The sequence below is a fragment of the Corvus cornix genome, chromosome 15, assembly GCF_000738735.6.
Source record: "Corvus cornix cornix isolate S_Up_H32 chromosome 15, ASM73873v5, whole genome shotgun sequence".
NCBI lineage: Eukaryota > Metazoa > Chordata > Aves > Passeriformes > Corvidae > Corvus > Corvus cornix.
The window spans coordinates 2,860,991-3,376,951 of NC_046345.1; the positions used below are offsets into that span (position 1 = coordinate 2,860,991).

Consider the following 515,961-nt stretch of genomic DNA (forward strand, 5'->3'; position numbering starts at 1 on the left):
GTATGCTGGAGCACACAGACTTTTTAGAAAGCTAAAAAATAGTTTCGAGTATCAGTTGGAGGAAAAATGGCTGTTTGTTACAAACACATGACATGGAAAAGAAGCTTCTCCCTGAAAGGCAGATAAGGGTAAAATATCCCTCTGTGATGTTGTATCAAAAATGCACAACAAAAGCAAGAGGCAGATTATTGTCTGTTCTGGAAATGTTTTGGTATGACAGGGCTTACAAAGGAGGAGTCCAATAGTTCATCCATTTAAGAAAAGAAAACAGCTGCTTGTCTGTTCTCTCTGGAATTCTGTGGGCTTTAGATTTTCCAAAATACCAAACTGAATTATGGTTATTTGAAGGTGATAGGGGAAGAACAGCAAAGCAAAGCTGTCGTGGCAGTTGGATTGGCATAAGGTGCTCCTGCTCTTCCAGTAAGCAAATCCACCAAATGGGGGCATCTCGGGGAGAGCAAATGTTTCATTAATGACTTTCTGGCAGATAAGGGGCCTCATCCTGTTCATCTCTCTGCCATTGCTGTGGGATGCAGTGAATGGATTTCAGCTCATCACACGTCTCATAACAGAAAAAAACATGCAAGCATATTCAGAGCATCTTTTTTTATATAAAAAAAACTTTGCTTTCTCCTCACACTCAGTGTTCACCAGACATATTCTACAGCTGAAAGCTGGGTAGCTGCATTAGCTTTCTAGTTTTATTGCAAACCTCTGCTGTGGATGAAAATGGAGTTGTTTGTGTTACTAAACTAAAGACAGGATACATTTAATTGTGATGAGGAGTATATGAGGTATGTGATGTATTTTTCAGCCATTTTGTTCTAATGGTTCCTTTGAATAGGTCATTCACTGCAGGTAGAAACCACTGGCCTTACACATTTCTCTGAAGTATTTACATAAAACAGGAAACTGGAGAACCACAGTTCTATTGAAACCATTCTGTAGTGTGTTTGTAGATAATCTGATAATCTCTGCTTTTACAACAGGCAGGTAACTAAAATTATTTCAAGATGAGTCCTTAGGTGCAGCTTTAGCAAACATGTCCAGGCACACCTAAGAACACCTTGAGATGGCTGTCCAAAGTGGAGTTGTATCCTCACAGCTTTGGTTTTCTGAGAACTGGGTTCCTTACTGAAAATGGGAAGTTGTCAGATAAAGCCTGGTGAGTACCTGATGTGTTGGGGTAGCCGTGTGTGATCTTTGCTAAGAGTTGCACTGACTGTGGGACTTTGAGGTGCCATACATGTTGAGACTATATAGAGAGATACATTTGGCCCTCACTTCAGAATTCTAGAGGGATTCTGCTTGCCTATTAATGAGCCTTCATTAGTGCTTTAATTTTAGAAAGTGATCTCTGGTTTTGCAGAGGTCTGGTACTCTCCAATGCAGTTACAGGCTTTTAGTTCAGGGAATGTAACAATTAGCCCTTAATAAGCAGCTGACCTCATTCCCTCCCTCAATCACATGCTCTGCACCCGAGAAGAAAAGATCACAAAGCCAGGAACTGAAGTTCAGGCTGTGTTAAATCAGTGATGGAAATGAAACAGTTTGGACATGAGGCAAGAAATTTGCTGCCATCCAGTTGTACTGAAAAGTCTTGGTGTGTCTGAGGTGCTGGTCTGGGGCTGGGTAAAGGCAGAGTGCCCCTGTTTGCCCGAAATCCTCAAATTTAAATCACATATTTCATTACTAACTTTTAATTCTTTCATCACTTTGACAAGAAGTGATGGGAAAGGGACAGAATTTCTTCAAAATTGTACGTAGATTTGGGTAAGGGCTAAAAGGCTGAATTTACCAGAGTCTAAAAGCAGCACATATTCATGGTGTGGTTAGAAATTGCCTAAATAATGCATTTACTCCTGTCATGTGCTGGTAACACCTGAAATAGTGGCAATGTTTCTAATTCTGATTTCCAGATCATGGGAATTCTAGAATTGTGAAGCAGAGATAAAGGAGGGACTGAGGACTGCTGGCCCATATCAGTGTCCTCTGTTGAATCGAGTTGCTGCTTCTTTTTCTGCTGCTGCTGATTATAGAGAGATTTTTGATTAACCAGGATTTTTTTTTTCCCCCTTTCAGTAACTGTCTTCCTCATTAAGCCTCTTTGTGTGGCGATTTTTCCCTCCTTGCTTTTCAGGAGCTCAGTGATGTGGAAACTGATCCATCCAGGGCAGAAGCAGGCAGGATTTCTGATTCAGCAAACGCTATTCCCTCATTTAGATCTCAGTGGTAAGAAAATCTCAAAGGCTGTGTCTGCCATTGTCATTTCAAGTTACACAAACATACCACAACCAAATATATTTAAAAACCCCAGATCTGCAGTGTCCATGGTTCTTGAATTTAGTGACCTTAGGAGGGCTTAAACTCAGTATAAACCTGTGACTTCAAACTAAATAGCCTTAGGTGGTTAAAGTGTCCTTTGGAAGCTGGCCAAGAGGAGGCAAGGATGTATAGAGGACTGGGTGTTTGGGGAGGAAATAGATAATAAATAATATAGATAGATAAATTTTGGTGCAAACAACTCAGGAAAAAAATAAAATGTTCACCTGGGTAACTTCAATGTAACAATTTCTATATTAAGGAAAGCCCTTTGGCCAGTCCATGGCTATCACTTGGTGGAACAACAAAATAGAATAATCTGTTTTCACTCACTGGCTTGAGCCTTTGCTTTGCAAAGTCAGTGGCTCTGGGGTGTTGGGTGTGGGTCCCCAGTGGACATTTACTCTGTACAAACTTCCCTTTTAAAGAGCTTCCAGAGGGGCCGAGGACTTTGTGAGTTTGGAGATAAGATTCCTTTTCCTCCCTTATCATCCCATCAAAACAGCCATGTGGCAAATAGAGGGATGGTTCAGGGTATTGGGTAAATCCCTGGAGCCTGATAAATTCATGTCCAAAGTCTTCTCTGTGCTTCCATGTGGGTAAAACTGTTGGGATGAAATCTTTTAGAAGACCTCTTCAGGTGCTCTGAGCTTCTCCCATTTCTCACCCACCCTCCTGGGGGTGGATGTGGGCTCTAATCATACTCAAATTCACCTCGAGGTAAAAATAGGGATATTTCCTGCCCTTTGTATTTAGAGTTTGGTGTAATATGTCCATAATGCCTCATAACTTGAGCTGTGGGGAATGGTTTCTTCGCTCTGTGCTGTCAGTGGACTCATCCATGTGATGCTTTAGAGCTGGGGGTTTGCAGGGAGAAGAGGAGGAGGAGGGGGAGGATGAAGCTGTTTATTTCAGCATCTCTTAACACATACTCTTGCACTGACTACCTTGGCAACCCACTGAGCATCACGTTCTCCTCACATGGCTGTACTCCAGCTGGGGGACTCGTTCTGCTTAAACTTGCAGATCATCCTTTAAAGAAATGTTTAAAAATAAGGTGTGAGTTGGTGTGAGTTTGCTCAGAGCTGTCTGAACGTGCAGCTGCTGGAACCAGCTGAGGAATGCACCTCGCTGTGACAGCAGCACGAGCTGGGTGCTGAATAACGACTTCCTGTCATTGCTGAGCTTTACTTTTGGCACCGGTGCTGGGGACGAGAATTTCCACAGGCAGGAAAAAGGGGCAGGAGAGGAGCAGCCGGGCTGGAGCGAGTTCCACACGGGTGCGTTGGGACAACAGTGATGGTGAGCTCTGAGAAACGCTCCATTTTCCCAGGCGGGCTGAGGCTGAGAAAGGGAAGAGGTGCTCATGGGGCTGTCTCCCCCATCTGCCCTGGCCAAATGCCTGCGGTCCTGAGCTCAGGTGTCCGTGGGAAGCGCTGCCGGAGCCCTGCAGCGGGAGGGGCTGTGCTGACAGCGGCGGCGGTGTGTGCCAAGGCCCGGCTCTAAATCCGGCTGCGAGAGGAGCTGCAGCGGGAGATAAGGGAGTGCGGAGCCGGGCTCTGACAGCCCCGGGGCGAGCAGCACAGCTCAGCCTGCCCAGCACAGCACTACCATAGTAGGAAGCAGCCACCAGCAACTCAGCCCGATGCGTTAACGCACCCTCCACCATCCTATAGAGCTGCTGGACCATGGAATTCGACCCCTGTATTTTTAAACATCACACTGTTGCGTTTGAAGGGTCTCAGATGTGTCACCTCATTTGGATAATGCTGTTTGCCAGCAGGGTGCTGCTATCAGGGGCTGGAGGCTAAGAGGCATTACACTTAATGTAAAACACATTCCTAAGTTGTCTCTTATTCCAAACAAAACCTAGTGTTTGGGCTTTGGAGCAGAGCATTACAGGACACTTGGAAAATCCAGCTTTTACCCTGGGAGTGCTTTAGCCTTGCCCGGCAGCAGCCTTGTGAGCTCGTGGCAGAACAGCCCCTGGTTTGGGGAAGGGAGTGAGCCCAAAGCACTCCCAGCAGGATGCTCGTGGTGTGGTTTGGAGCAAACACGTTTGGCTTCTCTTCCTTTTGCCTACAGAAAGGGAAGAGACGAGGAGCGACTTTAGGCTGGGGCAATTTAGAAAATAGAAAAGGACAAAAAAAATATAAAGATGTAGTTGGGAAAGAATTGTTTATTTTACCGTTTCTCAGAGGGATTTTACAAACAATGGAGCATTTTAAAAAAACTGAGTGATCAAAGTACTTGACAGTGTCCCTTAAACACACACACAAGCCCCTGGACAGAGGAATCACACCAGCGAGGAGGTCAATACTGCCGAGGAGCAGCTGCATCTGCATAGTTCTAGGAGGAAAGATTGCAATGGTGTTGGTGCTAAAAAGTGTCATCCTGGCATTAAAGTAAGAGCGCGCTGCAGTGCCTACGCACGGACCTGCAGGAAACAAAGTGCATCAAATAACACGCCGAGTATGTATTGTAGAATAAATTTATTTACCTGATACAAATGAAACTAGGTGTGATGCTCCTTACTGTCAGCATGTCAATAGACAATTGATCTTATTTACAACTTCTAAAGGTCACACATGCAGCTGTGGGAACTGGCTACGTCGTCGTTGCTTTTTAGATAAATGCATCACGATATTTTGTATTGCACCAACATCTGTCTTACTGCCTTAGATTTAAATAAGTTACATTACAGTGCAAAAGAGGTTGATTTGCACAGATGATAAAAAAATCCAATGTTATGAAGTGGAGGCTTACGGTTTAACATTCATCTGTAATCGTTTCCATGGGTTTATAAATAGGAGAGCATTGTACAGAAGCTGTTGGAGTAGGATGTTTGGATGATACAATACAGAGAGAGATCCGTCTACAACCCAAGGCATGCATTATCTGATATTGTACATTGTATAAACTGACATTTTACATACAGGAATATGGAAATTGGCTGACAGCTCTGCAATTCTTGTTCAAGGATAACCAAACTCTTCTCCATGCAGCACAGAAACCCAACTTCTCTGGAGAGAGTTCCGACTTGGTAAGCTATATTGCACGTTTGTACATCTGTATCATGAAGTCCTAATGGTACCACACATTTCTTCCACAGAGAACACAATGAGTTTTGTTTTTAGGGAAAGCAAAGAATCTTTACACGATACATGCAGAAGTTTTGGTAGATGTGTTGCTAAAAACACATGCACGCAACAAAACAACCTTACATTTCTGCAAAATTGTTTAGGAAGCGATTACTCCAGTATTGCTGAAAAGGAAAGAAAGAAAAGGCATCAGTTAATGAAAGGATGAATGCTAAGTATCATTATACAAGCAAGACTAAGATCAACAGTGACAGAAGAAAGAATGTTAAGTTTGGTAACTGGCTGCTCTGTCATTGAAGGGACACTCTCAGGTTACTTTGTTCTTGAAGCTCAGAATCCTCTGGATTAAGGCTCAGCTCTCTTGATTATCAGCAGAGCCAGCACTTCCTACTCGAGACTGCAGTGAAAAACAAGACACATTTAATTAGCTTTTGCCTTTCTCTGCCTGACCAGTGGTAACAGACAATTCTCACTTCTTTGGAATTTTTACTTTCAAGTTCCACACCACGCACTTGTTTTTTACAGTCGAGGCATTACGGCAAGTTTGGCCCCAAAGTGACCTAACAATGTCCCTTTTCCAAGTTAGGCAGCTTGTTCTGGGAAGCAGTAGGAAAGCTTTGAAGAAGTCATTAAACTACACGGATTAATGTGTAGGCAAAGGGTAGAGTACAACATCCTAAAGCTCCTGCTGTACTTCACCCCTACCACAGCGTAAGGTCAGCCTTGTGTCTGGAGAGACTGCTCTGAGTCCCTACAGCTCCAGGGAAGCTCTTCCAAACACTGCTTCAACACTAAAATTTGGGCTCTCCTGCTAAGATTTGAAAATGCATATTAATGCAATTAAGGATGTAATTAGCAGAGATTAGGGAAACAGTTAATGGTTAGAAGTGCAAAAAAGTAAACAAGACAGGTGCAAGAGACAGACGACTCTGTATTGGTTTTACCTCCCTTCATGTCAGCAAATCCAGCCCCCTTTGGGCTGTGTACCATGAACTCTGGGCTCGAGCTGTGTTCTCGGGCCGGCACTGCTGTACTGCATTCTATCATCAGATTAAAAACTCAGTTTCGTACCAGGAACCTCCCCAACAGCCTCTCTACCAACACAAGCCTCGGAGCACTTTGACAGACGGGTAGAAATGTTTTTCTGCAGCCTCTTTCATACTCATTTTTTTGCAATAATGTTTTGGGAAACCAAGTATGAACTATTTTTATTGCTCAGATGCCAGCAAGAAGGAGCAGCTCGTTGTGTAGCTCAGCACTTTGGATCGCTCACACGTGAAAGCAGAGAGCCCCAAGGCACTACAAAGACAAAAGCTCCTGTCTAAAAATTCAATGCATGACTGCAGCTGCCTGAGCATCCTCCTTGCTACAGAACACGGGATTCAGGAGGAGCTGCTCTCATTCCAAATCCCACTGGGTTCCCAGCACAAGCCAATATCCTTCCTGGTGTTCCCAGCATAAGGCAGCATCAATCCCATGATTGATCCTGGTCTTACACACCCCTCTCACACTGGAGAATAAGCAGTGATGTGTGAGGGCACCAAGGAATCCAGAAAACAGCAGAGATGAAAAAGCTCGGTGAGATGGGAGCAAAGAGAAACAAAAAATATGAAGTTATTTTTAAGAATGGAATGGGAGATCAAGCCTGGGGAATTCTGAGTTAGTACTGCTTGACTAAGGGCTGCTGTTACCTTCTCTGGGCTAACATGGTTCAGTAGGAGTTACCTTCTTCAACCCCAGCACTGGGGAAGTTGGAGAGGAAGTATTTGGGACCAAAGAAATTAAATGAGATGTTGGTAAATGAGTCTGTCCTGAAAAGTCCTCCCTTCCTGGCTTCTCCAGCTGAAAGGACTGAGGCTGAAGGATGACAGGATCTATACAGCTCAGGATAAACACTTTAGTTCAGACATTTCCTGCAGAAATTACAAACTTTGCACTGCAGTTCTGTACTTTCTAGACCAGAAAAGCCCTCAGCTGCCTCATGCTCCTCCTGCAGCCTCCCCCAGCCTGCTCACCTGCCAGGGCTGAAGCCCAGACCCAGCACTCCAGCTCCAGGACCACAAAGACGTGATTCCAGGGCAGGATGCTTCACTGCCCAGGAGGAAGCTCATGGTAGATCTGAACATTTGGTCAATCCCAACCAGGCAAGGGTGGGATTTACCACACTTGGAAAACAGAAGTCCTGAAAGCACAGCACAGCTGCCATCAAACCCGAGACCAGCAAGCGCTGATCTTGGGGAAGCCTATTGCTCCATTTCTGCAGGAAAACTTGGACAAGACTGGGAGAAATAGAAGAAAAACAGGGCAGATGAAGACTGCTTGGGCTCTGTAGGAGCACCTTATAAAACCTGACTGTTCCTGTAAGCTCAGGAGCCTGCAGGGATGGAGCCCACTCCATCTGCCCACCACTCATCCAGCTTTCAAGGCAAACTCCAAGGAACACAAGGCCCTACCCCAAGTGCCTCTGAGACTGCGGCATGAACGAGCTCTCAGATGTCTGTGGAAATCCATGACAAGCAGCAAGATTCATCTTCAACACTGACAGATCCAACAGAGAAGGTGTTGAAGACTGAATTCTACTTATCTACAGTCATTCACCCCTTCAGCTTCTTAAGAGAGGGGAAAAGGGGGTGTATAGCAGGATTATTTGGCATAAAAGACACGAACAAGAAGCAAATTATTCATGGTGGCAGCCAGACACGTGGCTTTAAAAAGGCCACCACGTGGTGCTCTGAGGTTCAGCAGAACCTGTGTTCAAGGATTCAGTGGCGTTCCTGCCCTGGAAACATCTGTCAATAGCAGTGGGAGCACACAGAACTAAGCTGCTAATTTGTTTCCAGCAAGTAACATACTGGTACATACTTTGATCTCAAGGAATCCTCCATCACAGGAACTATTATTTTTTGTTTCAAGAAACAGGGACGAGTCTCATACGGCTCCTTTGTTATTGATACAGCAAATGGCCAGCACAGACCAGTGGTTTTGTGGAATGCAAAACCTTAGCTTGGCTCTTCCACACTAAAAAAGGGCATTCAAGGAGATTTGAATGCTCACAGTTTGGCAACACACCTACTACATCATCAGGTCAGCTCCTCTGAGCCACTTCAGCATCAACTCAAACAAGTCAAAGTCTCTATAAACAAAGTATCACAATGCAGTGGAATTTCTGATAGAGCCTCTGTGTTCTGAGGGAGCATCTCTCCACTTGAGAGCTTAAACCTTGAGAATTATGTGTGCTCGCTGGATTCCAGCTGGCACCAAGAGAACATAGCCTGGAACTATCCTTCCCGTCTAAGAGGGATCACAAAGCTGCTTGAATTTGGTTACTAAAGCAGACTGAGCCAGCACAAGATAACAGCACCTGCTGCTCTACAGACACAGTGACCCCAGGGCAAGTCTCAAAGACTGCCCTGTTAAAGTGAGACTGTTCTTTTGCCTTCTCAGATGGCAAATAACAAATAATGAGCTGTTTTTGCCAGGAGCAGCACCTGCCCTTCGAGCACTGCAGGTACCAGGGACAAGGGAAGGGTGCTCAGCTCTGAAGGGCAGCCCCTACTTCAGAGCAGGGAAAAGCTTTGGAGTAAACCAGCACCTGACCACGAGTACCAGAGAGTTTTGGACACTAAACATTCACGGTAACAGCTGTCAGGGTCTTAAGTTACAGATTTGTCTGATTTTATCTCAAACTTAAGACCAAAAGCTATAAGTCCTTGGGGCACTAAGGCTCCCAGGTGCCATAAAACAAGACCCTAAAGTACACTAAACCAAAAGCAAGTGCTTTGCCTTTGGAATCAGTAATTTGAGCTTCAGACCACAAAACAAGAGTCTAAAGTGGTGATAATAATGTAGCACAGCAGAGTTTGACAAAACACAGCATGGGAATGAAGGAAATTACTATTTATTCTTCAACATGTATACAGCATATGCTATTTTACAGCAAGTCACCACTGGCAGGGTGAAATGGAAGAAAAATACTCACTTTAGTCGATGAAAGTTGGAAGGCATTGGAGAAAAACACCACAGTTAGGACTGTTAATGACTTACACATTGTTGATACAGGACTGAATTTGAAAACATGCTTTAACATTTACCGTAATAATGAAGGTGGTTAGTGCCACATTAAAATAAAAATAGTTCTATACAATATGTTCAATTTGGTCATGTGCTATTTACAGATTTTACAAAAAACACACACGAGCTTGTTACTTCAAGTCAGGCTAACAATAGGCCAGCAGAGTAACTCCATGTATACAACTGAGCATTAGTGCCCTAAGTGTAGGAAATCCAATTTCTAGCTATGCAGTGCAAGTTATTTTTTCAGGTCTCATTGCAAATTTTGGTCTTAAAGGGGAAAAAAAAAAAAGAAGAAAGAAAAAGAAAGGATCTGACACGTGTAAAAAAGGTATTAAACTCCAACTTAAACCCCTCTTTTTAATTGAAACAGTTGTGTGTGTGTGTTAAAAAGGCTTTAGATTTAAGGAGACAGAAGTAGCCCTCCCTATCCCTGCGTAATGGGCAACACTGGCAAAGTAAGGTCTGTTACAATAAAATACAATAGACAAATAAATAATCCTTAAAAAAAACAACCCTATGTGTGTTGAGAGTATGGAAGAACCCCAGCAGGCTGCACCTGGAATGGTATTTTCTGCACGAGCGAGATCAGGCATACCTCATACAGAAAGTGGTGTAAACAAGGACAGTCAAGAACCGAGAGTGAGGGAAGAGGGGACCGAGAAGAAATCCTGACCCAGGGAGCAGGACTCTCTACCCAGTGCAGAAAGTTCTGCTCGTGAACAAAACCTGACTTTATGACAAATTAAGTTTGGATGATCATGCAGAAGACAAACAGTTACATGCTTTTTTAGTTTTAGACAACACACATTCATTCCCTAAAATCTGCTGCCAATTTAGTTTGATAGTGTCCGCTGGCTCAAAAAAAATTTACTTTTTTTTTTACATGATGAATAGACTATTGAACAGAACACTGTACATGCTTTTCATCTACAAAAAAATATTTGCATAAAATAGTGTTAGTTCTCTGTACATGTCAATGGACACTTTAACTGTGTATAAAAGAGGAATATATTGCCCCCACTGAAGTCAGAAAAAGCAAAAAACCAAAATCTAGATTATGAAACCTCCATCACCGGCAAATATGTTCATGTGAAAATTCAGCAGAAATAGACAGTTGCTCTAAACAATAAAAAAATTAAGTTAAACTTTTTTTTTTTTCCTTTGAATGTAAAACTCGTCACCATGTCAGTCAAGACCAGAACATATCACTAAAGTTAGTGTCTGTGCTGTAAAGCCAGATAACCAGGGGCATAGTAATGAACACAAACGGCCAGGAAACTCCTTCGGTGCATGCTGACAGAGCACAGGGTTTGGTGGCAGGCCGCACACTATCATCTTTACCAGGTTCCAGGTAGTTACGGGCCACATATTTAAGTGTTTCATCCAGCAGAATGACAGGGAGGGAGATTTTCAATACCATCAGCCACTGCGTCACGTTCAGAGGCGTGATCTGGAAGATAATCTGAAAGAAAAGCCAGGGGTTACCAAGCTCCCCCTCCAGCCCTGGCCTCAAGCCTCACACAAGGTTTTGCTCTGTCTGGGAGTTCAAGGGTGGGGGTAAGGAACGAGCACTTACTGGCAGTGGTTCCACATAAAGGATAAGGAAGTGGAGGGACATGGACAAGCAAATGGCCCCCACCAGCCAGATGTTCTCCCACGGGGGCATCCTCATCAGGGACTGGTTTTCTGACAGGCTGCAACAGAAACACGGCTGGTGTGTGACTGTAACACCAACAGGAAGCTCTGAGAACCACAAAGCAGCCTGGCAAGGCACGGGGATCCCAGGCAGGAAACAGCCCAGGATACAGTTTGGATGCTGCAACTTCAAACTGGCCTGGAAGTCAGCTTAGCAAAGCAGTCACCATCAGCCTCGGGTTTATTCTCGAGAGTCTCAAGTGTTCTGCTCGTTCCTGGTCTAGCCTGTTCTTCTCACTATGACTCCAAAATCCTCTCCATGAGAGAGGAGAGGGAAGTGTGGACATGGCAGCCTAAGACACAATCCCCCCGAGTCTACCAGGGCCCCAAGTGCACCCACTTCTGCTCAAGTTCACAGAAAGACTTACAGAGGGTCAAGAACTTGCACCTTCTTAATGCTTGGCTCTTGATTCCATCTGCATTTATGCTGTGCTGGAGAGGAGGCTGAGATCCAGAGCAGCAGATGTAGAGCAGTATCTTTATGTAGGACTACCCCAGTGCACTTGCATTTCAAGTTTATTTGTTTTTAAATTAACTGACCTCTAAGCTATTTGAAGAAAAATACCCTTGACATTGTGCTATTTAGTGGTTTCCATTTATAATCTAATATTAATTGGCTAAACCCACACTCCCTTAGGGCAGGAAAAGCTATTTTCCATATCTTCAGCATTCTTATTTTAGTTCTCCTTGATATCACTTTATACCAACATAGGAGGGATAATCTGATTGATTAAGCTTAGATTAAAAATAATGGAAAATATTTCAGTTGCTTGTGCTTAGTAAAATACCAGAGTGAATTGGCAGACTTAAAAATACACCTTATGATAAGAGATCTCAAATGTTATCTAAGAGTCACTTTGTTTGCACTACCAGAACTCGGAAGGGAAATGTGACTCACTCTTCATTAGCTGAGCTGTCCACCAAGGATCAAATTGCACAAAAAGCAGGATTTTGGACAAGCTATGCAGAGGCTTGGCTTTCCTGTTGGGACATACGAACCTGTTGAGAGCATTGCACATCTCTATGGTGACAAGCACAGAAAGAGCCATTGTCATCGGATACGGGGACTCAAACACCACACAGTCGACCCCGTAGAAGTCTGGGTTGTCCTCCTTGCACTGCAGAAAATGGCTCTGGAACAGAACAGAGTCAACTCACTTCCGCAGCTTGTTACCTTTTAAAACGTAAAATAGGCAACTAGGAAAAAGCAGTGAGTGTTACAGAAAGGAAAGTTACTACTGTAACTCCTAAAAGCAGTGCTTATGAACTTTTGCCTGCTTTAGAAAAATCCCCTTTAGGCTTTCATTTACAAGACAACAATTAGTCCTTCAAATGTTAGAGGCTCAGGTATCCCAACTCTGAGCTTTGCTATCAAGACTAATTAATCATGATGAAGTTTTATAGTAACAAGTCTGAAAATGTCTAATTATACAAATTCCCGTAACCTACCAGGTTTGTACAGTCATTTCAAGTATGAAAGCAGCAAGAACCTCCCCTCTCCCCCCAAAGATATTAAACTGAACAAATACCAGCTGGTAAAAGGAAACTCTTGGACCACCATCAGCAGCAATAAACCACCAAGCAGCAGCACCCACTGTGGCAGCACCAACGTAACCTGAAAGTAAACAAAGAGCTTTTCTCAGCGCTGTGAACCATACTCAAGACAAGACCTCGCTTGCCACACTTGAACTTCGGCCTCAAGACTTCCAGTACTGAAAAAAAAATTGGTTGTAATTGATGTCTTAGTTTATTTAAGGAAAAAAAAAAAGCAATTAGTACTTACATCCAATAGCCAGGTAACGGAAGAAGAGCCACCCACTGATCAGGGGCTCTTTGGGGTTGCGTGGTGGCTTATTCATGATATCAAGATCAGGAGGGTTAAAGCCCAGGGCAGTGGCAGGGAGACCATCCGTCACAAGGTTTACCCACAGCAGCTGAACAGGAATTAGAGCTTCAGGAAAACCCAGGGCAGCAGTCAAGAAGATACTACAAAGAAACCCACCAGTTACAAGCTTGTTCTTGTGCATGTCAGTAACGTTTAAGTCTAAGCCTGCAGCAGCACTTCTGTTCTCTCTTACCCACCAAAGATCACAAGCTGAATATTTACAATCAGAAAACTAAACACATACCCAAGAGCAAAGACTAACCACTGGCATGCAAGCTTTGAAGCATTGTCTTCTTCTTCTGGTAACTTCAAAAATTAGGGTTGTTTTTTCCCCACTCTACTTGTCTGTATAGGTAAATATATATATACACATGAATAAAGGCTTGCAAACCACTTTCTTCAAGACACATTTTAGCTCAAATGACTAAGCTTCATTTCCCTAGATTACTGCTAGTCCCTGCAGAAGTTTAATGAGCCTGTAACTTTCATGGCTCCAAGCCTGTGTGAATAAATAGAACAGAAATAGGGGCTGCAGCAGGAGCCATATGAAGGACAGCCTTAAAGCTGACAAGAAACAAGGCAAGACAATTGCTGTGCTTTATCCCACTCTGGGAGAAAGTCTGCTTTGATGTAAGGACTGTGAGGAGACCAATATTTACATTTTGTCACCAGAAATGCATTCTGTGGTGCTGGGTCACCACTGCTCCTCCCAGAGGAACACAAGACATGTTCCTGAAATCTGAGGTTAAGCAAACATCTAAACCATGCCCATAACTACGTTATCTGAAATTCCAGATCTTGTACTATTTGATTAAGGTTTTGGTTCTCCTTCTCTAGAGAATTATTCCAATCATAGAAACAGTTGGAAAGCATTACTTACTGAGCTAGAATATTCTACATAACACAATGTGCAACTTTTGTGGCAAGCTACAATTCTTCACTAAAGACCAGGCCAGAAACATGCAACTTCCACAGAGATCCATTACCTGGAGAACTTCCTCCTCCAGTTTTAGTGAGAAATACTGAAGGACTCCATCATCACTACTCTAGCTCAAAGGAAAAATAAATTAAACCTACCAAACAACTTCCCCAACATTGGAGGAGATCAGGTATCGGATGAACTGTTTCATGTTGTTATAAATTGCCCGTCCTTCTTCCACAGCAGCCACAATCGTGGAGAAGTTGTCATCTGCTAAAACCATTTCAGAAGCAGTTTTGGCCACTGCAGTACCAGAACCCATGGCAATTCCAATTTCTGCCTTCTTCAGTGCAGGGGCATCATTGACACCGTCCCCAGTCTAAAACGAGAATTCAGAGTTGGGTGGGCATTAACATACAGATCCAGAAAGGAATTTTGCACTGGGTGTGGTTTGGGATCCTTAAAACTCACTAAGTGCAAGGAAACATAGAAGCAAGTGTTTTCCAGAATGGGGAATTACTCTGAGAAGGCCTAATTAGGGTTTAAACATAGCATTTGCCTTTCTAACCAAGTAACCATCGCTTACCATGGCTGTGATCTCATCGAAAGACTGAAGAAACTCCACGATTTTGGATTTGTGGGAAGGCTCTACACGGGCAAAGCACCGGGCATGGTGACAGGCATCTCTCTGGGCAGCAAGGGACAGCTCATCGAATTCCCGGCCGGTGAAGGCTTTGGTGGACACGTCCTCATCTTCCACAAAGATCCCGATGCGGCGGCAAATGGCCACGGCCGTGCCCTTGTTGTCACCAGTGATCATAATAACTCTGATGCCAGCCTGTTTGCACAGCTTTATGGATGAAGCTACTTCAATCCTTGGGGGATCCAGCATTCCCACACAGCCCACGAACGTCAGGTTGGTCTGAAACAAGATAGGCTGAGTTTTAGTGCAAGATCCTGCAGATTTCTCCTCTGGCAGCAGCAAAATAATTGTTTTCCCTGCACGTTACATCTCTCTGTGTCGTGACACTTGGGATCGCTCCTTGTCCTGCCTTACCAAATTTTACTTCAAATGCACTAATTTTACAAGTTAAAACGTGCTCCACTTGCCAGCCTTGCAAATTCAACCTGCAAGCATTGAGTCTTTCATTTTTATCATCAGTGCCAGGAGCAGAGAGAGCACAAGCCAAAACTCATGCAACTATTATTACCTTCCTTCTAAATACCAGATACAGATTTCACTGGAAAACTACAGAGCAGCTAAGATGATAATCATGGACTGAGCCCTTGCAGCTGTCAGCACAGAGGCAGGCAAGTGAACCTGACTCCCAGAGCAGGTATGTTCCACCACACAATCCCAAAAAAAGTCTTGCAGTTGAGCAATGCCAAACTGAAAAACCGTAAGAGCTGAAACAACACCACAATTTTTGGACTGTTTAACTGATTTCTTCTTGTGCTTTTAGCCAAGCAGCAGCAGTCTGTCTACATGCCATCAACAGTTTCTCCTAAAATACAAAGTCTGTTCTTACACCGAGCATTCCCTCCACACGTGAGGAACTGTTGTGTCTGACATCAAAAATACCCAGAAAGAAAATTCTCAGATGTAACTTCCTCAAGGAATAATCAAACATAAGGAGTCACCATTCTCCAGTTTGGGAGAGGCAGAAGTGCTACAAATCTTACCTCATAGTTAATGAAATTTGAGGAGTCCTCCAGATTCATTTCCTCTTTTTTGGGAGGATTGTCATGGGTTGCCAGAGCCAAGCAACGCAATGTGTCTCTGCCAGTTCCCCATTCTCTAATGACAGACATTATTTTCTGCTTAATTCCTGAGGTTAAAGGTATTTTAGCATTTCCAACACGGACATGTGTACATCTGTCAATCACACCTTCAGGAGCACCCTGCAGAGGCAAAAAGAAAAAGTAGTTTAGCTTAATAAATCCCTTTCCATTACAACATTTGCTTAAATTATGAAGTCCTTCCTCCCACTTCAAGCTGCAGTTCGTTGTACCATAATTTTTAAGTATGTAACACCATTTCACCACCACACTCACTCAAGGGACTGACCTTAACAAACATCTTGCTCATGGATGTGCGGCTCGGTTTGTTCGGAGTACAATAGACAGACATCGACTTCCTGTCTCTTGAGAATTCCAGAGTGAATTCCTTCTTCATGAGTTGTTTTATTACCTTATTAAAACAAAAAGCATACAAATGCATTTAGGTGATACATACTACAGAGCTGTCTCCCCAAACAATGCCAATAAAGGGGAACTCACTGAGTTGCAGGCGTTTGCGCGTTCAATTCTAGAAAGTCCCTTCAGGTCTGTGTCAAACACGTTCATTTTCTCAACCAGACACGTAAGCGCTGTCTCTGTGGCTTCACCAACCTTTTCATAAACTCCCTTAGCCTTGAGTTAACACAAAGCAAACAAAAGCACAGGAGTTTAAACCTCACCTGGAACCTACCACAGACAAAAGCTCAAGTTTCACAAGGGTGGGGGGGGGGGGGAACAGGGGAAAAGCTTAATGAGATTTAATGTGGCACATGAAACAAGTAAAACTACTTGAAAAGAGCAGCTTTGAGGAGTTTGATTTGTAGGAATTTGAAGCCCTTACCCTCAAGAGCAGCAGAGAGAGGTGTCAGTACTTTATCATCAAGCATTTAAGACATTTTGGGATTGGCAGCAACTGTAAGGCAGTGAGGCAAAGCAAGAAAGCAGCACCAGGAAATCTCCAAATTACAGATTACACTTGCTGCTGGATTTAGTTCTCAGTGTTCAACAAACAAGTAATTCTCAGAATTAATACTTCAGAGGGCCTAAATACTCTCCCCCCTTGACTAGAAGGGGATTTACCACTGCAAGGTATTACACAGACAGATGAGAACATTTATCCTCATTCCCACACTCTCCTCTGTTCCAGGATATGAACTTACTTCATTGTAATCCAAAGAGGAGTCATTGCAGAGTGCACAGATCGTTGCAAGTTCCACAAGACCATCATACTGGCTACATTTAATCAGTTTGTCATCTTTATGCCTTTCCAGAAGAAGAAAAGGGGGAGACTGAAGTTAGTTATCTAGAATTAGCATCTCATCTTTTCTTTATCCTCTTTACTGCATTTCCATTTAGTACAATGCTCATTAGTTATGGACTTGGAACTACAGAAGTTGTTGAGAAGAGCAGGATTGCTAAAGGGGAGTTCTGAAGTTTGGTCAGAGCCATGAATGGAATGACAAGATCATTGATGACATCACTCCCTGAGTGACAAAACCTCACTTCCTCCAGTGACAGTCACACAGCAGCGTGGAAAAGGGCTCAGTAATGAGGCACAGGAAAGCACTATTTGAGCATGTGCAGGGCTCGGAGGGGAGATCCACACAGGAGAGGGATATTGCTGGATACCTGAGGAGTTTAGCTTCCTTCCTGCTGCATATTCTGCAGCTTCACTGCAATGCATGAAATGCATGAACTGGGCAGGCATTAAAGCAGATTTCACTTCTTTAATTTCCTAACAATCGATGTCTATTATATGTGAGCATCCTAAAGCCATGAAAAGTGAAGTCATTTCACAAGACTAACTCCACTAGAAAAGAAATACTCTTTCCTAGAAGTGGTACACACTTAATGACAAATATCTCAAGGCTTCAGAGAGAGGGAAGGTACATTTTCCTGAAGTAAAGCACCATTTTGACATCACAAGTAAGAAGCAACTTCTCTGCTTTCACATTTGGAAACAATGAATTGATTCCTTTTCTGGAACATTCCCATACTTCTACAGCAAGAATAAAAGAACCAAGACAGTGTTCAATACTGTCATTTTCCCACCAGCAAAATTAGCAAGACAGAGCTAATATATAACATCTTTTATTAAAGCTCCCAAGGAGGGGGAAAAAAAAGGTCTGATGGAGGAAAGATGTGGATCATTACTCCGTAAGAATTCACAACACAGACTATGACATGTCCCATTATGTAAGCTTTTGTTCAGTTGTGGCACTGCAAACAAATTCCAGTGTTGTGTAACACAGCACAAGAACAAAATGAATTTTAAGAAAACAAGTATGTTTTTCATGTTTCATTTTGCATATAATCCTACAGCCATAAGCTGTGGCTTTAAAGTCCAGCTCTCAGGTTGTCACCTCGTCTATCCCACCCAAAACTTCCTGTTTTCACCTGCTCTGAACTCAAAGAACACCAGCATACTGGACTATCCATAGCTTGTTACACCAGGGTGTGCTTTTTATAACCCTTGTTTTTGTGTCCCTTATCAACAGTTTCTGAAGAACAAATGCAGTCTAAGGTGCTGGGATCAGTTCTGGATAAAGGAATTCTTTTTCTTACAGTTTCAGGTTTTTCAAGATTAACTCATTTGAAGGTCAAATGCAATCTGCCAGTTCTTAATTATTGTTGGGTTTGTGCTCTGTTTGCAGTAAGCACTGCTGACATGCTGACACATGGCAGAACTACTCCAAACTTTGACAAACTCCCAATATCCCTGCAAAATAAATCACTATGAAATCTGGGGCGTTTTTAGAAGGGAATATTTGTGATTTTATATTCTGAATGAATCTCAGGGGAGAGTCAGGTATCATATTTTTTAAGACTAAGTGAAAAATTACTGATTTAGTGCAAAAACACTTAATGGTTATGAAATTGAATAGGCTGTGGAAGCCAACAGTGTCTGAAGTACCAAGTAACACCTGTCAGAAATGGTTTATATCTGGAGCAGGTCCTGCTCTGGGGCAGTGCAATGGATTAACTGCCTCTTAACCCCCCCCAAACTTCATTTTCAGTGACAGTTTGCAATCCAAGGTGAAGTCAGTCACCTTACTCAAAATCCCTTCAAAGCCACTGCTTTAAAAGCTGCCCATAAATGCAGAAATAAACCAGCCCTAAGGCTTGGAGTTGAGCTGAGTTTCCTTATGCTCCAGGAAGAGCCTTTCTGAGGCAACTTCCCTCTCTCAGAATCCTTTGTGAGTTTAACACACTTGTTCACTTTCTCCAACTTCAGCAAGTGAAAACAGCACATTAACAAACATTATCTGTCTCATTATCCCCCACATCTGGCACCACATTCTATTTTATTCTTTCGTTTATCTGGAGCTCTTGTGAGACCAGCTAAAGAGCAACAGCTGGGAGTTTTGCAAGGTCTGGAGTCACCTTGTCTAAGCAAATGCTGCCTCCTGAAATGAAAGTGAAAGCTTTTGACAGCAATTAGCTTTGAAATAAAAAGGAGAACTGGGGAATTAAGATTTCCAGCTGCTGGGAACACCAGGGTCTTAACTGCTGTGGGAATTAAACAGAGATAATCACTATTGAGATGGGCAAGATTGCAGGAGTCAGAGGCACACGTGTGAAACTGCACAAGGCTCAGACGTTTACAATAACTGAAATTAAATTCTACTTTGCCCATAGCAGAATTCTACTCTGCAAGTAAAACTGAATTGATAAGATTATAAAACACATGGAGGACTGACCAAGTAAAAGGAGCTGTAACAAGCCAGTAAACTTTTCTTCAAGAAGCAGCCCTAAAAATTCCTGAAGTTTTCAGGATGAACCACTTACCTCACTAGTAGAGACTTGCAACTGCTAAAGTAAACCAAACCTTATTCCTTTCCTAAAGGACTGGGTTTAACAGCAGCTCAAATAGCAAAGGCTGGGGTAAACACACATCAACTCAAGTACAGATGCACCAATAAACTACTGAGGGCCCGGGACAGGAATTTACAGTCAGTTTAAGAGGTAACACATTCAGAAGATGCCTCAGAAAAAACAACTTCCCTATTCTCTGAGGCAGGGAAATTGGAAATACTGAGTTCACAGATTAGCAAATGCTTACCTTCTTCAGATTTACCCAGTTTTTACATAAAAGTAAACCTCACATAGAAGCACTGAGATAGCTAATCTCAGTCCAGTAAGACTTCAATAAAATAAATCCTCTCTACCCATAATTAATTTTTAGATTATCAAGGGAACTTGGCAATACTGGAGACTGTATTCAGTGTTATGAAAGTTTACTTTTCTACCATTTATCTTCGTTTTCCTGTTAATTACTTTGCCCCCAGCCCTTCAGTGTGCATTCTCACAGGCTGACCTTTCATTTATTAACAATCACTATTGAATATTACACGCATCCCTTTTCTAGACCAAAGTAATAGTGAATGCATAAACAGACAAATATTTAACTTGAACAGAACACTTACACTTCTCCCATGGGAGCATATGTTGAACCAGTTACAGTAAATTCGTTCAGAGAGCAGCTGTCTCCTTCTACTCTGTCCAGGATAAACATCTGAAATTAGAGAGTTACAAGTGTTACTATCTTTGAACAATAATTAATTCAAGAGATTTAAACAGGCCTTAAGCAAGCAGGTACAAGAGGCAAGTTCGGGCTGAATAAACAAACCAGACAAGTCCTGATCCTCCGCACTTCGATCTCACATATGTTTGAACAGCTCCATACACGGAAGCACAAAGTGCAGGTAACAGCCCTTCTGCCTACAGATCTCTTTGGAAAACTGAGCTGAAAACCACAGGAACTGTGTACACTTCAGCTGGGAAGACCATTCACACACCACCTGACAATCCTCACTAGATCCAAGCTCTTCCTAAGCTTCACAGCTGTGTATTAATCCTCATGTAACACAAACCATGAACTAATTATCTGCTTTGAAACAGTCAAAAGCAGCTCAGCTGGACACTGTCAGCTTGGACACTGACAATTCCTCCCAAAATCAAAATAAAAGCATTTACAAATAGGAGAAGCTGAGATCTAAGAGGTGAGGTTTCAGCAAGAGTCAGACTATGGCCAGTTTCTCTTAGTACCAGCCTTAAGCAAAAGTGTTGCTTGTCCTGGATTTCCAGTTACAAGTCACTTTACCACATGGAACACTGGGAGTTTAAACCATTCAGCCAACTCAAGTGCTGTTCTAGCACTGGTGAAATGATATTTTCAAATTCAGACACCCATCTGAGGGATGCAGTTGTACCTCTAAGAGACCTGCAACTCAGTCATTCCTTTGTTTCCTTTCTAGGAGAGCTGCAGGCAGAGCCACATCTGAGGATGGAGATAAAAACCACAGTGCCTGAAGCTGTCTTACTCTTCATGGCTTGCTGGAGTGGTACTGGAGAAGATAATTTCTCACTAATTGATGGTGTATCCTAATGGAACTTCTGATCCACTGGTTAGTACAGGCCATTTTGTCACATCACATTTTAGCAATGTCCTCCTCTCCCCTCATCGTGCTGCCCTATGTTTTAGAGAAGCATTCTCACAAAATACAGCCCAATAAAATAAACTCATTGTTCCAGGTATTAGAATTTTGCTACATTTTTGCAAACTGCAATTCACATTCTGCTGCAGCTGTCAGAGGTTAACAAGGAACCAAGTAAGTTGTACTGGACAAGATCTAAAACATTTAGCCCTCTAAATAAGGAGCAGAGCATTTTGAGCTTTTAAATAAACACAACTTAAATGATGAGTTAACCAGGAAGCCTCCTGCTTTTGGCATCTGCAGGATGAAAAAATCCCTGCAAAGACTAGGGCAGTTATGCAACTCTACTGCAAGTAACCTCTTCTGGAATACTGATGAGCAGCTGCTTTGTGTCTCTTAGGTATAAATACTACGATACTTAAGGAAGCAGAACAAGTCAACCACCAATTAGAAAGAAAAAGCCATCAAACACATGAGAATAAAGTGCTTAGGGCTTACAAACTTTCACCACTGGTGTGCAGTGCTCAACATGCACACATTTGGAATTCTAACCCAATGTAATGAGACTCTGGACATTTCGTGTTGGAGTTGCTGTGCCACTGAACATCTAAAGTTATTAAACAGAAGAATTCAGTGTTTTCGCCACTAAATCCCTACACAGAAGCACAAACTGGCAACTGAACACGCAGCATGTTAAGTGATCAGCCATGAAAGTCCCAAATTAGCCAACACTAGACAGAGTACTGGGGGGAAGGGAGGAAAGGCACAGAACTCGTGCTTACCTAAAAATACACCAACATTGAAGATGACCCTGGCAATGCTGGTGACACGGTCAACTGCACCTCAAGCTGCCAGATTAGTCAGTGTTGCACACTGAAAACACTACAGTGATCCACACGAGACCAGCAGAGCTACTGCAGGTAAGATAACCAAATGAAGGTGGAACCTCCTCAGAAGTGAACACACCTTTGACTTCCCAAGTTGCTGCAGTAAATCTCCTTTTCTCATACTAAGTTTCTCCACCACTGCTGTCTTTCTCAATTAAAGACCCAAGTGTTTGACACTTACACACAGTCTGGTCGACAGTGTAACTTTCTTAAAAAAAGGCATAAATCCCACCAAAGAATTACCAGCAACCTGAAAGGCTCCCAGACAAGTCAATGGAAAGCTGCTTACAAACAACTTTCTCTTCCTTGAGTGTGGGTAGAGCTATTTTTAGCCATGACTAAAGAAGGGAAGAGACAAAAGCCTTCAAGACTACACAGTGGAAAACTGAATTTAAAGTGGAGGCTTATCTTAGGAAAATAAAGCAGGATTTTGATAATATGAGAACCGAAAGAGCCGGGATCAGGAGAATTTGAGCCATGCTGACTACTGAGAGCAGCTGAGGAGAAAAGGAGCAGCAGAAGCAGCCAGTGGGACGTACCCTGCACACAGACATCTGGTTCGTGGTCAGGGTCCCCGTCTTGTCGGAACAAATCACCGAGGTGCAGCCCAAGGTTTCCACAGAGGGGAGGCTCCTCACAATGGCGTTCTTCTTGGCCATCCTGCGTGTGCCCAGCGCCAGGCAGGTGGTGATGACAGCAGGCAGGCCCTCGGGGATGGCGGCCACGGCCAGGGCCACGGCGATTTTGAAGTAGTAGATGGCGCCGCGGATCCAGGAGCCGCCGTGCACGGGGTCGTTGAAGTGGCCGATGTTGATGATCCACACGGCGATGCAGATGAGGGAGATGACTTTGGACAGCTGCTCCCCAAACTCATCCAGCTTCTGCTGCAGCGGGGTTCTCTCTTGCTCAGTGGCCACCATCTCGTCACGGATTTTCCCGATTTCCGTGTTTACCCCTGTTGCAATAACCACCCCCATGGCCTTACCAGCAGCAATGTTTGTACCCTGAGGTAAAGAAAGAGAAGGGAAGACTTGGAGTCAGCCTACAAACAGGTTTTGTGGGTGAGTTTCTTTTGTTTGGTTTTAATTTAACAAAAAAAAAAACCACCACAAAAACACCTCAAACCAAACCACCTCATGCAAGCTCAGGTTGTGTCTCAGCCAGGACATGGAAAAGGGTAAAGAGGAAGAGGATGCCACTGCCTGTGTCTGTAAGGGAACACTCCAGGGTGGAATTTCTGCTCCCAGAACAGGCTCAAAATCAGTCACTATTGATCTCTCACAAGCAGCACAGCCAAACCCAGATGCTGAGCAAGCAGTATGTATTTCAGCTGAAATACTGAATGTGTTTTCCCTCTTTTTTTTTTAAATTAGGGCTCTATTTTGTCAGATTTAATGTCATTTACTATGAGTAATAGATGTGTTCTCTGAAGCTCCCTGTGTGAACATATTTAACATGGAAAGGAACAGTTAAATTAAGCAGCCTGCCAGCAAAAAGTTATTTTCTTATCTGAAAGATATTTAATGCTTCCTTTAAATAAATTTGAACAAACTGTTTCATGCCTATATAGAAAGCCAGTTCTCAATCATAGCTACATGACACCAAAATTTGTGTGGGCTCTTACCATGCTGAAGAACTATTACTTCAGGAAATTACTGTAGAGACACTAAAAGTGTGTGTGCTCCACCTTCCAAGACTTCCTTGTAAAGGACAAAAATAATTTTCCTCATATAGACTGGTTTCATCCAGCATCTTCCCCTGAGGACAGCTTTTATTAAAAGTTAATTCTAATTTTTAATGCATTTAGTTCAATGTGTATGGAGACACACACAGACGTGTAGAGAACATAGCAAAGTCATGCAGCTTTTGGGGGAAGACCTGAAGTTCTGCACGTTTTTATCAGCTTCAGCGTTATTTTAAAAATGTTCTGAAAATCTCAAAACAAATAACTTACAGAAAAGAGCATGTTCTTCTTGTCTTGATTTACAGCACGAGGATCAGGCACAGGGTCAGTGTGCTTTATAACAGACACAGATTCACCTGAAATAAAGATAATAGTCTTAAGAAGAGATTATGCATCTGGAGTCCTGAGGGACTCAAAAAGTTATAATCTTGAGCCCTGAAATTTTTAGGATGTCAAACTTCTTTCCTCAAGTGTTGGCCAAGAAAGCTGAAAATTATGTATCAGCTTCTACAAACATGTCACACAGGTATAGAAAGGTTCCTCTTCTTTAAAAGCAGATGTTCATTGCTACACCAGACTTCACAAGGTGGTGCTCTCAGCTTCAGTCACTGAGTTACACTACTTTGTGTAAGCTCAAGAGAGCCAAAGCTTCCTCCTTTTAAAAGGATTTTGTTGAGCAGCATCTCAGACCTCAGTCCTATTTTATCAGTCAGGAGACTCAAGCATCAGCTTGGCTGAAAACAGCAAAGGCTTCCTTTAAAACAAGAATTCTGTTACTTAAATAAAGGCAAGGAATAGTCCCTTTTTATAGAATTCTGGTGGGTTATTTCTACTTATTCCGACAGCTTTACAGGCATGGAGTCCATTTTCCTATGCTAAACATAAGTAAAGCTTGATCAGTCTCGTGCTATTCAGGATCTGTGGTGAGAAACTTTGGAGCCTGTTTCAAGACAGATTCAAGGATGAAAAATAGGCTTCCTATGAATACTTTACTGTTTTAAAATTCAGAGCTAGTTAACATTAATTTATGCTACCAAAACAGGCAGGCAGATCTTCATGTTCCAGCTGAAAGAAAACTGTTGTAGCATGCTTGGTTGATTCCCAACTTCTTTCCTATATTCAGAAGTGCTGCTACTTTGTTTTGTTTTCAACAAATCTGAAAAGGGCTCTAAAAATAGCTCTTGCATTTGAGGGCTGGTACCAGAAAACACACGAATGTGAGCGCACAGAATTTCAGCAAATAAGGCTTGAGTGTATTGAGTCTTTAGTGGCAGCAGCTTAAAAGCTGCCAGTATTGCAAAAGTTGTTCTCTCCTGTTGCAGAAGACATTTAGTAGATTTACATACTTTCATATTTGAGTGGCGACAAGATGTTCAAACCTAGCAGACTCCGTGAACTAGAAGAGAAATTCATAATTTTTATTTTCATTTCCCACAAATTGCTTGTGTCTGTTGAGAGAAGGGGATGACCAAAAAAGCATTACAAGACGCAGTAAGAATGTTCATCCCACTAAAGGGAACACAAAGCCAATGATGAAGCAACATATTCAGCCACTCTAGAAGTTACCAGATCAGAAATTTACTGCACTTGAATGCAGAGAACTTCAATAACTGCAAGCTTGTTTCTGATGGATCATTCCAAATAAACAGTGAAGAGGCACTTTCAATTATGCACATAATTACATAAAAGTCACAGAAACTGTACCTGTGAGAATTGACTGGTCTACCCTTAGAGTTGTAGATTTGATAGAAGTAATTCTTATATCAGCAGGAACCTTGTCTCCAACTACAAAGGAATGACAAGACAAAGTCAGAATTTTGCTGTTTGAGAGGTTTCTGACCACGTGTCCCTTAGCTCCGTCAGCCAGAAAAATGACTTTCCAATAACTGCTCAAATGACTAAGATCACCAGCAGTTTTTGCTGCTTTTGTGACTTGCAGTACTCCCATTTTCTGAGTATCCAATACACTTTGACAATTTAGACTTGCCCCTACCTAACCTCCAAGAAAGAAGCTGTAAATCACTGGATTGTTTCTCTAACCACACGGCCACTTGAAAGCAAAGGGGAAACATTCTCAAGAGCAAGATACCAATTTCAGAAGATGTATTTATAAACAATCAAACCCCGTAGCTAAGGTGAATCGAGTTCCCTTTTCAGAACAAGTGGTCCTGCAGAGTCTTTTAGTTGTTTTCTCTATGCCCAAAGGGAGTCCTCTGCTCTCCAAAGATCACATTATCCACATCTATTTATTTAGAAAACTAAAAGAAGTTGTATTTTCCTTTTCTTTGGCACCAATTGTGAGAATAACGTGCTTCTGCAAATATGCTCTTGTAATGTTATACTTTGAATCCTGCCAGATGTTTCAGAGTTGGATGTTAACTTCAGATCACACAGTAGCTTTCTTTTCCAGTAATGCTGCTCTATTAAATAACCACAATCCACATCCCAGTTACAATTTTCACAGATCTCTGTTATGTTTATCTCGTCATACACATTTCTACTTTGCAAAAGACAAAACTGAAGAAAAAAACAAAACAAAACAAACAACTCACAAACAACAAAAAGTTCACTAACAAGTGCTGGAGACACCAAAGCAGCAGACGATAAAAGTTAACACCACTCCTAAAATTGGCAGTGATGAATCCAGCTGTCAGCTGAGCTCAAGCATCCCTAACATCTCAAAACTAATTCTTCTACCTTCCTACTTCCTCTTACCCAGCTTTTCCTAGTTTTTAAGAAAAAAAGCTAAAGCTCTACCATTTTGTGCCTACTGAAAATAAATGGCTGGATGGAAATTAACTTGCTAAAGCATATTAACGAGGCACATTTCTGACTCACATGGAGGGGTTCTACATTCTGCATGTCAATGTTGCTAATTAACACGATTGAACACTCCTAATGTAATTTAGCACCGCAAGCATTCAAGTGTCAGCTAAATTATTATAAAATAATGCAAAGAAATAAAGAAGGGAGAATAACTAACTAAAGACAGCTGATCTTTTCAGTAGGTGGAATCTGTGTCCCTGCAGTGAAATTGAAATAAGCTGCAATTCCTGCAGGAACTGCTTATGCAATCAGCAGCAATAATGCACATTAAGAAATAATGTCATGAAAATCTCTACAGTGGTGTCACAGCCTTGGCTCATCCAACCACTCACACCCTGGAGTAGAAAACTGTGCAACAAAACCCTGAAGAGGAGAATTAAGTGCTACTTCAAACCTTAGGAAAACTTGCACCACGGGACTTTCTGTAAATTCAGAGTAACTCCAACCATTAAAACCAGGAAAAGATTGTATAGTTTTGCCTGTAAAGTCAGACGTGTGTTTTTGTGAGCATGTGTATAGGAAGGGATAAAAAACCAGGCACAAATGTATCATTATACCATGTGAATACTAATTTAAGCCACAATGCCCTTGAGCAGCAAGAGAAAATAGCCTTAGACAAACGGTGGCCTAGGCCAAAAAAGGCAAAACTATTCAATTGCTCTCCTGGTGTCCTGAGGAGGGTTATTTGCAGACACACAGTAGCAGCTGCTTTTCAGATATGGCTGGACAGGCCAAGCCCTCAGAGCAATGTGGTGAGCGCCTGTCAACCTGCACAAACATCTTCAGAGCACCGGGAAGAGCTGCAGAGCTACAGCCAGCCCACATCCACCACATCTGACAACACTGGTAAAGATGCATAACACAAAAAAGAAGCTGTTGAAAGACTAATCTTAAAACTTTCAAGCAACTGGACTGACATATGGCAAAGTTCACAAGTGATTTTCTAACCTACTTCTGAACTGCTCTAAGTTGTTCAAACTCAATATTCACAAGACTTAAAATACTTGGAGAGACCCCTCTAACAGGCTACTGATATTCAACATCAGTATTTCCATGAAAACTACTACTGTTGTTATCAACTGCCTGAACTGCCAGAACCGAAGTGTTAAATTTATTATGACAGTGCAGCTTTATAAATTTCTCAACAATTTAAGATAAGACACATTATTCACTCGCCCTCTCTGACTGAGAAGGCTGTAGTAAAATATCCAAGGCATTTCCAATAGGCAGGAAAACTGCACAGCAAGGTCAATTACAGAGATATTTTAAACAGCTCTTTGCAAAATAACAACTATGACACTAAGTCATTTATAGTCTTGAATATACTTTCAAGAGCACAACTGAAGCTGAATATAAATAGGAAGTCATCCTATGACAGAGAAGAACCACAGGAAATGTTCAGTGAGCAGTGTACTACAGATCTCATCTACAAATAGAAGGTGTTTTTTCCCTATACTTTTAAAACAGGAAAAAAAATTGTCTGTTGTTGTTTTTTTGGAAGGCTTTTTAAAATTCATACAATTCAGTCCACAGAACCAATGAAAGTAATACCCAAGGCTTGAAAGAAATGAGAAAGTGATTATGTATTTGTGTTGCTCAGCACAGAGCTCCTACAGTAAATGACACAATTCCGTAGTCTGACATCTAAAATAACAACTCAGCTGCAGAAATATTTTTATCCATTATTTCAACTGAAGGTTTTAATCCTAAATAGTCACTTGATTTCCACAACAGCTTTGAAGAAATCAAATAAACTGCTTTCAAAACTGCCCAGGTATGTGTTCTGAAACATAATGTAGCCAAATACATAACTACTGATTAAAACATCCCCACTAACTACAGCATTGAGTGCTGCTTGGAGGAGTGAGAGAAGGGTTTGGTTTGAATCATTACAGCTTTACCCACAGAATCCTTTTATTCATGCATTTTAGAATTTTAATACTGAGCTTCAGCACAGAATAAATGAATCTGTTTAAAAACAACCTGGTCCCCACAGGGGGTTAAAAAAGATAAATATCCATTTTATTTAACTGTACATACTGAAACAGACAATTTACAATTTCCACTCCTTGGTAGAAACTAGAGTGGTACTTTGTTGCAATAGGAATTTAAAGTTTATCTCAGTTGCTTTAAAGAAGTCACAATTTTTCACTGAAAATATGGATAATTTAGTACTTGAAAATACTGGGTTCTTCAGCCACCTAACCAGCAATGTTACCTGCCAAGATTCCCACTGATTACACCCAACACCCCAGCCTTTCTTCTCAGGTTCAAAGCTCCCCAGCCCCCATCTTCCTATTCCCAGTGCTGTGGCAGTGTTATGGGTCAAGTTCCCTCTGTATGAACAGGCACTGACACATATATTTGATTTTTACACAGTCCAACACTGTTTCTCCACAGACTTGTCCCACATCAACTTCACGTACAGAATGTATTAAGCAACCTGAGTCCCAGTTTAATACTTGGCACTGACCAAGTCCTACAGTGAAATGACCAACTCATTACCTGGGTGTTTCATTTGAGCACTGATATCCCTTTGAATACTTTACCAGTTTCCAGCAAAGCAATAAAATTAAATATTTCATTTCAGAATTCTGTCAGACAGTGGTTTGAGACACTCACTGGGAGACCTCTAAAGCCAAAATACAATATTAATGTTGCAGGCTATGGCAGTCTGTGCTTTAAGCAGCCCAGAAAGATGGGCAGAAGTGATGGGACACATTCTATGAGCAATGAAGGTGGAAGGAAAATAACTGCTAAAACTGTGTGGATTTCAGTCCCTTGTATTTTTAATTACTTCTGGGTACTAACAAAGAACCTTAGACTACAACAGGACCATACTCATCTTTCAAGTCTCAAATTATTAGACTATCTCAATATAGTCTATTGAGATCCATATGCCAGATCTTCTAATCAAAACTGCTGGTGACAGGAGGCTCAGGAAGCAACATAAATTGTACCTCCAAAAGCCACTATGCTATAGAACAGTCCTCAGAACAAAACTACTGCTTGAAATGTGTACTTTGACCACCAATATCAGCTCTGTTAACTCTCGACCCCTCACACCACTGGAGACTTGCTCAGATTTACAGGCAGGTACACTGTCAAAAGTGAAAAGTTTTGCTTCTTTTTTATGTTAATGTGTTACAAGAACAATTCCTCTTCTTAGCAAAGAAAGTGATATGTTTGCAGAAAGTCCCTCTGTGTGATCACAGCAAATGAAAGTAATTCTTCCTGTAGAAGTCAGAAGGGCTGTTCATATACAATACGTACCTCACACTTTCTTATTTATGTTTATCATTAACCAAAGCCAGTGTCACCCTGGATCTGCTATCAGCAGGTTGGGGGTTGGAACTGGACTTTTGTAATAAAGATTATCAGTACAGCTCCAATTATTCTGTAGTTGAACAGTTTGTGAACACAAACAGCTCCTGAAACTGAGTAAAAGCATCCCCAAACCAATTGCCATAAGCCATCAAATGGAGAGAGGAAAAAAAGTGTCTTAATATATTAACATTCATTGTTGACAAGTTCATGTATTTTGGTTTTTAAGACACTATGGTCTTTCTCCCGCTTTATTAGGACGCTCTAATTTTAGCAGGCTAGAGTAGAAATACTATCAAGTTTAGAAGATATAATCTACCACACTGCTATTAGAACACCTGAGTGAAAATACACGGGGTTTTACCAGCCAAAGGAAAAGAAGTAAGTATTAATTCTTTTGCCAAAACACATGAAGTGTTAGCAACTGTTTTCTGGTCTAACATGACAGATTACTGGTACAGTTATTTAAACCACTTTTCCTAGTGAGGCATTTAGTCTCTTTAAGAGTCAGTTATTTCAGTCCCCTCTCTTACCCAAAAGTAAGTTTATACTCTAAATTAGAGGATACACCATTGTGAATTTTTATTAATAAACTGAAGCAACTGAAGCTTCCTACATGAAGAATTGAAGAACACAGTTTAAGAACTGAAATGAATAGATTCAATCAACAGAACTGAGTGTTTTCTGAGCGTTGAATTGAGTATTGCTGAGGACAGTAATACTTAAAGCTCACACCTGAACAGAATGGTTTGCTTTTATTTAGAGGTAGAGCTGCTGCAGCACAACTGGTTTTTGTATTAAACTTCCTTAACACAAGCTCAGCTTAGCTCCTCTTCTCCCCTTGTACACAGACAATCTCATCTTCTTATTGTGCTTGATTTCCTTCGACCATCAGAAACTTAATTTTTCTTCTGTAGTAACAGGTTTTAAGCATTTAATGCTTCCTGAACAGGGCATAATAAAATAGTACCAGAAATCAGAAGCTCTACAAAACAGGAACATAATTGAGTCCATCTACACTTTCATACAAGGCCAAGACTATCCAAGTGTCAAAATTAGAAGAGTGATTATGAACCATATTTTAAGTCTGAGTTTCCACTCCAAACCAGGAAGGTAAGATTTATTTTCCAATGAGACAGATTACACCAGCAAAGGTCCATCAGTTGTAACCACAGCAGTAAAACACCACTTGCTTTCACTGACAAGGAGACAGAACAACACATTTAAATTCATTCTTTCCATCAGACAACTTGCATAAAACAGCCTCTATCATCCACCTTCTGCATTCTAGGCAGACCAAAAATATCCACCGAGCTTACTGTGCAGTGTATGCAAAGTGTGAGTATCCTAACCCAGGAACTGTTAAAGGTAGAGGTTAAAAAAAAAAAAAAAGTGAACAACACATATGTATTATATTGTTATCAAGAAAAGCCAAAAGGACAGAAAAAGCTTCGCTTTCTGGGAGCAAAATATCTCCAGGTCAAAACTGAGGGTTGAGAAAAATGGAGATACTGTGTTAAACAGTATGTAAGACTCAAATTTTTCTTAATTTGTTTCTTTATATTCTCTAAACACATACTTGTGTCATTCTCTCTGAAGAGGGCACCAGAACATTAGATAAGATTTGCTGATGGACAGGGACACAGCTTGTAAGCCTGCACTCATTTCTAAACCAAATTTGTCTTAGTTTTAGCTTTTAATTAGTGGATCTATTTATACCACTGCCTGGTAGATGGCAAACTCTTGTGATCAGCCTATAAAAATACCTAATAGCAGAAAGAACAGACTGGTAAGTTAAGCCTCAAGGCAAGTCAGGTAGAGAACAACATCATCTTCACACCAAAGCTGAAGTCCTGTTTCCAAGTTATGCTGCATTTGGGTAACAGAAGAACCAAGAGTCAGAATTCTGGAAGTGAAGCAAAGCTCCAAATGCAAGCTTTCTTTAGCCTTAAAAAAAAAAAGCTTCCTTTGTTAGGGTGATACAGTAATAACAGAACATTATCCTGATGTTCAAGCTTTTTGTTCAGTACTATTTGTGCTTATAATAAAACCCACTCAGTATCAGTTCTGTCAGAGTACAGAATATCAGAATATGTTCTCAATTTTCAAGCAACTAAACCAGAATTAGTTTCACTATTTTTACCAAACAGTTTAGTAACTCAGAAGGAAAATGCTACCAGAATTGGGGTAAAAATTGGAAATATGTTTTGCAATATTTCAAATGTGTGTTAAAAGTGACACAAGTTGAGGCTGTGCCCTGAGTTGAACCTCAAATGACGCCAGACGCCAGTGAAGTATGGAACAGAGTTTGGACTGTGTCTGGTTATCCCCAAGCTGCCTCTGATGTGTTGGCCAAAACATTCACTGAAGCTCACAGATTTATGCCCTACTCGTACATGTATTTATCAACCACTGATCTTACTTTCCTGTCTTTTTTGGTTCAAAAGTAGTACTTTAGGAAAAAAAGCAAAATACATGCTTTAAGACTCAAACCCAACAGTTTGCACCCAGTAAGGAAACACCCACCACAACATTTGCAGTCAATTCTTTTTCCCTATCAAGAGAAGCTCTCAGCAGTTTGCTTTAAGACAGCCTCCAGCAGGTCTCTGTTCTGGGCTTAAGCCTTCCTCCATCCTTTTCCTTGTTTTTTCCAATCTCAATACTTTCCCAGAAAAAGTAAACCTGCAATGTCTAGCACTGAGCCTGAAAATCAATCCTAGTTATTAGAAAAGTAACACAGGCACAAGGACCCAGAGGTTCTGGAGTAAGATCTGCAACATCCATGTTTTTTATTTGTACTGCCAGGGAGAACCTGGAGCTCCTCACAACCACATGGGACTTTGATGTAACTCACCTCAAGAATCTTCCTTCCTGACCTTCTTCATCCCAAAATTTATCTTTCTTTTATTATAAGGCACCCAAGAGTCCTGAAGTGCTCTGCAGTTGGAATTCAAAGCTTCAGAAAGCAGTTCTTGCCTACTCTGTGCCAGGTATAAAACCAAGTTTTCTGGAATATACACTAATTTAATAAGCAACAGCTTCTGGCAACTCTGTGTATATTTTTAACATGTTGAGTACTTACAGATACAGTAACAGATGACAAGAACCATCCTTCAGAAATTCAGGGAAAAGAGGAACTACTGTGCCTGTGCTTTGGTCACTTACTGACTGCAACTATTGAACTTTCATTTATTAAATTACAGAAACTCAGATACACTCTATCTACTCCAGAAAATTTTAGACAGGAAAATACAGCAGAAGTGAACAAAGGTCATTTCTGTTCCCAAATGTGCTTCTATAAAAAAAAGGACATGATTTACAACCAGTTTATCCCAGTTTTTCAGGCTGAACTTCACACAAAACTTTTAAGTAGGGCCATGCTTTTTAAAATTTCTCTTTAAAATTTTAAAATTTCTCTTTAAAATAACCCAGCAAACAAAAACTAAACTAAACCAAAGTGTATCTAATCTAATAAGATTAGTTACAAGTTTGGAGTCTAGCCTCCAATTAACTCCAGCTTTTACAACAGCATGATAATCCATTTAAAGACAGGCAAACTGAAAAGCCATGTGAGGACAGCATCTGGATGTTTGTCAGTTCATCAATTCTAAGAAAAACTCTGCAGCTTAGTAACCATCACACACTACAGCTCTGAGAACCATACCCACCACAGGTGTGCAAGCAAATTTAAGGCACACATCCCAAATCTGTGATCCCAACATCCCTAAGAGCTCCTGTTCATCGTACAGTATCTTTTCTACCATCTCTGCTGAAGTGAACATGGAAAGTCTTCCTAACAACATGCAGTTAAGAAATTCGTGCCTGCACGTATCAATAGCAATCTAACAATTCCTACGATAAAGTTATCTCTGTGTCAGACCCACACACAGCTATTTCAAATTTACAAAGCTGTTACAGCATTAAATACAACTATTTTGCAAGGGAAGACTTGTAAAAATTTGTTCAATATTGTTTATCAGCACAGGGGAGAAACCAATCACCTGGTTGTTTATGCCACTCAGTTGAAAGATATTTGCCTGGACACACAAATGTCATTGGCACTTGGCCAGGAATTCCATAGCCAGATATGCATCCCAGCATGAAGGGCTCTGTCACTTCCCTACATGGCCATCTTTTTGCAAACACCATGTCAAAGGCCATCGCAGTCCTCCTGCACTTGAGGCACCAGCATGCACAGAGTCTCTCTCACCTCCAGGTCTTGACACCAGCACTGGGACATGGTGCATTTATTGGCTCTTCTCTACTTGCTCTGTGGCGTTTTTCCATTTGATTACAATTAGAACTTCTTCATTGTCTAGCTACAAGAATTTATTATTTCAGTATCAGAAGCTGTGTTACACTGAAGCACTTATTTCTCTATTAAACATCCACATGACTTACAATCAACTGCAGCTTCAAGAGGGTAACTGAAGTGCATTGTTTGACCCACCAGTTCAAGTGAGTATTTTACCCAGAAAAGCTTCTGCAGTCCAACAAGCCAGACCACCTGTCTTAAAGGACAGCCACAAAACTTGGATGTTTTTTGGGTTTCTACATGAGCACACCTGCTTAAGCTTGTCCTTACTTAAAAAAAAAAGAAAATCAATTCTACGTGTGCTGGACTATCAGTCATTGTTCTACAGGCAGATTTTAAAATAATGCAATAGTAACCCTAAGATAAAGAGGAGACTATGCTTGTTAAAGGCAGCCTGGTGTCACAGGCACATTGGTTATTCCCAATTCGTTTTTCTCCCTCAGACATAGGCCTTTTAAACACAGTAATTGATTTTATTGGTACTGACAATATACAGCAGGTAAGTAAAAGCCTACACATCCCCCAGATGTTCTCATACAGAATAAAGGCAAAGCTAAATTTGAAGATGAAAACACAATCTGTACCTCTTCTGAAACGGCAATGAATCAAGTAGAAAGTGCTCTGTGCTCTAGATACCTGGCAGAGCATCAAAATCCAGCGCTTCTCCTCAGTGATACCCCAAACCAGTGCAAAACACACAGTCATCAGCTCACAATTTTACCAATACTGCTTTAAATTACCAAAAAACACAACCCAAGTATATCCCCATGATGAAAACTCCTTCCAAAACTACCATTCCATTGCTGACATTTAAAAACAGGCTAAGGATTTGGCCAAGACATCTACTGCAGAGTCTGTAATTGATACAGTTCTGTTTGCCTCAAAAGGACACATCAAACACAGCAGAAACACCCCCCTCCCTTGCAGAGCAGGAGCAGTGAGGCTCAGTAAGTGATAAAGCATCACAGTTCACCCTCTGTTTCTGCTATCATCACTTTGGATTTGGATGTGTAGCTGAATCATCCTGTGCACAGAACAGGGCCTTGAGACAGGGCTCAGCCAATGTTAAAGTTTCTCAAGAAATGAAAGCTGGGCAGGCAGCCAACACCAACTTCATTCTGAGTGCACATTCTCTTTGCCTGCTAATTAAAACAGGAGGATAGTCAAGTTTAAGGGTATATATTTATCTCCTCTTGAGACAGCTGCCACCTCTAAAATCAACGTGACACTAGTGCAAAGTAAGTTTGATGTACACCCTGAATTGTTCCCAAAGGAACAATCACTCAGTTAACAGTTGATAATGACCTACAAAATCTGAGCATGCAACATTCCTGATACTTAGCAAAAGCCACCTAGTTTTATCTGGGAAGGAACAGTCAAGCCCAGTTTAGAGAAAATGTTATTACTATGGCATTATTGCCAAAATGATGGAGTTCTAGCTCAAAGTGTATAACCCTTCTATTTTTGCACTCCTTCCAAACAAAGATACGCCTTTTAGAGGAAAACTAAGATATTAGAAAGCTCTATGCAAAAGTCCAGTCTTTTAAGACTGGCACTTCAAAAGCTTACCCAGGAGTAACAGGGAGCTCTACTCTGCATAGCTTATGTTTTTGAGATCTATGCAGCAAATTGTCAAAAGAAGCAATAAAGAATTATGGAAGATGAGAAAGCAGTGAAGTCACGTGCCAGTCATACTTGCTGAGAGGACAGAAGACATTTGTGAAAAGAAGTTCAAAGGCACTGCTACTACAAGTCTAAGAGCTGGAGGAACACATTCAGATGAAATAACAGAGCGTGACCAAAAAAATCTCTGCGCTCCCAAACCCAAGGAAACTGAAGACATTTAAAAACCAGGAACAAACATCTATTTTGTGATGAAAAACCAGATGAGTTTTAAGACACTCTGAAAGCAGACATTAGAAAACAAAATTTTAAATTCGTGACAAGTGTTAAAATCACAACTCCAATTAAAATGCTCTGCTTTTAGACCTACCAATTAAACTAAGTGGCAATTTGAAAAACAATCCCCTCCGTAGAAATGCACATTTAAGGTAATTACAGATGAACAGGAACAAGATTGTTCTTAAGTGAAGCATATACTTAGGAGTCTTTGAAAACTCCCCCCAGGGCCTCAAATCATTAAGACAAAGCCCCACAACAATTTTACATTAATATGCTAATGCATGTATAAGTGGGTCTTACCTGCCACTTCCACAATATCACCTGGGACAATGTCTCTTGCTTTAATCCTCTGGACACTTTTTCGGTCTTGTCGATACACTTTACCCATTTCTGGTTCATACTCTTTAAGAGCTTCAATAGCATTTTCAGCATTTCTTTCCTAAAGGACAGCAAAAATGAGTAATTCTGAAAGCCCTCAAGGAAAAATAAGCCAGTCAGATCCGATTTTTCAAAAGCATTATCATATGAATGCTACCAACTCAGCTCTGCTGTGTTTCTTCATACAGAACATTTTGTGTCCCCTCCCCTTACGAGGTTGATGACTGGAAATCATTAGAGTGTACTTCAGGTGTTTGGAGGCCTTTAGAACACAGAAATTGTTTATTTAAACCCCCGCAGCATTTTCCAACAAGAATATCCACTGTGTTGTTGCAGGGAGGCCACACAAAGAGTTCCATGTCACATATGGATGCTTTTTGACCTTAAGAAAAGCACTAAGCAGAATTAAGAATCATGAATGTAGGTTTTGGCTGTACTTTGGCTGGAGCAGCTTACACTCAGCCTGGAGTGGACTAGCACTGCTGAATTTCGTTTACTGACATAAATCAAGGATCAAGTTATGATGAAGCCAACTTACTACTACTTGTTTCAGCAAATCAAGTCATGCTGAAGTGAAATTAAAGCATACACTAGAAACTTCCCCAGAATCTCTAAACAATTTACAAACTTGGATGAATCTCCACATATGAAAACCTTTTGATTTCCACTAAAACAACAGCTTTCCCGTCTCAGCTGCAGTCCTCTCACTAAGCACTGGCAGAGACTGGTATCAGTGTTGTGATGCCACCTGGATAAAGAACAACTGTAGAAACCAGCAGCTTATCAGTGCTCCTTCTCCAGCTCTTGGAGAAGGAACTTATTTTCCATTTCCCTGCCTATTGACAAGAACAAACGTCATCTAGCCCTGATAATTATAGATAATGGTAGAGTGCACATAGTTTCTAGAACATCTGCCCTTCAAATATACATCAGGCTTTCCAGATAATAAAAAATTCCTCCTGCATGTCAAAGCAGAAACAAAACCATCAGAAATTCAAATGTTGAGGAACTCAGCAGTTCCATGTAACAGTGCAGCTGAAAAATGAGCTTTTTAAAAATTACCAAAACTACCTTGAGGAACTAAAATTTAAATGGCACAGCTCAGGGTCTGGCAGTGCAGATACCAGCACAAACCCATAAAGCTTTAAGTAATACCAGCCTCATACTCCACCAGGTAAATTAATTCTGCTCCTCAGCACTGTTAACACCAATACTACTTTTCTATGGACTAACTACGAGCCACTGTGAGGCAAAACCTTAAAATCCCACAAAAGGAAGGTTACTTCAACAGAATCTCTCCTTCAAAAAGGAGAAGTAAAAATTCAGCATGATAACCCAGGTGGCCAAGAAGGCCAACGGCACCTGGCTTGTAGCAGAAATAGTGTAGCCAGTAAGATCAGAGCAGCACCCATCCCCTGTGCTGGGCATTGCTGAGGCACCTCCAGTTCTGGGGGCAGTTTTGGGCCCCTCATGACAAGAAGGACATGGAGGGGCTGGAGCATGACCAGGAAAGGGAACAGAGCTGGAGAAGGGTCTGGAGCACCAGGAGCACCTGAGGGAGCTGGGGGTGGGGGGGGGAGGGGAGGCTCAGCCTGGAAAAAAGGAGGCTCAGGGAGGACCTTGTCACTCTCTAGAAAAAGAAAAGAATAAACACCCAAGTTGCACCAGGGTAGATTTAGAATGGATATTAGCAATAATTTCTGCACAGAAATGGTTGTGAAGCATCCAAACAGGCTGCTCAGGAAAGTGGATGAATCACCATGCCTGCAGGTATCTAAAAGATGTACATGTGGCCCTCAGAGACATGGTTTCTTGGTGGCCTTGCCAGTGCTGGGTAAACGGTGTGACTTGATCTTAAAGATCATTTCCACCCTCAACAAAGTCTGTGATTCAGCTCATTCAGCCAGCTCAGCGTGCTAGACTGAGTCTTTTTGCTCCCAGTTTGCCTGAAGTTATGGTAGCCAGACTATCCTGCAGGCACTGAAGCATTGGCAGGTGGCTCCTGGGGAAAAGTGCACGTGAGAGGAAAGGTTGAGAGCGGCAGAGCCGTGGCCGTGACTCAGTGCTCACATCTGGTACCTGTAGGAACAGATACATTTATGGGTGGAGACTGTGTACTGTGACTGATTTTCCATGCCCATTAGAACAAAGGAATGAGTCACTTCATCTGTGCAGCAACTCTGTTTCACAATGAAGTTCCATGCATGTAGAAATACACAGAGGTATATTCTTTGCATACTATCACATCTGAAAAAAAAACCCTGATTATTTCCTACAGCAGGGAAACAACTACACAAGAAAAATCCTCAAACTATACAGACAGCTTTACCTTCCATTTCATGCTTAAAATTAGTACCTGCAGAACTGCAACTCAAGAGTTTCAAGTTAAGCATTAACTCTTGCACAATTACTTTATGGAGACTTGAATATAAAATATCATTTCAGGGGGCAATGCTGTCACCCCTTGACCAACGTCTCTTCCCTCCACACCTGCTCCAGCAGGTTGACCAGCAAGCTGGGTACTGCTAAAAACTGAGTTTTGAGGAATACTCTTCAGCTAGCTCACATGGGATAGCACAAAGCAGAGCACAGGAATGTGCAGCAATGCCACTCAAGGCCACTTCTTCCAGCATACAGGGCTCTCTCTAATGTGTTTTAACCTCTTAACAGGGCTCCTCCTCTTAATTTTTGTTATTTTGACCAGTTTGGTTTTTTTTAAGCATGATGTCTCACACACTAAGAGAACAAGTAATTAAGTCAGGTTAGCACCTTCCCTTAAAAAAAACCCCAACAAAACCGACCAATCATACAAAGAACTGGAATTACCATAAAAATCCCAGGGTATTTTTTATCTGCAGAAAAAAAACCTCTAACAAAACATCCACTGCCTAAAGTGATCAAATTAGCAAACTAAAGTGATATGAACATTTTTGTTTTGGCATCTCATGAAGTGTTATTTTATGTTATGATATTACTGTCTACATGATTTATAAAAAAGCATCAAATTAATGTCACAGCTGACAGTGTAGGAAAAGTTTCATGGTATTTAGATGTTTTCAGAAGAAACTTGTGCCTTTGACAGACATGCAGTCTTTGGATGTACACTTAATAGTGATTGAACAGGGAGAATTAATACTGTATTAATAATTTACTAAAACACAACAGTTGTCTCACGAGGAAACAGACAAGAAACAAGATTACAAGTGCTCCATCCTTTGTTCCTTAGCTGGGAAAAAAACCCAAGCAAACCAATCCAATTGTTCTTAGCTTTGCAAGGCCTGATTTATTGCCTGAATTCAGGTCTTTATGCTGGCTTGTCTTGTTCGTGTGTTCAGCAGTGTGTGGCCAAACACACTGATGGGCATTTTGCCTCTCTGGCAACACTTCTGAAGCTTTCATTTTACCTTTAAGTCAACACTTTCTGTTGAGACGCTTTATGGTTTGCTGACTCTCAGGAATCCAAAGTTAGCAGCACATCCTACTTGCTGTGTAAGAACACCCGACACTACAGGGTACAGTGCTTCCTCTTAAACAATAAAACCCCCAAACATTTGTGATTTGATGCTGTAAAAATCTCTGCATACCTGCCACACTCCCACAATTGCATTGGCTACTAATATAAGTAAGATTACAAAAGGCTCTACAAATGCTGTGATTGTTTCTTCACCTTCTTCAAACCAGGCCAGGACCTGCAAGAGAAACACAGCGATTTAAATTACTGATTTACACAGACACCTTGCAAACTTTATGCCTGCTAAATTTCAACTGCTCAGACTTCAGCAGTTTTGGAAACCCCTCAATCTACCAAGTCTGTAGTTTTGTAATTCATGAATGAATTGGCAAAACGCAATGGAAAAGGAGAAAAAGAATCTTTACTAAAGTAGTACAAAGTTCATTTTAGAGGCCGCTCTTCTTCTAAAGGAGTAAGCTATTTATCTGGGAAACAATTGCTACTGTTGCTTCAGAAATGAAAGCAGAAGTTGTGACAACATTATGACAATGAAAAATAATTATTTCATTATGGTATAAAACAGGACACAGACAGATTAGTTTGACTACTTAAAACACAAACTTTGCCAGAATCTGAATTTTAAGCAAGTTAATTGCTCTTTACCGGTAACTTAGCCACACAAATGAAAACAGCTTTACAACAGCTTCTTTCATATCTATAGTGAGTAGATATGAAAAATAAGCATCTACTTATTTAAATACAAGTAGTGTCTTATTGAAACATCTAAGTGAATGGCATAGTTATATCTGAAGCTGGATTCTGAACCAAGCAGCTGATAAAACTCAAAATTGGATTTTAAAAGGTAAATTAAACTTGAGGACTTGCATAAAAGGCTCCACATAGATTTTAATTCATTTGTTTCAAAAGTGCACTCCAGTTTTAGGCATCTGTCATTCACTTGACTTGAATGTGTCAGGGCCTCTGCAGAGTGCTGGAGTCACTGATGAAAAGTCAAGTTAAAGTTAACATGACCAGAGAGGAAGAGAGTTTTCATCAACATGTTGAGCAACAGGAAGCCTGGAAAGTGACAGTAAATAGGAACAACGTGTTGAGATAATTAGGGCTGGTAGTCAGGCAACAGCACTCTGAATCACTAGAGGACTGCAGCAAGCAAACTGTTACTAAAGCAAGACCATGATTCCACCAACATGCTGCTCCGAGCTATTGCTCAATTGTGAGACACTCCAGGATGTCAAAAGGAAGGAGCAGCAGCATGAAAGCCTCAAGCAGAAAACAGACTGTCAAGCAAATCCAATGCAACAACAAATCTTTATTATGAAGGGATAAACTCGTAAGATCCAGGTTGTGATTAATACGACTGCAACATCCCAACTGGCAACACAACATTTTGAGGGTCTGTGTAATTCCTGTGCTGAACAGATTTAGTCAGGATCTCTCCACACCTCGGTGTTTCTTCCCTCCTACCACACCATTGCTCCCCAATCCCCAGAACCCCTCCTGGCATTTGACCTGCTGGGGCAGTGGGACAGGCCCCACTGTCTGTGCTCACTCCACACACATCCCTGTGCCATGGGCAGCCTCCCCTCTGCACCAGCACTGCTGCTGCCCATGGAGCTACAGGAGAGGCCGACGGTGCATTTTCAGCTCTCTCAGCGTACACAAGGTCACACGCTGCCATCAGAAAAGCTCTTCAGGAACTGATTCTTCCTTCCCTTTCTTTATTGGAATTCTGTAGAGCCCAATTTGCTTCCAAACAAAGCAAATAAAATTCAATTATTTTGTGATGTGCTTATCTGAGCAGGCACCTACAAGGTTAACTAGAATAAAACATCTGCTTTACACAACGTTAAACCAGAATCTTTTCCGATTTAAGACCATGTGTGTTGTAAAATAACATTGAGACAGGCTGTAACTCCAGAGGTAAGGAAAGTAGCTACAAGGACAGCAAGATCCAAGTATGTCAAGGAGAGCCAAAATTAAGTTTTCAAGGGATCTTTTCTTTCAATAAGCCATTATTTCAAAAACAGCAGATGAACTCAAATTAGAGATCCTGAGAGTATAGTCTGATGGTTTAAGTCTTCACTGCTGTTTTTTTGGTGAAATTATCAATCTGTTACAAGACTAAAATGAAGTATCTAGTTAACCCTGGAAGCCAGCAATACACAGCTCTCCCTCCAGAAGTTTCTACACAATTACTACCAGTGGAACAATCCAAGCTTTAGTTCTAGAACAATTTAGTAAATATAGACATAAAATAACCAGATACATAGTGAGTTCTTGGTTTTCCTATAGCAGACTACAGCTATATTAACTCTCCATTTAGAATATTTGTGATACACAACACATTCTGTAACAGATCAGGTTTATTATTTGATAGTAGCCTGAAGTAAGAAACAAAACAAATGCAAGAAAAACATAGAGGAAGTAGAACAAGCAATAACAAGTATTCAACACTGCATTTTTAGTAACAACAGACCATATGCTGGGGCCTGGTAAAGACTAGACAGTTCTTGTCCAAGTCACAGAGTCCTTGTCAGAAAGTTTCCACTAGCACACTTTTAAGACCCTGGAGAGGTTTACGGTGAGAAATCTCATTTTTTAAAATTTCTACTCAGAAGGGCCCCACCATGTTTCAGCCCTAATCACTTTAAGACTCACACACAGAACAGTTTAATTTCCAGGTCATTGATCTCCAATGCACTGGTCAGGCAGTACTGTCAATAGGTAAAGTCACCGTGTATTTAAGAAAGAGCAGGAAAAATAAGAAAAGAATAAGATAATTGCTCAAGAGAAATGCAAGCCTAAAAATATAAGAGAAATAATAGCAAGACATAAAAGCCCCATATCAACAGCCAACATAAGCAGCTTAAAGCACAACTTTCATTCAGTGTATTTGCTTTAGGGCTGCTGGAGCTACGGCTTGCAGAGCCTATTTTAAACAAGGCCTAATGGGGTGGACCTGCAGGACACTGAGGCAAAAGACACACAATGACAGGCAAACAGTACTTAGTTTTCATGGTTATTTGTAAAAAGGGGCCAGAGGTACAATGCCAAAATCAGCCAGCAATGAGGTGAGTACTGATGGAAGCGGCTGAAACAGCACAAGTACCCTTACAGCTTTTTTCCATTTCTACAAGTGAAGTATCTCTATTGTCAGGGATGTTATGGAGACAAGTTACCTCAGATGACTATGTATCATTAAGTAACAACAACAGAATCGAAGAATGGGAGTTTTAAGACAGAATTGTGTTGCCCAGCAGGCTGTACCCGCTCACCACTAACAGAGGAAAAGCAAACACTTTGTTGTCAGCAACCGCACAGGGATTTTTGTTTGGTTTTCATTTTGACAATGGAAACTTAGAAGCAAGCTGGGAGAGGTGAGAACTCATCCCAACAAAAAGAATCCCTGGACTAATTAAAGCAGGTCATATAAAATGTATGGACTGCTTTCAAGGGTTTTCTTCTCACAGGATACTGTGATTCCAGTTCTAGTGTATTTTGGACAGAGTATCAACTACTGCTTAGAAAACCCTCTTTTAGTGATTAATCATTTCAATACAAATTAGTTTAAAATTAAGCAGATGCAAACTATTTCAGTAGTCCTGATCCCTGTTCCATCCATGTCAGTTACACTGAACATCAGGAAACATTCAAGAAAAACCTCCCAGGTTTAGTTCTATGATTCAGTAGAGATTTTTGTCCACTACACAAGGAGGTCAGGGAAAAAAAATCTCAAACACAAACCAAGACATCCTGACCACATGTATATGCACAAAATTAAGAATTTTACTGAGTTAACAGGCCGTCAGCACCCACCACGTTACTCCATATTTCTGAAAATAAATATATTGTTATAGCAATAATGGGGTAAAAAAAAAATACCTGTCACCCACAGTTTAATTTTTACAACATAAAATGGAATCACAACGACTTCTCACATTTTTATCACCACTACCCTCGTGCTAATGAGCAATCTAAGTTTAGCTAAAAGCCTGTCAGTGTCATGTTCTACAGCAACCCTTATCTTGTGCCACGCACTCACTGCTGCTGACCTAAACAGGTAGCTTTTGGGGTGATTTCAGGGCAAAGCCTGCAACATTGTTACTGACACATCCTACTTCCTCCAAGAGGACCTTTGCTCACCTTTTACCACAAGCTAGGCTACACTCATGCTAATTTACAGGCTCTAACAATGTCTGGGCTAAAGCACAATATATTGTTTTAACCTAAACACAGACATCCACTATTAGAAAACATTCCCAAAACAGTCATTTCTAAGTCAGCTTAGGAATCAAAGGAATAACTGAGGGGAAGAGTGCTCTAAGGACGCTGTATAAGTACTTCAAGTTTTGGTAGAGTTTATAGCCTACATTGCACCTTGTAGAAGGAAATCCACTGAGTGATGCAGAGCTAAGATTGCAGAGTTCTGCATACACCACTGCTTAAAGCACCCACACTTCACCAAGGAATTATTCTACATCAGATGCAGTCAACATTTTGCAACCTGTCAAAATCATTTATACAGCAAAGCAAGCTGTTCTTTTCAGTAAACACTGTAGATCTGAGCACATGCTACACAAGTATCAAGAATTAGAAGCGATGAATACACTCCATGGGTTTATTTCTGCAGAGGCTTCACAGATCCAACACAAGACCGAGACAAGTCTATTCACAGATCCATTTACTCACCATCAGAAATTATTTATGCTGTTTCTCTTCAAAAGCCATACTTAGGGCTTTCACTAACCAGCCACATCTCTTACAGCAGTTCTGACCTGGAATGTAGGACACAGGATCCACAGCCCACAAACACACAGCATCTGACCCCGGCAATCAGCCTGGGTGACACAGATTGAGCTGCTGCTCTGAGTTATTTTACTGACACGTACCTGACAGGCAGTGTGGGAGCAGAGGGCACAAAAGGCACTCTGAACACAGAAGTTTATACTCTATATAAGAAGGAATGTTTCTGCACAAAACCTAATGCAGGTCTCAGTGCTACAGATGAGTGTTACTGTGCAGGCAGTTGTAACAGCAATAAACTAATATGATTTATGATTGCAACAACCACCATAAAAACTCCCTAAACACAAAAAAAATTATCTGTATACTTCAAGATCCTCTCTCTCATACCTGAGTCTTGATTTTTCTAAACTGACAATGTGCAGCTGGTAAAGAACACCAGAATTTGGGTGATGTAATTACATCCTATTTTTGCAGTAATGCAATCCTGGTATCAACATATCCAACAGTGCTTTACAGCTACTACGAAAGTCTCTATTATGCTTTCATCAAGAAAAAGTGTTAAAGCCTAAGAAAAACAGACAACATGATCACCTTCTGAGCAAAGAAAACACCAGAAACAAAGGGGAAGAGCTTCTAAAGTACCAAAATTACAATATATCTAGGGTTTTTTAACTTTTCATCAGAGAAAAATCTTTACTTCTAACATCAATTTAGTGTGCCTCTGTAACTCTAAAATAGGAGATAGAAAAGGCAGAGTAGTAGCCCAAGGTCATGTACCATGTCAGCTGCACAGAAGCAGAGAACCCAGATCTATCCCACACTCCATTAGAATACAGTCTCTTAATTAGATAGGAAAATTAACCATACTGAAAAAAGCTACTGAATTCAGCTACTAATCAAGTTTTCCACGAGGACTCAGCAGCGTACGTTCTGTGACCTCTGTCAGTCTGGTCTCATACTTACTGAGACTCAGCAATGAAAGCTTTAGTTTGGTGAATCTGATTTTTCACTTACTTGTTTATAATAAAAACAATTAATGTACTTTGGCACAGAAGGCTAACAAACTTCTGTGCTGTCATTTGTCTCATGAGATGACAGAAACACTCCTGACTTTCCAGGAACAAAAAGACATCCCCTTCTCACCCTCAAGGAGGATAAGGGGAAAGAAGAGGGGGAAAAAAAAAAAGCTTTTCAATGACTGTTTATTATTCGATTTTCAATAGCCAGCCTGATTTCCTCTCCAGGAAACAGAGGAGTGAGTGAAGCACATCTGTCTCCATGGTCAAGATCGATATCACCAGTCACTGCTCAGCTGGTACTGGTGAATTGGACCCAAAGCCAGAGCCCTTTGGAAGGTGTCAGTGTGGGGGGAGCAGATCCCCAGCACAGCACAAACTGCAGCACCAGGGCAACCCTTCCCCCACCACACACAACAGCTCCAGAGCACATTCTCCTCTGCCCATCCTAATTAGCTTGCCCTTAGCTAAAGAGTCACCACAATTTCCACCCCCTCCAAGAGCTGCAGCATTTTTTTTTTTTCTTCAAGTAGTTAATTACAACTCCAGGGCAAAGTCTACTGTAAACTTTTACTCCCTACCTAAACAATTTAATATTCTGCAAGCTTTTGTTTCTGTTGTCCAGCTCCCCAAGAAATACAGCCTTCACCTTCCTTCTCCACTGAGCCGTCACTCCATTTTCCAGTTTTTAAGCAAGCACATAGGCTTTACACATAACGTAAGAAGATTGCCTAATCGTGCTTTTTTTAGAAAAAAAAAATGTTTAAAATGTTCTTGTTCTTTTAGTCCTGTATGCAAAGTAAGATGTCCATTTAATGACTTGACTATCCAAAGGTCAGTTACCAAATTTGGTCAACAATGGTGCCATCACAGCCGTCAACATTCTTGTCACTGTCAAAAGCAACAACTGTCACCTTGCTATTATCAGGAAGGGAAGGCAACTGGAATATTCGCCATGTAGATTCTATTTACAGTCTGCATTGCATCCAAAAATGTCTTCCAATGATTATACATTGAGCTTGATAAAGATTAACCCAAAGGCAAGAAGAATGTCCAGTTAAACGCTTACTTACTCAAGGTTAGTTCTCAAAGCCAACAGCAGCATTGGGAAATCCCACCTCAAATAAGCAAACTGGGTTGAATGAGAAGCACTTTTTAAAATACCTGTCCTAGTGTAGTTATGCACTTATGATTCATGCAATGAAAGACTCCCTGAAATTTCTGTTGGTCAGCATACAGAAACCTCGTCACAAGGAACTAATTTAAGAGGCAGCAACCTTGCATCTTTTACTTCTACCCAGCAAGAAAGAATAATTTCAGTATGTACAGTTCACATACATTGGAATATGTCACTCTGCCATACAGAACCCTAGGAAATAAAAAAAATAAATAAATCATACTTACAAAAGATATGCAAGCAGCGAGCAACAAAATTCGAACTAGTAAATCTTCAAACTGTTCAATCACAAGCTCGAGTAAGGTTTTTCCTGCAATATGTAACAAAGCCATTGAGCCATGTACATTTAAAAAAAATGAATTATCAACAGGAATTAGCAAAAGATTTCACAACCATGCTCACCTTCCTCTGCCGGTAGCTCTGTCAGTGGAAGATTTTTCCAGGAAGCATGTCAAAGAAAAGAAATCATCGAAGAAACACATTAGAGCATTATCAGGCATCCACACCAGATATTGTTCCTGAATTGCACACTCAGCTGGGTTGGATTTGACAGACATACTGAAAGCCCCACTAAGGCGGCTCTTTTCACCAGAGTACGTGAATGGGCCTGAGAGTTTTGCATTTTAAGACACATGAAGGTTCGCGGGAATGTGCCAAGGGTTATAATTCAGCCAAGTCATCACTCCAGCCAGCTGTGGGACTTCGGCTGTTGCTGCACACAAAGGGTCAAAGGCTCAAAACGCTTTTCAAATGCTTTCTGACAAAGCTTTTCCTCCACATTCACTTAAAAAAAACCCACAAACCATCAAACTTGGTTCAAAATATTTCAGATTCTTTCCTCCATTTTAAGGGTATGTCCTTATTTCTGCTCTCCCCTTTATATCCCTGCAACTAGATTTAGGAATCCAAGAGGCACAAAAGCAGTGCTAAAGCTAAAAAAACACCTCCACCGTGTAATCTTCTCATAGATTTTCATTTTTTACACAAGGGCAAGGGCGTTCAGAAGAGACCAGGACAGCCAAGCAGTAAGGATTAAAAAAAATCGACTGAATTTTGTGTCCCGACTGAAGAGAAGAATATAAAATAAGGGGCTGAAAGGAGCTAAAAAAACTGGGGAAAATGAAGGTCAAGACGGGCAAAAAAAAAAAAAAAAAAAAAAGGCAAATCCTAACCCCCAAAGCGCTTCATTTCAGAATGGAAGAAGGTTTCCCACCGTTACGGTGAAAGGGAACGGAGGTGACACCCTCCTCCCCAGAGCAGCCCTGCGAGCTCGGGATTGAAAGAAACCCACGAGGTGGAGTTCAAGTCAGCCATCTTCTCTCCCTCGCTCCTATTCCGGGTCCTGGAAGAGATGCCGGCTTTGCCAGTGCACACGCGTTAGGCCTCGCACAGGGCCCCGGCAAGGATGAGGGAGAAGAGAGAGGGCTTGGAAAGGGAGCAGAGGGGGAAGAGGGCGAGCGCCGGCGGCAGCATCCCCGCGGCGGGGCTGCCTCACCTACCGTTGGAGCCCCATTTCTCCTTCAGCTTCTTCACTTGCTCGAGGCTGAGCCCGGTGCTCTCGTTGACGCCGAAATAAGCCAAAACTTCCTCCACAGTCTTTGTGTGCGCGTTCTCCATGGCTGGGGCAGGGAGCAGCAAATGGTGCCGTGCCTCGCCTCTTCCTCCTCCTCAGCGGCGGCGGGGGCGGCGGCGAGACCCCTCCTCAGCCCTCACCACCCCCGTGCTATCACCATAGACCCTCTCCCGCAGCAGAGGAGCCCGAGCACACCTCTCCGCGGAGGAGGCCGGGAGGGGCAGGAAAAAAAATTAAAAAAAAAAAAAAAAAAAAAAAAAAGGAAAGCAGCCCTTAAAAAAATTAAAAAGCCCCCACCCCCTCCCACCCCTCACGCCTCCGAGGGAGCCGAGCCGCCTCTCCGGCGGGGACGGGGGACTTCGAGCGGGGAGCGCGTGGGCCCCGGGAGCCGCTGTCGCCTCGGGGCCGCGGCGGATCTCTGCGGGGATGGGCCGCGTCCAGATGGCCAAGCGGCCTCTCCGCTCGCCTCAGCGGCTCCGAGCCGCCCCGGTAACGGAGGGCGATAACGGCGCGGGGGAGAAAAAGCCGCAGCCGCCCCGCTGCCCGCGAAGGGTCAGGATCGCCCCCTTCCTTCCTCCTCTAGCAGCTCAATCCCCCCCGGCCGGCCCAGGCCTCTGTCGCCGTCACGGCTCGGGCTCCCCCGCGCCCGCCGCTGCCTCCGCTCGCTCCGGTCGCGCAGCGGCGGCGGCGGCTCTAATGTAACTCAGGGGCCGCCCGGTGCTCTCTCGCCGCCGCGGCATGTGGACGCCGCTCATTGGCGGGCCGGGGCGCGGGGCGGGCATGCGGGCGGCCCCCGCCCGCGGGGCGGAGGCGATGGATGCGGCGCGGCCCCTGCGCAGCGCGGTCCCGCGGTCGCTCGTCCTCCCGCCTGGAGCCCGGCGGCGGCTGCGCCTCACGCGGCGGTGTCGCCGCTTCCGCTGCGCACGGGGACAGCCCCGCAGGTGCGGTGGCCGCCTTCCCGGCCCCGCTACCCCGGCAGGAGCCGCCCCTGTCCCGGCCTCAGCCCGCGGTGAGGGGGAGCGGGGCGGCCTGAGGGGAGCTGCCCGCCATAGCGGTCTTGGTGCGGGGGGGTGGCGCGGAGCTGCACCGGCGCGTGTGGCGAAGGGAGCGCCAGCCGTCCTGTGAGCACTGCCCTCACCCTGTCGTGATAGGAGCCTCATCCAGTCCAGGGGTGAGTGTGGGGTTGGCCCCCACCTCAGGAGCATCATACTGTGGGGCTGGCGCGCTCTGTCGCGACAGGAGCATCATCCAGTCAGAACGTGAGGGTGAGACTCACACGGGGAGGCCGTGGATTATCCCTCTCTGGAGACATTCCAAACCCACCTGGGCGCGTTCCTGTGTCACCCTGCCTTGGCAGAGGGTTGACTGGGTGTTATCGTGGGTCCCTTCCAACCCTAAAGACTGTGATTCTGTGGGGCTGCACCAGCCCCTGTCGTGACAGGAGCCTCATCCATCACGAGTGTGCAGAGGTGAGGGCCGTGTGCCTCGGTGCTGTGACGGCGGCTCACTCCCCAGAGGTCCTGCCCTGCGCTGGCGCTGAGCAGTGTCCCCAGTTGCCGTCGCACACATCCCAGTGACAGCACACTCAGCCCCGGCGATAACGTGAGGAGGAATAAACTGCACGCTGTGATTTCAGCGCGGGTGTGGGGTGAGGTACCAGCTTTCCTCAGCACTGTATCTCGGCTCTGGCACAAGCACAGGAACCGATAGAGAACACAGAAAACTGACTGATCCATCCAATCCCACCCAGTAATTTACGGGAACTTCAGTGAACACAAACCAGAGAGAAATCAGCGCCAACTGACATTAATACACCTGCAACACACGCACAACACAGCAAGCAGCTCAGCACACAGCATAAACACCTTCAAAACTTGGTACATATGCATGTGCAAATACCAAAGCTGATCCCTACATGTGTGCTGGCTTACATAAATGCAGATCCTACATACAATCTGCATTTCCGCCACTTACAAACCACCCACAGCACCATGCTATAAGAAACTACATGTCTGATCTGGAATGAAATATCTTAGTCTTAACCTCTGTGCTAGAAAAGGGATGGAGAGGGGACAGCCCATATAAAATTATGGTGTTCTAGGGTACGTGTACAAAAAGTACGTGTACAAAAGTACAACTGCTCTAAAAGACTCCTCTGTGAATGGCCAAAGTCCAAGAAAGGAGAACTTGACAGCCCACACTTCACAGGGCAGTTGAATGAAAATTCCTGAGCTAGATCTGATGACCTAGTTCAGGTAAGGCAATTACTTATTCCATGCCATGCCCATATTAATTTCATCTTGCTTATCAGCAGGATTAATCAGCATGGCCAAATGTTGCATCAGTACAGTTATGTTGCTTTTCATACCTCACACTACACCTAAATAGACTTAGCCTGTTACAGAGGTGAAGAATTTAACTGTAGTTTATACAGTTTACTGTAATTTCTTAACCAGTTATAATAGTTTTTTTCATATGGTATGAACCCATGATGCCACCATCCCCGAAACATATATATATGCATATGCAACATTAAAAATACATGATTTCCACAATAATTCCATATGGAATAATGCCAGCTACTTGAATTAATGTATTTCATTACCAGCTCAGTGTATCTTTATGAGTAGTTTCTTCCCTTCTGCCACATTAATAAAACCTGCATTATATATAAGTTTTTTGTAAAAATACATTTACCAACCAATATTTGTACACACAAGCTTATTTACTAGCCTTCATATACAAGTGCACGTGTAAAGGACTTGAAAGTCCTGCCTTTCATTTTCTTACCATTTTAAAGTATTACAATTAAGCATCTCTGTCAATTTTCAAAACAAAATGATACTAGTAAGAAACCCAGGTCACATTTCATATTGTTTCTCCCTGTGTTACATTTCCTGTGTCATTCTTGGTTTCTTTTTTGTGCCTGTTTCCTAAAGGCCTTATGGAAAATTATTTTAAGCATACCAGAGGCATGGCACATGCAATTAGATCTTGGCAGAGGGTAAAATAAAGTAGATACTGTGTTCTTTCTATCTAACTTGTTAACAGGAGGAAATGCTGCTAGGAAGGCAAACAGAGTCTGAATTCTAGCAAATCCTGGAGAACTCTTGGCATTCTCTGGGGTTCACTAGTTCAGCTACAGTCTGACAACTCCCATTCGTTGTTTCTCTCTCATCTATTCAGTACAGAGAATTTGATTCTTCCCCTTTTTTTCCACCCTATATAAAATCTGGAAAGAACCTGGAAGCACAGTCCTCTGCCTGTGTTTATTTCTGTCACGTGTTCTGTTATGGCTCAGTGAATTTTGAGAGAAGAATGGCTGAATTAAGGACTTTTCTACAGTTCTTTCTCTTTCAGAGCAGAATAACCTCTACATTTCCTTCACAGTCCTTTCCCTGTCTTTCTCGAGAAGTGCAGGACCACTGCTGCTGGCCAGTGAGGACTCCTTTGCAGGTGATACCTTCCAAATCCTCTGACAGCTACACATTTGAAAAACATTTGCAGATACAATTCATGGTCTAGACAGCACAGTGCAGAACGAGCTACAAATACCCATGTAGACACTGCAGCAGAAGCAGTACCTGCTAAATTTGGCATCACTTGAGATCATACAAATTTAGAATTGTGAGTTGAAATCAGTGTTGTTTCCCATCGGTCTGCAAGGATTCATAACGCTTTCCATGACATTCGTCTTGCTTCTTAAAGAAGATGGTTATCTAAAGGAGAGGGTTATCTAAAGATGGTTATTTTGACCAAATCAATATGACAGCACCTCAGCTCTGCCTGAAGCAAACGAGCCCATGAAAGCTTCCAGGCAATTCATGCTTCCAGCAGGTGCAGAGAGCTTTACATTCTCCATTTTTAAGGAAGGAAATCAATTCATTTTGCTGCTGCGAAGTCGTAGTTTGTTATTAGAGTGGAACCCCTCTGAGTGGTACCTGGGAAAGAAACACAACAAAATGGGGCAGTTTGGGCCTTGTTGAAATTCCATTCACATAATGGAAGTATATATTCACTACTATCTTTTTTCACTGTAATATATTAAGAAGAAGCAGCCAACACATCAGGCAGCAGCATTAAAACAGTTCCTGTAATGCTTACTAATTGAAGTAAATGGGAATTTGGCCTGAGAGAGGACTGCAGGATGCTTTCCTTCAAATTGCAATAACATTAAGTCATCCCTACTGCTGCAAAGCAGATTCACAGCAGAGTTACTGGTCATAATGTGAATTGTCTCTTGCTGTACTCAAACACATATGTTTCGTAGCTCAATTTTCAATCAAGATTAATAGTTTTGAGTGGAGCTAAACTCAGCATGGAAGAGCACAACATAAAATGCCAGTTGTTGAGCCAATACACATGAATGCTGACCTGCAATAGGATCTCTTTCAGTGAACATAGACAAAGTGAATATTCTGCTTAATTGTGCCAAATTATGTCATGATTTTTGCCAACTGGCTAATTGCCTAATGGGGCTTATGTTGAGACCACCAAACTCATTGCTCTCATCACCCTGGCTGATTTCAAATACAAGTCTTCATGAGTGACAAATGGGGGCATTGTTTCTTCCTCCCACAGTACTATTTTATTCCTCTGAAATTACAGTTATTAAAATGTTTCAGCCAGTTGAAATCTACTAAGGCATATTAAAATGCTGCAAAACTGCTGTATCAAAGTGGAAAGGTTTAAATCTGCAGTTCTGTCATAGGATAATGCAGTTTAAATATAGTAACTATTTTTTCCAGTCAGCTTGCTCTTTGAATTAATGGTATTATGTCAAAGGGGTTTTTTTTTGACTCTCTCCCCCTTTAAGAAGCTTATAGATTAAACAGCAAAATGCAAAAAACACTGAGACTAAAACAGTTACACAAACCCAGCAGAGAAATCAGTGATACAATGCGAGTTTGGATGTTGATGAAGATAATATGACTTTATTCTGAATAATTTTTATTCCTAGGCAATGTGCATTCCTGTATCAGCAGCAGGTAGAATTTGACTTCCACTGAGACTGAGAGACTATGAACACAAAGGATGGTGTTGCTGCTGGGAGATTTCTAGAACTGGATCTCTGTTCCTGCACAAAGAACTCCTTGCTGCCTTGGAAGTGTAAAAGAGGCACCGAGACAGAGTCTGAGCTCAGTGACAGTAACCATGAGAGATCACTGTTTGGCTTGGTAGATTTCTTATTTTATTTTTATATCCTATTCATGGTCATTTGGTTCATCTCTGAGGACTCCATTAGAGTATTTGCCACAGTAATCTCCATTTCCCTGCTTGGAAAAATCTTTCTGTGTATCCCTTACTGGTTTAAGTATAGGAGTATGGGAGAAACATTTTATCAGAACCGAAGTCCATTATCCATATCTGAAAAAATAATTTCTCCTTATTTTGATGGTGAGTCAGTTCCCTGGACAAGAAATCAGCTGGACTGTTATTTTAGAAAATGCACAGCAACTTTAGAAATAAAACACTGGTTGGTGCCCACATGATTTGAATTCTTATCTCATCCTGACCTGATTTTTCCATCTAATTATGATCTAATTCTGATTAATTTGGCAGCTCTCTGCCGTTTCTTTTCTTCTATAAATATTCCTTGTGGGCTTCTGGATCTCAGTTTTGCTCTCTGTAGATGGGGCTGGGGATACTACCAAGCTTGTAGGGGGCTGCATGGCCTAGCACAACGTTTATAAAATGGTAGTTTGTTGTTTGTAAGGTGTTACAGAATTGCCCTGTATTTTACATCTGTAACAAGGTGATAGGGTGTCATAGCTGTGATCCTGTTGTGTAGTACTTACCTGTAGAACTTCATAGTGCTACACAGGGTGCACTCAATTGTGCAATAGAAAGTTGAATTACTTTAGTGGTGGTCATGGGCCACTACTTCCTGAGCAAAAAGTTACTCAGGCTTTGTACAGTAAGACTCTGGTTTAAGTGAACCGTGTGAATTACTTGTTTTTAGAATGTCTTTGGTTTTTTTATTCCCTTGACCCTATCAGCGGCAGTGTTTGTACAACAAATATTTCCCTTTTTTCAGAGTTCTTGCATGGTACCATGAACAGATCTACCATGCCACGGTCTTCTGTCATTCCATGTATTTGCTGAATCACAAGGAAAAGTCACACTCTCTCTGACTTTTCAAGATTGAAAGGAAGACATGCAGGTGCACTCCATGTAGGTGAGAAGCAATAATGTAAGATTGAACAGCTTTTCTTACTCATGGAGATGACTCCATTTTCAGGCATTGTTTGGGACTAATGGCACATGACTACCACTCTTCTTAGACGTGTGACACTTTGTGATATGACACAAGCCGAAGTTTCTGTGTTTCTTGTGGAGGATTTCCTCTGAACTCACAGGTAGTTATTAGTAATACAGTGAAGTAGCACACCTCAGTTTTCAGACAATGATAAAATTCTTGTATGCCATCAAACAAGCTCTTCTGTTGGTTATGGGGTATATTAAATAGAATTTCCAAAATGCTATTTAATATTAAATTCTCATGAGGTGATTTTTTTTTTCCTCTCTGTCATGAAATAAGACAAAATGAGGGATTGAAACCAAGTGCTCTTTTTGGTTTACCAGTTAAAGTCTTCCAGTCTGAACCCTCAGAAATCTGTGTAACCCACAATCCGCATGGGTTTTGTTTTTTAAAAGGCAATATTTTTGTGGTAAGACTAGTGGGTACAGTGTGTCTGTCACCTTCCCCTACCTTTCTAAGGTTTTCACAAATGCTTCCTAACATGGGCTATTCAGGAGGAAAAAAGAACCTGCTGGACTGCCTTCATTCTCTATTAATGTGACTCTAACCAAACCTGAACATGTTTTTCTTTAGTGGAACAAATGTTATATTGATCTCCTATGCTTCCATTTCCTCACCTCATTTCTACCACTTAACACAATCTATCTAGGTATTTCACAGAAATGACAGCTTTTTGAAGGGGATTTAAGATCCCAAATTACCTGTGGTAGGTTTTGGTCACTCACAAAACAGAAATTCTTACAGTTTATCTGTCAGAACTCAATGCTTCCAATATAAGACATCTGGGTTTTTATGGTTTTTTATGCATAGATTTATTATATGTCAATGGTGTTGCATGTGAACTCAAATTATCCTGACCTACAATTCTTGTTCTATTTCAAGGTTTTGGATTTCTAAAAGATTGTTTAACTCTTGGGTGGTTTTTTTTCCCCCAGTCCTGTTAGAAAAAGAAAACCTCCCCTGAGTCATATTTTAAAAATACTGTTAAGCTCTTAAAGCTGCTTCTGCTCCCATGTCACAAAGCATTATTGAAAAGATATTCATTTTTACCACCTACAATTGCTCAGATGGAGAACTTAAAGAATTCTTTTCTACTCCCATGTTGAAACTCTGCCGGCAGCATTCTTGTTCCTAGAAGTGAGCTACAATGATTTTCCTGCTCTGTGCAGGTTGGGCTTTTTGTCAGAACAATGCTAGTGAGCTTATAATTTGATATTAATAACATTAACAAACATTATTATTATTAACAATAATAATAGTAACGCTGATACTGTGGTTATTCTTACTTGATTATTTGCATTTGCAGCTTCTAATCAAGGGTCTCGAGCATTTCATAAACCTTAAAAAAATGAAAATTATGTTACAGAATATCCCTGAGAGAACAGGATTGTCATCCCCGTTTCACAAAAACGGGAGCTGAGGTTCAAAGTCACAGTCACACAGTCTATGGCAGAACTAGAAATAGAAATGGTCTCCTGGCTCCCAGTCCTCTTTCTTCTCCTGTCACCCTAAATAGTTTCTAGTGTGGTTTTGTAAGACATTTATCACATAATTTTCAAAAATCATGTCGTATTTGTTAAGGAAAAGTAAAAAATAATTTTAAAAATTTAAAAAGTGATGAAAAAGAGAACATCTAATTTTTGCATGAGGTTGCTGAAATTATTTTAGCCGTTTTATGGGTGATGCCATCCAAGTTTCATGAGTTAATCCTGACCATAAGTACACCTAAAATAGGTATCTTTGCCTCCAGCTAATCAAAAGGCTTACTGCCTAAATAATTTATGTATAACCAACTAGTGGAAACTAGATCTTCTGTGATTTCCCTAGACACATATTCCGCATGTATCATGTATATCCTTGCCTATTTCTGACACTCATTTGAAATTCAGTTGGGACATTTCAGAACACTTTTGTGCTCCAGCTGTATAGCTCTAAGAAAAAGCCAGCTGGAGACATAATACAGGATCTTTGAACTGGGCGAAATAATGTTTAGAATCCAAGTGCACAGTAGATGAAGATTCTGACTTTTTCTTAACCAACAGTGGGTTAGAATTTTGAAAAATACAGTTCTAATTCTAACACTGGCACATGTGGGTAAGCACTTCATCTCTCTGCGTTACTAATGGCATTTAGTAACAAAATTCAGTTACAATATAGTGATAGGCAGGCAAAGAGATAAATATGAGATATCAGGGGATGATTAAATAAAATGAAAAATTAAATAATCTAATTTTCTTGCTGGAAATGTGAAAAACATATAGCACCATGCTGTGCTTTTTTTGGACAGATTTGTGTAATGTTGCCTTCAATGGAGTAGTGAAAAGAAGCTTGGATTGAAGGAGAAAGTGAAAGCATCATCAGACATTGTCCTGCCGTATTCTGACTGCAAATTCAAGAATCTCTGGCTGAAATGGAGGGTACAGTACAAACTGTCTATCTGGGGTTCATTGCTTTTATCCAGAATTCCTAACTGGAAAATATATTCTGTCTCTTCTGGATGGCAGCTGCTAAAAGACAATTCTTGCTCCCGTCTGCTCTGTGTGCCAGGAATGCTGTGGACTGTTTACTGTTCTTGTTGAGACTTGCTGCAAAATTAGGGCCACGTCTTAGCTTCAGTCAGCCATGCAGGAGTGGGAGGAGGAGCACCGGGTACTCCAGGAATAATTTAGGTGTGGCAGCCAGAAATTTTGCAGCACTGAAAGAACACAACAGGCATTCTTGCTACTCCACTGCTGGCTGGTGCTGCCTTCACCTGGGGAGTTTGTGGCAGCACTGAAATGGAACAACACTTGTGGAGCTCTTCAGACCTGTGCAAAGGGAGGGAGAAGCACTGTTGTTCCAAATCACAGCATTTGACATGCACCTCTGCCTCCCCAATCCAAAAATGCACTTCCCTTCTCACAGTTAGCAATGTCACCATGTTCCTCTGTCCTGGTGTCGCCTGGGATAGAGTTAATTTTCCTCCCAGTAACTGGTGTAGAGTGGTGTGAGTGAGGGGCTGCGTGGTGTTTAGCTGCCTGCTGCGTTAAACCACCTCCTATTCCTGTCTTTGCGTATTCCATCTCTGCACACTTGAAATTCCTTCAGGCCTGAGCCTCGGGGCAGTGTGTTCAGTTCATGTACCATTCCCAAATGTGAATCTGATTGCCTTGCAGATACAAGAGTCTACTCGTTTCAAATGTCACAGAAAAAAACTAAGAAGAAGAATTAAAATCTCATTGAGAGTGGTAAAGACATGAATTGGTTCTGGCCTGTGTTCACGTAGCACCTGTTTGTGACAACTGTAGGAAGGGATAAGTGGATTTGCTAATTCATATTTGCTGTGCAGAACTCCCTGCTGCTCTGCAAAGCTGGGAGATCTCCACTGATTAAACTGATCTTTAAAGGCAAGCACCACTTTGAAAAAAAAAGTCCAATCACCGAGCTGTGGGAATCTGGCAGGTATTCCTTCAAAGCCTGGGGATGCTCATCTTCCATAAGAAAACTTGGAGCATTCAATATTCTCATATGTTGAGACAATTTTAGGGTGGTTTTGTGATACCTGTTAAGGCCTCAAAGTACTGGAATTGGGGGCATTTTGTAGTCATTTTATGATGGATATGATGTGCTGCAGCCATGAACAACTTCTGTGGCTTCTGTGTTTCTTTCTGTACCGACATTTTGGCTGATGGGAAAGAGATGTCTTTCCACGTGGCATGGGATGTATGCAGCTCATCTCAACTCTTATTAAATGTGATGTCCAATTTTTTTTATCAAACCCCTAATCTCCTATCCATTAACAATTTTTGTTTGAAAAAGTGTGGTTGCCACTGGAAACCATGACATACCAGTTAATCCTTTTGTTTGATCCTGGCTTACACAAGACTGGGTTTTGTTACTCTTTCTGTACATTTTGATTCCTTCTGAATCATCCAAACAAGAGGTCTGAAAGCCATTATACACCAAAGCAGTACCAGTAGTTTATTTTTTTGCTGTTTTGGCTCAAAGAAGCATCAATTCACTTATTCTGATTAGCAAAGAGGCTCAGTTAAATTCATTCTCACTTCAATTCAATGAGAGGACGTTTTCTTTCTCCTAAGTGCAATGAAATAAAAAGCAGAAATTGAAGAGGGGTTTGGGTTGGTTTGTTTGTTTTTGATGAAGAGAATATAAAAATCTTGGGCTATAAATTCACCATGACAGTAAAAATACGTGTCAGATTTTGGGATGGGTTGGCTTTGTGCCAGTCAGCACTCCATACGCTGGACCATGTGTTGGCTTCATGAACCTTTTTTACTTTATGCTGCCATAATCTTTATATGTCTGTCCTCTCACAAGCTGAATAAATGTCATGTAGGACATTCTGTCCCATCTGTCACAAGTGCTATTGTGTGTCTGGATCCGTATTGGATTAGTATTGATGAGAGATCCCAGGTATTCTACACAAAACGTGTATTAAGGACGATGTATAGAAAGTACAGATATGAAAACAGAGCTCTTTTGGAAATAGCTGCATTAAAGCAGTCTGTTCAAACATATTTTGGAAGGTCATTCTCTTATTTCAGAGATGTTTGGGAGTGGTTTGACATTTTATTAGTAATTGTTTACTCTTTGAGGTGTAAACCAGCTGTTGTGGCTTTCACATGACTAACTGTGCAAGTATCTGAGATAAAATTTCCTAATAAATACTTCCAGAAAATTCTAGAAAAAGCTGTTCCAGATATAGAAATGCCTCAATGTCAGCTCCTCCCAGACCAAAAAGTAAGATGCAAAATAGGCAAGACAGGAATCTCCCTTTTCTGAAGGCGTAGAGTTTCCATATTTAGATCTGGAGTTCCATGGCCTTCCACCTGCCACTGGGCAGAGTGGTGACCATTTGTTGGCTTGCAGGGCAGTGTCATTTCAGAAAGAAATTCCACTTGAAATGGAGAAAGTGGCCATTTTTGTGAGGTATAGATTCAGTTACTTGCATGACAGCTGCTTGCAGAAGTAAGCCAAGCACTTAAAGGAACGATTATAAAGGCGCAGAAATTCTCAACAAACCACTCAGCTTTCTTTTAACTGGATTCACACAGAAACAACAAATAATTAATTGAGGCCAAAATACATGTCGTACTGAGTTTGCATTAGCTGGAAGGTTTGGAAATAATTAAGAGCAAAACTGTTAATACTCCATTTAAATAGCTGCTGCCTATCTGTCCAGTCTGAAAGCCCAATCTGTTGTATTCAATCAGCTTTCAGCTGCTACTTGCCAGCAGCCTAATTCCCCAGTCTTGTCTCTGTGCTGTGCTTGTGCATTCCACTACCTGCTAAGTTAAACCCCACAGTCCTGGTGCTGCATGGAGATTTCTAGTGCTATTCCAACTATCCACACTGGGTCGGAATATATCCCAAACCTGGGGCTCTGGGTATCCACACCACCACGCCTGGTTCCAGTGGAGCACCACATGGGGGAAAGGGGAGCAGCAGCTGTGTGGTTTAGCTCCCAGGATTAGGGCTGTGCTCATTCATACCATTCTCTGGGCATTTATGCTGTTGACCTGCAATATTTTCACCTCTTTTTTTTAAGTGATCTAATGCAGAGTAAGTTGCTCCCCCAAACTGCTGTTAATCATGGCCACACTGCAGGTTGAGAACATATCTCAGTTTTCCTACATCTCTCTGCACTTGTGTTGCACATTCAATACTTTGGCTGGTCATTTATATTGCAAGAGGACTAAAAGGAAATTAATAATTGTACTCCTTATTGTTTAGCTTGTGCAAGGTTCTGTGCAAATTGAGAGTGAGACTACAGGGGAGTCTCTGCTTAGGCCTGACAGTTCTAAAGCTGTGTGGGGAGTGTGGAAATACAGTGCAGTGAAAGGTGTTTGCAGCTGAAGAGGTATTTTAAGCCTCAAACCTGTACCACCAGTTCTTTGCTGAGAAATGTGTGTTAAAAATGACAAAGTTCATTGCACAGGCATTTGGAAGGCACTAAAGAGCAATTCATTGACCTTTGCAGATTAAGTAATGCATATTGTCATAAGGAAGTGCTAGCTGAGCAACAAACAGCAAATGCACACACTTATCCTTCATTAACCCCTCACTGGAGGCAGTCAGGATTTCCTGATCCAAACGTGGTTCATGTTCTTGGCATCTGGAGTGTTTTCAGGGGGCACATCTGTCAGAGGATGCTCCATCCTCAGCCTGCCTTTTTTGTCCCTGAAAGTATACCTAGGCAGGAAAGAGGGAAGAGGGCTGTGGGGATGGGTGTGCAGATGGAATACTGAAGGCTCTGTGCTTGGCTCCTGAGTCCAACAGAGGCCTCAGTGCCTGTGTGCCTCAGTTTTCACTGAATTTAATTGGACTGAAATGTTTGCAGAATACACAGAGAAACTTCCACTTGAAGGCAGCAGCAAAGAGCAGTTTTGCTGCTTTTGCAGAACATTTATATTACAGAAAGAGGACATGAATGAAAATGAACCATGTGTATAATTCAGAATTTGTGTGCAATAAAGGTTAAATATGTTCTTTTTTTCTTTTATAATTCGTTAGCTCATTTATTTAATTTATCAGAAAAAAAATTATAGAAAACTTTTTTTTTCTGGACAATGAAATGATCTGTTCAAGTACAAATGAATATGTCACATTCCTATATTATTTGCAAGAAGATGAATGAGTGTGTCTCTCCTTCTCCAGCCTTTCTTCCACTTTTCTAATTCTTCAGGAAGATTATTTTCAGATTCACTGTGTTGCTTTTTCTTTATGTGGCTTGTTGCACACTGAAATAAATTTGCCACACTCTTGCTTACACAGTGTTTTAAAAACTACTTTTATTTAGAAATTCTTGGTACAACATTACACATTCTCAACAATTAAATCAGTGAAAAAGAAGAAAAATTCTGTTCATCAGTCTTAGCACTTGAACTCATAATTGTGTGTCAGATGTAGAAAAAAAAAAATTGGAGCTCTCCAGAACCCCTGGACAGGAGAATCCCTTTACCAGGACATTGAGATAATTTATCTGGGTGACTTAGAAAAAATGCTAGATAAGACTGAAATTTGGAGAGGCTGAGCATGTCCAGTCTCAGCCTTTGGATTATCAAGAATAAATCCAGCAACTGGCATGTGAATATGTTAATGCTGTAGATTCTAGCATGGAAACAGGAAACTGTATTTATGAGGCAAAAATATATCAGCGATTAATTCAGTTCTATATATAATATATACATTTTACAGATACAAAATCTTTGCCAAAACATGCATAATTTGCAAGTACACTGAAGTTGGAAAATGCCAGAATAAAGGTTGCCTTTTCATGCATATGCCCTAAAGGAATCTTTAATTACAAGATTCCTGGCTTCTTTTTCTAACACTGAAATTTTATCATTTCAATGCGTGCTTGATTTTGAAGTCTTAATATTTTCTCTTTTAAATAAAGACTTAGGGATGCATTTCCCCAGGTTTAAAAGAAAAGCAACAACATTGGAAAACAACAATATTCCATCCTTCTACCATCACCAGACTGCAACCTCTCTGTGTCATCCCAGGAGCCTCCTGAGCAGATTTACCCAATGCTGGTGTGGTGCTGAAGCCTGAGCAATGATCCCGTGTGTCTTCTGTCATGTGACAAAGCTACAGCTGTCAGCAAGAGGACTGGAAGGTGAGGCAGCACCTGAGCAGAGTTTTAAATTAGTTACTTATTATTGCTCTCTCTCATCTTTTTCATTATAGTCCATATTATGCAACCATTATCAGCCTTGCTTGGAGCAGCCACGTGAATTTCCCATATGCACAGTCACTTCTACCCATGCAAATGAATGTAAAACTTTGATTTCTGATTTGCTCACATTTTACATCTCTTTGCACTTGGTTTCTGCAGCTGAGAGTGACAGCACATAGTGCTACAGCCTTCAAATCCAGGTCCGTGTGCTGAGGAGGGTCCCACTTGAAGCTGATTGTTTTTCCTCGTGGCTGTTAAGTCAGAGTAGTCACACTGACAGCACAGAAGTTGATAATGATTTATCACACATCTAGTGCACTAATCATTATGCCTCATTGTCTGCCTCTTTCTACTGTGGATTGAAAAGTTTTGATCAATAGTGGCACCATGCAAAGCCTCATAAAATTTGTACATTTCCTAGAATCTCTTTCCATGTTTAGGTATTTTATCTCTATAACCAAGGGGGCAATATTTCAAATCTCTCTGTGCACTATAGAAATACCCCAAAACTAGTATGTACCTCTGCTGCACTAAAAAGGCTGTGCATTCCCAAATTTCAAATAGAAGAGGAGGGTTGAGGACTCTGGAGCCTGATTCCAATGAGAGAGCTTAGAGGCAGAAAAACATCCTACCTGTGAAGACTCAGCCAGAGTATGAGAGGGTTAAATACTTACTTTATGTTGCTTTTTTAGTTGATTAATTTAAACCAGGACTGTGCACCTGGTACTGAAACTGCAAACTGAAAGTTCTCTTTGAGATCTGGAAACAGCAACAGGCTTGCTTCCATAAATAATACTGAAAGTTAAACAGTGATTTCACAAGGTCCAGGACGTAGTATAAATAAGAAAGCAGAAATATCCAGGAAATCCTTAGTTAACAAATGTTTTGTTTTAAACATTATATGCTTTTCTTGATCTCTGAAAATCATCTTCACAGTAGACAGTAAACTGAGAGAAGTAAAAAGAAAAATTTTCTCAGACTTGAGCAAGATATTTTGTCATACTGAAAGAAGGGTTTGTTCTGGAGCCTTTCAGTGTTAATCCAAAAGCTCACAGACCTGGTGAAAGGTTAAAAAGCAATGAAATACTCTATTAATGACACCAAGCTTGTGTCAAAAAGTTTCAGATGCTGTATGCTGACACCACATATCACAGCATTCAGCAACTGCAGGAGAATGGATTAGTGCAATGCTTGGAATTGAACCATCCCAAAGGGGTTTTTAGGCATGTTGGGCCAAATTCAGCCAGGAGGTAACTGCATAGATTTGACTGGATTTATACCCTGAGAAATGTGGTCTTTTTTGTTGTGGTCAAAATGTAATGCTCAGGTTAAAACTGGGCATCTGTACAAAAGTTGTGACTCTTCTTTTTAAAGAAATAATTTAAAATGTCATCCAGTTATTTCAGGTAAGCACGGGTGCTACTTCAGATCAGTGATTCTGCTGTTTTCATTTTTGGCTTCTAGACCAAACTGGGCTGCTGAAAAGTGAAAAGGAGGGAAATGGGGGAAATTCTGCAAAACTTTTTCCACATACAGTGTACACCACTTGCTGTTTCTGTGTCCCCGTTGTCCTCAGGCCACCCCATTCTAGATTCAGGACCTGTTTCAGTCACAAGTGTTCCTGTTCTGTCTAAAGCATCATCTCTGTCTGGTATTTATTACATAGTCCAGTGGACTGAACGACCTGTGAGCGGGACAGATGCCAGAGGAAAACAAGCACAGGCTGGAGGCAGCCAAAAACCTGCTGACATTGAGTCATTGAGAAGCTCTGAGGGTTTTGTCCTGGTTTGGTTTGTTTATGCTTTTTTCTATCTATGTGGTTTTTGAAAATCACAAATTCTACTCTGGAAAATACATATTTTGGCTTTGTACAGGTTTCTAAATTCTGTTCAGCCCACTCAGCAGTATATTAACTTCTGCCATATGATTTGTTTTTCTCTTACGGTCTCCATGGGAAAAAAAGATGTTGAAACTGTAGTCCTTGTTGTGTGATGTTTAGGTTTATTATTTCTATGCTTGCATTGCATGTAAATGAGGGAAAGAGAAAAGTAGCCATGAGCTCCTGGGCAGCTTCAGGAAGCCTGGTGCTTGTACAGAGCTGATGTGAAGTGTGGCAGCGGGCAACCGTTCCTGTATCAGAGGGAAGGATTTTCCTTGCCCTGTCTCAGAGCAGTGGGGAGGCATTTCAGCAGCCATTACAATAATTTCTTAATCTCAGGAGGCTCAGAGTTGCTGTAGCAACCTTTTGCTAGATAAGAATTTGGCTGGTGAAGCCCCACAGGAATCTGCTCCCACTCTTGCCTAACCTCTCACATCACTGGTCTCATCTGCCACAGAGAAACCCCAGCTGTGAATCAGGCAGGGTGAGGGACCCCTTTCCACAAGTTCCTCACAGAACTTTCCCCTAATTCCTGCAATCAGATGCTTTTTGACAATTTTCCGTGGAGACGGAGCTTTGCTGTGTGTATGGAGTTCTTCTCTGCCTGAACTTGAATTGTAAAAGTGGTCATAGTAAATTTTGTGCACACAAACAAGCCCTTATTCATGCACTTGCAGATCCAGACAGTGAAGAAGCAAAAGCAGGGAGTGCCGTTTGAGAGATCGGTGTGGGAAGTTTGACTGGGAGGCAGCAGGAGCTGTGGTGACACAAAAGAACTATTATAAAGTCACCAAGGGGATCAGGCAGATGGGAGCAGACTTGAGTAGGAAGGAATACAGACAAGGTCCCCAAAGCCTGTTACTTAGATTTGGATAAAAAATGATGTGTGAAGTTGGTCAGAGCATGAGGGGATGCATCACTCCTAAACCAGTTCCTTCAGAAGTGTGAAGTAGTTTCTGGAGTAATGAAAGACATTTTTTTGGCCTTCCAAATTGCTGTATGGTTGAGAATAATATTTGGGAGGTTTTATTTATAAATAATTTTGCCCAGTGGTTATAGAGAAAAGACAGTCCATATTTTGGACTGTTGCCTCCTATTTCTAATTCTACAGATGATTGACATTGTCAAACCACAGGCATGGGTGCTGCCTTCTGTTGTAACTCTGGAGGACGACATGGCATAACTGTTGTTTCCCTTTTATATATTGTTCAATGATTATTACTTTTGAACCAGGACACGTAGGGCCAGTTCCTTCCCTGGTTTCCTGCTCCTACTCCCAGATCTGCTTCTGTAAGTCATTATTAGTCTGCTTAGATTAAAATATCAGTCACGGAGCAGGTACCAAAATCAGTGGTAAGTTGAAATAATGTGCTGAGCTGAAGAACTAGGTGGCTGAGGAGCCAGCCCACACTCCTTTTTGCCAGATGTGGTGCAGGGCTGCTGCTTCTGAGGGGTAGAAAGCTGAGGAAATTCAGTGTGAAGCTGTCCAGCAAAGGGAGCTGTGGAGAGCTCCAGGCTCTTGCTATACCAGAGATGCACCAGCTTAACAAAAAAATCCTGAGTCTGTGAGGTTAAACCAGGCTGAATCCCTAATGTTAATGCAAGATTTAACTCTTGCAGATACTATTTCAAGTTGTACAGGCAGTCACTAAACACAACCAACTGTGAAAAATACAGTTAAAAAAAAGTTTAATTTGTGCATTTAATGATTCTCACTGGTTTAAAGCCCAGGTAAAGCAGGGCGAATTCCAGAAAAAGAATCACTGGTTTGTTTGGGTTTTTTTTTAAACCAAGTACTTTCCAGTCTGAAGCACTTTTTAATTATGCAGAGAAGAAGAAGATCCATCCTGGCAGGTTTCTTGGGCTGCAGGGAGCTGTTAGGCCTCAGACAGAAAATGGGCCCATGTATGGTTATAGTCAGCCGAATGTGTCGCTGAGTGGCAGCGAGGAAGGCGAGTGGGCTTTGGAGAGCTGACTGATCTCCGTGCTCTAGCAAAGGAATCAAAACTGAATATGGACTGTGCCCTAGTTAGACTTATTCTAACTACCCAGAGCTGTGTGTCACTTCATGCAATTTGGGCTGCAGCCTGAGCTCTGTTTCGGGGGTGTCGTGTATATGTTTTTTACTGTATATTTTTAAAAGAGCACCCAGTTCTGAGGAATCTATTCCCAGCTGAAGCACACAAGCTCTGGAAAGGTCAGAGAGAGGCATCTCTAGCTTTGGTAAATAAACAAATCTCTTCTCTGTGGCTGGGATGTTGTATTAATAGCAGTAGATTTGGTTTCGCATTGTGGAGCTCCTCCTGTTTCATTGCTATTGAAGATAAGAGAACACAAAATGTTCTGTCACCCTCCCTGTGAGAAAACAAGCCAACAGGCAGAGACTATTATATTTAAAGATATTACTGAGGCAAAGGCTTGGAGCACACAAACACCCAGGTTTATATTCAGTAACTACTGGATACCATCACTGGCACATCAGTAACTCGGCCTTAGTTAATGCCTCGCATGAAAGAATTTGCAAGACAAAGTCACTGCATGAGAAATAAACTAAAAATAAGGGTTGAGCCTTAAGCAGATGGAAGGATTGAGCCTTAATTTTTCCCTTTTGCATTTTTCTTAGTGATTCAGTGCAGCAAAAAATTAACAGGTCTTTTCTGCTTCTTAACCTGTGCGCCCACCAGTCTGCTACAGTCAGGTTTACTTCAGCTGGTAACCTGGAGTTATTCCTTCATCACAGGACACCAGGACTGAAGAAGTTTTTCTCAGCAGTTCCTCACAGGAAGATTTCTTGTGAAATTGTAAAACCTCCTAGCTTGGCAGCAAGCATGTGTAAAATAAACTAACAGAGCTGTACCCTAGAGCTTCCCTACCCAAGTTCTTTGGGAATAATTAATTCTAAAGTTTCACATGTAGCATATTTTACTTGGGAATACGCACCTCCTGGGTGGAAGGCAGACAGCCTAGTGGGTAAGAAACGTGATGGGAAGAAATGAAGAATTTATCCTTAACTAGTTGACATATATGACACAAACCATTGCTACCCTAACACTGGTCACTATTACATGAGTTGATCCGTGCTCAGGATGTACTTCTTGTCCTTGGTGGCACCGTTGCTCCAGTTGGGCGTCAGTCCAAGAAGGAGACAGTCTTCTCCTCTGCAAATAAGCATCTTCTGTTGGAGAGCAGATTGCTCGAGATAAGTAAAAATAAACACGAACCAAATCAGATAATTCTTCTCTCAACAGTAATTTTCCTTGTCCTTGAAATGTCCTCAGCTACAGGTTTATTTGTTTCCCTGATGCTCAGGTAGAGAGTCTGTTCAGAGGGGAGTTATTTTGCATGCAGGAGGCGTTTTGGAAAACTGCACCTCTACATAGGATTCATAAACAAACCAAATGACTCAACAGAAAGAAGTTACATGCAGTGAGATTTTTTCCTCTAGGGGTATTTTTAGAGCAAGAAAATAAAAATATTGGCAGAAGATAGACACCAAAATCACCAAAATTGTTCTCTCTTCAGTCTGACCAGTCTGGAATTTAATTTCTGGGCTTGTTGTGGCCCCCAGGTAGCATTCCACCTTTCTGTGTTGTGGGAGAAAGTCTCAGCTGAGGTTAAGATGCTGCTTCTACGTGTTTGTAAGTGAATATCATTTCCTATCTGCTGCACTCATTGCATTTTACATGAAAGAGGAATTAATTATTTCTTCTAGATCAGCACATATGCAAATTCCTCTAAAAAATTCAAAAGAAATTCTGGGCAGAGACAATGGACTTCTTTGACAGCTACTGATGAGTCTTTAAGATGATTATAAATGTTCAGTGAAAGTAACAATTTTTGTAGTTAGGAATAAAAAAAAGGTAATTGTTCCATATTGTAGCTTCCTTACCATTTGAGAACAACCCCAAATTTAATTCTGCCATCACAGGAATTTTTGGCTGAGTTACATGTGAGAAAAGATTTCCATTTTGAGCATGAAATTTCTTTTAACTGTGATTTCTGATACAGCATATGCCATAGAAATGAGGAAAAAATCCCTGCAGTTTGTGTGAGCATCCTTCTGATGCTTCTGAAGGATTCTGTGTGCCTCAGTGTGTTAATGCTTGAAAGGATTTAATCCAGATGGTTTTGGAAAGGAATGAGTTTTATTTGTACCTGATACCAATAAGATTTTCTTTTTCAAACAGATTTAATAGTCATAAGAGCTGTGCTGTGAATAAGGGATTCTAAATAAAATTTAAATCTTTGCATGCAACATTTTTCATTTAATTACATCATAAGATACTAAAATTGAAATATTTATTTTTATTTTAAGTGATATCATTGTGGAATTTCAAAGCCACAGGTAACCACTACATTTATGTAATGACCACTGAAAAAATAGTGCTAGAAACAGAGAGTATCAATTTGAATTATCCCAAGAATATCATGTTCTTGAAAGGTAACCAATATTAAACACCCAATACATGAGAATAATAGGGAAATTAATTCTTTTATAACTTCAGTATTGATCCAGTTTTTGTCTTTCTAAAAATGAACTTGTGTAAAGGGTGTGTGCAGCTGAACTTTTGGGTAGTGATTTGGGCAGATTGAACCTGATATTGAGAACTTCAGTCTGTTTGAACAGCATCTGAATTTTCCTTCAAGGTGTAATAAAAGGCAGCAAGCAGCCCCCAACTGCATAAGCAATAAGATAATTGCTGTTCTGCTTGGCAAGGTCATAATCTGGTTCCTGATTATATGTTAATGGCAACAAATTAAGATACTTCAAGATGATGAAAGTCCAACAACATTATTTTAGTATTCCACGTGCCTGAAAATTTTCTCTTTTCTTTCAAGAATGAATCCTGTTCCCTGAAATGCAGCTGGAGAACGAGGGCAGATCAGGCCACCCTGGACCTCAGGAGATTGATAGTGTTGGCAGCTGAGGATCTAATTATGGATTATTTGGGTCGGACTCTTTTATCCCAGGTAGGTGTGACTTGATTGACTCAAAAGAGGTTAGTTCATTCAGTTCACAGGGGTTATACTTAGAGCAGGAGTGAATTATTCCCCTAAAAATTGTCATCCTATTAATCTTAAGGAGAGTCCAACAATTCCTGTAAGCATAAATAAATCTTGATTTTATATGGAATTTTAATATCTTAATGATATTGCATGAACTGCTGGCAGTTATGTATGTTATTATTACATTTGCATTAGTTCTGTGTGTTTTTAATAAAGCTCAGGATGAAAGCATGTACTCAGAAAAATACTGTTAGGATTGTTTCCTTTGCAAATTCTCTCTCTTAATTTTGCAAAGGCAGAGCCCAAACCAGATTGGCACAGTCTGCAATCCTTAAACTGACCATAAACAGGGCACATGGTGATGTAGGGTTTATTCCATATTTCAAATTTTAATTGCTTAGGAGATTGAAAAATATTGTCTACTTGAATTACATGATAACCCACAACTGGATTGCAGTATTTTGGTGTTTTTCACAGTTTCTTGCATAAGCATTTTAAAATCTCCCCACTCATTTTATCTATCAATACACAGAACATGTACAGTGTGTCTGGGAGTTATTGTGGCACTAAATAAAAGTCATGAAGTCCTGCCTTGCCACGAGCAATGCCCCATGTAAATGATGGGGTGCACTAATTAGGGCAGTCTGAGTTCCCTTTGTTTGTTCCAAAATCCTGTGGAGGAACTCAGGAGAGATCTGTCCAAGACATTACATCAGGAAAGAGGCTCAGTCTGATTTATCCCATCGTGTAGGCGACACATTTCCAGAACTCTATGTTCCACTTTAACAGATGCATACATTCTCAGAGGGGAGGACAATGAGTTTATGCAGGAAAAAGCATTCCCTGGAAAATCAGAAGCCCAGGTGATCATTCTGCATTTAGTATTTCATTTTCTGAGACTCACATGAAGGAGAGGAGCACAACCCTGCTGCCAGAGTAACCAGAAGTTATGAGTATTAATTTCCTGCCTTCCAGCACTGATTGCCTGGTAGGCATTTCTTAAGTGATAAAATTTCTGTTTTGTTTTCTGCTGTTTAACTCTGTGATCATTCAACATCCATTAGGGGAACAGGTTTTGATTAAGGGAAGATTTCACCTTGGCTTGGGAGCTTTCTAATAAAACAGTTGTTATTTTTCTAATTTGTCTTCATACTGTCCCTGAAGCACATTGAGGACACCAGGGACTGCAAACAGAGGTGCAGCTTTGCAAAAGTTGTTTTCTTTGAGGGTGAAGGTAGTTTAGGAAGATCCAGCCCCTTGTTCTCCATGTCCCTTGCTCCCAGCTCCTCACCTGCAGCTCTCCACCCCTTCAGTTTTGCTCTCACAGTTGTTTTGTGGCCATAAACTGAACAACTGAGTTAATAATCATCTTTCACCAAGAGGTTGTGATAAGCCTGACTGTGCAGTCCCACGGAGTTGTGCCAGAACCGCTGAAAAAAAATCATCGTCACCATGATTCCAGGCTGGTTTAGACTGAGGTGCCACAGAGCAGGGCAGTCCCACCTCTTCTCTTGAGTGTTCCTGAGTAAATGGAATGTGTTGGGATGTGCTAAGAAGCAACTTCAGCTGAAAGCAGAGTTCTCACTACCATTTTACTGAAGGGATTCTTGTTTTGAAGAAGCTTTGGCTGAAGCTCCACGCTATGCTATGTAGCACCCTGCAATTTAAGAAGCTGCATCCAGTTTAGGGGGGTTTTTTGCTTCCTTTTAGGTTCCAGGTGCAAATTATTGCTGGGTTTAATCTCCTGGAAACCCACATCCTCCTTGTACTCAGGGAGCAACCACAGTGTGTGCAGTAAGAGGGCAGGCTTAACCCATGCTCACTTAGTGTGTGCTTTTCCTCCAGCCAATAATCACCCCCAACTTAATTAGCTAATGCTGTGATTGGGGATTCAATATTTATGCACCAGGGAAGCCATAACATTGCAAACCTCTCTGTTGAATGCCCTTATATAAAAACTGAGGTACCCATATGGATTATTTCAAAGAAAGATAAATTGCATTAGGACTGTGTGTTTGCAGGTAAAATTGGCTCTGATGCAGCTGCTGTATCAAAGAAAAATTCCTTTATTATGAAACTCCAGTATCCATGTCTCTCCTTGTAGGATATAATACTGGAAACATTGCTGAGCCTGTGATGAGGAGTTCATCTGATTCTAAATGAACTACTCAGTAACAGGCTGTACATCTTGCAAGTAAGGAGAACACCTCCATCAAAGCGTTTTGCATTGGTTTTAATTTTTTCTGTTTTCTAAAGAACCTGGGTTCGATATTATTTTTTTTTCCCCAAAAGTCTAAATTTTCAAGACTTTGCATTATAAAGTTGCGGGGTTTTTTTAAATGGGATTTTTTTTTCATGAAATGATATGAACATTTAATTTGTTTTTTTTCTGTTGACACTGAATTTTCTCATGGGGAAAATGTTTTTATTCCCCTGTGGTATATGCTTGTATCAACAAAAGTTTTTGTTTAAGGCCAAATTTATCACACTAAATAGGAGCTTTCACCATTGACTGGGTTATTCATTAACTGAGGTTACCCTGGAGTTGTTCTCATGTGTAAAAGCAAGATTTAGTGCTCAGTGATAAATCTGCTGCTCTTCTATTTGAAGGCTAATCCAGCCAATTCCAGCATGCTGAGGAGCAGACAGAAAAGCAGAAGCAGCAGCTTTGTCACAGCTGCCTGGGGCAATAAACCAGAAACCCAAACTCTCCCATCCCTTACCGTGCTCCAAGGCAGCCAGTTTTTCTCTGGCAGCTCTTTCACATTCATGCATCTTTACAATTTTTGAAGACAACATTGAGTAATATTCAAATAATATAATATTAAAAATAGCTTCATCTCCTCTAACTCAAATGTACCAAGAACAAGCCCACAAATACCAGTTTGCCCAAAGTGTTGTATCCTGGTTCCTAAGTGAGACCCAACCTTGTATGCACACATGCACACACACAGGGCTTCTCCTGATCTTATCTCTCTGGCATTACAAAAAGATCTCAGGGTAGGAGAAAAATCTCACATTTCATTTTGTTGACTCCATTAGCTCCACGAAGCTTTTTATGTTTGAAATTCCTTGTTGCAATATAATTAAAAGCGCCTTCAGGAATTGGCTTTATGTCTGTCTGTATCATATTCGTTTATTTCTACCTGTTCTGATCTTTCCATTATACTTTTCAATGAATTATCACATCACAAATGTACAGAGATTTCACTCCTGAATTGCTTTTCAGGCAGTGGCAGGGTCAGCTGAGGATACTCCAAGTGAGGACACTGACTCGTGCGCTGGGAAATTCGGTGACGTTTGAGATGTCGTTCCTTTGTGTTCCAACAATCCAAACCTCGGGCTAAGATGGGAGTTTGGGGGTCTGAACAACAATATTCAGGATCAGACTCAGGAGGTTTCACAGGGACATCAGGTTGGGAATCCTGGGCATGCCCTGAGACCACAGCCCAGAGACAGGGACTGGATTCCTACTTCTGCTTCTGTTCCGCTCCAGAGTGGAGTTTGTTAATCCAGAAAATACCATCAACAGCAGCAACTCGTTGATCTGGCTATGTGGCCAACAGAATTTACTAGGAGTTGTTTGTCAATTATTTTGAGATTCCGTGATGGGAGTTGCTACACCATATAGTTTCTTTTAACCTGATTTGTGGATGTGCCAATGGAGTCACACGGATTCACAGGATCAGAGTCGCTTCTCTTAAGCTGTCCACAAATGCTTTACATGACAATGCCATAAAATCAGGGAACTGGATATTCTGGAGTTAGAACTTGAGCTATCAGTCACAGTGTAACAGAGCTATAAAAGTGTGCATTGACATGGAGTGTGATCAAATTAATATAAACAATATACTCCCGAGCATATACTACTTATCCCACATAGATCCCACTGGCATGTCTAGATTTGGTTTCCATGTTATTCCTTGGATTTGATCATTAGGTAACACGGGGCAACATTAATATTGAAGGGAGAAAATCTTGTACAGGATAAACGACAAGAACACTCACTCTGTCAATTCTTTTATTTCCAGCAGTGAAACTGCATTATCATTGCCACAAACTAATCCCATTTTGTCCCTGAGTGCAGGAGGTCTGTAGCAGAGTGATACAAATGAATTAAACTATATTGATTATATAGAAAATTAAGTGCAAACTATTTAGCACATCCTAAGTGATTAGATGCAATAAAACGTTGCAGAGACGATTGCACAGCTGGCAAACCCAAGTCAGGAGAGAACAATCGGCCGCTCTGGGGGAGCAAGGACCTGGCTCCAGACCTTGGCTCTTCCACTGGGAGCCTGACAAACACCCTTTGTGCTGGAGGGGACAGGTGTCAGCCCCGTCCCAGCCCTTTCCCACTCCCCATTTAGATTTTACATCAAGTCTCTGTGAGCTCTGCCTTGAAATCCCATTTTTCTAAGCAAAGACAAAGGCAAACGCCTTTTATTGGCACTGGTTCCAGAGGAGCAAAGGTGTTACATAAAGGGCTGCTGAGATTTTGGATTACACAATATTTTTAAGGGGCATGTGATACCTCAGAGACTATTTATATGTACATTTGAAAGTAACTGTTGATTACCCGAACTAATTCTTATCCTAAACAGATCCACCACTAAGAAGGTACAGAAAAACAATTCTGCAGTAGCATAAAATTAAACTGACTTGTTTGTGGGTACACGAAAGGATTAAAGAGTATAATTTTACTCTCTTAGACCAAATGAATTCCTAAATTGGAAAAGCAGCTCTGTCCAAGGTCGCCTCTGTTGTTTCCAAAAATATCTCGAAACAAACGCAAGAGGGGCACTTTGTTGGGTGTTATCTAGACATATATAGTTTCAATCAAATTCTTCAACAAGTGTCAGAGTAAAAGTCAAACATTTGTCTGACACTGCCAAGTCACCGGCAAGTGAATCCCCTCAAAGGTTGAAAATAAATTTGATAACAGAATTATGAATTATGGGATGTTTTCTCTAAAGAAAAAGCCACGTTAATTTGGGATTGTATTGTAAACACCTTTTAGACATTTCATAAAAGGGTTGTCTAATTCTTTCCACAACACTGGGTGAAGTGATACAAGGTTGTGTTCACGACCCCAGGAAAATATTTATAGTGCTTTTTCCAGTATATAAGTTCCCCCCTTCCCTCTCTTTGTGTTTTATGATCAACCTTCAATTAAACCAAGAAGCAGAAAAGAACCTTCATGGTATGAGATTTTGAAGTGGTGCATTTCCCATACAAATGGCTGAAGTGCAGCATAGTAAATAAAAACCACAAAAGGAGCAGTAACACAACAGCAAGAACCCACTGTGAGTGAGCCACACTCCACCTCACTGTTAGACCCTGGTTAGGAGCTGTGGGAGACGTTTTCTGAAGGAGATTTAATGTCAGGATGATGCTGTCACTGCCCAATTTTCCTCACTGCCCCAGGAACATTAACTGGCTCCTTTGCTGCTCCCTGAGCCCACGGGAAGGGGAAATGAAGGAGAGGAACCCTTAGGGCCAGAAGATGTAACGTGAATGTAAAATATTAGTGGAACAGGTTGTCTGTGGGTGACTTTCGGTGTTCTGATAGTTCTGTTTGCTTTTTAACGCGCTATAAAAACACGGCAGGCTCTAAGCACGGAACGAGGGAGATGGGGACAGTGTTTTATAAATACTTTATAAAACCTCCAGGGTTTTAATGCTGCAGTCCACAGAAAGCTGGTTTGGAGCACTGCATCATTTAATAGCAGTTAATAAACAAAATGTACAATTTTAATATGATTTTAATTTTAAATGTTTCCATTTTTAGAATCCCAAGTTAATCAGCCATTTTTGCTCTGGGTATTTCTTCACTAATGGCTCTAAAATTTCTGTGATAACTGCAAAGAAATGCCTAAACCCTGGTTTACTCACCAGAAAATGCTGTAGTAGTGTAAACCAAGTAAACCGCTGAATTATTCATACTTTAGAGTTTCAACTGCTGTTTAAAAAAGAGTAATCCAGTTTCAAAAAAACAAACATTAACCCCCGACAAATTTTAATTGCAGAGAATCATAATGGTTTTTAGGGTTTTTTCTGATTGAACCAGTTGTAAAATGTATAAAGAAATTGGGAGATTAGTTCCTTCTTTATTTCCCTTACTTGGTCATTATTTGTATGCAATGTAAATCTTTATGGTTTTGTTGTTGTTGCTCCCAAAGTGCAAAGCATATTTCCTATTCCATTCCAGGAAAAATAAGTAGGGAGAGAGAAAGGAATTTATCTTTGATAACGGGTAAGATCCCATTTTCCATGTTCCTGTTAACTGCATTTTTCCTGGTATTAGCAAAATGTGCAGGATTTGGCTTTATCCTGTTTCAAGAGTAGACTTAATTAAGTGCTTATTGTATAAATGAGTGGGTTTAGAACTTGAGCAGTTGCAATAAAATTTAGAAGCTTTAAAATGACATCTTCTTGTGTAATAAGAGACTGAACTGAAGCAGGAAAATAGACATTGACTTGAGTAGATCCATTTGCAGGAAAAGAACTGCAGCTCCTGGCTTTCAACAAATGCTGGAAGTGTGTCTCCTAATTAGCAAAACCAGAGTTTTTTCTTTAGTACGCAGAATGGAAGGTCAAAAAAGGGCAAAAATACACTTTTAAATAATAAATATAATTAATTCCTTTAAATACAAGGTAAAGAGTACAGTTTTAATCACATGATAAACACACTAAATACTTCCAGCACTGGATTTGTGCAACAGCCTCTCATAAATGCCTACTAAAAATCAAACCACGTTGCTCAAGACTTGTTATTTCAATTGTTTGTACTGAGAAAATCTTCCACAAACACTTGATTTTTGTTATAAATTAGAACATGTCCAATGGAACATTGATTTATGTTGGATGAAAGTCGTTCTTTCAGATAATTACTGTTATTTTTATTTGCAGTGTGCTATAAATCTGATGATGGGCCCTTTAATTCCTGCTTGTTCTGTCAGGATGAAGAACGGAGCTAAATCCAGCAGACCTTGTTTTGGCAAAACTCCCGCTGAAGTCAGGGAGGGTTTTGTGAAAGGAAGGCCAGCGTGGTTTGTCTCCCAGTTCCTGCTGATTATTTGGGACATGTTTGCTCCCTCTCCAAGCCCTCAGAGCTGCTCACCCAGGGTGACACCACCACGGGAATCAGGGAAATCAGTGCCAGGCAAGTGTGAAAAATGCCCTTTTCACCCACTGACCTTGGAATAACACGGATTACCTCGGGAGTTTGGAGACTGCCACTGTGAAACTACTGCTGCAGAGATAGGCACAGAGAATTTGGAGAGCCCGCTTTAAATTCACGCTGAGAATTTAAAGAACTCTTTAAATGAGCTGGAAATAGGTCAGATTCTGATTGTTAGAAAACAACTACCCACGTGGGTGTTGCCAGACAGGTGGGACCTTGTGATAAAGTTGTTGATTCGTGTAGTACTTCCTTACTGGAACTCTGGCACGGCCATGAGAATGTCAGTCCCGTTCCCATTGCACTGGAGAAAGGCAGCTGAAGGGTTAACGGCGTTCCCTCGGCAGGAACCTCCTGCCGGGAGTGATAACGCCGGGCACAGGGCTTTGCTTTTTACAGGAGCTCTGAGCAAACACAGGGCCAGAGAGAGAACCCAGAGCCACGGGCACCAGAGCTCCCCTTGTCCCAGACAGGGTGATGGAGAACAGCGTCCCACACCCCGCTGTGGCACAGCCTTTCTCCCAAGGGGACACTCTCAGGTGACAGCATCCAGTCTCTGTGTCTTCAGTCAGTCACCATCTGCCTTCATGTGGGAGCTGGCTCCAGGCTGGCCAAGCACTGCCAGGGAGGGATTCAGGCACTGCACCGAGCCAAAGGGCTCTGCATCGATGGCTCGCTGGGGACAGTCACCAGGCAGTGAACACTGAGCTGCTCCTGGGCCAGACACCAATCAGTGATCCAAGGAGCAGCTCTGACCTGCATTTCCAGCTCCAGAACCAGCAAGGCACTGGGAGAACAGATTCCATATTGATTCCATAGGTAGTACATTATCCATGGACATCTCCAGGCACTGCTGAACACCTCTGCTGCAGCGTGTTTGTAACAGAGAGCAGCATCCCACTGTAGGGAAGTCTTGTCAAGAAAGCTCTGGAAATTGGGATATTTAAACATAATAGCAGGGCCTAACCTTCATGACTGTGGGCAACTATATGCATGTGACATCCTGAGTAGTAATTTCCGTGTGAGTAAAGAGATAGAAATAAGTAATCCTAGATTTGGGTAGTGAAGGGAGTCTAAGAACATCCATTTTAGTTATTAGAGTTTAAATGGAAGTAAGATAGTACCTCTAATATAAACCAAATAATCTGATACCCAGATGGTAAATGGCTGCTCCCATAAAACAGTGGATGTGCTGCTTTCTCATGCCTGTTTCTGATGCCTGGAACTATTTCATCTCTCAGGTCCATGTGGATCTTGCTGTAGCTCCAAGGACAGCTGAAATCAACATCACTAAATCCCTCAAAACTGCAGAATATTACAGTAGTTTTATAGCTGGGATGCTTCCTCATCCAGTTCTGGATAGGGATAAGGAGAAGCCTTCAGAAACATAGTGAGCTGCTGCTGATCATAGTGTTTCAGCTGGGACAAATTTGGTAAGTGCTGCAGCCCCCAATTTACCTAAATTTTTGATTTATTTGGACCTTCCCAACAGAAATGCAAGCATTTTGCCATACTGGATGTTTAATCTTATTAACCAGTTAGGCTCTTAACAATTACAAAGTAAAAAACTGGGAAGTTAACTTTTTGTTGCAAGATAGGAAGTAAAGATAAAACTGTGAAATTTGAAGATTTTTGAATGCTCCCATCAAATCCTGAACTAGGTGGAAAAGCCAGTGAACAGAATCCATTAAAGCTGCATTTATTAAATGTCCACTTGTATAAAAAGCTAAAAATAGTGTTTGAGTTTTTCCAATTTTCTTTTGATAACAGTTATTATGATTTTCTGCTTCATCTCAGAAAGTCATTTTGCTGCTGCTGCTGCTGCAGTGTATAATCTGTGTGCCCTTTCTTGGTGCAGCACAAATGACAGAGCACTAATCAGATCAGAACAACAATCACGTCATCTTTGAGTAACTAGCAATAAACTGTTTTTATAAGGAAGAAAGATGAACTATTTTTAGGGTAACTCGGAACAGAAAACCAGAAAATGATTGTACTCGGTCTTACTCCACATCACTGCTGTGAATTTCCAAGGCATTGCTTTTTCCTGGGCTGCAGGCTAATCCCTGTCATACATCTTTGTGTAAATGGTCCAGTCAAATAGGATTTCTAAGGTTTGGTTAAAAGTTTTGACTTAAGTCTATGAAATCCCCTTTCTCCCTGCCCTGTCTAGTGACTCTGAACCACAGGCTGATTCCTAAGTAACCTAAATGTCCATTTTTGGTGATTATCCCACGTTTTCAGCATGTCTCATATCTCCTTGTCTGTGTTATTTTACTATTGCTGTCAACCCTTCAGCAAACGTCTCCATTGGAAGTCCAGGAATGGGACTGCCGTGGCTTTTCCAGCTCTGCAGCCCCAAGGAGCTGTGCAGGTGCTGTGTGGGAATGATGGCACAGGGCAGGAGGCAAAAGCATCCAGGTGTCTCCGGAGACGGCCGTGCCCACCCCACACAGCCTGGCCTTTCCTGAGCTTCTCCCTGCCAGAGATTCCTTCTCTCCCTCACTAAATCCCGCAGCAGTCAGCTCCTGGAGGCAGGGGGTGGTGGCACAGCTCTACCTGTGTCTTCCTTCCATCCTGTGCCAGAGGCACCCTGCTCTTCTCCCTGGCCTGAGGAGGGTCAGTGTGCAGCTGTTGGGAAAAACTAACTCCAGCTATTCGTGGGAGGGCTGGCATGAGGATGTCCTGGGATCTATGGATCTGAGACCCATTCCTCACACTCAAGCTGCACTGTGAGCCCTTAGGAAGCTTCTCAAATAAATGTCATTAAATAACCCATTTTTCCTGTGGCCCAGCCACCAACAATTTCCTTCTCTCACCTAAAAAATGTAAAAAAAGAAGAATACCATACAGTCAAAATGTAGTTTTGCCAGCTTTTATTTCAGTCCTGTTAACAAATATATTTAATGCAAAGGCAAACCAGGAACTCTATAATTACCATATTCTCTGGATATAGAAACCAGCAAAAGATCTCATAGTTAGGTATCAAAGAAAGGAAAATTACTTTTTTTTATATCCTGAAAAGACATTCTACTTCAGGCAGGAAAAACTATAAAAAACCCCACCAACCTATCTAGGAATCCAGTAAGCCAAAGGAGAACAGCAGGATTTCTGGTCCCACGAATTATCTCTGTGCTGCTGATCTGTGCCAGGGGCCAAGAGCTGCTCGTGCAGAATGGTGACGTGTGAGGGACACTCTCAGTCCTCACCTCCATCCCTGTGCCCCCGGCTTAGCCGTGGGGCACCTCTGAGGGCAGTGACAGCTGCCTGTGGCTCACAGCTCAGGGCTGCACTCCAGGCCAGATGCAAGAACCACTGGGCCATATCTACATCCATGGATAACCTCCAGCCCTGGGATGACCCTCTTTGGCTGTGTAATCCCTTTGGAATTGCACTGTGCAGACAAAACAGCTCAAAACTCCTCCCTGGGGAAAGCTTCAGCCGAGCTCCCTTTACATTTTCACACAGGCAACTCAGAAAATGTGAAGGAGGTAAATGTGCAAGAAAAATACTTCTGTTAAAAACAACAGCAACAAAAGATAATGGAAAAAGCTCAGAATCCAAGTGATTGTTCTCCAGGCTGACTCCTGATGCTGTAGCAGTGAGGTGTCTCCTGGAAGCACAATCAGCTGAGCCCAACCGTGCAAGGAAAGAATGACCAGGAGTGTTCGGGCCAGGGTGACAGCGGCCCCGCTCCTGCTGCCACACTGGCTGGGTAAGGACAATAGGGACAGATAGGGCCAAGCCAGGAGGGCCACAATTATACAGTACCAAGTCCCAGGCCTTGCAAAAATGTAACCTTAGCGGCAGAGAATGAGAGGCAGAGCAATTACGTGAGTTTTCTGTGACCCTGCAGAAGGGTTTGTTTCCCTTTGATCTCCCTACAGTGCGTGCCATTCCCAGCCTCATAAAACACGGATTTACGAGCAGGTTCACCCCAGTGCAGCCCTCCCAACAGCTTCCAACCATGGCACGTTGTCACTGAAACAGTGGAGCAAAAGCTTCCAGAAGGGTTCTTTGCTCTCTCTGTTTATGCACCAAAACCAAACCACGTATAAAAATGGTAGAATTGATGAAAGCAACAGTATTTAACATTCCTACTTCATGTGGGTATCAGGAGGAAGAATTCATAACACAAGCCTATCTTTACCTCCTTCCTGAATGACCTGACCAATGGCTGCTTGATTTTGTTGTTTCAGAAAACATTCTCTCTTACATTCCATTAATTGCTCAAAGTCCTGCCACATTTTCATTTGCTTCATATTTGGCCCGTGACTTTCCCGTACAACTTTCTGTTTCTCTCGTAGTTTCTGTTAAAAATATAAAAATATCAGATTTCTGCAACAGCTCTACACCACAGAAGTTGCTTGCATAGGCAGCTTGGAATGACAGAGATTTTTATATGCTATGGAAGTATTGTTTTGTTCACATTGATAACACGCCCTGCAAGTGCTAAATGCATTAACACCTGGGATTTAGATCTTTGTACGGATTGACAACTATTTCCATGGTTTCTAACTGTCTGAATATTAATCTTACCTATTTGAGAACTTATGCTAAAAATCTGACATCATTTCCATGCAGAGCTCTCGCAGTATCAAGGTACAACGCACAATGGATTCATATCATGATACTGTAACATGAAATCAATGTTTTACAATTAAACCCCCTGCTGATTATTAATAGTGGCAGCCCAGACCTGTAAAAATCACTCAGACTTACTGAGAAAAGGAAATTAATAAAAGCTGTTTGGTGTGACTTGCTAAGCCCAACCTCGTCCCTGCTGATCTGAGCTTCAGACAAGATTAAAACTGGACAACTGCTTTAGTCTGATGCCGCTGATCCCCTGGCCTTTAGCAGCAGTGATGAGGTTGACAGGCTCAGAATTTATTGTCTTCAACAGGTTGCTTTATATACAACAGAAAATCTGAGCTGGCACAGTTTGTTATGCCCCTGCTTCAGGGTCTTATCCAAACGGTTTTCAGGGAATGTGCTGTCACACTGAGCTGTTTGCCTATCCCTTAGAGCAGCTTGTGCTATTCCCTGCAGGAAATCAAGCCCTGAGGAGGGAGCAGGATCCTCTTCCAGGGTATTAGTTACCAATGCCAGCAGTGATGGAATTTTCTTTGTAGGCTGCATTATGCTTTTTATAAAAGACTGACCACAGCCTTTGGGAATAAGCCCCACAAAACTATGAACTGTACAATGTCTGTACAAAGTAAAAGCCTCTTTCTTACCTTCCCAAGGTTTTCTTGTTCAAGGATGATTCGTGTATACTGTTCTCTAAAGGAAATATAAAATGATTTTATCAGGATTTGGTTCTGTGTAACAGGACAGAATAATGATGCCAACATGGAAAATAATGGAAGTATTGGGAGGTTCATAAATGAGACAGAAGAGGAAACACAAAAAACCCCATTTTTGTCATTGGGCAACACGTCTTAATATGAAGGATCACATCTCCTTGTCTCAGCTGTGCAGCTGGGAAAAGTGATACTGGCTAAGGTCTCTTACATTTTTGAAGCAGGCATGATCACTGCTCCTTCCAGCTTGAAGGCAACAGCGAGACCATGCAGATGAGATACTCCTGATGCCTTTTATAATGCATTTATCCTGGTGACATCCCGAGGTGAGCCACGGCCTGGCTTGTACGAGTGTCAGAGTTTACAGACCCAGAGCCCTTAATTGCTGTGAATGCAGCACTGGAATGAGTGGGAAAGTACAGGAATGAGGGGGAATGGCATTTCAGCCCAGGTCTGACAAGTCCAGTGAGTGCAGTGGGAATGCTGCACGTTCCTCTCCCAGAAAACAGCCCTCACATTTCAGGGCCTCAATATAGGCTGAGAAGTGTTAATGCTGACATTCAGCACGGAAAGCCCTGGCTGTCCACCCCTGTCTGTACCAAGTGGCCACATCACTCTGCCATACCCAAAGCTGACACATGACCCCTGACAACAGAATATGCAAACCACAACAGCACTGTCCACAGACAGCACTAGGACGTATCTTTAGTTTTTTTGAAATGTGACAATAGAAAAAAACCTGTGCACTGAGCCACTTGGAAAGAAAATCAATTGTATTTTCTGTGTAATTATTATATTCTTTGTGTGTGAGAGTCAGCTAGTGGAATTCAAAATAACCCAGCTCATTTAAAGAGCTTTTCAAATTGCTTAGTGCAGATGACTTTTGCATAGAGAAATCCTAATTTTGAGAAAGAAATTTCAGCCTTCATGATGCCAGAGCATGAAGGTTTCCTGGAGCGTGAAAGCAGCTGTGTGGACCCAAGGCATCACATTCCCTGATTCCTTCCCTTTCTCCCCAGTACTCCAGGACTTTGACTGGAGCACTTGGGCCTCGGGCCAGCTGGTCTTGCCTCCACAGGAATGGATCACTTTAGGATCTCTTGCTCTTGGACAATTCCAGCCAGAACAGATCAGAGCTGTGCTGAGGCTGCTCCAGGTGCTGTGTTGTCCCACTGATCTCAGCAATCCTCACCCAACTGGAGGTGAGGCTGAAGCTGCTTCTTTGCCCTGGCACACAGCACGTGTTCTCACACATTTGGCCTCCAGAACACCCTCTTTTTTTTTTTTGAAGTAGAGTTTTCAAAGTAATCATCAGAGGATTTTATGTCTTTCCTAGTAAGTTTTTCTTTACTATTTATAATGATGACTGGAAAGAATGTAACTTAATAACTTTGTTAAAAACCCCACAACTTTCTATTTTTAGAAAAGAAAATTAACTTTTCACATTCCTAACAAGTGACTCCACGGAACAGAGAGTTTATATTCAATAAAGAGGGTCTGAATTAAGACATTTTTTTGTTCAATATGTTGTTGGGAAAGTGCAATTCTATTTATGGTTCATTTTTACTCCGTTTACATTCCAGTGCTTGCTGAAAAATACATTCAGGTTCTAAAGGGATGTCTAGAGAAAAATGTAATCGTCTCATTTTATATTTTGCTAAGATGTCTCTATTGAACTTTGCTGTAACTCATTGAAATGAGACAGCACTGTGACCTCTTAGAAAGGTCAGGACTGTGGCTGGTCCCTGTGGGAGGATAATTTCCACAGTCGGGAAGTGAAATGGGGACAGCACAGAGGGGTAACAGCCTATTCACATTCCCTCACCATACCTGGGATTACATAGCTGGGCTCGTGCTCCATTCCAGCACTGGGCTCTGACGGCTGCTCCGTGTGAATCCCCATATCCTGGATCTTCAATTCCCAAGTATTTGAGTTGGAGTGAACCAACCTGAGCTCCCACTCCCTGCTGTCTGACCCCGCTGCCTCAGCTGCTCCTCATCCTCATGAATATTCATATCATCACTAAGGTTTTATCTGTTCATCCTTCTGCTTAATTTTGCTGTTTCATCATTCCTTCGTTAGTTAAATGTTTATTTCCTACAGCCTTCCATTATTTTGTGAGATGGAGCAAGAGGCCTCTCAGCCTCCAGCCCCTTCTCTCTCCTCGTCCTTCTCTTCTCCCTCCCCAATATTTGTAGTTTTGATTCTTTTCTTACTCTTACTTTCACTGTTTACCACTCTTTGCCATACAGTGTTTGAACATTCCCAGGCCTCACATCCTTGCAGAAGGTCATCTCTCATGGATGTTACTCTGGTCCTTCGCTTCCTGGTGATCTCTGCCTCCTGTTCTAGAACATGGAGATGCAGCTCCACTGGTACCAGTGCAAGGGGCTTCAGGAAGGGTCTGATGGATTCCCCTGAGAGAATCCCTGGAGTTTTCTCACTGTTTGACAATTTCCCTGTCAATAGCCATAAAACTGAACAAACACCAATTTTAAAACTGTTTTGATAAATGTTTTTGTGACTGAGAAATACTGTGGTGGGAAAGCAAAGACCACCTTGTAAAGCTACTGACACCAACTGGATTATTTTGTTGACAACAAGGCTCTAAGATTCATTTTTCTGGAAAACAGAATTTCTATTTCATGCAATATTCTGAAATTTTGGAAAACTAATTATGAAGAATAAGCCCCGGGTATTATGACACTTTTACCAGCTGGAAATTATAAATGTTTTGGGGTTTTCTGATGCTTAATCTTGAAACAGTTTGTTGACTGTTGCCTGAATTTTGTTTCAGCTTTTATGTTGTATTAGAAGATTGAACACACACAAAATTTTCAACAGGATACTTTTACAAAAATATTTAGTTAAGTGTAAAAAATCTCTATGACATGGTAACATTTAGACTTCTTAGCACAGATAATGAATCTGAAATATCTCATTCTCAGAAAACATTTCCATCTTTGGCAGGAAAAATTTCTATTTAAAATAGAAAACTACACCAAAAATAATCAGCAGCTCAATTTATAGTATTTCCTGTTTCTCTCCCTGCCAGTCAAAGGCGAGGGGTCCTGAAAGAGTCACGGGATGAAGGAAGTGGCTTTTTACTGGAGTCAGTGAAACTGAGGGTAAGGATGGAGGTTCATGGGATGGTGCAGAACCATCCTCCAAGTGTGGGGCTGCCAGTTGAAGCCCTATCCCAGGCTGAGAACCTCCAATGAGAAGGGCAAATCTCCTGGTATGTCTGAGAGAACTTGTAGATTTACAGCAGTAAAGGCTGGAATCCGAGATGCTTATTTTTAGATTATTATAGTGTTTCTAAATTTATCAGGTGAACTCCTCTGGTCCAAATGCCAGTGAGAAAATTCCTGACTTCAGCCTCAGTTTGTGAATCTCCTTCAAGTCACCCCAAGGGGAGCACCCTGCCCCGCTCACCGAACCGCCTTGCGCCGCTCCTGGGGGTCTGGGGACACATAGGCCTTCATCTCCTCCTTGGCACGCTGCAGCTGGATCTCCAGGGTCTGTAAAGAAATCCACAATTTAAATAGATGTATGTGTGTATATATTATAATTGCTATTCCATTTCACTGGGAACAATTTGTGCTCTTACCCTTTTCATGCAGTTAATGTAATGGTAGTTGCTCTCTTCCTGGGCACACTCCTCAAGAAGCCCTTTCACCTCCTGTGGGAAAAGAGTAAGATTCCAAAGGATATGGTGACTGAAAGTTCCCAGGAGATGCCCTGTGTTGCCATATAAACCATGAGAGTTTATAATAATAATAATAATAATAATCCTGAATTGATAATTTCTCAAATGTTTATATAATTTGGGCTTCTCACAAGTCACTTTTAAAGTGAAAGACAACTGAATGGCTTTACATTGGCAGCCTCAGTCACAGTCAGAGATGCAAAATGGCTGTTAACAGGTTTTTATTAATGCCTGACTTCTAACAGACTCTTCAGCAGTGCTGCCAAGACTCCTGTTCCTCAGCACATCTGAAGTGCCAGGCACAGCTGTGAACAAGCATTTCCTGGAACACATCTGCAAAGTGCATGTTAGTCTTGCCAATAGTATGTTAATCAGCAGTCAATAATTACATGGAGGAGGAGTATGGAGATAGTGGGTTGCTCCCATCTCTAAATGGTCCATCCAAAAAAACCCTCAATGGAATTCCTGTACACATTCCAGGCTGCACAGCATTTGCCATTCCAGAGCTCTGTCACTGTGTGATTTTCAGACCATCAGCTGGAAAACTGAATTCTACAGTTCAACTCATGTCCAGCTCAGTGAGTGGATGTGATTGTCACCACATGCTAGAAAATGACTACGAGTTGTCTGCCAAGAAAAAAAGCCTTGATTGCTGTTGTAAAATAGTTCCTTTGGAAGGTCCATTTCACACCAGGTCCATCTGGTGTGAAGGACCCCACAGAGGAACTTTTAGAGCAGGAAAAGAACTCTGTATATCCACCCACACTTTAAAGGTACTCTCTGTTTATCTTGCAGTATATTCCTTTGTGGGCAAGGCCTTGAGAAACCAAGCCCAGTCAAAATTCACAGGAATGATGGAGTGAGACAAAGGAATACAAGACAGTCCCATTTAATGAAGTCTCCTTGCCACCAGTTTCAGTCATTAATTATTGAATTTGTTGCTAGTGCAGTGAATCTGCTAAATGCATATAAAGATTTGTCTTGACCAATTAATCTTTATTTTACGTTCAAATTCTTCCCTAACAGATACTGTCCAGGGCAGCAGAATTTCTGGCAGATGCACGTCCTTGCTGATCAGAGCTGGATGAAGCACCCTGAGCCCATCTGCTGCTGTTCAGGACCTGTGTGACTGCAGGCACCCCACACAGCAGCTTCAGGCATGACCTGTGGGTCACACTGACTCATTGACTGGATTTGTACTTTCCACATCCCGAGGGAAGGCAGGGAAACACTGTACCACAGCATTTATCCATGAGCAGGAGCCAGCCCCACCTCACCTGTTCCAGGGCCGAGCGATTGGTCTCCAACCCGGCCGCACAACTGTCGTACTGGATTTTCTTCTCATCACATTCTTGAGTTAATTCCTTGGTGAAAAGGGCAAAAGGGCACATAAATGAAATCTTCCTGTGACACTCAGGCCCCTCACACACCAGCCCCAGCTCCTGGCGCACTCAGTGACCCTCACTGGCACATGGTTGTGGTTACACAGGGAAGCCACCAAGCCCCTCACATTCTGGGGATCAGAGAGAGGGAAATTTCCTCTGTACAGCACATCCATGGCTTTACCCTGCCAGGGTAACAAGGCTGTATTTGCAAGAAGAAAGAACAAATAATGATAAAAATAGACATTGAGAAAGGATCAATATAAGTACTCCCTATGAAAAGCCAAATTTCAATTACAGTTGTACACAATCAACCCCTTCGCTGGATTTCATCTGTGACACTTTGAATGGAACCCTTAAATGTAGGTTTTCTGGAAATTTCATTGATAGATAAATGCACCAGTTTATTTAATTCCATGGTAACAAGCCAACTTATGGCAGCTGTAGACCCAAAAGACTTTTTTTTTTCCCAGCTCTCTATAAAATTTTGAAAACAAATGGACAAATTTGTCAGTGCCGCAGACTAATGCAGGAATTGGAGCAATGTATCCAACATTTGGATGGGAACTTATCTGCAATCCACTCAGAAAGGACAGTGTTGGTTGGGATCATCAGTGCTGAAATACAGAAATAGCTTTGCAACTAATCTGAAACTAACTTTGCTTTGGGTTTGAACTATGACTTTTCACATTTTCCCCTGATGTAGTAATTTTTAAAATTGCTATAAAGGACTAAATTTTGTGCCTGCACTGTCAGCTTTTACAAATTCCAACCTTTAGCATGTTGCCTGCTGCAAACGCTGTTGACAGGTTCTGCTGTTTCCAGCTTTCCCTCAGAGTTGATCATGTCCTTGTAGACCACTTCAGAGATCTGTAAACTGGATTTATTTGGGGGTTTGACTCGATTTGCAGAGAAAGAGAGGAGTGTTTCTACAAACCTGGCAGTTCTGACGCAGCTGCCTCAGCTCTTTGATGACGGGAGCAAGGCTTGCCTTCTTCTCTGCCACCATGGCATTCAGTTTCTTCACCTGAGAAAGGGACAAAATAATATTCATTAACTCTGTGACCCTAATTGTACATTTATGTAATTAGGAATGTGAAAAGAAAGGGAAGTAAACCAAAATACAGAGAGAAAAAATGTGTGATGAAACCTTAATTATGTAACTGAAGTTCAGGCCTAATTAAAAAAGGGAAAGAGCCCATCTGGCAGTGGGGTCACTCCCACAAATGAGGCAAATTCTGCTCCCATTGTTCCAACTGAGAACATCCCAGAAAAGTCCAGGACACTGCCCATGTGCCAGACACCAAAGAGCTGAAGGAGTAGGGGAGATGAAGGGGATGCACAGAGGGGGCTCAGAGAAAGGAAGAAATCCTTAAGAAAACAAATAAACCTGCCTAGGTTAAATAAAGCTTGAAAATGCTAAAACTGAGTGACTTTCACATACTTAGACTGAAAATTCAAATTGCATCCACCTTTCTGTTTGAGAGTAATTCTATTTTAGTTACACCATTTTATTTTCCTAATGAGTTAAAAAGATGCTATTTTGCTTTTTGCTCTCTTGTAATATTTTCTAATTAGAAATTCAAGCTCGTTCTTGCTTCTATGGCTATGTGGGCAGGTAAATTAAAACATGACAGTTCTAAGGACAATTGAAAATCAGGCTATAGAGAAAAAGACAAGCTATTTAGCTCTTTAAGCATATTAAGTATCTTTTCAACATATGCATAACTCCAGTGATTTACAAACATTTTAGAAAAACCCTCTATTACAGATTCAAACCATTTGTCTCTTTCAAATAATGTGTCAAATAAGAACAAATATGAAACCACTTCTGAAATCACAAAAAAAGTAAAAATTCAAAGACAAGAAGATTTGATATTCCTAAAGTTTCTGAAGGGGAGAAAAGAAGCATTTATTTGTAGGATTTTAAAGACAAGAAATGCACATTCTAGTAAACTTTGTCAAGATTATCTTTGCAGATGTATTTGTTAGAAATATTTATATATATATATATATATATGTATAAACACAGATTAAAGGAAAATTATAAACCCAAACAAAAACATTAAACTGGGTTTTATATGCTGAGGACCCAGATACTCAAACTGAGGAAATACAATAGTTTAAGACCAAAATCACCATTTCAGACATGTTATCTAATGTCTGGCCTTTCACTTCATCCATTTCACTCTTCACTGCAGAGACTCGTTCCAGCTCCTCCTGGGTGTAGCTGTATCCAGAGATTCCTTTCTTCTCCTCAATTGCTTGCTGCAGACACAAACAATAAATGCTGGATGTGAGTCCATTAACCAAGAAACAGCAAATTCCTTCTTGGAATATTGTAAAGAAGTGAAAAGGGTAAGTACTGTAATCAATTTATTTTATTAATCAATTGATTATTATTAATTAATTTATTATAATTAATCCAGCTGCCAGAAAAGTAGATTTTATCTCATGCCTGAACAGCAGGACAATAAAAACTCTCTATAAATACAATATTTGGTCATCCAATGCTCAATGAAGTGAACAGAGAATTTCCACAGGGTAAAGTGAGCTGGAGGTCAGGCTCTCTATAAGTTCAATGTGTAAAATCTGTCTGCTTGATCAGAAGATGCAGCTAATTATTTTGTAAAGTATTTTGGTAACAAGAATACAGGGATTGGAACAAAATACCACAGAGTGTTCCTGCACTTGGGATGCTTACAGTTATCCAGAGCAGAATCCCTTCTGCTGCTGTTCTGGCTTAGGAAAGATTCATCCAGTTTTAAATTTAAATGCATTTTCTTCTAAATATTCTGGGGTTAGAATGTTTCCTTCCTGCCTGCTCTTTCTTTAAATATCATTCCTATACATTTTACAGCAGTAACTTGGATCCTATTTGCTGTTGGTCATTCTCTAAGCCCTCACTACATCTGTGGATACCCAAAAGTAATTTAAGCATCCAGCCTTGCCCTAAGCAGCATTTGTGCAGATTTACCATCAACTTTAAAAAGCGGGGTCGGGCCCTTCAGTCTAAAAAGAAGCTGCAGAGCAGTCCTGATGGACACGAAGTACAGCAGCCTCCCAGTCAACAGGCAAAAGTACCTTTTATACCCTAATGGCTCCTTCAGCAGGGGCAGCGGGAGCTGAGGGGGATACACATCAGAATAACCCAAGCAGCATCCCTGGGATCCTAAGGCTGTTCCCGGGGCAGGGAGGGCTGGGGGAGCAGCACAAGCTCGTGTTACCAACTGCTGCTGAATGGCCTCGTGGCGCTGCCTCAGGAGCTCCTCAGTCCTCTGGAGGATCCCGTACTCCGCTGTAATTTCTGCTATTTCCAGTCGCTTCTTCTTGTAAAACGTGTTCTTGCTCCGGAGCTTGTTCACGTACTGCTTGAACTGGGGGAGAGAGAGCAGGAACTCACTTCACTTACAGCCAAGCAAGCCTCTTACTGCATAAAATGTAATTATCCTCTTTGTCCTGCACATTGAAGATGCAGTGTTTAGAACAGAGGGCTGGAATTCAGGATTCCCAGGGTCTATTTATTTTCAGCTCTGCATTTGTTCACTGAGCGAGATCAAGAAAAGCAGCTCCACTGCTTTCTGTCCCAGCTCACTCATTTGCAGGCCTGAGATCACTCCCTTCTGCTCACCACCATTTGACAGCTGGAAAAGTAAATACTCCTTGCAAAACGTTATGGGAGTCATGGATAATAAAAACTTAATGCAGCAGTAATTTGCACTTGTAACAGAGCCCCAGCTCTGCACTGCACAGCCCCAGCTTTGCAGACCAAAACATGGTAACAGAGAGCAGCAGAATTGGAAGGGAAGAGGACATGGGAAAACATTTTATTTCTTTTTAAAATATTCTCAGTAGTTAAAACGTGTTGTACTCTTTCCTTGACTCCTGCAGACCTAGATGATATCGCTGGCTAAGTTTTCAAACCCAGGAAAATAAAAGCAGAGTCCTTGCATAGAAAGAGAAAAATACAGTATTTATTTCACTCAAAATCTAAAGCAATGGAGAATTTATATTTGTATTAAAGACTGAGCAAAATAATAAAAACCCTTACAGTCCAGCAACCTTAGCTAATTTACACCTGAACCTGTGTGTGTTCAATTTGTAACACAAGTACCAGGGGTTGAAACAAACAGGTAAGATTTTTCTGTGCCTTAACGTTTTCCATCTGTCGTGCAATCTTAGCTCTTATTTCTGGATTTTACATGAGAGCTATGAGGTAAATGCCAATCACAGCTCAAAAACATATTCTGATCCAGAGATGGAAAGCAAATAAATTTTATGAGAGTAAATGATGTAAGAACAGGCTTCAGAAGGCTCCTGGATGAGGAGGAGTTCAGTGTGTGCAGGGAGCACAGACCAGGCAGCCCCAGAAGGAAAATGAATCCCACTCCCACTGATACAAGTTTGAAATTCAAACATAAATGAACTTAAATTTTGGAATTTACATTACTTTTTCTTTTTGTGAAATTATCCCTCTCCCTTCTACAAAATAAATCCAAACCCCCAGTGTGACCATAGGCTAAGAACCCCCAGAGTAACTGTATGTTCTATAAAAAGTGTCCTGGGCAAAATGCCCACAATGAAATCAACCCTGTTCATCTGCCATCCTGTGCAATATCTAGGCCAAAGCTGCCTCTCTCTTGCTACGCTCCAGAACTATTTTTAAAGCCAAAAGCTATAAACGTTTTTGGTGAAAGAACAAACCCACAAATTACTCAATGTGCTCTATGCAGATTGGCCTCTGTGTGGCTTTGGGATAACATCCTACATCCTGCTACTACCCAGGACAAGGATAGACAAGGTCACCTGAGCCCTGTCACACTCTCTGGTACATTACTGGCACATTTCATACAGCAGTACCAAATTCATTCCTTTTCATAGCAAATTCAATCACATCCTCTTAGTTAATACAAAAGACTTTTTTTTTCTTTCTTTCTTTCCTTAGACAATACCAAGCTTTCTGTGATTTCCAAGTGATTACAGAAGTATAAATACAATCTCTGTCAACTGAGGAAAATCTAAGGCAAGCACAGTCATCTGTCTTGATCCCTGGAACATTTCATTTGACCGCTGGAATATAAGAAAGAATGAGGTAAAGGATTAAATTAATACGTGACCACACAGAGCTATCAAATCTGAACAATCTTCTGTCAGTGTATCCCAGGATGAAAAGCAAACTATTATTCTCTTCACTTTTAAGGTCTTGAAAATAGCTCGAGTGGGAGGTAGAGTATTTGCATATTCAATATTCAAAGCATAATGTATTTTACAATGGAAGTCAAAGGATCTTGTTGATTAACGAACCAATTCCACCACTGTTCTATTATTAGTTGATTAACTTAGGACTATATAATACAAATTTCATCCAAAATGAACTACAACTTGCTCACAGTGACAACTGAAATCTGTTCATTTTAGGAGGTGGATGTCAGTCAGCACAATCTCTGGCTTTTTAAAGCAAACTTAACCTTTCACACAGCTTTTATTGCAGCAAACAACATAAAACAGTTATAAACAACAGTAGGAAAATTATCATCTGTGTAGAAAATCAATCAATAATTTGGCAAAATGTTCAAAAGACCTGATCTACTCCAAGGGCAGCACAGATTAGCCTCTCAAAATCTCACTGCCTGAAGGCTCCTTTAGATCCAGGGCCAAGCTCTTAGATTTGACTCTACTTAAATCAGGAGCTTCTAGGGATCTTACAGCAAAATTAGGTTTCTTCAGCCTAAAAGCTGAGAATCATTTCATAGGTTTCCAAAAATTAAAAGAAAATATAAAATACCAATGTTTTTCATCTGTGTGAGCATTGCTTCTGAGGCTTTATACACCTCATGTGTACATGAGAAATCAATGCCACAAAACACTGCATTTTACTGTGGTGAAAGGTCTTTTAAATAATTTGAATAGTTCACAGAGAAATAACATTGTTTGGCCACATCACTTTCAAGCTGAGTAACCAAAGGAATCCACTTCTGAGCAGCAGCATTTTCCCATAGACCAAGGCAACTGCTCCCTGTGTCCAAACTCAGCAGGCTCATCCTGTGGAATTCCCATGGATCTGCCCGTGCAGTGATGTTCCAGTCAAGGCCACGTCCACCAGTAGCTTTTCTTTCTCAAGCAATTTAACACAAGCAGTTATTTCAGCTTCAAAGATTAAATGACTGGACAAGAACCAAGTGCTGGCACTGAGGGAGCAGCTGAAGCAAACCAGCCTGGAGCCCATGTCAGCTGAGTTAGAGCCCCTGGAGACACAAAAACCATCCAAGGGAAAGCAAGCAAAGATTCTGCCTTTTCACTTGGCTATTTTTATGGGGGACTGTAACATAACAAGCATGGAATGCAGATTATGGAACATGGTGAATGAAAACAGGGCTTTGATCTCTCACATAACGTCCCACAGCACCCACCATCCCTGGGCAGATTTCCTGGATTATGCTCCATTTTTATTGGAAGAATCCAGCAATGCACCTACTTTATGCTTCTCCATTTATTAGAATCTGGAAGAGGTTGGTATCACCAGATTCAGTCTCTCCACACTTAGTGAAGTAATTATTATAACAGCTCTAAATAAAAATCAAATCTGGGGTGTTGAAATGGCTTCTCCAAGGGCATCCAGAGCCTGACAGGTTATCCCTCTCCAGGAAAGGACATCAGCCTGGTGACCACGTGCCCTCTGTGGTCAGAACTGGGACCAGAGCCCAGCTCCTCTATGTCAGCCTTGGCCTTTCACTACAAGCTCCTCACCTCATCTCCTTTAACCTCACACTTGCCCCAGGAGAAGTTTTCACAAGGTTCTTATTCCAAGATTATCATTAAAGGAGAAAATGGATAAGCCTGTTTACTCAAAAGAACAAATCACAGATAAATCACTCACTTCAGAGTCAAATCTTTTAAAATAGTATTTTCTGGATTAATGCAGCAATTTGATTGTGTTATTGTAATCAAAATGTTCTTCATACGAAAGTACTACAGAAAATAAAGTATTAATTGTAAAAATAAAGTGTTTCTTTATGAAACATAACTAAACAAGGTTCCAAATAAACAGTTTAGTTAAGAAAATTATTTGCATAAACACAATAATTGCAGGAAATCTTAGCTGACTATATCTGTTTTCATTAAGAACTGAGGAACAGATGTTTTAATTTCTAACTAGACTAATTAATGGATACAGACTGTCCAAAGTACTAAAATTCAGTTAGGAAAAGTTCCTGAAAATGACAGATTTTCCATACTTTTTTCCTAAGAGGCTCTAAATTTAAGCTAGTACAGCCAATGTTGGACAGAGTTAATAACTCAGACATCGAAGGATGGGCTTCTAAAAGATAAGAGCAGTAGAACCTCGGTCTAATAAAATGAAAGTATCCTACAGTCTGCTCATGGCACAGCTCAGCCAGGAAAACTCCTTCTTAGCATTTTCTAGGAATGCTTGCTTCTGCTTGCAAGAAATATTAAAGCAGCAATTAGTAATACTTTGAATCAATCCAATTATTTATAATGAAAACCCATTTTCAGTGCTCAGGGAAGATGTACAGATCAGTGAGAACCAGGATTTATCCTGGTGGCAGGGGGTGCTGAAGGAGTGCTCAGCTCTGGGAGATTTTCCTGAATCTCTGCATGTTTGGTTCAGGTGACAGAAAGCTTCCCACAGCAAAAATCTGGCAGATTCAGGTGGATCAGCAGTTTTTGAGGAAAAGTGACAAGATTTTTGGTCTGAGGCTGCTTTCTCTGTTTGCAAATGGAAACGTTCGTCTTGTTTTCCCAGGGGCAGGTAGGCATGGATGAGCATTTGTATGGAAAAAAGATTAAACTCCTTAAGTAAATGCATATGCAAACCTCACACACCTGTGAACAAAGTGGGAGGACTTCTATGCCAGGTTCTCAAAACCAGACTAATTCCCACTCCCGCAGCTCAGCACAGCTGAGACAACTCCGAATCGTTGGGAAACTCGATGTTCTTGGGGCCCTGTGCTGGACTCTGGAAAGTACAATGGATTGTGTAAAGGGCTAAAAATATCCCAGCTTTACCTAGGATCACTTGTAATTGAACCATCCAGCATTCCAAGTGCCAACATGTGATTCCCTAATTTTCAGGATGTGACAGCTGCAGCGAGGAGCTGCCAACTGTGCCCCCTGCTCACTGCACTTTGTTTGAAGTACTTAAAAAGATTTCATAATCCCTGAAGCAGACAATTTATTCCTACTTTGCTGTGTTTGATGTAAATGAATTGGTTATTACCTGCTGTTTCTCCTGAGTTCTACCCAGGTGTACAACCTCTCAAACCCAGTGGAATGCTTTTCATGATTATGGAAGAAAGCAAAACACTGGCACCTAAAAACCTAGGCCAGGCTTGACCTTTTGGTGAATGAAGGGCTAAGACTACCTCAACTGGAGATCCAAATGCTGGTTTGGGAGCACAAGTTAGGAAGGTGCTGATTCTTCTACTGCCTAGTCTTGAGAGTGCCAAGGGATGTAAGAGGATAGAGTAAAGTGAGATAAGGCAAAGATTAGAAATGCTGGGTATAGGAGAAAAACAGTGCTTTGATTCAACTGTAGCATGTTGATAGGATTAAAAAATCCATTTACATTTAAGGCAGCAAAGCTATTTGTTAAAAACCCCTCTTTCTCCCTTCTTAAAAATGGAGGAACTAAAACGTGTGACTGGAAGAGGAAAGTGTAAGGAAGCTCTGGGCTGTCAGAGTGTGAAGGTTGAATGTACAACTCCTCCTGTCCCCAGGAACCCCTGAACTGCAGCACTGACTCACCACCACATTAATCAACATTTCCTTTGCTATTGGCTCAAAGCTGGAGCAGCAGAGCACTGAAACAGAAAATACAAATCCTAAAGCAGAACATATCAGAAACAAACCTACAGCAGAAGGTTGGCTGGGAGTGAGGAACCGAGACTTTCACTGGGGAGGGAGAACCTGCTCACACCACTTTAGCTTCATCACCTCTTCCGTGCCAATCCTGTCTCTTCTCTCAGTCCTGGCTCCTCACACCCCAGTCTGGGGCAGGACTGGCTCTGTGCATTTGCCATGGACTTTGAGGAGATGCAGAATCTACAGCACCAAGGCCCTGTGCAGCAATTTTGGCAGTAGACATTTACAAAGAATTAAATATCACTGTCTCCACCTTCCAGATGAGGAAACCATGACCTTTGAAACAGAAATGATCAAAAACCATCAAGAATTCAAATCCTTTCCTAGCTTTTAGAGACAGGAAACACCCTTTACACTGGTGCCTGTGAGTACCACTGCACTTCACTGAAGGAAGTAATAAACACGAACAGGACATGGATTTATATATTGGCTTCCTTGCCAATACACATTTCCTTGCAGAAAGTATTTTACAAACCAGGAAATGCTTCTTATGAAAAGACAAACAATTCTGATTTTAAGCCAATGGTTTTCTCCAAATTGCTCAGTCATTTATCCTTCACTCTGCAAAACGAAGACTTGAAAATATTTTAAAAATCAAAAGCAGAACATATTTGACCAAAAGGAATGCAGGTCATGTCCAAAACAGGTCTTGTCCTTTTTCTGTATTGAGCCACTTCCTCGTGTCAGACAATTAACTTGAGCTTTTCATTACTAAGCCTTTTACAAGGTTATGAGGTTTCCTTCCTACCCTGTTCTCCTCAAATTTCTATGGATCAGTTTCTTGTCTCCCTGAAGAATAGGCACAATTATTTCTTACCTTACAGTGCCTGTGCAGATAATGTAGAACATATGCTGCTGTCTTGGTAATACATTCTTGTTGATTAATTAAACACTTCTTTCCATCACATGTCACAAAACACAAATTATCATTGTTTCTGCTTTTAGTTTTGCTTAAAAACTTGTCGAAGACTCCAGCAACGTGCCCAGTGGAGCTGAAAACCTTGGAGTGGAGAGAAATCTAATGCAGGGGGGTCCTTATTATTGCTACCTAAGGAAAGGGTACAGCGTGTCATGGGAAGAGAAACCAACATCTTCATTTTCCACGTCTCCATGCCATTACTCCCACCTGTATTTTCATCCACACTTTCAGAATCCTTTAAAAGTAACTGATTTTGTGGAGCAGGCACATCCTATGGGATTAGGAAGGGACTTCCTTCTAAAAAGGGCGTTCCCTGTATTTAGTAGTATGTAAAAAAAGCACAAAAACAAAGAACAAGCAAGCAAAGAGTGTGTGCCTCTGGCTAAATGATGGCAGTGCAAACAAAGACAATACGTGAGAGAATGATATTAAGTCAGAGAAGGACGCAGATAAAATTCTCTTTAGTTTAGTGATGCTGCCTGTAAGTTCCCTTAGCAGGATTCTTCCCAACTGGGAAAAATTAATGTCTGAAGAAAAGCTAATTTATTTTGCTGACAAACCAGTACCAAACTGCAGCTCCCTTATTCTTGGCAAACTTTTGAAGCAGAAAAAGCTGCTTTGAGCAGTGCAGCTGCAAATCTCACTTTGCCTGTGCCAGACTGTCTGTGCCAGTCAAAGTCGGTGTCGCAGGTAAACTTCAGGAGGGTCTGGGAAATCTGGGTTTTAAGTAAGAACTTTTGTGGGTAATAAATACCAGAGGACTAATTACATCTCTGATAATCACTGGTATTATGCTTTATAATCATACAGAGTTTCTATATTATTTATAATCATATTGACCTTTATAGTTAGTTATTCACCATCACACCACTGTGATGATATTGCCATTATTTTGGCTGGAATGTTAAGACAGCCCAACACTGAGTCCTTGTATACCTTGCAATGGATTAGGCACAATGTGAATAACAGAAATCAATAATTTGAAAACAGCTACAAATCCCTACCTCCTCCTCAGTCAGGACTTCGGAGCCTTCCAGCTCATGGGCCTGACTGCTCTTCTGCTCCATCTGCCTCTCCAGGCTGGACATCTCTTCCTTGGCAGCCTGAAGCTCTTCTGCCTTGGCTTCCTTCTTCCGGGAAATTATAGAAGCCTGCAAGATCATTAATGTAAAAATTGCCTTGTTCAATCAGGAGAAAAATGATTTTTAGAAAAATGCATAAATTACATACAGCAGGTTAAACCACGACCTCACTGAAGTTGGCTGCAGCATCCCAACTTTCTCCAATTTGGATAAGGTTTCCAGCACAGACTTTTTCCCAGATTCAAGCTGATCTATTTTACATTTTAGATTTACATTTCTTCACCTCATCTTTTCATTTTCATTGAGGAAAAAGGCAGGCATTTTAGCTGCTCCATTTCTTCTGCTTAGTCCCTCTTGGTGCATATGTAAGGTACACCAACATGGCTTAACTGGAAAGTTATCCAAGATTTCACAAATGTCATAATACAGATTTTTATAACTCCAACCTACTCCAACCTACAGAAATATGTTGCACTGAAGCAGAACTGAGCCACTAAATCTTGGCAAATAGCTAGAAGATGATGAATAAAGCAATAAAGTACAAAAATAGTGTAGATTACAGATTATTCTTTCTTTTTTCTGACTTAGAAGATAAAGCACTTAAAAAATAATGCTTTATACAAGATTGAATATTTAGTAGTACCTGAGTTTTGACCAGAACAGATTTGGGAGCAAAAGTATACATTAGTTCAAGGATTTTTTAAAAAAGCATTTTTCTCTTGCCAAAGTATCCTGTTGAAAAATATTCTAAAATAACACAACACATTCATTTAGATGCAGGTGCAGGAATTTAAGGCATGGCTGGTTTCTTCAAGTGAAAGGGAAAACTTAGAAAAAAATGAAGCCAAAACACACCAGCTTTCTCACACTCAGCTGAGAGGACCAGCTTTCTTCCTAAAAAAAATCTCCAACAGAATTGTGCTGGGGTGGGAGCTCAGCTCTTTGCTGCATGAGGTGTCTGTGGTGACAAACCAGGGGACAACAGAGCTGATTATTTTGTGAAACAGAACCCAGGCCCTGGCAGAAGAAAGCAAAGAGCACCACGGGCTCTGAGCTCCCAGCAGCAACCTCAGCTCCTGGGGTGGATCCTCCTTGGTCCCAGCACATTCCAGAGCAGGATTTTCTTTCAGGAAGAGCATCTCTTCCAAAATAAAACGGTGTTTCACGTCGCGGTTGCGACTGAACTCCAGTACACATCTTATCCCCATTTTTTCCCTCCCACTGATACATTTTCCTTAAGTCTTTTATTTTCCAAGCCTGTCACCATAAGCATCACGCTGAAAATCGTCCATAAAATTAGCAGTGGTGCAGGTTGCCTGGAAAAGGAAGCGCTCAGGTTCCTGCATAAGCTCTGAAAATCTCTGAGTTCATAAATCCTTTTTATAACTTGGGAATTTACTAAGCCTGGACCAGCCAGCCTATTTTGTAGCAAGATTATTTTACAGCCTCAGGATGAGAGATCAAAGAACTCCTTCTTATGAGATGCAATGGAGAAAAATGGCATGTGGTCAGACACAAGGAAGGGACAGAACTGCAGCAGGCAGCCCTCATGCTGCCCTGTAAGAATCCATCCACAGCTGGAACTTTACCGAAATAGCTCCTGCAAAATGCTCCTTCCAGAACTGCTGTGATGCAAGGACAGCAGTCAAAACATTCACTGACACGACTGAAAGCAACATTTGACTCAGCCTTAAACATACATATGTTCAACAGCTCTTTATTTTCCTTTTGTCCTCCATTATTCTGTATTTCTACTGGTTTCTGCTCGATAAATCAAAGGAAAAAAATCAGCACATAAACCAATCAGTGACTGATTTTCTCTCCTGCTTCTGCTTAAAACATATTTCGTTCCTTCTTACCTGCTGGCGATACATGAAGAATTTACTATCAGTTGGCTCATACTTCATCATCCTTTTCTCAATAAGCTGATTCATTTGTGCATTGACTTCATTTATCTGCAAGACAGAGTGGAAAACTAAGGAAACAGAGCTTGGTGTCTTTGTCTTCTCCAAGAATTAAATGCTTTGCAACCCAGATTTACAATCCAGCCAGTTCCTTTTTTTAAAGCAGAGAAACAGACCCAAAAAGCTCCATGAGTCATTAAGTATTGGCCAGGAAGAGGCTGTTTTTGGATTTCCAGTTCTGTGCCTTTATGATAAGGCAGAACCATGATTTTGGCCCTGAAAATGAAGTAAACTGGTGCATGTGGAGAGAAAATGCAGTGAGTTGGTAGAAAAAAGACTGATATTGCCATATACTGAGTGATAAATGTGATTTTATTGACATGAACTAAAATTCCCTTTCATTGAACCCTTTAAACATAAGTTCAAAGGGAAGCAAATAAAGATTAAGTGATAAAGATTTCATCAACACTTTGTAGAGTCACAGACCATCATATTCCATGTCTGTAGTGCCTTCCTCCTCCTGCCACAAGATGCACTTGATTGTCTTTACTCCCAAACTGCTGAGCTTCATTCCAGTCAAAGCTTCAGAGCTGCTGCACCTGGAGCTCTCAGCCACACACCAGACTGCAGATTCCAGCTTTCCCAGTGCACCAGGACTCTCACCAGCCATGGCAAACACAGTCACAGCAACGTTCCTTTAATTCTCTGCCACTGCTAAGGCAGCAGTGCAAACATGTGCTGCAATCCTGTGGAGTCAGACCATAACAGGGACAGTGCTGGGCATCACCCTGGCAGTTCTGGGAGCAATATCCATGTGCTTGAAAAACTGAGAATCTCAAATAAACTGCTCAAGAGGACTAAAAATACTCCAACACCTGGAAAAAAACCCCAACTCTCCTGTGAATTCTATGTTATTAGTGGTAGAACAGGCTTGAATTTTAAAATGGCTTAAGAATTCCCTTCTGTGAATAAATTCCTGGGTTTTATATTGTAAAATGCATGGTGGAAACATGCTTAGTGCACTTCAGCTCCTTTTTAAGGCACTGAGATAATAAAAGGCTGACTTAAAAAAAAAAAAAAAGCCGCCTAAGGCCATGCTGTGATAACAGCCAAGTGTATGACATGTTTCTATTATCTTTCAAGAAGAAGATACTTCCAAAATATAACAAATCAAAGGTTACATCATGGAGAAAGAGGAAAAAACATAAAGCTTTTTAAAATATTGCCATAAACCAAACAACAGTCTTGGAAAAGAAATGTGCAAAACAGGGTTTCAAGCATGCCTGAAAGACATAACTGCAGCCACAAATATTGTTTTGATTAGAGGAACTAATCTAGGAAAGCAGAGGCTGAATTACAGAGCTGGTTTATTATTTCAGCCCTAATCTGCCATTTATTAATGCTGTCATCCCTTAAGATGGATACTCTGTTTCCTCATTATCTCTATTTCATGGCAAAGCCTGAGCTGGGAATCCCAGGAGTATTAAACTGGTAAGACATTTATGATGTAGGACTACTCTTCTTGCCTCTAACATTGGTGTAAATCTTCATCATATCATCAGTAGAAATACTAATAATTAGCATTCCTCCAAATTCTTCTAGGACATAATATTTCATAAATTATCTTTTATTTAGGATTATGCAAATATGAAAACTTCATTGAGTGAACATATAAATGTACTTCTGTGGCAATAAATCCCTCTGCATGTTCTGGATATATCTGACAAATAAGGGTTTTTCTAAGACTATTTGCCTTTAACTTATGAAAAAGCCTAGAAAGGTGAATCAAGTATTTGATGCCCAAATTTTCTTTGGTCTTGAAAACTAAACCAAACAATGCCGGGCTCTTCCAAACACTGAGGAGTTCTGAGCCACTGCACATGGATTAAGGCACCATCTTGTGAGGATACATCCCTCAGGGAATGCTGTTCCCTCCATAAGCTCTGTATGTGTTGGTATAAACCCCCTCGATGGCAGGGAGAGCTTCAATCAAGTGAAATCTGAAGAGAAGAAAAATTAGCTCCTTAGTGCTAAATTAACACAATTTCCTCAATAGCACCTAAGGATATGTTTGGGTTTGGGGTTTGGATTGGGGTTGGTTTGTTCGTGTCTCTTTTGTGGGTATTTTAATAAAACCTTATCAGAGAGTTTGCATTTAGTGATTAAGACACCTTTGGTTTTACAACTGAAGGGATGTTCCTCTGGGAATGAAACATTTTCTCCAGGATATGAAGTAGGGATAAGAACATTGCAAAGTCCAGGAAGCTCAGACCATGCTACAGAACACAAATTAAGTGTGACCTTGGTCCCTCACCTCACTTTCCAGTGCAGTGAGATCAGCTTGAGTCATGGCTGGCTCTGCAGCCACCTTTTTTAAGAAATACACTGAAGTCTTTTTACTTTCCATCTCACTGGGCATTTTTTCAGTAACCAGGTAGGAATTGAAATTTATCTCCTCTTCTAGTTTCTTCATTAAACCTTAAAAAAAAATCAATTCAGTGAGTGTCTATAAAAGCAATGTAGCAGATAACTAAGTTTGATTTCCCCAACACATGAAAGTATTTAGCAGTTGATTACAATAACAACAGCATAACATTTGAGTCTTCTTTTCAGTGCTCAAAGAAAGGGGGAGTTACTGGATTTAAATTTTTAATCTGGATGTTAAACAATATAAGAGGATTTATTATGCACCTCTAACATATAACTATCAGCTCCTTGAGAGACTCTTCTCACTAATAACAAGTAAACCCCATCTCACATGAAACTCCAGCTGAATCAGATAAAAAATTCAACACACAGCACTGATATAAACAGCCATTGAACCATTATCTGTAGAAAAATCTTAATTTGTCCTACCTCATTGACAGATTTATTATATCCTTGGAGAGTCATGCTTAAAATAAAACTTTTTTCTATCTGGCATCTAAAAAGGCCTTAAAATGGGCAAAGTTTAATGTATGCCTACTTTAAGGGTCCTTTATATTGCTGGAACCCAGATTGCCTCCCTGTGAAGATTTCTTCTTGGAAGAACAAACATTTAATCTCAGGACAGTTTATAGACTGAGAATGCAGAAAATAACAATCCAATAGAAAAAAGCAACCCCATTTATAAGCTCTGCTGGACACCAGCCTGATGCACCTACACCTTACCAGGCTTAGGAGGACTTGGCTCTTTCTAGGCAGAGTAATTCAGGCTCCTTAACAGATCATTTATAAATAAACCCAAGTACATGCAGATAAGAACAATTCACAGAGAGAAAAATGCAACAGAATAAAAGGAAACATCTATTTAAATTACACTGCACAGTCTCCACTGACAACAGGCTGTTCAGTGCAATTATTCCTCTGAGACAACTGTGCCAAGGCCTACAAGATTTGGAAGTTGCACATCAGATGAGAGTGGGAATGAGTATTTCAGAGAATTTTTCATGATCTAGGTGACTAAAAGGTAAGCATCCAGGGTTCTTTCTCCTTTTCAAACAACTTGCTAGGGTTGGGATTTTGGTTCTCTCCATATTAGGGAGAAGATGGAATTGTGATGAAATGCCAAGGAAAACAAGAAGTTCACAATTTCCATCTCTTTCATTTACTGCACAAGCAGAGAAAAGTTGAGCACAGAGATACAAAAGTACAGCTGATGCTGCTGAAACAGAGGTGGGAAAGGATGTAGATGAAAACAGCTTTTGGTTCTCAGGTTGAGAAGCCTGACTGCCAAAGGGAAAGGTCAGGACAAAGTGAAAGAGCCCCAGGAAAAGGGGCCCCCGTTTTTCTGCTGCCATTTACCTCTAAATCAGTGTCCTGAGAGATCCTCCTGAGCCCTGCTCCCAGCCCACTCTGACAGGAAAGCTGCCAGAAGGGAAATAAGCCATCAGCTCTTGAGAAAACCTCAAGAACTGGGAGAAAGAAAACAGGCCCTGGGGAAAGCAGCACTGCCAACGAAGTCGAGTCAACAGAAAGTAAAAATGAGTGGGAATTCCTCTCTCCCAGTTGGTTGATTTTTGTGTTTATGGAAAGCAACACTACCACAGGACCTTTTCCCCTTCGTGGAAGGGTCATTTATCAAAACAAACAGCCCCCAGACTGGTTGTGGAGTGGGAGAGTGGAGTTGCTCTGCCTGTGGAACAGCCATCGTGCACTTGGCACTGCAGCTGCACCCTGGGAAACACACTGGGACTTTCTGGGAGAGATTTCCCACTTCCTTCCTCCAGAAGAACTCGATTCCAATCTTCCTCAGCCCGCGACAGAGCTGGGCAGGAAGGACCACATTTTATGTCTCACTAGAATTCTCCCACCTCTGCAAATGCAGCAAAGCTGCTTCCCACGTACCCTGTGAGCTGAATTATCACCTCAGAACTGACTGGAACACCACTCCCAATCTGATATTTATAACCAAAATCTTTGGTGTGGAAATCAATGTGATATCAAATTATTCTGGTATGAAATATTAATATTTTAATTTAATCAATTTCTTGACTTTTTTAGCAGCAAAGAAACCTGCATATATAACCTATACTTCATTTCTTGTGCTACTCCAGTCTTCTGATAAAAATGTACATGCCTAAAGGATTTGTTCTAAATATGACAAGAAACTTAGCAAAGAACCACAAGAGCTTTGATAAGAGCAGAGACCTTCTGACTTCACAGGGTATAACCTTGATCACAATCTGATTTATTTCTCAAATAACCTCGGAGCTGCTACCAAGTCCTGTTACCCCCTGACACAGAGTGGTTCTGTGTCATTCTGAGTCCTGATGGAGCAACAAAACAAGTTAAAACTTGATATCCTGATGGGGAAAGACACGATGTCAACATCCCTCATGACTAATGTCATTTCTTTCCTGAATACATTGGATATATTTTTCCTCCTATACAACTCAACCCATGGAGAAGTAACTACCTAAGAGCTACTTTTGCCTCTTAACACAACCTTAAAAACCAAAACACAGGGCAGCTCCTGGTTTGAGGGTTTTTTTCAGTGAAAAACATTCTTTTGCAAATTCCCAGGCTAGAGGGGAAGAAAGGCCAGCATACTTCAGATCTTTCCATTACACATATAAATTCTGTTTTTAATGTTTCAACATTGACTTGTGGTTACAAAATCTACACACGTAAGCGGCACAGAAATCTGGCTCTGCGCCCTCAGGTTATTTTAGCAAGCTTCTGCCAACCACGTATTTACATGTGGAGAGCTATTCAGAGCAACTCCTCATGTTTTCCATTCAAATTTTTTTATTATTATTATAAAGAGAGGGATGGGAGAAAGAGTTTATTCGTGCTTGCTCAGTCATGTAGAAGAGAGGCAATTTTCTCTCCATAATTCTGTTAATGGAGCTAAAACTTGATTAACCTTGTGCTCAGAATCCCACTTCTTTTCCCTCTACAGGCTGCCAACTGGGCATCCTGGACCAGAACCATTTGCAACAGGAATTCAGTTTTTAAAAGGGGGAAAAAAGAGAGAGGGACACTCATTTCATAGACTCTCTGCCAACAATTTATCTAATACCACATGGGAAGGCCACAACCAAGTCTAGAACAGACTTCCAGCATCAAATCCTTCCCTTCCCTTTCTGCAGCCACAAAGGCTGAAATGATTCCCTCCACAGCTTCCAGTAACACCACTCCCACTTCCCCTCTCTTAAACAGAGACCTGGGACATGCAAACACTGGCAGATCAATCATCCCTTCGATATATCCTTGAAAAACCAAAAAGCTTCCTGAATTTGTGATTCTAAGTTCTGCTTTTCATGTTTGTAATTATTACCAGAGCTCTTTGAAACCTCTCTGACCTTTCAGAGCTCTTCTTGAATGTTGAATTGGCCCGGGGCTGCAGGGCTGGATGTACCAGAGCCAAACCCAGAGGCAAAGAAACTCCTCTGGCATTTTCTCCCAGAAATAAATGCAGGGAAGGCACCCCATGTATGACAGTGGGAGCTCCAACTCTCCCATTCTCACACCTGACCCACAAATGCTTCTCAGACACTTCTTAGGGAAGAGTCCCACATGCCATAAATATCTTGCATATACATTATTCCTAGAAGAATATAATGGAATTTTGCTATTCTTTAAAATATGTCCTGTTGGCATGGGCTTGGCTTCCTGAGTGATGATGGTCACTTCGAATCAACAGTCTCCTCATTATTCAGTCATTTCCCTATTTTTATTTCACCAGTGATCATTAGTTATTTTCTTTCAAGAATCTGGTGTAAATACCAAACAAAAAAGAGCCAAACACCCATTCCGTTTCTCTAAAACTTCCACTAAACTCCTTTTAATCCTTTTAACAGAGACCACATTGAATTTTTGCTGCCTTGTTTGTTCAAAAGAGTTAATGACCTTAAAAAAGTCAACCATAGCAACACCACCAATTTTACCAACCAGACTTGTCTTCTCATCACAGATATCAAATTATCTTAAAAGTGCTTTACCACGACCTTGCATCAATGGACAGTGACTTTATAATAAAAAAAATCATTTCAAGATGAAATAAAGTTCCACCTAAGCCAGTCTCCTTTAGCAAACAGTTCTATAGCTTTAATTGTAATGTGGTCTGCAGTGTTGGAGGAGATAATTTAAATTTGGAATTTTAGGAAAAGATCATTGTGTGGAAGAGAAAAATATTAATTTTTTATACCAAGTGGAATATTTAAGTAATAGGTTCCTAAATTTCATCAAGAATGAAACAGGCATCTGTACAAAGCAATTCCTCTTTGACAAGTATCTTTGAAGTTCTCAGTGTTCTAAATCTATTTCTACATATTAACTTAATGAAGTTTATAAATTACACATTTTACTGTTCATCAACAAATCATTTTAACACATTCTTTTAATCAATATTTTCCAGCTACTCATTCCCATCTTCATATTTCTGCCAATAAAGTAACCAGTAATGTCCTGGAAAATGGACAGAGATCAAGAATTCAGTGATTTGGTTTGTTTCTTCATGTTATCAATTTCTGTTTGTGCAGCAGAGATACTCAAAGCAAGATGATGTCAATCTTGCAGAGCTGGTGTGAGCTGGGTTGTGGTTATTCAGACCAGAGGCCAGGGTTCATAAAAACACTGTTCATATTCAGTACAACAAAGACCACAAAAAAACCCTCCAGAATATGAAAATTTATATTACTTAGTGCTACCAGCAGCAAATCCCTCTCTAAACAATATCCTGAGTAAAACTGAAGTTATTAAACAGGGAAAGATTGAAGTTAATAAACAGGGAAGGACTCAAATTAATAAACAGGGAAGGAGTGTTCTGTGAACCAGCATGATCACTTTCAGCTGTTTTGTAGCAGCTCATAACAATTAATGACACAATTCAAAGTCTTCTAAATATTATGTTTCTAAGAGTTAAAATCCTACCAACCACAAGGCGTATTCTCCTGGCACAGCTCAAGCAGGCTGATGCTAATTGCATGCTAATGATACTCATGAATATGTGCTACTTGCATTCCTTACAGAGTTCCTTTACACTTCCTTAAATGTAAAATTAATTATAAAGTGAAGTAATCAAATCCATAAGACAAACAACAAAGCTTCTGCTCATTAGCAGCAACTTTGAACATTTTATCTTATTTAGGCAGTAAAAACACCTGAAGTATTAAAAATGCAAGAAGTTTCTTTTAAAGGGAAGGATCCAGTGAAAATCCAGCTGTTGCACTGTCAGCAGACAAGGCTACACTGATACCAGGAGGCAGCTGAGGTACCAAACTGCAGCCAAAGGGAATTTTCAAAATGAAATAAATTGTGCTATCTTGTAGACCAACAAAGCTTTTAAAATAAATGGAACCTATTCAGTGCACTGTGGTCACCTAATTTCAATTATTAAAAAACCCCACAGTTGGCATTCTGTAATTGCTGCTACAGGCAGTGCCTTTGTAACTGGGGAAAGCAATTACAAAGCTGAGTCCTGAGGTCTTTCTTTGGGCAAAATTTCAACACAAGTTTTCTTAAGTAATGACTCCAAGCTTTGATTGGGAACATCTAAACACTTTTTGTTTTTTCTCCTGGAAGCAGGACTCGAGATAAGGAAATTAAATACGTTAACTTTATTTTCATCTCAATGATTAAATGATATATTTACTGGCTTTTTATTATGTTACCTTTGCTTCTGTGAACTGAACCCACCGAGTTTCCATTGGCCTTAAAAAAACCCAGGAACTGAAATAGAAATGTTGACACAGCTTTGCTGTATAAACTCTCTGATAGCTACTGCAAAAAAGGAACAGTTATAAAATCCACTGCAAGTCCCTGTGAGTACAGAAGATGGTTCAGATACTCCTTTAGTTCCACTTGTGGTTCAGTGGCAGATGAAAATCATTAAAAAAATCAAAGTTAAATTACAAAATAATAACAATGCTACGAGGTGGTGACTGAAAAAAATCCTTTAACTCAGAAGAGCTGCCAAAGCAGTTGTGTGATGCAACTGAAATAGTAAATGCTCTTTTCAAGAGTAGGACAATGACTCGGTTTACTAGATTTAAACTGAGAAGTAGTCAGATTCTATCATTTTGGAAGTAATTTATACACCATTCTATAGCATGTTTTGCATCACACTAACCTAGGATGCAACAGGAAAAGCCCCACTTACTTTCTGGTTTTGAATCTGCCACCACGTGCTGCATCTCCTTCAGCTGGACCTGGGCTCTCTGCAGTCTCTGCTCTGCATGGAACAACTTTGGAGAGACAATTGGACACACACAAGCTCATTCCTTGGAAATCCATGTGCAAACAACTAAACCAACGGAGCCCCAAGAAAACCCCAAACACAAAACATGGCAGCTCTAACATCTGGTGATTTTCTGTTTCACAAGGGAATGTGCCAGACCAAATTTTCAACACTTGGCCTGGGTTTACTTGGTATTCCCTCCTGTTAATTGAGAAGAGTGTTCTTGTTCTCCCAAGTGATATTTTCTCTGATGACAGAAATTCATCCAACAGTTTTCAAAAAAAATATGAGTGGCTTGAACATTACAACAACAAAAGGCAGCAGGCATCAGGATTGCAGCAGATAACTCTCCTTAATCCTGCAATGCAGCTGAGTTGTCACAGCAATCCACTGTCCATCCTGAAAGCAGTCTGGAAAGCTTCCTGCCAAACAAGACCAAGCTGATTTGCATTTTTGTGACTTAGAGAGATGTGTAGGAAGAACTGGATTAGCTGGACATCACATTCATTTTAGTCGTGATCTCACTCAGGCTCAAGCAAAGACCCGGTAGCCTGAGAGGCCACTGATTCCCATTGATCCCACATCCAGACACAGACTGCACTATGAGAAATCTGAGGGCTTTTCCCATTTGAGTGAAGTTCAGGCTACAGAATTTGGTGAGATGGTGTAACAAAATGGCACTGGATTTTACACAGGTCAGGAATAAAACCCACCCTTACACCTGGATGTCAACAGCTCTAAGGGCTTCTCAGGACATCATTTTTCCCAAATTTAGGGGTGTAAATCCCAAGGCTGCTCCTGAATACATATTGCCCCCACCCAAGAAAAAGATGAGATATTTACTGTGTTGCTCAGCCCCTGAAATCTTCATGCAGATCACAGAGACAGAAATCAAACTAAGGAAACATTTGCTCACTACCATAAATATGAAGAGTTCCCTTCGGGTGCTCCGGCAGTAAGTCATGGAACGTTTCCTGGGAATGCTAAAGGATGATGTCAGTGGGAGCTGAGGCAGCCAAGTACCTTCACTGTGGTGTTCAAAACTTGCAAGGTCAAGCAAGCCTCTTCCTTTAAAATGTACACAGATCTTTTACATGGGATTTAATTTTCTGGGGTTGGGAGAAATTCTCCCAACTACTGTTGTTCCTGATGTATTTCTAAAATGCACGATTCCCAAACAAACATCAACAACTCTTTATTTTAACAGGTATGTTGTTATGCCAGTACCTGACTTTTTTGTTCTTGTTTCTGTTGAGCCAGAGATTCTTCTCTCTCTTTCTCTAAGCGAAGCTGTCTTGCTATTTCAAGCATCCGTTGATGATTTTGTACTGTCTCCACCTACAGCAAGCAGATAAATAGTGCATGTTGCTGTCAGATAGTTGAGAAATACATTAAAGAGATCATATGTCTCACAAGCCCACTTAGCACTTCACTTCCATACACGTTACTACTCAGAAATGACAGCAAAGTACTGGACTCGAGATTCTTAAAAGCTCTGGATCAACGCCTGGGGAGATTCCCTGTAGGTCAATTAGTTACTTGATTCCTTCCTAGACATACAGTGTGTTTATCTTAATCCTTGTTTGCATTCCAAAATCAGAGTTGCAGGCCAAGGATTATGACACTGAAATGTAGGAGCGTTACTTCTCTTATTACCCTCTTCTTAAGACGCTCTACTCTTTTGGCCAGTTGATCTTTCTCCTCTTCCATTGCACTGATGTCCTAAAAAGCAGGAAAAACAGATAAAGAAATATTAGTTTATTCCCCATGTATATTGGATTGGACTAAATTCTCTTCAAATTGATATGAAAATCAGAATTATTCCCTGAATACACAGAGGCGGTTATAATTTTATTGATCTGTGATCAAACATCCAGGATTCCAATCTCTCTTCTCTCTTACTTCCCCCACAGTTCCCACTCTCTTTATGCTAACATTCTTCATCTGCATCCTTGAGTATTAATGTGAACATTTAAAATAAAAGCAGGTGGATTTCTCTAAAATAAAAACAAACAAACAGAAACCACCAAGGAAAAATCAGCATGAATTCAACATCTGATGCAGTCTGACATATGTTCTTAATGTCACCAGCATTACCCACTTCCTGGCAGACCAATTTGCATGAAGTTGCTTATGAGCGATGTCTGCTGCCACTTTTTGTATTAAAACTGTCTTAAAAGAAACACTTTCTAGTGCTGAAACATGTATCTGATTATTATTCTCCTTTAGTCCTATTTTACAACAGCAGGGCTCCACAGATTGATAGTTATGAGAGAAAGGAAAATGAATTCTCCAAATGTAGACCTTATCTCAACATTTGCTTGGCTTGTCTGTGTGTCCACTGGAAAGCTGTACACAAGCTTAATTGTTCTGCTGAAACAGAGCAAATATCTCTACTTAACACTTGAGCCACGTGGGTTCATCATTTCAGTTGACTTAAGCTCTTAGTTCATTCAACACCCTCTGGAATTATTAGCCACTATCAGGAAAGCAAAAGGCTTTGTATCAGTTTGCATTCAGAGGAAATGGAGTTCTAATATTTGGAAATCATGCTGCACAGAGTCTTGGCAGCCTCGTTCCCCAATCTGCTTCAGAAAGCTCAGCTCTAAACACGAGCGAGGACTTTCTGTTTGCCAACAGAGAGCAGTTTCAAGAGGCAGCTGCAGTGCCCACCAGCTCTGGCCTCTACGGCTTTCACACTGTCCACAAAGCCAACAAACATGGAACTGACATTCAAAAAACCAACTACATAAAAAATTGTGGCGTTTTTTTACCCTTCTTATTTCTGCAGTAGATAAACCAGATATTTTGAGCTGCTCGTGCTCCTTATGTAGGTTTTTAAATGCTTCCATGAGTTCTTCATACTGTAAAATGAAATGGAAATCAGGCAGAATAAGCTCTGTGTCTATGGATTTTCAGATCAACACACTGTTTTACCACTAAGACAGTAAATGTAGACATAGAAATACGGTGAGAACAAGATAAAAAGGCATTTTTTCACTGCAAAAGCCTGTCAACTTACAAAGCAGAAATAAAAATAAAATCACAGTGCATTATCTTCCATTTGAAGGGACAATCAGAACTTCACAATTTCCTCAGTATTTTCATCTCTTGTAATACACAGTGTATTTGCAAAACAGGAAGATAAGACATCACCTGAGAGGGACAAATTAACAAATTACTCTCTCTTACTAGACATCTGTATATACCACATATACAAATTTATCAGCCCCAAAAGGAAGAGTTTGCTCTAACAACACTCTTGATGGAAGCAATTGCTGACTTTCCAGAGTGGCCCAAGAACAGAGCTGAGTTAACATGTGAGAAATGGCTGTGACACGTTGCATAACCCTCAGAACATCCCAGAGATTGATAGATGCAGCTCAGCACTCAGAGACAAGGAGACAGTGTGCTACTTCCACACCAGTACTTTGCCCACCAGGAATCTTAAACTGAGAGGCAGTGTGAAAGTCTGTGTGGGTAGAGAAATAACAGGGGACAGCAAGAGTTTAGAAATATGGAGAGGAAATAAATTTAGATTCAACTCGGAGAAACGCGAGCTGAGGTATAAGGAAAGATAATCTCCACAGAAACAGCCCTTCAATGAGATGGAAAAATCTAAAAGGAGAGTATCAAGTCATTTTTTACTTCCTGGAAAGAGCAGTTGATATGAAAGGTGAATACCAAATAGCAACAGCAAAGACGAGTTCAAACAAAGGCATCACAGCCCTGAGCAGTGAAGCAGCAACTCCCTTCTATAAAACCCTGGGGAAGCAGCACACAGAGCGTGCTGCTCAGGTCTGGTGTTTCAGTATCAAGCACACACTGACAAGCTGGAAGGAATTTAAAAAAAAATAGCAATAAAATGACTAAGGAGGAGAAGATAAAATCATAAAGAGCTGGATTAAGTGGCAAATAAAGGTGTGACAAGGAATGCACAGGCTGGACAAGGAGAAACGAGTTACAAAATGCAAGAGTAAAGCCCAACTGGCTTCCACAATACCCCTTATGCACTCTGGAAATCCTTTAACAAAAATTAAAGAGCAGATGGTCTCTGAGCAACTGCATTCCCACTGCTGGTGTCCAAGAGTTTTCCTTTGTATGTCTACCTCTGTCAAATGAGGAGTTCCATAAGTCTTTTCCTCATTGGAATGTAAAATTTCAAGGCCAATGGCAGGATTCAAACAAGAACAGAGCACAGTTTGATGGATCATAACAAAAAATAGTTCTCACTTTTCACTGTGGGTGCCCCACCTGTACCTGAAATAAAGGACATGCTCAAATGACCAAAAAACCACCCAGGTTTTTGGATATGGATATTTCCCTATATGGAAAGGGAGATATCTGGTACCTGGAAGCAACTCACTGAAGCCTAAACAACTAGATTAATGCCTGAAGTTGCTTATTTCTTAAATTATATATTGCAGGCAATCCAATGTCTAAATCACAACACAGTTGGGAAGGTGGCAGGTTGCTGAGTATGTTCTATAAGTAATTTACAAAAGTACATTTGAGTTTAATTCTACACACCCATAAAACTTGACCATGTTATAAGGTGTCCGAACTCTCCTTTTTGAAATTTCCCTTAAAAGACACCACTGCAAGACTGTATCTAAATAATTTAGGCTAATTGTTTAATTCATTAGTATCTAAATATTTGCACTGTCATGTTATATTGCAGTAAGGCATTCTATTACCCCAGCTTCTGTTTTGAATTAATCAGCAGGGTATTAGTTTAATAAGATGGTTCTATTACTGTAATCCCAAAAAGGAACACATCTTACGTAATGGAAATTATGGAGGTGGATATTTATACACATTAAAACTGTGACATACTGAACAAAACATACAATCTGCATTCCTTTCTCTCTCTGCTACTTCTGCTGAGTTATTTCAAGGTATAAATCCAATATTGTTAGAGGTAACAAAAAAATAAAAGGCTTAGTCAAGCCTCAGTCAGACTGTTCAGCTTTGCTGGTGCACAGTTAATAGATCAAGTTACCTCTTACAAACACTCAGAACTGTGGTTTTACAGAACAAAAGGCACAGAAAACTGGAAAAAAATTAAGTAAATATGTACCTCAGATAATAAACCCAAAACTTTGGTTCACTTCGAGTTTTACATTTCAAACCCACCCAGTCTATCTAAAACCAACATTTAATGCTCACAAAAGAAGTGGGAACATAATAAGTAGGAATGCCAGCACAGAAAAAAAGAAATCTTGTCCTTATTCACAAAAAAATAAATGGTTAAAGTAAAAGTGGAACGAGGCTAATACAAGTATTAGGCATCAAATACTATCAATTGACTATCATGACTACCAAATACAATCAATGGACAATTAGGTCTTCTTCTTCTGGTCATAACATTTTCTGGACTTGTCTGAAGTGGTAATTCATAAAGTTAAAAATATCCAGGTTATATTTCATAGAGAAAAACCCCAAACCTGTTCAAAAATTAAGAACTATAAGTCTGTCTGAGCCAACGTGGCTCTGAACATTATTTGGCACCCGGTACTTAATGGGCTTAAGGCCTTTTAATTCAATGCTACTTATTAATATATAATTTCAGGGTTATTGGAAGAAAAGTGGTCAAGACATCTACTTTTTATTATGAATCTTTGCTTATCCTTGATTCCAACAAGCTCCTAACATAACTCACTTGAACATGTATCCCAGCATTAACTCCCTGATTCATTTATCCCTCCTCCCATTGGCACTTTAATTAATGTAAAGTGTTGGCATTCATGAGAAATGGTACCTGTTTGTTGAACTCAGCCACAGTATCATCCTGTAGGAACTCTGCTGGCACCTCCAATTTCACTAAGAAACGTGCCAGGTAAGCTCTTTTCTTGAGTTCACTGGTCCTCTGAAGAAGCCAATGTAAGACAGGATGAATTACAAGTTTGCTTCCAGTAACCAGCCCTTGGCGAAAAGCACTCCTGTATGGAACCAACCAAGAGAAAATGCCAATAAATCTCAAACAAAAGAATGCTGGCTTGGAACAAAAAATCTGCAATGTTTTGACATTCCTTCTCCACTTGCCTAATGATTTTCGTAATGCTGTTAGAAGAGGAAATGCTCTTGATGAGGCTGAGAATTGGGTTTGATCAGCCTGGAAAAGAGAAGGCTGAGGGATTTGCACATTCCAGAACCTGAAGGGAGCACGAAATAGAGATGGAGAAGAACTTTTTAGCAGGGCCTTGAGTGCCAGGACAAGGGGGAGTGGCCTCACAGTGACAGAGGGCACAGTTGGATTAGATATTAGGAAGTAATTCTTCCCTATGAGGGTGGTGAGGCCCTGGCACAGGTTGCCAGAGAAGCTGTGGCTGCCCCATCCCTGGAAGTGTCCAAGGCCAGGCTGGATGGAACTCTGAGCAACCTGGTCTAGTGAAAAGTGTCCCCGCCTATGGCAGCGGGTTGGAACAGATGATCTTTAAGGTCCCTTCAAACCCAAACCATTCTGAGCTGGAAGTCTTCAATTTAGGCTCCCAATTCTTCTACCCTGAGTCGGACAAAAACCCCGTAACACACTAAAAGGATAAAGCCAGCACCGACAACTCCTCGTTTCCTGTGACAGCCTTGGGGAGATGCCGGCAGAGCGGGGGCAGCGCGGGATTTGGGATCACCTGGCGCAGGTGAGACCGGGACCGGGACCAGGACCGGGACCGGGACCGGGACCGGGGCCGGGCCGACCCCGCCGGGCGGGCGGCGCCCTCTGCCGGCCGGAGCCGCCGCTGCACCTGCGCAGGTGCGGGCAGCGCCCACCTGCAGCCACAGCCGGGATCCCAGCCCAACGCCCACGGGACGGGCAGCAGCGCTCACCCGAGCTAAAGGCCCTTACCATCTAACCCAAACACGGCGTTTTAACACGACTTGTAGGCAAAAAAGGTACTCACAGGTCTGGCACAGTCCCGGGAGGTTTGTATTTGAGGATTCCAAGGAGATTCAGCATTCTTTTAGCTGTTTGTTCCGGCAGCTCCTCTCTAATGTCGACAGCATGCTAAACGGTTTATAAATTAAATAGGTAATTTTTCTTTATTAATTACTGTTAATATAGTAAAAATTATTGTAACTATTTATTATAAAACAATCAATGTAATAATTGCTAATTATTAGGATAACACTATATTATTTACTATAATCAATTGTTATTATTATTTTTATAAACTTGTTTGTCCAAGTCATGTTAATTAACTGGCAACACTGAAAGAAGTGACTTTATTAATTTACCAGATGATAGTGAGATACTCTGTAGGGAACATCCCTTAAATCACCAAACTTCAATTCCCTTCTAATGGATTTTCCTGCAACATGAGCATTCAGGTCAATTTACTCCAGGAATACCTTCTCCCTGCTCATGGGATCTCATCTGTGCAGTCACACTGACCACATCCACCCGGGAACTCAGATATCCTGGCACTCCAAGGCACAGATATCCACACCCCAGGTGTATGAATGGTCCCTTGTGGTCTCTCACACACTTTTGGCAGCCTCCAAGGAGAGGGATTTAATCTCCATTGCAACAGCACAGTCGTGAGGTTCAGTTCTTGCTCAGTTCCTGCCCTGGCTGTGTGCAAGACACAGCCTGACTTTGACTTAACACAATTGTCAGAATGAACCAAGATCTGTATCCTTAATTTCACAGGAAAAATATAGTCATCAGCCTCTGGGGGACAAGTATGCTGCCTCCCTGTCCCAAGAAACAATTGCGGGTTTGCCAAGAGCACTCAGATGCATAGGCAGGAAGGATCCTTGCCAGGCACATTTATTTCCTGGAAGATTCATACAAGCTGTTTTGGTGAAACAAACACGCCGCGGGATTATACTGAGCCAGACCTAAATAAAAGCAAATTCCAGTGTCAAGCCACCTCAGGAGGTCTGAGCACCTCTGAGTGCCCTCCTTACCTTCGGGTCAATCTCCCCCAGAACATCACTGAGCAGCTGCAGCAGCTGCAGCGACTCCAGGGAGTCAAAGGAGATCAAATTGTAGTTCTTCCTGAAGGGCTCCTGATTGAGCTTCTCAACAATGAACTGGATTTGGTCACCCATAACCGTGTCCCGGGAAAACCTCTGCAGAGAAGACAGAGCAGATGCCGGGGGGGCGGTGACCGGGTCCGGCCGCCCCCTCGGCGCCGGCAGCGGGGCAGGCAGCGGGGCAGGCCGGGGGCAGGCAGCGGGACAGGCAGCGGGGCAGGCCGGGCCCCGGCGGGGCCGGCAGCGGGGCAGGCCGGGCGGGGGGGCCGGGCCGGCAGCGGGGAGGCCTCGACCGGAGCCTCCCGCGCGCCGTTACCGCGGGGACGGTTGCCAGGACATGGCGGTGACGTCACTACCGGCGCTACGGCTGAGCGGCGCCAACCGAGCCGGGGCCGGCCGGTGAGGGGGCGTGGTCACCGGAGACGGGGCGGGGCCGAATTACGAGGGGGCGGGGCTTGGTCATGAGGGGGCGCGGCCCAACTGTGAGGGACCGCGACCGGCGCCGGGGCCGGGGCCGGGACCGGGACCGGGACCGGGACCGGGACCGGGACCGGGACCGGGGCCGGCGGATCGTGGATCGCTGCCCTCGCGACCGACTGCGACAGCGTGGAGCCCGCCGCACCGGGAGCCCTGCCGGTGTCCCCACAGCATACCCCGGGCAGTCCTTCCCGCTGCGCCCGGCGGGCCGCTGGAAAACGCAGTCCCGTCCCGTCCCGTCCCGTCCCCGCCGCGAACAGCCCGGGAATTGCGGCTGAGGCCGCTGGCGAGGTGTTGGGGCGGACACGGCACAGGGCAAATCTCTGGTGGGGCTCCTTCACAGCACAAGTGCGAGGAGCGGCAGAAATAGGTCCGAGATTCAGCCTCTGGAGGATAAACTTGGCTCTGCGGCTCCTTCTGAGGGAGGTTGTTGTCGCATGTGTAGGAGATGTACAAACAGATTGCTGCAGTTACCCAATTAAGATTTCTGGCAGCCTTTGACAGCACAAAGGGATGTCAAGTGTGGCTGATGTACGTGTCAGGTGAACGGTTACTTAATTCCTTTGAAATGGAAAGGTGCACAGAGGATCTGTGTGGAACAGGAACAGCCAGTCCTGGGCCCAGGCTTCATCTGGGGCAAATGGCAAATTTATGTCCTCGAGGCTGAACATCAGTTGTCAGCGTGCCTCAAAGTAGCAATAAATATGTAGTGCATAAATCTGAAATAAGGACAGCAGCTTTAAAAACACCAAACAATCCGAACCAGACTACAAATTAAACTCAAACTTGCTCATGAAATCTCTCAGTCTGCAAGTTTGTTCTCGCAGATCCTTCAAAAGCCATGCTTAGGCCTGAAATAGTTGGATTTCTATGCTATTTCAATTAGGTTCTTGGATAGTCTTAGAATCCCATGTGAGTCCCCAGATGATGGATTAAAATATGCAGTGAGTCATGTTAAATTGGTGCCAATTGAAATGCACAGGTTGTAAATCACTGCAGAATTTGACTCAGTAAGTAGCAGCCATAAATGTAATACTTTGCAATTCTAAGCACTGCGACTATCTTAGATTATCTCCTCTTTTCCTTCTGAGAAACAGAAAACGCTTCATAAAATAATTTCATAAAATTTATTGGTCTTCACAGGAAGGCTGAGAAGTGACACTGATTGGTGTCCGAGCTTTTAACTGGTTAAATGAAGTGACAAAGGGGATGGGTGGGTGCCTTGAGGTTGGGCATGAAAGCTGTGGTAGAGCCAGGAACATAATCCAAGTCTCCTGACTCCTGGATTTGAACTTTAAAACCAGATCATGTTTCCTTTGTGCTTTCAGTCCATATACTGACCTTTAGGAGTCGTATTTACCTACAAGTTCCCAGAAGAGATCTGCTTTCCCTTGTCATGCTTTCCTGGTATCAGTTACAGTTTTTTCTGATGAGTATTTTGAGCATGTAGAACACTGACCGCAGATGAGAATTTTATTTCTGATGGAGGTACCTGTGAGTTCCCCATCACTTAATCCAAGAGAAACACTGTTTCTGTAAATACTGATACATATCCTTCCTTCCTCCGTGCTGAGGGGAGGGCAATTGCGGTGAGGATGGAGAGGGATCTGTGCTGGGTACAGTGCAAGGCTGCTGTTCTAAGATTTTCCTTTACATGAGACTATTCCAGTCCTCACACCTTCCAAGAAGGAAAGGACTGTTCACCTCTTCTCATTTCTCTGTAACATTAAAGATAAAGAAGAGGAAGAATGAAAACTTTAGAAAATGCCAGGATAAGAAGAAAAAGATGGTGAGATTGAAATCCATGAAGTCTGATTGTTCTGACTCTTGGAAAGGAGACCTCCATGACCAGACATTGTTAGAACTGGACTGGCTGAACTTGTTGACCTGTTTGAAAGCTCAAGTGATTGAAGGCAGGAGCAAAATCGTACATTGGAGCCCAGTTTTGTGGGACTTTCCAACCTGGGGAAAGTGTGAGAGATCCTGTGTCATCCTCAAAGTTTTATGTTATCATGATCCTTCCTTCCATCAGTTTTGTGCTCTTCATACATGCAGCACCCAGGCTGCCCCCCTGCTGCTTGGTGTTTACAGTCTGCAGCGGTGTCTGAATACTCAAAATTACTGCCCAAAGAAAAAAATCAAGGCTTAGCTCAGTGCCTTGACCTCTTTATCACAAGAGAATCTTCATAGACATGAAAGAGATTATGAGATCTAGTGCAGCCTTGGGTAAATTACAGGAAGCAGCTGAGGTTTGTTTATGCTTAACTTGTCTTAAGTTATCTTAGTTAAGGTGATGTGGTATCTGAGTCAAGTCTTACAGAATTGAGGGCCAGTGTTCCAGTATATTTGTTGTGTAATTCTGGGGACTTTTTCCACATTCCCAAATCAGTTTGCATGGAGAGTGATACAGAATTTGAAGGAAAGTTTGACATGAGAGTTGTTGTAAGAGTTCAGCCCTACAGTTCCATCCAGTTCTCTGGATAGAATTTGTCTTTTATTTAGCTTGGGAAAGGCCTGTGGAAGCTGCTTATTGCAAAGACATCCTGCAAAGGTAACTTGTGGAAGAAAGAGAACAGAAATAAACAATCCAGAGCTCTCTGGATCTGCAGGCACAGCTTCACTGCTCCCTCCTGAATTTCTCCTCCCTCCTGACTTTCTCCTCCCTTTACAGCCACTGCTGTGCAGATGCTGCCGAGCAAAAGTTGTGAGAGAGCTCGACCAGAGAGCGAAGCAAATCCGAGTGGGACGAAACCTGAGCAAATGAGAATCCTGCTCCCCTGGCAAAGAGAGATCACCTTATATGGGAACATCACGAGCAAGAGGATGAACAGTCCGGCTGGGCTGCTGAGGTCAGATCCCAAACAGAGGGAAGATGTTAGTGTGAAAACAAGAGCATTTAGGAAGAGAAGACAATAGTTCTGCTTTGCTCAAGCAATCTGACCCCTCCTGTTTGTTTGTTTCTGTTATTATAAATATTGTGCTGTATGTACACATAGGTCTGACTGTATTCTATTAAAACTTAATTTCTTTGTGGCTATTCTAGTACCTAAATGCATCCCAAGCCTGTTTCTGGCTCCCACTTGGAGCTGTACTGTGGTGAGCTAAAGCCTAAGGAGCGATCACAGACATCTTCAAAAATTAAGCCTGTTTGTGCAGAATGTGGCCTGTTCCTGTGAGCTGAGGCATTTAAGACAATACTGACAGCCAAGAAGTCTGTCTGGTTCTGAATGTTTTGTCATGTGTACAGTTGTGATTTAAAGTACTAAAGGATTGGAAGAAAAACGTTAGATCTGTGTTGAAGGGTTTGTATATTTTGTGCTTTATGTGAGTCTTCTGTTCCAAGAGAGAGGACTCTGGTCCTTTAAGTCTGGGTCTAATGGATTCTGATCCAAATGTGTGTCTTTCAGACTCTGAGCCTGGGATTTACAGGTCCGACTTTGAGAGCTCTGCATCTTTCAAGCCCCACCTTCTGTGTGTACAGTGCCAGTGGTGGCCTCACACCTCTCCCTGCCCCCTGGACCAGATGCACACTGTTGGCTTGGAAAACAGCTGCAGCTTTGTGTGGCTCTGTGCAGCAGGAGAGGCACAGCCAAGGTATGTGCCAAGGTATTGGCTCTGGTGAGAGGACTAGTGACTTCACCACTCCTTTTTGATGCAAGACCAATCTAAGACCATGGCATCCCATGCAATGTGAGATAAGAAGCTGGAGATCTCTGTGGCTATTGATGACCCCAGAGTCTGCTTTACCACTGCCCTGCACCTTCCATGGCATCGCCAGCCCTGTGGAGTGAGTGTTGTGTGTTTCTGCCCAGCCCAGAAGAGCATTACACCTTCTTTGCACTGGTGGGAAGTGTTGGGGGTGGAGAGTCAGGCCCAGAAAGGAGGTTGGCCTGATGCTGGCTTCCATCCATTTAGCCTCAGTTGTCCCAGCATTATTCAGACTGGCAAAGTCTGGTAGTACTGAGGAGAGATGGTGCCATGGCAGCAAACAAGACCATTGATCTGGTGTTAGACCACCTTGGAAGGTGGATGTGGTTGTGGGAACTCTGAGGTGGGAGTGTGGCATAGGATGTTATCTAACAAGGTGGGGTTGGTTGGACAGAGTTAACTCAGCTTCCTCTAGAAAACACTCACAGTTTTGTTTCTTGCCATGCTGTCTGGTTTTTTTCTTGCCTGAAAAATCCAAAATAACTCCACTGATTAGTCTCAGGTTTACACCAGCGTTTCTGAGATTAAAGCCTGCTCTGTAGAGTCTCCTGTTCAAGGTCAGATGAAATGGCGAGTCACCCCTTGCAGCAGATTCCAAGAACAATAAGATGTTTTAGGAATATGCCATAATTGATTGCCTCTAAAGGGCAAATTTTGCTCTGTGCTGCCAAGCAAGGGCTGTTCTCATTGATAAGTGTGTGCTGAACAAAGACTGCCAAGGTTCATGGAGCTGGTTTCATTCTCCTGGGAGGGCAGCAGGCCAGGACATTGCGCACACTGATCCCAATCGCCCCAAGAATCAAGTCTGCAGGAAATCCAAGTTCCCTTACTAAGGTTCTATGCCCACCTTCTGCTGCTCAGAGCTGGGTTCCCACTGCCACTTTCCAACAACATCGTTATCCCAAAGCACTGTTCTCCAGAAGGAAAAGGCTGAAATGCTGTCAAAATAGAGGATATAAATAAAGGAACATTGATCAGTTGCTTTGTATTTCAGTTCTTCAGATCCTATTTTATCCTCATCCAGAAAAGTCTGTTGTTAACCTGAATGGGTGCAAGTGCTTGTGGCTTGTTTTTCAAAGCAAAGCTTTTATATCACTTTTATGTAATGTAGCAAGTATCTTCTGAACATACAATAGTTTTTCAAACTTGACAGTGCTTTTATGAGTTAGATGAGCTGGGTGACATTCCTGTCAGCTTTAAAACAGCGGTGTCCTTCCTCCTTAACACATTCAATTCACGAGAAAGTGAAAATGTTAGGCCAAGGTTTTTGAAGCAGTCAGCATGAGGGACAAAAATAGTCACTCTGAAAAGTTAAAGCCTATGTATTTTAAGCTCTTTTAAAGAAAAACAACATGGACAGGACACTACCATTTGTGACAGAAAAAGTCAAGTCTAGGTCCACAGCAACGCAGCATGGGGAAAAGTTTTTGGATGACATCAAGGCCTGTTGCAGAAAATTGCTGTTTCCCAAATGGCATCTGAAGGGTCAGGATGTCACCTCATGTAGTCTATATCATTTAGGATGGGAAAATAGAAATTCTCTTCTTGTGTACATCGATTCACTTCTGACAAAGCCAAAAGTTGTGAAAGTGAAACCAAGGCAGAATTTGGTCCAGCTGATGTGTCTCACTCAAAAATTCTCTCAACTACTTGCAAATGTCCATCTGATTTTTATCTTGGAGTGCATTTTGTTCAAGAATGATACAAAGAAGCCGACACATTCTTATGGGCTTTTTTGTGCCTTCTGTTTTGTCCAGACAGTTGTACAGCCATTGCTCACAGACTCTGTCAGGAGAGGATGAAGTTAACAGCTCAGTAAGTACCAATGTGAAGGAAGTGGCTCACAAAAGAAACAAGATCTGGCATACAGCAGAATACACTGTACCAATGCAGGCAAGTCTTCAGGTAATGTCAGTTCAATATTCAGAATTCAGATTTTCTGCCCACTTTTACATCCTCGTTTAATTTGCTCACGTTGTTGAATTAAACTTCTAGCTGAAACACTTGATCTCTCAATCTATCACCAGACCCAGATATGAAACTTCATATAAAATTGTGAAGGAAATTACTTCACCCTCAGCCCAAACAATGACAAGCACTGTTGACCCAAGCAAAGGGCTAAATAAGGATTGATGAGGTGTGGCAGGACCATGGTTTGGGTAGTTCCTTCTGCTGCTTCCTCCTATAGAAAGCTGCAACAATCTGAAATGTCAAGCTCCCTATCTTACATTTGAGGAGGACAGCTTGAAACTGTCTCTAAGTAGCCAAAAAGCCTTGAGTAAGAGCTTTTTTCTTTACAAGAATTCAAACAGGACAATGTGTGAATTATAATGCAACTGTTAAAAACCTGTGAGGTCGGGGGGGTCCTGTGGAATCCACAGAAAACCTCCCTAAGTGAAAGACATCTCTACCTTTTTTTTATGTTGAAAGAAAGATACATGGACAATGTAATGAAATTTTAAGATAATCCCTCTGCCTAGGCACTTATAGATCTCATGTATGTAAATCAGCTATTTCCTTCACAGCCATACTGTTAACACTCATTATAATGCCTGAATAATTGACTTCTACCAACCTGCCCTGCTGTATGATTCTGCAGTGAAGTCATAGCCTCCAGTTTGTATCATCATGCAGCTGCCATAGAAACAGCTTTGGGTGTCATGGGCTCATCCCGAATTCACTGGAGACATTTGGCTCATTAATTCAAATGTCAAGGAAAATACATCAACGTAAGAGAGCTTTAATCAGGGACTGAAATAAAAAAGTTTCCTAACGTCGGGTTTGCTTCTGCAAGGCTCTGTGGTGTGGAAGTTCTGTGTGGGTTCATTTATCACAGTGAGGTTCCTTCCACTTCCCCATGGGTAGATTGGTTGTGTGTGCTTTGTGCTGCAGGCTGGTGTTTGGGGATTCTCCTCAGACCAAAGAACAATCTCTTCATCCTCCCTACATAGATGATGAAAACCTCAATGCTGGCAATCTCAAAGAGTGAGATAAGAAAACTCTAGGAAAAAGACTCCATGGAACAATGCTGCTGTGACCCAGAGTAGGATGGAAAGGCTGCGTAGCCATCTTTTGTTGTTAATCCCATGACTGTACAATATCCAAGATAAAAATGTTCTATTTCTAGTCTGTAGCGGCCAAAGGATGAAAAAAAAATTATAAAACATTTTATTTCAACTGAAATTATGGAACTGATACTCTAAGAAAGGAAATTGTAATGAATTTTAGCTCCTCTCAACCAGCTTTGAAATATATGCATAAGAAACTAGGTCAATTAGCACTTTCATTAGCTCATTTACAAGCCCGTAAGTATATATTCATATAAGTTTCTACATTTATATCTCATCTTCTCCCTAATTTGGGGGGTTCTGCAGAAATGGAGCAGTTTTTCCACTGCCAGGTCCCCTCCAGAGCCCACAATGCCTCCTACAGCTCCTTCTGCTGAGGTTTTTCAGCACTTAAGAGCAAATTCCATTCCCTTCTCATGTGGACAGAGTTATGATGTGAAAAAGGCTTTGTCCAACAACAGGAAGGCTGTAATTGTTCATACAGCATCCGGGAAAGATATGCATGAGCTTCCTGAGTTAATGAAATCGTAAGGGTTTGTTATAAAGTTTCAGCGACTGCCAATCATTTTGAAATGTCACCCTGTGTAGGTTCCTGCTGGGATGTTACAGAGGGAGTTTTGCTTTCAATTACATTGCACAGTTGACACATTTGTCTTGTTTCCTAACCTTCCTCTAACATGCCAGGAGTCGGTCACTACAGGCACCAAAAATAATGAATGAGAGGTTTGGTCTAAACCTCTGATGTATAAAGTCCTTCACAAGTTCCATTGGCAAGGGAAAAAAAAATGGAGGAATCACTAAAAAGCAAAGCTGAGTGTTTATTTTCTACCAGAACAATACCAAGCTCAGAGCCCAGGAAGCTCTGCCATGTGGTTGAGATACTGAGGTAGCAATGTGGGGCTTTGGTTACACCCATGATTGTCTTTATTGACCAAATTCCTTTGAAAGGTAGATCTCATGAGCTACACAGGAGGCCTCCTCTTCCTTCCTGGTAGTTATGGCAGGAGCTGAACAAAGCCACTGTATGTTGGCAAGAAGGTTCTCTTATTTTGCATTGTTCATTTCTGCCTGAGGGAGGGCACTGTTGTTGGATTAGCTGGGTGAAGGACTGGTGTTTATAACACGTTTTTCAGAAGAGCTTTGGATCAGGTTCCAGATGCTCCCCAGTAGATAATGATCAAGAGTTTCCCATTATAGGTTCATTCATTTTTAGTTCTTTAAAAATTAACACACATAATGAATATCTTTCCTATTATACAGTGAAACTAATCAGTGACTTTCATGCCCAGGTAGCACCCACAAAGGTTGATTTGGTTTGCAATTAAGTCTCATTAGTTAACTTGGTTTAGAAGACACGAGAAGTCCCTCATGGAAGCTGCACATCATCCAGCAGCTAATGTGCTGCTTGTCATCACAGATCTCTGGTGCAGAAGCATTGCTCAAAATACAATGATAGGAAAAATATTTCCTGCTTAGGAGCACTCTCCTTTACAAGGATGACTGCTTGGAGGACTGGGTTTCCCCCTTGGAATGGCTGTCTTGGTGGAAGTTCAAATACTCCTGATCAAGCTTATGGCTCATTCTTACCCTTTTAGTAGCTGTGCAGCTCTGGTGTAAATGACCACGTGTCTGTGGGGACCAGCAGTGAAACCACCAATTCATGGGGCAGAAATCAGCAGCTGTCAAATGGTGTAAATTCTTAGTACTATTCTATAGCAAGATTTATATCAGAAGCCTCCTGAGTTCATATTTCAGCTGTAATTAGAGACTCAGGTTAGGCTTGGCCCACACAAACAAGTACAATAAAGAGAGAACAATTGATACCCAAAACTAAGAAATCCACCCATATCTTTCTTGCTCTCCCGAGCCACCTAACTCCCTGTTATTCTTAGCAACATATTCCTCCCACTGACAGCTTTCCAGGTAATAATATAGTGGCATAACATTAACTGACGTATTTAAGCAAAAGAAGTTAGTTGATTTGATGTTTCTTTTTTGGCCTGCAGTTCTGAGGAGTTCTGAAGATTTCACTGTGCCAATAAGCACAACATTAACTTCCCGAAATTTAATTACACCACGTAAGTGCAAACATTCCTCAATGCTTTCTGAAGAATAAGTAGTAGTGCTCTGAAAAAATTGTGTAAATTGGCATTATTTACTCAAAAAGGCTATGCATTCAGGACTGTATCTGCCTGAGTGAAAAATAAAAAGTTTCTATAATTTTTTTGTCTTATTAGTCCTTCAGAAAACAAGGGAAATAAGGAAAGCTTGGGAACACAGCCTCCCAGCATAACTATTTCTCCCATGCACAGGTCAACAGAATTGCTTAGTCAGCTATACTGGTTTATATTAGGATAAAATCACTATAGCACAAACAGATGTGTGATTCAAATTATAAGGTGAAAGTATTTAGTTTACACAGGTAAAATTTTGCTGGCGGTAATATCCAAAGAGTAAAGAATTCATCTGAATTCCCAGATCCCAGTAAGGGACATACAAATCTGGAAGCTACAAACCAAAAAATTCATATGTTTACAAACTGAGCAGATGTAACACAGGTTCTAGACAGAGATAAGACAACTCTGAACAGGTCAGCTCTGAGCACAAAGCTGCCACAGAGAAGGCTTCTATACCACCAAGAGCAGATGGGAATTAATCTCTACCCTGAGGGCTAGAAAAACCTCTGAACCTGGAAAGAGTTAGGAAAACTCTCAAATAAAACCTGACTGACCTGCAGGCTAAAAGCTGGCCCATAAAACATATCCCTGGAACCATTCAACACAGAAAAAAAGGGCATTTCATGTCTGTGCAAGCAAGGAGATAGAAGAACATATCGCAATGTGATGTATGGAGTGACTCACGGCCTTCAGAGAATACAAATCATATAATGGTGAATGGGAAGCAAGTACTTGCATGATCTCAGGAGCTCTCATTAAACCACTCAGAGTCTCCCAAACTTAGCTTGCAGTAGGATGTGCAGGAGAGAATGGAATAAATTAAAAGCTTGCTCTGGACCGGTTTGTAGGCATCAAGATGGCAAAGCAGAGCAACAGGGACTGAACCCAAAGAGAAAGGGGGAAAATGAGTTTTTCTTTATATGTCTCTATCTTCTGAATACCTGGAGATGGTAGCAAGCAGAAGGCTGAGCTGCTGGGTTTTACACCAGATGTATTCTCTTAAACAGTTTCCTCTTTTGGTACTTGAACAGGCAACCAACTGTAGAACAAATTTTGAATAGCAATGACAGAGGGATCTGTGCATGTCTGCCACTCCTGGAACTGACCCTTCAGCTAAGCAAATTCCTATTCAAATTATTTATTTAAATGAAGGAGAACAGGACTTAGAGATCACTCAAGTAAACCAGTCAAGAACAATACAGCCCTTTGAGTCCTGACAGCATGTCTGAGACAGAAGGCATATGGGTGTTGTTATCAGAGCTTGGATATTAGTACCATGGTGTAGTAGGTCTTTCAGTTTAATGATTTTTGTCTGCACTGCCAGCTTTACATTGTCACACTTAAAGGATCTCTTTGTTCCATGCTCTGTGACTGCTTATTGATCCATAAGGTGATGTGAGTTGTGCATGAGGAAAGTCAGGTTTTTGAGAGACACTGGAAGTCAGTTAAAGCTCCCATGACTCTTGCCACTCTCTACTGATCAGAGAATGGAAAATGCTGATATCCAGAATGCTGAAGTGTGCTCAGGAGTTAAGAGCTGGTCTAGAATAACATGATTTTAAAGCTGTCAGAACATGGGCACTCTGTGACCAGAGGATGTATTTTCTTGAGTCAACTAAAAATTGCTGCTTTCCTCTGGTGGGCACGTGCCTGCGGGAGTGCGTTGGTGTTGAAACAACTCATGAGGTGTTGATTTGGTTTTGCTGGGGTGGGCGATGGCAACACAGAAAAACAGTCCTCCTCCAGATCTGCTGATCCATCATCATTATCCCCATTGTGCTGTGTCAAGTGCAGAACCCAATGGTGAGGATCCCTGTTGAAAATTCTCTCTGTGGTTGGATGAAGCAGCAAATGCTGTTTTCTTTGATTTATGCTGGGAATTGTTGCAGAGCCACCCTGTGAAATTCTGTGCTGCTGGCAAGCTGCTGCACCAGTTAGTCCAATGAGAACCATGAAAATGAAGAATCTGAGCCAATGTGTACTGGTGAGTCCAATGAGAACCATCATAATGAAGAATATGAGCTTGGGCTAACCCTTAGACAAAGAGCTCGTTCCCCAGACTGCCAAAAGTGGTGCTGCTGTGGCAAACACCAGCCAACTCAGAAGCACCATGAGCAGCTCTTGCTGAAGGAAAAAAGGGCAGTGTGTCATAACCTGAACTGGTTTCAGCACCTGGTGCTGTCTGATCGCACCTTGAAGAAAGCCAAAGCATGGCCCTGAAGGAAGGAAGCCCAAAAGATACATCACCTAAAAAAATGTGGTGCTGAGCATTTTTCTGCCCCAGCCTTGTCAGCTTTCTGTAGCCCTGGATCAAGAGGCTCTAGAAAGAGGCCACTGAACAAGTTTCATAACTCACCATTGGAGGCCTCATGGTCAAACCAGATCAAACATGCTCATTTTAGACAATTCCAGTGACAACAAGCATTTTCTGAAAAGCCCAGCTGGTTCTTTTTGTATTGTTCTTTTTAGCTTGAACCAAGGAATTACAATGAAAAGTACTTTTACCATATTTGTGTAATATTTTTGGGCATTTCATTCATACTCATTGGAATTGTAATGTGGGACTTTGGCCTCCTGTTTGCTCTTAGCTTCAAGCAGGCCTTGCCTCCTACACCTCCCCCTGAACTTGTGTGAGTAGCTTTGTGCTATGATGTGTAAGGCCAGAGTACAGCCAAGGAGCAGCAAATTCAGGGTAAATTAATCTGTGCTCCAACACATTGTCTGTTCTCCATTTCTGTTATATTTAGACACGTTCTATTTTTGTAGAAACAAGGTGAGAAGGATTGTAACAGGTATGTTCTGCACTCCTTTCAACGAAGCTTTGTCCTTTCTGAGCTAACCCAGCAGCTTGCCATTTCCATTTCCTACATACATTTTAAGATATATTGCTGGCAGATTATGCTGATTGTATTTATATCACCAACCGAAAAATGCATTAATTGTGTTAATATTCATATTGCCGCATCTTAATATCTAGAGTGGGAAAATATTACCATAGGCATTAATGCATTTCTGTTCTATCATATGAACCAATTCTCCTTTTGAAAATTACACTGAATATTCACCCATATTCCTATCCTTTCCCCACTTTTGAGTCCTTTCTGTTTTGACTGTTTTTGCAAAAATTAAAGCATTTTACTAATATATGGCTGAACTAAAGGGTCTTAATAGTTTTGTACTGTCTGAAATTCCCACTGCCACTTTGTCAATTCAGTTCATGTCCTCCTGATTATTTACCTGCTCGTATGAGGGTTATGATGATGTTTCTGCAATAAGGATTGTGTTGGGTATCTCAGCAGGTGGAGGGTACATGAACTAGGTGGCAGATCCCTGCTTTTATAGCGAAGATTAATTCTGAAAGAGGATAAATAAACAATTTGGTCATTGTGGATGGGAAGGTGAGAGTGCCTGCTCCTTGAACTGACTTGAGCTGTGCCAGGGTAGGTTTAGGTTGGACGTTAGGAATAATTAGCAAGAATTTCTTCCCAGAAAGGGTGATTAGATATTTCAACGGGCTGCCCAGGGAGGCACGTTGGAGTCACCGAGCCTGGAGATGTTTAAGACTGGCGTGGCACTCGGTGCCCGGGTCTAGTTTACAACGTGGTGTTTGGTCACAGGTTGGCCTCGATGATCTCAGAGATGTTTTCCAACCTAATGGGTTCTGTGATTCTGTGAAAAAAGCCGTGGAAAGTCCGTGGCCGGCGGAGCCGCTGCCTCCGCTGGCCTCAGGGAGAGCACCCGCTCCGCGCCCCGGGGCTGCGGGAGCGCGCGGCGGGCGGCTCGGGGCGCTGTGGGGCTGCGGCCCGGCCCGGGACGGCTCCGGCCCGGCCGCCCTCCCTTCCCGGCTGCCGCCATGGCGTTGTGCGGGGCTTTCCACAGCTTCCTCTTCGAGTACGACACCCCGCGCATCGTGCTGATCCGAAGCCGCAAAGTGGGGCTCGTAAACCGCGGGGTGCAGCTCGGCATCCTCGCCTATGTGATCGGGTGAGCTGGCGGCGGAGCCGCGGGTGTCCCGGAGCGGCCGCCCTGAGGGGAAGCGGGCGGCGGGGCTGAGGGCGGGAGCCGCCCCTCCTTCAGGGGCCCTCAGGGGCCGCGGGACCGATTCCGTCAGGGCGGCGCGGGCCGGGCTGGGCCGGCGCGGGCTGAGGGGCTGAGGGGAGCCCGGAGCTCACCGAACGTGGTGGCACTGCGTAACTGGGCAGCCTTAGCTGGGATTGTGGGGCTGCAGACAGGACAGAATCACAGGATATTCTGAGTTGGAAAGGACCCGGCAAGGATCAAGTCCAGCTTTTAAGAGAATGGCCCAAGGGCCCCTCAGGAGCGGGACCGTCTCAGGAGGTGATTGTCGTTCACCCAGCAGGGCTGGCCGTAAAAGGAAATTAGACCCTGCAAACCAGTCTGAAAATAAAAAATATCCCCCCCGAAATCAGACAGGAGATTGCCAGTCTGGCGACCCTTTTGTAAGGAAACGCTGTGAAACTCTCTAGGCTGGCCCTTTCAGGTGACATATGGAAGGAGAAATTTCAACCACCAGAGCTTGTTTATGGTGTTTATCTGTTGTTTCTTGCAATCCTTCTCTTTCAGGTGGGTTTTTCTGTGGGAAAAGGGCTACCAGGAAACAGACTCCGTGGTCAGTTCTGTAACCACAAAGGTGAAAGGAGTAACACTGACAAACACATCCACCTTGGGAACCAGGATCTGGGATGTAGCTGACTATGTCATCCCTCCCCAGGTACCAATCGCTTTCACATGCAGAGAGGAGGTTACCTAAAAAATAGCTACTGCTTTGCTAAAGTCCACTGAGGGCTGGAGCAGCTTTTGCTCCAGTGTGGCCATGATATGAGAGAATGAAGAAGCTTGCTTTGTTGCAAATCATGCTGAGCACCTGTTCTGGGGAAGCTTGTTTCAAGAAAAGTGTGTCTGTGTGTGTGCATGTGTAGAATCATAGAATGGTTTGGGTTTGGAAGCAACCAAGATAATCTTGTTCCACCCTCCTGCTGTGGGCAGGGACACCTTCCATTATCCCAGGTTACTCCAAGGCCTGTCCAACCTGGACTTGAACCCTTCCAGGGATGAGACAGCCACAGCTTGTCTGGGCAACCTGTGCCAGGGCCTCTCCACACTCAAAGTGAAGAATTCCTAATACCTAATTCTAAATCTCTCCTCTTTTAGTTTAAAACTGGTCCCTCTTATCCTATCACTATCTGCCTGTGTAAAAACTCCCCCTCCTTCCTTTTTATAACCCCCCTTTGGGTACTCGAATGGGCTCTAAGGTCTCCTTGGAGCCTTTGCTTCTCTGAGGGTGCACTGATCCCACTGTCCATGGTGCCCACAAAGACTTGCAACAGCCCCAGCCAGTCCTGGCAGAGGAGGAAGAACTTTGCAGGTATCAGGAAGAAGCTGCAACAATAACCACATGTCGTCTTATTGCTTTCTAAAGAAAACAACCCCAAGTTAAATTGTTGGCAGAAGCCACAGGAATAGCCTGCAAGTCACCTGATCCAGAACTGAACAGGAAGGATTGCTGTAGTTACTGATTGACTGTATCTGTGGGAATCTGTGCTGTGTGGGCCATATGTGGTGGCCTTCAGGCTGGGCAGGCAGAGCCAAGCTGCTGGTCATGGGTCCCTCTGTCTGCATGACATGCAGTGCAGAAAAAAAGACAAATTTAGCCAGGTTTTGGCTGAGTGGTCACATTTGCTTACCAGTGGAGCAGAAGCAAATGACAGATCTGGAATCATACAGATCTGAAAGTAGTGAAAGTAAAGTAATGAAAATAGTGCTCCCTGAAGAAACAGGACCAGGCAAATTCCTAACTGATATATTGCAAAAAGAAGGAGTGGGAGTTGTGCTCGGACTTGCAGCTGGAACTCTATTTCTGCGCCTGCCTTACGACTCCCCTGAGGAGCTGTGTGATCTGTTTTCATAATATGAATGAGGAACTTTGGGCTGAGTGGGAGGACAGAAAGAGTTGCCAGTCCCTCCCACAGTCCTTCCTCTGGCTAAACACAGCAGCACCAGGTGATACACATAGGAATCTGCTCCTTTATTGCTGCACCAGCACTGTCCAGAGCAAGTCCCCTCTGCTGGGCCACCTGGGCTCTGTCAACAAAGATGTTTGGTGCAGTGCCTTGGATGCTCTTTGCAGACTGTCACTCTTAAGTTTCCTTCTTGTTTTGCATGCTCAGGGTGAGAACACCGTGTTTGTCATGACCAATGTGATACTCACACTGAACCAGAGCCAAGGCCACTGCCCAGAGGTAGGTGCAGGATCTGCTTTAATCCTGCCTTGTGTGGGTGGGAGTGTGGGGGAGATGGCTTACAGAGTTTTATGTAATATTGTTCCTCTCCAGCTCCCAGACGATCAAACAGAGTGCACGGTGAACAACAGCTGTGTTCCAGGATACGTCAGCACCCACAGCAGTGGTAAGAACCTGCTGCAAAGACTCCTTTCAGTCTGGGTTCTGGTACCTCTGTGCTGTGCCTTCCCTGCTGTGAAGGAAGCAGCATTTCACTTCAGTCTCCTTGTTCTCATTCTCTCACATGTAAGAGAACTGAAAGGGAAGCTCAGATTTTTCTTCTGGTGGACTTAGACCAGATGGACTTACTCTGTTTTGGGTGGATGCTGGGTAGATGTGGACTTTGGTGAGTTAGAAAACAGTGTGAGGCTTTTTCATAGCCTTTAGTCCCTGAAGCAGTATTTCACATGGATGAGAATTTGACTCAGGAAAAGCACCTGATTCTTCTTTCTCTGAAACGAAACTTGCAATAGAAGACAATGTGGGTTTTGGTAGTGGCACTTCACCTCTGGGAAAATTACTTTCACCATATGGAATGAGGGGATGTCACAGGTCAAATATTGCCTGGTTTTGCTCAGTAGTACCTCCATGCACATGTCTTTCCAGGCATCCAGACTGGGAAGTGTATTCCATACAACAGCAGCATTAACACCTGTGAAGTCTTTGCATGGTGCCCCTTGGAGGATGACAGTCACATACCCAAGTGAGTGCTCTCTCTTCCTACTCCACGGTGCCCCTCCTGAGAGCGGGCTGGTGGTACACAGCTGATGCTTCTCCCAGTGAGATGCTGTTGGGAAGAGCTGAAGAGGTGAGCACCAAGGACTCTGCAGAGTCCTGTTTGTGAAAACATGTTGTATTTACTTACTTTCCCTATTGTTTTATAGGCCAGCGTTCCTGCGAGAAGCTGAGAACTTCACCCTTCTGGTGAAGAACAACATTTGGTACCGCAAGTTCAACTTCAGCAAGTAAATAGTGAGAGGGTTATCACACTGTCTGGTCTCATGGGCAGCAAAGGGGATGCAACAACTCTTCTCTTTCTGTTCTCCTGTAGGCGAAACATCCTCCCCACTATCAACTCCACCTACCTCAAGAACTGCATCTACGATGCCCAGACAGATCCCTTCTGCCCTATCTTCCGTTTAGGGAAAATAGTTGAAGCTGCAGGGCAGGACTTCCAGGAAATGGCTGTGGAGGTATTTAGCAGACCCTTCTCTTGGGCTTCAGCTGTTTTTAGAGGAGGAGTGGTAGGTGTTTGCCCCCTCTGCTTCGTGGCATAAGCCACAGAACACAGATCAGCTGCAGGATGGAGAGTGCTCTGGCCAGAGGGACTGGAGTCAGTGCTACATAAATCATTGGCCTTGCTTTGTTTGGGTGGGGTTATGTGCAAGGTTCTGTAGCAGCAGAAAAGAGTGTTGGACTGAGCCTGGGATTAGAGCCAGTAAATCAGGGTCCTAGTCAGCAGAGAGCCTAGTGCTGGGCTGGCCCATCACCTCTCCTCCACTTGGCAGGGTGGAGTCATGGCACTGCAGATCAACTGGGACTGCAACCTGGACAGAGCCGCTTCCCACTGTGTGCCAAAATATTCCTTCCGGCGCCTCGACAACAAGGATTCTGCCCACACCGTCTCACCTGGCTACAACTTCAGGTAATGTGGCTGTGGAGGGCACCTGATGTCCCTGCAGCTCCATCTGCCACTGGCAGTTGTGGTAGTTTTGGGCTTTCGATGGTGCTTGGAGAGCACCAAAAGAAAACCTGGAGAGCTTTTCTGATGCTGTAAGACAGAGCAGGTGGGATCCTCACTGTGCGCAAACCACAGCAGGGTGGGGAGGTCAGTGAAGCTCCACTGATTGCGTCAGAGTGCCTGAGTCATGTTTCCATCAGCTTTTGGGTGGCTGTTTGGGCAATGGGGTGGCAATGGGACAACTGACTGTTTCAATGGGACAATTGACTGTTTCAAGGTGTGCTGATAGGGCAGAATTTGAGGGGACTGAGGTGGAGTTGGGAGACCGAAGCATCTCCTGCACTCTGCTTGGGGGAAAAACTAACCTGTAAAAGTGGTTCTGTCAGTTTAAGACCATATCTGCACCAGGAGTGTCCTGGCATACACCACCACATACACATTCTGGCCAGTACAGCTAAGTCCAGCATTTCCAGTAAAACACCAGCACAGAGCCAGCAGATGGTTGCATCCAGACTCAGACTGTAATAATATGGATTTGCCACCTTGCCAAGGATTCCTGCTCGCGAGGAAACACGGCTCAGGGCTGTTTTGTTTTTAGAATCACAAAATCTTGCTTAGCACAGAGGATCTTTTGGTGAAACTTGGATGAATTTGGTGTGGAGCTGTGCAGAGCACTAATGTGTGTTTGGGAGGTGCCAGGCTTGCAGGCATTGGGGTGTCAGGGTCGTCTGGAGGATATCACAGCTGGATCTGAAGTGCTCTTGCTTATTCCAGACCGTGGTACAGCCCCTTACCAATCCTTCCTCTTCTCTTCCACCCTCTTCTCTGCTTCCTCCTGGCTTAGTCAACCACGTGGTGGAGTAAGTCTGATCTCACTTATTTGTTCTCGTTCCTTTTCCCTGTTGATTGCCTGCGGGTGACCCAGTGCGGGACACGGAGCAGCCTTTGTGTGCCCGGCCGAGCCGCGCTGGTGCTCACGGCCCTGCCCTCTCGCTTCTGCCTGGTCCCCTGCAGCCGCCTGCCCACTTCTCTCACGTAGCTGAATTTCTTCCTCTTTGTCCTTCTGCTCCCCTGCTAAAGCTGTTTTCTCTCCTTCCTACGCTTTGCAAGTTTCCTGATTTTATGGTGCTCACTGTTGTCTTGAATTCACCTGGTTTGGGCTTTTTTCCTATATGAGCTTGCCTGCATGAAATCTCCATCACCTGGGGCTTGTGTCTGAAGTACCAATGTTCAGCCCATCCTCTTGGGATGGGGAACACACCTGGATGTTGCATGATCACATAAGCAACCTCAGAATTTCCAGCTAAGCTCTGACCTATCTTTTCTGCAGGTTTGCAAAATACTACAAGAATAGTGATGGCACTGAATCACGGACACTTGTCAAAGCTTATGGCATCCGCTTTGATATCATAGTGTTTGGAAAGGTAGGGTGACAGCTGCTGGAGGTCTTGTAGTGAGGGCTTTCAGAGATGCTGAAAAGCATACTCAGCCTTGTAACTGTCTTCTAGGCAGGAAAATTTGATGTAATTCCTACCATGATTAACATCGGCTCTGGCTTAGCACTGTTTGGTGTGGTAAGTGACACTGTCTGCACTTGGACTCGACTCTGGATTAGTGCCTCAGTTCTGAGGATCACTGTCTTAAACTCTTTCAATCTCCACTAGGCAACAGTGCTGTGTGACATTGTTGTTCTGTATTGCATGAAGAAGAGATACTACTATCGGGAGAAGAAATACAAATATGTGGAGGATCATGAACTGGTAAGCATCAACAAAGGCAGGGTAAAGGCAAAATTGCTTCCTCCTCTGACTCCACAGCGATTCTGAAACAGGATGTAGAAAGTCCATATCAAATGGGGATTTTGAACCACAGTTCTAAGGAAACTTTGTCTTCGTCAGAGAAGCTAATTTTTACCTCAAAGCTGTTGCAGGGAAGAGCACTAGAAACAAATATTGTCATGTTTCCTGGGCAACCACTCTTGGAGAGGAAAATATATGTTCAAGAACTTGTTGTGCACCTACTGCACCTCCTTTTTGGGTTGCAGTCGTTGGCATTTGCCTTCTAAGAGCTGTAGGGAACAGCTGTTCCCATCAAATCCTTCCTTCTTGGCTTTTGGGGTTCCTGCAGCTGTGAAAAAACCCATTCAATGGGTTGGTATTTTCTGAGACCAGTGTGCTGACAGCCACAGTTACAGCTCCCTCCAGGGTCCAAATGATCTGTTTGGTCAGTAGGATTCAAATTTGGTTGCTTGACTAGTGCTGAGGGCAGAGCTCAGCCCTACAGCCCTGTGCTTGGTGGGAAGTGTGGCTGCAGAGGGCAGATTTCTCAATCAAAACACCTTGTGCCACTGGAAAAGTAAAGTCTGAGTAAGAGGAAGTAGCTTGCCTGTGCAAAGGATTTTATGTGATTGGAAGCGGGAGTAAGAACTGAGTTTCTGGCAGAGAACTGTGAGCTCTGATCCTTGCAGGGAGTTGGTGAGACATACGGAACAAACTCCTGAGCTCCTGATGCTGCAGGACCAACTGCTGCTCTAAACCGCTGCTGGGAACGTTTCTTGACCATGCCATGAGACCACCCCCCTCTTTGCTGGAAGGAAGGGGGGAACGAAACTGAGAAAAGGACCATCTTCACTACTCTTTACTACTTGGGGGCCAGCCCCAGGGAGAGGAACTGGGTCTGCTCCTTGTCTGCTGTCTTTCCAGGTTAATTGCACTAAGCACAGAGGGAAAATTGTGCTTTATGCTAGACCTCTGCACTGGCCAAGCCTGGGACAGGGACAGCTCTGGCATCATCATTTTTCCAGTCTTCTATCCCTGAGCTCACTGGTAACAGAGGGCACAGGACAACAGGCACAGATTCTTCCTTAGAGTGAGCATGGGCACTGCCAGGAGGTGCCTAACCTTGGGACAGCAGCTCCTTGCTGTTGTCATTTTTCTTTCCCTGAAGGATTGTGAAGCTTAGCTAAGCCTGTACCTACTATTTAATTGGGTCTCCAAATTCCAGTGGCCACAGACCAAGATAAAGCAGTGTCTGGCTCCATTGTGCTGTGATAAATGGCTTACTGGTTACAGAACTTTTTTTCTGTTTTGTCTAGTTTTTATGCTATTACTTTAAAATTTACTTGAATAAAATACAGCCTTCCTTCTTGAAGTTCTGCAACCTGGGTTTTGATTGTTCGTTTCTCCCCACACACCAAGTGTTAGTGGTGGGCTATCAAAGCCAGGGCTCTGTGGGCTTTGCCTCTTGATTCTTTCTGGAGAAGTGCTGCTGCAACTACAGCTGCTCTGCCTTGGTTCTCCTGACACCTTGTCCATGTCTGTTGCCTTAAACCCTCTCCAAGGGAGAAGACTTGTAAGTCAGAGGCCAAGGTCTTACGGTCTTTATCTGAATGCTGGTACCAACTGCTTGGAAGAACAGATCTGTTACTCCCTGGCACACCTCTCGTGCTTTTCACCATCACACCAACCCTGTGTCTGGGCTGCTGCATTTAATGGGTTTACACAATTTGATTGAAGTGGATTTGTTGGCTTTTATATTCACATGGCCTCGAGCAGCTCTAGTGATCACAGTGACTCACAAAGTCCAGGTCTTCCCTTTCTCTGAATCTTTTCTGGTGTTACAGAGCCCTGGGATCTATTCCATACCTCCAGCATCCTAGCTGCCTTTCTCCAGCAGCACAGTGGATAAACCACAGCATTATCAATTTGTTTTATTCTCTATGTGCCTGCTGCTGCTGAGCACTAAGTTATGTCCCAACTCAAAGAGTGCCCTTCCAAGAGTCAGTGCTCCAGTCTATGCATGTGATTGCTCAGTTTGGATTATACAGTGGCCTGAGCTGCTGTGGTCTCATCCTAGCCCAAGATCCCCAGTAATGGTAGAGCACCAGACTTCACTAACACAGGAGAGTACTTTCAGATTCCTCTTCCAACAACCAAACTCTTACAGCTTGATAAAGACCACTCAAACAGAATAATGGTTCCACTTGATCAGCTAACTCTGGGTTTGGTTGCATGTCATTTATTTCAACTTGTACAGTGAAGCTTGAATAGCTGTGTGGAAAAACACTTAGTTGTTGCTTTATTCTTTCTTCTTAGGTAATATAATTTAAAAGTGGTAAATACACAGTATTTAAACTTGATACACCTGATAAAGTTAAATGCATAATAAAGGGGTAGGAATGAAACACAAGCCTTGTCATTAAACAAACAGTATAAAAATCAGGAATAGTTCAGGACCTTAGAAAAGAAACAGATCGATTGCCTGATAGGTAAAAGGGAACCACCATGGAAAACTACTCAGACAAGAGGCCTGGTTTCCCCTTAGCACTTTCCTGTGTGCTTTCGGAGCCAAAAAGGCTTAGTACCCAGCAATAAGCCCACAGTCAGCACCGGGCTTGCTTGGAAGGAAGGGAGTTGGGGAAATCAAGCTATTGCCCAGTTCCAAGGCACAAGCAAAATGTTCACTTCACTATAAGGAGAAAGCCAGCGTTACTACTAAGGAACAGCAGCTGGGGAACTGAGCAGGTTTATATACACAGTACAGCTTCTCTAACAGGTCATGCATTTAGAGAGATCTCCCTCACATGGCCACGCTTTATGCTTTCAACAGAGCTGACCAACCAGGAAAATCCACATCGCGTTTCTTTCCGAAACGTGCATTTGGCTGCAGCCCTACCAGAGCCTGCACTGAGGGATACTCGGTTTGGAGAGCACCTTGGGGAAGTGCTGAGCTTTAGCATCCTTCAGAACCAAGCCCGTGCAGGCAATCAGACACTGATCTGTGGGAGTATCTGAGGCCCAGAGACTGACTGGGCAGCAGGGAGCTGGTACAGCTGTTGAGAAGCTGCGTTACACCTGGCAGACCTGTTTGGTCAATGTAAATTGTCTCACCTGACAAATCACAACCAGGGATGGGCAGCACGGAGATCTCTACAACACACCTCTAGCAAACACACCACACACATTACTATGCACTAGCTACAAAGAATCAGATCCCCTAGCTTTTTACATTTTTTTTTGGCAGATCAAGTCCATTTGCAGGGTTAGAGAACCAGGCTGCCCACTCACACACATTTCCACAATGAAAAGTCCTTTGTAGGAAAGAGGGAGCAGGCAGCTGTAGTCATGCTGGCCCCCAAGTTACCTGTTTGGTTTTCCCATAGCTGAAGCTGCAGGGCTTTGGCATAGCCTCGGACTAAAATGGGAGGAAAACAGTGCGTGTCTTATGGCTCCAGACTCCATAGTATTGCTCCTAAACCACCAACTGTCCTGTCCTCACTGGCTTTGGAGAGGCCAGCAGCACAATGTTTCCATAATAAATTGCAATTCAGGGGGAACATCGTTTGAAGTGATCAAAAGGCGTAAGGGACAGTTTGGGTAGGCATCTGCACCCTTGCTAATGCTGTCCTGGCTTTAACAAAAACCAGTCCTAACCAGGAATTACCAGGCCAGGTCTGACTGCAGCGGGGCCAAGGACCTCGGCACGCTGCTGCTTGTGCTGTCCAGGATAAAGGAAGACAAGGGAACGGTCACTTTCTAAAGGCAGGGCATCCATGGCCAGGGTTAATAGGCAGAGATCTTACCATTAATCCAAATACTTGGCAGTCTCCTAGTGCCTTCTTCCTGAGGGCAAAGAATTACACCTTATCAGTCCCTCACAAGCTTGGGAGACTCAAATCCTCCTTCTCTGTCAGGTACATCAAATGCCTCGTTCAAGGTCACACAACCACATCAGACTGAGAAGGGAAAACAACCAGACCTTTTCCCCCTAGTCCCACACTCCATCCACAAAACAACTGTACTTACCGTGACCCCTTTCCTTAGGCAAACCCTGGCTCCTCCTTCTCCAGCTTTGTTCAAGCACAGAGAACTTGGGAAAGTGAGTCTGGACACCAGAGTCTCTCCCACCACATGACAGATTATTATTTTGTACAAGCACCACAAATAATCAGAGTAATCTGACTGAAGGTGAAAGAGCTCTTCGTAAGAAACAATCCATGAACTAGATATACACTTAATTTACTAACAAGCCTCTGACCCACAGGCATTCACAAATTACTGGTAACAAACTTGCAAAAAATACATAGCATTGGCCCCAGAATCCAGATTAAGAGTTTGGAAAACAAACATTTCTTTGAAAATTACTAGCTAATCATTAAGATCTTAAATTCTAAGCAAGCCCTAAGTCTATACTTAAAAAACAGCATAAGTTGTATTATTTTTAATTGTAGTAAACCATGTAATGTACATGGAAGTGAAGGATTTTACCCTGAATTTTATATTTTATAATATATCTACCTAGATCAAGTAAAAGATTTAGAAACAAACTGTTAGTGCTTTTTCTGTTGTTTAAAACATTCAGCTAAACACCACCTTTCACTCCTAAGTCTGCAGCAAAAATAGTTCAAGCTGAACTTAAGCCCTTAAATACCTTTTCCTTTCATACACTGAATACCTAACTTACCAAGTCCTGGTCACACCAAGGCCTCTGGAAAGGTATTAATTACCTGAGGAGGTAATTAACCTCACTTTCTGAACGTCCTGAAGATGCCATTTCATACAACTTGGCTCACAAAGATAGGCATTCTTTAAAAAGCTGAAAAGGTGGGTTTTTGCTTTGTTCCCATGCAGTTAAAAAGGTGTCAATTAAAAACAAACCAGAACGACAAGAAATAGATGCAACAACATTCCTGGTAGGTCGTGAACTCTCAAAGTGCACACGTGTGGTTGGTTTTACTGCTGTGTATCCCACTTGGCAAAAGCTTCACCCTTCTGCGCGTGCCCACGGCTACGCGATGGGCATCGCGCCCCTGGGACGCCGGCGTCAGTCCCTGCAAATTATTTGGCATTAAAACCAGCTAAAAGCAGTTCCAAACACATTTTCCTTTGGCTGCTGTGGGTTTTGTTCTGCAAAGCCCTGTTGCTGCTCACCACAACCGCTCACCTCTTTGCTGTCCGCCAGCGCCTCTCCCACCAGAAGTCAGCAGTCCAAGTGATCAGAGATGTTCCATGTTTATGGCAAATAGTCGGATGTCTGATAACATGTGATAACATGCTGCTATGTGAGCTCTACATCCAGCATTGTACTGAGATAGCGCCATGTCATGCTGTGTTTGCTGTGGGCTCTGGTCACCTCGTCCCCAGCGCACACTTTGTGACGTGCCCTGGATTGAGTTGCTCAACAGAACCATAAAGTCTACGTTCACGAAAGAAGTTCCTCCTCTCCCACGTTGGGCAAGTCGTTGCATTTCAGGTTATCTTCACTGCTTCGTTTCCTGTTTTCAAAGGAAATAAACCAGCTGCTGAGTGACTCAGAAAAAGGCAAAGCAGGCCACAAGACACCAGTTTCTGCCCCTTCCCTGCCATGGGATCTTTGGGACACTGAGCATGTGTCACTTCTCCCCACATAACAGGCTGGAAGTGCTATAAAAAGATGTTTTTCATCCCATCAGAATAGCAGGCTATTCCATGACACAAAAATCCCATAAAGCAGTTACAGATCAGACAGAGGGTGTGTGAATGTCGCAATCATGGCCCCCATGAAAGTTTCAAAGCCCAGCTATTTAATTTCTCCTCCAGAACATTGGAAAAAGCTGCAAATGTCTTTTGGGGCTGAGGTGAGGTGATGACACTTACGGCAGCAGGTTCCCAGAGGAAGACAATGACCGCTCCTCCCTCTTGCTCCCCTCGAACGGGTTCCCAAAGGATCGCTTCCGGATCATCGTTTTAACCAAGATCTGCAAAACCAGAATGTAGTTCATCAGAGTTGCTTTTCCTCCATTCAAGAGCAACAGGAACATCCAACTTTCATGCCCAAGTAATTAAAAAAACTAGTGAAAGTAAGTCAAAGTTCTCTATTAAAAGAACAGAAATCAGAAGGAAGCATCTTTGCAAGTCTCCAGCTGCTTAATACAGGGGCTGTATCCTCATCTGAAACTCTTGCAGGTGAGAGCCACACTAGGTGTAAGAGGCTGGAAAGGAGAGCAAAGCCAAGTCTGGGAGGTTTATTTCCTCCCCAGAATTAGGTTTTACTGATTACTGCATTCAGTATCTGCAAATTCCCAGTTCTCCATGATTACCTGGCAGAATAATTCACTGGAAAGGGAGAGGGTTAAGAACTGGCATGATTTTACCTTAATGTTCATCTGAAACCAAACTGAAAAGCTGGCCATTTGTCCAGCTTTGGCTGCAAAACACAAAGTTACCAATCAGAGACTGGTGGGAACAGAGATGTGCCAGGGTTCTTCCCTGGCATCCCCCAGCTTGTTTTGCTGGTGGGAGCAGACGACAAGGTGAGCAGCACTGGACTCTGTCTCGGCAGGTGCATCCCTGAGAGCCCTTAGCTTCATTTGATGTTGTTCTCATTCCTCTGTGCCTCATGCATCTGCTCACCAGCGCGCACAGAGAACCCTTCCATGTCCAAAGGGGAGGGTGTTTTATGCAAGAGTCAAAGCCACATGAGTGAATTTCATACTGGTGTGTCAACGCCTGCACTTGGCTGCACAACGATCAGGCACCAGAGGGTAATTCTGAAGATCAAATGCGAATGTGAAAATACCACATCTGCCAGTGTGTTATTTAAGAGTCAAAGAGGTGCAGTAAAATCTCATTTGCCTTGAGCTGTGCTGAACACACCTGGATTTCAACAGGGCTGGGAGCACTGAGCCCACTGATCAAGTCCCCTCCGAACAGGAAAAAGGGGATAAACCCCTCATCAATGGTGATCTCTTTAGAGCAACATCTGCTTTTTCAGCCTGAGCAGCACAAGGTACATTTGCATATTCAAATGTCTGTGGTCAGTGAGATTTCTGCAGCACACCCCAAAGGGAGAGAGCTCCAGAAACAAGGCCAGATGTGGGCACAGCTATGAGATGGAAAAGGGGCTTCAAAGGGAAACCTGTTCTTCAAAAACATCACAGCCTGGGTGCCTGCAGGCAGATAACACCATGCCAGGGAACTGTGAATGGCAAGGGCTGGCGGCACCCAAAGAAATCATTAGGTTCAAAACCACAAAGGATTTTTCACCTTCCACACAGAACAGAGTTACAATGTGGTTCTCACCACCACAGTGGGTTGCAGAGAGTAAAAATATGAGCTTGAAAAGAGATGAGATGAAGTCACCAAGAATAGCTTCAGGCGGGGGCTGATGCATGTCGTGGCCCAGATAAAATCTCCATCCTAAGAAGCTCCCACAGCCCCTATGGCTGGACAGGCAGAACAGGGCAGGAGCTCCTTGTGCCTGGCCAAAACACCTGCTCCCAGCCATGGGCAGGTTCTGGACCAGATGCTCTTTTGCCCTGAGTAAATACAGTGATATTTGGGCAGCCAGCTCAAGTGTGAAGACCAGCAACCCACTGACAGTTACCTTTGGAACTGCTCTAAAATATTCCCTTGCACTGTGGGATACAGCCACACCCAGTGAGCTGCTGAGACCCTGAGACACTGAAGTGTCTTACAGCACTTGTTTCCAAGAGAGGGAAGGTCTTTGCTCTAATCCTGTCCAATGCTTCTGTCCTTCAGCAGCAAACTCCAGCTGCTCAGGGCCACCCCAGCAGGCAGCGTGGACCCTGCTGTACATCCACAGACCATCAACTCCTTTGTACTCACCACGGTGGCCAGGCTGGGAATGTGCTTCACTGAATTCTCCACCTCCTCCTCCGTCACCTCGACGAGGGTGCAGTTCTCATCCTCCGTGGGCAGCAGCTCCGCTCCGTTCTTGGTGACCCAAGGGTGCAACTTCAATTAATAATACAGCCTGTCAGGAACGATTTCCTCTTTTTCATAACTCAAACAACACAAGCCTGGCAAACGCATCTCCTTGTCCAAGCTATGGCCCCTACGTGCTCCTTGAAACGCCAGGGAGCAGGGCAGGGATGTGCCATCTCACTGGTGAGCCAGCTCACCCCGGTGCTCCCAGCAACTGCACAGTCCAGAGCAGAAAATGCCGTGGTGTGGCTCATTCAGAGCCAGCACTAGCCCCACCTACACAACCAAGCCATAACCTTGGTGACCTACAGCACTGGGATCTCTGGGCTTTAGGGAAGGAGACCTATCTTCACTCTCATCTTATGGATGAGGCAGCATCAAGAGGCAGGAGAGATTTATTCCAGTCCATACGTATGAGCAGCAGTAATGGGGAGACCCACCGAGCCCTCATCCTGAACCTGGTTTAATCCATGGCTGAAGGCAGAACCCCTGTTTCTCCTTGCCCACACACTGGTAACTTGGTCAGCTGCAGGAGGAGCACAAAATGGTTCCGCAATTCCCCCGCAATCCTTTCCCCCTACCTTGGTCTCCATTCTCTCAGCTTCTCGCCCCTTCCAGGCTCCCGCAGGGGCGAAGGACCAGAAATCTCCTGCGAAATGCTGTTGCACAGTACTTTCCTGGTAGCAGAGGAAATACTGTACTCAGGGGATTTCCTTTTGCCTGTGACTTCTATAGGCACCAAAGGTCCCAAAGCTGAGCAGGTCCCAGAGCAGGGGAAGGAGCTGGGACTTACCTGCCCAGGGGCCCTGGGCACAGGGGGAGGACCTAGCCTGGCGCGATCAAACTGACTCCCAAAAAAAGCCAAGCAAGGAGAACCCAACAGAAGTGAAGCCACAGCCAGCACCAGGAAGCTGGGTCAGTACCTTGATTTCTGGGACCGAAATCCTAGATTCAGGATTTTTATCCAACATCCGTGTGATCAAATCCTTCAAGAAGTCTGTAACTTCTGGCCTGTGGAAGGAAGGGAGAGATGAGATGGGGAAAGGGATGAATGCTGTCTCTGTTGGTCACCTCAGTGCCAGCCACTGTGAGCCTTCCCAGGCAGAGGGGCTGGACCCCAGCCCCAGCAAGGATGCAACTTCGGGTCCTCATACACCCCCTCCTCTCCAAACCCCCCGAAAAAGCAAAATAACCCCTTATGAGGCAATGTGAAGTGTGATCCCACAGGGCAGAGCAGGGAGAGGCCAACTCAAAGCCTGGGTTTTGCAAAACCACAGAAGAGCAGGGCCAGCCCTACCCAGGGAGTGCTTGAGAAGCAACTGCAATGAGCTGTAAAATAAGGATTGATGGGTTGTTTTTGTTTTTGAGTACTTACTGGTCTGGGAACTCCAACGTTTGGGTCTTGATTTTATTGTGTAAACTCAAGATCCTTTCATCCATAAAAGGGCACTACCATGAAGAAAAAAAGCAATGAAGAAAGCAACAATCTCCATTAAGAGGCAGCAGTGGGGCAGCCAGAGGAACATCAGGATCTCATAGGGTATGAACGATAGCAAAGATCCAGTTACAGGGAAATTCCAGAAGATTTCCTATTACACCAATGTCTACTTATAGACACAATGAAAAAAACATTTAACCAAAAATTACCAATTGCTGTAAGAGCTCCCTTCCTAAAAAATCTGCCAAGGCACAGAATTTTTTCCACTGGGGAAGAAGAAAAACACAACCCTTTTGGCTGCACCCATTCAAGGGACAGGCAAAGGTTTCCCATTTCCATCCACACATCCTCATCTCCACTCAGCTCGAACAGGGACACAAGGTGCCAGTGCCACTGCTTACCTGTAACATGGGAGGCACAAACCAACCCCCCCAAACACCAACAGCACTGAAAAACCATCTCATTACCTGCCCAAACACGAAGCAGTACAGGGTGATCCCCATGGCCCAGACATCCAAAGCCTGCAGAATGAAGAAAGCATAGTTAAATCTACAACAGACAATGTGTGCAAGGTTAGTCCAAGACCCTTCAAACTGCTATAAAATACCTTTCCAGAGAAGATTTTCCTGGTTTCTGAGAGCGTCTCTGGGGCCATGAAGGCAGGAGTGCCCACTGTGTTGGTTAAGAGGGCATCAGCTCCCTTGAACTCGTTGCTCACTCCGAAGTCGGCGATCTTGATGTGCCCGTCTTCCCCCACGAGGAGGTTGGAAGGTTTAATATCCCGATGGATTATCTTCTGATAGTGCACTGCAGCCAGAGGGACAACGAGTGGTGCAGCAGCACTAGTCTGCTGCTCTGCAGCAAAGGAGCCACAAGGGCTCCATGTGGCCTAAGCCCTTCTGCTAATGCCACAACCAGCCCCAGCTTTAAAAGCCCCTGTGCAGCATAAGCCACCAGAAACAGCACTGCACATCAGCAGAAAGGCCAGCTCCAGGTGTTTAGAAAAAAACCCCAAAAATAAGAAATCCCATCATTTTTGCAGAGACACTCACAGTATTCAATGCCCTTGATCAGATCCTGGAAATAGAACCGAGCCTGGTCCTCGCTGAGAGGTTTCAAGGTTGGGATTTCCATCACAGGGCTGCAAAGGCAACAGAGAACAGAGTTCATTCCCTACCTGGATGTGCTGAAACAGGGCCCGAAGGCTTTGTCACCAGCTGGTGACAGCACACAACCCCAAACACAGGCACCTGCAGGGTGTACTCAGCTGTAACCGGGCTGGGGAGACGCTACTCAGACCTCAAGCCCCACCATGAACCTCCCCATCACCTCTGTACCCCATTCCCACCTTGGGTGGCCAAGCTCTGCCACCCACAAACCCATCTCATGTTCAAGTGTTAGTAGGATTTAATCTGGAATTCAGTACTCACCCCTGCTTCACCAGTTCAAACACTGCAACACAAAAGAGAAGGTGATTACGGATCGCTTACAGGGTATGGCTCCTGCAAGCAGTCTCAGCACAAAAGCAATTATTTTAATGACAAAAATTCTAAAAATAATATGTTATTTTTAAAAAGGAGATGCCGTCTTATGCAAGGCATGTGGCATTTGGGTTGCTCCCATTTTCACTTAAGGGGATGCTGCCAACTATCTTCTCAGTGCTGCAGCTTCAGCATCATGAAGTGCCCTCCACGGCACATAAAAACCCTCAGTTTGCCACCAAAAAAGCAGAGCCCACACCCCGAGCAAACCTCTGCACTTGGCCTCACACACTCCTCCACTAGTACAGGCTGAACATAAATGATGGAAAAGAAATGCCTTCTCCAAGAGTTTTGTATTTACATCAAGCAAACAACTGCAGTCTGCCAGGCAGGTTGGAATGTGGCTCATTTGTACCTTGGATCATTAACTCGTGCCTTTTTCCCTGAAGTCAAAGAAATAAAAACTACTTTCTATCAGCCCGGCTTCAAAGCTGAGAACATCAGTGCTGGTGTTCTCATGGCAAAACATGCCCTGGCACCGAATTAATGCCAATAAAGTGCTATAAAGCACTCTTGTCTCTGTTCCCTACCCAAACCTCATCCTATTTGCTACTCCAGCACATCCAGGCTATACCCAAAGTGAAGAAGAGACCCAGCCCCGCACACAAAACTGCTCTAAAACACAGTGGGAACCTTTTGCCCCATCCCTCTGACACCCCAGGGCAGTGGGCAGTTACCCATGTACAGGTGATCCTCACTGGGGTCATCCAGGACCTGCCAAAGGAAGCAAAAAGGCAATTAAACAGTGCCAAGAAAGCCTTGCAAATTAAAAATTGTGATATTTTATTTAGCAGCCATCTCAGTTTTGCACCATCTGCACCATCAGCACGGTCTGCTCATCTCTGAGCTTCTACCCACAAGAGTAGGGAAAAAAAGAGGACAGAGATGTAGCTGTACTTCAAGGAAGCAAATATTTAAAACACACAGGAAGCATCATCTGACTCATGAGCCAAATAAACTCCAGCCTGCTCATCCTTAATTCTTGATTTTTGGACTGTTTCATACAGGCAGTGGGTGGAGGGCAAGGCAGCTGCACAGCTGAACCTGCACAGAAACACCAGTTCATCCCCAAAACCTGTCTCAGCACTTGCTTCCTCCACAGAAGCAATATTTTTCTGCATTTCCATTTCTGGGCAGGAAAGAAAAAATCTTTTGGGAGGTGAGGAGGTGTTTCCTTCTAAACCAAGGAAAACACAATTCTCCCTAAGGCAGGACCTTAGGCCCTTGCTCCCTTCTGGGGTCACTCCCCTTCACCCAAGACAAGGTGTAGCCCATCCCTGCAGCATCCAGGTTCCATCACGCTCAAGGATGAGTTTTGGAAGGAAGCCAGCGCTTACCTCCACCAGCTTCACCACGTTGGGGTGGTCCAGCTTCTTCAGGATGGCAATCTCCTGGTAGACCTGTTCGATGGGCCCTCTGGGCTGCAGGCAGCCCTCAGAAGCAGCTTTGGCCCCGCGGGGCGGCGGGCGGCCTGTGGGAAAGGCAAAGATGTGTCCAGTCAGGAACAATCCCCCAGGATCCCCAAAACATCCCCCAACCAAAAGGTTTTGTGCCACTTACGGGGGAAGCCCGCCTGTCTCATCAGCTTCTTTTTTGAGAGAACCTTCATTGCCTGCAAGAGGGGAACAAATGTGGAATTTGGGGCTAGTCAAGGATAAAATGTGGCTGGTGGGATGGGGCAGGGAGTCAGCAGAGGGGATCCATCCCCCTCCCACCTTGCCCTGCTGCGGGCTCTAGGGCCTTGAGCTACTCACATAGTAGGTGTTATCATCCTCGTTGTAGGCCAGCTTTACCACCCCGTAGGAGCCCTGGAGAGGGGGCACAGCCATGGGGCAGCAGTTAGGGACAATCCAAAAAACCCACATCACCAAACCTGGCTCTGGGCTCCTCCGCAAACCCACCCCACAGGGATCACAGAGCTGGTGGGCGATGCTGGGAGGAACAGGGGGGTGTACAGTCTGACATCACACTGACAGCAAAGAAAAGCTTCAAATGCCCCACTGCGTGGGAGGGAGAGCGAAGGGGGAAAATTAATAATAATTTTTAAAATATACAATTCAATTGGCACCACTCAGAACCGAACAGGAAGCAACAAAGAACTGCCATGGCAAGTGGATGGACTGCTCCCATTCTGAAGCATTCCCATGACTGGAAAGTGAAAGCGAGCCCGACACTCTCCCACCCCAAAACCCCTCATCCCACCCCAAACCCAATATTCACCTTCCCAATCTCATCTTTCAGCTTGTACTGGTTGAGCTGCACACAGTCCTGTGGGGAGAGAGCGGGGAAGTTTGGCATGAGCCACAAAACTGCTCGCGTTCGCTCTTCTTTTAAATCTCCAGCAAAACTTTCTCTGCAAACTCACGCCCTGTCCTGCTCTACCCAAGCACCCGTGTGGAGCTGGGCAGCTTTGATTCATGAGCCACAAAAGCCACCCACTAAGCCACACGTTGGTGTGTTTATAGATGGCTAATTGCAAACGTTAACGGCCGGGCAGGCGATCCTGTCCTGCCCACTCATGTGGAACAAGAGCAACGGACCGGGAGAGCCCTGAGGGGTTTAATGCTGGCAACCTGGTGCCAAGTAATTTTATTTCTTCTGGGCAAAGCAGCCTCTTGCTGCCTGTTTTCTGTCAGGCTCGGGGCAGGCAGGGCTGTTTTCTCTTTAGGTCTCAGTGAACTTCTCTGTTTCTTATTTTTAAGGAATAAAGAAACTTGTGGTACACTCCTGGCTTCCACCAAACAGCTGTGAGAGTTGGTGGCATCAGCAAAAGGCACAAAAACTGGTGAGTTGGGATCTCGCCTCCCTGAGGGCTGTCCCCATGGCCCAGCATGTCCCACTGCCCTCTGCCACACACATGCAAACATGCCATAGGGGTTTATCCCAAAAAAAACAAGTGAGAAGAAATGCCACGGTGGGGAAATCCAGGCAGATGGGGGCAGGAGAACTGTGGGAGCAGCATTCACCCTTCTCACCTGTAATGTTCATCCCCCTCACCTGCAATCCCGTGATGGACACACGGTTGGACTCCACCGTCGGCCGCCGTGGCAGCCGTGGGGAGGAGTGTGGGGACGTCACCGGGGAGTAAGGGAGGGAGGGGTAGATGAAGCGTTCGCTGGCGCCGTTGCCATTCCCAGGTGAGCGGGCAGGCTGCGGCCGCTCCTGCAGGGACAGCTTGCGGCCGGAGAGGTGCAGCTTCCGGCCATCCCCAAAGCCCTCACTGCTGGGCACGTCCATCTCCTCCTCGCTTGCGCTCCCCGTGGCGTCGTGCTCGGTCACCACGATGAGCGAGGCCATGCTGGTGTGGCCGGGGCTCAGCGCCGGGGGGTCCCGCAGCGCCGCGGGAGCTTGGCGGCCGCAGCTTCCAGTGCAGCAGAGGGGCCGTGGGGCAGGCAAGCTGCCGGGGACATGTGGCAGTGTGGAGAGACTGATGGCCTCATCCTGGCCATGCTGTGGCGGGGAGATGTGCCTGCAAACACAGGGTGGGTCAGCCAGGCTCTCCGGAAAGCAGGATTTCCTGCTCGTCATTGTGCTACAGATTGATTTATTCATTCCATAGGGAATGGCAAAGCCAAGGGCAGTGGTGCAGGATGGCACCAGGATGCACAATCACCCTGCCATGGGACAGACCCCAGGCCGGAGCCAGCCTCAACCCCAGGGCTGTCACTACTGTTCCTCCCATGCCCTTTATCTAAACACCTCCAGGGAACAACAACTCCATCATCTCCACTACGGAAATACTCCAAAGGGGTTAAAGGGCAGGATCCAGAATTGCACTATACCGGCATAAATACCACTGAGTTCCCTACTTTACTGCTCAAAGTGAGCACATCTTTGCCAACCCCCCCCTCAGACAAAGCAGTTCAGGGGCACAGGGACTCACCAAGCGTGGGGTGTAGGACCAGCCCCCTGGCTCACTGCTTCCTCCCACAGCCTATCATTGCCAGCGATTTCTCTTCCTCGCCCTGTGGCCTTCTGTGCAAAACTCAGGTCCCCAAACCTTGAGGTAGAGAAAACTGTTAGCAACAAAGAATTAAAAAAAAAAAAAATCAAATAATTAAGTGATAATTAAAAAAGAGGAGAAAATTATGTTGATTCACACGTGCCAGGCACCCCACAGCTCCTGGGGCTGTTCAGTGGTTGGTTGGCTCTAAACCATCCCTCTTCCCTGCCCCAACACTGGTGCTGTTTTTAATTTCTAGGTTAACAAGTTGCCACAGAAGGAAGCGAAAAAAATATCCTGAAACAACCAGCCCAGAAGCAGGAACAGGGTTTGAGGCGTTTTTCTGCCTGGTTCCCACACCTCGACGAGGCGGCCAGTTAAAATTAGCTCCACTCATCTCCATTGAAGTTTCCGTGCTGCACCCGCAGCACAACCACTCTGAATCAGCCCAGCAGAAATTATGGGTCAAGTACAGAAATCAAATCATCTCCCCCTCCTCGAGGCTTCACAATGGCCTAATTGCTGTTTTCAACACTGATCTATAAACCGGAGCTTTTGTGCCCAAGTGGGACTGGCCTGGAGCTGAAGCCAACGCGGCACCGCTCGCTGCTCCGAGGCACGGAGAAGCACAGGGATGGGGGAGGCTATAAATAAGCCAACGAACAGCAACAAGGGCAAACTATTCCAGAAACGCCAGGTTTCGTGGGGCTGAATCCGCTCCTGGATGGGGCTCTGCTGGATGAGAGAGCTGGGAGCCACCAGCCAAGCCAAATTCTCCCCGCAGTGCTGCTGGCAGCCCACGGCAGCGTGTTTTAATGCACTCCCAAATGGATTAAAACAAACAGGCAGCCCCCCCCATTCATCCTGAATTCACAGGGATGCATCTCAAGGCCATTTGCCTGGCTTGCTTTGGGCACCCCTCCAGTGGGCACATATAAATAGCTGCCCTGAAGCCGGAGCTGATCCAGAATGCTGTGCCCTCTACCCTCACCGTGCTCTGTGGCCGCACCAAAAAAGGCAGCTCATCAGGGCAGCCTTGGGATGAAACCACCCCAGGAACATCACTGGTAGCAACATCGGTCCCCAGCGGTGCCACAGCGCGGCTGGGCATCCCATCCTGCCCCCAGAGAATTGCCTGCATCCCGATTTCCAAGCGTTCCTGATAAACTTTGCCAGGCTTGAGCAAAATAGAGTTATGAAGTCTCAGTCACACTTGAGAGCTGAGCGTGTCCTGGCCGGCGGGAGTTAATTGGCTTGACCAGGATAAACATATCAAGTCTGATTAATTCAAGCAGGCTTCCCCAGGCTCTGTGAACTAAAAGTCATCCAAGCCCCATCCTAACATCAGCTGGAGTGGGAAATCAGATGGGTTTTCCCTCTGAGTGTGTGCAAAGGGTTGGAGGATGGGGGTTTTCAGAAATTGCCCTCTGAGATGACACCTCCCCTGAGAGAAACCCAAAAGTGGGGTCACACTGTTGAACACAGCCCTGTTATCCTTAATAAGCACATGAGGAGGCTGAGGAGGAGGAGGTGAACAGCTGTATTCCCAGCCAGAGAGAAAAGTAAATAGCTGAAATGAGGGCAATAATCCCAAAGAGAGAAAATACAGCCTGGGGGCTTTGGCTACACCAACCCATCCAGGCCCTTGCCTGGGGAAAAGCAGCCCATTCTGGTATGAACTCCAGCAGATCCTTATGTAAAAGGGAGCAGCACATGCCCACAAAATCCTCAGGAAATATAACAGCCTGGTGTATAGGAATGATTTATCGGCACAGCTTTTGGCTGCAATCCATATATAACCCATAGCGGCTGCAGCAGGATTATCGAAGCAATCAGTCTCGCATCTAATTCAGCAAGGAGAGGGATATTAAAATGAAAAGAGGTCTGCGAAACCCTGGCAGCAGCTCTCCCTCTCGCTCAGAGTCCACGTGGCTCGAGCGGAAGCGAATGGGAGTGAAATCAGCCCCCGTGAGGGTGAGGGATTTTCACAGCCCCCTCGGGCCGCCCCAGCTCTGCTGAGAGCGTGTGGGCCCTGCCTGGGCCCTGCTGGATGTGGCCACCTCCAGAGGGGAACATGCCGACCGATTCTGGGCGAGTGCAGAGGGTGACACCTCGCAGGCAGCACTGACTGCTCGGATTTAAATCAGAGCCTACGGATGCCTCAGCCTGCCCTTCCCTCCCCAGAGCTGTTTCTCTCCCCAGATGCGGGGGCCGCACACTCGCCTTCCCCACGCGTGCTTCCCTGTGGCAAGGCAGCCACAGTGTCAGGATCAGACCCTCCTAAGGGGGTAAGACTTGGTGGCAGCTCGGCAGTGACCCCTGCATCCATCCTTCCGTGGGGGTCAGCTCACAAATGCCAACTTAAGCTGTTTATTGAACTCAAAACACCAAAACCAGGGCTGATTTTACTCGCAGAGATTCTCCCCTGCTATTGCTGAAGGTTGGTTAAAAGCCAAGCAGGGCCAGCCTGGGGCAGTTATTGGTCTCCCTGGGCAGAGTCCAGTGGCTATTTTGCTTTCCCCGGTCAGGGTCAGCGGTGGAAGTGCCTGTGCCAAGAGTGGTGTCATCTGCAGCAACGGGGGCATCGATCACAGTTTCCCTTCCTACGGGTGAGCACAGACCTTGCCAGAAATATATTAGTCACTGTAGTATACAAAGACCATATGCATCCCCCACCTGACTTTAATGGGAAAAAATCTCTCGGCAGTTTCTCTAGAAGTCAAGAGGACACCCAAATTTATGAGATACTGGAAACAGGCACCCATGCCTCATCTAGGACAGGTCGCTGTGCCCAAGCAGCAAAGCTTGTCATCGCCCCAGGGTGAATGGAAGAGCCTCCTGCGCTGCCTGGCCCAGCCAGCACAGGGTAAAAAGAACTGGGGAAAAAATGCAAAGCCAAACTGGTAGCATTGTAGTGTCACAACACCCAGCAGCAGGTTTCAACAGGAGTCACAAAAACGTCTTTACCGAGGTTTTTTTATAATTTTGAGGATACTCCCTAATACTGCTGAAACAATATATAATGAGCATCCCAAAAGAGCATAAGCTCCAGAGATGGTGCTGAGCACGGGCCAGGATGAGCTCAGGGCATTCCCATCACCTTGCTCAGCACTGCCAAGCGACTCCCAGTTTTCCTGGAAACATCAGCTCCAGCCCATGATGCCCACAAGAGAGGAAATGAGAGCACTTCTGCACTTTAAAAGACATTAGGGCTGAGTTGAAAGCAAAGGCTCCTCCAAATTACCTCCCCAAAGTGGTAACAGCCTTCCCCAGAACAGCACTGGTCCATCAGACACCCCTCACAGCACACTCAGGTATGGGCTTTTGGGGTCTGTTGGCTGTTTTTCCCAAGAGAAAGTGCTCATGGAGAGGGGCCAGGAGACGGATGGGGCTCGTTCTCCCAGGAGAGGGGCTGTCTCTCTGGTTGTGGTCTCTCCGGTGCCCACAGCCACCACACATCCTCTCCCCAGTGTGGTCCCCCTGGCCCTGAGGACAACCAGGTCCTGTTCCCAGGGGTGGTTTCTGCCCCTGCAGCATTGCAGTCAGCCCACAGCTCCATCACACTAGCTTCCCGTGGTCATCTCACTTCTGCTCTTGGTCTTGAATGTTACCTTCATGCTCCTGACGCTCTGTGCCGTGCACGTGGCTGCAGGGCTGCATCCCACTTCCTAACCACGCTCCGTCACTCGCAGCAACCCAACCTGTGGCTTCTAATGAGACCTGTCCCCTGTACACAGCCGCTCCATCAACTCCACCCCCTTCACCTTTTCCTGGACTCTCACTTGCCTCTTCACCTTAAAAATCCCCTCTTTTCCCAACCCCATGGCCTGTCTTTCCCTGGCACCCCTGATCTCGCCCCTCCATCCCCGGGCAGGAGCCCCGTGGGGTCTGTGGGGCACGCGGTGTGGCCACCCGGTCCCATGGCGCGCCCGGGATGCCGGCACCCGCCGGGTCCCGCAGCACGTGTCGGGGCCGGCGGCAGCGGGATGTCCGCGGGGCCCCGGCGGCCACGGCGCAGCTCCCCGGAGCGGGATGGGGAAATGACAGCACCGAGCCCGCACCGCGGGAGTGTCCGCACAGGCCGGCCACGAGAGCCCCGTCCGGAGGCGATGCCGTTCGCCGCCCGGAGAGCAGCCCCAGCCCCGGCTCCATCCCCGCTCCATCCCTGGCCCGGCCGCCCCCGCCCGCCCGGTCCCTCCGGGCGCGGCTTTGTCTCCGCCACCGCGGGCGCATCCCCCGCCCGGGCCCGCCCGGCCTCCCCGCCAGCTCCCGCAGCACCGACCTGGCGGGGAGCGACCCCGGGACCCCGCAGCCCCCGCAGCCTCCGCCGCGCTGGGCCGGAGCGCGGCTGCCCGGCGCCGCCTTCGCTTTCGGTTCCGCTCCGGCGGCGGCAGCGAGGGAAGGAGGGAGGGAAGGAGGGAGGGAGAGATGGAAGGAGAGAGGGAGGGAGAGAGGGAGGCCCCGCTCCGCCCCGGGGAGGGGCAGGTTTCCCCCCAAGTAGCCGCATCCTGCCCGCCCGCCCCTTGTAAGCCGCTCTTGGGGTGTGTTTTGTTCTTTTGTTTATTTATAAATTTTTTTCCCCAGTGTTTTATTCCCCCCCGGGCCGCGCGGCCCCGCCTCACCTCCCCGCGGGTCGCAGCGCGGAGCCCCGGCCGGTCCCGCTGCCGCCGAGCCCCGCTGCGGGCTCCCCGCGTCCGCCTCGGAGGGACACGAGCCCCCGCGTCCCCCGCCTCATCCCCCTGCCCCTGTGCAAACACTGGGCTTCCAGCGTCAGGGCGGCTGGGGGCAAACCAGGTTACCTGCGCCAGTTCCCCCGGACTGAGCGATTGCCCAAATCATCACCTAAAGGGCAGGTTTGGAAACCAGTTGTTTGGAAATGTCAGATTGTTTGCCACCACCAAACAGTTCCCACACAAGTTGCAGCTCTGTAGCGCTGAGACAGAGCTCACGGGCACGGCCTTTAACACCGCGGCTGGCACCAGCCCTCGGTCCATTTTTTGGGGTTTGTTATTTCTATCCAGCACCGTTTCTGCACCAAGCTCACCCGCGGTTTTCTTTTCGTGAAGCAACAGCTTCAGCCTTGAGCAGATGCAAATGCCACAGCCGGCCAAACCCTCTTCCTCAATTTGCTTTAAGACTCGTTTGTAGGCACCACTCTGAGACTGTAGAGCTCCCCAGAGCAGAGCCAGGCCTCCATACCAGCTCTGTAGATAAATATTGTAATTCTGACCAGAATCGTGAAAGCCACTCTAAAAATCAGGTTTATGCACTTACCGTAACAGGGTGGGCGCTCCAAACATTTTAAGGGTTGAACTCCTTAATGTCGGTTAATACACAGCTGAGAGGGAATGAGCCACCACCAGCGTTCCACAAAGCTGGGTTCCCCTTTGCTGTTGGGAACATCGTTTTAAAATCAAGTCTCTGATGATCTGCCAACAGCCCCGATGCAGCACTAATTAATGGAATGTGTAAACTAACACCGGACTATCCTTGTCTCAACCACACCTTCATGCTTCTCTCTTCCTCCTTACCTGGCCAGGCTCCAGCAGAACCAGGTTTAGGTCTGGTCTGGCTTTCTCGTTGCTGACAATGCCACAGTTAAATCTACTGCTTCCAGGCAGGGTAGCTGCCGGTGTTTAATAATGTTCAGCTTTTATGTAGTCACCAGGTGACTGGCACCCACAAAAGGTTTACACTCACAGAAGTGCAATCCCGCCTGCCCTCAAATCCCACACTACAGCCAAAATGAAATTTTCTTCCAAAATGAGGATCTCATTGTTAGCAGCCAGTACCAGCACATCAGATACTCAGTTAAATAATGGTTTAGGTTAGAAAGGACCTCAAAGACCATCGCATGGGCAGGGACACCTTCCACTATCCCAGGTTGCTCCAAGCGGTGTCCAGCTTGGCCTTGGACACTTCCAGGGATGGGGCAGCCGCAGCTTCTCTGGGGAAGCTGTGCCAGGGCCTCACCACCCTCACAGGGGAGAATTTCCCCACAGTATCCCATCTAACCCTGCCCTCTGCCAGTGGGAAGCCATTCCCCCTTGTCCTTGCACTCCAGGCCCTTGTTCAAAGTCCCTCTCCAGATTCCTTGAAGGCCCCTCCAGGTACTTCAGTCAGTTGTGCTCTCCATCGATTCACCCATAAAAGCAGAGCAGGTGAGTGACACAGTGCTGAGGGGAGAATACACACAATAAAAACATTTCAGCTGAGCTGGGGCTATTGTTTCCCACTTTTGACTCTCCTCATCCCCTCTCTGCACAAGGACACATGAAACAACAGTGCCAGGACTTTGCACAGTTACACCTCTGACTGAACCTGGTCTTTTTTCCTTCTGCCAGCACCATCTGTTTCTACAGCATAAACAGCAACTGCAGACAGGTTAAAAGCAAGGACACATTTTAAATGAGACTCCCCCTTCCATACCACTTATAAAGAGCACAAACATTTTCCACTATTTTTTGTACCCGTGTTCATAAAGCCTGCATTGATTCAGGAAATGTCACTACTAAGAACAGAACACTTCTTCGTGACTGCACTACTCCCCTCAGTGTGTTTATAACATGGTCAAGAGGGTCTTTTCTCTTTTTTCCCCCCACTAATTTCTTAATTTCAAGTACAGAATAGAAGTGAAATGGGTGAAAAACTACATTTGTGTTACAAAACACAAGTTTGTTCAAGAGCAGACCATGATTTATTGGCAGTTATTCTGAAACACGGGTGACTGGATACAATAAAAAGATGTTCATAAAAAACAAAACAAAACCAAACCAGGAAAACAAACAAATCTCATCTTTAAATGCATCACTTGAAGGCATTGATTAAGGGGACACCGTGTGCTGGCAGCTCCTGGTGCAACTGACGGAACAACATGGCACATTTGTTCCTTTCCTGGGTCTTGCCGAGGGTGTGAAACAGCCGGGCTTGGAAGTAGAGAACGTCTCTGAGCTGCTCTTTGCAGTCCACTTTAGCAAAGTAAGTCTTGGCTTCATTTAGATTCAAGATAGCAGATTCCAAAGCTGTGGGAAAAAGGGGGACAGTAATATTTACGAAAATACCACAGTGACAACTCCAAGCAAGGCAGCTCAAGTCTAAGGAGAGCAATTATAAATTCCTCAGCTTTTCAAAACCGTTTGTGTCTTAGCAACATGATCTCTCAGCTAGTTTCTATTATTCAGCCTTTGCTGCAAAATGTGTATGTGAAAGTATGCAGATAAACAATGTTCCATCATAAACAGCTGTTGAACAACTAATTCCAAATTAATTATAAATAATAACCAGGTAACACACTCTGGTGTAGCAGGATTTCAGTACAGACACTGGTTTGCACTTCTGAGCACAGTTTCAGAGAGAATTACTCTTCACACTACCTTCAGTCTTCTTTTGTGGAGTATAGGAAGCCGCAGAAGCCACCTGACATTTGGCCACCAAGAACATGGCACAGCCTTTGTCCAGGACGGCTCCGTGGGCCAAGACAGGTTCTATTGCCATGTGCAGGATATTCAGGGCTTGTTCAGGAATGCCAAGGATCAGCTGAAAAAGAAATACTGGCTGGTCTCACACTGGAATCCACTGGTATGAGCAGCATCTTCAGGGAACATCAACACAAGCCATGTCTGTTTCTAATAACATGATGTAATGCACACAATTTTTTTTTCAACTTCTTCCCCACAATCTTCTTTTAAATCAAAACTTGTCAGTAGAAATGAGCTGCTCTCTGAAATGATTGGGAATGGCTTCTCCACTCAGTCAGTGCTGACAGCCATGTCTCTCAGAATAAACAATATAACTGAACTCATTAGGAGCATTATTTTTAACACAAAAGCCAACCTGTGCTACTAGGAAGCCAAAACATCAGCATAAAAAAATAACTGAAGACATTAAGAGAGGGGAAATTTATGCTGCTTGATTATATGCAATAATGATACATTTTAGTAATACACATGAAACTCAACTTTTATTAACTTCCTCGAAGGTTTTTACATTCAGAGAATGCTTCTTCAGAATCAACAATTTAATTCCAGCAAGGTTGTATTCTTAAATCTCACAGGAGTAAAAACAGCATCCAGACCCCCAGAATAAATGTTGCCCTGCAGCCCTGTGAAAACACAAATCAGACCTACCTGGGAGAAAGCCAAGTTCAGCACAGTTTCAGAAGCCAAGTACTGCAGGCTGTATTCCCGAGCGAGGGCCAGAGCCTGGAGCAGCACCGGCAGCGCGATGGTGTGACACGAGGATCTCCAGTAGAGCTCTGCTATGGACAGCAGCACGCTAACCAAACAGGGGCAAACAGTTACAAACCTTTACTCTGGATGAAAAATGTCCACTTGTTTCCCAAGGAATTATTCCATCCATAATGGTATTGGTTTTATTATGAATTATGCTGCTGCATATACAATAAATTTAAATTACACCCTTAAGAGGAGATGCCACAGACATATAAAAGATTAAATAACACTGTAGCTCTCTCAAGATTTACACCAAGGTAGAACTACGCACACACACATTTCCATTCCCTATTTATTTTAAATGCAGTGTTTCCTTCTTCCACGAACCTTCCTGGAACTTTAAGTTTATCACCTTTCAGTTTACGTATTGAAAATAACTTAAGTTTCAATGCCACAATATTTTGAGGATTCCTCCATACTGTGATTAATAATTGAAATGACTCTGTAATCTCTGAATCACAGCAGGTAATCTGAAGACTAGTGAAGTCTGAACACAGACAAATTGAAATGGCTGATTCTAATCACTGAAAAGTGGCTTTAATACTCTGAAAATGAAACATTCTTACCTAATCACCATCTCAGTGTTCTTGATTTTCTGGCAGTGGATCAACAATTTCTGCAGAAGTTTATGTGCCTCTGACATTTGATTTTGGGCTTTCAGTACAATGGCTTTTCTGTCGTGGTAGAAAGAAAACATCACTGTATTTTTGTATTTTAGATAGAATTCTGCTCTTCAGAACACAGTTAAACAGGTCTCTATTTTGTGACCTGTGTTTCTTTTAGCTGCAGACTGGCACCCGGACAAAGTGTACACATGCTGCACACACAGGAGGAAAAACAGATCTCACTGATGCCAACTGGACAACTCCCAGGCAGAAAGGATCAAACTCATAAAACAGCTTTAGATAGAAACCAGGGATTGCCAAAACCAAAGGCCAAACAGGCAGCAGAAGTGGGAGGCCATGCAAGCTAGAAAGCACAAGTAATTATCTGTGAGAAAAACAGGTATGAGGTAAAGCAGCTAAAATTGGCCTGTGCTAACAAGGATACAGAGCAACAGGAAAATGGAGAACAGGGAAGTCAGGACCAAATGCACAGCAACAGGGATTGGGTACAAACACCCTGAACCAGACACTGAGCAGAATATTTAAAGATCAGGAAATTCATGATCAGTCCAATTCCAGAAGGACAAGCATCAGGTCCCACAGCTTGAATACTGATCTTCCAGCTGACTGGCACTGGCTGCTTTTAGGTGTTTTGCATCATTGAAAATCAACACGAAATTCTTTTAACACCAAGCTGGTTTTCATACTCATCAAATAACAAGTTTTAACTGTAACTATTTTTAATACGTCATTCTCATTTAGAAACAAGAGCCCATTAAGGTGAGTGAAAAAAAATCACATTGTTCCATTTTGGAGATGTAGAAAGCAGGCCACAGAGGAATTCGCTCAAGACCTGAGCTCCCTCCCCAGCTATTTGACATAAAAATCTGCTTTGTGCTCAGATTTGAGTACAGCAGATTTTGAAGAAGTTACCACAATGGATTCACAGCTCTAGAATAACACCAACTTCAGCTATTCCAGTTCTTAAAATGCCCAGAGAAACAACTACAAATTATTATTGCAGGACATGCTCTACGGGAATAGCCCTCTAGGTTAGGCAACATGACCTTAACTAGTTCTGGAAAGGGAAAAATATGTAAGGACATGTGACTGCCAGTGATCATTTTGCTAAATTTTTCATTATCTTTATGGAACACACCTGCAAGTGCATGAAGACCCATGATTTCTTACCTGTATACACCTTCAATGCTATTAAGTGCTGTAATTCCTGCTACAAGAGAATCTGCTACGTGGTATCTGCCATCGTTCATGGCTCGCTCAAACTGTATTTTCTGATCAAACAGCATCCAAAGCTAAACAAAGAACATCCAGAAACAAGTTTTAGAAATTGTGCCTGCTCATTTTCTAATCCCAAGTTAGAATTTACTTTTTATTTTCCCCTCTGGGTATTTATGTCTAGACACACTAACTCCACTGTCCAATTATTGGATTTACTGAATTACTGTCCCCAACAGAAATGCTCAGGTCAGGATTAATGTTTCAGTATCGAAGCTCACCTACTTGACTGCATTTTAAGTAAAAAGGCTCTTTTAAATCATTACTAATGATTTGAGACTTGTAGAGAAGTAGATTTGTTCTGTAGTGAAAAGAGGACCACACTACATTTAATGGGATCTTGAACACTTCAATGTAAATACTACCTTATAGACTCCTGTGGTAATGTTTCCCAGAGTCACACAAAAAACAGGTTATTAGCCTATTATCTCAGTTATTTCTGGATTGTAATCTATCAAAATAAGCAGCACTAATTAAACAGAACTTTGAAGCTCCAAATCAATGCAGAGCATTTAATTGCTCTATGTGCTCATGAAGCAGATGTATATTCCTCTGTTAATGAAATTTCTACTTAAACAGTTTCATCTTAGGACGCCGTGGTGGGAGAAATGTCTCACCAGTCTGAAAACAACACAGACAGCTTTTCCATGCTTTTGTAAAAAAGCTGATGCTACACAGCTTCCCATGAGGACGAGCCAAGGGAAATGAGAAAATGTACAGCCCAAGGCACACAGAAGAAAATTCAGGCTGAATGATAAGTGTTCTACCTGTGCATGCTGACTGTTGGGAGGGAATCTCTCCTTTAGGTGTTTCAGTATTTCAGAAGCAGCTGCAAAGTACCCCTGGAACACAGAACAACACTGATTAATGCACCAGGGCGGGCCCTGCTCCCCTCCCTTTAGGCACAACCCTCAGGGAAGGGATTTGCCAAGCAAACACCTTGCATTGTCTCTGCCCCCAGAGCAGGCTTAAAAGGCAGAAGAAACCACAAGTCAAGTCTTGCACCCTCTGTCAGTAACACCCACACGTCCTCTCACCAAATGCCACTTTGTGCAAGTAGCCCTAAAGCTCACCTGCTCGGCGTGCAGCTCTGCCAGGTGACACAACACCACGGCGAAGGACTCGGTGTTGTTCTGCTGAACGCCCACGTTCACAGCCTCCAGACTGTTCATGCTCAGCAAGGTCTGGGCTTGTTGAAGTGCCATGGTGCTTGTGCAAGAGAAGTATCTTTTAGTTTTCAAGCGGCAAACAACAACCATTTTTAATCTATGGTCTTGTTTTGACAGTAGTCTACATTGCCTGGTTAAGCCAGGGGCCTGGGGAGAAGGAAAACTTGTAAAACAACTGCTATCCAAGGACTCTGGACTGTGCAGGCACAGCAAGTACTACAGACTGAAAGCTGCACACAGCCAAAGAACAGAGATGCTGAAAGTGGGGGCACAGGAACAATTTATGATCTATCTGCCACTACTGAATGGAAACTCTATCTCTTCTTCAGTATGAGTTTTAAAGAAACACAAGAGAATGGAAATAATTGCACTCAGCCTGCACTGAATCACAGTCTGATTGCTTTATTTTAGTGCACTGGAGAGACACAGTCACTTGTTACACCTATATAAATGCATTATGTGCTAACAAGTGCAGTAACTAATCCAGGAGTTCCACACAAAGCAAATACCTGCGGCCATATAATCTCCAAATGGCTGTTTTCTGTGCTATGCTGATGTCAATGAGCTCTGACAGGCTGTGCTTCCAATGCAACAGATCGGAATCTTTTAAGGCATCCATTAGTTTGTTGGCAGCCTTTCCTGCAAAAGCTCTTTGCTGAACCAAGGACTGTATTCCCAAGGAAGCAAGATACTGGGAAGAAGGAAAAAAACATACCTACAGTGTTGGAAGATAACAGAGCACCCCAAGCTTGCAAATTACACTGGAGCGGAGTTCTAAACTACTAAAAAAGAATCCCAAAAAGACAGCACAGACAAAGGAACACTGCTCCAGGCATTTCTTTAAATACTCACTTATGCACACCCACACATATGTGAATGTCATTTTGTTAGATGTGAAAGGTAATTTCCACTCCCCCACACAGAAATCTTATGGAGGAGGACAGGACCAGTACCTGGATTTCTCCAGAACTGCTGTGAAAACACAGCCTTTGCTGTCCTTCCCACAAAGGGGCCATGTCTGCTCCTATCTCCCAACAACAGCGGTTGAGTCCATTTTAGAACAATTCTCTTAACAAAGGAATTGCAGATTTGGGGAAGACAGAAATAAACATTAACAGACAACAGATCCAGCGCACAGACTACCAAAGGGGAGGGCTGTCCTGCAAGATTTCACAGAGCTGTACAAGTAGATGTGTTCAAAGCCCCGCCAGAGGCATCAGCACTGAGCTTCAGGGAAGATGGAGGCCTAAGAACGTCCCCTGAGCACCAGATTGTGCCAAAATGGTGCCTGGGCCAGGAGCCACAGAGAGCTTTTCTGCCTGAAAATCAAACAAGTTAGAAGGAAAACCACTGAACCTTGCAATAATGCTCTGGCATTAAAGCAACTGAACTCTGGCTTGTTAATATGAAGAATAAAAGTCATAGAAACAGCTGCATTTTGGAGTGTTAGAACATGTTTGTTTAAATCCAGTCAGGTATTTTGAACAGAACAGCCACAAAACCCCAAACTCTGATCACACACACTCCCCACCACCACATGGGTTTGTCCCAGAATAAAGTTAAGGATTGATGAAATGGACTCACTGGCAACCCAAAATGTAAGGATTTGTTCACAGAGTGCTCCAGCAGAACACAGCTATCGAATATCTTCTGCTCCAGGATGTACAACCAGCTCTAGCAAGGAAAAAGATCAAAATCTCATTGCAAATAACTGATGGCTGCAGCACTTTTAACTTGGCTTCCTGTTACAGAATGCACAGAAACTCACTAGAAATACAAACCACTTGTGGATTGATTCTAATGAAACTTCTACTAAATGCTGCACAGCAAAACATATCCGAAGTGCAGCTAGGCTGGGATGCTGGTGTGGCATCAGCCAACACTGGAGGTTCAGTGATGCACAAAACCACAGGGAACTGTGGAATGCAGCACCTCAGGAGTTTGATACCATTGATGTAAATTCATTATAGTGTTAATTACAGGGGAAAAAAAAAAAGAGAAATCCAAGTCTTGCCCTCCTACTTTGCTTGCTCTAAAGGTGGCTGGTTACACTTTGAGAAGTCAACAGGCAGGAAGGAGGAAGCTTATGAAATACTTCTTTTTACAACATCTAAGACTAAAGTTTGAGCTTAGTACTGAGATCCTTAGGATAACAATTCCTGCTTAGGAAATTAAACCTGAGCTGCAACAAAACATCCCATGATTCTACAGCTTGTTGTCCTGTGTGCCAGGAGCGATGTCACCCCACTGCTGGGCAGTCAAATGCCCTGGGTGAGATGCTGCTGTAAGAGAAGTTCTGCAACAGTTCACTGAGCAGAACGACTCAAGCCCCATTTGAACAGAGCTCTCACCAGGCAGTGCTGCAGGCAGACATGGTCGTTGGACTCCTGGGCAATCCTGATGGCTTCCTGAAGTGCAAGTTCAGCCTGCTGGCTATGAGCAGACAGAGGGAGAACAATTAGTATTCCCACAGTGCTTAAGATACAGCATCCTGATCCAGAGGAATATTGATCTGAATTGTGCATAATGCACTCAGATCTCTGATTTAACAGCCTGTGTTTTCCTCCCAGCACTCAGCAGTGCATTCTGGCTTTGAGGACAATAAGCCTGACAGCATCTGCAAACCAAAATGCAGCTGTAACCCCTGCATGGGCTTTCAAACCCTGTACATGCCATGGTACCAAATTATTGGTTGAACAGGGGCAGTATTTAGAATCTGCTTGTGTAGAAATTGTTGCTCTCAACTTTGCAGCATCCTTCCCCTCTCCAGTCCTTTCACATGATGCCTCCAGGCAGCAATCAATAAATGCAAACCATAAGTGAAGATGGGTAGGCCAGCTTTAGCAACAAAATAAATCCTACCCGTATGGCATTTTAAATTCTAAAAGCTCAGATGGCTTTTTTTGTTTAATTATTCTTTTGCCAGATCATCAGTTCTACCTTGGCTTGCAGAAAACCAACCACACTTTCTTGAGAATATGGATGAAAATAGGCATTCATGCCCACTGACCCCTCTGAGGTCAGGGAAATGTAATTGAACACTTAAAATACCCAGGACACAGACAAATGTCAACTCTTAGATGGCTCAGTTATTATGGAAACCAAAAAAATGTCAAAACAAAAACGAACCCAAACAATCAAGACCGAAAGACGGCTCCCAACCCAACCACACCGGCTGTCAAGTTAAAGAAAGCCCCTGAAGGGATTTTCAGCAGGAAGGGAAGGTCTCTTTGTCAGCATTTTGAGATGCCCCCGGGTGAATTCCTTACTAGTGACCGAAGCGGCAGTGCAGGGCCGCCAGGTTGAGCGCGGCGTAGCGCAGGCTCCGCCCGTATCCCTCATCCCCGTTGCTTTTGCTCTCTGCCCCCGTGAGGATCAGCCGGTCAAAGTAATGCAGGAGGCTGTGTGTGGAACTGAAGACATCTTGCACTCTGAGGCTGTTTAAGTAGCTTAAATAATGCTGAAAAGCGAAGCAAAATCAGCTTTAACTGTACAGATATTAAACCAGAGTTTTGTTTATAACAGTATGTATTTTAGCCCAACATGTGGAACCATGAAATACTGCACGGCCAGGGAAGTGCATGCTGGATCAGAAGTTGCACCAATACTGACACGACCTGTGCAGAATTTCTGGATAAAAACAGGTACTTTCTTGGACAAAATTGGTTGTCTGCCCTAACAGGATCTGCCAAATGGTGAAGATTACAAGATCTGGCTGTCAGAATGATCCCAGCCAGTCTGAGATCTCTACAGAGATGGAATCCCTGTATTTACGTGTGAAGTGAGAGTGGGAATGGAGGCAGGACTCCCACAGCGTCTGCACTCAGGAAGACACTAGGAAACATCAGGACTGCTTCCATATGCTGTGCAGATAGAAACAAGATGCTAAATTACATATTTTCTTTTTGGCATTGAGACCTGGGCAGGATAATCCTTTATGATGTGAAATCCAGCCAGGGACTAAGGCAGCCCTTTCAAGGATACCCTTCCAAACAGCAGCAAGGAAAATCCTGTCTACCTTGGCCCACGGCTGCTGGGAGGAAGAGGTAGAAAGCAAGGCAGGAAAGAGTTGAATTTATGGAAGTTGCTCAAGAATAAGCTGTTGAGGGACAAAGCAAGAGCTCACACCACAGGTCTGGAAACTCCCCTCAGTGGGAGTTGTCTATGGCTTTCAGTATAAATTGCTATTAAGGACCAGAAGCAAAGTGAACAACAACCAGCAAAATTAACAGACGTTACACTTAATACTGATTTTTAAACTACAGGAGTATGAGGCCTGAAACTCCTTAGGAAAATGTGGGTAAAATAAGTAAGTTTCAGATTTAGTTGAACAAGAATGCACTCAGTCCCACCAAAATTAAGAGGCTTATATCTGTGCATGAAGGGGAAGTACTTTGCTTAATTAAGGTTTCTGTACCTTCAGGAGATTTAGTCTGAATTACTAAACATTCACATGCAACTTGCTCACACTTTTATAGTGTACTTATATTTCAATAGAGAATAAATTACTCCCAAATAATCCTATTCTAGAGATAAGAAATCCCTTTACAACCATTCTGGATGAAGAAAAAGATACTTACTGCTTCAGCAAAGTCTGGATTAAATTTTAACAAGTTGTTCAATTCCTTTTGTAAAGATGCTGGAGCAAGAGCCTTTGTCTCATCATTCTTTAGTAAAGAAGCCTGGAATAAAATTTGAACAGTACAAATAAGATATGTAACTCCATAAGGAGGGCTATAAAAATATATTGTGGTACAGGATTGTCAGGTTGTTATCTGCTTGGAAAGGACATTAAAGAAGATTTTGTAGCAGCTCTGTCTACTATGACAGTGGCAGTTTGATTCTGTAGAACTAATGCCACACATTGCTCACTGGAATTACATGTATCTTCTCATACAAAAAAAAAACCCTTAGGAAAACAAATACCCTAAATCCACAGTTTGCTTTGGCAAGCTGTTCAATTAATAAAAAATTACAAAATGTAGTTACTAAAATTAGCATTACTGACTATTGAATTACTGACATTTGTGTCCATGTGTATTTCCGTTCCCTTTTTTATTTACCAGCTGGAATAACCAACAAAACTGCACATTTCACAGAAATACGAGGCAAGCAGAGCAGAAGGACCTTCTCAGAACCAAATATCAGCATATGGTGACATGTCTGGATAAAACACTCATAGCCCCAAGTGCTCATACTGAGCAACAACATGCAAGATATCAACAAGTCTCCACCACATCAGAGAAAACATCACGGCTGACACTGTGGATGAAATTCAAGGTGAAATTCATGTTATGGAACATTTTCGCCACTTTAATGAGAATTAACATACCTGCTGAGAAAGAAAATACTCTGCTTGTTTCTGGGAAAGAGGCCCACTGCAGGCTATCTCTTCTTCCCTGGTAAGAAACACTCTGGTTAGAAACAGGGGCAAGGAAAGGCAACACGGAAATGCATTTTATCAGACACCCCACACTTTTGCTTTATAAAGTTTTCTGAGATATTATAGCTCAAAGCATGAAAGAACGCTGAGAAAACTTAATAAAGAATAAAATTTACTATATCAAAGTAAGCAATCCAGACGATTTCACACAGTTCAGCCTCAACCCTGCTCTTGTAGTCGAGAGCAATGTTACCCTAAATACATCCTAAAAAACCCTAAAGAAAAACAGCAGAGAGAACATTTGGGGCTGACATATTCAAATGGCTTTGCTCTGTTCTTTCTGTCTTCTGAAGAGAGTCCCAAGGAGATGAACTGGCACTTTGGCCACATCCATCACTGCTGGAAACAGCTGGTATGCAAGACATTTATTCTGTGGAAAAACAGCAAGTCCAGCACACAGCTAGACCCCAAAATGTCTGACTCAGGCTGCAGCGACTCCTGCAAAAGTTTATACAAATACAGTTTGCAAAGTACATTTTAGATTTACGGATATATAAAATACTTTCAGGATTCTTCTAACAGTGGAGCACCTGTTTAGCAGGTGAAAACTCTCAGTATTTGCTTCTCCTTTTTGAGGTAAATAGACATGAGTTCTTTTATTTGGAGAAGGGTGAAAAGCAAAACAAAACCATTCAACTTAACTTCTCCTTATTGAGCAATCTTTCCCTGTTGGAAGCAGAAGTGGCCTCTCCAACAGTTTTAGCACGTGACAACCAGAGAAGTCGTTCAGCAGAGGGGAATTGTTGGCAGCAGCTGCCTTTTAGCCTGTGGCTCCCTAAGCAAGGATGAGGATGGGGCAGTGCCACCTTCACGAGCCACTGACAAATGTTACCACACGGTGGCACCAAGGAAACGAGCGGCCACAAATCTCAGCCCGGCTGTAGGAGACTTTAATAAAATAAAAGATTCATTTTCTTAAGGGGTGGGAAAGACTTTAACACAAATATATCACCTTAAAGGCCCGTCAAGTTCTTCTTTCTCCATTTTCCCATCCAGCTCCTCTGGACTTGTCAGCTCCATCTCATTCTCATCGGCTCCGTTCTCTTTCTCATCCTTTTGAAAGTACTGCTGGAGTGCTGTGTAAAGTTTATAGACCTGGCTAAAGGAAAGTTTGTTGTATGCCAGGATCATGTGGCGCAGGAACAGACCTGGAGAGGGAAACACCTGCTGTGAGCATGGTCTGTCAGGTGCTGCTTCAGACAGGAGACTAAAATCATGGCCAGCAGCTTAAACGTCATTTAGTTCCTCATTAAATAGAAATTAATGAGAAATAGAATAGAAATTACTGAGTCTTATCTCAGCCTACCAAATGATACAACTCAGTGTTGCAGGGTGTAAATCTGGTCATAATTTAGCAGCAAATCTCACAGATAAATTGCTAAAATCAGCATCAACCCCACAACATGCAAAACTATCGGTTAATGTGCAACATCCGAGCAAGAGAAAAATGACATTGTGCAATTTTACACCTCCCCAGAAAAACAAAGCAGTATCCTGAGGGAGTCACATCAGTGAGAGATATCACATCAAAAACAGCTTATGGATAATGATGGCTTACCTACTACACTTGTTTTATGAACTTCTGGCTCTGTCCCTGAGAATGAATCTGAAAGATCATCAAAAAATTGTTCCATATCTTTCAGTTCTCCTTCTGCCATAAGTTTTAACCTAAACAGGGGAAGAAAATTACATTTTTAGGGTATTAATATAGACATCAAACAAAATAACTCTTCTGCTTCCTGTATAAATGAGTAAACACAAACAGAACCAAGTGATAACTAATTTCTTGGGCCCAGGTGGTTTTCGTAGTGAGATAAATAAGATCGTATTAAATACTGATAATAAGCCAAATAATAATCAGGCTTAGGCTTTTTTTCTTTTTAAACAGGTGTCTATTAAAAGAGAATAATTAGACAAAAATGGTTATTCTTAAAACAAATAGGAACCCCTTTTTTATTATTTTTAAAATATAATTTTTTTGATTGATTAGATTTTTGGAACTGTTGCTGTTCGTGCCTTTCAGAACTTAGTTATGACAAGAAATCTGTCGAAGTAGAGTTTTGGCTCAAATATATGCTTTTAAAACCTGACATTTACAAGTTTTAGACCACCTTTCCGCGCTCGGAGCGGACACAAGCAGCGCAGAGGATTCACACAGCGGCCTCGGCAGCCCTTCCCCCGCCCCGCCCCGCCCGCTCGAGCGCTCCCCGCACCTGATGTGGACGGAGCCGGCCAGGTGCGGGCAGCACTCCTCGATGGCCTTGCGCAGCCGCGACAGCGCCATATCCGGACCCTGCGGAGGACATCGACATGTCGCGACAGGCCACGACACAACGGGCTCACCTTTCCCCCCTCCCCAGCCCGGGCCCCGACCTGCAGCAGCGGCAGCAGCAGCCGGTTGAGCCGCCGCCGCTCCAGCAGGCCGAGCTGGGCGCCGGCGCGGCCCAGCTCGCTGAGCAGCACGAGCAGGGCCATCTTGTGCGGGGTGACCCAGTCGCGGACACCGAACACGTTCGCGTGCACGACGCCGTTCGTCAGCATCGGGTTGAAGTACAGGCTCTCGTGCACGCTCGCCATGGCGGCGCCGGGCCGCCCGTCACCGGGGAAACCGCGCGCGCCCGCCCCGCCGGCCAATCACCGCCCCCCGCGCCGGCGCGCGGGCGGTGCCGCAGCCAATCAGAGGAGGGACTGTGCGCCGCCACGGAGGAGCTGCCCGGCGTGCCGGGCGCGAGAGAGACGTTCCGGGGAGAGAAGGGTCCGCGCGGGGCGGGGCTGCTTCCCCCGAACCGCCCCGCACCGCAGCCAGGCCGCGGCTGGGGACAGCGTGGGGATGGGCTGCTCTTGGGCAGCTGCATCCCTGAGGAGTTATCTGCTGGATAAGGGAACAGACATTTTCCCTATGTGCTAGCACCGCAGATCCTGGGGTCAGTTCTGGGCCCCTCAGGCCAAGAGAGACATTGAGGGGCTGGAGCGTGTCCAGGGAAGGGAACGGAGCTGAGGAAGGGTCTGGAGCCCCAGGAACGGCTGAGGGAGCTGGGAAAGGGGCTCAGCCTGGAGCAAAGGAGGCTCAGGGGGGCCCCTGTGGCTCTGCACAAGTCCCTGACAGGAGGGGGCAGCGGGGGGGGGGTCGGGCTCTGCTCCCAGGGAACAGGGACAGGAGGAGAGGGAACGGCCTCAGGCTGGGCCAGGGGAGGCTCAGGGTGGACATTTTAGGGAAAATTTCTTCACTGAAAGAGTGGTGAAGCATTGGAAGGGGCCGCCCAGGGAAGTGGTGGAGTCAATCAGCCCTGGAAGTGTCCAAAAAACAAGTAGACATGGCAATTTGGATTAGGGTTTGGTGATTGGTCACAGGTTGGTCTTGATGATCTTGGAAGGCTTTTCCAACTTTAACGATCCTGTGATTAATAGAGGCCAGGTGAGGTACAGATGACCCTGGGCAGTGTCTTGGTGGGGTTGCCAACACAGAGTCTGGTTTAAAAAGGATACATTGTTTATTCTGCTCAGGCTGCAAAGTGGAGGATTCCACAAGTCAAACACCCCAAGGGGTAAAAAGTTACGTCTTTTATACAGTAAAATTTAGATGAACCCACCTATCTAGTACTTTACATACTCTGACACGAGCATTTCCTTATTGCAGAGAACACCACAGAGTGAATTCGCTCTTCTCTGGATTTCCTGCAAGTTAATTGTGATGCCGTAAAGATGTTTCCACATGTAAGTTTTTATTTTCTCAATAACTTGTTAAAGTACTTCATTAAGGCATCATATTCCCAAAGAAAATACTCCAATTATTATAATAGTTCTCATTTTTGTAAGTGAGAGCAAAACAAAACTCAATATTATTATACATCTGCATGTCCCCGGGGATTTCCATTGCGCTGCTCCTGATTCATGCCTGGGGGTGGTGAGAGGAGGAGGAGGAGGCAAATCAAGCGGGGAGTAATTTTCTAGGATACATTTACATTTAAGAAACTTAACATTGCAGCTTGCTGCTGCTGGCGTAATTAATGATCGTTTCCTCGCCCTCAATGAACTCATTGAGCTGTATCTGAATACAAAACGCAGGAAGTAACAGCAGCTATTATGTTATAAAGGTCAATCTGCTGACATTTCCTGAAAATAAAGCACTGTGGCCTGGGCAGAAACACGGAACTGGTGGCATGGCAGGGCAGGGAGGGGAGGGGGATGACATAAAGGCTGGGCTGCAGCCGGCCTGTGCAGGACTGGGAGGGAAAAGGAAATGACAAACATCTGGTTCTGATGTTTCTGTGCAAGGCTCTGAAGCCAAAGTGTGAACTCTGCTGCCAATCCTTCAGTGCGTGGTGCAGAGAGAACATTTAAAATACACTTTAAAAATATATTTAAATCAGCTCTCACGCCTAAAAACCAGCTCTCCAAAAAAGCAGTGAGAGATGACTTTGATTGTATTAAATTCAAGATTAGGTAACACTGTTGAAAAAGTCATCTTTTATCTTATCTAAAATAGGCCGTGCCCAGCAGGGAGGCCAGAGGGGGCACCAGGATGATCAGAGGGATGGAGGACTTCTCCTGTGAGGAAAGGCTGAGAGAACTGGGATTCTTCAGCCTGGAAAAGAGAAGTTTTGGGGTGACCTAGTTGTGGCCTTCCAGTGCCTGGAGGGGCCGACAAAAATACGGAGAGAAACTATTTACAAGGGATGGAGTGACAGGACAGGGGGAATGGCTTCCCACTGGCAGAGGGCAGGGTTAGATGGGATATTGGGAAGAAATTCTGCCCTGTGAGGGTGGTGAGGCCCTGGCACAGGTTGCCCAGAGGAGCTGTGGCTGTCCCATCACTGGAAGTGTCCAAGGCCAGGCTGGACAGGGCTTGGAGCAATCTGGGATAGTGGAAGGTGTCCCTGCCCATGGCAGGGGGTTGGAAATAAATGATCTTTAGGGTGCCTTCCAACCCAAACCATTCTGATTCTGTGATTCCCTGATTCTTCCTACAGGCATTAATATCCAACCTGAAATCCCCAGATAAAGCCCAGTGATGAAGTTTGTCTTTTTTAACTTTACTATTAAATTTTGCAGATTGCTAAATTAAAACCAAATTAATATTCCTGGGAAGAATCACTCCTCTACCTCTGTCTCTGGCGCTGTGTGAAACCTTGGGGGATTATGGAGCTGCAGCGAGTCGTTGTCACTTGTTATTTGGTGGCAGAAGGAAATGGGACATCTCACAGTAATAGATTTAAATCTTTTAATGCTGCTTTGGCACAGTCCAGAAGGCTCAGCGAGGGCAAGGCTTTTATTAATAGAACCTCTTGAAATGCTCCTTTTCACCCACGGAGTAGCTGGCAGAGTTAAAGATCCTCATTTAAAGCCCTCGGCGTGGTTACTGTCTGGGCACACTAATGCTGTAAAAGTCATCTCAAATCACATGTTAAGGACATGATTCATCCAGATCTGCCCAAATTAAGGCAGGAGTGGCAAGTGCAGCTGCCAGCACTGTCACCAGATCTCAGCTCCGTCAGTCCCACGTTACTCCCTAAAACATCTGTGTTTGGGAGGATTACTTGTTAGCAAATCCTTAACAGAGAAAAAGGGAAAATGTTGGGTTTTGCTTGGTTTGGGACAGCTTTTACCCCAGTACAGTGACTGCATGGGGAGTTCTCATGTTTTAATTTAATTTTATTAACAAGAATATGTGTATAACTTGGTACTTCAAGGGTGACTCTGAATCGACAGAGTTTAGATGACAGAACTTTTTAAAAACCAAACTGTACTGATATGTTTAAGGTGTCTTAAAGCAATCTCTTGCATGAGAAGCATGAGGAATGTGCCATTGCAAGCTCCAATGTTGTATTCACAAGTCTCTTCAATTTTTTCAGTTGCTTTGACTAAAATGGCAAGCTATCATTGCAAAAAAAAAGGCATTTTTTATTAAGTCGTGTGTAGAAGTTCAGAGCATATCTAAAGCTTGTCAAGGAGCATAAACATTTCTGAAAAAAAGGTGACCTGATTTTGAATTAAAATATGGTGTCAATGCAAATCCAGAAGTTGGGCTGTGTGAAGTATCTGCTCTTACTCCTGAAGCTGCCAGGACTGTGCCATTCACGTGCCAATTACACACCATTTTTTTTTAACCCAGTTCTTGTATATTATTTGCTCCAAAAATAGATCATTCCTGCAGAAATTAGCAGATTGCATCCAACCCTTTCTAGGGGTAAATTTGATTTGTTTTCCATATTTATTTTCAGCCACTTTCGTCTGTTCCTCTTTTTGGCAAAGGCCTGCCTTATTCTTGGCCCTGTGTGCTCTTATGTAAAGCTTTCCTGAAGCCTTGGTCAGGTTTGTACTGCTGGGGTTTCTTTAATGTAATCTGGTTAAAAGCTTTCAGTTCTTGCAACCTATGATTGTTATTTTATATATATACCCCACTCAAAGCCTAGAGAAGATAATAATGGCATCTAGGAGCTTGCTGGAAGTGGATTTTTAAATAATAAATCTTTTCTCAAATGTAATGATTCTTGGGTAGGGCTTGGTAGAATAAAACTCAAAGAGGGTGGATTTGGGTTAGGTGTTAGGGGGAAATTCTTTACTCAGAAGGTGGGGAGGCCCTGGCACAGGTTGTCCAGAGAAGCTGTGGCTGCTCTGCCCCTGAAAGTGTCCAAGGCCAGGGAGTGGGGCTGGATGGGCTCCACAGAGAGAGAATCCATCACCTCCCCGGGCAGTTCCAGTGCTCTGCCACCCTTAATGGAAAGTTCTTTCTCATGTTGAGGTGAAACTTCCTGTGTTTTAGTTTATGGCCATTCCTCCTCATCCTGTCACTGGACACCACCAAAAAGAGTCTGGCACCATCCTCCTGGCAGCCCTTGGAGATATTTTTATGGATTGATGAGATCCCCTCTCAGTCTTCTGTTCTGCAGACAGCTCCAGCAGTCTCTCCTCGTAAGAGAGATGCTCCAGACCCTTCATTTTCTCCTTGCCTTGCGCTGGACCCTCTCCAGGAGCTCCTTCCCTCTTGTCCTGAGGAGCCCAGGACTGCACTCAGCACTGCCGATGTCCCAGGCTCGAGTGGAGGGGCAAGATCACCTCGGAGCCACCATCGGTGCCACTGCTAGTGACCCCATCGGTGCCCCATCGGTGCCACTCTCAATGACCCCATCGGTGCCACCATCGGTGCCACTCTCAATGACCCCATCGCTGCCCCATCGCTGCCCCATCGGTGCCACTCTCAATGACCCCATCGCTGCCCCATCGGTGCCCCATCGGTGCCACTCTCAATGACCCCATCGGTGCCACCATCGGTGTCACTCTCAATGACCCCATCGCTGCCCCATCGCTGCCCCCCGGTGCCCCCCGCGTGTCCCGGCCCCGCTCGGGGCATTTCCGCGCCCCCCCCGGCCTCGCCGTGTCCTCTGCTCCCATTGGCCGCGCCCGCTCGCCGTCGGGCGGAGCAGCCAATGGGCGCGCGGCGCGGCGGCGCGGCAGCCAATGGCGTGCGGCGCGGCGGCAGGGCCCGCCCTCCGAGCGGCGGCCCGGCGGGGTCGGCGCGGGGCGGGGGCGACGCGGCGCTGGAGCGGCGGGAGCGGCCATGAAGGTGAGGGGTTCATCCGGCCGGGAGAGCGCTTCTCCCTCTGCGAGGAAGGAAGGAGGGAGGAGGGGGCTAACCGGGGAGGGTGACGGGGCGGGGGACCCGGCGGGATGTCCGGGCCGGGCCGCCCCTCCCGGCTCGCCTCAGGCCGCGGCCGCCGTCCCGCCGCGCTCTGAGGGGCGCCCGGGCCGGCACCGCCGAGCCGAGGGGCCCCCGCGCTGAGTCAGCAGCCGGGCAGGGCCCCGGCCGGGCCCGTGAGGGGCACACCGGCGGCTCCCGGGGGGCCGGAGCCCGGGTCGCTCCGCTGGGGCGCCGCGTCGCGCCCGGGGCTGTTGTGCCGTCCCGGAAAAGCTCTGCTTGGTCTAAGGGTGGGTGTAAAGAGGAAGTTTCGGTTAAAATGATTAAAAGTAAATCCCTCGCGCCGCTCTCCTGTCGTTCTGCGGCTTTGGTAGCACACCCAGCTTGCACAGGCGTGGCAGGAGCAGCAGGTGAAATCCTCATCAGGTAACTAAACACCCTTAAAGCGAAAAGCAACAGCAGAGAAGTTGGAACGCAGCATTTTGCTCCTGTGAGATGCACATAAGGTATGGGGAGGGAAGATACCGATGGCAGCTTGTCCATGGCAGTGGAGACTGATAGTTTTGGTGCAGAAATTGGAATTGTTTTGATTAACTCTCAAGAGAGGGATTTTTTTTGTTTTAGCGTGTTTAATTTGCGTGTTGTGTTGGTGCTTTTCAGCACGGTGTCATTTCTTTTACCGAGCAATATGGAGAGCCTAGACACTGTAATTCAGTTATCAGTTCATGACCTGAGGGCATAGAAGGAATCCACAGGTGATGTAGGTTAAGGAGAAAATTAATGCCCACTTAGCCCTACCTTTCACCTTAAGTGAGTGGTTGGCAGCAAGATAAAGATATCAACAGCATTCTTGTGTCCAAAATGGGTGACAAAAAGTTCCTAAAAATACGTATGTTTGCTGTTGACAGTGATGTCTGAACAGTTGTTACAGGCTCTGGAATAAAATAAGTCTAAGAAGCAGGTGTTAAACTCTCAGGCCGGGGTTGTGGTATCAAATGTCACGTCCTTTTAGTCATTGTGTGTCCTGCTGCTGCTGTGACCCCCTAAACAGGCCATAGCTGTGTAATAAAGGAAGATGAATTTTGAAAGATCCTTTTGGTTAATGATTTTATTTTTCCGTTATGCATATGAGGCTGTTTTGAAATCTTGTAGATACATAATTAGCTCCTCAGTTTTGAAGAATAGGTGATGAATGAGAGGAATGGTTGTGCTACAGCTTTCCCTAAAGATGAGAGAAAGTATTTTTCAGAAGCTCCAAGTTTTAAAACTCGGAGCTCTGTTGGATTGACATTGGTTTTCAGGATGTATTTCTGGAAAGTTAATTCCTCTTGCCTAATAAGCTAGGATAATTAAGTTTTGTCCAGGAGAAATTAATATTGATGAGTTTCCACAGTGTTTATAATGGAGGAGTGTAAAACAAGCCTTAGTTTGAGGCTGGGATGTGAGCTGTGTGAGGGAAGGGCCGCTGGAGTTCATCCTGAGGAGGCTGAGGAAGATGTCCTGTGCGTGGGGTGTCCAGGGCACAGAGGGTTCTTGTTACACCATGATAATTCTGCTGTTGAAATACCCATAATGACGAGTGGATTTAACAGATGAGAGGATTTAATTAGAATGTATGTTTGATGTTGTAACTAAAGCTCTTGTTCTTACCTTTTGTGCTCTGTGGTTTGAACGGAGAAGTTCTGGCCTATCCCCAGTTATTCTGGCATTAAGTTCCCAAAAATGTAAGAGGATTGTGTTCAGTTCAGGGAAAATGTGCAACTTCATCTAGAAATTAGTGTAGCTACTACAGGAATTAAAGCACCACGTTACAGAGCTGAAGTGTGTGTTCTGGTTGGTTGGGGTTTTACAGCAAGAATTACAAGTCTCAAAAGCAATTATTTTCTGTCTTGGTGCTTTGGGGAAAAAAAAAAAAAAAAGATGCTGTCCTGGAATGAAAAAGAGAACTGCTGTTAAAGAAAAAAGTGGGAAAAAATTTAAAGGAAGTTGTACCTGTCAGCTTCCTTTCAGGGAGAACCTGATGTGATTGTGTTTGCCCCTCCTGTTTTTTTTCTAGCAGGTCTCAGGGAGCCACCTGACAGTGATTAAACTTGTGACTTGCCCAACTTGGAGTCCAAATTCCACCTTCAAGTAGACTGTGCACTTTTGATAGAGAATCCAGTGCTAAGGGTTTCCAAGGATAAAAAGTAGCACTTTGTTTATGTGTTCAGAATTTTTTGCAGTGTTTTAAGACTGTGACTCAAAACTGAAATCCAATCAATAGAAAGTAAGTTCATTTAGATTTATTTTAACTTTTGTTAAACATTTTGTAAGGCAACAAAACAAGGAGGTTCAGGGAGGTCTTGAACAAACATTTCCTTCTCAGTGAAACCAGACTGTAATTATCTTCTAATGAAGATTGGTTTTCAAGTTTGAAAACCAGGAATGTTATTTCAGAGAGAGTTTTGTTGTGAGTCATACCAGAGCTGGATGAGTTCTGGAGCAGATCCTGCAGGGACAGTTCTGCATTAATCATGAGAAGTTGCAGTTTCTGCCTGTCACCATTTCGGGGTTTGCCCCTCACCTACAATGGGCTGTCAGTCACTCCTTCCTTGCTCTGCTGTTGCATCACTCCTCAAATTCCTGACTCTTTTTGTGGGGAATTCTCTAGAAAAGGAGTTGTGAGTGTGAGCTCCCTGTGCCTGCGTTGGCCTTTCAGAGGCAAATCTTTCCCACTTTGGATTTCGGCTGGGAGTGGAGCTGGTCTGTCACAGCCGTGAGCGTGCTGGAATCCTGGAGCTCCGGGAATTTGCACCACATGCTCCTGGGATGATGACAGATGGAGTGAAGTAGCTCCTCAGCAGCAAGGCACATCTGATGTGGGCTTTGAGATACTGATTCTCTGCGTTTGCTTTGTGATGTTTTCAGGCGGGAGCTACTTCCATGTGGGCTTCCTGCTGCGGGTTGCTGAATGAAGTCATGGGTACAGGAGCAGTCCGTGGCCAGCAGGCTGGCTTTGGGGGAGGTGCTGGCCCATTCAGGTTTACACCAAGCACAGACTTCTCAGCATATCCAGCTCCTGCTGCAGCCGGCACGAACATCGTCTGCAAAGCCTGTGGACTTTCCTTTTCAGTTTTTAGGAAAAAAGTGAGTATATTTCTTATTGCACAGTATTTTTACCCCTATGAACGCATCTGTGGCATGCTGAGAGATGAGTGTGTGTTTCTCAGAAACCTGAGGCAGATACAGGCAGGGAGGGAGGAAGTGCCTTATTCTGAAGTCACAGGAAATTACTGTCAGCCAGGATTAGAAGTTAATAAGTCTGATGTTCATTAGTCAGTGACATGTTGGATCTGGGCTGGCCTGAAAATTAATGGACTCTGATTTGTAAGATACGTATTAGCTTCAGAATCTTAAACAGTAAAGCAAATCTGGTTTTGAAGATGGCATCAAACAGTGGTTGAGTACTGGAGTGAACAAACTGGGTGATGGAAAAGTTAAAAACTCACAAACTCCAGCTTCTTTCTGGAAGTTCTCATGCAGTTCTGGTTGTTTCCTAACCAGCTTTCGCTCTGCTCAGTGCTGTTGTGCTCCAACAGCCTCTTCCTTCCTTAGGAGGCAGGTTGGTGAGTTAATGCAGATAAAATTGAGATTGTTAATATTATATTATTTCTGTGTATCATAACTGTTCAGGATTGTTCTTTTCTCCTGCCAGTGACCTAATCCTCTGCAGCTCTTTCAGATGATCATGAAACCTCTTCCCTCAGTTTGTGTGTTGTTTTCCCCTTATGTGTCCTATTCACATGGCAAGGCTTTGTTGAATTAAGTGTTGTGTAAGGACATAGCTGAAGCCAATATTAATTTACTGTAATCCTGAAAACCTTGAGGAGTTTGGGTTTGTTCAGCAGCTGGAATGCTGACAGTCTTGTCTATTCCAGCTTTTGTGTATTGTGAGTCTTTTGAACAAAGCTTTCTTCAGAAGTGACATCTGGGCTTTTGGGAGTGTGTCCCTCCCATGTGATTCCTCACATTCGAGCCCTACTTTGAGTTCTTGGAATCAGTTGAGGAAGCAGTAGGTTCTGTAAAGTTTGGGGTTATACTGTTACACATGTGAAAGGAGCAGTGACAGTATGTTCAAAAGTATTTTAACAGACCATGACATTGGTTTTAGTTTTGTTTGTTGTCTAATCTACAACTTGAATACTTTATTCATCTGTTTATTCATAGTATTTTTTACTAAAACCACGAATCAGCTTCAGTAGTGTCAAAAGAGTGAGGGACTCTCTTGGGACACCTGCAAAACTGTTTGACAGGGCAGTTTGCTGGACTTAAATCTTAAAAATGATGTCTGTCACAACTGACAGTGGAAGAAGTAACAGTAAATTCTGTAGCCTGGAGAAGGAGAGAGCAGGGCCTGGATTTGTTTCCTGTGATGCACAGCTGAATGGTTCCCTCCTCTCCCCTCAGCACGTGTGTTGTGACTGCAAGAAGGATTTTTGCTCCGTTTGCTCAGTCTTACAAGAGAATCTCAGGAGATGTTCCACTTGTCACTTGCTGCAAGAAACGGCCTTCCAGCGCCCTCAGCTAATGAGATTGAAAGTGAAGGATCTGCGTCAGTATCTGATCCTCAGAAACATCCCCACGGACACCTGCAGAGAGAAGGAAGACCTGGTGGACCTGGTGCTGTGCCACCATGGGTTGGGGTCGGAGGAGGACATGGACGCTGGCAGCTTGCGTTCGTCACGGTCACAGACTTCGGGCTTTTTTACCCATCCCTTTTCCACGTCTGTATCCATGTCAAATCCAGGAGAACTTGCCAACAGAAGAGGAAGCACAGGAAGTGGGACACCTTCACAGGTACAGTGATTAACAAGTTTTATGCAATAGTATTACTTTATATCTTTTTTTTTAATAGTTCTGTCTCAATTTAAAATAAAACACCAATTGGTACAGTTTGGAGGGGCAGGAAAAATGCCTTTTGTATCCTGCCCCTGAAAGCTGGAGATAATTAGCAAAGATTCCTAGTTCAGGTCAGAGGTGACTTAAACCTGGACTGATGAGTAGCAATTGGAACGTCAAAATGTCATTTCATTGTCACCTGTGATCACCTTGGTAGGAAGGAAAGTGTTTTATAAGGGAATAACATGGTTTTTTATCCTGATGAGTTTCATTTTGTACACAGGGACAAATGGAAACATCTGTAAACAATGAAGAAGAAGAAAGTGCAGAAGAGCAGGTGAGATGAACTATCCAAAGAATAGATTTTTGGCATGTGACACCATAAAGTCTTTTAGATCTCTGCCAACATTTGGCCTCATGCTCTGGGTTCTTCCAGAGTTTGCTGTGTCGAGCAATGAATGTCTGCACACACTAGCTTCAAAAAGAATTAAACTTTAGCCAAGCTGCTGCAGCTTCGTGTGCTCCAGCTCTGGTGCTCAACACCACACAACTGATGTGTTTCAGACCCTGGGGCTGTCCAGGAAGCGAGCGAGGGCATCCCTGTCCGATATTTCCAGTCTGGAAGACATCGAAGGGTTGAGTGTCCGGCAGCTGAAGGAAATACTCGCCTGTAATTTTGTCAACTACTCAGGATGCTGTGAAAAATGGGAACTTGTGGAAAAAGTGAGCAGACTATACAGAGAGAATGAGGAGAACCACAAGACACGTAGGTTTATACTTTATTTCCGCTTTCTTACAACTACTGGGTTCCTGGTTTCCAGTTTCTGGTTTGGTTCTGCCAGTGGAAGAACTCGGTATCTGAGCTTGGTCTGCTCTGCTGGAACACCTGGAAAATGGGTTTTAACAATGCAAGGTGCCCCTAGAGTAGCTGAACAGTAGTGATTAAACAAAGCTTTCCAGGACTGTGCTGGGTTTTTGAGACTTTCTTCCAAAGCTTGGAGAGCTCAGCTTTCATGGTGAAGGTAAAATTGCACAACTGAGAACTGGTTCCTCAGAGAACTGAAACTTGGCACCTCCATGTGCTTTGCTGGGTTTCACAGGACATTAGCCACAGCTGTGCTGTAGCCATGCGGATCAGGGCACTTCAGGTCTGTTACTGCAGAATTAAAATCTACAGTGACAAAAGTCCAAGTGTTTTGGTCTCAGTTCACATGTTCATGATAAATTTTGTGGTTCTGTGGCTACTGCTCAGTGGCTGTTGTTCTACCCTCTACTCCATGCAGCAGTTGGAATCTTTCACTTGTGTAATTTGTCCTCAGACCAATTCCTGCTCACACAAAACTTGGGAAGAAAACTTTAATGTTTATTTTTTTCACCACGGTCTAATGGCATGTTCAGGTATTGATGGGGATGTTGACTATTTGCAATGAAAATTGACAGGTTTTATTCAGTTCTGCCACCTTTATGGCCTACTTAAGGCTTCCACTTCTTAGTCTGTTTTATTATTATTGTGTTTAATCTTCTGAGGAAAGCGTTCTGCCAAACAGTGAGCTCCAAGATGAAAAACCAACATGCTCCGAATCTTAATCCAGCACATTATTTCACAGACATTACATTGTGAATTGAAAATAGTTTCTGGGTTTAAAGAATGAAGCTAAATATTGGATGTTCACTTGAGAGGCTTTCTAGTTCTTATTTCTTTGCTTATTTTTGGAGGAATACCGATTAATTTGTAGCTGGGGGTTAAAAAAGCTCATGTGAGGGGATGGGGCTGGGCTGGAACTGCCCTGGTTCTGCAGGCCCCAGAGCTGTGACCTCCCTCTCTGTTGGTTTCCAGAGGGGGAGAAGATGCAGCTGAACGAGGACGATGAGAACCTGTGCCGGATCTGCATGGACGCCGTGATCGACTGCGTGCTGCTGGAGTGCGGCCACATGGTCACCTGCACCAAGTGTGGCAAGAGGATGAGCGAGTGCCCCATCTGCCGCCAGTACGTCGTGCGGGCCGTGCACGTCTTCAAATCCTAACCCAGCCCTGCCCCGAGTCCCCCGGGCAGGATTCCTGTGGCCAGGAGTGCTGGGCCCTGGGGCGCACGGCAGCGTTGTAGTTCTTGGTTAAACTCGGCCTTTTCGACATCAAGATGTAGAAGAAGTTGGTGAAAGGTTTTTCAAGCAGCTCCTGCAGTGCGGGGCTGGGCAGGTCCAGGTGCTGCCTGTGCGTGCAGCAGCAGCGCTGCCCCACTGACCTTACAGCCCCACAGATTGTTGGAGTCAAACTGTTTACAGCAGTTCTTGCTCTCTTCTGAAGAATCTCACCTGTCCTTATGCATTCAGCACTTGGCAAGTGGTCAGCAAACACCTCTGCTTGAGCCTATTAGCCTGTGGTGTTCTCTAGTGCATTAGAAGCAATGAATATATCAGTTGATTATTCAGCTTTTCCCTAACGATAGAATGTATCTGTTCCGACAGCGTGGCTGCGGTGCCGGTGTCGGACGCGGCTTAGGAAGCACTGCCATGAACTGTTCCCACACAGAAGCCCTTAAGCAATCTTGCTTTATGCTGATTGCTCCCTCTGAATGTCTGTCATGACACGTGTGCTGTCTTGGCTGTTCTCTGTCAGTGTATGCAACACTCCATCACTTTGCAGGGCTCAGGGGCTGCAGCGGGCTCTGCCTGGTGGGCTCCAAAAACCAGTTACTAAGTGGTTTTTAGTTTAGGAATAAACTATTTTTTTAAGAAGGGGTATTACAGTAAACCATATTAGCGTGGTCCTTAATCCACTCATGCCTGTTGTAACTATTAATCTGTGATGATTGTACTCCATGTGCCGACAGCCTGATGTTACTGTGAATCCTGATCAGGGGCACCACCTCCTTGCTGCTACATGGAATGTATGGTGTTACTAACCTTAACTGGGGAGGGGGAGGCAGGAGCAGGGACAGCAAACAGTTTTTGTTTAAAACCTCCTGTTCACAGACTTTCACCCACAGCCAAGTCACCCAAACCAGCTTCCCAGGGGCTGCTGAGGGCCCTGTTATTGCTGCCAGCCCTTGGCCCCGGGTCAGGCTGGGCTTTGTGCCGTGAGCTGGGGTAGAAGTCCTCTTGGAGCAGGAATTGTTATGGTCCTTTGAGGACGTCTGTGAGCAACGATCTGCGGAAAGGAGCAGCAAGAGTAGCTCGTGTCAGGGGCGAAAACAGGATCCCTGGGGCCAAGCATGGCCATGACTGGGATTGGTGAAGTTCACTGTAAAAAAAAGGTGAGGAAGGACCATGTGTGTCCAGTTATTCTTTAAGCAGAGTTGATTAACAAAGTTACTGTTTCTCCTTTGATTTCCCATGTGGCAGCAAAGTTCCAGAGCCAAGGCTGTGCTTGGCTGAGGGTGCAGGACCTGAGAGCTGGCACCTGTGCTGCACTGGCACCTGCTCTTGTTCTGTGAAGGGTTAGGCTGGTGTGGAAGAGAGAAAGTAGCTCCTCCTCACACAGGACACAGCTCCTAGCTTGACTGGGTATTTTTCAGAAGGGAGCAAACCTCTCAATGGCTTTATTTTTTAGAAGTAACTTTTTAATGGTACTTAATTCCTGGAGTCTGTCCAGAGGGGAGGCTAATGAAGACAGACATGCCCTCGCTGTTGTTTCCATGCTGCTCATTAGCCACTCAAACTTAATAAAGATGGGTGATGGGCTCTCTCAGCCTCTGTCTCTTTTCTTACCCAGCCCTGGGAGTGCTGGGGATTACTCAGCTCCAACTTTAATGTTCTCAAGCTGTCAGTGCTCCTCCAGCCTGAGCTGGGCAGATAGATGCCTGCTGGAGGAATGGAGATGTGGATGTAACAATGCACTGGAAAATGCTCAGAGCCACGGGCCAGAGCCCAAGCACTCCCTGCAGCCACTCCCCCTCAGCCCTGACAGAAACGCACAGAGGCAGCGCCTGTTTTTGTACAATTGTTTATACAAATTCAACAAAGGTAAAACTGCATCAGGAAGGTCTACGAAAACAACACCGTACAACAATGGCACTTATGAATGCAGAATTTTACAATCAGGAAATAACCATGTTATAAACCTTAAATGAGAACTCAACTCACACTTCAAAGAAAGAGAGACTACGTTTGACCATTTATTCTACTGCTGGACTCACTGTATAAATTAATTTTATATTGAGTACAAGAGCTCATGCTACAGAGTGAAACCCTCCTATGTGCAAAAGCTGAAATTGGAATTCTTTTAAAATTTTGAGAAAAAGGTGATTTCTATACAGATAAAAGTGTTTTACTTCAACTATAATTTACACCTTATTTCCACAACATGCTTATGTCACTTCTGAAGTATACAAAGCAGGATATAAACTTCCATTAAAACATGCTTTAAGTTGAAAGTATGAACCTACTTTTCCTGACCTGGGCACGTTTGTAGATAGATACTGTCTACGAAGTATAGGTTAAGTTCTCGCCTACCATAAGTAAAGATAAAAATTGGCAATCAAAACCGAAACACTGGTAATGCATTCAAACATTGCATAAATAATTTTTAAACAATTTTTGTACAAAAATAGTTCTGCATAATGTAAGATGTAACAAAACAAAACGTGTTAAGAAGGCAGAAATGCAGTGCGTGGTCCACTTGAATGACACCAACTTTTTTTTTTCTTAAGAAATGAAAAGCAGAAATCAAATTTACACTACCAAGCACATGCTGTGGTACTTTAAATAACAGTATTTCTTGGAGCTCAGTCCTCTTCCAGGGTGTGAACAATTATCATCAGTAACAGTCGCCTTATGAATTTGCATAAGAGCCAGTGCAGGACATCCCAGGTGGACTGAATTAGTGGCACAAGTTGAAATTCTTAACATGGGTAGTTTCACGTTGTTCTCTCCTCAACAAGAGTTGTAAAATCCAATCGCGGCATTTTCTGATATTCCAAGTTCCCAATTGAAAATAAAATCCCTACGTGTTCTTAGTCCCTTCCCCCCCTCGCCCCAGTATTTACACGAGTCCTTTAACTAACTCAGTTTTTGCAGAAGTTTTTCTTCCACCTGCCCGAACTGGACGCTTACGGACATCTCCGCTATGAACTGCTCGCAGCCCTCCTTCGTCACTTGCTTGCAGTACCTCAGGTCGATCTGGCAGATGTTCCCACAACGTTTGAAGTAAGACAGGCACTGATCAGTGACCTTATTGCAGTCTGGGGAGAGCAGAGGGGAGGAACTGAACATTGCTTTGTTCTCCAGCACCAGGAGGGTTTATCCCGACCTTGGCCAGTCCCTTCTGCCCCTCCTGTGGTGCCGGCAGAGGAATCCCCCGCCAGCTCCATCGCCCATCCCCATTCCTGCTGCTGTTGTGTAACCCATGGGATAAAGCCAGGCAGCCCAGATGTGCAGAGCAGCAGCACTGGAAAATCCCCTGGAAGGATGAGCGAGGATACACCACCACCTCATGGCAGCTGCGGGGCCACTTCCAGCAGCAGCACGTCCAGCTGCTGCCAGGAGTTACACCAGGAGCAGGACAAACCCCCCCCCACAGCTCTGATGCCACGGGCAGTGCCCCTCCCCCATCCCTTACCTGATAAATTAATTTCCGTTAACGAATCCCGCGTGGTGGTTCCAACGGCGGTCAGCAGGTTAATAGACTGATCTGTCACGTGGTTACAGTAACTGAGATTGAGTTTGGAGAGCAGGGGCATGTGCCTGATGATCAGCCGCAGCGAAGCATCTGTGATATCCAGGCCGGCCAGGCGCAGCTCCACGATGTTCCGTAGCTTACTCCGGTTGTCGATCTGACCTGCAAGGCAGAGGCAGCAGGTCACTCCCAGGAGCCCCACCCCGTGCTGCCAACATCTGCAGGCCTCTATGAAATGCACCGTGACACACAACACTGCTGCCCTAGGTCAACTTCAGAGCTTTTGCCTGTCTGGAGCTTTGGAGTATCAGCAGGAACACTTGTCTATTTTTGGAACAGGCACGTGGACAAAGCCACCTCCTGATTTCAAAACAAAGGGATGAAAGTAACTGCAGGGGCCCAGCAGAATTACAAGTTGGGAATAAGCAGTAGGCTGTGCAGTGCATGCCAGAAAGCAGATCTGATTTGCTCAAAATTTCACCTGAGCCGAAATCCGGGCGAATGTGGCATGACCCACAGAACTGCTCCTTCCCTGAACTGGAAGAAAGTGTTTCCATACTCTCTAAAGTACACCCGTTGCAGCCTGAAGAGAAGAAAGTCAGACAGAAAACCAGCACAGTGGCTCAGATGACAGTTCAGCAGCCAGAGAACATCACTGTCACCCCGGGGCTCCAGCCAGGAGTGTTGCAAGTCACTACCTCCAACTCCCCGAGGGACAGCACGGCCCCAGCCCCACCAGGTTCAGCTGTGGGGGCTCCTGCCCATTTGCTCCGAGGGGAGCTAAGTACAAAACACGCCCCGGGGGTGGGACCGGGCTCTCGGGCTCCTCCTGCTCTTACCTGGCCGGTTGTCCGTGGGCGGGGACAGGAGGTCTCTCATTTGTGCGTCTTTCAGTCCTTCTGCCCACTGCACGTCCAGAGTTCGCAGCAAGGGACAACTGGAGCTACAAAGTGCCGACACTGCTATCCATGAGCACCCTGATAACAGCAGGTCCCGCAGACCTGCGGATACAGAACAGGTTGGAGCACTGTGACCTTCCCAGAGACATCCCAGTGACCTCCACTGGCACCCCCAGGCTGCTCTGACCACGGTCCCAGCGCTCCGGAGCCAGCTGGGACCCCACGAAGCCTCCTCCTGCCCAGCTCTCCATCTCTCCCACCACCTGGAACTTCACACCACTCCCTCCCCCAGTCCCCTCAGCCCTTTCCACAGCAGCATTACCTGCTGGCCAAGACCTGCCTCAAATTATTTTAACTGAACACACCAAGTAGTCACAAAAAATAATTTGGCCCATTTTAACCCGCTGATGCTTCAGTTTTACACATCTCCAGCCCTCCTAGGAGAGTCTATTCCTCTTCTAGGACACCCCAGTCCCTGGAGACTTTCCCTACAGGTTGCAATTTAGATACAGACTGGTTTGTTATACAAACTGGTTTGTGATTTGGTGATCAAAACACATCACTTACCTGGCAGTCTGTTGATAAGCCAACTCAGCTGCTTTTTAGATATATTTGTCCAGCTAAGATCAAGGGTTACAGGCTGTCTCCTAATAATGCCACTAAGCATAAGTGGAGTGATGGATTTACAATGGTTTAAATCTATTTTGGTCCATAATCTTTTGTCACAGCACCTACCCAAAAAGAAAAAAAGCCAACAGCACTTAATTTGGCACTTGTTTGAATTTTGGTAAGGCTTTAAAAGGTGTCATTAAACAGTAGGAAAAACGACATCATTTAACTGAAAATTGCAAAAATAAGGCCAAGTATTGCGAAGATAAACACAACCTCACATGATGTTATGTAAGTTTCTAGTTTCTCCATCAAATATATCCTGCAATAAAGCATGGAATTATTTCCACAGAATTACAAGCGTCAACAACTTCGGATCCCGTTTTAAGTCATCCCAGCACTTACTAAAATCTATTCTATAGCCTGAAGACAAGTCACCACTTCTTCCTTACATTTTGACTGTGAAGTCTGATTTAAATAAATACCCCCATTTCCCCTGTGTTTTCCTTACTTAAAACCAGTGGATTTGGGAAAACAGATCCTCCCTCTCCTGTTCTGTGTTTTTGTTATCCCTATCCATGTGGATTATGTGTCTTTTTGTTCTTTATGGTTCTCTATGGACAACACCACCAAGTCCTGATGAGTGTGCAGGAGTCTGCATTTTCTTGATTTTTTTTTTTTGTTAGAAAATACTGCATTTAAGTAAAAATGCATTTAGCAGGTTTCAGTGACACCAAGCAGCCCATGGAGGAGACACTCCACACACATCACCTCACACTGAATTATCAGCCTCTATACTTTGTGCACGCTTTGTTACCAGCCTGCTGGAAAGGAGCCTGTTCCAGTCCTTGTGCACAGCAGGAACACGGGGCAAGAGTCACCAGAGCCACAAGGCTTCGCTGAGGGGTTGCTGAAACCTGTAAATCTGCACTAAAGCTTCTGCTGCTGCTGTGCAGCCACAGCTGTGTCAGGGCCACACGGTACCGAGCACAAGGGACACGCTGTGAGCAAATACCATCAACAAAGGATTCCTCTGTAACGTGCTCTGCTGGCACAGAGCACAGGCAACAGGCTGGCTCTCCGTGTACCCTCACAGGGGGACAATCAGCACAGCCCTTGTGAGGAGCACAGGGTGGGATCCTTGCTATCTCAAGAGATATTTAATAGCTGAACTGCACAAATTCCTGACTACCTGCTGGCAGTCAGGAAGTCCTGGGGCAGAATGACACCGAGACTGCCCCAGCCTGGCGTTCCAGCAGCAGGAACACGGCGGTGTCTGACTGCAGCACAGGCTGCTCCGGAGCCCAGCAGGCTGACGCAGAGGCTGAGACACACAGCTCCCATCAGAAATGCTGGGAACTGCTGTTTCTGAGAAAGCAATGTGAGACCTGCCACTTCTGCTGGTCACCCCTTCTGCTTGGGCTCACCAGAGCTCCAGGGACAGCCCACACCCCTCTCCCAGGAAACACCTGCGCCTCCATCACCTGCTGCCCTTCCGTGCCCATCCCGTATTCCTCACATCCCGCCCTCCTTACCATCTGTTCCAGGTCTTGCAAACTCTCATACAGATGCACAAGTCTCTATGACTGAGGTAGCTAAAGACAGCCATCCAGACTTCCCTCTGCATCACGTGGGCTGCCCCGTCATCCAGGGGGAGCGAGTCCGGAGGGGGGCTGATGGGAGGTGGCCGGATCACGTGCCGCTCCATCTGGATGCATTTGGGGGGCGACAGCGAGGGCGGGGGCCGGGCTATTCCCCGGGGGGTGCTGCGCAGGCTGGGCATGAGCTGGTGGTGTCTCAGCTCCCGGGGAGTCCCGTTCAACCCTTTGCTGAACCTATGGAGTCTCTCGCTGTTGTTCAACGCACGCTTGGGTTCCTCGTTCTCGCTCTCCGGTTCAGATTTGATGGGTTGGTGGTTCTCATTGGCAAGGCTGTTCTCGGTTTTTTGGATCTCCTGGTTAAGCTCTTTGCTGAGCTCCTTGCTCAGTTCTTTATTGGGAAGCCGCCTTTTCCTCCTCATCTTGAACTTCTTCTTGTCCCTGGGCTCGGCACCCTCCGTGCTGGGCCCTGCTGTGGGCGAGCTCGACCGAGACTGGTCACTATCCTTGGACCTGGGGGGTGCTTCTGGCAGCTCATCCTCGGGCTCCTGCTTGAGGCGCCTCAGGGGTTTGATCATGGCAGTTCGGTCATCCGGGGCCTTCCACGATCGCCGCTGGAAGGAAGAGACAAGGGCTGACTGTGGGAGCAAGGCCATGCTCAGCAGCACTTCCCAGCAGTGCTTCCCATGTGGATGCTCCGCACAGGAGCCCTGCCCTGGCCGGGCCCCCTGCCAGTGCCAGGCCCCACCCATCCCAGCACCATCCCAGCACTGGGGCAAAGCCACCGGCCAAAGGTATCGAGTTCAAGTGCCAGCAGGGATGAGGAGTCCAGCTATTGGCTCACGGGACTCCAGGAGTGATAAAGGTACTGATTCACCATGCAGAATCCTGCACATTCCAGGGCCTTCCCATCTCCAAGTCGATCATTTACACAGAGAAGATCAGCAGCATGCCATGGACAGCTTTGTCCCCAGGAGGCCACAGGAACCCAGGCTCGGGCCACACCCACTGGGCACCCACATCAAACACTGCCCCAGTGCCCTCACGCCATGGCCAGAAGGGCCATTCCCAAAACCTCTGGAATAGCAGCTGCCATCCCAGCTGCTGGACACCCAACAGCCCCCTTTTAGACACTTTAGATGCTCCTTTCCACCTAACCAAACCAAACCCTGGCCATCCCCTCCAATGCCTGCAGAACAGGGAATGTGACACCACAGGGCTCAGCCAGCACCTTCCTCCTGCCCTGGTCCCTGCTCCCAACAAACTGCTCTGCACTGGCTCCCACTCATCCTCCGATTCATCAGGCTGTGTGAGAGACACAAACTGAGGCCCGGGAAGGCTTCAAGCCTAATCTGATCACCACAAGCAAGAAAGAAGCCACCAGCTCTTAAAATGAAATAGCTCTAATAAGGAGATCTGGACTGGCAAGGAGAGGCAACTGCTGTGAGCACACTTGTTGTGTCAGAGGACCCGTGCTTTCTCTTTCCCAATGAACTAATTGCATCAAGGCAGTGGCTGTGTTCCCAAGTTTCAGCCCGGGGCACATGGCAGAGAAAACTGATCACCCTGCCTTAAAATTAACATACTCTAAAGGGAGAGGTCACAGTAAGTTAATGACAGGTTAGAATAAAAACATTACAACACCAGCCCAGTGCAGCTTCCAGCACCCCTCACACAGGGCACTGATGGGTGCTCTGCTTCCAGGCACTGGAATTCCGTGATCATGGCAGGCTGTGAGAGGGGAGCAGTGTGCCAGGACATCCCTGGCTCCCTGGGGGGAGCAGGGACTCCAGGATGTGCTGTGTGGCAGGGGCAATATTCAACCACATAGGAAGGGCCAAACATCAGTACTGAAACAGACCTTTATTCCCTGGGTCATCAAAACTCAACTGGTTGCTGTATTTTAATATGGGACACCCGAACAGAAAATATAAAATGAGACAGTGCAGCTAAACTATTCTGGAGTTAAAGGCTTCCATGAGAGATTCTGTAATTTCAAGATGTAAATGGGATAGCTTGTTTTCTTCTCCAAGTTTTAACTGTCGGAAGAAAGTAAAAAACCCAAACACATTTGTTGTGTTGTGTGGTAATGTGGTGACCCACAGTGCCTTCCTCACTGGGGGGAGTCCAAAGGGATGGGGAAAGGAAAGCATGGCCAGCAGCAGGTATGCATGAACTGGTACTGTGAATTCTGCTCTCTCTCCACCATAGCAGCCCAAAATCCTTCCATCTGCCGTCCTGCAGCATTCCCACTGTCTGGCCTTGCAGGACTGACTGACTCCCACCCCTGGTGAGCTGCACATGCAACACCACTCCAGCCACAGATTCTGATTTTACAGCCATCAGCCACTTACTTGTGAGACACAGTAAATCTGAGCCCTCATTTCTGCCTCTGCAAACCAGCATTTCTGCATATCCCAAGTACCACATTTTGAAATCCACCAATTCAGAGTGTCCCTGCCTGGCCTGAGAGCCCCACCTGTCACGTTCAGGGCCAGATTATCTACACAACTGCTGGGAGCAGCTCCTGCTCTCTGCAGCCACCCCAAGGTGTCCTTTCCAAAGGCTCCCATGGGTTCCCAGGCTGGCACAGCCCCAAACCAGCTGCCAGGCGCCACCACGTGGAGAGACATGAAAAGGTTTCCATGAAAAATTGATTTTCACCTTGTTCCTACTGTGAGCACCTTGTAAAGCACTTTTCAGTTAAAGTGGGTTTTCCAGTACCTTGAATAAAACAACAGCCATAGCCCAGTGTTTCTGGCCTCTGAACATCAACTCGGGTATCACTGTTCAAGCCACTGTCCCGTCAGACCAGCAGCTTTTACCAGAAAGGTAAAACACTGCAGGTTCCTCTGGGAACAATCTGGGATTTGGGATGAGCTCTAAGCCAGGAGAGCAGAGACACCAGCCCCAGCCAGCCCAGGCTCTGCGCAGACCCGTGAGAAGGGGGTTGTGCCTTACCCGCTTTCTCATCGTGGGTTCCTGGGATTTCTCGAATTTCCGTTTCCTCCACAGATGCACTTCGTCAGACTTTCTCCTCAGGATTGACTCAACTGGAGCCTTTTTGGAATGTTCCTCTGATTTCCGCCTGGGAGTCTCCTCACAGTCCCCTTTCCGTTTGGCAGCATCTGGCACTTCCTTGTTGTCTCTGTTAATTTTCTGCTCCTTCAGCAACGAGCCCGGGAGATTTGATGCGTATTTAAATCCTGGTCCGCGCTTTTGCTTGTACGCCAGAGAGACACAAAACACAAACCAACTTTATACCTTATGCATCTCCCAGCTCTTTACATTGCCACCAGCACTCCAATGCTGGTGGGTTGATTACTTTTCAACACACAAAATTATTAGTAAGGAGTTAAAAGTTTTAATTTTCCTGAAGTTATTTTTCTAACTACACACTTGCAAGTGTCTGTCTCAGTCTGCAAAGAAATAATGTTTCACTAATTCCAACAGACACTCCAGGTTTTGCATAATTGCTTGTGAATTTTTAATTTAAGGAATTTTCATTGTGAAAATTAACGTGCAGCAGTGCACAGAACTAACCTAAATATTCCCCAGGTGCTGGGTGAAGTGCTGGTACAGGAATACAAAAATTACTGAAGAACAGAAAGCTGTGAGTTTGTCTCCTTCAACACACAGAATCATCATGGAATGAACCACATAACCCAGGAATGGTTTGGGTTGGTAGGGACCCTGAAGATCACCTTATTTCAATCCCCCACCATGAGTAATTAAGAACAAAACCTGAATTAAGCACAAAACCAAAAGCTGGTATTGGGCTGAAGTCTATCTACAAGCCAGAGGGAATGCTTAAGATTTTGTATCTCATTCCAGCACCACTTATTCCCATTAAACTCACTTTTCCAGTTTTCCCTGCATGGTTGCACTTTGGACACTCCCAGCAGTTCGGCAGCTCATCGTTAACCACACCATCCGATTCCTTCACCTGTGGAAGAGACACAGCAATTCACAACTGTGCTGCACAAGCCTGCAGGAAGGTGATGGTCATTCCAAGGCATTCTGTACAGCTCCTTGTTTTCTGGAATGGACTGCAGCCCTCCCAGGGGAGCAGAGGCACCGTCCTGCTGGTGCTGAGCAAGCCCTGGGTGCTGCACAGCCACCCCTCAACGCTGCAGGCAGGGGGAAGGAACAGTGGCCAAACGCATCTGACAAAGGGCTCAGCTCTGGGCTTTCCACGAAGGTCAGTGACATTCCCAATTCACACTCTGCTCTTAGAACAACAACAAAAACCACCCCGTCAGCCCAAAGCAACCTCCCAAACCCAGGGCTGCGACTGCACCATCTCCAAACACCCCCCTACACCTTGGCTTTGCAAAGCCCAGTCCCGTGTCCCCCAGAGAGGCACGGCCTGATCCTTCAAGCAGGCAGGGTTCTCCCATCCATGTTCTCACATACATTAATCCCATGGGCATTTCTAGCAGAACAGCACCCTGCACTGTAATCAAGTGTTCCTTAAAATACTTTTCTTTCAGGATCAGAACTAGCAGTCCCAGCCTGCAGCCCTTCAGCCCAAGTGCCAGTGGGGATGGTGGCTGCCAAGGCAGCTCGGAACAGGCACTTTTGTTCACAGGACCGGACACACGGAGGCATTTCCAGGGTTTCTCACACCCCCAGATCCCCAGTGAGTGTAAGGGAGAGAAGGGCTGACGACTTCACTACCTCCAACACTGACATTTTGCTTTCTGAAAGAAACTCAAGCTCAGTGTTTATTACACTCCAGCAAAAGCACAATCCTGCCCTACACAGCTGGAATGCTCCTCCTTGTTTCTGGATTTGCACACAGGAGCCTGAAGTGCTTTCCAAACAGGAGACAGGCATTTCAGACAAGACATTTCTGCAAATGAAAAGGAGAGCTAAGATACACCCTCCACACAAACACACACTCACTGATGGCACACTCCCACTTAACGGTTTTGTTACGTATTCAGAAAAAACAAAACTTGGGGTGGAGAGGGAAAAAAGAAAAATATTTATTACTACTGCAGACAACAAAAACATGCTGCTGTCCAGACCAACAGCTGGGCACTGGCAGCAGCAGTGTGGCTGCAGGAGACAGGAACAAGCACGGGCAGGGATCTACAGACTTTTCATGTTTCTGAAAACATTTCCTCCTCTCCTCCCAGCGCAGGGAAAAGGCACTGGCTGTGCAGGAGCAAGCCCTTGGATTTAGGAACTGCTTCCTCAAGTCCCTGAGCCAGACAGCAGCCATTCTAGTTTCACCATCCAGTGAGAGTGATGACATGTCAGTCTCTCAGGAAGTCTCCTGGAGTTAATAAATGAGTAAATGAAGTGGGCAGAATTTAAATACTGGTTTTATCACAACTGTGTGCCTTTGAACCTTCTTTCCCATGGTAGGTGTAAGATACTCCAGGAGCTGTTGTATACATCTCTGCCTCAGGGGAACAATTCCTGGCCGAAGCCCAAGTTGGGAACAAGTTATTTCCCGCACTGAATATAGAACAAGTGCTGCTGAAGGGAAAGCATTACAGCTCTGTCCCTTCTGTGAAGTTTAAGGAACTGAACAGATGTGAGGAACTGTAAGCAAACTAATTAGACACACACAAACCTGCCACTGAATCTGTCCCAAGCCTTTCAGGCTGGGTGGGAGCCAGTTCCAAGTGTTTGCTGCAAACAGCAGGTGGGTGTCTGAGGCACAGCGTGAGGCGTCACAGAAACCTACCTGCAGCACGAGGTCAGCAATTCAGTCTGAGCACGAGACCTCGCTGCTGAGGATATGGATGCTTGGTAGGGATATGGAAACCCTGGGATGCTGATCTGGCATCCCTGAGGGAGAGCCATGAATTCTGGCAGTGCCCAGACTGAAACAAGCAGTGAGACACACCTGGGCTGAAGCTGCACTGGGAAAGGCCTTTGTATCCCTGCTGCTCTGACAAGGCAGCTAAATATTCACAGCATTATCACTACATTCAGCTGAAATGGAAAAGAACAGGCTCCTAGTGGAGAAAGGAACCCCTTCTCCCAAAAGAAACAGCATCAGATGCTACACTCAGACATGCTAGCCAGCAGTACCAGCAACTTGAGATGAAGCAAGAAAAATTCACCACTCTTGGTTCAACTCAAACACTCTGTAACAATGAAAGGCAGCGTTCATCCCAAGATCTCATGAGCTCCCTCTGGAAGCAGTGCTGCGCTTGCAAAACTCTCACCAAGATCATTTTCATAAGAAACCCGTTCAGCAAAACAAGCATTTGTGTTGGTGTGGTATTTTCAAGGAAAGAAGGGTGTCAGGAAGCTCCTGTGACACTTCTGAGCACGTGGAACATCCTGGCTGTCCCCAGCACAGCTCCAACACCAGCACTGTGGGTGCTCTGGTACCCAGGGCTCCCCAGCAAGGGGCCCCCACAGAAGCCCCTCAAGGCTCGGTAAGCCAGGGCACAGATACACCTGAGCCACCCTTAATTTAACTCCTCAGAGAGGTCCTCTGACACTGCTGTTTCAAGGAGAAAACCCCCTAGAACATGTACAGCCTAATCAGGGAGCTGGAAGAAGATGGTGTCCAAACCACCACCAACCTCCCCTGGAGAACAAATCACCCTCTGCATGTGCCAAACTACTCCACAATCTCTGGGAGATGCATTTGGAGGGAATTCACTCCACATGGGAATAAGCCAGGAAAGGACATTTGCCCTTCACTGATCCAGTTTATTCCAGTCTCCCCCAACAGTACATTTGCCAGACATTTAGCTGGAGATGACCAGCAGTTCACATGGTGCTATTTCCCAAGTGGGACAGGAAGGGACTTTCCCTCGTGGGCAGCGGAAGCAGCTGCCCTGGGGCTGGGGCTGCATCAAAGGCTATTTATGGGCTCCATCCTCAGGGCTCAAGTGCTACAGCAACATGTAAATGTGGCAAGAGATTTGTGTCTTACAGGAAATCATGGAACCTGGGAATAAAGAGCAAGGAAGGATCCAAGGAAGAGGCTCCATTTTCCTTCTGCTGTTCCCCTGAGTAGTCTCATCTCACCTTCCAAGACGATTCTGAAATCCTACCAGTGCTTTTTTGCCTCAGGAAATAAACACCACCAGTTACCCACCATTTCAGTTCAGCAGAAGCACTGAGAAATCAAAATACAAGGCACACAGTAAATATTCCAGTGCTTAATTGTCAGGAACACCCAAAGCAATGCTGCTCCTAGTTACCAAAAGAGCACTCAGAACACCACGCATGTGTAAGAGAGCAAACAGCACTTGCCTGACTTCACAGATCTGACCCACATCCTGTACAACTAGTCCCAAATGTAGTATGGGGAGAGGAAACCATACCTGAGCTGCCACTAGACAATAACTGTCCTCTGAACTCAGCCCTGAGGTGCCATGGACATTGCAAAGGCAGAGATGGGGGAGAACAGGGCACTTCCAGCAAGGGTTGGAATAGCAAAGCAGCCAGAATTAAGGTACCTCTTAAAACGAGCAGCTCCTTCCTCTGCTTCATCAGCCCCCAAAGTTTTGTTTTAAGCAGAGCCAAACAAGCAAAGCTCCCTTTCAGAGCCCATCTGTGGCAGGAACTGAGCACCAGCTCCATGAATCAGGGAAAGGCACAGCTCTGGTTTGCCAGCTCCCCGCGTTCTGCTCTAATAAATGACAGCACAGAGCTTGGTGCAGCACCACGTACAGCTCAGGAGAAATGGAAGGCCAGGAGAGCTGCACCCCGGGCCTGCATTAGGAATACACATACCTCTCCTCCCAGGCATCCCAGAAGGGCCCAAACGCTGCTTTCTGGGGCATGGTGTGTCAGAATGCATTTGCTTTGGCACATCACTTTAACCATAAACAAATCAGCAACAGGAAATGGCTGATCAGCTGAAAGAAACCAGCTCTGGAGAAAGGCAGCTTCTAAATGCTAATGCGCAAAGATATGCCCAAAATGACACTTTTGTTACCAGCAAAGAATACAGCTGCTCACAGGACTCAAGTCAGCCAAGGGTGAGCACTCCTGCAGCCTGACACTCGCTCAGGCTGCTCTCCAGAGCTGCACTCCTCCTGCTCCAGCATTTGCTCCTGACATCTTTAGAGCCAGCTGCCACCCTAAGGCACATCTGTGCCTGGACCTACATGAGCAGCCAATCGCTCACCTGTACTTTGTGGCACTCAGCAAGAAGCTGCTGACGTGGATTTGGGAATATCTCACGCTGAAGTACAGGCAGATTGCTCCGCCTTCCCCATCCCAACTGAAACACCTCACTTCCTTAAACAGGGGGCAAAAAGAAAGAAACGAAACAAACCCATAAGGTCTTTGCATGCACACACGCTCAGGGGATGTCCAAAGCCAGGTCTCTGCTCCCAGGGAATGCTTTTTACACCAAGGACCCTGCCTGCTGGTCAGGGCTGTGCGTGCCACAAATCTCACCCTGCTCCTCACACCAGCTCTCTGCTCGCTTACTGATCTGTCCAAAAATGAAAACCTGAAAGCCTCCCAATTTCTGTGCACGACTTTTACATTAAGGTGATAACTAATTCAGCTTTTGTTTCCAACGTGTATCACATCCTTGTACTCACCTTAAGGCATCCTGGGTGTATGATTTCATTACAAATGGAGCATTCCATTAGCATGAGATTAAACTTGCTCTCCTCCTCTTCCACAGTGTCCTCTTTCCCAGCTTCTCCGCACACCAGACACACAGCAGTATGAGGCAGCACCGGCTGTTTAAGCATCAGAAAGAACTGATCAAGACATGGCAGACACAGAAACACAAGAGCTCAATGTGCATTTACAGTATCCTCATTCCAAAGAGGAGATAAACAGGGATTAATTGTGCAAACTGACATGAAGGCAAAAAAACCCCTGTTAACAAATTTGGGCTGGGTACCAAACCAAGCTCCACAGGACACACTTTACCAAAGTGTCCTCCCTGTAGCAAAACAGATTCAGGGAGCATTCCTGGGATGGATGAAAATGCAATTTTGGTGGGCTCCTTGAATCTGTGAGCTGACAGAGACACTGGCATGCAAGTCATTTCACCAGTGTACAATGGGAGGGGATAGAAGCAACCTAGAACATCACTATTCACATCCATTAGGCTTCACAATCCAAGTCGCAATTTGGCAGCTCCCCTATTTTACAGGCAGGGCAGACAGATGTTAGGGGACCTGATCCAGGTCTCACAGCAAGCCCACAACAGAACCAAGAACAGACCTTCTCCTGACTGGCAGTCCATTATCCAAGGCCCTGCTCCCAACCTGAGCACTGCAAAAAGCTCTGCTCACTTAGAAAGAGGATTCTCTCCTGCATGTGTCACAAGTGAGATCACACAGATTTTTTTCTGTCTTTCACTGAGGCAGAAAGGGAACTGCAGTATCTCACATACCTGTCACCCATGTCAAAGCACTGAATGCCACTCTAATTAAAAAGCCACCTTTTTGCTAATGATTAACAAAATTCCGGTTTGCAGCAGTAAGGTATAAACCTCACTACAAAAAAGAAAAGGAAGATCCTAAGCTGGCCACAAAGGGAAGTGCAATCGATTAGGCTGCAAGCCCTTAACTATTACACAGCCAGAGGCAGAGATATGGCTTTTCACAGCAAGGATCTCTTGTGGATGGGGTGAATAATCCCTAAGTGGATACCTGCACTGCAACCCAAACTTCAGCAGCAATGGTGCATCCTTCAGCAAGATTCAGGCAGGAGGAAGCCCAGCTGCAGTGAGCCATTAGAGCACAGAGCATTTTGCAAACAGCAGTACAATTTTTCTTGCTGGAAGCAAGGGTGCCCAGGCAACCTCCTCTGTGCCACAACTGGCTCTGTCCCACTGAGGGGCTGGAGCAGCAGCTGTGCTGTCACAACGTGTCCTCCAAGCCCCACACTCCCCTCAGACCTGTTCCATGCAACAGTGTCCCAGGCACTCCTGCTTTCCCTCCTGATGGAAGTGCAGAGGAGGTTCCTGCTCTCTGAACAGCAGTACCATCGGCTCTCTGAAGGTTTCTGAGCTTAATGAAAGTCTGTGTCTAGTTAATACTGTCCATGTTATTAACCAGGGCAAGCACAATCCCAGAACTGTAGGAATCATTACTTCCAGACAGCTTCGGCATTTTGCAGGGTTTTTTTGGCTGAAAGCTGGTGGATAGGTAGCACAATATTATTACTACTGAATTGTTACAGAACAAGAGCAAAGCCAACAGGATTGCTTACAGAAATGTAAAGCACCTTGAAAGTTACAACACTTCAACTCCTTAATTTTCTGTGCCTTTGCTGCTCTAAGAGTTTGTAATAATTCTCCTGATACTTGCACCAACACAAAAAGTGCAGAAAAGTCACTGTCAGTGCATATGAAGGCAGGACAAGTAATCAGAGTCCCCTGGCTACCTCTGTCCTAACTGGAAGTAAAACTCTAGGCAACAAGAAGAAAAATACATCTTCATTGGAAGAAAGAGGATGACTACACTCAGCTAGAAGAGAATCCAGATCATCTCCAAAAGGCTCAGTCTTTTGGTAACTTATGTTATCAAGAGTGAAACAGCTTAGTATGAAAGTTTCCTTCATCAGTAAGGATGAGAAAGCACACTGCAGCCTTAATTTAGTCCTTCCACTAAAAAGGCAGCATGATTTCACTATTTCTTGCCCCTGGAGAATAATAAATTCTTCATCCATGCTGTTCAATTCGTGCCACACTCCAGGAAATCAAGTGTTCAAAGAAAAGACACTTGAGCTGCAAAAGCACTCTGCAGAAAGGTGGATATTCCATGTACTTTACTGAAAGATCCAGCAGCGCTGAACCCAATCCTCTATGTCAGGAACAGTGCAGAGCTTGGAACAGGACATGGAGTGAGCTACCAGGAGCAACTACAGAAAATCTTAAGTGCTTATCAGTTTTTTTATCAGCGTCAGGTGAAGTCATTTAATGCCTCCACTTCAGCCGTCTCCTAAGAATTAAAAGAAAACCCCCCCAAATACTAAGTGAAGGGTACTGTAATGAGAGAAATCAGTATAGATAGGGTGATATTTCAGTTATGAATAAACAACATTCCTTTCCTTAAAAAAACAACAACAAAAGCAAACCAAACCCATAACAACAGCATAAACAAGACCTTCCAAAGAATTAAGATAAAAGCTAAAGCTGATTTTTAGCCTTGAACAGAGTCACAGCAGACACAAGACCTGGGAAGAAGCTCCACAAGTCAGCACGGCAGCAACGGATTCAAAAGCTGCTTGAACAACTTAATAGAAGATTAATCTGTCAATATTTGTTAAATAGAAAGCTATCGCTTGTGACTTGAGAAGCTCCTAAGTAATGTATCACAGGAGCCCAGGAAACCAACTGCCTGCTTGCCCTGTTCCAAAGCTCTTTCCCTGACAGCCATTTCCAGTCCCTGAGGAAGACAAGACTCTGGATTGATGGCGCTCTGTCTCATTCAGATCAGACCCTCTGTTCTATGCCTAAGTAACAGCAAACAAATTGAAATTCAGATCTCAAGGAGCCTGGGGCTGGGGTCACCAACACCAAAATCTTGGAGGCTGCCAGTCAAGGACTTCGCACATCTTAATTTATGTGGGTAAGACGGCAAAGATGATTGCAGGGCAGCTTTTCTCAGGAAATTCCAACATTCAAACCAAACACACCTCTTCGCCCTTTAAATCAGAGCTTCCCACTCTTTCCCCTTTTCCCCCAAATCCCAGAGTTTGAGGGTGATTTGAGTGCTGATTTTTGATGTAATGACAATCTCCACTTCTATACTGCTGAGAAGGGAAGCTGGGCTGCTAAGTTTTAGTGGCATTCTGGCTTAAGATTTGGGGAGGACGAGAAGTACTGAGAAAGAAGGGATCTGAGCTGAGAGGGCAGAGATTACACACTTTTGTCCGATGCACTTTAGAGACTACTCAGAGCAGGGCTCCCAATCCCACACCTGCTCACCCAGGAGACACAGCGAGAGGAAAGGGCTCTGCAGACGAGCTGCAGGCCCAGGCACACTTACAGCGATGCACTGCCTCATGATGCAGGACTGCTTCATCCTGCCGGGCCCCCCGAACTTCTTCATGTCCTTGCAGAAGTGGCACTCGCCGCACTCTGTCCGCAGACACGCCTCGCACTTGCGGCATCGCGTCCTCCGCCGCCGGGCGCCCGCCGTGCTCCGGTTGGCCGCGAGCTTCACCGCAGAGGCAGCACCCAGCTTCCCCTTGGGCCGCCCGACTGCCCTGTTCTGGAAGAGACACACACACACAGGGTCAGCTGCATACCCCACCTCCCTGCTGAGCTGTGTGGAAAACTGAGCGGTGTTATTGGAATTATGCACACACGAGTAACACTCAGCAGATACGTATGATCACTCGTAGACATAAAGGAGTTCCATCGCCTTTCCAAGAAAGGATGTGCTGTAAAAAGGCACAGAAGCCAGGACATAAATGAGATCCCAAAATCAGAGGAAGCCCATTTCAACAGGAGGGCAGGGAGAAGCACAGCTCAACACAGGACCAAGTCCCAAGTGAGGCTTGGGTCAAGAGATGATCTGTGCCAGTGCTGAGCTCTGGGCTAGAGACCTCTTCGTTCTGTGCTCAGATTAAGCGAGAAGGACTTCCTCTGCTGAATCCAAGGAGCAGCAAAAGTAATTTGGTGGTTAGGTACAGCAGAGAAGCACTCAGCAACAGCTCAAGCCCCCAGTAATCTCCCTAAGAAACCAGGAGAGTATGAACTACTGCCAAGTGGTAAAGTAGGAAATAAAACACAAATGCTACAAAACCCTTCCAATGTAGCTCCCCTCCTATCCAATACTATCAAGTGCTCAAAAATAGAACACCAACTGATGATGTGCAAAGGCTAAAAAGAGCATCCCAGGTCTAGATTTCAATGACCTTTAAGACAGAAACTAAAGGAGCATGAAAAGATTTGAAATGATTATGTTAACTGCAACATATTCACTCTGGACATCCAAATTCCATGTTCTCATCAGAAATTCCCTGTTATACACAAGAACTTACAGCTCAAGCCAAACATCACTAAATACCATGTAATTGTATGGGGCTAATTATGCAAGAACTGGCTTGGCTCATACTGACCCCTGACAGCTTTCTCCATAAAGATGATAATAACAGGACTGCAAAGCTCATCTGGTTTAGCATTTATACAACTCTTCCATTTTCTGCACATCTCAGCATATGACCAACAGACCACCCAGTTTCACTTTCTGTTCCTGTTGAATTCTGGGCAATAATCAAGACGGGGGCAGTTTGGCTGTAGGGAGCCATGCAGAAATTCCACCAGTTTTTAAAAGAAAAGATGTGGAAACATTCCACTTGGTCGTACAAAAGCTTCCCTGAGTGCCCTGCTGTACAACCCTGAAGAGAAGCCACACTGCAGTGTATTTGATCTTCCTCCCAGCTGACTTAGCAAAGCTCCAGTGACTTTCTCTAAGCTGCAGAGAAGTGCTGATATTTTAACAGCCTCCATCCCCGGAATCTCAGTGCTGGGAGAGCAAAGAAGTAAGGAGCTAGACCCCTTAAACTTTCTCTCCTACAGACTATCATTACTAAGGTGGGAGAAAACACTACTTAGTCCATGAGGTTGTGCAGATTTCTGCTAGTCTTTAATTCCACTCCTCCAGAACAGATTTTGTTCCGCGTGCAGGATGAATCTCACCGTGGTGCGTGAACACGGACGAGCACAGCTTCCTTCCCATCAGCAACCGCAGCAGCCGCCTGGATTTCAGATCAATGTCAGACACTCTAAAGAATAAATATTTACCTTCTAGACCAACTTTCCAGCCTCTCAAGGATAAAGTCGGCTCTGGCAGGACTGGCTTAGAGGCAACCTAGATAAGAGATAATTTTCTTCCTCAGCATGAATCACTCCTCCATTCTATTAGAGTCTCCTTCAGCTAGGAAGGGAGGCGAGACACGAATGAAGGGCTGGATATCAGCGGGAACAAGTTAAACCAAAACATGCACAACAACCTTGGCAGCTCCCCTTGGACAACAGCACATGGAAGATTCTGTGTGAGCACCTGACTCTTTCCTACTGGGATGCAACATGATAAAGTTTGAGGCAAACAACAGCTATGACACCATCACAATGCTGTTTTTAAATGCTTTCAAGGAAAAATCGAACTCTGTACTTTTCCAGCTGAAAGACAACTCCTGCTCCTGCCACAGTAATACGAGCCAAGTCCTAATTCTGAGGACAACAGTTTAAATGCCAGGACACTGCAAAGACACAAGTGATAAAAAGGCATCACTTGAACACAGAATTTGAGAATCCTAAAAAACCCCACAAAAGCAGGAAGGTGAAAAGTACAAGAACAAGCCTGAAGTCAGACCACACCACACAACTCAGATTTCCTTCCAGACACCACCAGCACACAGCAGAGGTGCAGACCTCCATCTCACTGTATGGAACATTTCTTGCCTACCCAAAGCTCTTCACTGCTCATTAGCAAATTGTTCGAGCTGGGTTTGTACTAATTTACCAACCAACCAATCCTCAATCCAAGCCACGTTTTCACTCCAGGATGTCGCAGCCAGCAAGGCTGGAGAGGCCTTGCAGGAATTCCCACTCGTATCTAATTTCAAGGGGCTCCAAAAGTGGTCGCTTAAAAACCTCCACAGAAGAAAATCTGGCCTATGGGTTCCTCCCAGAAAGGGGCTGGGATTCAAGGGGGTAGAAGGAGCCTCCAACATGGCTTGGGGTTTATTTAGCATGTGGCAGACAGCCAGATAAATTCCAGGTCGATGTTAGTGAGGAGATGCTGCAGGATTTCCAGCTCAAACTGCAGTTTTACAACGTACCAGCCCTGGTAATGAGACTGGGTAAAATCTCCTCCACAGCTCCTGTCCCCATCTCTGTACTGCAATTTGCCACCCTCCCAGCACAACTCCATGGATTTGTCTTGCAAATAATGAGCACATGATAGGGGATGGCAGCACTCCTTATCCTGGGCTTACCATGGTGGCCAGCAAACAGCAGCTCTGCAGCCTGAGGCTCAGGGCTGGGTGTCATACCACGCCCTACACCAGGTTCTAGGCCAACACAATCTCACTCCTGTGTAGGGGACCCCACCATCTGCTTTCCCAAGGAGATGCAACCCTCAAGCACAGTCTGGGCCTGCTGACTCTGTAGCCCCCCACAGCCATCTCTGAGAACTGCCAAGGAAACAAAGATTGTACCAAACTTGAAGACTTTTTTTTCCCCCTTAAACCTTACAACAGAAGCCAGGGAGCTGAGACAGATCCTGCCTGAAATACCACCACCAGCCACCCGCTACATCCTCCAACATTTCCACAAAAACTGTGCTCATAACTTCTATGGCCACAGCAAGTCTTCAAAAGAGAGGCAGGGGGATGCTGAAGTGGCGAAAGCCCCTCTGCCAAGCTCTCAACAAAGGCAGTGCAAGCAGCTGCTGAAACATATTAGGATTAATATCTTAAACCCCTGTCTCTATTACACTGAAACCTAGAAAGCTGGTGGACTTGCACTGCCTTCTAGACATGTGAATAGGACATCCTGCTGGGTTTTTTTTCTTTTGTGGCATTTTTTTTTGGTGCTCTCCAAATCACTGCTATGACACACAAAGGTAACTTGCTCCTATTTCTGAAGCAGACACAGCACCTGGGCACTGGGGGTACACTTGGGCCATCACATGTAATATCCTATGCACTACAAAACCATTTACTAGTCGTGAAGCTGGGCTCACCCTCCCACACCACAGTGCTTAAACATGCCCACTCCTCCAACAGGAAGGGGGACAAACTTGCAAAGTGATTTTCTGAAGTGTTGGCCTCCTACAGACCCCACCAAATTCAACATGCTCCCTTAGGACAGCAATTAGGGCACCAGGTGGGGTGGTCACCAGCAATTAAGAGTCTCCCAACAAGGCTGTGCCGATCTGGGAATAAGCCCAGGTACAACACTCACAATTCTAAACCAACCCTAGGAAATGAGCTACCTGGAAGCCTCTGCTCAGAACATGAGTTTATCCTGGTTATGGACAAACATTTGGCTGCTGGGAAGTTTCCACTGCCACCTTACAGGTACCTCAGCACACTTTCACACGTTCCAGCCCTGCTCAGCTGTCACTGAAAAACCACCAACCAGGGTCAGAAGGACCAGAGGCACTAAGGAAGGGCCTCTGCCCTGAGCACAATCCTTACTGCAACAGCAACAAAACCCTGATGTTTATAGCAACGAATTTCTAGCCTTCGAAATTACAAAGAATAACTCACAAGACCTCAGGCAAACAAAAAATACTATGAACATCAAGCTTTGGAGAAAACACTTCAAGAGCTATCAGCCATTGAATGCATCATTAAATAGGTGTTGATGTTCCCCAGCTGCTGTCCCAACACCAACTGGGATCTGCTGGAGATGTCACCAGGCAACTTCACAAACTCCTCCACCCTGCAGAGGAAGATCAGCTGACCCTGTGACCGAGTCCAGAAGGAAGGAGGTCCCAGTTCTCAAAGCAAGGCTGACTAAGTCTGCAGCCTAGAAACAAGCTCTTCTGCAAGTGGCCTTTACCTGGGCATGGCTCTTATTCCACCACTCAGCTTCAGTGACCTGCTTAAACTGCTGCCAGCAGCACCAAACCATTATTTCAGACTCAACATCTCCAAAAAAAACCCGGAGACAAGTGGGGCTGTTCTGAAGAGCTTCTCAGGTGGGCAGCTCAGCGAGACCCTGAAGCACTTCAACCACGTACAGTCTGAACAGCTCATGTAGTATCCACTGTGTAAATCTGCCCTAGACAAGATCTTTTACGTGTGGAGTGTTCATTGCTTCAAGGTGCTGTGCCACACAAATATATCCCCTGCATTTGAAAGACATGGGTGATTTCCTTCTGTAACACATGGACAAATTCTGATTATTCTCATTTACTGTAGTTTGACCAGCCCCCAAAGATGAGGACCCAGGACTTGCTGGGTGCCAGTCCTGAGCTTAGAGCTTTATGTGGCACTGCATCCCAATGAAATTGTTTTAACAGAATTAGGATAGCCAAATCTAATTACCACGTGTTTCTTTGTAAGAGCTGATAAATAAACACTAAGGGAAAATAATTTTTTACAAAAGCCACATGCATTAACCCACAACTCACAACTGCTGTCACATAAAACACCACCCTAAATGGGCTGGGTCACAGGCAACACTGGGCTCTGCAGACACCCACGGGATGGCACAGCAAAGGCTTCTGGTCGGTTGTCTTTGCCCTTTCCCATCACATCAGAGGTGCATTTTTTCCATCCAAACAGGGTCCAAGTTCTGGAGGACAAGGCTCCTACTTGCTGCCTAGGGCAATGAGCAGCACTATCCTCTCCAGCTCCAGTGCCCCATCCCTCTCCCAGTCTCCTTAGGCAGGGAGCTCTGGCATTCCTGCTAGAAACGCACTCAAACTGACAATTCCCAGCAGTGGTGCAGACCAAGTAACTCTACCTTAACCCCAAAATACGGGGACTGGCCTTGGCTGCCTGGCAAGGTTGGCCTGTTACACACACACTGCCAGGCACTACACAATCACAGAATTTTTAAAGTTGGAAAGACCTCAAAGATCATCGAGTCCAACCATTAACACAGCACTGCCATGTTCACCACTAAGCCATGTCCCCAAGCTCCACATCCACATGTATTTTTACCACTTCCCTGAGGAGCCTGGTGTCTTGGGGTGACACCTGGGAATAATCACTACCAAGTCAACAGTTCTTCCGTATTAAACCCTTATGTCTGTTTAGCAATTAACAGAAACCCTTGTCAAAGGAAGAACTTAGAGGAAGAAGGAAGGACAGGATGATGTAACTGCAGGAATGCAGTGGGGCCAAGGAAGAAGCTAGAGTAAGAGAGCAAAAAAAACACACCGATGACAATAACATCCTTAAAAGTTGTATTAACTGAAGAGCACATGCCAACACCACGGATCATGTCTGACTAAAGCATATCTGCCCGAAAATCTGCAATGTAAACTCCAGGAGGGCTGTTTTCCTCACAGTGAGTGTTTACAGTTATATCACCCTCCTTCAGAATATGCTCCTGCTGGGGTGGAGGTGTCCTCCAAGTCCACGGTCCCTCATTAAACAAGCAGCACTGGAGGGAAAGAGAAGGCACTGGAACTTTCAATCCCAGCCATCCCCAATCAGCATTAATCCTCTCCAGATGTTCACTGCCACCATCTCCTCCAGCTCATACCTACAAAATCCTCTTCTACCAAAACCAGAGTAGCTCCTAGTGACCCTTCCAGGTGACCACACAGAGCTCTACTACTGAATCAGACTAATTTCCCACAAGAAAACAGAAAGAAAATAAAAAAGTTTATACTTGCAGGTTCATCTGGGTGTTAATGATACTCCAGCAGCTTTTCTGCCAACATAGCAATGTTGTTTAGGGTGTGATTAACTGGCCAATGCCAGTGCCCCTGTTTATTTTCCTCTGGTGGTGAGGAGGCAGAAGTTAGGCCTGGAGGACGGAATAAGATATATTGGCAAAAATATGCTTTGGGAGATAAGCTGCATTAAAAGTAGGAGCTCTTAAAGACACCAGTAAGTTACACAGACTTGGGGCACAATGCAGCTTTTTTTACTGCTGCTTCAGTACAAATCCCCCTGCCCCAGCCAGGGGCAGTTTCCTCTCTTTACACACAGTGAAATGCCACAGTCAGAAATCAAATTTCTTCACAGCAGGAGCAACACAGCGACCTGGTGGGCTGGGGCAGGTGCTGCCCACCCCACAGCCCAGGACACAGCCCCAGCACCCACACACTTCCAAGCCCCCAGCACTGCTGGTAACTACCACAAGTGCAGTAAATCCTGTGTGCTCTGTGCTGCAAGACCCTGCAGTCTTTCTGCCTTCTTAGTTTAGACACAGACCAGGGAAAGAGGAAAGAAAGTCAGCATAAAAAGTGACAAAATCTGCAGCTTCTACTCAAGCATTGAAATTGTGCTGTTCAACTACACCTTCAGAAGTGAAGCCTTTCACCTGTTACATACAAGGGCTGTTGCAGCAGAAAAAGCAACATAATATTGATTTGACACGTCCTGTGTAGAAAAACAGGGTAAGCAGACATTAAAGCAAGCCTGTATGAAAATACAGCTGGAGCTACATGAGGTGTTTTACCACTGGAACAGTTCTGAACAGAAAAGAAAACATTCCACAGGTCTTTGGTACATAGGTCACTGCGTTATAGTTTAGGATCAGACCAAAACTCTTAAGAAACTCCAAAAGAAAGATTTCCCCTTGCTTGCAGTAATTTTCGTTTTAAACTTCTAAGATACAAAAATGCTATGAAAGCCTCAGGTTTTAGAAGAGTTGAAGAATCCCAGAACATAACCAACTTTCCAGATTCATCCAGCAAGAACCAGCACCTCCAAGTAGCAATTTCACAGCTGGTACAATACAGCTGAGACCAATCTGCTCTCCCAACCATTAGCTCTTTTTAAAAAGTGGGCAGTGATTGCACCAAGACACAGACACAAATGGAAAAGGCCTGGCGTGAGAATAAATTTAAGAAGAGGACTGGGACATTTTAACTACTTTGTCTGGGAGCATAGCAGTGAACTGAGCAGCAGCACAGGCCTGCACATTCACACAATCCTCAGAAGTAGGTAAAGGCTTAATAAAGTTACTCATCTAAACCTCATCTTAGGTTCTTGGACTGACACTACACCAGGCCAGTGCAGCACACTGTCTCCCCCAAGGTTTCTGCATCAGATCTGCCATCCCTGGGGAGCACCCAAGGCACACCACCACCCCAAACTCTTTTTTGGCCCTGTTTTCTATATGCAATTCTGAAGCAAAACAAGGTAAAGTTGTTCAAAACAAGATGGGTTTTGGAGGATAGACTCAACACCTGGCCTGCGTAGAAACTTGTCTCTAAAAGCAAAATATTAGGCTATTTTAAAGAGTGAAACACCTCGAGTTATGAACAAAACTATCAAGTTTATGTTTAAATTGCATACACATGTTTAATACTATTCCTGGTGCATTTTTAATTGCTTAGGCAGTTCTTAGAGAGTAAAATATGCAATCTAGAACATATGTTCTGGATTATTTTTCACAGATTACTTCATAAATTCAAAAAGTTTATTCTCCTTCCCCCACAGGGGAAAAAAAAAAAAAAAAAAGCCTTCAGAGAATAAACCCTGCAAGTATTAATAAAAGTTCTCTTTTCATTTCGGCGCACATCCTTCTCTTTCTTCTACATCCCTCGTCCCTGGGAATGGAAAGGAGGCTTTAGCTATAAATCAAACCAAGACAAGGTAGCCAGGCTCAGCATCAGACTCTCCCCCAAGTCCCGCAGCCCTCTCAGCTATTTGAGGAATCTTAATAGAAAAAAAAATAACAATTCTGCCGCGGACAGGGCAGCCCCGAGAGGCAACAACCACCCGCTCGCGGCGCGTTCGGGGCCCTGGGAGGTGCCGAACTCGCGGTGCCCGGGCGCCCGCGGCGGGCGAGGCCGAGCGCCCCGGGGCCGGCCCCGCGGAGGCTCCGCGGCCCCGCCCGGCGCGGCCCCTCGGCGGGCGGCGCTGCCCGGGGCCGCTCCCGACCCCACATTGTTCCCGTCCCCGCGGCCGGCGCGGCGCTGCCCGGCCCGGCCTCCTCCCCTCCCTTCCCGCTGCAAACTTCGCCGCCCGCCCCGGACCTGCTCCGGCCCCAGCTCGGGCCCCGGCCCCGGCTCGGGCTCCGGCTCCGACTCGTAGTCCTCCTCGTCGGCGCTCGCAGACATGGCCATGGCTCATGGTGGGCCCAGGCGGAGCCGAGCTGACATGGCTGGAGCGGCGCTGCTGGCGGAGCCCCGCTCCCCGCACACACACACACACATGCAGGAGGAGGAGGAGGAGGAAGGGGGGCCGTGCATATTCATGCCAGGCAGCCAGGAAGGGGCTGGCCCTGCCGGCACGGCCAATCGCGGGCCGCTTCCACACCGCCGGCCCTGCGGGGACAGCGGGCACCGCGCGGCCGGGGCACCGCGGCCGCCCCCCGCACACGGCGCGGCTGGGGACGGGGGACTCGGCCGCCCGGCCGGCAATTAGCCCCCCGCCGGTAATGAGCCCCGCGATGTGCCGAGGGCCGGCGGGGGCGGGCCGAGGCTCGGGTGTGCCGAGCGGCGCTGGCGGGGAGGATGCGCGGCCGCCCGCGGGGCGCTCGGCGCTGCTCGGGCTGCTCAGACAAAGGAGACGCGCACAGACACACACACACCCTGCACCGCGCTACCTGCCCGCTCCACTCCCGCTGCGCGGGCGGGCCGGCAGCGGGGAACCTCCATCCCTCGGGAGGAGGAAGGCACCGAGCAAACTTCGAGATTGCAAGCGGCAGAACCAGCGCTGGGCTAAGACGAGGCGACCCGGCTTGTGGAGCTGCTCGCAGCTGGTCTCACGCTGCTTGCTCCCTGTGCAGGCACCCGCTCTTTTACTTGCTCCCAAGGAACCATTTCTAGCCCTACTGTGACCATCCTGACCCGCTGCTGGGGTTTCACAATGAAATACTCTCCCCGCAGTGTGACATGTTACACACTGATCAGCTGGGGGACCTGTTCTGGATCCAAAGGTCCCAGGGCCAGCACCTCAACACGGACACTGCCTTCGCCCTCCAGAGCCTGCAGCTGAGGGTCACAGGCCTGTATTTGAGTGCCGGAGATTTAAATTTCCCATTGGATTTATGGGCCTGCTTTCAGGGGAAATCCCGATTCCACTCAAGTTGTTAGGATTTTGCCTCCGGCTCCTACGCCCACAACACAGAATTAAACATGAGATTAAATATTTGCATGTGCTGAGCAACCAAGAAGCCATAAAGAAGCACATCTAATGGTCCTTCCATCAGGATTTTTGCCAAACTAGTTTCAGCTCAGTTCCCTGGTCTGAATTACCACATGGCACAACCACTTTGGGTAGTTCAGAAGAGGCAGCAACAGGCAGGAGCTGGCACGGGAGCAAGGAGCAACACAGCCCTTGTGACACCAGGATCCACACTTGGTCCCTCAAGTTTAAGTAACAAAACACAGTCAAACTTTAAACACATATTTACAGGCAACTGCTGATAAAGCCACGTGAATTGTGTAATTATGCCCCTTCCTTATTTTCAATACATTAAATATCCATTGTTTGTTGTACTCCTGTCCTCTTGCCAACTCAAACTTAAATGATGGGTAGGTGATGGTGTTCTCCCCATCCTGCTCATCCACCATGCCTGGAGCAAAAAGCATTTACTCACAACACATGATGGGGCTCCCCAGAAGGCAATGGGATGTGCTCAGCCTGTCTCCTCAGGTTTCTCTCTTCCCCCATTGTGTTCCTACACAACCGGAGCAGGAGCAGACGAAAGCTGAGGCACGAAAGGCATGTGCCTAAGGCCTTGGCTTTCAGAATCACAAGGTAATATCAGAATCCAGTGTTTTCTGGAGGAGAGAGGAAGGGGGGGATGCATCTCATGACAGCCCTACAGTGGAGAGTTTCAAACTACGAGCAAGAACGTGGCTACAGCCGTGTTTGTGGTGCCATAACACACTTGGCCTGCAGCAGCAGCAGCAGCAGGACAGGTGACATCCGGAAGGAAGAAGCCTGGTCCCACACCTGCCCACAGGCAGACCAAGTCTCCACTAGCCCAATTCCCTGCGAGGCTCCGTGTAACCTGGCTCACACTTGTTTGTCCCTCCAGCCTTTTGGCTCCGTAATCCAGACGAGAGAAAAAAATAACTTGTGACATCCCCCCAAGGACAATCCACCAGTCACACCACGGCAAAATGTCATTCACAGCAAATTAAATCATGATAGAGATCATCCTACTCCTCTCAATCTGCAACGCATTCCAGCACTCCTGATGTTGGCACTGGCCTCTCTGGGCTGCAGCAGGCTCCTTCCCAATGTAACCCACACCACCCTCACCCCACAGCCAGCCCTGCCACCTGAGAGTGTGGCCACGCTGCCCTTGCAACAGCACCACAAGTGACAAATGAGCTCTAATTACAGAGTCTGAGTTAGGAGGGAAATCTCACACATGCCAAGATCTTGGAATGGTTTCCCAACACTAGGTAAACTTTGCCGAGGTGGTGTTTAAAAAACCGGGATAGGGTATGATATAAAATAGCAAATTGGGAATCAGCAAGGGGGAAACAACACAATAAAATAATTTTTTGTGATTATAATTGCTCTCAAAAAACCTCATCCTGTACAAGAGCAGCTAACCATTCAAAGGAATATTTAATACACAGAAGGAACTATTAAGAGAGCATTTTCCAGCTCAATTCTTTCAGCTTGTCTACGCTAGAGAACACTAAATTACAACAAATAGTGAGCAACCCTTGTGTGAACACCGTCTAGTTGCCCAGCCTGGTGGAGTTTACAACAGTTTAGAACACAAAATAAGCAGCAGTGACCCCAGTCCTGCCTGCAGTGGCAGAACTGTGTCCATACTTCAACTTAGTGTGATACAGTTCAGTAATAAATAACATCCTTAATTACGCTGCTGAATGAGCCGTAGTGAAAACTGCATGAAAACAGACAGCACCTTCTATTTTGAACTGTTGCTTTGATTGCACCTCACCTGAAGTCATATATAAGTCTCATCAATATCATAATCTTCTCCACAGAAACCAATTATGTTGTCACAAACTGAGACAATAACCTCAAGCGAAGAATAAACAGCAGGAGCAGATGAGTGCCAGAGAACCAGATTTTATTCTCATGCAAATATCCTTAAGTAGTAAAACCAAGATGGGGGAGGACGACTACAACCCCTGTGCTGTACTCACTCACTCCTGAGCATCTCCTGTACCAACAGATTGCAGCTGCTGCTGCCAGCGCTGAACAGGATCCGTGTTTTCCTATGACACACTAGAGTTTATGATGCTCAATATGAAGTGAAATAAAGTTTTTTATGTGGCACAAACACACCTTTGATTTAACCTTCCCTCGAAACTTTTTATGCACCTTTACAGAGTATTACATTTAGCTGGTATTAGGAAAAAATAGTTACACAGAAACAACTGGACACACAACCTCAAGCTGGTTGATATGCAAGTCCTTGAAAAAAGATGTTGTGATGTGAGCTGCTGCTGCTTTCTGCAGGCCAGCACATATGTTTTTGAAAAGGAAACCCACTGAGATGTTTATGAATCACAATTATTGACCTGTATCAGAATAAGAGAGTTACCTAGTAGCTTTCTAAGGTTCATTGTTTTGGTGTAAGTGTCCATTCACATGAAATATGATCTTAACTGTTGGGCCTGGGCAAATTTCATGACACTTTTCTCAAGAGTTTGAGAAATATTTCAGTTGTATTCTCAGCACCAGCAGTGACAGTCTGACAGCCTAAATACCCACAATCTTACTACTTCATTTCTACTTTATCTGAACTATGACATAAGAGTTGTCATCAGATACACTGAGTATCTGTCACAATCTTTTCAATAAACAGTCTGATTGATCAACCTTAGATCAAATAAAGTAACACAAGATGAAATAATATTGACTGCTCCCTCCATGCAATGCTACTGATCATACTTCCCTAACCAGTGTCCAGCACTGTTCCAGGAGAACCAAAGGCAGCAAGGGCTGTATAAACACCTCCTGAAGGAGGACAACCTTGGGCTACTGCGGCAGAGGAGCAGCACCCAAACAAGCAAGAGCCCAGACAGAACATGCTGACAGTAACTCACTCACTCATAAGCCTTAAAATCCAAACAACTCTCCCCAAACCCCAACACCCTGTCATGTTAAAAAAGTAATAAATAAGACTGCAGAGTGGTGAAACATGGACTTCATCTATCACACAAGACAGACTCTTCTCTGCAGGAAGAGCCATGACATGACTGGGACTATGCACTGGGAAATTAGGGAAATCCTGCCATGCTTCCTTCTACCACAGAACTGGTGGTAGAAGGAAGAAACTGTGTGTTTCCACAGCACAGTCTGTGTCTCCAAGAGCCATGTTCTGTCAGTAAACGCAAAAACTAGTGAAGGAAGTTCCTAAGAAGATAAGCAGTGACTGCCATGCTGTGGAGGAACATGCAAATAGATGTGGCTGATAGAGTGGATTAACCGGAATAGGAAACCTGCTTTCCTGCAAGAGGCTCAATGTGCTCTGACACACAGCACAGAATGCTGGGAGACAGTCAGCTGTGTCCAACGTGTGGGCAGCAGCCTGAAAATCCAGAGACCAAACCCAAACACATGGTAAGCAAAGGAAATGCTGAAGTGCAGTTTGCCTATGAGGGCTCATTGCTCATTGTTGTCAACTAGAAACTTGACTTGGATTTGTGGGGAAGCATCCAGGACTAACAACTAAACTACACTAGGCTAAGACTCACAGCTGCTTTGCTTTTATTGGAATTTACCCATATATTTTGTTATATTTGTTATTTTCAGAAAGGAGAGCACTGCTGTCCCTCTTCTATCTGGTCCACTAGTGCCTGCAGGAAAGTCGTGAAGTTGAAACAAGCCCTCATTTATATTCTCAGCAGACTTTAATTTCAGTGTGCTGTGGAACTAAGAGGAAGCCATCTTCTTGGGGACAGAACATACAATTCAATTTTGTTCTGAAAAGTGCACGCAGGATTAATGTCCATAATTGCACGGCCTGTACTGTGGAATGACAAACGCCTTTCCCGCCGCTCTGCCAATGTGCTTCGATCCAGAAACAAAACTATTAACTTTCAGATACCTAACTCAAAGCATGGATTGTTTTGATGTCGGGGTGCTGGAGAGCACAAGGATGCTGGAATTCTTAAACCAGGTTCAAACTTAGCATTTGGTCTGGTTTTGTTGGCCAGCTCAGCAATGAATGTAGGCCAAGCTCCTGATGATAAAATCTAAGATCTGTCAACTCATTTCACATACATTATCTAAGGAAAAGGTCTTAAGACTACAGCAGTTTTCATCAGCACTTTTACTGTTATGAAATAAAGAGAAAGCTTCTGTCTTGAAAAATGGCAGTCAAGGCGTAGTTGGGAAAAATTCGTATTACTGAATATTCGTGTCTATGGTAGAAGAATGACAATGGGGAGGAATACATAAATCTTCTCGTGTGATACCTGGAGCACAACAGTTGGAAAACAGAGATGTCTCTTCATTTTTTTCCCAATCCATTTAGATTTCTAGTCAGAGTCAAAATAGCTCTAATTTACCTGTTTGATGTATTAATCACATAAAGGCATTGGTCAGATTTCAAAGCAAGTGGCTGAGTGTTGATAAGAAGTGAAAATATTAAGTCAAAGATGGAAGATTAAGAAGGTGCTCATTCAAGTCCTTGCTATTTATAATTACTCCCTGAAGGGACACAATATTTCAAGTACAGCCTCTTGAGGTGAGAAATAATCTGTCAAGTCACCAGGCAAAGGTTTTAGAAAAATACTGAAGCAAAAAGCAGTGAAGCTCTTTCGTAGAGTCACGGAGTGGGTTGGGTTGGAAGGGACCTTCAAGACCATGTAGTTCCAGCCTCCCATGGCATGTTACATATGATACACGTACACCAAACCCTGGGACTCCTCGGGTCTCCACCGAGCTTCTGCACAAATGAATTTGTCTGGAGGACTAATGTGTGTAAGAGACTGAAACAGTGCTCAGAAAAATAAACAGGTCAGGCAAGGAGCTGCCTTCCTGGGCAGCACTGCCCCGGGAAAGCAGAGGCTTGACAGGAACTCCCAGTAGCTTCAACAGCTTTTACTCCTTTGCACAGTACCCCAAGAAGCCTTTGGTTCTGGTGCATCAGGTTTTTTTCCTGCCTCCAAGTGTACTTAGAAGGGGAAGGCCTTGGTTTCGTATGTGTACAGCTACTGTGGGAAGTCCCCTAAAAAACAATATCCCCCAAACCTCAACTATGTGGTTTTGTGTCTTAATAAATTTGTCAGGAGCCAGAACTGGGGTATTTTTCTTGAATGCATTTCAGCTCTCTCCTACCACATGGCATCTACTATCATACAGTGTAAAAGAACACAAATTATTCAAAATTATTTAAATCACTGATTCCAATCACAATTTAAATCAGTAAAGAGAAAAACAAATTTAAATTGATTTAAATCCTCATTTTCTTTTGTACTTGTGTTATTTTCTGGGAGAAAAGTAATTATTAGCATCTGATAACTATGAAGAAATGCCTGATTTGCAGTAGATTATGAACTTTATAATCAGGACTTTTTATCAACAAAAAGGATTCACAATACACACATATTTGTATATGCAAATCTCCTTGCAGACTACTGGCATTTAAAATTGTTGTTGACACCAAACAGAGTTCAGGCTCTGCTGTGTGGGATCACTTCAAACACCTTTAAGCTGGTGCCTGGCAAGAATGAAATGTGACAGTTTAAATCTCCTTTTTGCTCCTGCGCCACTTGGAATGACTGATGGAAAACTTATTTGAATCTCAAGCAGAAAAATACACCATACAACAACTCACCCAGAATCTCAACCAGAAAATAGATCATACAACAATTTACACAGGATTATTTTGCTGTCTTATCTACCTTTTTTTATCCTTCCCAGAATTTTTCTAACACTAGATAGACTCAATTTTCACTTTAATTCTTAAGTGCTTGTTTTTAATTGTCAGTATGTGCTTTCTAATACATTTGTATTCCCACAGGAAGCACCCTGAGTAGATCTCCAAGGACTGGCCTGTCTTAGGGAATCTGGCAGAGTTTTCCCACTGCTGCTACATGGAATGTTGCTTTCCTGGTGGTAGCCCCCGGGCAGGCTCCTGAAGCTGATGCTGGTTTGATGTTGTGCCATTTCTACGTGCTCAGATCTGTTTCAGACACACCACTCTGGTTAAAACACTGATTGCTGTAACGAGTCCCTCACTGCTCCTGCTTCTCTGGGTGGAGCTGGCCCAGCGATAGCTATGGCAGGAATTCTTCGTAAGCAAGCAAGTAAAAACTGGAAGCACTTATTCAAAGGTTTTCAGGAATGTTCTTTGTCCACCTCACACCTCTCCCCCTGAACTGAAAGAAAATCTGATGTAAAACAATGCTCAACACTTCTGAAAAATCACATTGGTTTCAAGTTAATCAAAACACTCCATTTAATGCTTTACCCCCTAATTTTTGCTTACAATTGAATTTATTGTGTCCACTGATTCTTAGTCCATTTACTTACTATTTCTTAGGTTTGATCCAATGCATAATGTCACATAAAACTGGATCCATAAATAAAGGAGCTATGTTACTAAAAACTAGTGGATTTTCTTCTCTTCCCAGCACTTTTAAGGTGAAACACCAAAAAGAAGGGAAAAGGTACTGTGCAGGAAATGGCAGCAGACACATGAAAGTACATAGGGACATCGATAGGGTCCAGATCTGGAGATGGTGGCTAATCCCACTGCCTTTTATTCTTTAAAATACAGGTTCATTCTAAAAATCTACCACCCTTTTCACAACAGCTGTCTACTGTTCTTCTTGTGTGCTCTTTGGTTCAGACTGTGAACAATGATCAGAAATCTTATTTCCAGCCTAAATCTATTTATAGTATGTTTATAGTCACTTCATCTCATGCCAACATTGTCCATTAGCTTAAATAACTCTTTTCTGCCCCGATGATTATACTCCCTGAAGTCCTTACACAACAATCATCTCCCCTTCAACTCTGCTGGGCCATGCTGAACCATCTGTCCTGCCAGTCCCTTCTCTCAAACATCACATCTTGAATATATGTGATACATTCACCCTCACCTCAAAACTACCTATAATGAAACTAGAATAAAAAAAAAATGCTCAAATATATGTTTTTTGTACCAGAAAAGGCTGAACTGACTTGTGATTTTCAACTTCAAAATAGGGAAAAAAATACTGAAAGTAATGGGGACGTAAGAAAATCCTTGACAGCAGAGATGAACAGAGACCTCATTCAAATTTCCCAGAATGCACCATACAGAGGGCATGAAGTGTATTTATGATATTAAAGGACAGATCTGGAACAACATAAGGAAGTACTTATCTACACAGAGCTTTATTAAACCGCAGGGGACACTGGCACAGGATGCTGAGGAGATCAAAAAGATCAACAGGTTCCACAAATTATTAGGTAAATTCACAGAGGGGAAAAAACTTCTACCAGGGGGACACTAAGCAGAAAAGATGAAGATATAATCTTCCATCTTAACGGGGAAGATAAGCAGAGGGAATCTCTGTATTTCTGCTTTGTTCCTATGACTCCTTTAATGGCGGTGATGGCACCACCAGGAACAGGACAGTGCTACAAGGACTGTGTGCTGGTGGAACATGACTTTCCTCAGCCACAGGAATCAGCCTTTTGCTCTGCCTCTCACAGATTAGTTCATATGAGTTAATCCTTCTTTTTCAGATCCATGGATGTATCTGTAGAATTCTGCAAAAGTAAAAATAATGGGGTACAAACTGAACTGCTGTAGGACAGAACTCACTAATGACAGAAATGAGATGCTGCCATCCCAGAAGGTTTCTTTCAATGCGATGCCCACCCATGACCATCCCAACCCAAAACAGCAACAGCAAAAAAACCAGCCTGAGGGAGGCCTTTCTTATTTTTTTCAATGATCACTTTTTCTTCCTGGTTCTCATGCCCTGGTACAGAGCTATGAACATTATTTGCATTGCCAATTGCAGGGAAACTTGTGTCTAAAAAACCCAGTAATCCAATCAAAGTTTCAGTTTGTGGCCTTTAGTAATTAATAGTATTCCTTTAAATAAGAACATTACCATTTCCTTATTATACTTCTCAGCTATCTTCTTTTAAAATCAACAGGTAAAAATTACATGGAGAAAGAACATGAACAGGCATCAGAGAAACAGCCACATATTGCAGCACTGTTAACCAGCTACTGAAAATTACAGCTCCATCTCCTGCTCACAGCCAGACCTAAATATATTTGGACACTCGCTCTCATTGCAAATGCAGTGGCTTTAGTTTTGTGCCAGGTAAGAGAGATGAGAATCCAGCTCCCAGTCTGCATTTCTAACTCTTCACAGAACAGGAGAGTCCAAACATATTTTAGTTCTTTATAGCTGCTCTTCATAGACAACTAAAGATCTTTATCACGATAAAAACAGAAGGCACTGCCACAGAGTGTAATTGCACGCTGCTGGAGTTGACTGTTTTCTTCCAGAAATAGGAAATGGTTCAAAAAATGTGGTTTCTGCTTGAGCCATATTCTGAGTTCCTTAAATAAAATACTATCCCTAATTCCTGTGCAGATAAATGGGAACTCTGGTACTGTAGGGGTGAGCAACTCATGGGAATGGGTTTCAAGACTGGGCTTGGAAGTCACCAGCTTCCTGCACCAGTGACCAGCCATGAGTTGCTGCAGTGGAAAATCAGGTATAGGCCCTGCTCTCTGTTCACACCACCCAAAAGTTCATGTCCCAGGGATGGGGTAGAAGTTAGTTGGGATGATTTCTTGCTTCTCTTTAGTTGCTTAAGAACCCAGCATTTGAAGGCACGCCTATGGAGCTCTCCCCTTTGGACAGCATTGCATAGCGGGATTCGGTCAAAGGGTGCACTTGATGATCCTGGAGGTCTTTGCCAACCTTAATGATCCATGATTGCGACCCCCCAGACAACACTGAGCCCTGCACCAAGTGAGGAGAGGCCACTGCTGCACAGCCCCCGGCACAGGAAGGGGATGGGGGCTGCACATTCACAGCTGCATCCGCGCCAGCAGCCAGTGGGAAACGTCCTGCCTGAAGGTACATGAACTGTCAGTCAGCCATCAGGACAAGCAGGTTTCAAATATCCACTCAGTCCCACATTCCTGATTCCTTCCACAGGCCTAAATTAGGATTGTTGTAAATATCCTAAGACCCCTGGCACTGGACTGTTTTCTCTTACTTTACAGCTAGAAGAAAAAGACAGATTCTTGCTTCTTCTGAAATAGAGTTACCAAAGGGGAAAAAATAAAAAGGTGCCTAAAGGAGAGTAATTATTGTGCTAAATAATTACCAGTAAATTATAAGAAGTACAAGCGACTCAAAATAGCTCCATAAAGATGAGTAAATATGATCTGAAGAGGTGCCTATGAATCACACTTCATCTCTCTTATTACCACAAAATAATAATGGTTCGTACATTTTACTACAAAACTTTCTGCTGAACATGCCAGATATCTTTATAAACATTAATTTCACCTCCCAGCCTCCCAGATGGGAAGCCCCATCTCCCCCTGGAAAAGCTCAGGGAGCAGGAATGTGCCATTCACCTCACACGACACAAGGTGCTGCAGCAGAGCTGGGAACAGGCACAGACCCCGGCCTCCCATTTTGTGCACTAACCACAAGATCATCAAATGTCACCCAGCTATTCCATCTCCTCACTAAACCATTGCTGATTATTACTTCTGTTTCTTTTCCCAGCGAGTCATTTTCTTCGTCAGGGAACTGCAGTGTGCCTGGCAGCCCCAAATGCCTTTGGAAAAGGTGGACAGAGCGATGCAGAACTGCGGGGCCACGACACAGGGATGGGTCTTCCCTGTACTTGGTTAAATGTCCTCCCCATTACACCTCATCCTCTGTCAAGTGGGATTTGAGGTGAATGAACACATTTCTTCCCTAAACCCCAGCACAGGCTTCAAGCAGCCATTCTGCAGCTCTGTGCACACTGCTCACGTCACACTCACAACACGTAAAAGAAACTGACTCCGTCTTAAAGGGAAATATTATTTGCTGCTTCAAAAATCATTCAGGTTATCAAAGGCATGTTCTTTCAAAGGCAAGTCAATGTAACCAAGCTCGCCCTTCCCCAGCTTGGGTTACTTACACAGACACTCCCTGTCCCTATTCCAAGGATCTCTGACTTCAGTCAGAGTTCTCTCCCTCTGCTCTTTGCTTTTCCCACTCCATCCCTTTTCAGTACTTGCTTCTCTCCTAATCCTGCTCTCTCGCCATTTCTAGTCTCCTCCCCTCCTTTCTTTACAGTCATTTCCATTTTCTTTGAAATGTTTTGGCATTTAATGCTGGCTTTATTCTTCCTTCTCCATCTGCTGCTCTTGTCTTTCTAAATCTCTTCTGGAGCCTTCTCTTGGGAGAAAGCAAGAGATGTACTCTGTTCCATGTACTACTACTTCTTTCTGGATTTCAGTTCCCTTCTTTTCATTTATGCCTTGGAATCAGACAACCCCCCTGTCCCAGGAAGCTGATACCAGCTACAACATCTCCTTACAGCCCCACAGTAGCTAGTACTGTGCTGTACTGGATCTCCTGCTCCCTTTGAACACAAGGATTTCAGGGAAAGCACTGGGAAATATCTGCCATTTCTCCTATAAATACTCAAGAGCAGGACTGCAGAAAGTAAAATTACTGGTAGATTTTAGTCCTCTGCCTTGTGCTCAACATTTGTGGAATCTTCTGGCCATGAACACTTGCTCCACCAGCTACAGTCCATTTTCCAAGGGAGTTTCCCCCTCCCTAAGGGTTTTTCTTCTCTGTAAAATCTTCTATTTCATTATCAGGGCTTACAGGGAACAAAGGCGAAATAACCAAGCTTAACTGCTAAAACTGCTTTTAGACAAATCTCCCCTATATTGTCTTTCCCACAGATTTTAATTTGGGACTCAAAAGGCTCAGCTCTAAGATGTCTCTTCCCAGCCTGTTCACTTGGCCTCTGTTCCCAGGAAGGGAAATAGCTGGAACGTGGAAGATGACAAGGACATTTGCCAATTAGAAGCACAACAACAAATTCCTCTTGGGAAATGTGCAGCCCTATCTGCATGTGTACCTTCGAACTAAAACATAAGACATAACAAAAACTGATCACAGATTAAGCAAAGCAGATATGAAGAGAATGGTGAAAGGATTTTTTCTGCTATCAATTTTTATTTCCAAACTTCAACCTAAAGTCTGACTTTCTGTAAAAGTTTTCCGTATATTTGTTATTAACTGATATGTTTGTTACTGTCATGCCAGTGGGAATGATGCCTCCTAAAAGTTTTTGCTTTCAGAAGGGCTGAAGGAAAATAAACACCTGAAAAAAAAACCCTGCAAGCCAGCAAGATGGATTTTGCAAAAAAGGGTAAGAATTAAGTCACAAAAATTACAAATCCTTTACAGTTGCAGTTATGTTGCCAATACACAGAAATAAAATAGAAGAAATGAAGCATTTATCAAGGTTCCAAAATAAAGTCAACAAGAACATTAACAAATGCCAAAGCTTATAAAAGCCTCAAAGCACTCAGACCCTCCCTTCTCTCACAAGCTCAAAGGAGAGTCAGTTGTTCCTTAGTTTTATTTTATATGTTTCACACACCACCTTTTCTCTGGTCACAGAGATTTTGCTTTATTCAAAGCCTAGAATATACCTGACCATGGAATGAGCAGCAGCCATCGAACCAGTGGAGTGGAGAATCCCACACCTGTTTCTCAAGGTTTTCCACTGTTGTTTCTAAACAAATGCTTTAAACACAGCATATTCTCATGGATTTATTACAAGCTAAAAGGAAAACGTATTTAACAAGATACAATTCCTCTGAAATGTGCTGAGCCAAAACCCAAAAAGAAGCACAAGAGGGAACGTGATGTGCTCATCCTGCCCCACTCTCCTCTGGCAGTTCCATGTCTATGGTCTCCTCCTTCCCATCTGAAAGCAGCCAATTCTCATGGCTACATGTGCCATAACAAGTTCACCAGCACAAAAAGTGAGAACTGAGTGAATTATTTCCCTGACAATTATTTGAAAGGAATCTACAATGGTAACAACGACAGATTTTCAGATCGAAGTCTGATTTAAGCTGACCGACCCCTTCAGCGTTTCTAAAGAAATAATGGATTATAAAACTAATTCAGTGAAAAATGAAAGTAAAAATAGAAGCGATGAGACATCTTCTAAATAAGCAAAGCTGCTTTTACAGCATGCTGAATAACTGGAGTGTGGTAAACATGCCACTGTTATAAATAACAACCAGCCTTTTGACATTGTTCTTTCGTTAATTATTTCGAATTCCTTATAAGCCTTAACAAAGCAAACCTCACGGTTCTCCTGCAAAGTGAAAAGAATTACTGCCGTGTACAAGAGGAAAAATTAGGATATAAGGACAGAAATCAATGCTTCAAAGTTACAGGGGCACATTGTACAGAGCATTAAGGGAGTCTCATAGTGTAAGAGAAAAACCATCATCTAGTTCAGACGAGAGTGCTCCCTAAGTGACTGATTTGTAGCATTTACACATCATTTAATTTTACACAAAAGGCATCAAAATTTTTAGATTTAACCATAATTAGTAAACGATCAAGACATATCAAAGTTTTATACTGCTAAGTAAGGCCCAAACAAATTCTTTTTAAATGGAAACTCTAATGATTTCTCCCTGGCGAGGCACTTTCTTGTTCTGCTTCAAGACTTAATCACAAAACCATTGAAAGTAACATTTTGTGTTAAAAATGCTAGCAGCTGCCAACAGATTATACACAGCACTTTGTCAGATTATAGATAAATAAACACCAGACCAGGCACAACAATGGTTAGTAAGTAAATGTGTCTCATTACCTTTGTGGTCTTCTTGGGCCAGCTGACCACAGGGACACCCGAAATGGCAAGATTTTGGTCATCATCAGCGTGTTCCTTCAGTATGTTCTGTTGCAAATGAAAAGGCCTTTATTAACCAGAGAAACGTTTCTCCAATTGAAGAGTGCAGAGACCTACAGAAGACAACACTCTACTCTGATGACAGAGTGACAAGACCTCTGCAAGTTACTTTTGCTTCCAGTTCCCACTGAAACTCTCGCACCTGTTAACAGCCAAGATGCGAAACTTCTTGCAAAACAGGCAGCAAAATCAGCCATCAATCATCTCAAATGTTACAGAATTCTTTAATATTGGTGTGTCCAAGACCGGTGTCTTACCAGTATCACCTCTCTGCCTCAAACTCCAGGTCATTAAATCCCAACTGACCCCACAACTGACCCCTTCTCTCCTAATCAAGCCTACGGAAGACCTGAGAAGCACCGAAGCTCTGCCCCTGTTATTTCAGCCATCACAGGGCATCAGGTGTGTAGTCTGGAGCAATGCTCAGAAGTCTGGTCATTCAGGTAAGCTAAGAATAAAAATGTACTCTGGAATCTTTCATCTTTTTGCACATGGCAATCCAAGAGCACCATCATTCCCACCGCCCTTCCTTCCCCTGTAGTTGGCAGAGCTGCTGGAATCTAGTTCCCTTTATGTGACCAGCTGAAGCATTCAGGCTCCTGAGTGTTTACTAGGAAAGGATCTGACTACGGACAGCATTAAGGGAAAAAGATTGATCTCCCCTCCCTTCCACCCCCACCAAACCCTTTCCTTTGATGCACTGTTCTAGAAATTTCGTGAGTGGGTTGCACAGGCTGACACAGCTTCCACCACTGTGAATCACTCCCATGACCAGTAACTCAACACAGAGGTGGTAAAACACTCAGTGATGGAGCTGGGAATAGTCCACACTCGCCTCCCATGACTCCCTACATGCTCACTAATTTAGCTACAAAGCTCTTCATTTGGAGTTCAGGTGGCTAAAAAGGAAGAAATGAAAACAAAAAAACAAGTCAAAAGGAGGATTCTGCTGTGCTGCTGAAAACTGAAGGCCAAATCAGCACTAACAGGTTAAAGACCAAAAAAAAAAAAAGCTCCAATAGAACAAATGAGAACTGCAGGTTGGGAATTACCTCAACAGAATAGTAGGAGATGACCCCAGACAATGAAGTTCAGTGCTGCTGCTCCAAGTATATGAAAAAAGCTTAATTAGCCAACAACAGGCAGCAGGCTCTGTCAGTCCCCAGTGCAGCACTCTAGTAATTAGTAATTTCACACACTATACAAAAAGAGCTTAAAATACAGTAATTGTTTTAATAGGGAGTGCACTTGGAATTCATCTGTAATCATCCAACTAAAGCCCGGAGTGTGATGGCATGTTCCAGTCCCCAGGAGCCCGAGTTTGGATGAGTGTCCCTGGGGCTGACTTTCTCCCTGGAGCTCAGACAACCTGTCACACTCAGCCCAATTCCCCAGCCTGCGCTTGAGTGAGAGCTGTGTTAGTAACAGCCAGCACAGCCCCAGCACAGCGCTGCTCCTTCAGACACCACCACATCAGCAAGGCTGGTGGTGATACTGGTTAGGCCGAAAGCAGTGCCAGTGACCAAAATGAGCGATACCAGTACAAGCCCAGTTTCATCAGCCCGGTGCTGTGGCTGCACTCAGGAGTTTGCAAAGGTGAGGAGTAAAACCCAGCTTGCCCCAGCCTGGCTGTGATGCAGAGTCTGTATTGTACCTGCTCGTCCAGTGCAACACCCAACAACTTTTACACAGGGACTAATCATTGGCAAATTAACTCTTGGCTGAGCTGAGGTGAAGTGAGCACCTCTTTTCTCATGTCCTTTTTATTTGGAGAGAGATCACTGCATTAACCGAGCTGTGACCACATTCTCAAAGTTCAGTCCTAAAAACTGAGAGCTCTTTTGTACTCTCATTGCAAAGCCAAAATTCTCCAGATCAAGGAGGCAGCTTGAGAGCCATAAACAAAGGACAAATTAATCCCTTTCTACTTTGCTACTCTTAGGTTTGAAAGCCTGTAAGACAGAAAACCTTTACATTTCCACTAACGACTGTCAGAGACTCGGAGTTCAATGGAAAGCACAGTATATTCCAAGAACTTGGCAAGGTAATGAAGGTTTCTTGTTATCATATGTATCACGTGAAAATATTATCCAAGGAGAAATGTAAAACTATGGCAGCTTATCATCTGAGGCAGCTGAAAACAACGGCTGTCTGCGCAGCAGAGCCGCAGCACAGCCACAGTTGCGCTGACTGGAGCGTCAAGTGTCAGCTCACAACAGGCTGGGGGAGGCAGGGTTTTGTTCACCTGCTTAAAAACAAGAAAAATAGATAAAGAAAAGCCATGGGGCTCCAGTTAGAGGAACAACGTGATGCTCTTCCAGCACAAGGCGGCCCGATTCATTACACTTGAGGGCTGTGGTGACAACAGCAGGTATGAAGGGAAGAAGCTGATTAACTATGTAAGAATTCAGCTTAGCCATTAATTTCAAAAGCACAGCAAGGAACGACTCCCCTGAAATGCATTCAGTAGAGGGAGGTTTTTTCTGTCATCAGAATGAAAAGGGGGTAAGATTTCTTGGCAAGAAAAAGTAAGAACATATTTCAGTAGATATCATCTGTCTTGCACAAGAATCTTCTCCCGCTGCCAAGGAGTTGCAGATATTTGACAACCTCTGTTCTTCAAACTGAGTTTCTTCTGCTCTAATGGACTTTCACAGGCCCTTCTGAAGAAGGGCAGTGCTTTTGCTTTGAAGTGGGGAAGATCTGTGGCATTACTAAGAGGCAGATCTCACAATCCTGCTCCCCAACAGCAGCAGAGGAACTACCATCCTGCTGGTAACACACAGAAGTGCTATGTGCAGAAATCAGAAGCTGCACACAGGTGAGTATCCCTGGCAGTGTGTTTAATGTGTGTGGGGCTGCACAATCAAAGGTCTGCTCAGCTTTACCTGCCCTGTGATATGGGGTGCAAACTACACCAAGGAGTACGATGGTGACCTCTTTATTCTTTTCTTCATGCATAAGCCCACCACGGCACTGCTGCAGCCAGCAGGGATTTAATTCCCTGTTTGGGCTGAGGGAAGAACTGACCTGCTCTCCAAGAAAGGCCTGTTCCACTCTGCAAATAAGCCTCCCTTGTGCTGCTGCACTCCATCGATCACAGTGATAAATGGGTGCTCAATCTGCAGAGGCAGCAGTTGGCACTTTTGGATTGCTGTGTCCCCACCAGACAGGCACAGTTAGTTTGGAGCTTAGATGATGTGTAAGGAATTTACACTGGCTTAGTTTACTTTTCAGTCTCCCTTCTCATAAGGAAAATAAATTACTTTACTTCAGACAGTCTCACCTACTTGACATTAAATAGCTGTATATAGCTGTGGTTGTATTTACCACTAAGAGCAGTAATCCAGTCACCCATCCTATACTGTGCTCTTGCTCAGCTGGGAAAGCATGGATTCTTTGTGAGCTACCTCGATTAGTTCCGTGAAACTTCACATCACTGAATAAAATGGTTTCCTTTCTCCAGTTTAACTATCCATATCCTGTTTTCTGAAAACATTAATTATCTTCCTGAAGCACAAAGACAGACCTGAATGTCATACAAAAAAAGTTCCTGAGTGTATTTCATTAAGAAATAAAAGTGCTACAATAAATGCTGATTTATTTGCTTCAGGAAGAAACTTGTTTAAGACTTTGCAAGCAGAGCAAGAGCTTTCAGACTTTGTCAGAGCATGTTCTTGCTATGCATTTGTTAAAAATAACTCTCAAATGGGTGCACTAAAAGGATACTTCTAATAGGATGCATTATTAATAGATCACATGCCCGAAAGTTGGGTTGCCCATGAAATAAACCTTGTTAATACAGCCAAATACAGTCACAGCATGGGTCATTTGCATGGCTTCTGAAGGATTCTTGCCTCCATTCAGTCACACAGCTGACTGGTGCTCTGAGTATTCATCAGGGTGAGGTAAAGGGGCCAGGCCTCTGCTCACTCCACTGCTGATGCTATCAGCAACACCCCCACGTTATTATCTGTACAGGTTGGAAAATTAGCAGCAAAGTAAAAGGGAACATGATTCAGTGGTCAAGGAGATAAATACCATTCTGGAAAATGGACTGTATTTCTTCCTCTGCCCTTATGTCTCTATGTGGTACAGGGCAAATCTTTTAAGTGGAGTTTCCACAGGCTGTCATGAATTGTGTGCTCCTGCTCTTCCTCATGCCTGGCTTGGGATCTGGATACTAGAGATCAGAACTCCTGCTCTGCAGAAATGTTAAGCCACTACAGTTTCAATATAATTAAATTCATCTTTTGCACTTATCATTGTTAAATACACTAACTGTTCTGTGGCACATAAAGCCAGCATCCAAAATTACTTTTATCTTAATCTCTCTGCACCCCAGTTCCCTGTGGTAACGACAGCTCATCCATTACCATGTGTGGAGCACAGGGTGAGGATCCCTGGGAACATTCATTCACCCTGTTCAGCTGAGAGGCTGAACATCAGTACCTGATGGAATAGCAAGGATGGAACAGCTGCATCCTTACACCACAGAACACAGGGATCCTGCAAGGACCATTATGCTGGACGCATGCTCAGAGGACTAAAATCTGTCACTTGGCAACTCCTCCCTCAGCACACTCCATCCTTTGAAGGTAAAAGCTCTAAACACACACACTTGGGTTTGATTATTTTTTTTGAAGCTGAATAAACTGAATAAAACATACCTCATGCTCTGAGGAGATCAGATGCTTTGGCTCCACTGCACTGCTCTCTACCACATCAACGAACACAGTGGCAGAAAGGAGTGATGGGCTGTTGCATCCAGGGTCCCAGAAGCAGATGGGAATGGGACACACTTTGTCAGGGGCTGCCTGTGACAATTTGCTGATGAGACAAGAAAGGGCCTGTGCTGGGAATCCTGGACTCCCCTCCTGACCTGGGAGGAAATGTACTCAACTGCCCCAAACTGCCCCCATTCCTTCAGAGCACCTGGGAAGTGGATTGTGCAACCACAGGGAGTTATGGACGAAGATGGCTGTATGGGCTTTAATTAATTTACTCTGCCATACTGACTCCCACTCTCTGGAAACTGGGGGCTGGCTTATACGTGGGCCAATATTGTAAAAAAGATGGGTGAGAAAGTTCTTCAGTAGCTCTTTAGACACTGTTCAAGAAGATGTTTGAGTTAACATGGTATTGAAAAGGTTATCACTCTGGCTAATCAGTCACAGACTGGCCAAACATCCAGAGGTGATTCCAGAAAAAAACAATCCTGCAGCATGTCTGATGTTTAGATGTGGTCATGGGCTCTTTAACCAGCAGGGAACCATCAGTATCCAGATGTTGGGCTACATCCTGATGGTTACAGTGTGTGCTGGCAAGGACAGAAAGTTTAGAAGCAGGCAGTTTTCAGAGGCGATGGAACATCAAGCTGCACACAATAAACTGGCAGGTGCTCACTTAATACCAGTTACAGCACAGTATCACCAAAAAGGTGCTATTGGCCTTTTTTAAAAATGTCCATTTGTAGTTCTCCATCTCTGTAGTCAATGCATCCACTGCTCTGGAGAGGAATAAGAAAACAGATACTCCCACACTGAGCTTTAAGCCAGATTCACATATGGTACCGTGTTCTGGGGAGATGTCTCACAGCACTCTGGAGTATGTCATCAAAAGAGGGAGCAGAATCCCACTCGGAACATCTGCACCAGCCATTATATGTTGCACCCCTTTCTGGATTTTTAAGTGAAAATTACTCTGTGCATCAAGCTTGGAGAAGTAACATGACCATTCTTTCTGCTTCACCACAAATTCAACTCCTGGTCTTGAGGCTTCATTTTGATTTCTGATTAGAAGATGACTGATCCCAGAGCAAGCTCGTGAATCTACATCCACAACTTTGAGCAGGCGTGTCCACTTCCATGTACAAAGTGGCTGATTTTGCAAGAAGATAATTTTTGAGCTCTCGTGGTTTACCAGAACGAGTGCAGTGTATCACACTTCTGAGCTCCAAGATCAGGGAATATGGTTCCACTGCACATTGCACATGTTCAGCCTTCTTTAGCTGGCTTTGAAGCCTTTCTAAGCAGCTGTTACACCACTTGCACTAAGAAAGTACAGGCTCTCTCCCCATTTACCATATAAACATGTGTTTTTCCCCTCAGATTGTGCCTTACAGAGCTCTTGTGTATAGAAAATACATAACTGAAGACCCACACTGTTCACAGACTGAAAATCCACAAAGAAGTTGTGTCACTAGTGAGCACTCACTCCTCACACCATCTCCAAAACCAATATATTGTACCAGTGGAGAATAATTATCAACCTATAGAGGGCAATGGAGGAAAGGAAAATGAAAAAGGTGAAAGAAAAAAAAAGCAACTGGAAGTGTTAGACAATCTATCTTCTGAGCTGCAATCACGTATTTACATTTTGTATGTGTCAGCTAATGAGGTGTACACCAGGGAGATACGAGACCAAAAAGGGCTGATTAAGACTATAAATATAAACAGACTTTTTGAGGTACAATATTTACATGTGGAACATAGTAAGTGCTGAATTATGAGAGGATATAAACTTTTGGCCACTACTGTGACAGTCAGAAAGGACTGTGTCACTTAAATCTGGCTGCTAACAGGAGCCAGAGACAGCTTTGGTTCAAGGAATCATTTCCCTGTCTGTGGCAGAGCAGCCTGACATGAGCTGGTCACCACACACAAGCTGCCACCCCTCTGCAGAACTTTGCTTTCTGCTTTCCTGCTGACTTCTGTGCCCACAGAGCAGAGTTTGTGTGGATCAGCAAGTTATCACACCCACCTTCATGTCCTCCAGGAGAGCCTGTGGGTCTTCAATGCCTTCTGGAACACACTTCTTGTTCTCTGGGAGAGATTCAAGCTTTTCCACCAGGGCTTTTAAACCTTTCAGTTCAAATTCTGTGAGGTGAGTCCATTTGGTTGAAACTTCTGTAGCTGGAGACCCCGTGGGTGTTTTGGGATAGTCCGTCGGGGTTGTTGATTTTACGCTGTCATCTGACTCATTAGACAAAGTTCTTTTTAGGTACCTCATTACTGTGGCTTTTTGTTTCCTCCCTGCAGCCTCCTTCCCTTCCGAGTGCGTGCTGTTGGGTGAGGAGGAGCCATCCACCAAGGATCTGGAGTTCTTATCTACGCTGTCATCCTTCTCCTCCTGGAGATGGGCATCACAAGATTCTTCATCCATGTCTAACCACGAATCTGATGAGTAGCTGTCTGTGCTGCGTTTTCTTTTTGCATCTGAAAGTTAGAAAAAGAATGCTGAATTTTTACCCACTGTAACCTCACAGCTGAAGCACTTCTGTACCACTGGGGCCAGGTGCTGCCTATTTCAAAGCGCACTGGAGAATGGTTTAGTGAGTATGTGACAGGAATGGGCTTTATTCAGCTGATTTTTAATTTTTTTTCTTTGAGGGGGGCGCTTGTTTGTCTGTTTTAATGCTGGTTTTCATTAACATCTACTCAGTTCAAATGACTGGGAAACATTTAGGGAAAAATTATGCTTTCTTCAAAGCTTCAGTCCTCTATGCCTTCAATTAGGAGTAGGCAGAGCTCTTAAGTCACACACAATTAATTTTCCCACAAATCCGAAAAAGACCAGATTCGGCAGCTTTACAGCTTTAAGAGGAGAGTTAGCACAGAAGGAGGAGGGGGAAATGATGAGAGAAGGCACGTTAAAATGCTGTACATCATCATTCTTCCAGGAACCCTGCACAGCACAAAATCAACTCCTCAATACTTTTCCTCTCTGCAAGCAACTAACTGTTGATAAAACAAGAATCCCCAGTTGTTAGTGCACGAATACTCATTGCTCTTCTGAGACAGAGGATTTCAATTGTGCTTATTTTACGACAACAAGACAAAACACACTGAGAAACACAGAGATAGTCACAGCTACATGCTACTGGTTTTCTTAACGCCATTCCCAATACATTCTAGGTACTTCTCAGGAAAATTTAAAGGCAAGTTTCTGAGTCTAAAGAACTATTAATCTTAGTTTCCCCCTAAGAGCCCCAGTTGTTACCCAACTCCGTGCAATCAAGCAGTGAAAGCAATGTAGGAAACCAGTGGCCATGGTTCCCTCAAGCACACATCTTTTCTTATTTATTAGACACAATTTCCCTTACTAAGTGAACAACATTGAATGCAGGCTAGCAACAGCAGGAATTTCTGTGGAAAATAAAGTTAACACTGGCAACACCCAGTTAAGTCAATGTGAATTTTATTACTGGCTGAAATGGGTATGAGATCAAGCTGCAAACAAAAACACACTGCGAAGGAAACAGAAGTCACACAGAAAAAGTGAGAGAACAATTAATGAAAAGTTCCTTTCACAGCTTCCATGCTTTGCAGTGCAGTAGGTTTGGATTAGGACAATGTGAACCATGCTTAAGGAAGGATTAAATGGACATTAATGAGAAAGCTCAGCATCCGGTTGTTAAACAGGGAGGTTGAAAACAAATGCTGGAGCCCAGTTCCAAGCTGTAGAATTCCTCCTGATCACAGAGAAGCTCCTTGTCTCGTGCACAGTCTGTACCATCTTGTCACAAACACACTGGTCAGCTGGGTACCAGAGATGCCACAGGCAGTGGCAGTGTCTGAGGGCAAGCTTGCTCAGCCTGCCTGGCTGCTCAGCTCTGCAGTTCCCAACAAAAACCCTGCAAGGCCAGGTCTGCTCTGTGTGTTACTGCCCCACAGATACGAGTTGGTCACCTCACACTTCTCAGGGTAAGTGTGCTGCTGCTACAGGGTCTGCAAACATCCAGCATCTCTGTCCTGTCTACTCCTTCAGACAGGCTTGTATTTTTCCTCAAAACCAAAATGGCCATAAAATGACTCCTGAAAGGCCAGTTCAAGCTGAAATGCCTGTCAAAAGATGGCAGCCACAGAAAATACCAGCTATCAGCAAGGCAGGGTGCAGCCCAATCCAGCTCCATCCACAGGGCAGGGTAACTTCCTCCCTGCAACCCTCCAAAAATGCTTCATAGATTATTTTGTGTGCTGAGGTGGTGGCATCAGCACTCCAAAGCAGCTCCTCCTCTCTGCTCTGTGCTAATACACCCCCATACTTCTCTTAGAAAAATAAACAGGATTAGAAAATATCTTAACCAGAACATTTAAAACCCACTCAGTTATCCAACTTTTATTTCACACTGTTTTTTCCTTTGTCCACAGTAGCAAGCACACGTACCCACCTCAAAGGCTACATAATCAGCTTATGTCATTCTCCCATTTTACAACTGAGGAAACAGATGCTTGGGAGAAAGCACGATTTGCTCATTGTCACACATCAAATCTAGGGAAAAACCAGGAATCAGAATCCAGGCTCTCGGATCCAGGGCTGGAGCCCCTTCTCTGAGCCACACAGCCTTGGTGAGCTGTTTTACAACTGACTGAAGCACAAAGCCCAGCCTAGATGGGAGAAAATGCCAGGCATCAAACAGGAGAGGGTGAAAGCAGATACACATCCCTACGCTGCCAGGACAGCGTCATTAACAGAAAGTGGTATAAATCTGCACAAAGAAAATCGTGTTTCTGTCCTCCTATGCTGCAGCTCTGCAGAACAGGAACTAATGGCTGTAACTGGGGCAAATCACAAGCGTAAATAAGGCCTAAAGAAAACTAGGGAGATCATGTTATAGAGGTGTGAATAATTTACTCCAAGTAATGCTCTGGTGCGAGGAGGAAAAGCTTCCAAGAGAGATCTCCACTTTTTGTCTCTTGCTCTAATCTGTGGAAACAAAAGGCAGGAGAGGAGTGGAGCACCAGAGCATACTGGGGGCCTATTCCCACGAGAAGCCAGCACATGGAGGGGGGCCAGCAATTCCATTCTGCCAGCTGCCACCGCGTCCCTGCCACCGGCTGTCGGCACCAGGCAGCCCTGCTGTGCCAGCCACACCTGGGCATGGACAGGCAAACACAACTCACATCTAACCCCAAACAAACCACCACCAAAGCAGTGCCCTGTTCTCTGCATGCCTGGCAGTCACCTCATGCCTTGCCTGACTTTCCCCTTGGGCACAGGGCTTGCTGCTAACCTGGAGTGTACCAGGCTATTCTGGAGCACCAGGGGATTACAGTGCTGGTGCACCACCGGATTAAGAGCAGGCTGCTCTCAAAACACAACAACTGTCTGCTACTGCTGCTAATCTGAAAAAAAAAAAAAAAAAAAAAGCAGCCAAGGGAATCAATAATGGAAGGATAACTTCAAGGTGAGGGAGATTCAATTTTGTGTTTTCAAGTGTTTTGTTGTAATGCAACATGCCATGATTTTTATTTATTCATTTCAATGAAAACACTGTCTGACAGAGTTACTGTGCTGTGAGCTGAGGCCCTACATAAGCATAATCTGCATTTACTTTGTTGAGGAGTGCATTTTAAGCACTGTACTACCAGGGCTCCGCTGACTTGGAGGTTTCTGGTTTATAAAGTCTCTCTGTGGGAAGCAGCTCCTGCTCAGCTCAGCTGTGTTTCTGAGTCAATGCACCAGTGAGTCCCAGGTCTGAACCCCAGTTTCAGAGGGGTTATCCAGTCTGGGCTCCCACACAACTTAGTGCAAAAAGACCTTCGCCCCCTTCATCTCAAAGCAAATAAAACCAGCTCATACAAACCATTCTGTGATCTAGCTCAGTGAAGAGGTGGAGCAGCACAGACTTGACCACAGGACAGAGCATTAGAAGTCTTCTTTTCTATAGCAGTTCACTTCCCTCTGGTTCTGGGCAGATCACTTAACTTTCCCCACAGTTACCCACTTGTACAAGAATAATTATACACAGTTTCTTTCCTTGCTGAAAAGCAGCTTTGCTGTATTACAGAACTTAAAAGAAAGGGTTGGGGATCAGGCATAATTATGAAACCTTTCTTAACTCTTTAGAACAGTCCAGTGTGTAGTGTCTACCTTGCCAACCCCAGCTCCCAACCCTGACACTGTGACTTGGGAGCAGCAGTTGCTATCAATCTGCTAAAGACAGCAATGACATTTTCATTAGCAGAAAAACCCTGAGCATACTGGAAATGTATCACTGCATGGAGCACCCCACACAGGAAGCACTCAATATACTCAGGTACCTGTCTATCATAAGCAAATCTTTTCCATCCCCTGAGAAGGGGGGGAAAAAAGACATGGTTCCTTCACTGTGCCAGAGGGCATATTTTCAATATCCATCAGGCTTAACATACAGCTAGAGCCATCCTGTTAAAATTTTAGCAATGGGAATCTTCAAAGCTGCAGGCTACAGAGAAAGCACGTCTCTGATAGCCCAGGATCTTCTCCCAATTACTCTTTGTCAGCTCACTCTCAACATCCATATCTCACTGAAGGTCAACTGTAGTTGAAAACATCCAGTACAGACTCATTCATGATAAGAGTAAAAATAATGAAGACATATCCACCCTGAAAAACAGCGCACGTTCAAATCTAGTAGGAAACCCAAACAGGCTCCCTTCTGATTTCAGCTGGCAGGACAAATGTCCCAGTTGAGAGAGACAAGCAGAAGAAAAAAGAAGAAGAGATTGTGTGTTTTTACAGCAGCCTGTGACTGCTGTCATGTCATCATTCCCCTGAGTGTTTGCCCTCCTGGGAAAGATCTGAGAAAGAACAGCCTCACACACTGCCTGGGAGGACACGGCCTGGAAATTCATTCTGGGCCTGCAGCATGGGGGAGGAAGACACAGCCATCATCTTCCACCTCATTTAGAGCTGGACTCACAGTTTTATTTAGGGAGTGGGAAGACTCCAGGTTTCAGCCATGCCTCCACAGAGGTGGGTTTTTTTCCTGTCTGAAGTTTTGTGAGTGGAGACATTTAGAAAACAGAAATACAAAGAACAATATAAATTGCTACACCAGCACACAAGTGTTGGGACAGAGGTATCTCAACATAACCACACAAATACACTTTCATGAATAGACAGTGTCTTGAAAGTCACTCTGAATTTAACAACCTTCATGTCAAAGCAAATAAATACTATAACACAGTATGAAAAGTCTAAAGACATTCTTAAAATCCATATGCTGATGAACTCAGTTTTCTGTCTTCTCCAAAGATGCTTTTTATCAACACACTAATTTTTTTTTTTTTTTTTTTTAAATGCAGGAGAACAGAATCTCCACCAATTCTATGAAAACTACTCCCTTGTAGATCCCAGAGACTGTGAGCAGTGTCCTGCACTCTCTCTGGTTGATGTCTCCTCAACTAATAATCACTTTCTTAACTTCAGAGATCCACTATAACCACTGTACCAGAAGCTACATAGGGAAAGAAAGCAGCACAACTCGAGGGTGAAAAATAGCCAGTTCTAGCACCCAAAAGGAAAGGCAGAAAACAGACATTTAGAACAAAATGTGTCAAGGAAATTATTTTTTAAAAGTAGGAGAAACATTTCGCTTATTCAAGAGAAATTTCTGAAAATGAATACAAGTATGTGAAGAATTTTTTCTTAAACCAAGAAGGACAGAAGACAATTAAATCTATTGAGGGGTTTGAGGAGAAGTTAAGTACTTTGCTTCATTACTCTTTAAGGAGAATAATGGGAAATTCTTTGTCAAGGGATATTCCCTCATGGGAAATCAAGAAATTGCTTGCAGATAGAGAAGTCCCTAAAGAACAGAAAATTTAAGGACCTTTGCAGCTCTGAAGAAAAGCTTAAAAACAAAGAGGCAGGGTTTGGAACACTGGTGTCTTTAGGATATCCCATCCCTCAGCAAGTGAACAAAGTCAAGGTAGAGACTCCACAGGACAAACCAGTTTAACTCAAGGGTTACAGTTCGTAGAGATTCAAGTCAAGAGGGTGGGCACAGACCGGTTAAAAGAAAAGCAAAGGAAGCACTGGAAACAGTATTACTCACACAGAACAAAGCAATGCAGTTTTGTAAAGGTAAATAATGTACCTTTACTCCTTTGAATTTGGCAAATGCCAAAGTGAAAGATCCAGCAGTATAGCAGACCTGATAATTTGAACCACAACCCCCACTAAGATAAATTAGTTTAAGATTAAGTTTCTGCCAAGAAATAAAAACAAAACCCCAAGTTTCTGACGAAACAAAAGTATGCATCTGTCTCTGCCTCCAGCTGAAGCCACCATAGGTCACAAGACCCTGACAAAGTCACCACCAAGCCCTTTTCCAACTAGCCAGGCTCCTTTCCCTGAAACCTTTGCAGCTGGCACTCTTTGGTCATGCAAAACAGTCCAGTTCCCTCTAGACAGCGGATATCTATAGTTCCCAGTGAGCTTTTATATGACTGGAATATCTCCCAGCTAACTGGACTGAGGCACATTTCGTGGGGATCACCAAACCATTATCAGTAATTATGGAACTGGGCTGGAATTCACACTGGTGATTTAGCTGGAAAAGGTCCCATCTCAATATCCTGAACCATCCACTCTCCACATCTAATTTGTTCTGAAATTACACGTCGCTGATCTGGCACCCCCGCCCTGCCTGCAGGACCAGCTTCTTTCCATGCCAGTGGTTTAGACAACAGGAGATTGTTCCTTATTTTCCAAAGAATGCAGTTATCATTTTCATCACTGCTTTCTGAAGAGCTGATCCAAAGGCCTAATTCATCCTTTCCTCCTTTAGGATGATCTTATGAGAAAAATTCCTCTGCACACAGAATTTCTGCTTAACTAGCCTTTCTGACCAGGGTCTCAGAGCTAAAATGTGAAGCACCCAAATTCCCAGTGACCCCAGGAATTCCCCCTGGTCTATCTACACAGACTATTAGCTCTGTCAAATTATTCTTGGTCAGTAAAACTCACTGGAGAGTGACACCTGCCCATAACTTCTTCAATCCCTTCTACTAAGAATTGTGCTCTTAGGTGAACATTTCCCTCCTCCATCCAGAGCCTGGGGCAGGGCCAGCCATGCCAGGTTCACTGCAAGTGGCACCTCAGGGAGCAGGAGGCACAGAAATACTTTAGTCCTCCTCCACACTTAACACGTATCAGTTAAGATTTAGCTGGTGCTTGTGCTATTTTCAGCTATTCTGAGCTTAAAAGCAGAGGGAACATGGCCCACCACCTTGTTGCATGAAAAGGAGGAAAAAGGGGGCAGTTCAGCACAGCAGCAACAGGATTGTCACACATTGATGCAAAGCTCACACCAGTGCCAAGGTAATGCCTCAGGCACATCTATCTGTCCCTCCTCGGGTCCATTTTCAGCTCTTGTTGCAAAGGTTTATTTGACCTCCCTGCACCTGGGTTACAGATCATGGAGATTTGGGTAGGTGTTTTCTTGGGTTTGTTTTTCTGCAGAACTAGAACTCAGTCACCAGAGAATTACAGGAGAATTTATGGAAAAGAGAAGAGAAAGAAAGAAGGTTTAGTGACCGCAACATGTTCTGTAGAGGAGCTCCTCTACAAAAGGACTAAAGATCCAACCCACCAGAGCACATTTGCAATACACACATTTTGGCTACTGAGGTACTGTGCTGAACATGGCAGTAAATCCTCAACTGTTTGGCAGCTCATCCCAACACTAACATTACTGAAACCAAGGAACAAACACATCCAGAAACTATTTTTCTGGGATCCACTTGCTACGGGAATGTTCAATAAATATAATTTGAAGTAGGTTGGTACTTCATGGAAATGCTTAAGAGTCAAAAATCTTCCCCACCCCAAAATAAAGAAACAGTTCATTAGAATTTCTCCAGTTCTCCAGTTCAATTTATAATCTGCTTTGCAGAAACCAAAGCAGCAGCTAGCCTGAGGTGCCAGCATCAGTTCTGAATCTGCACTCAAAGGATTCACTCACCAATTAACATTGATTCTTTCTGGTACTCTTTGCTGAGGTGGCAGCGCTGGGTCACACAGGACACGTATCTCTCCAGAACATACCAGCACATTTCATAGTAGAAAGGATACCGGAATTTGGCATGCACCTGAAAGCAAGATCAACACTGTCAGTCCATGGGGAAGGGAGAGAAGTTTGCAGCACAAGGGCCAGTCATCATTCCCATCGTGTTATCAAGAGCACAAACAGTGTGAGGAGGGGGAGGGGAGAGGGTGGGAGCAGGGAGCTGAATGCCTCCAGCATACGGAATGAGGAGCCAGCCTGCCTGCCACGACAGCATCATTTCTTGGTTCACTAATTTGTATCCTCTTGGGGTGGTGGGAGAGGAGAGGGTTTGTGTTCTTGTGAAATCATGAAACTGATGGATGGCCCCCACGGAATTATTTACCTGCTGTATAAACATAGGGTGGTCACATACAGATGTTAGTCACTAAAACTTAAAATAAAGGTGTGGGTTTTCATCTCCTAAACACTATCACTGGATTTTTATAAAAATGGCAGCTACCTAAAATGAGTCAAGCAGGAAATTCATCTTTTTAATTTGTGGTTGTCTCAACAATTTGATTAAACAAATGAACACCCAAATTCTTGATAACTGCACATTAAAGTAGAAATCCCTTATGTGGTTTACCTTTTGGTAGCAAGTTAGCTTTTGCCACAAACAGAGTAAGAATAGAAAAGCAGGATTTTGACAAAAGATCCTGTCAAACTGTGTACCTTTTCTTACATCTTAGACCTGTTGTTCTCACACAAAAAGCTGAATTCTCCAACACTAGTTATTTATGAAAGTATTTCAGATTCAAAAGAAAACAAAGAGGGTTTCCTTCCTTTCCAACACAGTTTTCTATCTGTAGAAGGTCACCGTACCAAAGAATTCTAAAATGCAGGAAGATATGTGTATTTGTTGTGATTTATTAAAAATGGATGCCATGCATCTTGCATGCACTTGTACTTACACTGCACACCTCTTTCTCCTGGTGGCACAGAAATCTGCATTTTGCAGGCTCAGGTGCATGCACTGCACTGGGATTACAGGAGCTGCTTTAAAATATTCTCTGCATATTCACTGCTCCCTAAGCCCAGAGGTGGGCACCCACCTTTAGTGAAAAGCTGGACTGCACCAGAAAGGAGCATTATCTCAGAAAAAAAAACAAAACACCACCCACCTCAGATCAGCCAAAAGCCCAAAGTCTAAACAGAACCACTAACCCAGCACCTGCAAAACTCTGATTCAGCTCTGCAAAGCAGGCACTGTCCAAACACCTGCATGGTGATCAAAGCATCCACTTGAGCAGATCAGTGACTTACTGGAATGCCCATATTTGAAAACTGTCCCCAAGGTGGTCAGCCAAAGAACTTGCCCTTTTTCCCAGGGCACAGGAAATGCAAACACTCTTAGCAGTAAAACAAAATGTAACGAAGGGAAAATATTCTGTATTGTCACACTAGATGTATCACACTGTAGGATTAAAATACTCCATGGCAATTCCCAGAAATTAAAATCTCTTAAATTCAACACAAATACAGCTGGCAAATCTGAACTGCTTGTTGCTACAGGTCATGCATCCAGCACTGCTGCACCTTTCCAAACGTTTCCCTGTGTGGTTTGTTACAAAGCACACATACCAAAAAAGAAGGGGAAAAAGAAAAGGAAAAAGAAACCAGCCAAACAACCCCCTAAATGTGAGAACATTTAACCCCAGGGCCTTTTTGCATTGAAGAAAATTTTTCCTTTAGTTTAGTTATTTGTCACAGAGAAGAGATCAAGTCACTTATGACTATTAGGGAACACAGGGGAAATTATCCATGCTAAAATATATGCTAATAAAGGAACTCAAATTTTTCCAAGAGAGCACTGCAGGAAACAAAATTTGCAAAGAATTGACTTACAAACAGGAAGCCGCCTTCCACCCCTCAGCCTTCAAAAGGTTTTCAGCCACATGCCTGGGAATATTAAAGACATCATTGCTCAACATTTGTTGACAGATTCTGAGCTTCACCAAATTTAGTTGTTACCAATGTTAATTCAATGTGAAAGACAAGGCAGTAATGCATGCAGTGCTCCCATTATGTATATCAATCTTTAATATTCAATTTGAGTTCCTAATTGCCTCACTATCAATGTTCCAACCCACAGCAAATCCCTCCATGCCTCTGTAATCCACTGTTTGCCCAAGAAGGCTTTGCTTTTACAAACCTTCAGAAGGAAGAGCTCTCCCTACCATCTGTAGACAGAGATACTGTGCAGAGATCTGTAGGGCCTTCTGCCAGTAGAGAGACTCTAACAGTGCTTCAAAAACTTTCCAAGTTTGCTTTATGGAAAAGTATAGAGGAATATGCTCTTTATGATATCCCTGAACATTTATTAATGATAATGGACCTGAACTGCATTATGTGCATGTCCATACTCTTTCCATTGTACACTCATAGTCAAATGAACTCTTATGGGCAGGGGGGGAGGAATAAGAGAAAGAAGGAAAAAATTAAAAATGTTCTGTGATGAGTTTGAAGTGTAATATCTGATAACAGACACTGCCAGAGGACTAAATTCCCCACCAGAAGGGAAATACACTGGATCATCTAATAGGCATTTCCAGCTCTAACTTCTGTGATTAATAATTTACAATCCACTGAAAAAAAAAATTAATTATTCCTGTATAGCAAGAAAAAAATCCTCTCTGGAATATGATCCATTTCTTCAGTTCAAAGTGAAATTATTTTAGAGATTTATATACCCCTCCAAAAACAAAACAAAACAAAACAAAACAAACCCCTAAGCAAGTAAGACACAGGTTTTCCTGAAAAAAGTATTAATCTCTTCCACAATGCCCATTAAAATCATTACAAACTCCACTTGTGTTTAATCAATCTAATCACAATATTGAAAAGCAATTTATGATTATTTACAAAATAATTAATCTAGCCACTTAAAATGTTATCTTACATTCAGAAAACCAAGTGAATAGCAAACACCATCATCTGTGAGTGACCACCTTACGTATATATTTGGAGTGCCCTTGTTCCCACCACATTCCAATATTTTAAGGCAGTTAAATTTAGATGAATTGGGAGTAAGTTTGACACATTCTTCCTCTTCAGTACTACAGAGCTGTATCACCCCTATGCCAAATGATGAATCCCTGCATGGCATCCTGCTCTGCAGTTCCTCAAGCTGGGCTTGCAGAGAGCTAAACAGCTTGGCCTGTTTGACTGGCTGTTAATTGGCCTCCAGGAAAGGCAGGCTGCAAAATGAGAGTCTCTATGAACTGTAAAGCTGGAGAATATTTGTTTACCTCAATTGCACATTAGGAGCTGTTTCCAACAATAGACATGTTTTTTATTACTCCTTAAAACTATTTTTAAATGGCTACAACCCTCTTAAAAAGTCTCCCAGGGGTATGAGGAATTAAGCTAGAATAAGCATGACAAGTATATAAACTAGGCAATTTTATCAGGCTGTAAATCAGCATTACCATTTCAACCCTGTATTTATTCTTGTCTGAGCTAAGACAATAACAACTACACCTAGCATAAAAATGACTTTGAGTATCAGCAATCAAAGATGATTAAACACTACATAGCAGGTTTAAACACAGTGAAACCTCCATAAAATTGCTCTGTGCAAAATGAAGAGGGGAAGCACACCTGTATTACACTTTGATTTGAGTGTGGCAAATTACTTTGTCAATCACATCATGTAATTTACTTCTGTGCCATACACAATGGAAAGATCAATACTGATGAGAAACTCATTTGCAGTATGCTCACACTGGCAAATTTGGGTGAACTGCATTGTACTGAGTCTGCCAGACCAGCCAGTGTATGAATGGAATTATTTCAACAAAGAAATGACAAAATTTGATTGACAAAGCAAATAATGTAGTACACACCAGAATCCTGTTTTGAAACCATTTCCCCTTCAAGACTCCTGCATGATAGTTTTAGTTTGGGGGGGGGTGTTATTATTTCTAAATCACGGTATTGATTTTCCTGCCTTTTATCAAACTTCTGTATGCCTCAGCTGCACGGCTTCTGTTTTGTTTCTGTCCAGAAATTCTTGCTATTCTTCAACTGTTCACACAGTTCTGATTTTCTACATCTGCCCACGAACACAAGTTTGTGAGCACAGGTACAGATTGTGCGTAACACATTGCCAGCACACAGCAACATCCAAGCGATGAAATTGCTTCTGTGAAGTCGTGGATATTCTGGGCTGTTGGCTTTCATTGGTCTTTTTTAAAGCACTCCAGTATTTTTGAAAGGAAAATGATAAAGAACTACACAGACTTCAAAGAAAATTTAAACAAAAAATGACAAGAACAAAGGTCTGATTTGGGCTTTCCAAACGTTGCAGTGTCCCTTTCCCAATCAATGGTGACACAACATTTTTCAAGACGCAGATACCCAACTCCCAGAACCTCCTCACAGGATCAGGGTGCCAGTAAATTTGAAAAGGCATTTCAGTGTAACTGGCTGGTAAGTTCCTAGAAGTTACCAAAGTATTTGACTGTTACAAGGAGTTTTGCCTGCTGGCATAAAAAGCTTAGAAAATCAAAGCTGTACCCAGCTTCTGAAGGAGAAGGGCCTGACATGAAGCACGACTGAGCAGTTACAACCAAAGGTGTGTGATCTTGGGTTGCTCAAGTCCTGTGTGAACAGAACGTCAGTTTTTATTTAACTTAAGGAAAAAAGAGTGTTTCCTTCCCATCCTCCCCAAAGACTTCAATGGAAATAACTCATTTCTGGCATTGATCCTCCCTTCCAGTCTCCCCTTCTCCATTCTTCATGTGAGCTGCCTGTGCAAACATCCTTCCCAGCAACAACACACCCTCCCCTGCACACCCGCAGTGTACTCCCAGCATATATTGGTGGTTCTTATTCACAGTCACTCTGGAAACCTTCCTGTGCCCAGCACCTCTGCCAGGCCACAGTGAGCCCCTTCCTGCTTCTGTCACCGTAACTTTCCTGTCCAAGTCCTCCTGCACTTTCTCAAGACACTTGACACTCTCACCTGTTCCAAGCCAGGCTGAATCCACTCTGGTCTCGACCTCTACTTCTGCTCTCTGCCACATTCCCTCTGTTCTAATTCCCCCTAAATTTCAGCTTTTGTCATCTCTCTTCCGCTAAGAATTAATTTTTCTGCTTCTCTTCATTAAAGTCACTCCAGGAAACCAACTGCTCCCACCACTGCTCTGCAATGTGAAGATTACCAGGCCTTGGACCTGCTGGGAAGCCAGGGAGGCTGGGGGCAGGACACCCTTCCTCCCACTGAGTCAGAGATGTACTTCAAAAAAATTTGTATTTGCTTCAGGCCTATGCACTCTCACTGCAAAGAAAGCAATTTGGGGTAAAATCCAACTTGGAGCAGGAACTGTGCTGCTTGTAGAGGTGAACAACAGTGAACTGCACTGATGTCCACAAGATATCATTTTAAGACTTCTTAGTGAAGAAGAATTGCAATTTCCTACCATTTTGCCAGCCGAAATTTCCATTAACACCAGAGCTGGCACCTGTGTCAGTGGTTTGCCAGCACTGTCTCAGAGTGAGGCTTCCAAAATAGTCCCCATCTGGATTGCACATCCCTCTGGTCCATTTTTACGTCAAAATGCCACGATGGCCTTGCACAGCTTATTTAACAGCCTACTGAAACCGTGTCACTTCCTTCAGATCCTGCTGCTTTACGAAACTCAAAGGATATGGTGAGTAGGTGCCCTGTTTATTAACCAAGGATAAAACTGTCACTCCCAACAAAGAGGTGGCACAGTGACCTCCCCCAGCCTTGCCATCAGGTAGGTGCTACAGCCAGATGAACACCGCAACGTTCAGAATAATGTCCCACCCCAGACTCTCTGTTCCAAGAAATTCTTGCATGGTATCAAGTCACTGTAGCGACTGCGAATTACAGAAGAAGTCATTTCATACACAACTTCTGCACAGCTTTGTCAATTCAGCTGTGGGCAGCAGAACTAGCCCAGTGCCATCAGTTCTCCAGGCTCAGGTATCCATCGCAGGTGTGCACGGAGAGGTGATAAGCAGAGGGTTACCAGAAATACTGGTACACAGGTCTGTAAAGTGCAAAATGTTTTTGTGCAAAAGGGAAGGTGTTTTATGAAAGTTTAACAGGCAGACAAAAGACACAGAAGGGACACATCTGTGGGAAGAAGATGAGTAAATCCCACTAAAAATAACCAACATTTGAAAGTCTCATTACTTCGTGTTTACCTCGTTTCAACGACTCTGACACGGAGATCCCGTCAGTTGTTGTTTGTCAGAAGGGAATACGAGGGAGAGACTATGACAGATCGTAGTCACAAAGAACTGCTCAGTTAAAAAGAGAATCAAGTATCCTTACCCTTGTTCTGTCCTCAATTTCATAGATGCGAAGCTGCATGGGAACATTAAAGCTATGCAGGATATTTCCACCAAACACCAGAGAATCTACTGGAGTATAAACCGCATGTATCCACCCTAGAGAGGGAAAGCAGAGAACTGAGAATGCCTCGTGCTATGTAGCATTACAGAGCAATTTATAATCAAATTTTAACAACCCCCTGAATCCCACTGTGCAGGGGATGAGAAGTTAAAGCAGTGAAAGGTTAAATGGGATGCTCACAGCCACACTTCAGGACTAGTCATAGCAGAAGGGCACCTTGTGACGTGCTGTCTTGCAACCTTCTGTAAATCAGTTCTTCTATTTATTCACCGAACAGTTACAGTGTTTACTGAGCACACGCAAGTTTATGACTCAACCACGTCCATGACTAAGAAGTAAATTCAGTCTGTTCCATACACTTGGCTCTCAGACTGGCACCTCCAGCACGGCTGCAAACCATGTCAGCACTGGTGGTGGGCCAAGGGTTGTGGAACTGGACTGAGGCACACCAAACTTCCTTCACACCAGCACCAGAACACACACCTTCAGATGTAAAAGATTTCAAATTATTACCAGCCCTCCTTCAGAGGTGAAAGTTTCATCTCCTACGATCAACTTCCTGAAGTAACTGAGACATCATTTTCACTGCAAGCTTCAAGTTAAGGGATTTAACATTTCTAGTACTGGAGCTGATGAGACTGTTCTGACCCAATCCTGCAAGGGCCTGAATTCATTTCACAGGCTCCAAAGAATCTTCTATCACAACGAAAATCCAGGTACAGCGATTCAGGCAGCCACACACCACTCTTCTGCCTCTGCATTGTTTGCTTGGTCTGTCAGGAGCTGAAGCTCTGGCTATGCAAGACTGTAGCCTCTGATCTCTGCAGTGAAAAAGGAATTGATCCTGCTAATGATCTGGGACCCACAGAGACCTGACACTTTTTTCCCCCTTCTTTTTAAATGAAAAGCATTGCAATTTATAAACCAGCAGACAGCAAAGCAACATGGGGGGCAGTCAATTTTCTCCTGACTGTGCAGTACTTTCCATTAAAGCTGTGGCAGCTTTCCTTCACTTCCAGATCAGTGAGGGAGCAGGAAAATGCCATGCAGCCTAGAGGGTTTTCCAGCCAGCAGCCACAAAAGTGCTCCTCCACAACAATCTTTCAACCATAAAGGCCTGCAAAGCTCTATCTGGGAAGTCCTTGAGCCACAGCAGATGGCAGGACTGGGGCTTTCATTTAAGGGCATGTTGGTAGGAGAATGATACGAAGGAAAAGAAATCAGCACTAGATTTTTCTCCCTGGAAACACAAGCTCATCACTCTGGGTACATTTTTCTGAATTTCAGAATCACGGAATGGTAGAGGTTGGGAGGGACTTCTGGAGGTCCAAACTCCTGCTTAAGCAGGACTACCCAGAGCCAGCTGCACAGAACTGTGTCCAGATGGCTCTTCAGTATCTCCTGGGATGGAGACTCCACAGCCCCTCTGGGCAACCTGTTCCAGGTTTTAGTCAGTTTACAGGTCTGACTCCAAACACTAGATGTGATGCATATAAAACCAGCGGGTGGCTCATGGCTCTGGCAGCTCTCAAAATTACTCCCTCTTTCCTCTCTGGTCAGTATAATTTCAGTTACAGTGATCCAGCCTGTTTTATTACTTCCAAATCAAGAACAACCAACTAGAGAGGAATTTTTTTTCATGTAAGGGTAGGATGGCAACTACACACATCAACACTAAAAATACTTCACAGCTGAAGTAGTTCAGCACCTCACATGAAATCCATCAGTCTGTACTAGGAGCAAACTGCTAGAAAAATAAATGGTCTTCATCCTAGTCTTTGGGAAGGAAAACAGATCCAAGGTCAAGGAAGTTGGGGCCACTGCTTCCACTGGGTAAACAAAGATTTCTGTGGTTGGGGGAAAGAATGGAAACCATGTGCTGAGGCAAATCTGGGTCCCCAAAGACAACTTAATTGGCTGGGTGCTGAAACACAGGGCTGGTTTGCGTGACAATCCACCTTAATTGTCAGGTTTAGAGATGAACAAACTGAAACTTGAAAAAGTGAAATTACTTTAATGACCCCACAACTGAGTGGTGGCAGAAGACAACTCAGATCCAGGCAGTTACCAGCACAACACTGAGGAGTCCTCAGTACCACTTCCCACAGCAGTTCTCTGCAAAGGTGTCAATGTCCAACCTTACTGCAGCTGTTATTTTAGTGAAATGATCAACATAATTCAAAATACAATTTGTTATCAAATATTTACAACTTAATTAAAAGGAGTAACTGAGCTGATTCTTGTCCTATTTGAAAGGTTAAAAGGAGATATCCCTTCATTTAATAATCAATAAAATTAAATCCCATCAATGCAGCTGTTCTTTGAGTGGGTGCTTCCACTGAAACCACACAGTAGCCCTCTCCTACAAATTGTATTTCCTTAGTGAACATTTCACACTGGAGTACAGCTGGTTTCATTGTTTCCTGGTCTTCGGGTCTCTCATCACACCTTCCCTGACTTCTCAGCTCTGTCCCCACGAGGTGCCAAGGGTCTTTGTGTTAATAACTGCTAGACCTTCTTGGTAGTAGTCCAAATATTTTGGGGAGAAATGTGGAAGGATCTATCACTGGCTTGAGCCAGTGCTCCAACAAAAGGTGTCCCAGACATGACAAACCCTCAACAGAAAGAATAATGAACACAAATATAGTTTCAAACATCTATTCTTGCAGAGCTGGTACAGTGCAAACTGAAAGTCTTCTGTAAAGTATCTGAAACAACCTCTGGTTCTGTGGAGAAGGTCTTTAATTCCCTACTTGCATTTATAATCGAGGACTAAACATCTTACAAGCACTTAGCACCTTCAGCTCCCAGCTGCTGAATTAACTGAACACTAGGTCCTTCAAGATGCAAGTATTTCTAATAACAAGACTGAAAATACTGCTGTTAATGACACAGTTGTCAATAGCAAAGCCCTTTAATATCACAGTACTGAAATCCATTGGGGTTGGGTAAACAAAAATAAACGAGAGACCAAGCAACAAAGTCATCAACTATTAAGTCCTGGGAAGTCAAGTTCCTAGCCCTGCCAATGCAGGGATGATTGCCAGGCATAGCTCAGAGTAAGTATGGCTGTGGGTACCATCCCCTCAGTGCTGAAGTGCTGAGCTGGGCACACAGCTCAGTCCTGGGGAATCCCAGATCTCCTGCAGTTGATGTGCTCCCACAGGCAGCATCCAGCTCAGCCCCTCTGCAGGACACAGCCCTGCCAGGGGAGTTACCTGTGCATAAAATAGATTTTGGCCACTCAGCTGTGCAGCATTTCAGTCACACTGCATCCCAAAATAGCTTCCACTTGCCTGAGGAGTGTACGTGCATAATTGAAACTGCAGAGACATGAGCACTAAGAGGTGGATTCCAGGGACACAGGACAGAACGGGCAAGGTTAGACAAAAAAGATGGAAGAACTGACAAGGTACAAAATCGCAGCACAACTGACACAGATGTGACAGAGGAAAAAACCCAACATAAAAATCTCTTGTTCTAATATTAACCAGGCTGTGTATGGAGAAAAACTGGAGGTCAGCACCAGACAAGTAGAAGTAGGAGGAAAGAGAGATGAGCAGAAAACAGGAAACAGTTTCCATAAGGGTAATGTATTGTGGAAATGAGCTCTGAGAACAGAGAAGCTTGGATGGCACATTCAATCCATTCCCACAGCTTAGCTACAGCACGACTCAGAAATAAACTGTGGAGGATGAATGTTCATTGTGACCATTTGCAAACAAAACCACCCATCTTCTCAGCTCCCCAATTACCACAGTTTTTAAAGGGGAAGACAAGCCTCCAGAACAGGAGTTGCTGCACATAGGGTTAACACAAAAGGACAGCCAAGGGATTTTCTTTAATATCATGCACCACACCCCTGCCTCACCTTCACCTGTGCCGTTACTTTTTGCTGGATGAATTGAAGGTCTGTTGACATTTTAGATCATGTCACCTGTGTTGAACAGCCTGTCACGTCTGTTCCTGTGTGCCTGACTCCCAGCTCTCACAGCACAGACTTGCCACACAGCCTCCAATACCAACACCTCTGGAGCGAGTTCATCAGTTCTCTCCTCAGTGCTGCTTACACAAACCCTGCTACTGCTGCATAACCCTCTGTGTTTCATGACTTCGTGCAAGACAGGAGATAACAACCCACCTCTTTGTAATTGTCTCAAAAACAGAGAAAAAAGCCACAAATTTAATTTTATCCTTAATGCTAAAAAAAGCACTGGTATAATATCAGAACAACTGGAATAAGTACTGAAAAAGTCAAAGGTCAGTGGAACAAGAAATTGCTAATTTCTGTCTGAAAGCCACAAACAAAAGCACCTGCTAAATATTACCTAAAGCTACAATCAAATCCTACAGATGAGAGGAGGACATTGACTGTGTGGCTTCGAGGACCAGTCATGAACTAGAAGATTCTTCCCCACGGGCAACTGCTTCTCAACCAGCCTGTGGCAACAGCAGCGACACCGGAGTGGAGGTGGAACCAGCCCGGCCTCCCTGGGCAGCTGGAGCGGCTCCGGCACAGCCACTGCCCCATCCTGCCCAGGACAGGCTCCACCACGTGGGATAAATGGATTTGGGAGTACAGACACTGCACAGTCACTGCTCACATCCCTCACGTCAAGCCTCAACAAGAAGACCATCCACTTACGGTTTTTCTGAAGCTGATGGTTTTTATTTCAGTTCCTGGCTATCGATAAGTGCTTTTTCCTTCCCAAAACAATCCTAGTGTATGAAGCCAAGCCAACACTGAGCAGGAATTCTGTTCAGGAGACTCAGAAATGCTCTCAGCTGATTTACAGTTATGAATTATTCCACCACTCCTAAGATACACTTGAATATTTAGATTTTATCATCTCTAGTAAATCAAGAAGGTAAAATTAACAGTAACAAACGTTTTTCTGAACAGTTAAAAGAAAGATATGATCTCATTATCTTTTGAATTTTATAAAACAAGTATTATTAAGCATTGCAAACTTGTTAGAAGATTTCAGTGGGCTGCAAATTCCTACTCAAGGATGCAATCATCCATCTGAGAATAATGAAAAAGAATATTAACTTATAAAGCTATGGGGCAAACAGCCTACAAGCTCGAAGCCAAAACCATGGTGCATCTGTTTCCATTAGTAACTGAACTGATATTTTGCCTTGTGATATAGAAGTCGCCACACATTTTCATGCAATTCTACAGCAACTTGGGATGGAAAAGATGAAACATATATGCCTCAAAAATGAAAGTGACTAAAGAGATAACCTGAGAGTGGGCACTGCCAGCGAATCTCAAAAGAATAATGACTGCGTCATAACGGTGCCCACAACCAAATCTATCAAGGAAAGATGATGTTTACATTTTTAAAGTTTAAAGTTTTTTAGTTTTGCCCCAGTAGTACAAGCAATACAGCAACTCTCAATCTTAAATTGTTTTTAAGAATTAGGCAGAGCTCTGCATTAGGTGTAGAACCAAAAATCCAACATGATGCTGTCACCTTCGATCTGAAAGCAGACACTCAAGACAAAAAGCCTCTCTTTGATCCTCTCCACCAATCTTCTTCATGTGGTCCCTGAGGTTCCAAGCATAGAGATTCCATTAATGTCAGTGGAAGCTCACAGAATGGGAAAAAGCTAAACAGCAACCAAAAATAGCCAGGCAGCTCTGCAGCCCTAGCACAACACCCTGCAAAAAATGTACCAGCCAGATTTTAATAGCCTGTCATTCTCCCTGGTGTAAGGGCTATGTGCCACCTTCTGGCCCCATCACACAATAATCCATCAAACTCTCACTGGCACAGCAGAGGTGACCTAAGACTACACACTCCTAATAGACAAAATCCCACTGATAACCAGTGAGACAGCATTTGAAACACTTTGAATCCTTCCAAATAGCTGCCTACAGTCCACACAGAACATCTCTTTCTGTCCACTCTCCTTCCCAAAAACACTCATCTGAGAAAGGTCATTATTTCTGCATTTGACTGGAGACAAGAACTCTGGAGCTCTCTCAGGTTACCACAATAATTAAGAGAGACTCTAACAGCATGTTTCCATGCCAAAGGCCCTGAAGTGCAGTACAGAGAACATAAGAAAAATAAAGTAAAACAAACAGCTTACTCCTCAGTGGAACACTGCCAGCTCCCAGGTGAAACACAACTGTTACAAAATTGCATGCAGCAACACGAGAAGTTTGAAGAAGCAGCAGAAAGGAACATCATCCAGTTGACAGCAGGTTACCCTGGCTGGATTTTGATCGTAGGAATGTTGAATAAATCAGCACTGCAGAAGTCTTCTGCAATATCTGATGGCAGCCCAACATCTCATCTCTTCCATGGACTCACATTAAAGCTACAGATTTGAAAAGCCTACAGTAAGACCAGAAGACCCAACCCAAGCCCACAGCTGCTCATGAGCCCACTGCCTCTGACCAGTGACAGAGGCTCAGAAAAAGGCTGTAAGAAAGAGAGGATGATAGAGCAACCCTTGGTAGCATCAGCCATCTCCTCCCAAAGGAACCCAAACCAGGACGTTTGCAAATTTTCTGAGACCAATCACACCACAAACCCCAGAATCAACCCTGTATCCACAACTTGTATCCACAAGTGTGGCAACTACCTTGGAGTTCAGTAAAACTGGTCTTCACAAAAAAAGAAGAAAATCCAAGTTTATCCTATTCTGGCAGACAACATCAGTGGCAATCCATAACTGGCTCAAGTTCACCTTCTCAAGACATGCACTGATTACACTCTGACTTCACAACATTAACAGGAAAAAACATTGCAAGACAAATTTTCCATGAGATACTACAAGCTGGCTGCTTTTGTATGCACAAATTTTACATCTGCATACTCCCCTGAATTTGAAGTAAAAGTGTCTGCACTAGACATATATACACATGCATGAAAGAAAAGGTCATTTTTTGAAAGAGAGGCCCACCAAGAAATTGAGAGAAAAGCAAACAAATTTAATGTATTTCAAATTATGGCAAAATCTTGCTTGTAGAGGGCAACAGGGAAGAGGAGAAAGACAATATCCATGTCACAGGTCCATCACTCATAATCAAAATTACTTATTCAGCAAGACTAAGACTTAAAAGAGCAAGTGGATTGAAAAAAGGATGGATTTTTGTGTATGCTTAGTTTTGAGCTTGGGTTTAGGTAACAACAGTGATGTTTAGGAGGACATGAGAGAAACTAATGTGGTGTCCAGAGACCAAGAGAGAGGGAAATCGATGCATAATGAATGTACCACTTGAGAGAACAAGTGCAAGGAGAGAAGTGAAAGACAATTTACAGAGAATAAAGACTGGAGTGGAGGGCGAAGGGCAAGAGAAGGAGAGAGAAAGGTTCCAGTGAAGTTATGCAGTGATGTAAAAGGAGAAGATACTTACAAAGGGAGAAGCACTGAAGATACTAAAAACCTGGTTAACTGGCATTAACTTAGTGAGCAGTATTTCAAAAAGGCTGTAGAGGAACAGTCAGGATGTAACAGAACAAGTGCCATGTAGCAGCCAAAACCACGTGTCTACAGAAATCGTGGCTGTAGAAATCTGAGGGATGCTGCCCAAACACTGATTCTGTGTGTCCCTGCACAGTGATGGGAGATACCTTAATTACTTCTCCATAACACCACCAAAACAGACTCCAAACACTTCACACATCCCCCTGGAAAGTCATCACATGGTGCAGAAGAGAACTACAGCAAAAACAGTACTGGACAAGCACTAGATTTGACTGTGACTGGTAAAATTTTGTTGTTTTCCTACTGAGACAATAACTGAGCACTGAAATAATGCTTTTTCTCTTCTGGATCATCACAGTTTCCACCTGAAGAGAAGCACACTCTATAAAGAATTTCCCTTCCATTTGGCATGTGAGTCAGATAGGCAGCATCCCCTGTCCAATATCCCAGAGTGAGACATGTTACCTCAACCAAATTTTATCTGTGGTGAATGTTTACCATATGAAAACTTTACGTATTAAACTTTGCCCATGGTAACATACAAGTGCAAACATCCTGGGACACTTTCCCTGCATAAGCACAAGTTTGCTCCCATCCTGGGAAAACAACAGTTAGATTTACACAGAAAAAAAAAAAAATTTAAATCATTCCCTGACACTGGTAGCAGTTATAGCTTCCTCCCCCTTGAACCTTCAGCTGGTCTAACATCTTGAATCTAATCTGGCCATAAACCTCAGAATGGCACAATGTGTGTGTTTCCCAATCAATAGCTCCACTGACACCAGTTACAAGAATGGAAAAGGCCAGGTTCCTAGCTGATTTTATCACTTTACCACAGACTTTGTAGCAGAGTTATCATCCTTGACTCACCAGTGGGAACCAGTAAAGTGGGAGATGAGAACCTGTAACGGTGCATCGTTCATGTGGAACAGCCCTGTGGGGTCACCAGGGCACAGCTGGGCTCCTACATGAGTACCCCTCAGAATCCCAGCTTACTTTCCCCCTCCCCATATTTAGGAGGAACCCCTAAATGCTGCAAAATGCACCTTGGCCCGTAACAACTCACTGTGCTGACAATATTGGGCTCACTTCCTCCTTGATACCACAGCTGGGATCGCGCTCTCAGTGCTCTGCAGAGTTACAAACACCAATAGAAATCTACTGGTTTAAACTTAATCCTGAAAAATTATGGCAGTGATGGAGAGGAAAATACCCTGAGGCCCTGGTGAGCACTATAATGATGCCTTCCGTAAGAATGATCCCCATTCTTGTCCAAGGGGTTTGTACTTTCGGGGATTTACTGGATCTGCTGCTGATCCCAGATTCTCAGACAAACCTTCCATTTCCCAGCAGCCTGTGATTTCACTCCCTCACTTGTCTTCTTACAGTCTTCTCTACCTACTTCACCCTCACACTGCTAGGGTATAACAGCATTTCTAGGACTACTCCAAAAAATTACTTGAAAACAGGAGCAGAGCAAGATATTTTATGGGAAAGGTCCTTTGTTGAAATGTTCCCCATTCACAGCCCAGCTGAGCACTAATTCCTTACACTTTCTGTGACCAAACCTGTAATTAGAAGGTATTTCCTCATGGATGAGTTGAGACTGGTCAAGGGTTTATCAGGCTCAATTGAAAATACAGGACACGCTGGTTTTACAGACACCCATAAACAGAATCTAAACACTAAGAACACTTCTAAAGCACATAAAAACCACTTTCAAACATTACTAACATGATATGTGCACAAACCAGAGCAAAGAGGTCACAGGAATTGACCTGTTTTACACAGCTATGCTCAATTCACTGACCTGGAACAGCCTTTAATTAGGCATTTCCATACTCTTAAAACAAAGGCAGAAATAATGCCCTTTCACATAAATAAGAGATTTGCAAATAAGTTTTCCAAACAAAATACAAGAGAGCAAAACCCCTTGAATCTATGAGGTGCTTACAGAGACATTATTCATAAATGCCTTTCAAATCTGGCATGGAGCCTAAAATGTCTCAGTGTTGGCATTTCTGTACTCGGGGCTTTCCTAAGAAAACAGAAACTACAGTCAAAAACCCATTTGGAATCACTTTGTGTCAGCCACCATGTTACAGCTGTGTCCTGTCCAAGCTCCCACAACCTGCAGTGTTCCAGCTGCTGAACATGACTAAACTGACATACAGAAAGTCTTACTTGTAGGAGGCTTCTCACAGGAGGATGGAGATAAATAGAAGATGCAGTAATGGGATCTAAGCAAACAGCACAGCCACACTCAAACACCCAGTTCAAACAGTAACGGCACATTCTGACCTGTTTCAAGGGAAGATCTAATTCCTTTAACGGATTAACTCCTCCACCCTCAAAGTCATTTTCCCTGTCATCTCCCAGGCTGATTCTTACCAAATACTTACAAAGGTGCACATTTGTGGCCTTCAACTGATCCTAACAACACTCCCCAGATAAGAAGAACGTTGTCCCTGTCTCTGCATGACTTGCATTCTCTCTGTCTCTAGGGTTAAAAAATAATCATCTTATCTCCACAGACTAATTAATTCCAGAGCTGAAAAACTACCAGCCTGCCTTTCTGTCATGTAGAAAGTCTACGTATATTTATTTCCCTGGTAAGATCCAATAGACAGAGGCAATGTGTTAAATTAATATAAACAAACTTACAATCCCATAATAGTAATGGAAAGCAAAGTCTGATATCATCTTAAATGAGGACTGTTACACATTCCACCATCCTTAATCCAATTTGGGCAGGAGCAGAAAGGGCTGAAGCATCAGCCTTCAAAGCAGCAACTGTTTGGTGTCTTTGCAAGATGAGCCTGGATCATGCAACACAGCTACTGAGGTGGGCAGCAGTGTAAAATTGAGTGTGGCCAGGCTGCTGGAAGATGTCCAGATTCAGCACCATCTCCTCCAGCAGAAATTCTGAAGAGTTATAACAATGAAGCTGCTTCCCCAAGAAGCAATCCTGAGGGAGCACAGCACCTGCTCTTCCATGGACTGGAATCTCTCTTGAGTTCCACCAGGGAATCAAGACCCACCTCTGGCTACAGACAGAGGCAAAGAAGCAAGCTACTGAACTGCAGGTGAAACCTGCCAGAAGAGATCACAAAAAGAGAAAATTGTCTTTCCCAGAAAGCTCACAGCAGCAGTCAGTACAGCCCTGATCAGAAGTGGTGAACTGACAGCTCCAGAGGCCCAACTCCTCTCTCCTTTCTCCCAGTACACACAAGTGATCACTGCACACACTTTCTCACAGTACATTTTGCATCAGTCTTAATTTCTGGAAAACAAAGCACATTTAGTCCCTGGCCATTCTTCTGCCACAGCAAATAAAGATGTCAGTATGGGGTTTTGGTGTGAAGAATACTTTTACAGAGAACTGTTAGTAAAACACAATCTCAGTCATTCCAAAAGGTTAGTTAACAGGGATACCTGAAGGAATGAAGAACGTGTAGCCTTGTTTCAGCTCAATTCTTTGGCACCGTTCCACCCTGTCTCCCAGAAAGATATCACTTTGCTTTCCTGAGAGAACCCATTCTTCATAAAGTTCTAGATTCTGCAGAGTAGGTGGAATCAGCCAGAAGATCTAAAAACAAAATTAAGATTTAACTATTACCAACAGTCAACAAAAAGAAACAGCTGAGAAACTCCACCAAGGCTACCGTGTGTTAGGCAAATGAGCTGCTTTCTGCATGAAACACCTGTTTTCCAGGTGTTGTACACAGAGGCATACACAGACAGCAGCAGCAATTAGCCCACGTGCTGGAAGTGGCTGGGTAACTGTCAGTTGTCATCTCTCTTCCAGAAACATCTTACTCAGAAGCTGCCTGTGGTTCACCTGCAGTTCAGAACAGTGTGTTGGTACAGTACAACTGCGCTGGGCTACAGAGAGGAGCAGGATCTGCACCACTGATTGATTTCAGTTCCCACCCTACACTGTCCATACTGCAACTGGGAAAAACATCATAAACCAGAAAAGATGTGAATGTAGCCATACATGCTGCGTATTTTAAGGCTTCTGTACCCTTGAATGTTTCAGTTCTGGCTTACTGTGCCTGTACACACCAAAGGAACACGGAATCTCTAAAAGGAACAGAAGCTTTAGCTACAGGAGACTTGTGAGGGCACTCTGACACAGCAAGGGTACGCACAGCCACATCTCGCTGCAAGACACTTCTGGACCACACAGCAACAGCAAGCCTAAAAGCACCACCACTAGCAAATAACACATTTGGTATTTCAAATAAATCACTTGTTTGTTTCATAATGGTGAGTGGCATCCTTCTAGTTCAGCAAACTCTCTGTATATCAACAAAGCTGCTGAAACAGTCTGATCACTGGCTGATCCCCTCAAGGAAAAAAAAAGAGAAAGATAGGAAAAAAGAAAAGAAAAGAAAACAACCCCTCCCCTCTATGAGAAGAACAGAGAAATAAAACCAAATATCAAAAAAGGTTCACCTACCTTCCCCCCACGGAAAACGTGATACCACACTGAAGTGCCACCAAAATCAATATGAAAATCAGTGAAGCATCCTTTCACACTCATCAAACAGTACCTGCAAGCAGAGTGAAGGACAAAAATGAATCAGTCTGAAACAGTATTTTTCACATCTTAATTTGCAGAGGTTAACTGCCTGTGCAATGCTGCTTCCACCAATTAAGTTTCTGCATTTACAGTACGGGGATTTGTCTCATGAAGATAATGAGGTTTCTGCTGAAAAATGCGTATCTCCATGTCTGAGTTTGCTGTTCATATGAGAGGAATTAAAGCTTTCGGAGTTAGGGAATAGAAAAACATTAAAAGTTAGGCTGTTCAGAAATATTTCTTATGCCACTGCCAGTCCCTGGGGTGATCTGTTTAATGCTCTCCTTCATCGCTCCAGAGACACAACCTTCACCAAAGTTGTACACAAATTGCTTCAAAGTTTTGAAAAATCTAATTTGCTTATAAATCCTCCTGAATGTTCTTTACCTACTTGCCACTCATGCCATTTTTGCAAGGATTAGGGGACAGAAACCTCATTTGGCAAACTAACTCCTTTTTGTTCACAATTCTAGGCATTCTGCATCAAAATACATAAAGGACCCAGCTGGCAGCCACACTAAGTATCAAATCCACTATTTTTTATGCCATCTTGATACAGGTTTTGAGCAGTTTAAAGTCTGCATTGCTGGAAAAGACACAAGAGCTGTGGTCTGGCTGCAGGAATCTCCAGCCTGCAGCCACCATCTGAAACTAATGGCCGAATCACAGCCGCCCTCCTCACTGTAGGCACCTTTGCAAACGCAGGAAACACACACCACTTAACCCACTAACCTCTTTTCCTTGTTCCGGTCTCCGTTTCATGGCTTTTTTTTTTTTTTTTTTTTTTTTTTTTTGGTTTGGTTTGGATTGGTTTTTAAGGGGAGTTATGGAAACCCTACCGGAAGGGGATTTGTTAAAAAAATAAATAAATAAATAAAAGGAAAAAAGGTTTGATTTAAGTGTGTCTTTTTCTGCTCACATTCAGGTAGGAGAAGCTCAGCAGTATGCAGCCGGCGTGCAGAAGTCCCTGTAGATGATAGGCTAGGAAGGACCTTACCATGTGTCTGCAGAAGGCTGGCAAATCAGAGCCACTCTGGGTCCATAAGAGCCGCTGCCTAGCAACCACATCCCGAGCCGGAGTTGACAGAATGATACGCAATGCTGTCATGAAGACAGTCAATTTGTGGGCTTCAAAAAAGGTCCTGCGCCTTCATCTCACAATTAAAACCTCTCCTTGTGCAATTACACGTCTCTCCTCTTGCCCACTCTGGAATTTTTTTAATTTTTTTTTTTTAATCCTTCAGAAGCAGGAAGAAGCTTTTGCTGCCCCTGGGGTATTTCAGATGCTTCAAAAATCACAGCTAGCCAAGAAGCTGTCTACACTCTCAATATGCTCCATTTCAAAATATGAGTCCTTCCCTCCCAAACACTTTTTTTTAATTTCTCCTTTTATGTTTTCTCTACCAAGATGTTGTTGATTACAAGTCAGATAGAATTTAAAAACAATAAAAGAAGCCCAGAAAGGAAGTTGCCTTTCTTCCAGCCAAACTGCAAAAAGTCACAGATTGAATAATTATTGCTCATTAGGAAAAAAAAAAAAATCAGCATGGAAATTCTCAGCTTGTAGGCAGTGCTGAGTATTAGAGGTTCATGTTGTTTTAAAGTAAAAAATTCAAATCCTTATGGAGTCAATTATTTTCAGTTTCCAAAAGGTCAGATGTAAAATACATCACACGAACAAAAATTTTCTAGACAGTGCTACCTACCAACAATCACCCATTGAATTAAGATATTCTGGAAGAGCAAACATGGCCTGGGCATTAGCTGGTTTTAGGTATTCCTCAGTAGTCAATAATCTAAACCTGAAGCAGTCAAACTGTTTATGTTCAGAGAGGAAATAACAGGATTGAATCCTGTTCTTATTGAATTTGTCAAATCAAAGCGCTTAAAATTTAGTTTGGTGAGAAAGCACTGAAGCAGGTATTACTGTGAACACGCAACTCTTTCTTTTCCTTGTTTTTCCCCATTTTCCCCTCTGTTTTCTTGAAACTCCTCTAAACACAATTTCCACTCCAATAAAGGTGGTTTTAGTGAAAGAGTCACATATGGCGATTAATAAAAACCTGCAAAGCATTTGGAAAATAAACTGTTTTTCTTTCCATCCACAAACAAGCCATGCCTTAATTTCTGCTGGTAATCTCCCAGGCCTGCTTTTGTCCAAACCCAACAGCTCCCGGCCGGCTCAGGAGCCTGCGGGAGGATCTTCCGCCATCCAGCTCTCTCCCTGGTTGCCAGAGTCTGGCACAATGCCTTTGCATTGACCTCTACAGCTTCCTCTTCCAATGTACACCGCAGTCACATGGTCCCAGCACACTCCATGCCACAGCTAATCTCAGGCACCGCTCGGCTCCAGCCTCAGCCAGCGGCTTCTCATCACCAACAGCTGCTAATTTGGGGAACCACTCAACTTTTCAGGGTTTTCCATAACAACAGTGAAAAAGAAAAAAAAAAAAATACGGAGGGGAAAAAAAAAAGCCACAACACAGCATCCATGTTGAAAGAAATCGAGGAACTACATCCCACTGTGTGCTGTGGCCACCGTGCTCTGGGCCAGGGCAGGTACAGTGGTTACAGGAACACAATCCCACATCAGGCATGGGGAGACAACCTGACCAGAGTTACACCCTGAAAACACAGGCGACGCAAAAGATGCCCCAAGTTGAATATTTTCACAACTGCTACCACATCCAACCCCTGAACACTCCACTTTATCTCCCTGCACAGCCTCAGTCAGGGTTTTAAAACATGCAGCTGCTTGTAATCTGTTGTGGGGGAGCTTCCCTTCCCGATTGAAGAGTTTGGTTTGTGTTCTCCACAAGGCTGATATCTGTCGAGTTAATGTATTGTTATTTTGGAGGAAGGATTTGTGATGTGGAGAAAAGGGGAACTTCCCCCTCCCACTCCCTCCCCCCCCCCCCCCAAAAAAAAACCCCAAACATCTGGGGAAATTTGTTAGAGAAATGATGCGAAGAAATATGGAGTAACCTGCAAACTCACGAGGAAGAACAAACACAGAGATCCACAAAAAGAGAGGGAGATGATACAAATGAAGCTAAACCACTAAGCAAACACAGCGAGCTGGGAACACAGGAACAACACAGACACCACTCCATAAGCCAGCGCAGAGCCCACACTCCCAGGCAAACCCACAATGCACTCGCCACGCATCGCTACAAACCCGCAAGCAAACAGAGAAACAAAGACAGCGAGAGCCGCGCCGGGATGCGAAGGCAGCGCCGGGCAGGGCAGGCAGCGGCAGCGTTCATGCACATGGGCCCGGGGAGACGCGAGCGGACGCACAGGCAGCAGCATTACCCTGAGCTCAGCTCCTTCTCTCCCGCAATAGGCACCGCGCACCATACGGCTCTATTCCCTCTGGCATTGCGAGGGCTCCCCTGCCACTGAGCTCAGCCCATAAACCACTCCCAAACCCCAGCAGAGGCTTCTGTTTTTTGTTCGGGCCAATGAGAAAAGTATAGCTCACTCTTCCTTCCTCCCAGGAGCAGCGCCGGCTGGTTGAAATCCCTGAGCCTGAAACCGAATACCACAGACCCATGAGCCAACTGCAAGTGCCAGCGCGGGGAAAGGCGCGGGCCTCGCTCCCCATCCCCGGGCGGGAGCGACGCTCCCGGTGTCGGGGGAGAGCGGCCCCCGGCAGCATCCCGGCACCGCGGGGGCCCTTCTGCCGGGCCTGGGAGCGGGGCTGGCAGGAGGCAGCAGGAACAATAGCTGCTACCTCGGGGCGCCTCGGCCCGCACCGACAGCGCTCCCACACTGGGGCCCTGCAACTGGAAGCCACGAATTGCGCCGCAAGACAAAGAAACCATTGTCACCCGGGAGGCACCGGCCCGGCTGCCGCCCCCATCCCCGCCTCACCGGCAGCGACCGGCCCCGCCGCGGCGGGGAGGGCCCGGCTGCTCCGCGGGGATGAGCCGCAGCATCTCCTCACGGAGGGCTCCGGCTTCCCTAGGGTGAGCCCTGGCTGCTCCTGCGGGGATGAACCCGGCTTTTCTCAAGGATGAGCCCGGCTCCCCGTCAGGGGTGACGAACCCCGGCTCCTCGCTCTCGCAGGGCCCCCCAGCACCCAGCCGTGGCCGCCGGGCCAGCCCTGCCCGTGGAAGGCCGCTCAGAGCCGGCCGCAGCGGGCCCTGTGCCCGTGCCCTGCCGGGACCCACCTTCGCCCCGTCCCCCTCTTGGGGAGCGGTACCGAGCGCTCCCAGCCCGAGGGAAACAAACCAAATCGTCACACTCCGTGGTCACCGCACCCTGTGCGCGCACCGGGCACTTCAAACGCACATGAAAGGCCCGGCTCATGCCCGGAGGGGGTTACGGTCCGAGTCAGTCACACACAGAGACAACACCCGAGATAACAGAAGCCAATTTTCTGCCAGGCACCGGAGTGTTTGTGAAGTGCCTGCAAATGACACTCTCAGACCACACTGGGACCAAAGTAAGCGACAGCACTTCCCTCGTCGCACCCTTGCCCGGTCCCAGCCCCGGTGGGACAGGAAGAGCGCGCGGGGTGGGCGCACATCCGAGTGTGCCGCTGCCACGAGTGGGGACCGCACAGGGACCCCTGGTTGACCTTCCAGATTTTGACTTCCAACAGCGCACAAGCGCTGGAACCTCAGAACTTCAAGAATGAAGAGGTTTGTTTGGGGGTTTTTTTTGTTTGTTTTTGTTTTGGTTTGGTTTTTTTTGATTGGAAGCTTAAATTTCTGAAGAGGTTACCCACCACCACAATGAACTGAACCAAGCTGCCAACTCACTGCGAGCCAGGCCTGTCTGCCCCTGGAACAGCAGTTTGGTATCTGTGAGAGCACGACTCGTTTCTCCACCCTGTGACAAGGCTGTTCACTTCCAGGGTCACCACAAACTGTGGTAAACACTGGTGGTTATCTGAGTTACATGTGTGATGCTGCAAGTCCTCCAAGTTCTACCCAAAGGAGGATTTGTCACTCATGCACTGATCTGAAGACATCACATTTTATTTATTTTGCTAGCTTGGAAAGTCTTAAGGAGAACTCGCACTTATTGGTCTAATTTTTTTTACTGCATTGTACTTATAGAGGTTTTGTATCAAAAGCAATCCACAAATGGCATACAAAGTGCAGACAAGTCTCTCACATGCGTAAACCAGTGCCAGGTTGCCTTGTGGGACCTGCGAGCTCCCTTGATTCCCTGTCTCCAGAGGCACCCTGGGCGTCTAATTAGACCACAGCTCAGCAGAGCATTTTAGCATCTGTTTAAATCCATCCCTACTTAGTAAAGGAATGAATAGAAAGGAATGGATGGCTGAACAACAGCCTGGGAGAGGAAGAATAGAGCTGAGGACATGCTAAAGGAGCAGCATTCTTTTGTGAACAGGTAGATGTTCCACACAGGATACCCCATCCTTAACTGAAGGACAGCAGCAATACAGAAACCTATTACAGCAGTGCTTAGGTATTTCAAGTAATAGGAAGAATTTTGAAGGTAAAAAGGATGCTGCAGTGACTAAATCTTTCATTTTCATTTGTTCCACAGCACAAACATTACCAAGTTCTTAAAAGTGCCTGTTACTGTTTCATGTCCTGAACAGTAGCTATTCACTGCCACTGCATTGCAAATAATCTTGCAAGGCTACAAACACAAAACCTAATAAAGAGGATAATAATTTCAGCAGAGCCATCTCTTTTGATAAATGAAAAATCAAATTAGTACTTTTTTTTTTTTTTTGGTTGGCTCAGCTGTATCCAGATTGCTTCAATTCTGGATGAATTTAAACAGAAAAACAAATCTGAGCTTGTTTTGAGCGAACTGAAAACGGTTATGGTGATATAACAAGCTTCTGCCCCTAAAAGCTGATGTTACAACAGCACTGCCTTTTTCTGCTGGCTCTTGGTTACACAGTATCTTCCCACTCTGATCCAGGATCCCATGTCTGAGAGGCTTTTCTCCGGAACTTGCATCCTGGGATGTGAAAGAGGGGACATAAACTATTTCCTTGCTTAATTCAGTCCTCTAAGTCTCCTATTTGGTAAGCAGGCATTTACCTACAGACAGAAAAATAACTTCATTACCCAGAATTTTTTTAAAAAGTTAATGGTGCAAGTCCAAGTGCGAGGCAGGGTGGTCTCCAGCGCGCGCGGTGCTCCTGGTAACTGAAGCAGCAGATGGAGCGTTCTCTAACTTCACTCCCAGCACGGAACTCGACGTGCAGGAGCCAAGACAGACATTTGTGTCTGGTAATGCCATCTGTGTCTGCAAAACTGCAGCGCTCTCGCTGGAGTGCTTTTTGTTTGTAGGGAACACGTTAATGGTGGGGATGGCATACTGCAAACTCTCAGAATTATGGGAATGCTAAGAACAAGAATGGAATGAATCGATCCCATTTCTGAGCAACAACAGTCATTAATAAAGCATACGAGTATTGATGATTCACATAAAAGAATGGGCAGCGTGAAACAAGTGACAGCACTGACTTGTGGCTCCACAACTGAACATGATCTCCTTAATAAGGGCTCAAACCCTCTGGACACTCACAGCAATAGCTGGGACCAGTATCTCTACAGGAAAGTGTCAAGTTGAATTCCCAAACATGGAGAAAGCCAATCTCTTGAGGAGTTCATCTTTAAACCAGACGAGTTCATGCAAGAGCAATCTCTTGAGAGTCACTGAGCACACAGCAACAACTTCTACCTCAGGACAGCCCCTGCCTGGACTGCAGTTGAAGTTCAGAAGATAATTTTTAGGAGTGGCATCATTTTACGCTCACACCGTTCTTACGCTCCTGCCAGGGCATCAATGCCAGCCAGCAGCCAACAGCAGACAGGTTACTGACAGCCACAGATCTTTGTCCTGATCTGGTACAGCTTCTCTTGTGCTCACAGACTGTCACTGTTTGTTACTGGTTTTAGCTTTGTGGCTTCTTCAGACTGATGAGGGGTTTGTGCCAACAGTGCTGTAAATCATCCTTCTCTAGTCTTTCTGTGAGATGACACTCAGTAGCAACATCTTCATCACTCCAGCTGTATCACCCTCGCCTTTAACACTCATGCCTGGTAACTCCTTTTCCCAGCATCAAACTCTATTGTCACATTTCAAGCATTCACAATCTTTCAGTGTTTAGCTTCCCTGCACCTATCACATCTACTAGTTTATCAAGCTGTCAACCTCCACCTTCCCTTTGCCAGTGACAGCAACCTCCACAGCTCCATGTCTGCTTCTTCATCAGGCATCTCCTGCCTTTCTACCAGGCCACCCTCCACAAATGGGAAAAACTCCATGTCAAAATCTGTTGAATTGGTACGTCTCTAAAATCCCTTTGAAACCTACCATCTGGCATTTCATGATGCAAGCAGTGAACTGCAAGCATATACTCTTTTTCTGCTAAATTCTGTTAGTCATGTTGCTACCTTATCCTTCAAACCATCTCTGCCTTGTTCTGTTTACTTGCTACATCTTTTTCAGCATCTGGAGTGTGCCTGCTCTAGGAAAGGAATAATTTTCTTTACTTCTTACCTTGTACCATCCATGAATCCTTAGGCCCTGAATCATGATTCAGTTTCTTAGCTCTGGCAAATTACAAAGAATGTTATTTGCTGACTAACCACTTGGGAAGCAAGTGTTGCTCTGCCACTGGTTTATTGTGTGACCTCAGGCAAGTCACTTAGGACATTTCCAAATGCATGGGGCACTCCAATCCACAGTCAGTTACCCTAAGGAGCAGTTTGATCCTTTCAAAACGTAGGAGTATCTTTAGCTTCCACTGAAATCAATGGTGCTGAGCATGTCCCCCCAATGCCTGTCACAGAGTCTCTTCTTTTATGAAGACCTTTACTTTACCTTCCAAAATGTTTATTTTTACAGAACAAGAGCAAATGCTACATATTACTTCCTGACTGCACACTCCTTTGTATCTGTTAGTACCAATCTATTTTACAGTTTGGAAGGAGTTCTGAGTGATTTGCAGAGCACCAGAGGTCGGTTCAACAGCAGAGCCTGGGATGTTGCCAGCATTTGGTCTGGCCAATAAAACACAAACAGCAGTGAAGGGCTTCCAAGATTACCTGTTCATCAGCCATACAGGTCATTGCATCATTATAGGAACCCCTATCTCAGCTCTACTCATTCCCAGGAAACTTGCAGTGCACATTTTGAGGCCCCCAAATAGTTCCTTTTTCCAATCATCACATAAAAAGTTTCAAGGAAGACATTAAAGCAGAAGAAACAGTGATGTGAGCCTATGCTTACCCAAAAACTATAGCTGAAGTAGGCAGAACCAGGACAAACTGCTCTTGTGTTCAGTATCAAACCTGCCCTGAGTGGGTCCTGAGCCTGGATAGTCAGTCCAATATTTGCCCTTGCTCTTGAAAAAGTGAATAGAAAAGTAAACTGGCAGAAAGGGCAGTGAGAGAGTTTCTGGGAAGTCACACACCTATTAAAAATGGACTTGAAGCTCATTTCACAAAACATTTCTCAGCTAATAACATCTGTCATTAGCAGTTTAGAACCTGGGAAGGATTGGAGCCCAGCCTACAGCAGGACTCTGACTACACTGTGTGACATATCTGTGTGATGTGAGGTGATTTCTTTGGGCAGCACTTTCAGAGAATTTACTACTTAAGGTCAGTCTGCCACTTTCAAAACAGAGTTGCTTAAAACTGAAAAATAAAAATGCACTTTTCAAAGAGATTTGATTAAAGACTGTATTCAGCAAAGTTAAAATGACTTAAGGCAGTCAAGAGCAGAGCTTTTTAAATACTTACTTTTTCACTTTGGGGTATTTCATCTCTGAAATAGCATTGGTAGCATCCGTCTGTCTCTCCTTCAAATGCTGTGGCCACATATTATCCACCCAGTCAACTAAATCCACCTGAAACACCACCAAAATCAACTGTTAGCTCCTGAACACACGGTAGGACATATTCTCGTTGGCTAAAACTCCTCTAGTGACAGCAGCAGATGCTCACAGACAGGAAGAACCTTGCTGTTCAGCAAAAGTCCCGTGCACCCAACTTGTTAAGGTGCAGCATTTCATCACCACAACTCAGCCCTTTAAAACCCAGGGGAAGGAGAGTTTTACAGGCAATTTACCTGGGTGCAAATTTTGTCTCATGGGCACCTGTGAGCACCTTCTCTTGTATTCTGTCTGTGGCATTTTTGTAGCCAACAGCCTAGAAATTGCATTTATGAACATTAAAATGCAAACATAAAAGGGATGATACTATTTTAATATCTTCCATTTCAAGGAGGAAATAGGACTGATTCCATGAATATCACAACTGTATGTGAAAACAAAACTTGGCTACTGCCCTGATTCTGAGATAATTCCCACATTCTGATATTGCAACCCAGAGTTTACACAGCAGGGAACCTAAATCAGGTATTTCAGTCTTACATGGGCTCAAAACTCTGCAGAATTCAAGGGGACATCTTATACAAAATATATGGGAGCTGACTTTAGGTACTGGACTTCCACAACACCCTCTCTTATACTCCCATGGGAATGCAAATGTCTCTTTCGGTGAAATCTAAATATTCCTGCTTTTACAAACAACTGTGCACTCAGGCCATTTTCAACAGCTATGAAATAACCATTTACACGAGATAACAGGTACCTAACAGCATTTTTAATTTCTAAGCACCCAGGAAATTTGCACAGATGTTTTAAAAGCTCGCTGAGCACAATGCGTTTGGGCAAACCGGGATCAGTTGAACACCAGAAACTCCCCAGAGCACCTTCAAATTACCCGCTAAGTGTCTGAATGACAGCAAAAATCTGAATGAACTTCTAAATATGTGTTTAATATTCAATTTGCGATCCACGTTTAAAAGAACAAAGAAGTCTAGTAAAGAATTACTTCTACAGATCAGCAATTAGAGTTGCCATCTATTTGTGACCTGTTCAGGCAGAAGTGTGGTGTTCCTACGGTCTTCTTGGGTAAGAGATATCCCCAGCTAAAAAACTACTGTTGTAACTAGAAAAGGACTTAGAAACCAGGCAAAAAGTGTCTGAAAACAAAACATCATAGAGCTGTAGTTTCACACCCAGCTACATGCTAGCACAGCACACATAGATACATTACAGAGATAAATGAAATCATCTTTACTAATAAGGTCACAGTTTCACACCAGTGACTCCATTGCGAATAAAATCACAAAAGCCCTCTACCTTTAAAAAGTATGTACAAATCTACCCCATTCCTCTACTGCCAATTCTGACAAAGCAGTGATTATGCTGATTTAATTATGTATACATTTCTACATTTAACAATTGCATTTCCAACTTTTTTGCTTTGGAAGCCCCAGAACATATTTGGATAAAAGGAGGGTTCATATATAATGAATCCAAGCTTCTTGATAGTTTAAGCTTGCGTAGAGGAGGAAAAATACTAGATAGGTATTTAATTTTGGATGAAGTTTCCCCTAAATACCTTGAGAGGAACTGTGTATCTGTGCAAATTGAATGATTAACAGCTCATCAGGTACCTAATTCCTGTAAATTAAATTCCACTGTCAAGCAGACCAGCTTTCTACTTGGCTAAAAATGATATCCCAACACCAAGTGAGCAGGAGTTCTGGGCACTTCCCATCACCTTGTTTAAACTCCATGGTTTGTTTCTGGGAAGAAGCTGAAATAAAGCCCATCACCACGGGCTCCCTTACCACGTTGGGGCGCTTGACAATGTTCTCCAGCTTGGTGTGACTGAACTCCAGGCTGATGACGTTGTAGAGCTTCTCCCGCTGGGCCTCTGGGGTCTCGTAGTACCTCACGAACTGAGACATGCTCATCTCCACTCCTCTCTGTGTGTTCACATCCATCACATCCACGATCCGGCGGCTTCCTGCAAACACAGCAGCAGTCTCAAAACATCTGCCTTGGCTTTATTTATGTATATATACACATATGTATGTATATTATTTTATATATCTATATATATATCAGTTCTCAGTGACTGCAGGGAAACTGCAGGAAAAGAGGATAAGAGACCAGTACCAGCCTCTCCATGACTCCTAAATCTCAAACAGTGAGCAAGGAACTAACTTGGAGCTGGACTTTTTCCCAATATGACACTGAACAGGTCACATGGTTCACAGAGATGGCGAGAGCAGTTTCCTCCTTTATGTGAATTGATGTGAGCAGAAGTACATTAAAAACTATGAAGAAGTCATACAATATGGTAGTAGGGGGCAGGCAAGACAAATAGCTCTCCAAATCATACTACAATTTTCTAAACATCCATATGTCTCTCAAGATGCTTTTACTCATGGACAGAAACTATCCACAAAGAGCAAAAACTGCTTTGCATCACTGGATACTGTAAACTGCTGAACATTCCCAATTCCAGTCAGCACCAGTGGGGATGAAAGCACTAAATGCCATAGAGGAGTGAGCCCCCACTTTGGATCTCTCAGCAAAAACTACAGGACATACTTTCAGCTCCTCAAGTGGCAGACATACAAGTCTCATTAGCACCAGAATGTTGAGCAGCAGTTTTAGTCGAGCCTTCAGCTTTACACAGATTAATCCACAATCTTCTCTTTGGCCAACTGGAAGGTTTCACCTCTCCCAGCAATTTTATCATCCTAATTAGCAGTTCATTTGTGTGTGAGCGAACAGGAGCCCATGAGAGACATGCCTCATTTCCAGGAGAGGTTTCCAGCAAACAAACTCGCAATGCTTCCAAAAAATCTCTCCAAAACCATTTTCACCGCCGAAGAAATAACTCAAAATAAATTGCATTAAAACAAAATGTAGGGCTCATATGCACCATCAGAGGGAATTATTAATAATTACAGCACCTGGCCTATCATGTGCTTGGGAGCAGTATTTCAGCAAGAGTGATAGCTTGGATTGCAGCTCTCCATTACAAACATCCTTAGCCCCTGATAGCAGTGACAGTGACAGATGTGATAATGATTCTGCAAAAGAACTCAAGACCATAAAGCTTTGAAATCAAGACGAAAAATTTATATAGTGTAAATCTGGAATAGTCCCACCAGCCTGTCAGTCAACCTCCTCGTTCCAAGGCCAGGGAACAGGATCCCATCCTTGGGCTGGGCTTGGGACTGTCTGGAGTGTTGCCACCTTGAGGCAGGATGAGGAGAGTTAAGTTATGTGTGGAAAAGCACAAGAGTCTTTAAATTTTGTATCTGCATGTTTGAAACAACATATATAAAATCTAGTTATGGGTTGGGAGGGGTTGTTGTTGTTTTTTTAACAGTAAACTTTACTATCTAGGGGAGTGGTCTTTTTTCAATCCCACAGGTCAGCAGCTGGGGTGGAGTCCTGTTAAACAGGCCCCTAATGAAAGCCATCCTGATCTCCGCTTCCAGAGCCTGGGATCAAAGCAATGGCTACAGCCTGGAGGGGTTAAGGACACAGATACTGAAAAATTCTATTTGAAGGGCTACGTGGCTGAGCCTGGGACCTGCCATATTTTAGTCTAGGTTTGATCTCAGCTTTGCTGGAAGCAACCTTGTAGAGCCTCTCAATTATCCTTTCCAAAAGAAAAATCAGCAGTTACCTGATGAATTAAGAGTATGAGGAGCAGTTCAATAGCAGGTTTGTTAAATGAACACGATTATCAATTACAGGCAGAAGAGCTTAAGATTTGAATTGATAATCTCTTGACTTCCAAATTAAAGAGTAATTTGAGGGGATGTTTTTCTCTTAAGCCACAGTACTGTCAAACAAGCCCATACATAATGATTCTTGGAGTACTGCTCACAGAATTTGAGATGTATAATTACAGGTTCACATCCTGGTGTTCACTGCCCACTGCACAGCAGCCCTGGCTCATTGCCAGCTTTATCTCTTCTGTCCTGAAAAGATTCAGCTCTTTCTTCTATCTCCTGTTCCTAATAGAAGGTGAAAAAATATCATCTAGGAGAGTAAAGGACAAGGGAAAGAAGCACACAAAGGCTCCAAAAAGTGGTGGCAGGCTGAGAGATCTCAGGTCAGGCTGGATTTTTGGGCAGTTCCACATGCATTTTACCATGATCCATTTCTGTTAACCAATTCCTAGGCATCCCCTTGCCACACTCTCACCATGTTCTCAAAGAATGGACCTCGCTCAACCAAGCCTGGGGCAGCCCAGCAGGTCCCAGCAGGATCTCAGTGACCCTGGCAGCCTCTTGTCCTTGTTCCCACCTATCCCTCACTTCAGCTCATCACCCACTGGACCTGGAGCCCTGGCAAAGTCTCTTCCTGCTGACATGGGAAGCTTCAGTGCGCCATGCACCACTTCACCCTTGACTTCCCTGGATGTTTTTCCAGTGGAACTCTGGACTGGGCAATGTGGGATTAAGAAGCACTGCTTCATCTCTGGCAGCAGATGTGACTCAGAGGTGGAGTGGTGATGCTGGGGGATTTTACAGCCTAAAGAAACATCTTCCTCTCCTGCTGCTTGCTCATGGAGCACAAGCGAATCCCCAAAGAATCACAAAGACAGTAACTAAGAAACAAGCTAGTGCCATCTCTGACAAGGGGAACAGACAACAGCAAGAAGGAGACAGAAGAATCAATTGCAGGGATGTAAGCTGGAAAATAAAATCCATCAGGATGAGCTACAGAAGAACGATGCTTTACTTAAAACCTTAAAAACATTATCGTTACTCCAGCCCATGTATTAGTAAAATCCACATTAAAATTAAGGGGACAATAGCATATGTAATATCTGTTCCCATTATTTGGAGACCTATTGACCAAGACACTGTAAAGATTCTAATAGATTGAATTGTACAACTGTGTGCTGTAATATCCTTATTTTTTTAATACAGAAATGAACATCTGGAGAAAAAATGACTTGTCTCCCACTGCCCACCCTGGTCAAGTTGGTTTGGTGTGGAGAGCTGGTCCTTTCTGTTCTGGGCTTCTTGGTAAAACAAGAGCAACAGGGAAGCAAACCTTGTCCACTTGTCAGAGAGAGAACTGCACTCCAGGAATGCAGATTACACAGGCACCTTCGCTGCATCAGCAAATGATTTCCCAAATCACAGCTCACCAAGCCCACCCCAGACACTTCAGGAATGATGGGCTCCAGCTCTGAAGTCATTCAGTAGAACTCCTGTTGATCTTCCCTGCAGAGTTTGCACCCACGCTTTCCTTCATGTATAGAATATTGTAATGATTTTCCAGAGAGGGAACAGGGAATGGGAAATACTGGGACTATAAAAATCTCCTCTGTGGTCCAACAGCTGCCATTTCCTATTTCTAACCAGGTGAAGCACTGCCTTCCCCTGCCCTGAGCTTCAGGTTATCCAAGCTGCCAGACTCCCATCTTCAGAATAGCCCATCATTTCCCATGACGTGGATTTAGCATGGATATTTGGAGCAGTGGAAGCAACGCAAACGTGAACCACACAGTAGAGTATGAGAAATGCACAGGAGGTGTGAATCAGAGCTGCAAACGACACCAGAGTTTTCTAGGCTGTGGTCTCTTCTCCAGCACAGCACCAGCAGGAAAAGGTGCAACTCCCCCACAGCAGAGGAAAGAGGAAATGTCCTTTCTGTAAGAATGATTACCAAGCCTGTCCATTAAGAGGATAAAGCTACCTTGGAGAATTATTTTAACCCTCTGTGTCTGAATTGAGATCTGTGCTGAAGGTACAATATAGTGTTGACAACCAGAAACCAACCTGCAATGCCGAGGGACCGGCCCGCTGGTCCTGCCTAATCTTTATGCTTCTTACGAGGAAAGAATCCCTGGTTTGTAAAGCAGGATTTTTGGCAGAGCCTCAGGAAATCTGCCAGCCTCACTAGCGGGTTAATTGTACCTAAAGACTGAGGCTTTGACTTGCATCCCAGTTAATCCCCCCGGAGCTCCCGGAGCTGGAAGCACGTATTCTTCTGCTGCCCACGGGAGACTATTATGATATCCCCTGCTAACTGGGAGGGATGTGAATCCGAGCAGAAAGTCCTTGCTCAAGTGGAGCTATTCCCGACATTCCCTGTACTTCACAGCGAGGGTACGAACAAATTAAGAGACGCGTCCCGATCCCATCACTCCCAGTGCCACCAGAGGGCACAGAAGAACAAAGGGAAACGAGCCCGGACATCGCACACAGCTCTCCCCCACACCTCCTCACCCAGCACCTTCCCCAGCACAGCCGGGCCCCCAGGAAAGGCGTACGCCAAGGATCCCGCTTTGCAGAGCTCTCTGCCTTCCCTCCTCCCCCTCGGCCAGGTCTCTGTCCCCAGCGCCACTCTGGCTGTGCAGCAGGAGCCCTTTCAGTGGGGTCACAGCATCTCCTCCTTATGGAGGTGTAAAACTGCCGTGCCTGACGCGAACCTTCCCCTCCGGCCCCTCTGTAGCTTTATCACTGCATATAAAAGTGCCAAACTGCAATAACCCGCGTTAGGAGCTGTTTGCACACAACAAACGCTGTGCAGAGCGTGGCCACAGGAACTGCCTGTGGAACTGTTCAGCCTTAATGCTACAGGACTGGGCCGAAGAAAGGGGCTCAGGGCAAATCATGTGTTTTAGTGGCATTATATAGAATTAATCCGTATCCCTACACCTACCCAAGCCATCATTTCTAATGATTCTTAGAAGCTTCAGACAGTGAAAAGCACACAGAAAAAAAATTCCTTATACAAAGAAGCATTTTACTTCCAATTTTTTGTACAGTATACCAATGCATTAACCTGTAGTATAAGCATACTCCAGGTGGCTGAAAACACAGAGCACACAAATAACAGTTATAGAAAGAAAAATAATACAAGGTCTAAGAAAAGTGGGACAGGATATAACTTTGGTGAAAATCTTATGTTTTATTTATCTATCAAATTTATTTTAAGACCATTAATCATTTCCTAAAATGTCTCAATATAAAATACATCTAACAGTAACAATAAAGAAAAACGTTATAAAAATTATAAGCTTTCCACCCTCTGAAACCTCATCCTCAGCCCATAACGAGGAAAACTTTGGCCTTGATTTCCCTCCTACTTGGCAGTTAGGAAATGGAAGAAGACCTTCAACTACACTCACATCACCAATCAACATGTGCACTATACCTGCAGGAACAATCCTGCAGCTCCCCTCTGGTCTAGAAGGGTATTTGAAGGTGTCAAAGGGTTGGTAGCACCCCCCCACATCTTGTACCCACATTTATGAGGACATCTGAAGAAATATACAGCTACGATTACATCAAACCTCCAAAACATGCTGGTATTAATGTATATTTTTTAGGTGAAGGCAGTACACTTGAAGGTAATTTTGAACTAAGGTATATTATGACACTAAAGCATAACAACTACCATAAAATATTTAGGATTTTGGGTGGTATCATTCCAAAATAAGACAGCTCATTTCTAGTTTGGATGAATTAAAGCAGAGGATGCTTATTGCAGAAACACACTGTGGCTATGGGGAGTTTTTCTAAAATAGCTTTCTATTTTCTTTGTTCTGCTTGATTGTCCCACAAGGACAATTCAGCTTTAAATCCACCTGTAGACAGAGGCTTTGAGATGCCTGTGACCACACCAACACGTCTCTTCAATTTCACTTTCACGTCCTGACATCATGGAAATACATTCTCTTGAGAGGTTGTATTTTTGTTGTAATGTTCATTCAAAGCAGATTTATTGCTGTTTATATCTGGACATGAACATGACTGTTTTTAGCAAAACTGTCCCAGTTTAACTAAGATTTTTTTTAAGAGTTTGCCTGTGTTAGGCAAAGGACAAACTTAAAGAGAGCTCAAACAGGAAGTTCAGCTCTAAAAATAGAACTGGTTCTACTTCCAAAATGGCAAGTCAGCGGACGTGCTAAACATAGGCAAGTGAGTGTTATAATATTTCATTTTTACTTCTAGGAGAAAAAAAAAGGCATAATGAGAGAGCATCAAATGCCTTATTTTTATTTATTTTATTACACAAAAACCCTAATTGTGGTTCAAAGCTCACTCACCTGACACTTCTGATGCACAGAGCCCCAGTGGAAACTTATGACAGAGGTGGAAGGCTACATCCATCACAGCTTAGCCCAGCACTGGTTAGTGCTGAGAGCTAAACAAGCACCAAAAAAATATAAAAATAATAAATGTATATATGTATTCCTCCACCTTTCTGCAAGGGAGAAAGACAGCATGAGTTTTCTGCCAGTTCAACTTCCTGAACCACCTCACTACAAGAAAGAGGAAAGCCTGTGCCAGCACACAGGAGGGGATGGGAGAGCAATGCCAGAAGTGAGGAGAGAAGGAAGAGAATGAGCAGGACGTCAGTTTAAACTTGCTTAATTGGCATGGCAAAAAAAGCAAATTGTTGGATGCAATAGGGAGCACAAGGAACAGAGACGCTTCCCCTGGTCACATAACAGGCAGCGGCAGCAAAACCAGAGGCCACTTTAGATGACAAAGAGATGGTCTGGCACCAGAGCCTGGTACTGGAATTAAGGAAGAAGTTTCTATTTCCAGTCTATCAGGAACACTGGGTAAGTTTTAACCTCTGTCTGCCCTAGGTCCTGGTTTCATGATACAAACTGTTCACCAATACTCAAGAAATTGATGAGGCTTAAATAATTTTTTTAAGCGGGGTCAGCTCCCTGCCTGTTTCCCAGCACAGTTCTACAAACATCAGGGCAAGGATGTGCAGCCAGCACCAGCACTGTGGGAAATCCCATGGTGACATCAACCACAGCCCCAGCTCCCTCCGGCTATTACAGACTGCAGCTTTTCTTCTTAAACAATAAGCTGTTTAAGAGGCACAAAACCAGTGAGTGTTATATGAAGCAACATCCTCTCAAAGTCTGCAATACAACACTTTAATAGACAGAGATTTCCACTTTATTCATGCACTGCTCCACCTTAACACTGGTGGATGCCAAAGTCCCAAAGGGTTCCTTCAGAGCTGCTACAAACCACTTCAATTTCCAACAAATTAGAGCCCTCAGACTGTAGGAAAATCACTAATGGAACCTTCACTTGAAAAAAATCCATTCAGTTACTAGTTTTAATTTTGCTCAGCAGAGAACACAGTGCAGCTCCACAACTTTGTAATTCTTCCTAGCACTGAGCAAACATGGAGCAGGTCAGAAATCCCATTAGGCTGTCTGGTCGACATATGGGACTGCTGGTGTCCCAGAAAGAAGGGATAGATTCCATGGGAAACCAAAAAAACCCCACCTGTCAAGTCCTACTGGTCCTGTTTACAGCAAAGTGTGTTGATCTCTTTATCACTACTGGTTCATGGTTGGCAAGAGTATGCTAAGAGCACTTGCTCAAGTCTGGAAGGATTTATTTGTACTTCCTCACAAGTTTCTCTGGAACTGGGGAGTAATACAGGTTCTGTACAGTACAGTACAGCCTCACCAAGGAAAGAGGGATACAGAGAAAACAGGAGAGGTCGCTCAAGGGAAAAGAAAGAAAGAAGTACAAAGACAAAAGGATGAGCCAATAAACCTCCGGTGCTGTACTTTGGAAAGAGAAACCTGCTAGACAGAATTGGAATCAATAATTTCAATGAAATAGCACGTTTTTTTTTCTTTTATTTTTTATTGTCCAGATGTTTCCTCTTTGCAGTACTCAAATTTTAAAATAAATGCAGCAGCTAGAAGTCTGTCTAGCTCATACCAACAGTACCTATAAACCCTTTTGTTGACAGACCATTGGTTTGACTCCATCTGAGCTTACAGGCACTGGGAAATTATCATTTTCAGTGGTAATATTTATTTACTGATTTTAGGCCTGACTTAGCACATTTTCCAATTTAGAGCATGAAGCATGTTGACAGTCCTGACAGAATGACTGTGAGGAATTTGGAACTTGACTTTAAAAACAAAGCATTTTTAAAAGATAGTGTGAGTTTTTAAAACAAGCTTTGGTCACAAAACAACATGATGGAGGAAACAATTTATTTTTATGGCCTGGATCTCAAACACATGTTTCTGAATAACATCTGAGACAAATCAGTGGGACCCTGATGTAAGCTGCTTTCTGATTCTCCATTTTTCCTCTTGGAAAAGTTTGTAGGCAGGTACATAACTCAGCTCCCTGAAAACACAGGCTTTGAGTTTGTAATCTCAGATCAATGGAAATAGCACTGACTTGCAATTATTTTACAGTCACTTGTGAGGAACATCCAAATTCAGCCTCCTCATGCAAGGAGTCATCCTTGTCTCCTGCTTTGAGGTGCTGCTCCTCTCAGCTATCAGAGATATGTAGGTCTCTTGTGGATCTGAGTCCCTTGATGAACTCAGGTTTTGACCTGCAGGGTCCAGAGGCTGAGGTACCCTCAGTCTGAATTCTCTCAGCCTGAGGAACACGTTCACAAGCTGGCATAAAACTACACAGATGCTGGCCTTCCCAACTACGAGAACAAGGAGGATGTTTCATTAACTCAGTTCTCTTAATATTCCAACAGTCCCACTTACATGAAAAAAAAAAGCAGAACCCAGAGAGCAGGCCAGGCACAGATCACACAGTGGGGCACAAAATCCCTGTGAGTAGTAAGAGGAGAAATCTTACAGTGAATGGAAATATTTCCTCCAAGTACCTCCCCTCCCATGAGATCAGTGATGACTCCTCTCCCCTAGAAGAGCCTGGTCCAATGTGTTTTGAAAAATGCATTATTTGGGCACCAGGAGCAGAGCACAGACCTTGCTGCTTTCTCCTTGTCCCTCCCCACAAGACTCCTGGAGACACAGCCATTAATGACTCCTGACTCAGCTCTTCTGCTCTTCCCAACGTGGCATTCCCATTCACAGGACAAATCCCCACACCAGGGGAGAACCATACATCTTAATCAAGACTTGGATGCAAGTCTGGGGGCAGACTTTTGCACTTCCTTTGAGCAGCCAGTTTAATTTTGGGAAGTGCTCCTTACAACAGAGCCTCTCTAATGAGCCTCCCTCCTAACTCCTCTCGGTCTCCAATTTCACAACTTCCTTGAAACAAATGGAGCGTTGCTCTATAGAAAAAGCCACACTGGGTCCCTATTCAGCAGAAATGATGGAAAGTTTTCTGAGCTGCAGTGTGTGGCTGCTTTGTCCTTCTTTTGTATCTACATGGCTAATTTTCTTTCACAGGATGGAGAACTGTACATTGATTAAGACAAAATTTCCCCTACTTGCCCGCAGACCACACTACAAGCCTCTCAACTTGCTTTGTAGTTGGATGTGAATTCAACCATGATACAATTTTCAGAACAGATCAATTTGAGAGGAGCAGCAAACACGCAGGAGGAATGAACCAAAAAAATCACTAGGAATCAGCTACTCAGGGACACTTCTCTGATTTGCTTTCAGCTTTTTTGAGTAGCTGCTAACAAAAAGCTGAACATTTGCACAGCCAGCTCAGAGACCATTGTGCTGGCACACCACAAGAAATGTATGCTAATGTAAAAGGAGTGTTTTACATGGTCTCTGCCCTCCCTCCTGCCTTTACCCACCTGACCTGCACCACAATTTTCTCTTCCATGGAAACACCACTTATGATTCTTGATTCAGTACTGAATGAAATTTATACATGTGTATGTGAATACATCTATAAACGTGTACAGTTTTTAATAGATATATAAAACACATTTTATAAACCCAGAATAATTATTACCTACAATGTTTACATCTCTTTCTATTCCTTTTTCAATATCACCTACTTCCAGAAGCATGGATATGGGGGGTTCTTGTCTCTCTGTGGAGTACCTGGCATGCATACTCTCATTTTAGCTGGAATTTGTGGGGACTACAGCAGTGTGTGTATTTAAGAGAAAAGAAATGGCTGGATGAAAGATGCAGAGCCTCACATAGCTTATGGCTGTTAGGTACATTTGATGGACAGTAATCCTTTCTGTCCCAACTGAATTTAAATTATTTACATCAGCCTGCTTACATTAACTAGTCAGGGAACTTCTTCCTCCCCACCACAGTCCCTGCACAAAGAGGCCATGGCTTGCCATATTCACTATATAATTTACAGTTTACAGGAAAACTAGAAACTGAGACTCCCCAAATTCTGATTTTAGCAAATCATTTCACTTTTCAGTCTGGTTCCCACCTGAGAAAACAAGGCCACACTTTCTGCTGTGCACCACTACACTGCAGAATTGCAGCTCCTCCTAGAATGAGGAAAACGTTGCAATACCAAACTTCACAAACCTTGCTTGGGGCTCTCCCCTGTGAAAAAAAAATCTAAACAGCCAGGGAAATACTCCTCTGCAGGTCTGATTTCATCCACTGATGTTAAAGAAAGCTCAGATCCTCACTTCAGGGCACTATGATGCACTTAGTGAATAAACCATGAGCAGATGTGTAACAGCACACAGCATCTCCTCCAGAACTTGTCAGCAGCATGAGGGAAGGCTGACCTGCACTTGCAGTGCCAACCCGCCCCCCCCCCCCCCCCCCCACCCATTAGTAGGACTTTTCCCTTGAAACATCAGGGATTTAATGATGCAATTTATTCTATTATCTTGCTCCCCTAACACCATGACTACAAACTCATATTGAGGCAGAGACCTTCACACATATTTCTTTAAACAGTCAATTTGCAACTGAAATTTTTGGCTCAGCTCCTGTTCTTTTGGTGTTTCTAATGAGAAGGCAAATCCCAGCAATAATCAAGTATTTCTTCAGTTACTCCCACCAAAGAAAGCGACAGGATATGTAGACCCTTGGTTTTCCTTTCACCCTTTGTCTTGAGATCAAAGCCTGCTGCCAGGTCTTTAGGGATTTGACAGAATCACAGGAATCAAATATTGAAATGATCTATTAGGTCCCATCCTGTGCATCATCTCCTTGGGCCAGATAAAGATTGGTCTCTGCAACAGTTACTGGAGCTTGCTCATGTTTGCTCTTTACTGCCATACCTCAATGCACAAATTGTATCACAATTAAAAGCTTTGCTGCTTTCAACTTTACTTGGATTCTTTATACAAGATGAAAACACCAAAGCCTTTCACTGCAGTTTGTGAACACAGCAACCAAACATTTCCTACACTTGTGAGCATCATGGCCCAGTCCAGTCTACAGCATCAGATTTTAATAGCAAATTACATGACTGATGACACATCCTTCACTGCTCCTACACTTTTTCTTTTTGAATTCTATAAATAAACCCTTAGTGAGTTAGTTAAATAAAATCAATCAGTGAGTTGATGTCAGTTGTTAGACCACCCCATGAATAGTCTAAGTCCTGTACTTGCACTGTTCCCACTGATACAATGCCTGGCTGGGCACGGTGAATTCCATAGGACAATGCTGCTGATCCTACAGAAGTGACCGCTGTGGTCACAACTTTAACCTCTTCAGCCCAGAGACCACAATAACCCAAAGTCTCTTTTCTTTCTTACAATGTTTGAAATCTCCCCTTTTGCCACTTGCTGGGATTGCAAGCTCCACTTTAGGGGTGCACAACAAATACCTACCCTGGTGCACAAAGCTACACCAGCCCAGAGAGGGAGGAGGTGATGCACATCACAAACCCAGCACCACTTTCATTCATTTACTTTTTTATTTACTTTATTGAGGTACGAGTGTAAAATCTGGGATTCGATAGCCTTAGACTGTGAGCCTGCGGCAAGCAAACTGAAAATAGGTCAGCTAAAAATTCGAAATAAAAGCAAATACATCCAGACTGGCCATTACTGTTTAGAGAGACACTGTGCCTCATGCAGGGTCTGCACACCTATCCAGGGAGCTCCTGGGCAGACTGGGACAGCCCAGGGAAACAAAGGCAGTGTAGAGTCAGAAGGGAGGCACTGCAGATGCCACAGAAAAGCAGATACTCTTCTCAGTTCAACCAGTGATGACCCAAGAAAACCACTAAAAAAAAACAATAAAAAGAAGTAATCAAAGGAAGAGCAAGGAGCTCAGAGTGATAGACTGAGGCACACATCCATGAGCACTTCCTCTTTCTCTCTCCCTTACATGGTTCACAGCTTCCAAAAGTATTCAGGGCTGCCACCTTCAAATTGTGTGATGTCCATGAAGGATAATATAAAGACAAAATTCAAACAAATGACAAAATGGAATGCTTTGGTTTTCTGACATCAAAGACTAAAACAAATGACTGCATTCAGTCCTTGAATTCAGGAGTGGCAAAGGCTGGAGAGGGTCCACAGCGACCAGGGAAGCCCTGGCTTTCAGCAGCTTGCTGAGTAAGGCAGTCACCTTTCTCCCTGCTCAGCCCCAGCAAGCAATCCCCCTTGTTCTGCAAAGTGACTGGCACAGAGCATTCACACAGGTACTTATGTACAGAGAGTCAAGCTGACAGTCTGGGAGAACACACTTTTGCTTTTCTGCCCATCTATGACAGGCACCCCTGCAGAAATAACACTTACCAAAGTTTTCGTGCATATGTGGCAGATGTTTAAGGACACTCTCGGAGGGCCAATGACCCTCAATCGCATTTTAAAACAGCTTATGAAGAGATGACAGTGACATTCTGCCCTTCAGAATTAGCAATCAAATCTACTTTATGCAATGAAATTACAAAGCTTAAGAGTTATTAAATTACAACAGAGCTTTACATCTTTCAAGAGTTGTCTCAAGTTCCTGTGCAGGCCAGGAATTCCTTTCCACCTCTCCATTTGTATTCTTGGCTCACAGCCATTTCAGAGATGAGACATTTCCAACTGCTGAAATTAATCCATCATCTCAGGATTTACAGAGCATCCAGGATATGGTTCCTGTGGAGGTGGGAGTCTGGCTATAGACATGGATGGGTCTGTAAAGTAAAGCTACTGTAGGGCAGTGTTTCATGCACACCCATTACACATGGGTGCACAATCAGGCACTGGTGTCAGAAACAGGAGGTCAAGAACATCACCAAACTAAATTACAGCTGGTTGCTGCATTTTTTAAGCCAGGAAAACAGAAAAATCCATCAAGCAATGGCAATGTTTCTTTGGAAGTCTGGCAAAAGACTGAAAAATAGACACCTAAGCTCAACTAAACACAACAAGCAAAAAACCCATCCTTTTTTAATTCCCCTTATTATTGCCACAGACCAGAGTTTCCAAAGGGAGGTTTAAAAGCTTGTTGTTATTTCCCTGTGACTTTTAGGTACTCCCCTGCAAAGATGGTACAACAGTCCCATTAGAAACAGAAAGTAAGATTTCAGAAGAGTTTGGGACCAAAGTCTCATTAACTTCCCATGGAATTTATGTGCTTTGGAAAAACCTAGGACCATATCCTTAAAGGGTTCTGTAGCAAATGTGCTTCCTGTGATTCAAAGAAGAAAAGAGAACAAATGAGAGGTTTAAATAGCACCAGCAAACTATAATAATGAGTACTTAAAAACCCAACAAGTTTACACAGAACACAACATTTTTCAGGCTGTGTTCTCTCTCTGTTGACTCCCACGCACAATCAGATGCATAGAGTTGTGATCATCCCATTTCACATTCACCAAACATCCTTCCCTCCCCAGGTTCAGCAAGGCATTGAATAAGTTTTGAATATACCACACGTTGGAAATGCAAACCTGGAGGTTCAGGCAGATCTGAGGGATATGCTAAAAAAATGCAGGGACAATGACATATCAACATCTCCAGTGACAGGAGAAGTTAATAAAACAAGACTTTTCATCTGCTTTATTTGAACATGAGATAGTGAGTGTAGCACACGTTCTAACCTAAAACTAGAAAAAATATCAGCAATGATATGCAATAGGAAGATGCTCACTAGTATTTCCAGAAGTAATTAATAGATAATTTCAAAATTTGGCACGGAGACAGGAATTCCCCCATGTGCTCATAGTGTCAACATGGCTGTTCCATCCAGCACAAATTCCACAGCAAGAAAAAACTATTTGCCATAAGAACTGTGATTCTTCAGGTACAACTTACAGTCCATTTCCCAAATATTTTAGATCTTTTGAATCAGAGTTTCCACCTGTGATGCCAAAAGTTATCAACTGTATTATAAAAAGGACAGGTGACAATGTTCTGGACCACTTAAGGGGTCAGCACAATGACTCCCAAGGGAGTTTGACCAAACATGATATGAAAGGACCCATGATGTGATATCTAGCCAAGAGCAGGTACAGGGATTGCTGATCCAGCTGTGATCAGGCACGCTTTTACAGTAAACTTCATCTCAAAGTTAATTGAAAATGTTATTTCTGCTCTATTGTTTCATAAATGCAATTTTATTTATAAATATCCTCCCACTTTGCTGGCCATGTACACAGGAATCTCCACCCCCTAATACTTCAAAGGACATCAGTCTTGAGGAAATGCAACTCCCACACTTTGACTGTTATACAGGAAAAACACTGTTGTTATGCAACACTATGCTGTTCCAAAACATCTCAACATCAGACCCTCAGCTCCAGCAGCCTCAGAGACAGGAATGGCAGTTTATCAGCCATGGGACAAGTTCACAAAAAACTGCAACAGGGTCCAGATAATTACAAGGTTTATGCACGAGGCTTATCCACAGGAAAAAGGTTTTTTTCTGTACCTGCAAATGTGCACATGCAGGTATTTAGGAAATCCATAAAATTTAGGTCTTTATTTTCTAATTTAATGCAGATTGACCAACAAATAGCACTTCCCACACTACTTCTCAAACATTTTCTGCCAGATATCTGGGGATTTTTCCTGAGCTTATAAATGGTCATAAATTAAGCAAGATTGCTGAGTTGTTTGTGAAAGAAGGTTATCAGAGATAACCCCTCTCTCACTGATAACCCCAAGTGAGCAGAAATGAGGCACAAGTTCCTCTCCTTTGTTTTTCTTAGCTACATCTTTTCCAGACTTGATATTCCTATTGACTATAAAAGAGTAATTTTTTAAAAACTTGGTCTTTCAGAATGCAGCATTTGAGCTAATTTTAAAGATTAACTCCTGCCACAACACAGGTAAATAAACCCTGTAAATTCTAACTAGCAGGAATGCAGTTAAAAGTCTCCAAGAAGGACTGCAGCCAACACATCCAACACCCAGCTTGCTCCACAGCAACGACTTCTTGGAGTGCAGGATCACTATTGAGTAACAATTTCAGATAACAATAAATAACACACTCATCTGCAATAAAAACAGATTTCAAAGGAACATACAGTATGATCTCCTACTCAAAATGTAGCTTTTCTTAGAGTTAAAAAACATTTATTTTGCAAAGATTGCTAGGAAACATTTGATGACAGTCACGAGTTCTCTGGTTTGTGTCTCATCAAAAGCCAGGCAGTTTGCAAGGCTTTGTGCTCAGCCTCTCTTCACAACCATCCCTCAAAGCACTGACCTGCCCTTACACTGATAAATACTGTGGAGAGAACGCAGGCAAAAGGTGATAGAGCTCCAGTCACACCTTTTACAAACAGATGCTCTACAACAGAATTTAAAAAAAAAAATAGGAACTCAATCAAGAGAACTGCTGCTTTCCAAAAGTGTTTGTAGGACACCTGTTAAGAGCAAAAGCATTCCCTCCCTTCCAAATGGCCAATTATCCAGCATGAGATTGGAGTCTGGTCAGCACAACTACTAATTAGGGTTCTCCCAGCCTTTTTAATTTACAAATTGCTTCTCCATGCCTTCTCCCAGATTCTGAGAGTTATCACAAATGTCTACAAACACAACTGGACAAGTATTTAAAAGCAATTCTGTTCTGTATAGAGTTAATCCAGTGCATTCAAAATAACTCACCCACTAATAGCTTCACATCTCTGACGGTGAAATCTGGGTCAGGCATTCTGTAATTAGCAAAGAAAGCAATGTTAAATACTGTCAAGATAAGTATGGGTACACTCTCGTTACCATAATAAAAGAGAAATAAATGTATAGTGCTCTTTGTCCCTAGTGCAGGAGGTGGAATCAAGCAAGGCCTCTCTGAAGTGTGGACAGTGCAAGTTTTAATGACACACATGACATCTTTGCATTGGCAAGTGTACAACAGTTTCTCTACTCACAATGAAAGAGAAGAGGTGTCTTTTCAAGTACTTTTTATCAGCACCAGAGTGGGAGAGAAAGGAAGGGATTGGTACTGATTTCAATAAAATCCTAAACCTTTATAGCTTGTTAAGCAACTCATGGTGATTTGCAACTCACGGTGCCTCATGTGTTTCCCAAGGTGAGCATTACCACACTTGCCAAACTGAGGCACAGAGCAGTAAAACAACCTGCTCAAAGTCACATCATCACAGGTTGAAATCATGGCTTGGAAATAAAATATATTTTAAAAAAAGAATTAAAGCCCCTTTGTTTTAATGACTGTTCCAACCTCCTCGTCTGGCAGAAGACAACCCGGCTGTATTTGGTGCGTTGGGAAATGGTTCAATTCAATTTGGGCTAATTCAGAGCTAAATTAAATGGTAGCATAATTGGTTCGGGGATGTTGATGCATTTACAGGATCACTTCTAACACAGGCAATGTTTTAGGGATTAATGTAATTAGAGAGTAGCCTGGTACATCAAGTGAGCGACTTCTACCTGTCAGGGAGAGAGTAAAATTCTGCAGCATATAAACTGGACAGAAGAAGAAAACAAAAACAGTAGTGGGGTTTTAAGGGTGATTGACTTCATTTTACTGACAATATTTCACACTTCACATTGCACAAAAGCTGACTAAGGAATTGTAATGAAAAACAGCCCAGTGGGACCTGCCAGCTCAGTGCTCTGCTCCTCTTGTACTGCCCCAGGTTGAAGATAAACAATTTTCCTCTGGACTTTTGCCATCATTTAGTTGAAAATTAGAACAATCCAGCCCATGGGAAAACATGCAGAACAATAATTTTTACTATTAGGAAACCACTAAAAGGTAAAGTTAAAAAATGCATTTACTGGCATGCACATATCTTGAGAACTATTTGCCAAATTCTGCTTGTCCACTTTCTTTTACCCTTATCACCTTCCTCTGGTGGGATGCAGAGGCTGGAAAGTATCTTTTGTTAGTTCTCTGCCAACCCTCACATCTTTGCATTTGGCTGTGAGGGCCTCACAGCTTTGGAATTCACTCCCTTGCCGGAATGAAACAGCCTGAATCTACTGACCTTCAGGGTTCATTCAGAGCTCATCTTTCCTTTCCAAGCACTAGAAAGTCAGAAGTAGGGGAAGGAAGAACTATTTGTGGGTGACAAGAACATGCAAGGCTTGTCTGCAAATGACACAGCTTGCTTGTATTTGGTGTCGGAAACGTCCAACAATTAGATGGGCAATCTATTTCATATTCGTATAAATCAAAATAAAAACCAACCACAAAGACGGAGAACAGCCTTAGCCCACATGGATATGAGCAATTCCATTCTTTCTGAGAGCTTCAGCAGCAGTCAAAAATAAACATTACTGAAACTTGAAGAATACAATCCTTGTAAACAATAAACATGTTTAGCTCTTTGGAGAGTACACCTGGCAGATTCTTGGGTTTTTTTCTCTGCAGTCTACGGATGTGTGATACATTAAAAAAAGGAGTACACTAAATGAAAAAATTCAGGCCTGATAACAGCAAGTTTCAAGAATTCATTTTGTAGTTGGGTAGCCTTGGAAGGTCCAGCTTTAATTCCAGCCCACTCTGTTGCCACAGATGACTGGACTTCTTCAGCTCCAGCCACACCAGCATAACTGCCACACTCCCTCTTATACAATTAGGGCTGGTTTGGTACAAAACTATGATAGCAAAAAAAAAAAATTTTTTCTTTAATCTCACCAGTCATTTGGTTTTTTTCTGTTTATAAATCCAGAATAGCAGCAATGAAAGAACTGCACAGAAATGTTTTTTCCTTGATGTTATGCAATTTTCAGACAAATGTATCTTGTGTAAAGCCACCATGAATGCTTCTGAAGATTTCTAACATAAAAAATAGCAAAGAATAGTACAGCAGGGTGACTTAATTCCAAAATATGACTAACTACATTTGAGATTTTCAGCAGTCTGTAATACACAAATAGTGTTGCTTGTTTCCTCAGCCAGAAGAGAAATGCAAACACTTCAGTCTGGACTGGGTGCATTTTAGCAAATGTTTAAAGATTTGCTAGAGAATCTATTCAAATCCTAATGAGGATGAGCTCTGGTCAGCACAGGTATCTGATTAACCACAATACAATGCAAGATGACTGCTGTTCAAATGAGATAACATCTCTCCAAAGAGCATTCTCTCCCTGAGTTACAATCCTGGAAAAAGCCCTCCAAGAAAAACAGCATCTCTTCTGCTCAGAGATCACAGGTGGGCTTTCCTGCTTTCAGACTTACAAGTAGCAGCTCATGATGGTCAGAAGTACAGAGGAAAGCAATTTTCAGGGTTTCATTGTAAGGATTTTTCCTCATTCCTCTCATTCCTTGCCATTTCAGAGTACCTCCAAGCACAGTAACCAAACTGTTCAGCTCTGTATATCTGCCAGGCACAGACATGCAGGCTGACTGCTCAGCACAAGCAGAACTGGAAGCAGGTATCAGTAGTTATTCAAAACATCAGAAGTAACAAAATAATCTTGTATCATGTATTTTGTAGACCACCGTATCTCAAAAGTCACTCTACATATATGTGGATCACCCAATCTACCACATTATGATGGTCACAGCCTCCTGTGATCTGAAGCCCAGGAATGTTTGTGTCTGCAGGATGAGCTCTCATTTTCACACTTCTCTGCTGCTGGAGCAGGAGCTGAACTGGTACCATTGGCACAGCGGGAGCTGAAACATCTCCCCCGTTTTCTTCTTGAACTGAGGGGAATTTCATGTGAACTTCCTCAAACACAAGAGGAGGATCTGGCTGCTGGGAAGGTGCTGCAGTATCTCTCACTCCTAAACACTCCCCAGCCTCACTGAACAGCTCATGGCTTCTTCAGGAAGAAATTCTTGAAGCTTTTACCATTTGCCCCTTAGGAGCAGCAGTTTAAAATCAATGCATACAGAGAGGGTCTATTGAGCACTTCTTGTTGAGAGTTCAACATACAAAACTATTTTACTACATCACCAGAAGCATCATAGCAGCTCCTGTTTGCTGTTATAGTAAAGGGACACATGGTTGTCAAATACCCCAAACTCTGCTTCTTCTCTTTCTCTCTTTAAATTATACTGGGGTGGCTTGATTCTTTTTAATTAATAATTGGGATGCCCTGGTCACCTCAACTGTGAGGTGTTCCACAGTTGGAAACTGAGGTGAAACTGAGTAAAGTAATGATGCTTTCAAAAAATTATTTTTCTTTCTTTCAGCTGTAGTCAGTTACACAATCCTAATTTCCAAAATTATCAAGGAACATTCATTTAAACTATGGATTATATGGTTAATAAAGTTAATGCTTTTAATACGTCTTTCTTAGATGCTGTCACTTTCACAAAGTTGCAGGATTCTCTTATTAAAATACCAAATCCATTATGACTGGATATTAACAAAATGCTACCTCAAAAAGGCTCCAGTAATCCCATATTTAAGTAGACATTATTAAATATTTACAAAGCTGTAACCTTCTGAAGAGACATAATTATAATGGAAAACAACAGGCATCATTAGAATTCCACCTGCAATGAAGGAAAGAATTGAAAACTCAAAAACTGAAGGGAGTTTGTTCTGTCATTACAGCATGGATTGGGTTTAAAAACCTTTGGATTTCATTCCTAACTTTCACTACTGACTTATTTTTCACTGTGTAGTACCATGCTGTATGCACATAACTTTTATAGACCTCATTATCTGCTTGTTTATAAGAGGAAAATAATCATTCCTCCTCTCAAGGGTGCTGACAGTCTTACTAATTGCAATCCATTTTGAGATCATCAAAAGAAATATCAGATACAAGTGGAAAGCATAATGGTTATTTTATAAAAGCATTTATTAATCACCAAAATTTGGTTGTAACTTACTTAATTCCCAGTCCATCCTTATTTCTGAAGATGAGGGGAACTCTGAGAGCTTCTCTTTGCACATACTCAAAAGTAAAATCTGTGAAAATGAATAAGAACAACATCCAAAGGCAATTACAATGGTGTTGGCACCTCACGTTACATTTTCTCAGACTCTCCCCATTTCTCTTTTCTCACCAAAGAATTCCCTATCACCTCAAGAGAAATAGAAAGAGAATGCATATTTTAGATCCAAACCGGAAACCCAATGACAGACAATGCTCTCCCAGCTGCTCCCTATTTTTCCTGTTCACTGATGCACATAAAATAGAAGCCAGTCAGTTTGTCAATTAAGGTCTGTGTTGAAACACCCAGGCTGTAATGAAATACCAAATTAACAGTTAAAAGATAATCCTGACTAAATTACTGCAAATCAGTCTGGTATTTTTTGGGCAAATGTGTAGTTTAAAGTGTATGTGTAAGTTTAGATATTCTAAGATACACATTTCTGCTTAGACAAATACATGTTTTCTTATGGAGCATTATCTGGTTCTAGCAGAAAGCCCTGATTCTGTGAACACATCATTCTTTTTATGTGGGGGTTACTGTTGATTTCAACTGAACAACTTTTAATTAATCAGAAACATAACTTTAGGAGCTCATATTTTATACAACTCCTGGCACTTAGGAGGTCTGTGAAAAATGAATTGTGGGGAGTCACAGTATAATACACAATCAAAGTGAAAATTAAACATAAATTTGTCATGTTAACACTGGCCAGCATTACCTTGTTGCTCCTCTCTGAGGATTACACAGGACTGGGCTTTCCTGGGGATTTCTCTATGCACTGTCTGACACAATAGCAGTGATTTGGGGATTAGAGAGGAAGTTACAAGGCAGCGATTTGGGTGAGCCATGGCTACAAAACCTCCGCTCCACTTGGAGCCTTCTGCCACAGAGAGCAGAGGAATTCCTGCAGCGGCCATGGACTGTTTCTATGGCTCTGCTATTCCCCCTTTTCTACAGGAAAAAATTACTTTTATAAAGAGTCCATACACTGCCTTAAAATGGAAAGCATTGCTTGACTGTTTAGCACTACAAAATGCCCTGCACTGCCAAACCCAGCGTACACTCCCTGCAGGATATTCAGGTACACATGAGCAGTTTAACTCCAAGATTCATCCAGCTGTCTGTGCTTCCTGGGAGAGCACAAGCATCTCAGCCTGAGCTTGTACTCCTGATGTTTCTCTGCTCTAAAACCCACACTGAAAGTAAGAGGGGACCCAGAGGCCAAGCTCCCATGCCTGCACATGTACTTCCCTCTATTTTTACAACTTTTTCTTTGCTGTATTCAGTTAGTAATTATGACAAGTAGGGATATAATGTTCCTACTTAAGAGGTACCAAATCAGAGCACTGTAATTATCCATTTACAGAAACATTAAAACTACAGAAACTTTATTGCCAATAGTCTCAAAGTAAGTGCAGTGAATACTCCATTTAACTAAAGTTACCAAGTAAATATTTCTGTGCTAGAGAAGTCGTCCTTTCCCATACGCATCCCCATTAAAGCTATTGCCTTTAGGTAAGCAAATAAATAAACCACAGAGACTTTTTACAGACACTGATCCAAGTCAGAAAGTCAACAAACATCAGGAGTAATATTGGTGGAAGAAGCACTGGAAGCTAAATAGCCTTGCAGACTAGAGAACAAGTAGCTATGACAAACTGCATTCAAGCCAAAAATCACACCACTCCAAGTAGAGTTATCATTAAAAATAAAAACAAGGACATGGGAAAGAAAAAAAACCACTGCTCAACTAATTCCATGTGTTCATATAAACTGTTTTATTCTTACATACTACTGTCATTGTTTTGCCCAGATTCAATTCAACTCTTGGATTTATAGAGGAAAAAAAGTAAACCAATAGTAAAAATAAAACCAGAGCAAATAGCAAGGCAGATCCTTTCTTCCTAATGCCCCAACAAAGCATTTAAATCCCTTGTGGGGTTGAACAAAGCCGACACAGACCACAACAAAATAACAAAAGACACTCATTTATTTTCAAGTTCCCTAGAAAGGAGAGAGCTGCCCAAAGATTTTGGAGCTGCCAAGCCAGGGAAGATGTGGATTGTACTATCCTTAGCATGGAGCAGTGGCAGCCTCTGGAGTGTTTGGAAGCTGTAGGGTAGAATGCAATCATTTTCTGGAAAATTAATTAACATTTTCCAGCTAAAAAATAGTTGCTTGTGTTTTGTTTGGAGGAAGACGGGTCAGGGTTGAGCTTATCTCCTAAACAAATACCTTCCTAAGTAAGACAGGTATGTAATTTCTCTACCATATCAGCTTTTCTAAAAGGAGCTTAAAATGCTCATGCAAAACTACGCCTAGGGGAGAAAAGGAAATTTTCTAAACTCGATTAGTGGCTCCGCACAGTTAGAGCAATTTCAGGAGGATTACAGCCGAAACTTCTCTTTCCTGAGAAAGCCATCCTAAACAGGCATCCTCAGTCAGGCCGAGTTTTGGTGATAGCCATCTGGGATTAGGGATCCGTGTCAACAGTACAGCGGTAAATAAAGGTGACCTGCAGCCCCCCCGGCCCGTTTGATTCCCGGGCAAACCTCTCCCGTTTCCCTTCCTGCCCGGCAGCCGTGCGGCAGAGCTGGGCTGTCTGGCTCTGTTTACCGCTCCGGAATTCGAGTCACCTAAGCAAAGCAAGCAACTTTGGGGAGGGGAGCGCTGTAATTTAATATATGATAGACACACAAAGAAGTTATTGACTTTAAAGTCTCCGAGCCTGGCGAACAGGCTCATCAATCGCACCCTTTCGCAAAAAGGGTCCTGGATTCAAGAGGGGGCGGAGGGGGAGCAGGAATCACCTCTGGCTAAGTAGGGGCTGGGGTTTCGGCCTCTGCCGTGCCAGGACCTAATTCCTGAACAGTCCGGTGCTGCGCTGGGGTCACGGTGGCGGGGCACGGCGGGGGGAGCGCTGGGCGCTGCTGCCATGGATCACCGCGCTCATCCCAGCACCGCGGCGGGGCAAAAACCGCCCTCCGGGTGCGGGGGGGACGGGCCGGGGCAGCCCCCCCGGGGCGGGACAGGCTGCAGGACCCCATCAGCAGCCGCCCCCCGGCTCCCCTCGGGCCGGCGGCGTCACCGGATCCCCGGGCAGGGGCGCGGGCGCGAAATCTGAAGCCGGAGCGGAGCCGCACGTGGAGGCGGCGGCGAGCGCGGCCGGACAGCCCCCGGCCCGGCAGTGTTACCTTTGCCGTCCATGGCATGCACGAAATCCCCGTGGTACATTTTACTCTTTAATTTCTCTTCCAAATTGAAACTCCTGATGCTGACAATTTCCTCCACGTCCGAGAGGTCCTCGTTCTCATCGTACCGCCTTCGGCCGATGCAGCGCTAGAAAAGACACAAAAACCAAAATAAAACACATTGTCCGGAAAAGAAAAAACCGAGGAAAGCACATGAATCGTGCACAACTGTTTGATGAACACATTCTGGGGGAAATAATTAAGATGGCAAGGCACAAACTGAACAAAACCTGAACCCAAACAAGCTCCAATCCATCTGCATGCACCTTTTCCATCCCGTGACACGGAACTCAGTAGGAATAACAGGTGCTTGGCTTCAGAAAAACTCAAACTTGGGCTGCTGAGCAGGGGCTGGCGCTGGAAGGCGAGCGGGGGACACGTAACTCGCCGACAATTCACAAGCTACAGCACCGATGCGTTTTGCAATCCCATAAAAAACCGTGAACGGCGGCCAACGCTCCTTAGCGACCGGATCATCATTATTATTATCATTATTATTACTATTATTATTATTACTATTATTAATATTATTACACGTGAACACGAGCTAATTCCCCGGGGAAGGGAAGGGGGGCGAATCTTCGCATCTGATGCCCAGCATCCAGGTTTCGGTATTTACATAATCCGAGTGTTTCCATAGTCACACCGGAAGCGGCGATTTAAAAAACCAGATCGCTTTATGTAACGCCGCGATGGATGCGCAGCCCCCGCGCGCTCCCCCCGCCGCCCCGCACGCTCGACAGCGCCGAAAGCGCGGGGGTCCGCGGCTGAGGGGCAGCAACGAGTTCAATGCGGGGGGATGGAGGGTAGGCCCGGCGGAGGCCAGTGCCGCTGCCCCGGGGAAGCTGCGGCGGGCGCGGAGACGGGGCTGGAGGCGGCCGGGGACCGGCACAAGGTAGGTCCCCGGAGGAGCGGGGGGAGCCCGGTGCACCGGTTGCCGCCGGCGGCTCTGCCCCTCTCCCGGTAGCTCTCGCCCTGCGAACCCGCCCCGCAGCCCCGCGGACACGCGCGGTGGATTAGCGCAAACCCGCACGCACCGGAAAAAAAATGATCCATGATCGTCCCACCCTGCCCGTCCCTCGGTTCCATTCCGCCCCTTCCCCGCTGCCTCAGCCGCGCTCTTGCAAACTAAGTCGCTCCGCTGCCTACGTCCCACATGCATTTCTCCCTTTGCAAACAATTAAGCAAAATCAATTAAAAGGCACGAATAGGAAAGAGACCGAAGCCAGCTACACACCAATCTTCTTCCAGAGTCTTTCTTTGCCTCCATTTTTTTGGAGAGTTTCATCACTTATTTGTCAACAGTTCCTGTCCTGCATATTTGGCCCAAATGGGGAGGAGGCAAAACAAAAGCCATCCAGGGCTCGCTAAAGTTTTGCAATTTTGCACCAGGACTTTTTTTTTTTTTTGGGGGGGGGGAGAAAGGGGGAGGGAAGGGGAGGGGGGCGGCGGCGATGCCTTTTGCAAAGTCCTAAGGAACCATGTTCAGGCGCTGCGTGCGGAGCGGGGCGCAGGCGTCGCAGTGCCCGGAACGTAAACAGCGGCGGGCCGGGGGGGTGGCGGGGGGGCGGACCGGGGACACGGCGCCGGTACCGGCGCTGGGCTGGCCGGGGCGGGCGGGGTTGATGTCCGGGGGCACGGCACAGGACCGGCGCTGGGCTGGCCGGGATGGGGAGAATGTCCGGGGTACCGGGGCGGTACCGGCGCTGGGGTGGCCGGGATGGGGGGCTGGGTGGGATACCGGGGCGGTACCGGCGCTGTGCTGGTCGGGATGGGGGGCTCGCCGGGGTACCGGGCGGTACCGGCGCTGGGCTGGTCGGGATGGGGGGCTGGGTGGGATACCGGAGCGGTACCGGCGCTCTGCTGGCCGGGGTACCGGGGCGGTACCGGCGCTGTGCTGGCCCCCGGCCCCGCCGTGCGGTGTTCGGTCACGAGTGCGCGGCACGCAGGCGCTGAGCGGCAGCGGGGGGACGGGGACGGGGCCCCACAAAGGCGAGGACGGTCCCTGGGTTGGTACCGCAGCCCCCGCGACGTGCCCGAAGAGTTGAGCGGTTCTGCTCAACCGGGGGGTAATTTGAGCTCCGCGAGTGTGCCCGACCCCAACGGCGTAAAGCCGGGGTAAAGAGCGGGGAATTAATGTAGCAACACTTGAAAATAATCTTATAATACACGGACTTGGGGTTAATTGTGGTGTTGGCTTTGCTCCGTGCCTCTGCCACATGTGCGGAGCAGCTCGGCGCGAAAAGCGCACCCCGGCTGGTGCCGGCACCGCTCCCGGCACTGCACCCACGTGTCTTGTGAGAACGGGTCATAAAATCTAGAATGTATGGTAAACGGTGTTAAACAGGTGTTAAATAAAACAAAATTGCCTTTGCAATATGCATGTACAACAGGCAGTTAGAAATCGCATGAAAAAGTAGGTAAAAATGCTATAAAGTAGCTGCTGATACAAAAAACCTGCAGGATGGAAATCCTGCAGTTCCTAAAACTATCGGCGGGTCTCATTTCTACAACACCCACTAACATCTACTCTAAATTGATGCTGAGCAAGTATTGGGACCATCTGATTGCAATAGCAGGGTCAGAGTGCAGGTTTTGAACAGCCCCCAGGTTCCACAGCGTGGCTCCTCTCTGAAGTGACATCCTTTACTCCCCATCCACACCCCCAGAAAGGGAACATCAAAGGGTACCCAAACCCAGGGTCGGGGCTGATGGCTTTGGCAGTGCTCCTCTGGTTTGCTTTTTGCAATCAGTTAAGCGTCCTAGGTACTATATGAAATATATTAAGTGTTAACGCAAAATTTAAAACACATTAAAATTCAACTTTGCAGGCCTTGCCGTTGATCTCTTTGGAACGATCCCTATTTTAATGATCCATGATGCATGGATAAAAGCAGGAGAGGACAGAGTTCTAACAGGATTTAAGGCAGCGAGCTTCTCCTTCTGAATCTGCCAAGAACTGTTTGCAGAATCTTGAAAAATTATGTAGTCTTTCTCTAACATCTCCCTATTTGCAGATGATTGAACTTTATTATGGTATGGAAGTGTTTTATAGCCTATATATTGAAGTGTGGATTCCAGATGTCTGTTGGAGCAAGTGCATTATTAATCCATAATCCTGAGGAGATATATACATATCTCGACCTTTCAGCCAAGATTACTCAATCTTAAAATTAAATACATGTGTACATCTGTAGGATTGAGGTCAGAATACAAGATAAATGGATGTTACTAGAGAATCATCAGACAAAAAACACATCATCCATCCATGCTGCAAAAGTCCACCAAAAGAGACAGAACAGAGACATAAAAAAAAATCAACTCATTTTTCTAAATATTTTTTTTCGGACATGGACAATCTGAGACTCTTGGTGTATCAAGCAAACCCAGCAAGGACTGTATCCATCACATCCACCTGGAAACACCAGAGCACATTTTGGAAGTGTGGAAGTAAATGTTTCAGAAACAACACAATATCTATCTATAGATCTCCAAAAATAGAAAACACTTTTTAAACCTTGTTTTAAGACAGAAATGATACCTATTCAACTACAGTTCATTATACCATGGAAATAATCTGTGTGTCAATAACAAAAAACCTATCCCAAACTTAAAAGAACTGGGAAAAAAAAAAAAAAAGGAGGGGAATGGGAATGTGTAGGCTGTGGATGATAAGAATATCCATATGCACAGCTGCATTAGACAGGATAAAAACATTTAGAAGCAATATTAAATTCCCATGCTTATTGCTGGCTGATGAGGGTTGGGGCTGATTTCCCCTCTGAGCAGATTATGGCACAGTTTTCCAACAATGCACAGAGCTGAGCCCCATCAGGCAGTGCTTGGAACAGCACAGCCCAGGGCTGACACAAGGCTGGCCTTAATCACAGTCAAAAATATGGGAAAAACACACCAACATTGTGATGCAGTGTCAAAACCACAGCATCAACTGTGGAAAGGGAGTGGTGGTTATTGGAAAGGGGCTAAGCTGAACTCTTTGAAAAAAACTCTAAAACTTTTTTTTTGCTAGACATTAATGTAGCTTAAATTATTTAAGATCTAATCATTCCAAGGCGCTGGATCCTGACCTCGTTAGCTTGGAACTGGGAGCTGTCATTTAATTAATGTTGTGCGGCAGGGCTCATGCTGAAACCAGAGCTGAAGTGCTGTGCTTGGGAAAGCTGTACGAAGACATGGAATCATTTCACCCCACTGAGCTTTAAAACAGTTACTTCCCATTGCATAGAATGGACCGGACTAATCTTAAAACATTTTTGAAAATACTGTTTATCCTGTACGATCTACCATTCTATACTTTACCTTGGGTCAAGATTGAAGATGAGATATTTAACTATTTCACTGTTTTATGAAGGAAGCTGAAATACCATTTTTCTAGACAGGGCAGATCAAAATCTTTCCTCTGCAGAAATTCCATCAACTAAACATTAAGCTCTACTTCAGATGAGATTTACAAAGATGTTTCCTTTAGCCTCCCTAGGACTGCTGGCAAACCTTTATTTGCCTTTTGCAAGTTCAAATGTGTTGTTTTTAATGCAGATCTACCATGACTTCCACTTTGTGGTGGCTCGATTCGGGTTGGGTGCAGTAACAGGAACAAATGGAAGTGCTGATTTGCATGTGAAGCTGGAGATACGTTTTAGCAAAGCTGCTCTGCCGAGGGCAGCAGCTCGGTGTGCTCAGCACCGGATCACATTAATCACAGGGTACTCAGCGAACCTATTCAGCCTCCTACAGAAAATACAGAAGTACATTTTTAGCAGAAAAAAAGAACTGTGAGTATCCTTGTGACAGTGTACAGATTTCTCAGGGCTTTCTGGAAAGAAACTTGGACTTCTGCCACCTGCTCCGATTGTGTTCATGCATAAATGATCCAGAGAACGGGTTGACATTACCTCTAATTAGGGGTAATAACAGCCTGCTGCTGAAAGGGCCCGTTCCCTTTCTCTTGCATCCCTCACTTTCCTGCAGTAGGTCTGATGTTGGTGCAGCCACGGGGCGAGTCAGTTCAGTGACCTGATCCGGCAGAAAACTCAGCCATTAAGAAAAAAATATGTATTTATTTCATTAGGTCAATCCACTGAAGCTCTGTAGCCATTTGATCGGTGCAATCCACAGGCTGGAGAGGGCTGAGATGAAGGGAGAGGGCAGGATACACCCTTTTGGTGGCCTTCCGCAATTGCACGGGTCACAGGTGACAGCGAACTCCGGCTCTGAGCCCCAGCGTGACTTCAGAAGAACTCCCTGAAGCATTTCTAAGAGTTAATTAAGCATGGCTGACTCTTTTAGTTTCAGCTAACTCTAGAGTGGCAGTGTAGAGGTGTGTCATAATGAGTAATAGAGTTGGAAATAATTTATCCTGTTTAGTTTGTACCTCAGATGGAGCTGTAAAATGGAACAGAAAGGGAAAAGGGTGCATGCTGTGGTCTTCATGTTTTAGTTGCAGAAAGAAGGCTTGATTCTTAATGTATGTTTTTCTGCTTAACAAACCGTTTTTTCTTTTCTTTCTTATAGGAAAGGAATGTTTATTTCATAGCTACAACGCCGAGGCTTGGAAGCTCAAAATGACACATGGGTCTGGTTTGGAAAAGGGCATGAGATGAGATGCTTCTCTGATTCTGTAGGTCCTTTTTCATACTGTTTCTCTGAATGAAATACAAACTCAGCCGTACATCAGTGTTTAACGTTGTTGTATCTTTCAAAGCCTTTTCCAATAAACAGAAGTAAGAGTGATGGACTGAAAAATAGACCAACAGTGAGTTCAAAGAGTCTATTTTAATACAATTATTTAGAAAGATACTTGAAGTCCTTGTCAGATGTATGTCTCTTGCAGGTGGTTTTTTTTAGGGAAATCTGATTTTAGGGAACAGGTCAAGACCTAGGTGTTATTAGTGCAGTAGTAATCCCTCATGATGTTACAGTTCAACCATAATTTTGCACAGAAACAAGACGAAATAGTGAACAATCAATGTTGGTTATGTACATGTACATAAACATTTGTCATGAGCAGCAATGCAAAATATTTTCAAATATATGATTCCATAGGAACTAAATGACAGAGACTTAAATGTTTGTTTGAGATACGGAGGAAGTTCTAGTTACTGTTTTTTGATGGTTGTCATATCTCCCAAGAAAAAAGTGACAAAGAAATCACAATGGGTTTGTTCCTCATTGCTTTGCAATGTGGTGCTCAGACTTAGCCTCAGGCACCAGTGGGAGACACAGAGAATGTTGATTGTGGGGTGAGGACTTCTGTTCTGGTTTTTTGGGTTTTTTTAAATAATTAAAGCACACCAAAGAAAGAGTAATGTTTTATAATCACAGAATCTTTTATGTTGGAAAAAACCTTTAAGATCATCAAGTCTAACCACAAACCTAACAGTGCCAAATCTGCCTCTAAATTTTAACTTATGCTGGACTTCCACTCAAATGGATCCTACACAGCAGTATGGTCACCCAAAAAAAGAGAAAGAAGGTGGTCAACATTCCGTGGAGTCAGTGAGAGAACAGCAAAGGCTTTTATGGAAAGACTAAGTCAAACTCTTTCTTCCACTGAGGTGTTTTAATGCCCCTGTAGATAAAAATCTCACCCGAAGTTGTTTATAACAAGAGGACTGTGTTTATTTCCTGAGAAGGGAATGAGATCAGATCTACATGGTACAGGGAATGCCTCTGAAGACTTCAAATCGTTAAGACTATTTTTCTTGGATGTTTTCGCTACATCTTTTTAAAAATAATGCCTTGTACATGAAAAGCATCAAGTGACCTTGTTGGTTTAGATTGTCAGTCCCTTTGCTGCGCTTAAGTAAGTGAAGGACCTTGCAAATCAGAAAGGTGTGAAGAGAAGAAAAAAGCAAAGACAATGTGCTGTGATTTTCCTACTTGTAAGTAAGGTGGAAAATGTCAAAACAATACAAACTAGCGGTTCTTTTGATTGCTAATGGAACTAGCATGGATTCATCTCCTAGGCGACCATCCATGTTCCTGTTAATAGTAAAAGTATCCTTGTCCAGCAATATTTGTACTTTTAAAATCCTATTTTTCTTAACTACAAATTGAGAGCAACAGGTTTGTTTCTTACACATCCCTTAAGCCTCCTGATGCACAAATTTGATGTGGCACAAGCAGCATTTTGCCTCACCTTTTCAGAAATCATCTTCAGAACTGTGCCAAGTGTTCGCTAGGGAGTTCTGCTCTATGCCTCACTTTTCCCTCTGTAAAACACGGAAAAAATAAATTATGGTTTAAAGGGTTTATGTGAACCTGGTAATAAAAGATGTTTCAACACTGGCATGTGTAGATGTTGAAATCTTCTGCTTAATCAACCTTATCAACTGCTTGCTAATAAAGGCAGGTTTATCAAAGAGCTCTTGGCCTACAAAATGTTGCAAAACACCTGAACTACGTGACAAAAGGTTAGGTGCATCAATTTTAACTGGAAGCAAGGGTGGATGCTTTGGCCAGTCTGGATCCACAGGACAGGTGTCGGTTAAATGTTTAAGCATTTCAGGACCGGAGGCTACATAAGGAGGAGGTTGAGGCACGGCTTTGTGTTTTGTTCTGAGTGAAGTGTTGCAGTGGGACACCCCATCCTGTCCGCTGGGGAGCGCAAGGGCTCCCGCACCGGGCTGAGGGGCACAAACCCACCGGAAACGACAGATTCCCGTCAGCTGCACTCCAGCTGAGCTGCTCACCCGGGGAACGCGCGGGGGGCTCCAGCGGGGGCTCCAATCGGGGCTCGGGGCGGGGCTCCAGCAGCGGCTCGACCCCACAGCTCCGCCAGGGCCTCAGCGCCCTCAGGGCCCGGGGCCGCAGCTCTCCCGCCGCGGCGCCCCCTGGTGGCGGGCGGCGCCCCCGGGGCACAGCGCCCGCCTGGGCTGAGCCTCGAGGCTGCCGGGAAGCGGCGGCGCGCGGCGGGCCCGGGGGCGTGGCCGGGCGGCGAGGGCCAATGGGGCGCGGCGGGGCGGGGCCGGGGCGGGGCGCGCAGGCTCGCGGGGCGCGCGGCGGGTGCGGCTCCGGCCCGCCAGAGCCGCGCTGCCGCCATGGGGTGTTAGCGCGGCCGGGCCCGCTGTGCTGGAGAGAGCCGCGACCTCCCGCCGGCCCCGCTCCGCCTCGCCTCGCCTCGCCTTATCTCACCTCACTTCGGCCTCGCCTCGCCCCGCTCCGCTCCTCTGCCCCGAGCCCATGAGCCTGAACGAGCACTCGATGCAGGCGCTGTCCTGGCGGAAGCTCTACCTGAGCCGCGCCAAGCTGAAAGCCTCCAGCCGCACCTCCGCGCTGCTCTCCGGCTTCGCCATGGTGAGCGCCCGGCCTGGCCCGGGCGGGCAGGGGGGTGGCACGGGGCCGGCAGCGCTGCCGCAGCTTCTGTTTTCTCCGGCCGGAGCCCACTGCGGGGAGGACGGGGGAGCCGGGCCCGGCCCGGGCGCTGCCCCCGACGCGGCGTGTGGCACCTGGGGCGGCGGGGAGCGGGGCGGGCGCTGCTGCCGCCGCCCCGGAGCGCCCGGCCAGCCCCGGGCAGAGGGAGCAGCGCTCCCGGCAGTTCGTTTCGGTAGCTCGTTTGTTTTGGAGCGCTTCATGGCACGAGTTCAGAGCTGCCTCTCGGCTTTTATCTCCGCCAGATAGTGCAAGATTTGTTTGATTGTTACATATTTCCCCCACGGAGGATGCTCGGGACCGCAGAAGCCGCGGTGCCCGCCGCGTGTACCGTGGGCAGCTCCCCGGGGCGCTGAGTGCGGCGTCACCGTGCCGTGTTTCGGGGTGTCGGGAGCGAAGGGGCCGCGCACGGAGCCCCGCGGCGCTGCCCGGGTTGCGGGGCTTCCATGCCCGCTCTTCTCCCAGACCGCGCGCCTTGCGCTGCGAGGGCAGGGGCAGCTCTTGCACTGGACCTGCTTTTAGATAACCAAGAAATACAACTGATTAAAGTTGGTGGTGCCACTCAGACTCATCCATCATCAGTCCTTTGCAGTTGAGAGGTTTCTGGTTTTTATTTAAGGAAAACTAGGGTGTTGCTTAGTTTGGAGTGTTTTGCGTGGTTTAGAAACAGGTTTTTTGTTCGTGTGTGTTTTCTTTCGAGTTTGATGTGAAGCACAGTGTAGTAGCCCGAATTGTGTCATATGGAAGCTCCATTTAGTTTGAAATACAGTAACTCACAGACTTCCTCATCTGCCCAGACCTCTGACATGCAAAGCTGCAAACTCTGTCCTCGGCCCCTTTATGCAGCTGTTACGAATCCTTCACGGTTTATAAATTCGGAATTTCACTCCTCTGACTCGCTTTAGTTTGATTTTTTGCCCCGCTTGTAACAAACTGAACATTTTCAGCCGTTGAATCTACTCCTTTCCAGAGCCATTGTTCCAATGATGCTGTTGGAAAACACAGCAGCCTCCTGACGGTCAAATAAATGTCACTGTCCTCCTTCAATGGCTAAAAACAGACCACAACTCTTCGGGAGGTGGTGGAGTGCTGCTCGTTTGACTGACAGGCAGCTGTGTTCATGCGTTTGAGTCGGTTCTCCTGGGGTAACACGCATCCGGCAGGGAGCTCACAAGCCGCTTCTGATAATGAGTTTTCCTTGTTGAACACTCGTTCTGCCGTCTCAGAGCAGTTTGAGGCTGCTTGAGTCAGGCCTCTACGTAGAGAGAGAACATGGGAAAAAAGTAGTTTGTTGGGTTTTACAGATTTTCTTTTAAGGGAGGGTGCATCTCAGTTAATGTAAATCCTATTATTTTAAGGTCATACTCAATGTCTTGAATTCCTTTGGGTTTTCTCTAAATATATGGTATGTGGACTCTCAAAATCCGTGGATACATGAGGTGAGGCTTCTGCTTGTTTCTCAATTCTTTAGAATTCTGGGGGTTCAGTCTCCTGCTGTTGAAAACCGCTGCTTTTGAATTTGTTGCTTACAGTATTTCAGGAAAAAGCCACTTTGTTTCAATTAACAAAATCTCTAATTGCCAGGAATGTTACATGTGAACATTCATGTTTTAGTTTTTCCAAGCTCCCCCTCAAAAAAATCCACTTCTTTTCTTCCTTTAACGAGTTCAGCGTGGAAATCCACCCCTAGTCTCTTCAGTTGTGCACTGACAGACCTAGTCCTACTCCTCTAGCCAAGACTTCCTAATCGAATTTCAGAAGAGATGAGTTAAATTTCGAATATTTTTAGATTTCTTTTAAAAACTTTGTTTATCTTTCAGAGTTGTCCCTCTGCCTTGAAAAGCTGAGCTGTTTTGCTGTCACGCCTGTGCATTGTTTACTGACTGCAGTTCTTTGGCACCTGATACTTGAACAAAATGCTGCTGAAGTACAGTCTAGTCTTGGACCAAAGCTGACAACAGCAATGAAGGGTCATTGTTCCTCTCTTTTCCTTATCAGGCAAGGAAGAAAGAGGTTAAGTGACACATCCAGGACCACCCAGTGAATTGATGGGAATTGTCAGGAGTGGAGTCTGCTGGTTTCCATGCCAGCCCCACTGATCCTTGCTCTTTGATTAGACAGTACTTGCGTCCTCTAGTAAAAACTAAGTTTATCTCCGCTGAACTGTTCCCTTTTTTTGGACTATTTTTGTGTCAAACTGCAGCCATTTTGCGAAGTTTATTCCCTCAGGATTGGTGATGTATACCCTGGTGGAATGAGGCATGCCAAAGGCAAGGGATCGCTCAGACAGTGAGGTGGAGTATGAAACGCTCAGCCAGGTTTCAAACCCTGAAGTGTTATGTTTCCTCAGAAAATATTAAAAACCTGTTTTACAATTAGTTTTGTTTCAGACATCAGGATTTGCCACCGTAAGTGAGCTTCAGAAACAGTTGTAGGGGCTGGTGATGGCAACTGATGTGAGAGCTGAGCTTCCCCCAGTAAACCTGAGCATTTTTTTCACTCAGGTTTCCATGGATGCTGTCATCCAGAGTGTCAGCATCAGCAAATATTAATGTGTTTTGCCATTCTGCAGCATACAGTAATCTGCAGTCAAGATCCTGGACTAATGGATAAATGATGCTTAGTTTCCCTTCTGTATGAAACCAGTAAATAAGATCATTATTTTGACTTATCTGTTTTTAATTTCCGGTAAGTTATTCTGGCTCATACAGAGTCTCTGTATGAGTTGTTTATAACTCTTTATGAATGGTGCAGACAGTCTGTGAGAGCCTGGCTCTGTGCCTCTGCCTCTGGAGTGAATAGTAGTCAGGAAAACAGGGAGCCAGCCAGAGGAGCTGATTCCCAGTGATGCTGTGACACTCGGCTCATTATTGAGTTTCCTCTGTGGTCCCACCCATAGACAAGCAATGATGGATGGACCCTCAAAAATGTAGTTGTGATGTTTGATCAACACAGCTTTCTTTTCAGCCATTCCAGTGCTAGACTGTATAAAATGCAGTCCCAGTTCAGGGTTATGTTCCCACCAACCTGAGCTCAGAGGCATCTTTGTGGGGAAGGGGAAGAAAGGAAGTCATCTATAAATTATAGCTCATAGATAATACAGATTTACTTGAGATAAAGCTTTTTATTTCCTTTTCTCTACAGCACTGTCTACTGATTCTGAAAAAGATGTAAGCCTGTGATTTTAATTTAAAAGCAGGGGCTTTATTTAAGCCCCTCTGGTCGAATAAGACATGAGAGCATTATGAATAAGTAAGTGAAATGAACTTGGTCAAGGTATTGTACTTTAAAAGAAGTTGAAGTGCAGATTCTTCTAGAGGGCAAGTTGTTAAATTTTTTGCACTGTGGTAGTAATTAGGCTGCTGTGACTGAAATCCAGGACTGTTGAAGGCTTAACAAGGTTATGTGCCAGAATTCAGTTATATTCTGAAAACATCTGAATACCCACTTGTTTTTAGGCTTATGAGAGCTTCAGTCTTGTGTCTTGATGCTATGAGTCCTTTAGTTTTGTCAAGAAGCTGTACTTCAGATGTACAGCTTTGGCAAGAGCCATAGTAAATCTGTCAGTCATATCTGTAGGATGATCTGAAGTTAAAGTTAGCTCTTCTTTGAACCAGGGATTAGCCCAGATGACCTCCTGAGGTGTCTTCCAGCCCGTGTTACACTGTGACTACGCAGCAAGGCCGGGCACTTGCAGCATGGCAGCTGCACGGTCAAATCATGCAGCAAATGCTCAGAGAAGCTTTGAAAGTGGTGAAGGAGAAGGTGCTAAAAGTGTTGTATTGGAAAGTGTGCAGCCACTGACGACAGTTCCTGCCCTGAGCAGCTCTTCTGAACAAGTAGAGCAGGAACATATCCTGCCTAGAACATCAGCGTGTACCTGTGAGTTCAGGCTTTATATAAATTTGGATCATATCAGATGACCTCACCAGGGCCCTGTTCTTGCAGGTATTACTTTACAAGAGCAGTTGTGATCTGTTTATTTTGAAATTGCAGCATGAGCAAAGGAGGGAAGAACTTCTGACACTGCATCATTGTTAGAAAACAGGCACAGGCCCTCATGGTGAAAAATGAAGCTTTTTGGTTTAGGTGCCTGGCTCAAGCTTGGCCCAGGAAGTAAACTCAGAGTTGAAAAGAGTTGGCAGCTTTTCTGCTAGTTTACACTGAAAGAGTTCCCAAATTAGCTTCACTGAGAGTTTGAGGAGACAGAAAACATGAACTGATTTTTCACTTATGGGTCAGGCTGTCTGCCAGACATGAACACAAGGTGTTCAAAATCAGATGCTTGATATCATTAGTATGGAGGCATTGATTAATGGAAATACAAAATGTCTTCAATATTTGGTAAACTAAATACATCAGTTCTTAAAAGAAAATAAAGTCTTCCTCTCATGAAGCTCTTTAGTGCCATGTTTATGTTATCATACTAAGTACTAGGATAAAGGATTAAAGTGTCTTGTCATGCTTTGAATCTAGGAACAGCAGAAGACTTACAAGAAAAATCTTTACGTACGAAAATGAATCCTCAGTGGTGAAGGATTGCAATTGTTCTGTGAAAAACACAGGAAGCCCAACATCCCACGAGTATGTTGGGACTTAACAAGCAATCTTGCAGAAGAGAGACCTGACAAGCAAATGCTTATCCTCTCAAATGTGAAGTTTCCCACAGCTGAAAAATGGTATTTTTAAATCCTTGAGCAAGGACTGTATGTGCATTAATATAACTTCTTGTTGAGTTTCTTGTAACACGTGGAAACTGCTTACTAGTTGGCTGGGTGGTTAGGCTTATGACAATAAAAGGTTTCAATAAAGGAATTAAAAAATTGGCAAATGGCCTCAAATGCCTGTTGAAACATGTCTGAGCAAAACCCCGGGTTGCCTTAATATATTGGGTGCATTAGTGATTCAGAGTTCTGGTGTCCTGGAACATACATAAGAAGATGGGATCCAGGACTAGGTTAGCCTGGCTCAGCTCTTGCAAAATAGTGAGGTTTGAATGTTCCTGCTGCTTTTGCAGCTGTCTTTGGGCCCTAGTTTCCATGCCTCCCTGCATCCATATCACTCATGAATTTTTCTTCCTGTCAGCTTGATGTGCTTATATTTCAGATTGGTGTCAGGTTTTTTCCTCTGCATTTTACCTGTATTTTGTCTGTTTAATGAGTTCCTTTGAGAAAGAGCACTAAATGTGGAGACCGTGGTGCATTATTTCCTCTTTGGAACTGTCCTTTGTCTGAAAGGCAAATTTACCAGGAAAGATCATTTCAGGAGAGCTGTTGGGATTGATGTCACTCATCAATTGCACGTATGCATAAAACCACCTGGCAGTTTTTAAACCAGTTAAAAGGCATTCTAGTTCATTTGCTTTATCAGAAATATCCCAGCTGGTTTTATGAGTTTCCTAGTGCTGTTATTGAATGCTGATTTTTTTACTCCTTAGGCAAAGACATGCTTGGAGATCTAAGATTATAAAAGGGCATGGCCGCATATGGTAGTGGAAGGCTGGAGCATCTTCATGAGTAGCCTCATCTTTGGGGGAGCAATGATGCCTGGGAGCACTGTGTTATCTTTTCTGGAGACATTGTCTTTCCTCCAGCTTCTTAACAGGCTTGCTTGGCTGCCATGGGCATTTTGGAGACTTTCATGTTGTGAATCTGTGTTCCAGAGTCTGCTTAAATACTTTAGTGAAAGAATCTAGCTGAGAGCTCCATGGAAAGGTGATCTTTCTCATGAAAGGTTTCTGCACTTTAGAACTTAAACCCACATATCCAAGGAGAAAGGACCACTGAGGCTGTTTCAGCAGTTCCCTGCCTTTGCAGCCTTTTGTGTTACACATACTTCAAAAGACTTTGTAAGTGAAAGATCAAAAGCTGCGTCTTCAATTTAACATAAAAGAAGAAATATTTCACTTGAGTGCAAGTATGCTGTTCATAAGGGTCAGCTGTTTTGCTGGCATGAGCTGGAGGTGGCAAGGTGGTTGTGGGTTTGCTCTACAACAGAACAGTAAGTGTGAAAACAGTGGCCTTTGCTTGATAGCTCAGACGTAAACGTGGACCTCATGAAAAGGGTGCAGATTGACATGAAGAGGAATGTAAATTACTCTGTTTGGATCAGATGATCTTCCAGAAACAAAGTGTAAACTTTGAATGACCTACAGTCAAATAATATATGATGTAGGTAACTGCATCTGTCTCCCTTCCTTTTCAGGTGGCTATGGTGGAAGTTCAGCTCGATGCAGAACACGACTACCCTCAGGGGCTCTTGATAGCCTTCAGTGCCTGCACGACTGTGCTTGTTGCAGTTCACCTTTTTGCACTCATGATAAGTACCTGCATTCTTCCAAACATAGAGGCTGTTAGCAATGTGCATAACCTCAACTCTGTCAAGGAATCTCCTCACGAGCGTATGCACCGGCACATTGAGCTCGCGTGGGCATTTTCCACTGTCATTGGGACTTTGCTCTTTCTTGCAGAGGTGGTGTTACTGTGCTGGGTGAAGTTCCTTCCTTTAAAGAAGAAAACTGACAGCACCCCACAGAGCAACAGTTCTACCATCACATCAGGACAGGCAGCAGCCATTGCATCGACGTCCATTATGGTGCCCTTTGGATTGATTTTCATTGTGTTTGCAGTCCACTTCTACCGGTCACTGGTGAGCCATAAAACAGACAGGCAATTTCAGGAACTCAATGAACTTGCTGAATTTGCACGGCTCCAGGATCAGCTGGATCACAGAGGTGATACTGTCACCTCAGCCGTCACCAATTTTGCATAAACCTGCGCTTAAGAAGATAAACCCGCTATCCTGCTTCTGCCTTATGGTGACTCCCTGTGGATGAACTGGTCAAACTGCTGATTACCATTTAAAGAATAATTATAAATATTGTTCTAACCCTTTAGAGAAGGAAAAAATGTTCCTTTCATACAAGTTTTGCTATCTGAAGGAACGGAAGTTGGGGTGTGATTGCACTGTGTGTGCAGCCCTCCTCCTGTGATCACTGTCTCGCATCTTTCTCGTTAATGCTGAATGGTGGCTGTATAAATACATGGAAAATAACATTGTACATTTGGGTATTTGTTAGGCATGGATAGAGAAGTTGTGGGGTTTTTTTCTCTGTTTATCTGATGTTGGCATTTACTAGAAGATACTGCTTGTCCTACCCATATTGCATGGCATGATACAAATTACTTGGGACATGCAGCAATTAGCGCTTGGTTTCAGCGCTAGCGCTGCTCTCCCTGGAAAGCTTGACAGATGGTAGGAGTGAAAGCTTTCCCACCACTTTCCCCAGTATGTTTTGCTGCCAAGTAATTATTACTTTGCTGATTTCTCCAGTGCCTTTTTCCCGTGGCACTTACACATTTTGTAACTTGCTAAACACCCAGGACTAGACTTACTGCAATGTGGTGTGGCCACATGAGTAGGAATGAGACTCAACTCTTCCGTGGAAGAAAATAAAAGCAATAACTGTTTTAAAGTTCTCATGAGCTGGCACATACTATCTGGAGAGATAGATTTGCCTGTTTCTCATTTAAGAATCTTTTTTAAAAAAGATGGAACTAGATGGAAATTATCACTGGATAATTTTTTTTTGCTTGAAAATCAGAACCACTGCTGTTTTTTTTCCAAGCCAAAGTAGTAATTATTTTATACTTTTATATTGAAAATATATTTTTAATAAACCCTCAGAAACAAGCAGCAAAAGGTGCTTTCTCTGTGTTGGATTCCCAAGTAATTAGGTATGCCTTGGTCTTCCTTGTTTAGAAAAGTGTTCTCCTTGCTGAAGTATTTAATAACTCATTATACATTTTTTGCTTCCAAAGGATCTGGAAGACAACTTTTCTTGATGTATATTTATTTATGGAAGTAGGTTATTTGTGATTAATATTGCTGCTTTCTTTCAGACACCTCTGTGACACCAAGGCTACTGTGTTGTTCATTTCCTCTCTAGGCAAAAACTTCCATTTGGTCTCCTAGGTAAGAGGCTTGTCCAAGAAAGATTCCAGCAGTTGTCCTGGGCTGCTTCAGTAATTCTGGCTATGTCTAGGAGTTGAATTTTTTGGAACACAGTTCTTCTATGGAGTAGCTTTGGGCTTTAATGGGTAAAAGCTGTTTTTTGAACACAAACTTGAGACAAGTTTCAAGCCAAAGGGAAGAAAACTTGACATCCCTGTCGTAGCTATCACTGTGGAATAGAAACCTGGGATTTTGCTGTGAGTCAGGAGGGACTGTGATAGTACAGTGAGCTGTGCCTAACAGCCTGGGCTGAACGTGGTCTCTCACACCAACCTCCATCTCAGGTTATCCCAACGTACTTGCAAACTGTGGGAAGTGCCTGTGGAGTTCAGGTGCAGAGTGTGGTTACTACTGGAGCAGATGGGGACTGATCTCACCTGTCAGCAGCACTGCAGTGCAAAGTGCTGACAAGGTCACCTGTGGTGCCTTTGTATTCTAAAAACATAACTATAAAAAAAACACAACAAAAACCTGCTGGGTTGTTTGGTTTTTCAGCAGCAGTCATGGTTCACAAGCAGCAAACAGCTTTCCACTTGGTGTTTTCACAGGTCCTGTCAACAGAGGCTAAACTGGATTTTCTCAGCTCTGCCATTACATGCTTCAAATATATTCTATTCCTAAAGTAAATCTGATGATGAGGATTGTAACTACAGGCTCACAGGTGCTCGTTCATGGAGCCCTGGAGGCATCGCTTTAGTAAAGGCAATAAGGAAGCAGCATTCCAAACCACAAAATCTTGGTAGTAGGCACAAAATGTATTTTCCCATCCTTTACTGGAATACTAGTTCTGTCTTGGGGAAACAGGCCCCTAAATGCCCCCACTAAAGGAAGAAAACCTGACTTGGTATTCACACTAGAGTAACTGATTGAAAGGGTGTGGTCAGGTGTAAAAATTTTACTTGTCTGTAAATTTTGTATTTAGAAGTTACATGGTTCTGAATGGATGTCCAGAAAATCAGTTTTCAAAGTTTATTTTGTAAAATTCCTTGCTGTCCTGGATAAGTAACTGAATTTCTCTTTGATTTGTGGATCTTTTACAACAGGACTGAGAAGTGTGGGGTTTTCTTGTTGTTTAAAAGATACAGAATTAGAAACTAGTGGGACAAGGTTATTTTTCGTTTTCTCAAGCTGGTAGGCTCTGAGCTAATGGCGCTGTTATTACAGCTAATTTTCTGACTATTTTCTGCACTTTAAGCCATGATATCAAGTATGTTTTTCTCATTTTCCACCTGTGGAAATGGTCATGAAAGTTACACCTTGGGTACCTTCGTGACTGTGTACCCAGGCAGTAACCAGACACAAACACGTGGATCTAAACATTGAGTGCACTTAAAATTTTTTTATCCCTTATTTATACTAACGGTGTTAGGCATTTACCTCAATCATTTTAAACATTGGTTATTGTATATCACTTATTTGGGTATAAAATACTTTCATGAAATAAAATATACTCAATTGTTGCGGATTATTTGGTATCTAGAGGCCTAAAATATACTTGTTAATTGAAACATGAGCTGTTGTAACTTCAAAAGACATCTTGGGTCACAGGTATGTATTGGGCTATGTTTGGGGGCAGTGGAGGACACAAATACTTGATTGTATTTTTCTGTGTGCTTTTAGAACACATACTAGAAACCCTCCTTCTCTAAAGCAAAGACCTCGAAACCAACAGGAGGGTGATTTCTTTGCAGGAGGAATAAGTCAGAGGAGCTGCGCGAAGAGTCGCTCTGCCTTTCTTGCAGCGTTTTGGTGCTTGTCTTTTGGGGTTTTTTCCACTTAATTTTTTTCTTTTCCAAAATAATGGGGGTGGGAAGAGGCTACTGAGCAGAATGAAGTGTACCTGAGCAGCCTTGAGGGAAGGGTGAGGCAGACCACGACACGATAACCACAGTGTGGATTTGAGACTCGGAGGAATAAACAACCAAGGATCGTTTTCTTAAATTTTTTTTTTTTTCTTCAGCATCTGGTTATTAATTATGGCTGTCATCAAACATTGCCTGGGCCTCTGCTAAAACACCAGCTGGATCATGTAGTTCAATCTAAATAAAAAGAATACAAATCAGTTATGCAGTGTAATTGAAGAAGCTTAAGGTTTTATAGATCTTGATTACTTGAGCATTATTGGAGAGTCTCCCACATATCAGGACTTCAGCTCATATTGCAGCCTTTCAATTATTGTTCTGGAAACAACTATACTTACTTTATTTTATTAGTGTGTTGTACATCACTTCATCTCCTTGAAATAGCTCTGTGTGAGTGACTTTAACAAAACACACTCTTGGACAAAAGTGGCTTTGATTTGTAGCCTCTTGGGCCTCACCTCTAGTTTTAGTAAAGGGGGTGCTGGTGACAAAAGGCTTATGAAAACCTCAATTCAGTTTTTCTCCTTTTATCTATTAACTTCATATTCTGAGATCAACACATCTCTACCCTTTGAAAGCACTATAACAGCAGTGAAAGTTGGTGCTTTGTTTTTGCTTATAGAGCCGAAGAGAATTGGATCATCACTTGGTCTTCAGGGAGTTAAATAAACAGCCAGACTTGCACATCCTGCCTTAATGTACCAGCAGTTCATCCCAGGCTGTTGGGTTGTTGAGGCTCTTCTCGGTGACGTTTGACAAACCACATAAAGTAAATATTTTTAGCTACAGAAGTGCTGCTCCTTTCACTCTTTTTGCAAAATAGAGATTGTTTTTCCCTGGTGGGTATTTGGGATTTATTATTCTGCACTGCTGTGGGTGTGCCTGGTTCTTACAGGATTAACTGGCTTGTCAAAACTGTGCTCAAAGGGCCCTTGGTTATTGAAACCGGATTGTAAAAACAGGGGCAACAAAGATATAACAGCTGTGAGCTTCGGAAGTGGTGCGTGGTGTCATTTGGAACAGCCCTGGCCCTGGGCCAGAGGAAGGTGGGTGGCTTTACCTGCCCAGGGGCCGTGCTATTCCCTGTGTTACTGGAGCAGAGTAGTGTGCTGTGGTTATCCAGGGTGGCTCTGCTTGGCTCTAAGTGAAGGGGAGCTTCCCCACCCCATCGTGCACTGACCAGCCCTTGGAAACTGATGCCTTTGTGTTTCACATCTGCAGTTTGCAGACCACGGAGGTTCAAGCTGGGACTCTTACGGACAGATGTCACTTGGAGCCACAACTGTTCACTGCTGATTCCCATTTCCTGTCTTCATCCAAGGGCATGGAGTTGGGGACGGGCTCTCCTGTCCTCCAGGTCGTGCACCAAAGTGACACGCAAGGACCCCGTGGCTGCCAGGCTGGTGGCCCAGTGTGTCTTTGTCTCACCAAGTCTGTGGGATGGGGATAGGGCCTGGCTCTTCCTCTGCAGTGTGTGTCAGTCAAGGGAAAAGAGGAGCAGGGGATGTGAGCTCTAGGACACCATCTACCCACCTTGGGCCCAGGTGGGAAGCTGCACATGCCCCTCTGCCCTTGGGGCTGCTGGACACCGTGTGCCCTGACAGGGAGGAAAGAGCTGCTGTTCACCCTGAGCTGCTCGGGTTGCTGCAGGGTCTGCTCAGCCTCAGCACCTGGGCTTGGTGAAATCATTTGGTCTTGACGCAAATCCCACTATTGTCTCTGCCTGTATTGTCCCCGTTTCCTTTGTGCTGCATCAGGTCTCTGAGCGGTTCTGGTGCATGAGAACTGCATTTTTTCAGATGTAGGCAATTGGGAGGCTCCAGCAGAGGCTGCATGAGCTGTTAGTCCCTAGGGGCCATTTAGGACACTGCTGGCCAAAAGACTGAGCACACACCCCGTGGGGGAAATCTCTTGGGGAGTGAAATGCTACCTGGAGAGCTGACCCGAGCACTGATGAATGCAAACACCAAAATTTCCAAGCAATTACCTCTGGGAGTGGATACTGAGTAGGGGCTGGAGCGTTGTCTCTGCCAAAGTCAACCAGAACTCCACACTTCGGTATATCTGCTACCCAGATGCCTTCTAACTGCTGTCCCTTATCCAGGTAAAAGTATTTCCCTGGGCCATGCTTCTTGCCATCTTTCCAACCTCCTTCGTACCGATTTCCATTTGCTGCAATTAAATACATGAACAGACCTTGAAATTTGCACCATTTGGTTAAGGGGTTACAAATGAAATCAACAGAGCAAACCAGCAGAGATCATGTGTTTGGCTCCTCTTAGTAATTTCAAGGTGGCTGTGGCACTGTGTGTCATTTTGATTTTGCAGTGCTCCATTTGCTGTGCCACAGAGGGAGAAAATGCTGTAGAAGGAGCCCACACTTGCCCACTTGGAACCAGGACAGTGCTCACCTGCTTTGTTCTTCTCACAGTGATACTCATTCTTTGCTGACACAAGGAGCAAGTGTGCTCAGGGTAAGGGACTGGTCCCTGAGTCACTCTTCACAACAAGAAAAATTACAGGACACGAGTTTCAGATTTGTTACTGCAACAAATCACACAGGATCTCTGGCTTGAAGAAATTTGCTTGTCTGGGCAAGGAACAGAGCACTGATTGCTGTCCAGTCAAAATAATCTTGATTTCAAAGAATACTTTTAGTTAAGTTTTTCCTCAATGAATTACGGGGTGAGAATTGCTGTGAGAGTCTGAACGGTTCAGGCAGTCAGTTACAGACTGTTTTTCCAGCTGTACTGCTTGTCTTGGCATTTTTCTGCAAGTTGAGAGAGGCTTTTTTTGGGCTCTGTGCTGCTCTCCAGGAATCCACCCATCCATCACTAACAGGGAAAGTAGAGCTGCAAGGGGAAGAGAGCAGCCTCATTCATGGATGCTGGTTGAGAAGGGGCATCATACCCATGGTGACGCTGGAGCTGGGATACATCCAGACCACCCTGCTGTCACTAAGAGAGTCCTCTGCTCACCCCTTTTCCTACATACAGTGTTTCTAAGCCCAAACCCATGGGGATTTCTGACCATGTTAGTGGAAATACCTTTGAGTCTCAGCTGAACTCTGCCATTCTTCATCACAAGAAGTGGCTGAAATATCAGGGCACACCACATGGTGCTGCAGAGATAGCCAGGATGCTGTAAGGGAAGAGGGAAAAACCAAAAATGCTTCTGGAGAATGTAGCTGCTGGGCTGCTCAGGCAGGGTCTGGTTTACAGGCTGGAGCTATGGTGATGGTTATCTGCAACCTTGATTTGGTTTTGTGCTTATCTGCAGCACCAACGTGCCCTGCCCACAGGGGTGGGAGCAGCTTGGCTTTTGCACTCCAGCCACCAACAAGTGAGAAACCACCAAAATCACAGCCCTGGCTGAAAGGAGGGGGCAGCGAACGCCCTGACTGCACTGTGGTGCCCAGCTGCTCCCATCTGCTCTCCTCCCAGAGCACCCGAGGCTGTGTTGCTCACAACCATGATCCCTGTGGATGCGAAGTGCTCTGGTACAAAGCTGTTGGGGAATGGATGTAGCAGAGGCGGCAGATCAGCACGGTGCTCTCAGCCAATCTCACCCTCACCGGGCACGCTGCCACTACAAGCAATTTAATCTTGAGCTGCAGCTCATCGTGACCTCCACTGAAGAACTCCTTTTCTTTCACATGGCAAAGCTGCTGGCACGTGGGCGCACTTCCAGCAGCTGAGCTGAATGCATTAAGCTCGTGGGTATGAAATAATTGCTCCGGCTAATTTTAACCAAAAGGAATCCAGCTAACAATCAGTCAGAGGCTACGCTGGAGGCAACTGGGCTCTGAAATGGTTCATCAGCCACAGCTCAGCCTGCAGGGGCTGTTAGTTTATAACTAACAGGGCCTTTGATGGGAGCACAGCAGATCAGTGGAAGATTCCCTCTGGAAGCGGGTGCTGATTTCATCCGGATGAGCCATTGGTCCAAAGCGAGAGAGCACAGTCATGCATGTGCTGTGCAGTGAAGGTCATGCTCATTCCTCCCAGCTGCTTTGCTTAGCTAATTACTCGCCTTGAGATCACTTCCAAGCAAAAAAATAGAATAGATGAATAATAATATGGAGATAATATTTCTTCAGATGTTCTTGGAATGCCGTGCCTGGTATTACAGAGATTTTTGGGATTCTTGGCTTTGGGAAAAAATGTGTTAAAGTCCAAGGGGAAAAAATTTAAATTTCTGTATTTATGCTGAGATTGGCCCTAACATTTCCAATCCATGATGTGCTTGGTGTTATTTATGGAAAAGGATTGTGTACTAATGAAACCCCTGTGTTCACTCAACATGAGCCACTGTCGGAAGCAGACAGAGGGGATGGAGTGAACACAAAAAGAAAACTGTTGTTGTTTTTTTTTTCCTGTGCTGGAAACTGGACTCTTCTTTGGTATGCAGAGCTAGAAGGCCTGTCTGGCAAAGTGCCTGGCTTGAAAAGAGAGATTTGCTCTTCTCTGACCCAACAGTATATTATCTCTAACCCGAACCATCCCAGTCATTTAAATGTAAATCACAGCAAAAGTAGGCTTTCGTGCGTGTGGGCTTATGGGCCCTTGCTCAGCCTGTGCTGCCCCCAGCTCCAGACCAGGAGGGGAGGGATGACACGGACCGGCTGCAGCCCTGCTGCAAGGCTGCAGTGTAGCACTCAGAAATCTGGATGGCAGAGACACCCGGAGGGCAGCTTGGAAGGGGCAGGGTGAGGATGGTCAGTACTTACGGAGCCGCAGCACGCCCTGCCCATTGGGCTGATCCACCAGCCACTGTCCCTCGTAGACGGAACCGTCCTTGTACTGCATCTTTCCCCAGCCACTCCGCAAACCGTTGCTCCACTCGCCCTCGTAGCACTCCCCGTTGGGGTAAAAGAACACCCCCCGGCCCTGGGCAGCAGCACAGAGATGGCTGGTTAGGAGCTGCTCTATTGAAAGGGGTCAGTGTTCCACTTTGGGACATCACTTTGATAGAAGACTCCTTTGTTTATTACTCTTACACATGGCTGCTGGCAGCCCAGCTCTGTGGCTGTTCTCGTGCTGAAGGAAATGAGATGTGGTAGTATAGGATTTTTTTTTTGGCAAACAGTTTTATTCCCTTGACAAAACCCTGGGTTTATATCTCAGTGTGTTATTATTGGCATGATTGCTGCTAATATTTAGCTAAAAGCGGGTTTTAGAAGTATATAAACCTGCCTGGGGATAGGCAGCATTAAAGGATGTATCTCTCAACATGGGGATTTCATGTCTTTCAACCCTGATGACGTTTCCAGCTCAGCGTGTCCCAGGCTGGGCAACTCCAGCCCTTGTTTGTCTTAGGTGTATGTTTGCCATCAAGTGAAGTCCAGAAGTACCCCCTATGCCAGAGAGTGATACCAATAAGAAATATTTCCATATTACTAACACATTTTCCCATTGGAATAAAGTGTTCTTTTTTCTCTGAACAAATAATAAAACCAGTTCTGGAAACAACTGATTTTTCTGAGTGTTGATTTTATTAAACTGCATGGATGTAAGGGAGAAACTTTTTTAGAAGAAAACCTAACCATAGTGATATTTGGATGTCATTATACATCTTTCACCAAAGCTCAATTATCCAAAATATGACCTTAAAGAACAGGAAGGGAAGCTCCCTCCAAGAGACAGGAGCCATGGAGCCACACGCCCATTAGAAGCGTTGGTGGAGATGAGTTTAATTTAAAAGCAGACACGAAGACAAACACAAGGTTTCCACTGGCAGATCCAAAAACGTTCCTACAGGGATTTTGCACATTACATTGCAGTCACTTCTACCAGATTACTTTCTCATTATGTTCCTTTTAGGAAAAAAACAGTGATTTATGTGACAGGCTTAATTTCCAAAATAACTCAAGTTAGTTGCCTATTATGCTGTAAAACTCCCAGAAGAAAGTACATTTTCTGGCAGTGCCTATAATACAGGTTCCTCTGACTTGTTCAAGGATAAGAGGAATGAAAGGGATGGGTGAGGAGGATTAAGAGATGGGATGGGAAACCTCCCATCCTGCCTAGCCAAGCTGCAAGTGAGTCTGAGCAGTAACCACTGCTCTGCAGCAGCTGGTGGCGAACTTGGGGCTATAGCCTGGTAACCAGCAGATGGGTGGGGATGACTCCCTCTCCAGGAAGGAGATGGCACTCCCATAAAAATCTTGGATTTTTAGTCTTGACCATTCAATTCAGCCTCAGTATTGGGAAAAATAGTATTTTAAGTAATCTTTTTGCACATGTGCACCCAGCTCTTCCCTGTGTTTTGGGTCCCGCTGCCTCACTGTTGGCACATGCAGAAAATCTCACTTACACCTCTTCGGTCATTTTCCCACCAGCCTGTGTACACCCTCTTGTATTCCTTGGTTACTGGGTCAGGAATGCTGTATGAGCCATAACCATCCCGCTTCCCAAACTTCCAGTCACCGCTGTAAATAGCTCCTGTGTTTTTCCATAGCTGGGTGCCTTTACCTGGTTAACAAACGAGAGGAGTGACAGGGAGACCATCATGGTTAGGAGAAGGGTGTACAGGGCTGCCCTTCCTGCTCCATCGCAGGCAGGGTAGCACTCCCTGCACCAAGACAGGCTTATGTCTGGGATTCAGTTTAGCTTCCCAAGTTGGAACTATTGTTAATCTTGATCAGGGGCTTCCTGTGTGGCCTCTGCTGAATGCACTGAAATCTTTCCAAACCTCAGTTTACTGCTTGTAAACAAGCCTGTCCTGCTCTGGCTGCTCCAGGCTTGGACAGGGTCTCCTTCCCCTGCTCTGTCTCCTGCAGCCCCTGCCACATCTTGGGAATAAATTAAGATTCCTGGAGCCAAGTCAGGAGCTGAGAGAGCTCCAGGGACTGTGCAGCCAGGACACATCCCAGTGCATGGAGCTGACTGCAGCTTGCTGTATTTGGAAAGGATTTTTAAACATCTGTAATAGAGATATTTTGGGTAATTGCCCCTGAGTGCATGCAAAAGCTCTTCAAGTTACATATTAGAAATGTTTCTGCATTTTTGCATTACATTTATCAAATATATATAAATGTGTGTGTGTGTAATATAGTCATACATGAATGAATGCTCTTCCAGGAGCATATAGAACCACTGACTGCTCCCTGCCCCTAGGAACCTTTGTAAGGACATCTAAGGTGCTACTTTTTCTCAAAATTATCTTACCATGTTTCAAGTTGTCCAACCATTCTCCAGTATACTGATCCCCATTTACAGCATAGATTGTGTGTCTTAATCCACATTTCTGGGCTTTCCTGTCCCATTCATAAAAGAGAGGGTCTCTAATCCTGGGGTACTTTATAACGGGCATATTGTTGGTATCTGGAGAAGAAAACAAATTATTATCAGCAATAAATTAGAAATTACTCAGGCAGGTACAGGCAGAACAGTATTTGTGAGCCATGCTTTAAGATGCACCCGAGTCAGTAACTGATGCCTGGCTTTGGAGGGGTGAAACAAGAGATACAACAAACAGGAGGCAACTAAAGATACTGAAGTACAAACCAGCACTACGTGAAAATGGGCTCATAGCATAGCCTGGCCTGTTAGGAAATGTTAAATAAATCTCAGCAGGTCAGGTTTGTGGTGGGCGTTGATCTCTGCACCTGCTCGAGATCTTGGGGAGTGCAGGGAAAGGCATCTATTCCATACAACTGATGGAACGGGTCAGGGAGTAGTCCAGTGTCCCTGAGGCCCACCCAGAGCTGGGACACTTCATACCCTCAGCAGTAATGCAGCTCAGGCTCCTTTACTGCTAAAAATATCAGTCCTCCAGGTGCCTTATTAAAAGGGGTTGAAACCACAACGTTTCCATCTCCCAGGAAGCTGTGGACTCGCCCACGGCAGGCCAAGTGCTCACCAGCCCATCAAGCTGCCAAGGAGTGACTTCTGAGGTGACGTGGGTTTAAAGCAGGAACAGCAGGCAGGGGATGACAGGCACAGTGGGGGTGTTTCAGGTGTTGGAGGCCTGGAGGGAAAGGGTCAGTGCGGGGGAAGAGGAGGGAAAAGGAGATGTTTTGCCTCATAAATACAGAGAACAATGGTGGAGTGCAGCATGGAGGTGATTTCTGAGCACTGCCAATGGAACCACTGTTCAGCACAGTGGGAATTGGGCACAGACTCGGAGGTGAGAGCGGTCTCCTATAAACCATAAACAAAAGCCAAAAGGTGGCTGTAGAAACAAAAGCAAGTTTCTATGAATGCCGTTAACATCCAGAGCTCGGCTGGAGCCCGGCGGGGTGGGATGCTCTCCGATTTTGTCTCCTGGGCTCCCCCTTCTGTCCTGATCCTCTGGACTGAGCCGTATGGAGTGATTTTGCTGCGTCTTTCCCTTCTCGGCAGAGCGAAGCTCTGGTTCCTGCTGTGCTGCGGGTGCCGGGAAGCCCGGCAGGGGAGAAAACATGGACCGTGGGAGGAGAGGGGAAAAGAAAGGTGCTTTAGGTCCTTTCTAGGAAATAAAAGCTAGAAATACTAAGAAAATACTGTTAAGGGTTCATCCTCAGTTCTCCATTTTCCAACTGTGGGCAATGGTCATTCAACAGCTATTTGGGAGGACAACATTGCTAAATAAAAGTAGTTATGTGTCCAGAATGAGTCTTGAACACCGAGGACAGGATGCATCCCTCGGTATGATGGAGTCACAGCCCCTCATAGAGGATGTTTTTCCAGCAATGCAAATACAGGATACACTAAAACTGCTGAGTTCCTCCCTCACTTTTGGGTGCTGCAGCGCCTGGAGAATGGGGGGCCTTGCCAATATTTGCCAAGGGCTGGGGTTTTTCAGGACACCGTGCCACACATTGCTGGCTTGTGTCTGCCCTGCCTTTGCTGGGGAAGCTGAAGAGCCGAGCTACAGCAACCTGTACCCACCCTGACACCGGCCATGACCTCTGAGCAGCTCATGCCTGTGACAAGAAGTCTCTTCACTACCCCTGCCAGATGGGAGCATCGCTTTCCCACCATCACATCCCACCACTTCTTTAACTCAAAGCTTAGGATTTACAAACCCCAGGGAGGATTCCCAGCTGCGGGGGCAGCCCCATCTGCTCGCGGTGTCCTGCGAGGCACAGCCCGCGCAGAGTACCCGGGGTAAGGCGGGCCAGCGGGAGCCGCCTTTACTTGCTGAATTCCCTTCTAAATTTACGTCAGCGATGACAGGTTTGCGTAAGTGATAACGCAGTCGGTATTCGCCTCCCTGGATGTTTTTAGCCGCCTACTACCAGGGCGCGGGGAGGCTGGCAGCGAGAGGCAGGCGGTGCAGAGTCGTTCCGGCTGCAGCTCTCGGTGCCGAGGGCGAGAGGCTGCAGCTCCCGTGCGTCTCTGCCGCGGCGCTGGGGGATGAGGCTCGTACAGACCTCCGCGTCCTCCTCCAGACGCTGCTCTGCGACTTTTGTCAGGTCTCTGGTAAAATGCTTAGTTTGCACGGCCCTACAGGAAGCCCATTTTTTCCTCTGGCTCTTTGCGGAACTTCAGAGCAATGCAATGTAGCTACTTTTTTTCATCTTACATCTTAACTGAATGAAGAGCAAGGAGGGAAACACACCTGGGTGCAGAGAAGCGGCTGCTGACTGTCCCTGGAAGCATCGCGCCTGGCACCACACCCCTGTGCACCTGCCTGACTGTCCCCCGGCCCCGAGGTGCCCCAGCTGAGCTCAACCCTTGCAGTGACGCAGCACCACGGCACTGCTCCGCACCGGGGTCCCTTTGCCAGCATCCACCGGCGCAGCAGAGTCACCCCCATCCCCTCCTCGCCCCCAGGGTACTGTCTGCGAGGGGAATGCTCAGGGCGCCTGTTGCTGCTCCTCCCCGGCGTGAGCCGGGAAGGAGGGCAGCGGTGCGAAGCGGCCGACAGGGAAAGACCACGAGCTCGGTTTGCAAAGCACCCTGGAGTGTGGCCGCCGCCTCTCCTGCCTCCGCCTGAGGCCGAGGATCAAACCGCGACACCGACTGTCATGGTGGCGGCTGGGGGCTGCCCGCGGCGGCGCGGGGTCGCCATAGCGACGTGCCAAACTCAGCGCTAAGGGCCACGGGGAGCGGCCCGGGGCGGAGAGGGATGTGCTGGGACACGGCATCACACTCTGGTCCCCCACGCTGAGCACGGGGGATGGAGCCGGAGCCACCGGGCACACACAGCGCTGTGCAGCTACGTGCCCTGAGCTCGGGATTTTCCAGCAGAATATAAAGTGCTAATAAGCAACGAGTGTTTCCCCTCTGGTTGGTTTTTCATACACCCAGCAGCAGAACGCTGGAAATGAAAGCACTGATTACAGCACCTATGAGTAACAAATAAATCAGCCTTGCAAATGTCAGGAGAAACAGGAGAAAGCCGCTGAAAATGCACATCAGTAATCTTAAAGGAGAAATCTGAATAAACCTGACACTAATTCCCTCATCCATTACATTTCTTCCACAGCCGTGGTGAGCAGGGATTGCCACTCTGGCCTTGTGGGTGTCTGTAATCATCTTCCCTAATGGGTAATTGACTGTGCACATTTCTAGTATCAAACCAAAGCTCTTGTATGACTCCCATGAGCCAAATGCATTTGATTCTAATCCTTTCACCGTAATTTTTGTGCACAGCTCTGCAAGCTGTATGGTAAAAATGCTGAGGTAGGTGGGAAATCTTGCGATGAAAACAAGCAGCTGCTTCTGTAAAGATGAGATACAGCTCAGTCTTCCCTGACAGGTGCTCCTTTGCCATCTTCGATATCTGTGGCATTGAATGTGGCTTCAATGTTGTGTCCATGCTCAGATAGGACAGAGAATGGATTTATTCCAAGTGTGAGTGTGACTAAAGGCAAATATTCCATTTCCCATTACACGTGTGAGGGCCATGGAGCCAAAGGAGACAATGCCACTGCCTGAGAAATCCAGTGAAGGAAAATGAAGTGGAGGGAAGAAAGAGGTGCTCCACAGACAACATGTGAGCTGGTGTGGAAATGGTGGAGGGAAATCTGTACCAAGGGAAAATACACACATGGAATTTCTTGTGTTAGTTTAGATGAACTACGAAGATGGCAGCTGCTAGCAAGCATTTCCAGGGATGTAGGAGAGGTAGAACTTAAAGACTTCTTTAAGCAGGAAAAAAAACGGAGAGAAAACCATGGAAGCTGACCAAGTTAAGAAACACTTACACTAGAGAAAATGTCTCCTGTTATTAAAAACGAGATGAAGATATTCAGGAAGGATTTATTCACAGTCAGTCACATTAATGTGCTCTGGTTTGGGGCAGAGCCTAAGAATTACTGAAGACAATCATTCCTGTGTTTTACCATGGCCAGTTGTAAGGGCTGGAGTGAGGACAGAGCTTTGGGGAAGAAATAAAGAAACCCATGAGGGAGAAGAAAAAATGCCTATTGCAGCCCAAAATCTACAGCCTGAAATTACAACCAGAAATAGCCATCTCTGGAAAAGTGTTAACTATTTTTTAACTTCGGCCTCTATATTGCACTGCACTTAACTGAGAGATTGGCAATTAAAATAATTAGCTAATTCAGACCATTTCACTTGTTTATTTTTAAAGAGCACAGGCTGCCTGAAGTTTTTGAACTGTTAGTCCAAACTATGCCATACCTAACCACAGCTTCTGCTGACCAGTATTTACAGACATATTTGAAAATCAATATACATTTGAAAACAATAAAAACTTTAAAAGACTTAAAATATTTTAGCAACAAATTAAAATTCACAAATTGAGATCAAAAACTCCCTCTGCAAAAACCTCTGTATCTGGATATGATGGAGAGTGCTGCCTCCAGTTCTGAGTCACTTATTTTAAATTCTTCTGCTCCTGGTCTCTGTGTGGTTTTTATTTTACTTACATGGTCCCAGAATGGGTTATCAGCACCCTCACAGACCCTCCTGCCCCCTCCATGGGGGCTTCACAGAGACATTTATCTAGGAAGGGGCAGTGTGTGGTTCCCATCTACAGTTTTCTTAGTCCAGGTATAAACACTTGAATCATACTTAATTATTTTGTCACTTGATAATATCATTCTGTACCTTTTTGTATTACAAGGGTACAGAGTGGGAAAATGTAAGCATGTTCTTCTTACAAAAAAAGACAAAATTATACCAGCTTGAAGAGAAGGTGGTGATATTTGAAGTTTAATCAAAAAGTTCTTTTGACTCACTCAACTGAAATTTTACTTAGAAAATGTTATTCCATTTTGAGAAAAGGAACCCCCTTAGTAAGTAGGAAGTGGGGATAATTTTTGCAAAGGGTGTCAGATATATCTAGAATATATAATTCAGTCAAAGAGTGAGATATAAACCCAAAGTGACCCTGAAATGTCCTAACCAAACTCTCTTCCTCTCCCAAGAGCAGTTGTTTCCAGGCACAACATTGAGGCCACTATGAAAAGTAGGGTCAAAAAGTCAAGTTATGATGTGCTAGCAGGAGAATTTGGGTTTTCCTTGACACAATTCCCCTCGTTCCAGCCTTGCCAGCCAAGATTTGGCCCCAAATACCTTTCCTGGCGGTTTGGTTTCTTTTTCTTGTTTCACTGTGACAGGCATTGGCCATTGACATCAAGGAACAGCAAAGCCTCCTTCACCAGGCAGCGACAGGGCTTCAGTTCTGCTGCTGTTTGTACTGTTGCTGCTTTAGTTGTCTGGAAGTTGATTAAACCTTACATTTATTAAGACTGAAAGGAAGCTTTTAAATCTGTCCATGTAAATTATGCTGTAACTCAGCCCCTTATTCTGCCAACACAGTTCATTGAACTCCACTTACTTCCAGGCTGGACACACTGAAGAACAAATCAAGCACTGGGAGTTTGTGCGTGGAAACATGCCCAGAAAAACACCTTTCTGCAGCAAGGTCCTGTGACATATGATGCACTTTCATTTTTTTCACTTTTAAGAGCAGGATTTTTAAAAAAAAATTAAATATAGCCCAAGGCCCTCAGTATTCTACATCTGAAACCAATCATTTTCTCACTGAAAGGAGACAGCTGCTCCAAGCTGAGTTTGCTCTCACTAAGCTTGGGGAATCACCCATGTTAAGTGTCCAAACCAACTGAAAACTGTCAGAATCAATAAATTAAATTTATTCTGGGAAGTTCGTAGAATAAATAGAGAAAAAGCATTTAGGGAAACATATGTTGGAATTCTTTAAAGGTGAAGAGTGTGACAACAACATACTGTGGAAGTGGGATGCTCAGATGCGTGTTTTATTGCTGCTATATTCAAAAGAAAAGCCAGGGAAGAGGTGGGAGGGTCTTGGACTCCAACCAAGCCTGTGTCAGTGAGCTGAAGGAGCTTCCCCACCACTCTGCTCCAAAGAATTGTCATCAGCAGGATTTAGGAGGGATTGAAGTGAAAGGTTTGAGGTGTAAACTTCACCTGGTTGACTCTGGCTTAAGAGGCAGCCTTGTGGGAAAGCATTTAAAATTCTTCCCTCCTTTTTGCTGGGAGCAGCTCTCTCAAGATAAAAACCATGTTTGTTTTACATCAAAACAACCTAAAGCTAAACCCCTTCGTTATCTGGAATGTTCAGGCACTTAGATTGTGATGCAAACTGAAAGGCTGAAGTCCTGGAAGCTGACACCAGATACCCTCTCCCCATGAGTTCCTGCTGCTGCAGATTTACAGCTCATGGTCTCTGCTTAACTACCTGCAACAAGGTAGAGGTTTAAAGGTAAAGTTATGAAGTTAATTACTGAAGTCACCCAAAGCTGAGAATTATTTACTGCAACCGTGGAGTGCTTTGCAAGACTCTTAATATTGTTGGAAGCAGATAAATTTGGCCATACTTGAGCTAACGCCTCACTTGAAGTCCTTAATTTATTCCTTAACTAAGGGATAAATCCAGATGAATACAAGATGAATCAGCAGCATCAATCTCCAGCTGAAACACGTGCCAAGTATTTTATTTACCACATCTTCTTGTCACCTGATGTTAGAATAGGGACTCATCTACATTTATATTTTGTCCTTTCCCGTTTGCTATGCTGGAAAGAATCTGTATTTCTAGAACAGGGGAAAAGCATCAAAGGAAAAAGCCTCAATTATCTTAAGAGGAAAGAATGAATGGAATTTGCATTCAGGAATAGTCTGGAGGTTGAAGGAAAGGAGCTAACATATGCCTGTACATATATATAACTATGTGTACGCAAACAAAATCTAACACCCAGAGAACAAACAGTCACAATTTTGCTGTGATCCTTAACTTGATTTATTAACTCAATTTCTTAGATATATTTTCTGGCAGTGAAAGGTTGGTGAATTGGGGATTAATTAAGCTAAAGACAAACCAGAGATTTCGTGTTTGTAGATTTGCTGTGCAGTGGCCTTAGATGATCTCTGGCAGCAGAAAACAGCCATTAAAAAGCTGCAAGATACCTAGAAAAAGGATCACAAAATACTGAAATTCAGAGGAAAGGCACCATTTCTCATGTGTTGCCACAAGTGAAAGACAGGCAAGGTGTGGGAACCCCAAACATCAGCTGCACAGAGCTCTGCTCCCCATCCAGGGCTGAGGGGATCACTGTTGTCTCAGCTTGCTTTGGTTTTATTCACAAAGATGTGATTGAAATGCTGAGATTATACAAACAGCTACAGCCTCCCAGGAGGTGGAGAGAGTTTACAGGTAATTCTGAAGTATTTCATAATGGTGCAGTGTCAAACAATGCAGGACCAGCTGTAAGGCAGCAGTGCTACACTCACATTGTTTGTGCTTAATTAAATGTTTCTGTAGTTTCTGTTTGAAAGAAAATGCAGATCTCTTGGATGAATATTAATTAGCATGGCTTAGTTAAAAAGTTGAAAGAAATCTTTTGAGGTAAACATTATGCACAGCCACAACATGCATCAGAATTGTTGCCTGTCAAGAGGTGTAGGGGAGAGGTAGGAGAGTTTGGGATAAATGTCTGGTGATTCCTTGGTGTTCTGGGAGAGCTCTGGGGCCGGCAAAGCAGGGCTCTGAGTGGGAAATGCGCAATATTTCCTGCCTTTGTATGAGAAACACCAACCACGGCCCTAATGAAATGTCCTCAGCCTGCAGAATTACAGCCCAGGGCAAATATTCATGACTGATAAGAGTTTCCTTCTGCTCTTTTGAGTCTTACAGATCAGCAGGGAAAGGAATACTTTTAAGGGTTATTGACAATTTATGATGTCTTCTAGAAATACCTTTTCCTGAATGTTAGGACTGACACAGGCAATCCTACAAATATGGAAGTGTTTTTACTTTCTGGATTCTCCCAGGTCTGCAGGGTCAGCACCTCAGCCTCCCCTCAACAGCAAGGGGTAAGATGCAGCAACATCTTAGGGGTGGCTCTGTGATAAACTGATCTGATAGAGAACAGCAAAGGTGGAGGGAATGTTTTCATGTGGGAAGGAAAAGTAACTTTGCTAGCAGAGAGTATTCCAACCTTGTGGAGAACTGGAAAGCTTCGGCACGTATCCAGCGCAGAATTAACGCTCCGATCTGGGATCCTTTTTCTTCCAAAGTCTGTAATCCAAAATCCAGGCCTCCTGTAACATAAAGTCCTGTTACATAGGATTGTGGACAAATGCTAGAATCCAGGAAAAATTTAATACAGACATAACAAATTCCTGTGACATTTCTACTATGTTGATTAGTTTATTATTCTACTTCAGGATTATCAAGACCTGCCGTAACACATATGTTTGATCTCTGGACAATCATGGCCTCACTGGAGAAGCAGCAGGGACAATGCAACATCCCTGGGGTTGGTGATTCTTAAACCAGCAGAAATCCCAAACCACTGCAAGCTCTGAGCAGGTTTCTCTGGAAACTGAATGCAGAAGGTCATTGACTGCATTTCAGGTGTCCACCCACAAATGTAGGAAAAAAACATGCAAAAAGGGCAAACAGTGTGAATATAGACCTAGAGAAGGGACAGCAAGAACACTGAGGAGCGTCTCTACACATTTTTGGTTGTTTATGTCAATTCAAGGAAATGGGATCCTACATACGCTCCTCATGAAAAGGCAGCACTGTATTTGTGGCTTCACTCCTTCCCTCCCCTCCCCCTTGTACCTTTTTTTTCAATTGCTTCCTTCCCCTTCCCTTTGTCTTCCTCTTTGCCTATTTCTACCCGTTCACAAGAAACCCACAGGACATGGTGCCAACATTTACAGCTCTTCACACCCTGCCTGAGAACACTGGGCCCTGCTCACAACTGGCCAGTCCAGCTGCTGAGTGGGTAATTATCGTAAAAATAAAGAGATCAGGAATCCTCTTTGTCATCTTCTCTGATATTAAGGACCTGTGTTCAAGCTCCAGGCAGCTGCAGGGCTGGGCTGCCTCAGCCCAGGTGCGTGGTCATTCAGCCACCGGGTCCCTCTGAGGGGGCTGGCCCTGTGCAGTGGAGGTTTTATCTCCACTCTCAGCCCCATGTGTGATGAACCACCCTTACAGGGCAGGAAGGAGCTTCCAGGTCACACCACGGAGCACTTCAGGTGCTGGCACAACACGAGGGGGCTCAGGAGAGGTGTAGGGCCTCCAGGAGGTGACCGGGGCAGGGCGCGTGACAGCAGCTGAGGGGAGCCCCCATCTGAGGGGAGCCCTGGCCTGAGGAGAGCGCAGGCCTGAGGGGCACCATCACAGGAGGGCATCCCGGGCCTGAGAGGGACCCTCACTTGAGAGGAGCCCACACCTGAGGGGATCCCGCAGCTGAAGGGAGCCTTGAGCGGAGAGGAATCTCCGACCTGAGGAACGCGCGGCCCGAGGGGAGCACAGACCGGAGCGCTCCCTCACCTGACGAGTCCCTCCCCTGAGGGGGGCGGGGCGGCGGGTGGCGCGCGCCGCCGCGGGGCCGCGCCCATGACCGCGCGCGATGACGTCAGCGGCGCGGGGGCGCGCGCGCGGGCGCGGGGGCGCGCGCCGGCGGCCCGGGGAGCACGCGCCGCCGCGCGCCATGCGGGAGCAGCTGGAGCGGTGCCGCGGCGGGTGGCGGGAGCTGGAGGAGGAGTTCCAGCAGCTCCAGGTGAGCGGGGCCGGCGGGGCCCTGGGCGGCATCGCGGCGCCTCCCCCGCCTGCGCGGCCGCGGATTCCCCCGCACTGCCCCGCGTTGCCCTTGCCGGCTCCGCTTCACATCGTGACGCGGGGCCGGCCCCGGCTCGCCCAGCCTGGGAGGGGACCCGGCAGGAGCGGGACCGAGGGTCCCCACCGCCGGCTGCATCCCCGGGGCGGGTCGGCGGGAGCAGCCGGAGGTGCGGGCGGGCTCTCCCTCGCTCCGCCCGGGGCGGCCAAGCGTGCTCGGTGCCTTCGCTGCGGCCGCGGGGGTGCCCGCACGGAGCGCGGCGGTGCGAGGATGGGCATCCCTGCCCCGCTACCCCAGGCACGTGCTGCGAGCGCATGGGACAGCCCAGACCGAACCATGACCGTGCCCCAGGTCCCTCTGAGGATGCACCGAGATGTGGTGCCGCGGTTCCCACTGCTGGAACAAGGATGGAGAAAGGGGACGCGGCGTGGCTGTGCACCCATGGCGTGGTGCAAAGAGCAGTGCAGGCAGTGCCTGTCCCGCCAGCATCTCCTGGCGGAGTTTGATTTCCCGTGGTGGGATAGGAGGGGTCCAAGTGCTGTTTTTCCATCTTGCAAAAGTGCATTGAGGGACAGAAAGGCCTCGGAGTGGGGGCCAAGAGCTGTTCTACAAGATGCTTTTACCTCCAGAAACCTTCCCTTCCCTCCCTGTCGTCAGTGCTGCACCTATACACGTGCTGTAAATCTTAAAGCCGGTTTTAAAGTACGACCGGCTGTTTTGACTCTGGAGGCTGTTTTAGCCTCTTTTAAGCTGTTGAACAGACCGTGCATGCAAAAAAAAAAAAAGTGTGATTTCTAGATGTAGCTTGTTTCTTAATTAAAACTCAGTTCAGGTTGTACTCTTGTTAGCAGAAGCAAGAGTTGGGTGTTGCGGGAGACCAGCTGGTGTGGCTTTGTTTGTCACTTGTTTGCTGTGTGCTGTGTTCTCGAGGAGCACACAGCCTGAGTCTGACCTAAACCACAGCAAATGTCAGTGACTTGTCCTTGCCTCAGTTTCCCCAAGGAAAGTAGAAACACTTTTTGGTGGGGTGGCAGCTGCTGGTGGTCGATGTGTCATTGACCAGGGGTTAGTGCTGTAGAGGTGTGCTCAGCACAACCAAAGTGATCCTGAAACGGTAAGAGCTGCAGTGCCTGTACATGGTTAGTTTGGTTATTAAGGTCTTTAAATCAGATACTGGAGCTTGTTTTGGATGGTTCCTGTAAATAAAGAACGGCTACTAGGTGGGTCGTAACAAGGAGAGCAAAGATTTGGTTTGTGTGGTTTCACCACCAAGTTTATGCTCTGGGAAAAACAGTGGGAATTTCCTGTGGTTGTTGGTGTGCTTGTGGGTGAAGCAGCCACGTAACCCACACTGTCTCTTGGCACTAACTCTGCAAACTCTGTTTTCCATCTTATAGATCTTAGAATTGACCCAGAGGTCATTGCTTGGTGCTTGGGGAGCCCTTCCTGAGACCTCCCTCATGGGGAAGGGGGTGAAATCCTTGCAAAGGGTGGAAAAGCAGAGCCCAGGTATCCCCGAGTGGAGGGAGGGGTGAGAGCAGAGGCTCCTCTCGATGGGTTTGCAGTTGGTGAGCGGGTGCTTGTTATGGCTGGGCACTAACTGGGGACTTCAGGGACCCATGAGCTGTGATAAAGCAGTTCCTCCCAAGGAGCATCTGAGGCCACAGGTGGGGACATCAGTTCAGGTCTTTAAACAGGAATATGGGGCAGTAAGTTGGTTGAATATCCGTGGGGTTGGGATGGCAGTGGTGGCCAGGAGGTGCTTAAACCCCCAGCTGTGGATTTGTGTCTGGTTTTGTGTCTTTCCCCTTCCCCCCCCCACTCTGTTATGTCCTCATCTTTTTTCTTCCAGATTTAATCTGGCTGTGAAATTGGAGTGCCTGTTCTGTGATGTCGCCATCATTTGATGGGCATGGATCAGAATCAAATGGAGGATTAGGGGATTCAAGGATTAGGGTCTTCATTGCAGGGTAGGATGGGAGTGAGGAGCTCCTGAGTGGGAAAGCTCATTAGAAAGAGGAAATTAGATGACTGTAGAGGATGCTTTTCCTCTTGCAGGAATTTCATCAGTGGCCATTTAAGCCCTGTTGTATCTGTACTGGTTTGGTATCTCCCCCTCCTTGCTTGTTAAAGGGGTGCCTATTGTATCCCAAAGAAACAGGATTTTCCTTGTTTCCCTCGGAGGTGAGGACCAAATGCCATTAATAACCTAGAAGGGCTCTTCCTACCAATTGTCTCCTCTTCTCCTGCAGGAAACACACAAAGTTTACAGGCAGAAACTGGAAGAAGTCACCAGCTTGCAGACAGCCTGCAGCAGCTCCATACATCGGCAGAAGAAGACACTGAGGGATCTGAAGCACAGCCTGCAACGGTAACAGGAGACCTGGAGGGTGGAGGAGGCAGGGATGGAATATTTCTCCTTCCCAAAGGGCTGAAATGCTTGGACTTTTAGCACTTTTAATAGACAATCTGTGTTGCAGTGCTAAAGTTGTTCTATATTGTAGCCAGGTAGAATGTTCATAACTGCGTGAGAGATGAAGTCCTGTAAATAAAGAAGTTTAAAGGAGCTGGTGTGGATTTCATCCTTGCAGTGCATGCTGTACACTGCAGGACTGTGCAGCTTTTGGCTGTGCCAGGTGAGCAATGCTTTGCTCTATAAACTGCACTGGAAGAACAACATCAGTCCTTGAACCTGAAGGTGTAACTTGCTCCTGGGTGGATTTACAGGAGGGAACTGTCTCTGGCTGCTTGGCTGATCCCCAGGAGCCACGGGCTGAGTTCCTTGTGTGCAGGCCAGAGTACAGCACCTCTGACACCACGGGCTGCTGGCTCTGCTGCTCACTGCTCTCTGGTTAACGTTAATTACTAAAACCACAGTTTGTCAGTAAATCATCAGCTCTGTGTCCTGTTACATCCTGAAATGTTTCGTACCTGACGAGCTGCAGTCTCTGCAAGGGCAGTGCCTGAAACCACGCACAAAGTTCGCAAGGTGGAAGGAGTTCCTTCAGAAAAGCACAGTATTCCCACACGATCTTGTCACTGAGATCATGAAAAGAGAAGCTGATTTATAAACCAGCTGGTTGAAGTAACCTACAGCAGCATAAACCTGGCAGCAAAATAAAGTCGTGATAAGCCAAATGGTGCTGCAGAAATACAGGAGCAAAGCACATCACCTCACACAGCCAGTTTTTTAGCACCGTGGATTTTATGACATTATTTTCCTTCAAATGAAAAGGAGGTGAAAACATGAACAGGAATATCTTGTTTCTGTGTTCTTGCAGGTGCAAGCCCAGAGCGAGTCCTGAGGAGTTTGCTCTCATTCAGGAGATCAGCAGCCAGATCAAGGAGAGGCAGAATGCCTTCTTTGACATGGAAGCCTACCTGCCCAAGAGGAATGGGTACGTGCTCCGCTGGGGAGGCTCACTCACTCCAGAAATTTTGGATTTTTAAATGGTCACAGTGCTTTGTTCCCAAAGGAAATGGTGCATGTTGAAGAAAGACCTGTAAAATTGGATTAGTCATAAATCTCTGGCTGAGCTGCTATGTCAGTTGTACACAGAATTCATTAGCTGTGAGTGGATGTAAATGTGTGTGGGCAGTGCAGGTTTTCTGTTAAAATGACAGTAACCCACACTGGCAAGGGATTGTGCAGTTCACTGTTCCACACTGATGTTTTCCTGGGCTAATTTTTTTGAGGGCTGAATCAGCAGAAGACTTTTCTCTTTTTAAAAAATGGTATTTTTAACCATCTTTAAATTTACACTTTTCTTCAAGCGGGGCTGCTAGGGCAGAATTCTGTCGGTTGCCAAGGGCTGTGTGATGCTGCAACCCCTTGGAAGTTTCTATCAGAAAGTTTACTTCCAAATCCTCCCTGTGATGTTTGGACAATGCACACTACATATATTGCCCTTAGACTGTAATGCAAAAAAGGCACCAGGAAAATAAACTTTTTCAATAACTTGAAATGCTGACCAATATTTCCGTGTTTAAAGCCTCTTCTGTGGTCTTTCCCTCCAGTTTGTCTTAATTAAAAAGCTCCAGCGAGCGTGGCTTTGGCAGAGCCACTTTCTCATCACCTCGATCTGCATCATCCTGTGGTGTTCAAATGAAACAACTTACTTGGGTCTGCTCTTGGCTTTTGTCTTCCAGCTTGTACTTAAATCTGGTGCTGGGAAACGTGAATGTCACTCTCCTGAGCAACCAAGCAAAGTGAGTGTGTGTTCCCACACGTGTGAATTTGGGTTTCTCTCGGGCCAGTTGTGGGTGTGGACTGAAGCCTAGAGAGGGGAACGGGTTTCTCTTAGACCTGATAAGTGAAATGTTGAGGGTTGGAAATAGGACATGGGGATAAGCTAACATCTTATCTAGCTCCAGTTGATTCCATCCATCACTTGCTTTTAAGCCCAGCTCAGCCTGTGGCCTTAATTGTAAAAGTGTCTGGAGTTTTTTTGTGATGAAAAAGGTCACAGTGACTTCTAGGCATATGGTGCTCCAGAAAATGGAGATGTAGATATACATGTATTTTTAAAATCTTTTCATGCCAACCCAGAAACCAGCTCTGATGGACAAGCCATTGTGTTGCAGCTGAGACAGACCCTCCCTGCAGGCAGAACACTGCCTTTCACCACTGTCCACTGCTTTTCTAAGTGTTTCAGCAAAACCTCTGTCTCTGGGCTTGGCATTTGTATCTGGTTTGGAAGAGGTGAAGCCACATTCCAATCAAATATCTGTGTCCATAAACAGAACCTGTTTCCTTCCAGGTTTGCCTACAAGGACGAGTATGAGAAGTTCAAACTTTATCTGACAATAATCTTGTTACTCGGGGCTGTTGCCTGCAGGTTTTTCCTCCACTACAGGTAAGCTGCATTTTTATTTCTTATCAAGTATTTTGCATAAAATTGTGCTGGGTTTGAATTATCTTATGTCTTGTTAAGGACAGTGAGACAGCTCAGGTGCTATTTAGGCTTTGAGCAATTGGGCAGCAGGACACCTGCACCTCTTCAACTCTGGCAGGAGCTGTATTTTAGCTAATTGTTTTTCCTTTATAAAAGAGTCTTTTGTAACTGAGAAAGTCCAACATCATGTTTCCTGATGATGCTAAAAATTGATGATGTTGTTATTCTGGCATCATGCTGTCCTTGGGAATGAACAGTTGGTTTTGCTTGTGGGTTGTCCCAGGCAGAGACCAACACTGTGCTGCAGCTCTGGGGTTGCAAAAACAACAGAAGAGAATTTGCGTGAAATAATCAGACTTGAAACATTATCTCTAGGTTGTGATAAAGTGTCTGAGCACCAACAGGCTTCCACTATTCAGTTTCGCTTAAAAACCAGGAAGGTGTTGGAACCAAGTACTTCCGCTACAGTCTCTGTGTGTCTGGGTGCATGCAAGATTGTACCAGGAATGATGCTGCCCTGTACAGAGGCTGCCCCAAGTCCCCTTGGCTTCTGGAGTTTGCAAATGGCAAAATAAAGTTTTGGTGTTTTGGTTTTTTTGCCCCAGAGCATAATGCTCTTCCATTCTTCTAGTTGATAGGATTTATATAGATCTCATGGAATCTCCTCATTGAATTAGCCTGGAAAGGCCTCACTAAATTGGATCATCTGCTGCTTCCATGGTGTTTTCTCTCCTTGAGCAGCACTTAAAGCCATCCCTGCATACCTGCTTATCAGCTCAGGATCTGCAGTGTTGGGTCATGGGAAGGGGTGGGGGGGAGGAAGGGCCCTGGAGCCTGGCAGTGCTGCATGTGGGTTAGAGATGTTCAGGATGGGGCTTTGTGTCCATAGCCTCACTGGGGCAGCTTTTCATTTACCCTGGAGGAGGAAGGAAAAATAGGGATTTTTAAAATACATGTTTATAATTAACAAGATGGTTTTTTATTCTGTGTTTTTTCTGTTTAACAGGGTGACAGATGAAGTGTTTAACTTTCTGTTGGTGTGGTATTACTGCACGCTGACGATACGGGAAAGCATTCTCATTAGCAATGGCTCAAGGTACAGTGCCACCTGCAAAAACCATGGAAAGCATGAAATGTCCTTAAAAGAAAACCAGGCAACAAAAAGGGATTCAGCTTGGCACTGAAACACAGCAAATCTGAGATGCTGATGCTTCTCTGCAGAGTCTCTTGTCTCTCTCCTCCTCCCATGTCACTTCCAAAGGCAAATGTGGCCACCTGAGGTTTGGAGAGAGAGAAGTTGCAGTTCTTAGGAGGCCCTAAGGTCTTGGTCCAAGGTGTTGGCTGTTTTTGGTAGCTGTGGGTTAGTTGTAGATGTGGTCTGGGGTGTAAGCGTGCTGCCTTCTGTTAGAGGTCACACATTTTTGGTTGGAAATGCCACAGCATCCCTTGTGCTTGAGTTGGGACATCTGTTTTGTTCCCAGTTTCTGGATCATTTTTTGTCTGTGAGGCTGGACATCAATGCTGAAATCCATGTTTCTTGTCTAACTGTCATGTTTTCTTCTGCTCAGGATCAAAGGCTGGTGGGTGTCTCATCACTACGTTTCCACGTTCCTGTCTGGAGTGATGTTAACGTGGTGAGTCTGCTCTTACCTGCTCGAGGTGCTTCAAGCCTCTTTCATGGTGTTTATATCATCTGAGCATTTAAATCCAGTGTGACCAGGGAGCTGTGGCCACAGGACACATGGCAGAGTGTCAGCCTTAATATTTGTTTGATGTTACAGATGTTTTCAGTGATAAATACAACGCTGCAAGTTTATATTTACACTGCTGGTGTAAAATGAAAAAGAAAGAAAGAAACACAAACCCTTTGGCTGTAGTTGGGCTGGTGATAGCAAAATCTCTGCAAGTCTCCCAGTTTCTGTCTCTGTAACTAAGGAAACAAGCAGCACTTTGCTATAGAGGAGGGACACCACAAAATGAATGTTTGGTGCCTTTATTGAGCCTTGATTACAGAATTTAAAGCAAAAAATGCAAGCTGCCCCCTTGCAGTGGGTGGTGGTGTTGGTCAGACAACCCACGATGCACCCCACGTACAGCCCCCGTGCAACGTGTCTCAACTTGGGCATGAACTGATTAATTATTAAAAATTGTTTTAAAACAACAAAAGCTTCTGCTCCTGAGTCTGTAAGGGGCTGACATAGTGGCTGGGGCAGAAGGTCCCTTGCCCTCCATCTATCCTGAACTGCCCTTGGGATAAGCAGCACAACCACCCCCTGCTCCAGGGCTTGGATTCTCCATGCAGATGATGCTGAATGGCTTTGCTGCCTGGAGAAAACTGTGATAATGGAGAAGAGGGGACAGCATTCATCCATGTTAGAGAGGGGAAACCTAATCAGTGAGAGCATTTCCTGTGTGGCTGTAGCACCTTTCTGGGCTCCCAGTGGGTGGAATGGGCTGGGCACCAGCTGCTAGTTTGTTTGCTAATGGGATCAGGGCTGGTGGTGAAGGGGAAGGGCACTGCATTGGATGCTTTTAGCAAGCTAATAGGCCTCCCCTGTGTTTTGCTTCCAGGCCAGATGGACTCATGTATCAGATGTTTCGCAGTCAATTTTTAGCATTTTCAATATTTCAGAGTGAGTATATCTTACTTTGCTAATTCAAGGGATAAATTCATTTTGTGTCATACATGCTTAGAAGAAAACACGTTTTGGTAAATACTGGAATATTAAACTGTAGGAATATAAAGATAGTGTACAAATATGCAACCCACAAATATAAGCAATAATTAAATGCTGTTGGATTAAACATTATTAAAGTAGTTTGATACTTACCATACTTCTGAATAACCAATGTAGTGATGTTTTCTCTCTCTTTCTCCAGGCTGTGTTCAGTTCTTACAGTATTATTACCAAAGGGGCTGCCTCTATAGACTCCGGGCTTTGGGGGAGAGAAACCACTTGGACCTTACAGTAGGTGAGGTTTTCTGCTATATTTTCTTTGCACTGCTTTTGTAGAGGTTTTAGATGCAGTGATAGGGAGGGAGAGGGCTGTGTGCCTCCCCATAGCAGAGCTGCCTGTGTCCCAAGGCACAAGGGGCAGTGAGGCTTTTATCCCCCTCCTCAGGTCCTGTGGGTCAGGAGCAGAGGAATCTGATCTTTGTCAGCATTTGAGGAGACTAAGATGAAGGTTTTGGTCATCCCCATCTTCATCCTACTCCAGCTACTGCAATTTCAAGTATATATTTTCACTTGACAGGAATAGCCCTAATGGGGTGGTTTGGGTGAGGAAGAGCTGCAGGTCCAGTCCTGCTCATCCATGCTCACACTCTTGTCTCTTCTGTCAACCTTTTCCAGAAGGATTTCAGTCCTGGATGTGGCGGGGGCTGACGTTTCTCCTTCCCTTCTTGTTCTTTGGACATGTAAGTTGGGTGATCCCATCCTCACTCTGCAGTGCAGTGTCTGCTGCTGCACCACACAAAGGTGCTTTGGATCACATGCACCCATGGCAAATGTTTCCAAGGTTTCATTCTTTTTGCTCATAATTAAATTGCCTTTTTCTTTTCCCCTTTGCAGTTCTGGCAGCTATATAATGCAATCACGCTTTTCAGATTGTCAAGGCACAAGGAATGCAAAGAATGGCAGGTGGGTGTTGGCTCTGCTCAGAGGAAGCACAGAGCAGGGGAGAGGGGGTGCTTGACCACATCCTGAAAGATATTTGGGCATCTAACTCCATTTAAATATCTCAGGATAATGCGGCACAGAGCCTGTTCTATGTCTGGTAGAGTCCAGCAGTGCTGAATATAATCCATGTTGCAATATTACAAGGTAATAAATGCTGCTTCCTTTCCCCTCTCAGGTTTTTGTGTTGGCTTTCACATTCCTGCTGCTCTTCCTCGGGAACTTCCTCACTACTCTCAAGGTGGTACACACTAAACTCCAGAAGAACAAAGACAAGGTGAAGAAGCTGTGACTCCCCCTGCTCCCAGTGTGCATCCATCCCTCTGCCCCCCAGCAGGGCTGGGTTTGGGACAGATCCTGCTCAAGCCCAGCCACAGGTGATGGACAGGCTCAGAAGGACTTGCCTGTCCCCGTGTTTGGTGAAGGACTCTGGCAGCACAGACTCAGTATTAATGCAAGCATGGCTCTCCAGTCACACTCCTGCTATTTATGTATATTTAATATAAAATGTATTTGCTTCTGGGGTTTTTTTCTGTATATACAACAGCATGCACCTGCCTGGCAAAGCACCAGCGTTGGGGAAAATGTGGGATCTACTGTAATTCCAGTTCTGGAATGGTACCTGACACTTTCCAGTTTTATTATTTAAATTCTGGGTATTGAATTTGCAGAGGTTTATGAACACTCTGGGTGAATCAATAATACAGAGCAAATGCTGTTTTTCAAGGCATTTGTTTAAGGCATATTTTCAGTGGCAATACTAACCTGTGTGTACTGTGAAAAGAAAATGCTCATCTTTGTACCATACTGCTGCTATATACACTGCAAAAAGCTATTTAAAGAAGAGAAATTCCTCCTTTGAAAAAAAAATCATGCAAGCAAAAGCAGTTTTTAAATGGCAGGGAAGTCTGCTAGCCCTTTTCCAGGGAGACCAGGTCATCTGTCCAGGCCTGAAAGGACCTAAAATAAACCATTCAATATGCAGCTGCCTCAGCCCCTTTTTAGTAACAAACACACAGCCCTTGGGTTGGTTTTTGAGGCATGGTTCTGGAAAGGGAAGGATAGGCTCAGCTCAAATATTAAATACTCGCACCAATACTGAAGAGAATGTAAACACTGGGTTGGGGGGATGGCAGGGGACAAACACTGACTGCCACCCTGCTAAAGTCCTTGTGCTGCTCGAATTTACACTTACTCATTGGAACACCCTTTTTTGAGTGCTGTAACTTCTGTACCTTCTCAGGCAGCTGCAGCACTGAGCTGCCTGAGGCTGTGTCTTTCCCAACACTGAGGGCTCCCTTTGAGCCAGCACAGAGCCCAGATTGGGCACATCCTCTGGCCGTGTGAGTTGAAAACAGTGCCCTCCTCCCCAGAGTGTGCTCATGAGGGGACAGATAGTGCACCACAGGCTTGAGATGGATTCACCAGTTCTGTGGCTGCAAACTAGCAAAATTCAAAGTTACCTTTGCCACGTCACTGTCCTGTGGACATGAACACTAAACTGCAATTTACCTATTTTCAACAGTTTTCAAACCAGTTGGGCTGTATTTTGCTATCTTTTGCACACACTGTGAGGTTTTTTTGGTTTTTTTTACTCCTTGAACTCTATGAGATGTAAATTCTTTTCTGTTGAGAGCAATGCAGGAACCTGGTTCTGCAGGGGTGAGTTACATGAGTTCTGCAGCCTGAGAAACTCAGATTAAAAAAGCCAGAGAGATTTCCACTGTGGAGCTGATGATAAATGAGTCACTTCCTGAATGTTGGTGTTTCAGTTTCGTACTGCGTGAGGTGAGGGGTGATTGTATTTCTTTTACTGACAAGTGAAGAAAGGGCTGCACAATTCTTCAAGTTTTTTCCATAGTCAAGGATGTGCACAAACTTCCAATTAATTTAATTTTCCATTTTAGGCTCATAGGTATTCACAAACCTTAATTAAATCAAAACAAGTTAGGAGAAAAATGAAAAGGAAAAAGATTTTTCAAGGATCAAGATCTGTTTACCCTGCATGTAAAACAATAACGATGGCTTGCTCCAAAACAGCTTTTCACCAGCTGGTCATGTACAATTTGCCTTACACAGAAAGCTTTCAGCAACATCTGTACTGCAGGAACCTCATTTCCCCTCACAGGTTTGGTTTATAATGATTACAGAGTAGGAATTGCTCCTGCAATCCAAGATCTCAGTGAGGGGATGTGCAAAAGAACCAGGAGATACGAGGCACGTGTACCAGGTTGTACAGTGGGAGCATCCCTGATCTTAGATAGACAACTGACACCTTCATCACAAAAGGGAACATTTTAATTTATAGCAGTAGAGATGATTTCATGAGTGAATGAATGAGTATTTCCTCCAGCGTGCACCACGATTTGCATTTGTCTGGTATTAAATAAGCTGTAAATGTTTATCATAAGACTGGCTTTTAACATTATATGTAGTAGCTGCTTGGAGTACTTCTAAATTTGAGTGCTGTAAATTAACTATTTTCCACGATACTCTATTTTTTAACTGGAGTAACTCACGTATTTCCATTGATAAATGCCACTTTGCATTCCAGCATCAAGCCTTGAAGAACTCTGAGGTGCAGCTCTGCAGAGCTGGTCCACGGGGGTAGTGGATGTTCCATCTGCAGGGCAGCTTGAGGCCAACTCATGCCATTGCCACCAAGTTAATTAACTTGAAAATGCTAAGACAAAACTTTTTCTGCCTTTTCAAAGGTGCCTGATAATCTGCTTTAACATCACTTCTAAAAGATGTGGATTTTCTGCTGGGAAAAGGCAGTAAATTTTAGCTCTAATGTGCCACAATTATTTTGCAGAGGAAAAAAGCCCCCAGTGCTAAGTTATATAGGAGCAGTTGCTGTTCATTGCAGTTTAAATAGTGAGTTGTTTGCACTTAGAAGCAAAAGCCAGATGGGTGAAGGCACACAGGATCGGTTAACTGTGATAAGCAGCTTTGAAAACTCTGTGAGAACAGTGTAACAAAAGTGCAAAAATACTAAAAATAATTAAAATTTTAAAATAAAAATTTTCCTAGGGATACAAACATGTAAAAAAAAAAAAGAAAAAGGTTTTTAAAGTTAAACTCTTTATAAAATCTGAATCACTTGGCTCTCGTGCAGTCCAGATCATAACACTGAGCACACTTTCCGTTTCCTGTGGCACTTGGCTTTCTTCATGGCACTCAGTGCAATGGTTGTGGCTTCTTTAAAAACATTTTCTATGTTCTCACGACATTTTGCTGAGCATTCCAGGTAAATTTCTGCATTAATCTCCTTGCAAGCTGCCTCACCCTGGAGAGAGCAAAAAGGTAAGAAAAGATGTAAGTTTGGTGGATGAGAGAAGGAAGGTGAGTTGGGGAAGAAAGGGAATTATTTTGTACATCTTTGCAGTCATGAAGAAAGAAGCTGCCTCTGAGTGCAGTGCTAGAGTGTGAGTGACATTGGTAATAAACTGAAGCACTGTAAATAAATTTGGGGTTTTTCCACTATGTTGAACCAAAGCCTGGCCTAAGAGTTCAGAGCATTAGAGACTCCTGAGGTGCAGAGTCCTGATAGCACAAAAATATTCTCAGTATTGAATTTCTTTAAACTAAATCCTGAGGTAGGTACTTAAGTGAGGATGTCTACATGGTGGTATTTTTTTCAGGCCTGACCTTAACTATTCTGTGATGTCACCTTCAGTAATAAATGTCACATGCAAGAACAGAATCTGCAGTGATGCCTTGCCTCGTTTTGCTGGTGTGCATGCAGGAACCTTGACTTTTGCTTTGAAGCATCACAAGGGCTCAGCCAAAATCCTCATCAAAACAAACGGGTGCATGCACTTCTCAGCCATGCAATGGGAATAGACTTGAATCTAAAATATTTCCATGCAATGCTGGTTGCGTGAAATCACTACAGACAAAGCACAGTGATTTCTTACTTGTGATCCTTTTATTGTCCCTGCAGAGCCAGCCCCCAGGTTTGAATCCTTGTGAGCCTTTTACTGTGAATTCCAGGTCTGCAACCCATGGCTCACAAACTCTGCATTTATTCATTATAACCTCTGGGAGTAGGATCACTTGAGCACTTGGGCTTTTATAGGGGGGAGTGGTTCTTCATATTTAAGCAGTTTGTCTCCTTCCAGTTGTTTGCAAGCTGCAGTGGCAGATACTGTTCAGATCCTCTGTGCCTGGCATGGGAAGCATCACGTCCTGTGGCTCAAGGTGCCATCAGCTGTAAAAGACTGAGGTAGAGCACATTTCAGGGGGGAAAACCAAGTGGGAGGGCTCACATAGGAGACAAAGTTTGTATATCATGTGGGCCCTTGAGTTTAAACTGCATGAGGCCTCAGCCAACTGGCCAGAAGTGTCTGTTGCTTGCCCTGAACCTCTCTCATGTGAGGACGATGAAGGGATTTATTCATGCAAACAAGGGACAATCTGCAACTGTTCATAGTGACAGGCTGGGACCTCATCTTGTGTGCAAGGGAGCCAAACTAAAAGGCCCAGCATGGTTTTGTGGTGATGCAGTTGCAGTTTATTTTCCTGCTGTTTAGAAGAAGTGGTGATTCACTCAAGGTCGTAGTGCACTTGACCCTGTTCCCAGGACGTGTGTCTCAGTTTGAAAGCTGCCGTTCTTGCTCTGAGGTGAGAGGAGAAGGATGGCTTTGTAGTTTAAAGAAAAAGAAAAGAAAAAGTGGAGGACCAGAGCAGAAAGGTCTTGTGTGACATGGGACAAGCTGTTCCATCACTGTTTCTCTTGTACCAAGGACAGCTATGCCAGTGACATAACACTACTTCTCACTGCTTCATAATATTTAAAGATATTGATAATATGTAGTTTTCTTAAGATTACTTTAGAGACTTCAAAGAACACTCTCTCATGTCAGAGAAACCTTGCAGATGTTCTTGCTATTGGCTTTGAAAGGATTTATTTTTAAGTAGGATTTGCAGAACACATTTATTCCAGAACGGTCAGTGTATTTAATCCTGGAATGTGTTTCCTAACATCTCCAGTCTTTGTAACAGCGCTGATCAAAGCACCAGTGATGGCTGCAATGTAGGCTAACAATAATTATGAAGGAAGTCCAGCAAACTTGTTAAGGCTTACAAACTTGTAACAGTAATAACCCAGCTGTGAAAGGAAAGAAGAACAAGATGTAATGAGCATAGAAGGCATAGATAGTTGTGTCCTTTCAAACTGCTCATATTTCTCTTTACTCTGGCATTAAAAATGGGTGGTGATTTGGCCACTTCCAAAAAGAACTTACAGAAATCTCTGTTAGTGCTGACCTCTGTTAGTGATCACCTAATTTTGGAGTGTCTGTGATTGTACTCATGAGGACAATGCCATCATGTGCTTTATCTCCTGCCAAGAGGCCACCACTTTAGATACACTGAAGTTTACCTGGTTGTAGGTGATGGGTTCCTGCTTGGAAGCTCTGAGCTTGCGCAGCTGCTCCTTGTCCTTCCGAAGGTCTGTCTTGCAGCCGATCAGCACAAGCGGGACACCCCGGCAGAAGTGATTCACTTCAGGATACCACTGGGGGTAGAAAAACAAAACTTTTACATCTGGCTTTTATTTTGTTGTTTCCTGAAATCAAAACAATACAGCCAAACAGCATTTAATGTAAGAAGCAATTTCAGTTTTAGAGTTGTTAGTCTGGTGGGGGGGGGGCCCCAACATGCACTATTTACATCACAGAAATGTTTAAAAGTCCTACCCAAAGTCAGCTGCTTTATAAAAACATAGTGGCATCTGTCTCTATGCCAAAATGTTTATTTACCATCTGTTTAAATTCTGAGGAGCTCCTCTAAAGTCATATTTAAAAACAGAATTTGGACTAAGTCTTGCTTTGTTTTCCTGGTGCTACGTCCAAGCACGCTTTGGAGCATTACAGAAATCCCAGCACAGAGAAGTGGTTGCTCTCATCTCTCCCCTGCAGTTAAATATGGATGTGATGGAAGTAGTCTTGACTCTAAGATGTGCAATGTTGGTCATGTGGCATCACTACTGATAAAGCAGTGATTTCACTGCTGGTGTTTGATCTTTTTAGTGAGAGTCAACCCCAGTTCTGAGCACTTAGGAGCCGTGAGAGGTGAGCCCCAGGTCTAAGGTCTGTGATCTGCAGCTCAGCACACGATGAGTGATCTGGGCACCTACACGCCCAGGGTACAGGACACTAAAAGCACCAGCATTTTTCATCTGATATCTTGTCATATATCAGGTATGTGTAATTCATTTAGAAGGCTGGAGTAATTAGGAAAGCCTCTTACCTTGGCTGCTACATTATCATAGCTGGTGGGGTTCATGACATCGTAACAAATTAACACGACATTGGTGTTCTGGTAAGAAAGTGGCCGTAGCCGATCGTAGTCCTCCTGCCCTGAAACACACAGGATGGTTTGGATGAAGTAATCTCTGTCCTGAACAAGCAGAGTGATGGGGATATGTACAGGCACATACTTGAGATCAAGAACAATGGCGCTGTAATTGCACAGACTGCAAATTTTTCATACTTGTAAAATTCCTGCCTTTGAGTCCAGGAGATTCCTCCTCACTGACAAAACTGATGGTTTAGAATACAGAACACATCCTTGGCAGGTTTTAATAAAAAGCCTGCTTTGTCCACTTGCTAAGGACTTAGGAGCAGTTCTAAACACTGACTGCCAAGTTACCACTCAAAAGTAAAGTCATCAAGAGAAATCTGAAAATTATTATTAATTTTGACAGTGGCAGTCCCCAAAAACATTTGCACATGTGATGCTGTGAGGAGAAGAAACAATGTATTTGCTAGACAGGAATGCTGAAGCAGAAACCTTAGTGGCAAACTTGCTTTTCCCAGCCTGGTGAGCTGAGAGGAAGCAGCGATTACATACAGGATTGTACAAGCCATGCTGCAGCACAAGCCAGGCTTAACTGGCCTTTGAAGCAGGACTCCACAGCAGATCTAAGGGAATTCTGCTGAATTCTGGAAAAGCAGGGGATTTGTCATACTTCTGATTAGGGATATTCTGACAAGAGGAAGCTGATTTGCTTCAGACCTGTACTCTTCCCCTTACAGTAATCACCATGCCAGGGTCTGAGGGTGTCTTGCTTTGAGAGATTAAGTTCAAGAAAGCAGTAGTTCCCAGATACAGTTGGCAGCTCAGGAAAAAAAACCAATCTTCTTCATTTAATAAGGAAGAAAACATGATTCAAGCAGTCTGTAGAATTTGTCACCTGAATGCTGGAATCAGGTATACGTCTGTGATGTACTGAATTTCCATGAGGAGAACCGGGAATGCTGCTTCTTCCCAATATCACCACAATCCACACACAGAGCAGAAACTGCCTTACAGGGAAGTTCCACATCTCAAATCTTCACGTTGATATTTCAAATGAAGGAATGCAGAAAATTTCAGTGTGCCCCAACCCTACAGCAATGATTCCTGCCCTGGCACCTGCCTCAGTCCAAAGTCATGTACTCATCACTTGCCAATATTTTTGTCTCCAGTCTGAAGAACTGCAGATACCACAAGGCCAATAATACTGCAATATTTTTCTCCCTTCCTTAATTTAAATGATTGGTTGAGATACAGGTTATTCCAAGGTAATCCCTGCTGGACAAGCCATTACTAAGTTTGCCTGAGATGTTTGTACAATGGGAATCTTGGGTTTGGACCACTTGGTATTTGAGCTTCTGCAAAAGCCATGTGCTCTGTGGGGAGGTGCAGAACAAAGAGGGATTGATCCCTCAGGGTTTAATCCAGAAATAATAGACAGTTGACAAAATTATGCATGTTGTATAAACATTCAGAGCAAAGACTGTACTGCTTATCCCTTCTTATTCTCCCAATCCGTCTACTTGTTTGCAACTGATTTACCATTTTGTTGCTGAGATAATCCCCTAAATGCATTAAACACATCAGGTGCCAAACTTTTTTTTCCTTCCTAACTTCCTCTAGTGCTGTAAAGTATTCCTTGTTCAAGTTCAGGCCTCCGAGTTTCTATCAACCTAGCTTGTAAAATTAAAAGGTCCTCCAAGTTGTTGTTGGCAATTTTTGAGGCAGACAGGACTGTCCCGTTGGGAGAAACATGTTTATTTGCTTGGAATCAGAACACACCTCTAAATTCACACTCTCCTGGATGGGATAACAGAAAAAGTGTCTTTAATATGTTGTGTTGCAAGTCAAAAACTATAGATATGCCCTGGTCAACTGCTCCTTCATCTTCAAATCCAGCTTTGCACTTAAGGGTTTTTAAGCAAACAATAAATGCATGAGAAAATTCTGCTGTATAAAACATGGCTCCGTGTGCATTTGGAATGTGGGATACAGAGCACAGAACAGGGTGGGGTGCAGAGAGCAGAGAGGGAAGGTGAAGTGGCAATTGCTTAACCTGTGTTACAGTTGCGTGCTTGCAGCACTCATGGGGAAGGAGAAGGAAACTGCTCTTTAGGAGCTCAGATGCAGCTCCTCAGCTGCTGAGGATGTAACAGGACCCAGATCAAGCTGTGTCTAAACATAGACATCCCCCTCTCTGAAAACAATCCCTTTCACCCCCTGGCCTCAAGTGCTGCTGGTGAAATGTAAGAAAGAGCCTGGGAGAATTTTTTTCTCTGTAAAGCCGCTCAGTCTGTGGTCAGAGCTAACTTGGCACAGATTTAGGTCTTTTACTAAAAGAGTTTTGAAAAGGAGGAACAGGGGTGAACCTAAGCAGTAACTGAATGTATATGCAAAGCCCCTGTGCGTGCTTCCTCAAACACAGGTAGCTGTTTTCTTTCCCCAATTAACAAACAACATGCTGTGGAAGAGCTGGTTAAGTATCTGCCTACGTGTGAGCACATCTGTGACCCCTCCGTCTCCCTCGATTCATTGTACCATCAGAGACTTTGGGTTTTTCTAAACAAAAAACTCCACCCAACTGAATTCACCTAAAATTTGCTAATTCTCTGCCAAGCTCCCAGTCCTGCATGCCTCTGGGAGATGCTGTGTAACCACATCACTGCAGTCGGGCCCTGGGGTGGGGAGGGAGCTCTGGTGATGGTTGAGGGTGAACAGGAGAAGTGAAACCACAGGTCTCAGTCCCATGTGCATGTTCACCTCTGTCTGCTCTTCCTCACCCCTTTGCCCATTCATCACCAAAGAAGTGCCAGCCTGTGAGTTGCTTGCCAGCTATGTTTTTTCACTATTCAGTTTAAAACAGATGGGGAAACAGACATTCTTGGCAGGAAGAAAACTGGTGGAAGTGGACACTTGGGGCAGGAGGGGCACACTTCAATTAAAAAGTTGGGTTTTTTATCTTACTCAGGCCTGACTTCCCTCTCAAACTCATGAGAAATTATTCTTTCATTCACTGGCTTTTAAAATTTCTCTGAAGACCTCAGGCTGCCGTGCTTCTGTCATCAGAGACCTGAAAAACCTCACTGGAGGCCTTGCATGTGCCTCTTGTCAGGCAGAGCAAGTACCCACAATGATGAGACATTACTTCCTCCCCAGCCCAGCACTGCTCTCAGTTCTGAGAAACTCCTGCACCAGGAACTGAGCCTTGTGTCTGAACTGCACCTAAAGCATCGACACTGCTCCCTTGGCATGGAAAAATTACAGATTTCATTTACTTCCCAGTGCCTTTGCCTCTGCCAAGCACAGCTTCAAATGGGAACTTTTAATTGAAAAAGAAGCTGCAAAGGCTGTTTGCAGACCAGACAAGTGATGTTACAAAGCCTTTACATTGTGTATGTGTACCCCCAACTTCCTGCGACAGCAAGAAGTGTTTGATGAGGAAGACACAGTAGCATAGTATAGAAGTCTCACCAAAAGTTCTTTTTCTGTTACATTTTAGACTAATCCATTAAGTTCATTTGTTACTGAAATTCTTGTCAAGAGAAGAATACCTTTTATATATTGAAACGTCTGATACTTAAGCGTTTTGTTTGTGTCCTCCTTCCTCAGTAAGTAGGACAAGCTCAAAGGTTCAAGCTGCACAGGATCTGACAATACAAAGAGTCCTTCCAACTTTAAACAGCCCACGGAGCTGAACCTGTCCTTTACCTTCCCATGATGCTGAAGTACACCCAGATCTCTTTAGTGTTTCTCCAAGCAAGATCCTAAAAACACACAACTCTTGGTCCTAACCTAACCCTTAAGGAACTCAACATCAGTTCTGTGTTATTAAAAACAGGATGGGACTAAAATGTGTGCTCAAATGAGTCCTCCCTCTAGCAAAACTTCCAGTTACAGAAAGAGGATGAAAAGCTACTTGAATTAGAGTTTGACACAGATATGTAACATAAAACTATGCAAGCAGCTTTGAAACAGAACCAAAACCCAATCAAATGTCTTAACCCAGGTGACAATCTCCCTGCTTGCTTTCTTGCCGTGTTTTATGAAAAGCGAAAGAAATTTAACAGGAAGGGAGGAGACAAGTGTCAACAGCCTCAAGAAACTTGTAGCCTTGTGGCCATGATGCTGTTTTGGGAGGTGAAAAACCTTGGGTTTCAATGTTTCCAGACGACAAATGGAAAGCAATTGCTTTTTCACGGCAACAGTGGCAGCTCCACTATCCAAAGTGTCTCACAAGACACAAAATACACCCCACTGTTCTTCAGTGGAGCAGTGTTTTAGTCCAAATCAGTTTTTAGAGCTGTGAACTCAATGTGGAAGGTACACACTGCCTGCTAGTTACATGCATGAACAGGGAAATTACAGGATGTGGGGTAATGGTTTTAAACTATCAGAGGATAAATTTGCACTAGATATAAAGGAGAAATTTTTCACAATGAGGCATAGGTTGCCCAGAGAAGCTGTGGCTGCTCCATCCACGAAAACACTCAAGGTCAGGTTGGGCAGGGACCTGAGCAACCTGATCTAGTTAAAGATGTCATTGTTCACTGCAGGGGGGCTGGACTAGACGACCTTTAAATGTCCCTTCCCACCCAAACTGTCCTTATTCTGTGATAAGCCACCAGCACTGGGCTCAGCGAGCGGTCCCTGGGCTGCTGGTGGCTGCAGGTCTTGTGCAGAGCTGACCTCTGGGACACAAGGAGCTGTGCACGCCTGCCAGGCTTGGGAGAGCTCAGTGCTGCAATGCTGGACCTGCTCAGCCTACTGCCATCTCTGGATGCAGCCCGTGCTTCTCAGAGACTGGAAGAGACTCCAAAGGCAAATGCTGGAATGTGCAGCACGGGGATTTTAAATGAGAACTAGGAACTGTGTGACAGGCAAAAATTCCACACTGACAGCAAACAAACATAAAAATGACGAGTGCGGTGGCAGGTTCTTGGTGCCAACACACTGTATTAAGGAAATCCCTCTTTGGTTACTCACATGAGATTCCAGCCCTTCTCTTTTCCTCTAAGACTTAGACCCAAACCCCTTGCCATTCAGTAGAAGGTATGTTATCCCAACTAACTGGACTTAGAACAGTAACACTGACACAAGAAGACACATTGGCAAATTGGGTGCTCAGGGTATTACTACACTGTAATAAAAATTAACAATAAAATTCACTTCTAGATTAAAAGCCTTTAAAATTATGTTTTCAGCTATCACGTGCAGTATACAAGAAGGTAAATGCGTTTTACTACTATTAATGACTGGACTGCATTCGGTTCTTATTTGTCTTGGTGTAAATTTGGAAGGACTCCACAGGCTTGAACTGAAACAGATGATTTACACTGAGCTGAAACCGAGCACGTGTCAGTTTTAGGATTCATTTAGGAACACAGCTGGATAACAGAGTCTGGGAACTTGGAGTGAAGCTGAACACAAAGCATTTCACAAGTTCCTCAAATGAACCTGAACAAACTATCAGCATTTTCAAATAACTTTTACTGCTATGGCCTTTTGATTTTGAACACAAACCAGCCTTTTTCTCCTTCCCTATTCAATCACACATGGCAGCAGATTAAAATATTTTCCTGGTTGATTGTATTATGCTTTGCATCTGGGAACTGGGTTTTAATACTTTCAGATATGTTTGCTATTTGATGTTTCTGAATTAACTGGGTTGTTAAGATAATGAATGAGTCGATGACCAGAACTGCCACTAGACAATCGACTCTTTTTTTTTTCTGGAAGGCACACTGATATGCAACAGGTAATGGTGGTTGGTTTGTTTGTACTTTAGTCTATAGCAGTCTTAGCTGCAATGCTATGGTAAAACTGTGCTGGTAAAGAAGCAATTTGAAAATCTGTTCATCTTTACAGGCTTCAAATATCGGCCTGGCTTAAGTTGACATAGGAAAATCTGCTGGAACAGAAATAGGTGCGCATTGACCGGAGAAGCATTTTACAGTAATAAACGCAATTTCTGCTTATTTGCCTGAAGTTACGAAAGGCCGGGGCCGGGTTTGGGCTCAGTCCCAGGCCAATGCCCCTGAGTGGTGTCATCGCCGTGGCCGCACAGGAGCTGCCCCCCGCAGTCCGGCTGGGACTGGGAAAGTGGAACCCCTTACCTGCTGTGTCGTACAGGTTCAGGGTGACCTCCTTCTTCCCCACCGTCACACTCGTTGTGTACTTCTCAAAAACAGAGGGCGCGTATTGCTGCAAAGGGAGGAGAACGATCTCGATGATCTCAGAGGCCTTTTCCAACCTTAATGGACTCTGTGGTTGTGCGAAGCGGTTCTGGCGGGGCCCAAGCTCTGGGGCCGGCCCCGGCTGCGGCCCCCAGCCCCGCGGGGGTGGCAGCCCCTCACCTCGGGGAAGGCGCCCTTGGCGTACACCATCAGCAGCGACGTCTTCCCGCAGCCTCCGTCGCCCACGATCACCACCTTCACCTCCTTCCTGCCCGACGGGGCGGCCGCGGGGCCGTGGGGCTGCTCCGCCGCGCCCTCGGGCACGGCCCCGTTGGCCGCTTCCATGGAGCGGGAGCGGAGCGGGCACGGGAGCGGAGCGGGCCCGCTGAGGGCGCAGCGCGGCCGGGACGAGGCTCCGCTCGCCTCCGCGCCCGGGGTGGGCAGAGCCGCCCGCGCCCCGCCGGGGATTGGCCGCGCCGAGGCCGCCGCCGCCTCAGGTGCCGCAGGGCCCCGCCCGGGTCCCCCGGGACACTGGGGGAGCCTCTCCCGGACCCCTTCGCCGGCCGGGGCCGCCCGCAGGCTGCGGCTGCTCGGGGTCACGGCGGGAGGGCCCCTCGGCGCCATGTCCCCTCAGACCCACCGGGGCTGCTCTGCCCGCCCGTCCCGCCGGGCAGCCCTCGAAGCTCCATCCCCCGGGACCATCGGGCCCCGTCCCCTCTGCCCTTCCACCCACACACCTCATACCCATTTATTTATTCCGATTTCCGTTTATTCCCACAGGGAGCCCCTCCAGCGCCGAGGGACGGCTCCAGTTCAGCGTGGGTGTGTGTCCAGTCCCGAAGGCCGAGCAGTGCCAGCCACGGTGAGGGCAGGCAGAGACCCGCGAGATACCCCCGGGAAGGCACCTTGGTGCTGGCACTGGCAGTGACTCACTGCTTGTTTTCTACTGATTTATTGCTTGGGTAAGAACCGACAGCTCTGCTCATCATCTGCTCACCACTCAAGGTGAGCTGCAAAAATAACTGGAATTTCACATTGTAATTGCAGAGATGTGGTGGCCCCAGACTTCCACATGGTGTTTTTTGGTACCGTGGAAGGCAGGGGACCACAACAGCTGCGTATGTTTGGCGCTGGAAGGGGATGACAGTTGCTGGATTATGTTTGGCTCCAATGCATAGGTCAGGGAAGTGACACTGAGTTTTGGACAGAACTGCTCAGTGCCAATCTACCACCATTCGGCACCAAAAAAAGGTGTTTCTTTCCTGGCAGAAATTAACAATGTGCTCTATCTTAAGTAAACCCTGTTTGTTTTTAAGAAATAAACAATTCCTTTTTTTTTTTTTTTTTTTAATACTACTTGTGGGAATAGCAACAAACCCCTAAGAACATGCTCGGCTGTAGCAAGACTATTTAATTCAACTAGGAAAAAAACGCAAAACCACAATTCGAGTAGGGCTTTGCATTTTCCCCTGCACGGTTGTGTCACTAGATGGCCTTCCAGACCCAATACAAACACCACTGCACCCGGGCAACGAGGATCCTGCTTTGTGCACAGGGGAAACAAAAAGCTAGAAAAGGATATTTCTGCAATTGAGACGAAAAAGGACCTCTAATACCCAACGAAGTGTCACATGATTCAAATTATAATAATTAAAAGGCAGTCGAATTCACACCTGTTTAAAATTCACCATTTTACCGAGGAAAAAGTTGATGCAAGCACATAGAAGCTGTCAAAAAAATGCTTTATGAACCACATAAATCTTATCTGGAACACAGGAAAAGCCACCAGCTCCTGTCCACTGTAATGGGTGAGGGCAATCTGATGGCACAGGAATGGATGGGCCAGGAAAGGATTTGTTTAATCCTAAAATGATGCTCAAAACCAGCATCACACTATGTATGATACAATCAGCAAGTAGAGTTAACAGTCTTCCTGTGACTGAAGAATTCAGGTTTTATTTTCCAGTCAATTATTGCCAAAAGGGGATTTTTGGGGGGATAAAAGTATTTTGTGGTTCATTATTAATTTGTGGGGTTTGCTTTTTTTGTTGTTTGTTTGTTTCTTTCTTTGTTTTTGGGGTTTTTTTCCCAAGTCACGAAACAATCTTTACGTTTCTCACAGTTTTGTCTCCTTACACATTTTATACTTATTGAAACTTACAGATTTGTACACCTTTAGATTTTGGATTAAACAACATAAAATGAGCAGATTATAAATCCAACTGTAAACACTCCAAAGACTGTTTTTAAGTAATGGACGTTCTACTTGTAATGAGTCAACTTTGTATGGAAGAACTATAACATTTCAGTGTCTCAGGTACTTAATTTTAATTAACAGCTATGCAGTGCTTCAGGCATATCATTTGATTTTGGGCAAAAGCTGAGCCTATTTTGCTGACTCCAAAAACGCAAAATCTAAAATGGAATTGTGCCACTGATCTAAATGGAAGAAGATTCAACCCTCTACTAGTGAAATTCAAATCTAATAATTACTAATTGCAACCGTCCTTCTCTAGTTCAGTTTTGGCCTGTATATTGATTTCGGCACAAGTTCTTTCATCAAAAGCTTATGCATCTGCAGCTCAGGGGTCAATGTGTGTGTGGAAATTCTCAGTGAGCACAAAAAAACCAGGGCTTTAGTGGGGTATGGAAAATATCTGTGCTCCAGTCTTGGTACCAATTTGTTGCTTCGTGATCGCCAAGGAAAAAATTAGGAAGGAGCGAAAGGTTAACACACTGCTTATGAAAACTGCTGGGAGTTCATGATTTTTAAAAGATGCTTTAATACTCTGGGTGATATTGATGGGTAATTCAGGTAAGCTAGGAAAACACCCAAAAAAGACTCACAGATTAGGTTCAACATTGTTTGCACACACCATCTGCTGCATACTCATTTTGTTAGCTTATTTGGTAACACAAGCCGGACAAGAATGGGGACCTGTTCCTCCTTATTGTCTTTGGAACTACATTTTTGAAATACAATTAATTTTTTTCTTCATAACACAGGCCCCAGCTTACAAAGACTTCAACATAACAACTAATCCCATTTGTGTCCAAGGAAATATTCATAAACTTAGTTAAGAAAGTGCATAACAAGACATAGCCTTAAATATTTATTTTTTAACATTACCAGTGACATTAATTATTTGTGTTTTCAGCTATGAATTCCCACTACAGCATGTACTGAGCAAGAGCAATGCCTTGAAAAATTTACAATAGGAAAGACAGACCCTAAGGAATGGGATTTACCAAGTAAGTCAAGTGAATCTCTGATAAATTTCAGATATTGCACAAGGCCAGCAATTGTTTGTCACGTGCACACAGAGTCTTACTGAGGGAGAGTCCTTGCCCCATGGAATTTAGAATGGACAGGGCACAGAAGGAAGGGGGAACTATGATGTGGGAGAGCTGAACTGTCCCTGCACACAGCACAAAGTTCTGATGACAGAGTCAGAGTGAGAGGAGAAGCCTATGACAAAGCAGGTGTATACTACTAAAGGTGATTCATCCTTTTTACAGAACAAATGTACAAAATTGTTTTTCAGTTGTGCTTTTGCTCACAGTGCCAACACTGCTCTGACCCTCACTAAACTCTCCATACAATTTCCAAAATCAAAGCTCCCCAGTGTCCTTGACTTTCAGCAGCTTCTCTGTCTCCATTTCTGCAGCGTTTCTTGCTGTTCCTCTCGCACATGCAGAGCTCAACCATCTGGTCCTCATGGCCTGATATTTTACACACACGCCCCCATCCTGAAAAGTCCCTTGGGCCACATGATTCACCATCTATTCAAACCTTGCCATGTGCCTGGTTTTTTGTGTAGTAGCTCCTACTGATGTAAATCCCTTGTTCCATAAGGGCTCTCAATTGCCTTTTTCACTGAAGGCAAGGTGGCTGTGACACCTGCCAGTTTCTAAGACGTTTAACCCAACCTAAAGCATTATTACATTGTTGTTTGGCTGAGTAGGAACCATACTTTTTTCCCAGTAGGAAATGCTGCCAGAAAGGCATTAACTTTCTAGACTATTAAGTAATATGGAAAAATTATATTTCAATAAGAAAATTTCCTTTCTGCCTTTTCATGCCTTGGAAGTAGTTCCTGTTTCACTTGGCTCAAGTAGCCCAAGCACTAAATCAGTGCAGAAATCTTTGGACAAACTCTGCATAAAATCTGTCCAAATGCTACCAGGGAGTTCAGAGGGCTGGGAAAGAAAACAGGACAAGGGTCTGCAACACGAGGTGTGAGAAAAATTAAGACACACAACTCAGCAAAATCAGGCAGAGAACATTCAGGCACTTTGATGTAGTTTGGACAAACTTCATTCGTAGACAGCACACTCACAACTACCTGGTGAGCAGCTATTTATAGGGAACACAAACTGTTTCTCGGGTTATTTTCTCTGGTATTCTCTAAATCAGGGGTGCCAACCATGTGGGCCAAATATGGCCTACCTGATACACAAATGGCCAATGTGCTGTGTTTTGAATTTCACCTTTCATTAGAAACGGAGTTCTTGGCTTCGCATCTGTGGGAGAAAAACACCCCATTTTATGAACATGAAGTAAATCAACATGGTAGAATCTCATCCTGATACAATAGGTGCTTAGAGGCCGTTTCAAGTTTCTGTTGCTCACTAGAGCATAAACTCTCAAGCCAAATTCTTTTGTGAAAAACAGGTAACACAAGGTTAGGATCATCCTATGCTTTCCTCAACATCAAACACAACGAATGATCTCTGAAAGCATGAAATGAACAGGCAAGTGTCTGCCAACACCTCCACAGCTCTGCCCCCACAGATCTGGGGGATGTGTGTCTCCCAGATGTGATGGCACAGCTTCCCTGAGCCATGGGCGGGAATTTGTCACCACGGGCTGGCAGAGCTACCACAGCAATGCTGGATCTCAACCCCTGCCTCTGTGCTGGGAAGGCAATCTGGAGGTTTGGCGGAGAGAGAGGGATTCAGAACGCCTCGTTTCAGGTGAGATCTGCAGCTGTGTTTGCCTTGGGAGCTGGGCTTGCTTTTGCCATGCAAACAGCCAGAAGCAGCAGGTTCAGGAATAAGGCACAGCCTTGCCCAAGGCTGACAGAGATCAAGGCTCTGCTACAAATCTGCATGAAATTAGTCACCATGAGATGCTCTCCCGCATCCAGATCTGCAGCAGAGAACACACCCTATCAGGAGTAATTTGGGGAAATTTAGGGAAAAGGGTTACAAATAGCTTTGCTTGCAACACAATGTGTTCTTAGCCAGTATCCAACCAATGCCTTTAGTATAACCTCTAAAATCCCTCTGGCTTAGGCCTTCCTGTGTTTTCATTACCCAACACTCCACCTAACCCAGCAAACACAAAGACATTATTTTTTTCAAAATTGGAGCGCTCTCTGAAGTATCTACTTCCTTCAGATCACTTTTCCCTTCTTCTCTCATTCCCAAATTACATAATTATGTGGATAGAGATATTTTCTTTTAATGTACTTGCTGGTTCAGAAACAAGGGAAGACTAAATCCAAGAGGAGTGTGTGTTAATTAAGAGGACCACGGCATCAGAGCAGGAGTTGCAGGCAGCTGCTTTAGCTTACACAGTAGGGATTGATATAGAGTGGGTGAGTCAACTGTGGATTGCCAGATCTGGGTTACGCTCCCCAAAATTCTGTTGGAAAATTCCTCTAAACCTGAAATACGTGGAGTTGTACTTTTTTGTGAGGTTTTAGAGAACATCTAGTTTAAGTGAACCCAGGTTTGGCTTCCTAAATATGCTTTTCACTATGTGAGCTACAGCACAACCTGAACAAGTGTGTGTTTTACAGAGTCGTGAGTCAGGCTTTGATCAACACGTCATTCCTGCACTCTTGCACCTGGCACAAGCAGAAAGCTCTCAAACCTTTTGGACAAGGATGCAGGGAAACTGGGAATATTCATAGGGGGAGAATAAAAGATGGTGAAGTAGGCTATAAGAGAATGGACTGTGGATTAAATAGGGCCATGTTTTTGCTGAGTAATGCATAGCACTGACATTAAAGGGCAGTTAACGTGAAGTTTGCATCCTCCCCTCTGGTATCTGTCCAAATTTCCCACAGGAAGGCAGCAATGGCAGACTGAAGAGATGATAAAATCCTCTGTTCATATGGGTGACACCACAATATCTGCCTGCTTTTTGTGGAGTGCTGGATGTATGGGTAGAGCTAAGTGGGAAGCGCTTGCTCTGTCGTTGTCTGGCTGGCAAGCTGCAGGTTTACAGAGGTGGAGGTTTGGCAGGAGCCAGAGGAGCTTGTGGCTTGTCAGAGCATGGCCAGGCAAAGGACAGGCCCAGACTGAGTTTCTCTCAGACCTGAGAGCAGCCATAACCTGGCCAGAGCAAATCCTGCACAGGAACAGCGACGCTCAGAGCAGGTTAATTAATAACTTGAGGCGCTGGAAATAAACCCAGTTTGTAATTGAGTGATGTTTGCTTTAGAGCTGTGATTCTTGGCCTGTGCCTGGTTTGTGGGAGCTGGATGGGCTGACAGTGCAGAGTGGCCTGGCTGGATGTCCTCGCTGAGAGTCACCAGAGCAGGTCAGGAAGGTGTTCAAGCAGTGATGTTGGGTTGTGAGGGCAGACACAGAGAGCAGCAAGCTGAATGTGCTGGGTCTGGCATACTGCCCTGCCCTGCTCCACACCTCTGTCCTTGATGGCACATTTCCTGTGCATTTCTCCCTTCCTACACACATCTCACCCTTCCTGAATCTTTTCATAACAACAGGCACATTGTCAAGTTCCCAGTTCCTTATTGGGACTAACACAGTAGCTCTGATTTCTTAAGGTAGGGAGATTTCCTGGTTAAAACTGTTCTAATTAAATTTACGTCTCTCATAAGGCTAAAAATGCCCCTGTGTGAATGACAGCTGAATCTGCTTGTAAAATGTCAGTGTTCAAAGACCTTTAATGGTCTTGGGAGTCTAACAATAGTACAGACAGTGCCTGTTCAAAGATAAGAGCTCCAGGCAAATGGAAGAAGGAAGCAAATACAGCATCCCCCCAAATCAGACATCTTAGACAAAAATTTTCTAAGTATAGAACACATCTGGCTGCATATTTGTCAAGTATTTTATTGGCCTGAACTACACCCACAGCACCCACAGCAAATCCTTTCCACTGTAGATCTGAGTGGGCACCTCCATTTTCCTTTTAGGACTCACTTTTGGACCTGGGGAAAAGTGTTCTCAGTAGAAAGGCCTCCAAGCAAGCCTGGGCTGGTCACAGTGGAGCAACAGCTGCATGAGCTTAAATTCCTCTCCCCACCCTGCTGCACAAGCCGTGCCCCTCAGTCCTGTGCCTGGAGGAGCCAGAGAGAGGAACGTCCAGCTTTCCTGCTTCCCTGCCAGCTCCACTGGCATTTCTTATTCTGCAGCCAATTGCACATTAGGTGCTGACACTAAGTGCTTTTTCATGTGGGCAGTGGTGGTGAAACTAAGGATCCCTTTTGGTCAGAACCCCCTGCATATGTTCGTGACACCTTTTTTACTCCCCTTTATGCAACACGTCAGGCGCTTGTGATAACTTACTGCCACAGAAACCACTTCCTGCACGCTGCTAACTGCAAGTCCTTCCGGACTGCTGGCAGGCACTGCCCAGGGAAAGGGAAAGACAACGTGCAGGGGAAGGTGTCAGGAAGCAAACAAAATTCTGTCCTCTAGCAGCAGCTCCCAGGAGAGAGACAGGGAGAAATGCAGCAATGGCTGTGTGGATTTAGTGGAAAATAACTTCAGTTAGAAACTAGCCTGCCCTCTGGAAGGTTAAAACAACTAAAATATCTGGAAAACATATTTTAATTAAAAGTTACCTTAAAAAAAAGCTAAAGCAAGTTAAAAAATAAATCAGAAAGTAGACAAAGATAAGAACAGAGCATGCAGGAATCAAGTCTGAACAAAAGGCATGGGCTATGAAAGCAGAAAACCACAAATGGCAATGGTTGAAATGTAAAACCTACAGTTCACTGTGAAACATGAAGGATGCTGTTGTATTCCACACCTCCTCTTCCTGGCTGTAGCTGTCTCCACAAGGTGAAGGGCACCAATGAATCAAGCTCCTTCCCTCTTCCTGTGTTTTCTATTCAATTATTCGCAGGCTGTGCAAGTTCTGCTTTATTTCCCCTCTCCATATGCCACACTCTCCTCCTGGTTTTTTTTTTTCTTAATTCTGCACTGTGCCTTTGGCCTCTCTCCCATTCCTTTCTCCTCAGTGTGTGCCCCCTGCTCTGCCAGGATCTGCTGTCTTTGTAGCCTCTGCTGTGCACATATGTTGGCTCTCCCCTCCCCTCCTGCCACCCCCTGCTCCACCGAGTGTCCCTTCTCCTCGCTCCAGCGTTTCTGCCAGCGGGTCCATGAGCCAGCCAGCAATGGAACGATTTTGCCACGGCCACTGCTCCCGTTTCCATGTTGCCTGCTCCTCTCCAGCAATCAAGAGGAACCCGTGCTGTTCCCCTCACACAGCACAGGCACAGACAGCCCTGCAGCTGCTTAGCAACTGGGAGCTGCTGTAGCGCAGCAGCACAGGGAGCCATGGACAGCACAGCCTTCACCGATCCAGCGCCTTCGGGCCCATTCGGCAGCAACCCAGGGCTCGGGGGACCAGCTGGGACACTCCCCACTGTCCTGTCAAACAATAAATCAAGATGCAAATCTTTAACTGCGGGATTGAGAGCAATAGTGGCAATGTCAAGGGCAAAACAAAGTCTTGGTCTCGTGTCACATCGCACCAGTGGGAGACCCTGCTCTGATTTGTAAGCTGAACTCATTCCATTTGATCTTTGTCATCAGTTTCTGGCTGCAACGTTTTATACTCCATCACTTATAATCAGAATGTTCCTTGAATGTGCTGCATGTGTTAAAAACGTTCCCAGGTCCCCAGCTACCATCACATCCAGACTGTTTAATGAAGTGTCCAGAGACACAAGTAATTTAATGCATAAATATCCTTTTAGATTACTTATTTGTATCTTCATTTCCTTTTGATGCAAGCTTTGCAAGTGCCCGGCATCTTTAAATGGTACATTCCTTTCATTCTTTCTCTTTTATTTCTGTAAAACTGTACTGTTCAGGGGCCATGAAGCACTGAACTGTTTTGTAATTTGATGGCTTTAGAATGCTGATTAGAATTGCCAACCGTCTTGATTTATTTCATGATTTTTATAAGCTTGAAAGCATTCTTAAAAATAACCAGTTCTACATCCTGATGGGATCACAGCATTTCAATGGCAGCTGCATTTCAATAGGCAAGAAGCAACACAAAACATTCTGCAAGTCAGGTGTTGAAACAGCTTCTTTATTCCTTTATAGCTCAAGAAAGATCAGATCTCTGAAAGCACTCACTCCGTACCTTACAGAGGTAGCTTTGTCATAATACTAGCAGAAATAATATGAACACATACAGTTTAAAAAGTAACAAAAAACCCCCTCAGCTCTGGCAAATAGCCAACACATCCATCAAAATTTGTCTGGATCTTAAACACAGTAAATGTTTGTTCCACTGTTGGGTGTCACCATGCATCTCTGCACCCCGGCAGCCAAACAACACAGCCTAGTGATTCCCTGTCATTGTTCAAGGCTCACATCCCATGCATCCTCAGAGCATGCTGGGACACAGGTGAAATCTGTCAGCAGGTTGCTTATTTTGGCTGACAATTCCCTAGACGGATCATCTGTTGTTCTAAGGAAGGAATGAAAAATTTCATGGCAAGAAAATCTGAACAGGCAAATACCCTGTCCATATTCCTACTCAATATTCCTTTGATATTCTTAGCCTGGTTTCCTAAAAATAAAACTGCCTAATGCGACTGTATTGCTATATGTCATTTTCCCCCTTCCTTCCTCCACTCTCAATCAAATTTGGCAGGGGGGAAGAAGTCCTTAATGTACTTAGGTCTTGAATGAATAGCTGGATAGAGAGTATGTAATAAGGCATCACCTCTAAAAAACCCATCTAAACAGGAAGGTCTCAAAATGTACTTTGTAACCACGCTGCCCCAGACCTCTCATCTTTCTTTTATGGGTCCTGCAACCACCTGTTTTGTGCTCTGCATTATTTAATGGCTACATAATAGACACCAGGGCAGGCAAATGTTGCAGTGTGCCTCTGACTCCCTTCCAGCTCCTAAACTGGGCTTTCTTCCCATGCAACTGGGGTGTGGCAAGGGATGGTGTGCAACCAGACCTCCTCCTGACACAATATTGACACTGCTGAGGTGTGCGTACACATACCCGGAACCAGGAAACACCCACAGTGCAGATAGGTTGTTTATCTGGAAGAAAATATAAAATCATGACCAACCAAGTTTGTAGGTGACACTCAGCAGTATCAGGAGGGAATATCAAATAAAAATTAAAAAAGGCCATTGCAAGCAACAACACTGTCCAAGGGTTTTCAAGAGGACCAGAGTAAACATGCAAAACAAAGAGCACAATCCTACAGTACAGGGTTGTCATCCTAAGAAGGAGCAGATCTGAGAGTATTTTAGCAGCCCTGCTGGGAAACCAGCTGAACATGGGCTGGTGTAATCCCTGGATGCCTGACAGACACATCTGAGCCAGGAGGGCTGTTGGCTCGGGCATGGTCACTGCCGATGGCTCCGTCCCCTTCCGCCCAGATCAAAATGGTGACAAACTGGAGCAGGAACAATTACAGGATTAGCAAAGACGGACCCGAGGGGGAGCTCTGCAGCCTGCAATGGAGTGTCTAAATGCTCAGCCTGCACAAAGCTATGAGGGGATGGAAATCTGGTCATGGAGCATTCCTCTGCCAAGGAGACTGAGGGACAGACACATCCAGAAACTGAAAAGCAGAAACTAGACAAGTTTAAAAAGGTACTTTGATTTCTAGTCTGTCAGGTAGATTTTTGATGGAAACAATTCAGTCTTATTTTACTCCCTTTCACAGCCCATTTGAAAATGAAAATCTGATCTAAGATGCAGCTATGCTGCAGTTAAATTCTTTCAAATGAGAAAAAGCAAAATATTCACAAAAATCCAGAGACCTGCATAATGCAGGAAGCTGAACCAGATGAACCTTGGTCTCTTTTGTCTCTTATAATCTATTAATCTAGTTTCCTTGCACAAGCAGTGGATTGTGACTTGAAAACCTTCAATATAAAGGATTCTGTGTACAAGGCAGTCTAAAACAAAATGTTGTGAACAGTCAGGATCATTGTTTGGCAGAACAGCTGCATATTTTTTATTTCACTTTGCCTCTCAATCTAATTTGCTCTTGTTGCAACACTTTGCCAAAGAAATTAAATCACTTCTTATTGATAACAGACAGTGATATAATTAGCATAAGAGTTTTCCACTCAACAATGCCGGGGAGGGACGCTGTGGGCAAGAACAAACTCCTTTGCTTCAAGAATGTGCACAGAGTCACCACAAGCTGTTCAGAAAAAAAAATTTTTGTTTTCCCCTTTTCCCTGAAAGACCTCTTTATCTAAAGAGTCTCATGCAGCAAACCAGGGTCAATCTAACTGAAGTATGAAAGTCTGGTTTGACCTTTCTGGGATTTAAACACACTGTACCAGAACATTTCGCTTTTCAAATACGAGGTTCAGCCATGAAACCACCCACTCTGAGAGCACAACCGGTCTCAACTGCCTTGGTGACTTTTAAACTACACTGAACATTATAGTCATTTAGAAACTCTAAAAACGGAAAGAAATTTTCGGCTCAGACTTACAAAAACAACTTCCAGAAGTGCTGAGGACCCACACAACTCACTGGGGCGGCACGGCAGGCTCGCTGTCCAGAGCCTGCTGCCCCAGCAATTTCTGGCCCTGGTTTGCACGTACGCAGCGCCAGGCACACGCGTTAGGACCTCTCCCAGCTGGAGCACTTCATGGATTCTACCACCGGGAACAGCCGTCCTGGACAGTGATTAATCGCAGACATAGATCAGAGTCCTGGAAAAATATGCAGAGAGATGCAAGTACAGACAAAGCTGTCTAAGCTCCCACAGTATTATGGTCTGGCTGTGTCGCTTCAAAGCTGCGTTAGGCAGAGCTGGTTTGCTTCAGGGTTGAACAGATCAACGTTACGGTTTAAATGCTGGTATTGCTAACAGCCAAATATATATTTAAACATAAATCTTAAATCCCAGGAAAGTTAATAGCCCGATGCTGTTTAAATATGCCTTTTTTAGTCGCTTCACGTGCTGACTTAACTCATTACGATGCAAGCTGCAGAAACGTTTTCACTACAGTTCAAAAACCCCTGCAAACACGAGCCCAGCTCTGCGCCGTACTTTGATCTACACGCCGCCTCTTTCGGCCATTTCCAGGAAGCTGAAATGCTTTTCACCTCTATTGAGAGATACCACAGGAGCATTTTAATGGTGTTCAGCTAAGAACAACGTCACCGTTCCTTCCGATTTTGCCAGCAGACGGTCACTGAGAGCCGCCGTGACCGGGCCGGGTGCTCAGCGCTAGCTCCAGCGTGGGCCCGGCGCTCCTGGCCGGGCAGGGACCGAGCGGCGGCTCGGGCGGCCACGGCTCCGAGCGCCGCAGCCCCCGACAGGGCTCGCAGCGCTACAACGCCAGCCTGGCACTGCGTAAACGCTTTGGTTTTGTTGTTGGTTTGTTTGGTTTTCTCCCCCTCCATAGGAACGTGTTCTGTTTTGTGCAGACGGTTTGTCGCTTGTTCTCGACATAGAGCCTGACCCGGTGAGGAGCGAGGGGGAAGCGAGGAATGGAGCGATGAGCGCAGTCGTTGCGAAAGGCGCGGGCTGCGGTGCCTCCTTCGCGGTAGCACCCTGCTCCCTCGCAGGGAAACAGCCCTGAGCCTCGGCACATACCACAGCACAGGTTGTACAAACCCACGGAGCGGCTGGTGCTGAGCCGAAGGAACTGCGGGCAGGGCGCACCCTGCCCGGCACATGCCGCTCCCGCAGGCAGCCTCTGCCAAGCAGCCACTTACCTTCTCCCTCCCTCAGGGTCCGCAGGACGGTCCTGCTCTAGCCTTACCAGGGAGGCCACCTCTCTACAGTGTTTGCTTTTCCTCCCTGTCCTGCCCTCTGAAGTGGTTGCTCAAGCCAGGCTTTCCTGGCTCACCTACTCTGGGTCTGCAGTGAGCACAAGCTGCAATTCCCCGCAGAGCACAGCGAGGCTTGTGAAGTTCCGAGATAACCCCCAGCCTCCACCCAAAGCGAGCTGCAGCAGAATCTGCTCGGGGGGGGGAAAAAAAAAAAACCAAAAAACCACACGGAGGAAAAAAAAAAAAAAAAAGGAAAAAAAAAAAAAGACGCCACATGTAACACCTCATGGGGTCATGGCGGCTCCACTGCAGCGCGGCACCGGCTCCGCGCCAGCCCTGCCCGTGCGGGCCCGGGGAGCTCGGCGCTGCAGGCCGAAGGAGGCAGGGCAGCGCTGCCCCGGCTGGGTGATGGCGGAGGGGGAACAGCCCAGGAGAGGCAGAGAAGGAAAACAACAAAGAGCCATGTGACGGGGAGCGGCGGCCGCGCTCCCCCCGGCGCACCCGCTCCGGGCGGGGAGGTGGTGGCGGCGCCCGGCCCCTCCCGCGGCCAGCGCTGCTTGTTCCCCCCGTCCCCCGCACGGCCCGGGCTTTAATTTTTTTGTGCATTTTAGTTTTTCCTTTATGTGTGTGTGGAGAAGGGGGATGGTGTTGTTTGTTCCTCTTTTTTCCCCCTCTGCATTAGGCGAGTTCCATGGCTTGATGTTTTTAAAGCGAGCTGGAGGCTGCGGCGGGGGAAGGGCGGTGTTATTTATAGCAGCCAGGGCTGCGCCGGCATTATCCGAGCTGCCTTTGTCCTCCCGGCCGGCCGCCCCCCCGCCCGGCCCGGCTGGAGCGCCGCCAGCCCCGCTGCCGCAGGGCGCTCCCGCCATGTTGTGCGCGGGGAGAAAAAGCCGCCACTCCCTGCCCGGCTTCACTCTTCCACAGCCCCTCACAAAGCGCTGGGGAAACGGGGGGGGGCGGGAAAGGGGAGAGAAAGGGGAAAGAAAAAAAAACCCACCCCAAACCCACCATTTCCCTGCAGCGCCCGAGACGGGGAGCGCCGGGAGGCAGCGGGGGAGAGCCCGCTGCGCCACCGCCCAGCACTGAGGACAACGCGGCGCCGAATGGAAGGAGAAGCCATGATGGCGGCTGCCCTCACACAACACGGAGCGCGACCGGGAGCGCCGTGCCCACCGCCGGCCGCCCCTCCCGCCGCCCGGGACACGGTGCTGCTGCAGCCTTTCACATAATAAACCCACCAGAATTCGGCGGGGAGGCCATTTCGTGGGCTGGGTGGCGGCACTAAAGCACAACTGCTGTGAATATCAACTGCGTCACGGCTCTCCATCTGTAACACTCATGCTGCAAAGGGTCCCTCACTTGGAAGGAAACTCCCTCATTTTGGATATACTTCCAGACCTCCTTTTTCCCCCCTCTCTCCAAGTCACTACCTCTCGGTATGAAGGATTTTACAGTGCTTTCTAGGGAGATATCCGCCATTAAGATTCACCGTCGTGAAAAACATCCCCCTCCCCCCCCCATTTTGTTGCCTGTTTTTTGTCGAGCTTCTGTAATTAGACGGATAAAACATGTAAGGGATCCCTACTACCACCACCACCTTCTCGCCTTTTTTTAACATCAAGCGCACTAACATCTTACTGTCCACAGGCAGATACTTTTATTTTTTTGGTGCTTTCAATTTAACAGCCAAGTAACGCCTGCAATGGATTCACAGCGTCTCTCCGCACAAAAAAAAAACCAACCCACCCAGGGCTGAGGACGACCAAGAGCTTTGTGCAGAAAAAGAAATCAAATCCCTCCCTGAAAACAGACGTTTCAGAGGCACTGTTAGAGGTTTCTGAGGAGAAGGAGATCGCCACCGCTTTCAGACGACCATTGGGATCTTTCCACCCAGGACAATACCATTAGCTACAGGCCTGGGCTATTTGTTCCTCTGCAAGGGCAAAAGGGTTTACTTACCCGCACACCATAGTTGAATGCAGCTCTGAAGGTGAAGTTGTTACTCTTTTTTAAAATAATGGCTATAAATATATATATGATCTGTATCACCACTTCTCTTGTAAGTTTGCAAGCCAAAGCGGATCTTGTTAAGATAAGTTACGGATCTTTGTATGGCATTGGTCTAGCATCAAAAAAAGAGGAAAAAAAAGGGGGAAAAAAGCTATAGAAAAAGTCCAGCTATGTTGACTGACCGTACACAGGCGAGGACTCCTGCTCGAGGCTTAAATCTACCTTCCTGTGGCAGATTTACTCTGTACATAAAAAGGACGTTCAGTGTTTTTCCACAGAGCACGCAGACACTAAAAATATTCTCCTCAATAGTTTTAGGCTGCACATGTCAGTGTGAAAACACCTAGTTAACATTTACTGGTTCTAACTTTTAAGCGTATCTTAGCCAGATATATTGCTTTATAAGTAAAATATTTCAAAAAGCATAAATTGGTTTAAACAGACAAAAACATAAGACATGCAAATGAAGGCTTAGCAATAAGGACCACTTCAGTAACATTAACATGAAAACTACACTTAGCAAGGACAGAATGGATTGGGTACTTACAATGTAAGAGGAAAGAAAGAAAAAAAGCTTATCATAGTAAAATTGCCTTATTTTTGCCAGAATTCACTATTCCTATACCTATATTTAAAACATTACCTTTTAAGCACCAAAGGAGTTAATAAAAATGGCCAGTAAGCAAGTGTTTAATACAGGAGAGAAGTCTCTCAAATTTATTGTTCAGTCATCAGAGCTGCTTAAAGCTTAAAAACCCCCAAAACAACGAAAAAATATAAAAAGAATGTATTTACTCTTTTTTTGTTGGCATTCGAAATTGTTAACTGCTGACATAGGGTGTGCCATGACCTAGTTACACAAGACAAAGATGGATCCCGAATCATAAGGGAGAAAAAAAAAATCCGCATTACTCTTTTTTTTTTTTTTTGTTAAGGGCTTGATATATATATATATATTTAAATCTTCCTTCTTCAGTGAGTCGTCTGGCACCGTGCTAGAGGCTCCCACCACCCCGCGTGGTGTGGATTCACATGGCGGATCCCCCTTTATGGAACAAAGGAAAAGCCCAGTTGGCCATTTCGCTCCACTGCAGAAAAATGGCTGCGGGTCCCGCGGCCTCTCCTTGGCTTCTGCCGCGCGGTGCTTTTACCCCGCCGTCTAATAACTCAAGCCCCATGGAAGCCGCGCTCCCATTGGCTGCGCCCGCCGCGCTGCCGCCGCCCCAGCCAATGGCGCGGCCGCTCCCGGGGCCGCCGCGGCCCCGCGCCCCGGGACGGCCGCGCCATGCGCCCGCCGCGCTCCGCCCGGCCCGCGCCCGCCGAGCGCCGGGGGCACCGCGCCGCCCGCCCGCCCGCCTTTAATACCGAAAACAAAATGGAACCTCCCCGCTGATTGGCTGACGACGGCTCCGGACCTTTAATAAGCAAAACTGCTCCCCCATCCTCCATCACCCCCTCCTCTGCGTGTGTTGCCACCCCCCCTATTCCCCCCCCCCGCACTCTCCGCCGCAGCAGCGCGGCGGGTCCGCGCTCCGCCCGCCCCCGCGGTCGCCCTGGCTCGCCGAAGTCTTCCCCTAAAAAAAGATTAAGAGAGGGAAAAAAAAAAAAAAAAAGGCAAAAAAAACCCCAACTTGTCCCACCTATAGGTCCATCTTGTTTAGAAACAGTTTGCGCTAAGGTAAATGCAGCGGGCAGATTCCACTCGCCCCCCCGCATGCCGTTAACCCCGCGGCGGGGAGGGAAAAAAAAGCCGCGCGTCCCGGCGGCGGCCCATGCGGCGGCACTCGGCGGCGGCGGGGCGGCGGCGGGCGGCCGCGGGCCGGGGGCTGCGCGGCGCGGCCGCCGTGAATGTGCAGGCGGCGGAGCGCGGTTAGGCGTTCGCGGCGCTCGCAGCGGTGTATTGTGGGATCCCGGCCGCCGCCAGCAGCGAGCACACACAATATGTGGTGGCTCGCGAAAACGGGAGGCAGGAGCCTGGCGGGCAGCCCGCGCCGGTAACCGGCCCCATGTGAGACGGGAGCTCGCCTTTCGCCGCCCGGAGACGATCGGCCGCCCAGCGCGATGTCTTTCCGAGAGACCAAGGCGGGGGAAAAAGCCAAGCACCCTGAAGATCATGGCAAAAAGCAGAGTTCAAGTGAGATTGGGTCTTTTTTTTCTTCTTCTTTTTTTTTTTTTTTTTTTTTCCCCTCCTCCTCTCCTCCTCCTCCCTCTCTGCCTCTTGTCTGGCTGGGGTGGAGGGGGGGACCCGGTTGGTAATTCCCCCATTTTGGGGCTCGCTTCGCGGTGGATTTCCTCCCTGCCTGGGTGTGTAGAGCGGGCGGCTCGTTAAAAAAAAAAAAAAACCACACCGAAACGAAGAGGTCTTTGTTGAATATTTTTTTTAACTTTATGGTTTTTCGTGTGTTTTTTTTTCTTTTCCTCTTCCCCTTTCTCTCTCGCCCCCCCCCCCCTCCACCCCCCCCCCCGCCCCGCGTTCAGGTTGGATCAACGGAATGGAGAACAGCACGCAAGCCAGCACTTCTGTCGAGAAAAGAAATCACCATTGGAGAAGTTACAAGTTGATTATTGACCCGGCTCTGAAAAAAGGACAGCACAAACTCTACCGTTACGATGGGCAACATTTCAGCATGCCTGTGAGTGGGGGGCTCCCGGGTTTCCCCCATTGTGTCGTGTCTCCCCCTGCCAGCCTCCGTCTTACCGGCGTTTTGGGGGCTGGGGGTCCCTCCGGGTCGTGGTGATCCCCGCCGTAGCACATGTGTGTGGGAGGGGGGTCTGGGGGGGACACGCACAGCCACCAAAGTTACAGCCACCTGACACTGTGTATTCAACTGTCAGGAGCCCAAACCTGCGGCTTTTTTCTGTGTTTCCAATCTCTGTGCATTTCCCAGCAGTATTGCAATTTGACACGTGTGTGTGTGTGCGCGCTTTCCCCTTCCCTTGAGACAGCCCGTGCTTCCTTGGGGTTTATTTTTTCTTTTATTTTTGTCTTAAATTTCAAGCCTTGTTGTTGCTGTTTCTGTGTTTTCTCTCCTCTTCCTCCTCCTCCCAGAACTCGGGAATCGCTCCTGTGGATTGTGTCAGGGATCCCAGAATAGGGCGAATATGGACCAAAACTAAGGAGTTGGAGTTGTCTGTCCCCAAATTCAAGGTACTGCCCTGACTTTTGGCTTTAGCTCTGTATACTTGTTTATCTGGGAGTGAAGCCTGAGTTCCAAATAGTTTAATGGACCGTTTAAATGATAGTCATATTCCTATTAACATTGTTATTTAGTAAACTGTTTAACAATAATCCTCTTCTATGAGGATAACAAGAAATCAATGCATCTGTCTAACGAGATCACTTGAAGGTTTTGGAGCTGGGGCTTCTCGGGTGGGGGGCAGTGAGGGGGGACTCTCCACTGACAGTACGGCTCAAAATGCATCTTTGTAGCCCAGAAAGGAGCCGGTTCCAATGAATGGCTGCAGCGGCAGAGCCTCTGTTTAGCTCTGAGGTTCATCCAGAGCCTCAGAGGCTTTTTTTTCCCCCGAAGTTTGCAGGATGCTTTAACCCCCTCCCTCCCGTGCCATGCTTAGGTCCTCCCCCACACTCATTAACAACGCCAATTATTTTTATTGTTCCCCACCTTGTGCCCGTTTCCAGATTGATGAATTTTACGTGGGGCCAGTGCCTCCCAAGCAGGTCACCTTTGCCAAGCTGAACGACAACATCCGTGAAAACTTTTTGGCCGACATGTGCAAGAAATACGGCGAAGTGGAAGAGGTGGAGATTCTCTACAACCCCAAGAACAAGAAGCACCTGGGCATTGCCAAAGTCGTCTTTGCCACTGTCAAGGGTGCCCGGGAGGCTGTGCAGCACCTTCACAACACCTCTGTCATGGGCAACATCATCCACGTGGAGCTGGATACAAAAGGTGAGGGGGCACATTCGGGCCTCATGCGTTTGAGGTTTGCAGAGCCCCTGCCTGTCCCACTCCCACCGCAGAGGCTGTTGCAGAGGGCAGGGACCTGGTGATTAAAAATACGAAGGGAGCCGGCAGCGGGTCTGGTGTCTGGGGCCTGGGCGAGTCACGTGGAGCCAAATGTGTTGTCTGTTGCTAAGAGACAGCCCTGTAATTTGCAAAATGCTGCCATCCTGCCTCTCCCCTGCCCGTCCCTGTCCCTGCTCGCTGCCCTCCCGTGTCCCCCATCTCCTTGCCCCAGGCTGGTCCCTCTCAGCCACCTGCCAGGGCTGCTGGACCCGGTGGCACCTGCCTTTCGCAAACTTGGGATTTTTGGGCAAGTCCTGGTTGTTCCTGGGACCCAAATGTGTGGATTCCAGCGGCAGCAGCGGGGCTGGGTGCTGTCCTCTGCGTGCCTGGCATTTCATTGATACTTAGAGCGGACCGGGGGCTGGCACAGCAGAGTGCACACGCAGCACTTGTCGGTGTGTGCGAGTGTGTAAGTGTGAGACTGGCTCTTAAAGTGACAGCAGCTCCCTGTCCTGGAGGAGCCAGCTCCCAGCCCCACACTGAGCCCTCAGAAGCCCAACAAAGTTTCTGGAAGTGTGAAGGCATTGCGTTTGGTCTTTTCTCTCTCCTCCAAGCGTGCTAGTGAAAGGGCTTTGCTGAAATCTGCCTGAATTTCAGAAAATGTCTAAAACTGAGGAGGTGTGGATCAGTTGCTGATTGTATTTCTACGTTCCAAAGGCGGCATTTCTAGCTTAAAACTTACTTGCTGCACTCTTTATTGGGAAAAAGACATTGCTAACACCATTTTCTTAAAAATGCTGATGTTTTTGTTCTGTATTAAAAGGTTTCAACAGTTTAGTGCACAACCAACACAGCAGTTGGTGTGCCACATGTGATAGAGTAGAACAGGATGTTTATTGACATTACTGACCACTGTGAGAAGAAAAATCACAGTAGTAGTATAATATTTTCTGTTGGGAGCTAGGCTTGGCCTTACATATGTATACTTTGAAATTCTAGTATCAATAATTTTTTCAGACGGGTTCCTTCCCTTGTTTTGAAATTTGAAGGTAAAAATCACGTTTAAGACAAATTAACCACTTGCAGATTTAATAATATAAGCTAAAGCTGTTTTGTAAGTGATGGATGTCTTAATGACAATCATTTTAAACAAGCTGATTATACTACCTTTCTCCTTGTTCTCCTCCGTTTATAAACTACACTGCAAGTCTTGACCAGGCAGCTGTTCCAGAAAGTTTGTAGCACATCAGGAAAATGAGGGGGGGGGGGGGGGGTTATGCTTCTGTTTCCTGGGAGAAAATGCTGAAGTCAGTTTCAAATTGCATTGCTGTTTTGTTTGCCATCTTTATGCTCCCAATGTATTTTTTTTTCACACAGTTGCTTCTCTTTCGTTCTAAAAGAGTAGGATTGTCAGTGTGCTATAATCTGTCAGAATCAAGTAAAAATGGTGATCCTAAAATAGCATTAGCAGGTTAGGACATACTTAAAATACGTATGTGTCATTTTCAGCATTTCTTTCTAGTATTCTGCTTTGCAAGACAATGAAAGGTTGGTTAAAAACTTTGTTTTCACAGTGTAGCAAAATAAATATTAGGAGTGAAAGTGTCATTTTTATCTGTCTGGCGTGAGCATAGGCCTGGGAATCTCAAACTAATAAATCCAGTCTCCTCATCTGAGACAGGGTTGTTTAAAGAAACTCTTCTGGCTCAGTTTATCCATCTACAGACTGGACACAATTAGTAATTACCTGTCTTAGAGCAATAGCTAGGAATCATTTCACATTCATGAACCTCTTTGAAATTGTAACTTTTCCTGCATTCTGTTTGGGATCCAGGAAGGACTATGAAACTGTAACAATTACTTTATATTTTTTTAAGAGCAAGTGAAAGTAAGCCTAACACTTCCATATCTGTGGCATTGTAGTGTCATGTGTGGGTGGTGTGTGTTAATATTTCAAGCTTATCTTCAAACTCTTGCAGTGAAGAGATCTATTTTGTCATGACTTCGGTTAAACTAAAACAGTTTACATAGTTGGGGATGTGGCTCAGGACTTTGTGAAATGAGATTTGATACCCAAATAACTCCATCTGCAGCGTTTGTTCAAGATAAATAAGTCTTTTTCAGGACAAAATTGTGCTGAGGGGTGCTTTGTTTTTGAATTGAGCAGGGTGATTCACAGGGAGTTTGGGGTTTGATCCTGCAGGGCTTTCTCATGAAAGTAGTCCTGGTTTTGGGGAGATATTGCCTGAATTCGTTTTCTAGGCTCAGGTGCTGGGTCTGTCCATTTTTCTATGTATTCTTTATCTTTCAGAGCAAAATTCAGACAGTTTCAGGGTCTGATTCTGTTGCCTTTGAAGGTGATGACAGATTTCTCACAGGCTGCAAAATAAGTAGGATTAAGTTTTTGTAGCAATGAAAAATTCAATAGTAAGAAACTGGGTCTTTGTAGACTTTAGGAATGAAAAGGCTGAGGCTCAGTAACACTATATGGGACAGTTTGCTTCTCTGCTTTTATTCTTCGAAGGATGCCACTGAGTTCCCCTTAAACTAGGGGGGAAAAAAGAATTAATTGGTGTCTTTTTGGAAAGACAGCATTCAAGGTTTTGCCCTCAGCATTCCCATATATTGTGTTTGCATTAGTAACAGGCAGTTTCTATGAGCAAGGTGTGTGGGGAGAGCTTTCTGAAGTGGCTCTGGGTGTTGGCAGAGGCTTCTCCCTTGGGTGAGAGTTTCACTTCTCAAATCTGCAAGCTATTTGCTTGGCACTTTGGAGAGGAGGGAAACGGCTGCGCTCCAGAAAGCATGGTAGAGAGCAGAGCTGCCAAGGAGGCTGAGAGAGGAAAAAGGATTTAGAAACCTCCTTGTCTTGGCTGGAGAAGGGAGTGTCTGACTTCACTTGTCCAGCAGATTATTTAAAAATGATCCCTGTGAGCTCAGAGGTGATAAATGCTCCTCTCTTGTGTGGATGCAGTGGGCCGGGAGTGGTAGCAGGGTCATGTGAGTGTCAAGAATGTGTATTTTTACATAGACTGTGATATTTCAGTTTAATCAACTCTTGCATTGTGGTCTGTGCAGGTGAAACCCGCATGAGATTCTATGAACTGCTCGTTAGTGGTCTTTACACTCCTCAGACCCTCCCTGTAGGCACCGAACAGGACGTGTCCCCGACTGGGAACGAAGCTCTCCAGGTAGGTGTGCTTGGCTTTTTTTTTTTAAGAATAACTTTCTAGAAAATCCCAAACATTAACATAAGCATTTTAACATTTTTAATTTAGCTTCTTTTCTTTGTCTTGCTGTAGTTCCAGTGGATGTTACTAATTCACATTTAAATAGAACTTGCTCATAATTGCCATAGCAAATGTACTTCTGAATGTAGAGCATGTGGCTCATCTGTGCCTGCTTTGCACGGGAAGTGCTTTTTGTCTTTCTGAGTGAAAAATGCCTACAGAACCGACAGAACGTGCCCTATTAACATTAGAAATTCCTGCAGTTAGGACTGGATCAGATCTGTCCCTGAGATGAGATTATTCCCTTGAAGTCAGGGGAATGATTTACAGTGGTACATTTGGCCTGGCGTCTGCGGTGTGTAATCCTCAGCGCGCACGGACTTCAGCCTTGCTTAAAGGCTAAGAGGTGGAAGGTGTCTGAGCTTCAATAGTGGCATCAATTTTCCAGAATCTTAATTAGTTGCTGGAATCAGCTTTTCATAAAAGCACTGGACAGAATTCCTGCGTGCTTCCAGGGGTCCCTCGATATTTAGGGCACAATTCTCTATGTGGCTTTGCACAGTTACCTGCTTCCCTGTGAATCCCACTGGGATGAGAGGGCCAGGGGAAGGGAAGCCTGTTTGTGTGAAGTCATCAGCCTCTTTGGCTTGTCTAAATGTACTTTGGCTCCTCATTGTGACTTAAGAACTCATTTTAAGACATCAAATTTGAAAGAGATTTGGCAGAGATTTTTTTTTTTTCTTTCTCTTTGCTTCTCTACAACTTCTTAAAATGCCATGATTTCATTAATTCTGTGATCAGGTGTTCTCAGGACAGGTAATAGCTGTACATTGAACATGAAAATCCCATTGATCTGAAAAAACTAAATATCTCCTCCCACAAAGCACCCCAACAGCACCAAGGCAAAACTCCGGTATCCTTTTAACAAAATCATAAAGAGGTTGGTTCTTCCTGACCTCCCAGCAAGGTGCTTTTAAAGGCAGAAGGGAGGCAAGTAATGATTTTGCTGGGAGCCCTGCTATGAGTAGACCCTGACTGCTCATTTCTGCTGCTTCCACATCTCAAATAAAAATGGGCAGATTTGTTCTTAGTCTTTTTTCAGGGTTAACAGCAAAACACTTAATTGATGGTATCGCCCAAAGCAGTCCCTGCTGTAATTATCCTTAAGATTCTTTCTCTAGATGTTGTGTTCATATGTGTTATTTATTGTCCTGAATTGATTTTTTTCCCAATTACCACCAGAATTATTGCCTTGTGAGTAACTTTTAACTGTTTGCATCGTGGTTTTGACACTACAATCTGCCAACAAACTTGTTTGCTGTTTTAGTTTAGTAAATTACTCCTGGCATTTGCTCCTCCCCTCATGCAGAGCAGCAAAGACCTGACAGTTCTGCAATCCCTGCCGCCAGGCCATACACAAACCCCACTGAAAAACAGTCCACAGCACATCTACACTAAAGGTGCAGAGGTGTGGATGTTGTTAAGAACCAGCCACATGCTTCCTGCTCCTTTCTGTGGGTTTAGAACAGTTGAGGAAGAAACTTTACTGGTGCCTCTGTGGTCATGGTGTCCAGGGGGTCAAACTGAGAGCAAGTCCACGCTACTGAGTGGGTGAGATGTGTGCACATAGCAGCTAGGTGAGAGTTCAGCTTGACTTTGATGGTGCTGGCGTGTTCCAAGTAGGTAATTTTACAGGTCTCTGTCTACCTGTGCTTGAGAGAGGAGCAGCCAGCCTGTGGTCTCACCAGTTGACTGTCCTGGTGTGCTCTTGAGGAGCTGGAGCTCAGTCCATCCTCTGTTGCTACTAGGAGGATTCTCACTGAGCTCCTGCTTTGCATTATGGAAAATTGATTCTGGAGCTGATGATTAGTATGGCACTGTTATGACTCAGCAGAGTCATAACTGGAGCAGGGCTGCTCCTAGAAACCCCCTGAACGTGCCTGTGAAGTGAGTTGCAGAGCAATTACTTGGCTATTCTGTAGTTTTGCAGGGTTTCAGTTTCAAATGCCACAATCAGTAGCTCTCTGAGCATTTGTCTTTGTGAAAAGCTTTAAAATGGTCTTTCTGGCGGTTGAGAACTTTTTGTACTTTTTGTTTGTGTAGCCTTCTCCCTTGTTACAGATGAGCGGTAGGGAGGATGTTGGGTCACCTCTGCTGCATGAGTTTGGCTGCAGGCTGGCAGTTCACTCATTTGTATGTTTTGATTTGTTCACAAAAAAGATAAATTGACAATTTCACATCTCAAGGCTTTTCTTATTTTCCTCCGTGTTTGCAGTTTAGACAAGCATTACATAGTTGCTAGAAACTGGAACTGTTTCAGCTAGAAGTGGTGTGCAAGTCTGCTGTTCACCTGATGCTCTTGGGGGGTAGCTTAGAAGAAAAACTTGTATCTGCTTTCTTCTTCCTCCTCTTGCAGACCAGTTCCTCTTTGCCTGACTTTTTCTTTTAAATCAAAGGGGACTGTTAATAATGGATAACGGTTTGTGTTTTCAGGGATGCTGTAACCTATTTATTTTTTTGCCATGGAAATCAGCACGAACTCTTGGGTGCTCAACTCCTCTGAAAACCAAACAGATTAGACAAATATCTTTATAAAAGTGTGTGTTTAGGTGCCTTTCTCTCTTCTGTCGTTACAGTTGACGGATTCCCTGAAGCGCATGAAGGACAGTTCCCTTTCTTCCGCGGGATCCTCCGTTACCCCAAACAGCAGCACGCCCTTTTCCCATGACACAGCCTATTCCAGCTGTCGGCAAGACACCCCAAACTCGTACAGCCAATTCACCCCGCAGTCCCAAGGAACGCCCCACACCCCACGCTTGGGGACGCCGTTCTCCCAGGATTCCACCTATTCCAGCCGTCAGACAACACCCGTGTACCATTTTGGGCAGGACAGTGGGTACAAACCCCGGAGGCACGAGACGAAATTTACGGATGCGTACAACCGTCGCCCGGGACACCACTACGTGCACAACTCGGCGGGGGTGTTCCGAGGCACGGAGCATCAGTTTAGTACATTCAAATCCCATCAGCAGGAGCCAGTTCAGTTCTCTCACACTCCTCCCCTGAGCCACTCTAGTTCTTCGAGCTATAAATCTGCCTTCTCTCCCTACCAAGCACCAGCTGTATTTCCCCAATCTGATGAGCAGCCGTTTCCCCAAACTTCCAGGGAGACAGAGTACCGGAGACCTGCTCCACCTCCCACCGAGATGGTTGTGGAAAGCAGTGCTGCCCCAAGCATCGATTTTGTCCCAGTGAAGGAGAAGCCGGAGGAGCCTCCGCCCTTGCCCGACTCGAACTCTGTTCCTGAACCGAGCACAGCATCCTTCTCTCAGACTCCAGAGAGGAGTGAGACCCCTGGCACCCCCACCATGGAGTCTGAAATGCAACATAACAGTTTGGACTCAAGGATTGAGATGCTCTTAAAAGAGCAGAGAACAAAGTTACCCTTTCTTAATGAGCATGACTCGGATAATGAGGTCCGAATGGAAGGTAGCCCTATTTCCTCCTCTTCTTCCCAGCTCTCCCCCATCCCAACATATGGTTCGAACTCTCAGCCCGGTTTCAGGGGTCAGACGCCTTCCTCGCGCCCTTCCAGCACAGGCTTGGAGGACATCAGCCCCACACCGTTACCTGACTCTGATGATGATGAGCCCATCCCTGGGACAGCTTCTCTGAGTCAGAATTCCCGGGGGACATCAGAGGCCAGCATGACTCCCATCGATCAGCTGAGCAGGACCTCCAAAACTGAAATCTTGGAGGCTAAAGAAATGGTGCCTGGTGATCAGACTCCAACATCAGAAAAAATGGACGAGGTAAGTGAGCTGGAACTGAGTTATGAAGCTTTGCACGTGTCCTCAGAGCTGGACAAGGTGGGGAATTGCACTTTGTGTTGTCAGAGCGTGGGGTTTCTGGTGGCTTTTCCTTTCACTCAAGCCAGCTGGATATGAGTTAGATGTGACACAAAGTAATGGTCTTAATCAATTTGCAGTCTCCAGCTTTCCTTATTTATAATATCAGCCTGCTGCAATTTATAGCTTCAGGAGAGCTCAAGGACTGCAGAAGCCACCAAAGTTTGGCCAGTATTTAGGCTGTGTGAACGTCCTGAGTGTTGACAAGCACTTAAGCCACTAGAGGAGTTAATGGAGCACTTTCTGCCATTGCTGTGGTCCCTGAGCAGGGCTGTGTATGCAAGCACACACTTGCTTAACGGGGCTTTCATGTTGCACTGAAGTATTGAGTGTATGGGGTGTTTGAAAGCTCTCCAGCTATTCCTGCCGTCTGGTTCCAACAGGAGACAGTTGCTGGGTTTTAGTACTCACTTTGCTCCGGAGGGAGGGAGTATTTGAAAGGGGGAGGCAGTTGACTTGTGGGGGATGTGCTCCACTGAGTCTTCCAATAATAGAGTGGAGCTTGTTGCCTCTGCCGGGGCATTTGTGGCTGAAGGGGGGGAGAGAGAGCTGAAGAGAGTGGCGTGGTGCCAGCAGACAGGAATTATGTTGCATGGCATGTCTGTTTGGGAAGTCTGTTGCAACAAATGTGAGTATCACTGCAGTGGACTTGTTGGTCCTATTGTACTGTGTCAAGGAACAGTCAAAATACAGATCTTTGCAAATGCCAGACCTTTCTCCTCAATGTTTAGAATGGTCATGCTAGCAGGTGAAACTGCTGTCCCTGGTGTGCAAGAATGCTGCAGTCAAGAGGGCTGGTCTTGTGTAAATGTCCCGAGTGTGATAGATCAATTTAATTTACTCATTAAAGTTTACTGGGGTTAAGCAGGCAGAATGGATTTCTCTCCAGTGGTTTGCAGTTGTGAGGTTTTCACCAGAGAAGCGGCTGCATTTCGGGAGAGGGGGAGCTGCTCCCCTAGCCATGGGCTTTGCCTGGTGCTTCACTGGAGGGAAAGCTCTGCAGCAGTAACAGCAGTGCAGGTCTGGGTGCTAAATAGTGAAAACAATGTGACTGTGCTGGATATTTTGTTTTTGCTGCATGCCTTTCCAAACCTGCTTGTCCTTGCAGTTGCCAGTTTAGCCTTTGAAACAATTCAGCTGCTTGAGTATCTCCATTCATCATCCAGGCTGGCCCAGGCCCCCCTCTTGGGAGGCAAGTCCCTGGCTGGTGGGGCCTGATGATGTGTTAATTAGGAATGGAGTTTTGATTCCTTGAGCTCCGGTCTGGCAGGCTTAAGAGAGGATACTCTTAGTTTGCCTAAAAGCCAGCGAGGAAGACATCCCTCATCTCCTTGCCTTTCTGGGTTTGTATCTGCTGTCCTTGCTCTCATGTGAGTGGGTTGCAGCCAATTATGAGTGTGTTTAGGAAGATGGGTAGGTGCCAGCTTGGTGTGTGGGGTCAGGCACTTCCGTAGCAGACGCTGGGGTTGGGGGACTGGCTGGGATGTGATACGGGGCAGCAGCGTGCTGACGTTTAAGCCCATGGTAAGTCTTTGTTTCTCCTTAATGAGATGCTGGTGTCAGAAGTTCACGTCGATGGTTCTATGATACAGAATGATGTAAGTGCCTCAATCCTCTGCAGAAGTCCGAAGGTTGATAGCAGGGTCTCCATGCAGGTCATTGCTGCCTTATTCATCTCCTCCCCCCAAAAAAGTTGATGTTTGTTGTTGGAGCTGTTTATTCAAACTTCCTCTTTGTTACAAATCACACTAAGCTATTCTGACATGTTTGAAAAGTTGCCTGCGCCTTTCATTGCTCCTTGTGATGCATAAAAATGATCTCCATGTGTTTTTGGTTCCTTTCCCCACCCTTTTCCCCACACAGTTTTTTGCTTTAGAAAAAGGCTCTTCTGGCTTCCCTCTCTTTTGCTGAAGGAGCAGAGCTGAACAGTGACTTAACATAGGCTGAAATTTGAGCTGTAGCTTTCCAGCTGAGTTAGAGAGGGGCATTGAGTCTGTGTAAGGGCTGGAAAGCTGAACCTCCGGCTTCAGCCTATTGTGATACCACTATTCAACTCCAGTCCTTCAGAGAATCCTCCGGCAAAACAGAGGGAAGGCAGACACGAATATTTCTAGTGACTGTGTGGCTTGGGGAGCAGAGCAGGAGTGATATCTTAGCATAGGGAAGGCTCATTAAGTATCATAAGGAAGCAATAAAGGGCAGAGAGTTTGAACTTACTGACTTAATACTTGGCTCTTCAAGGGTCAGAGCAGCCCCAGGCCAGCTCTCTTTGGGTAGGTGCTGTAGCTGGGAAAATCTCAGGATTCATGAGGATGCCAGCAAAGTCACAGGGAAGTTTTTCCTGAGGTGATCAGTGCTTTTGAAGGGCCTCCTGTTTCCCATCAAAACAAGCACGGTTTTTGTCAATGATTGCTGATACAGTAACATCGGTTCTATAGGTGAAGTGCTGTCAAATCATCAGGCAGATTAACCCACCCAGACTTGCCGTAAGTAAAGGAGGTACAGCCAAGCCCAGCAAATGCTCTGATTTATCATGCAAGAGCCTGGAGTTTGATTTCAAGATCCAGTATGATGCTCCTAAGCCAGAGTTTGGCAGGGATTTGGGGTGTGGGAGAGGAAGGGCTCTACATCTGTCTGCAACACCTAACCCTGCTAATCTCAGAGCAGTGATTAAGGTCTGCAGAGAAAGTCCAGCTAAGCTTAGCCAAGGGAGCAGGCTGAGAGGTGGAACAGTGGGATGTGGGCAGTACGAGGTAAGGGGAGGAAAAGGATCCTTTCCAAACAGCACAACCTGCCAGACAGGAAGGCAGGGCAGAGAGGGCTTTTTCAAGAAACTAGGAGATGACAAAGAAAAAAGGAAAGAAAAAAAGCTGAGCTGCATTGTTATATGAAGGAAATTTTTGAGGGAGCAATGTACAAACTTTCTTTCCTATGTGCTTGAGAAGATAAAAAGGAAAGAATTGTAATAATTTTTTTTTTCACAGGATCTTTGCTGTTTCGGAAGTGCAAAGGTTAAGTATGTACAGTTTGACGTTTTGACATCCCATCTGAGCCAGGTCTTGTTTTGGCTTGGCTTGTGACGGGAAGAGGCCCTGCCTTTGTGCTGGGGAGGGTGACAGGATTGCAAGGAGTCACTTCGTTGTATATTGATGATGCCTTTCATGTTTCAGCTTATGAATGTATCAGTTTGTATGCATAGCCAGTGTGTAATAGGAAGACTGTATAGTTGACAATGGTGTTTTTCCAGATTTATAAGTACAAAAGCACTTTTTAATTGAGGGATCAGCAGTCTCCTGTTCTCCTGGTAGTTTGGCTAAACACTGACTTATTGAGATGGGAGGGGTGCCTTAAAAACGCCAAAGATCATCATAAAGATCCTGAAGCATGAATGAGGCGAGCGCAGTTCTGCTGCTTGCTGGGAATTTTAGCAAATGGTTTGGGGAGTGAACTGGAAGTTACACAGTGCCCAACAGCCCTAGAGACCCTGAAAGCCACCGCTGTCACCAGCTGTCTCACCCGGCTGTTGTGCGTGCTTTGAATGCCGTGCTGGTTGCTGAGGTGCCTCTTGCAGGACAGCATCAGCATCCCTGGGACAAGCTGTGTGGATGCAGTGGGTCCTCTTGCAGCTACCCAGGGAGAATTACCCAGCTGTGCTTACACACAAACGAGGTGGGTCAGGCTCAGCCCTACAACAAGCTCTGCTGAAGTCCCTGAGGTTACATCTGGGCTGAATTTGCCCTTCGTGTTGAAGCGTCTTTGGGTTCTTGTGTGGTCACGGCCAGAACTGGAAGAAATTTTTGTTGAAGTGTCATATTGCCCCTCTGGAGCCTTAGCAGGATGTGATGACATTCCCCTCAAGACACTGCCTCGTGTCTTGTGTGGCTCCATGCTGCTGCATCCCCATCCAGACTGGGCATTGTTTCAGTAACTGGTAAATGATTCCCCATTCCTGCAGAGCCAAATTCAGCCTTTAGATGTTCAAACTCTTGTGAGACAAAACAGAGCCCAGGTGTTGTCCAGGCAATGAGAGGAGCTGTTGAAGGTTTTGGTGCTAGCAGTACCTGCAGTGGTTGCCCCAGGGGCAGTTGATGTCCCTTGGAGCTGAGCTGAGCAAGTCCATCTGTGCATGCAGGAGGATGTTCTTCTCCATGGATTGTGTGGGTTGGAGGCGGCCCCTGGGACATTGGTGATGAATTACATGGAGCCTCCTAAAGATGAACCCAATCTCACTCTACTGAGGGATGTTTCTGGGCTGAAGAGCTCAGAAGTGATTTATTCAAGGTAAATGCACATAAGGTTGAGAAGGTAGATCCTTAAGAGCCAGGAAATTTGATACCTTCGTTTCCACAGTAACTGTGCATGAGTCCTTGTGCCCATAAGTAGCTGTTATGTATATATAATATATGGATACACCTGGGATCCAGTTTACAGCTGGAGTGGGATTCATCATTTCTGGAGGGAGATGGGGAGAGTAAATGGGGGAAATGGTTGCTCTGAATGTAGTCTTTTAATTGAAGAAGAGAGAAAAACCTAAGAGCTGTGATTTATGCCCAGTCTCATAAACACTTTTTCAAATTTTCCTGCCTCCTGAGCTCTTGCAAATGTGATCATGCCTGACAGAACCGGTTCCTAATGGAAACTCAAAAAATAGGTATCATATTATGACCATGAATTTCCAGAAATGCAGCCAGCCAATGCCCAGGCAGCAGAGATTTGGATGGCTGCTGTGGTTTTACATGTGAATTACACTAGCCATGCTAAACCTGTGAAATTAAAATGAGAGTGAACTGCTTAAGCTGTGGGTTCAGTTCTGCCCTCCCTGACCCATGTACAGCAGCAGTGAGAAGCCATAGGGACTTCAGGGGATCTTGTGGACTTTAGGCTTGTTCAGAAAAGAAAGGCAGCACACAAATCCCTCAAAAGGTGATTTAAATGTGACTCTACACTGGGCCCTTTGAGAGCTCAGGGATCGGTTCAGCCTCTGAGTCCTGAGGAGGGAGCAGGCTGGGGCAGGACTGCAGCCCTGCATCCTCCCGGGGATGCTGAGGGTCAGTTCCTAAATAACCTGACCAAGGCAAGGATGTCCAGGCTCCCAGAGCAGTGGAGGTGCAGGTTGTTATCTTCCCTTTTTTTTCAGAACTGATGCTGGAAGACCACAGGCAGGGACTGCTTCCTTGTACACTGATTCATTTACCACATGACAACCTACTGCTCCTACAAGAATTTATATGAAGCAGAGGAGTCTGTTCGTTTTTGCTAAGTTGTATTTCACTTTTTGTATTTGGCTCTCATTTGATTCTTGGAGTGCTTGCAGAGTGGTTAGCAGAGCAGAGGGCTTGACCAGACAAATGTTCAATAGAGGAAGCAGCAAGAGGTAACAAGCCCAGTGTTGGTTTTTACAGTCACATTTTTAGAGCAGGATTGTGTAGGATTCACCTGGTGTTCCTGATGATACACCCCTCATACGTGTATGCTTGTGGGGGGAAGGAAACCTGAATGGAAAAATATTTGACTGTTTGTGGTTTGATTTTTTTGGATACAAACAACTCCAGTAGAGTGAGAGAACGTGTCTCTGGTTGATAACAGAGCTGGAAATGGTGAAATGCTCTGGAGTGTAACTGAAAAATAGAAAGCAGGCTGTGGTTGGGAGGCTGAGTGGTTCTTTTGCTCTCACACCAGGCCAAGGCTTTGAGGCTTTTGTTTTGCATACCTGATAGAATTGACATTGCCATTCCTTTTTATAAATCACTGTTGCTGACAATACTCTCACCACTAGCTCAGTTTGTTCTGTTTCTCCACCAGTGACTTTCTGTAAATTTTCAGTTCCTGGTGGACTGGCTGTGTATACTTGAACTGCTTGTTAATAGGTAGAGCATTGCTTATTTTGTGTTTGTGTAATCTGCAGATGCTCCCACACTGTGAAGTTAGATCCAAATTACAGTGTTTAACCGTAGCACATAACTTATGGTGGAATAACATTGCAAATCTGAGCTCTGCAGACCATCCACAGTTAGACAGCCTTTGGCATCTTCCTTTTGCTGCTTGCAGAGTTCTTCCTATTCTTTACAACACTGAGGTTTTAGCAGTGACGATATTGAATGTTCAGATGTCATAAATGCAGGCTGTGAAGCCTCACATTGAAGTGACACATTTTCCTCACAGTTTCTCCAACCCATTATCATTCCAGTTGCGTTTCGCATCTGATGGCTGTGAAAAGTGACCAAGGGAATGCAGACAAGTTACTGGATGGCGGCGTGTGTTGCAACATGCAGTGACACTGAGAAAACGTGCCAGTGTGTTAGGTAATCAGTAGAAATATTGAGAAAATAATTGCTGTTAACATATTGTGCTGGCAGCCGCCAGAACAGCACTAATTTCTGGGTCTGGTTATGAAGATGCCGGAGCAGCGGCTGTGTTCTATATGTGTCTGTGTCTGACACAGAGCACTGAGCAGACGAGCTCTTATTCAAATTTCTGCTGGCTGGTGCCTTTCCTGGAGTCCTCTAAATAGATACAGTTCATCAGTTGAATGTTTTTTCCATGTTGCATTAATTTTGAGGCCCATGACTTTGCCACCCCCCTTCTGTTAATTTTAATTTTCAGTTTGGGGTACTTGTTTGTACCTAGTGAAGACAGGGCAGAACTCAAAATGAAACTTGTGAGATTGTTAACTCTGTGTATCATGTACCTGCCCACAAGGGCTCCTTTGACCCAGACGTGTTACTGCTGTCTCAGGATTTATTATGAAAGTGCAGTGCTTGCTTTTGGAAATGCTCATTCATCATGACAAAAAGATTGCTCAAATTTTGTGTTCCTAAAAGCAAAATATTTTAAAAAACAAAGAAGAAAGAAAATGGTAAAGGAAAAAAAAAAGAAGTTTAAAATGTGGGGGTTTTTTTGCATAGTGCTGAAATAAAGTCAGTGTCTGCATTCACACATCTCCAGCAGTGCAGACAGGACTCATGAGGTGGAAATAGCAAGGCAGCAAATTGGACTTTCTCATTTCTCTCCAGGCTGGAATAGGTGGAATAGGTTTGCTCCTCTGGCTGCTGCAAGAGTGTTGCTCTAGAAGCAGTTTGAGTAGAGGAAGTTGTTGGTGGCTTGGGCTCCAGCAATGGCTCTGTGCACGGAGGGCACCGCGAGCCTGCGCGGCACAGCCTGCGCCGGAACCAAAACCGCCCAGGCGCGGAGCTGGCAGCAGTGCCTGTGCTTGGGAGGCTTGCCTGCAAAGGGGTCAGACAGCTGGAGCTCAACTTCCAGTTTTGCCTCAACTTTGGCACTTCCTGTTGGTGTTTGGAATTGCTGACTGCTCTGAATGCTGTGTTTGGACTGTGTATTTATGTGGAGTTGATAGCAGTGTGCTAAGTGCAATTATCACACACCTTTGACCAGCTCACCTGTGTTTTGCTCAATCTCTTTCTCTGTATCAGGCAGTAAGTCAGGGAGATAGTTAGGAAAAGGCTCTGAGAATGGTGAGGAGGGGAAGAAGAGGAGAAACAAAGATGGTCTCGCTAGGGCCCAGTCTTTCCTGTCTTTCCTCCTTGCCTGCAACTTCAGGCATTCAAGGTGGGATGTCCTCAGGCTCACCACTGCCCAGAGTCCCTGTGCCACTGGGTGTGGTGGCACGGAGCCTTAGGAAGAAGAGGGCTGATGGTGCAGGTTGGGTGACATCAAGGACAGATGGTGTTTGTTTTTCCTGGGCCTTTTGCTGTCCTGATCAAGGAATCTGATGTCTGCTGCTTTTGTGGGTGGTGTGAAGTTGGAGTTGCTCTCTTACATCCAGATTTTTTCCAAAAGAACTGTGTTTGGCGGTGAGCAGATACAGTTTTGTGCTTGTGTCCAAGTGGCGTGTCCTCCTCCCGTGGTGCAGCATCAACATGTGTTGCACACATCAGGAAGACATTCCCAGTGGAGCCTGGGGAGGGATTGCTGAAGTAGGTGTTTTTTTTCCAGGTTTCCCTTTTCCCAAGGGAGCTTGTTATTTCTGGTGTCTTGTGTATCCCAGGGAGAGCAAAATATACCTATTCGAGGTGATGGCAGTGTTGTTTGGTGGAAGCAGGAGCTGGTGTGATGTTGGCACGTGGCTCTGGGGGCTGTTTCCCAATCCAGTCCTTGTTGCTAAGCAGTTGCCAAACGTGGCATTTTGGTCGGCAGATGTGGCTCAGAGTTTCCAGTGCAGATAATTGAAATATTGTCTTTGAAGGATGCAGATAAATGTGAGCAACTGTTATCATGGTGCTACAAGCATTTTGCTATTGTCAGGAGAAAGAAATACTTGGAAAATATGAAAATCCTTCATACTGCATGAAATTATTCAAATTGCAGTAAGACATAAAGGGCAATCTACCAGTGGAATGTATGCCATGGAGACGTGTGTGAAAGGATGAATTTTGACAAGGGAATCTCAACAAATTTATTTGCTTGTTAATATAGTGTCAGGTATCTCCCAAATTACCTCAGAAAAGTAGTAACAGCAGATGGGTTTGCAAAGCTAAGGTGTGTTCCAGGTCAGTGAGAGGCACGCAGGTGGTGAGGGTTTGGTGGGAAGGGGCAGCCTGCCCCTAGCAGAGCCCTGATGGGAGGGTGTTGTCCTGATGCTGGGGTTGCTTTTAAATTCCCTGGGAGCTGGCATCATGCTGGGGGCACCTGGTCTGGCTGCAAGGGAGCTGTGAACCCTGCTGGGTTGGATGCTCAGGCTTCAGCTTGAGGAAGTCTTGTTGCATGGCTTTGTCTTGGGTCATTGCTGGGGCACACATGCTGCAGTCAGAGAAGTGGCAGTTCATGCAGTATTTTTACTGTTTTAACTGAGCTCTGGTATCACGAACACTGCACAGTGTAATTGTTCTAGTGAAGCACAACCTTAGTATCATGTCCAGTGAGATGTATTGATGGTGGTCTGTGATATAAGGACCACTGTGCAGCTCTGGTGCTTCAAAAGGTGCTGAGGCCAAATGGTGCTAAGTAATAAATGATGAGCTGCAAACCACCATGGCAGCTGTTCCTGCAGAACTGCTTAAAAAATAAAAAGATGCCCGTGCCTTCCAGCTGGGCACCTGGATCAGTGAACAGGGCATGGAATGCATGAGCACAGAGCAGTGTTCACCTGGTTTTGTGCCTTTCTCACAACTGTTTCACATAACTCCTTAAGTAAGTAACCTGCCTTTTTAAGACTTCAAACTAATGAATCAGTCTAATAGGAATGCTGCTTTAAAAATACAAATAAAGAGCTGTGTGATGGAGAGGGGTTTAGCTGTGTCTGCTCAAGGATGGGCTGTGGTGATGCTGTACTGCTGTGAGCTTCTGCAGGGCTTCACTCATCCTCGAGCATTTTCGCAAAGCTCTTTAAAGCAGGTAGTAAAGAAGTGAGTAAAGTAAGAGTCACCAACATGGGGAGGCCTAAAAGAGCCCGAGGGTCGGAGTGGTGGGTCTGAGGAGCAGAACATGGACCACCTGGTGCTGGCTGCTGCTGAAAGGCTCTGCCGTGGACACGCTGCCCTTCCACTTGAGCAGTCACCCGTGGGAGAGCTTGATTACAGCTCTGCTGCAAGAGACAGCAGGAGAGATTTCAGACTAACTCATGAGTAAGCAAGGAAAAGGCACATCTTTACCTTTTCTTGGCTGTTTTGTTGGGAGTTATTTCCTTTGGGTCTGCAGTGGCTGCCATGCAGTAGGCCCTCAGCAGCTCCCCTGGGGTCCCTCCCGACCAGCAGATTAGCAATGCTCAGCTCAGTAGCTGCTGCTGGACCTACCACAAACATCTAATCCATTTTTCAACCCATCTGCACCCCTGAGCCTGTGCAGTATCCTGTGACAGTGAGATGCACAGCTGAATTTTGTTCTAGGTGAAAAGTGTTTCCGTGTGTTTGTTTAAACCTCCTGCTTGCTAATTAGGGGACAGGTGGGGAAATCAGCACACTTTACCTCTCCTCTCTTCTTTGCATATTTTATGCCTGCACAAATGGCAGTGGGAATGCAGCCCAGCTGGGGGGTATTTCCACTCTGGTGCTTTAGAACACTTGCGGTTATACAATTTATTTTGCATATAGTGGGGATAGTTTGATAGTAAAAGTTTGGTATCTTCTTGAAGGCCATGAGAAATGTTATGTCCTGCGCAGGGATTATTTTTGTTAAGGGATCAGTCAGCAGTTGACAGCCACAAGGGTTATGTTTCTGTCTCCCAAAGGGAGTGGTAGGGGGGGAAAAGTTGCATTTCCCTCATTAGGCAGGTTTTGAAAAAGGACAGTATGGAGATATTTCTTGCTCTTTGTATTAGAAAAAAGATTTATATTGTTTTAATTAATATGTTACATTCCTCAGTTGTTGTGCCTGATGCTGTCCTCTCTAACTGCGTGCACTTAGTTAAATCTGAGCACAGCAAGAGAAGGAAAATCTAAGCAGGAAATAAAGCAGTGAAAAATGCAAGATGCCTCAAAAGAAAAGAGAAATGTTACCAAAGGGGAACTGTTTCTTGCTGTCCTTACCCTTACTTTTGAGGAAGAACATCTACTCAGCTGCTGGGAATAGGCTCCTCAGAGTGAAGCATCTCCCATGGCCTAGCTGGGTTTTAATGCATCTACAGCTTTGCTGGGAAGGACTTGCTAGGTTTGTGTTGTAATGCTCAGAAAATAAGGAGCTGCTAAGCTCATTAGGGTGCCACTCATCATTTGTGGCCACTGCTGCGAGGGACTCAACAGCCTGGCCACAGTCGGGGAGGGTTTGTGTCTCCTGAGCCTGAACAGGACACTGAAAATGCTGCCATAACTATGATAGCCACGTGATTTCAGATACTCAAGGGTACAGTAGTACTATGTAAAAGGGGAGGAGTATCAAACTGGCCTAGTTGTGCTGATTAGAACTGTTTAAATACAGCATGTGTACAACCTATTCTTCAACAGGCTGCTATCAGCTGGGAAGCTAGACTGTTTTCCATGCTTATCTCCTTTCTTATCACTCTCTTGGTAGCAAGATCTGAATTCACGGCTCCATTTGACCCAAGGTTTAAGTATGAGGGTGAGGTCAGGGGCTGGCATGTGAGCTCCTGCCTGGCACTGAACTGTGAGGGATCTGTGTACTCTGCACATGCAGTTATTGCAGGGTGGTGGTTTTTTTTTACTTATAGGTGGACTCTGATCTAATGTTGCCAGTTCCTTTTATCTTCAATTGCAAAGTACCTTCTTTAGAAATGTGGGTACGTTTCTGCACACCAGTGTGAAGAGCAAGACAGCGCTACAGAATTATTTGGGAAATGAGTTCTCTGTGTACAGTGGGATTTCTTCTGAATTCATTGCTTTTCTTTGCATCTTTAGAGAAGCAGATGCTGCCTCAAGCTCTGCATTTTTTTTGTGTGGACAGACCTTAGAATAAAATAATAGCTGAGGTGGCAGAAAATGACAGAGGAGGCCATTGCATGCATGCCACTGCCTTTCTGTTTTTCAGAGAGACTGTTCAGTTCCCCTGTTGGATTTGGCTGGTTAGTTCCCAGAACTCTGCATCACTGAACCTGGTGTCTGAAAAGGGCTTTACCTGACTGGGTAAAGTCGGTCTGGCTGTATGAAAGTCTTTGGGAGAAGCAGAGAACATTCCCTGACTAATTTATCTGTAGGGGGTATTTTCTTGCCACTCTACCATCCTTTTATGCATGACTTAGCTTCCCAGCCGACTAAAGCCTTTGAAGTTAGATTGCAAATAGCTCTTCAGTTGTCCCTTCCCCCCATCTAAAATAGGGAAACCAGAACAACCATTGCTGTGGAAAGAGCCTGCCTTGTTACATGGCTTCCCAATGTTAACACCCCTCTCTTTTCCTCCTTCCTTTTCCCTACCTCCTCCTCCCCCCATAAAGAAACCCTTTTTTTCCCCTTAATAAGATCTACTTAAGACTTGAGGGAAAAGGCCATGGTTCCATGAGATGGTAAATCCAATTTTAGGGTGTTTCATATGTGATGAAAAACACTGTGGCCACATGACGCTGCCCCTGAATTGGCACACATTCGCCCTGCCAGTTCGGATTTGTCCACATAATGCAGGAGGGGCGACTGTCCAGGCCAGCCTCACATGGGGGCACGCACAGGCTGCCCAGGCCTCCCTGAGCTTGGGCTGGGAGCCAGGGACTCCCCATCTCATACTCTCACTGTATTTTGTGACCTACCCAGTTGGATGTTCATGGCGGTCTCCGCTCAGATCTGCGCGGTCGGGGAGTCTGGAAGTTTCCAGTCTTGGCATTGCTGAGTGTGGACCCCAAGGATGCTATGTTGGCCTCTCCTTGCAGACACTGGAGAGTCTCTTGTGCTTGGGAAGCCCAGAGACAGTGTCTGCCTTCTCCAAATATCCCTTCTTCGATGATCTTGCTGACAGGAGCAGTGTAACCACATCATATGCTGTGAGATTTGCAATTCAGAGCCTCCTCCTTTTGGAAGGGAGAAAGACCTGAATTTAGCCATCCCCTTTGTGGAAGGTGATGCACTTACTAACATACAGAGCAGCCCCCTCAACCTAGCTCTCTTTGCCAGTTCATCTCTTCAGGATTTCTGCTGAGGCAGATCTGGCAGTTGTTTTCCCACTGGTTTAATTCCTCACTCTGAGGATTTCTGTCCTCGGAAGCTCTTGCAGTGGGCTCTTGAAATCCACATTGAAAACTGGACTGTTGTGCTGTCTTGCCAAGAGAATGGATTTTTGAAAGTACTGAATGATGATTAAGTGTTCTCCCCTTGGGATCACATTCCTCAAGTTGTCTTTTTTCTAGATCAGTAAAGATCTGTTTACCTCAGACTGTACCACATGGGCTTCCCTTCTCTGTCCTCTTGCTTCACCTAGAATTGTCTGTCCTTCCCTGCATCACTTGCTGAATGAAAGAAGTTTTTAGTCTCGTGGAAATGCCTGGAGGCTGCCTGAGTGGGTGTTTCTTACTCCAGAATCCATTTCAATTTCTGGAAGGAAGAATCCATACATCATTTCCTACAGCCACTGGAGCGCCGATGTACAGTCAAGTAAAAACAGCCTGAATCCCTCCTGTTCAATCATTGCATTAATTTTCTCCTATTTTTTGTGTGGTTTTTGTGTGGACCATTTCATGCCCTGTGTCACATCAGGGGCTTTGGTTTGGGAAATACTGATTTAAGCTACTGCTCAGTTCCTTTCCTTGGAGATGTTGATGTTATTCCACTGTCCTGCAGGGAGACAAGATAATCCTCTCTGGAGTCTGAAACGGGGCCTTGAAGTGTCGAGACCCATTTCAGCTGCTCAGTGCATGTGAGGGCCTGTAGGAAGTGTGGTGTGGATTTGCACAAGGCTGGGATGCTCTTTGCCACTGCTGTCCATCCTACAGGAGTCATTTTAGCTTGTTTTGTCATCTTGATTCACTAGATTTTCTGATGATGGCATGGACTGTTGGGCAGCTGTCCAGCTCTCCTGCTGTCCTTAGAACATAAGTCAATTTACTTCTGTTCCTGGTGTCAGGAAATACTGGAAGTGACTGAGGAGACCTTTTCCCTTTGTAAACATTAGCCCCATGTACCTCCCCCTCTCAAGAGCCCTTCCTGCCCTACACTTGCAGCCCAGTTGAGCTGCTTCCCTGCATCCTTCCAAATCCGTACTTGTGGCATCTCCCCATGTGCAGGATGGTCTAATTAGGGACCAGCACCTGATGGAGCACATTGTGAGCCACAAACAAGCACGTGGCATTTCCTCACCCCTGTTCCCCTCTTCTGGGACCAGCAGGGTCTTCTAGGGAATTCTCCCTCTGTCCTTCTGTGGTTTGAGATATCAACTCAAAGTTCCCTCTTGGCTTTAGGAAGGAAAGTAAGTGGCGTAAATTGGGCTGGTGTTCGCAGTGCTGTTTGTTTACAATGAGCACTTGGATATTATTGTCACTTGTTTTACTCGTTGGGCAGCCCTGTAGGTGTGGGGAGCACTGTGTGTGCCAAAGAAGTGCTGCAAGTAAGCACCAGACCAAAACACAGCCTGAGCCAACACAGTGTGTCAGGTGGGATATTGTCATCGTAGAGAGCTTGAATTCTCTTTTTCAGGTAGTGAGAGGTACTTTGGCAATTGGTAACAGAGAAACCAAAACAGCCAAGGAATGTCCCTCCTTCTGTGAGAAATCCCAGTTCCATTAGGGCCTTTTTGGTGTCCCTTTTTGTGGGATACAACATTGAGTCCATTGCTCTGATCTGTGTGTTTGCAGCCTTTGCTTGTGAGTTCATTTATGAAGTGCTGTATAAATATATAACTATATAAAAACCTTGCAGTCTTCTTTTCTAGAGGTAGAATCACATGTTGCTGGAGATATTTTATAATCACTGATTTGTAATATGTAAATCTTTCCATTTGCCAATTACGGAGCTGAGCATTTTGTTACAGCGCAAACACCAGAAAGTTGTCCCAATTAAAAGCTGGTGTGGTTGCCCTCGCGGGCTCTGACTGCAGCAGGAGGACGGGAGCTCTCTCAGCTGCCCAGAGGAGGTTGAAAGACCTGACTAACCCACGGGGAGGAGGCAGCAACCTAATTCCAGTATCAATCCAGGCTGTGGTGGTGGTGGGTTGGCCACCATGAGCCACCACGGGCGCTGGGGACAGCACAGTGACCTGACCAAGTTGGAAAGCTCACCCAGGAAAGTGTAGGCAGTGTTTGCTCCGTGTTTTTGCTGCTGGACTGCTGGCAAACCACCTGGAGTGGCCTCTGCCCTCTTGTACTCCACGTCTGCAACACCAGTGAAGCACCGCCCTTGTGTGTGTTCCTCCCGAGGCAGGGCTGTAATTATGGTTAGCAAAGTAAAAATACTGGTGTGCATTGTAAATAAGGTGCCGAGTCTGCCTTGTTCACGCCTGACACGGCGAGGTGTGAATGCTCAGCACAGTCCCTCTGCCATGTCATTGTGCCCTCCCAGCAAGACAAGAGGGCAGTTCAGAGCCATGGCTCCTCCTCATGTGCTTTGCCAGGAACGTTGAACCTGCAAGCTAAAAGCAGATTAAAGATGAACAAAGCAATACTCTCTGAAGCCCTCGCTGGGCTTGCAGATTTTGAGCTGCAAGAGGTATTTGATATTTACTCTGTTAGCAGAGTGAATGGTGGGATTCTCTGGGCTGAACTTGAAAGGAGTTTTTCAGTGAAGTTGTCTTGGAGGAAGAGTTGCAGGTGGCTGGTTGGTGGCCTCAGGCTTCATTTTTGTTCCGGATGGTAGCATAAGAAATGTGGCAGGTTTGAAATGTCTCATTCTCTTTAACATGCTCTGCTGAAGGAGTCTGGGGAGAGAATTGTGTGATAGAGAACTTGAGCTGGTTTCACCCAGGGATCACGGCACCAGGGCTGTTTCCCTTGTCAAACACAGAGCACAGGCAGTGAGGAGCCTGGTGTGAGCCCAGTGTGGGGAGGCAACTGGAGTTGGGGTATAGGAGGTCAGAGAGACCTGGAGTCTGTTCTTGACTCTGTCAGCAACATGGCGTATGACCCTCTTCAGTCAGTTGTCCTCTCCTCCTCACCTCTGAAGGCTTTTCTTTCCCTGCTTTTTTGTAAGGATAAAGTGTGAGATGAGCACTTGTGAAGTTTTTTCAACGCTTGGTTGGACTTAATCCAAAACCAAGTGATGACTGTTTAACCAGGGTAGGAAAACTTTTTTGTCCAAGAGTCCCTTCTGATTTTAGTTCTAGCTTTATTGAAAAACATGAAGGCTGGTGCCCTTGTACTGTGCTGAATGCCATCGATTCTGCATTTCATTATTTTGATGCACCAGAGCTCAGCCAGGTAATGCCAGAGTAGTTGCTATGTTCAGTGGTACTTATATTTGAGGCAGGGAATTGTAACTTAGTACCCAGCAGAATGTTTAAGCAAAATGAACTGTAAGCTGATGGTATTCACAATGTGTTCTGAAATTCTGAGTAGATTCTTTCTCAGATGGCCTTTTAGAAGGAAATGGAAGGATGTGAAGTTTCTCTGCCTGTAAGAAAGGTACTGAACGATGTGTACAGTGAAGGTCCCAATTGCTGCCACAGTGTCAGTGCTCCTCTGGGTCAGGGGATGGAACAGCCTCCTCACATCTGGAAGCTGCCAGTTCTGCATGCAAATATTAGGATTTAGTTTCTTTGGAGGTACTAACATTTGCTTGCAAAATGCTGGGTATGGCTCTGAGGTGGGATTGATACCCTGCAGCCAGTGGCCCTACCCTGTCACTATTCCAGCTGATGCAGGAGTGGCATCCCAGGATGTTCCCTCATTTAACTTAAGAGTCTCTGCACACTGTGCTGGTGTTAAAGGTGGCAATTAACATTTTGGGTGAACAGTGAATGAGGCCATTTATAACCAGTTACGCTGACATGAATCTCTCCCAACAAATTTGCATCATTAAAGAACCTTTGGAAAAATGTGTCATGCGTATAATTAAATACCTGTTTTGCTAACTCTTAATTTAATTAATCCAAAGTAAAGATGGCAGCACAAATTAATTTAGCTGGAAATGGCTTTTCTCTCAGTGGGCTGAAGGGAGGTTTTCTGGTGGCATTGTACCAGATGACCTCAGAAACAGGCAGGTGAACTCCGGGACTGATTGACACAGGTTTTTTTGACAGTGATGGCCGTGACATTCTCATAGCAGTATGTATGTCATCCATCAGCTCACTTTTTTCTGCTTGTGAGAGCAAAGAGGGAGGCCAGCTAGAAGGCAGTTTCTTTGAGAGTACAGCACAGGTGCTTTTCAGCTCTACCCTGAGAGGTATTTGGTAGCAACCATAGTAAATCCAGGTTCAGACAGGTGAATGAAAAGAAATTCAAATAACACAAGATCTTTCTATGTCTCTCCTTGGTTTTTCTATCTGTACCTTGATCTCTTTCACTTGGTGCCTACATTTTTTCCCCTTAGATATGAGCAGTTACAGGAAAGTCATCCGCTTTAAATATTTGTTACGCTTAACTTTCTTTAAAGACTTCCTTGTAGATGATCTTCTTTTGGTTTGACCTCTTTCCTAACCTTGTGATTCTTTCCCCCTACCCCCTGTGCCTTTTCTGATCCTTTTCTCCCTGCCATTTAATCTCGTTCTCTCTCTCTGTCCATCTTGCTTGGGATAAAACTGGAGCACAGACTCTGTGCACTGTGCAAGTGGAGGTGAGTTGTCAGCCCAACATTGTAGGAAGCAGGGAATCTGTTGTTGCTTCCTGTAGATCCATCTGAGCACCAGAAGTGAAAAAAAAGAGAAAAATCTTTCAGTCTTTCAAACATGCTGGTTATTGCTTTAGCAATTCTCATTTCAGCTTAAATAAAATTAATGCATGTATGGATGAAGGAAGCTCTGTGCCCTAAAGCATGGAATCCTGCTAGTCCTGCCACCTCTCTGCAATTTCAGGACTGGCTTTTCTATGTGATGTTTCCTTCAAAAGGGAAAACCAGCCAAATTTATCAGGCAGGACTCATTGGTACTGAGGCTGATTAGAGGCTGGTGTGGATGGCAGCGGGCTCTGAGTGATGGGCAAGAGCACACGAGTCTCCTGAGGCAGGACTGGCTGGGACAGGCTGGAGGCTGCTGGTGCTCCAGGATGGGAGGTTGGGAGGGCTCTGGGAGGGTGCAGGGTCCTGCAGGAGGGACTGGGAAGAATTTGTGGCTTGACACTGCTTGGTTCTGGTGCTTCCCTGAGGCCTCCTGAGGTGACTTTTCTCCATATCCCATCAGATGAGATGAATGTGAACTCGAAGCTGATTTAGTCTGTCTTTGGTAGCCTGAACGCTCCTGGCTTTCTATCCAGCACCGACCTTTAGCATCACCCGGCGTTTGCAATTGGAGACAGTGCTTTTAACAGGGCCTTTTGTGTTCACTTACTGAAAACCGGGGTCTGTTTCACAGGAATCTTGTTTACACCTGCCACAGTCATCCTTTTTGCTCTTCCTCTGCTCCTTTCACTGGAGCTGCAGTAGTTGAAACTGCAGAATGTCCTTTCATTCCCCAGCATCCTCGGCGTGGGACGTGACTGCAATAGAGCAGCTGGGGAGAGGATGCAGGGTGTGAGACCCACTGAGAAGTGTGAGCCAGATGTGGGCAGCTCAAGGGCATGATACAACTGGGCTTTGGAAAGAGTTGAGTGCAATGGGTTATCACCTCTATTTCTTTTTTAGCTGTTCATTTTAGGGTTTACGAAACAGCCCTCAGAGTCCTCCCTGCATGCACAGATGCGCTGAAGTGACTGTGACTACAGGGGAGTCCCCTCTCCATCACTATTACCAAGGATCAATAGCTCTTGCTCAGGGTTTGCCAGGTGAATGGTGTCTCCTTGTTGGGCATTTTGGGCTCTAAAACTACGAGTGTTTTTTTGTGGGTGACCCAGGTGCTGCGGGAGGCAGTGAGTTTGTGCCGCAGCAGAGGAATGCGGGGAAGCCAGGGTGAGGGGAGGTGCCAGGACTGGAGGATTTGCACAGCTGCTGTTGCAAGCGTCGTGCTCAGCCTGCTCTCTGGTGGTAGCTGCTGTAGCAGAGATGACCTTTGATAAAACGGGAAACATTTGGAGTGATTTGGATAGTTGTGGCTGCTCAGTTTCACACAGCGACAGTTTGTAGCAGAGTCAATTCAGCTGCTCCTGCTTTTGTTTGCATACCCCAGTAAAAAATTCACAGGTTAAGAACCAAATCACAGCAGCTTCAATGTGAAAACTGCCAACAAAGTCTGCTCCTCAGCAGCTCTTCCCAGAACTTCTAGGTTCTCCAGTGTCTGATACTGCTCTTTCCTTTCAGACTGGGAAGACTGGTAGGAGAGCAGACAGAAGAGGCACCTGCTGGCACGAAATGTGGAGCAAATAATAAATATCTTTGAGATCCACCATCAAATTTGGCTGACAGCAGCCAGCAGGTTCCAAAACTCTTGCCAGGATTGTGATACAGAGAGGCACTGACAGACCACTTGATGGTGATCTCTTCCTGGCTCAGCTGGGCTGCCAAAGCTCCCAGGGCAGCAGGAGGGCTCTGGCCAGGAGGAGCATCCCTGCTGTGCCCTGGGCTGTGCTGGGGAACACGCGGAGGCTCTTTACTCATGTCGGCAATGTGAGACATGTTTGGACATTACAGGGACCCTGTCCTGTCTGCTGTCATCACTCTGGTCAAAGATCAGCGCCATTCATGTGTCCCAGATAAACTGTCACTGTGTGGATATGTTTTCCAGCAGTATTTGGTTACTGTATTTTGTATCAAGGTTTTGATACCTGAGGGATGTGAGAGTCATGCATATGGATTCCTGGTGCTGGAGACACCTCCAGGACTGAAGTGCCTGTAGGACAGACACTGTGCAGGTGTGACCACATGCTGCTGAGGATGGAGGTAGTTCCTGAGACTTTTCTTTTGTACAAGACCTAGTTGGGCAGCTCTGAGACTTGAGAGCAAGCAGGCACCCTCTGTCTTAGTCCAATTTCCATCCCTTTGGCAGCAGAGGTAGGACATAGTTTTAGCATTTTCTGTAAGTCTGTATTTCTTGTGGCTAGTAAAGTATTCATTTTGTCCCAAAACACAACATAGGCTATGTCTTTGAATCACAGCATTCATGACTTTGATGTTTAAAAGCAGTTTAACCAGATTTGGGGTTCTTTTTTTCCCCATGTGAATTGCTGTGGTCTAGTCACGACAACTTTCAGTAGCAGCAACCATGTGGAGATACTGTCTTTCCACAATTAGAGGTTAGGAGTTGACAGCAAATGAGCCAGGGATTATAATTAAAAACCAAGGTAATTATTTGTGCATGGAGAAACTAAGGAATAAAAACTCACAGTGTAATGTGCCTATGAGTACTAGATGCAAATAAGAGATAATGTATCTTGCGGTGAAGGACGTTTGGATTGTGTGTAATTTCACCAAGCATGGGAGCAGTTCCTCCTGCTCCATAGAAGCTGAGGGTTTTGTTCAGTTGGTGCTGATGCTCTTTTAGAAAGCTTTTACCTCTCTGATTCCTGAGGTCTGACACAGAAGAGAAAAGCTTCAATAGGCACCAGCTGCTCAGTGGGCCCTGTCTTTTCAGGGCATCGCTCGCTTTTCTCCGTTCCCAATTAAAATGTGTGTTAAACTTAGCTTTTGTTTGAAGCAGCCCAGAGCTGTGGTATTTAATGTAAAGAGAATGTGCTCGTCACCTTTTCTCCCTCTTTTGTGGCAGGGTCAGCATTCCTCAGGGGAGGACATGGAAATCTCTGACGACGAGACCAACCCTGCGCCCATCACCAGCGCGGAATGTGCCAAAACCATTGTGGTGAACTCCTCCGTCAGCAACACGGCCGTGATGGCCCCGTCGATCCCCCCGCTGCCACCACCGGGATTCCCTCCTCTTCCTCCTCCGCCACCTCCACAGCCGGGCTTCCCGATGCCTCCGCCGCTGCCTCCGCCGCCGCCGCCCACCCACCCGGCCGTCACCGTCCCCCCGCCGCCGCTGCCCGCCCCGCCCGGGGTCCCTCCGCCCCACATCCTGCCCCCGCTCCCCCCGTTCCATCCTGGCATGTTCCCCGTCATGCAGGTGGATATGATCAGTGTCTTGGGCAACCAGTGGGGTGGCATGCCAATGTCGTTCCAGATGCAAACTCAGATGCTGAGCCGCATGATGCAGGCACAGAACACGTACCAGTATCCTCCTTTCATAACAGGCCGGATGCAGTTTGTGAATCTTCCTCCCTACCGCCCTTTCTCGATGGGAGCCGCTCTTGCCCGCGGGCAGCAGTGGCCACCACTGCCCAAGTTTGACCCCTCGGTTCCACCCCCGGGTTATGAGCCGAAGAAGGAGGATCCCCACAAAGCCACTGTGGATGGAGTCCTCCTGGTCATAGTGAAGGAACTAAAGGCCATCATGAAAAGGGACCTGAACCGCAAGATGGTCGAAGTGGTGGCATTCCGGGCATTTGATGACTGGTGGGACAAGAAGGAACGTCTGGCAAAGGTGGGTTTTCATGTGCTCTGTCCTGGGTCCTGGGGAGAGCTGTTCTTAGTGCTTGTGGCCAGCATGTGGGGTCAGCAGGGGTTTGGAACTGACTTTAAAAAACCCACAGCCCTAAGTTGTTATGTACAAGAGGAAGCTGATGTTTAGCTCCAAAAAGTAAGATCAGATGCAAGAGAAGCGTTTGAAACCACCAAGCCTCTGTTTTGTTTTCCCCACTTTGTGCAATGAGATTTGTGGGTGTTTCCAGTTCTCCCCCTCCCCAGCACATGTACAAAGCAGCAATTAACTCAAGAGCCGAACATTGGCCAAATACATGAAGAGTTCCAGGGATTAGTTGAGAAAACAGCTTTGCTTGAATCCTCTGATCCTTTTCTCACCCAATTTGAAGTGTACCTCAGCCAGCAAACAGCTCTGTGATTTAACGTATGGTGAATTTGTCACTACCCAAAATACCTAACACTACAGAAAGGTTAATGCAAGCCTCAAAATTACCATTGCAGTGAATTACTGCAAAAATAATAAAACAAACCACAACCTGCAGGTAGATCCTCTGTTTCAGATGTCAGTTTTCAGAGCAGTATCCTCACCACCTGTTTTTGTAAACCAATTGTGTGTTAATTCTGGTGCCTGGGAGAGCTCCTTGGCTTTCTGGAGAGGTTGGTAATGCTGCTGCTTAACAGCTGTTTTATGACAGTGTAATTTGCTCTGGCTTAGAGCTGGCTGGCGTGACGTGCAGCAGAAACCTCTCCTCCTGACTAATGCTCAGAGCTTTTCTCCTGCCAGCGAGCGTGTGCTGACAGTCTTGGAGGAGGCCCCTGAGTTTCCAGGGCAATGAAGGAAACAGATCCAGCAAATAGTTGCAAAAACAGCAACTGAAATACTCTAGAAATTGTTTTAAACCAGACATCTGCTGTGAAGAAGCAGAAGCAAGTCAAGGCAGATCTTCAGGCTCTTTTACATCCTGAGCTATGGCTGGATTTGGTGTGTTCTTCCCTCACCTGGGATTTGTAAACCATTTTGGGAAGGGAAGCTGACTGTACCACAGTCCTTGCCACAGGTTATGTTGGATGTGAGCAGTGTAATTGAAAATATGAAATTGCTGCATGGAAAACCACTGTGCTTTCTGTCTGGGCACAGAGATGCCAGAACCATTTCTGCCCCAGGGCATGTGTTACTGCTGTGTGCAGAAAAACCCCACAGATTCCAGAGCCTCCTTTCTGCTAGGGCTGAGCACCCCTGGCATTGGGGTGGGACAGGATTCCTTCTCAGTCACAAGCTGCCTGCTTTTGCAGAAAACAAAATATGAATATTCAGCTTAAGCTGTACCTTCCTATTGCTGGTGTCTGTGTGTGTGTGAGGATGAGGCAACTGAGCTCCTTGGTGGCAGCTGGAGGTCAGTTCCCCATGTGCTCTGCAGTCACACTGATTCTGGCTGCTATATTCCATCAAAAGCAGCTGATTGATTGATTCCAACTCTGGCAGTTGATTGACTTCCAAGAGACATCATGCCTAGGTAAAAGATGGGAGGGCTCAAGGATAAAGCTGGTGTCCTGGCTCAGGCAGGGTGGAAAACAAATGGGGTGAAAGCTGTGAAAGGAGCACGTTGCTAGGGAAGGCAGCACATCCCATGAACCTTTTCTGCCTGAGCTGGGGGAAAGCTTTTCCTTGTTCCCAAATCTAGTGGTGGGTCAGGTTTGAAAGCCTGAATAAGATGCATTAAGCAGAGTGCCAGGGATAAGCAGTCACCCCTGGCCATGGAGTGCTGCCGCTTGGATTCTCTGCTTGATATTCCCATTAGTCTTGTTCCCTTATGAGTGGGAAAGCTGAGCTTGTGCTGCCTCTTTGGTGATTCCAGCCCACTTCAGCATGTGAGCTCTGTTAGGGTGTGCAAGAGGGCGTGTTGTGCCATGGGCTGATGCAAGTGAGTGTCACCTCCAGTGCCCCTGGCTCGGGCAGAGCATGACATACCATCACGTGTGACATTCTCCCAGCTTGTCCACCTCTCCACAGCTGCAGAGGTCTGAATTCCTGCTCTTCCCTCACAGCTTGGCTCTGGTGAAAAAGGATTTGTTGAGGCTGTGCGTCTATTTTGTAGACCCTTTGGTGTTTCAACTAAATATTTGGATGTTCCTGTTCGAGGACTGGAGCCTTCTGACAGGTTTTGTGGACTTGGGCTGTGGTTGCTAAGGAAACACAAGGATGTGTGTGATTTTTGATGCACTATATTTGGCCTTACACTCAAAAGAAGGAAGGTGTTCCCAACTGGAAGGTCTGGAATTGCTTTCAGTTATGTGGGTTGGCAAAGAAAGGTAAATAACACGTTGTTGGGCTGACTTGCCTAAAGCACACTCCAATTATTTGTATTATTATGTGCAGCTCTATTTCCTTTCAGGTGTGGGGCACCTTCAGATGCCCTCAGAGAAACTGATGCCCGGGCAGGGCAGTGATATTTCCCAAACCTCGACTGTCTAAATGGTTTCCAGAGTTTGTGTCCTTCCCAGGAAACTTCCCCTCTCAAATGTGCCTTCTCTGTTGCAGGCATCTCTCACTCCAGTGAAGTCTGGAGGAGAATTGGAGGAAAAACCAAAGCCGAAGGATCGAATCGCCTCTTGTCTTTTGGAGAACTGGAACAAAGGAGAAGGGCTGGGATATGAGGCAATCGGCTTGGGCATTGGGTTACGAGGGGCCATCCGGCTGCCATCCTTCAAGGTGAAAACAAAAAACTGTCTTCCTTATGCTGACATCCCCCAGAGGAGCCTTAGGAGGACAGACCTCGCTAGGTTTGTGCCCCAGAGCCCGCAGGCTGTTCACCCCACTCTGTGTTCTTTCAGGGAGTTGCTTCTGACCCCCCAGGACCAGAGCAAGGACCCTCTGTTCCAGCTTTAGCTTTTCATCCTCCACTTGTGTGAATTGTCACACAATAGGGGATCTCCCTGCTCTGCAAGGGAAAGGGGACATTTGCCTGTGTTTAGGACACAGCGTTTCAGCATTATCATAAAAAATACACTTACGCTCATAGTGCTTTCCACAGTTCTTGTTTTGGTTGGAATGTCTGATAGTTTGGCAGCTGAGTCTCACCTGAAGTTTGCTTAAACTCAGTCTCCTCAGAAGCACAGGGTATCCATTTTAAAAAGTATTTGCATAAAAAATTGAAAGTATCTTGAAAGAAGTGTGGGGTAGGGGAGTGTAGAGGGCTTCCCTGAAATTAGGATTTTTGAATGCACAGAAGGTGCAAGTAAAGGTTTGGGATGAGAGATTCTGCAGTCTTTATTTAGAGTAAAACTTGCTTTGAGGTTCTTTAAGATGCCGTGGATTTAGGCTCTCTTTCTGTTCTGCCACAATCTCAGACACATGGATTTGTCGAGTTTTCCCTGTCATCCTCAAAGTACCTGGTGATGACATGCACCATGCTGGTACCCGGGGTGTTTTCATGCAAATTGAAGGGGTAGAGTTTCATTCAGAGTGAAATTCTGTTTGCAAGCAAATAAAGAGATCAAGAGCTGGGAAGTGGCCCTTGGTTTCTGCTGTAAGTGACCACAGCAAAGCAAAGAAGTGGCAATTTGCTTAAGAAGTTGATTTCTGCTGTTTCTAAACTTTCAGAAATGCTAATTGTGTCTTTTGTTCAGGTGAAAAGAAAGGAGCCACCTGAAGCTGCCTCAGCAGGAGATCAGAAGAGAATCCGGCCTTCTACTTCTGTGGATGATGAAGATGAAGGTTTGCAAAGCGCATTTGTTTGATACATAAGAGCAGATGCAAACCCCACGAAAGCTGAATCCCTTTAAACTTCACAGCAGTGTGCTCGCTTACAGTTAAACACAGAGTCAAGGATCTGAGCCAAACCCTGCTTCTCACAGAGCTCTGATCAGCTGGGAGATGGCCCCTCTGGGTTCAATTATCTGAAATTCACTGGTGGAAAGTTTAAGACCCACATTTTAAGAATAACTCATAACCTATTTTAGCTGTGCTGGGCCCCAGCAGAAGGAGCTCAGATGGGTTCACGGGCTGTTTGGGGTGTGCTCACAGCTCACTGGGACGTGGTGGGAGGAAGCACGTAACAGTTTGCTCTGCATTTGATTTGAAAAAGAAACCAAAGTTATTTGCCAGAAAAATATGTTTGAAAATATCTTAACATTATTTCCTGTAACTAGGGAAGACAAAGCTTTGAATACCCTTTGTTTTGCATAAAAACATAAGTTCATTTTAAAGTTGATTCAGATTAACAAGTGGGTTTGAAGCCAAAAAATGGGAAAAAAAAGGATTAAATTCAGGTTACCTGTCCTGACCTCAGTCATGCTATGTCTGCTGTCTGCTCTGCGTAGGGAGTGTCAGCTTTGGCTGCCTACATTTTGCCATCAGCACTGTTCACTGTGACATCAGCAAGTCCCTGTAAGCCTGGGGACCCACACCACATGGGCACATTGCTCCTAACTTTGATCTTCCCAAAGAAATTTCCCTTATGTAGTTAACTCTTTCCATCCTTTCCAAGGTATTTGATGGTAATTTCTGTTGCTTTTGCTCCTCAGAGTCGGAGAGGGACAGGGATGCTTCTGATACAACATCTGACCTGTCAAAGAAGGATGCAGAGGCAGTGGGGCTGCGACGGCGACCAGCAAGGCCATTGGAGCTCGACAGCGAGGGAGAAGAGGGAGATGAGACATCAGGGAAAGAAGAGGAGTCCTCCTCAGAGAAGGAAGAGGAGCAGGAAGAAGAGGGAGGCTTGGTGAAAGCAGCACCTGGCAAGGTGTGTTGGTTTGTGACTGCGATTTCAATGCTGTTTGTCATTAAAAGGGGGCCTGGTAATGCCAAATGCTAAAGTTCCCTTTTCTAGGAGATGAGTGCTCCTGTCCTCACAGAACCTCTGTCAGGTCACTCCCTCTTCAGGTTCTCTGACCAGCCTCCCTGATGGTTACTGTACTGACAGCCAGGTCGCAGGGTCAGGCACTGTTCATTTTTGGCAATGCTTTCTTGCAAAGGAGGAAGAGGAGGATGAGGAGGATGAAGATGATGAGGATGAAGATGATGATGAAGACGAGGATGAAGATGATGAGGAGGAGACGGGCATAGACACAAGTGACAAGGAGGAGGAGCAGGACTCCGAGGAGGGTAAGAGCTCCAGTGGAAGCAGCAAGTGTCACCACAGGGTCAGCTGTGGTCTCCCTTTTGCCTTTGTGAGCTGATTTTGTTACTTGTGCACCTGCTTTCACTGATGGGCAGTTTTACACAAGAAAATGCACAGAGGTATTTTTAATTATTACCTGTGAGATTTCCATGATCCCTCAGTCAGTGGGTCCCTTTACAGTAGCTCTCCAGTCCCTACCTGATCTCAGCCCAACCTGGCAGAGGGGCAGAGGTCTCAAAGCCAGTTAAATGTGTGCTTGTTTTGTGAAACGGGAGTGGCTGGGAGGAGAAGGGACCAGATTTCAGACAAGGGTAATTTGGCTGCTAATAACTCTGTCCTATCAATCACTTTCTGCCCTGGAAGGTGGTAGTTTCCACTTTCTAAGACCATGTGTAAAGGCAGCAGAAAATCTTAGTAAAAGATACAATGCACCAAGAGACCCACGTGGGCAGCACTGCTCCTGGAACTGCCTGTTGTATGGTGATTGTTGTAAGCAGCCAGAGACAGGATTTATAAATCTCTGCAAAAATAAATAAATTGGGAGCCACTCCTTTGCACCCACACGCTGCTGTTGATGCTGTTTCCACACTTTTGTAGCGGAAGGGATATTTGCCCCTCATTGTTTAATAAAGCCAGAAAGCAGAACTAATGGCAGTTTGTTCTTGTAGATGTAGCAAGTCCCTCGTCTTCCAAGGCTGAAGTTGAATCATCTGATGAAAGTGAGGACTCCTCTGAATTCGAATCAAGTTCTGACTCGGATGATGAAGATGAGGAGGATGATGATGATGAAGATGAGGAGGAGGAAGAGGAGGAAGAGGTGGCTGAAGATCAAGGCAGAGAAGCCATGGTTGCTGAGCCAGAGCATGAACCTGCTGGTCATGAGCTTCCTGAGGATGAGAGGGAGACTATTTTGGACCTGTATCCTGTGGATGACTACATGGATGCAACAGGCTTGGGACTTGCCGAGCCAGCTTTGGCAGTGAAAGATGAAGGCAGTGAAGAAATCAAGGCAGAGGAAAGTGAGTGTGGCCAAGTCCCGGGGGCATCTCTTGCTGCTGAAACTCTGAAACACTTGGTTATGGAAAGAGACCAGGAGACAAAACTTGCACTCTCTCCCATCTGTAGGCCAGGTATGCCCTTCCATGTGCTTTGGAGTTTTGTTACTACGTTTCCAAGTAAATTTTCTCACAGTGCCCAATATGCATGGGTTTGTATTTCCCTTGTTCTCTTTCTTCCTCCAGTCTTGGCTCTAGGCTAGGGGATTATCTGTGCAGGGAAAGAGGTCTGTGCTGAACTTTCCTTCCTAGTAAGGAGCTTTACATGAGCCATCTGCTACTAAAAATACTGTGGTTACTGTATCCAGAATCTTATCCTGGGCCAGTTTAGTTGGAGTCCTACCGGAACTGAACAGTTGTCATCATCTGAGGGTGACTGATCGGGTGGTGTGGTGGCTGAAGCTCAAGATAGAAAAGCCATGGCTGCTAAAACAGAGCAGGAATGTCACTACTGGCTCTTTTTGGATTTAATATCAAAGCAGTATATGACAGGGAAGCTGCATGGGGCAGGTGAGGGGAGTCTCAGAGTTATGTTTGGTTCCTAGTATTATTTGTGGGGGTTTTTGTCACTTACTCCTTTTAAAGGAGTGATACTCTCTAGTTTTCTGGAAGAAGGAAATTATTTTCAGTCAATACAGAGTTGTATTTAACCCAAGGAAATTGGAAACCTTTTACTAGAGCAGGAGTGAGATGTATAGTGCTTGACAAATTTGGCAACTAGGGGGAATCTAAAAGTTAAAATTGGAGCCAACAGGGAGGGCACATCTAGTGGGGCCTGCTGTGGAGCCTTGGGCAGCACTGAGGTGTCTGAGGATTAGGCAGTATTTTGCCACTTGGAGAGCTAAAAATCCAGTCCCTGCACAGGGTGTCACTCCTTGGCTGCTGCAAAATCTGAAAGTCACAGAGCAGTAAAATGTTAAACTGGGCAGGGCAAAGAAGAACTGGTTTTGCATGAATCCTTTCTAGAGCAGGTCAGCATGCAGAAAGGATGTAAAATTGAGGACACCTGCATTTGAGCACCATGACATGTGTAAGGAGCTTTCCAAGTAAGCTGTGGGAACAAGCTCTAACATTGTTCTTGAGCAGCCCAGCCCTGTCATACAGGAGTTGCAGGGCTCAGACCCTTCTCCAGCAGCCCTGGTTTGTTCAGTGCAAACAGGGAATGCTTCCCTTCCAACTCCCTGGGCATTTTAACCTCCTTTCGTTCTCCCACTTGAAAATGTTATTTTGAGCTGCCTAACAAGATTCACCGTTGATTCCTTTTGGAGCTGGCCCTAAGTGGGTAAATAAACTCCAGACAAATGAGGCTGCTGCAGGGAGAGCAGCATATAAATTGCCTCATTGATACCATCTGAGTGTCTCCTCATCCATTACAAGGCCTTCCCATTTCCTTCATGTGTTGTTCAGGAGTGTTCTGCTCCTCCTTTCACTGCTCCCTCCTTGGAGAGCTGAGGGTGCTCCTTGGCCTGCAATTAGTTTAGTTCCCACATTAGAAAAGGTGATAGCTCTGGGCTCTGACAGCTCTCCTCCAAAGTCCTCGCCCCACAATCCTCTCCTTCCTTTAATGTCTGTACAAAAGGTTGTCAGGGCTTTTGAAAGCAGAGAAACCTTCGTTCTGGTCTGTGTCGTAGCTAATCCTCAAATTAATAGTGCGGGTTTTTTATGGTCCATTAGGAAAGTGTGTGGTAGTGTCTAATTACTCTACACTCTGTGCCTCCAAAATGTAAAGCACTGGAGTTTTAAAGCCTCCCAGTGGAATTGAGCTGTTCTGTAATTGTGGCATCTTAAACATGCCTTTACTAGCAAGTGGCAAGTAACCAAGTGGAGGCAAAGCTCCTGATTCTCCTCTCTTTTCCCTTTTCAGAGGAAGAGTCCGAACCCACTTCCATGCTGGAGGCAGAGGTACAGGAAGGTCCAAAGCCTGCATCTCAAGATGAGGAGGCAACGCTCTGTATCTCTGCTCCAGTGGGAGTCTTTGGAGAACCTCTGCCCAGCAAAAGCAGTTTCTTTGGCAAGTCTGAGGACAGCACTTTGGAAGGCCGAGTTAAAGCAAAGCCGCCATCGGCAGCGGAGGAGGACGAGCGGCTGCCTCGTACGCCTGGACGGGAGGTGATGATCCACTCGGAGACTGAGACTCTTCTGCTTCCAGCCCACAAGGTGCCATCCTCCATGCTTCCCCTGCCATCAACTCCTGGCAAGGAAGAATCTTTAGTCCCTCCAGAAAAGTTCCCTGAACAATTAATGGTGACCAAAACATCCGTGGAAGAAGAGATTCCTAGGACTCCCGGGCGGGACATTTTGGCCAAGTCTTCACACCCCCTCGCGAAGTCACAGAGCACGGACACTGTTCCAGCCACGCCAGGAAGTGATGCTCCCCTTACAGGAAGTAGCTTGACCCTCAGTTCCCCTCAAGTCCCAGGGAGCCCCTTTTCCTACCCATCCCAATCTCCTGGCATTAACAGTGGCATTCCTCGGACTCCTGGGAGAGATTTCAATTTCACCCCTACTTTCCCAGAGGCTGGTGCTACCATTCCTTGCCTTCTGTCTGGCAAGAAACAGTCAGAGGATGAACTAGAGGAGAAACCCTCTAAAGAGCCTCTTGGTGCTTCCCTTACGATCAGCATGAACAGTGTTCCTTCCCCTATCCCCTTTGCCAGCCCCCCGCAAGCAGATTTCCACATGGACATGGGTTTGCCACCTGATGAGCCAATACCTGTAGCAGCCCTGCCGTGCATGCATGGAGATGGAAGAATGCCCATCGAGGAATGCAAGGCAGAAGTGAAACCTGGTTTGCTCTCCCCAGAACTACCCCCTGGGGCTTCTATTCTTCCTCCCCCACCACCACCTTCTGTTCTTCCCAAAAGGAGGCCGGGTCGGCCGAGGCGGTCCCCACCTTCTGTCCTCTCGCTGGATGTGTACCCAGGCAAAACCATAGAACCTCCTCCCGTGCCAGTGGCCTTGGTGGAAGGTGCTATGGGCAAAGAGCTGTTGAGTGGACATCCTGATGCCTACTATGGACTGAAAGACCCTGAAGCCGTCACCCTGGACTTCAGGAATGATGGTTTCCATGAGAAAATAGCAGCTGAGACAGTTGCAGAGAAACTGCCATTCAAGGAACTGGAGAACCAGTGGAATGAAGACTTCAAGGAAGAAGAAGCTCACGCAAAACCTAAGAGACAGTGGCGAAGGCAGAAGAAGACATCTGAGGAGCTGCCAGTGATCCCTTCCCCCGAGTATTCCCCGCCCCGGCCGCAGTTCAGGCCGCGCTCCGAGTTTGAGGAGATGACCATTTTGTATGATATCTGGAACGGAGGCATAGATGAGGAGGATATCAAATTCATGTGTATCACATACGACCGCTTGTTACAGCAGGACAATGGTATGGACTGGCTCAATGACACCCTGTGGGTTTTCCATCCTTATATCCTTTCTCACTGTATTGGCAACACGTGTGAGATGCATGAGATGGTGGCTGGCTAGGACTTCAAATGCAAAAGGCTCTTTGTTGGTGGGAGAACCAGTTGCTTACAGGAATAGCAATTGCTTGGATGAGCAGGGAATTTTAGGCTGTTTTATTCTCTGAAGCTGCAATACAAAAATACTGCATAAGTGGCTGTTCTTGCTGCACGTTCAGTCTGGGACTGCAGGGACAGTCTGTAGGCACCTCTTCTGGGGAGGTTTCCTTCCTAGTTTGAGAAGCTTCTGTCTGCATGTAACCAGACTTTTTTTCCAGTTTGCCCGTGGAATTTCTAGTCTGCACGTACAGAGCTTTCACTTGGAGCTAAAACTCGCTGTAAAAATAATCTCACCATCTGTGCCCAAAATGATGAGTTAGTGGTTCTCACAGCTTTAACTTGCTTTGAGTTTGAAATACTGATAAAATCAGTGGTTTCTAGGTGGCACATCAGGGCTCTATGTGTGTGCAGCCATCAGTAGTGATCTCCAGAGCAGAGCCTAAAAGACTGTTCTTAAAACCTCAGAACTCTCCTGTAGTGTTTTTAGGAAGGATATACAGGTTTATGTGTTGAAGAAGACAAACACACCACCTTGTGTGTTTGTCTAGATATATACTAGAGATTGTGTGAAGTTCAGATATCTTCATCCCTTGCTTCCTGCAAGACAGGAAAGCAAAACCAAAAAAGCCCAAACCACCTAAAACAGTCGGTGATAACTAACAACCCATAGTGAAAATAAATCTGTTTCCCTGATGATAAGGATTATATTGTAACAGCAAAATTACACTCACTTTTTAAGCCACTTAAAAATCACCTTGAGTTCATCCTGTGCCATACTGCATGACAAGGGTGAAAGTACCTGCAGGCTCACCTGCTTTGCAGCAAACCCTCAGCACTCCGGTTTTGAGGCAGTCACCTCTTGGTTTTTATGGTCCCTCTGCTTCAATTTTCTGGTGTTGAAGATATGTTTTGCCTCACAGGGAGCATTTTTGGGTCAGTCTCAGTTGTAGCCTTCATGGCTGTGTCTGTGGGGTGAGCTGGCAGTAGTGCAGCTCCACTGTCCTTCCAGGAACCAAAGCCCTGAAGGTGCCTTCAAACCTGAAGGTTTGTAATGTGTGTCTGAAGGAGCTGATTTCCCAAGGCTGGTGAGAGCAGCATCTCTCCAAGGCCTTTGGGCTGAGGACATCTCAGTAGCAGTGTTATTTTTTGCAACCCCACAAAACCTTCCTAATTTTCCATGCTCCTGGTGTTAGCTTTGTGCAACTGTAGCAAGTTTAGTCTGATATCCATCTCTGGCTGTGTTTCTCCTTAACTTCTTGACACCTACCAGCTTTTCTACCCCCAAGAAGAAGAAGCGGGATGACGGGATGCGGGAGCACGTGACGGGCTGTGCACGGAGCGAAGGCTATTACAAAATTGATAAGAAGGACAAACTCAAATACCTCAACAATAGCCGAGCTTTTGCAGAGGAGCCTCCAGCTGACACACAGGTGAGGAATCGTGCTCCACGAGTGCCAGGTGTGAATGGGATTTGGTTTTACACTCTGTCACACACAGTAGGTGCTTCCTGTCGTGCTGGGGCTGTGTGGGAAGTGTTAATGTTTGATGTCAGGTGTTCTGTGGTGATGTGTTGTAGCATGAGGGGCTGCTCACAGGGAGCCTGCAGGGTGTTGGGTCAGCTTTGAATCACCCATTTGTCCTCTCAGGGTATGAGCATCCCTGCCCAACCTCATGCTTCCACCCGGGCTGGTTCTGAGAGGCGATCAGAGCAACGCAGGCTCCTCTCCTCCTTCACTGGTAGCTGTGACAGTGACCTGCTCAAGTTCAACCAGCTCAAGGTAGATCACCCCCTGCTGCAAATTTTGGACCCACAGACATCCTTTCCCTTTCTGTGCTGTGGCTAATTCAGGGCTGGGGTTTTGGGGTGTTTTCTTCATGCAGTTCCGGAAGAAAAAGCTAAAATTCTGCAAGAGTCACATTCACGACTGGGGCCTTTTTGCTATGGAGCCCATTGCAGCTGATGAGATGGTGATTGAATACGTGGGTCAGAACATCAGGCAGGTAAGCTGTGTGTGAAATCTGAGCAAATACCAGCCCTGGAAGAAGTCCTTGAGTATAACAGCAAGGGTTGGAGTCCTGGGTTGGAGGCATCAGCTCTGTGGGCTGGGCAGAGGTTGACATACGGCTTGGAGGTACAGGGGTGGGATTTTCAACAACCCATGGAAACTGAGCACTCCGGAGAATCCTCCTTAAGAGGCCCATCCTGAACTGTGTTCTCTTGGGGTGATGGGGGTTGTATAAAGCCCCAGTGCCTGGTGCAGGAGAGCTCAGGGGAGCCTTGTGTAGGTGGCTGCTCACAGGTCAGTTGCTCAGCGTGGCCTGAGCCTGCCTGGGGGTTCCTGCAGGTCATTGCTGACATGCGTGAGAAGCGATACGAGGATGAAGGCATCGGCAGCAGTTACATGTTCAGAGTTGACCACGACACCATCATCGATGCCACCAAATGCGGGAACTTCGCCAGGTTTATCAATCACAGCTGCAATGTGAGTACCGTGTCCTCGCCTGTCACTGTTCCCTGACATGCTGATAAACCCGGGGAGTCCCTGCCAGCCTTGACTGGGGTGCTCAGAAGTGGCAGGGGGGTGCAGGGTTGTGATTAAATGTTAATGAATCACAGCAGATCAGAGCAGGGTCTAAAGTAGTGTAAAGAGGTTGGAGAGACCTGAGAAATGAAACATGCAGGGAGACTGAGTGCACTCAAAAGCCCTCCTGACTGTCTTGGGGGACCCTGATGGACACTGAGCAAGCAAATCTAACAAATATTTCCTCAAAACATACCAAATATCAGCTGTGGGAACAGCTTCTAGTGCCCACATGAGAAAATATTCCCTGCTGTTTTCCCCCTCTGCTCTGTGCTGCAGTCTGCACTCAGACTTGCCTGCCTGGCCAAAATATTAAGCACTGAGCTGCTCTTAACCTGTGACAAATTTGGTGGAGCATCATCCAGGCTCTTTTGCGCCACAAATGACCAGAATGTGGATATTTTGGAGCAGCACAAGGAGGGCTGCTCTGTTTTCTGGCTTCATGCCTCCCTCCCTAGGATTGCCCTGGGTCCAGGCTCTGGAAGCATGGCTGAGGCTGTCTCGGGAAAGGATGGCCCCATTTTATTTTATCTTGGAATGATTGTGTGGAGGCTGGGAAGCCATGGCCCTCAGAACCATCATCACCTGTTCTGTCACCCTTGCAGCCAAATTGTTATGCTAAAGTGATCACGGTGGAGTCTCAGAAGAAGATCGTTATCTACTCCAAGCAGCACATCAATGTGAACGAGGAAATTACCTACGACTACAAGTTTCCAATTGAGGATGTAAAAATCCCGTGTCTCTGTGGCTCTGAGAACTGCAGGGGAACCCTGAACTGAACTCAAGGTTTCTCGTCACACTTGCACCTTCGGCCATGTCAAAACTGTGGTAACCAGGTGTGGTTGCACTTTGCCAAAAAAAGAGGAAAAAAAAAAACAACAGAAAAAAGGAAGAAAAAAATTTAAAAGCAAAAAAAATACTTAAAAAAAAAAAAAAAGGAAAAAGAGAAGAAAACCAAGCAAGTTTCGCACTTCTGCCAGGATCACGAGTGAAAGCAAAAAGCGCACACGCTTACGAGGACTGTTCATGTTTCAGGTGCTCTTTCCTTTTCAGATCCAACACGCACACAAAAAGGTGGCTACCTTTTGTGGCATGGTCTATCCAAACACTAGCTTCTCTGTTCAGTCCCTACAGTAATGCTCCGTAATGGGATAATGGTACCTTTTTTTTTAGTTGTTGTTATAAACCTTCATCTTTTCATAAATGCTGCTACCTTTTTCTCATCAGTTTCGTTGGCTGAAAAAGACATTCAACGTTTAAATGTGAAGCAGAGACTGAAAATGCCATAATAGGGTTTGTTGGGAGCTTGATTGGCTGAAATTGCACAGATTTCTCAGAGTAAGCTGTAAATAAATGTAAGGTTGATGTTACAGAGCAAGCCAGAGGCTTGAGGGTGTGTGAATGAGTGTGTGCGTGTGCTTAGGGGGGTGTGTGTGTGTGTGTGTGGAGATGTGTCCGTAGTGAAACTAGAGCTGAACTGTCCTGCCTTTTCATTAGGGATGAGCCTGAACAAGTCCCCTCAGCCAGACCCCTGGGGCAGAGTCAGGTCAGCCAGACCTCAGCTCCCCTCCTTGGGCTCCTCTCTCATTTTCTATGCCATGCTGGTCCATGGGGGATCAAAACCTCTGCACCTGCCTGTGAGAAACCCTTGGATACTGCAGTCACTAGGAAGAAGTGGAGTCAGCTGTGCAGCTGTAGCATCGTGTGGCCTTTGGGGATGCCCATTCCTTGGAGATGGGCTTGTCTTGCTTGCAGAGGAGGCTGAGATTAAGAGGACAGCTCAGCCCTTGTTTACGCTGTAGAAATCCTGCCCTGCTTGCAAGCAAAGACTACGGCCCACATTGTAGCAGGATTTTCTTCCTGTGGATGGGAAGCAGGCTGATGTGTGACTTGTATTCATTTTTTCTCACTTTCATCTGCATTTCCCTGCCCTTCCAGTGTTTTACGTGGAGTATTTGCTCTGTCCTTGGATGTGGGAGATGCCTCCTGTGATAGGAGCAAGCTGTGCCCCGCTCTCCTCCCTCTGTTACTCAGTAACTTGGCCTGGGGTGGTCCTATCCCTCCAGAAAATCATGGTAAAAGTGTCCCTGAGAGCAATCCTGTCCCCCCCCCATCTATAGCATGGGAATGAATGCTTCTCTAAATTTGGAAGGCACGTTTTAAAATGATTTCTCAATGTATTTTGTCCTTGTAGATATGCTGAGGTGAAGGTTGCAGTTTTTCAAGAGGTTCCATTTAAAAATGGGACAAAACACCAAAAAACCAGCTCTTTGGATGAGATCTGGAAATGTTATGCGACCATTCAGGTATAGACAGGATCAGTTTTTCAATTTGCATTTAATTTCTCCTGCTTTAAAAGTAGAGATTAGTTGTACTAAACCCTTTTTAATTGGCTTGTAAGGGGAAGTTGCAATGTCATTATGAAATGGGAAGATTATCTGCATAACTAAACACCTTCTCCCCACAGAACAAATTGCGCAGCTGTGTTCTTGTAGCCTTTCCAAACCTCCCCGAGCAGAGGTGACAACCTTGCAGAGGAGGTTCCTGGAAGTTTTTTCAGCTGTTCCATGGAGTTGCCAGGCCTGCACTGCAGCGTGGAGCTTGTAATGTAGGTTAGACCTCTGCCTCTGAATTTCTTTTTCAGACAAAAGGTCTGATAGAGCAGGAATACACAGACTGCTACAAGCTGCCTTAATACCACCTGTGTTTCTGTCTGAGGGCGAGCAAATTGTCTCTGAGATTGGACAGTCCATGGTCCATCTCTGCTTTTGTTTCAGTTCAGTTTTGTTGTTTTCCCCCCCTTTCTCCATAAATCTCTCCAGCAACTGGGTGTTGGTGACCCAGAACCTAAAATTGTGAGAAGCACAAGTTTCTGTCACTGAATGTTGGTTGGAACTGCAGTGGTGGCATTTGGGAGTTAAACCAGCTGCTCAGTTTAGTTGTTATTTTTTTGAATGAGGTTCAATGTGTTGATGCTCCAGTTGGCACCTCTGCAGCTTGGCCTTTGACTTTCAAAGCTTTGGAAATGCACGGAAGTTTCCTGTGTGTCAGAACTGAAGCCCCTGTCCTTGGCCTTCTCCCTCTCTGCTCCATCAAACCAGTGTGTTAATGGTGGATTTGTGGGGGTGAGGACACCCCAAATGGCCCAGCCCTGAGAACCTGCTGGCAGTTCTGTGTTTCCCAGCATATCTGTGTGCTCTGGATGGGATTAGCCCCTGCAGTTTGCCTTAATCCTTGGTGAGGAAGGTGGGGAGGAAGGTCACTGTCACATTCACTGTGTGTTTTTAGGAGCACCAAAGGGATTTGGGTGCCGAAGACCATGAGCACCTAAATCACTGGGGTACTTCTAAAACTGCCTGTAATACATCCCCTTTCAGGATCCCAGACAAATAATGTGAGTTTTTAGAAGAGCTGAGCTCCCAGAAGTTCCCCAGGAAGAAACAGAGCTGTTGAAGCCACAGCACTTCTGAAAAATCATGTTAGTCCGGTCTCAAAGCCAGACCTGAGGCTTCTCTTTTTTTCTCCATAAATCTTGGCTTGCAGAGTCCTAACTGGGAGATATTTTGCCTTGGACTGGGAAGCTGCCTGACCCCCAAATAAATCACTTTAGGGTGAGGACTCCCAAGTCTGATGCAGTGATTTCCATGGGCGCTCTGTCCCTGCCAGCCAGCGGGGTCTCGTTGGGCCAGGGGAGCTCTGCAGCCACAGATGAGGTTTGGGGATGCCTCTAATCCTTTGCCGTGTACTTGGCAAGGGGTGGGATGAGAGGAGGGCAGGAGCTGTGTGGTTCACATTCAGCACAGGCTCCCCAGCACCCCATGGATACAGTGACAGGGATAAAGAGGAACCTCACCAGCCTGTGCTGCTTACAGGGACTGCAGTGCTTTTGTCCAGTGAAAAGCCCATCCCCAAATTTATTGTCACTTCAGCTCGAGCCTAAGACAAGAAAAGAGAGAGACATTGTGCTCCCTGCAAAATTCCATCTCGCTGGGAGGAATGACCCAAGAGAGCAGAGCAAAATTATGGAAATAGAATTTAAGCCTTCAGTTAGCAGCTGGTGTGAGTTCAGGCTGCAGGTGCCTCCCTGCTGGCATCCACGGGATCCATGGGGTTCTCACCTCTCTGCAGTCCCAGGCTGGTCCGTGACTCTCGGGGGTCTGGGAGGGGATGGGGCTCATCTTGCAGTTATTTATATTGTATAGAGCAGCTTATTTCTACAAGGAAGAAAAAAGCAACCATCATTTTTAAACTCCAGCAAATTACACAGTAGTTTCAGTTCCGGTTTCTGTGACCTTTTTCAGGGATCATTTCAGTGCATTTCTGTACAAAATAAAAATTTAAGGAAAAAAAGGATTTTGAAGTATAAAAAAAAATGCATCTTCTGTACATAGGTGAACTCAAGAATCTTCTCTTCAAACACTGTTTCTTGTAGAAACATGTTGAAATTTTTTGCTGATTTCTTTGTACTTCAAGAGCATGTAAATAGTTTATTAAAAGTGACTATTGTAATTTGGAGTTCTTTTAAAACAGATTCCAGCTCTAAATCATGTCGAGATGGGGAGGAAGAAGGACTGAGTATAGCAAAGGAGCTGGTGGCATTTACAGCTTGTGTCAAGCTTTGTATAATGTAAATTCTGTATAAATACGGGGGTTTTTTGTCAAATAAATAGATGAAATTAGAAGCATTAAGAAACTGAAGACAAAAAATTGCCAAGTCAAGGCTTCTTCTTTTCCCCCCTCCCTCAGTCTGAAACCTAATGTGCAAAATCTATTTATTTCAAGCGAGGAAATGTGTACAGTCTAATAGACACCCTAAAATGTATTTAAGCGAATTTGCAACTGGATTTTTTCAGTTTAATATTTGTTTTTTATGAGTTTCCTCCTTAATTGCCACTGTAGGATTTGTCCAAGTGCAAAGAAACACATCAAGAAGGACACTCTAAATCAATGGGGCAGTTTTGAAGCAAAGTGGAAGAACACCCAGCTCCCAATTCTTGCAGTTTTCTGGTTGTTTTAATTCCCAGTGTGGAAATCAAGGGCCTCCTTTAAAAGTAGGCAGGTCAAATGATTTGCAATAAATTAAAAAATTTTTTTTTTTCTAAGTTCCTTTAAAAAAAACAACAACTCTTCTTTGAAGATTTAGGATTTCTGCTTTTTCTTTCGTTAAGCAAATTTATAAATTTAGGGATGTTTTGTGCATATAGAATCTGTCACCAGTATGTATCTTGTTTTGAAGAAAGTGTTTTTGTTGTGGATGTGTCATGCTGTATATATTTGTTCATATTTTTGTGAATTGAATACTATGTACCATTGTATTATAGTAACTTTTATAAAGCAAACCATAAATATACTGACTTTTCTTACAGAAGAATTATGTTGTGCTTAATATATTACCAGGGCAGCTTTCTGCTCTTAGACCTGTGCTGGGAACTGTGTGAGCTCAAGGAGGCAGATCCAGAACAAGAACAGTGTGAAGAACTGGTTTTCAGCAAAGTTTACTGAAAATATTAACTCTGGTGAGCAGGAAATGAATTTAAGCAACATTATATTGCACGAAAGAAATATGTGAGTGATTCAAGTCTATAAACTTTAAGAAATGTCTCAGTATTAAAAATCTTGACAATGCTGCAGAGCTGAAGCAGAGCCCTCCTGACAGGCAAAAGCCCTTAACCACCAGGCAAGGTGTCAGTGATGCTGTGAGGCTGCTGGGGCCAGAGGCTCTTTGGTTTCCTTCTTTTTAAAATCATTTTATTCAAATTGTCAGGAGTTGGACTTGGATGATCCTTGTGGGTCCCTTTCAGCTCAGGATATTCTGTGATTCTATGAACTCTGGATTAGTTCTGCTCCCTGGGATCCAGAGAAGGGGGCAGCTGGGGGGGCTGCTGAGGTTTGGCCCATGTACCCCTCCCCAGTGTGGGGGGGTCACAGTGGCCTCTCTGAGCTTTTATTTAAAAAGAAATACCTGGAGCAGGGACCAGTGGAATGGCTGATGGAGGAGGAGGTGGCAGACACAGGACAGAGGCTGTAGGTGACTTCCCAGCTCAGCTCCTGGATTCCACAGGTGAGCACAGGACAGGGCTGCAGGGCAGCCACGCCTCGGGGGCTCAGCCTGGAGGGGCTGGGAGGGGGCTGGGGGAAGGACTCGTGTCCGAGGAGCTCATCCTGAGCCGAGGGCTCGGCAGGGGCTTGGGCTGCTCAGAGTCTGAGAGCTCCCACGCTGGGAAACTGGGAACATGGGGGCTTTGGAGGGTGGCTGTGCAACAGTGGGGACCCCAGGGTGTCCTTCAGCAGCTGTGGGCTGAGGGTTGTACATGGGGTCTGCTGGATTTGTAGCCTTGGGGAACACAGGGACTCCCCAGGCACTCAGGCCATGTCAGAAAAGGGATTTATTGTGTTGGGGAGGAACTCCCCGTGCAAAGGACAGTGACAACACCAGAGCAACACCCAGAGGAGACTTTGCACATGCAGCCAGGATCTGAGCCAAGGAATCGCTGCCAATGCCAGCAATTACTGCTTGAAACATGGGAGAAGCCCCAGCCCATCATTAATGCAGGAATTTACAGGTATTAGAGCAAGACTGTTGCCTTGGGAAGGCTGAAATACATAAATACGATTAATTCTCATTCCCTAAAACTGTGTTTATTCTCAGCAAATTGAAATTCAAGATTGAGTCTAAAAGCAATTAAACCAAAATCTTAGAAAAGGAGATGCGCAGAGAGGCAAACGCCTCTGTGCTTTCACAGTTTCCTGTGTAGCTAAAATTAAAACTTTGGATAGACTAAATTTGAGCACTCCCAGTTGTTTCTTCTGTCTTCCTCTGTAGCTGCATGTCTTTGGCCCATGCCTTAAATCTGCCCTTTGTTAAGAATTCCGTGATTTGGATCAGACTAAGCTGCTTTCTGAGAGTGTGTTTGCTATTTCCCACACCCCATCTCCCAGGAAGGGCAGCGCCGGGGCTGGGTTGGGAGAGGTGTTGGGTCCTTTGACATTGTCCAACTTGGCAGTGGCTTCCCTGGGTTTGTGGCACTCAAGTCTGGGCTATTTACCAAAACATCGGGTGTTTCCCAGTTTATTTGGAATCAGCTCCTTAGGGGTGAGGGTGGCACTTCCTGCCATCCTCTACATGAGCTTGGTCTCCCCGTTGGGCTCCAGAACAGTCAGGTTTCCTCTGGCATCCTGATCCATTTCTATGGCTTCAAACAGAGACTTGAAGTTCCCGGCACCAAAGCCCTGTGGAGACAGCAACATTACAGACCAGGGGCTTGGTGGCCCTGAGGGCTCACGGCCAGGATCAGTGGGAGATCCTTAAACCAACCTGGTGATTGTGCCTCTGGATCACCTCCAAAAAGACCGTGGGTCTGTCTTGAACTGGTTTGGTGAAGATCTGGAGCAAGTAGCCTTTTTCATCGAAATCCACCAGGATTTTCAGTTCCTGGAGAAAAGAAATGAGGTGACACTTTGAAGACCCACAGTGGAGTGAGTGGGGCTCTCTGTGTCACTCACATCCCTGCAAAGCACTCTGGGGAGCTGGTCCAGCCCTGGGCAGGCCTTTTCCCTCCCTGACTCACCGCCAGCTTGTCAATGTTCTCCTTCACTTTGATTTTGGCCGTTTTGAGCCTCTCCCGCAGCACTTGGTAGTAGGTGGAGGGCACATCCATGAACTGCATGCCCCGCTGCTTCAGGTTGGTGATCTGCAAGGCAGGGGAGACCCAGCTTGGCTCAGTTTGGGAGTGGTTTGTGCCAGGAGCATTTCCTGGGATGGGCAGTGTTGGGGCACAGATGCTTTCCCGTGGCATTGGCTAATGTCAAGCATGGGAACCTGGCTCATCATTTCTCTTTGGCACCAGGAATGGGCAGGCCCAAGATGCCCTCCCCAGGCACTGCAGAGAGCTGTGCAAGGAGGATTTGTCCTGCTCTGACCTACTGATACTTCTGGAGGCCCTTTGGTCTGGAGAGGAGCCCAGACCCAGGTGCTCAGCAATAGCTGGGCTCAACCCAGACCTGCCCCTGCCCCAGTTGAAGGTGGGTGATGGGCTCTGGGGCTCAGCTCTGCAGCCTGGGCTGCCTGAGTCCCCACCAGGCACCCTGCAAGGACAAAGGTGCCACCAAGGGCCCTGCAGACCCCAATTGCTTTAAGTTGGAGGGACAGGCAGCTCACATGTGCAGGCAGGTCCCTTTGCAGTGACTCCCTGGGCAGTTAATCCTGGTTGTAAAACAACCACAGCACAAAGCCTGTTCACTCTGTGTCCTTGTACCCTGATGGGGTCATGGTCCACCACAGTCTGCGACAAGCACCATGCCCAGAGTCGGGGCAGGATGGGCTGGGGCAGGGGGCTCCCATGCCAGGGAGCTCTCAGGGTAGGGGGATCCCAGGGCAGGGGGTCCCAGGGCTGCACTCACTGCTGAGATGATGTCGGGGGTGTTCAGTGCGATGTGCTGGACTCCGGCCCCTCCGTAGTAATCAATATATTCCTACAGGGAAAAGATGTCACCATGGTAATGACAGTGCAGCTACAAGTTCAAAGGGATGGGTGTGGGCTTAAAAATATGCAGGCAAGATCAGGCCAGGGGCACCATGGAATGACAGAGACACTCTTGATGAGATCAGGGGTAAACCGGCTCTGCGCAGTGGCTTCCCCAGGGTTTGTCAGACCCAAGCAGAGCCAGGATTGCTTTCTAGCAGCCACTTTAGCACAGCAGGTCTGCTCCGGCTCCAAATCACTGACCCTTGGTCCCTTTTCCTTCATCAAGGCCACCCTGGAAGTGGAGGCAGCCAGATGTCTCAACCACCAGTGTCCACTCACCTGAATCTGGGATTTCTTCTTGCCAGGTGCTGGCTCATTGATGGGCATCTTGATGGTCTCCTCGTAGTTGGTGACCACGATGGAGCGCAGGGCACTGAACTCGGTGTGCAGCTGCTTGTCATCCACTGACCAGAAGCGGTGGAAGAACAGGTTCTTCTGGTACCTGCCCAGGACACAAAGGGCACAATCAACCTCTCGCTTCCTCCCTGCACTAACGGAGCTCTGCTCTGGCTCCATTAGCCCTAGCCACCCTCGTCAGAAGTGGTGAGACCAGCAGAGCTGTGCTGCTGCTCCATCCCACCTCCCACCAGCTCTCCCCACTCTTACCAGTCCGCCACTGGGACCATCTGGAGGTCGGGCTGGTTCCCCACAACGTGATCAACAAAGCTGAGCTTGGTGCTCGGTCTGTGGGAGGAAACCAAGGAGGGTCTCAGCCAGGCTCAAGGGCACCCCACAGTTTGGGGGGCTCCAGGGTAAGGCAGTAGGGACCTGTCCAGCTCCTTGGTGGGATATCCCACCAGGACACGATGGCAAAGAGCCAGGCAGGACCCTCTGGAAAGTACTCACAACTTGGGCAGCAGGGGGTCCTTGAAGAGGGGCGGTTGGTACCCTGGGAGGAACAGGCCCTTGTAGTTGAGCTTTTCTATCAAGGTGTGGGTAGTGTCACCGTACTGCAAGGGGGAAAAGTGGTTGTGTTGTGGCTTCGTTTGTGTGGGGGCCTCCCTGCTCCATGGACCCCACCCTGCCCTGCCACTCACCGTCTGGATCACTGCAAACTTCACCTTCCCAAATTTGTCTTGCTCCACCCACGGCTCCTTCACCACCACAGCCCCACGCTCCTTGGCTTTCTGGGTGGAAGGAGAGAGATCCTGCCCTGCCACAGCTCCCCTGGGCCAGGGGGAGACATCCCCAGGCCCTCCCTGCCTCCCCTCACCGTTTTGGGGGGCTGTGAGGGAGGGGGTGGAGGGGCTGCCCACCTGCACGATGAAGTCACAGTCCTCCACTTCGAAGGCGACGTCCTTCACCCCATCACCATGCTTCACCAGGTGCTCCCCCATCTCTGCCCAGAGCAGGAACAGCCACAGGCATGAGCAGAACTGCTTTGCTCTGCCACGGCCATTTTCCGCTCCATCCCCCCCAAGGACACCTACCCTCATTGCCTGGGTTCAGAGCAGATGAGAAAACAAACACAATCTGCCGAGGAAGAGGAGGAGCAGTGAGGATGGAAGCACACGTGAAGGTTTTCATGGTTCAAACAGGGTTTGGAAGCCCCCAGGTGTCTGACACCACCTCATCTCTCCCTGCCCTGGCAGTGGCACCTCTGCCAGGGGCTCCCTTACCTTGTCCTGCTTGATGACGTGTGACACCACCTCCCTGCTGCCAGTCTCCAGCCCCCGGTACGCCAGCTCCTCAAACCCCAGCTTGTTGCAGTAGTAAGATGCAGCCTATGGGCAGGAAAGAGTCCCTCTGGTTGAAGCTGTGGTGCTGGTGGCCCACAGCCCGTGGAGAACAGCCACCATGGCAGGTACAAGTCACACTTGCCCTGTGTGTGTCTGTATGTGTGCGTGGGCACGGGCAGCAGCTTCTCTGCCTCCTCCAGCAGCCCAGGGGGGGAAAGCAGAGGCAAGAAAGGGCCCAGATTGAGGAAAAAGCCCAAATTGAGTGGGAAGTGCAGCCTCCAGAACTTTCTGCAAGGGCCGCCATCGAGCAGGAAACATTTCTGCCTGTCCTCTGTTCTGCAAGGCTGGGTGAAAAGCAGCTCGGGTGTGAAGCAGAGCGGTTTTTAACTCGCCCAGGGATGGAGAGCAGCTGCCACGAGGCCGTGCAGCTCTGCGGGCTGGTGGCCACGGCTGGGCCCGGCCACGTGTGCTGGTTCACATGAGCCATGTCCCCGCGCACGCCCCCGGCAGTCGCCCCTCGCCTTGCGCAAGGGCCACCAAGGCCATCGGCGCCAGGCCAGGGCCGGGCTTTGGGACATCGGCACATCCCCGCCCGAGGGGCTGCTGGGATGAACCACCACCCCCCGGCAGCCAATGCCCAGAGCGCCCGGCCTGTCCCGGCGTGGGAGGTGTCCCCTGGCACGGCTGTGTCCTGGCACACGTGCCCGGCGCCCGCAGCCTCTCACCTGCTTGGCATTGCCGACCCAGAAGGTGATGGAGTGGAAATGGATGAAGCGGCCTCGTTGGGGCTAAAAGGAAAGGAAAACAGGGCTAAAAGCTGCTGCTGCTGCCTTTCCTTCAGCTCAGCTCCGGAGCAGGGGGAAGCAGCAGCCATGACCCTGAAAATGCATTTCCTCCAAATGCATCTGAATTAACTGTGTGGAACAGCCCCCGAATGGTGATTTTCCAAAGTGCTTTACAGTCAAATCCACAGGATCCTGCACTGCAGGTTGGAAGGTACAAAGCCTCAGCTTGCCTGGGGCCACAGCCACACTTCCAGTTCTCCCAGTGCTCCCCATAAGTGGCTGTCCTAGTGGGCTGCCCACCCACAAACCTCACAGTGTTAAAGATTAATTCTCCCACAAAAGCTCTTACACAACCACCAGGGCCAGGACAGATCCCCCTTCGCTCTGTTCCCCACCACTGCCCAGCCTGGCACAGGGCACCCAGCACTGGAAACACTTTAAAGGTGAAAAAGGTGGCAAAAAGAGGCAGCATTTGGAAATAAATGTTGCATGGAATGAGGATTCTACTTAAGGATTGGTTTGACTGGGAAATACCCATCATCTCCTGTTTGTCACTCTCCTCCCAAAACAGAAATTTCAATTCTTAATACTAATTTACAGCATGGCCCAGCCAGAGCAGTTTTACTTCTGATTTCAACAGGTAATCAAGGAATGGATATTATCTGCACTAACAGGACCGATATTTCACACCAGGCAGAGGGGCAGGACAGGGACACGACTCGGCTCTTACCTTTTCTCCCTTGTCTGTGTAAGACGTCTGAAAGAGAAAGAGAAAAGAGAGACATTAGCGGGTCGGGCAGCTACGGCAGCCCCCAGGGAGCTAAATCCAAAGGTCAGGCTGTGAGGAGCAGCTCTGCTGTGCCACTTCCAGCACAGTCACTGGAAAATCCAAATTCAAGCACAGCTTAAACCTCCCAAGGCCATGGAGCCCCCGACATTTCAATTAATTCTCATCTGGTGCCCCTTACCATTTTTGTGACTTGGCGATGTGACAGCAGCAAAGAGAGCGAGAGAACGGGGCTTTTAATATAACGGCGGGACCAGGAGGCTCCTCCTCGGCCCCACCTTCTCCCCCCACCAACCCAGGCATGTGTTTGGTTTGGGCTGGGCACTGCCCAGACTGGGGGTGGTGGGTGGCTGTCACTGGGGCCGTTTGCAGCCCCGGCAGTGGCACTGCGGGGTGAAACGTGGAGGGTGGTGAGGGTGAGTGTGCAGGGGGTGAGTGTGAGGCTCTGCCGTGGGTTGGGACCCTGCTGACCCCCCAAGCAAACCCCTGCCCCGTCTGTGCCGGGGTCACAGAGGAGTGACGCAACTGGGGTAGCGCATCCCCCGGCCCGCCCGCTGCCCCTGGGGACGTTCACCCCTCCCTGGGGACGTGTCATCCTGGGCAGCGCTGAGCCAGGACAGCCTGCAGAGTCCAGCTGGGTGCGTGGTGCACGGGGCCACGCGGTGCCACCTTCAGCCCCGGTGAGCCCAGTGCTGCAGGGACCCCAAAATGTGGGAGCAGCAGGAGGAGGGGGCAGGAGGTGGCCCTGCCGGGGAAGACACCAGCGCACAGACTCCACCTGACTGGGAGTGGTGGGAAGTCGGAGCCACCAGCGGGGCCAGGGAGGATGAGCACAGGGGGCTTGGGGGGGTGCCAGTGGCACGGAGGACAGGGGTCAGGGTCTAGTGGTGGGGCTGTCCCCTGCTGCCACAATCCATGGGACATGGATGCCGTGCACCACCCGGCTAAGGCACAGACTGGAGAGGGGTCAGCAGCAGGGAGAGGGTCGTAACATCATACCACCACAGCTGTGTCACCCGGTGATGGTGACACCGCTGTGCCACTACATGTCACCATCAAAGCTGTGTAACTCACCGACGGTGACACTGCTGTGCCACCACATGTCACCATCACAGGCACCCCACGGCACCACCACAGCAGTGTGACCCAGTGACGGTGACATTGCTGTGCCACCCCATGCCAGCGCCACAGCGGTGTGCCGCAGAGGCACTGACGCGGCTGTGCCACCCCGTTATTGCCACCGCTGCCGCCCCGCTGTCACCCCCGGCACGGCCCCCGCCGCCCCCGGCCCCCGGCGCTGGGCCCGCCCCTGCCCCGCCCGCGGCCGTGTCCGGCCCCGCCCCGCGCCCCTCCCGGCTCCCGTCCGGCCGCGGCCATGGCGGAGCCTGGCGGGGGCCGCCCCGTCACCGTCAGCGACGTCCAGCAGCTGGTGCGGCGCAAGGACGAGATCGAGGCGCAGATCAAGGCGTGCTACGAGCTGCTGGAGGGGGTCAGTGCCCGGGCAGGGCCGGGCAGGGCAGGGCAGGGCCGGGGGGCGCCGTGCGGGCCCGCGGGCCCGGCCCCCTCCCAACCGCCGCCTCTTCCCTCACAGCAAAAGGGCGTCGGGATGCACGAGCCGCTGGTGGACGCCGAGGGCTTCCCCCGCGCAGACATCGACCTGTACCAAGTGCGCACCGCCCGGCACAACATCATCTGTGAGCGGGGAACGGGAACCGGGCGGGGGGCCCTTCCCGGGGCCGCGGGGCCGGGTCGCGCCCCCATCCCGCGGGATGAGCCAGCGAAACCGGGATGTGCGGGAGACACCCGGCCTCTGCCCGGGGACAGGCACCGCGTAACAGCGGTGACACCGCTTAAGTCTCTCAAACTCCCATCTCCTCGTTGTAATTCCTCAGAACCGGAGCCCAGGGCTGCGCTGAGCCGGTTTCCCAGTGATTCTGCTCAGCGCTCGGAGCTGCCGCCTGGGCTGAGTCAGTAAAATGCCTTTGTCCGCGTGTTACTGCAGCGGCACTGAAATTCTGCCTCTGCTGTGGAGCCATTTGGGATCTGCGAAACACAATAAAGCTTTGCTGTGCTGTTTGTGGAATAAAATTTGGGTAGGAAACAGCTCGGCATTTATTTCATCCCAGGCTTTCCCAGTGCCCTGACTTTCAGGATGGGTTTTTCTCTTCATACATGACAGCAGATGACTTAATGAAAAGAGGACTTGAGCTGCTCACTAAGTTCTAAAGGATCATAGGCCTCCCAGTCCTGCTGCCTTTGCATGTTTACCAAAATTTGTAGGGTGGTTTTCTCTGTGTCTGACTTTTACTGATAAACATCTGCTGGGCTGGCACCAGGCCCCAGCAGATAGACCAGCAGAGGTTCTTGCTGAGATCAGAGACAGCCAGGGCACTGCTCTGCATGGCTGCAGAGGGGAGCAGGTGCTGAGAGTCCTTTGGGGGAATCCTTTACAGCTTCCCATGCGCTCATGGTGTCACCCACAGGTTTGCAGAATGATCACAAGGCCCTGATGAAGCAGGTGGAGGAAGCTCTACACAAGCTGCACGCCCGGGAGAAGGAGAAACACGCCAAGGATGAGGCGGAGGCCTTGGCTGAGGCCATGAGCCAGAACCAGAGCCTGCCCCAGGCCTTTGCCAAAGTAAACGCCGTGACCCCAGGCTCTCCTGCCAGTGTCTCGGTATGTCAGGCACAGCTCGTGGGGAAGGCTTTGTCTGGAGCCAGACAGCTCATGGCTTCCTCTGTCTCTTGTTAATAAGTGGGAATAAGTTGGGGGCTTGATTAGGGTGTCACCCCCTCTCTTTTGTCACGCTGGGATGTGCTGTGAATGGGCTGGTCACAGTACAGGGATGAGATGGGTGTTCTCTGAGCTGTATCCTGGCACCACACAGCTCCTCCCACACCCCACTGACCGTTCCAGCCTCAGGATTTCTCTTCCCATGAAACAGAACAGAGGAATGAACACTTACCTCTCCCTATGGCCTTTGAGAGGCTGTAGTGATGGTCACTTGCCTGAGTGTGAGAAGTGTTGTAGCACATCTCTCTCCTTGTGGCTGGGTGAAGGATGATGCTCCTCTGTTATTACCTGTGATATTACCTGTCTTTGGAGAATGCAGGTGCTCATCTCTCTTCTATCTCTGTCCAGGGACTTCAAGTTGATGATGAGATTGTGGAGTTTGGATCTGTCAATGTAAACAACTTCCAAAACCTGCAGAACATCGCCACGGTGGTGCAGCACAGTGAGGGGGTGAGCTTATTTCTGCATGACTGCATTCTCTTGCCTGTCTCTGTTAGCCACAGCTTTTTCTATGGAACTTTGATCTCTGGAATCATCATTTCCATGTCAGAAACAGTGTCAGATTCAGTCTATGCTGTTGTAGCCTTGTTCTCTCACAGCACTGAGCTATTTGCTCATGAATGGAAGAGCTGAGGGGGTGTGTGCTCTTTGCTGTGAGCATCACTGTTGTTTGTTCTCCCCAGGGATTCCCTGCAGCAGCATTGCTCTGCCAGCGTCATGGACTGGCCAGAGAAGCTGCCACAGCTTCTCTGTGGTTGATGGTGGAAGTGGGGGATCTCCTGGAGATGACTTCACACAAAACACTCCCTTCTTTCAGTTATAGTCACCAGAATGGGAATGGGCACTGCTGCAGAACAGCTCCTTGGGCTTAATGTTCTTCTGGTGTTTCAGCAAAAGAAGGAAGAGAGTTGACTTGGTGATGGAAAAGTGAATTTATTTTTTATTTTACCTCTCTTTCAGAGACCCCTGAGTGTGACTGTGATCCGCAGTGGTAGAAAGGTGCACGTGGGGCTGACTCCGAAGCGCTGGGCTGGGAAGGGTCTCCTGGGGTGAGCTGCTGTTTTACTTGCTGGAAGGGAAGAGGCTTTCACCAGCTCAGGGCACGTTTCCTGAGCAGGGCCAGCCCTGGGCTATGTCAATGCCCACTGTGGGCACCAGGGAGCTGGAGGCTGCTGGTTCTGCACAGGGATAAGGGAATTGAGTTCCATCAAACTCAAAAAATTGAGTTCCATGAACACAGGGAGAAAGGTCTCAGGGGCTGGTTTGTCTGGTAGAGGAAACCAGTGGAGAAGGGTTATGGTCTGATCTATCCCATGTCAGATCTTCTGTGCCTGTTTGAGAAAGGACGTTTAATATTTCCTTCTACCCTCTTCTTTTTCAGCTGCAATATCATTCCCTTACAAAGATGACCATGGCCTGGAGAACAATAAAGCTGAAGCTTGTGCGTGCTTTCTGGACTCTGATCTGGTTTGAAAACTTCCCTACGTGTTGTTGCTGTGGCCTCTGGTGCCTGGAGGGTTCTGGCAGAGCAGGGCCTGCCTGCAGTTCAGAATTGCATTGGTTGTCACGAGGAACCTGCAGAGCTGCAAGATGTGGCTTCTCATCTCTTCCACCTTGTATCAGTTTAGAATAAGGCTCTAGAGAGACCCAAACCTCACTTGATACAACCTCCAAAGAGCTTGAAATGCTCTTATTTGGTGATAACAGAACATTCCTTTTTTCTCCCCCTTTAAAACTCCTCACTGAATATCATGTCATACATGCTAAAAAGTCCTAGAGCACTTTTTGATGCCTGTCACAGTAGATGACAGACAAGAGATATGCATCTTCCCCACGTTGCCATAACTTTTAAAGTCACTGAACATACTGAAAGGATTTTTGGAATGCCCAGTTATTTTAAGACAACGAGGTAAGGAATAGGGGTTATAATTCTACTTTTGGAACTTCTAGTAGTTTATGTAGTCACGATAAAAGCACTCCTAATCTGTCTTCTCTCTCTTTTTTCTTTTAATTTTTAAAAAATTTGTTTATTTGCGGGAGTTGATTTTGGGGTGTTTTCCTGGTTCCAGCCAGGACAGGGTTTACATTTTGTTCCTCCCATTCCCAGGAGCAGTGGGGGGAGTGGTGGGTGGCACATGGTCTGGGGTGTCTTCAGTGGGAACAGTAAACTGGGGAATACCATTCCTAAACCACCAAAGGTGCATAAACTGAGGGGATTCCAGGAATGACTGGTTTGTTTGTTCAAAGCTTATTTCTAGTTGAACTTCAAAATAGTCTCCCAAAACAATAAAACTGAGTATTGCCTCTCTCTGCTCTTGTAGTCATTATTTGGGGCAGCCTCTCCGGGTCAGGGAGATAATAGGAGCTGGTAACAAATCTCGTTTCTGCTCCCAGCAGGGTGTGAGGCTCTTTCTGGGCAGAAGGAAAAACAAATTGAATTTAGAAATGGTTATATTTGAGCTTAACAGCAAGGGTGAGGTCAACAGCTGGGAGCGTTTGGAGCTGATTATCTGCAGGGGTGAAGTGAGAGCTTGGAGTGATCCTTGGGAGTGGGTTTGCTGTGCAAGGGCCGTCCTGGCAGAGAGCTGGGGACCGTGGGGGACTGCCAGGGGATGGGGGATGATTTTTCTCGCTTTGATTCCGCTTGTGCTGCTCAGGGAAGCCATTGGAGCAGAGCAGCCTACAACTCCTTGTGGGGGGCATCGGGTAAAGATTCTTAAGCCCAGGACGATATCCTGGGGAACAAGGGCTCCGGCCATGCCCAGAGGGGCTTTGTCGCAGGCATGAGCGGGATTTAGGTTTGGGCAGGGTGAAAGGCTGAGGGTTCACTCCTCCGGGAAGGAACGGAGCGGCGGGGGGGTCAACGCTGCCTCTTTCTGGCAGCCGGTGGAGATGAGGAGGGTCCTCCCCTCTCTCCCGGCGTTTCCCGGTGCAGATGAGGAGGGTTCCTCCCCCTCTCCCGGCGTTTCCCGGTGCAGCCGGTGCCGCAGCCGGTGCTGCCGGTGCGGCCGTTGCCTGGGAACGGCGGTCGCAGAGGCAAAGAGACGCGGAGATCGCTGTGTCGGTGAGCGGGGAGGGTCTCCGGGAGGGTCCCTCGGGACAGCAGGAGGCACCGAAGTCTGGAGAGGTTCCCAGGAGGGGTCTTGGGAACGGCTCCGTGTGAGCGCGGTGAGACCCGGCGACCGCGGCGGTTCCCAAGCGGCCGTTCCCGAGCTCCCGTCCCGCCTGCCGGGGCCCTGGGAGGGTTTTTTCCAGGGCCTCCTTCCCCTCCCGTGAAAGTTTTCTGTGCACAAGGTTTCGGTGTTGGCTCAAATGCAGACCCGTGAAGCCGGAGATGAACCAGCTGCCGCCCAGGAGCAACTCTGTGCTTACAGGGACTGTGGCAAAACCCCCATCCAAAGGGAAATTTCCATGCCCAGCGCGGTGTGCGGGCAGACAAGGGAGGGAGTCTGCGCTCAGGCTGGAATAACCCGGGCAGTACTGGGCTTGCTTGTGCTCAGTGCGGGAGTGTTACTGGAGCTGAGAAGAGGCTCTGGGACCCATTTCCCAGCTTCACAGGTGCCCTTTCCTCCTGCTGTGCCCAATTCCAGGTCGTTGTGCAGCCAAATCTGGGAGAGTGTGTGTGTTTCAGAGCATCTCCACACCCCAGCTCCCTGGGAGGAGGGCAGAGGTGTGGGATGGATGGTCCCTGTGAAGTCACGCTGGAGTAACCCACTGAGGGAAGAGCAGCACTAAGCAGCGAACCCAAGGAGATGTTCCAGGACAGACAGATGGCTCAGGAGATGGAGGTGAGGGCTGTACCATGGAAAGTCCTGTTTGAGACAGGGTCTGGGGCAGATCCTAGTGGAAACAGAGCCCCCAGGATCTGAGACATGCTGGGGTTCATTCCCAGTAGCCACAGGGCGGTCCCCATCCAGACCAGCCCAGGAGCCAGCATTCACCAAAACCTCTCTCCCTTTTCAAGGATCCCCTTGCTGCTGCCAGGGAGAAGGAAGGAGCACCAGAGGATACTGGAGAACCACCGATGTGTCCCCCATCATCTCCTTTAGGTATGGGGATCTCAGACACCCTGCCCAGTACCTGGGCTGGGAGCCAGGGCACCCTGGGGGAAGGCAGTGCTGGGACATCATGCCTGGAGGGTGCTGGACCCCCTGAACCAGCCCCAGCACTGTCTGAGACCAAGGGAGCCATTTCCAGCCCTCTCTCAGGCTACAGGGAGCAGCACACGCAGCATAAAGGCTTTGCCAGCTTGGTGTGGGCGGCCATGCCGGGGATGCTGTTCCGGAAGAACAGGGACAGCAGCCTTCACCCCCTTGTGAGTACCAACGGGCACAGTGCCACCAGGATGGTCCACACTGCACCTGGCGTGCCTGCCCTGCTCTCTTCCACCACTCCACAGACCTCGTGTGCCTTTTTTTGTCCTGGCTGCTGAGAGCTGCCATTTCCCTGCAGAACCTGTCCTGGGTGTTTGGCTACAACAGCAGCCTGGCCGTGCACAGCCTGATGGACGGGGAGGACCGGGTGCTCCTGTACGTCTCCTCCCACATAGTGGTCATCCATGACATCCTGGGGAACAAGCAGTACCACCTGCAGGTCTGGCACACAGCCGAGCATCTCCCTCCTCCTCCCCTTCTCCTGAACCCCCTCCCTCCATCTTTTTTTCTGGTGCCCTGTGCTTACGGGGCACCTATAACCAAACCCAGAGGCAGCCCAAACAAAAGGTATGGACAAAACAGCCCCAGGTTTGCAGCCTGCAAGGCATTTTGCTGCTTCCCTCCCCCAGGGCCACACAAGTGTCATCTCTTGCCTGTGTGTGAGTGAAGACAAACGCTGGGTCGCGACCGCCGACCGAGGGCCAGACGCTCTGATCATCGTGTGGGACTCCTACTCTGGGTAAGCTCCCAGGAACCTCCTCTTTGGAAACCCCCTGTGTCCAGTAAATCACTCAGGACTGATTCCAGCCTCAGCTGAGAGTAAAATGAGAGAACACAGGGACAGACTAAAAAGCAGCAAAGGAACCAAAACCAAGGCCTTCATGATCCTCATATAACCCATACCCATGAGACACTGAGATGGGGCTGAGCTCTCCCAGACTAAGTACATCACATCTTCATGATGTGATGGAGATCCCTGGTGAGTTGTTTCCCAGTGCCATTTACTTAGGAGGAAGGGATGGAGGGGACATTGAGCACCACCAGCCTGTGGCAGCACCAGTGTTTGCAGCCTCCCTCCCTCCATCTCTCCTTCCACACAGACCAGGGTGGGTGGATGGGTTGTGCCACAGACTTTGCCAAGTGACTGCCTTGAACCCCCTGTGCTGCCAGGAGCACCCATGGGGTCTCTGCTCCGTAGGGTACCCGTGCGCACCATCTTCGAGAGTCATCCGGAGGACGGGGTCTGTGCCATTGCCATTTCCCAGGATGCCAAGTATTTGGTGACCATTAGTGCTGGTACTGTGCAGGTGAAGAGAATATCTCCTCTTCCATAGCTTTGCAGGATATAGACCTGGAAGTTTTTTGCAGTGCAGCACAGGGGAGGTGGGAATTTGGATGGGGAGAGCAGGAGAGAGGGGAGCGGGTTTGCAGAGTGATGGCTTGTTTTTGCTGAGCCATTAGAAGATAGACCTGGATTTCATTAAAATGAATGCTGCAGAGTTGAGAAAATGGATCTTAATTTGTTATAAAAGCTTCTGACTTCATCACTTTCATCTAAGCAATTTCTAGCATTATTTCCTGAAATTAAGCTTTCTGCTGCCAGTCTGTGCCGGGTTTTACCCTGCTCCAGTCTTTTAGGCCACACCATCCCCTGCAGTGGGTGGGGAATGGGACTCACCTGGCTCCCCCAACCTCCCAGAAAGCCACAAGTGTTCCTTGGATTTTTCTTCCCTTCTCTTCTAGAAAGTTTGTGTTTGGAGATGGACTTTGCCCACAGAGAAACCCATGTGCAGCACAGAGCTGAAGCCTGAGTTTGGGCATCAGGTGAGTGACCATGGCTGAGGAGGGCGGAGGGGCTGGACCAGGCAGCCCCATCCTCACCTGCTCCCCCCTGTGCCCCCATGTCCCCATCCAGCATGGGGCTGCTGGTGGGTGCCAGCTGGGGGTGGGAGGCAGGATCACACCCCATCCCTGGAGCACCCGGATGCAGCAGAGCATCCCAAGGGGTTATCCCTGTTCCTCTGATACCTGACAGGCACAGGGTGCCCTCTGTTTTCAGTTCAGTGCAGCTGGTGAGGTGGTTCTGAATAAAAGCAGTTGTTCTGCATGGAAGAATAAGCAGAAAGCAGTGCTCAGCTTGGTGCTAATGTGATTCTCACATTTGAATTTCAGGATTATGTCATTTTTAACCCTCAGAATCCCCAGGAGTTTGTCAGCAACAGCAAAACCCAGGTGATATTTTACCTGTGGGTAAGTAGGGACACGGGAAGTCATGTTTCGGGTGCCAGAAAGGAGGTGACGGGGAAACTCTGGGGCCAGGTGTCTGTCCACAACTTGGGTCACACACTGCAGATCTGTCCCTGCCCTCGCCCCCATCCCCCTACCCTGCTCCCTGCCCTTGCCAGATCCCAAAGTGGTCTGGGCAGAGTATCACCCTCCCTCCACTCCCACACTGGTGAGGCCCAGCTGCTGTGGCAGGGATGCTCTTCACCTCTCCCACTCCTGCTTTCCCATGGGCCTTGTGCCATTCAGCAGCTTTTGGAAGAGAAGCAGGCGGAAGGAGAGGATGTTTCATGCTCTCTGGAAGATCTTGGAGCCTTTCTGCCCCAGGAGCCCTGCTTTGGTCACCACAGTGTGGGGCCAGTGCCCAGATGGTGGGGAGGGAACACGCTGGCACTGCAGAGCTCGATTCCAAAATCCTTGTCCTGGATGTTTTCTCTGCTTTCCCCAGGATGATGCAGGTTTGCAGTACAGGGCACCATTCCTGAGCAACCAGGTGAGCACAGCAGGGAGGGACCACAGTATGTTACCCTCTTGGCTTTCCTGCTTGCAGCAGCACTGTCCCTCCCCATCCCCTCAAGCAAAAACGGTGGCCATGTCCCCAGCTTGTCCCCCTTGGACAGGGACAAGCCTGTTGGGTTGCCTGAGCTGAGGTCAAGCAGGGCTCTCTCTCCAAGGTGCCCCGCTGCATTTTCTCCTGAGGCTCTTGTCCTCTTGTCCTGCTGTGGGGCAGGGAGGGAATGTCATGAGGACCAAGCAGAAACCTCTCTGCTGGAGAAGGGCAGAGCCAGCTCTGGGATGAAAACACGGCCTGGCTGCTGTCTCCACAGACCTTCAAGTGCCTGGTGGGACAGTTCAGCCAGTCAGTTTTCCATTTTAACAACGCCCAAGCTCTGACGGGCACCTCAGCCGGGAAGCTGGTGGTGTGGGACATGGACAATCCCCGCACTCTCCCCGAGGAACTGCCAGCCAAACCCCACGGAATAACAGCCACCAAAGTGGTGTCAATGCAGAAGGAGAGTCTTACCGTGCTCAAAGTGTTGGAGAGGTAACGGGGCAGCCCTTTTCCGTAGCTGTAGTCCTTGGGTACCTCAGCTGTAGTAGTGGCAGAAATAATGTTGGAGTTTTAAGTCACTTGGCAGCATGGTCACTCATGCAGGAAAGTGCTGGTGGTTTATGAGTAATTTTCCAGCAATGGATTTGGCTGGGGGTGGAAACAAGGTTGAAAAGTCGTGGTGATGAGATGCCAGCTCTGCTGGGGTAGCTCAGACAGTGGCTCAGCCTCCTGGCCGCTACCGGCAGAGGGAGCAGACAGCCACCAAACGCCGCCACAGCCTCGGACCGGGAGACACGGCAGAGACACGGCAGGGACACGGTAGGGTCACAGCAGAGCTGCTGGTTTCTGCACAGCCCCAGCTTTCTCCTGAACAACTGTGCAGGGCTCTGCTCATGTGCTTGTGCAGAGAAGTGGGGAAGAGATTTGCTTCCGCCTAAGGATGCCCTTCAAGAAATATCTGGGAGTTGTCAGTCAGTGTGTTGGTTAAGAACTTCCCCTTCCTTGCAGCTGTGTAGTCACAGGTGATGTGAAAGGGCAGGTTAAATTCTATGATGGGCAGCTGCGGCTCCTCACCATCTACAGCCATGACAAAGTGGGTCCCATCCGGTCCATCTCGTTCTCCACAATCCTTCGTGATCCTCCCGGTGCCTCCCCAGACAGCAGCAAGCCCTTTCTCACCAGGTGAGTGTCTCTTTACGAACCCAGCTCTTCTGTGTTTGCCTTGCAGCTCAAAACTGGGGAGGAGGTCAGTGAGAGCTGCTCCATGAGCTTCTGCCTGGTCTGGAGCAGGTTTCAACCCTGTGCTCAGGCTTCTGGGCAGGACAGGGAGGGAGTGTGGGCAGGCTCCATCACATCCCAGATTCTGAGCTTGAGGTGATGCCTTGGCGCAGACATGGCGTTAGTGCAGGCACGGCGATGATCAGCTTCTCTGTCACGTACCCGGCACACCAGGCAGTAGTAATGCTGAGCCTCCAGCTCTCACTGGGCCCCTTAATCCCCCCCTTAAGCCCCTCCCAGGGATGGCTATATCCAGTTGGATTTTATCATGGCTTGGCAAGCTAACTGGGGCCATGGCGCCAGCGCAGGGCTGTACCACACTGACCGGTCACCAGCTCCTCTCTGTCCCTCTGCGTGACGTAGCTGTGCCTGTGAGGATTTATAGGGAGTCTGCAGGCCAGATGAAGCTGTTGTGTGTCTCCATCCAGCCTGCAAACCATATGTCTGTCACTCCTGTTACAGCTTTCCTGGCAACGTCTGTTCTTAGCCACACGTGTTTTCCAATGAGCCATGTGGGACAGATTCTTTTCCAGCCTGGAGCAGTGTCCTGGAGGATGGTTTGGTTTCCCTGTTGGTCTCTGTTGTCTCATGCCTCTTCCTGGGTCACTGCTGTAGCTCCTGCCACTTGTAGCTGCTCTGGGCAGCACAAAAGGCAGAAAACCAAAGGGGAGGGCCTGAGCTCATCCCAGAGGGTGGTGGGATTAGGAATGGCTGGAGGAGAGCCCAGCTAAGGCACGCAAGAGGTGCAGAGTCCATCAGTGCCTGGGCCAGATGTGCATAAACTGGTGGCCGTGATGGAACAGCTGGCAAAGAAGCTGTGCTTCCCCACTTGTGTCTGTCTGTGCAGCTCCTAGACTCAGCCTGGAGAAGGCTCCAAGGAGACCTTATAGCACCTTCCAGTTCCTCAAGGGCTCCAAAACAGCTGGAGAGGGACTTTGGACAAGGGTATGGAGTGAGAGGACAAGGGGAGAATGGCTTAAAATTGACAGGGCAGGGTTAGATGGAATATAGGAAGAAATTCCTCACTGTGAGAATGGTGATGTCCTGGCACAGGTTGCCCAGAAAAGCTGTGGATGCCCCATGCCTGGAATTGTTCAAGGCCAGGTTGGACAGGGCTTGGAATAACCTGGTCTAGTGGAAGGTGTTGAAACAAGATGATCTTTGAGGTTCCTTTCTCCTCAAACCAGTCTGGGATTTTGTGTGATCCTCTCTTGTCCCTTTTCCTGGGCCCAGACTCTCTATCAGGCAGACTGAAACTATACACGTTTGTGCTGTAATGTGAATAATTACCCAGCTGTCCACACATCACCAGTCACACAGTGAAACCTCTCTGCCGTGCTGGTCAGCGTGGCTGAGTGAACAGACAGGGATTGAAACTGCCCTCCGACCTTGGCCATGGCAGCGCGGTCAACGTGGAGCCACTGACAATGGTGGTGTGGAGACACGTGAAAAGCCCATTCAGAGTATCTGCAATTGCTCATTTGTCTATCTCACACACCAGTGACTTGCAAATGGCAGGAGCTCCCCAGATGTCATTCATCTTCTGGCTTGCCCAGCCAAGTAGAAAATGGAACTGACTCCAGTGTCTTCCCATGGCCATTTCCCAGGTCATGAATACAAAGTGCCACTTGCCTTCCAGGTCAAGGAGCATTTGCATATTGTGTATCACAAAATATAAGTGATTGTCCAACTAACTTGCCAAAAAGAGACTGATGTGTAATATAGCTTGGAGGGACATGAGCCAGTTGGTCTGATTCATCGAATTCTGTTTCTCTCACACTAAACAGGAACTTTATCCTTTCAACCTCTGATGCAACCATGTTCCATGTTGCAACAGACAGCACAAACTTTGAAAGAATCATGAAAGAGGTGAAGAAAGCTGTGAATGCCATTGCCTGCCACCCGCAGGAGCCACTCGTGGCTGCGGGGAGTCACTGTGGGCTGCTGAAGGTGTGGGACTACAAGGAGACCCAGTACCTCGTTAGCAGGATGTTCTCTGAGGCTGGCATCCAGTGCTTATCTTATGACCCTGAAGGTATCGCAGCCCTGTGACCTCCCCAAGCCAAGCACTGGCTTTCCTGTGAGGAGTGATGGTGTCGTGAGACGTTTCTGATCTGCTTTCCAGGTTATTTGCTGGCTGCTGGTTTTACTGATGGAAGCGTTTACATCCTTGATGCAATTTCCCTTCAGTCCATCTGCGAAAAATTCCAGTTCTCGCAAGGTCCTGTGACTCACATCAGCTTCTCTTACGATTCCAAGTACCTCGCAACTGCTGTAAGCTTGTTTTTTCCGCTCGGTGATTTACATGCGCTGTTCCTGGGGCAGCTTTGGGAGGGACTGGGAATTGCCGGCCATCCTGCAAGGCACAGAGTGAGCAGGGCAGAGAGCTGTCCCTCCCCTGGGGCTTGGTGACTCTGAAATGCAGAGTGAGCAAGGCAGAGAGCTGTTCCTCCCCTGGGGCTTCCTGACTCCGAAGTGCTTTTCCTGGCTTGAAGAGTCACTCTGTAAAAACGTCACCAGTCACAGTGGCTCCGCAGACCCGCTGCTGGCAGCGCCCCGTTCCTAACTTTAGTGACAAATCCTAGCTCTGCATCCATCTGTAGAAAGGGCTGGAGCAGGGATTTCCTTCTGGCTGGTGCTCTGTGAGAGAGCTGCTCCCTCGATCCCATGTCTCGATATAGAAGTGTAGAGGCAGCTTGAAGCAGTTTGACTCAGAGGTTGTAGCAACTGGTGCTGATCTCTACAAAGAAAAAGATTCCCCTTCCCTGCACGTGTGCCAGAGCACAGCAGTGGGAAGCATCTTCCTTGTGATTTCTAGGGAATCACAGAAATTCATTTACTGCCCTTTTTCTACATGAGCATGGCAGGGAATGGCTCAGATGCTCCCGCCAGGTTGAGGATTTCTGTGGTGCTCTCTTGAGAGCAGCTGCCCAAATGGGTCCAGCCCAGTGCTTTATCCTGGCAGTGACTCCAAACATCCTGGTGGGACTCCAGAACAGAAAGGGCCAGGCTAAGCCTAGAGGGGACACACCAAGTAACCCACTGCCAGCCAGGGGATGTGTGCGGGGATCGTGGCTCATTGACCTTTGTGCTGTTGTTGCAGGATGAGAATCATTCAGTGACTGTTTACAAGAGAGTCCTGCAGAATGGGAGCAGATGCTGGGAACACCTGGCAGGGCTGGACTCCCACTACAAACCCATCCGGAGCATCCTCTTTGGGGTCCACTCGGACAGCAACGAGCCCAGGCTCCTGAGCCTCGGGGAGGACCGGCAGCTGGTGGGTTGATGTGAAAGTTTAAAGGACAGAGATGATTTGTGGTTAAAGGGGTGGGGCTGGACAAGGCCATCAGAGGAGACTCCGTGTTTGGTTCCTTGGCTCCCAACTCTCTCCTCACCAGTTCCATTGCTGGGGGTTGTTTCTCAGACTGGTCTCGGCACTGAGGCTCTCCTATTGTGGCTTCTCCAGGAGATGCAAACCCAGTGATTCCACAAGGTCAAGGGTGCTGGCAGACCACAGGGGAGTTGCTGTGTTTCCTTGTCTTTCCTCCAGGTTGAATATGACCTGAACAGCAGCATCAAGGACCACTTGGTGGTCACACACAGGGACAGGCTGGAGCAGGCTGCGGTGCCCCTGTGCTTGGCCTGGTACCCACAGCTCAGCACCGAGTCCTTTTTCCTCACTGCCAACAGCTGCTACAAAATGAAGCTCTACAATGTGACAACCAAAATGTGCAGGTAGAGGATTGATTCAGGCCTGCCATTGCCTGGGAACCTCCTCCTGATCCTTGGTCTAATAACCACCATACTCCCACCCATGAGCATGGGATTGTCCATCTGTGATGCAGATCTTGGGAAGGCTCTAGTAAATCTAGAGCCTTCAGGTCACTCCACTCTTATGCCCATTCTGCTGTTCACTGATGTGTCATTTAGCAAGGTTGTGGCTGCAGCTGGGTCTTGGTCTGCTCAGCATGTTGGACTTGAGATGCAGCAGTTAGACATCAGATAAAGAGACAGGAGTTCACATGAGCAAAGCATAATAATCCCTGAGCACTAAATTAATTTCTGAGCCCCAGTGTAGTTCCTTCTAGCCAGGGACCCTGTCCTATCCTCTCAGCCTCAGCACAAAGCCTCTGCACACCTCCCATATCTACCCATCCTCACACACAACAGCTGTTCAGAGGGGCAAAATGTTTTGGGTGGCCTAGAGTGGATAAATATGTTGTTTGCCTTTAGAAAGACCGTTTTGGGACCAACCTATGGCTCCCCCTTGGAGAAGATACAAATCCTCCCTAGGACAAGCTCTGCGGACCCCCAGCAACACTACCTGGTGTACATTACAAAGGACAAGGTATGGAGCCCCAGCTGCCCAGATGTACAAGAGCCCCCACTTGCAGAGCTGGTGGTCCCTTGGGAATTTCACTGGAGATGAAACCACATGTAGGCTGGTCCTGCCTGAGAGCTGAGAGAACTCCTGCGGAAGAGGATGTGGCATTGCCCCAATGGGACCCCCAGCCCTCCCAGACTCCCTCTTCCCTTCCAGGTGGGCTTGCAGATTCTGCCTGTCGATGGCAACCCCCACAAGTCCTCAGCCTTCATTTGCCACCCAGACGGTGCCTCTGACTTTGCCACCTCCCATGACGGGCGTTACATCTTTACAGCCGGGGGGAAGGAGCGCACTTTTATGAAATGGAAGGTCAACCTACCGTGAGTTATGGCAGGAAAGGGAAAGGAATCTTGTTAATGCTTTCCACAGCTACTTGGTCAACCCACTGGGCCCCAAGCAGCTCTGTGGGGTGGCAGCTGAAACAGGAGGGGAACGGTCTGGGAAATGGTGCCCAAATGGTAAGAAGTTGGGCAGAGGATTTTGTGGCCCCTGTGGCCTGGCCAGCATGATGGGAGATTGTCAGGGTTAGGCAGGGACCAGAAGAGCAGCACTGGCTGCTGCAGGAGGAGCACACAGGGCAGCTGCTGATACAAAACTGTCTGCTCTCCAAATGGGATAGGAATTTGCTGGGAAATCCCCCCTGCATTTGAAGACTGGATTTAGGACAAGCCACCTTCATCCTATAAAGCTTTGCTTACATGAATAAATGGCCTGCAGTAAATGGGGTGGCTGGAAGAGTGGAGGCTGCTTTAACAAAGGAGGATCTCCAGGCTCTGGCCCAGAGCAGCAGCGATGAATCCTGCCAGGTTTCTTACGCCATCCTCTGCAGGTTTCCCTCTGCCAGATCCCTTGGGCAGTGGTGCCAGATGTGCTCCCACGTGGCAGGGGGGTAACACAGCAGAGGCAGGATAGATATACTGGTTTCTTGGCACATCAAGGACCAAAGCTGCTCGTTGGAATACATTTGTGGGGCAGAGGCTCTTCCCTCACGGCTGCAGGTGCCCGGTAGGTACATTTGTACATAGAGAGGGAGCAAGGCAGCTGTGAATGGCATGAAGGCTTCCAGCCCAGCATGGAACCACTTCACACTTCAGGGACTGGGAAGGGAGCTTAGTACATGGCAGAGTTAGGATAGTGTGGCATGGTCTCCCTCAGTTTGTGTTGGTTTGGTTTTCTCTTTTTCAAATCCTGTGCAACACCCTCCTAGCACAGAGCACTCTGTCTCCTGGTTTCTGGGAAATAACTCCATGGGAGCTGGCTTTTAGCCCTTGCTCCTATGTTTGCCTTTTGGTGTGCACCTGGGAAACACCACTGCCCCTCACCTTCCTAGGACCAAGATTTTGTGGTTAAGACCCTGCTGGTCCTGCAAGGAACACATTTTGCAGGTACCATTCGCTCTGAGGAAAGCCCAAGGGGTGCCAAGCCAGCTCACCTTCATGTGCCAGAACAAAGGAAACCTGGGTGGGAAAGCAACGGGTTTATTTATTTTCTTTTCCACTTTGTGTGGCTTAAACAGTCGGGGGTCAGGATAAGCGACATTTTAAGGAAGGCAATAGAATATAAATGATCCTTCTTTATAATGGTTGGCCAGAGTCCAGGCAACACTGAATTTCTATGTAATTTGTTTTTGGAGCGAAGTTCTTGATGAGCTAATTATCATTTTATTGCTGCTTCTGGCATCTTGTGCATCTCCACTGTGTTTAATACCCAAATAACTTAATTATGAAAAAAGCATGAAGCTTGCAAAAAAACCCCCATGGAAGCAGCACTACAGAGGTGTGTGTGAAAGCTGCAGCCTTGCTGCCAGGCGTGGGGTATTATGTGGCAGTGCTATGCCATGATTGCACTGCCAGGCTTGGTTTCTTATTATATCTGCACAAGCCAAAGGGATTCTTTTGGCTCCAACTGCCTATGAAATTGAAACAAAGAGGTGGCTACTCAGGCGCTTTCAGTTTAATGCAAACTGCACCTGTGACTCCGTTGCCCGCCACGGCAGAGGAAGTCGGGTAATGGATTGCACTGAGTTATTGGGGAAAAATGTGTTAGATCAAGGAACAGGGAGTTGTGTGGTTTATTGCAAACACCAAGTCCCAGCCTTCTCTGCATGTTCAAAATGCTGATCTAGCTAATTCATCTCTCTCAATGTCTCTATAAGGAAGCAGAAAAGCCAAATGCCAGACACCAAGTTCAAGTCCATGGAAAAGCTCCTGGCTCCAAGCCCTGTACTCATTCCACTCAACAAGAGGACCATTCAGTAATAATTAATTCCCACACTGTGCTATTGTATGTAAAACCTGGGTATGAAATATGCTGTAGAAGTGCAGCTGATGATAAAATAGCACAGGGTTCAAGGCAGTGCTTTTCTTTCCTGAATTCTCAGGCCCAGGGATTTTATTTATTGAAAGTGTCTGTGAACGACTAGAAAGGGAACCGTGAAGGCTCTCCTCACATGAACCCTTCCTGTACCTTCTTTTCTCCACTTCTGCCAGTGCCTTGGATGCTGCTGCATTCCTGGGTGGGGAGGACTTGATCCCATTCTACAACCTCCTGAATGGTGGCAGAGAAGGGGAATTCTTCAGGGTAATTATGCTCACCGTGAATGCTGTCTGGCCACATCTGGCTGGAGTTTAATTTATACAGGCCTGACATTTCTTTATGTTTTGTCCAACTCGCCTTTAACAGCAATCTCATTGATATGCCTGTTAGTAAACCCTAAAAGGAGCCTTATCTTCCGTGCCTGTTGGTAACTGAAATTTGCAGTGTTTGTTTGAATCCCTGGCAGGAACTGGAGGACTATTTTTACTACGTACAGCTGTGCAGCCAAGGTATCGATACAATGGAGAAGAGACAGGTGTCAACACATATTCCCTTGGAGGAAATTCCTTCTGTAATGAGAGCAATAGGATTTTATCCATCAGAGGAAGAGGTTGGTCAGCTGTTTTTATTGTTTTCAAAAGAAGAAAAAGCAAGACTGACTGCACCTCCCAAGTGTTCTAAGGGCCAGATTCTGACCATTGCTGTGCTGGATGGCTCTAGAATATATTTATTGGCTTTCAGTGTATTTTATCTGATCTGCATAAATATAGTAGTAGTCAGAATCTGGCAGCAAATTCCTCAAAATTTTCCTTGCTAGCAAGTTGGGCAACTGCAGGGAAGGCTGAACAAACCTGGAGCCTGACAGCTCATAGTTGTTCAACAGGGCAACCTCAGGGTCAAAATTTTACAGCAGAGAGAACTCATTTAATAAGGGTGCTGCTTCTTCCCCTTTGTGTGGCTGTTTCTCCAAGGCAGTTTGTATGTATACAAACCTCATTTGGTAATGTGTAACCTGGCATGACTGAATCTGAAGCAAGGAGATTTGAATAACGGTCTCTGAGCCCCAGCTCCAGCCTGTCACGGCAGGAGGGGTTCTCCCGAGGGCAGCGGTGCATCACTGCGCTCCCTCGGTCTTTCCGTGGGGGAGGCTGTGTTCATCTCTGCCATGGCACAGGAACCCACACGCTGCTGAGGCAGTGCTGTGAGTTTGTGCCATCCCATCTACCCAAGGATGCTCCGCTGCGAGAGCCAGATGGAAGGCAGGACCTTCGCCACAGCCGCCAGCAAACTGACTCACTTTGGAGCCCCCACAACCAGCAGATGTTTGTCTGAGCTGGGGCTGCTTTGCCCTGGTGTCAAGTTGAGGTGTTATCTCCTCATATTGTGTTAGATCTTTTCCTTGGGTTATTGCATTTTTGCATCTTGGGGACACAGAGAACATATTCCCTTGGGAAATGTCTCTGGAAGAATAACTGATAATGTCCCAAACTTCCCCAAATTAAAATATAAACAGCATTTCAGGCATGGAAACAGAGGTGCTGAGCTGTTGTGAAACCAGGCAACCTAAAATCAGTAATAAATCCAGAGAGAAGGTTCATCTCTCTCTCTCTCTCGTGTTTTAATAAAAGAAAAGCAGGAGGGAGAAAAGGCAGCTTGGGCTGACTAGAAGAGCTTTTGGGAATTGGTGTTTTTCTTTTGTAGTTCAGTGGGGTTGATATAAAACCTAATCCCAGATCAGCCAGAGCCAAGTGAAAATGACATTCACTACAGGAAAAATATAAGGCTGAGATTTCCCTCTTCCCCGGGCTTCATTCAGTGGAAAAACTTGTGACACCAGGACAAAGGCCCAAGGCTGAATGCAAAGTCCTCCCTGGGGAGATCTTGCATCAGCTTCCCTTCCCGGGGAGCAGCACGCTTGGTACGTGTTGGCACGGGGAATTCTCCCAGTGTTTCTCTGTGCCCGTGTATCTCTGAAGGGGCTGCGAGTACAATGAAGGCATGGAGCAGATGCTGCCTTTTGGACACACATCTGCACAGCTGCCAACTGGACTGACTCACAGCACCAGACTTCAGGAAAACCACTGGTATCCAGCACAGCCAGTGCTTGCCTGTTTGTCTGAGAGGAGAGTAAGTGATCCAGCAGTGCAGGGTGTCAGCCCCACTGAGCACATTTCAGATTTGGCTTGTGCAGCACCAGAACCACCCCAGACACAGGTCAGAGCAGGGGAAGATAAGATTTCTAATGCCAGCCAGGTTGTGCAGCCTGGTTCTGTAAGGACCCTCATGTGTGTGCTCCAAGAGCAAGGATGGTGTGTTTACTGGTTTGTGGTTTGCCTGCCCACTGTCCCAGAGCGGAGACACAGCTGTGCCAAAGGTGCCGGTAACAGCTGCAGGGTCACTGAGTGCCTGTCACAAGAGAGGAAATCCAAAATGACTGTGTTATGTGTAACCCCCATTTTAACTTACTACTGTCCTGTCAGCAGGTGTGTAACTGTTTGCCATGCCCACCCTCAGCTGCTGAGTGCAGCTTCCTACTGGGATGTGGTCATGGCACCCATGGCACCAACACACGCGCGGTTAGGGGACATTGGCATTCACGGGATCGGAAACTGGCCCAACGCTCTTCAAAATAAAACATGTAACAATCTGCCTTGTCTTGATCTTTAGATTGAAGAAATGATAAATGAGGTAAAATTCAGCAAGTATGCGGATACTGGAGAACAAGTGATAAAAATCAATTTAGGGGATTTTATCAAACTTTACATAAATCATCGACCTGCACTTGGCTTGTCAATGAAAACCATACAACGAGCATTTCAGGTTCTTGGTTACGATAATGAGAAGGGAGACAAAGTTATTGACACAGGAGACTTCCTGTCACTGCTTCAGTGCAGAGGTGAGTTATTTTGTTTCTAATATCAGTTTTATGCTTGCTAGTTCTGCCTGCAATTTCAGAACTTTTTTACTGTAGCAAGAAATTATTACAGAACGATAGCCTGGTAACCAGGGCAGGCGTGAGGACCCATCTGCCTTAAGATTTTAAATTGAATAATCACATGTCTTGTCCCAGCTGTGCTTCTTTTACTGCTCTGGAAATCTCTCCTGGCCTGAGGTATCTTGGCTGTTAAATGATAAGTACGGATCTTGGCAAAATGTATCCTTCTCCCAGTGTGCCCTTATCTGAATTGCTGTTCTCTCTTCCAGTCACACAGGCTCTGGAAAAGTAGTATAAAATTGATAAAAGGGAGACAAGAGAGGAGGGATGAAATTGGTCCTGGGCTGAATCTGTGTGAAAGACTGGATGGTTTGGTTGAGCTGAATCAGGGAGAACACTGTAAATGTGGGTGTTCATATGCTTGTGCCAGTGCCATAGAGTGTTAATAACAAACTTCTGTTGTCTTACTTCTGGTGTAAAAGCGCAGCTGAGCATTAAAACAGGTAAAGGGAAATGCTGGTTTACTGATGTACTTGTCAGTACATCACCTGGCAAGACTCCTTGCCACAAAGATCCTTGGAAACCAAGGATTCAACCAGTGTGAGAAAGGTTAGCTATTTATACAGATGGTGTGAACATCCATAAATAGGTACATCAGATAGAACAGTTTCATAACAGATCTATAACCTCATGCTCCAGGGCATGAGCCAACCACTAATCGGGAACAAGTGCTATGTCCATGTTATTTCAAGATACTAAATCAAGACTTTTCTCCACCTTCCTCTTTCTCGCCTGCATGAAAATGGCTACATGGACTGTGATCTGTGCCAGGAATTCTCCAGTGGGAATAGAAGCTCAAGCCCCTGCAACTGCAATGTATCTTAAAGAGCTGTCTGCATCAGAATTTCTCCCTTTGACTGACATTTTTTCCCAAAATGCCATAGGGAAGAGCAATTTTCCTTAGGATCAACGTTTTCCTGCATTGGGATCACGTGTTTTGGTTGGCAATGTGTGTATCTCAGAGAAGCCAGATCCTCCTTTGAACTGTCCTGTTTAATTCATGCACTTTGTAATTTGAGTTGCTTTTGAGTTTTTGTGCTCTCAACCCCATAACCCACGGGCTGGGGTTGCTCTGTTGTGTACAGGGGAGCAGATGACAGAGGACGAGCTGGCCGAATGTCTGATCACCTTGCTGGGCAGGAGACCCAGGGAAGGAGGATCTGAACCGGACACCTGTGATCCCACAGGTACGGGATTAGCATTCCACACAGCACAGAAGCAGGATTGTTTCAACTCCCAGATGGAATAATTTAAATTTCAAACCCATTTACCCTGTTAGGCCAAGAGCTGTCAAAACTGCTCAGATGGGATTGCAAAAATAGTCACAGAGCTACAGACTGTCCTTCATCCACGCAGCAATTACATGGGTGTATCTAAAAATAAATGGACAATGAACTATAACTGGGGCCTGACAAGATTACATTGCTGTTTATCTGCTGGCTGGAACTGAAATTAGAAACACACAGGGAAATCCCAGTGCTGATTTTACCCAGGACGCAGTGCCCATTGTAACAGAGCTGTTGGTAACGACTGCATTTGTCTGCAATTTATGTCCCAGTCTACACCAGTCTGGAACAGCAAATTATAGCATTGATTTGAGCCAAGCGGCTGTATTTAATTGCCCATTGTAACTGGAACTGCATTTTTGTACAGTTCATGTCCCAGTCCCCACCAGTTTGGAACAGCATCTGTTTAGGGTCACTGGCAATGGGCCGCATGCAGCAAAGGTGCCGCTCCCGAAGGGAGCTGCCTGGTGCTGCAAAGCAACTTGGAAATCCCTGGATCCCTCAGGATCCTAAATCACATCAAATCGACCAAGTGTAAAAGTTGTCTCGTGACTCCTCTGAGGCAGGGACCTGCTGCAAGGTGAGACACACAGGTTTAATCCCTGATATAAACACACAAAGTATCAAGCTAGTAAACCATCACTTTGTCATGATCCCTTCGTACATCTTTAAAAACATTTCATTCACTTCTTGCTGCTTATAAATTTTACTGGAAAGCCATTTTTACGTTGCTTCTCTGTGTCTTGTGTTGTTGTTACTGCTCTACAGGTGCAGCAGCTTTGACTGAAGAAATTCCAGCAGAAATCACAACAGAGGTATTTGTTGCAGACATTCTTAGCTTACCTATTGCTAAACCAGAGAAAAAGAACAGAAGGAAAGAGAACAATCTTTGATCTACAGAGACTCAGAATCATAGCAACCACAAGATTTTCTGTCTGTTCCTACTTTCCAGGATCCTCTCCTCGAATATCTGCAAAATTTATGGCTTGTGTTTATTATAAAGTAAAGGTCACATAGTTGCATTTCAGTCAAACTCTAGAATAAGTCCCCAGTTTGGCACACGCCACAAACCTGTAATTTCATGCCTATCTAGGGAAACACTGGGGTGGCTGGAAAGAATGAAGCAGGTGGCCACTCCAACCTTGGCTGGAACCTTCCTAGAAGTCATTTCAGGTGGGTTTATGTCAGATGCAGTCTATTTTCATTATGTTAGGACAGTATTCATTTGTGAAACTTGACAGCAAAAGAGCAGTGTAAGAGTACTGTATTGATTAAATACATTGATAAATGCTTTGACAGGTTAGAATGGATTTGTAATTATAAATCCAATGGACCTCGGTAAAGAAAGCAATGCTGTGGTGTACTTTACAACCACGCTTCTCTTTTGGCCTTTAAACTGACTTTTTCTTTCTGAAAGTAGTAATTCCAATTAGCAGTGTAATACCAATGGGACGGCATCGCACTGTGTGTGTATAAACAGCATAATGAGACTGATACAAGTTGCCGTAGAAAGATCAGTGAAGTGCTGTTGAACAGCTCCCTTCTTTACATCATCCTCGGCATCAATTTGAATAATAATGTAGGCCCTTAAGAAGCGTTCCTTTCAGAAGCAATGTTTTTTAAACAGAGATCGCTGTTGTGTACTCAGAGCATCTGTGATTGTACAATTAGCACGAGCAGCAAGGTGTGCATTAGGGAGAAGTTAATGAAGGAGTCCATCAGTACCACACCAGAGCTCGCAGGTCTGTGACAAATTTCCTGCAGAGCATCACCTCCCATGTAACTCATTTACCCTTTATGTTCGTGTACTTCCATGGATCTCTGTCGGAGCTGAGCCTCCACTGCTCAAAAGCAGCCCAATTCCATGGATATTACTGGAATTATTTAAAGCAGCTGAGAAACTTTATAAGCACTGGGGGGAAAAAAATCAAACTCTGCTAATTATGGATTATGCTTCCTGTTAAATAGGGGACTACATTGCCCATTCCTGTGTTCAAGGTCTGTCACAGCAACTGGTGCAAAGGTGGCAGGGGTCTCTGTCGCCGCCCTGCACAAAAACCCGTATTTTCTCTATATGTAAAGTGCTTTGAGGTTTTTAAAATCCCTGGATTTTAGGACTGGAGTTTGCTTTGTGGTAAAGTGTAACTGTGCTCTTGATGCTGCTAGACTGCACTGGTTTATCACAGAATCACGAGAATCAATTTGGTTGGAGAAAATCTCTGGGATCCTCGAGTCCAACCCTTGACCGGTCAGCACCTTCTCACCTAGACCATAGCACTAAGTGCCACATCCAGTCTTTCCCTGAAGGGGAGGTGATTCCACCACCTCCCTGGGCAGCTCTTGACAGCCCTTTAGACTTGAGGCGAGCTGAAATCGGACAAACTTTTTAGTTCTAGGGTAACTTACGGCCTGAGCTTGGTGGAAGTGGGGAAAGAACGTTGTCTTGTGCCCGCTCCAGCGAACACTCGAGGAAAACCAGCGACGGGAACTCTGGAAGCCCCCGGGCGCGCGGGGCCGGCGGCCGCCTCCGGACTCTCCGCCGCGCGGGCTCCTTCCCGCCCGGCACCTCCTCCGCAGGTCCCCGCCGGGGGCGGCTCGCTGTCCCCGCGGTTCCGCGGTGTCCCCTTAGCCCCGAGAGCCGCCCGGGGGTCCGACCCCCCCTCCTCTCCCTCACGCCGCGGCCGCGCTTCCCGCCACCCGCCGTCCCCTCACGGCGGCCGCCCCTCCCCTCCCCGCCGGCCCCGCGCGTGCGCGGAGCGCGGGCCCCGCCGGGCGGGCGGGCGGAGCCGAGCGGAGCCGCCGAGCGCAGCCGCGCCGAGCCCCGCGCAGCCCCGGCATTGTGCGGGCGGGCGCCCCGACACACGGACCGAGCCGCTGGCCGCGCCGAGCGCCGCGTTCCCCGCTGAGCCCGCCGCCCCCCAGCAGCATGTCGGGCCGGTCGGTGCGGGCCGAGACCCGGAGCCGGGCGAAGGATGATATCAAGCGGGTGATGGCGGCCATCGAGAAAGTGCGCAAATGGTGAGCGGGCCGCGCCGCGCCGGGACCCCGCGCCCGCGTCCCCCCGCGCCCCCCGCGCCGGCCCCGCGCGGGTCCGGGGCTCGCCGGCGGCCGCGGGGGCGGGGAGCCGGCGGCACCCAGCAGCCATTTCGCTCCGGCGAGTCACATGAAGGCGGCGGCGGCGTGTGAGGGCGAGAGGCGGCTCCATTGTGCGGCCGAGCCCCCTCCCCGCCGCCCCCCGCCGCTCCCCGCGGACCCCGGCCCGCTGCCCCGCGCCGCGGGTCCCGGGCCGGGCGCCTCGGGCATGGGCGGGCGGCGGGGTCGTGTCGGGCGCCTCCCGCCGCCGGCCCCTACAAAGGGCCCGAGGAGCGGGCCCGGGGTGGCTCCGCCGCCCGCTCTTCTGGGTGGAAGTAGTGCTCGGAGAAGTGTTCTGGAAAAAAAGAAAACACCTTGAGAATACCCCTGTGAAGCTCCCGAGAGGTGGTTTTTTTTTTTGTCGTTGCCTGTTTGTGTATTGATTTCACCTCCCAAGTTCCCGGGGTTTGCGCGTAAAAGCGCAGCAAACCCAAGCGCGATCGTCTCCCACCGACGCTCCGGGAGAGAGCGCGAAACTGCCCCTGGCACCTCTCCTAAATCATAAAATAAAAGGTTATACCCCGTGTGAAATAAGTCCCTCTTGTTAGGCCTTCAACGCGTTTTGGCATTTTCCCGCTTTTGTCTTTTTTTTTTTTTCTCTGCTTTTGTTAGAAAAACCCACACGAGGTGTTTAAACAATGCAGTAAAGCGGTCGCCGCCGTGCTCTGCATGGTCGGTCCGGGGATTTGGGATGGGATAAAGAGCAGTGCCGGTGTGACTCAAGAGTGAATCTTTCTTCCAGCAAGTTAGCTGACTGCTCAGCAGTCTCTGTGCATGTATCTTAAAATACTTCCTTTAAATGTTTGGAATCCACGGGGAAATCCCTTGCGTTATTGTTATTGTGCATCACTCAGCTGGTTCGAGGCTTTGAAATCAAGGGGACACTTCTATTGCCCTCCTCAGCTAGCGCTTTGTTTTCGTTAAAAGAAAAGCAAAATACAGAATTCGTGTTCGTTATTAGGGCGAAATGGATTGTTAAGTTTTAAATGGCCTTGAGCACATGAATGGGTCCGTTGGCGTGAGCCGGACAAAGAATCGGGACGTGTGTCCAGTAACGCCGGGCACGGGATGGGGATTTCAAAGAATCCAGCCATTGTGTGGGGAGCCGGAGCAGCCCCAGCACCGCAGCTCGGGTGGTTTCAGGAACTCTCTTCTACTCGGGTGTTGTTTTTAAGTGCAGTTTGCTGACTGCTGGGCCGGTTTTGGAGGGTCAGAACAATGTGCCGCGGTGTGACAGGACTTTTGTTCCAACGGGAGCGTGGTTGGATGTGTGGGACTGTTCTGTCTGTAGGTATTTCATTCATGAGTGCAGCACGCTCCTTTTGAATCCTGGTTTGTGGAATTCAGAGAGAGTAGAGACAGAAGCTTGGCCATTCAACAAAATACCTAATTTATTTATTTTTTCTTGGCAAGGACTCTCTGCCATCATGCCCGTTGCTATGGCTCTTTCTGTAAAACAGAAATCTTATGATATAAATAGATTTTTCTACATTTTAACCTTCACGATAGACAACTTGCTTTAAAGGGTTCCTGTACAGTCATGCAGTGTTTCTGTTGATTATTATCAGAAGTATTGATATGACTTTCTGTACGTGCACTTCACAAGTATTTACGTAAAGCAATTCTCTTATTTTTAAAGGAATCATAATTTGAAGGTGACTCTCATGATTACCCCCTACCTGCAGTCAAATACAGTGGGAAATTAGCAAGAGAGATTCTGTGTTTTGTGGTTTCAGTGTTTTGAGAAGACTTGGCTTGTTAAATTGAACTTTCCACACTAGCAATTCCTGCATCTTCAGAAGAGCCACATCGGCAATTTCCAAGTGTGCAGTTTCATTTGCATAATAGGAGCAATTTGTTGCCATCCACAGCTCTTCTGTGGAAATGCAGCCACTGAAAATTAAAATACCTTGCGTCCAACATTTCCTAGAACAGAGTTTTGTGACACTTGTGTGCTCGGGGTGGTGCGTGCCAGGGATGGGCAGGGAGACAGACTGGGCTGTGAACTCATCCGAGGGGACATTGGCTTTATCCAGAGCTTTATCCACCTGTGCAGGTGTGCAGCACCTTGCTGTGCTTGGTATTCCTGAGCCCCTGTGCTGTCACATCTGTGCCTGCTGGAAGGCAGCTTCCATCAGGGCAGGCTTTGTTCCTTAGAAAATTAGTGTTCCTGGACAGCCAGCCCTTGGATGCAGGTCCTCTGTCTTCCTGTCTGTTTCAGGAGCGCGTGGCACTTCTGGTTATTGCTGGAACTTAGTAGTAAACAGTGAAGTTGTTACATTTTTATCTTGAGATTACTGTAACCTTATCTCCTTTGTTTAAACCTTGCTCATGAATGAGCATCTGTTTTGGAAAACACACAGCACGTGGCTTACAGAATACACGGTTGCCTTGTGTTTGTGTGGCAGAAATGTTAAATTTCCACAGTAAGAGAACAGTTCTACCTTTCTTTAACAATACTTAAAATTCTTTTCTCAGTCTATTTAAAAAATCCTCTGAGATTAATTTGTCACAGTGAATGGTACAGGATTGGTTTTTTGTCTTTAAAGGTTGATGGGGACGTGTAGATTCCAAGTGGGCTCCAAGAAAAGAGGGGCAAAAACTCTTATGCCCTCAGCCAGCGTAAGAAAAATACTGGAGACGTGCTTGGTTTTTGTCAATGTCTGATTTATTAAATGAAGGAAAATGCAGACATTTACTGAGAGAGAAGGGATGAGCAGGAGGAAAGCTTAAGTGGTAGGATGTCTTAGGAGGCAGTGAAATAATTTGCATGTAGCACTGCTGGACTTTCAGACAGCTGTGCAAACATTTAAGGGTGGAGGTCTGGAGTACCTGGTGGGGATAGGTAACCCTGGCTTTAGAGAATGCTCTAGGAATTGGGAAATCCGACTGTGTTGCCTTGTCTTTGAATTGCAGTATTTCTCAGAAGTCCTTCGACCTTCTTCTGACCCATCAAAGCCCTGATCTGGAGGCTGATAACACCTTAGGGAGAAGAGGTGAACCCGGACAGCTGGTGAAAGTACTTGGAGAAAGTCAGGGGAAGAGTCTCTACAGGCTGTGTTACCTGGTCCCGTTGGCTGGGATTGTGAGCTGTGGCTGTTTAGGATTTCTAGGCAATGCTGCTGTAGCTTTTCTGTTCACTGTCTCCATTCAGACTTGCTAAAATGTTTTTGTGTGGTATGTAATGCTCTGAGATTGAGCTTCTGTAGGTTTTGCTGCTTGTGCCTCCTTCTTCAAATAGGCTTTCGCTCTGAAAAGGAGTTAATGACATAGAACTCCTTAACATGATGTCTTTGGAAAAAGGCTGTTTGCTACTCCCAGATCACTGCTTTAGCCTGGCTGTGTTGGGTTTCCTGCTAAGATTGTAGTTCAGGTAGTGGCAGTTGAAGTAAAAATACCCAGTGTATGTGCAGGAATGCTCTGAAGTTCTGTAGTGGCCCAAACATGCTGTTACCATGCTTGAATTATGATACCTTTTTTTAATTCTGGCTTGTGATTATTTCTTTCTGAGCCAGGATATGCTCTCTGACTTCAGTAGAACTTGAAGTTAAAGTTTTGTAATGTGTAAGCCATGGTTCTGTCTGCTGTGAGCAAGGTGCTTGTGGCCACGTGGAACCAGGCAGGGCTTGCTTTAAGCCATGCTGGCCTGTGTGCATTACAGGAGACTCCCCAAATGTGCTGTACTGAGATAAACTCAGAGAGAAGGTGTCTGTGACCACATGGCCTTGTCCAGTTACCCTACATGGCATTTTATTGTATTTGCAGCCTGGTCAATAAACACCATGTGTGTTTGGGGCTCCTTCACGTTAGTCACTAGACAAACATCTACTCAGCAGTAGGCGTGCTCGGAAAAGCACGCCTACGCTTCAAAAAATCATTTTTTGTGCATCTGACAGCACTTTTTGTGTATAATAATGGCATATTCTTTCCCATCCCCTTTCTCTTTTGCTTGATCCCACAGGGAGGTCATAATTCTGTGATTTTCACCAAACTCTGTTGCAATGCAAGTGAGTGTGATGTGATAAATTCAGCATTATGACGTCACTTCGTGATCACCAGCAGAAGATGGGGTATGTGGGAGCAAATCCTTGTGTAAATGCAGATCACCGTGATGAATGGTAGTCATGGGAAAAGGCCAAACAAGTGGGAAAGCCTTTCCTTGAGTGATATATTGGCAGTAAAGGCTTTCTGTGTCTCTGCTGTCAAATGTTTCTGGCACTCACTGCTGCTGCAGAAGCTGCCTTGACACTTTCTGTATAAGTGTAATATACACTGTTGTGTTTGCTCACCCGTATATTACTTTTATACGTGGAATCTGATGTTCATCTGTGGAGCTTTAGTGTTACTAAACAAAGTATAAATATATTTAAGAGTCTTGGGTTTTTTAGAACGGGGAATTGAGTATATAATGATGTAAGTTCTGAGATATTAGTATGCCTCAGGCATGAGCGCTGAAGAAGTGTTGATACTAATGCTTACCCTTTGTACCCTTGGCTGTCCTTTAAATTCTGTGCAGATACAGTTCAGAATTTAAAAATGCTTTTACACAATTTCAGATAAATGTAAGGGTTTGTTTCTGTTGCACTGATTAGTTTCTGAATTTACTATAACTAAAATATTGAAGATACTTTTCAGTGTGGAAGATTAAAATTAAAAATTTTATTGTATATATTTTAGTTTTGCCATTTTCTGGTGTTGTTACTCCTGAGTCATTCATGGAGGAACAGGAGAGCTTTGAAAACAGGCAAAATGGGTTTTTTTGTAAAACTGTGGAGTTTTATCAGCTAGACATGGACAAGTAAAGTTAATAATTACCACATTTTTAGCCTGATAAAGTGTCAGGCTGATGGTGTTACATTAGCCATCTTTTCCAATCCAACAGTCAACACAGAGATCAACCTATAGAGAATAACAGGGGACGGTGCAGTGACAGATATTGCTCAGTCATCACTTATCGAAGGTGGAATAGAGTGACGGGGGTGGAATTCTGGTCAGGATCTTTGGGTGGGTGCAGCAGACAGGAAAACAGGTGAAGAAACTACTTAAGGTTTCACAACAGACTGAGCACAAGAGTTCATTAATTCCTCATTCCTACTCCAGCACTGGGCCGATGAGGATATTCTGTGGTTTGTGCAGCATTTCCCAAACTTGCTGCTGTGGGCAGCATCAGTAAATTATCAATTCTCACTGAGTGAAAAGGAAAGTCCCTGATCAGCAGGTTGGGATGGTGTCTTTGCACAAAAGATTAAAAAGTGAGTGTTCAGAGTAGAAGTGGGTTTGGGGTTTTTGTTTGCTTGTTTGCATTTTGGGTTTTGTTTTGAAATGGTAAGGCAGTAAGTATTACAGATAATATTCTAAGCTTAATTTGCAATAAATGTCTTAAATCTTGAAATGATTTTACCCTGTTGATCTTTAAATGTCTGAAATTCATTGCGTTTCTTTGTTAACAGATTTGTGTTTGTGCTGCCAATGCTTTTATTAAGTTTTAGAGGAGGTTGTCTTTCTTTTTTTCTTATTAATACTTTCATGGTCTTAAACTGTCAATACTGTAAATACTTACACATGTAAAATATTTGCATAATAGCACTGTGATGTTGGGTTTTCTTTTTAGCCATAAGTGTTTGCAGGACTGGGATGTTGGTGTACTTCCATCACAAAATATTCTTATTCCCGTTGTTGTCTGAATTACTGTGTATTGAAATCAGCTTAAAAATCCCTATAGCTGAGGGTTATCAAAACTTAAAGTGGTACATAAGAAGCTCAGAAGAGTTAAAATGTCAGGGCTAACTTTAATACTAGAAGGAAAAAGTTACTAATATAGGTTTCCTCCTGTGTTCTACAGTCTGTCCAGTGAAGATGCTGTGTGAGGCTGCTTTGAGATGCTAACAGGTATCTTGAACTTTTGGTTTTCCAGTGCAGCATCTCTAAGTAATATTTTGCTGTAGGAAAAGAATAAAATCTTGATTTTTAAAAAAACATTTATTCACCTCTCCCCACACCCAAAACAAAACCCCAGCTGGTTTTATTTCCATAATTTCAAAGGTTTTCTTTAGTAGAAATAAATCTAGTTTGTCTTGTATCCTTAAAAAACCCCAAATTATATCATGATCATCTTTTCACAATTAAGTATGCTCTCATTATTGACATGCCCTCATCTCCACTGTCATTTTATCGCATGTAGAGCTCCAAATTAGAGTGAAATTGGATTTTGACATACTTCAGCCACCTAGTGTACCCAAATGGCTGTGTCTAAACACATTGAGGGAACACTGCTCCACAAAGAGCAGTGGGAAAGAAATGAATTTGAAATAGTTTTGGACTTCAATTAAAATATCATTATGGACAGATCCAAAAATGTATCAAATAGTCATACATAATTTAGTTTTGCTTTTGTTCTTAATTAAACAGGAAAATGCCTCTTCTAAAGGGAAAATACAAGATTGGGCTTTAGTGGCTAAAACAAATAGGAGGATGTTTGTGACATTTGTACAGTGTGGCTGCTTTTGATTCTGGAGGCCCTTTCTAAAAATGGAGCTATCACATATATATAAATACATATATTTGGAGTCACATCCAGCTTCTCCCATCCTGCAAAGAACATTTTTTATTTTTTTAATCTATAACTGGATCCCAAATCTATTATTTAAACGTGCTTATGGAAACAAACAAAAAAAAGCCTGAGATCTCATGCCAAATTAATTTCAGATGTTCCTGAATATTTAATGGAATCGGTCTTTGTTGTTAACTTTTAATCGATCCATTTGCAGAGCTGCATTGCAAACCCAGGAACCAGCAGTGGTAATCTGTGACCTGAAAACTGATCACAGAAACGTGATGAAATTTCTCTGGCATTATGGACCTTCTTTTAATGCCCTGATGTGCAGAGCTCAAGGAATTCATCCCTCAGCCGAGCGCTCAGCATCCCTCTCCAGCCCAGCACTGTGACCCCCTAAGGCAGAGCTGCCCTGCAGCCACTTTTCCTTCACAATTTGTCAGTGTCACCATTCACGGCTGGCAGAGTCTGCACACAGTGCCTGAGGTTGTGCTTTCCCCTCTCTGATAGCCTCAGCCTTGCCTTTCCCCAGAGCTGGGCTCTCCAGAGCCTGGATTCTGCACCATGGCACATATTGCTCCCCATGAGGCTGTTGGTCCTGTGGCTGGAATTGCAGAGCTGTCTGTCAGGGGTGTGGAGTGAACATTAAATTGCCAGCAGCAAATTTCTGCCCCCAAATAAACCTCAGGTGGACAAAATGCATCTAGATTTCTAATCCCATTAAACAGCTTCATGACAATCAAAACACACTGGTCTGTCTAAACCCTCTTCTGCTGTCTAGAAACTTAAATGAAAATTGTAGGCATTAAATCCGCATTTTCAATTGCTGTTCTTCTTAACTTTATCTTTAATTCAGATCTTATTACTGCTACTGCAGTTACTCACCCAGTCAAGTAACAGCCCTGAGAAATCTGGAGGTTAGCAGTGCTCTAGCAAGTTGTGAAATGCAAAGAACAATTTGCACAATGCAGTGCTAAAGATGATGTAATAGAGATCATCCTACTTAATAGCCTGTTTAAATCCTTGACAACTTACAATAGTAGATCACTCTCTTCTGAATCTGAAGTTTAACTTCTCCTGCATTGTAATTTTATAGGGAGAAGAAGTGGGTGACAGTTGGCGACACATCCCTAAGGATTTACAAATGGGTACCAGTAACAGAGCCTAAAGTGGATGATGTAAGTATCCTGCAGTATCTTGCTTTTTCCAGATGCAGTTGCTCTTGTTGAAGCAAAGTCGAAAGAAATATTCTTTGATTTTCTTTGAGCCTTTAAGCTAAGACTGGTGTGGGTCTTGCAAGCTGCAGGGAGATGTTGATCTCTACAGCAAGTGATGTTGATGGGTCAGTGTGTGACAGTCTCCCTGGAGTCAGCTGGGATCAGTTCTCAGATAACTGTTAAACATGCAGCTGAAACTGAGTTTTAAACCTTTCAATAACTGGGAGGCAGGGAGGGTAAGTTTTGACATGGATTATTTTTCCCCTCTTTCTCTCTGATGATTTAAAGAAAGTAGCTGGTTTGGAACAGGGCAGAGAGCATATTCTATGTGTGGGTCACTGCTATTCTGCTCAAAAATAGGTTGCAAAACACTGACATGAGGGTAGGAATATCCTGTGGCACTGGGATCACTTGTATTAAGATGTCCAGCCCAAGTGATACAGCAACACCATGCTTCTGTTGTCATGTGTGTTTTCCCTTGATAAATGTTCTGTCTGTGCATCATGTTTATGTTCTTTGTGTGCACTGTTCATGTGGTGTTGGCAGAAGTAAGTGTAAAAATCAAAGTCGATAGGACTTGCAAACTGCCTTTCAAAATGATCGTTGCTCTCATCTTATAAATTGTAATACTGTGATAGAAAGAACACTAACCCATGATACCACAGTAAATTAATGATACAAGAGAAAACATATCCTAAGTTTGGTACTCCTTCCTTGGGCTGTCACGTGCTTTTACTTTACCTGAAATAGGAGTGAAGGCCTATCTGGACGAAAACTTCTCCATTAATAGATGTGCAAAATGGTGGTTTTTCAGACAAGACAGTGTCATGACCTTGTCTTATTCAGACTCCAAATTTAAGACCTTTTTTTTTTTATTAGGGTTGTTTTGACTGAGTTTGTTTATTTCTATACTTTGTTGTCCCACAGATTTCAGGGACTGTCAGAGTTGTGGGGGTTCTTCCATTGCTTGGGCAGCATCTCTGTGAAGTTCCCCCTTGGGAACTGGGAAACCTGTTCATTCTTTCTAGTTGTCAAATGTTTGGTCTGGATTTTATTATTAATAGTGCATAGTGGGGGAAAATTGTGCTATCCATATGAGAGGGAGTGCAGGGTTTAGGATATTTAGGCTCATGGCTTCTGGCAGTTGTCTTCCTGCTGTTCAGCTGTGCCTGCAGGATGGGTGCTGTGGGACTTGGAAACGGAATTTCTAAGTGAGCTTCTGGATGAATTTTCAAGGTCACTGCTACCCAAAGTCAGGTTCTCTATTATGAAGAATGGGTTTATATAATGGTCTCTATGTGCAGAGTTTAATTGTGTTTCCTGAGCCATCATCTTTAAGTTGAGGCTCCAGATTTGCTGAAATTGGGACACTTGTTTAAGACCAGTTACATTGATGTCCTACAGTCACATTCTTTTCATTTTGGGTAGAGGCTGTTGTGCAGCTGCAGTTGTTGCAGGCTTGGTGTTGCAAGGTTTCTGTCTTACTGCTCTGGAAGGTCTCACACAGAACACAAGCACATATATTTTAACAATAAATATCAGGCAGGGATAATTTCGGCTATTAAATTTTATTGTGGACATCCTTTTATATCCAGTTTCATCCAGACAATATATTTGCTTTTCACTAAAACAGGAGAATGGGACCTTCCCTATTTCAAGTGGAAGTTGTCTTTGATTTTGGTGAACAGAAATTAAATTACTTTCCCCATCATGTGTTGCTCCTAAGACACTTTGACATTTCTCTGCACTACAGTTAGCTTGGCTCTTCCTCCTACTGGTTGTAGAAGGCTGTTCTGGAACCTCATCACTTTGATGGTTAAGCCTCTTTAAAAAACACTTCTCAGCTTAAATTGCTCACAGTCACTTTCAATATTTCTTTTCTGGCAAAAGTGTCCTTTTTATCTTTAAAAAATGACAAAACCAAACCTGAGAGAGATCATGACCCCTGTGACCTTTCGTTTTGCAAAGGTAAGGAAGTCCATGTGCTCTCGCCTCTGTTTCATGCATCAGCGAGTAAAATCTGGCTTCTCTGAAATAAAAATACAATTTGGAAACAAGCTTAATAATCTGTTTAAAATAGAGAGAAAAGTCCCTCCAGATATCACTTGTTGAATTTCTTCTGCAGTCTTAGACAATATTTGATTGTGGTTCAGTTTCATCCCTCGTTGGGGGACAGTTTCTGTCTGAAAGGATGGGCTGAGAGCATTCTTCCTGGAGTCAGGCTTTTAATTGTCTCCTCAGCAGGCAGGATCTCCAAAAGCGGTGCAGCTGGCTCTTTTTCCTGTGAGACTGATTACGTCACCTCCTAATTGCAAATGCTGCATCCCTTAGCAGGCACAGATTCCCCACGTGATGGATGCTACGGTCCCTTCCTTTGTCTTAATCCTTGTGGGTTGGGAGCAGGTTGGGACCTACAGTTCACACAGGGTTGTTGTGCTTGTGCTCTTTGGTTTAGGTCAGTCTGATTTTTCTTAATCCATCTTCCAGTTTGAATGAAGAAACAGCATTAGTTTTAGAGAAGAGGGTTTCATTTGAAATTGTGAGCTGTTCTTACAGAAGCGCTGAGTGGGGAGGGTTTTACACAGCAATGTGGATTTCTCTGCATGGCCGTAGTCTCATTTGTGTGTGGGGCCTTTTGTTTTTCAGAAAAATAAGAATAAGAAAAAGGGCAAAGATGAAAAATGTGGCTCTGAAGTGACCACTCCAGAGAACAGCTCCTCCCCAGGGATGATGGACATGCATGGTGAGTGGGAGAAGGTCAGACCCAATTACCCTCTTACACTGCTGTGAAAGTGTAAACCAACAACCTCAGCTTCTGCATTGCTCCGATGTATGGACTTGAATCAAAGTGAAAACAGCATCAGATCTCACTTGGTACCTTGGATGTCTCTTCTGTGGATGTACTAACTTGTTTAAATGCTATTTTTATTTGGGCTATGAGTGTGAGGGAAAAAATACTGTTGGTGGAGCTAAATATGAAAATAAAATGGAAATACCTGTCATTCAAAGCACTGCACTCAGGTGAAGTAATAACTCTGTCGAGTTTGCTGCTTGAAGAACCAAAAGACCCCCAAAGCCTCAGTGGTACCTGCTATAATTTAGGCAGGTTTTGTACTTATTAACTTTCTAACTGATAAAGGTCAAGAGAATTCTTCAAGAGCCAGGAAAGAGAGCTCTGGTTCTGTGGTGCCTTCCTTCTGCTGCAGCTTGATGAAATTAACTGCTCAAGAAAGCATTTTTTGTTGGCCAGTCAGGTACTATGAGGTCAATTTTATTTCAATTAATTTTCTTTTTAAATGTGACTTTTGAGTGTTAGCCTGGTGTTTATTACAGAGCAGCTTGCACAGCTCAGCTCTGCTTCAGGTTTTTACCTTCTGGGTGTTTGGATAGCAATTATGGCTGAGAACGCAGCACTGTTTGAGCTGATAAGAGAGGATCACGTTTTAGTGGGTTGTAAATTTTTAATTTCAGTTTTATTTGCATTTGTGTTGCCTCCTGGTTGCTTTTTGCATTGCTGAGAGCAAGTGTGGGCTTGCAGTTAAAGGAGTGAGCAGGAGTTTTGCAGATCTGGATTAGTTTTTCATCTGTTTCAAACTTTTTAACTTTTGCCTTGATCAGATCATTTAATTTTTTTAAGTCTTGATTCTCCCATCCATGAGGTGAATGTACTACTTGCTTTTTTTATCATTTATCACCTGTGTTTTTAACTGTACAATTTCACACTGTACAGTTTCGTGATAAAGTTACTGTGGTCTGACTTCAGGCTGCTCTGGAGAGAGGTGGTCCCACCAGCAGCTCTGTGTTCCTGAAGTCCTTTGGATGTAATAGTTGTACAGATGCAGAGGGAGGTGGATTGACTTGTATTCTAGTAATTTAATTCACAATGTTTTGCAGGCTTAGTTTTCTTTAGGGAGCAGGAGCTTCCCTCTTGGTTATCCATGGATGTTAGTCTGGCTTAAAGGAAGTTGTACCCCACTACTGTCCATAAAATAATAGCTGAGCTGCTTAAACCACTGTCACAGGGAGAGGGCACAGGCAGAGTATTTCCTGTTATCTACAGATTGTGCTGCAGAAAATTCCTGTGATCCAAGTCTTTGAGGGCTAGAGAATATTCTGGACAATTATCGCTTAGAAACTATTGATATTGGGACTGGATGTTACATTTTACCTTGAAGAGGTTTTGGGTTGGTATTTTTTGACCTTAAGGACACAATTCAAAAAATATCTGCTCATCTGAACATTGGAGTGATGAGTATTTGTAAATCTGCAGCATGAACTTACTTAGCCCTGTGTTATATGAGATCGTCACTTCAGTTGATCTGGTTTACTCATACTACAAAATTCTGGGTTCTTTGGGATCAGATCTGAGTAAAACACTCTTGATTTTAATGTATAAAATTTGTTAGAATTAGATTTTTGGTTACTGCTTGAAAACTCCATGGGCTGTTGTGGAAAAAAGTTGGATGTGTAGTGTGAGTCTAAATGATTGGACTTGATCCCTAATGAACTAAATTATATCATGTGTTACCAGGGAATAATGTCGAAGAATTAAGGTGTGCTTTGTACCTTGTCAAATCAAACTTTGTTGCTTTCCACTCCTCTGTTTACAGATGACAACAGCAACCAGAGCTCAATAGCTGATGCTTCCCCAATAAAACAGGAAAACAGCAGTAATTCCAGTCCAGCACCAGAGCAGAACTTGGCAATACAAGCAGACGGCACTGAAGTCAAGTCTGACGAAACTCAGGCAGAGGCAAAGGAGCAGCCTGGTTCAGAAGGTGAGCTAGGAGGGCCATTTGAAAGCCAAACAAAAAGAAGTTATCCTTCAGTGTGTTATTTATTTGCTTATCCACTTTAAGAACTGGAAAATAACAATTTGAAAGAAATGGTTTCTAAATTCTCAGCATTTATGTGAAAATGGGCCACAGTTTCTCTGACCTACTGGTGATCTTCCATACAACTGGAAAGGTCACACTGACATTCAGGGTCTTTTCAGAGAGAAACAAACAAAATACTGGTGTATTGTTCCCAAATCTCAGCCTTGAAAGAAGAAATAATTTAAAATCATATTTGAAATGGCTGCTACGATGTAATCACACAAATCCTTGAAGGTATTATTTTGTGTACATCTGTGGATGTTTGCTCTCTAGTATGACAGTAAAATAGAGGTGAGATACTTTGAAATTACTTTTTTAGTTGTGTAAACTATAATGCAACCTTTCTTTTCTCTTAACCCTGCTAGCTACCTATTCAAAAGTTAGCTCTGAGTTCTGTCCTAATTTTCTAAAAGCATTACAAGATTCTATTGCAGTTGTGCACAGATTAAAAATACATGTGGGTTAAGAGATTATTCTGAACCTCACTCTTTAAATGGTATTTTGGGTAATTGAAACATGCTCTGTATTTATATTCTTGGAAAGATAACTTTCTTTGTCCTATTATAACAGATAAAAGATGTCCTTAACACCATTCTAATAATTTGGTTGCGGAATTGTTCCCGTACCAAAGCAATTAAATTATGCCCTCCTGATTTAGTTCTTCACTCAGTAGATCCACTGACCAATTTAAATTTAGAACTTTTATCTTGGTAATGCCAGAGTGGTTAAATATATTAAGTGTTGTCATTCTTAACTGGGGTTCAAATCTGACAGCAGAACCAGCACCAAATGGGAATAAATCAGAACATCATTTCCTTCAAAGAAAATCTCCACTTGCATATTTGGCCACAGTAAACAGTAAGGATTTACTCCCAAGTCTAATATTGTCTGAACCTGCTTATGTGAAGCTGCTACATAGCATACATGTTCCCCTGGCTAAATTTAGGTTCAGGGAAAATCATACCAAGTCCTCTGGATTAGTTCCAGCACCAGTTATTGTAAAATGAAAGGGAGACATAATGGCAAAAAACACCCGCTATGTGGGTTTTTTTCAGTTGGTTAAATGCTGTGTTAAACAATTTATTAAACATTTATCTACCTTGTTGTGATCAATCAGAACCCTGCAACTGGGACATTATTCAGCTGGTCAGGGTTAATGACCTTGCACGTCTATCTCATGTTACTCCACTGAAATCAGGGAGGTTCCTGTAAGCCAGTTTGGGTGGTCAGAAATGCTTAATGAGGAATTCTTAAATAAGGTGGATTCAAAGCATTCTGCTGTGTGAACAAGTCCTGCAGGCGTTGGAATAGCTTTGGTGGTTTAAGGTATGGATCCCCTTGTCCAAAGGTCAGCAGCAGCCTGAGTGTGTCCTCAGGAGCAGCTGGAAGAGAACAGCGGTGATGAGCTGGCTTTGTCACGGGGAGATGGGTACATGGCAGAGTGCTCCTCAGCTCAGTGGGTGCTGAGACATACACAGCAAAAATTGAAACTCAGATTTCTTTGGACCCTTGGGACTTGTTTCTTTATCAGCATGAAGATGCATTTCTGGTTAGACATGGACAGGAAGAGAATTCTGCCCAAGTTTGCTGAATGTGATCTTTGAGATGCTCATCATGGGCGTCACTTTGTCTTGAATTCAGAAATGCTTGTGATGCTTTTTATACAGTACACCACAAAAATATCCATTACTCACTGGTTATGGCATCTTCATTAACCAAAGCTGTCCAGCAGTTTTGTTTGATCTTGCATTTCTCTTCATCTGGAATAAATTCATATGTTCTTTGGGTCAGGGATCTAGGAGTACATTTTACATGTCCCTGTCCCCTGTTTAAGTAAATGGGTGCTTTAACCTTGAGTCTTCTGTAAGTCTTGTTTTGAGAGAGGGAAGGGTTTAAAAAAACAACCAGTCAACCAAAAAAAAAAAAACCTCCCAGTGAAAGCTGGAAGCAAGTAACAGCTGTAACAGGCTGGAGGACTTCTTCACACCTATGCACCAGAATTAAAAATTTAGTTGTTAAGCTAGTTAGCTGAATTGTATCTCAAATGTAGTATCAGGTGAAAAAAAGGATTTTAAATATATGGCTGAATTTTGATTCAGGTAACTTTATTCTCTCTGCTTAACCACAGGTTTTTAGAGCCATTAGTTGTAACAATTCAGCCCTTTTGCTTCTGGTTTGAAGGAATTCCCTTGCAGTCCAGACTTGTTTGCTGAGGGCTCGGACATCCTGTGTGAGGCTGTGCAGGAGCTTGGCTCCCTCTAGGGTCTGATCCTAGGGTCTGTGCTCTGGCAGCAGGAAGGAAAAGTTCTGGCAGCAGCCAGGTTGTGATCCTGGAGTTTGAGCTTAATTCACCATATTCGTACACTTGTTAGGTGTGTTGTCGTTAATGGTTACAGTGTGGGTGAAATGTGTGTGCTGGGGATGTTGCTGATGGAAAGACATCCTGGAAAGCTCCTGCTGAAAGCTTTCATTTGTTTAAAATTATTTCTTGACATTTCAGATACCTCTGATGAACAGAATTCACAGTCTTCAATGGAGAATTCCATGAATAGTTCAGAGAAAGCAGAAATTCAGTCCTCTGGAGAAAATGATTTAATTACAGAGGCATCTAAAAACTCTCAGGTAACTTCAAGTGCAAAAGTCAGATTACATGGTCTTGGAAAAGCTTATTTTTACTTAAAAGCAAATGTAAGGAGGACAGTTTCGTATTTCCATTGATTTCCAAAGTGAGGACAGTAAAGCAGCTGTAAAGTATGAAATGTGCCTGGGCCTGGTTTTGTGGTGCAGGTGACTGGCTGCTTGAATCTCACAGAACTGGAACAGTAAGACCAGATTGGTCTGATGGGTTTCTCAGTTTATTAAACCAGACCATGTTTTTAAGGGAATATTAACATTTTACATTAATAAATTGCTTGGAACAAACCTACTGGACCCTTTGAGGACCATTCAGAAGTAAAACACCTTCTATAAAGGTAATTGCTTATGGCAGTTAGGAGAGTTAATTTGTGGATATTTGGGTGTTTACTCACTGAAACACTGAAAAATTCTGGATGGGTGGGAGGAAGAAATTATCCTTGCAATTGTGCCCTTCTCAGGGCAGGACAAGTCCAGATCCTCAGGCAGAGCACCGCTCCTCCTGGTTTTGCTGTGGGTCCTTGGTTTCAGTGCACCCTCCATCGAGGCTGTTCCTTGGAATATTCACTGTGGGTTTTAGCCTGGAACTAGAATTTTGCCCTTTGTAGACGACAACAAGTGCAAAGATGCTGAGGTAAGATGTAAGTAGAGGAGTGACTTCAGGCAGCACTGGGACATGTTCTGGCATCCAGGGATGCTTTGTCTGGGACACGTCACACACCGGGGAATTTGTTGGTGCTGTTTGTTTGATGTTTATGGTGCCTGAACTTCAGTGCAATGATAACGTGGCTGTTTTTCTTTTCCCCCTCATTAAGGACTCTGAAGGAGTGCCACCTTCTAAAAAGATGAAAGTAGAGGCTTCCCAACAAAATGTTGAAGAGATTTAGACTATAGATTTTTCTGGTCAGTTTTTATGTAAGGTACATCAGTGGGCTTAATTATAGAACAACCTTACTTAAGCATCTTCTCTTGGATGAGGACAGAACTCCTAACTTTTCAAGTTACCAAGCAAAAATCCAAGAAAGCCTAACAAAGGTTTAACTTCTCAGACACTGAAAACTTTTTCCTGTGAAACAAACATTGAGAACTTTTAAGTTACTGTCTCTGAAATGGTTGGAGTAAACAACTCAGGAGGGGTCTACGCACTGTTTCTAAAGTCAAAATTACAATTATGTTGCTGCTGTATTTTTTTTTTTCATTTCTCTATTTAACATTGTAAGATATTTAAGGATGGTACAGGTCAGGTATTAGCTTTCATGTGAAGTTCATTGTTCTGGCGTGATGTCTGCTTTTGTTTTGTGCCTTGTGTTCTGAAAACAGTGCTAACTTTTAAAAGTTGTTTTGCAACTGTCTCCTTTGCAAAGTGGCCTATGTTTGCATAATGCCATGTAGTAAGGCTTTTTTTTTTTTTTTTTTCTTTTTTGTTCGGGGTTTTTGTTTCGTTTTTAAGTTTTAAATCCCTGGTGCTTAAATTTTTAAACAACTATGAATCAGGAAGCCATTTTCACTCTTGGAGTCCAAGGAGAAAAAGGAGCTTGATATTTTATTTTAGCAGCTATAGTGGAGATCTTTTATTGAATGCATGGCATTCGCAACTGTAAATTTGGTCTTCTAAATACTTAACTTCATCAGAAGTTAACATGATCTGTTTACCATTTATAGTCCAGATCTGAATAGATTATAACACAGGCACTTAAAATACTTACGTATTAGGTCCAGATCTCTGTACTGGGTACAACTTGCTTTACAGGAAAGTTCCACTATGTACATAAATAGGATCAAAGGGATTGATGCACAGTGAGTTTATTTTCAATTGGTCTTTTTTGATATCATGTTTTCACTGAACTGGATTTCATTGTACTGTTTCATTATGAGATGTTTACTTCTATGTTCCAGGAAAATACTGTATTGGGGGGGAGGGGGGTTCCTTATTCTCTTTCAGCAAGTCTTGTAAATAAGCCTTGTTGTTTCCGAAGTCCAGTTCCTAACACCAGTTAGGAATGTTCCTTCTCTTCCAATTACATTGAAGTGTGCTTATGCTAATTAAACTAATGGAAAGGCACAAGGTAGGTGCAGCTCCCCTCAAATTCCTGGCAAGCAGAAGTGTGGAACCATCTGCATCAGGTCACGAGGGTCTGGTCTTCCAGTGGGCTTTGTACTTCCAGGGAATAAACACCCGGTGTCGGTGGAACCGCTGATCTCCCACTTCCATGCACACACATCCATCCATGTGTACACACATGCTGCTGGATCGGGCCCTTGCTCTGCCTTCTCCTGGTGTGGGAGATGGAACTTGTAATTTAAAATACGATCTCACAGCTCTGGAGATGGTTGCGTGTAGTTTGTAAGCTGAAAAACTGTAAATACTTTTTTAGACGAAAAAAGATGTTGCTTCCAGTTGATAACATTTTTTCATAAATTAGGTCTTCGTGAAGCTTATTTAGGTCTGAATTCTCCAATAGTGAAAATGGCTTGCACCTAGACTACTGCATTACGTTTGCAATTACCACTTTATTAGGAAAAATAATGAGGAATTGGGGGGAGGGAAAAGGGGAGGGACGAGTGGGGAGCCAATACTGACCTTCCGTAAGATGTTTGTAGGATTGAACCCCAAATAACCTATGACACTCAACTTTTCCTTTATGTTGAAATAAAACATTTTGGATTTTAACTGAATAAAATCTGATTGCAAATCATTCATGAAAACAGCGTGCTCCCTAATAAGATTTTGGGATTTCTGGTCTGATCATGAAGTCCATTAACATTCTGAAAATAAGGAAATGAGGAGCCAAAAACTGAATTTGCACGATATATGCAATGAAACGGTAGAATTCTCTCTTGAATTGTGTGTATGCCTAAAATGTGGATAACTGGTCCATGACGATTGATTTGTATGTATATTACATTCAGATTTAAGTGATATTTTGTGAGAAGTTCTATTGATATATTAAATGGGCAAATCTAGAAAGATTCAAACTTTTAAATATTTTTGATTTACTAACTTTTCGTTATTCTTAATGCTAAAACAAAACAAATTGATGCCACCTTTGACAAGTAGTTGTGTTTACTAATCCCTCTCTTCAGGTGCATCGCAGCAAGTTTTTAATTTTCATTTTGTAGACGTTTCCAAGGGAGTAAATAGACTTTTCATTTAGGAACTAATTCCTGTACTTTAGGAAGAAATAAAATATATAAATAGCACTAAAAATACCTCAAATTTTTCATTAGATAGAAGCATTTATTGGCATTATTGACATCAACAGGTTTAATTATAAACTTCCTTTTCTCTCCTGTGGCTTCTGCTCAGAACTGTTCATTGTTCTGTGGCTAATGAGACAAGGCATCATAACCATCTTCCTAGAGGCTTTATTTCTGAGGTAGAAATCCTTCATGTACAGCTTCTACAGAATGCATTCAGATCTTTTATTTTAACCAGAGATTCTAGTGACAACAGACAACTGAACAAGCAGATAGATTTGGGTTCCTTAGACCTGTTATTGTCAGTCTCTGGGGGAAGAGACTTTGACATTATCTGGTATAAAGAAATCCAAAATAGTGTATAAGACTGTTATTAGTCTTCTTTTGAAGTGCCTGATAACATTTATGGGCCAACGGATGTGATTGAACACATTTTAATGCCAGAAAGTACAGATGGGACCAAACCAGAACATGGAATTCAAATCCACCTGAGGTTTGAAACCAGATCTAAATCCAGCTTTTTTTGGCTTGGACCTATCTCTACCCAAAACTTGTTTTATGAACTCACTGTATAAGGGTTTATTGAAAGCATTGAGAGGTGGAGCAGGAGGAGAGATGTAATTTTTTTCAAGATGACTGAAAGTTCTCATACAGCTGATATTTTAGAAATAGTGCAAATATCAAGAAGTGCTTCCTTGCTACAATGCTGAATGTTGGAGCTTCAGTTACAAATAAATAAATAAATTAAATAACAAAAAAAAAAAGATAAAAAAAATAAAAAGAAACTAGAAGCAAGCAAGTAATTTAGCTGAGTTGGTGGAACATGTGGGAAGGCCTTCCGGATAATCGATTTACTCAGCCAAACATTTTATAGCAGAACTATTCCTTGGAATTTTTATGCTTGGGAAAGTAGTTGTTAAACATTCCAAAAAGTGCTGGCACTTACAAAACAACAAAAAAAAAAATCAACAAGGCAGTATAAAATATCGGTTTTGGGTGGCTATCTTCATACATAAACATTGTCATGTTTTGGAATGTTCTTTATATCTAAGGGCCTGTTAGAAGGTGTAATGAATTTTGTTTTCTTCAATACCTAATCGTTTTCCATCTTATGATTTGTGTGTGTGTGTGTTGTACAGCAGTATAATTTTTCACTTATTTATTCCATCGGTAGTTATGGTTTGTACAATGTACAATGGTTTCATTTCAAAATAAAATAAAAAATCACAACATGAATGCTGTGTGAATAATTTTTATCAAGAAATTTAATCTCAGTTTTGTTTTTTTTTTTAAATTTGCAATAAATTTCTGTTTCTATAAATAGTATTTTAAAATGTGCGTTCTCTGGTGTTGTCTCGTTTGGTAACGTGTAAAATGATCCACCTTTGAGCAGTCCAAAGGTGTCTTGATAATTGTGTGGTGGGGCAGGGGCAGGCGGTGGTTGTAAGAACAACAAACAGATACGGCCAATGTAATTACAACAATCTGCAGAATAATTTGGTAGTTTCAGATAATTCAAGTACCAAATTCCTCAGTTGGCGCTCAGTTAATGTGTTGTGGTAACTTAAATTGGAGGGGGGAGGGAAGGCAGAGTGTGGAAACGTGCTTCACTTTGGAAACGAGCTCGAGTCTGATACTTGCGAGGGTAAAACTCCAGAAGAGTTTTGGAAAGATTCTTTACATTCAAGATAGATATAAAGTGTCCAGCTTATTTTTAGTGTTCTGTGTGCTCTGTCCCAAGGTGGCCTGGAGTTCTACAGGCAGCTCCAGCCCACTCCTACCTTGGCTCTGTTGCCCCCCTCGCATTTACTGGGCTGCTTGTAACATCCTCACCGACCCCTTACATTCACTAACCTGGGAAGGAAACTATTTTTAGTTTGGTTTTTTTTCCTTCTCCAGATTAGTGAATTAAACCAGGAGACGCACATCAAGAAGTTCCATACGGGGTGGAACTGGAGAGAGAGGAAAGGACAGGTAGAAGCAAGGCTGTAACTCAAGATGGGTCCCAGAAGGAAAGGCCTCTGAACAGGTAAGGCTTGTGCCAGGGAGCGAGCAGCAGCAGCCTGGAGCAGGGCACGGCTGGAGGTTGTCCTTGTGGTTTCCTGGGAGCAGGAGAGGCACGGAGCCCCGGCGGAGTGAGGCATGCACGGCTGGGCCGGACTCCCGCACTCAGCCCCGGCCCAGGCTGTGAGTAAGATTCCTTGAGCTCTTTCCCTCATCAATAAGGGAATGCTTATCTTCCTGTCTGTAGATTCGGGAGGATAATCTCACCACTAAGTGGTGTGGGATATACTGTGGGTATTAAACAGCTTGGATGGCTCTGTTCAGTGTGTATTACAGTTGAATTCTGAGTCCTCCTCCTGTGCTAAAAGCCTATTTCAAGGAATTGATGTTCCTTGAAGGAGCATCATCAGAAGCTGGTGGCCTGTGTTTCACCCTGCACTGTGGATTGATGAAAAACAGTAAGAAAAGACACACTCAAAAGATGCTGTGGCCTCTTAGTGTTTCCCCGTGCCTCCTGGAATTCATTGCTGTGGAGGAGGAGAGGATTGCTGGCAGTCTTGAACTGTTACTGATCACCTAAAAGCTCATCTTAAAAAGGCAAACCAAGAGGTCTGTCTCCAAAGTAAGTGGATTTATTTTAAGGGATGCCCCTTGCCTTGCATCTGGCAGAGGAGAAAACCCTGAACTTTTATTAAGTTAGTAGTTGTACCTTAAGGCTGCTGCCCTTTCTTTAAATGATGGTGTACTCCTAACTTCCTAGAAAATTGCACTGCTACCTAATGACTTTATTTTAACAAGTCACCCCTCTTTTCCTACAGGAGGAAACACATGTGGCTTGCTTAGAGTTTAGTGAGGTCAATGTACAGGCTGTTGTCACGGAAGTACTTTTTACAGTGCTGCTACTGGTGTGATTTTTTTAGTTCAGGTTTAGTTCTTAACAAACTACATGGGAGACTTTTAATAAGTATTGTTAAACTGAGAATGTTATTTTGAAATGTTTTAATTTTTTTGTACTTAAAATATTCTCAGAATGCCTTGCTGACAGGCAGCACTTTATTTTTTTAAAGCAGATGTTAATATAAAGTAGCAATAACCAGCTTTGAAGCTAAATATGAAGGGCCTTTTCTTCAGAATTTGAGTCATATGTGATGCTGACTAAGAGCTAAATGCTAGTTTTGGTTTTTAAAGATCTGAGACAGCTCTCACGTGATGTGATCATTCCTTACTGTTGCTTTCATATGTGGGGAAGTGTTTGACCTACCACTCCTCCCCTAAACACAGGGATCAGCCTTGATTCCATGCTAATGGGGAATGTCAGATCATTGCATGGGCGTAATTGGGATATTACAGGGATGCCTCTTCCCTCCTCGCCCAACACTTGCTCTCAATTTCTTATGTCTCCCTTCATCTTATTTCTGGTTTAACACACCAGAAAAAGAAGCATGTGGCTATTTAATGTTTGGAAGCTTTTTCCCTCCTGACGGTGGCTATGTAGAAGAGCCTGTTTTTTTCATTTTAAGTGTGAGGTCCTAGAACTGAAATAATATATGCAATTAGTATAAATGCTTTGGAATGTGCGTCCTAGGATCTGACTGCTCTCCTGGTCACAGAGGGTTGCACTACAGGGCAAGTTTGAGATCTTTTCTCTTGACTTTGTGTACACATACATGCATGGGGTTTTGTGCTGTAGGATGATGCTCTCTCCCCACACCCGCCCTATTGCCATGCTTTTATGTTCACCTGCAGGATCCATTGCTTCCTTTATGCTTTTGAGAAGGATGAAATCCGATCTTGACTTCCCCTGGAACAATTGTGGTTCCTTTTCACGAGGCACTGAGCAGGTACTGGGTTAGGTGTGAGCCACCAGTCTGGCAGCAGAAGCTCCATGTCCTGACGTCTCTGTGACTCTGCAGGTTTCCAGCTTCCCTGGCTGCCCTGGCTTCTTGCAGACTGCTTCTGGAAAATAATAAGCAATTCAGTGTATTAAAGACAGTTTAAGTATTTCTAGTGCAATTGCTCTCTCAACATTCTTCAGCCGTTTCTGGGCTATCCTCTACATCTCGTGTTCCTCACAGTGCCTTAAGTTTAGGGATGTTATCCATAATCGTTAGGGCTGGAAGGGACTTCTGGAGATCGCTCAGTCCAACCCTCCTGCCCAGGCAGGGTCACCTGGAGCAGGTGACACAGGAACGCATCCAGGTGTGTTTGCAAAGTCTCCAGAAAGGGAGAATTGTGCTCTGCCACTCTCAACGTAAAGGAGTTCTTCCTCACGTTGAGGTGAAACTTTTTGTGTTTCAGTTTGGTTTAAAAAAAAAAAAAAAAAAATCCTGCTGGCTGGAAGTCCCCGCTGGATCATTTGAATCAGCTATCCTCAGAAGGAGTGGGCGGGCATTCCTGGCAGAGGGCAGCAGTAATGCCTTCCCCTTTTTTTTTTTCTTGGTGAGCCCGGTGGAAGCTCGGGGTATGCCCCGTTCCCCCCCGCCGGTGCCGCGCTGCTGACGGGGGCAGGGCGGCGGCGGGGCCGCTCCGTCTCCTTTAAGCGCGGCGGGGGCCGGCGCGGGGCGGAGCGGGGCGGTGGCGGCGCAGAGCGGGCGCGGGCTCGGCCGCGGCGGCAGCGGGGCCATGGCCGCCGACGTGTTCATGCGGCCGGCACGGCTGCTCGGGGCGGCGGGGCCGCTGTCCCCCCGCACGGAGCCCGACGAGGACTCGTCGGACACGGACGATGGCGGAGCGTCTCCGGGCGGGGGGCGGCGGTGCGGGCCGCGGCGGGGGCAGCCCCCGGGCCCACAGATCATCCACTCGGGGCACTTCATGGTCTCGTCGCCTCACAGTGAGCACCCGCCCAAGAAGGGCTACGACTTCGACACGGTCAACGAGCAGACCTGCCAGACCTACCAGTTCGGGGCGGCCCGCGGCGGCGGCGGCGCCGGCGGCCGCCTCAGCATCGACGCGTCCCTCACGAAGCTCTTCGAGTGCATGTCCCTGGCCTACAGGTACCGCCGGGGGCCGAGCGGCCCCGGGAGCGAGTCCCGGCCGCGGGGAAAGCCCCCAGCCGGGCTGGGCGGGGGGAACGCGCCGGGGCCCCGGGGCCGTGTGAGGGGCGGGGGCGAGGCCGAGCGGGGACCCCCCGGCCCGGCCCGACCCACACGCGGGGTTTCGGTGCCGCTTTTGTTTTCAGCGAACTTGGGGATTCCGGCGGGTGCTTTTCCGCAGGCCTGAGGCTCGGGGCGGGGGGGGGGGGGGGGCTGTCGCTGCCTCCTCGTCGTGAGGGCTGAGGGATGGGGTCCCGCTCGCCCCGGCTGGCTGCTGGTGCCGCTGGAAACCCTCAGCATCCCGCGGCCAGGCTGGGAGCGAGTGGAAGCCTCTAGTGCTAAACAGAAACCCTTAAAGGGCAAAGTGCCCCGCTCGATGTGAAACCCAGCCAATTTTCCTTCTTCCCCTCCCCAAATTTTATTTTTATAACAAAGTCAAGCAAGCGGGCTCTGTCGCTGTTTCCTTTGTTCCTGCGGTGGCTGCAGCTGGCAGCAGCACTTCCTGGGTTGATCTGCACCTTTTGCTCAGACTTCAGTTGTGCTTTTCATCTTTTCAATAAGGCGATATATTCACATTTATCCCCTTTGTCTGTCATCCAAAATGGAGGCAGAGCTGTGGAATAGAAGTGTTTTGGAAAGATGTGTGTCTGCTCGAGTCTTTTGTTCAGTGTGATATAGCAGAAACCGGATCCAATCTGATGTTCTCTGCTGAGCGTATTTTGGAAGTTGATTAAAAGGGCTGATGGAAAATGCCTCTTGGCATATCAACAGAAATATTTATTTTCATCTTTAGGAACCACATTAGCTCGCTAAAAGAAAATTAACTTTGCCCACCCCAAATTCCTCTGTTTAAATATTGCTCAATGAAGAAGAAACAATAGAAGAACTATCTGTTCTGTACAGTAGCCAGAAGATGTAATGTAAATTAATCTTAAAATTTTGATAATATTGGCCAAGCATGTTATTAGTTACTGAAGAGAGACCGAACCTCAGATAAGGTGTGTGCAACAGTGGACATAAATACTTTGCACTTACAAAAGAAATAAAAATGTAAGCCTTAACTAAAAATTAATCAATCTGCCTTTATTGTGCAAGCTGGGAGGAACTTGCAAAGGAACCACAGGTATTATGAAGGACAGAGCTGGACTGCTCGTGTGCATCTGCTCCTTGGCCTCTATCACCTTTATTTTATTTTGTGCTTCCACTAGTGTGTCCTTGGGATTTTTGAAACTGAGGATCGTGTCTATTGCAAAGGAATAATGCTGTTACACTTAGTACTGAGCTCTGTTGTAGGTGAATAAATTGAGCACCAAATTTATTTCAGAAAAAATAAAATTATCCTGGTTGCTGGTGATAGCATGAGGCAAGGTGCAGAAAATACCTTCTTGGAGGCTGCCAAAGAAAAGCACATTCTTAATGCTTCTATCCTTGGGTAGCTTAGGGTTTGCTGAGTTGCAGCCCTGAAGCATCCTGCCCGAATTCAGCCTGCTTAGTCAGCAGCTTTGGGATACATTGTCTACAGCTGCCAAACAAACCAACTGTAAACTTGGATCTAAAAAGGATTAAAGTAATTCTGGAAAGTCTGATTTGAGGTGATGAATGTGGCTATGAAATGAGAAATGATCTCTTTTTAACAAATGATTGAGCCTGTAGGTTGTAGGTCTCTCTGTCCACATCCTGCTCAGGTTGGATTTGATCTTGGCTGGTTTATGGGGATGTTTTTGTGGCTGTTGCCTCAGCTGTACTTTTCTCATTATTGTCTGTCAGATCCAGCACTGACAAAACATGCAATTTCTATGTCAGTGTTTTCCGTGCCATTTTGCTGGACAGAAATTCACTCTAGAAAAGAGCTGGGGGTGTGGAAGCCAGCACCAAAAACTGTAACACAAAGGTGAAGACGTGTGGTTTTTGCTTTGTGGGGGCATGAGCTGACTGCAGAGCTGGGCGATGCAGCCGTGTTAAACACAAACCCACGAAAGCTGCAGTAATGGAGCTCTCTGTGCAATATTTATTTACACGTGACGCTCATTGCTGGTATTTCAGTGTTTAAAGTCTTAAAGAGAAGCAGTAGAATGTGCGGTATCCGTTAGCTTTGCTGATGGACTAGAAAGAAAAAGTTTTTCTAGATTACCTGGGTCATTACCTCGGGTGGTTTGTTTGGAAGTGACCAAATTTATGCCGGATCACGGATTTGTGGTGTAACCTGGGCTCTTTTAATTGTGCTGTAAATTTTTTTTGAGTTTGGCTTTGTGCTGTTAATGATCAAACTTTTTATGATAAAAAAAGTTATTTCTGAACACCAGGGAAGTGGTTCCCTCATGCCTTTGAGCAGTACAAACCAACATGATTCTAATTTTCATCACAGCTGTTTCAGTCACATATCCAGTTGCACAGCTTGAAAAGTCTCATGTCAGATAAGCCATTCCAGAGGGAAAAATATGCCTATATCATACTCCCCTGTACAGTGAGCAGATTAAAACAATTTTTTAAATTAATAAGTGACTTATAACCACTGGGGTTTACAACAGGCGTCACATGGGCTGTACTTTATCTAAAATGTCTCCCGTTTTTCTGCTGAGATTGATTGTGGGAGCGGTACCACACGGACAGAGGTAAAAGAACATTGGTTTTCCCCTTTTAGCCCCTTCATCTCAGCTCTTTAAACCAATGTGACCTTGCAGACCTTGACATGTAGGTAGCTAGAATTGACCTGTTGCAGGCAGGCAACAGATTTTAAAGTCAAAAAGGTCTTAAAAAATGTGCTTCTCAAAAAGAGAAAGACCTTTGACGCTGCTCGCTCTAATGAGAAACTGTGCTCCTGGTTACATGACCTACAATATGCAGAATTAAGTAAAATGTTATGCCATCTTGATATTTAATTTAGTAAAGCCCTCTAATAACTTTACTGTTATCCAAATAATTACATTACCCAGAAATAGCTTCCCAAAGCTGAACTGTTCCAATAACAGCATATCATGAAGGTTTTTTTCCCCTGAGATTGGGTCAGAACAATTTTTTCTCTTTGTTTTGGAGACTTCTTGTCTCCAGCAGAAGAATCATGTTCAGCTCCATGTAGAATGCAGGCTGAAGACTTTTGTGAGGTGAAAAATTGTGCTTTACAAAAGGGCACTGTAAACCATTTGTTGCCCTGACAGTCTGGAATATGGGACATTGGACTGCCCTGTGGAAAGCTCTGCTTTGGGAAGAATGATGCATAGTTTAAGGTTCAAAACCTGAAATAGGAACTTTTCTGAACTGCTTGTGGAGCTCTTAAGAATGCATATTGGGAATCAGTGACCTTGTGCTCGTTTATCTCTAGTACAGAGAGGTAAATTCTGCTAAAATGACTAATGTAATTATTGCAGGGAGTAGGAAATACAGTGTATTACTCCCAGAAAAAGTAGATTTAAAACTATTCTTTATTTTCTCTGGGTGTAAAATGGATAAAAGACAGTGCAGATTTCCGTTACACTCAGCCAGTGTGTTGTATACACACCCTGTGAAGAAATAAGAGGTTGATGAGGCTCTGAGACCATGTAAATAATTAATTCTGTGTGTGAAGGTTCCCTTCTTGTGCAGTGCTGGGGAGACAACCCTGCAGTGGAACGAATGGGCTCCTCAGATGTGTGTGAGGTCATGTACATTGTGTAAACAAAGCACAAGCTTTATTGTAGGAATTATTAATGATACTACTCAAACTGGGTGATGTTCTTTTTAAATTATTATATATTATTATGTCAGTCATTGCCCATCTTAGCGTCGGGCATGGTAGCGTAGATGAAGATGACTTTGTGGGCTCATTTATTCTTAAGTAGCCTCAGAGTTCTCTCACCTCTTAATAAAGAGCTTAAGGAACATGCCAGGTGTTGTGCTTGAGGTAAGAGTGTTAGTGTTGGCATGAGACATTTGTCCAAAACCCTCTGGATCCTGCTTGCTCAAGCTGCACAAAGCAGGAGAGTGGGGTCTGGGAACTGGGACAAAGGCTGCCTTGTGAACAGCTTGCCAGGTCATTTCTAGATTTCATCTCTCCTCTTTAGCAATATGACTCCTTCACTTCATGTAGATGTAAGCCAAAAATATTCCCTTCCTCAGTGGACTGACATTAGGGGTCAGCTTGTTTCCAGAGCACCTTTGCCACGCATTCTTTGTTAGTGCAGCATGTGTTTGGGGAAGTTCTCAGCAGTGCTGATAGCACTTGGAGACTAAAAACTTCCAGAATTTAGTTACATATTTCACATGCTGTTTGTAGAGACTACTCTGATAAAAACACCTATATTCACCCTCTGAATTAGCCAAACTTGAGCAGAGCTGCTGTTATAAAGTATTTTTTAACCATAGTAAGGGTCCCTTCAAAGCAAGGATGCCGTATGAATCAGAACATTGGTACTGAGCCTCTTACCCTGCTTATGTCAGGTGCTTGATACAGTGACAACCTTTTAATCTCTGTGTAAGATGCACTTTGAAATTCCTCCTTGACAACCTTGAACCTCAAGATGGTTTGCAGAAAGGTTGCTGAGCTGTTCTTGTTTCAAAGACGCATTTCTTTGCCAAAGTAAACATTGAGGAGTGGTAGTGTGAGAACGCCTTGGTTCAAACTAAGGTTTTGGTGTCTTCAGGGCTACAAATGACAACAGGAAGAACAGACAAATTCTGTAGGCAGAGGTTTAGATATAGGGACAATTTTGTTTGTTTTGCTCCTGGCTATTTTGGTGTCTGTGCAGGCTGGTTTCTGTGGACCTGGTTGTGCAGGGTATTAATATTGAGGTGCGGGGCACGGTAGTCACATTTTTCATTAAAAAAGCACACTGTTGTAATATTTTGATTTACCATTTAATCTACATGTTTTGTTGTAGTTATCGTCTTGTGTTTTTACTCAATAAACAGATGTTGTTTTCTGGCTTAAATACAACATGGATTTCATAATCATAATTTTTGATGGATTGCTGAAATAGGGAAGAGGGAACTAGTTTGTCCTCAGACTGCCAGTTCTCAAGAACTTTTGCGTGGTGTGAAAAAATTTGGCTGAACTTTGAGATTTGGCATTATTTTTAGTGAAGATTTTGTGCTGTGGGGTTATGATGTGCTTTGAATGGCAACAGAAATTAATACGTTGATTTTCAGTTCACCCCCCCTTACCTGTTTTTATTTCTTTCTGCTGAGTGGCAAGAGGAATCAAAGCCAAGAAACCCAAAATTCAGGTCTTGGCTTTACTCATGTTTTTCCACACATCCCTTTAGTAGGTCACTGAACCTTTCTTGTTTGTTACTTTCCCATGTGGGGGAAAAAATTTCCATTCTTTTGGAAAGCAGAGTTGATATTCAGTCACTTGAGCAGCTGCTTATCTGACTGTGTGTCCTTAAGCTATGATTAGTCTTAATCAAACAAAAGGGTATCTAGTGATGCTGCAAGCTGGGAAGGGGTGGGGAGGAATAAAGGGAGCTTTGTGGCCATTTTGAGCTGAAGGCTGGGCATTGCTGGGATGTCAGAGGCATTTTGACTGGCTTGAAGGAGAGAGTGAACTCTTTTAAGTTGTTACGGGTGGGTGGAATTTTTCCCCTAATAAGAGTACTCAGAGATTTGTTGTAAAGCAGGCAGAGTTGAAGGGGCAAAGAATGAGGCTGGAAGCTCACTGAGATGTGGAGTAAAATTATGGGGATCTTTGAGGAATGCATTGAGTGAATTAGAAGGGCCAAGATAAAGCCACACAATGAGCTGGATAGTGTTGACAGAGGCCACAGGGATGGAAACAGGAAAGAAAAAATAAGACACTGCAAAATTCAAGTCAAACAAAGGATGTCTCAGCTGACTGGGTGGGTTTGAGCCTGGCTTACAAACTCACTGAACCCGTGTGAGTGAGGAAACATCCAGCAGCAGGGGTGGATGGAATGACAGCAAGGAAAGGGAAGTCTCTAATGATAGTGGAGACTCGAGAAGAAAAGAGGTTGGAGTTGTACTTAGATGAGATCTGATAAAAAGGACAGAGGTGAATGATCCTGATGAGCTGGCGAGAAAAGAGAATGTTATAATGTTCTCCTGTTCAGGGCAGGAGAAATAGGATTGAAAGGGAAGAATATATGGAAAGTAAGGGTAGATGATGGAAGGTGTGGCTGGAGTCAGGGAAGTCCAGTGTTTATTCGCCATGCTTTGATCTGTGATGGGAGAGTTAGATAGGAAGCGCTTGATGAGAGTGCGCCTGATAAAGGAGAGCATGAGCTGGATGGACCCAGATATGGAAGTCATGGATGATCAAGCAGTAAGATGGGGGCAGGAGATCTGGAGTTCCTGGTTTGGCTCTTCTCATGCTGTCCTGCTGCCTTTTGCTGTTGGAGAGAAAGGGTTCTCTTTTAAAAACAGAACAACAACAACAACAAAACCTTATCAGTTGAGAAACCTGGACCAGTTTGGGTTTAAGCTGGTGTTTTATTTTTAATTAACAGACTACAGGCTATATGCTTGCAACTTCCTTTCTTTGTATGCAGAAATTAATTGCATTTACAGTTTCCCTCATCTGCCCTTTGATATCTTAATATCACTGGCACAAACAGTTCTTTAAAGACAAAACTTCTAAGCTACTTCTGAGGAAAAAGACAAGCTTTCTAAACTCTTTGATGGCTATAGAAATATTTTACAGCTTTCATACAATTTTCCTTTCGCTCTGGGAAGGAAACCTTTAACATGTCCATAAAACAATTATGAAGATGATTAGGAAAAGTACTTGTTTCAGTTGCCTCCAAAGAAAATAGAGTTGGTTCTTTGTGTTTCAGACAGTGATGGAAAAACCTGAATCTGATTGTTTTTAGTGCAAGCTAGAGTTACACTATTGTCACAGCTTCTGAAGCAGGAAGGCTTGAAAAACAGGGTTAGGAAAAGCAAGGTTCTTCAGAAATTGCTTCTAATCGTTTTAGTATCAGAACAGAAATTCTGAACATGGTCCTTTCAAATAATTTTTGATTTTTTGCTCAAATGGGAGTTAAAAGGTCATTTTTGATTGGTTTTGAACATAAAACACTCTGAGTTGGTGTCATTCCTGATATAATTAATGTAGCCATCCCTTGGTAATTAAAGCAGCCATTGCCATGGGAAATGTTCCAGGGTGCGTTTGCCACAGCTTATTTACTTTGTGACACACAAGCACAAAGCTCTTCACTAACCCTTGGTTTCTTGGCTGTTGATCTTAGATAAATCAGTTACTGCTTTTTCCTCCCTTTCTCCCTTCTGAAAATGACAGAAACAGTCTCAGCACTTCAGAGCCCCAGATATGTGTGCTGGCCTTTTTGAAAGGGGGAAACAAAGGCATGAAGTTTAGAAGTGAGCTGACATAGGAGTCTAAAAGGAAGCCTTGTCAAAGATGACACTTCAGCTACAAACTTGATAAAGGAAAGAGGACAAATGGAAGAAAGACTTCAGAGGGGGTAACAAAGAAGGTATGCAGCTTACTGACTCCTCCCTTAGAAAAGCTGCTAAGGATGAGGAACCCTACAGATACAAATTACAGGGTAATAAAACCAGGCTGATATTTGAAGGGCAATCGTAATGCTTCTGGAAGGCAGTGCTCTGCTGAATGCCCTTGGCCTTTACTGAACTGCCTGAGAAGCACCTGCTCCCTGCCCTGATTCTGGTTCTGAGAGGCATCATTGCTCTCATCATGCAGTCACCAAAAAACCTTTAATATCTGGAGCATCACTCTGGATTCCTGAGTGTGCTGCTGAGAGTAGCCTTCTGGAGAATCTGGAAAACCTTTCTGTTGTTCTGTTGGGCTTGGAGGTCTAAATGGTGTGAGCTTCTCTGAGCTGTCAAATGGTTAATAGCCATTGGAGGCATGACCCCTTTCTGCAAGAGAGGTTTGTTCAGGAGCTGAATGTACCACTCCAGGCAGCAGGAGGACCCTGCCTGTTTGGGAACTTTTTACTCTGCAAGCAGAAATGACGAGGGCTCCTTGACTGTTTTCCTGCCTTGGCTCGATGCACTGCAGTTGCTGGACTCCGCCTGCCTGTGTTAAATCTGCTGCTGGATTGAGCAGAAGTTTGCTTGAACTCGGTGGGGGTAGTGTTTTATCTTCCTGCCATTCCCATACATGTGATGATCTTTTATAGGTCTCCTCCAGGCTTAATGCCTCTGAGGAGCAAGTGTTAAGGAGAGCCTGGGTGATACCTCTGTGTGGTGTGAATGGCTGCAGGGGAATTGCAGTTCCCTCTCTGTTAAGCAGATTGCACTTTGTGCCTTAAGGTGTGGAAACTCTTGAGTGCTGCTTAAGAGCAAGCCCAGCAGTAGTTACCTTTGTGAAAGATTAATATTTTTAGTTTGCTGTCCAGCTGTGACGTCAGTGGATAATAGAAAATGGGATTGGAAAGGACCATAGGAAGCCATCTAGGCCTAGGAAAAAGATTCCTTCCCTGGGCTGGTTATCCAGACCATGGCCACTTGCAAGGTATATGTAGGTACTAAGCCCACAGTGTTAGGAGTGGTTCTCAGGGCTGCTTTGTCACCTGTGGGACTGTAAGAGAAAAGGTGACATGCCAGATGGAAAGGGCTTGCAGGGCACTGCTTGGATTATCATGTAGCAGGGTATTAGTGAAAGAATCTGATTCACTTCAATTAGTGATATGTTAGTGTGTTTTGCCAGAATACTCCTGACCTACAGATAACCCATGGCATGGTTGGTGATTACCATGATGTGAGTAAAGGGTTCAGCTGTTTAAGTAGCTAAGCAGTGCTGCTTAATGAATTGATCACTTTTCCTGAAAAGCACAGAAAAATTTTAATGACTTGTTAGAGAGCTTTTTTTCCATGGTTTTGTGTTTGCAGCGCATTATCTACAACAGTAATGCACAGTTAGAGACCTTTTCATCTCTCTACTTCTAGTTTAGTTGATGGTGTAGTGCAAGGAAGCAGTGGATACAGTCTTCTTTGCTATATTTAATGCCTTTTCTTGCTTAATTTTATATGTGGTAGTGTCTTCCTACACACAGAGATAAATGCCTTTTTTTTTGCTTTTTTTTTATTATAGTGGGAGATTTCTGGATTTCCAGGGGTATCTTTATTACTCGTTTATACCACACCAGAGCAAGTAGAGGCTATCTTTATGGGTAGAGTACCTGTGTGGTGTTTGTGCTTCTCTTTCATTGCAGATTAACAATATTTCCCTATGCAGAATTTTGGCGGGGACAGTTCAGAGCAGAAATAGGAGAGTTGAGGCTGCTTTCAGCTGAAGGAACGGGGAAGAATGGTTGAGAGATCACCCCTAGTCTATGAAAAGTTGTCCTTATTCAAGTACAGGGGTCTGATGCTTGTTTACAGCTTTGTTTCTGTGTGAGCTTGAAAGGGCTTCTTCCATCTCAGGAGATAAAGGGTGGTCTTATCTTTGCTGGTTTGGGGTGGGGTTTACTTGTCGTAGGGCTGGCTTGTGAGTAAGAACAAGAACTGAAGAGTAGAACCTTAAGGGTGACTGAGGGGGTAAGGAGAAGATCCAGATAACCTTGCTCTTGTGTAATAGGTTTGCTCTTCTTAAGAAAGAGGATTGCTGGTACTGGTTTTGGAAATGAGATAGCAGCTGCATTGTTTGTAGTTGGGTCATGCAAATCTGGGGGGAAGGTGGCAGCTTGCAAGTGTGACCTGGCCTGAACCGTCCATGAGGGATGTTTGCTCCTCCCAGCCTTGTCCTGTGCTGCATCTGCCCTGGTATTCTGAGAGCCCTGCCACTGTGGGTCCTCAGAGGTGTCTGTGTTGAGTGCTTGTGTGAACAGCAGAGCCTTTAGTGTCATTAGAATCACTGTGGTGAGTGCAGGACCTTGGTCCTGTGTCCTGCCAGGCAGAGGGAGCGAAGGAAGAAAGGTGTGCAAGTGTTTTGTCCTGAGGAGTTTGTGTTGCAGCTTGTACTGCTGCCTAGAACAGATCTGCAGCAAGCAGGATGAGGCCTTTTCTTTTCACTGCTCCTTCCAGCAGTGGAGCCTGTTACTCCTCAGAGATCAGCAGGGTTGTTCTTTATGAGAGACATGTCTGCACAACGAGATTCAAGCAAACATTGCAGAGGCACGAAGGAGGCTTTGCTTCTGGAATCTGCCAAATTCATTGTTTTCAGAACTCTCTAGCATGGGATGTTTACTCGAAATCCTGGCCTGAAGTGACCTTGGCCATCATGGCTGGGAGACCTCTGGCCAGGCTGCAGCAACTCAGTGACTTCTGTATCCAACAGCCAAACCCTTCCCCAGCCCATGTGAGCTTGTTGTCCAAAACACTTTTCTTGTCCACATCACCCCATCTGTGCCAGGGACTTGGTTGCCTTGGCGCCAAAATTCTAATGTAGGGCAAGGGTTAGACTCACTCCAGCCAGCCAGGCTGATGATACAGAGTCCAGGCCTGTGTGGTAGTGCTGGTGTATCTTTGGAGCAGCTGGAATGTGGGGTTTCACAACAGACCTAAAAATAACTCAGGCCCACAGCATTTAGTATGTTGATGTGAATGTGAGCCATCACAGGCTATTCTGCTCAATTCTTCTTGCTGCATCTTGCGTCCAGATTTTACACTGCTCTTAAATCTGTACTATTCTATTTATCCTCAATGTCTAGACCATTCACAAAGAGACAGAGACCAAATGGAGCAAGAATAGTGGAAGAGCTTCTCAGGTCTTTGTGGTTCTTCTTTCAAGTCCGTGACTGCTCGTGATTATCTTTTTATCATGCAGACTTTTGCTTTTGGTGCTGTGGTGTGACACTTGATTTAGCCTGTGTTAGTTGTTGAAAGCCATTACTTTGGAGGCAGAAGTGATCAAGGTAAAAAAAGAAAGGCATGCACATAAAAAGGAAAACTTAAAAAGGTAGAAAGGAAATACCTGAGCTTGTGGGTCTGGCAGCTGTTAGAGAGGAAGTGCCAAACAGGAAGAGGGCAATGGAAGATGTTGCATTCCTGATCTGCCAGTCATTGGATATGGGTATTATCTGCTGCCACATTTTCCAGAGCAAAGAATGATATAATTTGTTTTGTTCTTGGATGGTCAGTCTCTGCTCATCCTGATGAATTTCTGTATGTTTATATAGAAGCTGTAGTCTGAGTAAGCTTAGACATGGCTAGTCAAGCTCTGTTGTTAATATTTGCAGTGACATCTGTGCATCAGGAGAACTCCCAGTATTTGAGTGAGAGGCAACACAGCGAAGTCCTGGTCCTGCTAAGCTGTGTTGTGGATTCAGGAATGAGCTCTGAAATGTGCTTGTCTGTTAGCAGCACACCAAGGTCTGGATGTTGCGTGTCATGCTTCTCATGTTAGCTCGTCCTGTACAGTGTCCAGAGAATGTATCACTGTTTCCCTGTACAAACTCCTGCATATTGCTATCTGCACCGCTCAGTCCAGCTTTCTGTTTGCTTGCTAAATATCTGTTCCTGCAGGATGGAGGTTGAGGGAACTTAGATAGAAAATATGCTGGTGGTGTGCCAGATATGGGAAAGTGTGAAGCAGTGAAAGAAATGACCTACTTGCTTTTGCTCTTTAAAACATGGCTTCTGAGAAAGAAAATTGAGTGCAGGGGTTGTAGAGGGGGGAGCAGGTTCGCCACCTGGGAACACATACAAAAATGACTTCTGGGTTAGAGGATATGAAACTTCTAGAAAGGAAGGACTGAGTCAAAGGATTTGGATATGGTTGTGAAATATTTAGATCCGTTACAGAGCCAGAGAAGCTCTTTGCATGTCGTCAACTTACTCCAAATGAATCTAGTGTTGGGATGGGAGAACTGACTTGATCAGGAATACAAATATTCTCAAGGAGGAAACTGTACTCACGTCAGGTAATTATTAGCAACCATGTTTGACACCTAAAACCTGTTGAAAATAGAAACAGAGATTGTGAAATAAATGGGAAACCAAAGCAATATATCCAAAAGCCGAGGCATCCAAGCTGTTGCAGTAGTCACCACAGTGGCTGGTCTCTACTAAAAATGTCATTATCCCTCCCTTTTCAAAGCAGAGACCTGCCAAATCAATATACATACTCAGCTGGGGGGGGGAAGTGTCTATAAACAGCAAAAAGAGAACCTGTGTAGTTCTTCCAGTTCACTTCTAGGGAGTGAGTTAATATACTTGCTAATATAATTTTCCTTTAGAGCTGAGAGGGGCTGGTTGTTGGGAGTTGGCAGGAACACCATAGGGACAAGCTTGTCCTGTTCTGGCCCTTCCCCAAGCACCTGCTCACCCACTGCTGGGACTGAGCATGGGGAAGGCTGGACCTGTGGCACCCTGGGTGGGTGTTCTTACAGCTCTTCCTAAGCAGGTGCCAAGTGCTGGAGTGAGCTACACAGTGTTTTAGTATCAGCTGGGAAAAAATTCCAGGCAGCATTTGGTCTCTGGAAGCTGCAGATAAGGCCAGAGTGTGTGGCTGTGGCTGCTCTCTGTGGTAGCAGCCCCGTTCTGTGCTGCTGCCTTCCCTCACAGGCTGCCTGGAGGTGCTGGGTATTCCAGGGTCTTGTGAAAGCACAGAGCCAGTATGTTTGTGACTGGAATGAAGCTGTGATCTGAGTCATTCCTCCTGTGTGGAGAGGTAATCTGCAATCAAACCCCATGGGAACCAGAGGCATTCCTAAGTCCTGGTCTGTCTCTCATGCTGTGTGAAGTTGTTAACCCTTAATGGAAACCATGGGATTAAATTGCACTTACTTACTTTATCAAATCGGCAAATGTTACTGAAGAGCACAGCTTAGCTCTGCAAGTAGATGCATAGAATTCTGCAATAAAAGTTAATTCATTATTGTTTCTAATAAAATTTTGGTCTGTGAAGGCTGTTGTTTAGGAACTCAGCGTGGATCCCATCTGTTTTTAGAATCCAGTCGTACAAGTAGAACCCTCAAATCTCCAGTAAAAATCTTAGCAGAGCTTAAGGAGACTAAAACTTTTATTAGCAGTTTTTATTAGCACATTAGTAGGCTTGGTGTCTGAGCTTGGCATGTGGTGATTATAGGCTGGGTGGATGTAGCAGGCTTTTGGAAATGGGGAGACAAATCCTAGGAAATTTAAGAGAGGTTGCTTCTCTCCAAAGCAATAAACATGTAAAAAGTGTTATTTACCTTTCACATGAGCATTCCCAAGGGACTGTCATGTCCCCAGGACAGGACTCTACAGAATGAAAGTTGAGGCTGGTTTTATGTGATTTTGGCACATAGGAAGAACACGGTTCAAAGAAAAGACTTGAGTGAGGGTCATTTAGTGAATTTGTTGTTGTTTTGCTTGTAGTAAGATTTGTGAAAGTGCTGATACTGTCACATGTTTTACTGGTGAAGTCACCACTTGCTTTGGGACATGAACCATCTCAGTCCATTAGAAAGTCAGTCCAGCTTTTAGCTGGTGCACAGGTGAATGGTATGAGAATTTCTGAACCATTTTGCTGCTTGATATTTAATCATGGTGGTTACTGGGAGCAAGGGAATGACTTTAAAGGGTATGATGCAGTAAAACAAGGTCTCTCTGACATTCACCACATATAGTAAGGTTGAATACTGCTTTATGAAGTTAACTACTATGAAACATTCATCAGTGCCCTGTGCTGTGCATAGTTACCATAACCATCATCATTATAAAGTCACAGACCCAACAATTCAGTGAGACTGGAGCCACTAAGGACAGGGATGATCTCTCCATCTGCGTGTGGGAACCTGGCACTGCCCTTGGCCTGTCCAATCCTAGACAGGCCACGAGAGCCATCTGGGAAAAGCGTGGTGAGGATTATGTGGCAGGAGCATTAGCTGCTTTCCTGCCAGCCCTGTGTCCCAATTAATTAAGGAAGGGTCACTCACACAGCCTTTCCTGCATTGCAGCAGACAAATCTTCACAGCTCCCATTTGACTGGTGACCCAGAAGTGAAAGTTTGTTTTCCAGTCTGTGTTCTCTAAATGTTCAACCTTTCTGGGAGTCTGTGGTCTTGTATGGGTGGATCCTGGGGAATTTCACTGCTGTGTTTGAGATGTGGCTGCCTCCATGGCAGGACCATGCACAGGGCCATGGGATGTTCACCATGAATTGAAGGGCTGGTTTTGCTGAAGCATGGCCAAAGCACTTGTTTGCACACAGATCCAAGAAAGCTCTGAGTGGACACTTTTCCAGTGAGTTGTGCATGACCTTTTAGAGGCTTTTGTTTTTTTTTTCTCTCCACATTCCAGGCTGTTTTATGTTAATTCTTGAAGGAGTTTTCTCCCTGCATCATCTTTCTATGGGATTTTGATTGATCTTTGAGTAGTTTCAGTAGTAACACAATGGTGCCTTTAGCCTGCTTCTGTCTCTTCTGTAGTTTCTGGTTCAGCTTTTATGTAAACTTTGAATAAACTGTGTGTGTTGTTGCAGTCTTGAGTCTGTAATAACTGAATTTGGGAATCAGCCTGGTGTTTTTCAAGCTGCAGGGAGCTGGCTGCAGACAGCTGGGATGAAAGCTTTGTGTCACAAGGGGAGAGCTGGGGGAGCATCTCTGCTTTTGCAAACCCTTAAGGCACTTTCAGAATAAGATCCCTGAAGTTTTGCAGTATATTTATAGGCTTGTAATGTTGTTCAGAGAATGTTACAGTATCCTCTGCACAAGAAGTGTTGGTTTCATGTTTCTCGAGCATGGTAAACAGCTCTGGGCTCTGGTGGTATGTGTGTGTGCTGCTCAGAGAGCTGGGCTGATCTGCCATGCTGATAGGGTTTGTTTGGGTTTTTCAGAAGCTCCGTGTATGAAGAATCTTTTAAGTCCCAGATCATCACATCTTGATCAGTTCATTAATCTAGGCTGGGGCCTTAATGTTCAAAAAGATCCTGACACATTTATAGCTCTCCATACAACAGGGTCCTCACCAACAGCCATCCTTTTAAATGAAAATGGAGGTGTACTGCAAAACCCTATCAGTTCCTGATCATCTGTATTGGGAAACAGCTCTTGTAGTGTATATTGTGATTCTGAGAAGTTTGATGAAAAGCCAGTGGCAGAAATCAAGTCTTAGGAAGAAGTGGAAAATTTGAAGACATTGAAGTAAGTAGGATCACTTCCCTTTATACTGAAGCAGCTCTAAAAATGTCACTTCTTTCCACCATGCATGAGAGCACAGGAATCACTTCAAAAAGAAGGAAAACCAAATGTATTGACAAAGAACGAAAACCAAATGTACTGATCTGATGTGAAAAATGTAAACCTAATCCTTGCTAAAGCTTTCTCTTGCTGGTAGCATTTCTAGTGTGGGGTGTGTGGCCAGGATATGTTTGGCTGGTGTTCTGTCCTTGCTTTGCCACTGACACACTTTGTGCCCATGGGCAGCAGCTCTCCATCATGGCATTTCAGATTTAGGCAATGAAAGGGGTGGGATTTGCCTCTGAGCCTGGATCTCAGAGCACTGTGTCACTTCTGTGTCAGCCTCTTTTTCCATGATGAGGTTTCTGGTAGTTCTTTAAGAAGGTCCTGATTTTTGACAGTGGAAGTGTGTGGCATTTTATATAGTGTTGATGTTTATAAAGCTACAAAGTATGTGACTTTTGTAAAGGGACAAAGTTAAGGACAGCAGGGATCAGGGAGAGGTTTCGGGAGGGTGAGTGGTGAGAGATGTGATGGTAAGGCCCATTTTCTCAGCCTTTTGACTGACATATTAATGACATTACTTAAGCTTTTTTCTTTTCTTGCTGTTCCAGTTCTGTACTAAAGTGAGCCACTGTTGGACAAGTGTCTGAAAAGCAGGAACATTTCTAGAAATATCCTTTGGTTTCTGACTGGAAATGAGAAACTGTCTAAATATTCTGAGTCTTTAAATAACCACTGGCTGAAGGACACTATAGCCTTCAAGTCTCTTTGATATTTGTACTGTTCTTTATGTTTGCCCAGTGCTCTTTTCACCCTTTCATAACCTGCATGAAACCTGCATCTGGCAAAGGCATTTCTCAGTGGTCTTCCCAGCTGCAGGTTGTGTGTGCAGCCTCCTCCTGCACAAGCTGACCTTGTCCATGTTGTGTTTGGCTAAAACTGCAGCATGAGGCTCCCTTCCCTGGTTGACACAATGATGGTGGTATGAAAAGCTGTCGGGTAGGTGTGATAATGCTCTCAAAACATGAGTTTTTCAGCTCTCCCTGTGGAGGCTGCCTTGGCACAACACCTGCCTGGTCATTCCTGAGTCCGGTGTAGACTTTCATTTATGCAAATTAAGTTAAATTTCCAAGCTTAAAATAGCGTTGAATTTATAATATAAATAAATCAAAGTTTCTTGTGGATTTGTTGGGACAGGAGTATTTGCTTCTGGCACACAGCTGACCTTTCTACTTTCCTGTTCCATTTCAGGAGGTGCATACCTGAGCATGCCTGCGTGAAATCAGTCCAGATAACGTGTTCCTTTGCAGGTGTTGCAATTCCAATTTGCCAGTGGCTAAATTTGATCTTCATTTTTATTTTTCTAACACTTCTTAATAGATAATCCTCATGACAGAGGAAAAATACTTTTCTGATCCAGTATCTCTGTCTTCAAGATGGAAGTATTATTTTTAAAAGGAGATAAATCAAATAGTGAGGGGACGTTTTGGTTGTTTTAAAATGTTTGATTTAACTTCAGCACAAAGCTCCCTGCTGTCCTTTGTGGTCTGTGGGGAATAGAACATCCCTCCACAACGCTGAGCCTGCTACTGTGGGAGGATTTCAGGTAAGGAGGATGAACCAGGTAACCAAGCAAATGACCTGCCCTAAATCTGGCTTTTAAAATGAGCTCTGTCTGGGATTAGTATCCTCAGGCTGCAGCTGGGATTAACATTGTAGGCAGGAATAGTAAGATGCTAAAACGTGGTCTCCTCGCCAGTCCTACACACATTCACGCCATGTAGAAATGTTTTGGTTTCTCTTGCATGCCCCTTTGCTCCAACACACAATGCATATAATCTGATTCTCTGAATGAACCTTTGTTTGGGGAAATACTGTTAGTTTTGGCTCTTGGAGAGCTGAGCTGACAGGCCCAACTCCCCAGCAAAACAGATTGGAGATTAAAAAACAAACTAAAACCACGCCTTCAAAAAAAAATGCTGGGGAGGAGCCAGAAAGTTCCTTTTCTGTGTTGCTGGGAAAGCTAATCTATTTAGCTACTGTACTACCAAAGCAGATTTTTGTCCTGTTACTTAAATTAAGAGCCTTATTGCCATTACTTGTAATAAAAGTAAAATTCTTATCCTACCTCAAAAAATTGCATGATCATGTACAGGAAGGAACTGGGGGAAGGCACAGAGGAAGTGGGTTTTGAGGCTGGAGCTAATAAGGCAAAAAAGAGTTGTTTTAGCACAAGGGCAGTGGGAATCCGTTACCTAAACAGGAAAACACAGGACTTCTCTGTAGCTTGTTCCCGTAGACTGATTTGACAAAATTCAGATTTGAAACCAAAATAATTTGTTTACAACCATAGCACACTAGACTCCAGTGGTCTGTAGAAGTGATTCCTGCGGACACACAGTAGCTGCTTTCCAGCCTATCTGCTGGGCTTGCTGGGAGTACATACTTGGGCAGCAGGACAGGCCTGTGGAATCTAAACCACAGCACTTGGAGGTTTGTGTTTAAATTCCATCTACGATAGATCTTGGCCAGGTGCTCTCTGAGTGCAAGAGAAAAAAATAACACCTCCTGAGCTAGGGAGCCAAATGTAGCCAGAGATTTTCCTTGTCCCTGCAATTCATGTCCTACTTCTAGCACTGTCACTCGCATACTTTGTAGCCATGGGCATGTAATTCGCTCTTTCCTTACTTTAAGGAGGAGATCCTGCATTCCACCCTCAGAGGGTATTTTAAAGGTTTCTTACTTGGTGTAGCATTTAGTTCACTACAATCCCAAGATCACTTCCCAGCTAGAATTCCTGCTCAGCAACTTTTAAATGTCATGGGATGGAGAATGAACTTGGATTTTTCTGAATGGGAAAAGGGGATTTTTCAGGCTGATGTTTACAGCAAAATCCTCCCTATTGCCTTCTGTTAGAAAAGGATTTAAACATAAGGCTGTGGTACTGTTGTGAGCGTTTCTGAGGGAGATAAAAACTGGGCAACTGCAAGTTGAATCAGAAACAGCTGAATAAAGCATTTGAGCTGTGTAAAACCCAGAAGCTGTGCTGTACTGTACCATATAGTTTCCATTTAGTCGACGTGTATTCGAACCACCTGTTAAGTGGAGGATATATGGAATTTATCTTAATATTTTAAAGTCTGCTTCTCTGCCCCTTCAGTGCTCTTTGTAGAAAACAGTTTCCTAAAATGCTGGTGTTTCTTAATGCTAATAATTAATGAAGAATCCCCAAATTTCTTCTGGGTTTGCATACAGATAAGTGTCCCTTTCTGCCCAAATCCGGAGGGTGCTTGTGTCATGTGGTTTTATGCTGACTGAAGTCCATCTTAAAATCCTCTGATTAAGGGAGGAGAACAGGGAATTCTTCTGTTGTGAGTCATCTCAGAGCTTGATCGTGCTTCTACAGATGTTGGAAGGAGTTTCTCATTGAATTTATTAATTAATATTAGTGTTGTTTCAGTGCTAGGGAGAGCTACTGGTTTAAATTTTGCAGCATTGAATGGCATCTCACGTGTGTCTGTTAAGAAAGAAGGTAACCCCTTTGCCTTGTCTCTACTGAATCAAAAGCATCACTAAAATATCCTGCAAGATCATTAACTGAGTGTTATTAACCTAGAACGAAATGATGAGATTCTCAGAGGCAAAACTTTGCTTGTAATACTGTGGATACTGTCAGGGTACTGTTAGAATACAAAGCTGCTCCCTAATTACATTTCAGTTGATTGAAGAAAAAATTAGAAATCAAAGGTGTTGAAGGGAATTGGATCACACTCTCACAGTGGATATCTGTTTCTTGTACTTTGTTGCAAATTTTGTGATGTTTGAAGGTATCTAATTGTTTTAAAACACAGCTGCTTTCACTGGCATTTTACAAATGGAGAGCTGTGAGAGATCAGTGCTGTGTTACCTGTCTGCTTGCTTGGATCCCAGTTGCCTGAGGAGGTTTCTGAGCTGGGAAACAGCACATAAAAAAACCTTGGGAATGGACTCCAGCCTCTCTTGGTGTATTGAGGACTTTTAGGTGAAAGTTGCAGCAAATGGAAGTGGCAGCCTCGGGTGGCTGCAGCCTCTCCTGTGACAGCCCGGCGACTCCTGCAAAGCACGCTGGGGCAACTGTGTCCAAGTGGATTTCCAGCTCTTTTGGCTGGTTTGCTGTGATCAAATCACTTGATGAGGGCATTTGGACTCAGGAGGTGGATATTTCTGCATGGGAAACTGAGCTGAGCTGCTGGAATGCATTGCTAGTTACCTGTCAGATGGCTTTCAGCTGCTTTGCTATGCTATGTGTGATAGCGAGGAGAACATGAAAGTCACCTCTTTCTCCGGCATTGCTTGCATGAGCTGAGCTTCTGGCGGCAGTGTTCCCTGCAGGATGCACCCTCGAGCCTGGCTCCTTGTGTTCCTCAGCTTGGGCACCCTCTGTGCAGCACCAGCATTCCCACATGCTGTGGGTGCAGCTGTCCTGGCTTGTACAGTGCACTGTTGGGTCCCATTCTCCCTTGGGATGTTCTTCTGTTCCCCTGGTTGGAAGCAGCATCCCTGCAGAGCTGCAGCAGCTGTTGGAGAGGGGGCCAGGACCATGGGTGTGCTGTTGGGCTGTACTGCAGGTACACAGTGACTTGTTGGGAAGTTGCTCCACATTTGCTCTAGGAGTTGGCGTGTTCTTACAGAACTGGCAGGAGCAGCAGCCAGATGGTGTCTCCAGTTGTTTGGGTTTTTTTCTTTTTTCCTCTGTTGTTTTGCTGCTTTAAAATCCGAAGCCTGCTTTCAGTTAGGCAGCTGCTCTCAGTCACAGTGTTCAAAGTAATTGACTGTCCATTGACTTTGGAATTTGGAATAGTGTCTAAATATTGTTGTCAGTTTCATGCTGATTCCTCTCCACTGAGGCTGAAGTCGTTTCACTTCTGACCTCAAGCTGGACTTGTGTTTTGCTCCCATGGGAACTAAAAATAATAATTATTTTAAGAATAGGTTCTTAATCACTTCCTTCTTTTGATGTACTAGTCTTGTTTAGCATTTTCTAAGAATGTAATTGAAAATATTTTAAACTATTTGTGTTTTAATTCCAGTTTTAATTAGCTCTTTGAAGATGCAAGGAGTGTACCAGACTTGATTACAGTTCCTTTTAGTCTTTTTATAGAAAAGCATTTGCTCTTGTTATTCTGAGTGCAGATAATTAGAGTTTTGTTGCTTTGGCAAACTGTCGAGTCACACAGAAGAGATGAACATTAAGTTGACAGATTTCTTACTCAAAGGCATGTGGGCACTTTGTCAGTGCTGGTGATGCATCAGCACGGTAATCTCCTGTCTCCAAACTGTTAATGTACAGATGAGAAACAGGAAAAGATGTGCTTTAGTCTGGGTTTAGAAGGAAAGATAAGGTGTGTGGTGGTTCTGAGGCAGAGCTGGCTGTGCAGTGAACGCTGAAGGTGTTGGGACAGTTTGCAGTGATGGGAGAAATATTAAATGGGTGGAGATCCACCCTCTGCCCTGACACATGGGCTGGGTAACAGTGAGATAAAATAGTTGGAGATCTTTCCATAAACGAAAAGTCTTGAAATTTAGAAGTGGAGTTTTGGGAGATGTATTTCAAAAAGTGGCATATGAATGCACCACTGAAAAGAAGTAATCCAGAAGGATTTCCTAAATGACTGTGACCATACAGATCTGATTGTACTGAGTGTCTCAGAGCCCAGTGACAGAGAAAAGAGAGCAAAATACTTTAACAGTGAGTTTTCTATTCCTTGCTAATAGTTGACATGGTTTGCTCTCACTCCCAGTCAGTGAAGTTGCTTGCTCCAGCAAGTCTGCTTGTCTTGGGAGTGCTGATGTTCTATTTCATATACCAAATTTTGTTTATACTTTTATTTTTTATCAAGCACCAGCATCCCAAAGGCCACAGCAGAGCCTTGTAGCATAGCCCAGTGTACAGCCTACACCCCAAAGGGGAAGCTGGGCATGGACAGGGCTCACAACTTGGTCATATACCTGTTCTCTTGCTGCTGGGAATGATCCTTTTAGTGTGGTTCATACCTGGTCTCTTCATCTGCTTCGTTGTGCATACAAGAGCATTGCAGTTTATTTTTAAAGAGGACAAGGAGGAAAAAAAAAATTTTCGCAGTCGGGCAACAACTCACCTGCTGGTGCATTGCTACAACCTGTTGCCACAACTGACATTTTATATAGGAGTAAAATTGAAAGAGCAGAGCTGGTTTTCTTCACCTGTCACTTGGCTGAAGTCTGGCATTTGCTTCTCTGCTACTGTCAGAGTTGTGGGAATACTGGAGTGTGAGGGGAGTTGTGGTGTCAGCAAGGGAGGAAAGAAATGGTGAACCAAATATGTGAAAAAATGTTCATTTAATATCCTGTTACTGGCAGCTCTGGCATTCTGGTTGCTTTTGTTTAGGCTGAGAACTTTTTACTTGTTTATAGTATTGCAAGTTTTATTAAAAGATATCTTTAAGAAGAGCTGCTGTTGGGAGGTTTCCCAGACCAAATAGGAAACTGGGAATCATCACTTCTCCAGCCTCAGGCTCTATACATGGGCTTTGGTGAGCTAAGGGAAGTGCCTGGCACTTCTGTAGGATGTGCTTCCTATTTGCACAGCAGTTTTAGAACTTAAATGTGAAATGGGCTTTTAAGGATAAATAATTCCTCTCTGAGTTAATTTGTACTGAATGTGTGAGGCAAATTGACTGGTGGGGGCACTGTCTGTGCTGGTACATCTCCACTGCCACTGCAGTTCATGGCAGGGACTATTCCAGACTGACCACGTGCTCAAGGATCTCTTCTGAGAGGGCATAGAGTTTGTAGGTGACATTGCTCCTGTTGCTCCTTCTTGTTGTGCCTCTTGACCTGATGCTTGTAGTGTGTCAAGGTGACCCTGTTTCCTTTGTTGTTATATGGGTTCCAGTTGGTACTGCTGGTCCAGTTCCCTCATAGCAAGGTTGCACAAGCAGCAGCTGAGAAGATGTGTTTTGGGCTAAAACTCCCAAAAACAGGAGGGAGAACCTGGGATAGGCACAGTTCCCATACTTTAATCTCCAGCTTGAAATTTACTGTGTTATGAGTATTTCCTACTTCCTCTGCCCCGTCAATAGTATGGATTAATGATTCATAAAGGTGTGTTTTAAGGGCTGGGTAGTTTGTGTTTATACAGTGTTTACTGGAATCCCTGCTGCTTCTTCCTTTTTCCTTCCATTTCCCTTCCACCTCCCAGGATCAGCCATTTCTTTTTCTGGCCTTGTCTTTCCTTGGAGAAAAGTTACTCTTTCTAGCCTGTTGGTACTCCTTTGTGCCCAGCTCTGATTACCAGCAGTGTAGAATTGGTGGGTTGTGGTTTTTTGTGGGCCAGAACTGGCATTTCATTCTTCCTTCCCAGTGTTACAAGCCTGGAAAAATCAAATGGAAGTGTAAGAATGGACTTCAAAAGGTCCAAGCCACAACTATATGTGACCAAACAATGCAGAAGCCTCTTAATTTTGAGTGATCTTGTTCCCAGTTGGTGGAAGCTCATAGGAGGGGATTTGAAAAGGTGTGATACTGGCAAAGAGAAAAGTGTGGGTGAAATGAATTGAATTCCTGCTGATATCTGTGAGACCAGTTGTGACAGTTTCTAGTTCTCATGGATGAGAACATGGAGGAGTCTTGAAGCCTGGGTTCATCTGTGGCTCCTGGCTCAGTGAGCTGTGGAAAAAGCAGAAGTTGTGACTGGCCAAGTGTGGCTTGTTGTTGTTTTATCTGTTGACAGTTTGGCTGTTACAGGGGGATGCTTTGCCTTGAAAGGAAGGAGAGAAAAACTGAAAGCAGAATGATTCGTTGTCTGTTTTGTTGCAGCGGAAGGTTGGTTTCACCAAAATGGAAAAATTTTAAGGGATTGAAGCTTCAGTGGAGAGATAAAATCCGTCTCAATAACGCCATCTGGAGGGCCTGGTACATGCAGTGTAAGTACCGCGCTGGGGGCGGGTCTTTCGTGAGACATCGGTGAGAACAAGAGAATTGAAATTACCGTCTACTGAAAAGCTCAGGAATCTGCTCAAGGCCTGACGTTTCAGAGCCAGTGCCATTGGATCAGGGCTTTCCTAGATGTGCCTGCACTGGGGATGTGCTGAGTGCTCCCAGCACAGCCCAAGATCTCCCTGTTTCTGTTGTTTATCGGGAAGGAATCCTGGCTAGGCCCGCTGTCACACCTTGCCACCGAAGTGACAGAGCTCTCTGCCGGCCCTGCACATGCTCAGCAGTTGCATTTTTGCTGTTGTTTCAGACCTGGAGAAGCGCAAGAACCCCGTGTGCCACTTTGTGACCCCACTGGATGGCTCCGTGGACGTCGATGAGCACCGTCGGCCAGAGGTGTGTGAAACCCCAGGAACAGGCTCTGGAGTTTGTAACAGGATTTTGGGTCTGCTGGAAACAAGGCAGCATAGCCAATCTGTGCTCTGTTTTTATTTAGAAGGAACCATTAAAACCAGAGTGAACCTGGTTTTGTGAGTTCATCACATTAAGATGATCAAGGTGCAACCAGAAGGACATTTGTTATCTGTGTAACTTATGTTAATGTTGTAGTTTAATGAATCATAAGTCATAGAAGTGCTATTTGAATAGTTAAGATTTTGACAGCCACTTCTGATTGGAAGTCGGTGGGAAATCAGAGTGATGACTGTTTTCAGGACTGAATCTAAGTGACCTCGGGAGAGTTTTCTGTATTTTGTGTAATTGGCAAGGTGTGGTTTCAAGAGAACAAGTAATTTCTTTTTCTGTGTCAAGGTAGTTTCGCAGACAGAGCAAATATGAATTTGTGTTCTTTCATTTTTGTGCTCCTGTAAACATAAATGAAAACTAACATCTGCCCTCTGGCTCCTTGCAGAAAACCAGTGAGGCCCTTGATGTGGCAATATGTGACTCTCTCTATACTGCATAACTCTAGAATAATTTATAACTCAAAGGAGTTCCAGATGAGTTTGTGGAACTGTCTCAGGTTTTTGAAAGAACAGTGTTGATGTTTGTGTTGAAAGTGACCCTCGAACACAAAGTTAAGGCTCTCATTAGTCTGCTCTCCCCAACTTACACACTGCTCTCTGTGATACATTGAAGACCCATATTGTCTGATCCTTTTGTTGCCATCAGTGTGTGGCCTGCAAGGTTCTCCCTGAGCTGGACATCAGATTTCTATTGCTTTGTGTCATTCATAGCAGCTTTTGCTTATGTGTGTGTCTGTGCATGTGACCTTGTGAAATTCACAGGATATTGTGTGCTTTATATGTTATATTTCAGTAAATTAATTTTAAAGGGAGTTTTTTTGCCATTTCTTAACTCTTGGTTATGGTTGAGCTGCTGTGGGAGATGCTGACAGTGCAGTCAGATGTCATCTCGTGTTTGGTTTTTGTGGGAAAGATGAAGTTAGTACTGTCAGATTTGCTCTGTGATAGCTGAACTCTGGGACAGTGTGGGCTGCTGATACATGAGCTCAAACAGAATTAGCATGCTTTCTTTTGCATTTTTTATGCCTGAATATTTGCTTGGAAATGTATTGAATATTCAGCTCTTATGTGATTCCGTGTAATTCATGGTATGTGTTTGTGTTCTCAGGCCATTGCAACAGAAGGGAAATACTGGAAACGAAGAATTGAAATAGTCATCAGGGAATACCACAAGTGGAGAACGTACTTCAAGAAAAGGGTCTGTTGGTAGTTTACTTGAGCTTGATCAGTATGTTGTTGCTTTTTGAGTTTTTCTATTGCTTTTTCTGGCATGCAAGAGTACTTAAAACAGATGATAAGCTGGTACAGACGTGCTCATTGGATTAGTTCCACTTAACTAAAAATTGTTGTGCTGGGACTGATTGTGCATGATTGGGTCTTAAAAGTTTTGCAAATCAGGTCTTCTACTGGCACATACAGGACCTATTCTGACTTTACCATCTCTTCTGTTCTCCTTTTGCAGTTACAGAAACATAAAGATGAAGATCTTTCAAGTTTGGTCAGGGTAGGTAACACCACTGAGAAGTGGCAGCATTTATGCTTGTAGAACCCGCAGTAGATAACAAAGCTGTAACATGCAGTAGCTTGCTTTGATTAAAATCTAAAGACAAGCATCTTGCTTAAGCCTTAATTAAGGTTAGACACCTTAATGCTCTGTGCCTTAGAGAGCAATGTAAGATTTGTAGCTTAAATTGGATGGAGGAGAGGTTGAATGTAAAGCGCTGTGACAGATGAAATGGGAATCAGCATTGCATACCCAGAGAGATCAATCTCTTTGAGGGCTGGCACATGATTTCATCTTGTTACTGAGTTGTAACTGGCACTGCTGCCTTGCTTGTTTAACTGGATCTGTGAAGATGTGTGAGCTACATGTTGCAGATCTTCCTGCTGTGCCCTCAGCTGAGGCAGATAATATGCCAGGATCCTAAAAAAGGACAAAATGGTTGAACAAACAGTGGTATCGCCATTTAGTATGTCCCCTTAAGCTATCAAACCTACTTTGGGTGTATAAACTGATGATCAGAAGCGCTGTTCTGTTGTTTTTGCAAGGCAGTGCAGTTTAACTCAGCCTGTAGTGAGGGATGAGTAAGCCAAGTCACATTATGTTGTATTTTTCATGGGCAAAAAGTGTCTTGTGCAAACTCGGAGTACAATTACACTTCACTTCAGAATTTCAGATACATCTCACAAGACCGGAGTTGTTTGCATTCTGGCTATTCATGTTGGTTTTAATCTTTATTCAAACCAAGGGATTGTTAAACTAGGTACAAAAATACTTGTGTAATCAATCAAACAAGGAAGTATTGTTATTTGTCTTACATCCTCTAGTCAACATCTGGGTTTTGGACAAAAACCTTTCCCAGAATGTTGTGGTATTTCAGTGAGCTGAAGTTGTTGGTGTATCAGAAGCACCACTGATGTGTTTCAGTCCATTTGATGGCTCCTCAAAGAGAGGTTCTTTAAAAATGTGAAAAATGAGGGCTGCTTTCATAGATCTGCACCAGACTGCTTTGGCATTGTCTAGGCAGCCTGACCTCTCTTCCTTTGCTTTGACAGGATGATGATGTGGTTCTCTGGCAAAAAAGAAGGTATGGCAGAGAAACCCCTGTCCCTATGGAGGAAGGCAGCCTCTTGGATGCAGACATGCTCATGTCCGAGTTCACCGACACCCTGTTCTCCACTCTGTCTTCACATCAGCTGGTTTCCTGGCCAAATTCCAGGGACATAGGTATTTGTTGGCTGTAGCTATGTTGCAGTGAGAACCCCTACAAAAACTCTGGTTTGTTGCTTTGCTGCTCTTGTAGCCTTGCCTAAGAAATCTATCTTATATTGCTGATACAGATAAAAACAGGTCAGGGAGTGTGGCTGTCTTATGATTCTGTAGGTTACAGAATCCCAATTAATGATCCAAATTTAATTTCTATCTTAGCTTCTTAGGTGCTGCTCCCAGCTTTGCCCCCCTAATGTTGCTCTGAAGAGCAGTATTTACTTTATCAGTGGTGAAGGCATTGTGATTTATCTCAAAGCATAGTTGTGTGTGTATTTTTAAGGGAGTGCCTGTGTATTTTTGTTTGTCCAGTACAGCCAGTGCCAAGTCGCATCTGTACAAACAATCCCAAGAGCTGTTCAGCTCTGTCTGGAGGCTCTGTCTGTCTGATGGGATGGCACATGTCCACTGTGCACCATCCTTGCTGCATGGATGTCTGAGCAACTCCAGAGCAGCCATGGTTTACATGAATTGTACTCAAGGCAAATTAAAGGATGGTGGTTTACTTTACAATACTCTGCTGTGAGCTGCGGTGGGTCAGGCTGTGCTTCCCAGCAAGGCTGTGTGTGTAGTGCAGGAGGTTTGGGAGCAGGAGACGTCCGAGCTTGGCAATCCCAGATGTCAGAGCCTTCAGGTTGCACCCCTTCCATTTTATTAGCTGAAAGTTTCATTCCCCAATGGCTTTGAATTCTGGACTGTGCTGTAGCTCTGAAGAGAAGCAGATGCTCAGTTCCTTTCAGCAGCAGTTTTTCTGTAACATCTCTGCCAAGCCTGGCTGTGGAGTGTTTTAATCCTACTGCTGTTATTATGTCAGTGATGTGAAGCTAATCTAATCCATCTCCTGAATTTTGCAGGACACTTAGGAAATGCTGATATGATTCAACCAGGGCTTATTCCTCTCCAGCCAAATTTTGATTTTATGGATACTTTTGAGCCTTTTCAGGGTAAGAATCATATGTAGAGTTCATTAATTTCTTAAATATTGCTGTGATTTTGAACTAGGTTTTAAAATAAGTTTAAGTGTTACAGATAGCTAAGGTTTCCTCACTTCACACTTCTTACTGATGAAGACATTTAATATTCTGTTTGTCTTTGAATGTTTTATGGCACTGTCAAGAATTCCATATGACATTAAACCACTGCTGACAACTTTGATGGTTATGGCTCTTCATGGAAGTAAAGAGTCATACATCTGTTTGCTAGCTCTGCAAGCAGTCTGCATCAGATAACTGTACTTTGTGGGACTGCACTGAGGATCAGTTCTTGGCTGTCTGTGTGTAGATGAACCTTAAACAGGATTAATTTTTGCAGTGTCCCAGTTTGCATGAAAGTTGATGAAGTCAATCCCAAAGAGATCAGTTCCTCTGGGAGACAGCAATTTATTGCTCAGTCAACAGCAGTTGTATGAAGCAAAAATCTCATGGTTTCATTATTTGCTAAATAATACTGATATTCCTGTGAATTTTAGGATCTAGCAATGCTGTACATTGAGTATGGAAAGTAGAAAATTTATAAGTGACTTTTCATGTTTCAGAATTATTCACGCCCAGTCGCTCCAGTAATTATTTCCCTTCCGTGTCTGCTGTCAGCTCAGCTACCACAGACAGCAACAGCCACTCTTCCCAGGTAAGAGAGGTTTAAAACAGAAGGCTCTGACATGAGCCATGTCCTTCTTAGGAGGAGTTCAGACATGTCTGAATCAGTGATATTTCCTTGTCTCTCAGTCTCCTGTCCTGCCGTCGGGTTCATTGCCCAGCACGCTTCCAGCAGGGAACATCAGTGATGGACTGATTCCTTCCTCAGTACCTGCTCCTGTCATTCCTGACGTCGTTGCAGACCAGTGCTCCAGCATTAGAAGCGAGGAATCTTTCATCCAGCCAGCAGACTTCCCTCCCGACTCGTCTCTCAGCGGGCCACAAACTTTTATGTCAGTGTTCCCGACGTCCCTGCCACTGCTGCAACCCACGAGTGCCCAGCACCAGTCCCCGCTGCCCGCGGTGCCGCTGAGCTCCAGCCTGAGCCCTGCGCCCGCCGCCTTCGCTGCTCCAGAAACGCCCAAGTTCGGCCTCTGTGAATCCACGGTCATCACTCACACGGCTTCTGCCACGCTGACCCACAACGCCCCTGCCACCACCTTCAGCCAGAGCCAGAGCGTGGTCCTGGCCACGCAGCAGCCGGGGGCAGGAGTGCCTTGTAACCTGGCCTTCCAGACTGCTGTTGTGCAGGGGCAGCCCCGGCCGCAGGTGCAGTCCCAGCTGACATTTGCACTCCCCAAACCTGTTCCTCTGGCCAGTGCTGGGACAAGGCCCAAACAGTCACAAAAAATAGTGCCTGCTCCGAAGCTTGAAACAGTGTCCTTATTGGTAAAGAATGCCTTCATCACCCCAGGTGAGGAGCACTGTGGGGGGATGTTTTCCTTTTCGGAGTGGGACTAGCAGGAGGAAAAGACCTTCTTGCTTTTCTTGCTTTACGTAATAAGTTAAAATAGAGCTTCTGAGGGTGTCTGCAGAACCCCTGAATCCACTGGTTGAATGCAGTGGCTGCACTGTTCAGTGGGATGCTCCAGGCTGCTGCAAGGATTGGAAGCAGTTTGGTTGAGTGTGAAAAGCTGACCTCCAGAAGGGGGTCTCTCCATGTAACATCTGTGATGGGCTGCGTAGCTGCATCAGCTCTGTGCTCCTGCCCCATAGAAACCTTGGATTTAGGTGTGATGCTGTTGTGATTAACTGCCCCTCTGAGCATTCAGCCACAGTGGAGGAGGAGTAGTAGGGAGAGAGTGTTACCTTCCCCTAGGAGAGGAGAGAAGGAGATCTCCTGAGGGAGCTAGAGATCTTTGTCTCAAGCAGTCTAGAGACCCCTGAGAAGCTTTAAGTCAGGAGTGGGTTTCAGGTCGGGATAGGAATACCTGGGACCTCCACACTGGGTGGGATTTGGAGCCACTGGTGCTGCACAAGGCAAAGAATAACAAGATGAGGAGGGAGAATTTCGCTTGAGGTGGTCCTTGTAGGAAAGCTCAAGGCTGGACAGGACAGGCAGCATGCTTTTCTTAGGATTATTGCAGGCTGTTTTTAGACTTGTGCTGGCTGGGAACCAAGTGACTTCAGCCACTTGAAATGTGCAACAATAATTCAAGAAAAAGCCTGCCTGGAGGAGTACTGTTAAACAGGCTTTACTAGGGAGTAGGTGTGTCTGCCAGGGCCTGATAGTGAGGTTACTCACCAAAAAGAAGAATCACTGTTGAGAAGAACAGATGCAAGATCTAATTTTATGATGTCACTGGGATCAGTTTGGTCCATGATTAATAGCACGAGGGTGTTAATGGCAGTGTTACTATCTATTGTGTCTTATAAACCAACAGTCCATGTACCTTCAGCAGTCGAGACATGCATTTCTCACCTAGTAAAGATTGTAGGCAACTCATTTTCAGAAAGCCTTTACTCCTACTTTCTCAGTGCTTCCTGGGTTGTTCCTCACCCCATATATTACTTTCCCAATGCTCCACCATTTACTTCTAGAGCTTCACAACCAGTGGCTTTGTTTCTCATCTAGATTAGTGGCATGTGTTTGGGGATCATGGTGTTAAACTACTGGGAGGTCAAGCTCAGGGGACAAATCCAAGAATTTATATAAATACTGGAGCTTTATTTTTGGCAATAGAATAAACATTAGTACTTGTAACCAAGGCATTTATGCCTGTCATTTGTGTTCAGGACAAACAAATCATTTCCAGACTATAAAGCAAATACATTATATCTTGGGTTAGAACTGCTCGGTGGTATAAGGACTTAAAAACCTGTACAGATTGTCTCATCAGGTGCAAGACTTCACTGCTATCACCACTTCAGGATAAATGTGCTGATTTTGAGAGGAAAGTCTGGAAAAGATGCATGTGTAGAACAGAAACATGAATCATGTAAAGTGACTTCTAAATATTGTTGCTGGTTGTTGCAGCTCCCCAAGTGTGGAAGTCAGAAAGGCCAAGCCTGTGTAGCAGCACAATGCACTGGTGAGAGTAGACTCTTGAGCTCAATAGAGATGTCATAAGTCCAGCTGAACCACAGTGAACAGTGGAAGGGTTGTGATTCCAGCTTTAGATGTGGAATGCTCAAAGAATGAACTCCCTGTGTCAGTGACAGGGCTCTCCTCCAGACAGACCCACGCAAGGGCTGGCGCAAGGTTTGTGCAATCCACGGTCCTCTCTTATGGAGGCTCTGCAGAAACTCCAGTTGAGTCAAAACACAGTTATCAGTCACAGGTGACACTGTCAGGGAGGGGACGTTGGATAACCCTGCACTGTCTCCCTGTCCTGCTCTGTGTGCATCCTTCAGAACCCTGATGCTGACCTGCAGAGGGGTGGCTCGGCAGGGACTGAGCTGTGCTGACACTGCTCCTGCATCATGACTTTATTTGTACAAAGGAGAGCTGAACCAATACAGCCAAGAGAGAAGCCAAATATGTTTGGTTCAGTTTTATCAAAACCCAGGCAGAAGTTGTGTCTTTGCCTGATTCTTCCCTTAGTATAGGATGGTCAGTCATGTTCTGTCTAGACTGGGCAAGAACTGCTTCAGCATGAATTCTGTGTTAGTACCTGCACATCTGCATTGGTTATATGGAGATCTTCACAGATTCATGTGGAGACATTTGCTGCTGTTCAGAATTACCTCTAGCTGTCTAAGCACTGCAGAACTCCTGGATCTTTAGCATATTTTCTGGAATTTTGATGCTGATTCCCAATCACATTTGGTTGTCTTGTGGTCGTGTGTCATCTAAAGCAACTGTAAAACTAGATAATGGAAGAAGCTGCTGGATGAAGTGCTGAGGGAAAGGATTTAAGATAAATATACAAGGAAGCATGAAGTATTGAGTCATTGACCCTTCCTGGATCAGCAGGGCAAGTCTGAGATCCCAAAGTGTGGATGGGAGAGGAGAGCTGAGGATGGCCGTCCTCCTGTCAAACCCAGCTCTGATAGAATGAAGACACTTTGCGTCTCACTGAATTACTACATACCTCTGTAAATTCACCTTGAAACAGTGATGCTAGAAAACTCAGAAATAGCTGGAGTGTTGAAGTCCTTTGTACTGGATTAAGGGGGTTGAGATTATTGGAAGACTGGTGACATTTTATACTGCAGTGAAATAGTACCAAATAGATGCCCATTGATCCACCCCCCTGTTTAATGACAAGTTATTCATACCAAATAATCTCCAGCTTTTGTTTTGTCTCATTAACTATTCTAACTGAATTGTGTTCTTCAGCTGCCTTTCAGGGACAGTCCAGAGCTGTGATTGTAACTCCAGCACCTTTAAAAAGAGAGGGGATTTTGACGCCAGCCACGTCTCAGTCTAATGTTGCAATTGCACCAGCTGGAATTGTCAGAGTAAGGAGAAGAAAAAAAAATTATATATTTGTTTTCTAGGCCTGTTACTTGCAAGTAGTGAGAGCCATAATGTGCTGAGGAGGGTAACGAGTCCACTAAATCATCTGTTACCCAACGTATGCATTTGTGCATTCAGCATTATGTTTGCTTATTTTTAATGTAGTCACTTTATGGGCCTGGAAGCATTTTATAGTCTTGACAGACTCTGTCTCACACAACAGCAAGATTCCAAGGAGGCCTGTATTCACAGTGCTGTGGATGGGATGGCTTGTGCTTTAACTGTGCAGAAGCCCAGGGAGCTCACCTTTCCACTGCCATATTGGAAAACATGCCTTGGGTATGTGAGTGGGTTTCCCCAATATGTTGTGTGCAGGAAGATGGAGATAGATTTTAGTATATTATGCTGTTGATGTGTTGTAATACTGCTTTAAGTTATGAAAGGATACTGGTCTCCTGCCAGAAGCCTGACTTTGGTGCCTGCCAATTCCTTATATATTAGCCCTTGTTTCATGTCATCAGATTGTTAATCATGTCTTAATTTGCTACTTTTAGTGAAAGGCAAGGTAACAAATCTCTCTCTCTCTTTCTCTTTCTTACTCTCTCTCCTCCCACTTTCTCCTTTCTCTCATCCCTTCTCTCCCTCTGCCCCCACACTGCCCCTCCTGCTCTCTCTTTCTCTGTTTTCCTCTGTGCTATTTCTGTGCTGTTCCCAGGCTCCCGGGGTGACGGAGTTCCGTAGTAACATTCTGGTTGGTCCAGCACAGCGAGCACCAAGTAGTCAACAAAGCCAGTCCACAGTCTCACATCTCTTCCCTCCTAGTGTAGTCCAGGATGTGTTGGTGAAAGGAGAGCACATCCCTTCCCACTGCAGCAGTTCACAAGTTCCCTCACCTACACCTAGTAAGTTAGAAAGCTGTAAGCATTCTCCCCCCTGCACATGGAAGTGTGTTTCTGTTGGGTAGGCAGGATGTAAATGGGCCTTGAGGATACCTTGATAATTTTTGAAGGAAAAGCTTTTCAGGCCCTTCTACCCCACAGCTTCAGTTGCATCCAGTAGTTTGCAATTTTTGTCTTAAATGACTCTGCAGTGTCCCCAGAAACTGTGATTTTGTGCTTCCTATAAGTGGCTCCTTTCTAAAAGGATGTGCTGTCCAAGAAATGAAAGACATCTGTGTAGGAAGTGCTGAATAGGTTTGTTGTTAGTGTCATAGCTCTGATTTTGACTGGAGGATCTCAGACACAATCCTTGTAGGTAAGTGCAAAGACTCCTTTTGCATGTGCATCGACGGAGCGTTCCCTGGGCTGGTTCTGGTGGTAAATGGCTTGTAAATGTCACCATCATGTCCCAGGCTTTTAGAGACAAATGGGGGAGTCCAGTAGGACAATGGAATCACAGCCTGCACATCCAGTATGCCTTTGCTGAAATATGCGTGTGTGAAAGGACTATTACATCTTGCTATTCAGGATGTATGACACTTGTGACATTGTATCCTAAGCTTTCCCAGCAGTCTTGATGTTTTCTAACATGTGGTTGCTGCATCAAACAGTGTAATTTGGTTGCCGACTGCATTTCAGTTCAATTCTGAGTAGAAACTTCTCAGCACTTACATTTGCTACAAAAAGTTGTTTGTTAATGTGTCTTGTGTTTTTTCCTTTATGAAGGCCGGGACTGTCAGAATTCAGGTCAGGCTTCCCCCTGCACCTCTGAGCAGAGCCCCAGTCCACAGTCTCCTCAGAACAGCTGCTCAGGAAAATCTGCCACTGACCCTACTATGGCTGCATTTAAGGTGTGTGTCCCTTCCTTTGAGGGGCTTTTCTTCTTTGCCTTCATAGCTACTTTTCTGTCCTGATGTCTGAGCATGAACTAGAGAAAGTTGTGCTTCAGGACAGTAGCATATTTGTGTGTCGGGCTTAGCTTGCTGCTGCATCTATGCTGCTCTGTGCAATCCAAAATGTCAGACTCTAATAATCTACTCTGCTCCTCAGGGATGTGTCACCAGAGGGGCCAGGCTTAGCTGTACCTCTGCAGGTCCTAATGGTCATGACAGCAGTTCCTGCTGTGGCTCACAGGAGTGTTGTGACAGGTGTCAGTTTACTTGGTCAAAGGTTTCAGGCTTAGTGTTCTAAACTGTGGCTTTTTGCCATTGTTCTGTTGGGGCTCTTCAGTCTGCAGGGCTCTGGCCATCGCTGGAGGGGAAGTTCTTGACCTGCTGAGTAACTTACATGTCTCCAGTGATGCTATGCTGCTCCACAGAGAAGCAGCTCCACAGACTCTACAAGTTACACCTGTAAAACCCTTCAAGAATTACTGGGGTAAGAACTCGGCGGTCTAGAGATAGCACCTGAGCACTGGTTGTACCTCACACACAAGCTGAACACTTGTCAGAACACTTTCTGTGGTGGTATGAGAAGCTTCTCCACAAAAACCCCGTCAGAACAATCAGCTGTAATTCTCTCATCCATTCTGTTGTGAAAGGGAGTGTTACTTAACTGTTTTGCAAGTGCCAACCCCCTTCTGGCTTCTCTGGCTCTGTGTACCCTGTGAGTTGAGGGCAGTTTGATTACTCCAGGGCAGAAACATAAGTTTTAACACCTGCAGCCTGTGACTACACTCAAGTTCTGGATCTGTTGCAGAGGAGAATCAGAACTGCCCCTTGCTGACCATGCTGCAAGTTACTCATGAAAGTTGGCAGTGATTTGCTTGGCATGAATGCTCACAAGCAGGAGATGCAGCCTATTCTGTTGTTAGGGAGTAAGTTAACAAAGGAACAAATTAGTAGCGCTGGCTGATGGTGGGAAAGTGGTCACAAGATGGAGGAGCATTCTTAAAAGTAGGGATACTGCAATGAAATAGGCTTCATAGCCATGTAAACACACCTCCTCTGACAGGAATTGCTTTGGATGTGGACTGTTAGTAACTCTTTTGTAAGACAAGAGAGGAACAGTGATACTTGCCAGGCTTCAGATGTATGTGCTTTTGTTCCTCTTCATTGTTAGATTAAACAGTTCTGTATTGCTAGGTAACATGGCTATTTCAGTTTGGCAAAGCATAGAGGGCACTGGAAATCTCAGTTCTGCTCTTGAACCTGCATTTTCTGTGGTTTTGGGAGCCACTTCACTGCTTTATTACACTGCTTTCCTTCATTATAAAGTGGGGTGATGGTGAGCTGCTGCCAGAAAGCCTCACTCTGCCAGGAATGTGTTCTCAAAGTGCAAAATCTGTTAAAGAAGTTTCTTCATCCCAGATTTCCTGTGGCAAACTCCCAGGAAAAAGTAGTAATTGAGTGGTGCAGCAGTAGGAACAACTTGAGCTGGTGCTGCCAGAGAGGGACTCAGAAAAAAGAAATCCTTGGCCTGTTACACAGTTAAGGGTCTCTGCACCTCCTTCACACACCTGGCATTCACCTCTGTGTGGAATGGGGATTTTTGGAGTCATATATGGAGTTGTTCTGTTCCTTCCTGGATCCTTTCTCTGTGTCCCTGCTGCGGCTGTGATGTGTTAGCATCCCAAGGATGATCCCTTGCTGTTCCAGGCTTCAGCTGAGCTGGGCAGGAGCCACAGGGCGGCGGTGTGGCCCCAGCTTTGGGAAGGGATCCACCGGCTGCTCCTTTGTCCTCAGTAGCTCAGAGGCCTTGGAATAATCTGGCATTCCCAGTGCTGGAGCAGAAACTAGAGCTCCTTTATAGCTTGGAAAGTCTTTTCTTTCTATGGACACCAACCTTGGGAGCTCCTGTGAGTGGTTTATGTAGCTCTCCAGCCCTGGGATCCAGGGGCTGCAGGCTCCTCCTGTGCCTGAAAAATCCTGCCAGTTGTTTTCTTTGTTACTGATTGCGAGGTATTTCTACCACAGCCTGGACAAATTCTGGGTCCACTGATCTTTGCTCTTTTGTTAATACAAATCCTAAATCTTCTATTTCCTGATGACACAGCTAAAGAGTTGTAGGGTGACCTTTTCTTTCTGCTAAAGCACTACACAGACAAATAGTATCTCTCAAACAACCTTCATATGCCATGCTGGCAAGTAACAAATCATGTGCATACTGTACAAGTCTAGAACCTCCAGGTAATATAATATCTTTCAGGTTTTCTCCTTGCCGTCCTGGCATGTGATGTTTAAAATAGGTGCAGATGTCAGAGGTGGCTTGGTCCACAAACACACTGTCAATTCATTATTAAAATTCTGGAGAGTTGTTCCAGGGGAGACTGTGAATGTCAACAAGTCAACAAAAATGACACTGAATTTGAACAGCTGAAATAGTCATAGCAGTAGAACAGTAAAGGAGAACAGCATAGACTGAGCTGATTTTATTTATGCAGAATCGAAGGATGAGGCATCTTTCAGAACAAAAACGAAGGTTTAATATCAAGATTGGTTTCAGTGCTCTGAACAGCTTGGTGTCAGCCAACTCCAAGTCGGTAAGTACCTCAGCAGCATTTACAGTTTAATGTGAAATGTAAGAAAGAGCCATTCTAAAAGTCTTGTTAATAAATGTAATGATTTCACTGTTGAATGGTCAGCTGAGCACAGCAGAGCATGCACTGCTGGAACACAGCAGTGAGCAGATGTAGAATGGAAAAGCTTAGGTAAATTCCTAAAATTTCCTACACCATTGAGATCTCTGCCTCCCAGCAGGAGTCAGAAGCATGTTCAGTTCGATGATTTGGAAAATCTGTTTAGGACTCCTTACACCACCCAGCTGTCTTTAAGAATCAGGGCCTTTTTTTCCCCTTTCACCTGTCTTTTGTACATGGGCTTACAGACACCCAGATTTCTCATTGTCAAATGACTTTATCCAAACTAAGAACTTACTCTGGCTACACTAGTTAACTTAGTTCACTAAATTGAAATACAGATATATCTGCACAACAAAATTTTTTGTGTCCTTTAAATACCAGTAGCTTTAAAACATGGAAAATATGAAAGCTTTTTGTGCAGCATGCTGATTTGTTTGCATAATTTTTATAGTTTCAGAAATTTAGGTGATACGTTGTCAGAATTTCACTTCCTGACTTGAATAGCCTATTTGAAAGGAAATCCTTTTTAAAAATCTAGCTTTACTAAAATGTCTGGTTATTTTATTTCTCAAGTGCAGATTTTTAATTGGTTCCCCAAAACTGAAGAGTATTGTTATCGGTCTCCTTTGGTGGGTCCTTCTCTTCAATAACTTCAGGTTTCCCAAACTAAATAATTTATATTACCAGCTTCAAGCAGTGCTTCTACCAGCACTATAAGTCTGTCTGGAGATGTAGCACATCCTTCAGTACTTAAGTAAGAACTGTAAATATTTTTAAGAGGACAGATAATGAAATAAAACATTTTAAATTACTAAAATACTTCTTTCAACAAAGTAGCAGAAAGGTAGTTTATGGAAGAAAACAACCCCTGCAGCCACATTTCTCTACTGGAGTGTGGAGTCAGAGAAGCACAGAGCTGAGCATCTGAAGTGTTTTGCTCTGCCTGACCCTGTGCTTTTACACCCAGTAAAGCAAAATTAAAAGGTGCTGAAGTGCAGGTTAGGAGGACAAACTCTTCATGAATCTCAGGTTGTTGCAGAAGGTGAACTGTGTGTCTGTGCTTGGTCTAGATCAGCCACGCCATCACGCTCCAGAAGACAGTGGAATACATTGCTAAGCTGCAGCAGGAGAGGACACAGATGCAGGAGGAAACCAGGCGCCTTCGGGAGGAAATCGAGGAGCTGAACGCCACCATCCTGTGAGACCAGGGAGCTTCCAGGGATGGAGCAGCAGCTTCAGTGGTGCTTGGGCCAAACAGCAGGGAGTGTGTGCTCAGTGTCACACCAGGCAGCAGATGGGTGTTGGACAGAACAGAGCTGCTGCCAGCTCCAAGCTCCAAGCAGAGCTGCTGTGGGATGGGCACTGGTGCAAACTGTGTGGGTTTTCTGCAAGCTCTGAGCACGGAATGCGCAGCAGTGGCAGCATCAGGGAGGATATGTCAGGTCAGAATAATTCTGAGAAGAAACCAGCAAGGGATGTTTTTATAAAGCTCATTGATGATGGAACTCTCACTCTTCACAATGGCTTTGCTGCAGGTTTCTTTTCAAATGCAGTCAGTTTTTATAGGAAAATGTGTTTGAGTGCATAAGACACAGGGCTTGGGCTCCAGAAGTTTGTCACTGGCTGAACATAGCTGTGGTAAATCCCTTCACCTTCCCAGTGCCTCAGTTTGCTCGCTTGGTTTATGATAGTTACGTACTACTACACAGCATGTTGAGAACACCGGTGGCTTTGCTTCCAGCTCCAGAAGTTTTAGGCTTAGGCATGATGTTAGAATTAGCAGTAAATCAAAATACTTCTGTTTTTCTTACAAAATATAATGAAGTCTGCTTGGTTTTATTTTAAATTGATCTGTTTCATAAGAATCTCCGTTATATCTTCTTTTGTAACATTGCTTAGGAGTAACTCTGTAAATTTTTCCTTGACTCCTGATGTGCCTTGTCCTTAATGGATGCCTAAAATTACTTTGTTCTATGTTATACTTTGTTTTCAGTTTTGTTGTTTGTCAGAAGTGTTTGTAGCAGCTTGATAAGTCACTTTGCTGCTTGAATATAGACAAAATTGTTGGGAAAACAGTTTGTATTGCTGACCGGAGCAGTTACACTCTGGGGGGATCATGCACTGGGAAGCCCCTCCACCAGAGATACCAGGAATACACACTTTTCTTCTGCTGCAATTTATTCTGGAAGAGAAATGTGTCCTTTTTAGTGGGATTCTGACCTCCAAACATCTTTTCAGTTCTTGCCAGCAGCAGCTCCCTGCTACCGGGGTTCCTGTAACACGGCAAAGGTTCGACCACATGAAGAGGTTGTTTGATGAGTATGTGAGAAGCAGGACCCTGCAGAACTGGAAGTTTTGGATTGTATCCTTTTATACCAGCCTGATGAACTTGGGCTTTGGTACTGGTACTTTTAGAGCCAAGAGCTTGAGATTCTGATGCTGTGACTTTAAGCCAAGTTACTTAAATAACAAATGTCCTCAGTTTTCATCCACATCTGCATGTGGATATGGATTCTTGCAGAACTTGTTCACCTCAAAGTGTGGGAGATAACTGGAAAGTAAAATGCAATGCAGAGGTAGGGTTTTCTTGCTAGGTTATTGTACTGCAAGAAATCTTCTGTGGACTCTAACTGCAACTCTGGCTGTCTTCTGGGAAATGTAAATAGACAATAGCAAAGATTTCAGGGGAAAAAAATTACAGTTACTGAAGCTGTTCAAAAACTTGCACATTCCCCTTTCCTTTTTTCCCCCTTCAGGTCAGTGTGGAGGAATTTTGCAAAGTATAGTGAATATCTCTAGGAGCTAAGGTTCAATTTTTTTCCTTAGTGTTACAGATTTGAAAGTACAAGTTTTGAAATGTTGCAGTCCCTCTGGCAGTTGAAGTCCATTTAGAAATCCAGTGTTTTCTCTGTCATAGCCTTTCCTGTAGAATGTTTGGAACTCCCCCTTTGTTGTCTCCCTTGACATTTGATGGTCTGCAGTTCAGCATTATTATTAAGCCATTGTTTGAGTCCTTCAATGGGATGGTTTCCACAACAAGTTTTAAGGATCTGAACGAAACTGCACTGGCCTGGTTGGATCAGCACTGTACTCTTCCTATTCTGAGACCAAGTAAGTGAAGTTCCATCCAGAAGCTCTTCCAGATCATAGAAAGTGTAATATAATAGCATTTTTTAAAAGTCAGAGGATGACAAAGAAAGCACATGATGCTGAATGTGACTTTTGCTTCCTTTTTGTTAGCTCATTGAAAAAATAAGAGCCTCTTCTGACTGTGAAGACAGAAAAAAAAATGTTGAATATACCAGAATTTAAACAGTCTAACTACTTTTAAATTTCAAAAGCTTGGCTCTAGTTGGCTGTGTGATTTATCTGGTAGTGAGGGAAGACCTCTGAGATTTGTATTCAGCTTTGGAGTGACCTTCTGTTTGGGCATCATTGCTTGATTCTTTCCCTCTTGCCATTCAGCAAGTATTTAACTTACATTTATAAGTGTCACGAGGTGCTCTCTTTTGTAGAAGAAAGATCAGTCAGACTAATGGTTTCTCTTGATGCTTTTCCTGGGTTTGTTTTTTGTAGTGGTGCTGAACACCCTTCGGCACCTGAGCAGGACCACCTCGATCCTGACGGACCCGTCGCAGCTGCCAGAGCAGGCCCGGGAGGCTGTGATGAAGGTGAACAAGAGAGCTGGGGAGACCTAACAACCAAAGACCCTGAGGTGCTTGTCCCAGGGGTGGGGAACCTGCCAGGCCCCACCTGCCCAGGCTCCTCCAGTCGGTGCACTTTAGAAAGGATTCTCTCCATCACCTGAGACATTGTTCAGGGCACCTGGCCCTGCCTTCCGAAGAGGTGCAGGTGATGCAGCGTTGTCAGAATGTTTTGGTTCCTCTCCAGTGCTGTGCTGTGCTCCGTCAAGTGAGAAAAACCACCGAGCTCAGGTAAACTCAGCAGGTTTGAGCCCTGCAGGCAGCAATAGATCTCCATCAATGCATCTGTACGCAACTAAGAGATTTCTATGAAACACCCTCAGTTCTCTGAAGTGTAAATCCTGTACACCAAGGAATGTGCTCTTCAAGGGGAAAAAATACTTTTGATTTCATGAAGCAAAATACGCTTTTTATTTTGTTTTCTGGTATTCAGTTCCATTTGTTTTACTTGAATATTGAAAATTGTTAAACAGGATCATACGAAAAACCAAAGGAGAAGAAAAATCTGTCAGTGATGTCAACTCATGGCAAAAATACTTAGAATTAAAATCTCAGGCTGTGTTTTGTGTATTTTTATTTGAATGAGTGTATCATTGCTTTTGATCAGTTTCAAGACGTGCTTTATTTTCTAGTAAATAAAATAGCTGATTTTTTTTTTTTTTTTTTAATTTAGCCATTGCAGGGGAGTGGCAGGCCGTGCCGTAAGTGCAAGAAAGCAGTTTTAGATTGTATAAATTCTGCAATTAGGATAAAGATACGACTTTTATACCAGTTTAATCAACAAACTGGTTTTTTGCAATCTGCACAGTTCAGCTGCCATCCTCACAAAATGTGCACATATAAAACACACCCGTAGGTAAATGTAATAGCACTTCAGAAACAAGAATTGAGTTTGTGATGCTAAAAAATTGGCTTTTTTATTATCTCAGAAGCTGTATCAAACCACACAGACTTGCGGTCAGTTCTTTGCTTCTTTGTCTTTTTTGCTTCTTCTTTTTGCCTTCTGTCTGAAAAACCTGAAGGACTTTGCTGAGCCTGGTCTATATGGGAAGATTATGTTCAACATGAATTAGAAAACTTGTAAAAATAAGTTTAAAACTCAAAATACTGCATAACATTTTTGTGTGAGAGTCTCAGCATGTACTGTCCTCTGCTGCAGGTAAACTGAGTCCCATTCCAGCAGTGATTGTCCATCCTGAGATAGCACTGGGATGTTCATTCTAGCTGATTGTTCATAGTCTAGGATGGTCCCATGACCCTTGTAATTCCACTCACAACTTGATCCTGATTGTTCAGAGCTATGCAAATGGTGGAAATGCTTCCCCTGAGCAGTTTTCTTCCCGTTCCAAGAGCAGGCTGGAGGTGATGTGCAGCCTCTCACAGTGGGAAAATGAGGAGTAGTTGGAACACTTGGGGGTTGCACACACTGAAATGGGCTCAGTAGGTTCTCCTGGGGGTAAGGAGCTTTTCTCAGTTTTGTCCCAGTCTCCTCCACTTGGTGGGTCAAAGTTTGAAAGGAAACAATAGACCTGGGGAGTAGGACTGAGTACAGGGGGTAGGTTTGTTCTTGTTTCTCCATTGTCGTGAGTTTTTGCAGCTAATGGCTTTCCTTGCAGAGTTCCTTCTGTGTGAGCAGCACTGTAGCAAGGAGAAGGCACAAAAGGTGAGCCCCAGGGCCCTCTCCCTGCATGGAGGAACTGGGGGCTGAAGGGGAAGGCAGAATGGCACGTTTTGTACCAACACACCTTCCTGTAGCTGTGCAGGCAGAGGGGGAGATGCTTTTCTTTTTTTTTTTTTTTTTTACAGTAGATTGGACATATAATTTGAAGTTCATGGCACATGTGAAAACCTGTGTCCCTGTGATAGAAGCAACAAAATTCCAAGTCTCAGCCAAGGAATGGTGTGTAAAGGTTGTCATAGTAATTAAATAGTGAGTAGCTTCTTTGGAGGGATCCATTCCTAGGTCTTTCATAATGTTGTAATCAATTAAACAATATACTTTCGGGTGCATCTGGGTAAGAAGTGTTGAATAAGTAAATCAGTGCTTTCAATCCTCCCGTTTTTATCACTGGTTGTGAATTTGACTCCAGTAAAATCATTTTACGCTGTGATGAGCTGGAGATGTCCCTCCCGGCCTTTCCTCGGTGGGCCGATCTCACTGTTCGTGTGTTAAAAACGTCTGGGTTTCTAGCAAGAGAGCAGAAGGCATATTGTCCAAGAACTGGTGTTTTTGCTGACCTTTTCAGATGAACAGATCCTGTAATGCCTCCCCTGCCATGTGGTCTCCTGCTTGTCAGCAGTGATGGTGTGTGATTTTTACCATTTCTGGTATCGATGACGTGGGAGTTCTGTCCCAAGAAGCCCAGTGCAGTACAATCATACTTCAGGGCCCAGGGAAATTGGACAGCTGAAACCCTAACATCCATATCTCACTGAATGGACTAGAAACTGAAAGCAACCTTAAAGGAATAGGAAAGGGTAATTTAACTGAACTGCCAAAAATTTTGTCCATTCACAGTTTTTCTGTGGATGTGGATGGAAAATGTATCAATCTGATTGCACCGTGAGCTGGTTACAACTGGGGGGGAGTGCTTGTTTAACAAATTGTGGTGCAGAAATAAACTCAAAGCACTATTAAGCAACTGCAAATCTTAAAGAGAAAAGAATTCAATATTGCTTACTTAGGCAAGAGTGTAGGAGGGAGGAAAGGAAAAGTGAAAAGATACTTTCCATGTAGTGCAATTACCAGAAATGATGTGACTGCTCTTTGAAGCAGTGATTCAACATATTCTTGTCACCCTGTTATTGCAAATCAGAATTCTTTTCTTTTATCAGTCAGCCTTATGAGGAGAGTGATTTCACTTCGTTTGGAAACACGGGAGGAAAAAAGCTGGTTTATGTCTCACATCTGAACAAGTAGAACCAGTAAAGATTGGTATGGAAAGAGATAGACCACGTATGTATTAGTTCCTGCATAGTTTTCCACTTTGATTTGTGTTTAAACACCTTAGTCTGTCTTTCTTACCCACTGAGGAATTTTATTACTTTATTTTTTTCAGAGTTTGGTAACACTTTCTCCCCTAATTTAAGCGCTCTGATTTCCTCAGTGTCACCAAAGTAAGTAAGCCAAACACACAGTGCCTATAAATCTGCACAGAACTGCAGGTGCTGCACATCTGCTGGTGCTAAACTTTTGGAGAACCCCCATGTAATTGAATACAAGTTGTATTCCATCAAATCCAATGTATTTCGCTCAGTAAAGGAGTGGCTAAATAACTTATTTATGGCCTGTGATATGCACAAGGTCAAACTGGGATTGTCTACTGGTTCCTTCTGACCTTGAATTGTATTAATTGGTATATTGTAGATGGCCCCACCCCAAACACAAGTTCTGGAGAACTTGGGCGTTATCTGGTGTAGTTATTAGCTGTTACTGCAGTTATTGGCCTCCTTTTAGCAGGAGGAGTAAGGGGTGAAAGTCCAGGAGCAAACTAGAATTGAAGGAATTACTGAGGAGTGGGATCAGAGACAAGTGCACACTTCACTGTGACAGTCTGATCTCTGCACAAAACCAAAGGATTCTTGGTTAATACCATTTGACCTGACTGGAATGCTCTTCCCTGCTTTTCTAGTCCCCTGTGGAAGGCTTCCTTGAAGGGGGGCCTACTAGAATGTTTCCATCTGTGCCTTAGACCTTGGTGTTGTGTATGCATTTGATTAATCATAAGTCATACATTGTTCCCCCTAAAATGATGCTCTGTGGAAAATTGAGCAAATGGAGGAAGTGGGGCTTCCCTGGCCTTTTAGAGGATTTTATCTATGTGGCATTACTGTGACCCTTTCAGACTGAGGTTGTGAGTAACTTCATCTGTGTATGGAAAAAATTACATCTTTCCTGCTGAATCCACTGCCCTCCACTGCCATGTGCAGGAGCACCTGTGCACACAAGGACATAACCTCTGCTATGACAAACCCAGGAAACAGGCAAGGGCTTAAACCTCTAAATCTGAACTGGCTTGAAAAGACAAAGGGCTGTCAAAGGTATTGAAAAACTGCATCCCTTTGTATCTTCAGGTTTTTTTACATTCCTTTGTGTGTGTGTTTGTGTTCACATGTGGTAGAAGTGACAGGGACAGGTAAATTTAGTTGTGTTTGCTTTTAAAGCCCAAAACTCCTGAAAAGCAGTTTGAGAACAGGACAGGGAAGGTCACTGCAGAAATGTTCAGTAAGATAATGCTTTTGTAGTACAAATTATTTGAAGGCTATTTCACTCTCTCAGTTTTCTGGAGTGGATAATTCTTGATGTTGCCAGCTAGAAGGTACTGCTGAAAATAGAATGGGTTTTTTCACTGTTTTCACGTTTTCCTTTCTTCTTTTTTTTTTTTTTTTTTGTTCCTTTTCACCTTTATTGCATGGAAAACTACCAAAAATCAAAAGGCTGATGACATCCAGTTTAAGTTCTTTAGGGATTCAGTTACACCAGTCTGGAGGACTATGGACAATTGTTGATAACTTTAAGAAGTTTTTTAAATTAGGTGAGACATCAGGAGTTTTTCTATTACTCCCTAATTTATACACTTGAGTGTCAGAGGAGATTATTTGTTTTGGGGTTTTTTTTCTTTTATAGGACCCCAATATTTTTCCTACAACATCAGTTAAAGTTCTAGTTTTCTTTTGTTTCATTCTTGGTTGGATTTTCTTCTCATTTACTGTGCTAGAGCAGAAGTGGTAGAACCAAACTATAGCTCTGTCTGTAAAACTTGAGTTCTTCAGTTGCAATTACAGTAACTTCAGTTACAAAGAAACACACCTTAGGTAATATTAATGGAATTAATTTCTAGCCATTGTCTGAACTTTTCCACCATGAATAAGGCTTTCAATCAAAAGATATCAATGTTATGAGCAAGCCTTTTAACAATACAATGAATAAATAGCTCGTTTTCTTCTTCTAATCTTGTATTTAAATGTGTTTTAAGTGAATGGAATTCATTCTTGTTAAGAAAAAAAGGAAAAAAAATCTTGAAGGTATGAGGACTTCAGGTTGTGCTCTTGCTTTGCTTAGGTTTCCTGTTCTGTTGCATGACAACTTCTGTTGTGCTGTTGATATGTAGCACTTTTCAGTAGGTCTGTTAAATTGTGCAATGCATTTTTTTATATTTACAACCAAAACAATAAAGGATATTTTTTGGAAGAAACTGGTTGTAATGCCTTTATTTTCTAACTGGAAGTGGGGAAATGGTAAGTAGAATTGTTCCTGGACCAGGGCTAGCACTTAGCATCCTTTTTGCACCTCTAAAAGGTGACAAGAACTCATAATGAACAGTGCTGGGGTTACCTTTGGATCTGTGTGTTTGGCATTCCCAGAGCAGAGCTTGTATCCTCTCTATGGAGTTGCTGCACAACAGTGAGAGTGAGCTCGGGTGATGAAACTAAGCATAAAACTTTTTTTTTTTTCTGTCTCTGCACTTCCTTCTAACAGACAGTAATTCCCAGGTAGCCCTGATATTTCTCCAAAACAGGTAAAATTAATTAAGCCTGAGGTGCTGCACCAATGTCTTGAGCCCTGATAGTCTTATTTTCTTGCAGGCTTGGATTTGAGTTTGACACACTGCCTGGACAGTGGATACTCTGCAGAGCAGCACTGAGATTGGATAACATGGTATTCACATGGAATTTATGTCAGTGTTAGGCACTGAGCTCTTAAGTCCATTTAAGAAAGGAAATTAATAAATCTGCCTTTAATGACTGATTTTTGTTTTTCCCTGGTAGGACGCTCCAGCTCTCTGTGCTTCAGTTGTCACCTCCCTGGCATTTTGGATTTTCTTGCCTAGTGGAAGCAGCGTTGAGGCTCTAGTTGAAGTGAAAGGTAACAGAAGAGTGAAAAGAAGGATTTTATTTTAAAATTACCGCACAAGAGTTTGTGCTGGTTGATCTTACCCTTGTGATTGGTGCCTTTGACTTAGTATTTCTGATGAGAACTTCTGATGAGTCAGGCTTGCAGTTCCAGGAGGTACAGCAATTTTTGAACTCTGCGTTTAATTTTTCAGAAATCACAAGCTTGATCTCACATAAAGCATTTTGGTGGGAGTGAAGAGCAGTGCTGTTTCAACAGTGATAAACCAACTCTTCAGCCTGCCTTCAATCTTGACCAAGCACTACAAATACCAGAGTTACTGCAGCGATGCTATCGAAGCTCTCTGGGAGGAAGCTGTGGCTGTACAGCACTGTTTCTGTACTTCTGATTTAGTGGTGATTTCAAGAGAGGCTGCTGTAACTTCAGCTGAGGTGGCAAGAGAGTTTGTGAAGTGGCTTCTTTTTGTGGCTGGTTCTGCTAATCTGTGAACACTGCCAAAAGTGGACCTACGCTTGCTCTGTGGAAATGATGCCAAATGAAATCACTGCTGTAAGGGAATTGGCCCTTCAGGGGGCAGACAGCTCAGGGCTCTCTTTATAGCTAAAAGAATGGAATGGAATGCTCACTAGACTTTTATTTATTTATTTTAACCTATATTTGCCCTTAGGAGCTCATCTCTGCCTATTCTCATCCCTGAGGACTTTCTCCAGGAGGTGGGTTGTTTGGGTGTTGGGGAATTCCCTGTGTGCAAACACAGAAGAGCCCCTGTTGTCATCCAGAGAGATGTTTAACATGTTCCTGTTTCAGAAGAAGGTGTGTGTGTGTGTCATACAGCCAATGCCTTTCCACCACCAAATGGAAACAAACCCACGAAAGATGAGACTCATCACATCCCTGAGTCCTGCTGCTGCTGCCCTTCTGACACCCCTTACAGAGCCCATTTGTGGCTCCTCCATCCAAACTGTTCATTCCTCATGGGCCTCGAAAGCTTTGTTTTCAGTCGGGATAAATGGGGAACTGCTTGTCGGGAGATCTTTGCTGGTGACCAAATCATGATCACAGCAGAGATGCCCCTCGTGGTACAGGCCCAACTTGCAGCCCTCCAGGGCTGGGGAGGATTTATCTGAGCCCTGATGACCCTGCACCAGGAAAGCCACAGGGCTGCAGGTGTTCTCTCACTGTTCTGTCTGGGGCTGGCACCTTTTCCTCTAGGCAGTGACTGGTCTGAGTCTTCCCCCCTGGGGAAGAACAACTCTTCTTTTTCAGGTAGCTCTTCCCATGATGTGAGTTGGGGCAGAGCATCTGACTCACTTTGATACCTTGTTGGCACTGCTGAGAAAGCATTTCCCTTTCTAAGGACTATTGAGCTATTTATACATTTAGAAGGTGAAACAAAAGTTGTGCATGGGAGAGGAAATGACAGGGAGTGGCCCTGTGTAATCCTCTGGTTCAGCCAGGCTTAAGTGGTTTGTGTCAGTCATTGGCAGTGGTGATGTTTAAGGCCTCGGGTTGTGACTGTTTTCCTGCTCAGAGTGGCTTGCTGACCCCACCTGAAAAGGTCAGGCAGGTGTTGCTTCAGTCTTGGGGATAAGCACATCCCCAGGCAGTGATTTTTTTTTTTTTTTCCAACCATTCTTCCTTTTCTATTAAAAATGAAGGAGATGAAGTTGGAATTTTACCTTCTGCATGTCACCACTATGTGACATCTCCACAGTTGTGTCTGGAGTGGAGCCCATTTGGGAGGAATTCTTCCCCTGGCTCCAGCAAGGAGCTTGGTCCCTCTGTTCCTTTTGGGAAACTTGAGTGCTTTTCTAGGAGCCCCCCCCCCCCCCCCCGACTTTTGGGGACTGGCAGCAACTCAATTGATATCAAACCCACTTTTCCTGGAGAAGTCTGAGCAGAACAGGGCCAGTGCAAAATATATTGTAAAAAAGAATTAGTAAAAAGAGAATCCAGCAATATTTGTTTTATTTAATATTTTAATTAAATTCCAGCTTCTATCCACAGGCAACAATGGGAAGTGAGTAAAACCTTTCATCTACTAAGCAGAAAATACATCCCTTTCAGTATTAAAATATAAGAGTTAAAAATATGAATAAATATATATATATAAACTAAATATATGCTTAAATAGATTTATAAAAATAGTTGTGTTGTATAAATTCATAAATAAAATTCAGTAGTAGAGAGAGAAGTACAAAATCAGCCTGCTGGCAACCAACTTTTCTTTTGAAAAATAACTGCAAGATAAAAATATAAATAACATTAAAATTACTGAAATTACACTTTCCCGTTTGCTTATATATGCCAGGGTTGGTTAATTAAACTACTTTGACTCACGTTAGTCCATCCTTATCTGCTATCACAAATAATACAGTATAAATACTTTAATAATAAATGCAATCAATAACACATTCATCCTTTAAATATTAAATTAAACTAGATTATATTCTCTATTATAGAGAAAAGCAAATACAATCAATGTTGATCCTGGCATCAGACTGATCCCATAAGCCCAGACAAGTCACATTTAACCAACTGCATTTAATCAGAGTACAGTTTTACTGCAGTTTGCATGATGTCTTGATACCTCTTTAAAAACCACCAGATGTAGGTCTTTCTGTCTGCCAGGCTCATGGCCTGGCCCTGGGGCGGGTCCTGGCCCTTGCAGGTGTAAAAGGCGGCGCCGTGGCTCAGCGTCGTGTTCAGCTGGTTGAGGTTGGCCATGATGACGTCTTTGGGGCTCTCTTTGCAGAGCGTTTCCATGTCACTTCCCAGGGTTTTCAGAATGTTGTAGATGTCGTGCAAAACACAGCAATTTGCATGGAAGGCTGGACATGCGTGTATTTTCTTTGCCATGTCTCTGGCTTTGGAGCTGATCTCCTCAGGCTGAGGACGGAAGGTTGCAGAGACACACTTTTGCTGTGGGGAAGGAAGAGGAGAGAAAAATTGTTAGTCCTTTGGTTTCCCCTTCTCATTTGTGTACCCATTTGTGGGGTTTTTGATTGTGGTTCAATCTGTATATTAACACCTCCACCCCTTTGATCAAGCAGGTATTGCACAGAGTATGCAGTTCCCCATGCCCTGCTTGCCTTGGTTCTCAGCTTTTCTAAATCTTGGGTTCTGTCCTATGCCAGAGATCTGGTTTGGCCTGAGTGTATTTTCATCTGTTTCAGCAGAGATGGTTTGAATTTCAAGAATGAATTCAGAGGAAATGTCAATGTTGATTTTTATCAACATACTCTTGGAAACGCAACCCCAGGAACTGAATTTTGAGGCATTGACACCAGGGTTCAGTGAACAATTTATCATCTCCAAGGAAGGGATGGGTGAACAGGATTTTTGGCAGAAGTGCTCAAGCACTAGGGTCAGAATAAAGGGCAAAGCAATTCTTGCCATGTTTCCAGTGATCTGACTAAAGTCCTGCAAGAAGATGCCCAATGCTCAGAAGGAACACTGTGAATCAGGAAGATCCCAGCTTGCAATGAGCTGAGGTAAAGTCACCCAAGATTTCTGCAGCTGCCCTTGCCCCAGCTGTGCCCTGAAATAACACAATGTAAATGCTTTCCTTCTTGCATGGAATACAGAGAAGAGCCTACTTTAGGTTCTAAACCAAATACTTATTTTCTGATGGTTTTTCTTGTGTTTTATAATAGTTCAAGAGATTTCTCCACAGACATAGACACAGCACATAGAAAATGGTGCACTTACATAGAATTCAAACAAGTCATGTGCTTGGTCTTCTAGCACTGATGACATGGGCTGTATGTCGGTAGTGAAACTCTTCTGCCACTCTGCTGTACTCCATTTGCTTTCTGATGTCTTTGTTGGTGCCAAGGAGCCCAAAGGAACCATTAAACAGAAGAGGAAGATTGCAAACCTGTTGATCTCTGCGTTCAGGTGAAGAGAGGAAACCAAAAGGAAAGAATACAATGATTAGTCTCAGTCTTCTGCATAGTTTTTGCAAATCTTAATAGTTTTGTGCAGCATGATGCATTTTTAAAGCATATAGGCGTGAAGCTAAAGATGAACATCAACCAGGGCAACCTTACAGCCTGTAGCAAGGTCAGTCATACCCACCTGCTCTGCGTTCC

The 515,961-nt window shown here is 44.9% G+C and overlaps 17 protein-coding genes and 6 long non-coding RNA genes across 43 annotated transcripts; 13 read left to right on the forward strand and 10 right to left on the reverse strand.

Annotated features, from left to right (window-relative positions):
- Positions 1-4,795: 4,795 nt before the first annotated feature.
- ATP2A2 (ATPase sarcoplasmic/endoplasmic reticulum Ca2+ transporting 2) lies at positions 4,796-48,772 on the reverse strand. 2 transcript variants are annotated; one of them, XR_005603183.1, is made up of 21 exons: positions 48,440-48,772; positions 47,343-47,360; positions 47,168-47,250; positions 40,114-40,218; positions 36,452-36,590; positions 25,489-25,569; positions 24,055-24,140; positions 22,640-23,104; positions 20,203-20,291; positions 16,936-17,038; positions 16,277-16,408; positions 16,065-16,187; positions 15,680-15,898; positions 14,583-14,918; positions 14,155-14,375; positions 12,976-13,178; positions 12,722-12,807; positions 12,192-12,325; positions 11,074-11,191; positions 9,403-10,959; positions 4,796-5,587 (listed from the first exon to the last, which is right to left on the reverse strand). XR_005603183.1 is itself a non-coding variant. In XM_039561157.1 (21 exons), exons 1-21 carry the CDS (start codon positions 48,555-48,557, stop codon positions 5,574-5,576), a joined length of 2,994 nt encoding a protein of 997 aa, XP_039417091.1. In that variant the 5' UTR covers positions 48,558-48,722; the 3' UTR covers positions 4,796-5,573. The 2 variants fall into 2 exon arrangements, 1 of the variants encoding a protein (XP_039417091.1); XM_039561157.1 differs by having other exon boundaries at positions 10,839-10,959; positions 48,440-48,722.
- Positions 48,773-49,292: 520 nt separating this feature from the next.
- Positions 49,293-61,241, forward strand: LOC104688707. Its single transcript, XR_751689.4, has 5 exons — positions 49,293-49,684; positions 51,904-51,969; positions 53,474-53,690; positions 54,551-54,691; positions 57,063-61,241. It is a non-coding gene; the product is annotated as an uncharacterized LOC104688707 (long non-coding RNA).
- Positions 61,242-62,116: 875 nt separating this feature from the next.
- On the forward strand, positions 62,117-76,502 carry LOC120410857. The gene is made up of 3 exons (XR_005603190.1): positions 62,117-62,396; positions 69,175-69,306; positions 76,305-76,502. It is a non-coding gene; the product is annotated as an uncharacterized LOC120410857 (long non-coding RNA).
- A 2,882-nt stretch (positions 76,503-79,384) lies between these two features.
- Positions 79,385-116,544, reverse strand: IFT81 (intraflagellar transport 81). Its single transcript, XM_010398361.2, has 18 exons — positions 116,279-116,544; positions 115,270-115,373; positions 114,132-114,312; positions 111,145-111,234; positions 110,027-110,092; positions 109,598-109,708; positions 108,293-108,377; positions 102,023-102,186; positions 99,664-99,759; positions 97,727-97,873; positions 90,148-90,297; positions 89,060-89,188; positions 87,858-87,947; positions 86,816-86,902; positions 85,440-85,511; positions 85,265-85,350; positions 81,763-81,808; positions 79,385-80,835 (listed from the first exon to the last, which is right to left on the reverse strand). Exons 1-18 carry the CDS (start codon positions 116,420-116,422, stop codon positions 80,653-80,655), a joined length of 2,031 nt encoding a protein of 676 aa, XP_010396663.1. The 5' UTR covers positions 116,423-116,544; the 3' UTR covers positions 79,385-80,652.
- Positions 116,545-116,909: 365 nt separating this feature from the next.
- LOC109144428 lies at positions 116,910-122,431 on the forward strand. Its single transcript, XR_002045197.2, has 4 exons — positions 116,910-117,355; positions 119,496-119,673; positions 120,232-120,418; positions 122,290-122,431. It is a non-coding gene; the product is annotated as an uncharacterized LOC109144428 (long non-coding RNA).
- Positions 122,432-129,555: 7,124 nt separating this feature from the next.
- P2RX4 (purinergic receptor P2X 4) lies at positions 129,556-136,907 on the forward strand. Of its 3 annotated transcripts, XM_010398360.4 has the most exons (12): positions 129,557-129,761; positions 130,362-130,509; positions 131,966-132,037; positions 132,131-132,203; positions 132,683-132,779; positions 132,961-133,041; positions 133,128-133,269; positions 133,585-133,721; positions 135,088-135,181; positions 135,266-135,331; positions 135,422-135,517; positions 136,225-136,907. In XM_010398360.4, exons 1-12 carry the CDS (start codon positions 129,631-129,633, stop codon positions 136,255-136,257), a joined length of 1,170 nt encoding a protein of 389 aa, XP_010396662.1. In that variant the 5' UTR covers positions 129,557-129,630; the 3' UTR covers positions 136,258-136,907. The 3 variants fall into 3 exon arrangements, with proteins under 3 accessions (XP_019140801.1, XP_019140802.1, XP_010396662.1); XM_019285256.3 differs by lacking the exons at positions 135,088-135,181; positions 135,266-135,331; positions 135,422-135,517; positions 136,225-136,907 and adding an exon at positions 134,602-135,081 and having other exon boundaries at positions 129,556-129,761; XM_019285257.3 differs by lacking the exons at positions 135,088-135,181; positions 135,266-135,331; positions 135,422-135,517; positions 136,225-136,907 and adding an exon at positions 134,532-134,613 and having other exon boundaries at positions 129,556-129,761.
- Positions 136,908-137,752: 845 nt separating this feature from the next.
- CAMKK2 (calcium/calmodulin dependent protein kinase kinase 2) lies at positions 137,753-154,820 on the reverse strand. Its single transcript, XM_039560970.1, has 18 exons — positions 154,666-154,820; positions 150,324-150,440; positions 149,438-149,909; positions 148,661-148,708; positions 148,195-148,248; positions 148,001-148,052; positions 147,778-147,911; positions 147,118-147,154; positions 146,330-146,351; positions 145,952-146,040; positions 145,507-145,706; positions 145,367-145,420; positions 144,837-144,910; positions 144,385-144,472; positions 144,043-144,138; positions 143,363-143,491; positions 141,392-141,492; positions 137,753-141,030 (listed from the first exon to the last, which is right to left on the reverse strand). The coding sequence occupies exons 3-18, from the start codon at positions 149,735-149,737 to the stop codon at positions 140,958-140,960; spliced, it is 1,551 nt and encodes a 516-aa protein (XP_039416904.1). The 5' UTR covers positions 149,738-149,909; positions 150,324-150,440; positions 154,666-154,820; the 3' UTR covers positions 137,753-140,957.
- A 2,237-nt stretch (positions 154,821-157,057) lies between these two features.
- ANAPC5 (anaphase promoting complex subunit 5) lies at positions 157,058-169,745 on the reverse strand. Its single transcript, XM_039561011.1, has 17 exons — positions 169,501-169,745; positions 169,341-169,420; positions 168,686-168,795; positions 168,080-168,275; positions 167,017-167,083; positions 166,265-166,366; positions 164,954-165,144; positions 164,036-164,117; positions 163,269-163,358; positions 162,194-162,375; positions 161,589-161,724; positions 161,283-161,357; positions 160,411-160,532; positions 159,181-159,288; positions 158,510-158,657; positions 157,757-157,919; positions 157,058-157,405 (listed from the first exon to the last, which is right to left on the reverse strand). The coding sequence occupies exons 1-17, from the start codon at positions 169,702-169,704 to the stop codon at positions 157,191-157,193; spliced, it is 2,271 nt and encodes a 756-aa protein (XP_039416945.1). The 5' UTR covers positions 169,705-169,745; the 3' UTR covers positions 157,058-157,190.
- Positions 169,746-169,929: 184 nt separating this feature from the next.
- RNF34 (ring finger protein 34) lies at positions 169,930-183,329 on the forward strand. 4 transcript variants are annotated; one of them, XM_039561013.1, is made up of 7 exons: positions 169,930-170,051; positions 170,765-170,841; positions 177,671-177,889; positions 179,210-179,599; positions 179,925-179,978; positions 180,206-180,407; positions 181,479-183,329. In XM_039561013.1, the coding sequence occupies exons 2-7, from the start codon at positions 170,830-170,832 to the stop codon at positions 181,664-181,666; spliced, it is 1,065 nt and encodes a 354-aa protein (XP_039416947.1). In that variant the 5' UTR covers positions 169,930-170,051; positions 170,765-170,829; the 3' UTR covers positions 181,667-183,329. The 4 variants fall into 4 exon arrangements, with proteins under 4 accessions (XP_039416947.1, XP_039416948.1, XP_010396656.1 ...); XM_039561014.1 differs by lacking the exons at positions 169,930-170,051; positions 170,765-170,841 and adding an exon at positions 174,630-174,691; XM_010398354.4 differs by lacking the exons at positions 169,930-170,051; positions 170,765-170,841 and adding an exon at positions 175,022-175,189.
- Positions 183,330-183,568: 239 nt separating this feature from the next.
- Positions 183,569-291,597, reverse strand: KDM2B (lysine demethylase 2B). 7 transcript variants are annotated; one of them, XM_039561006.1, is made up of 22 exons: positions 291,342-291,597; positions 290,048-290,192; positions 286,806-286,884; positions 282,656-282,702; positions 266,734-266,912; positions 264,834-264,940; positions 255,961-256,054; positions 254,931-255,084; positions 243,969-244,084; positions 237,578-237,704; positions 229,606-230,060; positions 222,745-222,831; positions 200,310-200,534; positions 196,899-197,042; positions 192,221-192,307; positions 191,323-191,583; positions 188,299-188,975; positions 186,722-186,885; positions 186,095-186,256; positions 185,737-185,838; positions 185,199-185,417; positions 183,569-184,821 (listed from the first exon to the last, which is right to left on the reverse strand). In XM_039561006.1, the coding sequence occupies exons 1-22, from the start codon at positions 291,390-291,392 to the stop codon at positions 184,640-184,642; spliced, it is 3,864 nt and encodes a 1,287-aa protein (XP_039416940.1). In that variant the 5' UTR covers positions 291,393-291,597; the 3' UTR covers positions 183,569-184,639. The 7 variants fall into 7 exon arrangements, with proteins under 7 accessions (XP_039416940.1, XP_039416939.1, XP_039416941.1 ...); XM_039561005.1 differs by having other exon boundaries at positions 191,323-191,592; XM_039561007.1 differs by lacking the exon at positions 291,342-291,597 and adding an exon at positions 290,371-290,586 and having other exon boundaries at positions 191,323-191,592.
- On the forward strand, positions 290,697-307,976 carry ORAI1 (ORAI calcium release-activated calcium modulator 1). Of its 3 annotated transcripts, XM_039561017.1 has the most exons (3): positions 290,697-290,999; positions 295,637-295,742; positions 304,700-307,976. In XM_039561017.1, the coding sequence occupies exons 2-3, from the start codon at positions 295,722-295,724 to the stop codon at positions 305,264-305,266; spliced, it is 588 nt and encodes a 195-aa protein (XP_039416951.1). In that variant the 5' UTR covers positions 290,697-290,999; positions 295,637-295,721; the 3' UTR covers positions 305,267-307,976. The 3 variants fall into 3 exon arrangements, with proteins under 3 accessions (XP_039416951.1, XP_010396653.1, XP_039416949.1); XM_010398351.4 differs by lacking the exon at positions 290,697-290,999 and having other exon boundaries at positions 291,937-295,742; XM_039561015.1 differs by lacking the exons at positions 290,697-290,999; positions 295,637-295,742 and adding an exon at positions 298,122-298,420.
- A 487-nt stretch (positions 307,977-308,463) lies between these two features.
- Positions 308,464-325,116, reverse strand: MORN3 (MORN repeat containing 3). Of its 3 annotated transcripts, none has more exons than XM_010398349.3 (7): positions 325,001-325,116; positions 323,750-323,852; positions 315,540-315,695; positions 314,686-314,843; positions 313,100-313,259; positions 310,358-310,542; positions 308,464-308,547 (listed from the first exon to the last, which is right to left on the reverse strand). In XM_010398349.3, the coding sequence occupies exons 3-7, from the start codon at positions 315,682-315,684 to the stop codon at positions 308,479-308,481; spliced, it is 717 nt and encodes a 238-aa protein (XP_010396651.2). In that variant the 5' UTR covers positions 315,685-315,695; positions 323,750-323,852; positions 325,001-325,116; the 3' UTR covers positions 308,464-308,478. The 3 variants fall into 3 exon arrangements, with proteins under 3 accessions (XP_010396651.2, XP_019140816.2, XP_019140815.2); XM_019285270.2 differs by lacking the exon at positions 308,464-308,547 and adding an exon at positions 311,418-311,511 and having other exon boundaries at positions 310,380-310,542; XM_019285271.2 differs by lacking the exons at positions 323,750-323,852; positions 325,001-325,116 and adding an exon at positions 317,917-317,959.
- Positions 325,117-325,205: 89 nt separating this feature from the next.
- On the forward strand, positions 325,206-334,943 carry TMEM120B (transmembrane protein 120B). Of its 2 annotated transcripts, none has more exons than XM_039560946.1 (12): positions 325,206-325,330; positions 327,640-327,758; positions 328,669-328,785; positions 329,537-329,596; positions 330,148-330,243; positions 331,289-331,378; positions 331,851-331,916; positions 332,854-332,915; positions 333,163-333,255; positions 333,636-333,700; positions 333,855-333,923; positions 334,138-334,943. In XM_039560946.1, the coding sequence occupies exons 1-12, from the start codon at positions 325,262-325,264 to the stop codon at positions 334,249-334,251; spliced, it is 1,020 nt and encodes a 339-aa protein (XP_039416880.1). In that variant the 5' UTR covers positions 325,206-325,261; the 3' UTR covers positions 334,252-334,943. The 2 variants fall into 2 exon arrangements, with proteins under 2 accessions (XP_039416880.1, XP_039416881.1); XM_039560947.1 differs by having other exon boundaries at positions 333,855-333,927; positions 334,138-334,214.
- Positions 334,944-335,827: 884 nt separating this feature from the next.
- Positions 335,828-346,859, reverse strand: RHOF (ras homolog family member F, filopodia associated). 2 transcript variants are annotated; one of them, XR_005603169.1, is made up of 6 exons: positions 346,616-346,859; positions 346,376-346,463; positions 340,215-340,324; positions 339,346-339,480; positions 337,880-338,182; positions 337,161-337,248 (listed from the first exon to the last, which is right to left on the reverse strand). XR_005603169.1 is itself a non-coding variant. In XM_039560948.1 (5 exons), exons 1-5 carry the CDS (start codon positions 346,778-346,780, stop codon positions 337,084-337,086), a joined length of 663 nt encoding a protein of 220 aa, XP_039416882.1. In that variant the 5' UTR covers positions 346,781-346,855; the 3' UTR covers positions 335,828-337,083. The 2 variants fall into 2 exon arrangements, 1 of the variants encoding a protein (XP_039416882.1); XM_039560948.1 differs by lacking the exon at positions 337,880-338,182 and having other exon boundaries at positions 335,828-337,248; positions 346,616-346,855.
- Positions 346,860-351,296: 4,437 nt separating this feature from the next.
- On the forward strand, positions 351,297-355,066 carry LOC120410830. Its single transcript, XR_005603171.1, has 2 exons — positions 351,297-351,412; positions 354,777-355,066. It is a non-coding gene; the product is annotated as an uncharacterized LOC120410830 (long non-coding RNA).
- Positions 355,067-355,715: 649 nt separating this feature from the next.
- On the reverse strand, positions 355,716-358,223 carry LOC104688698. The gene is made up of 2 exons (XR_005603170.1): positions 358,134-358,223; positions 355,716-357,833 (listed from the first exon to the last, which is right to left on the reverse strand). It is a non-coding gene; the product is annotated as an uncharacterized LOC104688698 (long non-coding RNA).
- Positions 358,224-363,301: 5,078 nt separating this feature from the next.
- SETD1B (SET domain containing 1B, histone lysine methyltransferase) lies at positions 363,302-411,057 on the forward strand. Its single transcript, XM_039560943.1, has 18 exons — positions 363,302-363,569; positions 363,914-364,068; positions 364,485-364,583; positions 365,076-365,346; positions 368,479-368,591; positions 371,267-372,442; positions 392,645-393,415; positions 395,954-396,124; positions 397,042-397,129; positions 397,939-398,156; positions 398,389-398,518; positions 399,203-399,664; positions 401,454-403,010; positions 404,368-404,534; positions 404,751-404,882; positions 404,986-405,105; positions 405,450-405,587; positions 406,292-411,057. The coding sequence occupies exons 1-18, from the start codon at positions 363,497-363,499 to the stop codon at positions 406,463-406,465; spliced, it is 6,015 nt and encodes a 2,004-aa protein (XP_039416877.1). The 5' UTR covers positions 363,302-363,496; the 3' UTR covers positions 406,466-411,057.
- Positions 411,058-412,299: 1,242 nt separating this feature from the next.
- HPD (4-hydroxyphenylpyruvate dioxygenase) lies at positions 412,300-417,726 on the reverse strand. The gene is made up of 14 exons (XM_010398342.3): positions 417,644-417,726; positions 417,406-417,432; positions 416,616-416,678; positions 415,831-415,935; positions 415,642-415,684; positions 415,468-415,550; positions 415,249-415,338; positions 415,058-415,161; positions 414,818-414,895; positions 414,491-414,653; positions 414,087-414,158; positions 413,255-413,377; positions 413,002-413,118; positions 412,300-412,916 (listed from the first exon to the last, which is right to left on the reverse strand). The coding sequence occupies exons 1-14, from the start codon at positions 417,644-417,646 to the stop codon at positions 412,806-412,808; spliced, it is 1,182 nt and encodes a 393-aa protein (XP_010396644.3). The 5' UTR covers positions 417,647-417,726; the 3' UTR covers positions 412,300-412,805.
- A 1,075-nt stretch (positions 417,727-418,801) lies between these two features.
- PSMD9 (proteasome 26S subunit, non-ATPase 9) lies at positions 418,802-422,564 on the forward strand. Its single transcript, XM_039561218.1, has 6 exons — positions 418,802-418,951; positions 419,054-419,156; positions 419,946-420,139; positions 420,605-420,706; positions 421,217-421,305; positions 421,638-422,564. The coding sequence occupies exons 1-6, from the start codon at positions 418,838-418,840 to the stop codon at positions 421,663-421,665; spliced, it is 630 nt and encodes a 209-aa protein (XP_039417152.1). The 5' UTR covers positions 418,802-418,837; the 3' UTR covers positions 421,666-422,564.
- Positions 421,968-428,260, reverse strand: LOC120410850. Its single transcript, XR_005603184.1, has 2 exons — positions 427,718-428,260; positions 421,968-425,223 (listed from the first exon to the last, which is right to left on the reverse strand). It is a non-coding gene; the product is annotated as an uncharacterized LOC120410850 (long non-coding RNA).
- CFAP251 (cilia and flagella associated protein 251) lies at positions 423,955-440,873 on the forward strand. The gene is given in 23 exon segments (XM_010398345.4): positions 423,955-424,044; positions 424,221-424,305; positions 424,465-424,571; positions 424,709-424,849; positions 425,040-425,149; positions 425,609-425,717; positions 426,154-426,234; positions 426,583-426,660; positions 427,142-427,186; positions 427,521-427,738; positions 428,255-428,428; positions 430,312-430,559; positions 430,650-430,798; positions 431,628-431,801; positions 432,075-432,259; positions 432,758-432,872; positions 433,065-433,228; positions 435,398-435,488; positions 435,691-435,834; positions 437,892-438,120; positions 439,305-439,406; positions 440,274-440,387; positions 440,390-440,873. Coding segments are annotated over 23 exon segments (2,931 nt in total). The 5' UTR covers positions 423,955-424,008; the 3' UTR covers positions 440,422-440,873.
- A 1,416-nt stretch (positions 440,874-442,289) lies between these two features.
- On the forward strand, positions 442,290-462,352 carry BCL7A (BAF chromatin remodeling complex subunit BCL7A). Of its 2 annotated transcripts, XM_039561105.1 has the most exons (7): positions 442,335-442,523; positions 446,599-446,707; positions 450,287-450,368; positions 453,054-453,150; positions 455,018-455,185; positions 457,785-457,906; positions 458,734-458,872. In XM_039561105.1, exons 2-7 carry the CDS (start codon positions 446,673-446,675, stop codon positions 458,803-458,805), a joined length of 576 nt encoding a protein of 191 aa, XP_039417039.1. In that variant the 5' UTR covers positions 442,335-442,523; positions 446,599-446,672; the 3' UTR covers positions 458,806-458,872. The 2 variants fall into 2 exon arrangements, with proteins under 2 accessions (XP_039417038.1, XP_039417039.1); XM_039561104.1 differs by lacking the exon at positions 446,599-446,707 and having other exon boundaries at positions 442,290-442,523; positions 458,734-462,352.
- A 3,367-nt stretch (positions 462,353-465,719) lies between these two features.
- LOC104688829 (MLX interacting protein) lies at positions 465,720-511,208 on the forward strand. Of its 2 annotated transcripts, XM_039560934.1 has the most exons (17): positions 465,720-466,113; positions 489,008-489,114; positions 489,435-489,520; positions 490,757-490,846; positions 491,111-491,152; positions 492,205-492,376; positions 493,270-493,359; positions 493,950-494,041; positions 494,140-494,803; positions 497,672-497,793; positions 498,507-498,693; positions 499,456-499,580; positions 502,112-502,210; positions 503,380-503,507; positions 504,548-504,671; positions 505,291-505,420; positions 505,886-511,208. In XM_039560934.1, exons 1-17 carry the CDS (start codon positions 465,743-465,745, stop codon positions 506,005-506,007), a joined length of 2,751 nt encoding a protein of 916 aa, XP_039416868.1. In that variant the 5' UTR covers positions 465,720-465,742; the 3' UTR covers positions 506,008-511,208. The 2 variants fall into 2 exon arrangements, with proteins under 2 accessions (XP_039416868.1, XP_039416869.1); XM_039560935.1 differs by lacking the exons at positions 497,672-497,793; positions 498,507-498,693.
- The last annotated feature ends 4,753 nt before the right edge of the window (positions 511,209-515,961 follow it).

Bases quoted from the DNA above. Each gene is read 5' to 3' on its own strand.
- ATP2A2 (XM_039561157.1), bottom strand. From the start codon at position 48,557: ATGGAGAACGCGCACACAAAGACTGTGGAGGAAGTTTTGGCTTATTTC. The intron at 16,188-16,276 runs GTGAGTTCCCCT...TGTTTTAATAAG, and splicing joins GCGCAAACGCCTGCAACTCA to GTAATAAAACAACTCATGAA. The intron at 12,326-12,721 runs GTATTTGTTCAG...GTTCTGTTCCAG, and splicing joins GAGTTTCCTTTTACCAGCTG to AGCCATTTTCTGCAGTGCAA.
- IFT81 (XM_010398361.2), bottom strand. From the start codon at position 116,422: ATGGGTGACCAAATCCAGTTCATTGTTGAGAAGCTCAATCAGGAGCCC. The intron at 97,874-99,663 runs GTAAGAAGGAAC...ATGATCTTGCAG, and splicing joins TCTTCATGTATCGCCAGCAG to GCTTCTATAATTTCCCGGAA. The intron at 90,298-97,726 runs GTAGGGATTTGT...TCTCTCCCCCAG, and splicing joins AAGTCCTGACTGAGGAGGAG to TTCAAGCAGTACGTGAACAA.
- P2RX4 (XM_010398360.4), top strand. From the start codon at position 129,631: ATGGCGTTGTGCGGGGCTTTCCACAGCTTCCTCTTCGAGTACGACACC. The intron at 132,204-132,682 runs GTAAGAACCTGC...ATGTCTTTCCAG, and splicing joins CGTCAGCACCCACAGCAGTG to GCATCCAGACTGGGAAGTGT. The intron at 135,518-136,224 runs GTAAGCATCAAC...TGATCCTTGCAG, and splicing joins ATGTGGAGGATCATGAACTG to GGAGTTGGTGAGACATACGG.
- CAMKK2 (XM_039560970.1), bottom strand. From the start codon at position 149,737: ATGGCCTCGCTCATCGTGGTGACCGAGCACGACGCCACGGGGAGCGCA. The intron at 144,911-145,366 runs GTAATGAGATGG...TCTTCATGGTAG, and splicing joins ACTGCTTCGTGTTTGGGCAG to TGCCCTTTTATGGATGAAAG. The intron at 144,473-144,836 runs GTAAGTACTCAA...TTCCTTCCACAG, and splicing joins ACGTTGGAGTTCCCAGACCA to GCCAGAAGTTACAGACTTCT.
- ANAPC5 (XM_039561011.1), bottom strand. From the start codon at position 169,704: ATGGCGAGCGTGCACGAGAGCCTGTACTTCAACCCGATGCTGACGAAC. The intron at 162,376-163,268 runs GTGAGTCCATTT...CCTTCTTCCCAG, and splicing joins CCTTACATTTTGGGTTGCCA to TATCTTGCTTCCTTGGGAAT. The intron at 161,358-161,588 runs GTGAGCTTTAGG...TCTGTGTTCCAG, and splicing joins CAGAGCTGCACGCCGAGCAG to GGGTACTTTGCAGCTGCTTC.
- RNF34 (XM_039561013.1), top strand. The intron at 179,600-179,924 runs GTACAGTGATTA...TTTTGTACACAG, and splicing joins GAAGTGGGACACCTTCACAG to GGACAAATGGAAACATCTGT. The intron at 179,979-180,205 runs GTGAGATGAACT...GATGTGTTTCAG, and splicing joins AAGAAAGTGCAGAAGAGCAG to ACCCTGGGGCTGTCCAGGAA.
- KDM2B (XM_039561005.1), bottom strand. From the start codon at position 291,392: ATGAAACTCTCCAAAAAAATGGAGGCAAAGAAAGACTCTGGAAGAAGA. The intron at 286,885-290,047 runs GTAACACTGCCG...TCATTTTCACAG, and splicing joins GCATGCCATGGACGGCAAAG to ATTTTACTTTTGAGTATGTG. The intron at 185,418-185,736 runs GTGAAATTTTGA...TCTGCCTTGCAG, and splicing joins TCGCCCGGATTTCGGCTCAG to GTCAGATCGACAACCGGAGT.
- ORAI1 (XM_039561015.1), top strand. From the start codon at position 298,307: ATGAGCCTGAACGAGCACTCGATGCAGGCGCTGTCCTGGCGGAAGCTC. The intron at 298,421-304,699 runs GTGAGCGCCCGG...CTTCCTTTTCAG, and splicing joins TGCTCTCCGGCTTCGCCATG to GTGGCTATGGTGGAAGTTCA.
- MORN3 (XM_010398349.3), bottom strand. From the start codon at position 315,684: ATGCCCGTTATAAAGTACCCCAGGATTAGAGACCCTCTCTTTTATGAA. The intron at 314,844-315,539 runs GTAAGATAATTT...TTTGTTAACCAG, and splicing joins GTTGGACAACTTGAAACATG to GTAAAGGCACCCAGCTATGG. The intron at 313,260-314,685 runs GTAAGTGAGATT...GCTGCTGCCCAG, and splicing joins GGGAAAATGACCGAAGAGGT to GGCCGGGGGGTGTTCTTTTA.
- TMEM120B (XM_039560946.1), top strand. From the start codon at position 325,262: ATGCGGGAGCAGCTGGAGCGGTGCCGCGGCGGGTGGCGGGAGCTGGAG. The intron at 328,786-329,536 runs GTACGTGCTCCG...TTTGTCTTCCAG, and splicing joins TACCTGCCCAAGAGGAATGG to CTTGTACTTAAATCTGGTGC. The intron at 333,924-334,137 runs GTGGGTGTTGGC...TTCCCCTCTCAG, and splicing joins AGGAATGCAAAGAATGGCAG to GTTTTTGTGTTGGCTTTCAC.
- RHOF (XM_039560948.1), bottom strand. From the start codon at position 346,780: ATGGAAGCGGCCAACGGGGCCGTGCCCGAGGGCGCGGCGGAGCAGCCC. The intron at 346,464-346,615 runs GTGAGGGGCTGC...CTCCCTTTGCAG, and splicing joins CCAAGGGCGCCTTCCCCGAG to CAATACGCGCCCTCTGTTTT. The intron at 339,481-340,214 runs GTAAGAGGCTTT...TTCTACCCCCAG, and splicing joins ATGATAATGTAGCAGCCAAG to TGGTATCCTGAAGTGAATCA.
- SETD1B (XM_039560943.1), top strand. From the start codon at position 363,497: ATGTCTTTCCGAGAGACCAAGGCGGGGGAAAAAGCCAAGCACCCTGAA. The intron at 399,665-401,453 runs GTATGCCCTTCC...TTCCCTTTTCAG, and splicing joins CTCTCCCATCTGTAGGCCAG to AGGAAGAGTCCGAACCCACT. The intron at 405,106-405,449 runs GTAAGCTGTGTG...GGGTTCCTGCAG, and splicing joins TGGGTCAGAACATCAGGCAG to GTCATTGCTGACATGCGTGA.
- HPD (XM_010398342.3), bottom strand. The intron at 415,551-415,641 runs GTAGGTGTCCTT...TGCTCTGGGCAG, and splicing joins TCTGAACCCAGGCAATGAGG to AGATGGGGGAGCACCTGGTG. The intron at 413,119-413,254 runs GTGAGTCAGGGA...TCTTTTCTCCAG, and splicing joins AGAACATTGACAAGCTGGCG to GAACTGAAAATCCTGGTGGA.
- PSMD9 (XM_039561218.1), top strand. From the start codon at position 418,838: ATGGCGGAGCCTGGCGGGGGCCGCCCCGTCACCGTCAGCGACGTCCAG. The intron at 419,157-419,945 runs GTGAGCGGGGAA...TGTCACCCACAG, and splicing joins CGCCCGGCACAACATCATCT to GTTTGCAGAATGATCACAAG. The intron at 420,140-420,604 runs GTATGTCAGGCA...ATCTCTGTCCAG, and splicing joins GCTCTCCTGCCAGTGTCTCG to GGACTTCAAGTTGATGATGA.
- BCL7A (XM_039561104.1), top strand. From the start codon at position 442,432: ATGTCGGGCCGGTCGGTGCGGGCCGAGACCCGGAGCCGGGCGAAGGAT. The intron at 450,369-453,053 runs GTAAGTATCCTG...TTTGTTTTTCAG, and splicing joins CAGAGCCTAAAGTGGATGAT to AAAAATAAGAATAAGAAAAA. The intron at 453,151-455,017 runs GTGAGTGGGAGA...CTCTGTTTACAG, and splicing joins AGGGATGATGGACATGCATG to ATGACAACAGCAACCAGAGC.
- LOC104688829 (XM_039560934.1), top strand. From the start codon at position 465,743: ATGGCCGCCGACGTGTTCATGCGGCCGGCACGGCTGCTCGGGGCGGCG. The intron at 466,114-489,007 runs GTACCGCCGGGG...GTTTTGTTGCAG, and splicing joins TGCATGTCCCTGGCCTACAG to CGGAAGGTTGGTTTCACCAA. The intron at 490,847-491,110 runs GTCTGTTGGTAG...CTCCTTTTGCAG, and splicing joins GAACGTACTTCAAGAAAAGG to TTACAGAAACATAAAGATGA.